Source organism: Homalodisca vitripennis, chromosome 2 (genome assembly GCF_021130785.1).
Source record: "Homalodisca vitripennis isolate AUS2020 chromosome 2, UT_GWSS_2.1, whole genome shotgun sequence".
Lineage (NCBI taxonomy): Eukaryota > Metazoa > Arthropoda > Insecta > Hemiptera > Cicadellidae > Homalodisca > Homalodisca vitripennis.
In genome coordinates, this window is record NC_060208.1 from 95149994 (window position 1) to 95726709 (window position 576716).

At 31.1% G+C, this 576716-nt stretch overlaps 2 protein-coding genes across 3 annotated transcripts; one reads left to right on the forward strand and one right to left on the reverse strand.

Moving 5' to 3' along the window:
• Positions 1–30919: 30919 nt before the first annotated feature.
• Positions 30920–306741, forward strand: LOC124354375 (neuroligin-4, Y-linked-like). Of its 2 annotated transcripts, none has more exons than XM_046804779.1 (12): positions 30920–31583; positions 288709–289805; positions 293442–293597; positions 295260–295457; positions 297889–298152; positions 299238–299469; positions 301013–301238; positions 301695–301846; positions 304049–304167; positions 304538–304680; positions 305423–305783; positions 305860–306741. In XM_046804779.1, the coding sequence occupies exons 2-12, from the start codon at positions 288815–288817 to the stop codon at positions 306159–306161; spliced, it is 3144 nt and encodes a 1047-aa protein (XP_046660735.1). In that variant the 5' UTR covers positions 30920–31583; positions 288709–288814; the 3' UTR covers positions 306162–306741. The 2 variants fall into 2 exon arrangements, with proteins under 2 accessions (XP_046660735.1, XP_046660736.1); XM_046804780.1 differs by lacking the exon at positions 30920–31583 and adding an exon at positions 237861–237973.
• A 132344-nt stretch (positions 306742–439085) lies between these two features.
• LOC124355728 lies at positions 439086–439736 on the reverse strand. The gene has a single exon (XM_046806887.1). It carries the CDS (start codon positions 439734–439736, stop codon positions 439086–439088), a length of 651 nt encoding a protein of 216 aa, XP_046662843.1.
• Between the last annotated feature and the right edge of the window lie 136980 nt (positions 439737–576716).

Consider the following 576716-nt stretch of genomic DNA (forward strand, 5'->3'; position numbering starts at 1 on the left):
TTTAGCTTAACTAGGTATATAAATATTTTATATTTTTTGTAAACAATTCAAAATGATGGCTAGCGGTTAAACAAGTCATTTCTCGATCTAAGTTTATGTGAAATTTCTTGTTTATAATTATGAATATAGCCACAGAAGTTTGTGACACCCTTTTATGGACAACTTGTATAAATATTATAAATTCTAGTAGAAAAAGCACACATTGTAAACAGCAACATAGTATAAACCTTCACAATTGTGTTGTTAACGATTCATGAATACAACTGATTGCTCCGAGTCTGGAGGGAATTAGTTATGACTAATTGCAGTAATTGCCTCGTTAGCCGAACCTGCTGTCAGACTTCATTCTGGGACTGATCCTCAAAGCCTAAGACACTCAATAAGTGGATTATTCGGTGTGGTGGCTACGGGACTTGTCCCTTCATTTGAACTGATACAGGCTTTAATAACATTTTGACTTTCCTACCTGCCACCACTACCTGCGCGAATAGAACAACTACTAAATTGAGGCATCTGAAATTTGAACAGCTTACATTTTAAAACCGTTTTAGGTATCTATATATGTATCCATTTAACTCTGAAATCTCTGAAATGCTAACGATATCAAAATAATATAACAAAGTATTGACAAGCGAAAAATTACGATTTCTGTAGGAAAGGCTCGTAAAATTAACGTTTTGAATTTATTTAAATTTATTTTACCTAATAATATTCTTTAAAAGTTTTTCCATGAGCAATATTACAAGTGAACTGGGATTTTAATACATGTACTATATAAAAATAATATTGTGTCAAGATAAAATTACTGGGATTTATAAATTTATTAATGGTGAAAACGCATAAAAATACGCTAAGCATATTTCTAAAATGTAAATAATGCTCAAAGAGTGTGAGAGAGGGAAAACAACTTTGAAAGTGTGTAACTATTTTTTTACTGTGTAAAAGATTGTGTTACTTGGATGTAATTAAAAAGGACATCAATTGAATATAAAATGGGGTTGCAGGAGAGTGACATAGCGTTTATATGGTATTATAATACAGTACATTTCTTTAAATTTGTCATCCAAAATAATCCACACTAATCAATATAAAATAAAGTTATTTTGGTCAAAGAAGGGAAATATTGTGTGAATTGAAATGAAACAACAAAGATGCAGATGAGATACAGCGGCGATACATAGTCACTTGCACATTGCAGAAGTAATAGCAGGATAATATAAAAAATAAATACTCATTTTATTACAAAAAGATTCTTTGGGGATAAAAGTACAATCAAGTTTAACATGGAGATCCTATAACCCTCTACTAATTTTGTTGTCTTCGCGGAAGCTTATTACACGCCTGGGACCTAATCTCCCATTATTGTCTTCCACCGGAGATTGGTCGCTCTTTGGATCCATTGGACTTATTGCAGCTTACTTTCTCGCAAAACCTAACATGCTTTTACACGTTTTCTGTTTTGTATCCTTAATTTGATTATTTGTTTTAATTTTTTTTAACTTCTCAATCCTAGAGCCCAATTAAACTTGATTTAGACATGATGTATAGACAATACTAACCTGACATATACCTAAACACATACACTTTTTAAACTGTCCCGATTTAATAATCGAGTAATTAGGACTATGTACACACCCACACACACCCACACACACCACACACACACACACACACACACACACACACACACACACACACACACACACACACACACACACACACACATATTTCTCTGGGTAAATCCTACATTCTATAAGTACTGTTTTAGCTGTTATAGTCATCAATCTTCGTCAAGCTTTCATTATAAAATTGGAATGGCTTGAAAATTGGTAAGCTTTTAATGCTTTTATTATGATTAGATATTTATAATTATTTATGTGACATACCTGTATTATTTTAAAGGGGTAAAATAAAGTACCCCTTCTGGTAGAGTTGGTAGAAAAGTGTGATCCATTTTTATTTCAATCGGATGTTATTAACGAAATTTTAATTTTAATGTTTTATTATCTGCATAATATACAGTGAGTTTGTCACATTGATGAGAGTAGAAACAGTCATTTTATAAATGGATACATGCTAAAAGTAAAGGAATAAATTAAATTGAACCCCAGAAGGCTTTAAAAACAGTTTAAATTATATTTCATTTTTGTTTCATTTCGGATTAATTCACAATCATACTGCACAAGCGTAAATGTGCACTAACTTTAAATCTTTCTTCAGTCTGTATAAATACGATCATCTTCAAGTATATGTAATAAACATAGTGATACGCCTTTTTAGATAAAAAAAATTACTGATATAACAGCTTATACTTTTAGTGTTTTTTACGAAGAACGTTCTTTTAATCAACGTATATTGCATTTTCGGAGTTATTTTTCCTATTCGTCGATTTATTTAGGCATTTATTTCTTAAACTTTTAGTTTTTTTTATTATTAGCCTATTTTACATTATTCTCTTCGGAACATAAAATTCTCTAAAAGTTTGCGAATTTATTTCATATTTAATGAAGTTAATGTAATTCAAATCTAAACAAAACGTGTTTTTCAAAAAAAACCTTTTGCATATTGTGTCTGATATCTCAGAAATATGTAGTCTTACAGGTCTGGGACGTATTTTATTTTACTTTTCAGTTCATTTTAAATACAGTTCAGTAAATTTAACTACAATATTTATGCTATCATACATTACTTTAGCTTTATTTCCTTTCTTTCCTAGAAAATCGGGCAAATTCTTTCGTAGCTCGCTAACAAAGCGTTTTTGGACGTATGTGCATTTAATTTTTTATTTTATTTTGATGAAAGCATACCTCCTGAGAAGTTTGTTAGGTTACTCGTGAGGCACAAAATATCCTATTATAAATTTAGTTTATTTGTGTATACAACAAAAAACATTTTAATAAAATTGATATTGTAGGAATTTAAATGCTAAAAAACACCAACATTTACAGATTTAAATGCAAAATAAAAATGGCTATACAATTGCTTACATTGATTCATAACATGTGTAATCCGAAAGTAGTTAGAAAATTGCCCATAATGAAGCATATGAATCTGAAGGCAATCTGTTGAAAATGAATCGTTCTAAGAATCTGCATTTGCGTTATACAAAAGAGGATGGCCAACTTAATGCTTATATTATTCAAGATTTTCCGCGGCATGCATCACAACTTTTATTGTTCGCTTAGGTTTTATGATCCGTTATGAGCAGTTTGTTTGTATAATTTTTGTTACAGATCACATTTAGCCTAAGATGTTTCGTTATTTATTTAATAGTTATTTATATTACTCTAATATTTGTCAATTTTTAATATTAGAGTACTATTCTTAGAAACCCATCTAATAGAGGTGTTATTGTAACAACACAACATTGCAAATAAATAATTTATATTGTTTTAATATTTAATTTACCATATAAAATATCAAATTGGGTATACAATACAGGTGAAAAATAATTCATCCGAAAATAAATGTATGAAAAGTTATACAAAAACGTTAGACATGAAAATAAGCATTAAAATATGTTTTTAAAGAATATCTAATTATTACGTACCTTATTTAATAAGAAAAACATAAAATATAAATCTAAAATTTTTCAGGAATCTAAGTACTTCCGACTTATACTGTATTACTCTTACATGTCTACTACTTACGAAGTGCCAAAGGACGCTCTCTAACTTCAATCATTTCTTAGTATTTTTGAAACAATTACAATTATTTCCAGAATACAATATCATTACAGTTTATTCCATCTCAATGTTCCATGCAAGATACTAAGTGCATTCAATTCAATTATTACCTATTAACAAGGTAACTTTTACTATTATTACCTATTAAAAATAATAGTAAAAGTTCCTTTTGATTGATATTTTACTTCTTTAAATCGTATCTTCAAAAGATTAAATCGCGCATTTGAAAAATATTATGTGATATAGCCATTCCATGCTTTATTGGAACTCTGAAATCAACAATAAATCTTGTACTTTAAAATTTAATTGGAACCGAAGGAAACATTTCAATAGTACAGCGACTGTAAAACATTACATTCGCCATGCAAATAAATACATATAAAGACTAAATATTCTAAATTTTCTGTATCACATTGCACAAGAACATTTATCACATGTTTAAAGTATTAAAAGGTTTAAAAAATCACTGTAGAAGTTGTTTGTTATTAAAAAATGTAAACTACTGTAGGTGTGAAATAACATTTTGTTCATCGTTTTATTCCTAGGATGAAAATTTGGAAATGAGATAGGAAAAAAATAAAATTCGTATTCATATTAGCTATATATTCGGTAATCATTCAAACGTTGTATCAAGATATGTATATGTATTTAGTTTTCCCAAATAGTTATGGTTACCGAGAGATATACAAAATTTGCCATTAACTCGTTATTCCTTACAAATACCTTTTCAAAACATGTGATGAAAATTCTGAAACGCATAAACTAATCTTAGGTGCGCACAAAGAACTCATTCTCCTCCTGACATGTTTTAACGAGAAGTGTATGAAAGGCTTAAGCTTGTCATTCCACGGATATGTGAGGATCAAGCCTTGACTACTTAAGCTTTAGCCTTTTGGTAACGTGGATTACAGCTCGCTTATTGCAAGCGACGGGTATTGAAATTCACGTATAAGGATATTTATCGCATTCCGGCCATGTTGATGACGTTCGAAAGAATTCCTGCTATTACGTTAACATATTGGCCGAAACTGAAATGAAGTATCTGGTCAGGACGAGATGTCTTATAGAGTAGGACTCTTCTGCCTTTAAACTTTACCAGGTAACGGAAGATAAGTATTAAATAACATTAACACTATATAGAAGATCCTTTTTCTAAAATAGACTGCTAATAATACTAAAAATAAATCAAGATTTTAAAAGGATTATGTTTAGGCTTAACTTAAAATCATTACAGTTTGAATATCACTATTTATTAGAATATTTTTTGGAATCATTAAATAATTATTACATCACTCAATGAGTCGTCGGTTTATTGAAAAACTTTACTATGACATTTTTTTACAATTCTCCTGTCTATATTTTTACTTAAGTGAGATTTCTTCTTATATTGATTCTGAAACAATATAAGCTATTGATATTAGCATAATATATTGTATATATGTTTCATTAACACATAAGGAGTAAAAATAACACAAAGAATACATTTTATTTCAACTATACTAAAGACTAAAGAAAAAAGCCACTATTGCTTTGACAGGACTACTTGGTATTTTGTTTGTGAAACTTTGCACAATATGTCGTTAAATCTTTCTACAAATTCCAACGTTAAGCAATATTTCGTTAAAATGTTATAGTAATAGTTATATAATTTTGTACTTACTTTTTTATGCATTAATGTTTTAGATCTGCTTGTACGTGTCTTATTTAAAAACAGAAAAACTGATGTAATCAAGTGTTAAAAAAAACAAAGATATAAAGATTCGGTTTTAATTTTAGTGTTTTTTCCCGCTACTTTACGTCATTATTAACATGGAAGATTAAATGATTTTTGTCAGATAACAAATATAGAAATTGTTTTACATAGAAGGAATATTTTACATAGTGTATAAGACCTCAGTGCATTGGCAAGTTATTTCCCGATACAAATGATGGCATGGACGTCAGTATAACAGTTATTCATATTGTATCAGACTGTATCCTGATGGACGCAGAACTCAGAGTTTTACGTTCTTTAAAAAATCCCATAGATGCGAGAAGGTGACATAATATGACTGTGAGAGACAACATGAGGTATGTAAAGGAGAGCTTGCCTAGCACGGTCGTGTTTTATTTATCAGAGTTACAAATAAAACACATGTCACATAATTTTTTTTATTCAGACAAGATGAGCTTATCCTACTTTGGGCCGATTATGTATAATGGTCTCTCGGGATGCCTCAAAATGTTGTCCCAAGAGTTGGTTAAGGGACCTTAGTAGATATTATAATATTTTGTTGAGTAGTAGTTAACTACAGTTTACTATTATACTTAAAAGTGACAAGATTTATTCAGCTAACAAGAAGTAACTGAGACACGCTCGCATATAAACGGCATTTTTTATTATTTATTTATAACCAAAGAGGCTAATATACATACTCGGCACGAAGTAGGGAATTTATTATTTCCAGTTTTAAGTGTTGAACGCGGAAAGTGCAACTGACAGTCATTGCAGGTGTAGAGGTTCTTATAACTCGTTCTGAAACATTAGCTTTTCACATAAGTACTGTGGTTCCTGGTAAATCAGAACTTGTGTAACTAGTCGGACTCTTGAAAGTGTTATCCATTTATAGACCTTATCGAAGAATCTCTGTAAGGAAGTACTTGATCTTATCTTCGCAATGAAAATAGCCGACGTCTGTGATCTTGACATTGAATTCTTCGAATGTCCTCCATAGATAATGAAACTTAACAAAAGAAGAGGTGTAAAGATTTTTAATCAATCGTATTTTATCGGTTATCTGTGACTGGTGTTTATAAATAGTGAAAATGCTAATAATCAAGGACCAGATGTTACCTTGAACATTGTCATCAGTAAGAACCAAATATCCCTTCCTCACTGAGTAGTTTGCCCCTTAAAACCATTTTAAACTAATTATATTTCATTCAAAGCATTCCAGTCTTTATTTTTGGAACCAGTTGCTGTCGCAATTATTGTAAACTTTTTTTTCATAGGTTTCTTAAACAATATAAATACCTAAAAATATTTAGTATTGATTGATTTAAATACTTTATTTTATAACATATTGAAACTGCATTTTACTACAATATTAGCTATAACTCATGACTTTGCACTAAATAGTACTACAGTAAAATCACATTGTCTATTCATGTTTTGGTTTCACACTGCAATATCACCTAACTTGAGCTCACATAATCTTGACTATGTTGGACTTAGACGGAGGTTTGGGAAACGGAACCCTGGTTTTAAATCATGCTAGTACATCTATACATAGACTAGTTATGGTTTGAATGAGACGAAGAGTTCCTAAAGGTCCTTAGAAAGCTACGATTCCAGAAATTTGTCTCTGAGTTTTAGGGAAAACAGTAAAATGAGGTAAATGAAATGCGACAGACTACTTAAAGTAATTAACCCAGTTCTTCAGTTCCTGTGCATTTCTATATTAGTAAACATTGCTCTGTCTGATTTTCTGCTCAGTACATCCTTATAAAAACATCAATAATATGAAAAAACGTATCATTAAATATGTGGTGATTGGCTGAAATAAACTCCGTAATAGCATACTCATGATGAAGTAGACATACATTTTAATAGTGTCGGAACACAGTATGTCGGTTAGCTTTTTTAGCAAACCTAAAGACACATTTATAACTGTAATTATAATCACGTATTTTCACGTTGTGGGGCTCAGATTACTTATTATAGCCATTTTTCCATGGAAAACATTAGTCACACTGTAGCCTTTTTAAAGCTACATTAGTTTTTTTTTATTAAAACTTAAATTAAATGAAAATGTTTGGAACGAAATATTGTTATTTAATTTTAAATTAGATTGTGAGACGTTAGGGTAAAAACGAATATGTAATCATTTGGCAAGTTACTACTGGTAGTTTTAAATTGTTTAGAAAGGCGGTTGACTGCCTTGAATTGATTAGAACTTGTCTTGTTGCGATTATTGTTCTCCTTGTTTGATACAGTTGGACCAATCAGAGAACACCGCGGATGTCCAGCAGTATTGGTTAGAGGGGGAGGGGAGTATATAAGCGCCAACTCATAGTTTTCGCCCTTCTTTTGGTAATTTTCGTGTATTAAGTTGATTACAGTGCGCCGTGTTTCTAATTTTTTTTCCGCGAGGGATTTTGAAGTAAGTGCCAAATTTATTGTACGTTTTATTGAAATAGTCTTCCTGATCTGATATTAAATTAATTTTGTTGTCTTTTTTATAGGAAAAATTAAATTCATAGAAACTTCAAAGCAATCTGCATAATTACTTCTCGATGAACAATGGAGCATAATAGAACCATACAAGTTACATTTGGTTAAAACTTGCAAGAAAAGTTAAGTAAAATTGAACTTTGTCAATAAATTTAATTGAAATTTGGAAATTTAGTAATGTATTAATATTTAATTGGAACTGTTTTATAGTGAATTGTTAATTGGTAATTTATTGAACTTTAATAATTGATATGAGAGAGTTGTAATCTGAATTGCTGAAAGACTTGAAAGTTAAGGTCTAACTAGTGGAAAGAGAGGTTTAAATTTAATTTTTTTTTGAATTTTTATTTTAGTTTTTTCCAAGTGGTAGTTGATTTTTATTTTAAAACTTTATTATTTTATTTTAGAAGAGAGCTCTGATTTTAGTTTGATATATTTGATTAATATTTTTATTTCTTGCCAAAGAAACTTTTAAATTTACTATACGGGTTGTCAATTTTTTGTGGAAAATAGAGTGATGAAAATTCTGAAACGTTAAACTTATTAATTAGCCAGTTTAAAATAAAACTATTATTTTTATTTAAAACTGTGATTTTTATTTTAGACAAACCAGATAATATTTAACAGTTAACAATTTAGTAATAGGTTGTACTGAATATTCACTCGGAGCTTACTAATCAAAAATATTGTATATCGTCTTGGATGTCTCATTGATAATTTAAATATTAATGCTCTGGAATATTAATATCCACAATCCAAGTCGTTATACACACTTAATTTCACATCCATTTAATTGAAATAATTTATTATACATATGATTGCCATAAGAATCTTAGTTAATTACCTACTCAAAGCTATAAATCTTACCTTCAATAATAGCTTAGGACTTTGATCCAAAATTCAAATTATTCATATAATTAAAAAAAACCGTAAATGAAAGTTTAACTGCTGGCTAGTTCATAATTGAAACTACAGTAGATACATAAAAAACCGATACGTCGCTTATAACTGGTAATCCTATTGCTGTTCAGGAGTAACAAATGAGTAAACCACAACTGTCATAATAATTTGCTGGAAGGGTGGATTGATATGTCTTGTATTCTGCTTAGGAAGTACAGTCAAAACAGTTAAATGAAATGCGAAAACCTACATGACGTAATTACTAATTTCTATAGTTCTGTTTTTTAGTATAACTTGTCTTACTGGATTTTTTGTTAAGTACATCCTTATAATTTAAATCAGTAATAGTATATAATTTAAAATTTACTTGAGTTTGCGACCTGAAAAACTGTAAAGATTGGACCAGACCCGCTATATATTTTCTTTTACAAAAACAAACCTTATCCATCCTAAATGTCCTGTCACTCCGTAAGCAAGCTTCAAGTATATTATAGGATTAAATTCATTAAAAGATTTATCAGCTACTTGTCCTAATCGAATCGACAAATAAAGTACATTAATTTATTAAAATCCTTAACAAAAATGCATGTCACTATTCCAGTTTATTGTCTTCATTCTAACAATAAAATTTAAATTATCTATATAAATTATCTACACCTGTTAAAATAAGATATAGTAGCAACTCACGTTTGGTTTAAGGTTTGAATGAATTTTCTTAAATTAACTTGCTGTGTAATAAATATTATTCCTCCATTCAAACAAGGGACTACAGGAGTTATGAGCCGCTCTTGACTATACCAGCGTATAGTCTTGAGTATACCATTAAATATGACTCACATATGGAAACAATCAACAGCAATCAATAGACCTTAGTAAAACATCCTATGCTCTTAGAAACAGAAGGAAAATCATCTGGCACATTTTATTTTAGTCACAAGGGCAGTTAATGGAGAACTGTGAGTAGGCAATTATTTTTACGCAAAATTGTATACCGATTAGTGACTTCACACCTGTTTTGCAGAAGGTTTGATAGACGAACTACAATACAACAAAAATTATGAAAAATATTTAAGTATTGATAAACTAGATATGGAAAATCACTACAATTCCCGAACATACATACAACACAAGTAAGAACAGTATATTTATAATTTCTCCTACTTATAAAAACTTAACAAAATACAATATATTGATTGTTAAAACGAAAGCCTTCAAACATACGAAATATGATAGTTAACTAACAAACTCTTGACACGGACGGTATAGCTAGTTTACGTTTTCCAATCAGACTCATGTTTGCTCCATTGTTTAGTTAGTTACAAATGTATTTGAGTTTGTAGTTTTTGCACTTGTAGACACAGACAATTTGGCCGTCAGATTCACTGGTAATATACGGTTGTACAATCAAATATACTTGTAATATATACGTTACATTTTTACTATAGACATTTCAATAATTATACTAATTGTTATAATATGGTGTATACGTCGGGATCTACTCCATCTTGAAAGTTCACTTAATTTCTTCATGTGCTCAAATATTTTATTTTTTTGTTGGAAGGATAAGGATGACAATACAGTATAAGGTGAGGTTTAAAGTGTAATAAAAATTACTTATTGAAAGACACTATTCGTACATAAATCAGAAATGCTTAAATGCTATTTTTTATATTTAATTTGATTAAAATTGGCAATAAACATAACTATACGTCATCTGTAGTGATCATGATTAAGTTCGGTAAAAAACAATTTTTGTTAACCATACAATTTTTCACAATCGAATGTTATAATAATAGCTTTAATTAGGCCCTAATGGATTTTTACTCTCAGTATGAGTTTATTTTCTTTTCTGTTCATATTTTTAGTTCAATCTAATTAATGTTTTATTAGAGAATATTAGTATTTCATTTATTACTTTTATTGTAAATCTATGATCACTTTAAACACGATGTGTCTGTTTCTGTTAATGGTTTCTTTTTGTTATGATTAAATATAAATTACGTAATACTTTTCAAGCAATTTCAAAATATTAAGATGCTCATAAGGACGGGCAGAACATGGCCATAATAGGATCATATTCTCCTCAAAAACGAGTTCCAAACAGTTCCGTGAAAATACCATAAATAGATCTTCATCTATTAGCTTTATGGCGAGTCTGTATTGATATCATCTAGTCTTAAATTAGAAGTCATACCTGTGTTGAGTAAAATTAAGGTGTTTATGTTTTCGTATTCTTCTACTCCTATATTCACGTCCTTATAACATACATAAAATTAACTTTTTTAAGTATGTAAGCCCATATTATCCTTAGGAAATCAATATTTCCTGCTATTATCAATAATGTCTTAATATTAGGGTTTCTACAAGAAATACAAAGTCCTATTTAAGAGGATTAGAAATACTGTAGCAATATTTTCCAATATTAATTATAGTATGACAAAGTTTTAATTTCTACCATAGAATCCAACAAGATAAAAATGCTGCATGGATTTCTTTAAAATAAAAGCATGGAATTAATTAGAAAGATTTCTGCCTGATTGTCAATTTATATCGAGCACGTGAGAATCATCTTTTTAGAATTGCACACTCCAAGTACTTTGACTTTCACAGACCTTATCAAGACTCAAGATGTTTGTTCCGTATCAAATCCAAGCACCTACTTCACTCTATGGAGCTTCTTTGAGGTCAGCTTTTCATTTGATTATGATTTCTGACTAACTAGAGGGAACTGTCAGAATAATTAAAAACAATTGTAAAGAGTTTTAAAAATAGTCTATGTCCTACAGGAACATTCTAAATTTAAAATATACGTGAGAAGTTGTATATTTTGTTAGAATCATATAGTGAACGAAAAAGGTTTTGAAGGGAGAGTTTTAAGTCACGTCCAGGCTGACACATGAGATAAGATATACAGCTCTCGTCTTTTAGGGGTGGGTTTAGTGTTTGATTTAATCAAAGTTTGCGAGGTCACGTGACCCCTTACCTTCATGTTCCATTTTCTCCCATATAAAAAATAGTAAATCAAATGGCTCTCCTACTGATTGATCTATATGGTGCAGAGTGTATTTATTTAAATTTGTAAAAGACAAGAAATGCATCTTGTTATAAACAAGTTATAAAACGGATGATTTTGACTTATCATATTTTTACTCACATATAGACACCATGTGCACCGGATTATCTCAAGTTAATGTCAGCATATTCGCTATTTATAGGCTGGGATTAACTTTCCTTTTTTCAATCCCTTTCCTAATCCTGATTTATAAATAAACGAATATACTGAGATTAACTTGAAATAATCACATACAGAACTTAACAATTTGGTTGTTCTGAGGGACTAAAGGGAAGTGATCTCTGAGATTGGAGTGTTAATAATATATTAACAATAAATACTATATAATTATATATAATATAAGTCTTGAATGAGTCTTTTTTATGCAAGTGCAAAGGTAAGTTGGTTCTTAGGGTACGGTCAGAAAAAAAGACTGGCAGAGCTGAATATCATTTTTCTTATCCGTTAAATCACTCATCAAAACGCGCAGCCAGTTACTGCACTGTAACAAAGGTTTTATTGTATTGTATTTACAGCATAAATAACAGTAACACAATATTTCAATATTTCATATTCAATATTTATTACGGTTGAGAAAACTTTAAATGTTGAATAAGGATACATTTTCAATCAGGCTTACAAAATAAGGGAATTGACAATAAATATATCAACATAATAATATATAGTTTACATAACATCCATGTAGAAACCATTATATAGTTTAACAAAACTAAAACAAATCTAAGGTTAAATCATATTTTGCTGGTTTACATTCCAGCCGATCTATCCATGACGTAATTTGGAAGTGAATGCGGTGTATTTTGTCTACACTTCTGTCAAGATAATTGCAAATGTCGTCAAAAGTAGAAAATAATAGTATTTTCTTAAATTCTGAGGTCGTAAATCTATAAGTAAATTTTATAGTCTTGTAGGTGCATAAATCTATACTTAAAATACCGGAAAATAAATAATCAGATAATGCGAGTGTGCCCTTTAGTGCAATATTCTTGAATACGTCACACGCTATAAAATTGTATCTATGACGAATATGTTAAAACGCATAACATTATGCTAATATAGTTAAACCCTTTTGTTTATATGTTGACAAAAAATTCGGAGATCCTATTCTAACCCAAGCTAACATACGGAACGATAACTTGAGACTTTCCGATACAGAACTTGTCCTAAGAGAGGAACTTGCCCCAATTAGCAGGTTTATGGGACAGGGAAGTTGTTGTGGGATTGGTAAATAGGAAGGGGTGCTGTGAACACTTACCACGCTTAATTAAATTAGCGCTAATCCAACTGTTTACCTGTGAAGTGCACAGGTACAATACAAATCGTGAAAATTAAGAATGTTTGAAAATACTACTTCTCCTATGTTTACGAAAAGCAATAAATGTTAGAAATAAGAAGAAAATAATCAAAAGGAATCTCGTTAGAAATAAATTAAAAATTATTTAATTAATTAAACTCAATCGCTAGAAGATTTACACCACATACATCTAATCCAGATGGCTTGTACGTTTTAATTCGATGTACTTTTTGAACATTTAACATTATATCTGCCATACTGAATTATATTAGGCCTAAGTTATCAGTGTGAGGTAAAAAAATCAATAGATTTACAAAAAAATATTTTTGTATGGGATCTCATGTATAAGCTTGCAAAACAAATTATTAACCATAAAGAAAACCTTTGTGAAGTTGCTGATGATGGAAACATTGATTTTGAAAGGCCTCGTAAGAATATAATTAATATTGGAAAATTTTTATTCATTTGCCAGTGATATTAAATAAAATGTTTTCGAATGCTCAAACATTCTTCATAAAGAAAATCATATATATCTGAACATGTGGTTGATTTATATTATAGGGATGGTACTCTGTAGTCTAATCCTGTCCTTACAGCTTGCTATAAAGCAAACTTAAATTATACATAGTGTTTCTTTATAGTGATGAGTGTTTTACGCATTACGCATTGTCTATAAACTTATTTTTGACTATGCATTGTAAATTTTTATTTCGATAACCTTATTCGGCAATAGGTTATCACTTCCAAAACTAGTCATCTAGTTATATAAAAAGAAATACATGTAACCTTTCTTGAAAATCATAGATACTATTTTACTTTGAAAGTATAAAATTACTGTAATACACATGTGGATCACATCAGTGTACAGAAAATGAAGAGAAATTGGATTTAAATTTCTGTTTCATTTTAACAATACCTTGCCCCACAGAGAATACACTAACTAGCTGATATTGGAAAAATTAATATTGGAAACTGAAACAGGGTTTTTTAGTCAGTTATTAATCATCACGCTGATTGTGAAAAGTTAACAAGCTGTACATATTACGTTAGAAGCTTGTTAGTTCAGTATTACGTGGAATATATTTGATGTTGTAAACGATGTGTGTCAGTAACTAATCATGAAACTATCATGAGGATGATTGGGATAAGTTCACAAGTTGTACACATCACGTTAGTTAATGTTAGTACGCTTGTTAGTTATGTATCATGAGCAACTCATTTGCTGGCATAAAAAAATGGTTGTACCAATAACTCTATTACAATTAGAAAAAGTATGAATAAAATTAAGAGTAATTTGCCATGGCTATCTTTTTTATTTGGATTTTAAATATTAAAGGTGTGTATACCACAATGAAATGTCAAAACTAGCAGCTTACCAAACGATGCGTGGAAAAATAATAAAAAATATGCTAAAGTATATACGAAGGAAAATGCTACCGCGGTTTACACCGAGTTTGAAATTCTACAAACAGTTTGAAACAGGAAGGACGTGTTGTAGGCATATGTTTTTTCTATAAAAGTCTTGACCAGTAAAGCTACTCTATCTATGAAGAAATATGTCTAGTAATATTTAAATTACAAAAAACAATGTTAGTTCAATATGGATAGTAAAAGTCCGCTGTTATCGAATAGTGAAGTCCACTTTATCAAATTTGACTGTGGATATTTTATATTTGTTTTCTGGGTTAAATTGATGGCAAAAGAAAATATATAAAACATGGATACCTATGAAAAAAGGATTACAACAATATGATATTTTAACATACCGCACGTAAAGTGTATTAAAATGAAATGAGGCGAAAATTTTATGGCTACCTCAGTAAAAACTTACGTGACATGTGGTCTAGCATACTTCAACCTTGTAATACACAAGATTGACCTCGAAAATGATTTATATTTAAAGAACCTGAGATTATTCTGAGCTTTAACAAAACTTATAAGTGTGTCCTACAGCCGAGAAAGAATCAAAATTAAATTATTCTGCCGCTAAGGCTTCTGACAAAGTTCATCTTCTGTCTTTCTGTCCATATGTTATGTTCTTTGGTTCTTTTGTACGCTGAATACCACGGAAAATTTAAACAGACTTAAGATTCTGAAAACAACTTTATTCTTACTGTGCCAACGTCGTATTTGATAATAGCCATAGCGCTGCATTTGATTTAGCTTAGAGTTTGAATTAATGTTTAACTATCCACTAAACATTTTGAGGGAGATTTTAATCTTAAATTTAACATTCAGCATGTAACTTTCTTTTTACATTGAAAACTTTGGGTTTGATGTTGAAAATGGCACCATATACAATTTATCTAAGATTTCGTTGTTGCAATTGTCGTCCAGAATTCTGTGTGGTACAGTTACGTCATTTATTGTTAAAATTAAGGTGGTAGATTTCTCATTTAAGGCAGTATACATCGGGGATTGGTGGTCTGCCACACTCATAACTATATTGGACCCATAAGTTTGTTCATCTTTACACAACTTTTTTTGTTTAATGATCACTATAGTACTGTTTAGGTGAACTTGTATAATGATATAGCTTGGCTTTCTAAACTGAAACACATCAGCCTATCAATGTCGTAAAACTGAGATGCAAATGTTCACCTATCTACCTTGAACTGCAAGTTTTACTTAAGTTCCATTACTTGTATTCATATTACTGAATGTTGTTTGGTTATAAAGAAATATTTATCAATAATAAGAATTATAAGGTCTTCTTTTCACTCAATATAAATTAAATTAAATCTTTTTCAACCATAAAACAAAACAAACTAAATGATATATTATTCAGCGACACAATATGAGAGCTGATATTTGATTTTACTCCATGCTTATGTACAATGTGATAATCAATAATTTGGGAAGCTTTTTTGTTTTACACATTGGTTGATAGTGATATACTTTAAAAAAGATAAATACTTACTAAAACTTGTTGTACCTCCAATAAGACAGAGAGTAGTTAGAAATTTTACCTATATGAATCATTTTAATATTAGGTTATTGCATGTCTCTTACAGTAAGGTATTATAAAAAATATAAAATATTTGCGACTATAGTGACACCTCATACAGACAAGCAGACAAAATTTATGCAAGTTAACTATACCGTCTGTGCAAATGGAAATACACGGATCATTCACATAACGTATCTCAAGTGAATATGAATATTAAGCTATTGACACACACGTTGTTTATGACATCAAGTATATAAAATGTAATACTGAAGTAACAAATTTGCAATGCAATGTTATCTTTTTCCCAATGTGTGTGTTGATACATTCAGTGTTTAGTTATCAACAAAACATTTGATGTTGAGTTGCCGATAATAACTCTTCTAATATCAGAAGTTTTGTTTATACTGTAGATCGGACACATACGGTAGATATAATTGTTATTGTAAGATAATTTATATCATGACATGAAGCAGGAGAGTTGTATATTAAAAATTCGCTTCCTTGCTTACTTTTCCTACCATATTTTCTACTTCACAATACTATGGTTTAAAAGATCTCTGGGTATGTCTAGAGGACAGTACTTCTTGAATCAATACGACCAAAAACACCCTCACTCACACATATACACCTATTTTAATGCTTTTTAATTAGCAGTAGACATATCAATGTTATGTGCAGTACCACTATTAACAAGTCATTTGGTTTATTTGCATCACATGCATAAATGGTACCTAAAAACAAAGAAACATATTTTTTAAATTGAACATGTTAATCACGTGTGACTTACAGTTATTGGATGTAGAGTGATTTAGCTATTGATAAAAATAACTTTATTACGATGCCAAATATGTGGACGTTTCCTACCAATTTCGGGAAGAACTCATTCCGCGTGGTGGAATTAATGAGGTTGAAGAATATGTATAAATATAGTGGATTAATTTATAAGCAAAGTTTATAATTTAAAAGTTAGTAAGTACAAATACAGTATTTAAGAAACTAGTTTAAGTTTATAAATAGTATTATTAAATGATTATAACACATGAATCAAATTTAAATATTTATTTTGTTTATAATTTTATAGTTTTTTTAAACACATAGGGGTACATGTTACATAAGTGGTAGAATTGTAAACAGTTTAGAGCAAGCTTCAAGTTTGTCCTGACCTGACTTGCAAGATACGATGTAATGTTCTTGTCTTGTAGATGTTGGTCTTTGATTTGATCAGAACTTTCCAGGTCACGTAGAGTTTCCCTCACACCGTCTTCTTTACGTTGAACTTCTCATAACTTGTTATTAACTTCTAGCACTATTTAAAGGCTTACAGAATTTTGAAAGGAATATTTATCGGGAACAAATAAAAATTTTATATTTTTACTTCTTTAAAATTCATTTTCATTAATAAAGGAACAACGAGATATATAAAGGAAGTTTGAACTAAGTAAATCTTAGTCATTGTGATTAGGGTAACTAGACGTAATCCGTACTAAACTTTATACACAATTGGCTAGTTACTAACGGTGAGGAAAGGTAAGATATTCTTTATAGGCAGTATAGTAAATAACAGTGTATTTGACGAGATTTTTTGGACGAACTACTAAAGGACGAAACACATGGGATTGCATACCTGCTCAGGTCGTAATAATGAATGCTCGATTTTCAAAGTTTATTTATATCTTTAACTGGGGCAAATAAACATTACAGCATCACTTCCAAATGTTAAAAGTAAAATAATGTATTGCCACGTTGCTGCCAAATAGAGCGATAATGAACTAAATGATATTACAGTGGCGTGCCTAATGATTCCAATGTTCTGTGGAAATTTTGCATACGAACTTAATAATTATAAAACTTTATAATTGACTTCCCTTCAAGTTGATGTCGAGTCACAAGCGCGGAAGTCAGCATCTTGATTCGATATTGCAGCTGTAGTCGGAAAAAAGAGACGTGCTGGAAGCACTCAAAGTTAAAATCAGAGACTGGAAGTTGAACTGACCTAAAACAAAATCACGACGCTATTAGCCATTTATCGAGACAACTTATTACCCATATTAATCTGACAAATAAAACGTCAACCAAGGTAAGATAATTTACTATTTACAACTGTACTTTATATTATATTCAAAATGAGATGTCTCGCATGAAAGGGCTAATGTACGTATAATACGAAAATATAAATATTACTTAAGGAAATGGCGCGCGAGATGTTACTCGGCAGCAGGAACGGCAGCTACAAAGTTCACGAGAGATTATTAATACGCATGCGAATTAATCCGCTACTAAATTAGTTCAAAGAACATTGAATGCAACTCATATTAACCAGTAATGAATAACAGGGTTAATATGATTATAATATGTATTATATAAAATACAACTAGGTGACGGTACTACGCAATCTGTTTGCATACCATAAATGACCAATAGTTTTTCTCAATTTCTCTTTTACCGTTACTATGCGCATGTCCTTTATTATTTATAACTTTATCTGAAAAAGCAATGATAATAAGACTTGTGAAATATTTGGTACTTCATAAACAAATAACATGTTACATTTTTATTGTCACCCTCATTTCATGCTTTTTGCATCAGCCCTATTTGATTGTATGTGTTTTATGAGATTTATTTTATGCCTTTAATTGTAAATAAGTGACGTATAGCTAGTTATTCCACTTGTCGTCATTTCATATAACTAGTAGTTACCCATGGCTTCACAAGCAATTTCCAGTCCGATAATAGGGATGCCATAGAAATATTACTTTCAAATAGCATTCAAAACAATCCAGAGATAAGTAATAGGCAAATGGAAAATATTCCAATACCCGAGCAGTGGTACTTTCAGTTGTGGGAGCAGTATTATTGGGGCGCTGATGTCAGAGAGTAAAACATCTTTAGAAAAAAATGTACATTAATTAGTTGTAATAATACAAATAACCAATAACCTACTACAGTCTAAAAGCATATACTTCGGCGCTTGTATTCTACTTTGGTTAGCGTAAATTGAAAATGTGGATTCCATCTGTGCCTTATTTATAAAATAGACATACATTAGTACTAAACGTCTTCATTGTACGTCAAACAGGTTTCGGATTAATTTTAGAACAACGCTACTTGGGCAAACACTCAAACATTTCAAACCACCCATGTATACACGTAAAGATACACCACAACAGATGCATAATCAACAAACACAACAACTATTCGTATTTAGCAACCTGCATCTTATGTAAATAAATGGATCCCCTAGGGCCACCAGTTGTGCACAAAATATTTTAAATATTACAAACGCAATGAAAATAACTGTAATAACCAATGAATTACATAACAGACAAAACGTAGACATAAAACACCTATTGGTTCTAAAGGTTATAACCTAAAGTTCTAGTATAACAAACCATTTCGAATTACAAATGAAAACTGATTACACAATGAAAATTATTTTATGAAATACTGAACAAAATTTAACCTGATAAATACAAGTATACAAATCATATAAATATATAATTTAACAGGTTAGAATTAATCTTTCGATTGGTATTTTTAGAAGCAACTTACACGTTTAATTAAACATTTATAGAAAATTATTTCCGATTAGTTTAATCACCTAAAAGTAAATGTATGTTAGCTGCTTTTGCTTAAAAACTCGGTATTCGTTTTTAGAGGGCATAGATTTTTGTAAATCTGAATTAGTATATTATATGCTCTTTCTTCTCAATCCTTGTTCTCTATGTCGCTCAGTATACTTGGTTCTGTCTAGGAATTATATCAGTATTTTTATAGCTAGATCAGTGAAAATTGGACGCGGTGTCCCATCAATAATAATCTTTAAGAAAAAGTGCACACAGAGTCTGGTGTATTGCTTCTTCCATTTGTTAGGTCACGAGCTGACAGTGCTCTCTTGCTTCCATATAATTATGTGGTAGTCAAGGAAAAAATGGTTCGTTATATTATCATGTTAGAGCGTAGACTACGATTTCATTCTTTCAGCTGTTACTGTGAATATAAACCCCATGGTGGCAAAGAATGCAAACTGCTTGTCATCAAATTTGTAGTGCAGCTCATAAAGTAAAACCAGAGTAAACTATTTGTTTTATAATCTTCACCGCCGCTATAAACAGTGCAAGGTTTATAAATACTAGGGCCTTTTTGTCTCTACTATCACACAACGATAGCTGATACTTATTCCTGCAAATGCAAAATACTGGAAAATGCCGTTGAAACCCTTTTTTGTGACTGTAACAGTCAATTCACATATACTGCCTAGTAAGTTAATTAAAACAATATACTGGCGTGAACCACAGACATTTCGAATTTAAAATTTTCTAATATTTCGTAGATTAGATGATAACGGTAAAATTAGAATACGCGTACAATATAAATTACGGTATTTAGAGAACAATTAAAATATACAATACGAAATACATGTATATATATATATATATATATATATATATATATATATATATATATATGCCACAAATGCTTGCTTACATGTGCAACGCCGAAAACATTCAGCCAAACGAATGAAACTATTCATAATTTTACTTAAAACCTAAATCTGTTTACCATGAACAATGAACACTTGAATAATATGTACCTACTTCCGACTCAATAAAATAATAAAAAAATCTCGTAATAAAAAACCTCATCATGTACCATAAGTCTTTAAACCGAAATGATTTGCATTTCGATTTTAGCCTTCCGCAAGGACCTAAGTTGCTAAATTTTATCTAAAGGAGTTAAAGATATATCAAATGTCACGAAATATTAAAGATCATTTCAAGTTTATTTATAGGTACTTATAAAATTTTTCATTTTTATATTGCAGGACCCCAAATCACTGCCCTTTAGTTGAAATCGGATATGGGACATGAGATTTAAGTATCTTTCAGTGAGAATCTCTTATCTAACGAGTGTTTAGAATGTTATTTAAAATTAATATGCCCATTGTATTTCTGTTGTTAAAAAGTAAATTGGAAACTAAGTCGCGGTTAACTGCTAGTAGTCAATATATGCACTTAATATGATATTGAAACCAATTATAAATAAAGATTGACATATTTTGCTGAAAAATATAAAGTAGTCTTTATTTAAAACGTGCAAGTATAAACGTAAAACAAAATCTTTTGTTAGTTTCTTTTATAAATCTCTACCTTGAATCGATACTGAACACATCACATAAAGCTGAAATGTTCTAACAATCATCGATTTTACAATTCAGACTATAATTAAACGTGTATTTCAATTAAATATAGCGTCTGAGCGTTAAAATGTTTGAATAACATATTCTACTTTTCTTAGATACTACTTTCAGGTTTAGTCAATCTAAAATGAGAAAGTGCTATACATGTCAACTGTGTAGTCTATTGAAAACAACCAATAACAAAAGTCAATAAACTACCGGGCTTCATCAGAATTCTGATTGTAAACTCTGATTACAGACGAAGGGTTGTGGAATGGAAATGGAATCATAAATTCAAACGAATTTCCTCTGTCTAGTAACAGGCTGTAGTCATGTAATAGTGTACTTATAGTGACATGTTAGATGGCTCACTATTATACAGCACAAATTTTACGTTCAACCCTATTGCTAAGACAAGTATTTTGTAGCATACGTGTAATTACAAGTAGTAATTTGTGCATACGTGAAATTTGTGATAACTATTAAAGCTGTAAACTGAAATATGGCTATTACTTTTAGTGAAGGAGAATTACATACCCAGTCCGGGACTCGAACCCAGTCACCACAAGTAATAACTGAGAAGATAACTATTGAGTTGCCAAGGCCAGCTGTAGGCCTAATCCATATTAGTCAGGTCATATTATTGGGATGTTTCCGAATTATTATAAACGTAAAGTTTGACAAATGGAACAGTTACGTAGACGGCATGAATTTATTTTCACCGTTTATTCCAGAATAATATTTCATACAGGTTTAATTCCAGATTAAAATCCTGTTTCGTGGCGAAATAACAAAATTTATTATGTCCAAAGATGAAAAATGTGTTTTTTTCACTCTATTTTCTGAATTTGACACTGTTTATCTCAGCAATTACTCAACTTACAGTTCCGCAACCTGTTTAATTCCATTTATTAGATAAAAAATCATAAAATACTATTGAATTTACCCCATAGTATATCTTACCGAATTTCAGGAAGACCTCGTTTTAAACGGTGGGCAGATATCCGGGAGAAATATTTTGCTAGCCGTAACTCGCGGACAAAGCATTTCCAGGACCAATTATTCTTTGATTTTTGTCACAATTTTTACATGTCGAATGAGTTCCCACAGTTTTTGAATACTTTCGTTAATCACCCTGTATAATGTGGTTTGACATTCTCAGATATAATCTAAGATACGAACATTAAATTACCTTGCCATTATTAGTTTACAGGATTTATCCGTACCATATTACTACTCCCGAGAAAATAGAATTTGAAGCATCATATTTATTATAAAAGTTAAAGCAATTACTGTTATACGGTACATTAAAATAAAATGGTTTCTATTAATAAAGTGTATTTTGTATAGAATATCATTCAAACAATACGTGCTTCTTAATGTATGAAACACATTAATAAGCTCAAACATACAAATTAACTGTGAATTAAACATTTTTCATTCTAAAAAAATTAGAATTTAACAATATGTTTATTTAATTCAGCATAGTAAAGTAAGCAAATGTGGTAACATATAGTATATTAATTTATCTACAACCGTGTTGTTAATTGTTTATGAATTCCGTTCTACAAATGATAGCACAAAGTCGGGAGGGAATTAGTGACGACTAATTGGAATAATTGCCTCGTTAACAGAGCCTGCTGTCAAACCACATTCTGTGAATAATCCTCAAAGCCGGAGGCACTCAGTAAGTGGATTATTTCGGTGCAGTAGCTACGGGACTTGGTATGTTAATTTTGACCAATATTTTTGTGTGAAATGATTGTGTGACCTTTGAATCAGACAACAATCTCTTACGTTATACTTCAGTTTTCCTTTTCCACTGATTAATTCTAATACTTTCTAAAACTAATATTTTTAAGTGTAGCCTCTGACATGAGAACTATTATCTATAAGATAAGTTAATGTGATCAAATGAAATTTAAGATAAATTTCAGTAGGGAGAACTGCTAATATAAAAACTGCAATGAAAATTTAAATAAGTAAGGTGTATTTTATCTTCTTGTCTGGATAAGGAAGAGCTCGTAAGTATATATATATATGTTATATATATATATATATATATATGTTTATATATATATATATATATATATATATATATATATAATTTTAATGACGTTGGAATTTTTTTCTAATGGTCTCTCAGTAAAAGTATATTAAAAATGCTGTTCAAATTAGTTATTGCGCGTATATTACTTTTTAACCAAAGCATCTTGCTTATATGCACAAAGCAAGTAAAAATATTTTTTTATTTACAATCAATGTTAGAGCAATCAGAAACATAGCATGGTCGATGTAAATACGTCCATACACTGGATTAGCTCTCAAACTTTTACGGAGACAAATCGTAGTGCTTTTATCCTCGACGTCAGGGGTTGATGTAGTTATTACGAGTAATTATACGTTTATGTCTCAATATACTTGTGTTTGTGCAAAATACAATGGAAGTTGGTTTAAATAATCTCAAAATAACAATATTTTTACAGTTATTCCATAGAAACAAAGATCTTCAACGTATATATGGCGTAGAACTTTTTGTTAATTGCGCAACTTAATTACCCTTATTTATATACCATTAGATTCTTAGTAATATTCTTAAATTATTAAGTAACGAGTAATCCTAAATATTTTTAAATCAATACTTTATTGTTTTCTACGCTGTTATTACGAAGTATAAAAATATAAATATAGTAAACATGTTTAAAAAAACTTTAAACCTCGTGGAAATACAGTTCACCCAATTCAAGTCTGGTTTGTAAATTGATTCTTTAGTCGAGGGCTCCAGATCTACTTCTGCTGTGATAAATTATTTAGGCCAAGGGCTTTGGGTTTCTTTAGGTATCACTGGACCTGGGACGTGTGTAGGATACATATGTAAGGTCAGAGTTGTGGTGTTGTTGGGGGACGACTTGAATACCAAAGGAACACTACCACTTACAGCTCTTTGTATTTCAAAAATGTAATTTTATTCTCGTAGTAATACACGTAGTAATCTATGGATTAATTAAATTAATTTTTCATAGCTTTAAAAATTAAATAAACGGGATGATTGAAAGCGAGTTATGTATTATGGGGACACGCACACGATTTCGTAAGTAGTAAAGTATTAAACAATTCAATCATATTTATTGTAAATTCTTACTACAAAAACCATTTGCTGAAATTAACTCATCACAGTGAGACCTAAATATCTCAATAAATCTTAGCATTAGTACAATTTTGAGGTGGAAATAAAGGAAAATAATTAAAAAACTATATAAATTTTGTAATTTAAATACATTTTCTATGTAATTAATTGTTTACTACAAAACTATGTTGTCACACCATTTGAAAATAGCCATCATATTTTTTTAGCTTTTCATAAAATGATTACTCAAAACTGAAAATGAAGTTTACGGTAGTGTGTTTTGTCTATTGAATAAAAGGAAGGAATTAAAATTCAAAACTCCATATTTTGGCTCGAAAATCTTTAAAGCCGATTTCCAGTTTTTTTATGTTTTAGTTTATAAACATATAAAATGCCATGGTAATAATGGAATTGATTAGAAATTATATTACATTTTTAAGAGCGTTTTTATGTAATAAAAGCAACGAAACTGTAAATATTGCCTATCGTGCCATGTTAAAACCCCATCCTAGGTATGGGGTGGCACATAAGCAAAAATTAATCTTGGAGGTGTTTTTTCTTTCTGAAAAAATTATGGCTCAGATAATAATTGAAACCACAGAACACCTGCAAAGATTTAAAGAATGCAAGATACTTACAATCATAAGCTGATATATTTAAGAAAGAATCCTAATAGAGTAGAATAACACTTACATCGTAATGGAGAATTTGCATTCCCACAACGCCAAGCATGTTAAGAGCTTCACACTAAGAAATCACTCCAGTACCTTTTATGAAAAGACACCTTCATACACGATTTCGAACTCCGTATATTTGAATACCGTAATCGTGGCAAATACTAATTCGTAATGCTAATGTTCACTGATATTTCAGTATTACTGGATCACTTCATGAGTAAAATCTGTGATAGTTTAAAACGCTGCAAGATTTGAAATGGAGCTAAAGTGAACGTTATATTTTGCTTAGAGTTATTTTTATGTTAACGAAAGAAAATACTTAAAAAAAGTTTGATTAAAACTTAATTCATTTCAACGGTAAAAATAATACCTGTAATTATTTCTGTTTAAAATTAATTTGAATAACTACTATATTATTAAGTGATTAATGATAACTGCTTATGACTAGAGGATTAATTACTTTAAGACTAAGAAAGGACAGCAAAACTTGCTTCTATTCAGTAAAGCATGTGACATTTCAGTATTAGTGCAAACTCAAATGTCAATAGACTCAGGAATGAAATAAAAATCAACAGCCTGTGGCGTTCAGTGGGTAATAAATATGAAACTCATTATATTTATGAAATGTGCATTAACATATAAATATGTGGTAATATTTAATATTACTACTACGCTAACATTGAACATGGTAAAACAGCACCGTGACATTGTATTATACGATAGTTTGGAAAGAAGTGTAGGAAATGGAATAAATTGGAGTGGTATGGAGTAGTAAGTAGTACTTTAGTGTTATGGTATTGTTAATTCTGTTTTCTCTCTCTCTATCTATCCATATGTATCTTTCTCTCCCCCTCCCTCTCTCCCTATCTCTATATGGTTTTTGTGATATAAAACACACACACACATTATTTTGTTATAAAATGTTTATATAAGGTACGTATCTATAAGTAATTTTAAACATTCAGCATTTTCTTTGCAAAATTTGTTTTAAAATGATATTTTGTATCTTAAATGGGATACTCTCGCAAACAATGTAAAGCTTTTCAGAAAAGGATAGTTTGTAATGGGTGTAATATAATCTGTTATGTTCTAAGTTGGCTGGTAGCGACAAACCACAGGAATCCACAAGAGGTTGAACAAAAATTAGTTCAGGACTGCCACAAGGATGTAAGACTTCATAGCAATCTCGACAGCAATGAACTACTTCAACTAAGCTCTTATCAGTGAGGAAGATAATAGCCTAAGAGCCATAATTATCACTGGATGTGAGTGAACATATATAAGAAAATCTTCAGTTAATAAACATTACTATACGTTTAGAAACAATGATTGAGGAACGACGGAAGATCATAATTGTAATTTGGCAAGATTTAGAAATGCAAATGGCGTGTTTTTATGAAACTTCAAGGACTTGGACAAAGAAACCATCTGTAATTCTCTTCCTGCTGTGAAAGAAGGGTTATAGAACCGAGAACTGAAAGAAATAGTAATAAAATTAAATGATTTTAAAGAATTTCATATCTAAAATTTTATGTGTGGTGATATGGCCGGTATATTGTTTACCGGACAGTAGAGGGATCTGAAATGTGGCTTAATTTCTGTCGAATAATCTCTCGGAAGGACTCTGGTGGTTCACACGAACGAACCTGACTATGATTCCGATAATTCTAGTATGCTTGCATCAAGAAAACTTTTAGTTTACAGGTTCCCTAATTAAGCTTCTGTAATCTTCTTCAGAAACCGTTTTTCGATTAAAACTGAAAATCTGCAGATCCACTACATAGTTAATATTATACCTGGAAGAAAATAATTAGTAACCAAAAAGTTATATATGTCTTAATAAAATCAATAAATAAACTGTGTTTTTTTCTATTTACGTGACCACAATATCTACTTGGAAATTGTAACTACTAGAACAATATCATAATCTAAGTTTGTAAATGATCCACAAGTTCCATGAACTTAAATTGGTTTATGTTGTCACAGTATTCATTGTGGATTTATTCATCTCTAAATTCATTATTGAGTAACTGTTTTCAAACTGTCCAAATCTGTGTTGATGTTTTTGTGTTATAACCACTCTGTACCTCAAAGGTAGTTTAGAAATTCCGACATGACATAGTATTTATTGTACTACTTAGTTTCAGAAATGAAGTTCATAACACCATTTGATATATGGTAACTACACATAACGCAGCTATTTCAAGTTTGCGAGAGCATCAGATTTCAGATGCTGTACGCAGCGGGAAGGTGAACTGAACTAAACTTAACACTTGCATATTGAACAACTTTGCAAACATAAAGCTTCGTCAGTATTGTTTTCAATTCTAAGTTGTTTGCCAAACCAATAAAGTCCCGCAGAATCAGATAACAGTAATAACTGATGTACGTTTACGTTTGTGGAATGTGATTTCTTTTTTATAACCTTAAATACAATAAATAATGTACTGTAATCTTGAAATAAAAACATCTTATTTAACTACATATTCTGCTATGATTTTAAATACTTCTTTTAAAGCTAATATTTCATTACGAAAGCAACAATGGAAATATATTTGTCCATTAGCTGTATCAAACGGGATATATCAGGTACTATATAATACAACATACATACAACCTTAGTGGTATTCTTTAATTATTTTTTATTTTCTTGTAGATAATAGTTTTATATCCATAACTTAAAACCATCTCTATTGCAGTATGTAACTGATCTTATTTACTCCAGAAGCTTTTGTAACTATTTCATGACACAAGTTTATATAAAATAGCGAAATATTAATAATATATTTAAAATATCTAAGAAAGTAAAAATATAGGTAAATAAAGATTGCATAATGTACGTTAATTCATACAGTAACTAAATAAAGCTTTAAACGTAGCAGCTTAACTTCCAATCCATGTGTTTTATAGCTTGCTACCTGTCAAGAAAAAACAGTGCCATTTATTGTTATTTAGCAATTTTTGGCACAATAAATTGATAAATCTTGATGTTTCATTACTTCAAAAAGTTTACGTAAACTATAACCATATGCATTTTTTTATAATATAAAAGTTTCTGAAGCTTGCTTGTGGATAAATCCATTTCAGATAATAATATTGTAGCCATATATTTATATAAAACCAAACTTATTATTTCTGAGTTTTAAAGTTCAATACCATTTGTATATAGTTGTTAAATCCATTTCGAAAATTGTGTAAAGGTTTAAAACCAAACTTATTATTTCTCAAATTCAATATATATTATATATATATATATGTGTGTGATGCAATACCTTATATATATAGCTGCAATTTTCATATATATATATATATGTGTGTGTGTGTATGTGTGTGTGTGTGTGTGTGTGTGTGTGTGTGTGTGTACAATTCGATAAAAATGCCTTACATTTTTTATATTTATTAGTGTGTAAAGTACTGTACTAGTTAAAGTAGAAAACGTATTACCTGAACATTTCTCGACGTGTATTACACACAAATGTTACGTAAATATGAAGCTTAAAATACTTAGGTCATTCATTTCAAAAGATATTGTGGGTCGTGCCTCATGGAGACAATCATATATATATATATATATATATATCTATATTTCAATAAACATTGTATCACAAAAAGTACTTGCTCCGCCGGGAGTCGAACCCGGATCTCTCACTTGCCACGTGAATGTGCTACCATTACACCACAGAGCGCTTACTTACTTTTTCCGATTCAATTATATTTGTATTTGTATATATATATATATATATATATATATATAAATATATATATATATATATAATTACCTAAATATTTAAAGTTTTTTTATGAAACGCTACGAATTTAAAACTTAAATGTCACCAAAATAATACAACATACACAAACATATCAGCCTGTTAGCGTGTGTGTCATGTTGTCATACAAATTGTTGTTATGTGTATTTATGTACATCTATATGTGATTTGTTTGTGTCATTTTACTACTTACCGATATTCTAAAAAGATAAAGCTAGACCAATTGGCCGTAGTTATTCAAATGTTATTGCAGCACTTCAAAATATTCTGTCTTTTTCTAATTTCCGATAAAGAATTCTTTACAAACATGTATCTTGTTTTTGAATAGGTAAATTAAAGGTTTACTTAGTTGTCGTTTACATTGGGCTGCAATTCATGTTTTTCCTAACTGCATATTTTCTAAATAGATGAGATTTGACGTACACATCCCTAACAACTTTATGGAAATACAAAATATTTTTATGATGATATCAAACCTTTTAGGTGTTGTAACCTTACAAGAAGTACATGTTTTGTTTAGTGTTTACCGGTACCTTACAACGATACAATTTAAAAAAAATAGCTTTTTATGCTCTCATCAGAAAAATTAAACATTTTCAAGAAAAAAACGAAGTGAAATAAGATTCAAACCCTATAGAAGAAATATTTGTTATATAATTCATCCTAATTTCATAGAAAGATAAAATTTTACAAACTCGTGCCTCAAATAGAAAAAAGAGAATTTACATGAAGATGGACCTCCCGCAGAGGTTGGATTAGGGTCTCAATCCCTAGTATACCATTAATTTGTTTTGGAACTCACAAGGTTCTATTAAGGTGAAGCTATACAAACGTGTGTATTATGACTTTTAATAGACTACCAGCACTCGAAATAAATTAAGACTGAAGGAATATTATAATAGCCGGAAAAAGACGCTGTTTTATTGAAGAAATTTTCAGATATTTATAAATTGTCTTGGTCGAGGCAACAAAAGCACACGATCGTACAACACCGGGAAAAAAAATTATACCCAAACTACATTACAACCGCTTAAATTAATCATTTTGATTGAAAAAGATATGTCAATACTATGTATGTGTATATTTTCTTGGTTGTATTTCGAACAGCAGTATAACTGTTTATAATATATAAAAAGTAATCTATTCTACAAGTAGGTTAAAATAGCCGGAGTAGAGGTTTTTCGTTTTTGACTAAAGCAGACTTTACACCAACGTATGCTTATATTTATTGTAGCGGCAACACTGCAAACGCTTCTAGGGCACTGTGAATAACTTGAACGGGAAGAAAATTACAAGAACCAAAATTAGAAATTTCTTACAAAGTATGCTTCTTAGATGAAGTATGTGGGTTTTTTTACAATCGTGAAAACAAATCAAATTCTACTAAAGGATGTAACTTACAGACTACTAATTCTGAAAAAGATTAGGAATAGGTAAATTCTTACACTGAACATCACTTAAAATTAGGATTTCTTATTATTTTATTAATAAATGGATATTCCTGTATATATTCGGTATATACTAGTATCAGTTACAATAATTCAAATACTTTATAATATTCAAATACGTTAGATGTGAATCCATTATATTATTTCAAAGAAGCCAACTCCTACATCATAATATTTTTCTAGTTTTGTTTAAGGTTTTCCATGTTGTTTTATAGTTTTCACATTCATCTTGTGCTTTCTCTGCTGATTTGCTTCTTCATGGCAAAATTCTTTGAGAGATATAAACAAAGAATTTTCCAGATTAATGCACTCATGCCCCCAAAATTTCGCACAAAATCACTGTAGATTTATTAAAATAAGATACTGCAAAAATACACACCCTCGGTTTTCAGTCTTGCAAAGGTTCATTTAGAATCAAAACTCCAAATCACATTATTGAACGACTCATTCCTACCTTGCGTTTTGCCACCATTTAGCAAAAATCCTGTACCACACAGTTGTCTAAAAGGTATTTTTACTAAAGCCATCATACATCGTGGCATGCGAGAAAGTCAGAGTGGTTGTGTATTTATTCTCCCAAGTCAACTCACAAAAGGGTTAGAAATTAATACATAATAAAACCTCAATACTTTATTCAATGAAATACAAAGTAAGTTGCGTTTGGGCAAACACAACTGTAACTGTTAAATAATTTTAAGAGTCTATTTCAGTCTTCAGTAGTAAAATAAATAAAAATAACAAATAAAAAACATTTTCTGTGCAGTTCTTCCCTAAGATAGAGCAAATAGCTAGTAAGTTTAATAATTTCAATTTTTCCCTGATACCACATACAGATAATAAGTAAAATACAGTCCAAAGACGAGTATTAAATGGATATAGCCCTATATTTACTAACACATAAATTTATTGGACGTCAGGAAATTTGGCAAGCTGACAGGAACTACATGTTTTGAGGGATGCAGACTGCTCATTTATTATGTGGCACCCCGGGAGCTCTGACAGCGCCCCAGTCTAGACTAGCGGCTGTAACCCCATGGTACCGGACATCACCAACCGAGTAACGGGGCGCAGTCGTGCCACCCCGCGCGATCCACCCCTACACTCAGTGTGCTCACAACTGCCGTGAGAGCCGTATAGACTGGACCGCCACAGTCTAACCGTGATCAGGCTCTTAAACTAGTATACGAGTGGGTGTGTGTATGTGTATAAGTGAGTGGTACTTGTGGCGTTTGGCTGTCCTTAACCGAATTATTATGGATTCCCAAATAAAAGGTTTGTACGTTATAATGATAGTTAATCATGATTGAATCTTATATTATTTATTGTGTCGTCCTCTTTGTTTAGATCACTTTGTATTGTTAGTCGAATTTCCTATAAAACCATTTAGTATTTGTTAAAACAATATATTTTACCTGATTAAGGTAAATGGTCCTGTAATGAAACCATCCCTTCACTTTCAGATGTTTGCAAATGTTTAATTCATAACGGCAATAATGCTAATGTTGGATAATGTAAATCACGATGCGTGTCTGATTTACATGCAAACCAGGACTTTACCATATATCGTCCTTTTTTCCACTCGGATGTACATAAAGTATTGTTCACGTTATTTGTATTTCATATCCACTCCGTGCGTCCTGTGTTGTCTGTAATAACTTGATTTCATAATTTCCAATTGAAATACTATATTCCATAAATCGTTGCATCTGATTTTTAAATAATCCATCTGATACAAATGTCATTAATTTTATTTAGTTTACATTCAAATATTTGAAATTATTTTTCAAAACTCGCGTAACAAAAATATAGAAATACTTAAATATATTACAATAATATATTACAACAATACAGATTTAGGTTAAATATCGGAATTCACTTAACTCATAAAAAGTAATAATTAAAAAAAAACATAAAAATAACCATAATATTTGTAGGTCGTGCAAAATAATTATATACTTTTCCAAACCCGTATTGAAATCATAAAATGTAATCTTTCTTTGGCGATGAGAAATGTTAAAACATTTTGAGGACACTTTGACAAAAAATTGTTACCGATCCATGAAAAACCAACGTACAACACATCTTAAATACATCAAGCGAATTAGAAATATGACCTAGAAAACCATTAACATCTTAAACTTGTGAATTAAAAAGCTGTAATTAAAACATCTATCAAAATAACAAATGTTGTATAGTAATGCTCGTAAAATGTATTGAGTTAGTAGCATGTATGAAAAATAAATTTTTATATGGCACATAATAATAATTTCTTTATATCTAATTATAAAGTAGGAAACTAACGTGATGTCCTTATTTAATTGGAATAAAATAAATTTTACATTTTGTCTAAAATTTGTATTGGGGTTTCTAAAATTAAAAAATTGTTTTTTATTAAATAAACAATGCACATTACCTGTGGCACTGACTGCTTTTGAAATAACATAATAAATATAATAATAAATAACATTTACAAAGTTTCGAGAGCTGATTAACATTAGCAAAATTAGTTACCTACAATCTATTATTTAATTTCAAAAGCAGTTGGAAATAACATAATAGATATAATAATAAATAACATTTACAAAGTTTCAAGAGTTGCTTTACATTAGGAAAATTTATTTCACTATATCCGGCACTCTCCACTTTTGAAAAGGTTTGTATGTTTACTTAAAATATAAGTTTATGGAAAAAGGTTGAAAAATCACGTGTTTTATATATAGATATGTATAATATATAGATATTCAAAGGAAAGCGAGTTAACTTAACCATGAAACACGTACACGTTCAGAGCTTAGCGGTAAGCCAGATTTGCTCTTTACGTACACAAGCGTATGGCTGTATATCTCTGTGAATGATTGACTTATCATCCAATCACAGCTAGGCTGATTTATACCCCTGCTATCTAGTCACGTCAATTGGATCATTGACTTAAAATATTTTATTTTTTTCTCCAGTGCTGGAAATAGTATGGTAGCAAACTATATCAAATTGTTCTTATGGTTTCAAAATTGAAATTACAAGGATACCACAATATTTCAATGAAATAAGAACATGACATGGGTTATACGCGAAACCTTTTTATCTAATACTATTTATTTATGTTGTACTATGATATTGAATGAGCTTTAAGATCAGCTTATCCTGTTATGTAGTTCATTTCTTATAATTGTATTGCCTTAGTCTGAAATATAACATAATTTTACGTATGTAAAACTCTGGTAAACCGTTATTGACGACTCTCAATAATGTTGCACTTTTCTTATTACCTGTGTTTTATAACAGCTAGATCTGTATTAACTTAAAAATTTTGCTACTCACAGCATGCTGAAGACATGCATTCTAGATTGAATACCATTCGTATAAGTGGCATGTTATGTTAACGTATATTTTACAGCCCATCGAGTGATAGAATGCCAAATAGCCTACTGTTAGAGTATTTTTCATTTGTATGATTAAGAATTAAGTATCGTTGTGTAGTACATGTAATAACGACAAAACGGCCCTATTATTTTTACTTAACTTGACAGCAGTCACGAATTCAAACCATTTATTTTACTCTGGTGCTTCTTAAAGAAAAGTAGGAATGTGTACATGTAAAATGTGAAAGAATTTGAATTTGGTTTCCGTTGCCATTGAGGAACAGCACAGTAATAGCTGAAAGAATAAAACGTAGTCCGCGCACTAACATGAGTCAACGAACCATTCGCTTCGTGACGAAAATTTTAGGAAACAAACGAGCACTGTGAGCTAGTGACTGTGGCAAATGGAATCAAAAACCAATACGTAAGACTCCTTGTTTGAAGTTTATATATGACGATATATATATATATATATATATATATATATATATATATATATATATATATATATATATATATATATGCAAAATCAATGTATACACACACACACACACATTTGCAGTAAGATGTTATCTGCGGCTTAAGATAATTTCAAAATCTAAGTACTTAATCTACATAGTAAAAGCACTTACTATGATGTAATATGAACTAGATGTAATATGATGATCATGGAATCCTATGAAACTTTTCAAACGCAACTAGGTATACACCAGGTACATAATATTTTATTCTTCATGGTAAACGACACGTGCATGATCATTTTTTTTAATTCATTATATTTTACTAGGCAGAATCTAAGTTTGCCTTTTTTCCCAATGAACACATATGCAATTCTTAGAAACCTACTTCAAGCAAACAGCGTTTTCTTCCACCTCTTGTCACGCATTTTTAGTCTAACATATAAAACCACACTCATTAAAGTGATCTATGTGTAACTTTTACTGAATTATGTGGCAGAAGCTACTAACATATTTCAAAAGTAAATACAAATCTAGTAATGATATATATAATAATAATAATAATAATTCGAAAACTAGTTTGTTCTGTTCATCGCAAATTGAGATAAATTAACATATAATATATATTTATATATTCATATCATATTGCAGTTGTTTCTATTCTAAGCGTAAACATTGCAGGAGTGTTAGGACTTACGTTTTTGTCTCGATTGAGTACAATTTGGTAAATAATGTGGGTTTGAAAATCTATTTCTCTAATTTGTAATATTTCTAGAGAAAATATAAGACATCCATGTTAAATAAATGTCACGTAAAATACATGTAAAATCATGCCATCTTGCCACAAAGCTACAATAGTAGGGAACATCGCCCTATAAATATTCATTGTACGGGATACCTCCTGATGAAAACATACTTTGTTTCTACTGCGAATATCTTCCAGTTTGTTCCCACCGATATTCTCAGAAAGACCACAACTTCTTTCAGTTCACAATAGTCGTTATATTGTCTTATTATTGATGTATGTAAACCAAACTCCAAGTCTTCAATATCACAACACACTGCCACGTTATAGCTTTGCAATGATTGTTTCGTTTTTGAGCGACTTTACAAAAGTAAAGTATATTTGGCCGATGGCTGATAATAGATGATCATAGAACAAAATATGTTGAGTTTTCCGATGATATAACTATGAAGTTATGTTTTTAAAATCATTTGTGCTTTGTTCTTAAAAATCCTTAAGCTAAAGCTTATTTTTTAGTGTTGGAGAACTATTTCAAGGCTTTTTGACATATGCAAGTTTTTTGAGCATTTAGTAATATAATTGTATTTTTGCTGATATTTATTTTAACGTACATATACAATCAGCTTAATTAACCTGCAATATGATAACTAACCTGTCATATAAAATTTGTTTTTTTTTTCTTTTACTTCAGTTAAATATCTGGGGAAAATCTGGCCAAATACCGTGTAATAAATAGTTTATTACCACAATTTTTACGAAATTTTAACGTATCAAACTAGGATTAGGCTGCACCAAGGGTTACAGGCTTAGTCGAGGTTGAATGTAAATATAGTTCATATTTATAGTCCACTTAATTCTAGGGATATAAATTTAGGCAAATAGACAGCCACACAATCATACAGAAAAAGCATTCACCCGGCAGACAAAAGAGAAATGTTGTATACAACCTAATATTGTATACGAAAAAATGCAATTTTATACAGATGTACAGATGTTTATTTTACATATATCATGCCACATATTGCACGCAATTTTTATTGAGTTACGTTTGTTGGAATTTAATTTAATTTATTACAGTTTTATGTGGTGGGGAGGCTCAACATAAACAAAATGTTCACCGACTTTTATCATTAGCGTTCAACTATATTATTTATTTTATTTTACTGTACGAATAAGCCACATTTGAATGATAAATGTTGAGACCTCACAGGATGGTTTCAGTTTTTAAATTTATTTATTCTGATATTTTCTCATCGTCTACATAGTTACCCATAAGAGCGATGTAACCTATTTAATAACGCTCAACCAAATCCCATGCAGTGTGACACACCGTTGAACTCAGCGTTGTATTTATATAAGTTCCACAAAACACACAACTTGTGTAATTTGATCCGGTTTCAGATTGGGCTTGTGTTAGGCTACTATCTGAGTTTCACATAACATAGAGTCTATAGGACAGTTAGTTTTCGAGATATCACAGGGACAGTAATTGACGTCCCTAATGCTCAGCCTATAATATTTCACAGATTATTGCAACTTATTTTGTGTTTTACAGTAAAATTTACATTACATCACTCACCTGGCAGTTAAAGGTAAAGGAAAACTGAGTTTCAATTTCCTAATCAGTTGAAACTTAACTCTCATTTATTTCGTACTTAAGTGAGATTTTGCGATGAAGTCAACAAAATGAGCAATTCAAATTCTACCTCAGTTCACACTGACAGGACTAACATGGAAGTGCGGTATTGGATTTACTTCGTATAAAACGTTCCGGTGGGGTGAAGTTCCTTTTATACAAGTGAATGTCACTCCATCTAATAAATGTGGTGTTGAGTTACTTCCTTATTAAATTTGTTATCAGACTCTTAGTTAGTTTGCATTCTTTGTTAGTTACGGAACTGTTTTTCTTGTTAAAGACATTATATATAAATATTTTAATAAAATAGATTCTAAAAGACCATAAGATCAAATCCTGTTATACCAAAATCTGTTCCCTTATAATATTTATCTTTTATGACGAAATTTACATGTTGTTCTATTATTAGAAAACGTGAGAATTTTCAACAAAATATTTGTGTAACGAAAGCTTAAAATCATCGTAATGTGCATTGAGGAAAATATTTAAGAGTTCACAAAGTGGAAAAAATTTACTAATATTTCTGATATGGACATATTTTACTTATTGAACATTTAAATGTTCAAATTACGACAGAACGCAAGTGTCTAAGACGTTAAAAGGGCATAGATGAGTATGTCTTGTAGTCCAGTTAAAGTAAATATACATACACGTAGGGCTGAAAACCTTACCTCGAGCTAAATGTTTATAATTCCTGCCACCTTAATTAATTTAAGTTTTTACGAATGGTTTTGTATAATTGCGTTGGTTACCACAATATACAGGGTGTAAATTAGGTATTGATAGGCTTGGAGATATTGATATACAATCTCGACCGAGCCCATTAAATATTGTAGTGAATAAAAATACTCCGCCCACTTATCAAAGGGGGTTAGAGGGGTATGACTTTAAATTTTGAAATTGAAACTCCTTAGAGCTAGTTACATTAGAGCTAGCTCGAATTTGATGAAAAATTCTCAGTCGGGAATGAACTGAACTACAAAAATTGTCCAATGACTGTTTGCTCTGCCTCCATCTGCTTGTCCGCAACACACGATTATGGGAAAATCTTTGAGCCGCAGTTAAAAACAGAATTTAACGTCCATTAGACAATGCCATGCCTACAAAAAGGTCCTGTCACTTTTTCCCAATATTATTATTGGTTTGGGCGCAAAACGGGATTAAATGCATAACTTTTTAAGTTTTACGTGATAATTTTTTTCAGGTCTCTATATCAGCTGAAAATTTTAATTCAAATAGAAAAAGTTTGATTTTAATACGAAATTATGGACCTAAAAAGCGTTTTAGTGAGTTTGTGCTCTACCCTGAGTGGTTTGACCAATAAAATCTATTTAAATGCAAATATTTTGTAGATTTCCTGAAAAGTTTATTGCTGGAGTCGATAACGGCCGAACTATTCATCGCAGCTTAAATCTTTAACTTTTTTAACTAGATAATTAAGAGATCTATAAAAAAGTAGCTTTTTGTCGTATATCCTTTCGTAATCCTAAAAAACGCTATCACTTGCAAAATCTTTGTTTTGAATTGAAAAGCGTAGGAGTTTTAAATGTATATGCGAGTAAAATATGTGTAATGTGATCCGGTTTAAGATTGAGCTGGCAATTCTAAGTAAACTAGTTACTTTTGTGCGTTTAGCTCTGTCGATATAATCTATCTGGTCGATAAATTTACCTTTAGAAAACAACCACGTAATTTTCAACCCCCGGTAACATATGCAGCTGCGTCAACCTGATTTTGTAACATTTGCTGGTACACTTAGGAATTAAGGTTTCCAAATAAATAAAGGCAAAATAAACTGATCCCTCAAAATTCCAAGCTAGAGGTTTAATTTTTTCCGAATCTTTGGTACGTTGCTCTCTCATCCAATGAGGATTAACATCAGCTTAAAAGTGAGTATAATGTCTGTCAACGTTACCGTTTAACATTAAAGTTGTTTCATCTGAGAAAGTAATGTTGTTTAAACTAATTTTATTATTATCTATGTTCCGCAACGTTATTAAATAAATTCTACTCGACGATCAAAATCGTCCTCACTTAGCTCATGAACTATACAAATTTTGTACGCTTTATAACCACTGTCATGTAAACTCTTCAAACTGATGTTTGGGATATATCTAATACTTGGCAAACATTTCTTGACGAGCCATGAGAAACTTCTACAACGGACTGAAAAACGTCAAGTAAAAATGTATCGTGTGTACCAGATTTTGGTTGTATAGGTTAGGGGCGGCCTCAACGGTTCCTGTTTCCTGGAAACATTGGATTGTTCTTGGATCACAAGGTTCTCTTGACACAGAAAATGTGTTGAAAAGACAATAAACTGGACGGCCATCGAATGTCCGACGAAGTCTTTAGTTACAAATTCCCCAAACCGACAGTTTCCATTATTATTCGTTAAAAATTGAGACTTCATGCGCAAAAAAATTTAGTTAAGACATCAGATTAAACTTACTGATTGTGCTCTAAGCACAGAGACTACTAGTTTTTTGATTAGTAAGATTGATGGCAATTCTAATCTTATAAAATAATGCTGTTCTAAGACGAAGCTAAATTTTAAACAATTAGCGTTGTTAATCGTCACAATTTTCGGATATGAGGTTTTCAACAGTCTAATAATGTGTGGGTACATACAAGAGATTACATAAAATGGAACGTGTGGTGTGGATTAATTTACTACCAAATGATAGGACTCTTATTTTTCGCTGAAAAAAGTTAGGACCTCATTTATCTAGATATGTTAGACAAATTTGTTTCCTTTCAATTTGAAGATATTGAAGAACAAGCTAGTGAACAAGACGGTGAGAGCAACAAATAAGGGTCTTATCGTAACATATTAAGGTATGAAAACAAAATGTTTTATATTCTATTAACAAAGTCGTTTAAATATTTAAAATAATCGTTTATAAGGATTAACGTTATAGAAGGTTGATTTTTTTTTACTGCAGCCTGCTAAAGAATAGCTGGTTGAGCCATCTCCTGTTCCTGAACCCTATGTAAAAATGCCACATCACAGTCACAGAAGTCTGAAGTACAAGTTATATATTTTATTTTTGTATTTGCACTGATCATACACTGTTATAAAAGTTACGTGTTAGAAAATAATATAGAGCTTTTTTACCGTACTTCATCTGAAAGTAGATGAAGTTCGGTGCCTTTATGAAATAAGACAAAATTCGCATTATGAAGTATAAATATAAACATTTTTGCACAATTTTATCATATTTCTGGTGAATTTGTAGATTTTTTATTTTACATAAACCTAACTCGGATTTCAATGACTATTTTACAAAAAGAATTAGCCATATAGGTCCAACCGATCTCAAGATCAGCGTTTAGCAACACATTTAGCGAGTCATTTGTTGTTAGAAGAAGGAATACAAGGACCGTTGGTAACATGAAGTTCATTAAAGCTGTTGGATTTTAAATCTGTGTGATGAAGTTAAATTGTGTTACAATTAAAAGGGTTTTATACTTATATTTACTAACTTGAACTCACCTTAGAAATTACAGCAATCACTTCTAAAAATGAGTAAGTTAACCTACTTTACTTTTGTAATGTGATTCTTATAATATACACGTAAATAAATCTTGTTCTTTATAAGAACGAAAGAACTATGGTTATATTCTGAAAATATAACAAGACCAGGGTGAAATAGAATAAATATAGCAAACGTGATAAATAATTTGTGATACAATTGTTTAACTCCGTTATGTTTGTGTTTGGTTGGTGTCTGGCACATCTGTTACGTGATATGAGTAAAAAAGTATCATACCTCAACATCACTTGTATTTAATTCGATTACAGTACAACAAAGACTCTTAAAGTGCGATATATTATTAAGCAATATAGAGATCAATAAACATGAACACACAACGGAACGTCCGTTCAGTAAACTTTCTTGGTTTGTTTGGATTAGCCTACCGCAATGTATACTTTTATTCCAACATAAATGTTGTCCATCTTTATTATATTTCAAATTACTTTTGATTTAAAATATTGTAATTATTTATATCCGCAAATCATTATATAAAGACATCCCTTATGTACAATAGAGATAGAATTGTTTCATATCACTAGTAAAACATATAGCTTTGTAAAAACTCTGATACAAGTGAAGTTAAATAAGTTTATTACTTTAGCGTATGTCATTAATAAACAAGCACCTTGGTTTAGAGGAAGAAATCAGTATTGATAAACCATGTAAATCTATGTATTTACAATTTTAACCCATTATCAAAACAGTTAACATCATTGTATAATTTATTGAGTTTTTTAAAAGCTATTCCGATTTAATACAGAAGTTCGTAATAACATAAATGTCCTAATATCGCAAAGTAAATGACTGACTATTAGTTGTGGGGTTAAATGCTTAAAAGACTATTAGAGTAAATTAATAATGCGGCCGACTCTCGTACATGGAATTAATGGATCTCGATCCTCTAATACCATCATAGCCCTAGTAATTTCCTAAACATCTCCTGTTCCTTTGGAAAATCCCAATATTTGTGTCTTAGGTGATCGTACTGTTGAACTAAAATAGGAAATGTAAAACTAACACTAACATAGCAATAATACAACTTGCTGTTTCACTGCGGTTCCATACGCATGACGTGTGTGGATCTTTTCGTATCTACTTCAAGGTATCGATCATTGTACAATATTACCATTGAAAATTTTAAAGATTATTAACCAAGGAATAAAACAGTTAATATTTTAGGATGAACATATTCAGGCTGTAATACGTTTCTGTCTAGTTGCGTGGGAGAATTAACCATTAAAACAAGTTAACAGGCAATACTACCTATAACTTAAAATCGAATGATTTATGTCAAATCACTATATTAGAGCTACTTTTGTTCCAATACTTTGTATATTTAAATTTCAAATATTTTATTATATTGAACATAAATTATTTATCTAAATGCACATAAATACAGAATACAAAGAAAAGATCTATAATGTTAGCTTTGACTCGTTATAAAAAGTCCTCCTGAAATGCGTTGAATATGATTGATGGAAGGACATTCTGGAGTGTGAATGCAAATAGGGAATTAGGATTGCCTGGTTCTGACGTATTTCATGATGGCTGCTCGCTTTATTAATGGTTCACTCATAGAACCATCTGTCACCCATACAAATCACAACGTCTACTTATTAAATCAGAAACTGCTGGATACTTTTTGTTTTTATGTGATCAGAAGGTTTTTTATATTTCATAAATATAGTTCATTTTTCTTGGTCTCCTGTGCTAAATAAAAGAAATACCACGGAAATATTATTGGTACATGAAATTATGGTATACGAATTCGTAAGAAAATAATTTCCTAACATTACTTTAAAAGTAGACGTATATTTTGGCTTTATGGCAAAACAAGCATAGTAATTGTTTTAAAGTGTCTGCAATTCCAATTATATTTTTATAACTTAAAGCATTCATTTACTGTGTTATGTGCTCCACAACAATGAATTGCGTTGCGATATTAAATTATTAACTAATTGGTGATACTTAGGTATTTAGACAAATATATTCTAGTTAAATAGGTATGAAGTTCAAGACGTTCAAGACTCAATGAATATTAGTTATTTACTAAGTAGTTTAACGTCCCCAGCTCAACAATCTAGTTTTGTTCTCTTAGTTTTACCCGTAATGTCTTATTTAAAAACTTAATTATTGGAGTATTCTTCTGAATGAGCAATCCTTATTTTCATTATAGTATAATTATATAAACCATACCAATATTCTGTTAGTAAATTAAGGTACTTCATAAATATAAGCTGAAATGTCTAGGGTTCTATAACTCATAATCTGGTATGAAATCAATACATTAGTATTTCAAACCACTTGTAGATCCAGTGATTTCATTACAATTAGAATGGAATCCTAACATTTCTCGATTATTATTGCAAACCCTCACACAAAAAATAAGATGTCCAAACATATATTTTCTTGCATCTGTTAATGGGGAAACTTTCTAAATAATATTCTATTCAATCCAGCTGAACTTAAATTACTAAAATTTTAAACAGAAATGTCACAGACAATCCCACTCGTAATCAAAAGGTTTTAATCCCTCGATATTTTATGAATAATTATTAATCACTTGGTTTTTTACATAAACTTTTTTAATTTACATCATCTAGCGAATATATAGCATAAAATTCCAAAATTGATATCCCATAAAAGGAATTAAAGTATCTGGTAAAACAACCAAATACTTAATAGATATGTAAATCACATGACGAGGTAGAAGCTTCTGTCATATTTAAAGAGTATCTAAAATTCATTATATGAGTAACATATATAAAATTCACTTTTTATAATGAAGTTAAGATAGGTTGGCAAAGAATAAACAAATTTTTCATATAAACAGTTTAAGGACTCTTTCCACGTTTATTTTGTTAAAGCCGCAGGCAGCTGTTCAACCACCAACAGTTCGAGACAATCCATCAGGCAACATAGCCATAAAAACGATGAAACATTGGATATTGTGAGGATGAATGAATGCATCCCTGATTAGTAAACATAGTACTATGAATTAATAAGGTATTGGCCTAAACCGATACTGAATGTTTGAAATGATGTGCTGAATTTGCTGACAATGACGTTGAAACTCAGTACAAACATGGACATACTGGCGTTACATGAGTTTCTCTTCAGCTAAATTGATTTAAATTGTAATATATAAATTTTGATTAAAATGTATTACATTTTTGTTCTATAATATATTAACAGTACATTTAACCCAAAAATTTTTTTTTCTGTCTTTGTAACCACATTTCTATACCAAGTTTTATATTTTTGTAAATTATGTATGTAAAAGAAATTGAATTTAAAATATAAATAATAATTTATTTAAAACATGACTTCCAATTAATTTAAAAATTATAATGTATATAATCACTAGGTCAACTCAAATGATAACGTGTTTTATGGCTTTTAGTTTTTTTTTTAAATATGTAAAGATTTTTGTCATATTTTTTAAAAGTTTCACTTTTTGGCTTACGCCCCTTTAGACGAAACTGCCTCAATTTTGACTTCAGAAATATAATTGTACTTGCTATAGACATATGTATTTTTGATTTAAATAATTTTCATGTAATAAGAAATTTATATTTCTTTCGTTTACTGAAGTAAATCTGGGGAAAGTGTGGGATTAACGGCTTGCGACAACTAAAAACATAATGTATAGATTTTATGAAATTGTAACTTAACAAGGAAGGAGTAAAGCACATTAAGAGTTCCGACAGTGACTTTTCATAGGTTGTATGTTTATTTTCAAGTATATAGACAACTTTATTCTCAAGGTTTCATATATACAGATATACAGGCAGAAAATCATGCAGGAAAGAATTTTTTAATCTGTTACAAAATATTTGCTAACACTCAGAATACAATCATGCAGTAACATAAGAAATTAAGGTTCATGAAAACATTTATGTAAGCACTTTATGTAAGCACATTTATAGGAGCACTGGTGTTTCAGATATTTTCGGGACAGGTTCAAAGATTGAAAGACAAACAGACAGTGATAGAAATAATCATTTTCAGCCCCACAATGATAGACTAAGCTAATACTCAGCAAATATAATTTTTTCCCTAAGTAAAAGTAACGTGGCTCTATCACTCACGTGGCAGATAAATATGAAGGAAAAGAGTAATTCAATTTCGTAATCAGTTAAAAAGTAACTGATATTTTTCATTATTTAATGAGGTATTGACAATAAATACACAAAAAGAGCAATTAAAATGCCACCTCAATTCACACTGACAGGACTAACATGGAAGTGCGGTAATGGATTTACTTCGTTCCGGTGAGGTGAAGTCCCTTTTATGCAAGTGAATGTCACTCCATTTACTAAAAGTGCCGTTGAGTTTCTTCCTTATTACATTTTTTATCCGACTCTTTGTTAGTATGCATTCAAAAGAGTAGGGTTGTGTAATTAAATGGTGTGTTTGTAAGGTTCTAAATGAGGGTTTGGAACTTTTATTTTTGTTATAAACGTTCAATGTGCTGTATAGTGTAATAACATAGATTATAAAATACTTCTAACCAGATCCCACTATACCACGTAAAATATTTTATTTTTCATTGGGAATGTTTGCTTGATATTCCATTTGTGGGGAACGTATATTTATTATTAGGTACACTTATCTCATAAATACGAATGAATCGTTCAAGGAATTTCCAAGTGATTAACTAACATAAGTAGTTGTTGCCACCTCCACTTGCAGGTCGCAAAAGAGGAAGAAGATTAATATGCATCTAAATGTTTGAAATAATACAGTAATAATTCAATTCAGTAATAAATATCTATCTATTGCATAAAAAACTACTAGCCTTTATAAACTTTGATACAGATTACACAAGTGACGAATTTAAACTATATAACGCGTTAGAAGTAGTATTTCAACTGTTTCATAACACCCTCCATAATAAACACAGATGTGAATGTAGAATCTTGGAGCATTGGAAAAACTAGTTATTGTAGTATCACTAGATAAAGAAATACGACGTTTTCCAATATATAATTTTTTTATTTTGTGCAAGGCCTTTCTGAATCAAAGATTCCATCATCAGGCACTTCACAAATTTTGTGAAGTGCCTGATGATGGAATCTTTGATTCAGAAAGGCCTTGCACAAAATAAAAAATTATATATTGGAAAACGTCGTATTTATTTATCTAGTGATACTACAATAACAGATGTGAATGTTGAGCGACAATATGGGAATAGACACAAATATCCCTCAACGAGCCATTCTTTTCCAGACTAAAAGAAGAGACTTCTATAAAGCAAAATGTTTTATAAACAATAATTTGGCTTGTGTAATGAAATTAGTTTAGAGGATATTTCATTGTTCCTTTTATACTGAAAGCAGAAGACAAGTGATGGAAAATTATGCTTCTCGAGAAAATTAATCCTTTTATGTTTACTTATGCATATATTTTCTTGATCCAGGTAAGCAATCCAAATCAGATATAGCATTTGAAAAATATTTTATACCTCAACTACAGACATTTAAATTTAAATTGTCTTCCGTAACTTACATATGTATATATTTTCTTTGACAGGGCAACAACGAAAACTCAGCTGTGGCAGAGCAAATATATTAAATATATTATTCATTCATTTTCTGAAGAAGGCAAACTCTGCTTGTGGCACTAGTGATATCTTAGACTTAGACTGTATGTAGATTAAAAGGACCAAAGATAGACGCGTTTTGACCATGTCCATTCGAGATTTTTACGTATAAATTTTTTCTTGGTCAAAGAATTGGGACTTGTAAACTCAACTGTTGCGTCAGACATTTTATTCTTGACAACCAGAAATGTATATTTCTACACTTGTAAAACAAATACCAGTCAGTTAAAATTGAGCTTTAACTTTGAGCATTATACCATGATCACGGACGTAAAGAGTCATATACAGTATATATATATATATATATATATATATATATATATATATATATATATATATATACAGTATACAGGGCTCCATCTTATTATACTATAAACGCTTTCAATAAGAAGGCTAATTAAATAGTTTTACTACTTCATTTGAAGCCGTGGGTAAATGTAGTTTAAGAATAAATTGTATTAATAGTGTTTTTAACCCATATAAAAAAAGTTAATAGCTAACATTATCCATTGTTATTATTATTTCATTAAGAGTGTCTGTTAACATATGCGTAATACACTTGTTTAATCAGTTACAAAGAATGACATATTATTCTAGTTAAAAAAAATACAAAGTACCACATTTCAACTCGTATTGTTTTTATGTCACCGTTATTGAAGGAAATTATCCAGCGTCCAATATTAGTTTTTACTTGTGTTTTTGTATATTATTACTGTATTTCAATGACAAAATTGGCAACCAATTTGGCAAAGTATCAACAAAAATATTCCTAAGAACATCGCTATCTATATCTGTTTAACGGCATTCGAACCATAATTATGATTGATTACCATTATTTATTTTTACTCCAGTACATTCAATTTATAAAGAAAAAAATAATTTCTTAGTACACATATGTAGTACCACCAGAATTCCTGAATACAAACAATAGAACAGTTTGTACGTTTCTGGGATATGATTTATCTATGTTTTATTCTTTTGAATATGCATAACAATATATTCAAAGAATATATAAGGTAATGAGCATTCTTTTTAGTAGATTTTAATTACTAAGAAATGAATAAGGGTTGTTTAAACTTGTTTTATAATTAGAATTCAATTATAAATAACCTTATTTAACTAGAATTTGAATTGTTAAATCTTTAAATTATCACAATATTTACATGAATTTAATAGGTTGAGATTATGCTCATAGGAATTTCGTTTCTTAAATCATAAGTTATTTTTTAGTTTATGGGAAGATATATATATATATATATATATATATATATTATATATATATATATATATATAATATATATATATATATTCACCAAGAAAATCCTAAATGTATGTATTAGTTATCGTACATAGATGTTATTAATTTCAATGTAATTTTCATTAGTCAAAATAAGTTAATCTTTACTAACTGCATTGAATTTTGGCATAATACTATACATTTCATAACAATTCCTCCTGTTTTCGCTTGAAGTACAAGTTTTATACATGAAGTTAGTAATGTTATAGTTCACAGGAAATACAAGACATTTCAATAATATTATTTGTTATTAAATCTGGCTTTAAGTCTGGTGTTAAATACATGAAAAGATAATTCATCTGTATTTCTAGAGACATATTAGTTACAGTGTGAAGTAATAAAGGTGATCGTTCAGTGTATTCGGTTACCGTGGACTATGAAAACTGTTTAAAGTTGCATTTGCAGGAACCGTAGTTGTGGCTGGTACACTTTGCATAGACTCCTATTCAAGAGCATTGTATAGCGAACTGGAGGTCGGAGTACAATAGCAGAGAATAATAAGGTTGTGATGTGATAAACGAAGAATGAAGCGAAGACAAACATTACATTTAAGGATAGTCAATCTCATCTCTGAGGCTATAGACATAGTGAAATGTAGGTAAAACGAACTATGGGTCTAAATATTAAATTGGATTAAATTCTTGTACTTAGCTTGAATTTATTCATTGCTTAAATTTAATAAAATATTCGTTGTTATTAATATGAAGAAAAGTCTTTTACTTCTTTTAGTTTTTTTTATAATTTTTTATGTTTTATAATTTACAGTTTGCTCACAAAAAAATGTTAATAATTTACATATTCTTAAAATATGAAAATTTTTAGAGGTACTGTCTTCAAATTATATAATTTCCTAAATTGCGGTGTTACAACAACCCGCAAACCATCCAAATACACATCAACAACAAAAAATAATGTTTGTGGGTGGTTGTGTGTTTTGTTGTTTTGTGTTAACAATGCGTTTTCAAATTTTTTATTAACCCTCTATACAGAAATTATGTTAAAACCATAACACTGTAAGTGTAGATTACGTATTTTCTAAGCCGTTTTTTTGCTGAATGGTAATGGTGTCCACTTGAATGCTGGTGCTCAGAACCAGGATTCGAATCCCTGATTGGGTAACATACTTTGTACCCCGACAAATATCAATCATTTCAGCTTACCTCGTGGTAATATGGTAAAATATAATAATTAGGTTGTTTCTTTATGGCGTGTTCTTTTTATTATGTTATTTTTTATTAGCAGTAAATTTTTTTCTAGTTTATTTTCACAATACCAAATTTTAAAGTTTGTATATATTCATATTTCTGTGAATTTGCTTTTATTCGATGAGTGCTTTATTTTAGGTGAATTTAATTTTTATCAGAATTTTCGGACAGTTTTTGGTATGACTAATATATGGTTATTGTCTTGTATGCACTATACGTTATTGGTTTTTCATAGTGTATACCTACTGAAAGTATTCTACCAGCCCAATTTACTTTATAGATTAACCAAATACTAAAATTTACTATCATAAACGTAGACACTAATAGATAAGACACCTCTACAATACCCCTTATAACTCTAACTTAGCTATGCAGGGAGATTGATCAAGCCGGGATGAAGCGGAGATTGAATATTGACGGCATGGTGAGATCAAATGACGTTTTGTGCTGAGTCAACCGTCAAATGACGCTTTATATCACATCACTACACAGAACACGTCAACTTCTCTCAATCACAGTTTTTACTGATCGTTTTGAGGTGGAATTTCGAGTTAATCTTTGTCACTATAGAATACTACAGTTTACAGAATATATACTGTATGCCAATTTAGTGTTTCTTCGTTCCTTTAAATACCACATCTTCAATTATTTAATTACTTTGGTAGTTCAGTAGAGTATTTAAGTAATAATATTAATGTTAAGTTGATGAAATATAAACATAGGTAAAGATTGAAGTCGAAAAAATTATTTGTCAAAACATAATTAATATTTCACCAAAGAATTTAAAGATGCCAAGTTTAAAGGGTGCCTATAATATTTATTCATAATGTATTTAGTGTATTCACATGATAGTGAGTTATTTAAATCTTAAAATTATATGAGCAACATAATTAAACATTATTAGTTACTCAAAAAATAGCGATATCAGTAGTAATACCATGTACATAGTTGTATGAAAACCAATCCGCTTAGTAGAACATTCATGTATGTAGGGTATATATTTACATTTTTTACATGTTTCATTACATGTTTTAAGTGTTTAATATATTTTCTCCTGTTTTACACTGTAGAGGCAAATTTTAGCACATGCACCTTGTGTTACTGAGGTGTAGATACGTTATGTTAAAAAATATATTTTATAATATTCAATTTACGTAATCTATTAGATCTATAGAAATATTAACCTACATATATCGGTAATTTTATTTTATTTCTTGATAAGCAATTTGGCTAAAATATATTGTTCAGTATTGTTCAACTGTGACATACAGTGAAAGAACTTCCCTACCATGTCTGAGGTGTTTTATTATCGTTTAGAGAATTTCAGTAATGTACTTTCCATTCCTGCTGTATGAATTATATTCCCAATAATAAATAAACCATCGAAATATTTTTAGTTAAACCGAAATCGACACACACACACACACACACACACACACACACACACACACACACACACACACACACACTTGTAATGGTGGTTTGAAGGAGGGGAAGCCGTCTTGAATAACTATGTCTCTGTTATTCATAATACTTTCACCAATTACATTTTTTTAATTCAAAAACATTTCAACAATGACTTAAATGCAACAAGAATTATACCCATTTACTCTAACTGGGTAATAACTCCAAAAAAATCGTTAGCGTCATTTTTTAACTCTTACTCCAAAAAAGATTTTACTCTTCAGCGTAATAATCTGTCTCGGCTCATTTTAGTATTAGCTATATAAGTCATATATGGAGAAGTGAGGTATTTCGATTGCAACGCAATCTTGCACAATAAATCCTAGAGATATTTATGTATTGGTTGTTGTGAAGTTTTAAAACATAATGGCCTAATTAAACGCCATCCTTCAGTTCTCTGCCGTTTTGTATTGTTATTAAAACATAATCGTTCTATTATATAAAAGCCTACATTTATTTATTTTTATCCAAATAAAATGTTAACGCAACGACAATTAATTAACGCGCTCTTATTGCTGGGTGACCTGTAAAAAAAGAAAAGTATCAACTGAGTTAAATATTTAGTTATAGATTAACTGTAAATAATCTCTTTTAAATTGGTTATATTTTATAAGTGGTTTATGGCACCTCATTCAGCTGGTAAAACATAAATTACTTGCATAAAATAATTCACTTACTATACACAAATGAGCATCATAATTTTATGTCATTAAATTGGGTAAACCACATTATGTTATGATGTATTTTTGCTGGTACGGTATGTAATTGCAAAAAAGTATTAAATTGTAAATCTTATTTTCTAGTTTTTAAATAACATATTGGATAAACCCTAGACTAAGGAGTAACAGGCATAATAGTTAAGAATGAATTTTGTAGATCGTTGGAAACATCATTCATTTTATGTATATAAGATATGACTTTACTTTCAAGTAACAAAAAGCACAATAAAGGTCTTGGTAAAGTTTATTAAATAATTTCAAATTTATGTTGTAATTCAAATAATAAAAACGCAATTCTAATCGAATATTGCTTTTATAATACAACTTATTCTTCCAAGTAATATTCTGAACCTAATTTCATTGTTTTCATAATAAATTTGGAAGCTAAGAAACTTTCCTATTTATATTAAAATCTTTTACAATGCTACAACACATTAGATGTGGCAAATAAGGTCCTACGCATGGGGAAGCTACGCAGTTTTGTATGGGAGGAGGGGGAACGGCGGAAATTGGAATTTGACGGCTTCGGGTTAAATAACTTATTTATGTGCCAATTGAACCTTAAAATGGTGTATTTCGTGCCAGATTGCACAATACATCAAATGAATTTAAAACATATTTTCACATATACGAGCAGATACTTTTACGTGTAATCTTTAGTAATATACTTATTTTTATTTCCTCTTTGGCATAAGTAAGAATCAATAAATATGTTTGCTTTCGTGCGAAAACAGATTAACAGAAAGCAGTGTGGATAACTCAAATCATTTCTTACAAAAACGAAAAGCTGACGTGGAGAACAATGTTGTTATGTATGTATTCAAGACAGAACTCAACGTCTCGTCCTAAGCCACGTGTGCAAGATGTATTACATTCGTGACAAACATGTAGGTTGATACTATGGTTGTTCTGGAAGATTTTTTTTACATATACATTTAATAATTATAACGTGTAATAAAAGTGAATTTGTTGAGTTAATTGTTAAAGATATTTATTTACTTTACAAACTTAGCTCCTTTTTTTATAAATGAGTTATTTTGTAGTAACCGCAATATTTCTTGCTGATAGGGCCATCAAATAATACTTCACTATACTCGCTTGAGGTAGTGTTAGATAAGTAATAATAATAAAAACTGAAATTTTCTCTCAGTCTTAAGGTAAATCGAGCCTGTTTGAAATGTTAAAATGTTTCATTATAAAACTAACAAAAGTCACTAAAATGCTTAATTCAGTTTAATGTTTCCAGTGTTTAAAATATATAAAATATTTAAATCATTCCACAGTCTTCCTAAACTCTGTATAGAATGACGACAACCAGTATTGAACATCTAGGATCTACATGGTTTTAAGAAAATTTATTTAGTTTACAATAACACTGTTTTGTAACTAACGTTCTTTTTCACCTAATAATCAAGCTAAAATACACATATTATAACTATAGTTTTAAACCACATTAAAAATATAATTATTTACCTCAAAGTTAGAAATACTTTTTTAGTTACTCTTTTTGTTATATGATATGATATTACACTAATCTTTGTACGGCGAAATTTTACTAAGTCTTTTTATATAAAAATGTGCAATGTTTTGCTATTATAAATTATTTCATCTGATAACTAAGTAATAAAACTTAAAACCCCACAGATGTACATAAAGTTGTTAAAGGCAGTAATTATACTGTTTGTGCCTCAAATGTTGTTCCGTTTATTGTAAATAGCCCATGCAAAACTTCGTAAACTCAAAGTAAAATAATGAATTAAAATATATAAATTGGAGAACTACTTATTGACTGAAAACTAAATTTGCTTAATTTCCCATGGGATGCTTGCTTGTTATCAATAGGGTTTAATCAATATCTTTCCCTGAAAATGTAAAAGTAAATTTATTTCTACTAATTTGTTCGGAAATAATCAATACTTTGATTATACCTTGCTTACATGCGTCAGAAGCAATCCCACAACCACAAATCTTGCTATCACCCGACACCCTTATCACGTATGTATTACATATTCTGTATGTGGCTTTGGCTGTGACGTTGTGTCACGGCATGAATATACAAGTAACTGCATTGTTCTCCGTGAAAGGTCTTGGATTCTCACCTATAACAGCTACATATTAGTTCAGATTTCATCAAGCATTACAAATTATTAACTACCTATTTCTGAATACTAGTAAATAAATTTCTATTATTTAAATGAGGAAAACTTTCCATCATTTAATTAAATATCGTTTATAGTAAAAACTAATCCTAAGGTTGTACATAAAATGTTGTCGAAAATACTCTGTGAATATTAGTTATCAAATAAAATTTGTTTAATTCATATGTGCCAGGATATAGATATTTGACATATCTTTGTAAAGCTCGTTTCAGTATATTACCACTAATAAATAAAAAGTTATAGTTTGTAAACCCCTTTCCAGATTTATATACACTAACATTTAATTTAGCCGGTATTATAAAAGGGATAAAACTACGAAAGAAATGTATAAAGTGTAAGTACTGCATTGCAAGTTAAAAAAAACAAAATATTTAGCTTGTATATATATATATATATAAATGTATATATATGTATATATATACATATATAAATTTATTACAAAATATACTAAGTTAAAAAAGGGGTTAAAAGGTATGTTAATGGATGTCTCCATTGAGCACACATCCATTGAGGTTAAACTGGAGTCTTAATCAATGGAAGAGCTTATTTTTTAGTTTTTAAATACCCAATGTCTTAAAAAGATGAAATGATACATACATACCCGTCATACTCTCAACAGAAAAAGAAAAGTTTTTTATGTAGATCATCCACCAATACGAATAGAAATAGAGTTGGAAACTGTAGAAAAATTATATATTTTTAAAATCACATAGTCCTAGAAAGATTAAAAACATGAATCATTACTTTATTACAAAATAATTATTTAATGATGATCCTCCAACGATATGTGTCAAACCTTTTTTTAAAAATATGCTTTTCTAAAAGAGTAATTTTTTTATTATAGGCATAAGCCAAAGGCAGCCTCTATTATAGTATGCGGGATAGAACTGATTTAATCAGGAGTGTTTATTTAAGCGCTAATCCTGAAATAATTTGTCTACATAAAATTAAAAACATAATTAGTAATCTAGCTATAACTTTCCAGCATATATGTTTATCTCGTATACTAAATCACAAATCCATGATCAAAGTTAGTACTCTGTGTATTACTTATGTATTTTCATAGCTAAATATAGTATCTATCATATTCTAACCTCGTACATTTATAAAGTTCAAAGATACTTTCCTTAGAGGAAAGGAAAAGGAAATAAGGAGAACGTTCCAAGTTGTTCGTAAACTTTGAATCAAAAACTTTTCTAACTTTGAGACTAGTCTTGGTGTATTTTCTCTGTATTTTATGACAGAAATCAGGAATATAAGGACCATGATTCATGGTTAAAATCTTTGTTCATTATAATTTTTTTCAATCAATTATTAAATTAATGGATTGCATTAAACTTTTTGAAGACTGACAAAGTTTGCTTATATAATGATATAGATATCCAAAAACATAATTACCAAGTGTGGAATGATATGGAATAAATCATGTATATTACAAAAGATAATCCTACTAATACTCTACTACAATTCAATAATACTATATATTTCTAGGTAACTAGGAGAGAGAGAGAGAGAGAGAGAGAGAGAGAGAGAGAGAGAGAGAGAGAGAGAGAGAGAGATAGAGAGAGAGAGAGAGAGAGCGCTAATTTCATGACAATTGTGAGTTTCATATTTATTACCCATTAAACAACACAGGCAGTTGATTTTTATTTAATTTCTCTGTCTCTTGACGTTTTTGTCGCCACTAATACTCAAATATCAAAGCAAGTAGTGCCGTCTTGCCTTAGTCCTCTTAATAATAGAACCTTTTGTCTTTTACATTATAATTTTATATTATAGTAGCCATTAAAATTAGTAGTAGACATAAATATTTATAGGTATTTTTTCCGTTTAAAAGAATTAGCTTTTGGTAAAACTTCATTAAGTATGTACTTTCGTTAACATAAAAATACTTCTAAGCAAAATATAATGTACATTACACCTCCATTTCATCTCCTGCTTAGTGCAGCTTTTCACAGATTTAACTCCTGAAGTGATCCAGTAAAAGACTCAAATAGTAGAGAACCGTGGCAAAATGAATTTGTATTTTCCACGATTACGGTATTCAAACCCTTCTCTTGGCAACTCGGTTGATTCTTAATTCTTTCGATGGGACCTGATACTGTCATTTTGAATCCTGAAATCTTGAGATAACGTCCTAATTATACAATGTGTGTTTCAGTGATTCAATAGGATAATTAATATTAATAAGTTAACTTACAGAAATATTAATTTCCATAATATATCTTGAGCAGCTGTTTATATCTGACTTTTAATACAAAACTAAAAACAGTTCAACAATAACATTGTTTCTTGGTTTCTGTGACTAGAAATATATCTGCGTATACAATTTAAATAATAAAATTGTGTTTAAAGTAATGGATTTGTAAACATTAAAGAACTGCTCATTGCTCAAATATACTTGGAACACACACATGGAACTGGAATGCACTAAGGTGTGTTACCTCTCGTTCAATCTATTATATTATACTCCAACCTCTATTTCTCAAAATACATTTTTTTATATATATTAAACTCCTTATCTCTCTTGAACTATACTAGATATGTTTTATTTTAATATAAAAGCATGTTTAATTTTGTTTCTCAATTACTCATAAAATTATCACTTGTAAATATCGTAAAGCGAACGATTCTGTATTTTTATTTATCACAAAATATAGCTTATAAAAGGAGAAATAATAATTTATTTTTGGACTTTTACCTGATACACATGCAAAACCTACATTAAAAAGCAATTCTATTAATTAAGGTAACAATATTATAGCTAAACGGAATTACTGAAAGTGGAGAAAATTGTAAAGAAAGAAAGCTAGCCCCTGAAGTGGAAGTTAAGGGGTTACTTGACCCACTCACCTTCTTCAACCTGTCAGTAGCAGAGTTTGAAAATAAATAAACCAACCGAGAGTTTAGTAGATCTTTTTACATCACTGAAGGTTTTATTGATAAACTTTAAGTGATTACTCTAATAAAACTTATAAACTTATATTCTATTTTTAAACATACCAAGCATAACAAAACATAAATTTTAAAACCGTAAATATATTATAGATTAAGTCAAAAGTAACATAATATAAAGTTTACTGATGTTTAAATATTCCCCGGAAATCTCACATGTTACAATTTACTTTACTGCCTCAAAGAATGAATCGGTAATGTTGGACATTAAGTTTACATTAATTTCTTTTTTACATTAAAATTGAATAAAATTTATGAAAATGTTACACAATAACAATGTTTTTTAAGATTAATATTCACATTTCTCAGATTAATAAATAATTATAATACTTTATTTATATTATAATCCTTGCGAAAAAGTGTATTGGGTATTTTCAAAATAGTTGTGAAGGTTTTCATGGGATCATCACGAGCAACAAACAAGTTTGGTTATTATTATATTCTACCAGCTTACCCCATCTAATAGTGATCTATGTGTAATGATGTTTGAGATTTAAAGTTTGGTCATTTGTCCTCATCTCGGGTATGCCGCTGAGCTTCATTCGAGTTGTGGATGACTTTGTTTACATGGTCGCCACTCACACACATGGTACCCTGTAGTTGTACTAGCCTACATAATTGATCTGTACGGAGCTTATGTGAGACTTTGTCGTAAAAATCGTGATCTTTGTTATTTGGAAACATTTAAATACTGCTTTTCTTGACAATTTAGAACCAACAAGACGGTTATTTCACATAGGGATAGGGTAGAGTGAAGATAATTCAAATAATAGGTGTTCTTGTTCAGTAATACATTGTATACAATTTACATACCATAATGGTTTTCTAAAGAAAGTTGTATGAAACTATGTTTAATAAGTTTATATATATATATATATATATATATATATATATATATATATATATAATTCTAACTTGCAAAGAATGAGATAACTATATACCTGTAAGTTAATAGTAACTAAAGATACAGCTATTAATTACGTCTCCATTAGGCACCTGAAAATCTTTATACTAAAAATAATATTTTTAAATATAAGTGTAACATTGATGTGTATTAAGTTATTCATGTTATAGCTAGATGTATGAAAACTGAAGCTACTAATCGTATTCATTCATGGTTTAAACATTAAATCAACCATGACATAACTACGTACAATTAAAAATTGCCTTATGAACTAAGCTAAAATATATATATTATATGCCAGTAAAAATAACACACCAAAATAAATAAAAAGCATTTTATTTCATTCTAGTGTTATGTATTTGAGAGCATAATACATAAGCATTACTAGTGCCGTATCTACTTACGGCACTAGTAATCACAAAGATTTTAACCTGAAGTTGATGCACATATGGTGTTCTCGCCTGAAAGACGCCAGCATCAGCAAATTTAGATACGGCCAGCTTAGCTTTTCGATCACCAATGCCAGTCCAATATACTGGATCAGTACATTTCAAAGGAATTATTTCTTTCTATCTTTCTCTACACTTTTAAACATGTTTCTAATAAAGACCTACATTTCTGGTTTATACTGAAGGACCCTGACTGTACCAGGTATCACATATTATCACGCCTGCCGCAGCCATCATGTCAAAGTTAATTAAATTTTTGTTTTATAACTGCATTTTCTGAGAATATGACTGTTTATATGAATTAAAAACAGATCCGATGGGTGTCAACGAAAGCATATATCAAAAGACTTCACTGGTACACTGTTTCTTAATTACACACGTACATTATTTCACTTGAAAATACTATATAACGCGTAGTTTCAAGTGCATAGGTATGTTTTATGCATTTCTTTTGTTGAAAACTTTTGTGTTTACAAAATTTCAAATAATAAATGTATTATGCAGAAATTCTTAAATGATTGAATTGAAAAGTTGACGACTGTTATACTTTTATAATATTGTAATATTGAAAAATGAGTTGTTAATTTTGTAGATTACTTTATACATGAAAAATAATCATTCTGATTAATTTAAGTGCATCACCTATACATGTTATCTACTTTTGGCAATAAAAGGAGATGGAAAAGAGAATTTAAAGCTCCTTTGTTGACCCCAATATAATTGTCCTACTCAGCTTTCTCTTCGGGGCCTAACTTATCTCTACTGAGACTTGCATTTACTATCTTGTTGCACAACTTATTGGTTGAAAATTTTTAACTATAAAGTTTTTAATTTATTCATATTTCTGTTAAATAATGTTCTGTTGTTTTGTGTCAGTCAATTAAAAGTAATATAATTATATTATTGAAATCAATTTATTTGATTTACTTTAGACATTATGAAATGGTTATACTACTTATTATTGCTATTTATTCCTTGCAATAGGAGATAAGAAATTTCGAAAACTGTCCCCGTAAAGTGGATTTTTAATGTCTGACACGTTTTGCTCTCTGAGCTTCAATGAAACCAATCATTCCTGGGGCTCGAAATATAAAAGTTTTAGTATGTATGTCTATTAGTCTATCTGTCCGCACGATACCAAAAGATGGAACTGACCTAAAGGCTTAATATTATGCGATAAGTTTCTAAATTGATGAAAGAGAACCACTGAGTTTGATAATGGTATATATCTCTTCATACATGATATTTCGCTGAGCGTTAGTGATAATTTTTACATAGTCCTTAATAGCAACGATAAATATCAGAGTAAATACATTTGTATACAAACGCAATGCACCCATAAGTAATTTACACAAGTAAAATTCTAATACCTGTAGCCTAAATATTCCAAAACATACAACATCGCTTTATAATGAGTTTTATGTAAACTTGTATTTTCAGCAATGAAAAATTTTAATATATTATGTGGCAAAATGTGGTAAAAGGGATTATAAATATAGAGTTAAAATTTTGGATGAAACATAATTTTTACAAGGATTAGCTGTATCATGCGCCATTGTTTGACAACACCTATTTTGTTTAATAGGATCTGCATACTGCGGATCTGTATGTCTATCTATCCGCAGAATATCTCTATAGTAAAATGACGTCTAGATTTGAAATGTTGCATGCAACATGTTACCAAAGCATATTGCGACACATGGTGTAGCATACTTCTACTTTAGTAGTTGTAAAAAGAAATGTATAAATACTACAATTCCTGGTGTTTTTTACACAGCATTTTTTCGAAAGAAATTATTATTAACTTAATTTTTCCGCGATAAGGGTAATAATTTCTTATATAATATAATACAAACAACATATTATTATTTGTTGATAGCTTCATTTGAAGAAACGCGGATAGTTAGCACTCTTAATCTTGGTGTAGGTTGCAGTCCAATTCTCAAAACGGGATTCCTGGATTATCTAGGTTGAGTTAATAGGTTATATCATTCTATGAACTGCTATTTCGGTAATTAGCATTACAGCTTTTTCCTGAAAATTATTGTTAGTTTATATCATTGTTATTTACGTAATAAAGAACGTTCTTATAGTTATTTGACATTCCATAGGCTTTTAGTTCCCGATAACGCTGTAATTCTTATTTAAATTACTCAAACGACTAACCTAAAGTGTGTTGACTCTAGAATTAATAATAGTTTTCAAAATATAAATAATTTTTAAAGTACTCGTAAACCTAAACAACCTTCAAAACATAACAAATATTTTGTTTTACTGTACTTAGAGTAAATCTAAATATTTCAATATACATTAAATGTTTAATTAAACAGTGTTACTTTATACAGTTATTAAAAAATAATCTTCTAAGCTTATACTTGAAAGTGTGATAAAAGTGTTATCAAACAATATTTTCTATCGCACTCTACTAAAAAAAGTAGTTTTTCTTTTGTAATCATTAGTACTAAAGTGACATTGTCTCGATCGAGATCAAAGAATGTACAGTAGTTGTAACATTACTTGTGTATTAGCCTGGATTTCTTGTATTAATAGTAGTATGGAATTTGAATTCAGCGAAATATTTGTCTTAATAATTTGTTTAGCAGTGCACACACATATTAAACAATCAAGGCTGTCATTGCCTTGTGACAAAAAATAAAATGCAATATCTATAAAATATTTGACAAGGATTTTTATGCATAATATTCCAATTATCACGCAGTTTTAAGTATATCTGCAAAATCTACAACATTTACACAATCATTTACATAAGGATTTTTTAATTATACGTCATATTAAAAGACTCAATATAGCTTTATTATATCTTCATAACTCATCTAAAGTGTCATGACATTCATTTAAAACATGAATGTGTTCTGAAAATGCGATGCTCCGTTTTATTTTAATAATAAACTATATTCATCCTTACAGGTGGCGTAAGCTAAGTTTATAAAACCACATTAAATTGAAATAGCATGTCGTATTACTTACGTATTAGATTTCCCGAGAAAATTAGTTTTTATTGTAACTTTATCAGCTTTCCTTCCTATACATTTCCGTCTTCCTAACTTTCTTTAGAGTTCCATATATCAAGTATTTAAATGCTAAATATGTTAAACTAAATGCTTTTTTAATGTTTAGTTTAAACTATTCCTATTCATAGGAACTCGCCAGAGTACCTTTTTTCGTCCTAGTTCGTAGTGTTTTAACACTCATTCGTGAATATTAATCAATTTTTTTTTTTAATTTGTGACATTTGAATTAAAGGGCAGGCTACAGCTAGTAATCTACACGGTAGAAAATTATCCTTCGACGTTACGGCCTAATATCCTTGAGATGATTTTTATACTGTAGTAGAAGTTGCTTACCGTTTTCACGAAATGCCCTATTGAGTGGGAAGTACATGATAGGCATATTCTTTTCGTATATTCTTTTAAGTCGCATAACAAATACTCCTGAAAACTCACTGAAAACACTTCTGAAAGGCACTGGCGATCGTATTTCAACCTTGTCCAATAACCTTGTCTTGTTTGTTGGAGCGAACTCCAAGATATATGTTAGATATATTTCAAAGTTTTTAGACTTTAAGTTTAAAATGCAATGGTTTTGAGGTTTAAGTCGAAGAGTGAAACGGTTTCCATGAGTACCAATGAACTACAAAATTTATTTTCCACATTCGATGGACATTATTCAAAAATATTTAGTTTAAATTCCAAAATAAAATTAATAAAAGTTATTTTACTAGGCGAACTTAGGGATAAGAAGCTTTCTTGAACAGTTATACTAGGGAGCGATGGATTAAATGTGACTTACAAATACATAGGTGATACACATGGAGGTTGCAACATAAGTTTACTTTGAATGTTGGGTTTTAGCTCCAGTTCACCATCCTCATTGTACAGCGTCTGAAATCTTACGCTGTGTCTGAGTTGACTCTGTACAATGAGGAAGCTGAACTGTAGCTAAACTCAACACTTACATTGATTGCACCCCTCCCGCCGTAGCGTTATAAGTTTCAGTATCTTACCTGCTGTAAAGCGTTTTAATTATATTAAAAATACCTTTAAAGCCCACTTAGAATAGAAATCGTGTGGATTTTCAGCTGAAGAAATTAAAGAAGCTGCTCTCAACTGGAAGAAACTAGGATCGACAAATTATGACACAGGCTGCTGAGCTTTTACATGACAAAGGGAGTAGCTGAATACCCTACACCGGATCAATACATCCCTATTGCATTATTTATCCTTTTCTCTTACTTGATAGTAAAAGAATTTTGTATACAATGTTGCATCTAAAAATTCTTTTGTAAATTCCTTTAGATCTATAATTTCTGGTTATAACTTGTTAATTCAGTTTAATATAAGATTTAATTGATGTAATAGGACAAATCACCCTCCAATTGACCCAAAAAAGTTTACTCTTGAATATTTTCAAGTACAATTGTGTAACAAGCGTAGAATATCATTTTAAAACTACGCCTGTTGGAAAATCTAAAAATACATTGAAAATCTTATCTAGTAGTATAAATTGAATCAACAAGCGAAAAAGAATTATTTTTATTGCTCAGTTCAATTTAAATAATTTTCATATATTTAAGAAACTTATGTTACATATTTAATGCACCGTGCTTTATATGTTTTCATCATACAGTGCAAACACTTTATAAATTCATTTTACTTATAAATTATCAAACTGTATTAAAAGTGTGGTATTAAAACCTATATATGGAATACAGGTCATACTTAGTGTTTTGTATAATTAACAAATTTAAAACTTTTATAATCGTACCTGACGATAGACCACAGAATCTGAAATACATATATATATATATATATATATATATATATATATATATATATATATACATGATATACAAAATTACTATCAAATATAAGTTTAAACTTATAATTGAGAGTAATAAGAACTATATAAATTTAACATATTTAGCTATTTCAAGTCGTATCTTGTCATTTACGCCTGTATATCAAAACATATATTCCCATATTCTTTCTTTTTAAATTGCTGTCCCCAAAAATTCTATAGGTCATATTACTCTAACAGAATTTATTGATACGCTTTGAAACAGTTTGAAACGTATATTTACGGATTATAAGATATAATAAAAATAATAATAATAATGAACTTTATTGTGAACAGACAATGCAAACATTGTATCACAATCGTCCTACCTAACCTAATCGTTCACACTGACAATACACTATTCAGACCATACATTGTGTCACTCACCGCCTCTTTCACACAACGATTTACAGGCCCGGCAAATTTATTTGTTTTTATGATCTTTGAGAATTTTAGGTTTTAATCATCCCAGCGACCCATCATAAACTCACCAACTGAGTAAAATGCCCTCGAAATTAAAAGAGTTTTCAACTGAGTTTTGAAATGTTTTCCATTTTGTTGTTTGATGTGTTCAGGGAGACTATTGATCAATCTGACACCAACCTGGGATGGTAAATTTCTGAACGCATTTGTCCTGTGCTGTTTGGACGCGCAAGTTGTCCCTGCCTCTCGTCCCGTGTTGGTGAATATCCCGTCCCCTAACCAAAGCACACCTTGACTGACAACGGAGTAGTGGATCACCTCGAGAATGTAGAGACAGGCAATGTCAGAAATCCCAGCTCCCTAAACGCGCTTCTACACGACTCTCTACTGTTTAAATTCAAAATTACTCTTACGGCATTTTTTTTGGAGCCTGAAGACTCGCTCCAGCTTGTGCTGTGCACAACTGCCCCAAAGTCTGATTCCATATCCCAAGTGGGGATAAATTAAACCATAATAGGCCGTTTTTAATACCGTAATAGGGCAGTTGCTTTGCCAAATTGCGAAGGGCAAAGATGCCCGATGCAACCTTGGCACAGACATGATCCACGTGAACGTCCCAGTTAGTCCTCGATCTAGGAACATTCCTAGGAATTTTGTGAATTTCCGTTTCATCGAACGGGAGATCATCCATCCACAAATATTGAAGGTCTTGTTTCAGATTCTCGTTTGCTTAACGAAAAATGACATAAAATTTGATTTTGATTTTTATTTGTTTTCATGTTTATTTCAGAAAAAAAATTGAATACAGGAATTCAACTCAGAAAAAGTAATTATTTCCAAGTTTTGAAGTGTTTTGGCTTTAACCCAGAGATTCGTGTCGTCAGCATACTGAACCACCTTTCCATTCTGGATCGATGGGTTCAGATCGTTTACGTAAAGCAGAAAAAGAACTGGCCCAAGGATAGATCCCTGCGGGACTCCATGGGTGATCTTTGCTTTTGAGGATAAGGCACCCGAGATCTGCACACACTGCTCTCGGTCACTAAGAATATGATCCAAGCAATTTTAGAGGAAGACCTCGTACACCACTCCTTTCCAACTTGTGCAAAAGTATTTCATGATGCACACAGTCAAATGCTTTGGAGAGGTCGAGAAACACGCTGAGCACGTGTTCACGCCTCTCCAGTCCATCGACAACATGTTATATGAGGTTAGTTACAGCGTCTACTGTACTCCTTTTTTCTCTGAATCCGAATTGGGTCGGGCTGAGAATATCAAAACTTTCGAGGAAACTTCTGAGCTGTTCCAGGAAAAGTTTCTCAAAAATTTTGCTCAGCAACCGGCAGAATAGAAATTGGACGGTAGTTGTTGGTTTGTAAGGGATCATCTTTTTTGAAAATCGGAATGACTTTTGCAGTTTTTAATTTTGATGGAAAGATTCCGGTTTGAAATGAACGGTTGATTAATTTTGTTAGTGGTGTTAGTAAATGCCTGAAGCATTGCTTTAACATCCACATTGAAACTCCGTTGATGTCGCAGGATCTTTGGAATTCAGTCTCTGAATGACACGAACCACTTCCACCTCCGTCACAGGGGTCAAAGCGAAGGGTGACATTGGTCCCTGCAGGTTGTGAGCACAAGGACGATGAACTGGTAAAACTGATCAACAACGGCCACGTTTGAGAAAAAAGTGTTAAATTTGTTTGGTATTTCGAAAGGATTTTTAAGAATTGTTTTGATCAATTTTTATTGAGATGTTATTAGAGCTATTTAGTTTATTAGATTTAAGAGTAACCATTTATGATTTCCCAAGCTGTTTTTGATATGTTATCAGAAGTTTTTGCAAACATTTATTAATTTCATAGGATTTGGCAGCTCGGATGACTCGTCTGTAAATTTTCTTGTAATTTTGATAAAAAGTTTTAAAATTCTCATTTTCAGATGTTATAAAAAATTGAGTGAAAAAATTTAAGTTTATCCCTTGAAACAATAATGCCTTTTGTGATCCAGGTTTTTTTTGTAATTTTTTCCCTATTGTTTTGATTTTTTTCAATGGACAAAACAGATCCAAATGAAAATTTAAACATTTATCGAATGCCGTAAACATTGCATCCGGACAGTCAAAATTATTTAAAAAATTCCAGGATTCTTTCTGGAGACTTTTATTTAAAAGTTTGACATTTTGGGGTCGGACGTCTCTCTTAATGCTGAAGGTGTTTTTTTTTTTCGTTTACGAGGGAACATCCAGAGACCACAATCTCCTGCGCGAAGTGATCAGAGATCGCAACGTTCAAGACAGAGACCGAGATGTTTGGGAGATTTGTGACCATGTTGTCGATGGCTGTGCTCGAGTGAGCAGTCACCCTCGTTGGCGAGTCTATGGACCAATTTAGATTGAATGAATTCAGAAAATCGCGTAATCGCTGGGTTTGGGGATTTGTGTTTATATATTACATTAATATTAAAATCACCGATCACAATGAATTTTTTTTGAGATTACGGAATATAGAAGAGAATCGAATTTTTCAAAAAAGTAGTTTATACAGCCTCTTGGTGATCTGTATAACCCTAATATTATGATTTCCCCTTCTGTTTTTGTATTAATTTTTAAACCTTCGGCTTCAAAGTCGAGGTCATTACTTTCAGGTGTTTTGAAACAACAGAATTTTATTGGGGATTTTACAAAAATAGCAACACCCTCCCCCATTTGAAACGTTTTCTTTGATAAGAACATGCCAATGTGAAATTTTCAAATTGTGAAGAACTGGATTGTATTCTCTGAGAACCCGTGTTCAGAGATGATAAGAATGTCCGGCTTCAACTCGTTACACATAAGTGTTAACTCGTCCCGTTTATTTGTGGCAGACTGAGTATTCAGATGAACAATTTTGAATTTTGATGAAAAAATTTTGAATTTGATCTTTTGGAAATTTTTTAGAATTTTGCAAGTAAAATGGTTTTTTGTTCAATGAAGCCAGCCTGATAAACCCTAATCTATTTTTGCATTGTTCAATTTACTAGGCAGTTTTCGGAAACAGTCTTCATCGAAGCGTTCAGGATGTCGGTAGTTAATGGCTGCGATGTCCCGATGACAGCCTCGGCATAGGTGCTGTAGGGCAAGGTGACGGGGTCACGGTGTTGGAGAGGGTGTGGAACGGATCGGCGCAGTTACTGCAGTGACGCGACGACGGGCCGAGGCAATCATACCGCGATCCTCTGAAGTATGAGGTCGGCCAGCAGTTGTTTGCCACTTGCTCGCAGATGGAGGCCGTGTGGGGTGAAGTGGCTTCGATCCATGTTGCTGATATCCATCATTTCCGCGCCCTCGTAACGGATACACAGCTCGGCAATATAAATTATTGACGAGAGCCGTGGTCTGGTGAACTGGGCTGTCAGAGTGCAGGTCGTGCCTCGTAGGTAGCGACAACACCAGGAGCGCGGAGGACGAACAACTGTCTTTCACAATTTTTCTCCAGTTTGCTGAAGATGATGTCCTGCTTCCCAGCAGCCACGTCATTTGTCCCGGCCAGCAGTACACAACAGTGGTCTGGAGGATGGACGAGGGCCGGGGTTACACTCAAGAGACCCGCGCCAGGCTTGCAGATCCCGCCGATGTTGGTTCCTCTTGAACTTTTGCACATTAGAGAGGCAAGATGGCGTGAATGACTGTCCCCTATCACAGTAACATTCTTAAATGCAATTTAACTATAGGTGTTGTTTCAGGATTACCGGTTTTTATTTGATTTCCTGTCCCGGTCTCAGGTTTTGCGGAATTGTAAGTTTTTTTACCGTGTTTTTTTTGGGCTTTCTTTTCTTTTTCTTACTTGTTTTCTTGGTAACTACTGTAAAGGAGACTCTCCTCTTCAGCCGGTGCAGCTGTGGACTCTCCGACTCCTTCTGCAGATAAATCTTATCGTTTGATATTTTAAAGTTTGAGGAGTTAATTTTTGCTTTCAGTTCTCTATTTTCTGCTTCAAACAGTCTTAATGTACTTATCATCTTCTTGGTCTCTTCTTCATATATTTTACATTTTCTACATGGCAACTCAACCCTTAATGATAAGATTTGTTTTCTCAATACTTCATTTTTATCCCTTTCCAGTTTTTAACAAATTTTCTAGGGATTGAGAGGATTGCTCAGCTGGAATGGTTTGATGCACAGCAGAGACTGCCGCCGTCTCTGTACCTGGTGAACCGGCAACGTGTGTCGACGACTCGTGGACGCGGCGCGGAGTCCTCGTCAGCTTCATTGTCCTCGACCCGTGTCCCAGCTGTTCATCCGACTACTTCTGTAGTTATAGAAGGACATATATTTCCAACAAAACCAATGTGGCAACTCAAATACTTCATTAGTGTACTGTAAAAGTCGTGTGTCTGAGGGCTATTTCGTGATCAGTTTACGTCTCGTAATTGTTTTTTATTTTTCAGGTCAGTGATTGTATTCTTAAGAGAAGAATTTTCTAACTCTAATTGGTCTATATTTATTGAGACATTATTTTTTAGTTGGTATATTTGGAGTAGAATGGGTCAAAATGTCAGGTGTTTCTATTATAAGTTTTGTGCGGTATCTTGAATGTCTGGTGGAGAGGTGCAGTTCGACTGGGAGGCGTGGTGGAAGTTGAGGTTCGTCTTGTCTCGACTACAGCAGCAGCAGATGGGTGTTGTGCAGCAGCCTTGGGCGAGGCAAGGCTCCGCATAGTGACCGGGTGATGGCCCGAGTGCTGAGTTTTACAGCTGATCACTGCAGTCATGTCAGGGGTTGGTTGTAACAGTGGCACCGCAGGTTTTTCCAAGGCATCTCCAGACCTTTTCTCCATTTTTTCTACAGTAACTTTCTCTAAATTTATGTCCATTAAAAACAATATGTGGTTTTGCCGTTCGTGTTGCCTGTATTTCAATTGTCATTTTCGAAAATAAAAATGATTGCACAAGTATTAATATAAAGTTACCAATATATAAATATAGTCCAGATAAATAAATAATTTCTTAGAGACACGACGAAAATGACAAATACAACAAGAATAAAAAATAAAAAATCTAAAAACAATTGATTTAAAAAACAACTACTTAAAAACAACTATTTAAAACAACAATCTAAAAACAACGATCTAAAAACAACGATTTAAAAACAACGATCTAAAAACAACGATTTAAAAACAAAGTCTAATTTGTGGTCAGGTACGTAAAAGTAAAATCAATAGCGCCTGCGAGTGACGGACGCAGTCAGTACAATCAGGGATGTTGCGGGTTGACGGACAGGTATCTGTGGCGCCAGCCAAGAACAATCAGTTGCCCGACCTGTGTTGCCCCTCTGTCGGTGACTGTGAAAACCAAGCGGGGACTCCTGGTAATTCTTTTGTTGCAGATAGTTTGGCAGCAATAGTTTCAAAGTGCGCATGCGCGAGAACGTTATAGATGCAATAACCGGCCAGGTAGCTTTGATAAAGATGGAAATTCTCAGAAGGTTAAATTGGTTATCAGTAAAGACAGTTCAGAGTTCACAGATTACATTCAAGCTTACCCGAGATTTTACATCAAATAGTAATAACTGGATATCGCGCACATATGCCACACTTAAAATAGAGTGAGAAACACTAGCATTTTAACTATTATAATTGATAACATATTGGAAAGATAACATTTATGTGTTTGCAATTAGACTCCAGGCTTACCAACCTCCAGTTTTTGTAATACTCAATGTTGACCTTCCTCGGCTTCCGTTTGAAGCTTTATGGGTGATCTCCATGTATCCGGTACCCATCTTTACGAATTTCACAATGCTATCTCAATATGATATCAGTGAAATCTTATATAGTTGTGAGTCACTGATCTATATAGTCACCAATCTTGTATAGTCATACATTTATGACTAAGGCTCTGTTACAGTATGCACATATTTTACTTAGTTTTAGGTTTTTTATAAACTGACTTTTAACTATATTAACTGACTTTTATTACTACATTAGTTTACCCATTTGTACCAGCTATAAAAAAACTTTAGATCATTAGATTAGATTTAGAAGCGAGGTTTTGAGTACTTTTACACTATCTGCGAGTCTGTATATACAATGTAGCCTACTACAACGTTTTCAAAATTTGGAGTGGATGAGATCACCTTGATCTATTCCCTTTACAACGTGTAATTCGTGGGAACCAGAACTAATTACTTGTAAGTGCAGATTGAACCGCTAATTATAATTATAATTAATAAATTATAATTATAATTAATAAATTATAATTATAATTAATAAATTTATAATTAATAAATTATAATTATAATTAATAAATTATAATTATAACAAATAACAGCGTATTTGTACATTTGCACATTGAACCTACCTACTAATCCTCATCAAGGTGTAGCTATCTGTTAGTTGGAAAGGCACCATGAGCATTATTGTTTTCTACTAGTAAGGTGACACTTTAAGCATAATCCCTAGAAAGTACATTACATCATCATACACAGTGTAATGTAGAATTGATACGCATTCATTTAGACCATGACATACTCGTATTTTAGATCCCTTTGCACTAAAAAATTGTTAAAGTCATTTGTTTTTATCGAAATAGTTAGTTTTCATGTAACAACTCTTGAGCCATTAGAGGGGTGTTTTACATTTAACATATTTGACCTTGATTTCACTGATTCAAAATAATATTTTTTTTATTAATTCCTATACTAAATATGGAGGTTGTAGTTTTCATACCATATTTTCAATATGGAGATTGTGTTGTGATGGTTAAAATAATTTTGAGTCAGTATTAAATGTGTGTGTGTATACATTATTTCAATTTTAGTTTATTCAAATACGTTTCTACACACATAAATGTAGTTTTTTACAAAAGATATTTTTAAATATTTACAAATGAAGTATAAGAACTTTCCAGAACGTTTTTAAAGATCTAGAGTTTTTATTATTTCAATAAACAATACATAATGAATTTAATATAGAGTGTGGCTACTACCTAATTAAAATATAGTTAATCACTTTATGCTAAATAATGCTAGTTATTCTAAGAAATGTATTTTTAATCGAACAAATCTAAACTAAGAATTACTAATGTTTATTAATTGAAACTACTTTTCGTGTAAGTATGATTATTATACTATTATTCTACTTCCTATTAAAGCTACAACATTTAAAAAACTAAATTATAAAATCTCACATACATATGTTTTACTAGGACGTAGCGATGCAAAATCTAAACCAAAGTTCATTTACGTCGCGTAAAAAGTTGGTATCACTGCTAAATCTTTCTGAAAGCACAGGCCAACATAAAGTGGCTGGTAAATACATAGAGGCTCTGTGTGTATTTTTACTTTCCCTCCACATTCATCTCGTTGTCGGAGACGTTTACTACAGTTTTATTGCGCGAAATGGTTATGTAGCTTTCCATGTCGGCTCAACAGTATACAAAACATAAATTATCACGTTGTAACACAAACAAGTTACAACGATTTAACTTATTCTGGTATGTTATAGTGGTTTACGCTTTCTTTGTTGGAATTATTAAAATAAGTACACTTATTATTGAAAATTATATTTTCATATATTTAATTCTGCAAATTAAATTCTTGCTAGATCCTAAAACTAAGAGTTATAAGACAAAGGGTTATTAGGGAAGAAGTTATTATTCATGAATGTATTAGCTGAAATATTTAAAAATATATAAATTACATATATAATGTCCGTATCTATCACAAGGATGATGGATATTGTCGACGTGTAAAATATAAATAAAATTATAAATTTGTTAGTACATTTAAGAATTTTATAATGTCGTAATTCTAAATATATTTTAAACACTTTTCCAACGAACTAACCATAAAGTTTTATATTCACGGAAATCTACATTACTCAGATTATTTTTAGTGACAATGTTCTGTTAAAAAAAAACTAAACAAAAAACAGAACAGGTTTTGTACCTTCTCCACCGTCAAAGGCGACAGAAATGTGTCCACCTGTGCAACGGACATAGAGATATCTGTAACTGCTCGGTCACTAACCAAAGCATCACATTTACTTTATAATGTTGAGGTAATTTTATAGTTACTTTCTTGAGGATTTGTAAAACACGACACTTTACAATGACAGAGTTTGTCAAAGCGTGGTGAATGATACAATCACGAAAACCTCTTACAGGTTAAAACCAGCCTATAGAAACACGAGTATAATGTTTTGTTTTATTTAAATATTAAAAATGCATCTGAAACTGTTAAATAAATATAATAAGTGTAGGTACAAAGTGTTATAAATTATTCTATTGATCGTTTTTCATTCGAAAGATTTTTGAAAATGCGTGACCATAAGTTAGATACTTTATGAGGTATATAATATATAACACGAGTAAAATTTCTATATATGAACACAAGGTTTCCATCTTGATTTTTAGTATCCATATCTAAGCTATATTTGCACTTTTCCCTATTACTTAAGAAGATCTTTTATTGGAAAATTATTTTGGATAACGACCTAGAGTAAATGTTATTTTATTATTATCGATAATGCTCCAGAAAATAATTTGGCTACTATTTTATGTTGAGTAGTAATAAAATTAAACAAAAGAAAAACTATATAAAACGTTGGTTGCGCACGGCACAGAAACCAAAACAAAAATACTTCACTATATATAATGAGTGCCATTTTATATCTTATTAAAATTATAAAATCAATCAAGGTGTTTGAAAAGTATAAAAATCATACTGTTCAAGACTTTCTTGTAAGCTGTAATATTATATACATAACAAATTTAATTGATTTGCTTTTTTATGCTTTATTCTTTAAACATTGTTGGGGTCCCATCGTGTGATTTAACGTTCATTTCAAATTATATCATAAAACAACAATTGTTATAATCTGTATTAAAACTGTAATTTTGTTTGTTTGAACTGTAACTTTTAACTACGTTAATTTATCCAATTTTTTAATACTTTAACCTACACTATATATATAAATCTTTTTAAATGTAAAAAATTATATTAATAATAGATGTTAAAGTTCTATGTAATTCGTTCGTAACATGAGATAAAATCTGTTCTGACATGCAAGTGACTATAACCTTAAAACGTCTCTTGCAATGAGTCAGGCTAATGACTTTCTCCCGGCTCTTTGCTAACGAAGACATGTGTCACTTACACCTCGTTACCTAGTTTTACCTAAATCAGTTAGAAATTGCCGCAGCTATCAATCCACAGCGCTACGCTTTATTAAATTACCGTAACCACATATACTAGTTGCTGTTTATAACTATGGTAAACTGTTAACGTTTACGCAATATTTTCAGTTCAACGAAAACCGTGTTATTAAGTCTACAATACATAGTTATTTATCAATTTAAATATTTCTCACTTCTGTAAGCATTTGACCATCATAAAGAACGCAAAATCGAAATTAAAACTTTCTAGTGATTTTACGTGTTTAGAGTTTGAAAGTTATAAAATCGTGTAACATAAACTGTAATTCCATAAAGTGTTTTGAAATCAAAGTTAAACGATACAATTGTAATGGACTATAGAACTTTTAATTTGAAAGAAACTGTAATTCTATGGAATTTGAAGTAAGGTTTTTTATCTAAGATAGACTATAGTACTTGTCAATAGTGAAATTAAGAATTATGTTCCATCGTACATAATAAATGTACAGGTATGCTATATGAATACACCCTAAACAAATTTTGTATGTACCGGGTATATTGATGGTATGGATGAATTGTAACGTGTAAGGCTTGATCTGGGAGTTGATTATGTGTGAAGGGTTTATAAATTTCATTCAGATAATATATATAGATGAGTATTGGAAGAATAAATATTACATTTCAATAATACGTGCTTCAGTTTACTGCTAAACTTTCTTTTATGATGAAACTATTATAAGACATCATGATTTTTTGGTAAATGGTCGTGCTAAAATACTCTTGTTCCAACAGAAATAGCGTGAGCGGCGTTTTTAATTTACATCAGAATAATATTAAAATCCTATTTCGTACTGACTTACCGAGGATATAAAAATAAAAGAATCGAAAATTGAAAGCATTATTGGACAATGGGATGATATTTAATATGAAATGGTTCAACAATATGTAAGCTAGTGTGGCTAGAAAGTTATTATATTATATTGAATAGTTTAAAATTTATTCTATTATTTATTCTAGTAATGGATTACAATAAAAAAATCTAGGAGCCAATTAAAATTAAAAATATATGCTTTAGCCGTTACGCAGGTGATATACGAGTAGAGTGCAGTAAAACTTTACACTTTGATGTCTTGTAATTTCCCTCTTTACTGCATCGTCCTACAATACACAATGTATAAATTATACACCAAGTCTGTTGTGTTTTAAAGCGTTCAGTTGCTTCAAGAACAATCTTGACTCTAAAACTTTGTTAGAGTTGAAAACTGGCAATCTGCTGCTTTCCATCCTGTGAAAATGCAATAGAGAAGCTATCTCTCAAAAGCACTGGTTAAGCAATATTATATGCTTCGTAATAAAAAAAACAATATTATTACTTGATAGCAGTTGATTTTAATGTTAAACCTTAGTTTATAAGGTTTCAAGTGACTTTAAACATTTGAGTACAAAAATAAATTCCTTATTTTTATACATATACATATATATGTATATACCGTATACATTTGTACAGCTTAGTATTATAGACAGAAAGTTAATATTGAGTATGCGGTTATCCATTTCAGCAACTATAAAATAGCAGAATGAATCAATTTGTAAAGACACCGAATACTCAAACACGCCATTTATACCTATAACATTTTTATTCATACGGTTAAAACAAATGTATAGATTGGAAATTCAAATATTTTATTGGATTTATTTGTTAACCGATGACTACATTGGATTTAAAACACACTTATGATGAGGGGCTACCCCTCTAAATCACCGGAACTTTTATTATTTGAACAATCCTATGAAATCAAACTTAAACAACTATATGAATATATCATTTTAAAATATATCCTGAGCAAAATTTCATGCATTCAACTGACATTTTTATGATGATAAATTTCTAGATGGACTCCAGTGTGTTTTGATTGTGTAAGTCCAACCGTGAAACTTAACTTGGCGTACTTTTTGTGTAAATTTCTTTTCTGTATAATTGTCTATCTCTTCGCATGAAATCTTGAGAATTAAAAAAGTTATAATTAAAAAATTGGCAAAAAGCCAAGTCTTATCCTGCTACTTGATGCGTGCTGTCTTATCATATTACCTTTTTCAAACATAAATTAATCAATTATGACGTAGACCATGAAATGATATTTATATAAATAAAACGTTAATAAAAATGTAGGTTTTAATAGAATTCTAATATGTTTCCAAAAAATAAATTTTTGAGAGTTTAAAAAAAGATTAACTATTTACATTCCAGGAATCTAAACAAAATCCATATTATGGCTTATGGCTAAAAGATGCAGGGAAATCTTAGTAGACGGACTGGATCAGCTTTAATTTCACATGTTACCTTCATCAGCTTCACGTCTGTACATTTCTAAGAAAGAGCATTTCCAGACAGTTTGATCAGTGCCTATAACCAGATAATGCAATCACTAGTTTAAGACCAAGGGACTTTTGTAAGGAACTATTTCTGTAAAATGAGATTCTTTTAGTTCCTTAAGTGAAAGATTGTTTTCTTGTGAAAAACAAAAGCAAATGTACAATTGCTTAGATTTTGAACACACAGCTGAAAACATGTTCATGCACTTAAGCAAAGTCTCGTTCACGGACACATGGTGTAACATACTCTTACCATTTTCTGAAATGTGTAAGTTTTTAATTTTGATGGTCTCTGACCTTGCGTAATATATAAGCATGTTTTATAGATTATATTATCTAAAAATGTTAAATTCTCCTTAAATATTATATTGCAAGCGTCAAGAAATTAGTGTAATGTGCATGTTATTATATCATTGGTAATGGTAAATAATGCATTGAATGAGGGTAGTTAAATCCATTCACAAATCATTGTGAAATAAATCTCATCTACTTCCAGAAACACGCAGAGTACAGTAATTATTTTTACTATATTTTTTTCGTTTTAATGTTTAAATAAATACTTCAGCGTTTAAACTACGTAAAATCTTTGAGATTCGTTAAAATCATTATTTTCTACGTATATAACAGTACATGTTAGTCATTTATTTACTTTTAGAAGGATGTGATAAAATTAACAGTAAATGGAAGCCTGTCACAAAAGTTGGTTAGTCTGAGATAATATCTATCTGAGTCAATACCAATGTTCTTATGGAAAAATAAGAGAATGAAAAAAGACAACAAATAAGACAGTTGAGCACCCTTAAGAAGGTTATATCCTCAGCTTTCTCGCCACTAGATGAGACTTGTCTTTGTAACTGTGACAGTGCTTTGCACCGGACAAGATAAAACAGGGCATTGTGTGGGATAATACGTTGCCATTTCCTTTGTGTACTTGCGTGGAATGAGGTCTTTCATTTATTTCAGTCTTTCTAATGTATAATGTTACCATCTGTTTAATTTAAGAAGGCTTTCGTAAGAGTCAACAATACGATTGCATAAGATTGTTCTTTTCTTTAGTCCTGTTGTTTAGCAGAGAATTATTTAGAATTGTGATTCCTTGTTTGGTGTTTGAGATAGACATTGGTAGATTGAAAAATAATAGCATTTTGGTCATTTTATATCTTTATATGATACGAAAATAGATCACTGCGTTTCGAGGATTAAAGTCTACTCTCTTCATAAAGAGTAAAACATTATGGTAAAAAAGTACAAAATACTTCAAAAATAAATTTTTATGTTACCACCAAAAATGAATAAAAGTTAATAAAACGTGACGCTATTTTCAATAAAATCGAAATTTGAAATTATGAACCTAGCCATTTCATCACGTGATAGTTTAGGTCTTGCGAAACTCTTCCTGAGGCACTCGAAATAACTTACACAGGAGATAAATTACTATTACTAAATGCTACGCCCCTCGATTTTGAAAATGGCCTGTGGACCCGAGGATAACTGCTAGTAAAATCATAAAACAGCTTGAAACTAAATGGATGTTCCAACACTTTTAAAATTTATTATTTCTTTACTTTATATTTTGCTTAAATATTTTTATACTGTAAAAGTTTCTATTGAATAAGGGCATATAATATATTACAGCATTTTTTCACATTTTCATATCCGTAAAATATAATTTTATTTCAAATATTGAAAAGTACTTATTCAATTTTAGTTCTAAACATTTTATCAATTGCGGATAAACCCTTACATGTTTGGTTACTGGTGGGAAAATATTTTAACTGATAATGGCACATTCAATAGTATTATGTGGTAAATATTGATTATGTTTCTATGTATTATAGTTTATGTATTTGTGGCATTGAAATATAAAGAGGTTTGTAGTTTAAATGACTGTGTTAATAGGAAAGTATGAAGGCTTTGATAGCAATTTATTTTATACGTTATTATATTAAATACTAAGTTCAAGAAACAAAAGACTTCCTCATCAGAAATTGTTAGCCTAAATCTCTATAGAACACAACAAAACTATCTATTCCGTGGCAATTACATGAGTGATTTGTAAGTAAAATTTATTTTGATATACGTTATTTCCAGTTTAGTCAGATTGATTATATGTTTGTGGGTGTTTTGATATGTAAAACATTTTCATAGAATCAGTCAAATTAAACTCAGTCCACCCGTTCAATTAAACGTGCAAACACTGCAGAATGAAGTGTCCATTTATGACAGAGGTAGGAAATAAACAAACACGTGAAAGTGGTGGAATCGCTCTCTATTCAGCTGTTAAATATTGCTGATGGTTTGAAACACATCGAGATAACGTCAGACGTGTCAAAGGGAGGCACTGGGGAGACGAGCCAATCCCGATAATTGAAATGTGATCCCATATATCCGGTGAAAATATCGACATAAATTCTCGTGGATTTTCCTTTTACAAAATATATCTCTTCTTACGTTAGAAAACTGGCCTATGTTTAATTTTTTTTTTCAAATATTTATTAATCTTGAAACAAAACACTATATTCATGGAGTATGATCTTATTCAACGTGCACGAAACACATACTTTCTACGAGAAATCTCACACTATTATTTTCACACATTATATTTTCACTGTCTTTGCATAAATTGAAATAACATAAATTTTAAAACAAAATTATTTTTCCTTTTATTTTTACTGTTGTTACTACAGAGTACAAAACACTATTTTATTAAAACTACATATAACATACTGCAGTTAACCCTTATATTTAATTCCATTTTACTAACCAATCAATTAGTTACAACTTTCAATAAATCTATACAATCTAATTTACAGGATTCAAATCAAATACCCCAGTATATGAAGAAATATGCATCACAGTGCTCTTAAAACAGTTAATGTAACAGATTTCATTGAGGTTGTATGAAACATTTCGTATATGGAGATTATTTAATTGGGGGCATGCTACTATGTAACATATTCAAATGCTAAATTACATATGGTTCTACTGAGTTTATTGAGCCATGCTTTACTAAGCGACTTTCTCGCTGCTTAATAAATATCTATTAGACCAATGTAATCATGTTCGTTAAATTTCAGCCATATTGCATGGAGTAATGTATACTGCTATCGAGTTTGACATTTCATATATATATATATATATATGTATATATATGTGTGTGTGTGTGTGTGTGTGTGTGTGTGTGTGTGTGTGTGTGTGTGTGTGTGTGTGTGTGTGTGTGTGTGTGTGTGTGTGTGTGTGTGTGTGTGTGTGTGTGTGTGTGTGTGTGTGTATATAAATTAATGTTTGTGCAACATTTATGATTTATAGGCCAATTTGTTCTCTTGATGTGGTGCGTACTGGTAAATATGTGTACAGAAATAAACATCTTTTAGTACCTGCCTTTTGCTTACGCTCATTTTTTATATGTAAGTTATATAATTTGTTGATATATAAATTCTATGTAATCTAAAATTGCACCAAATATATGGAAGTACAAGGTTTTAAATCGGAACTATAAGATCAATACTTCCCAGCACCATTTTTATATTTTTTCACGGATTATTTGAGCAATAAGAGAACGTGTGTTGTCTTGCCAGAGAATCGCACCTCTCCTCTGAGATCCGCGACGTTTCTCTCTCATGGCTGGCTTTACTTTGTAAATCCGAGTAGCACTGGTTTTTTATTGTACGCTCTTCATCAACATAATCACATACAAAGTTAAACTTCAGCGTCCCAAAATACCGTCAACATGACCTGGGATTTGAATTTTTTCGTTAAATATGAGTTGAGTATGAGTGTGCTTGCACTCCATAATTTGCTTTGATTGCGACTAATTAAAGTAAACTCAAGTATCATGACAAGTTAAAACTCTGTTGAGGAAATTCTCACTTTGTCTCCCATAACGTTTTATTAGCTGTGTGTCCACTCTCAACCTTGTTTCTTTGTGTGGCCAAGTCAACTCATTTGGGGCAATCCTTGCAAATGTTTTGCAGTAGTTCAGCCTGTTACATATGATATTATGAACTGCACCAGTACTTACTTGAAGCTTACTATCATTTTTTAATATCTCATGGCGGTCGATAGTAATAGTGTTATCAATTCAGCTTTCAAGTAAAGCAGTTAAACACCAACTGGTCAGTCAGAACAGTCTGCATTAGTCACAGAGGCCCGACAATAAAAAGACAATTGCTCTAACTACTTTGGATGATTCTAACAACATTCACTATAAATATCTACAGAAATTCTACATTATATATCCACTGGTTTCTATAATTCAGCTAGTGAACACGAATATCAGAACGTTATTAAATTAAAGTGGATTTTTCAAGCGGACTCGCCATCTTGAAATGTATTTTGACGTTATAAACAAAACGATGTTGATACATCAACTAATCAGAGCTTATCCCAGTGATGCCAATTAAAAACCAAAATATTACCAAGTTTAATTATTGAATGAACCTCGTGTTTATTTATACAGGGTCTAAAATGTATGGGAATAGCATTAAATTTTTACTTTTTACTAATGAAGGTAAGGGAACTAAACTTCACATATAAGTATTATCTAAAAATGTAATGTTTAAAGCAAATATAAGTTTTTAATGTAAAATTTACGACTGTCTACAGGTAATTAGAAGAGAATCTTAAAAGAGAGCATATGTTGATTTATATGAAACAGGATGCCTACATTAGAAGAACACAATGCCGCAAACCCTATCTCAAAAGGTCCATCCTAACCAAAATGGCGGAGGTTTAAAGTAACAAATATAAGTTTTTAATGTAAAATTTACGACTGTCTACAGGGAATTAGAAGAGAATCTTAAAAGAGAGCATATGTTGATTTATATGAAACAGGATGCCTATATTAGAAGAACACAATGCCGCAAACCCTATCTCAAAAGGTCCATCCTAACCAAAATGGCGGAGGTTTAAAGTAACAAATATAAGTTTTTAATGTAAAATTTACGACTGTCTACAGGGAATTAGAAGAGAATCTTAAAAGAGAGCATATGTTGATTTATATGAAACAGGATGCCTATATTAGAAGAACACAATGCCGCAAACCCTATCTCAAAAGGTCCATCCTAACTAAAATGGCGGAGGTTTAAAGTAACAAATATAAGTTTTTAATGTAAAATTTACGACTGTCTACAGGGAATTAGAAGAGAATCTTAAAAGAGAGCATATGTTGATTTATATGAAACAGGATGCCTATATTAGAAGAACACAATGCCGCAAACCCTATCTCAAAAGGTCCATCCTAACCAAAATGGCGGAGGTTTAAAGTAACAAACTTGAGTTTGTTAAATAAAGGTTATTCCTTGTGTTTGACAAATTAATGAGACCCCAACAATCTAATGAGACGTCAAAAAACAAATTTTTTCCTAATGAGTACACCACATTAAGAAACGGTCCAAATTCGCCAACCGGCACTCTCCAGGATCTTGGCTTTATGCTTTAAACTTGTTTCTTTTCTGAAAAATTAAAAGAATAACGATGAAGTTCAGTCGATTAATTAAAGTTTCACATCTCAAGGTGATTTGTATGGTATGTTTATTGGAGACTTATTAGTATTTCACTACATACTTACTTTGTAATTCGGCATTTAATTAAATAGTGTATTAAACTGACATAAGTAAAGCTCAGTGAGTTTGAACTTGTTATGAAACTATTTGGTTATAATAGAGCCGAAAACACGCAGCAGGAGCAGAACAGAGTGAAGGAATGAACTGCTTTGTGGTTGGAGGGGGAGGCTGTTAGGGCGAGCCGTCTGCGGTGGGGAAGAGCGAGTGTTCCGCTTCTCGTGCCTCTACGTTGTAAGGTGTCTTCTTAAACCCAACACAGAAATATGAGTAATTTTTAACTATTATATAACGCCATGTTTTATATATAATTCTTTTAGATATATTGGAATAAATATAAATCTGAATAATACCATTCATTAACATTTTATGTATTTTAGAAAAATCTACTCTAGAAAAGAAATACAGATATTTGAATATCTCCGGTTCCATTTAAAGACCTACTAGAAACAATTCAAGTCCTTTCTTAAGCAGTTTTTCATTGAGTCTAATTAAAAAATTACCCAAAATTACTACTTCAAATGTCTAAACTTTATCGATAAGTGACCAAAAACGTGTTTTGTTCTTTACTTGACTCCAGGAAGTGTATCTAAGGATTACGACTATAACAATATTAAAAATTTACTTAACCCAAAATCGGCTGCTCTACTGCAGTGACAAAATTATAATATGTACAAAAAGTACTAGAAATTGATTTCCTTCGACATTGTGAAACGGCTTATTTACAGTAGCTGAAGTAACGAAAACAAATTCATGGAGCACTATCAATATGATTCAAAGAACCACTCACCCCGTACACGTACATTTAAGGAAACAAGCAAGCACAGTGAGTCCGTAACCATCTATACCAATTGAAATCATAAACCAAGAAATAAATTATGCATACATAAATCATAAAGACGCACAAATAAATGTTTATGACAGAAAACCGTCAAGGGGATATCGCACCCGTCTTACGAATGAGACTTACGATACTGATCATTTATATAAATATTGATGTAATGCCTAAAGTAAACCAAGAGAACAGAATGATATAGCGAGCAGGTATTAGGTGTGAGATCTTACAAGTGACTGCATCACATTTACAGATATGTATACTTTCGATTACCGTGGGTACAAACAAAGGTAGCCAGCCGAGTATCCCTCAAAGTAAGCATGCATTTACTTTAACAGGTATAAACTTGTGTTGATATATAAGTAAATTGTAACAGTTTGAAGGGTCATCTCGTAAACTGTTTGGCGTGTAGAAAAGAGACTTAGCAATAATTTAGTTATGTGGAAGAGTAATACAACCGGGTTTTTATTCCACCTCTATACACTAAGTAAAAAACCAGCGTGGAAGTTCTTTATGATTGTAGTAGACGTCAATCACTTGTTTAAGAGCAAGTATAATTAATTACTTGTTTAAAGTTATTTACAAAAAATTTAAATTACATTTATGTATAAATCAGGTAACTTGTATATAGGCAACAACTAAATATAAGATCAATCTATATTCCTCATTTTCATATAATTCTTTGGTCAAATCTTACACTTACTTGGTAAATAACTTCACGATCAAATAAAAAATAAGCCTCTAGATAATGTTCAATCATGAAAATAAACAAACATTTCGTGTAGAAGGAAGTGGAAATTATATACAATGGCGCAAATTATGAAATATGAGCAACTTGGAATTTCACTTCACCATCGTATCTTTGAATATATACCAATATTTTTAACATAAAACTGAAGAATATGTATATCAGAAACTTACGCTTATTTTCCCGTTTTATGTTACATATTCTATATTTTGTTTTAGTACCAAATTAGAGCACACAATTTATTGGTTTTTAAATCAATGAATAGTTTGTTAAATCAATAAATCATTTAATATATTTTAATTAATTAATTCAACATATTTCATTTAATATAGTGATATAAAAGATTATCTCTTGTACTAATTGAATAGGTACTTCCATTATTTTAAAATTGCTCTATGATACATAAGCAACAAAAATGTATGTAAAAGACACCTATGTGTTTAAACTTAAACGTTAAAAATAATTAAAGTATTGAGACTATTCAGTTACCTACATGGAATGCAACTGGATTTAGAATTTGTTTGTTAGGCTATTTATTTTATTTATTTGATCTTATATTTAGGCTTCTCTCTCAATTTGGGGCGAAAAACTACTCTCCAAACTTTAGGTTAAAGTTACTTTAGAATATACTAATCTAGATATTTAAAAAGTATATGACTAAGGCGTTACAAGGAAATTGCATACAAAGCCACGGGTAAGTGCAGGATTACGAAAATTATTAGTACCTATAAACTAAATAGGATGGAAATTGGAAATTTGTTAATTGCTTGGAATACAATACTCGGGAGAGAATTAAGCATCAGCAAATATGTATTGAGATAGTAATATTACGTATTTGGCTATCCTTCTGTATAATAATTAATTAATTTCTATGTAATTAGACAAGATTAATGCTTTTATGTAAACTTACATGAATAAGTAAAATTTTATAGAACAAAAATAACAATTTAAATTATGAAACGAGTTTCGTTAAATAATGGAATGCAGTTAAGGCAGCCATAAAAGCTTTTTTTAATTTCTTATATAATTTCTTATATTTTTTAATTTTTTTACACAAAAGTTATAATGTTGATATTTTTCCCTATTTTATTGAGAGCTTTATTATTAAAACTCATAAACAAGAGTGATGAGAAAGACGGGATGTATAACAATCTGAGAGTGAGGAGGAAGCCATATTTCATGTCAATGTCGAGATTGTGACAAGTAGGATATGATAGAAACTTGTCAGTGTCAGAACTAAAATGACTAATGTACTACCATTACCACGGTCAATATTAGTACAAGGTAGGAGTACCAAAACATATGTCGCGAAACAGGTTTCGTTCAGGCTGAGTTAAAATTTCGAGTTTAATCATCTAGATTTTCTGCGGCAGATAGTAAAGCAATCACATAGCAAAGAATATCTTACATTCCCATGGCAGGCAAAATATAAATATTTTCACTTTACTGAGTGATACTGAGTGATTAAGACCAATTCCAATAAAATGAAGTTTAATACAAAAATTAAAGATATACATCTCAAGATATACATTATGCATTCACATATCATGATTTAGTTAGTTTCAGTATTTCTATAATAAAAGTCCCACAAATGTGTTTAGTGCAACGCAGGAATACGCTTAAATCAAATCTAAGCAAAAAACCTTCAGCAATAACTTTCCCCTAAATAATTTTTTCTGCATGAAAACATTTCACAACTTAAAATATCAAACTATATTTAGACGAGCTGTTTAAAAATGTGTTTAATTTATTGTATATTTGCTAACGTATTCACGCATAAAACCAGTATAAAAATGATAACTATACCTCAGCACAATCGCATAAAATGATATTAAATGTGGGAATGAAAATCATCTAACACAGTGTTTAGTATATTTAAATGAAGGTTCATGCAATATATGAAGTTTTAGGTCAACTCGTTTTTGACAAATCGTATGGATAGAGATAATAATAGACAGAAAAGTCAAACACAAAATTAAAACTTTTCCCCCGTTTAGCTATATGCTTCGTTGTGCTTAGAAAGTTATTATTGAATTTTGAACTTTAATTCATTGATAGTAAAACACTAAAAGTTTTAACACCATTATGTTTAAATTATGTGCGTGCATAATTCATTGTACAGTTATCAACCCATTCTTTTGTATTGTACAATATTGGATGATCTCTTATATCTAATACGATATTGATCTCAACTTTTTAAATACTCACGCACCAATAGTATCTATTGATTTGTACGAGTAAATACTTAGTGATCTTGAATTATTAACTTTAACTTTCTTTAACCTAAATTTTGATTTTAGTTTGCTGGACAAAACTATAATACAAATAATTATTTGAAAGCTTTATTTACAATACTTTGGTCTTATAACGTAACTTAAACAAGGTCATGAATAATATGTTAATCTATTTGAATACAGAAAATATATTAAAATAAAGCATCTAATAGTACGAGCAATACAATTATCAAATTCAGCATTGACCACAGTAGGAGATGATCTATACATTGCTGAGTTAATAAGGGTTATGCGGCTGTCAGAAACAGCACATATGCCTGTAATATAAATACGATCCCTTCTCAAGCATCCATTCTCATCAGTGTTGAATACAGCTTTAGGAAAGCAGTCATGAGGATAATAGTTTGAAAAATTATAATCCAACACACTTTTCATCATTAAAACTTTACATACCATGCCATGTAAGTATTGTTTAATAAATGTTTAAAAGGCTCTTTTTTACTAAAGCAAAGTTTTTGTTCTCAAAAAGGTAATACATATTAAATAGTAAACGATATATTTTGTATTTTAATTAATCCAAGGTGCTCTTGAAATGGACTCATCTCACCAATCATTAAATCTGTATGCTATCAAAATACAAACATATAATGATTCCAAAATCTTGAGGCTTTGAATTATATCACAAGCTCATTGTATACTTATTCTATTAGCTCCACCTGGCTTTTAACTACCACACCAACCAGGGATATTAAGCATTTTAAAATATTTCAGGAAAATTTTGAATTTATCATAGTAAATATTTTGTTGTAACTAACAAAAACCAAAACATAAGTAACTGAAAATACTAACATGCATTCTTAGCTCATTAAACAAGTCGATTGAGGCATAGAACATCAATATGAGGCATTTGGTTTTGATATTTCAAAATGTTGATCACTCATGATAAAATGTTATATTTTATAATATTTTAGTAAGTCTAATTAAATCAATAATTCCATCACGCTGGCTTAAAAAGAAAATAGGATGATTGTTGCAGCATAATACATATATATTTTCTTTAACTTAATTTATTAAGTGGAAATTAAAAGAAATTTTGCAGGTAGCCTACAATATAAAACTATTACTTATATAGCAACCTAATTCATAATTCACATGATTTTAAATGTAAATGGGGTTTGAATAAAAACATTATTCCTATAAATGTTTTAATTTACACGTCATATAAAGGGTAAAGTAAGATTAAAACATTTTTAAAAGATGTAATTACAATAAATACTAATATTTCTCAGATACCTGTTTAGGTCTCTACCGTGAATGCTGTTGGGTCATTTTATATATGTTAATTTTAACCACTAAAACAATTTTTTAAACATGTCTGTGATTACTAAATACAAGATTATAACTTTAATAACATTTTACTTACATGTATATAAATTTTGTCTTTTACACAATGCTTAAATAATGTGCAATAGGTTACTAATTACGCTATGTTAAAGTGGGATAATATGATCCGCATATGATTCAATACGTAATAATTTAAACAATAAAAAAGAAGAATGATGACTACGTAGAGGTAGGTGTATGACAAGCTGAGAGTGAGGAGGAAGTGATATTTCATGTCAGAGTTGAGATTGTGACAAGTGGGATGTGACAGATATTTGTCAGAGTCAGAGCTGACATGACAAACTGAACTGTCATTGCTGAGGCTTACTGTATGAAAATAGCACTGTCGTTACGTGTTAGTAATGATGTGACGCTGTAAGAATGACACTTTGGTATTTCTCCATCACAAATAATGGTATTTCATCAAACAAATAACGTGGGATATTTAAATTTTTATGACATGTGATCTTGATATTTTACATAACAAAACATGGAAATCTAGAAAATCAATGGGAGTTTCAATTAGGTGCAAGGATAAATCTTCGATCAAATTGTTTATTAACACACCCCTATTTGCAATTAAATGCAAATTATCGTTTGAATTGATGAGCATTGTATATGATTTTGGATAAGATATTTCATTATTAAGAAAAATTAAACTCGCTTTACAGTTATGTTTAGATTTCGAACTCAATTAAATTAAAACTATGAAACTGTAATTGCAATAATTAAACATTCAATATTTTCTACGCAAGATAAGAATACACTACACTATGTCTTACGCAAAAGACTTAGTTGAGTTTTAAGTAAACTTTTAAATGTATAGGGACAATGAGGTAATATTTCAAAAATGTAACACGCTTGCACTCAAGTTATTTACAAATATTACTCTACGATTTTATTTTCCTATCAAGATTACCTTTAAAACCAATGTAAAATTTTCACTCTCGCTCAACCAAATCACATGAAATGACTTGGATTATAATCTAACTCAAAATTACCAACATAGTAATTGAGGTTCATGTAAAATATCAAATATATAGGTCAGTTTGTTTATCGTGAGGACAATCAAACAAACTTACATAAATAAATTAGTTTTAACCCTTTCGCTGAAGCTTAGCAAAAAAAATTAAATTTAAAATCTGATATAGATTATAATTATGAATCACCATATTTGGTTTTTCACGTATTAATTTTCAACATTTACTCACAAATCACTAAGCTACATAATTCATATAAAGTGTAGTTACTTGTTAAAGAACGTGTTATGTGTTACATTGATGTCAATAAATAAACTAGTTTTGAGGTTGCTGAAAGTCACCGTAAACATGATTTTTGGTGGTAGCGAGTGTACAGGTCGTCAATCAACCAAAGTAACAATGGGAACAATGACGTCACGAACAGTAAATCTCGGATATAAACTCTCTTCTTTATCACTTCGCGTGGTTTCCTACGGCGGGATGTTGTAAAATTGTACAAATACAAAATAAACAGTTCATTATAAATTTGCTTTTAAAGTTTTATATGCATGAAACTGGTTTCAGTTGTTTAACAAAACAGTAGAATAAATTGTTGTATATTTACCTGTATTTCAATAACTATTACTAATACAGTGTCGAATTATTTTCAGATATAAGTAACCAAAGGCAAATGTATATTTATCATCACAATGCTTAGGGGAATATAAACCCGAAATTCAAAAAAAAACACGTCATACTACATACTAAAAAGTAGTATGGACAAAACCGTGGTATTATAAATAAATAAAACATAAATCATTTTGAAAAAAGATTTCCTTCCATGATACATTTAAATCTTTTAATATACAAACATTGTATAGAACAACAGTATATAAACATACACAAATTTATATTGACAAAAAAACAGGTCTTAGACTAATTAAGTACTGAATAATTATGTACCTTTCGCTTATACTTATAATGAAGTTAGAATTTAAAGTGCATAAGATAGATACACGGTGATTAATTTTCACAGAATAATTCTTAAAAATGTGATAATCAGCGTACCACATAAAACCATACATACGCAAACTACAATTGATAGTAACCTAATTATATCATAAATTATTTGCCGCCCATAAAAGTAAATTTACACCTTGGTAGTTTCTATAGGTACTATATATAAAACAATTTAACAAGTTTTTTTAAAGTTATTTACATGTATGTTTTACATATGTTTTTAGACGTATGTTGAGGTAAAACAATAAAAGGAGTCAGTTATTTAAGAACCTTAATTTATAAGGCTCTCCACAATATACAAAAAAAACCCTACAGGTTTTTTATATAATAATAATAAATATAAAAATCTACGCTATTGTATAGCGTAGTTGTTTTATATTTAGATTATTTTATGGATTCTAAACAAAGTATTACAGAATATACTTTCATATATATTTAAAATTTACAGCATGTATGAGATATTTTGACATTTTAAATGTGTTTTAAAATACTCATCTAAAGCAACAAGTGAAAGAAATCCGGTATTTAAAAGAATTGCTAACAAGCGATAAAAAGAAAACGACGTCACATTATATAACTTTTTGGAGAAAGCTAAAACCAATATTATCTATTTTATACAGTCACAAATATAGTGTTTCTTGCGTATTTATATAACATCCAATTCTGAAAACTAGACATTTAACACAAATATTATTTCTATATTTCAACCAATTAATGTATCTACACAAATTGTAAAATCAAATAAATGGGGTTTATGAAAGCAACTAGTACGTCACTATGATGTTGTTTTATTAATTATATAATTGTTGATTCAGAGTTAGTCGAGCTAGTAATTTATACCTTCAGGGGGTGATATAAATAGTGATATAATTTCCATACGTCTTATGACAAAAGGAAAATAAATGTTTCAACAAATTTAATTTTAAAAATGACATGTTTAAGATTTTATATTTTTTTTAATTCACATAACTTTATTCATAAACTATAAATGTACATACTGTAAAAAATTACATATTTTAACGTTTTTATTCAGTTCTGATTTTATTTCATAAACTTCTTACTTTTAATACCTGTAATTTCAGATGAAGTCATAAAACCATTGTATCATACTTGCTGAACTCATTGAAGTTAACTTAAATACCTAAGACCAAACCAAAATTAACTGCATCACCTTAATGATGGATATTCGCTCACATGCGAATATTATTGAATATTACTATATCTGTGGCTGCTGTTAAATACCAACGCATCTTACTCGAATTGTGAAATAAATAAACTATTTAATAATGAAAATTATAATCAGTGATGTCAGTAATAATTTACCCCTGAGGGTAAGACATTGTCTTAAAGTGTTTTTTGTAAATACTGGGATAAAATCTAAGCCACAGAAAATCGTAGTTGAAGATCAAGGCTATAACAAAAGGTCAAATTCAATAATATAGGAAATTTATTTTTGTAAATAAATGTATATCATAGTAGTGATAAGATCTCGTTTTATAAAATTATTTAAGTTTGAATAGAACCTAAAAAGCTAAATATATAAAGAGAAAGGAGTAAACAAAACGTTTAATCTGTAAAGTTAATTACTGAAACCCTTAAATACCATATTTTCTTATAAAATATTTCTTAAAATAATTTCAATTTAGAGATTTTTCTCTTTGATACTGATAGATTGATTGATAGTAAATATATTATTTTATATAACGCTTGTCTCACATATAATTGGTAAAAGTTAAAAATATGGTTTTTGACGATTGATATACAAAAACTAGAAATGTTTATTCATATCGGGGTTTTTATTTATTAAAAATATCCCTTTATTTACGGATAATGCCAAATGTCGAACTATATTTTTAAATGATGTGTCACATTGAAATGTCACCAATTAATTGCAATATTTTTGTTTATTAAAAATTATAGTATGAGAGCGAATAAAATAGCTTCTGAGAATTTTAATATTGTGGTTTGTATTAAATAGGAGAATAATGATTTCACATGGTTTAAATGGACTTACATTTGATATAATAAGTACAATTTTCAAACCCGTAATAAAGTTTAAAAGTATTATTGATGAGTACCTGCGGAGAGTGGATTGTGTTTGTAGGACAAATTGGATTGATTGGAGATACGGTTACTTCTGTATGTTGTCAATTAAATGTATATCCATTACATTTGTTCGGAGTGTTTTCATTAGCTCTTTTCGATTGAACGTTTAGTGTGTTGTAAGGATGGTAATAGCAACGCTCTTAGTACTTTTACCTTTTGGTAAACCGAGCACACACCATATGTGAAATCTTTAATCTGTTGAACATATTAAAATATAAATAGAAATTTTATCAGATTAGATCATAATTATAAAACCATTTTCATATACATTACTATCTAATCTGCAAAATAGTTTACATATCGTGTAAAAATATTATTCAAGATCTTTATTCGTAAATGCAAAATACATTTTTACATTACACGTCAAAATACTAAAACTATATCTAACTTAACAAATCTCTTACACAGTAAAAACATTTATCAAGAAAGTGTGTCTTTAGCTCTTTTTTTTAAATAAACGTAGATTTTGCTCATTTTTAATATTCAATGGCAATGCATTGAAAGCTTTTGCACCCAAGTGGTATGGACCCCTCTCAAATGCGCTAGTGCTATGTGCAGCCACAGATATCAGCCCTCTTGATCTGGTCGGATACTGATGGTAGTGTCCATTGCTTACATAAAAGCTTTGGATTGCCCTTAACAAAAGAGCATAGCATTATTAGTTTATTGTATCGAATAAAGTACTAGAAAGAGAAACTAGCTAAATAGTATGGAATATAAATATTATTCGTAAAATTTCCATTGTATGTTCAAATTTACAAGCTAAGAAACTCTAATTTGCAATATAAACTAAAAAAGTTAAGTCTCATTGGACATGGGGCAGGACTAAATGATACACATTCAGCCGATTTTTTGTTCTTATTCATACTGGATTGTAACTGGACAGTAAGGAAAACATAAATTTTATTAAAATATAAAAAATTATACATTTATAAAAAGACATATACCTTAACGGTTAATGTGAAATGGGGAAAAAGGGATTGGAGTTTAATTTATTTTTTCGTATAGGACTTAATGTAATTTCACTAAAGCTGGCTCTTAACACGATGAATCTGTTACTGTAATCTCGTGATCACTTCTATTGTGTATTAAATAGTAAGATAATTTAAGGATTTAGCTCAAAAATATATGTTTGTTAGAATGTTTTAAATTCAGTAGCCACAATAATTGTAATTTTTTTATATTTTATAATACCTTCTGTACTCACTAGACCCTCCAATTAAAATTGTTATCTAAATATCAAGTTCCTTACACTTTCTTCAATAATCAGAAACACTGTTAGTAGTTTGCATTCATAAAGCAACCATTAAACGTCCTCTATTGTTGTTATTGCAAGTAATCTATTATGTAAGAAAACATTTTCTCGCTAATACGAAAATAGGGAACTCACAGCAGGACCATTAGTTAGTGTCAGCTACAACATTTCATATCGTGGGCTTCTTTTACTGCAGTGGTCTGATGTACAGACCTTAGTTGTACAGCACTACAAAAGTACTGCAGTAACTGTCATTTACTACCTGGTTGGGTAGTCAATGATGGGTTTGGCCCTTGAGTCTTCACCTTTGTCTTGGAATGGCTGATAGTAGCATAAATTTGTTTTGTGCGTGCTAAATTGGTTGACCGTATTGTGATTACATTTACTATACTAATATGTATTATCTTAATTCGACCATGATAGTGGTGCGCTACACCACGTGTTGCGTAACAGGCTTCGCTAAAGTTAAGTACCAAATCGTGGCTATAACGAACTTCATCAGGCAACATATGTTATGTCAAATGTAAATATGTTCTATGGTTATAATGAGTTTACTGACAAATCTTATTTATTGTTTCATTTTCTCATTAGCTACTCTCTTTAGGACCTATGTAAAAATACTTGCCACAGTTATTCCAAAATCCAGGGAGAAAAATGCACGATAATTGAACTCCATGTTTCTTATACACAAGGAATTGAAGCTTCACGCACAATCTCAAGACATATTTTAGATATACAGACAGATATACAGATAAAAATGAAAATTTCCAGCATGCTTTTAAAACTAAATTGTTTATTACATTTTCATACCTTTTTGAGCCCAATGCCCACAGGTATTTGCGTACCTTTTTTGTATATACTTTCAGTTTTGAGAAATATTTCTATGAAAACTTTTAAAGATCTATCATAAAAATATACATTTCATGTTATTACTTTATTATAAATACAATTGGTTATTTAAGTATTTTGATGTTAATAATATTATAGCAAGCTTTAAGAGGATACAATTGAACATTGTTTTGGTCTTGGAAATTTAAAAAAAATCTACAGGTTTGAGAGTATCAGTCTTGAAACATAGCACCCACTTAATTTTACTTAAGGCAAGATTGGTTATAAATTTAAATTCAGCTCTCTATATCGATAACACCCTTACGTATATCCCTAGCGCTTCTAGTTTTGTAATACAATTGTCTTCTACTTATGTAATCTCACTAGAGTTAGCAGAAACTACTGCTATTGTGAACTAAATTACCAAATATTTGGCACATTCCCAATAATTTGCTAGTTTAATTTAATACATACCGCAGAATGAAGAGTGCAGTGACTACCTGGTTATTTCTTACAGATGAAAAAAGAAGAATTAAGAGATAAAGGTTCTCAGGTTCTCGGCTTTAGGCTTACAAAACTAAAACTGATAAAGGTTTTGTAATATTTGTTCGTCTATTTATGTAATTATCTCATGTACTCATGTAGTTTATGTAATGGCCATTGATTTTTCTTTATCGTGTTTAACATCTACTTACGGTTTCATATTTCTAATATCTTGTAAGTGCATGTTTTTCCCCTAAAATCAATAAGTTAATTATGTTTCTCTTTTATTTGGAAATAATATAACTTCATAAATTTCCCACTACATTGGATAGTGTAACATTAGAGACCTAAAATTTGCACCATTATTAAAATTTTAAGTAAATCAAAGTTAAGGGTACTCGATAGGGGTACATATTTTTTAAGCTTGGTTTACTTTTACATTACTTCATTTCGTAAAATTTTTTATAAATAAAATCATTATAGTGTGCCATATAAATAATCCCAAAAGAAAATTTCTTTACATGAATAAAGGGACTGAAAAACCGTGAGCATTTATATATTAACTATTAAATAGTGTAAAAAGTTGTTATTATTGTATGCTATGAATTTAATTACTAAACAAACACCTTACCATGTATTAATTTGTACTAATCCTAGGAGTATTTTTTGTTCACTTTGTAATTAAAAAGAGAACAAGTTGTTACAAACAACATTGCCTTTTAATAAAAAAATAATTAAATTATTCATCTGAATAATATTTTCTTAACTGCTTTGATGGTAAGTATATTATAAATTTATTTACTGTTATGGTATTAATTTGTGTATATAAGTGTATTTATACAAATTATACTATAAAAAAGTACAGACCGTAATGTTATTTCAATATTGAAATGCAAATATTAGATTAAAATGGTTTTCCTAACCAGTTAATATTAAGCTCATTTTTAAGTTAAACTTTTAATTTAATTTACGGTTAGTCTGTCCTAATTATAATGAACTAATACAAATATAATACATATAATTATCACAAATAAATTACATATATCTTTAAAGGTAACGTTTGGCTGTTTGCTCATCATCAAAGAGAGCCCTGAGTCATTAGTCTGTGTCAGCCGTACACTCAGACATCGTTGTGGGTTTCTCTTTCCGTGGTAGACTGTTACTTTATATACTGTAGCTTTACACTATAACTCCTATAACTGCAGTGGCTGTAACTTCCCTCCTGACTCTAATGATTTGTCTGTCCTTTAAGTGGATATATTACTGCGGTATTCAAGCTACTTTCATTTATGTTAGTCGTTTTAGAGATTTTAACATTTATTTCTCGTGGATATCATGCTTACCCTTAAGATCAATGTAAACGCAGAGCAAAATCCCACGAAGTGAAATGCACCACCATCAAATTTAATAGTTTATATTTGAATAAAGCTCCATGAAAAATGTCAAGTCCAACGTTCATTTCCAAAACAAACAGACTTAGTGATGGATTTTGCTTGGAGTATCTGCTACTTATTGCATTCGAGGATGATTGCATATGATGCGCTTTTGAAATTAACTTTGCTGACATTATTTTTATCACAGTTTTAATATATATATATATATATATATATATATATATATATATATATATATATATATATATATATATATATATATGCTTTTTACTTAATGTTAGGGGTTTCCGAATTTTTTTGTTTTTTTTTATAGAACGTAGCGAAATTTAAGAAATGTGTCAATGGAAATGGAATAGCACGGGAATACAGATGGTTTTGGCTGTTATATTCATAACTGTGTAATCACCTTTTGTGTTATTTAGGATTTTAGAATGTTGAGTTTAGTTCCATTTTTACCTTTTGCGTCTGAAATATGACTCTGTGACAAACTTGACTCTTGAAATCTGGTGACTAAGTAGAAAGGGAAATGGGCTAAACACAACACTCACCATAAAATATTTATGATATGTGTCACCTCATGATTGTACCATTATTTCACCGATATCTCAGATCTAATATATTTTGGGCCCGTATCTTATTTTATGTGTAAGCAATATCCGTAAAAAGAAAGCAATTTGAGTTACATTTCACACACAATAGCTCTTGTTCATAAACTTCGTCAAATAACTCGAGCCTAAAAACGTTTCAGTTAGTTTTAAAGAATAATTGCTATATTAATGAGTCTTCTGTTTAAGAGTCAGATGTTTTCAATGAAGCGTATTTCATACTAATATAGGTTTTTGTACAAGAAAATTAGTGTATATTTTGGGGAAAATACTTTGTTTTAATTAGGCTATGTATTTTGGAATATAGTGAAGCAGGTTATGTTACATCTCTAAGAAGTTTGAAATTATAGTCCCTTTTATGTAAATAGTTTGAACTTCGACTTACATTCCGGTGTAGAAGCTACGAATGAAATTAAGAACTGACATCCAGCGGCGATGAGTACTTCTGTTTGTTCGTGATATTTGATCGTTATGGCACTTAGATGCATAATTAAAAATTAGTAATATGACATTTTTAATACAAATTTAAACACACAAAATAAAAAATAGAAATGTATTTCAAACTCAATTCAATATTTTTTAAATTATTCTACCTCGTAGGATGTTGTCTTATGTGCTCATTTAAATTAAAAAAATAACATTATACAACCCAAATTTTCAAACCATTTAAAATGGTTTTGGAAAGTTTTTTAGCGTCGTTTCCATTTTATAATGTAAATAATGTTTTGTAATAAAGTGGGTGACCATACAACCATTAGAATGATTCTGGATTAAAGTGGAAGCAATTGGCGATGAATAATGATTGGAAATGAACAAAAACCATGGCTACCGGAGTGAATAGTAGTATGAAAGACTAATACTTTAATTTGTTGTATCATGGCGTATGATATACAGTTTCATTGTCGCTGTAAAAAGATATAGAACTATTTAACTGGATTTAAATATATTTAACTGCTTTTGTGAATTTGATATTTGATCATGTTTAAGATGCTACAAAAAAAATCATTTATGTGCATAGACAATCAAATCAAATTAAATTATGTCATAAAATTTGGACAACATTCTACAACTAAAATAATATTTATTGTTTGTTACAGGTTGGTTGAAGACGCGTCTATAAAGTGAGTCTGGTCATAAAACGTTTGTTTATTATTTCCACACAATAACAAATTTTTTAACAACCGCGACTTTACTTTTATTCATTAGAATGGCTGAGCCAAGTTTACGTAGTCTACATATAACGGTACATTTATACTTTAGTAACAAAGTTATTACAATTCAATATTTTCTTTACATTTATATATACATACGTACATATACATACATACAAAATTATAAATATGTTATAAATGGTAAAAGAATATTATATATATATATATATATAATATATATATATATCTTTATATATATTTCTTGTGTGCGTGTGTATGTTAATGAACTCCTCCTAAACGGGTGGACCGATTTTAATGAAACTTTTTGTGTGTCTTCAGTTGGATCCGAGAATGGTTTAGATTCATAATTCGGTCCAATTTTAAAAGTTTATTTAATTAATTTTTTAATAATAAATTGTCGTTGATGGTGGAGTGTTTTACATTGGATCCGCCAGACTGCGCCACGACACGTAATACAAAGTGAACTGTTAATTAACAACTGTGAATATTTTCAGCTGAAGTTCATCAAAGAGGCAGAAACATTTGTTCACATTTAAAATTTAGAAAGTTCATATTTTTAATTTGTAAAGTGCTTGATCAGTAGTGTAATGCAGATTGCAAAGATGAAGTTTCACCAATTGTTCTACGTAAACATTATAATATTACAACACAGCCATAATGTTTTTCTATTTTAATTCCAGCCGACAGTTTGTGCTGCTATCAAATTTGTGCGTTGTTTTGTAACATTCTGTAATTATTGTGTGAGTGCTAATTGTTATAATACATTAATAGAGATTGAAGATGTTTGAAGTGCATAACAAACTATAGTTATTTATTAAAGTTATTTAACTCATTTTGCAAATTTATTGAAGTGAGTATATTGGTCGCATAGGCCTCAAATAACCTAAGTAGCATACAAATCAAAAGGTTGTGTTTCTGTATGTGAATATTGTTAACAGTTTATATAATCAAGTTTTAAACTAATTGGATTTAAAATAATTTGTTGTAATTTACATTTTTTAATCTGCAGTCAGAATTGGTCACATAAGTTCAAATTAAGCAGCATACAAATCACGTGCGAATAACTACTTATTGTTAATAGTGTAGCAATTGGTTTTAAATTAAATTCTGTTGGCCAGTTCCGATATTATACTGTAATTTTAAATTACTATTTTTATATCAAGTATATTTTTTTAACTTACAACTTAATCTATCGTAATGCTATTGAATGTACAATAATTTTTGTTAATCCTTCAGGAATGTACATAAACAAATTAGATGGTTTTCCGATAGGGCTGAAGTATAATAAGTGGCCTCCATCACAATCGAATTATTGATATTTCTGAATAGCCTATCCAAACTACTATCCGAATTGGATTATAGTTATTTAAAGGCTGAAGTATAATAAGCAGCCACCATCACAATCGAATTATTGATATTTCTGAATAGCCTATCCAAACTACTGAATTTCATTATAGTTATTTATTCGGTAAAATATAATTAAATTTTTAATTATAAATTGTTGTTGATGTTGGAGTGTTTTATATTGGATACGACAGACTGCGCTACGACACGTAATACAAAGTGAACTGATACTTAACAGCTGTGAATATTTTCAGCTGAAGTTCACCAAAGAGGCAGAAACATTTGTTTACATTTAGATTACATTATTATAAAGTGCTTGATCAGTAGTCTAATGCAGATTGCAAAGTTAAATTTTCACCAATTGTTCTATGTAAACATTATAATATTACAACACAGTTTAATCAATAATAGTCTTGAAAGCATAGAGTAAGCATAAACATATAAAAATAACACCACTCCTTATTTCAATATATTCTGTACTCACTTTGGAGGATAGAGATTATCCAGATATAAAATTGGAAGTTTTAGCTTTTAACTGAAATTGACAGTTTGTGCTGCTATCAATGTGTGTGTGTTGTTTTGTAAGGTTCATGTTTCAAAAGTAAATACGGCAAATAACATTAAAATATAATAGAATGAAGTTATAAAAAGTGTACTACGTGGCCGCGTTATAAGTTTATAAAAGCCAACAGGCAAAAAGAAGAAAATAAAAAATAAAACATCGTGTAATTATTGTGTGAGTGCTAAAATTATAATAGTACATTAATAGAGATTATTGGTCGCATTACCTCAAATAACCTAAGTAGCATACAAATCAAAAGGTTGTGTTCTTATGTGTGAATAACTATTGTTAACATTTTAAATAATCAAGTTTTAAACTAATGGATTTAAAATAATTTGTTGTAATTTACATTTTTAATCTGCAGTCAAAGTTGGTCAGATAAGTTCAAATTAAGTAGCATACAAATCACATGTGTGAATAACTATTGTTAATAGTGTAGGAATTGGTTTTAAATTAAATTCTGTTGGCCAGTTCTGATACTATAGGGTACTGTAATTTTAAATAACTATAATGAAATTCGGTAGTTTAGATAGGCTAATCAGGAATATCAATAGAGGTTATCCAGATATAAAATTGGCAGTTTTAGTAAAATACACTTTTAACTGAAATTCGTAAATATTAAGTGTGCAGCGATTGATCAGTTAATTTTTTGTTTATAAATAAATTGTTTTTTATCTTGGTATGTTTTAAATTGGATCCAGCAGAATGTGCTACGATCGCAGTTTCAAATGTTTTTCTATTTTAATTCCAGGTTGTTCCGACAGTTTGTGCTGCTATCAAATTTGTGTGTTGTTCTGTAACATCGTATAATTATTGTGTGAGTGCTAATTGTAATATTAAATTAATAGAGAATCACATGTGTCAATAACTATTGTTAATAATGTAGGAAATTGGTTTTAAATTAAATTCTGTTGCCCAGTTCTGATACTATACTGTAATTTAAAGTAACTATAATGAAATTCAGTAGTTTGTACTTCAGAAATATAGGGAATACTTATTTAGTATATTAGATAAATTAAATTCTGTAGGATAGTTTCGATACTATACTGTAATTTTAAAAAACTATAGTGTAATTCAGTAGTTTAGATAGACTAATCAGAAATATCAATAAGTTGATTGTGATGGTGGCCGCTTATAATACTTCAGCCTTTAAATAACTATAATCTAATTCGGATCGTCATTTTAGTAGTTTAGATAGGCTATTCAGAAATATCAATAATTCGATTGAGATGGTGGCCACTTATTGTACTTCACACCTATAGGGAATACTTATTTAGTATTTTAGATACCGTAGTCTACGTTGTTATACATTTTATATCTAGAAGTTACTTAATTAAAATTACATATTCAATAAGTTACTCATATTCATTGTGTACTATTATACAGAATTTTATTTTTACAGAAAAATGCCACGTCTTCGTGGAAGAGGACGAATAGTTATTCAATCATGTGATTTTATATGCTGCTTAATTTGAACTTATGTGACCAAACTGTTAACAATAGTTTATTCACACATAGAAACACAACCTTTTGATTTGTATGCTACTTAGGTTATGCGACCAATATACTCACTTCGTTCAATAAATTTTCAAAATTAGTTCAATAACTTCAATTTATAACTATAGTTTTTTATATACTTTAAACATCTTCAATCTCTATCAATGTAATATTACAATTAGCACTCACACAATAATTACACGCTGTTACAAAACAACACACATATTTGATAGCAGCACAAACTGTCAGGAAAATCTGGAATTAAAATAGAAAACATTTTAAACTGTAATCGTAGCGCATTCTGCTGGATACAATGTAAAACATTCCAAGATGATCCACTCATTTAGGAGGAGTTCAGCTCCATACACACGCACACAAGGAATATAAATATAAAGATAATGAAATTCGGTAGTTTAGATAGGGTAATTAGAAAAATCAATAATTAGATTGCGATGTTGGCCGCTAATTATAATTCAGCCTTTAAATAACTATAATCTAATTCAGTTCGTCATTTTAGTAGTTTAGATAGGCTATTCAGAAATATCTATAATTTGATTGTGATGGTGGCCACTTATTATACTTCAGCCCTATACGGAATACTTATTTAGTATTTTAGATAAATTAAATTCTGTTGGCCAGTTCCGATACTATACTGTAATTTTAAATAACTATAATGAAATTCGGTAGTTTAGATAGGGTAATTAGAAAAATCAATAATTAGATTGCGATGTTGGCCACTAATTATAATTCAGCCTTTAAATAACTATAATCTAATTCAGTTCGTCATTTTAGTAGTTTAGATAGGCTATTCAGAAATATCTATAATTTGATTGTGATGGTGGCCACTTATTATACTTCAGCCCTATACGGAATTCTTATTTAGTATTTTAGATAAATTAAATTCTGTTGGCCAGTTCCGATACTATACTGTAATTTTAAATAACTATAATGAAATTCGGTAGTTTAGATAGACTATTCAGAAATACCAATAATTCGATTGTGATGGAGGTCACTTATTATACTTCAGCCCTATCGGAAAATCATCTAATTTGTTTGTGTATACTCCTGAAGGATTAACAAAAAATATTGTACATTCAATGGCATTACGATAAATTAAGTTGTAAATTGAAAAAATATACCTGTTATAAAATCGTTTGTTTCAACTTTTTTACCTTCAGATTAAGTAAATTTTCATTTAAAACATCCTCTACATTTCACATCACTCATGTTATACTCACACACTATCGGTTGGTCGAAGTGTGATTAAATGTACATGTGATGAAGTTAGATATTGGAATAACTTTTTAATAGACATTTTTATCAAAACAGCCCAGATTGTTACAGATTAATCAAAGTTTAAAATTTTCGCATTAAAGACGTGTGTACAGGACAACGTCTGTCGGGTCTGCTAGTGTATATATATATATATATATATATATATATATATATATATATATATATATATATATATATATTCCTTTACCATGTATAACATACATATAATTTTGTATGTATGTATATGTACGTATGTATATATAAATGTAAAGAAAATATTAAATTTTAATTACTTTGTTACTAAAGTATAAATGTAAGCCTATCGTTTTTTTAGACTAGGTATGGTATATATATATATATATATATATATATATATATATATATATATATATATATATATATCATATAATCTTAACTCTACCATTTTTCTACAAAATGATATAAATAATTTATTTATTTCAAGAGTACTCTTTACTAAATACAAACTATCATAATCTCAATAATAGTTTTATTTTACCCTGAACATTTATTTAAAATGGCATTTATAAAAATATATGTTATGTAGTTTCCACATCATAGTTTATGGTCTGCATTGTTATTTTAGTTTAAATAAATACAATAAAAAAGTCATATTTAGATTTTAACATTTTTAAGCGTAAATAAAAACATTCATATGTTTTATTGGTAATGAAAAACTTGCTTATAAACTAAGGATATAAAATAGTTTTTAATAGACATTTAAATTCTTTAGCTTATCATGTAGTTCAGCATTGGATGTTACAGCTAATTTAAGCATTTAGTGATTAGTACTTTAACCACTTTCTGCTGTTTTTCAGAACCTATAATTAGATGTGTGTATTACAATACACTGACACTGTATGCTTTTGGCAGCTAACGTTTAAATGAGATAACATATGTTTAATAAAAATGCATTCTTATTTAAAATAGTGTTTGGTTTTTTACATCTTAAGTTCTTTTAATTTTTACTAAATCGTTAAATACCTAGAGATTGTAATGTAATTATATGGACATCTACTTATTTATAGGACAGATGTGTCCGCTGAGTTTCTCTAACGAAAACCAAAACCAATGCATGATACATTTGACCATGCTTCTTTAGTCATGAAGTTGTTTAAATACATATTTGAGTTATGACAAATATGTGAAAATTTTTAATAACTTACAATTAAGATAATGTGTAAAAACCTTTACAGTATAGGTAGGAAAAACGTTTTCATGCAATAATCGATAACTGAAAACTGACAAGTGGCCAATAGAAAATGGTGATCGTCACCGCATGAAAAATTTGGTAGCAAACCAGTTAAAAAATCTGGTTTTTCTATTTATTTATTATAAATCGCATTTTTATATCTTCGTTGTAGTTTATCGTTACGGTAATGGCGATGAAACAAAACTAGTACGATTCTATTCCTCATGAATACATTTCTTATACATACCTACACACCTTTTATATAACATATTTAAATAAAACTTTAAGTTATTTGAAGAAATTGATATTAATACACAGCAATGGATCAAACCCGTCATTATTAAGAAAAAACAAGTTCATCTTAAGAAGATTAATAAATTGATTAACTCACAGGAAGAAAATTATTCAAACCACTATACATTGGATTATAATCAAAATTTCTGCCCAAGAAAAAGAAAACTGAACATCAATCCAATGTAATGATGATGAAATGGCCCTATTAGATAAATCCCTCAAATATAATATAAATCTGGATCATAAAACTCCAATAATCAAAGATGATCTAATCTATTTAGAAACAGCCATAAAGAAAACAAACACAGAACTCCAAGAACCTTTCCTATATAATCTTGTCCAATGAACTAAACAAAAGTAATTTAAAAGTAAAAAATAACAAATCAATTAAAACGTCAAACAATGACATGAAATTAGTATCGCCCATCTCAAGAGAACTAAAAGATAATAACTGTATTATATCAAAGGCTGACAAAGGAAATACAGTAGTAATTATCGAAACATATCAAGAAAAGGTTAAAACATTCATTGACAGCAACAATCTAACAAAATTAAAAAAGGATCCTATCTAAGCATACACGAATGTTAGGTTTTCATATTTAGTCATATCAATTAATCAAATTGTACGCATTAATATAGTTTTTACTAATAATTAGAATTGTATGTTATTTAGAACTGCTCTTTGCCCACCATTGTCCGATACCATTTTTATTATAAGCCATCTATTTCCACTTATCTTTGTACACACACACACACACACACACACACACACACACACACACACACACACACCCCACCTGCATTCCAAATCTATAGTGGTCCGATCGTCACGTGGTATGAGGTGACTTCTGCCGACCAATCAGGCGTCCAGGACGCGGACAAGAAAAGCTCCCCAAGGCATCTCTCCAGTTCTTCCAAAGACTCCGTTTCGCTAGGTTGTACGTCAACACCAGCTCTAACCAAGTTCGGGCCGTGTCCCTTTGTCTTGTCTCTTGTGAACCGCAAGCCGTTCTATGGCAGTTAACAGTCCCTTCGAGCCGGACATTATTTGGTTAACGAGCCAAAAGTAACTTTGTCGCAACGTTCGTGAGTGAACCGAAAACAGTGTCAAGTGAAGGTGGAATCTTCATGGTGGAATCTTCATCCCTCAGCAAGGACTCCACCAGCGCAACGTTCCTTGGAATCAACCCAGGTCGAACTACAATCAACCCCAACTTCAAGTGTGTCGAGGTATCAGACAATGGACGGTGCAAGGTAACAGTGTTTCATCATTCTTATTATGGTCCTTCGCAACTAAAGACAGTCTTCTTTTCAACCAAGATTTAAAATCCTCAACTAAATCGGACATTTTTGGACAATTTAACAGAAGAAGAAAATCATTTTAACACTTGTATTTTGCTCTAATTGTGTGCCCTTTTTCCTAATATTATGTTTTGTGATCTCATTCGTATTTTTATTTTTCCCAAACGACTAAGAGTTATTCCTTAGAAAATCAATGTATGGGCTCCACCTGCTCAGCTATCGAAGTATGAGTTTTTAAATATTAGACATTTTATTGGTCCTTCGAATAATTGCGGTCCGCCAAGCCGGATCTAACATAATTCTTTTTGGGTCTTTCTGACCGGATATCACACAACGAAACTTTTGAATGCCACAATAACTAAATGCAAAGGTTTAACACAAGCAGAGCAATACCAACTTAAAGTGAAAAATCCAAAAGCTCCCACACTAAAAGGTCAACCAAAGACTCATAAACAGGATATTCCAATTAGACCAGTAGTCAACTTTCGTAACGCTCCTACTTACAAGGTATGTAAATTTTAAAATAACAAAATAATAACCAACATTCAAGTAATCTGGCAAATAAAATTAAAGACATTCAAATTTCATTAAACTCTTTCTTCATTTCTTGTGATGTTAACAACATGTACTCAAACATTCCAAAAGCAAGAAACAATTCAAATTCTAAAAGATAATATAATAAAATACAGTCAACTTGAAATGAATGAAATTGAAGATATGTTGTCATTGACAAAATCTACAATTAACATTACAATAAACATTATTTTCAATACAATTAGGACTTTTACAAACAAGAGGATGGGTTGGCAATGGGATCTCCTCTTTCAGGCCTTCTTGCAAATATATATATATATATATATATATATATATTTATATATATATGCAACATTTAGAAAACAAACAAAATAATGAGTGATACTAATCCATTTAAAGATAAAATAATTTACTGGTTTAGATATGTTGATGATATCTTATGTCTTTTCAAGGGAGATGAGAACCACGCAGAACAACTTTTAACGTACCTCAACTCTGTATCCCCAACAATTAAGTTTTCAAAAGAAATCCAAATAGTCCAAATTAACTTTCTTGATTTAAGCATTTCTAATCTTAAGGGAAATCACTTATTTGAAATTTATATAAAAACAACCCAAACAGATCTTCTAATACCATCATCCTCTAACAATCCATGGAAACACAAATTAGCAGCATTTTACTCAATGATAAACAGAACGTTAAATACACCAATGAGTGATGAGAATAAAAAAAAATAAATGGGAATCATAAAATATCTAGCTGTCAAAAATGGATATCAACCCCATATTGTAGAGAAGATGATTCAGAAGAAAATAATAAAAATCAATAAAACCAACATAATATCACCTAATCCTAATAATAATAATGAAATTCAGAAATATGTATGTTACCTTTCAATACTAAAATAAACAAAGCTGTTCGAAAAACCTTTCATAATAAAAAAATTTCTATCAGTTACCAAGCAAGAAATAATACATTCAAACTTATTGAAAACTAATTAAACAAAAAAAGTGACAAACAAGAATTATAAAAATAATGTGGAGCATACTAAATTAACTGTAGTGACTGTGAAAGTTATTATATTGGACAAACTGGCCGAAATTTTAATACAAGGTTTAACGTCCAGGAAACTGGACATAGCTACAAAAATGTTGAAATGAACATGGAAATTTTGGATATCGAAAGGAAAGGAGAGAAGTTAAACACCAAAGAAGAATTACATATTTATCTAAATTATAACTAAGCTCCTCACAACATAATAAATATTAATCCAAAAATAAGACAAATCCTATCTTTGAGAAAATATTAAACACAAAATACTAATCAGAATTACAACTGTTTCATATAAATTTATTATCTGTTTCAATGGTCCACATGTGTGTATTTAGTTGTTTATTTATTTATTTTATAGTTAGAGGTTAATGTACACACTGAAGATGGTTTATACTGAAACACGTGTATGAAATAAACTTAAAATTAATTTTCAAAAAAGGGTTTTAGTTCACCATTCATTATTCTAACATAAAGATGACCCTATAATGTGGAGTAATAATAACATAATAAACACTCGTTGTATACATTTTCAAATGGTTTATGAGCTAAATAAATAAATACCGATATTAAGTGTAAATCACTATAAATATTTTTATACTTAGATTTATTATAGTCTGTTGCTGTACTACATATTTTTAATGAACGAAGTACTAGTTGTTTATTAGCAAAAATACAATAAGGGTAAATTTGAGCCACTGCTATATGACGATTATATGCTGTCAAACCAATAATGATCTCTGAATGAAGAAAAGTAGAGATAGGAGGAAACATTGGATGAGTGCGGGTAGTTTGGTGAAAGAGGTTGAGAGAGAGGGAGAGATATTGTCTTTGAGTAGGGAGAAGAGTAAACAAGCAAACAGTGACAGCGAGAGGGGTGAGGATGGAAAAACAGGAGAGTGAAAAGATGAAGAAAGTAAAAGATAATTGGCCTGATAAATTCTGGTGACGTGTATGGCACGTTATTATAGTTGTTGGCGTTGGTCAGCAGTGACGGTAGTATTATGATAAAGTAAAAAATATATCATCATGTTATTGTTTTTATTAAATCATTATCTTTGGTTCTCAATTTCATGCCAAAAAATCATCCTGTGTATTAAATATGGAATGTGTAAATCGTCACTGAAAAATTATGTACTGTGTAGTTGCGGTACAATTTTGTCATTTTTTACATTGAACTCTCAAACACTCTTTGTTGTTTATTTATTTGAGTGTTGACAACCTTGGTTTTGGTGGTGAAAATTTGAATGATAGAACTCAAAACTAAATCTAACAATATTTATACGGAGACTAAGTACTCGTACTTACAAAGGGTTGTAGTTGTCTATATAGACACCAGTTATGTGATTATTTGGAATATCCACAATCATGTTTGCCGGCTGTAACGAGTGCACAGGTCATTAATTGACCGGAGTAACAAGGGAACAGTGATATCACGAAGAATAAGCCCTATATAGTTTATATAGCTATAGCTATATAACTTCTTTATCACGAGTAGTTTCTATAATGAAATTGAGTGATATTTAACAACTGTACAGCGTAGCTACTGAAATTTGTTTTAAAATTTTATTTATTAGTAAAATGTTTTTTTTTCACTATAGCTCATTAGTTAACTAACTGTTCTCGAATCCACAGAATGTATATGGCATATAACAAACTATTTTTAATATTGGTTGAACACCCACAGATTTAAAATAAATGATTATAACTTAAAGAAAGAACATGTATTCTAGCATTATATTTTAAAATTAGATAATAGCTGTAAAAGCAAAATTTTTAGTTGCAGTTTAAATAGTTTTATTTTATACTAAAGTAATAGTGGTTATGAACTGCAGCTGAAGGGCGAGATATTTGCCTTGCACATACAAAACCCTACAATCACCAGTGTAGAGAGATGGGTTTAGCCAAGAACCTGCCATGTTCTGAGTTCTCATCGACATCTTAGACTCAAGACTGAGGATTAATATGTGACAAAGTCATTGTATTATAGGTATTATATCCACAAATCCCTTTAGGATAAAATTACAAGTTTAAACATCTCGATTTGATTGGAAAGGTACACTAGGTAAATGAGAAGACGGCTGGCCGTACCAATCCCCTTCATCGTTTTGTGTGTATTGCTGTAAAAATAACTGGGGCCCGCTGTCATGAATTTCTAATACCATAAGTTTTTAAATTAATAGTTTAAAAACACTATGGAATGGGAGGTAGGAGTAACTTTTTTGTAGCATAGTATCAAAATAAAGTATGTTTACAAAGTAAATATTATTTCCTTAGGATATATAATTTATTAAAATATATGTTATAAATATAAAATAACATGTATTAAATAGTTTTTTGATGACGAAGCACAAGAACCTGACAAACTTCTCAAGTCTTGAGACACAATTATACTTTCACTTTTTCCGGAATGTATATACAGGGAGGGTACAATTTGGGTAGGGCCGCATTCTGTAAAGAAGTAAATGGAGGGATAGGGGGCACTACATTTGTCATGTCAGCTATGAATGGGGCAGACTAGCTCTGTTCCACTCAAGGCTGGTACGCTACAGTGCTCCCTCGTGTTAATACTAGCAGTTGCTTACGCTGAGAGATCTGCACCGACTTCAACAGTCGCCCTACACAGTGAACTGTTTCAATGATCAACCTCGCACTTAAATACGGCGATATTTTTGGCTACCGATTTTGCATTGCTGGACATTCCAGATATTAGTTACACATCATTACTCGCTATACCCTCTGTGGGGTCAACTAAATTGTATAAACCAGTCTGAAGAGAACCATTCCTGGGGGGAAAAATTAGTTATATAATTTAAAAAACCAAACTAAAACATTGATAAAGTGAGCTCTACTACAGCTTAAACTAAGCAGCAAAAAGATCGACGTATTTAAAACTATGCAAATATTTTTAAACATTCAACCCTGAAAATTTTTAAAGGTCAGAACGTGCAAACTCTCATAGGTGGTACAGTGTTTAAAGCGAACTTTTTATTCCTATGCTATAGCCTTAACGCGTTGAACATAAAAGTCAAAAAGGGTATACTTCTGACGCTTACATTCCAATTCGACTATAAGGGGCAGACTGAACATTCCTAACCTATGCCTGTGCTCTTCAATAGACCTATATTGGTGCTAATCTCATCACTGTACGTCTTAAAGGTTTTCAAGATAATGCGTAGACAACTCTATGCAAGGATACGCCAAATCTTTAATCTGCCATAATTTACTAATAATACTTTAGATTATTGAGAAACGATGATTAGTTCTACTAGTGAGCCAAGTGGGCAAGCAAATTTTGTCTGTAACCTTGGTATTAGTTTCAAGAACAAATATCTGTGAACCTCATGCAGTGTTCCAGTTCGAATTGGCCGATGTTATTCATATTTAATTTGCATACAAAGATCTACTACAAGCGGAGTTTCATACTAACCCTTTAAAGTTCACGTTTTTAAAGTAATCGTACATATAGGTGAGTAATTTAAAAAAGAAGTCTGTCTTAACTATATCTAATTCTGGCTTTAACTAGAGTAAGATTCGTTCCAAAATATTCCACTACATAAAACTGACAGTATCTTATTTAATTTTTTGCTAAAAACGACTTTTTCTAATAAACAGCCTTTCATTTTAAAATAAATCAATGATATTACGTTTCCTTGTACATATCGCGCATGGATATAAACCTTACTCGCTTAAGCTCACTAATAAATGGAAAAATATATATTTAATTGCTTTTTTACATACATATGTGCTGAATATATTTACATATTGATAGTATTGTTAATTGTTATGCTACTGAGCTATATTGCAAATTTCAAGACTCTACTTCTATGATAAGTTGTTCTACAATTGATTTTATTTGTACTTATCATACAAGAACACATACAAGAAAGTGAGGTCATACAAATTTTCGAAGTAAAGTACATGATCTTAATTTCATCTCATTTTTGCATTGTTTAGTCATGTCCACTGGAAAGCAGTAAATTGTATCGCATTTTATCGCTAAGTTATTCTTCCTGAGCTACATCCTAACATGTTATCTCAATTACATTCAAGGTTAGACTAAAATTTTTAGACTTTGTATGAAACCAAATAATACAAAAAAGAAGCTTCACCACATGTGCTGATAAATTACAGGAGAATTTCATATGATTACACTTAAAATATATTCACCATGTAACAAGGGCCTTCCTTGACACAGGTACTCCCTATGAACCAATGGTTACCATTTTTAATACCAATGTAGATGTAGTAGAGACAGAAGTTCACACTAAACTTCAATTCTTTATTGACCTCGTTCGTTGTCAGTAGCTTGCTGGAGAGGGTTTAATAAACGCCTATAAAAAAATATATATAAATAAATTTCACATACTTCAATATTTTATAAGTATAAATATTGCTTGGATTGCATAAAATATGTACATATTTCAATATGAAATCTTAATTCAATTATAAAGATTATTCAAATAAAGAAAACGTCCAAAACAGATACTGAAGTCAACACTCACCATAACATCTGCAGAGGGAAGTACCAATTTAAAACTGATATTTATGTAAGTTTAAATTCTTTTTTATTGCAACCACATATTGTAAGCACAGATAACAACGTTTAGTCATTTTGTACTTTGTACAGGTACATAATATTATATCATTATATAGAACGTAATAAACCATCAAACAATGACACTTCTGATAAGTTCACTGTTTATAAACTACTCGTTGACTGCCCATCAGAAGAATTAACTTATTTATTGCCGTATTTTTATATAATACAAAACCAGATCTTATAACAATGGAATTCTTAAATAAATACCCTGATAGAAACACTATTTATAGATACTACGATAAAATAGAGTTGATTTAATTGACACCAGGTATAATTCCAATGTTAATGTAAAGAAAACCCTATTAAACAAATCTCCAATGTAGCTATATCTTTGGTGTTTAAAACATAATATTTATTTAAGTATGTTTCTGATTTCATTACAGACAAGACGCGACCCTTTATTTCAATCACTTAACCCTTCATGGTCGCTTAACCTTTATAAACTATTTAAACCAAACATATTCTAATTTGTGATTTTATTAAAATTTCAATCAATATTTGATAAATGTAACAGCCATAACAACCTAAATGAGATTTTTACTGACTTTGACCTGCAAAACTCTACGTATTTCTTCTTTTTCACTCAATTTAAATATTATATTTTGCCCTTTGAAATCCATCATTTAGATATTTTGCCACGTTGTCGAGATGTTGAACTGTATTTATAGAGCGTTATAATTAATATTATCATGAAAAATTCAATATACCATTGTTTATGAATAAGAGTATGTTATTTAAATAATTACATTTTAATATATAACAAAGAATATTTAAAATGCAAGTATGAAGCTTAATCAATTTTGTATCGGAATACATTAATACCCAAATAGACCATCAGATACTCCCTTAGGATTACTAATTCAATCAGCTTTGACTCTTGAATCGAGTGAAGTTGGTCACCCATTACAAAGCTAGTTCAGTAACTACGCACCATAGAGCTTTGATGCGTACAACAAGATTTGGCCAATAATGTTTAACTCTGCCAAGTAGTTTTAATAAGCACTAATTCGTGGTATATACGCTAATATAAAGCAATTTTCAACTCATACAAAATTAGTTACATAGTTGATAAAAAAATATTTAAAATTTACTGTATTTCTTACCTAATTTTTAGTGTATGTTATTTCTAATGTAAAGTTTTTGATGTAAGTCTGTAAAAAATGGAGTCTAAAGTATATTTAAATGAAATTATTTGGCTTGGGAAAAAATTTTCCTTCAAACAAGATGGGAAACTTGGATATACGTCCTCTATCGATTAATTTGACGATAGTTCAAAACTGTTATAATTTTATTTTACTTAGAGTAATCTTCAGAGCCTGGCCAGATTCTCATAACGCGCACAGATTCAATAGATTTTGGCTTGTTTCTTTATTGAATACTGTCACCATGTGTTGTTATTATTGATTGTGTATATTTTACAGCCAATATAATTAACATACATTATATACAATTTCAATATTCATTGAATCCCAAAAGGTACTTGCTCCGCCAGTACCCGAACCTGGATCTCTCACTTGCCGGGTGAATGTGCTACCATTACACCACAGAGCCTTTACGTTTTAAGAATCAATTATTTTGTATTTGGCCGTATCTGTCACATATGCGTTTAAATAACCAAACTAACATATGATCTGAACACCAAATACATGTCAAACGACTTTTATTCACATTAATGAAATTTGTATCAATGGCAATAGCCGAATGTAATTTCAATAAACACCGAATACCAAAAAGTACTTGCTCCGCTGGGACTCGAACCTGGAACTCTTACCTTCCGGGTGAATGGGGATCTTATCAAACAGAATAAGGGGGAGAGTCGATACAGTACAAGGTCGATGGTACTGATAAAAAGTGCAAGGGCCACAGAAAGGATTCGAATCTGCACTATCCCTTACTCTGAACCAAAGTCCAACGTCTTAGACCACTCGGCCATCGGCACTCCCATAAATTTACCGGCTTTATTTATAACTTTATCGGTACTTGTCAATTGTGATCATTTCTTTTTACTTATGTTTTTACTGGGTGTTTTTATTGATAGCCGGTATCGCTTGCTTGATCTGAGCTTGAACCCGAGGGATGTTAATTTATTTAATCGTCCAAATTCGGAGTGGATGGTAAACCTTGGTGCCCGTACGTCTGGCCAGGGTCATTTCTGATCGGTAATTTCCCGTGTTCAAATCGCGTTAGATGATTTAGTACAGAATTACAGATCATAAATGCCCTATACCAGAAGTGCGGCCTTCATTGACGCAAATGGTGCGGCCTCAGGCCTTTTACTTTTAAAGGAAAAAAATCCTTTGAGATAGTACAACACTATCTCTGATCACATAAGCATATTCTTGTCACGTAGTCTAGATAAAGTCCTTATTTTCAAACTATGATTACTTTACATAAATCACTTTAGGTACGCTGTATAATGCCTGGATAAAGTCATTACTGACTGGTGAGTTTGGTTATTATGCTTAGGCACAATAAATGTAACACACGTTTCCCCTAAATATCAATCTGTTATGGAATATGCTTCTGTGACTGTGACGATGAGAGTCTTACCTATGAGGTTCTGAGAGTGATATGTATAACTTTGATTTGTCTTCTTGTAAGACGCTACCCGACACTGAACTTACTGGTCATCCCAAGTTTTGTTTCTGTTGTGGTAAACTACTACTTAAATAAGTTAGCATTACGCCTTTAGATAGATATGTATTGATCTTGTATTTTCACCTATATCTGTTTCTGAAGTAATGCCAGATCAATACATTATTATTGATGATAATTGGCACGATCCACCCAGTCCATTTCCCTATGCCAAAGAAGTCCTATAAACACTTCTTATTAGTTATTAGTAGTTTCAAGATTTAAAAACTCTCTTTTTTTACGCACACTTCGTAGTATCCAAAGGTTTTCTATCCAATGCTTACTTTGATTATAATATAAAAATATATAACCAACCAGGTCAATCTTTACTGACTAAGTGTAAAAATATCTTTGATACTGGAAACTTCCTTTTATTTTTATATGTTACTGTCGACTAACGCTAAATATACAAAAGAACGTTCAATTGATTTATGTGGTGGCTATAATAAACGTATTATAATCACTATAACTTTACATATTCGCATTTTGTATCATAACTGTATGTGTTTGTTTAATCATGCAATTTATATGCTATAAAGAAGTATACAGATTTAGACGTAATTTTAGATTAGTGTACCCCATTAGCTTTTATATCATTCAATGTATTGACATCTGAGATCTAAATCATAGCTGCCATGAAAGAAATAACAATTTAATACTTTTAAAAAACATGCATAAGATAAGATTTAAAAGAATAAACAAAGAGGGGTGGTAACTCTAATATAACTCTAAGTAAAGCTTGTCTTAAGATCAATATTGATTTCCTCGTCTTTAAATAGTGCTCTGATAGTGACAAGTTAGGCCCCATCAATTTATTGAAACTCGCCAGTTATTGATAAAACCTCAGGTACTGACGGCTTTCTTGGCAGATTTGTTTTATGTCATTCTGAAATCATCAAATGTTTGGTATCCTGAAAAGGGCTGTTTGTAAATTTGTTTCTAATACTTGTACTTACTTTACTTGTACATAGAACACTAACGCATAGCATTGTTAACTATAAGACCGTATACTATATTATATAAGAACGTAGATCAAACATCATTTATCAAAATTTATCATTTGAGTACATATCCACAATTTATGGAAGTTAATAATTGATGTACCTATATACTATAGCTATAGTATATAGGTACCTATTTTGGTTGAGCGTTTTGAAGCCAATCACTCGAGTTGCTGAACAAATTTCATTGTTCCTTTATCTGTCTGTGCACCCTATACCTTAAAAACGAACATACCTAAATTCTTACTTTAATATTTATAAAAATACATTTTTAAAAATATTTATATATATTTAAGTACATAAAATTAGATAATGCACAACTCGCTCAATGGTATTTGGCTTTGTATTATTTTTTTGTATTATTGGTTATTTTTACATTGGTCCTATGCAAATGGTATCTATGACTGTATAAACAAATATCAAAATAAATACATTAGTGTACAAGAGTTTGAAACTTTAACATTTTACATAGTATCTCATTAAACCACCTTTATATTTCAGTAGTTACCACTCGTTGTCAAGATAATTATACAACACAAATCGGTGGTCAATATGTTGTGATTCTTTGATAGCCAACTCTGAATAACTATATCTCAGTGTTCTGGCCTTCACATGAAAGGTTGCTAAATGTAATCTGTTTTAGTGCATGAAATTAGTGTAGTTTTAATCGCAGAAGACCAGTTGTACTCTATATACTATAGTTGAGATGGGATGAGATATACTATAGTAAAATATAATATTACCATTAGCATGACAACTGAAATTATTTGTTGTAAAAGTCAACATCTCTGGTTGTTTGTCTATTTATCTGTTTAAGGAATGGCCAAATAGGGAATTTTTCAGACAATTTAAATCAAAACTTACATAAGGCTTATTCACCTACACTACCAAATAACCTGACAAATAAGTCGCTGAGCAGCCAATAAGGCGTAACTTCTCCGTTTGTCAAAGCAGTGTAAAAAGTAACAAGCAGCCTTGTAAAAAGGATAATAGGGTGAATTTCAATAACTGTGAATAGGTATGAACCTTCTTGCCGATACTTGATAAAGTCTTGTTTTCACCGGTGATTATGGAGGACTTCAATAATCTTTACGACTCCTCCAATACCTTTCATTCTAAATTTCTTATTGCCAAAAAATGTCATCCAACGTTTGATTAGACGAAAAATAATCATGTCATAACAATAATGTACCGGTGGTGAAGCCCATCAAAGGACCAATTAGCACAACGCTACAACCGATGTACCTTGGTATATCACTAACATTGGACAATTGACTTTCCAACATTGGTTTAGTAAAACCTCCCGTGTCATTGCTAGAACGACTTTGAAAAAAATGGCCATAAATGACCAATACTATTTTTTTCCTTTATTACGTAATAGCAAGACTAGTGTAGAATTACTGATTTCGTAAAAGAATATATATAACATAATTTATATCCATATAAAAAACTATATACAGTTGAATCGTGAAAAGTAAGGGCTCTGTGGTGTAGTGGTAGCACACTCACCCGGCAAGTGACAAATCCGGGTTCAAGTCCTGGCGGAGCAAGTACTTTATGTGATTCAATGTTTACACACACACACACACACACACACACACACATATAGTTTTTTTATATATTCACATACGTTTAGATAATTATTATTTAGTGATAACTGTTAAGCAAAACTTGTAGTCATTAGTATATAGAATGACTTTGTAGATGATTCTCATTTTGTGTGGACGAAGCTGTTCAGATATATAACTAATAATTAATACTTCTGATAAAACCATTAAGTAAACAGTAGATTGGTTTTAGTTCAATCGTTTAGTATGTATATATATACATATATATATATGTATATGTATATATATATACACCCAGAGGACGTACGTTTTTTATTTCGAGTTATTGAAAAGCAACCAGAAATTTGGATAATTGTTAATATTCTAAATATATGTAAAACTAAATATTACATGTAGTGATTATATTTCATTACCGTTATTAGAAATAATTCATTAAGTTGTAAAAATGTTCAGCCTAACCAGAAAGCAAGTAACTGCAGTACTATTAGTTATTGTCACCTGTTACATTTAATAGACTTTCTTCCTGAGTTGTATTTAAGTACATACCGTACTTGAAAACCACTACCACGGTAATGCAGTAGCTGTAATTTATCACCTGGCCCTAATGATAGGTCTGACCTTTGAGTGGCAACTTTACCTTAAACTGTTTATCAGCATCGTAGGTTTCATAGCTATTCCAGAATCGTTCTTAAATTGCTTAATTTTTTAAATTAGATTTAACATGGTGGCATATTTTTAGTTAAACCCATGGAATTATACAAAATCTTCATAGTTTTATTGCAATTCAGTGAAACAGAATGCTATCGGGATTTTCAACAGTACAACAGATTCAGTTTGTTTTGGATATAAATATATGCTATATAAATAAAAGTAAAAATACAAGCCCCTGAAAAATACCTCCCAGGGTATTGGCATCAATAACTTGAAACGTATACACCTTTATTTTACTATTTATGGTATTAATATGGGATCAACATCTTTACCTCCTTTATTTCTATGTGAAAATTTTCAAATGTTTTATATAGGAACTAACGTAAAGCTTTTTACTATGACGTTTTGAAACTCGAATTAATTATATGTTTGCTGATTGTTCTTTAATTTTTATTACTACTACTTATTTACTTTACTACTACTACAAAACTAACTATAAACTCATATATATATATATATATATATATATATATATATATATATATATAAATTTAAATAAAATCCAATCGCTTAATCAATTGAATAATATGTATCTAATGTAAGGGATGTATTAGGCCTGAAAATATATTAGGGTTCCATTTTATTACATCATAAGTGCTTTCACTAAGATATCTATAGATTCCGAATTTTTTCTTGTCCACGTTGGTCACAAATACTTTACGTTTTCTAAACTAGTAAGTGCTATTCAATTAAACACATGGAATTCAGAGGTAAATTTAATTTAGTTTTTTTATTGTATTCATGCATGTTTTAGTCTTTTATTTATCTTTGAAATTTACTGTCTGACTTCAGAGCCCTACACCACTGCTCTTTAAAGTAAAATTCATCTATTCTGGTGTGTATTTTAATGCAACTATTAGATGTTTTCAGCCACTTTTATTTATATCTATATTTTCTTAATTTGGTTTTGTATGATATTTAAGCAGGGTATATCTATAACGTCCCTATTATTCGGAAGAAAAGTGGAAGCAAAGACGTGGATAATCGCTAGTGATTATTTAAAGTTATGTATATTTTTGCAGTGACAAAAACGTGTTAGTATTGCATGTTTAATAATTATGTTGAGTTTTACACCTCATATAACTCTTAATTTAATAGTTATTTTCAAACTTGAACGCTAATAGATTGTTAAGTTAAAAGTATTTTAAGTTGGTTATATTTAATATTGTAGTCATTAATATAAGTATAATATATAAAAATACAAATTTTGACGAAAACAAATATTTTTAGAGATGATGAATGCTAACACTATCATAATGATAAGATAACGCCATCTGCTGTTTCCGTTGTCTATACTGTTATTGACCGTGTTTACAAAGGTTGATACATTGTGAAATGTATTTAAATATATTTATAATATGACTATAATAGCTCTATTAAGTGTATTTATATGACGAAATTTGCTTTAAAACTAACACACTAACTTTGGTTTTTAAATATAACAATAATTTATTTTGAATAAATAATACCTTGTAACCTTTTATAAAAAGTTATTTATTTGAAATGATATTAAACAAAGTACATAATTTATTTTGCTTGGTTTGTAAAACAAATTAGTATATAAAAGGTAGTATCTCAAGTTTAAATAACCTGGATATATAAGAGGCAGATTATCATTGAGACGTGTCACCACCCATTTAAAAATACTTACATACTAACTATGTCGTATCCAGGTGTAAATACAGAAGGGAATCGTTGGTAATAGATCATAGCACAAATCGCATCTAGCATGCAACTTAAAGATCTAAAATGTTACATCTAGGGCGCCAATTACAAATATTTGGTTGCTACATGTAGCCTAAACTACAATATTGCATTGTTATTTATGGCCTATCTGCGTATCTCCTGCTGCTTCCAGAAAGTCATACACCATTAATCATACCAAGATTATTCAAATCCTTATACCCCACGCAGTTTGTTTTCACCGAAGAATAAAATGTAAATTTTCCTTCAAAATATGTTATAACTAATTACTCTTACGTAATATTTTCCATTTAATTTACCATTACAGATTCAATTTTATTTGCTTATAATACGTAATTAATATTAAGTACATATGAAAGAAACAAACATGCGTATTTAAAGTGGTTTACATACAGCTTCAATAATTTGAAAACGTTTTTGTGATAGTCTAACTTCTCAATAAATGTAAGTTTAAACTGATATACATCCTGCCATTAGATGGTTGCTGCCATCTGAATTGTTACTCCAGATTAAAGAACAGAATTTTTTAATTTTATAACTAAAAATGAATAAACATAAAACGAATAAATGATTATAAGTTCCAAAATTTTACATGTCAAACAACAATTACAACGCACGACCATCAAAACCAAAATGGCGACCATATTACAGTCTTATACTTCTACTACATTCACAATAATTGTATTTGCTAGTGTAACATGAGAGAATCAGAGGTACTCATTGATTCATTATTTTATTCCTTGATTTCATTAGTGAGCTTGCCATTTGCCTTTTGCTTTATTTTATTGTATGGTATGAGGAAGTATTCGCTAGATATGCTCTCTATCTATGACAGGAAGAGTTTTCTGTTAATATTAAGCCACCGTTCTAATTACTTACCAAATTTCCAAAATGTATTCTCCAAGGCAGTCATTGAATAAAAACGACCATCAGTATAGAACAAATTCTATACGATACCAAAAATCGTAAGGGTATTTTAAAGTTTTTTATTTACTTCGATATTTCGGAGACAATTATAACTTGATGAGTTGTATGTTATTTATAAGCAAATATAACAGCACAATATGCACAAATCATACGAATAATTTACAGTGTGTATTTGGTTATTGGATGACAAGATTTTTTTAGTGCATCACCACCAGTTTTATTACTAACTATATTGTCATTAGGTTAATGAAATCTAAGATACTCGAAACATGGGGTACTCGTATATATACTAAATAAAGGTGAGAGTTAAGGCGAATTGGTATTTCATGTCAGTGTCGAGATTTTGACAAGTGGAATGTGACAGTAACTTGTCACTGTCAGAGTTTACATGACAATCTGTACTGTTATTACAGTAGCTTAGTTTAAGTTAGAATAACACTTTAATGTTACAGTTTTAATTGTTATGAATAGTGCTATGTTCTACGTTAAATATTGTTTTGAAATTTTTAGAGTATATGTTTTTGTATTTGTTTTATCTATTTTCCGGAGTTTATATTGCAATTCTTAGTAAAAAAATGTAGTGTAAAGAACTATTTTAAATTCGGCATGTATTTATTAGGATATCATAATAACATACACACATATTTGTATTTAAAAACTACTTAATATAAAATATGTGTATCGTTTTATGTCATGAAATAATTTGCAGTGTATGTGTTGTATTTTCATGTCGCAGTGTGCTGCAAGTGTTTATGACAGTAATGTTATTTAACTCTTTACTAAGATGGCAGTAGTGAATAATTGCAACTATTAGGTTTGTTTTAAATACTCGAAATTAGTTCTCTTTAACATTGTGAGACGGTATATTTAGGGTATTTGAAGGAACAGAAATTAGCAACTGTAACTAAAATGATTTAAGGAAACATTCACTCTGGCAACAATTCCAATTTTGATATCATGAATTTGAAATCAAAAAATAAATAGTACTTTAAGGTTATTTTATTTTTTACGGAATATATGCAGTAAAGAATTATTACGGGTTCTATATTTTTCACTAGTGAATAGTCGATTGGATTATGGAATAATTTGCTAAAGTACATGATTCAAAAACATTTTATACGAATAATAGAAAAAAAGCTTAAAACTGAAAAATCTTTCCCAATTTTTTGCAATTTGAAAATCTTACCCCTGCAATATATGTTCGTATATAAAGTTTTAAAAATATTTTTCATTCGTAGCAGATGCTGCATAACTGATAAGGCTTTTAAGTCTAAACTAAGAAATGCAGCTAGTTTTACTGTACCCAAACCTTCCAATACATACTTCACAAAAACATATTACTTTTTAGCACCAAGAATGTTTAATAAATTGCCAACTGAAATTCAAAATTTAAAAACAGCAACCTTTTTTGCTAATAAAGTTAGAATATGGTTGTTTACTGTTGAAAATATTGAAGATAAGATGTTTAATATAGTTCAATAGAACATTCCTTTCATAACTACTAGTGTACTATCCTATTATGATTGCATAGAAACGCTTGAAAACCTTTTGCCATACAATTCAATTTTAACAATATTTAAAAAATTTAAATAACGTCAAAAAATATAAATTAACTTTGAAAACAAAGACATTTCCTGGTATTGAAGGGCTTATACAAAATTGCACTTGAACGATAAATTTTCTTTTGAAATATCAGTATGTTAAAGTTTGGAAAATTATAATATATATATATATATATATATATATATATATATTATATATATATATATATATTTATACTCTGTTTTGCCATAATATTACAGGATTTCTAGTGGTGAAAGTACCTCCAAACAGGCACTGCCTTGGAGTACTCTAGTTCCAAATAAATAATAATGAATATCCAATATATTTTGTACAATACATGACCCAACATTCTGATTTAATTTTTTATATTTAAATGTGTCAATCCATGAATTTCACAGTAATATCGTACTTTATATTTGTTGTGCATGTATGAATGTGAAGAGTGTATGTACTTTTATTCATGTTGGAATGAATGCGTTAAGTTTTAAGGATGTAAAGTTAGGCTTGGCACTTAGTTTAAGATACTTTTAGATTTCAATTATTGTGGTAATGGCAAATGTATTTTGTTACCTAAGTATATTATTATGGTTTTTATTATCCTGTATTTGTGCAAAGAACTATGTAATGTATGTATTTATTTGGAAATAAATTATTATTATTATTATTATTATTAATTTGAGGAAACGAAGGTGCACAATGAGCATGTGTCTCTTTCAAACGGAATCACAAAGCAATGCATCGGACACAAAGTGCAATTGTGGGTATATTTTGTACTGAAGAGACAAACTATACTGATTAGACACATAATTATAATAGAAAAATATACACATAATTATTCTATGAAATTATAAAATACAATGATATAACGAACAGATATAGGTAGCAAGGGCGTATATTATACATTAGAACTAATGTTGGTCCATTAAAGACTATGGAAAATATGGAAGCTATAAGGGTTTTCTTTCTATCTTTTATTGCGAAGAAAATCGTATGAACTGGAAGTAACACTTTTATGTAGAAGTAGACTCTTTTCGCCTACGTATTAATTTTTTTCTTCATCAGACTGACAGTACGAATTGTGGAGAAAGAATATAATTCATTCGAACTATATATGCTCCGACTCAGATAAAACCTTAAATGTGAGCTAGTAAGAGTATTACGAAACCTCTGCTCCTCTTAATAACAATGACTGGAATAATATCTACTTGAATATGTCTATTACTCTTTTTTAATCATAAGGCTTCAGCATATTAAATAGTACGTGTTTTCAATATAATAAAACTCACTTCGACTTCAATATTTCTCTTCCATGGCCTTACATATTTCAAAAGTAACTGAAATAAATTGAGCAATGTTAACATAAAGGAATTTAAATATTAAGAAATGTATCAAAGCCAGTCATGTAAATATTGGGTACTTATAAGATCAATTTCAATATCCTTCTTAAAATATAAAAAGGACGGTTCTTTAATTTGAATGACAAATAACAAAAATGGATCTTGTGATTGGAAAATGTTCAAATTATGAACGCTTACTATAGTGTTTGATTTGTAAGGAATAAACAATGTCACCATGATGTCCTAGTTCATAAGAAAATTGCGTGCAAAGCTAAAGCTGAATGAAATAATGTAAAATAAATAAGAAATTTCAATAATAAATATAATGAGAAATCGATGAGTGTAAAAAATATGATTCTTGTATGTTTGTTATGAAAAAATACTCTCTCTCTCTCTCTCTCTCTCTCTCTCTCTCTCTCTCTCTCTCTCTCTCTCTCTCTCTCTCTCTCTCTCTCTCTCTCTCTCTCTCTTAATTTACAAATTTTTTGTATTTAATCATTAATATTGAATTTTTCATATATCTGGTCTTCCTTCAAAAGTGTCTTCTTTTTAGCTGCATCTGCATTTTCTTTTAAAAATTAGGGTAAAATGTTTGACTCTTGAGTAAATAACCACCTAAAGACAAATACTTTACTTTCTCTCATCCAGTAACCAACACAAATCTGCATGTTTGAATTCATCATAAGAGTATAACCGAAATTTGTCAATATATTCAAACATGTTTTATCCTTTAATAGAAAAAATTTTCTTTTAAATTAAAAAACACTTTAATTGAAATATTTGAATTTAAACCCTTGTGTATTGTTATCGTATACTGACTACTCTACCCATCAGACATTCCAGTAGAATCAGTAAATTAATCTGCTTTGGCTGTTGATTTAATTGAAGTTGATCGTATTATGTTACAAAGCTAGATTCGTAACTGCACACAAGAGCATTCTAATATCAGAGGGATCGACTTGACAATATATGACCAATGATTTTAACTGGGTCTAAAATCTTTAATAAGCATTATTTACAATATGCAAAACTCAGAGAGCAAAATAATTACAAATTTGATATTTGTAAACAATTATCAAATATGGAACCCGTATTAACGTCTATCCATCAGACTTAGTATTATCTTTCTCCGTCTTGAAATAATAAGATATCTTATCAGGAGCGTGTAAAATTATAAATTATATCTAAATCATTATTCACGTAAAAGAATATTCTCTATGCCCGTATTTAAAGTGGTTGTCATTGGCAGTCTTAAATATGTATGCTATTACTATTGGTGACATACCGGTATTCAGTGTGGTATAACATGCATTTTGTAAACTACGGGGAAAAAGTTACGTTAAAGTTTATTTTTGGAGTAAAGGAATTATTGAGTATAATTTTCAGAAGATGGCCCTTGAAAATACTGTTTCAGACACCACAATAGTGTGAGAACTAAATTAAAATGTAAATATTAATTTATATTTTTTAATTGAAATGTTTTACAGATTAATCCACAATTAGTCATATAATTTGGCACGGACATGTATTGTAAATAGAGTTAACCACTAATAAATGGGTATGGATTTGATTTTATTGTTCTGTCAAACTTTTCAGGTATATGAACTATAAATGCTTATTAGTGTAATAAATTTACTCACTGACACGACGTGTAACTGTTCAAAGTGTCATATTGCCGCACTTGCACTCTCTAAATAAGAGTTTTCCTACAGAAATGAAATTCTCAGGCTTACCACTTCAACAGATTCAAGTAGTTCATGAGTTTGAGATATATATAAAAATATTACTTATCTACTAATTATCCCATGAATACCTTGGATGCCAATTACAATGTACTTATATGCTAATACTGCTACTGTTGTGTTGGGGGAAATATACCAAGGCGGAATTTGTTTGAATAGTTACTCTTAGCCAATTTTTTGAGAATTCACCTCACTAATGTTGCGCTTCTGAGTGGGAGACGAATTATTTGTGAGCGAAAGGTAAATATACTGCAGCTGACAGCTTCACAATGGAATCTACCAAACCATTCAGAGTCCATTGATAACGTCTGTCACAAACAGGTTTCCAGTGAAAAGGTCATTTTATATCTGCAACTATTTTATAGCCTTTGATAGATGTCTACTTCAGTGTGACAAGTTAATTTACTTGTCCAACCATACATTTTACTACAACTTGGAGAGTTTATTTATAACGAAGTTTTAACAAAATTTTACAAAATAAAATTGAGTTTCTTAACAGTTCCAATTTAGACTTAATGAGAAGCTTTTCCAGAACCTGGATTTTCAAATAATAAATTAAACACATGCTTTAAAATCTTCATAACATTTTATACACTGTAGAGTAGTTCTGTATTTGTATTTATTTATTTATTACTATTAATATTAGACAATAAATAAACCAATTCTAGAGCAAATATTTTGATATTAAAAAACGATAGAAAATAAGATATTGAAAGTAACATGTTTTTTCTTGGATATTTGACATTAAGGAGTTTTAAAAAAATGCTTGTATCAGTAACACATCCATTCATATATTAGATGGGCAGACCAACCGATTAGTAAACCATCAGTCGAGACTAAGCCACTTTGGTTGTAAATTCCGTAAAAAGCAGAAACAATAAAACTTGTATCAAACAGTTTAAAAATATGTTATAAACAAATTTGGAATCGCAGAATAGTTTTAAGGAATTCCGTTATTTTGAAGTTAAGTTTGAATGGTTAGTTTTGCATTTTGTTTTTATTAAGTGCATGTTTTAGAGTTTGTGAGCATGGATCTGACACAAAACATGGATGTTGCGTTTACTGATTTTAGCTTGTCACAACGCTCTGGTATGATTGTATTTATTTTACCCTAGATTTTAGTTGTCATTTATTAACCCGAGAAAGAGAATTGTATATCTCGAAACGTATTATTACTGATTTTGTTATCACTAAATCAGATCAAACACAGAAAAAAGTCCAGATTCCGTTACATGATTTATATCGTCAAAACAATCTTTAAACAAAGGATATTGAAGTAATAGAAATATGTAACAACATACATTTATATGCTAAATAAAATTTAAAAGTTAAATTCCTGAAGCTTCAATAGGCACGATAAAATGTAGTTTTGTAAATTAATTTAATAAGTATAAATTACAACATTTAAATCAGGTATTAATTTAGTTATTATCATTTTATCATTGGTGTAACAATTAAAAACTACAACACCATTGAAAAACTGTACTATATTGTAGAACGAAACGTAAAATCACAAACTGATCATTCTGATCTTCTTAGTTACCAAAAAAGTCTCTTCAGACGAACACAGCTCTATCCAGATTTCAGGCGCTGCATTTACTAAATTGCATAAATTCTTACATTCAAATAAAATAATTGATGTAATGCTTCTTAATGTAGTTTTAAAATAATCCTTTTTTATTTATGTACAAAAATCTCGCTTATAAGCGATTGCAAAGTATAACTATATGAAAATGTATTTTTACTCCCTCAAATGAATAAAGTAAGGCAAGATAAGGTAGTAAGGCATTTTATTTCCTTTATGTTTATATGACAATATAGTCGATGTACGTTAATATAATCCGATACTAACGAAATATCATTTAAGCTTTAAAAGCTAATACGTATATTCGAGAATATTCCACTCAGGAGTGTACACAATTTTAAACCTGGATAATAAACAAGACCATCAAGTAATATTAGTTAAAAAGAAAGAAAAGATATCTTGTGTTGAACGTCCCAAGAAAGCAACCAAGCCACTAACAATATGAGACTCTTTGTTGTATAAATTTACACGCAGTAGAGTACACAGTGGTGGAAATGAGAGAGCAAGGTTTTGTTTGCGTTTCGCGAGTTAGCTTCACTTTGTAATGTTATTGTAGTGTCAGGTCGGTGGGAATTTGAACAGGCTGGTTATTTGATTTTGTGAGCACTTTGTATATATTTTCGTGTCTAATACAACATTTAGGGGATTCACCACTGAAAATAATGAAAAATTATGAAATTTTCAAAAAAAGTTTTTTTGTCATATTTTGTCATTTGGAACCTACTGAAACAAAAACATAGTATCCTAAGACCTATATTTTAACCATAAGTATGAAAAATATAACGTTTTTTGAAAGCGCGTCAATGTCCAAAATTTCACATTTTTACTAGATACCTTATTTTGTACTAAAAAAATCATAATTTCTTTTATATATTTCATTATAAATATGTAAACCAGATATTTAAATTTAGTTTAATACGCATATCAATCATTGTACTGTTTTATTTTCATTACTCTATGCTGAAGAAGAAGAAGAATTAGTAATAGAAATAGTAATAGGAAAAAACGCTGCCAAGATTGCCAAGCGCTTCGACAATAAAAGACTAGCACTGGCACAGAAACGCAAAAAGATGAAATTTACAGAGCACAGAAGGAAGTTGAGACATGCACAGCTTGAGGAAGAAACCAGGAAAATAGAAGCGGAGGGGAAAACATATGGTGCCGGTGACTTTTGAACGTCACCGACCGAACTCTGTTTTATTTTACAATGTATATATATATATGTATATTTTATTGAACACTGACATAATAATATGACCTAATATTGATGTATAATACAACCTTTTGACCTAATATATTGTGTAAATTTATTTCAGAACCATAAACTAAAAAAATATACGTGATATATTAGTGTTGAACCTACGTTTACTTTCTATCGCAGTTTTCCGAAAGTTTGAATTTCGATAAATTTTCAGACAAAAATCGATATATCTTGGGAACTAATTGAGATAGAAAGTTCATATTTTTACCACACATTAAGTAGTTTTTTTTTCTAAATATTTAGGTAGAATTTGATTTTTAGGTATATATGATGAATAGAAACATAATTTTTATATATATGCATGTTTTTTTTTTTTTTAAGTCTAAAGTTTAGTAAATTATTTTATCAAAACGACTAATGCTACCATGATAAATCTACCTAAATATTTAGATTAGATCCATATCTTCAAAAATAGCCCATGAGTAGTGCAATATGTTGGATAGTTTCTTAGATATATCAATTTGAAATATGGTCTGAAAAATGCGAAAAACCCCCGTTTTTATTCACTGTAGGCTGTATGTGACAACTATTTGGCCGTATTATATTTTTGTATTTTTTGTTAGCCTACTACACACTAGAAAAAAAAGTGGTTAAGCTATTTTTATTGTGTATTTAAAAAAAAGTATGTTTTCAGTGGTGAAATCCCCTTAAATTTGTATATTTTTATTAATTCATAGGGTTGGTTTCAGAATATGAAACATCACTTTCTATAATAATATTTATCCACCAAGTTAATAGCGTCCAAATAAATAATATCCATTATTGTACATTTGGTTTACATGTCATACAAAACTGTGTTTACTTCAATATAGGTATTCAATATAGGTTAGTAATATTTTGTACCAGTAGCCTATATGTAGTATATTCCACTACATGAATTAGTACCAGAAGCCTATATGTAGTATGTTACACTACATGAATTAGTACTAGAAGCCTATATGTAGTTTGTTACACTACATGAATTAGTACCAGAAGCCTATATGTAGTATGTTACACTACATGAATTAGTACCAGAAGCCTATATGTAGTATGTTACACTACATGAATATACTATACGAATGTATAGGGTTATTGCACTAGCTGGGATAGTAGAAAAAGGCATTGGACAACTTCTATTTTCCCACCAAATATGCTAGGAGTTCCAGGCCAGGACTGATCCAATGCAAAGTCGTTTATTTGCAGTATATTAACTTCGAATATAATTTCTGTATAGTATTCAATAAGCGGTGTTCAATATGTCTACCACTAATTTGATTGCACATTTTGAACCATGTCACAAAAGTTAGGTCATCTCAAAATTTTAGTTTATACTCTTTTTAAATGTTTAAAACAGATCGTTATAGTTAATTAGTATTGTTAGATTATTAATGTTTCTGAATAAAGTTCTATTACTATACAAAATAATTATATGTTGTTTTTGTTATTGCTTACTAAGAATTCTACGTAATTAAAGTAGTTATTTTTGTAGTTAACACAATATCTTTCCATTTACATATTTTTTATGAAAGGAAACATATGTCCTACTGCATTTGAGGATAGTTTAGTCACGATATAATAATGTAATGTTATAATCAGAGCAGCTATGATTTCTATAATGATGTCTAAAGATTTCCTTTAGTTCTTAAATAATTTCCATAAAAGTGGTATTGCTAGATTCTTAATGTTTCTGAATAAAGTTCTATTACTATACAAAATCATTATATGTTGTTTTTAAAATGTTATTGCTTTAAGAACGTTTTTAAGAACCCACCATCTCGAAAATGAGCATGAAATAAATTAAGTATTTTTTTTTATTTCTTTTGGTAAACCAAATTTAACTTAATGCAGCAAGCCATTCTCTATTAAAAGACAGTTAACTGAAACACACTAAATGATAAGTCTTCGGGTAGTTACTGATGAACTTGTACTGTACCGACTCTCCTCCTTATTTGAAAACAAAATCGCACAGGCAATTGGCTTCTGAGTACTGATATAATAAGAATAAAAAATAAGAGTAACTATAGGTATTGCTGAGGAAATTGAATTTTGAGAATCGTACTCCCATTGGCAAGTGAGACACAGTAATTTCAGTATCTGATCCATTATGATCAGTGAAATATATTTTTATGTTTTAATAACAGAAAACTGATTTTTATTCCCGGAAGAATTATTTGTTAAAAAAATGTTAGCTCTGATGCTGAATTTCAAAACGTTAACTCTAATATGCAGTAAATATAGTTATAAATATGATTCTGACCGTGTATAGTTCTATTCTTGGGAATATATTCGTATATTTATAGGTATGCATATACTTCTTTCATCGTTATTTTTCTTTGAATCTCATCAATGAAGCATAGAATTTTGAAAGTTATATGTAATCCTACAAACTATTATATACATTTCCCCGAATATTATCTGCATCCAATAAATATAAATATTATAGGTCTCTTAAAGAAGACAACAGATAGCAATATTTAGGATAGCATTAAAAGAAACGGTATATATGCGATAAGATATAATCGGAACGACACACAGGAAATCCAGCTCGAATGCAAGTAAAGCTTGCCTTGGGATCAAGTTGGATTGTCCCGTCCCACTTGAGCTCTGATAGTGACAAGTTAGGCCCCGTCAATTTATTGAAACTCACTAGTTGTTTGATAAAACACCCTAGGTACTAAAAAACATCCTTTGGGTTTAATATAAGATCGGACTCGTCAACTTTTACGTTTCCTCTAACCATAGGGTTAACTGATAGCGTGATAGAGATTGACATTTTGTGTCGTATATCGTTATAGTTATACTTTATATGGGAACATTTAAGCTTGCAATATTTGTAAGGTAAAAAAGAAATACCTGAGATTATATTGAAACCTTTTTTAAACTTTGTATTACAATGTTTTCAATAGAAGGAAACATAATTCTACATATAAGTAGGCAATGCAGTTACATGTATCCTTTTAAACTACGTTAAATCTTTCGTTTACACACCTTCTTAAGGCATAGCATTAATCTTTTGTTATATACGGAATAACCACATAAAAGTGTATTTTTCAATAAACTAAATCTTGTTTCACAAAGTAAGAAAAATATAAAAGGAAAATAACATTTATGAATATATTGCTCTTAATGTTTTGTATTTTTGTGATTTTAACATCTACGTAGAAAATGTACCTACTAATATGTATAATAAATCATACATGCAGTCAATGCGTTCAACTATATAAAATGTAATCAATTTTTATTTGATAATAGTCTTTCAGCTTTAGAACATAGCTCTCACTTTGTGGATTCTGCGAGTACTTTTGTCTGATGGTACGACAACGATCATATATGAAAAATAATTTCGCATAACTCGGCAACCTAGTGATGCTTTCATATACATTGATGATTATAGTTTAAATACTCGTTTAAAAGTTTCTTTTAAACCATCAATATTAAAGCACATGTACCACTATTCAATCAGTAAATTGTTTGAATTCATATGTGTATATAAACTTAAGTTAAAATAATATGTAAAGAATAATATGTATATGTAACATAATAATATGTATGTTTTTGGAAGTAGTTAACTAAAAAAAAATACACTTGGATTCTATTACGACAGTTTTGAATTTATATAGAAAACTACTGTTTATAAAAATAGTATGCATATCAGATACTATGAGTAAATCAAAAGTAAAATTAATATATTGTCCTCTACAATCTATATTGCTTGATGTGAAGAGAACATGATTCACTTTAACTTTTTATAACAGAATGGTTTTAGATTCTACACTGGTTAGTTCCAAGTAATGTATTTCATAATATTTGTGGGTTTTAAATGATTACGCTACAAATGCCGTAAACATAGAAGTATATAAGAGCCATTATATAAATAGTTTAATTTATGCCATTTCTTGAGTAATATTTTAACGCCTAGATATCAGGATACAACATTAATTCTATCATGAGTAGCGTCTCTATAACCACTATAACCACTAACAACGCACTGACAAGCTTGCTTTGTATGCTGAACAGTTGAGTGAACAATTATTGACAAAAGAAGCGGACGAACGCTAGTCTCCAGCTGAGGCAGAAAATATCCTGACTGGCAGGTGTTTGTGGCTTCACTGTGCCAACCTCCGCCTTCCTTCTTCCAGGGATAAATAATGAAGTGACTGGTACACTATAATATTTATCTGCGTATATGGATTAATACATTTATTAGTAAACTCACCTCCATCATAATAGTTTATTAACAGTTTATTAAATGGTGTTATCAAGGTATCGTTAAAATTTGTTTTAAAGTTTAAATTTTGAGATCATAAAGTATTTAACAAGACTTTTTTTCAAGTAACTTTGAGTAACTTGATCTATAAAATCATCATAAAATATTTTAACTACGAATAAAATAAGTTAAATTTCATAAAAAAATTCCCTAATATTTAAATTAACACCTCCAAAAATTTCAGTTACACTTCAACAAATATAGCCCGGTAGGCATACCGGGTGTTCTACAAAGAGGAACGTTTTATTTGACATTAATTGCCCATTTATGCACCGTACATTTTCAAACTATACACAATTTATTAAATATGTTTACAAAAATATTCTGTAAAAATATCACCTCTCTAGCAATCGTTGAAAGAATATGGTGGCATTTTGAAAAACTATACTTTAAAAACTTTAAAACAATAGAATTTGTTGTGTTATCAAATTATTTATTGTCATATTCTAGACAAATAAAGCATTTAAATCAGAAAATTAGAACACAGCCTATTAAGAAACATACAATTACAGACCACAATTATTCGAATTGTAATCCATCTACAGCGACACCCTGATAACAGCGCTTAACAAATAAATCGTAAGCTGTTACAAAGACATTCTACGGTACCCGGAGAAGTTCCTCTTCATGGAAGTATATGAAATAATTGTATACAGTTATATCATTGAATAGCCTGTTAATTTAATTATTCGTGCTACGAAATGTTTAAGGATGTAAATGTTATGTTTTAGATTACTTTTATAATAAAAGACAAAAAAAGTCTTATAATTAATTAATTCAGACTATCTTAATTTAAAAATTCTCCTTTTCATTTCGGTCCAAAATTATTTAATTTTCTTCCTTAGTATATCAGAAATCTAAGTAGTTCCACACCTGGTAATTTCATTTAAAGAACCCCTAGGCTGATAGAGCTATATATAATATACATATATCCCTCAGATGGATCCCAATGGGCAGCAGGGAATCCCTCAGATGCTGCAGGTCAAGTCAGTTTTTTATATATACTTGTTCTAAACCTTTTGTGTTACACAACATATAGTATATGATTATGTTATTTGGTGTTTTTGGTATTTTAAGTATAATAGTCTTAACATTGTTACTGTTAATTCTTAACTTATTATTCACTGGTATGTGTTAACTTCCACAAAAAATGAATGTTCGATGATGTTAGTGAATATTAAATTCAATAAAGAAATTCACCATTCACTATCACATTGAGCTGTTATTCCGCACGGTCTTCTTTGTTTTAAATTAGTTTTATTTTTTATGAAAGAGTAGCAAAGGAAACATGATTTTCTTTCACACAATGAAGAAAGAGTCTGTAAAACTACGTTTCGATGTATGCAATCTTATCGCCTCCTCAGGTGGATAGCTAACCTGATATAGGTACTTCCCCTACACTAACACAAAGAGAGATCTATGTGTGTTGTTACAAGTCGGTTCGTGTTAAACTTGCATTTACTTGCAGTTTCTTCCAATTATTTATTAATAAACTGGCAAGTTGTTAACAATTTTACAAATGGAAAGATGGAAACGACATCCATTAACCATATTCAAGTGCTGCTACTGGACGTTTTAAAATACAATGAGCTAGAACATATTCTCCCTAAAAAGAAAGCAAGTAACTTACAGCATCATTAGTTAGTGTCAGCTTTTACGTTGTATACTATTGCCTGTACATTCACTTGCTGCAGCGGACTAGTGCACAGACTGTAGTTGTACAACACTGCCGAAGTACTGCAGAATCGGTCATTTATCACCTGGTACTAATGATGGGTTTGACCTTTGAGTGGAAACATTGTCTTGCAGTATAAGTAGCAAATAACTCAAAACTATAAATAATATTGTATCTTAATGGTCTTCCTAATTTCATGATGATGAAATTTTACGAAGTAGTTATATAATACACGATACGATTACGCTGCACCAAACAATGAGTTACGGAATTAGTATGGTTAAATGCTAAATAATAGTTAATTTCATTAGGTTACACGTGCGACTATGTAGTGCTAAAATGTCATATTATCGTACTCGATTTGCTTAAACGTTTATATATTACTAGCAGTTACCCGTGACTTCTCACTTGGGTTTTAAAGTCAGAGTTGGTAGCCTACTTTTCCAAATCACTTAAGGTGATGTATCCAATTTTTTAACTTAAGTAGGCGTATTATCAGATTCATATTATTTCAGGATTAATGGTTAGACGATCAAAAGTCGAGGAATTAACGCTTACAGCAAGTTTTGGTGCGTGTACAGGAATTTATAGTTATTTAATTAAACTCCCAATCCAAAAACTGAATTTTCCTCATTGCCTTCATCAAAAACATACATTCATAGGTATCAATAAACTACTTTAGTTAAAAACTATTTCTAGCTGTTGTTATCTAACTCCGATTAATGTATTTCCAGCGCAATAGTTGCGTTCATCTCTTTGTCCCGATGAATCAAATAAATAGCAGTGATGTTTTAGATAATTTTTAAAATACAGGACAAAAGCTTGTAATTAATAAATTCAGACTATCTTTATTTTAAAATGTTCTTTTTTACTTTGGACCAAAACTTTTTAATTTTCTTCCTCAGTATATTAGAAATCAAAGTAATTAAAAATCTGTTAATGTTCATTTAAAGAGCCACTTAGTTGGTATAGCTTTCTATAATATACAGAGATTTCTCAGATGGATCCCGATGTAAGGCAGCAGATCCCAGTTGCTTCTTAGGTTACTTATTCTTATTGTTTTTAATGTATGTTCTAAACCTTTTGTGTTATTTTAGGTTTTAGGTATTTTAAATTTAATATTCTTAAGTTTGTTACTGTTAATTGTTTAAGTATTATGCACTTATTATGTAATTATTTATAAAAAAAAACTGAATGTTCCTTCACACAATGAAGAAAAAGTCTGTAAAGCTACCTTTCGATGTATGCAATCTTATTGCCTCCTCAGGTGGATAGCTAACCTAATATAGGTTCTACTTCCTCTACACTAACACAAAAAAGAGATCTATGTGTGTTGGTACGTGTCGGTTCATGTTTACCTTTTGTTTGTACACGTCCAAATACAGTTTCTTCCAATTATTTATTAATAAACTGGCAATTTGTTAAACATTTTTCAAATGTAAAGAGGGAAACGACACCTATTAACCGTACTCAAGTGCTGCTACTGGAAGTTTTAAAATATCGTGTGGTAGAAAATGTACTCCCTTTTTCAAGAAAGCAAGTAACTTACACCATTATTAGTTATTTCAGCTTCTACGTTCTATATTATTGCATATATGCCTTTTTGCTAAGAGGAAAATATATATATATCCTCTGCCTCTGAGAAGCTTCATTCAGCCAATGAACATTTAGTTCCGGCCATTGTTATCTGTTTCCGTTTTAGTAACATTTGACTTACTACCCTTACCAAAAAGTTATGTACACAGATAGGGAAAGTCTTCATTGGTAAAAAGTGTTATTTCTCACGACGTAGTACCGTTTAGTGTTTCCATAGTGTTTAAAGAAATGATAAAGAGATTGTATATGCTTGTTGGTCTGAAAAGGTTGCTTCAAAAAGGGATACTTCGAGCCAATTTATTCTATTCCGTTCTAAGATGTTCTATATGATCTCTTTAGGGCATGAAAAACAAGTGAAAAACTAGTTATAGTTTTATGAGTTATGTTAACAAATGTTATAGTTAACAAATGAGTTATGTTTCAATGTTCCAGAACATTAAAAAATTTGGAAAATAGAAGTAAATTTTATCCTGCAGTTTCAAACCTTTTGAATTCCCTTAAATGGCTTAAGTTAGTGAAAAATGAATACCTTGTCTTATCGGAGCATAAGGTACTTGCGTTTAAATTTGCATCGTTCTAGGCCATCAGCAAGATTAAAATAAAAATGACAATATAGCTCTTCAAGGTGTTATAACTTCCATTTCAACTCCTAAGGGTGGTTAATAATCGTACAGTTCTTATTATTGCCTATTGATAGGTTAAACACGTCTATGTAAAATTTTATCATTATTGTAAATCGGGGATTTCATAAATAAATATAGATCTTCTATAAGTTACAGCTCTATTTCAGCACCCATGGGTAGGTGGTCTTCATTAAAAAATTAGTTGTTCTATACAAGTCATGAAGCAAGTGTGTAAAATTTTAAGTTTCTAAGACCATTGGAAAGTTGGAAAAACAAAGGTATAGTAATTCTAGTGGTCACAACACTATGAAATGATCCTATGGAGGACCTTTATAAACTGTATGTTATTTGTGTTTTGAGATCATAATACACGTGTGTGTAAAATTTAATCTTTTTACAACATGCGGAAGTTGAAAGAATATAGTTCTTCTAGGCCTTTCAACACCAACCCCTATGAATGATTGATCTCAAGAAATGCTTTAGTTTTTAGAGACTTGGTGAGTTCTTTGCCTTTTATAGATAAATATACTACGTATAAAGCTTTTTTTATACAAATTGTATTTTTCAGGTATGTGTCGATAATAACATAATCTTAAGGTATTTTAAAAGTAAATTTTAATATATATTATATAATTATTTCCTAGTAGTAAAAGTAAACAGGGAATGTCATTATATTCTTTCTTCAACTAGACCTCATGACGCTCACTGTATATTAAACAAATCAGAACAAATAAAACATGCCCATCATTTCAAACGTAAAAGACAAATGTGTAACGAAACTGGAAGAACTGGGAGTATATGGCTCTAGATAAGCTATCTGAAGTGCTTTATTTAGATTTGTAAACTGGCAGCCTCGAGTGTAAGTTACAACTTAGAGTTTCCGTTTATCTTATTCTTTACAGTCTGTCTTCGATAAACTATTCCACTTAGTAGATTTATATTTTCTTAAATTATAATCACCATTAAAAAGTTAATTTATATATGACCGGGACCAGTATAAAAATGAATTATTAAAATAATTGATAGTTCTAATAAAATAGTAAAATAAGACTATAATAAACAGTTAAGTTTTAAAAGCATACTTAGATAATAAGGTAAATACATAAGATAATATAATTAGACGTAATACTCGGAATGATTGAAAAAAGTTATTTAATTGAAACAATTAATTGTGACATGTAGAAGTATAGAATGAATCATTTTAATAATCCATGTGACTTTATTCCCAAAAACATATAACCACAATCATGTACAATCACCATAACCGCCCATACTTACGTTTTCAAACTTGACCTGGATACAAGAATCCTTATTTTGTTTCATAAAATAACCAGTGTATAGAGGCAAACTAGCATCTCTGTGTACTGGAGGTAGAACTGTAGTGTATGGTTTTTATTTCGAATAGATTCAAGGACCCTCAGGATTAAAAGCATCACAATATTACATTTAGTACTTTTTGTGTATTATTAAACATATTGTATCAATATTAGTATATATTTAATATACAATTTTTGTTTTTATTTAAAAACAAAAATCTGTGTTGTCAGAGAGGATTGCGTATTCAAGGACACATATTTTCCGACATTCGTATGTTTTTTAACTCTTAGAAGATAAAAGGTTTTGTTCTGGCATTAATATATTACAAACTGGAAAATAAATGTAAATAGTTCGTAAAATATTGACTTGGGTAAACTGTTACTGTTTTATGTATTATTGCTTTTTTATAGCAGACAAATAATTATATTAATATAATGAAACTTTAACAGCTTATAATAATTATGGATTATGTATCATAAAAATGAAATAAACACGTGACCTGACAGATATAATAAATATGGACAGTTTATTGAACGAAACTATCAGCGTTACATTTGAGCTATTGTAGCTTTAAGTATACACGTTTAGCACTGCAATTGTATACATTTTAATAAAATAAAACTATGCTGTTCTACATAGTTGGATTTTATAAGGCTCAAATATTCACGAAATTACATTTATGTACATATCTCACAGATATTTCTAATAATATTAACGTTGAAAATATTATGTGGTGTTTTGTACCATTGGCATATGTAATTCACATAATTTCAGGTGTATTATTCTTTATAGATATCTTAACGTGAAGTAGCCTAACACTTTTCCTCAAGTTTTGTATAAAATATCTCCACAAGAATGAGAAGTTCATTATTACCAAAATAAAAAAGAAGCAGGTCTTTCATGATAAATTTTATTAGATCTTAGCTGCAAAATATATACATAAATGTCATTTAAATAAACCATAAATTTGTTTGCCTACTATGTAGCATACTATTACACATTCTGGAAATAGGAATGTATATATTACACACATATATATTTTTAAGAAAAGACAATTAATTGCATAAACCTTAAATATGTCTTATTTATTTGTTATTAATTTAAATTTAATTTATTAATAATAAATATAACAAGTATTTTTAATAATATTAAAAATGTCTTTATTTAATAAAGTAGACAATGCAATAAGTATTAGGTGATAAATACTGCATCCAGCGCAAAATTTAAGATTTATTTAAATGATTAATGTTATCTCTTTAATGTTTCGTGCCCCATGTTAAATTAATTATAAGCAATCCAACTAAATGTGCATTCCACTCGAAGTTAAATGTCCCCTTGATGCTTTCCAGGATATCGTAAGCAAATAGTCTATGGTTGTGCTTCCAACAGTTAATACAATATTGCCATAGTAACCGATCACAAGTCGTAGTGACGTAGCTTATGTGACTCAGTCACGGGACTGACTTACTGAGGACATGCAGCTCTTATTCTTCTTCTTGAATATAAAATACACGTCAAAACAGTTTTAATAAATCGTCGTTAATAAACAAAGTTTAAGGAGTATTGAAATTAATTAAATTAATGTTTATGTTAAGTTAGCCTTTTCTTTGCAATCACAGAGAATATTTAACAGAACAATGCACCTCAACTCCGACTCAATTCTGTCATGAAAGCTTGTTTCCTACTTATTAAATCTTTTGTTTTCCTTTGAAACAATATTTAATAACATTAATATATATTTTAACATGAATAAAATAGGAGGAGAGTAAAAGCTTTTTTTGAGAGCGGTTTTATAATCATAATCATATGAAAAAATAAAAAACATTTCACTTTATATTTATATATGTAAAACATTCTTTCTCATGAAGTGTCTTAAAAATGTAATTTGAGTAGACTATTACCAGGTTAAATTAAGTTTAACGGTAAATTAGGTAAGGATTGAACATTTTTTAAACTAAAGAGATCTACTATTCAACTATAAAATATTATTCTTACCTAATTAGAAAAATAATGATAATATATTCATTTGAAAACAAACGAAAACCTTTCATAACCATATGATCCCAAGACCTTACTTAGTTGACGTTCGGATACAGAAAAATCTAATTCTTAGATAAACATCTGCAATTGAGTTGTATTCTATAATGTTAACTATAATCCAGTAAATTAATAATGAATTCATAAATAATAGGTATCATATCATTGCTTATAGATTTATTCAAAACAATCTTTTGTGACTTTATACAAAATTTGGCGATGAGCAAATAAATGAAGACATCATATTCAAAGCCATATAAGTCGTACATACGCACATAATTATCGATATCTGAGACATTTTTGCGTTTCCTCTGAAACTTTACATTAAAACTGCAGTTTTGTTATATATACATATATATATATATATATATATATATAATATATATATATATATATATATATATAATATTTCAATAAACGTTGAATCGCAAAAAGTACTTGCTCCGCCGGGACTTAATTAAGTCCTTTAAAAAAAGGGGGGCATAATTTTCAACAACTTGAAAAATTAAAATAATATGTTATAATATGTAGGGTCAAGGTTTCACATAGATATCTCGGGACGTTTAAATTATATCCAGGTGTGCCAGGACATAAAACGTACTCTGTATATAGAATTCCACAGGTATATAAAGTAATATTTGCGGAATTTAGATTATCATAGAGTCTGTAGAGTCATTAGTCTGTGACAGTCATACAATCAGACATTGTTTTAGATTTTCAAGCTTGTTCCTGTTAAAACTGTAGCTTTAGGTTACAGCATCAATGATTCAGTAATAATTATTGTACATGAGTGTAAACGTAGCATTTGTCGGTTTTCACATCATTAAAGAGTCTCTAGAGTTATTAGTCTTTGTCAGTCATTCACTCGGACCACGTTGTGGGATTTTCTGACCATACACATTCCCACATAGTCGTGCAGTAGCTGTAATATATTTTCCGACTCTGCTGGTTTGTCTGATTAATGAGTAAAATGTTTTTACCGATCTCTTGCTTCTCCTCTAATGTTCCTCATTCTTCTATTGTTCACTTACAATATTTCTAGTTTTAATTGAATATGATTTCCCTTAAGTAATAGGTAATTTTTCTTGAACTACACAAAGAATAATTAAGTATGTGGGTCTTGCTAAAATGAAATGTATTATTTTGAAAGATTTTATGTTAAACTGCAATTCATTCTGCATTCTGCATAACTGCATTCTTGCAGTTAAACTGCAAAAGTCCCTTGAATTTATTTCTTCTTCAAAAAAATATTTACCACTGTCACTGGCCTCACAGTCCAAGGTTTTAGAATTTTATATATAGTTTCACACACACAAATAATACTGCATAGGTTTAATATTATTTTCTGATATATTTTTTCTATTTTTATTAAAAATTTGTTAGTAATAATCACTGTCTGGTGAGGCACTATTAACCAGAAAGTAAACAATAAACCAACTATCATCTGTTTCATCTGACATGATGCACTCATGGGTGGATTTACTTATATCCAATTGATAAAAGGTGGAGAAAAAAACCTTAAAAACTTCGCTAATGCTTAAAGATAAATCTCGTGGAGTGAAATGCACCTTAAACAATTTGATGTTACCAATATAAAAATGAAGTTTACTTCAAACTTTCAAGTCTATGTGTCTGTTTGTTTTCATGATTTTTGATTGGTATGAAATGGTTCAACCACACGAAATGAAAGTTTTTATAAAAAGGAAGTTCGATTAATTATTAATAAGGAAAGATGTTCGCGCCTAATATTGTAAATAAAATAATTACATGTTTTAGATTAAATCGGGTTTAACTAATTTAATCTAAAATTTTCAGTTTAACTGAAGATAAACAGTCAAACAAAATATATCCTAAAAGTTATAATACGGTGACTGGATTTATGAAACAACTGTGAGAGGTTTAGAATTACGGAGACTGCGGGCGTTGCTTTTTCATCTACAGTTTTATTAAACCTCAGGTTGCATTCCAGTGTACACAGTTACGGATAGAAATTGTCAATTGATATCCCGCGGCTTTCATTATTTCTGCTCTTTTGTGACTGTTGCTTACCCTTTAAAAATAATATAATTAGGTTTTTTAATTACCGGTACAATGATTAAAAACTATCCGCTAATGCAGTGGGGCAACCATTGAATAATATTTCTTGTATTGAACTTCTCTTGGTAGAGTAAATGGGATTATTCCATTTATATTCTTTCTTTTATTTTCCTATTCTATACGACTGAAGACTTATTTTTTGATTAATGATTCACAAATTGATTGCGTATGTATTTAAAAACTATTTATTAGTATATATTTCTACTAAATATGTATTAAATGATGCAGGTTGGTTGCAGAAATTTACAGAAACTTAAAGTAAGTTCTAAGTTATTACTTAACTTTAGTAAATAAAATTATTTTTAACTCATCCCCTTGCCCAAATACATTTTTTAATATACTATTAGCCAGGGGTTAAACGTTTTGGCTATAGTACTTAAATCTCATGAAGAATTATTTTTCAAGTCGAAATTAGTAAAAACTATATGTATTAAAAGTTTCATGTATTGAAATGAGTCAATATTAAAAACAGCATAATTTTTATAACGTTAAGGTGAGGGTGTAGTGGTGGCCTTCTTAAATTTGGCCTCATAAAAACAATGATAAATTTCAAATATTTTTACGACAATATTTTACTACTTTTATGACAATTTAATTTACGACTAAGATCTTCTGACTTCTAGCTGGTCCCTTCTCTTGGCAGCTTCCAGCCTTTGGGAGCTCCTAGACTCTTGCAAGGCCCCAGGCATTGGCAGCCGTAGGGTTTTAGCATATCCTGGCCCCTAGTATTTCCTCGCTTCTGAGAGGTGCCGGGTTCTAATACTTGTATGTGTCTGTGAACTCACAGCGTCTATCACCTTTCGGCCTATGGAAAGTCCAGACCCTCCGCCGTTCCCTGTCTGTTGCATATCCCTTCCGGCTCCGAATAGTATTGACGTCCAGCGTGTGCTGGCTTTTAAAAGTTCTTCGTTTACGGCTGGTTTCCGCTTCTCGCAACTCTTTCCCTCTTGAACCTCTGTCGTCTGTCAAGTTCCCGATTACGACAAGCCCATACCTTGGTCAGGTTCTGGACTCTGGTAGTTACCGACATCTGAGAGGTTCCCACATCTGGTAGTCCTTGCTTTTGGGATCACTCAGCTTTTAGGACTACTCGGTTTCGGATAACTTACTCAGATGTGACATGTATGGTACTATCGACTTGTGCAAGTATATCTTTAAAGTGGCCGTGCTAGCTCATGCGTTGACTGATTTAGTTCAAAACAGTACCGTTAGAAGTTGCAAATTTAAAAATAATGTGTATCTAATAAATATTGTATAACTGATGTACTACAGCTGACGCCTATGAAAAAAAGGGATTTGCTGTTCTCGAATTGGGCAAGGTTCCTTTAATGTAATAATTATGCTCACTAATACTTAGACGGATATTTCATTCAAACAATTACCGTTGGAATTGTACAGACATTGTCAAAATATCTGGTTTCTAGTAAGATTTATAACTGTATTTAAAATAAGTAAGTAACAAAACTTTTTTCTTATGTCTATTAAAACTTATGTGCAAAATTCAATTTTCTTAGCTTTCCTAATTCTGAAAATGACCATTTTTGTAAAACCTACAATATAGCTGCTAGCAGCTAAACTGACTTCTTTTAAATATATAGTTTCTTATAAGTTATTCATAAAAATTATATGCATACATAGTAGGGTCTACTCATAAATATGTAATTATATTTATGAGTACTATAATTACTTAGTTACTGTAATTAATGAGTCCCGGCGGAGCAAGTACTTTTTGTGATTCAATCTTTGTTGAAATTATATCTTTATATATATACTTCTTGTGTGCGTATGTATGGGGCTGAACTCCTCCTAAACGGGTGGACTGATTTTAATGAAACTTTATGTGTGTCTTCAGGTGGATCCGAGAATGGTTTAGATTCACAACTCGGTCCAATTTAAATAGTTTATTTAATTAATTTTTTAATAATAAATGTTGTTGATGTTGGAGTGTTTTACATTGGATCCGCCAGACTGCGCTACGACACGTAATACAAAGTGAACTGTTACTTAACAGCTGTTAATACTTTCAGCTGAAGTTCATCAAAGAGGCAGAAACATCAGTTTACATTTAAAATTTAGACAATTGTTATTGTTAAGTGCTTGATCAGTAGGTAGTGTAATGCATATTGCAAAGGTGAAGTTTCAGTAATTGTTCTATGTAAACCATATAATATTACAACACAGCCATAATGTTTTTCTATTTTAATTTCCAGGTTGTCCCGACAGTTTGTGCTGCTATCAAATTTGTGTGTGTTTTGTAACATCGTGTAATTATTGTGCTAAGTGCTAATTGTAATAATACATTAATAGAAATTGAAGATGTTTGAAGTGCATAAAAAACTATAGTTATTTATTGAAGTTATTGTACTCATGATGCAAATTTATTGAAGTGAGTATATTGGTCGCATATCCTCCAATAACCTAAGAAGCAAACAAATCGAAAGGTTGTTTTTCTATGTGTCTAGAGGTATATTGTTAACAGTTTAGATAATCAAGTTTTAAACTAATTGGATTTAAAAAAATTGTTGTAATTTACATTTTTAATCTGCATTCAAAATTGGTCACATAAGCTCAAATTAAGTAGCATACAAATCGCATGTGTGAATAACTATTGTTAATAGTATAGGAATTGGTTTTAAATTAAATTCTGTTGGCCAGTTCTGATACTATACTGTAATTTTAAATAACTATAATGAAATTCGGTAGTTTAGATAGGCTAATCAAAAATATCAATAATTCGATTGTGATGGTGGCCGCTTATTATACTTCAGCCCTATAGGGAATACTTATTTAGTAATTTAGATAAATTAAAATTAAATTCTGTTGGCCAGTTCCGATACTATAGGCTACTGTAATTTTAAATAACTATAATGTAATTTGTAGTTTAGATCGGCTAATCAGAAATATCAATAGAGGTTATACTCGGTACTTTAGATAGGCTAATCAGAAATTTATTAATAGAGGTTATCCAGATAGAAAATTAGAAGTTTTAGTGAAATATACTTTTAACTGAAATTCGTAGTAAATATTAAGTGTGCAGCGATTGATCAGTTAAGTTTTTATTTATAAATAAATTATTGTTGATTTTGGAATGTTTTACATTGGATGTAGCAGAATGCGCTACGATCGCAGTTTCAAATGTTTTTCTATTTTAATTATAGTTTTTCCCGACAGTTTGTGCTGCTATCAAATTTGCGTGTTGTTTTGTAACCGTGTAATTATTGTGTGAGTGCTAATTGTAATATTACATTAATAGATCCGAATTAAATTATAGTTATTTAAAGGCTGAAGTATAATAAGCGGCCACCATCACAATCGAATTATTGGTATTTTTGATTAGCCTATCTAAACTATAGAATTTCATTATAGTTATTTATAAATTAAATTATAGTATCGGAACTGGGCAACAGAATTTAATAATCTTAAATACTAAATAAGTATTCCCTATATGGCTGAAGTATAAGTGGCCACCATTACAATTCAATTATTGATATTTCTGAATAGCCTATCTAAACTACTAAAATTACGATCCGAATTAGATTATAGTTATTTAAAGGCTGAAGTATAATAAGCTGCCACCATCACAATCGAATTATTGATATTTCTCATTGGGCTATCTAAACTACAGAATTTCATTATAGTTATTTAAAATTACAGTATAGTTTCGGAATAGGCCAACAGAATTTAATTTAAAACCCATTCCTACACTATTAGCAATAGTTATTCACACATGTGATTTGTATGCTACTTAATTTGAACTTATGTGACCAATTTTGATTGCAGATTAAAAATGTAAATTACAACAAATTATTTTAAATCCAATTAGTTTAAAGCTTGATTTGTATGCTACTTAGGTTATTTGAGGTTATGCGACCAATATACTCACTTTAAAAAATTTGCAAAATGAGTTCAATAACTTCAATAAGTAACTATAGTTTTTTATGTACTTCAAACATCTTCAATCTCTATTAATGTAATATTACAATTAGCACTCACACAATAATTACACGATGTTACAAAACAACACACAAATTTGATAGCAGCACAAACTGTCGGGACAACCTGGAATTAAAATAGAAAAACATTTGAAACTGTGGTTGTAGCGCATTCTGCTGGATCCAATATAAAACATTCCAAGATGGTCCACCCGTTTAGGAGTTCAGCTCCATAAACACGCACACAAGAAATATAAATATAAAGATAATGAAATTCGGTAGTTTAAATAGGCTAATTAGAAATATCAATAATTCGATTGTGATGGTGGTCACTTATTATACTTCAGCCCTTTAGGGAATACTTATTTAGTATTTTAGTTAAATTAAATTCTGTTTGGCCAGTTCCGATACTATCCTGTAATTTTAAATAACTATAATGGAATTCGGTAGTTTAGATAGACTAATCATAAATATCAATAATTCAATTGTGATGGTGACCGTTTATTATACTTCAGCCTTTACATAACTATAATCTAATTCGGATAGTAGTTTAGATAGGCCATTCAAAAATATCAATAATTCGATTGTGATGGAGGCCACTTATTATACTTCAGCCCTATCGGAAAACCATCTAAGTTGTTTGTGTATACTCCTGAAGGATTAACAAAAAAAATTGTACATTCAATGGCATTACGATAAATTGTAAATTAAAAAAATATACCTGTTATAAATAGTTAGTTTCAACTTTTTTACCTTCAGATTAAGTAAGTTTAAGTGTCCATTTAAAACATCCTCTACATTTCACATCACTCATGTTATACTCACACACTATCGGTTGGTCGAAGTGAGATTAAATGTACATGTAATGAAGTTAGATATTGTAATAACTTTTTAATAGACATTTTTATCAAAACAGCCCAGGTTGTTACAGATTAATCAAAGTTTAAAATTTTCGAATTAAAGACGTGTGTACAGGACAACGTCTGTCGGTCTGCTAGTATATATATATATATATATATATATATATATATATATATATATATATATCTTCTTATAAATAAAAATGAATCGTTAAATGTGTTGGTAATCGATAAACTCAAGAACCGCTGGACCAATTCGGTTGATTATTTTTGTAAAATGTCCATTGAAATCCGAGGAAGGTTTTTATGAAGCATAATAAAAGAAAAGGTACCTGGAATATTTTGAAATTCAGAAAAATGTAGTTTTTACGATCCATAATCTAAATTAAACTAGCACTAAACAGCTGTTCACACCTTCAATTTTATGTCGACAAATTGGCTGAAACATCGGTTTACATTTAAATTTGATCAAATATTAAGTAAACAGTGCTTGATCAGTAGTGTAATGCAGATAGTAAATAAAAAGTTAACATCAAAATTCTACTCCTGATCGTGCCATTGATGAATTTAAATAATCTAATGCATTTTATATATGATTTAAACACTGTTACAAGATCAACCTTAATGAACAAAGTCATGAATGTTTTCGCATACGTTACTTAAACTGGTGGGCTTCCTTGACATTGTGATGTGGCATTTTAAAAGTACTTATGGGAAAACAGAGAAATTAATACTAACATGCCTCAACGTAACAAAAACTTTTAGTTTGGAATGTTGCGTAACCTTAATAAGGATTTCTCCCTTATACCGAAAGTACATAGGAAATGGGCAGGACTTCTCCCTAGGCCATAATAGGCTTCTCAGTCCTACTTATGTGTATATTTTCTTCATCAGGACAAAAAGGCAGACCCAACTATGTCCCTGAAAATATTTGAGACGGTAAGTATATTACAGAAGCCCATAGTAGATGGATTTTGACCAAAGTAGATTTCCAAGAACTGCATAATCGAACTATATAGTAGTTTGATCGAGGCAATACGGCAAGCTAAATTGTAACATTGTAAGTAAATTTAAACGGTCTGCAGTAGGCACTTTTTAATCGAAATAGGATTCTTGGCCCTATTTGTCAGTACACTTTTTTTCTTCGACAGGACAAGGCAAACTCTAATATGGTGGTACTGGAAGCATCTTAGTCCTGAAATATGTGATAAAAGCTAGAAATAGACGCTTCTTGACCGAAGTAAGTTTTCAAGACCTGTGTATTGTATTTTCTTGATCGGGGTAACAATGTGACATATTACGCATATACAGGTAGACTAATTAACCCAACAAACACACACAACAAAATCTTTTGGTGACTGAGGGTAGACTTTTTATTCATACTGTAAAAGGTAAATATAGTAGGATGGAAAGTCAAAGTTAAAAGTCGGAGATGAGATTTGACTTGTTAGTATATATATATTAAAGAGCAAAATTGAAAAATTACATTGCTATTAGAGAGCAAAATTCCACTTGGACACAACGTATTGTCTAAAAACTGCGTCAGTTTTAAAAGAATAACATCAGTAAGAAATATTGAGTTAGTATAATCTGTATTGACTGTTTCTAATATTGAAATATTAATTTTAATTAACATATGCACCTGAAGACACATTTTAGTGAAATATATATTAATACAGCAATGGAAAAATTTGTTATTGATAACGTATATATACATTGCTTTAATATATAGGTCAACAATCAAATATATATATATATATATATATATATATATATATATATATATATATATTTATTTTTGATTGTATATATGACACTGTTTCCTGAGGTGACGACTTATAGTATTTGTGCTTATACTCGTTTCTGTGAGCTTCCATTCTAGTTCTGAACGTATTTTCATTTAACCGACACCTATTTATTTGTATTTCATATGACGCGCGTGTGTGAAGACAATAACTGCTTTAAGTCATAATAGATCTAGATTAAACTTGTCACATAGCCTCTATTTGCAAGTAACATTTATTCGTATAAATAGTAAAATCAGTTTTCAATATGGTGGATGGAGGCCGTACACGATGTAAATTATCATAAGTAAATGTTTTAAATCAAATTTCCCATTGATTGTAACTAAATGGATTCCACATTTTACAAATATTTTTTTACAAGTATAAAGATATTTTCACGTAGCTTTCAAGAGGATAACATTTCTAAATATTGTAAATTGTTATGAATCGGAAAGGAATTTTAACCTGGAAAGTTATTGTCCCATCAGTGGTATTCAAATAAAATGTTTCTGGTTGATAATTTGAGATGAGAGCTACCTTTCATCCAACTAACCCATATGATATTTTTTTTATTTTAGGATATATAGTTGATTACACTATTAAAAAATGTTCTAATACTTCTTCAACTGTACATTCTACAAAGCTAGTAGCTCATTTACAAACGTTTATTGTCGTAGTATTTACGCACCAGATTCCCTTTGTTGCTTTAATGCATTGTTCCTCAATCGCAAACTACAGAGGTAAGTAAAAGCTGCAGAGAGGATATAATTTACAAGCGGACTAGTGAAGGTGTAAATCACAACTGCCGCATTCAACTGACCTGCTCTTATTGTTCAATAGCTGAACTTTCCTCAGAATCGTGTATAAATTACTGCGATAAGCACAACTTAAAGGCGTAAAGTCCATAAAGTCTAATCTTGTATATATTTTCCTTTTGGGAATTGAAAATTATTGTATTAATATGGCGTTGCCTTTTTGGGGTAAAAATAAAAATTTATAGTTTTTTAACATACTTAAGGCATTCTGTTAGGACAAATGAATAACAACCTTATATATTAGTCTATTGTTTTTGGATGTAAACTTTTGGATAGTATAAAAATAATAGACTGCCCAAAAACAATGATATATCGAATATTAAAATCTGCGCAACCGCAATATAATATAAATTTATTAAAATGTTGAACTGTATACTAAATTATTGATATAATTTATAAATTATATTAATTGAAATTCTATTTAAAGTGGATTCATTATTTACAAATCAAAGAAGGAAACATCGTATTTGTGGTCGGTTTTCGGAGAAAGATGCAAAAACTTTGGTAGATTGGAAAGATTATCAATTTGAATTATAATAAATTATTAATAAGCAGCTAAAAATTTACATTTATACAAATTGTGCTATATACTATCATTAATCAGGGGATTCTCTATAGTAAAACGGATTTACGTTACTAGAAGACATAAATTACCCTTAACTTTTACAATAATTTTATTCTTTTACTTTTTTTAGAACATGTACCACAATTTTAAACTATATGGGTCGTTTAGATTTTGTGGGAATGCTTTATTTACATGTTTAAGAGCATAAGATACGTGTTTTTTTACGTGTTATCTTTTAAGGCCATCGGGAAATTAAAAAATCCTAGGTAATCTAGGTGTTGGACTCGCCTGAATGTGGGTTATATTTAGATCCTTATGTCTGTATATCTGTATGTACATTCTAAGCCAAATAAATTATTTGAAATAATCATAATTATGTATGTATTTATAAATGCAAATGAACCTTTTTTTTATTTTGGTTCCACGTGTAAACTATTGAACCAATTTCACATTGATATATATAATTGATATATAATTTTTACATTGATATTATTAGGGTCCCAAGCTACGCCCCTCTGGTACCTGTTTGCATATTATATATTGAGAGAAAATTTCATCGTTGTTATATAGACTGCATGAGGAATAAGGATACATATGAATAATATACCCGTGAAAAATGTTTGGGGATTTCTGAGAGCAGCATAAAATTTGTAATCAAATATACGTATTCCATTGCAATATTGTAGTCGACATACACGCAGCACCTAAACACTTGTAAGTGCCATGTCAGATATAATTTTGTATTTAACTCACTTGCACGCAACTTGTGATTTATAGAATGTACAATTAACCCTGTCTGTAAATGAAAATGAGGATCATTGCATGCGTCATGTGTTATGTGTTACGGATAACATAAACCAATTGGTGTTTGCGTGCACGTTACAGTAAGTGTATGAGTTTATTTTACAGTTGCGGATAATTTTTTGCTCACTGAAATGTTTTTTGCGTATACTTGAAGCAAAATCGATATAAAAAAATAATGAAGATCAAGTACATTGGTACCAACTCTTTTTTAATTTAATATTTATTTTATATAGTCTTTTGTAGCTTCAATACGGAAGAATATGGAGGTAATGATGCAAATATTCATATCCAGTTGTATTAGCATTCAAAAATATTATTAAATGAGTCATAGTATATTATATGAAGTTGGCCTAAGGATCTTCCTACGGTCAGTTGTATACTAACATAAAATATTCTATAGGTATGGTTTTTACGCAATGAGACCTCCAATGTAATTTTCTATCCAAAGTGCAATATTATACAGTCTTTCAGTGCAGAGGCCAGTAAATGCTGCAGTGAGGAGCTAATTTACAATCGAACTTGTGAGGTTGTAAATCACAATTTCCGCATTCAAGTGACTAGCTCTTGCTGTCCTGCAGCTGATATTTCCTTACAATGGTGTATTTAAATACTTAAATTATTAATTATTTAAAATATTTGTTACAATAAGTCGAACAAAGGTTAATTTAGGTTTTATATTTTTTATGGGCCAATAACAAAAATAATACAAACTTCAATTTGAAAATAGAAACTAAATACCATGTTATGCCACAAATGACTATAAAATTAAAAGGTTAATTCCTCAAAGGAAATTGAGAAAAATCTAAATATAAGTATGCAATTTAGTTGGGTCTTCGTATATGTCGTTTAATATATGCGTATATTTACTATCCATATATAACTAAACAATTTAATTGGATAAATTCAGGAATTGAAGTCATTTCAAACTATTGATCATTGTTATTTTAACAAAAAATTAGACAAAAAGTTTAAATACTTTAAAATTATTAAAATGTTTTATTTATATCAGTAGATGGTATATACTTATATTCATACATAATTTGAGAAAGTAATAATCACTGTTAATATTACGTAGCGTACAACAGAAATGTCTCCAAAATAATAACTAATTTAGTGTTATCAGAAATTGAATAAGGTGAGGTTTGAAATAGATATGCGAGGAAATGCTGACCTTGAAATGCAGGTCTATCCTCATTTAAGCTCAGCTGTATCCAGGTACATCTTTCACGATCACCGTGAACATCTTCACACTTGGCACACTCTGCTGTTACTGTATTGTGTTGTGTTAAACAATCATTTCAAACGTTTTTTTTTTTCAACTTCCATTATTTTTTGTAATTAAAAACTAATGCTGAGGATTGTTGATGTCCTGAACTACTTCTCTTTCTGTTTCGTATAAAATGTACTTTTAGCTAATGCTACTCTGTACATGTGATTATATTAGGCTCAACAACGTTAAAATCCGACGTAAGATGTAATGCACTCTGTACTTGATTGAGTAAGTTTTGTTTCCTTCCGGTGGAGCTGTCTGTTGACTTTCCATCATGATAAGATATTTCGTCGAGATTGTTCAACAACCAAACTTACATCCCAATGTAACAACATTTCTATCAGTTGAAAATATTATAATTTTAATATTTTCTTAAATTTATTTTTCATTATTGTGAATTTAATGTCTTATTATTCTACTGTGGATAAGAAAGTGTGAAAAATATTAACTTCCTGTTATTTCAGTCTAAGGAATAAAATAGTCTAAAAATATACCTAATAGATACTCAGTTTAATTATACTGTAAATTAAAAATTTTTTTTGCAAACATTTTTAAATTTAACGTAATAAATATTAACTTAATGCAGTCCTATATCCTGCTTAGAACTTTTTTGTCACACCATGACATCAAACATAAAACATAACCTTAAATTTCTTCTTTTCAGATGCTAGATTCCTCTATAGCTATAGCAACATAGCATTTAAACTCTTTCATAAATTTATTTTTGACTTGATTGGTTCTTTTTCTTCGAATTCATCTCCAGTCGTCATTTCATAAACACATTTTGATCCCAGAAAAACCTTTCACAAACATTCGTAATTGCCTAAATAAATATATATATATATATATTATTTGAAGACAATACAATAAATAATTTAGTTAAATAGATTAAAACCAAAATTTGTATGACTATAATATTTTGAATTCATATTACATAACAGGTACAGTACGGTAACTTTATAAATAAAACTCCAATAATGATTTGTTTTATTAACGACGATTACTACGTGGTCAATTAGAAATCGTACTCGTAAATGAGACAATTCTTCAATTTTCTAATCTTAAAGTAAAAAAGTATCAGAAGTAACTGTTCAGATCAGGAACTTCATCTCAAAACACATGTGTTTTGTAATTATTATATCTAATTCAAATATGTGTGTGGATTGATTTAGCCACGTGTATCAATTACTTAGAATATATTAGCGCATATAAGAATAATAAACAAATTGTTCTGGTAGTTCAAATTATACTTAAAAATAATAAGTTATACGGCACTCATTACATGGTACGAGTATGCCAGAACTTATTTCTCATAACAATTTTCACTACGTTTTGGAGGATTGGCGTTTTCTGTCGGCATCAACAGTCGATATGATTTTCTGTCGGATATGATTTATACCACAGTCGAAAACATTGGTATGGAATAAAATGGGTTTCTACAAAACTTATTCTTGAAAACACGAAAATGAATATTTACGTAGAAAGTGTACCAAAATTCGTAGGCTTAGAAATTAATTCAGTTTTTTATATGTGAAGACTAGTAATGTTGTGGATAATTTCAAAAGACATGGAAGCCAAACACGTCGGTAAAAACAATTTTTATTAAAAGTTCAGTAAAAACTGTGGAATGAATGTATGTATCGAACTATAGTGTCTGCAGTTGTGAAGACCAACGTTTCTCTTCTTATATACGTGTTCAATGAACTCCAGTTTATATTGGTGTATATTATTACGATTTTCTGAACTAATCTTATTAAGCTCGAAGCACAAAGTTGAAAACTTAAATTTGCTATATAAACACTTAAAAGTAATCAAACAGTTAATTTAAATATTTTTGGGATAACCCATTAGGTCAAAGTATATTTAATCCATCTTATGTAAAACACTCTGTGTAATAATAATCACAAGATTACCAAAGAAGCCGAAGGTTGCACAGATTATCGTCCGATACTCAATATTTAGATTAACGATAAACATTACTGCATGCTGGTTTATATCTTCCATCTGAACCTACACTTCTAAAGCAAAATCCGATGTATCACTTAAATATGGCCAACCTTATGGATATCCATGAGCGGCACAACACTAGCCGCAAATGACGAGAATATGGGGTGCAAGGTCAGGTCAATCGTCTCCTCCGCAGGAGATGACTGCTGGGATTGGTGGGTTCCCTAAATGTCAAAGGTTCTTGATAGCTTACATATAAGGGCGTAGCCCCCTGGCTGCTTTGACTGGAGAGATGAGTTCAGAGCTTGCTGTCTTGCTTCCGAGGAGACGTGAACATGACATACCCTAAATTCTTTCACATGGATCGTGACAGGAGGCGGTTCCCTCCCCCAACATTATTCACAAAGAATATTCCGTTACTCCGGAAGCAGTGCAACATTCCTTTTAGGACTATGTGGAGATTCTAAGCTTCTTGTCCTAAAAGACAAAATCTATAATCCTATATGTTTCATAAAACGGAATTTAACCTGTTACTTATTTTATGTGAGGTAGTAAATATTATTCTTAAACTTACTGGATTTTACGACATAATTCGATAAAATATTGAGATATTAAAATTATTTGTTATAACATTTATAGGAAGTATAGACCAAAAACAATTTTAAAACTATGTTTTACTTAACTATGTAGTATATGTCCAATATTTAAATTTCAAAAAATAATCGTAGACATTTTTGAGACTACTTAACTTATTTGATTTTATTTGCTTGCCTCTAAAATGTATTTGTATGGTATTCTCTAACTTGTCGTAAAGTTTCACATAGTACAATAATATTAATAAACTTCATTTCAAGTTCGATTAATTAGTTAAATCGGCGCTAATATAGTTATGATACAGCCACATGAATTGCTCTATAAATATAATGAACATCGGGTCTGCGAGAGTTGTGTGAGGTCAATTAGTCTGTCAACCAGCTCCGTGTGTGGGAGTAAAGTGAATTAAAGGGATCAATATTGTGGCTACTAGCGCTCTATCCGTCAGTACTTCACAGTGCTATTCTTAAACTTTGCCCAAAAATTTCGAATATTACGCTACACGATATATTATTATTATAACACTTTCTGCTGTTCTTGATTAAGACTTCCGTGTAGTTGTAATAATGAAGATAACAGTGTATAATATTCCTGGGAAAATAACTTACTTCATCAGTCTTGACAATTACGCTTCCAGAGCGTTGCCTATATTATTTTGGTAAATATTTGAAAAACATTGTAAGTTCATTTCGTTGTAATTTAAAAGATACTTTGAAAATACTGGAGTTATTTATCATATACGAATAAATGGGTGTTATTAGAGAACGCAGGCTGATGTTATAGCCATGACTTTTGAAAGGCCTTTCAAAGCCTTTAAATTTTTCTCATAATAATAGCAGCTACACGTAAATTTACAAAATTTTACTTCTTGTTTCCAAATATGGAGTTATATAACAACTAAATATAAAAACAGAGTACTGAGATGTTAAAAATTTATATGAAGTTCCTAGACTATAAGTAATTAGATAGGTGAAACGTGAACGTTTAAAGGCTAGAATACTTAAAATTTGTGTTGAGAAAATTATTAGACTCAGTGAATTTAGACTGTACATTATATGTACTTTGGAATGATAAAGTAGGTAAGTACAGAGAGTGCCTTCTATTCATCTTCTCTCATTGTATCAGTGTCGTGCCGTATACATTAGTATGGATGTTAATAAATTTAATTAAAAGAAAAATAAGTTGTATCTAATAAAAGTGCATAATTTATTTTAGATAGTGGATTTTAGTCCAGCATCAGGCATTTTGACTGGCAGCAAGAAGTGATAAGTGACAATATGTATTAAAACTATTTCCTTAACTAAAATAAGTTCCTTAGTAATTTGCCTCCAACAAGAATGATACTGTAAATATATCGTGAATGTGTAAGAAAGTAGCGGTTACATTAGTGGTTTTTAATTTTCTAAAATATTTAGGTTGACTCCCAATTTTTTATTCTTTCGTTCTACTCTCATGGCTTTTTCAAACTTTTCCAAAATATAAGTTTTTATTTCCAACATAAAAGTTAACTAAATTTATGACAAAGGCTACTGTAAAATATCCTCATAACCGTATTCTACGACTTTGTACCAAATCAACGCAACAAAAACGGACATTAGAATATAAATCGGAATGACTAGTCTACTATCACAGTGAAGAGACCCCTAGCAAAACATGAAATAGCTATTTCAACTAATTACGTCTCCAAAATAGACTCTGAAATTATTAACCTCTAAAAGGAGTGTCATTAGATATCCGCATCTTTAGAGATCCTCAAGCAGTACTTAGTTTTTATAAAGGAATTTACCACTTCTGCTTTAACGTAATTTTTAAAACCAAAGCAATCAATTTGTAGACCCAGATTGTTTCTTGTTCACTATCACTTGTACTGTAATATGAATTGAAACTGTAACGTCCTTTTAAGTTGTATTGGATTCTTAGCTATATTACTATAGTATCACTCAAAGCACAGTAAAAGTTAGTAAGATACTTCTCATATAGAGCCGTATAAATTACGATATATAAATGAACACCAAGTAAGCGTGAACTATGTGAGGTCAATTAGTCTGTCCACCCACGCTGTATGCGGGAGTGAAGTGAATTAAAAGGGGTCAATATTGTGGCTACCGGTGCTCATTCCGTTACTCACTTCCTCTCGTGCCCTTCTATTATACAAACATGAAATGGAAGTTATTATAAGATTTGTAAAGTAAATTTTATGTTTTATATATTCTTATGATGGCAAACTAAAGCACATTTTAATTAATTTATAATGTTGTAATTTACATCTGAAATATTGGTGCCCACTTCAGTTTCTTTACCTGTTGACTTCAGTCTCGTCCAAATAATAAAATTATATCACAAAATTATGTAATAGTTTTAGACGAGTATATCTGTATGAAACGCATTTGCTGTTATTATTCACATGCAGTTTATTTTTTATTTTTGCAATTTATTCAGAACACAATTAACCATGAATATTTTACATTCACATTAAAAGTTTTAATTTTTTTGAAATACATAAAACCTATGAGCTCTATATTTTAGATCAAAGTTTACTTCTACATGGAACTAATTTAATTTAATGTTTATCAATGTAATTTTGCGCCAGCATAGCATGTTGCTTAGGAGATATGTTTAGAACCAGTTCAGGTATGGACTTGAAATTTGTAAAGAACTTGAATAGGTAAATTCGTTATATAGAAGTAAAATTTTGCATTTAAATTCATTTTTAATAAAAATATCAAGATGCACGATGGTGTTGTGTTTTCATGGTACATTTCTGATCGTGAGTAAGGCCAATTTCTCAGAAGGATATCCTAAGAATAATGTGTGCAATGACATTTTAAATATTTATCTATCATTTAGAGGTTGTCTACCATTCTCTTTCACTATCTGTTTGTCTTGTCCCACTTGATATATTGCCAACGGCGCTGTGTAGCGGGTACAACGGTTATCGCAAGATAACCGTATCAAGCAACGTCGAGCGTGGCTGCGGCTTGAATGGGTGACCGCAAGGAGCGATCCTGTTCTTGCAAGCAGCCCTCCTGCCCGGATATTGGTGGTGGTTCAGAAGTTACCTTTAAACTGTTGGTCCCCAGGTTATGTGTTAGACAGGGCTTCTCAGCCCTAACTTCACCTGGTAAAATATAACATCTTTACTTTTATATATTGCAGAATGTAATATTTCTGTATAGATATCATTGAGTTCGTTAATCGTATACGTCCATTAATGGGATGGGACTGAGTGTTATTGAAGCCTCAGTCAGATAAAATTGGTCTTCGTATGTCCGGGGGTGGAGTATTTTATTATTGTTTGCAGGATCAAATAATATGTAAAACTTCGTTAAACATAACGAAACCTGTTCAGCTAAAATGGTTTGGTGTACTCCTGTATTGTCTTATACAGACTTAGCTTAGTTTTAATGTTCACCATTCTAACTTGAGCGTAAGTAAAGCCTTAATTTCTGTAAGATATATTGTGAATGAATTAATAATTTACTTTTAATCATTTCTATATAAGCAAGATATAGTTTGATGATGGTAGACGTTTATCCATGGAATTTCTCTGATTCGATCCGTAGCCAAGTCTGTTACGCTACACGTGGTCTAGCGTACCCCTGATTTCTTTAAACGACCTATCTGTTATACTCGCTTTGTTTGGAACATGCAATATCTGGTGTCGGTTTAGTGGTGAATCTGACCATATAATTTCATGAAATCCAAAATGAAGTAAAACATATATTTTCAGAAATAAATAAATAAGAAATAAACTCTGTAATATTTTAATTATAATTTTATAATGCTTATTTAATCATATCATACAAAGCACAAAAACCGAGTTTGGAATTAATTTATGTGAAACAAAATAATACCGATAAATGATTATGTTATAAGTAAAGTAACTCAATACAGACTGTGGGAATGACAGTGACAAACGTTGTGGAGGAAGGTTTTGCCAACAAGATAACAAAGAGAGAGGGAGTGGAGTCTTACCAGGACCAGTTTGTAATACAACTTCCTTCTCTTCCTTTAAATATACTTACTTGCATTGTGTATATTTACTTGCAAGATATCTATGTCAACTTCCAGAATCAATATAGCTTATTTATTAGTTAAAATGACATAATTTTAGTTTGGTTTAGATTACTGGATTTAAAAGGATATCGAAAAAGAAATCCACTATTCATACATATATTTAGTAATTGTGTTTCTTTTAAATATTAAATTACCATATTCTAAACTGCAAAAATTGTATTGTATTATTTGACAGGATGTAAGCAAGATAAAAATAGATATTCCTAATTCTCATTTTACAATTAATAGATATAGCTTATATTTTTACTCGATTACTACAAGGTGATTATAAACAAACCCACCAACACTTTGAATGGGATAGACTATATTGCAATTGTATAGTGTCCAAAAAGTCACCACATACTTTGGTTCAGTTACTTTAGTATACTATGTAAAATTGAGAACATTAGGATTTTATTTTTCAATTGTTACGTTTTTGCAATGTTCACTGTAAATCTGTAAAATATTAGTATATATATTTAAAAGGGGAATATATACATATGAATCATGGTTGGTTTGCTTATTTCATTTTAATAGTATTATACATGATTCAGTTTATAGAACTGCTATAAACGGTAAAAATAACAAAATCTGTTGGCACTGTTCTTTCATTTCCAGCCATTATTAAAATTGCGACGTGAATGGCATTCCGGTGCACGACGTTATGAATAAAATTTGCATTTGATAACCAGCCAGCGTTCAGTGTTTTTACTGGTTCAGTTAACGATATTGAATTTTCCTTCAGTAAAATAGAATGGGGATCACGGATATAAAAAAAACTATTGAATTTCGCCGGAGATTCATTCACAAACACTATATTATATTATCTGAAAACAATTTATTACCATCTGCCAATTTTGTATTTGTGTATTATTCATAAATAATATGAACTACTTTGTGATAATGATACGATTTTGACAAAATTTAAACAATTGTTCCTTTACCCTATACATAGGAATTAAAGTTTCTAGATCGATTAACATTTTAATGTTAATTAATACACGACTCATATTAAAAATTACTAATTATGAGTGACAGAATTAATTGAAGTATGGTAATCAACATCAAGTTAAAATGAGTGTGAAATGTAAGTTGCCATTAGAGTACAACGTAATAAATAGTATCATAAAAAGTCAGTGATTGTTTTTCAGCATTGTTTGTCAAATAAAGTACAGTCAGTTTCAGTCATCAATCAGTATTTTAATGTGTACATTTATTCCTATAATTATTACAGAGATACTAATATTATTTTATAATCGAACTTTATTGAGTAGCTACTAAGTTATTTAAACTACGATTCGTGATTTTTTTTATATAATACGAGGTCATAACTTTTCTATTGAAATTGAATTCGTGGTTCCTCTTGTAAGTGAACTGAAGCCTGGGGCCATATTTATCAGTAAAAGGTCTCTCCTGGCTCTCCGTCCAACTGTACATTTTCATTTTGGTCAGAGGTTCGTTACCTGAAGTTAAATTAAGTATCGATAATGCTATTTGAATCATAAGTCCTCCATTTGTCTCTAGTTATAGTTTATAACTTTTAAGTTTTATATTTCCTGGTGTGTTCTAAATGTTACTTAATTGGCTGAGTTTTAATATATTTGTATAAACGTGACAGGTAAGTAAAAATATGTAGATGGACTACATGTTAGTTAGTAGTTTATTAATAGGCTGTAAAAAGAATATATGGCCAACCAATATACGATGAGCCACAAGCATACGCATAATATGTATTTGAAACTTATAAATACATATTTATAAAAATTCAAAGCTTATTTTTAAAAACTAATATAAAACCCAGGGAATAACCTAGCATTCATGATTTAAATCATATAAACTAGCATATTATTTGTATTACATATAATTATTCATTACGACAAAAAGTTTTGAAGAATTACGCTACAGATGCAACGCGTGTTATGTTTACGTTGCATGTAACCCAAAAAAGGTTTATGATATGTAATACAATTTAATATTATTTTTTATTCTTTTCAGATAATATGCTGTATTATAACATATTTAGGTCGTACCTATTATTTATAAATCTGTGACACGTTCTCAGAATTTGGTTGATACGTGTTTTATTATAAATGTTGACTGATAAGCGAAATAAATCTCCTTGCTATTAAATTAAGGTTTATGCATTAATATTTAGTACTAGAAGTTACTCGTGGCTTTGCTTGGGTTTCGTAGGATGTGAACGTGTACGAGCACTTCTGATTTATAAGATTTGTATTTCCAATACCAAAGTTGAGTTTGTAAATATGTCAAAAAGTGTAACTTTATCTCGATATTAGTATTTTTTGTGTCATCATTGATTTTGGCTTGTTTCTCCGATCAGGACAATATACATTATACACAGATCTGAGATGTCTTCTTCTGTAAAAAGACGAGTAATATGGGTTTTATAGCACTTTTTGAGTATGTAGAAGTTATTTAAATAAGTTATAAAAATTTTATAAGGTAGTAAATTTATCTTTGACATCTGCAATACAGTTTTGATCTAGTTGGATGTGTTTTTTCTAACATACTTAAAATTTACTAAAATGCACAGTTAAATAAGCCTTTTTACTAAACATTTATATTTTCTTATCTGGCTATTTCCTTTCTCTGCATTCAACAGCAGCTACAGAAATGGATGGAATAATAAATGTTGTTACGATCAATATTACTCAGTGCTTTGAAGACTATAAATGTAAACAAATTGAAAAATATGTTTAAAATACTTAAAAATATGGTGAAGAGTTAATTACTTGGTCTCTCAATGCATACTGATATATATATCAATATTAGACTTCTTGATATAAATTTCCTTTAATATTTCGGCTTTTACCGTTTTCAAAAAGATATAATAAAAAATAACAACACAGCAACAAAATTTACAAAAGTAAAAAAAACCTTTTTGAAAACGGTAAAAGCCGAAATATTAAAGGAACTTTATATCAAGAAGTCTAATATTGATATAATAGAGCAATTCTGCTTTTATACACCCGAAGTGAATATATATATATATATATATATATATATATATATATATGAATGTATATATGTATGTATGTATAAAACAGTCGTTTGACAGGTATTTGGTCATCGGATCATATGTTAGTTTGGTTATTTCAATGCATATGTGACAGATAAGGCCAAATACTAAATTATTGAATCGTAAAAAGTAAGGGCTCTGTGGTGTAATGGTATCATATTCTTTCGGCAAGTGAGAGATGCGGGTTCGAGTCCGGCGGACCTAAACACTAAATATTTATAAAATTACGATTGAAATTAAAACAATACATGTTTCAACGAAGGATAAGCAAGCACAATCACTTTCTAATATTTGCAATTTCAAAACAACCTTCATTTTCTGAACCTTACAGGATTAAAACTTTTTAAAGCAATGTATACGTATTATTAGGAGGATCAAAAATGTCCTTTGACTCCCACAGGACGTTCTCTAAAGGAGTTAAATAGACCAGCATAAAGTATGTTTCATATTGGTGGGCAAAGCTTGATTGTGTTAAGTACTTTTACTTCAAACCCTTCAACTGAAATTTTAAATATTACGTGATGTTATTTATTATTAATTGGATAACTAAATTGATAGTAAACAATTTTCTGAGAGAGAATTTTTGAATGTTATTTTATTTGTTTTAATACTATGAAATATTTAATACAGAAAATTATTAAAATAAAATAAATAATTGTATACATATTTACAAATATATTACATGTCTGTAATTCGTACTATTTTCCGTGGTTCTTGTAATTATACGCCTAGTAAACAACTAAAGGAGCAGCCTACGGTGACTCATTTGCACTAGAAACACTATTGTTTACATAAACAGTGCCAAACCGTCCCATTACTGAATTATAACCTGAGGCGATGTTTCAAACTTAGATAATTCATTGCTGTTTTTGCTGAAGCTGTGTACATAAGAACAGATGCATATTATTGTATGATTAGTAATGTAAACATAATAATTACTTTATGTTTTTTTATTGATTCTAATTTGACTAGTAACAAATCCAGCCTTAGCTAAGGTGGAGTTTAAGGTATATAAAAAATAACTGACAACAATTTGATGCGGCCTATATATCAAAATATCGGTCATCACCGTCCTCTTCTGAACCAAAACGGTATAGACCTGGGTGGCCGTAGCCATTAATACCTGTCTCCGGTACAGTACCACAAGTCACTGTGACATGAAGATAAATTATGTAGTGTACGTTTACATGACGCAGTCACGGCATTGTCTCTGTCAGGTATTGACTAACTCTGTGCAACTGTACATCAATGGCTGTTTATTTTGTCACAAAAATTACGATAAAAACATAGTTATAATTAGTATGAGACCAACCAGTATATAATATGATTTTATACAATATTGGATTTTATACAATGTATTCGATAATGATGGAGTAACATAAAATTATATACATTTTTCTAGCAATTTTCCAGTGATAAGTACAATCATGGCTGCATACGTAATATTAGACGTACATAAATAACGTCGTATCTACTAGTGCAGATCGTGTGGAGTGCTGTCTTGATTCTGGGATAGCAAGTAACGCTGTTTAAAACAAAGTCAGCTCGTATTCGGGTTAAATTTAATGAGTTGTTAAACTTTTGGTTAATAAGTTATAAAGATTATTCTTTAAGGGTTTGGTTTTATATTAGGATCTATACTTACTGAGGCATTGTATATATATTCATAATATTACATTATACAGTGAAAAGTCCCACAACGGCTTAACACTTTTTTACCCATTTCTCGTAAAGTAATAAGATTTGGTACATCAATATTAATCCAAAACATCTGTTTTAATGCAATTGTAAGGTTTTAATATCATTAGGGGGACCGCCCGCAAGGAGTCCAATAAGAGCATAGGATGTTATGTACATCAAATTTAAAATATTATTTACAATCTCCTATACATTTTGACGATTACCATATTTTAATATTTTCTTCTGACTCTTTGCGGGCCGTCCCTATGGCGAGATAAAAACCTAACAATCGCATAACAAATAAGTTTTTATGGCTATTACTGATGTTCCAAGTTTCTTTAAAAGAAATGTTTACAAACTATTAAACCTTTCCGGTACTTTTCAAGCACACTGTATTTAACAGATTTGTCAAGGAGACCACACTACACTCACCAGGTGGTCAGATTCATATAATGTTTCATTTATGTGTAGATACATTGTCTAGGGAGTAGAATAAAGCTTATAAATAATACGTATAATAGAGGGTACTCGTGTAATTAAGGACAATAAATTGACTTGGGGGTAACTTTTTGTCGCAAATAAATTTAGAACATTGTTTACTGATAAAATTTGTCTGTTAGAAATTTATGTAATTTTGTGGAAAGTTTGAGGATATTTTTTGTACATTACACAATCTTTGCCCTGAACAATTGTCTAGTAAAAACACATTTTACTTTAAAATCTGGAAACATTACAACTTTACAACTGAGGAAAATCCACTCTTAGTTCTCTGTAATAGTTCATCCGCTACTAAACCCAGTCAACTATTGAATACTCTCGTTACCGGCTGTGAGAGAAGTCTCGGGTAGTATAGAAGACTATTGAACAGACTGTAGAGAAAGAGAAGATCAGAAATTGCCTGTCGAAGATGTAGAGACTGTAGATACTTCTCCAGCTCCATAATGGGGAACACCGATAGGAGCAATCCAGGCTGATCCCAATGATGCTTAGTTGGGACTGATAATAAGAAAGATAATACAGATGTTTCCACAGTTTATAAGTAGCGAAAGGAAACCCATGTCTTTAATAAATTATATAATTTACTGAGCAGAGATTTATGATAATAATTTAGAGATATAATGTGTATACTTGAACGAGATACTTGACAAACGATGATTTACTTTTCGTCATTTTACTTCCACTTCCTTACAAATACATGTTAATTTCTGAAAAAAATTGTTGATCCTCTAAAGATGTGGATCATCTATTTGTGAGTCCTGATATACAGACAAAATAGTAGATTACACACCGTAATTTCCAGTTTCCATTTACTTGATATTGATTTAGAAATTTCTAACTTCTTGGCATAGTGGTTTTCAATATGCAGATTCAAAACTCGCTTATCAATAGTTAGGTTTTGGATAGATTTCATTATATGCTGTTATCAGTGAATATATGCTATTATCAGTAAATATATTTAACATCAATGTAGAAGAGCAGTGTAATTGACTTCTTGTTTGAGCAGGTTTTGTAATTTAAAAGGTCTTCTTTTTAATCGACTGTCTGGACAAACAAATTGCAAGTGTCATATTTTTGTAATTTATCCATCCCCCCATAAAAAATAAAATAAAAACAATATCGCCTATGCTGAAACTACTCGTATTTATGCACTTTTATATCTAAAGTTCATATTCAGCTTCATTGTTTAGAAAGTTATCAAAGTAGGGAGATATTTTAGCTTTATATGAAATATAAATAGAATAAACATATATTTGTATGATTAGCTTTCTACTATGAGTTGTTTGGGAATATGAAACAGTATAATATTCATATAGTAAATCCATATTCATTCATATAATTCATGTATATTCATATAATAAAAAGGTGTGATTAAATAAAGTGAATGCAAATCAATATATAGAACAGAGATTTTATCACCAAAGTTCGGTAGGTTGGTGGGAAGCTCCACTGTCGATATGAAGTACCTACCTACATTGTCCTGACTTATCATTTGCTTTCATACTGTAAGGATTATTAAATAGTACATTTCACAACTCAGAAATACTTTTGTAATTGAGGAAATTTATAGTAAACAAAATACTATAAAGAGTTTTATTTTTTAAAGTATAATTTATACAGGTTTGATCTTATATTGTCATGATTTCTACGACTGAATCAACTGTTTGAAATGTAATGGTGAAACTAGGAGCAGAGAGCATTAAAAGTTTTATAGCTTGAATTATTTATGTTGTTTTATTTCGCTTAATTTAAATTATAAAGAGCAGTAGTTTCAATAAGATACGATATGTGTTTTATAAATATAAACCTATTATTGTATAGTTGTCAATCAATATAGTATATGAGCATAACAGTAAAACAATTGCTGGAATCCCACAAGTGCTCATGTCGTAACCGTATTACCTCAGTAACTGAACATTTAAATGATTCTTTGTTATGAAGTTCAAGTGTGCGTCTTCTTTATGAAGAGAGCGGGTATGGTAGAAGGAAGGCTTAAAATCATAGAACTTATTTGTTATTACCCATGTTTTCGATGCATTTTTGTATCAGATCGGAAGTGCCCAATCAAACTCTATCCCAATCATTCTTGGTATAATTTTAGGCCTCCTCATCTCTAAGAGTAAAGAGTTTTATAAGCCCACATATTACTTAACTGGAAAGGATAGGAAGCATTATAAGACACTTGTAACATGTATTAGTTTCTAATACTTACGAGTTTCTTTTAATATATGACCTACTAGCGGGCCCGGCGCGCTTTGCTGCGCATTTCAATAATTTTTTGCAAAAGTTGCCCGCGGCTTCGCACGCAATTTCCCGTTGAAAACAGTACACTATATTCACTTATTCTTTTTCTATCACATTCTAAACATTGCTGAGATAATTGATAGTCGTTCCATCGTGAGCCTCTTGGGCGTATTATGAAGGTATGTACCATATTCCTGCCTCTATCTAGCTGTTACTCACGGCTTCGCACGCAAATCTTAAGAACCGAAGTCCTTATATTACTTAGTAAATTTTTTTTTACTATAATAAATTTTAGATTAAATTAGTTATATCTCCGATGCCACGATTGAGCTTGCTTTGTTGTCTCGATCGAGAGAATATGTACACACGGAGTTTTGAGAACCATACTTCTGTCAAAAAAAACAACTAAGGTTGATTTTATAACATTCTTTATATTTGTAGCCAACGTAAGATAGTAATTATGATATCTGCATTACTCTTCTGATCAAGCATGAGCATGGTTTATATTAAATAAATATTGCAGTTAAAGGTGAATTTTTACGTCAAATTTGAATTGTATTATCTGGATAGTAAAGTCTATGTTTAACAGTGATTGCAAAAACAGTTTAAACAAAATTTGTCGTTTCTCTTAAGCTTTAAAACTATAAGTGTAATATATGTTTACAAAGAACAGCTGATTAAAAATTTGAAAAGACGTTAACATATGTTTGCTGCAATGCATTTCTTATGGGTATTTCTGTAACCAGTGGGGCGGAATCCTGAATCGGGAAAGGGATGGGCATAGCTTATAAACCTTCTCCGTGGAAAAATACATATACGTACAAATTTTCATCATGATCGGTCCAATAGTTCACAATTCCATAAAGGACAAACATACAAACATTCATTTTTATATATATAGATTACACTCGATTTATTGAGCATTAGCAAAGCCTATCACTCGTGTGGGTATAAAAGGAATTTTCAATATGGTTGTCTGTATGTTTGTCAAGAATGAATTGAGCTATACAATTGACCCTTTGCTTACTACATGAGCAAAGCTCTAAAGCGACAAATGTATAGGAGCCACGTTTATTAAGGTTATCAAATCTGTTAAGTTATTGATTTCATGTTGGCAATAGTGGCATAATACAGAGTACGCATTAAAACTGTATACTGCCTTGTTAACTTACATTATTGTTGTTCTTTTTAACTGCTGCTCATTGTAAACAATCTTGGACATTGTCTGTTTATGAGGGAGCTCAGATTACTTCGCGTAATGAAGTGTGGAACTCGATTGTTTTAGTGCAAAGTCGGTGGCGTAGAGAACAGGGAGTAAATGCTTCAATACTTCCAAGTACAATTAAGAACTCTGATAAGCTGATGACCACGGGCTCTGTGAAAGACATGAGAAGAAGGCCACCCATGCACATAAAGATCAGAGGAAAATTTGGTAACAGTCCAGGAGTAATCTACACGTTAGGCTGCTCGTGTAATGGACTAACAAGCCATTCAACACGTATTGTGTGGCATAAGAGACTAAATATTCGCCCATGGAAATCTCATTATATACAATGTTTAAAAATGTATAACAGTTTTCAAGAACAGCTGTGAATAACCCTGACATTTTAACTAATTATAATTAAAGTTTTGAGCAGTATAATTATATCCTATAAATAAATTTATCCGTAATTAAATATCTAAGAAATTCATGTTCTTGTGTAATATACACGTTACACATAATTCGTACCGCTTTTAGTATAATGGGAAAAGTAAAATTATATAAATTTGTAAAATTTGTTTTACTGTTAAATACTGCGTATTTCTTATTTCAATGCTATTATTATAAATAGAACCTATGCAGTTGAATATCTTCGTACTGTAAACAAGATATTTAGAGAACAATTACTCAAAGGTAGCTTGCACATAGAGACTTCCCCGCAGCCATATTGTTCTCTTGAAATTTTGTCCAAACATAGTAAGTTTAGAAATACAATGCCAAAAGTCGTTTGTCTCGTAACTCCACTAGTTTTACCGAAGTACTTCATTAAACAATTTAGGAAATATTTAAGCACAGTTTGTTTTATTTCATGCAATAGTATAATATATATATATATATTTCTTTTCCTGATTCTCTTCATCTGAAACTGCTTACTTAAAGATTGTCCATTGGTTAGTGTACAAAATATTACCGTACTTATATAAAAACAATGCAAGTTATTTATTATAGTACATCCAATTAATACAAATTAGAGAACACCCAAGCCCCCTGCATAGACAAAAGTGGATGGATTGTTGCCTTATCATCAAAGCTTAGAAAATACTTCAATTGTAGACATTTAAAAATCTGCAATAAGCAGAAATAATTTTTATCGAGAATGTGGTTACTTAAATAGCCATTGGGTATTTCTTAAAAACCGACAACCTGATTTATTTTCATAAGTCTAAAAATAATTAGTACATTGTTTATAATTATCCTATAATCGTTTGAATAAAAATGCACCAGAACTGAGTACCCTTTATTGACATAATAAACAAGAAAACATAAATGTTAAGAGAACATAACTATGTTTGTGTTTTACAAATTAAAAGGCGTCTGTAGATTAAATATGGGGGATGTAAGTCACAATAATTTTACACGCTAGATAAAATTGTATTTACTTATCCCGGTTCATTGACATATGTTAATTCGATGCAGAGGCGTGTACAGGCAGCAGTGAGGATCTATATTAAAATCGAAATAATAAAATTGTAAATTACAAATGCCACCCATATTCAAGTCACTCGCTGTTATTGATTAACAGTAACACTTTCTTAACAATGGGATGTGATATACTAAAACACATTCTCTATTATTGAATACAAAGTAATACTACGTTAACACTCTATAAAGTTATTATCAACAAATTAAAATCGTGTGCTCTTGATCATCAACACATTAGATAGTTTGGGTTCTCAATGTTATCGTGACGGCTTGTATATTTGAGTTCATTGGTTAAAAAAATGATATCTTAACATTACAACAAGATTTAAAATTTTATTTTTATATCATACGCATTATTGTACTTCCACAGAAAAACAATCAAAATACATCCATCACTGTAAGTTTATTGTATTCCGGTGCATTTAATTTAAAAAGGTCTTGATGATACCTACATGTATAAATGTACAAATAAATTAAGATATTCTAGAAAAGCCTATAGGTTTTAATATTGGAAACCAAATAATATAAATATTATAAGCTAGAACGAAATAAGTTGTTTTGAAGTTCCACTTGATACTAGTTACAATAGTTTTTCATGTGTGGTAACAAAATGTGAAGAGTTTGGAGGTCTAATGAAAAATAATATTATTTTAATATCATGCTATTCCGGAACTTAATTGATACTCTGTGTATTGGTAGTCAACCTTAAATAAAATAAAATGTGTTATATTTAATAATACTTGTTAGATAAAATGTGCAGTATATATTATATTTACCTCGAAATAATACTCGTAATATATACAAGGTGTTTGAAAAGTATGGGTACGGCTTAATATTTTACAAACCATAGCAAATACATCTATAAACTTTGCACAGTGTCATATGGCTATGTAAACTATTTTTCCTTGCTCTTACCATGACATTCCAACCATGGGGGGACGGCCCACAGAGAAAAACATGGAAATCTTAAATAAAAGTATGGGTCGAGTGATACCTCATTTGAAAGAGCTCACTTAGTAGAGTTGAATGCCGCAAACCGCATCTCAAAAGGTTTATCCAATCAGAAATGGCGAGTTGTTTTAGTTACACATTGTAAAGTAGGGGAATGCGCTTAATTGCACCTGTTGCCTAAAATGCACCAACTGGATGATGTGGCAAAAAGAACAGACCTACAGCGCTCCACGGAGGGACCAAGGTGAAGCTGTTAACAAGTAAAACAGTCACCGCGCACTCACATGTTGGTTAATGAGGGAGTTGAATTGCCGTTCATATAAAAAACGTTTTGTTTTTTCCACAGTGCCGCTAGTTATATTTTTTGGTGATTTTATGACTTTAATGGTGGCCGACGATCGCTGTGAAGGGTGAAGTAAAATTCTTAATATATCACTATATATCGGCAATCTTAGCGTTTTAAAATGAACGTAGTTCGATGGTTAAAATATGCAACCTAACCACCAACACGAAGTAGTTAGTTTCAATATGGGGCGATTTGCTAAAATGCACTCGCAACCAGCGGTTTCCTAAATTGCAACCTTTTTTTTTTACTGGTCAATCTAGGCTAATATGATTTGTTCCATTTCAGATGGCGAATAAAGGCAGAAAATTATGGTTATATGGAAGAAGAGGATATAGGAAATGGCGAGTTGCGTCATTCAAGGAACGGGTGATATGGGCATAAAGCAGTTTGGTCGGTGTACGGGTTGCCGAAAAAAACATTAAAACGTCGCCTCGCCGGAACAAATACTTATGCAGACTGAGTTCTAAACCAGGTGTACGTCTTCCCCACGAACTTGCCAGCTGAGTTAGATAAATTGATTGGTTACAGCACGAATTAGATTTAGAGAAAATGTTTCTTGGAGTTACCCAGAAAAGATTTGAAGAATTGGCGTTTTCAACTAGCTGATGGCAATGTCTACTCCGCAATAGATCAATATGGAAAACAAAATGGCAGGGGATAATGTATTATTCTTTTATTTCAAGCATCCACAGTTTGTCTTTACGAAAACCGGAGGCAAACATCAATGGCGAGGGCCAGTGGGTTTATAAAGGAAGAAACGGATATTTTCTACGATAAAAAAAAAAAAAAGGAAAAAGTAATAAAAATAAAATCAAAAAAAGAAATAATAAGATAATAAAATAAAAAAAAAAAATAAAGAAGAAAAAAAAAATAAAAATAATAAAAAAAACAATAAGAACAAAAAAAAGATAAAATATAGATAAACAAAAAAAAAAAAAAAAATAAATAAATTATAAAAATAAAAAGAAAGAAAAAAATAAAAAAAATAAAAAAAAAAATAAAAAAAAATAAAAAAGAAAAAATAAAACATAAATAAAAGAAAAAAAAATATAAGATAAAAAAAAAGAAGGATAAAAAAATAAAAACATAAAAAAAAAAAATAAAGAAAAAAAGAAAAAAAAAAAAAAATAAAATAAAAAAAAAATAAAAGAAATAGAAAATAAATATAAAAAAAAAAGAAATAGAAAATAAAAAACAACAATAACAAAAAAAAAAAAAAAAAAAAAATACATAGATTAGACAGAAAAATAAAACATAAAAAATACAAATAAAATAATAAAAACAAAAATAAAAAAAAAAAAAAAAAAAAAGAAAAAAAATAAAATAATAAAAACTAAAAATAATAAAAAAATACTAAAAAAAAATAAATAAATAAAAAGAATAACAAAAAAATAAACAAAATATAAAAAAACAAAATAAACAAAAAAATAGAAAAAAAAAAAAAAAAATAAAAATAAAAAGAATATAAAAAAACATGAAAATTAAAATAAAAAAAAAAAAAAAAAAATAATAATAAAAAAAAATTAAAATAAATATATAATAAAAAAAATAAACAAGGAAAAAAATAAAAAACAATAATAAAATAAAAATCAAAAAATAAAAACAAAAAAAAAATAATAAAAAAATAAAGATAATAAAAATACAAAGAAAAAAATAAAAATAAAAATTAAAAAAAAAAACATAAAAATAATAATTAGAAAAAAAAAATAAACATAGTACAATAAATAAACAAAATAATAAAATAAAAAATAAAAATAAAAAGAATATAAATATAAAAATAAAGAAAAAAATAAATAAAAAATAAAAATATAAAAAAAAAAGTAAAGTAAAATAAAAAAAAAATATAATAAATAAAAAATAAAAAACAAACGTAAAAAAAAAAAATAAAAAAAAGAAAAAAAAAAAAAAAAATAAAAAAAAAAAAAATGAAAAAATAATAAAAAAAAAAAAAAAAAAAAAAAAAAAAAAATAATAAAATAATAAAAAAAAAAAAAAAACAAAAAAAATAACACAAGAAAAAAAGAAAAAAAAAAAGATAAAAATAAAAAAATAAAGAAAAGTATAAAAAAAAAAAAATAAAAACAAGACATAAACAAAAAAAAAAAAAAACCCGGACAAAAATAGTTGATGAAAACAAGCTGCAGGGCCTGTAGACATTTTCAATGTGCGACGAGACTGCCCTTGTCAACAAACAACCGTGCAGCAGGCCACGTAAGGTTTTGGCTCAAAAAGGCAAACATCAAGTAGGGTCCAATGACTAGTGCAGAAAGGGTACCCTGACAACTGGGATATTTGTAAATGAGTGGCAGCCTGGTGTTTTTTGTACCACCAATTCTTGTTTTCAAAGGATTGAGATTCAAACCGGAATGGAAAATAGGAGCTCCTCCTGGGACCACGTTTGACATGACTTGATAGTGGTTGGAGCAATGCTGAGGTATTTTTTGAACTGGTTAAAAACCTTTGTGTCCCTTTTATCAAACCTAGTAAAGATACAAAATGTCTCATTATACTATTATACTAATGGCCATACGTCACATACAAAATATCTGGAGGTTATAGAATATGCCAGAGATCATGGGGTCATCTTTTATCCCTACCATCATCACAACAAGGTCAGCAGGCTTACAGCCGCATCGATTTCCAGTTTCTTTGGACCCCCCCCCCTTGAAAACCAATTTCCACAAGGAAGTGAGTTTACTTTAGAACTCATTTGACAAAAATACTGTAAGCCATATAAGGCCATCTACCTGAAGGGGAAAGCTATCCAAAACTCAGGCCTCGTAGCTACGGCTATAATGGCTTTCAGAGCCACTGGGATTTGGCCTATAAACAGAGACCTTTTTGAAGATCCAGATTTTGCCGTTCCATACTAATATGCCCTGTTGTCCATAACGTGAAACGACGCTGTCCACAAGAGATCAGCCGATATGATGACGTCAGACCTTCAACCAGCCAAATTATAAGTCAATCGGCTTCTGACCGGCCTTTATGCCAGAAACCCCAGTTTCTCTGGCTTCCGTGGAACCTCTAAAGCTAAGAAACTACATCTATTAAAGACATATCCCCTTTACCAGATACTAGTGTTTTGCTAAAGAAAAAAAGAAAATCAACTTCAACGACACATTGGTTGAGTTCTTACAAGTTCACCCTATACAGCTGCGCTTTATTGAAATAAAAGAGAATATAGAAAAGAATATAAGAATGAGAGAAACTCTGAAGGGAAGGTCCTTAGCAAAGAATGAAGCTAAGGAAAAAGTGTTTCCAGCAAAAGAAAAATTAAATTTTGTACTCCGCAGAGGATCAATCTCGTTTGCACGAAATACGTGAAATTAAAATAATGCTGCGTGTCTAACTTTAATGAGGTCAGAATCGTGTTTTGCAATAATGTGCGAAGAGGAGAGAGAGGAAGAATATGATTCAATGTCTTAATTGTAGTTGAATTGGTTTCATGTCATTTGTGTGGGGGGTGAAACCATCCCAAAAGATGTTTAATTGCAATGTATAAAGATATGGGTAGACGTACTAAACGCAAAATGAAATCCAAGTTATTTGAGTTAAAACATTATGTTGTTTTCATTAGTATAACACAGTAAAAGTTTTCGTTTCATGTCTATGATCATAATAAATTGTTTTTTTTTATGATTTTTCGTGTTTTTTATTCTTCGCAAAACTTGATTTTAAACACGTGCAATTTAGGCATAATGGAGGTCATTAGGCACATAAGTTGCAATTTTAGGAAAACACTTTTTTTGTTTAATTTAGCTCGCAATTTTTTAAAATGGATACTTATTCTAAAATCCCATGCAATCTTCTTTGATATCCCTTAATGGATAACATTAGAAAAAAAACAAAATATAAAAAAAAAAAATTTTTCCTGAATATACATTAAAGTGCTTAAAAGGGGTGCGACATAGGCGCACTTACCCTACCTTATGCGCTGCCATTTCTGACTGGATCAACGTATTCTGATGCGGTAGGCGGCGTTTCACTCTACTAACCGATTTGTTTTCACTGACTTTTTTTAATTAGCAAATTATGTCATAAATTTATAACACAATAAACAAAACACAATAAATACCGATGTTTTTAGTTTGATTTATTATCACTCGACCCATGCTTTAATTTAAGATTTCCATGTTTTCCTCTGTGGGCCGTCCCCCAATGGTTGGCATGTCATGGTAATAGCAAGGGAAAATAGTTTACATAGCCATATGACACTGTGCAAAGTTTATAAATGTTATCTGCTATGGTTTGTAAAATATTAAGCCGTACCCATACTTTTCAAACACCTTGTATATATATAGTGGTATAATTTAAATATTTGTTTGTCAGAAACTTAGTGAACTATGTTATTACTACAACGAGAAAGTAAGGAATATATTTTATATTTTTGTTCTTGTTATACCTTAGTACTTTTTTATGGCTTGTATTTTCTATTTTATGAAGCTATATATAATGTGGAATGCAAAACCAATGCAATTAATTTTTTTTTTTTATCTTATAAAACTAAAATATCTTGTTTGGTTAAACATTTTTTACTGATTACAGTTTTTTTAATATCTTTGATTCTTATATACATGAATAAATAATTACTTTTCTTGAGTCATAGTAGACAAGTTACCCCGCCTTTAATTTCATTCGGATCATTGACGTCACACACCGAGACGAGACGTGATGCACTCCAGTGGTTGATTGAGTTAGTTCTGTTTCCTTCCAGCAGAGCTCTCTAGTAGCTTTCTTCGTGATGAGAAGTTTTGTGAGGCTTTGTTACAAAACACGCTGTTATAAACTGATAGAAATTTTAATTGGTCCTATCATTTCAATCTCTTAAAAATATAGCACAACTGTTATGAAGTTGTATAGTTTATTTACCGTTTGGCTTATAAGACACAATTACGCAACATGATTGTTTGTAAAAAATAATAATAAGTAAAAAAATAAATGTAGCAAATAATAGTATTCTTAAACTAAAGCTTGACCAATAAAATCACTGTACAATATGTGATTCCCACAGAGCTTTATTTTCTCAGATATCGAGTTTGTTATCGCTAACTCTTTGTTCAACCATCAAAGACTGGATTGCGTTAAGGTCCGATACATGAATACTCTTCCTACCCTCCCTAATTAATAAAATACCAGGCAGACTCTTTGAAAATACCCTTTTGTACAATTATTTCCATATAACTTGGAGTCTGAATCAGGGTTAACTAAGTATACGTATTACAGTGTAAACCACGGTTCTTTCCCTAAAATCGATATTCGTTTAATTATACCTGGTAGTCTTTTGGATTTATCTTGTAGAATAAATATAATTCCATAAGGTTTAATTGGCATATAACAAAAACAAATTATTACAACCAATATAACAAAAATATGTAAACAAACATTCAAACTTACACCGTTGTACAGTTTAAGTCAGTCATTTTCATTCGTAAAAAAACTCCATCAGTAGGTCATATAAACATCCCCCAAAGTAAATCACTCCATCTGTATTCATAAGAAAGTTAAAATAAGGAGGGGGTGGGACACAAGTTGGCTTCGCCTGCAGTTTCTATGTAAAACTCCTAATTCCTTGTATTTTAATTAGTAGTTACCTCGATTTCAGTAACACTTATTTATAGTCATATGTATAATTTCAAATAATTTTCTTTTATGAAATGAGATTAAAAATAGTACATCTTGTAAATTATATGGTTATTGATATTGTTATTTAAGATAAAAAAGTTAAAAGAACATCTATCATTAAAACATATCTTAATATTCACATGAATGGAGTCTCATAATATTTTTTAAGTATAATATTTCATTTATCTAGATTAAAACAAGTAACAATAATGATTACATACGAATGTATATCATATAAATTAAATTATTATCATTAGCAGTTGTGTCGAATATTTTTCTATGTTTTATTAAATATTTTTCTATTACATTAATAAAATGTATAAGCTAAGAGTATTCATATATTCTAATTAGAATATTTGGTTTCATAGATATAAAATTTGCTGATGTAACATTAAGTAAATTTATTAAATATAAATTATGTTTTAAGTTAAACAGGTAATTTCGAAATGATATTGGTTATGATCAACAGCATGTGCAAATAATGGTCTCCCAGAATTGTGGTTAACAATATGAAATCAATGATGGGGTTTTATTAATATTAAAAGCGTGATTGTTTTTTCAACACAAACTTTTTGGAAAACTGTTTAATTTATACATATTGTACATACTTTGGACTAAAAATCCAACTACAGTAAAAATGTTACAACAATTCACTTGCATTCTATTTTGGATAAAGGATTAGAGTGAAAAATCACAACTTTCCCCTGTACCTTAATCTTCAATACGCTTACGTTGGTGCTAAAACCTCTTCACTGCACGGCAAAAGGCTTTTGATAATGTATGGACTAGACTCCGTAGACACACGCCCATATATCTGGACTCTTGAAACTGGTCAAATTTAATAATAATATTTACGACTTGTTTAATTCATTAAGAGAAAATGTGAATGGCTTCGAGCCGATCCAACTTGCTGCCTTTAAAATTAGGCTATTAGTTTTGTTTATAATGAATATCTGTAATCCTGATACAGTGAAGTACACGTTGTTTCCCTATCTATGTGCATTGTATCATACAAGTTTCTTGGATCGGTCTATGAAATATTTATATACTTAATCAGTATCGTTGACCTCATGATTGAAAAATGAACTCGATGTCTCCTCTACTAGTTCCTGTCATAACAATTACGTTCAGAGTCTGATATATTGATTTGTGTTTCCACTTGCTATAATAATGGAGTTAGATAGTCAATATTAATGTTATATCTGTTTTATATTACTGAAAAAAAAACACTACACACCTAATATTCACTAAAATGTGCAGTTAAAATTATATTTTTAAATTAACACTCCTAATTTTCTTTTCTATATATTATCCTACTCGGTGCCCAACGTTGGTTGCAGAAAATTTTGAAATAAGAATTGTTGTTACTATCAATCTTACTCAATGCTTTCAAACTATAAACTTAAGCAAATTGAAAATGGTGGTTAATTTATTTTAACATACTGTTGTGCTGTCTACAATGTATACACAGAACAGTTGATTACATTTAACAGGCTCTTCAAATTAAGATTTTGAAACTTTAAGCGCAAATATGGGATTTTTTTACAGCTAAAGCAGTAAAGATGCTAGTGAGGCGTAGCCCCGGAGTGTTTTCAAAACGAAAATAGCCCCACATCGTCCCAGGGGGGATCCTAAGGATGCACATATTAAATTTGAGTATAAACGGTTGAATAGTTTACTATTCAATGCTACACAATTTTTCTAAATCTTTACAGTATATATAGTAGGGCTAATCATTTTTAAATTATATATATATATATATATATATATATATATATATATATATATATATATAGGCCTATATTACACATCAGAGATAATCCTAACGTCACCAACTTAACTGCATGAGTCTCATCAACTTTGACAGAAGTACTACGAGTGGACTATATTCAGTACATCGATAACGACTTTCAACAAGGACATAAAATACAAAATAAGTACATTTACAATAATACTGGGAAGTGTACAAGAATACTGCAGAATAGACGGTGGTTGCATCAAGACTTATGATGCTGCACGAGTTTGTTTATAACTGATGAGGGACAACAATTACGTGGTTTCGGTGGTTGGTTGGTCTGAAGAAGAATGAAAACTCTTTGAGTAATTTATTTTTAAGTATTGACTGGGATCCGGTCATGTTAGTTTTTTATTTTACGAAAGTGGCCTACTGATAAAATAATAATTTTTCATTCTTAATATTGAAAACGATTGAATTTTGCATAAATACTATTAGCAATAATTTAATTTTAGCATGCGATTCTACACAAGTTTTTATTTCTTTCAAATAGTTAAAAGAAATACCGAAACATTTCAGTAATGTACCCTTTAAGAAACGCCAAAGTATATAAACCAGTGTCATTAGATTTAAAGTCAAAACCTAAGGTGTTTTTGTATGAGTTTTTTTTTCACAATGATTATTTTAAAAGTTAAAGGATCGTATTTTAAAGTAAATAATATAATTAAACTAAGGAAAGATTTTTTTTGAACTTGCTTGATTTTTAAGTCAAACTTATATTAATTTTGAAACACATATAACACTTAGGTTAATTTGAATTAGAACTAAACTGGGAAAATATGTTGAAATATAATGTTAATAGGTAACTGAGACGGACACAGCACAGTGTATGTACATTCAAAGAGATATTACAAAATCTTCCTCAAAATCTATGTTATGACAATTATGTCACTCAATAGCACTTAATTAAATATATATATATATATATATATATATATATATATATATATATATAATTATTTATTTATTTATATTTGTATATAATATGTTGCAGTATAAAATAAAAGATTTATATTTATTCGTTTTTTCCGAAAAATAATAACAGTAGTGTTTGTGGTCCAAAAACATCCTGTTTTCTGTACTTATGATGATTGTGAACTGCTGTAGCCAATGAATCAAATAAAATTATGTATAAAACTTATTAAAAAGTATATTTATTGACATGTAAATTGTGAATCATCCGCAATTTTATCAGTGATTTATACTACCTACAAAGTCTGACAGAAACTGCGTGTTAAAGCTTATGTAAATTAATATTATTGAAGAGTGTAATGTCTAGTCCGTGTTAAAGTAAAAGCAACTCAATACACACTGTGTGAATGTGGGAATGACAGTGACAAACGATGTGGAGGAGGGTTTTGCCAACGTGATGGCAAAGCGAGAAGTGGAGGAGTCTTAACCAGGACCATTTTGTAATATCTCTTTGAATGTACACACACCGTGCTGTGACTGTCTCAGTTACCTATTAATATTACATTTCAACATATTTTCCTGTTTAATTCTAATTCAAAGTAACCTAATATTGTTTTATGTGTTTCAGAATTAATACAATTTTGACTTAGAAATGAAGGAAGCCCAGAATATTCTTTGCCTAGTTAAATTATATAATTTAATTTAAAATACGATCCTGTAACTTTTAAAATAATCATTGTGAAAAAAAAACACAAACCAAAACACCTTAGGTTTCGACTTTAAATCCAATGACACTAACCAGTGACGCCAATGACGCCAACCAATGAATAAGCATTTCATTAATGTATTCTTCAAGGAACGCCAAAGTATATAAACCTATATAATTTGGCGTCCTTAAAGAATACATTAATGAAATGCTTCGGTATTTTTTTAACTATTTGAAAGAAATAAAAACCTGTGTAGAATCGTATGCAAAATTAAATTATTTTAGTTTGTGTTATGCAAAAAGTCAATCGTTTTAGAATGATTTTTCAATATTAAGAATAAAAGATTTATAAATATAAATTTTGAGGTAGCAATGATTAAACTAAAAGTTAACATTGGATTTAAACATGGCCAATAACCATAAGTTTTTAATATGTTATTGTAAATGCAGAGGGTGAAAAACAGCGTTTGGTCTGCCATAAATAACGTCTTCTTATACTCTTATATTTTAATAGTGGATAATAAGGTTTGTAAAACCTGCTATGATCGTCAGTATTAGCAAAATCTGTTGGCGCTGTTCTTTCATTTCAGGCCTTTATTAAAATTGCGATATGGATGGCATTCCGGTGCATGACGTTATGAATAAAATTTGCATTTAATAACCAGCCAGCGTTCAGTGTTTTTACTTGTTAGTGTTAACGATATCGAATATTTATTCAGTGAAATACAATATGCATCAGGGTTACCAAATACGCTGTGGATTCATTCTCATACACTAGTTTAAATATATTTTCTAAAACCATATAGAACTATCTAAGATCTACGGTGCCAACTGCAGATGTATTATTCGCTAGATAAATGACTTTATATAACGTTATGATTTCTAGTTTTATGTACCGGTAAAAAAGTAAACAGGATAAGTACCAAAACTGATTTTTTTTATTAGCGTAATGGAAAATACATATTGCACTACTCGTATGTACTTTGTCGTTTGTAGCTTTTGTCATGTAGAAGGCCAATATATATATTTACATGTATGTATGATGTATGGCTATATTCACTAAATCTAATAATACCAGTTAACCTACCAGACTACATTTCACAGTGGGGTACGTATACTACGTTACTCATAAAACATTTCAATACCTTAGTCACGACACTACGCGTACATCAATTTTCTATTATGCAGGACGCTTTTCTTACATGTGTATACTGTATGGCTATATTCATTAGATATAATAATACCAGTTATTCAATCAGGCGGCATTTCACATTGGGCAGGTATACTATGTTAGTTTACAATACATTTAAATAATGTAAATACGACACTACGCGAGTCGGAATTATTTTTCATGTGGATTGTAAGGTTTTGAATAAATTTTAAATATTCCAAGATCAATGTACAAAATATTTGTTTCTAAATATCGTAGTGTGCATCTCTACAATAATGAGAGCTATTCATTATGTCTATAATTGTTAGGTATGTATATGTTACTAATCCGTCTTAACAAATAGTCTAGTTCTCCCCTGCGTTAAACTGTTTACATATGAATACTAGACATTAGTAAAATTTGATAACAGAAACTAAAATTTGTAAACCTCATCAGCAGATTAATGCCTTGGTTGTGAGAATTTAATTTAATATAAGTGATAAGTAATATATAAATTTTACTAATAAGTAAATATCTGGCGAATATATATTCTCTTAACAAAAATCAGTTCAACACATCAAAAGCATTTCTCATAGTTTTCAGTTTATCCCCAATACATTTATCCCCAATATTTATTTTTGAAATTTGTGGGACAATTTTCAAGTTATTACTTATACTTTTCTACTTGGCTGAAACAAAATAGTTTAGATTACCCAGTGTAATGTACTTCACGTACTAAATCTCACCTACAATTTAGTGTTCATCCAGCAAAGGGTTCTATTTTTAGAAATTGTTACCACATGTTTATTTTTAACTAATGTTAACAAAATTTTTGTATTAGATACTTGTTTATGGTTCTCAGATGCCACGTGTTGACTCTGAGACAATTATACTTAAGTTTACGTACTTGTTAAAACATGTTATTATTAACGGGTAATATTTATTATAGTTAGACTTTAAAGATATACTGATTTGGCATAAAATGTTTAGTAGAAAGGTGTTTTACCAATTACCTATAAACATACAATTTCTCACAAAACAGAATTATTGGTCCATAAAAGTGCTGAAACATTATATTAATTTTCGACAATATATTTGAATATTACCCAAAAAATATATGTACAGTTTCGAAATAAACTTTCACACAAGTTAAAATTATAGTACGTTCAAACACCTCCTTTCATGCATTTAAGACAGTTTTCTTTTATGATTTAATGGGAATTTCTGAGTTTTAAGAAATTGTATTTCGTAAACATTCACGTTGCTAACCAAATTCGACTTAATATATGGCTGTATTTGAGTTCTTTACTCCTAGTCCTCTAAAATTCACAAGTTTTACTTATTTAAATTTTGTTGTTGTTTAAAGTTTTGGTACTCCATTTTACTATTTATCACATGGCCTTCCGATTCAATGTTTATTGAAATTAAATAAGGCTATTGCCATTTATACAATTTAATGTAAATAAAAGTCGTTTGACAGGTATTTGGTCTTCCGATCATGTGTTAGTTTGCTTATTTAAACACATATGAGACAGATACGGCCAAATACAAAATAATTGAATCGGAAAAAGTAAGCGCTCTGTGGTGTAATGGTAGCACATTCACCCGGCAAGTGAGAGATCCGGGTTCGACTCCCGGCGGAGCAAGTACTTTTTGCGATTCAATGTTTATTGAAATTAAATAAGGCTATTGCCATTTATACAATTTAATGTGTATATATATATATATATTTATATTTGGTTACTTTGGCTACAAGTAGTACCATGTCACACGTTAAAATGTCTTATTAGTGTCTTGTCTTATTTGTCTTATTTGTTGGCTGTCGTCGTGGTTACATATAAGACTAATGTAAAGATATTCACTAAGCTCAACTAAAGTTCATGAAGTGACATGCAACATCAACGAGCTCGATGTTTTTAATATAGAAGTAAAACTTCTGTACTATTTCAAGTATATAGGCCACTTTGTTTTATAGATACCGTGTAGACAAGCAGACGGAGAAACATTAATATTCCAGACCCTTGAGAGACAGGTTTTGCTAACGCTCTCCTTTTATTATTATGTTCAATTACAGGTTTATGTACAAAATTCAATATCGATTACTTTGCTCTATCACACAATTACTTTAGTTTAATAACTTTTACAGATAACTTGATAGCTCTAACTCCGTCTCTTTAATAAAGGTATATTTCATTTCATTTTATCAAAAGGAATTATTGCATTTTTGTATGCTTTTTTCAATAACGGATTTAAGTATATTTTACTGCACTCGTGTAAAAATGATGACTTTTCATTTCAGGCCACAAATGAGTGAAACAACCAAAATTTCTGACTCATGTATTTACTCGTTTGTGTAACATGTGGACAGTGAAACATGTCCCTGCACAACACTCACACGATGTATTGTTATGTCTGTAACAAATGTCAGCGACGAAAAAATAGAGCTTATTGCCTCGTGAACAGTATCTGAGTCACGTGACTATATATCAACTGTGTCCGCAGCATTATATTACCTACATTACCTCAGCTCTGGGTTCCTCACACGAATCATCAGTCAAGCTGGTATCGGCCCATGTAGTTATTACGCTAGAATTGCATTAAACAAAGAACGTATTCAACATTTTTAGGATTTTACCCTCCTAAGTTTTCATTCCATATTATTACATATTAATGCATTTAAGAAATGTATTACTAAAGGGTTTTAGTAAATATTTAACATACGATTATTTTACTTTTAGACTTAAAATAACAGTTGGTAATGTTAAGTACCAACTATAATAAACTGTTGAAGTTAGTACCTAATACTCACACGTAAACTACTATGTATTAGTTACTACTAGAACTTTATACGTGAAGTTTATAAATAAAATAATGTTTAACAATGGTAAAGCATAATATATCAATTAAATAATAAACTATAATATGTTGGAGTATAATATAAAAAGAAATAAGAAATCAATATAGTTAAAAAAATGAAAAAGATTCATATTACTTATTCACTCAAATAATAAGAGTAGTATAATATATATATATATATATATATATATATATATATATATATATTGAGTCACTTAATTGTAACAGATTTTGAGAACTTAATTAATATTAAATGGGGCGAAATACTTGTAGTTTTATGATTTGCAATGGGACATTTTCATATTAACAATTAAATTATCCTTTTAGAGTATTCATATCTAGACCGAATAAATACTTAGTCCTTTCTCATGGCACTGAATCACTGAAATGTAAATTCTGGAAACCTGAAACAACAAAATAATTTTATTTAATTTAACTGGCAGAGACTTTGCGGTATATATGGATTTAGTGTTTTAATTTTTTTAATGATCATTATATTAAAAACATTACATTGCATAATGTTAAAATATGTTATACAATCGAGTTATTAAAGTTAGATAGTTAAATCAGAATAGATATACTACAGCACAAGATGTTTGGATTTAATTACTTCATATAAACTTAAATAAACACAACATGGAGTAGCAGGCGAGAATGTGTACAAAAGAAAGAGGTTAAACATTCACACATATAGTTGCCACCAAAGTCCCCAGGATTGTCTTCATCTACTCCACATCAGAGTACTGCAGTTTCCACCTCCCAACGAAAGGATTACTACGAGGTCTTCAAAATATCTGCGCACTTGAGACTAGAGGATACATGTTTACGACAACACAGTGTATGTTGGTATCATACTGGAAGGACAAAGTAGAGGTTTTGAGTATCCTCATGAATAAACAGTTACTATTTATTAAACACTCACTTACAAAATAAAAGAGGATGTTTTGGGATGAAAGCTGTAAGCATACTTGAAACGCGGCGTGGGAAGGGAGACAATAACCACACACCTCGAGAAGAGACCAGCCTCACCAACAGCTCCAGCAATAGTGAATAATGTACTCAGCCCAAGGGAAGCAACGCCATGCTACTCAATTTGGCGTATGGGGGTCCCGGCTAATGCGATCAAGACTGCGTAACTCCCGACCAATTAGAGACATTGAGTAACATCTGATTGAAAATATAAGCTGTGCACCTCCAGTTTGATACTAGCTCATTGATGATATTTATATAATACTTCATATGGAATACAGATTAATCTAAATGTTATTGTATTTCTGCAATAATGGTACCATCTAATAAAAGTTACGCAATATTTTTTGCATGGTTTTCTTCAAAATATCTCAAGAATATACAAAATTATTTCTCACGTGAGTATGTTAACTGAGTTGAAAAGTTTGGTTAATTAACGTTTGATTTTTTTATAATTTACAAAAACAACTATTTCTATATTAATCAGATACAGATAAACTATTCTATACTGTAATTACTTACTTACATTTTAACAGGTAAAAAAAGATAGTTTGCATGACCCAATAAAAAGTGTTTACTCAATTTTTTGTTTAGTTCACAGAATTTATCTCATTGGACAATTTTTTCCAAAATTTGCTTTTAATTAACATTTGTTTAGTCAAGATGGTCCCTTATCAATGCAAACATGGTTCAAATACGATGTTCAGGTCATGTACATATTTGAAGGTTTTGTTTAAAATCTTCTTAGACGCTGAGTAGACCAAGAAAGAAAAGTTATATAAGGGACATAATTAAGTTATCTCGTATATTTAATTTTATTAGGCTCAGCGACGTCACTATCTGATCTGGGACCTGTGGTTCTATGTGCTTGATTCAGTTAGTGGTGTGTTCTCCTTGCAGTGTGTTGTCGTGGCTTCTCTTTATAGTAAGAAAGTTAAGTAAGTCTGTCTTACAACAAAGAGCAAACACATTCATTTAACACACGTATACACACACACACACACACACACACACACACACACACACACACACACACACACACACACACACACACACACACACACACACACACACATATATATATATATATATATATATATTTATATACAGTTAACATTATTGTTATAATTATGTGTTTACTGAGATACTGTGAAAGTGATAGTTTCTCTTGCCTGACGAATTTGAGTATGACAACGCGCCCACACACACACACACACACACACACACACACACACACACACACACACACACACACACACACACACACAATTTCATGACGTTCTGATACTTAAATTCGTCCGGCAAGAGAACTATCACGGAATATATATTTGTGTGTGTATGTAAATTTTTTATTGACATTTTAATTGCTTTACTGTACTTTCTAAACAAGAAGTTAGGTCACATTTTAAATGTTTTTACTGTCGAATAGCAATAAATATTTATTTGGGAAGAAATTGTATATTTTTATAACATTTTTACATTTGATGAGTTTGTTAGCGATATCTATTTTATTTCATTATTTTAAAGAAGTACCAAGGAGAAAAGTCTGAAGATTGTTGTAAATTTACGTACGCTTTTATATCATAACATTGCAGTGTTCGCATCTTAAGATTACCACATTTTCATGTCAATTTTCTGTCAAATTGGTTTTTATCGTAGTAAATACCCATATAAAATAAATCAAATTATTGTATATACAATACCAGGAGTATTTCTTTGCCTTTCCTAACAGTTTAAGTAAGTCATATAAATAAGGTCAAACGTTAAAAACTATTTAAATTATATGAAGAACCATTTTATATTAAAAAACTTACAAACATGATTTTTATATTAAAAAAACTAAATAATATGATAATTCTTAATTTACCAAATTGATTGATACAAAAAATTTACAACAACTCAGCGTGAAACTAATTTTTTTGATTGTATTTATTAAGAAAAAATATTAACGGTTACATATTTTTCACCCATATCAAATAAGACTGTAAAAATAAAAGTTCACCAAAATATTCCTATCAAAACTTAACCAAAGATGAAACTAATTACACTTGTGAAGGCAGTTTTTGGTAACACAACATTCACCAGTTCACATCAATATAATTGCGATTATTATTATTTAAATAAAATTTTGTAACACATATTTTGTTCAAAAAAGAGAAAACCATTAAAAAGACAGTAACTGAGCGTGGAATTGGTAACCTCACCACAAAATATAAATGTAGTTATAATTACTATTTAGAAGTACGCCAGACCCACTGTCATGAAACAGTCTTGCTAAGACTAGAATGAATGACGTTCCTTGGAGACATCACCATCAAACTATATTTAATACACCACATGTTATGTTGCTTCCGGGCATATACATTTTACAGTTGAATACGTTCTTAAAATATAATGCGAATTGACAGGCAGATGCAGAAATAAAAAAGACTCACCGAAATGAAATAAACGTGGCCTAGAAGTTTTAACTAAATAAGGTAGCCGATCCTAAAAAACTAACAGGAAATCTAAAGGCTAAAGGCGGGAATAATGAACACAAATAAATCAATGCATTGTTACTGTAAGTAGGTCCACCTCATTCTCTGATTCCCCCCCCCCCCCCAGCTTGTCGTCGTCGCCATTTATTGTTTGGCTATTGGTCAGTTGCCATACGTTCTTTTGTATTAGTAGATGTATTTTGATTGTATTATTTGTTCAGTGTAATTAGTGTTAGTTTGACTAAGAGCACATTTTAGTTATAGTGAGAATAGGATTGACAAACGGTATATTTTTTTATTCTTATGTTACAACTTTCATTTTATGATTGGTTTATTTCAACCTAAAATGTTGCTTAGCAATATGCTAGTTATACACCTTAAGAAGAGATAAAAATGCAGATATCAAAAGGTAGAAGTACACATTTCTTTCATTTTGTCAGATCTCTAAACGATTGCGAATACTACCCTGATATACGATTATTTTCTATATTACGATTTCTGTCATTAAAATGACTATAACAAAGTGAAAACTATATCTATGAAACATATTGTTTTACATGTGACAATGTTGGTGGATTTGAAGACATACATTAATATAGTTCAAGAAACCTTTAGAGACCAAGATTGAAACATAACCTCTGAAGAATAAAAATGGATAAGGTGAATATTATAACTTTCCACTCAGTGTAAAGGAAAGGAAATTCAATAAATAATGTGTGAATGCGGGGATGACAGAGATGAATGATGCGGGAGAGAGAGGTTTCGCCAACGAGGTGATGAAGGGAGTGGCAATGCCTTGAGTGGGTTGCCTCACCCTGAACCAATTTGTAACACAAATAGTTTCTGTGGATTATGTATTTATATAGAAACTTTTTATATATTGTTGAGTGAGACTTTAAAGGTTTATTTATTGTAACGCAACTCTTTTAAAGGTGCTTTATTGATGACGGACCATAAAAAAATAACAAATTTGATGATAATAGAGAGGGTAGAGTGTATAACCTTAGAAGCGCATTTAAAACATAATTCACCTCTAAGCATAGTTTCGTAAGAACCAAACATTATTGAACTGCCTTGACAGTTCGATATGAATCGACATGGTTACAAAAATTGTTTGTGTCATATTATATACCGTATGAATAGGTTTTGTTCAAATGAATTAAAAACTAGTGTTACAAGTTAAAAGTACTCCTGACTTTTGTGAGGCTTGTCGTTCATCTCACACCGCATAACATCCAATAGTGATGTAGAAGTGTTAAAGATAGAGTCTAACGTAAAATTTCAACCGTCTAGATTAACTAGTTTTATGGTTACTATGTGAACGGACAGACATTCATAATGTATATATATATATATATATACATAACAAGTATAATAATTCATCTTATAATTCGCCCAAACTATTATTCATTATCAGTTCTACTGTGATAGTCTTGACTAACGTATACGTATTCCATTTCCAAATATTAATCATATATTTAAAATTATTTGTTTAAAGTTTAATAAAACATAATTAACATTTAGGATTCCTGTGGAATAAGCATAACGAAAGCAAAGTCACTTATTGCACATTAAGTAATTTTTACATTCTGTATGGTTTTAAAAAGTCAATAATGTACAAGTTACAAAAAATATGAAGCCTACTATGCCTATATTTTTTTCTTTATTTACCAACTTCAAAATATAGAAAAAACAATTAAGAGAAAACATTATCAGAATATAAAAATTATTGGTCAAATAAGATTTTCAGACATGATGGCTATAAGATCCAGAACAAGTTCAGAGTAATTTTGTCACCAGGTTACCTACGTGTCGTGACGTCACTTGATTAGTGAGGCCTGTTACTCGTTTGCCGTTCTGCCTTAATCATCTGTGTATCTGGTTTGTACAGGTATTAATTTAAAATACACACACCACACACAAACACACACATATATTTCAAATTATTACTTTATTATGCTATTAAATTATTATTAGTCCAAATTCTAATGAGTATTTTTGTTTTATTTCACATTCAATATTGTACTGTACGTATATGTTGTAAATCTATTAGTATACGTTTGTCTTCTTAATTAATTTTTAAAAATGTATGTAAAATGTTTTGCTAGTCACAGTTGAAGATAGAACAATACTTTCAATTGAATCATCATGTATAAGAGTTTTTATCATACAATCATCGCAGAGTTTCATAATCTAGGGTTTTTAACTTGAATTGAAAGTTTTATATAAAAATTTGTCAAGATAAGTATTAGCACAACAATAATGATAGTATGAATTATGTTTAATTGTTTATTTAAGAGACTGTGTATTCTTGAACAAGTAAATAGTAAAAATAGTGCAATTTTTATTATAACACTGCTGAAGAATAAAATAAAAAAGGAGTAAAAAAATTGTATGTACTATACGGTATACATGAATTTTCTGTTAGTCTTTTATTATACTGAATTGAACTACAGTGCTTCAATTTGTGAACAAGCCGTGAGGACTCCGGCAAAATCCAGTGGCGCTTCTCTTAATTTTCAGCTTATTAAAACTGCAAATTCCGGTGTACGCTGTTATGAATAAAATTTGCATTTGTTCACTGGAAAGCTTTCATTACTTTTGCAGACTCTGTTTCGAAACGTAAATTAAATAGTTTATATAAACAATAATCTATTGGGACAAAAACAGAAGAATATATCCGCTGAATTATTTTAAATTAAAACCTAACTTACGTAATGTACTTGCCCCTTCATTCTATAAAAATGTTAAAACTTTTACACTAATACTCAGCGTCAAGTATTCTATATAACAAAAGATTTTAGATTAAATAGATTTTTATGGACGGCATCTAAATTGTAATATAATATTTTCAGTTTCTGCTATTACTGTAATTAATAAATAAGAATTGCATGTAGACTAATATTATGTTTAAAATATAAGATGATTTAGACATTTAAGTGTTAAAGATTGAATTAATTACTCATTTAGTTCTCAATACAGGTAAGATCCATCACTTTCTTTTTAATTTCCATAACTAGTTATTGATATTTGTCTATTTCCTAGTGCAAGTTGTATGACACACTTCTTGTCGCATAACAAGCTTTGCTCAGGCGGAATGCGAAATTCATTACATTTGGCTGGATAAGTTCATATTTTAAAATCCGACTTTAATCCACTTGGTTCACTCACAGATATTTTAATCCACAAATTCTATAGTTCCCACCATATTTAACCGTAATAATAATGTAAAGATATATTATAACCCTCAGGTCAATACCATTGAGAGAAACGATCCATCACCAGATTTGGTATTGCTTATATAAAAATAAAGGGGACAAACTTCCAAGTCGTATTAGTTATCAAGATCTCGAAAATACCTGTTATATCTATTTATACCTTACGCTTACACAAATTATGTATAAAAATCAGCCCCCTGGGCTTGTTCCAGACTGTATATAACTACAAATAATCCTTCAACGACAGAGTATAATAGTATAATAATATTAACTAATGTGCACATAAACTGTCGAAATAAAATGCAAGCTTAAAAGGAATTAAGTTTTTTAATATATAAAGTTTATGTGCTGCTTAAATCCTGCACTGAGTTATGCGACTTTACATTTGACATTTCGATACCAATGTACACCGCCATTTAGTCGTTAGTCTCACGAATGTCGGATTGTAAAAAATGTGTTAAACTTACAATCACACATAAAAACACTAAATGGGCTTATTTTTTATTATAAAGGTGCCATATAAGTATATATATATATATATATATATATATATATAATTCTAAAAATATATCAGGCTCAATAACATGACAGATGACGGATTAATCTCAACTCTTCAGACACATCTGATATAATCTTATGTAGGTTTTTAAAAGTAATATTTTTACATGATATCATTTAATACATAATATGATTACGTACCTTTTAAACAAGGAATAAAATTGAATTTATATTCACAGAAATAGATAATGATATTGGCTACTAGCAAGGATATTTACAATAACCTAAACTAATGGCCTGTTGTATAAAATTCCACTTATTAATAAACTATACATTTCTTAACTCTTTTGTAGACCACGAAACATTAAAACTTTACCGATATTTATTCTATGTTACTGTAAAATTGTTACCATTTAATGTTTAATGTTTAAAGAAAACTATTCTAAATTCGCCGAATGAAGAGATTGAAATTATACTGAACTCATTAAAAGATACATTTCTCAGAAAATATTGTTTTAAAACTGCAAGAAATTTAATGCGATTAAGGGAAACATTACAAAGTTACGTTAAGCAATAATGCAAATATGCTACGAATAATTCGTGATTGATTGGGCTAATATTCCAGTTTACGATATTATGAGAATTTATTTAATATCATATATTACCGATATAATGATAAAACGTTTCTTTAATGCATACAAAATTTCTAGCTTTCTTGAAAATAATACAATAAGTTATGAAAAACTGGGAAATTTTACACACACACACACACACACACACACACACACACACACACACACACACACACACACACACACACACACACACACACACACACACACACACACACACACACACACACACACATATTATGCTATATATAACTTACTTAAGGAAATATATTTAAAAGTTGTATTGATAAGTTAACGCAACATTATCCCTTCTAAATAAGTTTTACGATATACAAATAGCTCGTGTATAGAATGAGATTTTATGTATGTAATTACTAAATATACGCTAGTGATTGGGGTTTAACGGCTACTGCTACTTTTTTTTTATTTAGTAATACTGTTTTGGAAAATTCAACTAAGGCTACAGCCCAAACTGATACTGGGTCACATTGAAAATATTAATATCTAAATTAAAACCCGGATCCGATTTTGGTCCGTGAATAATATTTACATCGCCTCTAACTTGTTTGTAGTTTCATATAATATAGATTAGGAATTGGATAATGGATAAACATACGAAAAAATACGAAACAAAAATGTTTTGGATTAAAACTTATGAAAAAGGGTGATTTTTTAAATAATATTTCTAACTACGCATTATATTTTCAATTAAATTTTTAAAATACTCGTACGTGTATTAGTATTGAAGATGTAATATTGTATCAATAGATATATGTATGTTGAATTTCGAAAACCTAAATATTAAAATTCATTGTTCAAATATAACCTTATTTATATTTCACATTTAAGTGTTCTAAAATACCTTTGAGTATTATATGGCTTACAAAATTAGTACACATAATGTTCGTGAAGTTGTCACGAAGTTCTATAACTTAAATAAGAATACACAACAAAATACACATTAACTTGATGCTATAATATAATTAGCAGTTTTTGTAATATAACAGCATATAAATATGCGAACATTACCTACCAAACATGTAGATTCCTATTTTAGATTATTATATTGTTTTAATTATAGGGGTATAAAATCCGTAAAAAATATTAAAACCCGTCAAAATATATCTTTTACAATATTATATTAAATGGATGGGCAGTAAATTAGTTTTCGCATGAACATTTTCTACATTCATTTTTGACAAGGCAACATGTCATAGGACACAGCCAGTGACATTTTGATATGGCATTTTAACACTTGTCTAAGGAAAAAACAAAAAAAGTAACAAATACATGCCTCTACGATCCACTCTTTTCCATACTACAGTCCGAAAAACAACATATTCTGAGGCCACCATTATTGAACGATTTTTTTCTCGTATGCAGGGACCTAACATACTACATTACTTAAAAAGCATACTTCATTTGACCTAATGTGAAAATTACATGTCATTATGACAAACGATTCTTGTTTTCTCCCACAGTGATGGCCGGGGACATTTCCGATCGGCACTTTCTCGACCTCAGATCACGTCCCAGACCGTGTACATTTTCTACTTTCAGATCTCGTTGGACAATAAGGAAAGTTATCTGAGGTCGGAGAAGTATCTATCAGAAATGCCCTTCCCATTAGTACGGGCTGACGTAGCGCGTTAGGACCTTGAACTTTTAGCGAAAAAAAAAAACATCCCACGAGATATTACGCAAACTCATGGTCCAATCACGTGAGTGCCAATTAAACTGTTATTTTTATTACATACTTATCTTTTTACTTAATTAAATAGACTAATAATAAGTATTATATAGGGACAGAGAGGCTTTATCTTGCCGACATTGCTTGATTTTGGAAGTCAGAGAACAAGAACCGATATAATGAAATATAATTTTTACAGTTGTCACATAAAGTATATTATTTCTAATAGTGTAGTTTTTATTTCCCGGCAAGAAAAAAACTCTTCCGACATTAGTTGCATCTGGATAATAACAAATTACAGGTTCACATTCAGACTTCAGACGTCCTTATACCGAAAATGATTGTGTTTTAACCTAGAGCGTAACAGGATTCTCTATCCTACGTATGAATGTACATTTTCTGCATCGAGACAAAAAAGCAAAAACAAATATGTCACTGTAATATCTGAAACTGAAAGTAAATTACAACAGCAAGTTTTATTCGCTATGTGGTTGAAGTAGATTTCAGATAGCAAAATACGTGAATAGATTTTTTATCAGGACAACAAGGTAAACCGAATGCCAACATTATAATTGAACGTCTGGTAGTAAACACCAATTGATCTAGATAGTCTTGTCAGTCTAACATATGTTTTAATGATGACAACAAGGAAAAATCTCAAGGCTATTTTACTGGAGATATCTTAAGCCAGAATTGGACGCCGTTATGTAAATAAATATATACACACATCCATATCATATATATACATATATATATATATTAAAAAATTAGTATAAATGGCAATTAGCCGAATTTAAGATCAATAAACATTGAATTACAAAAAGCACTTGCACCGTCGCGTCGTGGAAGAAATCGGGAAGAATTCGGATCTCTTTACTTGCCGGGTGCTACCACTACACCACAGAGCCTTTACTTTACTTATGTATGTATATATATATATATATATATATATATATATATATATATATATATATATATATATATATATATATACATATTCTATTTTGAACTCATTACCTCATTATTTATCTAGTTATAAATAGTTTATTTACATAGTTTAAAGTTATCTATGATAACGGGAAGAGTCTGATTTACTCTATAAGATGTAGCCTACATTAAGAAAATTAATTCTACACACTGAATTAGAAATTGAAATGTATAACACCGTAAATTAATGTTTAACTTTCGTGTAATTTTTTGAATTAAAGGCAGGAATACAAAACACAAAATGTACTAGTATGCTACCTAAAACACCATTACGTGGTCTGTCACTACAGTAACTAATGTTTGGGTGTGGCCCGCCAGCTCTGCCTACTTTAAGTCCAACTCCATTTATCAATTCAGAACTTTCCTGCGTTGTTGTACAATCCATGTATATCCTACTTTTGTTAACTACAAACTTATTTGTTGAAACTGGGATTTTCCTTCTTAAAATTCATTCCAAAATTATGTCATATAAGACTTTATGAATTTTCTTTGTCATTATAAGGTAATATTGTCCAAATCCGATTATTTCATACTCTTTATACACTGATGATACTTTTTTATATTTGTAAGAACAATTGTCATCGATACCTTGCAGTTCACTTTAGTCATCTGCAATACAAGAAAATATGAATAAGAACTGCATGTCGTGGGTCTCAAACGTTAATAATGCTCCAGCAGACGCGTATTACTTACCTCACCTCGGAGTACACAAATCTGAAAGTACTTCCATGCTTCTACGAATTGTTTACAACAGTAGTACTTCTACAAGAAACTCAATCACTATGAGTTCTAATCTACATGTCGGGCCTTAGCTCTACCACGAAATCTTTAACATCTTTTTAAGAGTCCGTCTCTTTGAATATGCTGTGTAAGAAAAATATGCCTTAAAATACAAGTCTTACCCGAGTACCGAACATACCAAAGGCCAATATGAATATTTTCTAGATGATGATCTTCAAATATATGAATTGGAAATAGTGGTTTTTGGTCTAACACGTTTACCTTTTAGCACTAAAAATGTGATTCGCATGCTTGCAGATTTCGAAATGAACTGACTGTAGTTAAAATCTACCACAAATATGCTAATTAATGAGGTACTCACATACTGCTAACATGTTACATTGTTGTAAAATTAAAATGGAATTGAATGAACTACAAGTCCTGTTTTAATACAAAAATATATATTTTTTGTAAACAGTTGACTTTACAGAAAACCTAATAATATCATGTTGAGAATAATTCAAGATATGGACAAAAGCAATAATTAAAATATTTTATGTTATGAGTCAAGACCAACTTAATTTGTGTCCTATTCATAGAAACAATATATTCAAAATTTATGCATGTATTTTAACTCAGCCCTAACTGGCCCAACAGCATCAATACCCGCATCACGATTCAGCTCCGTCGTGGTCATAATTGATCCCAGCATGCGGGACTAACAGGCTCATATTAAATAGAGTACATTTACATTATACACCCGATTATATTTTTTTAATGTTGGAGCATTAATATTATATTTTTTATACATATTGAACCCTACAAAATCAGTAAAAAATTACGTCCCATCTGTATAGAAAGTTAGTATTAAGAAAACTGCTACATCTAGGGATATATACTGAACCACATGTTTCTTAAATATATATTTTTCAAATGTCAAATTTTCTATTAGCTAAAAACTGCTACTCATAAAAAGATAGAAATATGTATTAGCAGGAATGAAATTATTATTGTTTATGTTAAAACAAGTGAAGATTATCTGCATTATATTATTAGAAGACTTGATATTTTTTATTATAAAAACAGATTTTATGATTTTCATTCTTGAAATTAAACACATGTAGAAACAAATAGCCTAATTAACACAATAATACTCTTTATGTATAATGCAGTAAAAAGGCAAATAGACCCCCGCATCCCAGATTGCGTAGTTGGACGAAAAATGATAAACGGGTACATATGTCAATGTAATAGCATACAATTTGTTGTAAGCTCAGACTCATGTGGCCTCTTCCTAAAATATTACACCTGTCATGCCAGGTGTGATTAAAACTACTATCCACGCTTAAATCCTACCCACGATTACACTCTTTATTAGTCATAATTTAAAACAAAATTATGTCCCGAAATTAGTTTTACCCATTTTAAACCTATCTTAAATATGTAATCCTTGTGTGGGGTGCCACATAAGAAAAAAACCTTGAACGTGTTTTATTTAAGCAGAAATGAGGTCTAAGGGACTGTATGAAACCATAGGACACCTGCAAAGGTTTTAGAATGAGGGAGACTGATATATTTAATACGTTGATAGTCATACGTTGATATATTTAAGAAAGAATCCTAAATATACTTAAAATGTTATAAATATTAAATTATTAGTTTATATTATAATTTGGTAAGTAATATTAATTAGGTGTAACAGATGCGGCATATGGCGATTTCTATATTTAGTGATATATTCATGTGTTAGGTTATAAAATGTAATTTTATCAGTGACTTTGTAATCTCGATTGAAAATAAATATAGGAAAAAATTCTAAAAATATCTAGACATTTTGTATTAAATGGTAACCTTTTATTATTTATTGTTCAATGATGATTTAATAGGATCAAATCCAAAACAATGTAAAAAGAATTCCACTCAATTAAGTAATTTGATTTAACATTTGCTAGTTTATAACTTGTAAATGGATCTGAATTACATACAATATTTGTAGGAAGCTGTAGATATCAATATCTAACTGTTTATAAACGTATCATGCGTTAAAATGAAGATTTACTTTCTTATTTCATACTCACAAACAATCTAGTTACATAACAATAATTCTATTTTTAAGTTGTTGTTTACAACGAATAATCGTAATTTTAATCTCATTATGTATTTTAAGTTTTAATTCAAATAAATATTACTAACTAGTAAAACATTCATTGTCATCAATATTATTCCAAAGGAATAACAAATGATTTAGATCTGATTTAAATTAAGAAGGAAAATCGATCAAGTTCTAGTAAAAATTTATATTGAACTAATGAAGTTTTTACAATGACTGGTACTTTCAAAGTAAAAAATACACAACAGAAATATATATATATAAAGAAACTGTTCCTATCCCTTAACATTCCAAGAAGCAAGAAGAATAAAACAGTAAATTTAATCACTGTTCCAGTGGTTTGTTTGTATGTTTTTTCAAACACTGGGATAAGAAAAACAACAAAGCAGAGATTTATCTTCTTGTACAGCAACAAGAAATGGTTGTTTCCTTTCTGTTGATTCTGTTGTGTAATTTTTACTTTTTAAGTACCAGTCATTATATAAACTATAATAAACATATTTATATATAAAATATATTATACATACATAACTTAACCATTAATACTGCAACTGTAATCAAGATAGTTTAGCCTATTACAAACCGACGTACAGTCTTTGTATTGTCTTTGACTAGTATGTTATAGCATTTGGGATAAAAATTTATTATTCTATATAATGTGTGAAATTTATACATCTTTAGATAATATATACTCTAAATAACCTTATCCACTAACAAAAAAAGTTAAAACATCAGTTTGTGTGTTTTTTATCGTGTAGAATTCGCCATCTATCATTTTATAACAGAATAACTCTCAAATTAGCACCTCGATTTATGTCGAAATCTGTATATAGATAGATCAAATAAATACATAGGACAATATTTTAGTCTAATCAATTCTTTTGTAAATACTATTCATTAAGGTCTTATTATGAAATAATAAAATTAATTTATTTTATATGTATCGCTTTCTAGTAAATACGAGTACGTAACGAGTTCAAAGTGAGAAGCCATGATTAACGAAACAAAGTTAAGAGCAACGGTTAGTGCTACAACACAGAGACTGAAAATGTAAAGGTCATTAAAGGTGGAAAGAAACTTACTTCTTATGGCTTTGTGCTGGAAGGTGTATAAAATCTGCATTAAAACAGGGAAGGATTTTAAAATACATTCCTTGAATAACGACTGAATAGCCATTGCTTTTTTTAACTAACATAAATAACTAACTAAAATAAAATTGCTGTTAACTGGAAAAGTTCTTAAAAGATATTTTGCTTCTCATACAAATTTGCAATAAATTTGGATCACATCTATAAAATATTTCAGCAATAAAATGAAAATTTTGGATCGGTTCTTCCAAAATGACAGAAGCAAATCAGTATTTGTTAATTTTGATATGCCAATTTTAATAAGTTGACAGATACTCCAACAAGGCAACATATCTGTAGATCATAGAGATAACCCAGTTAAAAGATCTACAGTAGATAACTGTAAATCATGAGTAAAAATACGTTTTATTTTATAACATTAATTTCTCCCAAGCATAGGGAAAAAATTAATTAGAGAAGATGCTACAATAGTTTAGATAATTAATTTTCTTTATCCTTTTGAATGAATTTTACATGTTCTTTGAATAAATACGTTAAGTATTCTACATAAATATTGGTTTAACATTTCAAATAAAGACTCAATAAAAAAACATAGCAATTATTGATAGATAATTAACATCCAACAATTGTCTTCTAATTCGATTTAAGTGAAATACCATAATCTCAGTTTGTTAGCTACCCACAACAATTCTCTAAACGGCTCTTTAACCCTAAACAATGATAATTAATACTGACAAAATTTTTACGGCATTATTACTAAAATTACTCGAGGCAAAGGTCATAAATATAAAGATAACGAATATGTTAGCCGGACCCACAACTGCAGAAGAAAACCTTTTTTACAGAAATAGATTTAAAAAGATTAAACAGCTTTTTTGTTATAATAGGTTTATATTACTTTATTAGATACTATAGTAGGTTCATAAATCTCTTCTTCATTTATGAACAGGCCGAGTAAAACGTTATTTTGTTGCGTGATAGGCATTGTACTGAGGGGGCTTTTCGTACGTCGTCAGAGGCATTAGTCTAGACTATAGAGCACTAACATATAATTCCTAATCTTGAGTATACATGCATAAATACAGTGTCATGGTTTCGCACTACTTTTAAAATTATCAAGATATAATAAAAAAGCTTCAATTTTAATGTTTGGATAGGGAATTAGATCAATTTTATTTATATAATGAATATCTAGTGCTTTGAACATACGTTGTATTTTCTGTATAAATCACCAGCAAATACATACCGTTTAATTATAACAATTAAAATGGTTCATCACCCTTAACACAAATATAAACAAAAAATGTAAAATGTAAATTTTTTAATCTACCGCGTTGTTGTTTTACTATTGTTATTAAGAAATACAATATGTCAAGTTATTTGCTCTAAAAGTGGCGCAAGTGCTGTTTTTCTTCAGGTTGTTTGGGGTTTACTTATTACATACTGTAAAAATGACTGCAAAACTCTGATCAGATAAAAAAAATTACTTGACTACTGGAGAATGAAATATGTTTTCGCTCTACCTTTATTTCATTTTATCTTTATCGAAAATTGTAGTCTATTTTTGTAAATATTTTAAGAAAATCAAGAAAATATTGTGATTCAGTATTTTGATGAATTTAAAGATAAATATGTAAAAAGTAACGATTTGAAATTCCAATTAAAATATAATACAACGAGTTAGGATATATAAATTTCAAATTTCAAGAACGATGAAAATGTAGACATTTTACTTTTGTTTCATTCTTTGACTGTATTGTAATAAACCTTAATGATAATACAAGATAAAGAAAGTTATTCAGCATGTGAATAATATTTATGAAAAACTGATTAATTCATCAAACTTTTCTGATAATAGCAAAATATATCGTTTATATATATATATATATATATATAAGAATTATTAAGTTTATTGTATCAATATTTGACGATTGTTTGTTAAATTGTAGATATTGTAAACTAGTAGTCTTTTTCGTGACTTTTTAGTAAAAAAGAAATATTTGTTATAAATCCTGAACATTACAAATACATTACAAAACACAAAATAAGAATAAAATCAACAATGGCTGGTCAGGACACCTCTGGGATACTGTAGAGGACAGTTCTGAATCTTTAATGTTCAATCCTGTTTCCTCAACCAATAAAATATTGATATTTCTTCGGGGTTCTATCCCAATATATTATGTAAACTTCTGATGTAGACATTTTGATAATCTTGTAGAAAACATCTTAAAATAGTTTGAGCTTAATTTTATGGATGGAAGAAAGTATTTTTAAACAAAAGAAATATATCTCAGATTAGAGAAGCCTACAAGATTAGATTTTGCCTCTTTCCTGAAAAAGAAAATATTTATGTGTCAAAAGACAAATAATTTAGATTTTGTAACAGTCTATTATTTGTAACGTACGAGTTACACTAAGTTGTCTCTTATATATGCACAGTTACCCACTCCTTTACACGCAATTTATTAGACATTACACGTGTATGACTCCTTCTTGTTCGAATGATTTATACTTCCGTCGCCAATATTGAGTTTGACTCGTAACTATAATCAGGAAAATACATGAAAAAAGTAAATTTATTGCAATTGTAGTTTATTTTGATCTTTAATTCCATACTTGAAATTACCGTGTTTGCCGATTAATATATACAGGGTGGCGCAGAGAAACGGGAAATTTTTAAATAATAATCATAATAAACCAATGAATTGTACAAATGGCTTTTTGGTGCTTAAAATGTGTTAGAAAAGAGTGAAAATTACATGAAAAATGTTGGAAATAACAATAAATCTAAAGTCACTTTTAAAAAATAACATCAGTTAAGTGCTGTCATTTGCGCCTAACTCATTCATTCAATTGATTTCGAAAACTTATCATTGTGCGACGCAATGTATTCTCTGGGATGTTGGCGACGTGTTCTTCAATATGAGTATTAAGCTCAAGAAGATTCCTTGGCCTAGTCTGGTACACAACGCTCTTTGAATGTCCCCATAGAAAGAAGTCGCATACTGAGAGGTCTGTAGACCGTAGAGGCTAAGTAACGTTAGCGTTCCTTGAAATTATGCGCTCCCCAAACAAACGCCTCAGTGCTGTCATTGACAGATGGGCAGTGTGTGAGGTGGCTCCATCTTGTTGAAACCAGGTTTGCTGAAATGTCAATATCTGAAAACCATGAAACCGTGGAGCAAAAAATGTCTCCAGCATATGAATGTAACGTTTAGATGTGTCAGTTACAGTGGAACGATTACCATCCTCAAAGAAGTAATTATCCCTCGAAAAGACACTGCACACCAACCATACAGTAACTTTAAGGCTGTGTAACGGACGTTGATGAAGTACACCGGGGTTTCTGTGAAACGCATGTTCTGCTTATTGACATGCCCATTTAAATGAAAGTGGGCCTCATCAGACATCCAAAGATTTTCAAGGAAATCTACGTTCTCATTAATTTTAGTCAGTAGCTGTTCACAAAATTGTAAGCGTAATTCACCGTCATTTGGTTTTAGAGCTTGAACAATCTGAAGCTTGTAAGGATGAAACTGCAGGCCGTGCAATATTTTTGCACACTCCGATGCTCAAGTCGCAATGATGAGGCGACTTTTCGTACAGAACGAAGCGGACTCCTTTTGACTGTAACTCGCACTGCATCAACATTTTCTGGGGTTCGAACAGTCACTATACGCCCAGGAGGTTTTTTCTTTAAGGCAGAACCAGTCTCTTCAAAATTCCGAACCCATGATATGGCATGTGAAGAAGGAACTCAACTGAGAGGAGGAATATCATAATGGCGTCGGAACACTCGTTGTGCAGCTGTTAAACTATCGCCATTTTTGTTATACGCTCTCACGGGAAAGGCACGCTCCGCACCACTCCACTGCTCCATCTCAACTAAATGACCGTTACTACTTGGCATCATGACTTCCGTCCCCCACTCTTACGAGACTTGCAGGTGTACCAACAACAACTTCAAAATTTCCCGTTTCTCTGCACCACCCTGTATATATATATATATATATATATATATATATATATATATATATATATATATATATATATATACAATAGTCTAAATTAATCTAGCAAATCTAAAACAATGTATTGTCTATATTTAAATTTATTAATTTTATTAATTTTTTATGAATGTACAACTACAAAACTACAAACTTGTTAATATTTAATTTAATTTTATGCTGTTAGAACGCCTTTTATGTTATTAATCTAAATTTTAATTTTAATATAAAGCCCTTTTTAGTATAATATACCAAGGAGTTTATAAATTACAGTATAAATCAGAATAGAATATTTCAGCTGATTATAAAAATTCATATGTTTACTTTTAATTCTTACATTATATACACTTTTTGTACCTATTTGAAAACGACATAAAAGTCGAAATATTAAAGGATTGATATGAAGTCTTTTTCTTCTATTGTTTATATATATATATATATATAATTTTTCATTAAACAATGAATCACAAAAAGTACTTGCTCCGCCGGGACTCGAACCCGGATCTTTCACTTGCCGGGTGAATGTGCTACCATTACACCACATAGCCCTTACTATTTATGATTCAATTATATTGTATTTGGCCGTATCTGTAACATATGCGTTTAAATAACTAAACTAACATATGATCGGAAGGTCCAATACCTGTCAGACGACTTTTGTTTATATGTATTATTCAAATTCGGATAAATGGCAATAGCCTTATTTAATTTTTCAATGCTACCAATACATCACAAACCCTTACTTTTTACTATTCAATTATTTTGTATCAGTCCGTATCTGTCACATATGCCTTTAAATAACCAAACTAACATATGATCGGAAGACCAAATACCTGTCAAAGGGCTTTATTTGTGTTAAATCAATTTTGTTTAAATGGTTATAGCTATATTTTTATTTCAATAAATATTGAATCACAAAAAGTACTTGCTACGCCGAGACTCGTGGCCGAATCCCTTACTTGCCGGGCATGTGCTACGAATAAATATATATTAATGTCATTCCATTTACTTATTCATTATTTTTATATTGATATAGCAATATTTATAATCAGATAATCATACATTTTTCATTCTGAATTTGTTTTTACAAATATTGGTATTATATATTAGGAGATTTGTATACTAAACAATTATAAGTTCGTGTTTTAAAGCTATATTAGTAATGAGAGAAATTCATTCACTGCTTTTTTATAAGTATTCAGCTATAGTTACCAATTGGTTATAATTTAATAAGATGTTGCTCACACGTCTAGAAATGTTGAATTTGAAACACAAAGAACAGATCATAGTTTTTCTTTCCCAGGAATGAAAAACTAAAGTACAATACAGCGTAATAACATTTTAAGGCTCTAGTGTCATACTTACGAAATCATAAATTAATGATTCATTACGTTTGTTGTTAAGACCCAACCAAGTACTCTTTAATAAATTTTTACACTATGCCTGGTATTACACGAAATCGAATGTAGTTTATTTTTAGCTACTAAATAAAGATTTGTTGAGACATATTTTACAATCAGCCATTATTACATAACTCTGGGTTTGAAGCTTTATTATCAGAATTCAAAGAACAAAAATAAAGACAGTCATAGCGACATACACATAGTGTTATTTTAATATGAAGTTTATCATTGACTTTGCATTTTTCTTTTTGTACACAATTGCTTTTATATTGTCTTCCTTGCTCTAACTTCATATTTAACTATTCATGTCGGTTGTGTATAATAATCATCACGTTTTTATTTATTAACATACTAGAATTTTGCATAACATAAGTATGGTAATAAATTGAAGACATTGTAATGGTTTTAGATTGTCTAAAGTTGATTTATATTTGGAATTGTTTTTTATCCAATGACATTTTAAATCAGAATGATCTGTTAAAGACCATTGAAGCAGAATTTTAGAGTAGTAAAATGTTTGTATTTTTTATATCTAATTTTTTATTAGTACGTTAATTTTGAGTGCTGGTGTTTAGCAACGTGTTTAAAACAAAAGTATCTACGTTACAGGTATGCTTTTGTCTGTTTCTAATCTAAAGTTTTAGTGATAAAAAACTAAATTTAAATCATTTGTACTTTTACCTAATTGATAAATTTATGAATTAGTACCGATATTCAAATTTATGAGATGTTATTTATAATATCTACATTTAACTAAATCGAAACGTTTTTTTATGCTTAAATTATAAAACACTTCCTTATAAATTGTTGATTATTTTTTAAACTTTTACAATTTTAACAACTCATTATTTATCTCTCTTCACAAAAACAAAAAATGTCATAGGGATTTAACTTGTATAATATAATAAAGTATTCATGCTTGTTGTTATTACCTTGGAAATATCGTTTGTTGATTAAGGCTATGTACCTCACTCAACAATAAACTATTGCTTATTTAAACAGAGCAGTACGTTTGTTTTGCTGAATACTAACCTAAAGTTATATGTCAAGCAAAGACTATTTATCGTTCTTTTCGGCTAAGCATTGGATATGCGAGAACATTGCATCGTTCATTTTTCAAAATTTATACTTATGGAGCAGAAACCGTTAGACAAGTAGTATGTAGAAATAAATGATACAAGTTTTAACTAATTTTAAAGTTTTTATTTTCTTTTAATTATTATCTGGAATACTTCCATCGCCAAAATAATTACGGTTATTATTTTTTATATGTCTTGTAACGTATTTGATTTACTTTAACATGGCACAATATTAATTTTGAGCACAACAATTTTTTTAATGTTTAGAACGCTGTTACTTTAAGACTTTTTCAATCATGACCTTTGCAACTGTGATTTTTTAAGGTTCAACCACCGTACCAAAGGGGCCACGTACTTTCTCAACGTGACCTGTATATAGCAACCTTCTTCTTATACGGTCAGCAGAAACAAATAGCAAACTGTCATGCATAGTTTAGTATAAAATAAGATAGAAATGTTATTGCAAAAATAACTGGAACAAGCTTAGAATGCTTATCAAAGAGGACACGAGAAATGCAATAGCATATATTAGAAAGCGTTTACTTTTACAAAACGTGCATGGGCAGAACATGTATAGCGTGATAATAAAATGTGTTATCCTTTACATAAAAACAACGTTAATGATAAGCTTTATACTTTACAGCTCCAGAGAAATTGTTATTGTACACTTTTTATTTATTATATATAGTGCTAAATTGTAAGTTTTACTTATATTATAAGCAAGCTCTTTAGTTTACCTCTAGTTTCAGAAAAAATGTACATACATGCAAAAAGGCAAGTATTCTATGAAAGACAAAATATAAACTACTTAATGATTCCCTTTTAAAAAGTGTTCTAATGGATTAATCAACATTAGAGTGGTTATCGTAGATAAATTGCGTGTATTTTGTTACTAATAAATAACTATTAATTGGTAAAAAAAATTATAGTACTTAGGATGGACTTAGAAACTTGAGACTAGAAAAATGTTATTTTAAATTATGTATTTATATTGATAAATTATATAAGTCATTTAAATTAAATTATCAACGTACACGTTGATTTGTACGTTAAGATAAGCAGTAAGTTTCAAATTTAACTGCGACGATAGCCGCAAGTTTTATTCCCGTCTAACCACTATGGCAAAACATTGTAGGTAAGGCTTGTAAGTAAGCAGCTTTACCGTACTTTACCTCCAAATGGGTTTTACAGTAGCTTCTAATGTCCTCTCCAAATACAGATTGAAACCCTGAGTAACTGTATATATACACATATTTTACTCTCACAATTGATTTATTAACTTAACAATGTATATTGATTACAAAATCATACGGAGATCAAACTGAAATATTATTAATTTAAGTTACTGGGACTTACATATATTTTAATTTTAAAATCCGATTGTGACACAACAAAAACAAACAACAGCAAAAAGTATAGAAAATGTTATAAACATTCCAGAACAGTCTTCAGTAATAACGGAGTTGTGATCTTTATGTTTCAATTTGAACATGCCTTATAAGGGAAAGAAATCGTGTACCAAGTAGCTCAATCAATGTTTTTTTAAAGATAAACTGTTGTAATAGGTTTGCACTTGCTCTAGTTTTATCTTCAATTCCTGGTAATATAAATTTCATATAGCATTAACATGTAATTAATTACTGTATATTTAATAAGCATTCAAAATAACAAAATAATTCTTTAAAGCAAAATCTCTTGTAAATTATATAAGCATTCAAGAACATTTATAAGGAACATCATCATTACAATAAGGAACAAGGTTAGGAAATTCATATTTTTGTTTTAGCTAATTTACGCCGGGTGGTTAATCTGAACGTTGTTAAATGTTTGTATTATGCTTATGTTCAATCGGTTTTACAGTTTGGAATAATCGCCTGGGGTGGAGCAAATAAAAATTTAATTAATCCATTAGAAATAGCACAAAAGGCTATTATTAAATCTATCTTACAGAAAGACAGAAGATACCCGAAAAACTTAATTTTCGATGAATTTAAAGTTTTCAATATAAATCAACTCTATGTAAGAACCCTTGTTTTATATACTTTTGACAACAAGTCTACCCATTTCACACCTATAGGCCACCACTACCTTACTCGTTCAGTGGAAAATATTGGAATTGTGATTCCTACATTATCGAAATCTATTAACAAAACCTGTTCGTTTTACATAATTAATATGTTGTATTCAAATTTACCAGCACACCTTAAATTTAACGATGTCCTAAGAATAAATAGTTACAAAAAATTAGTAAACAAATGGTTAGTTGAAGTGGGGAGAGAAGGTGTTGAACGGTTTATTGTTTCTATATATTCTTAACGAGTGGTGTGGTGTGTGGGGGTGTGTGTTTTGTGTGGTGTGTGTGTGTGTACGAGAGCGGCTGGGTGTGTGTGAGAGAGAATGAGTGAGAAATTGGGAGGAGAGTGTGAGTGAATGTAAAAGGGAGTGAGAGGGAGATTGACTGAAAGGAGTGAGAAAGATATAGAGAGAGACATTGCTGATTTGCTGTTTCATATGCAGGACGAAGGGATGCCGAAATTTTAGTGTTACATAATTTTACAAATTAGGTCATTGTAATTAGCTTATCAAATAAGTAGTCTCAAATTGTATTACCTTTCTTTTCTCATCTATCTCTAATTCGCTAATTTAAGTTATATTAAACCTATTCATAAATTGATTGCAAGAGTTATTTTTTTGTTTCTTAGAATTAATTCAGCTATCTTATATTTTTTATTTATACTTTATGTTTGCTATATTTGTTTAGTAGACTTTTAGAGCTCGTTTCCAGCACACAGGCATATGCCTTTGCTGGGAACATATTTCACTTACAAATATGTATGTATTTAATGATTTCTGTGTGAAATAAAGTTTCTCATTTCATTTTATAGTTTTTTTCTAGTTTCATAAATAACAGCGTTGTGAGTTTTCGAATGGCGTACCAATCTGGTCAGTACCCAAATGTGAACGATTTTCGCCATTCATATTCCCATTTATTGGTGATAGAAAAGTTTTACGGGTTTTACATGCAATCGATTTTTTTATAACCGTTCTAGTTAAATGATGGATACAAAGTATGGCAGGTTTTATAAGCTTTTCAGAACACTTTTATGTTTTTATTTTGTGTCATAAATAACCTACTTGTAAACTAGTTGAAATTATTGATACCAAGTTTGGCCAACGAAATTAGTCGAGTTATTTGGAAAATAAATTTGTTAATAACTTTATATCTTTATTTGTTCTTTCGAAATTTTAAAGTTAGACTTAACTGTAACTTATTCATCATAGCTTATTTTGTCTAAAAATTGGTTTATATTAAAAATAATATGTATTACGATATAAAAATACACAATATATACTTAAATATATAATTATACATAATACTGCAAGATAGTTTCTTGACTATAGTGGCAGGCTATGATAAAACTCTAAATTAGAGATATAGCCTCCAAAAGTGTTTGATGTATAATTTAATTAATGAATTGATTTGATGTTTATTGTGTACAATGTACATTTCGAATTCAATGAATTCATCTTTATGTAATTTTAGGTTAAGATAAATGAAGAAAAAAATTAAAAAAAAATTTTAACTACCTTGGTGAATAATTTTATATTATATCAATTTATATCGTTAAAAAAAGTCTATCGCATAATAAATGTTTTATTAGAAAGTGTTTTCTTATTTCATAATACATTAGGATAATCTTGGAACTTTTGTAAATGTTAACATCGAAAACAATCTTGAAATTTTACACACATGCAAAATAAATTCACCTATTGTCAACTTTAGAACATTTTGAAGTTTAGAAAAGTGTCAAAATTAACCCTAATGTATTAATAAATTACTAAGACGTTCTATAAAAAATTTATTATTTGATAGACTTTTAAACGATATAAATTGATTACTCATAAAATTAAATACAATATTTAGCCACGAAGGTGGTTAAAAACTTATAAAAATTTGGTTACAATTATTTATTTACTTCATTTACCTTAACCTATAAGTGCCTGATGGTGAATTCATTGAATTATAAATGTACATTGTACACAATAAAATCGATCAATAAGTATTAAGAAGTGTAGTATTGTATATTAAACCTCTAAACTTAAGTGATAACTTTATTGTTTATTTCGTAATAATTATTTATTGAAATATTTTAGTGAAAAAGTTCATTTTGTTCAAACTGAATACGTATTTAAAAGTTCCTGTAACAGTCCTATGAACAAATTCTCTAAATTCTTGATTTAAGTTTTTACTACAAAAATGGAAACATGAAATAGCCATGCAAAGAGCACTAATGGCCTTGAACCAATAATGTTACACTAATAGTAGACTAGGTATACAGTAACATTTATTTACAGACAGTATGACTTTTGAGTCCAGTAAGTTCATAATACAGTGACAAGTGGTAAGTTAACGGGTCTTTTAAATTACGTTTATTTAACTGTTAATATGAATTTGAATGTGGGTTTATTTTTATAGTGGATCAGGTGTAAGGAATATTCTACAATATACACTTTATAATTTTTTTCTAATTTAGTATGATATTCCTACTCTACAGACGGATAAAGCTGATAAGTAGAAACTTGAATATTTTGCAAAACAATAAATACTTATTTTAATTTCCCCCTTGTAATCAACAGTATTCAGTTGCTTAGATAACTCTATATTTCTTGTTAAATTGTGTGAATGATAGCTCAGCTGGTAGTCAAAGTTGAGTGAGAGAAGAGATAATTCACTCCTCCTATAAATATCTCAGTCTCTAGGCCACAGTTTGTCTTCGTCACTTGACATTTACTGCCAAACAAACTTTACGGTTCAACTTTTACCATGTAAGCGAGAGGTAAAATATACAAACCTTTCTGGTTTACTGACTCCAGCAAGAGCCTGCGGTCTGTTTGTGATTGGAGTCTGTTTTTCCTCTAGTCTATTGGGATGAAATGTTTTCCACATGTCTGTCTAAAGAAGATTGAGAATGTTTTGTTATTGGTTTGTGGCACACGAATTCTGATATATTAACATTGTTATGGTAAGTTGGATTTCATAACACAAGGGTACGCCCTAATGATTCTCAATGAGAGATTTGAATCTTAGTATATTCCCTTAGGTAACCAAATATTATATATATATATATATAATATATATATATATATATATATTCTGTAGTGCCAATCGGCTTCAATACTCTTCAAAGTACTTTAAAGTATACACAAAAACTGAAACAAAACTTCAGTGCTCATGTTTAATTTTCGATTTCACAGAACTCTTCATCAGAACCACACTGAATTAAAACATATAAACAAAACTCAAACCAAGAACAAAAGACATAACCAAAATAAAATGTTAACAAATAAATACCATAAACAACAAGATTTCAATCAGCTGTGTGTAGAATATTTGTAAATGTTTACATAGAACTAAAAGATTTTTTGTTATAAAAAGAAAAGAGAATCATCTTGGGTTCAACCCACCTGGTTGCCTTCATTTTAAAATTAATTGATGTGCGTTTTCAACATTTCTTAAATTTATCAGATTGGTATTTGATTGGGGTTTGGCTCTAAATAGTAAATTCTTTTTAGGCTGAAGCAATTTTTTAATTTATTTTGATTGTATTGAATCGCATGAGCAGATAATGGTCTCTCATAATTTTGATGAACAACATCAAATCGATGATTGGTTTTTCGCACTCTTAATGGAGTGATGGTTTTTCCAATATAGTCTTTGGGGCAGAATTTACAGGTTAGTTGATAAATTATGTTTTTTTTTAGTGCAATCAATGTTACCTTTAATAGGATATTCTTTTCAGTTGTGCTACTTTTAAACGATTTAGAATTTATTATCATCTTACAAATGCCGCATATTGGCTTGTTACAAGGATTGCATACGTTACATTTGATGTTATTACTTTTTTGGTTGCCCTCATACTTTAATTTCGGTCTAGAGAGAATGTTTTGTAAATTTTGGAGGTTTTTAAAAATTATTTTGGGGGGCTTAGAAAATAAATTTCTAGTTTCAGGGAAAGATTCCAAAATAGGAAAAGAAACTTTTAGAATTTTGTTGATTTTATGAAGGCCAGGAAAATATTGGGTGATAAATTTAGGATCATTAGGATTAACAGCACTGGAAATATTTTTAGGTGCTCTGATTTGTCTATCAACAAGATTTTTTGTATACCCCCTTTAAAAAAGTACATGGGACAGTCTGTTTATGTAGTTATGGAAGTCAGATTGATTGCTAAAAAGATTTTTTGCCCTTATTGTTTATCAACTTTTGGGGATATATTTTTTAATATGAACTGTATGGCAGCTGTTGAAATGCAAATATTGCATTTTGTTACTGTCTTTGACATGAATTTTTGTTTTCAAATTATAATTTTCAATAAATACATCAGTATCCAAAAATGTTACGGAATCTGGTGACATAGACCATGTAAATTTTAAAATGTAAAATTTATTGAGATTAAAAAGAAAGTAGTTAAGTTCTTTGATACCATGCTGCCATATTATAAAAATATCATCTATGTACCTGAACCAAATTAGAGGTTTATAATTTTGACTGGTTAAAAAGTTCTTTTCCAATAGTCCCATAAAAAGATTGGCATAAGAAGGAGCCATCCGTGTGCCCATAGCAGTTCCTTTAGTTTGAAAGTAATTTTGGTCTTGAAATTTAAAATTATTTAAGGTTAAAATCATAGTCATAAGTTTGAGAATGAAATTAGTACTAGGTTTGGAATCGTTTGTGCGTGAATCAAGGTAATTTTGGGCAGCGCTGAGACCATCATCTGTAGGAATATTTGTAGACAAAGATTCTACATCGACAGTACACAATAAGACGTCATCAGGCAAGGGTTGATTAATTTGAGCTAATTTATTTAAACAGTCATTAGTGTCCTTGATATAGGAAGGAAGTGTTTTTACAAACGGCTGCAAGATGTCAACATAAGCAGTTATCCTTTCCGTAGGGCATCCATAGCTGGAGATGATAGGCCTGCCAGTAGGTGGTCTGGTAGGCTTGTGTGTTTTCGGTAAAGTGTAAAACACCGGAGTTCTAGGATATCTAGGTATTAGTAGTTCAATGGCTTTCTGAGACAATCCCTCTTGAGGACTTGAGGTTGTCCATAAGGTAATTTTCGATTTGTTCATTATGTTGAGGAGAAGGATCTTCATCTAATTTCTCATATGTTGATGTGTCATTCAGTTGTCTTTGTGATATATATATATATATATATATATATATATATATATATATATATATATATATATATACATATATAACACAGTTTGAACTCATTGTCTCATTAATTATCTTGATATAAATAGTGTATCATGAAGTAAGAGATAGATTTTAAGTTTTTAGACACTATGACAAATAATTAATAAAAAGGTTTAAATATTTGATACAGTTATTTTGAATAAAGGTAATACGATTTTACACTGACCTAAAAACTACAAAGCGATACGTCAAGAAATTCATCAACTAATAAAGATTTTATTCTTGTTAAAACACAATACGTGGGATTTAATCCTCTTCCTTTCTATAGATATTTTTAAGTAATCATTAAGAAGGAACCAATTAATTAAAAATGCAGTAAAATTGTAATATATCATATTTAAAATTGATAATTTTACTAATAAAATTACATGATGAGGACAGCTAATTTATTTATGTCATTCTTCATATAAATACTTAAATATTAACCGTACATCTAAATTGAATGACACAGAATATTGGGAATGTAGAGTTTTATTCCTCTTTTCAATGCAGACACACGTCCGATTTGAGTTCTCCATGATATTCTTTGTTTTCACCCGCACTCTTGTTTATTTTACGATATACATACTTGTCTGTTACCAAAAATACAAAATGTATTCAGTATAATATTTGTAAAAATTACACAAGCTATAAGAGAATAGGTAATTCTTGTTTTATATTTTAAGCACAATTTGAGATAAAGTAATGAAACAATTCCATTGGAAATCAATACACCAACATTATTTCAGAGTATTTTATCCAATATATATTTTGTGCTGATAGTCAACTTCAATACTGCAGTCATAAAATATAAATCACTAGATCACTAAAAACTATTCATGCAAGTCAATTTATCTTTCAAAAAGAAGACAGCAGGTTGTAATTTTTTTAGTTTTAATCTAAGGTGTTGTAACAATTTACAGTGATGTCATGTCGTGTTTATAATACACGTATAAATGGTTCTAAACAGTTAGTCTAATTACATCGAATTCAAATCAAATGTATTGCCTAAGAGAATATCTAGCTCACTTTGATTGAGACAATCATTGCTGACATTATTTACCACTGTAACTAATAATCTTTCAATGGGAAAAGGAATCGATCTCAGTCCTCAACGCGGTCAAAATGAGACCTAGTACAGAAATAAAATTATGCTTCAATAAGCCGGAAGCAACAAACAGCTGACGCTTCTCACTGTGACATGTTTCTTGCTATTTTTAATATTAAAGTAGTAGTGTTCGCTTATGCGTTGACGGATTTCGTTGTGGAAGGTACGGTTGGAATAATAGTTCTATATAGATTATCTTTTTTCATAAAAATAAAAAAATAGTAGCTAGCGGGTATACGATACATTTTTCGACATATATTTATAGGAAATTTTTTTTTATTTTAAATTATGAATACTATATGCAACAAAAGTTTGTGACACCATATATACATAGTTTTATAGTAATAATATATTAAATATATATATATATATATATATAAATTTTAGTATTTATAGTTATTTATAAACTGTACATAATTTGCGCTGACAAACTCATTACAGTTGAAAATGTACTAATTTTGCTCTTCTATTCTACTTCGTGTAAATGGGTAGAGGTAAAATACAAATTACACGCTGTGCTTTACTATTGCACAGACATGTAATGGTGTTATATCTTTTCTGTGCAAGTCAAACGGTTATCGAGATAATCTACAGAAAAACGTACGTGGACATAAACACAAAGACATGAACTGTTAAAACTAGTCAGATTTACTAACACTATTAAAAGAAATAAAGATATTAATCAAATAACACATTTTGTTTACAACAGTAGGGTGCATATGGTTTTTATGAAAACAGCAGAGAATATACAAATTGAAAAAAGAGTTACAAAAGTAGCGGTAGTAGTAAGTGAGGCCATACGCATACACATTAGATACAGCAGTGATAGATCGCTTAATGTAATGTCAGGCAGTATGGAGTTAACATAACAGTAGCTGTAGTGAGAAAGGCCACACCCATTCATACACATTAGTTATAGCAGTGACAGATCGCTTAATGTAATGTCAGGCAGTATGGAGTTAACGTAACATTAGCTGTAGTGGGAGAGGCCACACCCATACACATTAGATGCAATAGTGACAGATCGCTTAATGTAATGTCAGGCAGTATGGAGTTAACGTAACATTAGCTGTAGTGGGAGAGGCCACACCCATACACATTAGATGCAATAGTGACAGATCGCTTAATGTAATGTCAGGCTGTATGGAGTTAACATAACAGTAGCTGTAGTGAGAAAGGCCACACCCATTCATACACATTAGTTATAGCAAGTGGCAGATTGCTTAATGTAGTGTCAGGCAGTATGGAGTGGGATTAGCTGTAGTGGGAGAGGTCACACCCATACACATTAGATACAGCAGTGACAGATCGCTTAAAATTATGTAAGGCTCTGGTATATATTGTACAGTGGTAGTGGCATTTGTTACCATTCATTAAGTAAATAGCATGTAATTATAACTATCACAAACTTATATGTGAGTACTTTTCGTTGTTATGGCTATTTTTAAAGCTCAATATTTTCTTATAACTATGCGTTAATTCTGTATTTAATGTTATCGAACGGATTATAGTTATAATTATATAAATGACAGTAAGTTATGCGCTATTTAAAGACATTATGACACACTATTATTTGATTACTCAGCCTTGCGTTTTATAAATGACCGCCAAAAGCTAAGCTCATTGTTTGTAATCATGCAGAAATGAATGTATATTAATCTTTTTATAACTAACAATTTGAGGCAAGCTTCACTAATTAAATATTTCATCATCTCAATATTTATAAATGAGAATTTCCAAAACCAAATTGTGTTTAATACGATTGTTTTAATTAATAACTATGTTATTCTATTATTACTAAAAGCCACCAGCACGTGGGGTTTAAGCTATTACGTCTCAGATGAGATAGCCAATACATAAGTCAACTAGAGTTCTCATACTTAATACGGAAAATGATCTATTGGTTGGGATCCTCCCAAATGCAACTGGCTTAAGAAAAGGATGCTGATTTTATTCTACAAATAAACACAAACTTCACTGTTTACCTAGCAATACTGAATGACATGTTCAGTACTTTCCTAATAGCTAATACTGACCAAAGATGTGCTTGTGTTTCCATGTAGAAAGGGAAGTAACACAACATTTATATTATGATATTATTTTTAATGCACCACATAACCTTTTAACTGTAAGTAATCTGTCATATGTTTTAAATAGTTATAAATCAGTTGTAAAATTTTCCTTCGTATGTATACATATACGACAAACAGAAAAAAATTATAATTAATTTATTTTAATGATGAGTATCGTAAGTAAATGCGAACAAACGTATATAAAATATTTCATGTAAGACTCATGTTCTAATAGGGAATGTATATTTACAACATGAAATAACGTTCGGTATACAAAAGTGTAGTATATTTACTTAAATATAAAACACTCTCTTTTCAATCAATTACTATGAAAACAAACTATTGTGTATATTTACATTTTTATGAAAATATTCTCTCTCTAGACAATATAATCTGAAACATTAATGCAATTGTATTACAGATGCAAATAATATTCATAGCTTCAACTGGATGCATTTTGCATTTGGAGTGGAAGTTCATAATAAAACTCTCTGAGTCTGGGCTGCTTCATCGTTTGGAACTATTACGATAATATCCTTTTAAAACTTTGGTAAAATAAGTATAATAACGATAGCAGAACCACGTCTGTAAATTATGTTTCTTTATAATATAACTACATTTTAACTTACTATTTAACCGTTTAACAAAAAATATCTCATATTGATTATTGTTAGGTATAAATCAGTTGTAAATGTGAGTTTCATCCATATTTCACTATAGCAGTTTCGATAAAACAGCTCCTGTATCCGAGTGTTTAAAATATGTGCAGGTTAGTCTCGTGATTGTGTGTGTTCTGTAGGTCTAACAAGGATGTGACGCGCTCAATAACTATTAGGATTATGCTTTTTATTGAATCTGTTTATTATTACGGTAAATTTTGTATTTTTCGTGTTATAAGTTTCCGTTGACCTTTGCCTTTTTACACCTAATAATGGGAACTTCGTCTAAAAGTTGGAAAAGACCCAACGTTTGGAAATGATTTACAATGTAAGGTGCCAAATATTTATCGTATTATTATTATTATTTTTTCGTAACTGTTACAAAGTTTGTAACATATTAAAGTGTATTCTAAACTGTCATTTGCAGAATATATATTACTTCCGTTGTAAAAGTAAGGATTTTAAGTCATGTAAAATTATAATATTTATGGCTCTTTATACACTCCCATATGAGAAAATTCGGATACGATTAACAGGGGAGTGAAAATTTATTTAAAAGTAGAGTACTAAATTAAAAATATAAAATTTATTAGGTTTGGATATAAAAGGGAATTACTTCCGCTGTTGTGCTAATGGAAGAAAGCTTGAAATAAACACAATTAATTTTGATACGTTTTTATCAAACTCAAATATATGGCTTATTATTTATGGTAATTTAAACTATAACATAAAACGTACTGTATATAGAACACCTATTTTAAAATAAAAACTTAACAATAAACTTTAAAGTCAACGGAAAAGACTGTACCAAGCCAATTTCAGGATTAATTCTGTATATACCTCCTGGGGTACTCGAAAACTGTTGTGTCCACATCGACAGAGAAGTTAAGTTATCATATAGTGGAATTAAGCGAAGAACAGTAACGACAGGAACATTATCAAAATAATACCTTATTTGTTAATAAGTCTTCCGTAGAAAATATTGGTTATAATACTGTCATATGCTTTTACCTACAACTACTCACTGCAGTATTTTAGTAAGGGTTAAGGTGATTTATAGCGTATGGCAATGTCTTGCCTGATATAAATATAGCATTCAAACTTAGGCACCAGATATGATAAATTGAAAAGCGAACAGGGAAGAACGTGCGATCACAGTTCTTCGGTAATAAGTCTTATTTACGATAATGCATACCCACAATTATGACCAAATACGTACATTATGGCCTATTTTTTAAAGCACTAAAAGAGGAAGCTGGTTTTAATGTAAAAATGCGTAAACATTGAATGTATTTTTTAATCAGGAATACTCCAGTAATATTTCTTCTTTTCTGAGTGATTTATACCTTCCGGTTTAACTTGCACTGTGTACAGCAAAACCCGATATGTCACGTAAATCTGGAAAATCTAATAAATATACAGGAGCGGAACTAACCACAAATGTTGATATTCTGGAGTACAAGGGTAGGTCGATTACTGCAGGAGGTGATTCTTGGAGTTGATATGGCTGTCTAAGTGTTAAGGGGATGTTGCTAGCCTAGACATGCCGCCCACTATGACTGGAGAAGCTGGTTCAAAGCTAGCTTCCTCTTCTTCCAAGGAGACATATACGGCTAAGATTAATTCCCAAAATCCTTTCTCATGCATTTTGGCAGGAGGCGGTCCCTATCCCCGACCATTAGCCATCCAGAAAATCCTGTCCTCCAGAAACAGCTCAACGGTTTTTAAGGACTAAGTGCAATATTGAAGCTTTTTGTATATATAGCTAAAAACAACTAGGATAAAAGTTTTCTCCACATGGTTTCATTTACAACTGGTTTATATCTGCCAGTAGAAAATATACTGGATATGGAAAAAATAAATGTGTCATTTACCTCTAAGAAACCCAATGGAGATTTAAGAACACTTACCAAAATGTTTTGATTATAACGTAAAACGGTCTGGTTGATAGCTCTTGTTCACGGAGAAGGATTACTGTTGGAGTTGGTGGGGGTGCCTTATATAAAAGGGTTTTAAACCCAAAACATAAGTTATCTTCGACAAAAAGTTTTCTGGAAAGATCTTCTATTTTAGTGAGGAGAGGATAGATCTTGCCCGAGTCCTCCTGAGATCTTAACAGGAGGAGATCCCTATCTGGAATCTTGGGCATCCTAAATGTCGAATCTCTTTGGAAGAAGCGCAATGTTCCTTTAGGACTAAGTGCAATGAGAGATTTTTCCATTTTCATGCCTTGCGTGGAAGTTCCATTTACATGCCTTTTTAGCTAACATTCAGACGCGTTTTAAACAAATAATAGTAAAATAAAAGTAAATTATTCAAAAATCACATAATATTAAAAGTTATTCTGGAATACTACGTAAAGTGTAACAGAATGTTAAAATGGAATCTATTTTTTGTATGTCAATAAGGTAAAATTGAAAATTTTAAAGCCTCTTTATATTATAAATGTGTAATTTCTTGTATGTGAATTTCAGTTTAGCTCCAGGACAACTTCCTATTATTCCAGCCTCTCATATCTCATACTTGCCTCCCGGAACCTGGAGTAATGTTCGTCGAAGAGATCAGAAGAAGTCGGCGACGAATAAGCTCAAAACGAACCTTTACATCGTTTCGACATCAGAGGCATATAAAAATAAGTGTAGATGCAATCTCGTAGTCTCATCAGGTGCACGGTTGAGTACACTTCGTTATTCCTAACACGATCTCTATGCACGGTGGGACAACCGAGTTTTCTACTTATAACATATCAATGGTAGAATAGGTTTATTCGTTTTCACAATATTAGAAATGATAAACTCAATATTAAAATTGTACAAATCTTCCTACGTTATAATAGCTACGTTATGCCTTTGTTTGTTTTGCGTTCAAATGTAAACTAATAATAAATTGATTGTACTGACATTTTACACGGACATTCATACGGTCCCTTTGATATATAGGCCTATTCTTATTTTGGAAATTTTCGAGATTGTGCCTCAGTGGTCTTTAAAGTAGCGTAAAAACTCATATTATTGTAAAAAGTTTAAATGTTAATAAAATGGGAATGCGTAACGTAATTATCTGTTCTGTGTAGACGTTGTTAACATTATTTTAGATTTGCTTACATCTATAGTGAATGCCAAATCCAAGGAATATGAAATATTTTAAATTCCGATTTGGTAAGTACTCACCTACCTTACAAAAGCCCCTAAACATAAGATGGTAAGAATTTTACACCGAAGACTCTCATTGAACCAGTCGGTAAGAAATATGCTAGTTGAAACATCGCTGGACTGTGCTTTTGAACTAACGTACCAATCTACTTTTAAACGTTCAAATATATTAATAATATTGTTTTTAGTTTATAAAGAAACATATAGCTAGTTTCCTTTTTCGGTACTTTTAACTGTTAATTTGTGTCAAATATTAAGAATAAAATCTAAACAAAGACATTAAATCTATATTTTACTATCTAACTTTTACCATAAATATAAAGAGATATATAAATCTAATCTTAGCTAACTACAGAAGCAGGTTTCTCTGTGAAATATATATAAAAATATATACACAAATCAAATTTGTATTAATGGAAATAGCCTTATTTAATTTTTTAATAAACATTGAATCAACCTGGATGTCTCACTTCCCGGGTGAATGTGCTACCACTACATCACAGAGCCCTTATATACATATACTCGCCTTCGGCTCGCTGGGGGCTACGCCCCCAGGCCCCCAAAGTAAACGCTTGCAAATTCGGGGATAAGCGGAATTCGGTGACTGGTTAAGTCCGGACATTAAGTAAATGACAAGGGATTTAAAAATTGACCTTTTTCATAGATTTTTTTTCCGGATTCGTAAAAACTTTTGACTTTGAGGGCATTTTGCGGTTAAACCGTTAGAGATACGACAAAAAGTGACTGGACCTTTCTTGTTGGAAATTTAATTTTGTCTTTCGATTGTGCCCTCAGATCTGATCTACGACCTATGGTTTAGCCAGAAATGAGCTCGGGAGAAAAGTCTGCACGGGTCAGCTATCTTGAATTGTTTAGTATAAACATAATAAAAACCGACCTCAAGGCAGTATTTTAAGTCGAACAGGGGGTTTAATATCACCAGGAGACTATCTAGTCAAGGCGAGAAATTCCCTGGGTGGGTGATTAATGTTAAGGAGGTTAAGACAAGAGGGGGTTTAATTTCGTCAGGATATTGTCTGGTCATATGAACAAATTCCCAGGGGGGGTTAACGTTACCGGGGGATAAGTCTCCAGGGGGTTATCTGGTCATACCAGGATCTTCCCAGGGGGGGGGGGTTAAGAGATTTGGTGACTGGTAAAATTCGGACATGAGGTCATGGCAGGAAATTCCCTGGGGGGGGTTTAATGTTACCAGGGGGGTTAACACATCAGGGGGTTGAATGTACAGGAGGTTATTCAGGTCATACCAGGAAATCCCCGGGGGGGGGGGTTAATATTACCGGGGGTTAATGACACACACTTGGGCCTTTTTTAGAGGGTATTGTGTCTGTGAACATAATAAATATTCCTCTGTCCCTATCTACTATTGACGCTTAGCTAACGCTCAGCCAACTCCCGAAGTCACTGAACCTTTTCTGTAGATCACGTGATTTCCTAAATCCCGTTTAAAATTTGTTTTGAGTTACGACCAACCGTTTAGCCGCTATCAAGCCCGGAATGTAAATTTTTAGGCGAAAATGTCCAATATTTTCACTTAATCGCGTTTTGCGGTCAAACTAAGGGAAATATAGTAAAAAGTCACTGGACCTTTTTTGTAGGTCATCTTATTTCCTAAATAAAAACGTTAGTCTTATTTTGACCTCCGACCAATGGTTTCGCCGCTATCGACCCCAAAAACAAAAGTTTCGCGTAAAAGTTACAACAAAATTGTACATAATCACGTTTTTTTTTTCGGCCAAACCAATCGAGATAGGGCAAAAGATTACTGGACCTTTTCTGTAGATCGCGCAATTTGCTAATTTGATGGGTCAATCAGATTTGAGCTACGACCAACGGTTCGGCCGCTATCGGGCTTGAAACATTATTTTTATCGAAAAAATCTCTGGAATTTCAAATGTTCGAGCGTTTTGTCGCTTAACCATGGAAGATAGAGCAAAAAGTCACTGGACCTTTTTTGTAGTTCACCTCATTCCTGATTATGAATTTTTCGTCAGATCCGAGCTAGCTCCAACGGTTCGCCCGCTATCGGGCTTACAAAAAATGCCTGCAGGGGTGAAGAATGCGCGATTTTTTTGGGAATTTTTTTGAGGGGTTGAAAATGAAAAATTCTCACTTTTCGGGATTTTCCTGGTGGTTACACGTGGAAAGCTATCTGTGTACCAAATTTCAAGTCTCTAACTCATCTGGAAGTAGGTTAGAATTAGTATACGTGAGTGAGTGAGTGAGTCAGTCAGTCAGTTACACATGCGGTTGTATATATATTAGATATATATATATATGTTGAGTTTTGTCTCGTAACTATAATCAGGAAAATACATAACAAAGTAAATGTATGGCAATTGTAGTTTACTTTGATCTTAGTATGTTTAATTCCATACTTGAATATACCGTGTTTGAATATATATATATATATATATATATATATATATATATATATATATATTCTTGATTGGCAAACACGGTAAATTCAAGTATGGAACATACTAAGATCAAAGTAAACTAAAATTGGCATACATTTACTTTCTTATGTATTTTCCTGCTTATAGTTACGAGACAAACTTAACATTGGCGTCGGAAGTATAACTTATTCGAACTAGAAGGAGTCATACACGTGTAATGACTAATACATTGCGTGTAAAGAGTGAGTAACTGCGAGAAGTGCATATACAGTCTAACTCGTACGTTACACATAATATACTGTTACGAAATCCAAATTATTTGTCTTTTGACAAAATTACGATTACAAGAGCTGCCTACACATATATATTTTCTTGATCAGGAAAGAGGCAAAATCTAATCTTGTAGGCTTCTCTAATCTGAGATATATTTCTTTTGTTTAAAAATACTTTCTTCCATCCATAAAATTAAGCTCAAACTATTTTACGATGTTTTCTACAAGATTATCAAAATGTCTACATCAGAAGTTTACATAATATATTGGGATAGAACCACGAAAAAATATCAATATTTTATTGGTTGAGGAAACAGGATTGAACATTAAAGATTCAGAACTGTCCTGTACAGTATCCCAGAGGTGTGCTGACCAGCCACTGTTGATTTTATTTTTATTTTGTGTTTTGTAATGTATTTTTAATGTTCAGAATTTATAAAAAATATTTCTTTTTTACTAAAAATTCACGAAAAAGACTACTAGTTTACAATATCTACAATTTAAGAAACAATCTTTAAATATTGATACAATAAACTTAATAATTCTTATATATCTAAACGATATATTTTGCTATTATCAGAAAAGTAATAAAAAATAATCTGTTTTTAATCTATATTATCACATGCTGAATAAGTTTGTATTCGTGTATTATCATTAAGGTGCATTACAATACAGTCAAATAATGAAACAAAAGTAAAATTTCTACAGTTTCATCGTTTTTGAAATTTGAAATTTAAATCATATTTTATTGTATCATATTTTAATTGGAATGTCAAATTGTTATTTTTTACATATTTATCTTTCAAATGATCAAAACACTGCATCATAATGATTTCATGATTTTATAATAATATATATAAAAATAGACTAAAACTTTCGCTAGAGCTAAATAAAATAAAGGTAGAGCTAAAACATATTTTCTTCTCCAGTAGTCAAATTTTTTTTAACTTGATAAGAGTTTTATACATATTTGTACTGTATTTAATGAGTAAACCTCAAACAACCCAAAGAAAACCAGCACTTGCGCCACCTTTAGAGTGAATAACTTGACAAATTTTATATTTCTTAATAACAATAATAAAACAGCAAAGCAGTGGAAGATTAAACGAACTTAAATTTCATCCTTTTGGTTTATTTTTGTGTTAAAAGGGCCGATGAAAATTTTACTTGTTATGATGAAGTGGTATGTATTTGTTGGTAATTTATACAGAAAATACAACGTATGTTCAAAGCACTAGATATTAATTATATAAATAAAGTTGATCTAATTTCCTATCCAGCCAATAAAATTAAAGCTTTTTTTACTATATCTTGATTATTTTAAAAGTAGTGCGAAACCATGACACCGTATTTATGCATGTATGCACGAGATTAGGAATTATATGTTGGTGCTGGATAGTCTAGACTAATGCCTCTGACAACGAACGAAAAGCCCCCTCAGTACAATGCCTATCACGCAACAAAATAACGTTTTACTCGGCCTGTTCATAAATGAAGAAGAGATTTATGAACCTACTATAGTATCTAATAAAGTAATATAAACCTATTATAACAAAAAAAATGTATTGTCTTTTTAAATTTATTTCTGTAAAAAAGGTTTTCTTCTGCAATTGCGGGTCCGGCTAACATATTCGTTATCTTTATATTTATGACCTTTGCCTCGAGTAATTTTAGTAATAACGCCATAAAAATTTTGTCTGTATTAATTATCATTGTAAGATTCTATTTATAAACCTTTTATGGTTATAGAGCCGTTTAGAGAATTGTTGTGGGTAGGTAACAAACTGAGATTATGGTATTTCACTTAAATCGAATTAGAAGACAATTGTTGGATGTTAATTATCTATCAATAATTGCTATGTTTTTTATTGAGTCTTTATTTGAAATGTTAAACCAATATTTATGTAGAATACTTAACGTATTTATTCAAAGAACATGTAAAATTCATTCAAAATGATAAAGAAAATTAATTATCTAAACTATTGTAGCATCTTCTCTAATTATTTTTTCCCTATAAACTTGGGAGAAATTAATGTTATAAAATAAAGCGCATTTTTACTCATGAAATACAGTTATCTACTGTAGATCTTTTATCTGGGTTATCTTTTATGATCTACAGATATGTTGCCTTGTTGGAGTATCTGTCAACTTATTAAAATTGGCATATCAAAATTAACAAATACTGATTTGCTTCTGTCATTTTGGAAGAACCGATCCAAAATTTTCATTTTATTAATGAAATACTTTATAGATCTAATCAAAATTAATTTCAAATTTGTATGAGAAGCAAAATATCTTTTAAGAACTTTTCCAGTTAACAGCAATTTTATTTTAGTTAGTTATTTATGTTAGTTAAAAAAAGTAATGGCTATTCAGTCGTTATTCAAGGAATGTGTTTTAAAATACTTCCCTGTTTTGAATGCAGATTTTATACACCTTCCAGCACAAAGCCATAAGAAGTAAGTTTCTTTCCACCTTTAATGACCTTTACATTTTCAGTCTCTGTGTTGTAACACTAACCGTTGCTCTTAACTCTGTTTCTTTAATCATGCTTTCTCACTTTTAACTCGTTACATACTAGTATTTACTAGAAAGCGGTACATATAAAATATATTAATTTAATTATTTCGTAATAAGACCTTAATGAGTAGTATTTACAAAATAATTGGTTAGACTAAAACATTATCCAATGTATTCATTTGGTCTTTCTGTTTACATATTTCGACCTAGATCGAGATGCTAATTTGAGAGTTATTCTGTTATAAAATGATAGATGGCGAATTCTTAACGATAAACAACACACAAACTGATGTTTTAACTTTTTTTGTTAGTGGTTGAGTTTATAGAGAGTATATATTATCTAAATATGTATAAATTTCAAACATTATATAGAATAATAAATTGTATCCCAAATGCTGTAACATACTAGTCAAAGACAATATAAAGTAGAGAGCTATCCTAAGTAAAAATAATTGATTCATACGAATGAGTTAATAGTGTCATGATTAGCTTAATAATGAGCAATTAATCGACATGTAAGAATAACTAACATTATTATAACCTCCTCACAGGCTGTGACCTGTTTAACAGTGTGGAATTGTAGTGGCATCTTTCTTGAAGTAACCATGTTCCGTGATTATTTAAAAAGATTTTTATATTGATTTCTTATTAGGAGATATTATTAATTTAAAGGTGCTATTTAATGTAAATCTAATTCATGCCTGTCTTTGCAACTGATAGTTTCTTGTGGATAATTATATATGACAAATATTTTTTAAATTTTCACTTTGTTGATGTTTATTTTTTATTTTAAGGTATAGATAATCCAGTTTTGCATAACCCCAATTGTGTAGTATTTAGAAGCTATTTTCAGATTTGACAATATGAACATAAAAAATACCACCAGACTCTTGAAACTGTGTATCAAGTGTTATATTTATACATTTGTTAATAATGGAATTCAAGCGCTACCTTGTGTCACAACTTGCATATAAAATAATTTCCTGTGTGTAATTTATGTGACTATGTAAACATACATGTATAATATGGAACACATTTATCTGAATATGAAGTGAAGATTGTTGAGTGGTAATCCATAATATTTACATGTGAAATATATTCATCAGTTTTTCCGCACTTATCTCTAAGTAAGGTGTAATAAATAATAGCAGGTTTTTATATTGTAAAACCATGCATATATACTCATGATACCTGACAAACATATAAAAAGCTTCTACATACTATTGTACATAAAGCAGTCAAATATATATTCTGCCATAACCTTTATGGTCACTATTATTAAATTAAAAAATGGAATGAGATTTAAGTGATAAGATACTTTAGTTTCATAAGTACACTATGGTTATTCTGTCGTGGTCTTATTCTCTAAAATTCAGTGATGCAAAACAAAACACCGGAATTAATTAATATCAATAATTAATTATATGTATCAAACAATAAATCAATTCACGTATATAAAATTTTCCGTAGTGAATTATTTTTTAACATAAGTTAAATATTTCTCAAAATCAGAAGGGTGTAAATCCTTGACATCTGCGGCTGATTTCTAGCGAGACATCGACATGTTGAGGTGTCTCAGCGATGTGTCAGCACAGCTTGTTACCGACCGCATGCTGAGCCAGCCAACTTGTCTTGGTCGCGGGTTTTCTTATAATCAATAACTATAAGTTTGTCTAATAAGTTTTAAGCTGTCTAGTATTTTCTATTTAAATATACATTTACGAATATAAATTGTAAATAGCAATGTAGACTATGTAAATTATCATTATCCAAAAAGCAAATAAACAAGAAGCATACGTTTTTCTTTACTTAACTTACTATTTATTACTTTCGCTTGTTCGCTGAGGGCTTTTTACCCTAAAATCTTTGTAAAATAGAATTAAAATACATTCAGACTTAGAAGATTCCGAATTAAGCCTTACTACAGAGTTAAGTTAGTTGCAAGTTTTAGATAGGCTACACATTTTGAGATTTTTTACAGATTTAAAAGGATAAAATTTTTAAAACATAAATCTTAGCACACTATTTTACCTAAAACATCATGTTTGCTGCAATTTAGTTTGACATGTGGCCTAATTTTAAAGATATGTCTTAAAACAATTTTTGATATTCTTACAATAAATGTCACCTCATAAAATAATTAAGTTTTTTTTTTAACCTACGTGTAATTTTTCGGAGCTGAGAGGCAATTAACATTGCATAAGCATTAAGTACCAATACATGTTACCTAAGAAAGTAAACGACAGTCAATAAAACTCGTTTTAAGTTCAAGAAGAGATGTTATCAAAAGGGTTAAAAATACGAAACTTTATAATTTATGTAATGTAACTTCGGCAGACAAGAAAATAGTAGTTGAAGCAAGGTACCTCATACTTAATACTTTATAAAACCTATTACGATATTTATTCTTACCTTAGCATGGATATATGGATCAATAAAAAAATATTTATTATATGACTATTACTTGAAATAACTAAAATGCTCCAAAATCCACATAATTGAAATTTTGATTAAACTTAACTGTAGTTTATACAGTTACAAATATTTAAAGTTTGGTTATAGTAGTAATTTTATTTTATTTATTTTAAACTGGCAAATTAATAAGTTCAACGTTTCAGAATTTTCATCACTCTATTTTCCACAAAGAATTGACAAAGCGTTTAGTAAACTTAAAAGTTCCTTTGGCAAGAAATAAAAAATATTAATCAAATATATGAAACTAAAAATCAGAGCTCTATTCTAAAATAAAATAATACAGTTTTAAAATAAAAACCTAATACCACTTGGAAATAACTAAAATAAAAATGTTCACTTCTAAGTACACTCACAATTCAAAAAATAAAAATTTAAACTTCTCTTTACACTAGTTGAACCTTAACTATTAAGTCTCCGCAATTCAGTTTACAGCTCTCTCAAAAAATTTGTAATGTTCAATTAATTTCCAATTAATAATTCACAATAAAACAGTTCCATTAAATATTAATAACTTACCACTTTTAAAAATCTTAATTAAAGTTATTAACAAAGTTCAATTTTAATTCACTTCACTTGCAAGTATGAACCAAATGTAACTTGTATGATTCTATTATGCTCTATTGTTCATCGAGAATTTGTTATTCAGATGTCTCTATTGTTTCTATGAATTTAATTTTTTCTTATAAAAAAGACAACAAAATTAATTTAATATCAGATCAGGAAGACTATTTCAATAAAAAGTACAATAAATGTGGTGTTTACCTCAAAATTCTTCACGGAAAAAATTAAGAATCACGGCGCACTGTAATCAACTTAACTCACGAAAAAGACCAAAGAAAGGGCGAAAATTATCAGCGGGCGCTTAAATACTTTCCTTTCCAATCAACCTTGCAGGACATCCGCGGTGTTCTCTCATTGGTCCAGCTGTATCAAACAAGGAGAACAATAGTCGCAACAAGACAAGTTCTAATCAATTCAAGGCAGTCAACCTGCCTTCCTAACAATTTAAAACTACCAGTACTAACTTGCCAAAGGATTACATGTTCGTTTTTAACCTGACTTTTCACACTCTAATCTAAAACTAAATCCCAATATTTAGATCCCAAAAATTTCATTTAATTTTAGTTTTAATGAAAAATATAAATCAATGTAGCTTTAAAAACGCTACAAAATCATACATTGCTTTATCATGATAGGAAAGAGAGTGGATTCAAATAGCTTAATATAAGGCAATATTTAAACTTTATTAAAGCGGATGTTTTTGAGAAATAAATAGATAAAATTATTGTTATAAAAACATTGGAAGAAGTTCTAATTTATGTAGAAAAAATCTATAATCAACCTATTATCCTGTAAAATGTATAATAACTGTAATGGAGTACATATTTTACAAGGTTTATACTATAAAAAACTAATATTAAAGTATAAAGTTATACTTATATTTTTCATCGGGAGGTTCAAAACATGGTTAATTCTTAATTGATGAAAATCTATTTTACATACACCTTATTTGCTCTAACAACTCTTGACACAAATCGTGCAAGCTGGGCTACTAAGTAAGCAGCTTTATCATCAGCTCCCGCCAAGTGTGGTTTACAACAATTTTTAATGTCCTACTCTCTAATTATTACTTCAAATACTAAGCACCTATCCAGCTATACAAGAAGTATTATTCTGATTTGCATTTTATTTCATCCAAACCATCTAAATTTTTATCATCATTCTTACCTGCTTTCAACTTGCGTAACATTCCTGTATATCAGACAGTGAAGAATTCCCCTCATGTTTTTTTAGAGTGGTGAACATGTGTTCTTATGTGCCTTGTGTTTAACATGTTCATTTGTACAAATATAACATTTGAATCAAATCCTACTAATAATATACTCGCCAAGCCCTAGATACCTAGTTGGATCACCGAACTTTTAGGTTTAAATCTTGCAACTGAAATGATTTAACTAAAATAAATATGTATAAAATTAAAGACGTATAGGTTTCCGCTGTATTGGTACTTAGACGTCTCACTTAAGTTTATTAATTTTCTCTTGAAATATGACCAGATTAGCAGGAATATTGTTTGCATATTTAGTTTTAAAGGTATTAACAGATGATATTTGTTTTTTCTTCGTAATAGTTGTGCATATTTGAATCTATTACGAAAATCGCAGTATACATTTAATTGACTCATATCCTGATTCAAAAAATAAAGATACCAGCGATTAAATGCTGCTTACCACTCAACCTACACAAACACAGAAAGATAACTATAAAACAAATAGATACATCGTAGCCATTCTTTTTTTTAAGACGTGCAAATGGATGTTGTAATTCTTGTAATGATTTTTAGAACATTTTCTTTGTTCTAAACTACTTTTGGATGATTTGATATTTAAAATTCAACTGGACAGGGAGGATTTTATAATAATGAATACCGTGAGCAAAACAATTCTATGAGCGCCAATGAAAGAGATGGAATTTATATTGCGAAATAACATTGTATTTAGTTGAATATCTTCCTAGATTACAATAGTTTCTATTGAATGACGGAGATTCATATAATAAATCAGGACAGAGACAATAGTCCTTTGTTAGTGGTTACCTTTTATGTAATTGAAGGGAGGTATAAATTAAGTTTAAGATCACAATTTTAATATTTAAAAAAGTTATTCTAAATCTTCAATAAAACATTTAAAACTGTGGAGAATACCACACATCTTTATGTTTGTAACATTTAACAAAAGGATCATTCTATAAATTAACACTACCATCCCCCTTTAAAACGCCGTCCCTGCATAATGTACATGTTTATACTTTATGTAGGAAATAATATATAATCACTCTGTAAACCTGATTATTATATCCTTGTTTATGTACCTTTATTTATAGTAGCCTTATGTTGTGTAGGACCTCTCCCTAGCAGTTTCATACCTTTTTCTTGAGCCTCATGCTGATATAAAAGTCTAAGTAGACCTGGCAATATCATTCGTATCAAAACACAACACGAATAGTATATGGATTCTCATGCCATAAATATATTTTCAGAATATTATTCATCGTTATTTAGTCACGTCTTGTAAGGTATAATATTTTATAAAATATATATATATATATATATATATATATATATATATATATATATAAAATTTATTTCCATTACCAAGTAAGTTGCCGTTGTCTAAACTTCGTCATGTGACATCTTAGGTCATATTAGGTATATCTGAAACTTTAAATGCTGTTTAGGGTAAAAAATAGTATTGATACAATCTTGTCAGTATATCAAGAAATCATTTTTCAGTGACTTACATTACATAATACTCTAAAAGATAGCAATTGAATACTCCTATGTAGAACAGGTATACAGTATTGGTACTTTATTGAACTTTAAATGTCTTATACGTTACCATTTATAATAACGACCTATTAAGAATGTATATTATTTATTGATTTTTTGTGTACAAATGCGTTTAAAGAGTTAAGAATTAAACAATAAAGTAACAAAATCGTGAAAATGCAGGTATTTTATTAACCAACAGTAAAATATACTAAGAAAAACTTTTATAGTAAGAGATACCATAGGTGTTGTAATACTTTTAGACCTTACATGATTTGTTTAATTCACTTTGAAAACTAGGAGACATTGGATTATTACTATTTCCATGTAATTCGGTAGCATTATAAACATTTCCTTTCTTTCTGGCCTTTTTAAGATAATGATTTGGTGTTTATTTCTGAATAATTGAAGACTACTTATAAATTACAGATAAGGGAAATCTAAACCATATAAATATAATAAACAATAATCCTAAAAATAAATTTCATTAATAATCCTATATTAGAATAAATATAATTTAATGTTATTTATATTATTAAACAATATACTAAAGTATCATCCAAAACCCATTCTATTTATGTTACAAATAAATGAAATTAAAATATTTTGAACGGCGATACACGTACATAAACAATATTTTTAATTTCATTAGACTCTAACGATCAAAAAACTGAAAAAAGAGATGAAATAAGCAAAATAAATATATCTATGTTTCTCACGTAAGCTTTAAACAAACGGAAGCACTTTGTTGTTGCTTGTGCTAAAAAATGAGCTCATTCATCAAGCTAAAGGAAGTAGACAAACCCACTAGCCGTGTAACTGCAACACGTGTGTCGAATTTTTCTACAAAAAGCACATTCGGCTAGAAATACTTTCCTTTCAATAATATAAGAATGCGTAGCTAAACTATTCCCTAAAATAGTACTACATTTTATAGATCGCATTAGGAACAGTTTTAATACAGCAATGTTATTGTAAAAGTATAGATCTATATCTCTGAAAAGTTATGTGGGGTCTTTTTTAAATTTCACCAAATATATACAGCATATTACTGACAAGGTACAATGCTTATTATCTAACTAGTGTTTATTATTCAGGAGGCCAAAGATAATAAAATTACAGTTCCATTCACTGTGTCTCCCGTATATTATGGTTGTTCCTGATCTCTATTTCATTCTCGTATTTCAATTGAGGTCTAAAAAAGACAATGTTCTTTAATGAGAGAAAGAATACACAATTTCAATATATTTATAATAACACAATAAAATGAACCGAGTGTTATTATAAGTAAAAGGCCTTGAGACCTGAGGCCAAGCACAATTGGTGCTCAATAAGGAGAGTGAATTTTTCTGATATGTAACAAAATGTTTTGAAAATAGAAAAAAATTCCATTTCTATGTATGCTATTAAAGGTATAGTAGTCAAAATTTAATAATCTAATATGTACATAATGTGTGTTAATTCACGTTGGTTTGTGAACTTCTGAACGGTAATGCTTAATTTTAATTTGGAAACATATTAAAGTTGCCTAACATGCTTAATGGTTACTTCCATTATATAAATATTTATTACAAAGTTTTTGGTTTGTCTATTTGTTAAAACATCACTAAATAATGCATCTTTACAACAAATTAGGTAGTAATCATATAACAAAATATAGCTTTTTATGTTTATTAGTGAAAATAACAAAAACATCAAAATCGCACGTGGTCTCAGTTCCCATAAGATATGGTTAGTATAGCCACCAGTGAAACCATCACTATAAAAATCCCTTGTTCAAAACAAAAACTACACATTTCTTAAGCTTGAGCTAATGTTTTTCTATCATTGTCCACTAAACAGAGTTGTACTGATGGTACGGTTTATATTCGGGTTTATTGAGATGTCTCGTATAGAGATGTATTCTTAGATAGGTTTAAAATTATCAGTCCTATCACTTACAACCCATAAGGTCCTTGCACCCTTAAAACTTTCATCTCTAACAGTTTATTTTATCCGAAAGAAGTATGATTATCCTAAACCTCCATACTCACGTGGGGCTGACAATGTTAAATAAAGATTAAAAATCAACCAAGTAGTCAATATCAAAATTTTACCTTGTTTACAAGTATACATTCTTTTATGCTGTATACAGCTGTTGAGGCGTAACTGTAATAAGTAATAACCTTACATAGGTAGAAGAAACAGAATTAAACATTAAAGATTCAAAGCTCTCTCCCTCAGTTCCCCTGAGTGTAGTGACCCGTTATTGTTGACATTAACCTTATGTTCAGTAACATTCTGTTTGCAGAGTTTCAGATTTCTTACAAACACGTATTTCCACTGATAGGTCAAACAATATTGTTATTCCTGTTTGCAAAGTAAATATATTTGAGTTCAAAGTTAGTTGAAACATACGTATATTTAATTATAATAAAACAATATTATATTGAAAACAATTTATTTGAAGCTAAAAAATATTTTTTATAATCGATAGTTGTACAAAATGTCCTGGATTGATTTTTAATACAATTTTAAATTGTTTGTCGCATTAGGTACAAAAACTAAGAGTATAAAACATAAACTCTCTAAGTTCAAAACTGGATGTGTGATATTGCAGAGAGATCAAAGTCATAAATATTCTTTTGAACTTCTTGAAATATTTTAATTAAATAAAAACTGTGTAGATTGCAATTAAATAACTGTATTTAATTACAGCTATTGAAAAAATATATTGAAAATGGTATGCTACTACGGGTTTTTTATTTTAGGAATATATATTAAGCCTATGCTATCCCATGTTAAGTTATATTGATAAAAGTCGAAGCTACTTTGGCAAATTAAAAGAAATTCTCATAAATTTCCATCACACAGAACTGTTTGGAAAGTCTCAATAGTACAATTCCATTTTAACATCTTAGCCAGCTTCTGTGTTAGTTATTCTTAATTAAAGTAACTTCTTTCTTTTGTTTTGAGAAATATCACATTTCTTTTAATAGTTTTTTATATTAATCTTGAAAGTTGTTTGGCATTTTTTATTTACTATATGCACTTGCATTTAACTACAGATATTACTTTAACAATCGTAAAAAAAATTTGCATGCATGTGTTAACCAATAAACAAACCGCTACTAACGTGAATCCACACATAATTAAGGGATAGTAACAATAAGCTCTGTTAGAATCATTAGACTTCTTGAACATTCACAAAGTGCATTTGTTTTAAGAGTCTAGAAACCAAAGATACTTATTGTGATAGTATCTTAGCCTGTCAGTTGGATATAGGATATTTAGCTGGCAAGAACTATAATTATAAAAATGCCACTTAGTCTTTACATGCCAGCTTTTTCAGTCTTTAAATATACAAAAAATTATTATCTTGTAGACACATTGAATAGATAATGCCCTAAGTTTACTACTGTCAGTATTGAAGAACGATTATAAATTTACATTCTTAGTTATTTAAGGGTGGATGTACTTTTAAAATAATTATATTTTAAGTTCTTTCTTTTATATAAAATGGAAATACCAGATCGTGAATAATTTTTAACAGTACTGAAATAAAAATATTTAGATCTCATCTAGGAGAGTAACATAAGAAGATGGGATATTTTACCATACAAAAAAACACGGTAAAATACATTCAGTTGAAATATCAATAATTTTATTTTACAAACAGTATCAGACTTATGTAATTACTTTTATTGTTACTTCAAACATACATATTCCAAGTGCTCCCACATTTTTAGAACAGAACATTTGTAGTTATAATACTTAAGTATATGCAGGAATTTTTAATTTTCTTCTAGTTCCAAAGTTCTTCGTAACATTTTATTGATTGAGGTTTTTTGGTTGATAAGATTCTTAAAATTGTAACGTTTTCTGTCGTTTCGTACAATCGTCCGTATAATAATTCTTCTAATTCCGTACAAAAGTGGCACCAATGTTTAAATTAAAGCCTAAAAACTAACATTAGATCTATAGTTGATTATTGGAGATACAGCGATGTGCTGTGATGCAACTCGCGATGTGTCAGCACTGCTTGTTACCGCTTATTTGCTGAACCAGCCACTTGTTATAGACGCCTTCATGAAATAATATATGATCTAACCCTCACCAATTCTTGTTCATATTGAATTAATAAATTTGTATACAAATTTATAGATGTAATAATAATAATATAGACATTCTGAGAATGTTGTATACAAGTATTATTATCAGACATACGCCGTAAAATAAACAAAGAAAATTTAAATTAACAGTAAAAGGCGCTCAGTAATAAAATAGTTCATACAATTTGACTTTATCTCTATACTGGATTAATAGTTCTTTATAGGTTATGAGTATAATTCAATATTTGAACTTAACTATATATATATATATATATAGTAATGTCATACATACATTAAATTTGTATGTATGACAATAGCCTGATGAAATTTCGATTAAAATTTTTCACCAGAGTACTTGATCCACCGTGGCTCGAGGGGAGTGCACCACCACTACACAACAGAGCCGTTACTTATTACGATAGATTTTTTGCCGTTTCTGTCTCATATGTGTTTTAATAAACAAACTAAATATAATCGGAAGACCTAATGTCTGTCAAACGACTTTAATTTGAAATAATTAAATTTGCATGAGTGGCAATAGCTTAATATTATTTCAATAAACATTTAATTACAAAAATTAATTCCTTCGCCGGGCTTCGAACCCACATTTCTCACTTGCCAAGTGAGTGTGCACCTACTATACTAGAGACCCCCACTATTTAAGATTCAATTATTTTGTATTTAGCCGGTACTTTTACATACGTGTATGAATAACTAAATTACAATATAATAGGAAGACCAAATAACTGTCAAGCGACTTTAATTACAAGTAATTAGATTTTATAAGTGACAATAGCCTAATTTTATTTCAATAAATATTGAATCAGGAATCAGACGGAGGAATTACTTTTTTGATTTAATGTTTAATTAAAATCTATGTAAGAACCACAGATTACCAATACTGAATAGTAAACCACTGCTGTTATAAAGAAAAATATTTTATAAATGTTTGTTCTCGGAAGAATTGCACAAAGGAAACCACATTGACGCTAATTTGTATAATTTGTGAAAAACTGAAAAACGACCCACCCTTCCAGGTAGACGTGGCAGACAAACCTAGTAGACTAACTGGTGTAGGATAAAATATTAGATACACGGTTTGAATACAAATATGTACTGTTTACTTTATGTTATTTACTAGCCACTTTTGATTACTTGCGTGATTTAATTGCTGCCATAAGATTACGATATATCGTAATCCCATCAATATGACAATAAATGTTTAATACATAGTAGTTAATGAAACTGTTGTTTATTAATTTATCGTCGGCCAATAATTTAGTGAATGATTCAGTTTGAGGGATATTAGTTCGTTTAAGAAAATGTTATATACTACAGTATTTTAATAAACATGTGTTCTCCTGTAAGCCATTTTTTTTAGAACTAAGATAAATATATTATTATATCCATGCCTAAATTACGACTTCATTAGATAGTTTATTTGCGAAACAAGAGATAATACTTCAATTATTAATATTTCAATGTTAAACATTTAACATTATTTCATAATTGAAGATAAATTATTATAAAATGCAGTTTATCAAGTTTTCTACTATTAAAACCAGTACATCAAGTTGTGATTAAAACATATTTACGTGTATAAAGTGCTCAAGCACTTCAAAGAAATAAAATTCTGTTTAAAGTGTAATAAATATACAATGTTTTGATATTCCGAAATTAATGAAACTTTGCTTCACGCTATAGTAAATTCAATATTAGCTTGAAAGGAATTCAATACGCGTGAAGCAAAGTTTCGTGTAATTTCATGTCTAACCACTCTACACAAAGTGTAGGCTAAGCTAGTAGGTAAGCCGCTTTACCGGACCAATACTCACCAAGTGAGGCTTACAATGGATCCTAATGTCCTCTCAATATACAGATTGTAGTACTGGAAAGCGACGTGGCTGTATACAGAATAAAGTTCTCCAGAATAAAATATTCCATTAGCGAATGTGTCGTTACGCTTTAAATCACGAAACACATGGTACAAGTATTTTTTTTCAATATATCAACTTTAACATGCAAATAAGACTATTTATAAAAACTAATCTAATTTTCCTTATATTTTTGCTTAATTATAATGACTATTGAACGGAGCAAAAATAAAGTTATATTATATATTTATATAATATATATTTATATTAAGTTAATTTATATAAAGTTATAAAATATTGAAACTATAAAGTTATTTTCTTATAGTTTCAAAGCTGGTGAAAGATAAATAATATTTTAAAAATCTAATTCATTGAAATTTACTTATGACAAAGTTTGACGAGCTACTCTGTAAATTATTTAGTAAAAATACGTGTTTTAGATGTTTTACCGAGAATAATTATTAAAATTTGTAGTTGTATAAAACATTTAAAAGCATTTAAGTGTAAATAATTAATATTTTCAACATCATCTAGTTCCCTAGTCCAACAGTTTTGGACACTAAGTAATGTTACAGCCTTAGTTGTCGGTTATTGCAAGTGGCAGAATCTATAAATGAACGTGAGCTCGAGTATAGAAATATCTTTGACAGCGTGGAAGTGTAGCAGGTAGACAAAGTTCAGCTATAAAGTAGAAGCGGTTGATTGGAGACGAACATTTTCTCTCCACCAATCGTATTTCAGTCCCTAGGCAACAGTTTGTCTTCGTCATTTGACATTTACCACCAGAAAAACATTCCGGCAACATCTACAATGTAAACGGAAGGTTGATACAAAAAAGTTTCTGATTTACTGACCAAAGGATTCCTGTGGTTTGTTTGTAATTATATTCTATTTTATCTTAGTTTGACATTTTCTAGTGATCCTTTTCATTTGAAAGAAATAGTTTTCCTTAAATACTTTTTTGTAACGTTTTACATATAACGTTTTATTAGATTTATTGAAAACATTTAGATAGACATTTTATTATACTCATTACGTAGCTATGGTAGGAAGAGTTGATTCGATGCGTACGTTGAAGAGTAACCTGTAGATTGCATTAGATTACTATAATGTAATCAAAAATATGTTTACAGAAAATATAACTATTTTAAAACACTTTTTTGTCTATTTTAAGACAACTAAAACGTCATTTATTTGTCTTCAAATTTCATCTGAATTCAAGTAGCTATATTATTTACTGATCTTAAATTAATATAAATATATTTATATTTTGCAGTATAAATTCTGGAATAAATATATAATAACTAACTTTGTCCACTTATTGATTTGTACAATTATTTTCCTTAAACTGTAATGTTTTAAATAACTTTGTTTTAACAAACACCCAAGAATATTATACTTTTACTAAACGTGGAAATTACAAACGAAATATATTCAAAATAATATTTTTATATATTATATGCGGTATAGGCTTAAGAGTTACATTGCCCGTAATTAGATATATGTCGCATTTATGAGGTAAGTAACATAGTAGGATCTAGGGTTTTTATGTAATAACAAAAAATATACATCTCTAATAAAACAAGAAATAAAAAATATATATACATATAATAAACCTGTTGTAATTTTAAAATAAGGATTTAAATAGATTACATATAAATAATAATAATAATTTTTTTAATAGAAACAATCTGTACCAATTTTCATTCTTAAGAATATACTAAATAATAAGACCATAACGTTTAAGAAGTTGAAACTGAAAGCTTTGCAAACACTTCTCTCTAGGTTGTTTTTCTAAAATCTGATCAAAACATGTTTGCAGCCTTCCAACACAATGTTTAGTTCAAAACCTTTCACCAAAATAAGGTAACATAATAAAGGTTTATTTAAACCCCAATTGACCTTATCATAAATGACATATTTGTAATTACAATTTGCGTTTTAACATCACTTAAAAAAGTATATATTTAAATCCTTGTAATAATGGCTCTATATTACCAACATAGAATATAGTTAATTAATAGGGGTATACTCTAGATGCGTAGTTTATCATTCAAACTTTATTGTAAATTAAATTGAATATACAATTTTGTACTAATTATGCTATAAAATATGATTTTATTACGTATTATCACTTGTTTCATGTATTTCCTTATTTAGTTAAGAAACTGCTTCAAATACCGAAGTAAAGACGTCATATTTTTTTAGTTCGCATTTTTAACGTAGCGTGTTGCGCTAATTTTAAATTTATAATAACATCTAATAAAAATTGAATACCTTTGTAAATTTTGAAATCAGGGAGTAAAAGTTTCTATAAGTTACCACTGTGTGGTAAAAATATATGTTTTTGGGTTTGTAGTCTAAGAAATGTCACTGACTAGAAGCTTTTGAATAATAAAAGAAGATATTTTGTTCCACTAAATTTTTACGGGATTCGTTGGTAACGTAAGTGTTCAGTATTTGATTTCCAATTAATTTCCCAACTATTATAACATAATTTAAAAACTTAATCAACTACTATTTGTGCGTAAACCTCATTATAATATTATGCTGAATGCATTAATCGAATTTGTGACTTTTGTTTTGGCTTTACTCTAAAGACCTAGGCTAAATCTACTCACCTACAGATTTACAGTATTTTTTTGAAATGTTTTCATATATGTTAATTGGAACTTCAACATGAAACTAAAATTCTATATTATTCCGGACTATTTTAAATTTTTATTGGAAGTGAAGGGTGGTACAATTTGACTATTTTAAAAATAAAAATGAAAATTCGAAGAGATATTGTAAAATGTTTAGAGAGATTTATCATTTCTTTCAATTGTAAACTGTCTAAAATATGTTATTTTTTTACAAACACCGTTACAGGTAAAAAAAAAACAAAATTACTGTTGTAATTTAGCAGTACTAAAAATTAACAAAAACTACCATTTGTAAGCAAGTAAAAAGTATTCATAACAAAAATATAAACTCAAAACAACATATAAATAGTATACATAAAAATTTATAACAAATCAACTAGCAATAAACAAGAATACAATCACTTATTTAATATAATGAAAAACTACGGTATATAAGTTATGCCAAACTATGGGTTATATAACTATGACGTTAAACATAACCTTCTGAAGTCACTTACACTATTATTATACATTTCTAAAGGTTCAGCCATTGAATTTTAAAGCCGCATCATTGAGACTGAGGAAAGGTTGCCGTCTTGAGGCAAAGTTAAAATAATACAAAGAGGAATAGCTAAAATATCACTACAGGCTTTAAGAATATTATGGAGAATAAGATCAGGACCAGATGATAACTTGGATTTAAGAATTATTAAAACTGGAAAAACATAGCTAACATCAAAGGTACATACATTGCAGCAAGGCAATTTAATGGGACTTCTTCTGAACACATGGCAGAAACAATTTCATCAATACTAGGAGGTGCCAAAAAGTTTTACTGAAAAGACTTTACAAAACACACTGCCACATCCTGGGAGTTAGTCAACTCTACGTTATTGTACTTCATACTGTCAGAGGAATGCACATGCTTTCTCACACGTTTGATGTAAGACCAAAAATTTGTTGGGTCCCTGCGCATCAATTTTCCTATGCTAAAAATGTACTTTTCATAAACAACTCTAATGTCTCTCTTGACTTTCGCCCTAAAATGACAAAATATAGCGTAAACTTCAGAATATCTCGGATCATTAACGTTTTTTTAATTTTAATTTTTTTTATATTTGTATTTATTTTTTAATATTTAAAATTATACTAGATGTATACCAGACTGGATATTAGGACTATGCACACTATCTCTTCTTTGGGTAAAAATGATCAAGGACACTATAAACAACAGCATACAAATATTGTAAGGCCTTACCAGGATCTTGAAACTGAGACAATTGTATCCAATCATACTTCCTTAAACTTGTGTATATTTCCAAGAAATTCGCTTTCCAGATTGCAATTGTAATCTGTGGAAAATTCTGTTTTGGAATGTGTCGATTCAAATTACAAACTTAATAAAAGAATAGGATGATGATATCCAAACCAACCAAACAATCACTACTTTTTATGACACTTAGGGCGGGAACGTTAGAAAACATGAGATTAAGAGTTTTATTATTACAGTTGAGAATATTATTGAAACTGACCAAATTGTAAAAACTTTTCTGCAATAATTATCACCAGCAGCCATATCATAATCCGATCCAGAAATTGTAAGACTAAAATAACCCACTACACACTTGTAATTATTCTACGGATGAAGCGTAAAACTTATTAATCAAAGTTTGATACTTTTTAATGCGAGCGTTAGGTCTGAAATAAACAGTAGAAATGTAAACAATGTTTTTGGAATGATTACGTAGCTTAATAAACAAATAATCACCACCCCAATCGATCAGGTGTGAAGAATGTGTGTAAGAACGGTCACGAGTACACGACCCCCCCACCCACGGTTGGTTGCGCATCACGGTCCCTGCGATACACAACATAGTTGTCACTGAACAACTCAGAAGAGTAAACACTCTCAATTAACCATGCTTCTGTTAGTAAAACTACGTCATAAATGTTACTGAGTACATTTGTTTAAAACTCTCTGACTTTTTACATAAGCCCTTGTACTTTCTGGTAATAAATAGATAAATTAACTACTTCAATATTAGCCTAAAAAGTATGAAATCCATAACAACCCTTAAAATACTAAAAACCAATCAAAAAGTTCAAAATAAAAGGCTAATGATTTAATTCTTAAATTACACGATTATATGGCTAAGGATAATAGGCCTAGTAGCAAAGCAAAAACTAAACAACAAATTTTCGTAAACAATTACAGCCTAGTTACAAACTTGCCATGTACGAATAGGAATTTATTACCCTCGCTTGGACCCCTTGTGACTGCCTGATCCATATCCTAGTGTTGGACGTCCAAACGTAGCTCTTGCCCTTCTCTTTGGCCTTGTCTCGTGTAGCCTTCAGAAGGTTGCGGTTCTCCGGAGTAAGGGATTCGTTGACATTGATGATATTGTCAGAGACGAAACCCAAGTCAGAATCCTTCAGAGTGCGCGTGTAATTCCTCTTGTTCAGAAAACGATCCTTATAGAGTTGCCTGACAAACTTAACAATAATATGCCGAGGCCTATTGGGTAACCGGTCTGAGGGTCGATTTCCTAGGCGATGAACAGCATCTATATATTAACAGGGTAAATAAATAAACATTTATAAACTTTACTGTTAATATGTTGCTGACTACAACACTTTATTCCTTTATACCTGTAACATTTACCCGTTGTATTGAAAGAAACGTGTGTAAAACAGTATCTCAGGTTTTAAGAAATTTAAATAAAAATATTGAAGTGTGAATAAACAAAAATGTATGCGTTGATTACGAAAAAGCATTTACGTGATTAAAATGCAACGATTAAAAATTTTCATGACGTAGGAAGAGTTTTTTATGAACAAAATCTGATAATATCGTTGTTTGTAAAACTTTAAAAAATAATGTTTTAAAAACTAATAAGACAGTAATACACACTGGTTGTACTCATTATCATTATACCGTGTATTAAATTAGAATTATTATTGTAGATACTACGAGGCACTACCCGTCTCTGACCATTAGGAGAATGCTAAAATGAATAAATGTATTGATCACTTTAGCAATAAATTACTAGGATCGAGGTAGTGCCTTCATCAAAATTCCACCCGCTGCAGCGGCAAGCTTAAGCCTAAAATCCCTGTAATACTTTGATCGTTAGTTATATTGCAGATTCATGTTGGCTTTAAAAACTGCATACCTATAACTATAATCTATATCGTCATATCGTAATCCTATAATTTTCGCAGTATTAGAGGATAATATAATGCGCATTTCATCATTATTTTGATATTTATTAGTTATAATCATAATTTAGTAATGATCTTAAAAAAAGTAAGTTGACGACTGAGTTTTATATATTTTACGTATCTCATTGATTAACCAAGATGTTAATCCAAATTATTATATCTTCAAACCGGTAATTTATCAGTTTTATGTGTTTTTAAATGCGTTCTTATGTACTCAGGGTTACGTTTTGAACGCCACCATATTTGACATAATATGTCCTAAGAAAAATAGTGTGTAAAACGATTTTTTTTAAATATTAAGACGATGTTTAAAATCCTAATCTAGAAAGAGAGAATGCGTCTATAAATCCTGAACTACATCATCTTGTACTAAAGATATGTACAGATTAAAAAAAAACCTTGATGTTTCTGTTTCCATTGTTTAGTATATGACTTATTTGATCATCTTACCAAAAATTTAGGCATTAATAGTAATACTATATTGTTTTATATCATTGGAATAGTATTGCATAAAATGAATAATTTATAATTTAATAAGAGCAACAAACATTTGTTGGAAAACGTAAGAACTTATTAAAAAATGATGTTAACTAAGTTTAATTTTGTGAATACTTTAGGAATTCAGTTAAACTCTCATGTAATCGTGGTATCACTGATGTGGATTATTGAATGCTGCAGACAAATTTGTGTATTTAATTGGTGCTCACAAAAACACGGGTTTACCCTCCGACTTCAGGATTCCGAAGCATTGAACTTTAAACTTAATTATTCTGAAGTGGATCACAAAACTAAAATATCGTTCAGTGACCATTACTTATTTTTAGGAGTTTTATTATGCCATTTGAAAAGACACGCATAAGATGTAACTGTTATTCAATAGAAACTTGAATTAAATTAAACTGGGTTGCTGATTGTTAATTATAGTATTATTTCACACCAAGTATATTTTAACAGTCGTAGCGTTAAAACATCTATATTACATAAAAATACATATATTATATTTATTTAGTAAGTGAGAACATTTATAGAACATATCTGTGGATCATTATTACCAATATTCAACAGAATTAACATTTATTAATTTTATAACTCTGAACAATGCTTTAAATTCAAAGTGCTTTATACAAGAACAATTACTAAAAATTTTATTGTTTACGAGTCAATAGTACTGTAGTATTTTCATTTTATGTATATACCATTCTTTTGCGTTCTTACAACTTTTAAATTATAGGATTATTTTAAATACGTTGCAATATAGTTTAGTCAACACTACATATTCCTCGACCTCCAACGAACCAGTTTAATGCACAATCAAAAATTAGTAAAAGCTTACTTATGTTATTTCATACATAATGTTCATATCAATAATATTTTAAAAATGTATTAACCTTTCCTTTTTTATGTTGTAGGTATGCTAGAGACTGCAGATTTATAAAACTGAAGGTTTGTGTTGAATCCATATATATTTCGTAACAAAACTAATGAGACATAAAGTACACAATTGTTATATTTTCTGTGTTGCATTTTTAATATAGAGCAATAATGTATTCTCCAATGAACTATATTTCCTGCATCGTTTTGTCTACAAGCAAATATAATTTTAAATAGCTGAACTTCAATAAATAACTTTTATAGAATTTCCGATAAAAGACATTGATAAGTTTTAGACATAATATTATTTCGTTTGTCATTAAATACAAACTGTAATATATATATATATATATATATATATATATATATATATATATATATATATTACAGCACAGCATATATTTTCTGTATCTGCGTTTTACACGCGTTTTACATGAGTTTTATTCGCAAGTCATAGAAACAACTTTTTGGTATCTAATATAGTTATTCTTGTATGTCGACAAGCATGACCTCTTACAATTTGTATAGTGCCTGTTATGTAATATAGCAGAATGAAATAAAAAATACATTTGGTATTCCAATGGCTGCTTTAAATGCTAGAATGCGGCAGAGCAGCATTATTGGGAGTCCGCAGACAGTTATGTATGGAGCAGTTCGGACCTCCCATCGACTCGGGAACCGAGAGATAAATTCTACATTTTATCTCAGTCAGTCACGGCATCGAATCCTGTATGAATGTTTTCGTTAGTTGAAGAGTCAATAATCAAAAACTTTAAAACAATCAATAGGTTATTTGTACTTTTAGATTTTAACTATAAAATCTATTTGTTGTAATTAAACTTTTAAATACACCATTAATTTCCATTCAAGTTTGCTAAAAGGACATGAAAATTTTCGATTACTAAGATAAAATACTTTGTGGAGAAATAAAATTATATTTAAAGCTATCCATGTTATTTTTAAAACCTTCAGTTATGAATGCACTGTTGTTATGAATGTGGATTATTTTACTCACAAAACAGTCACACTACGTTTTATTACATCAGATTATAACCAGATTCATATAACAAGTATAGAAGTAAGACATATGACGGATTTCAATTAATGCAGTTTAATTGTATTTCTATTCATGTAACTAATTCTTGCAACGATATTAATATTGCTACTGGCTATTTTCTGAATTTTAGTGAAGAATGAGGATAGCTAGAAGATTACTTAACGTCATTATAATATACGGAGTGATAAACACTTTGTATGCATTTTTTATAATTCTGGCATTTACAGGTTGACTGAATAAAATTAAAATCAGATACCCACAATCACAATCACATCGTAGGTCTTTTATATTAAAATACAATAAAAAGCAGCTCGATAAGCGACCATCTTGGCTTAGCCTATCAAGAAATACTTTTACGCATTTATTGTTGTACCTGTTAAAGATGTGTTACTATAAACATACACAACTAATATGCGTATAAACGCTTTTTAGTTTATGATATTTTATTCGCTTATTTCTGAAAAATGTTTACTCCTAATTTCACAGTTATAATTTCCTGACAGATATACTTTAATATATTTTGTATGCTTATTCATTGTACCTATAAAATTAGCTACCTCCTACTAATTCTATGATCAAAAATAGGACCAAGTGGTTGACGTTCTATATTTTTCTTCTGGCGTAAAATTCATCGTCTTTAACCAGCTACATGGGGACCAGGTCCTACACAGAATTTATACTTCGGTTTAAACATGTATTAATAATACGTGGAAACCATAAAATTACATCTTCCACTACGCTAAATTTAATTATATGTGAAAAGTTTATAATAAATTTTATTAGTGTATAACTTTTTTCATAGCTTATGTTTATTATTTCAGATTATGCACGTGGTAACCTTAAACATTTATATCTAAGTCGAATGCTTCAATATAACGTTGAAATCCTTACACATTACGTTTTTAATTTATAGCAATAACAAGGTTGTATAACAATAACTTTTCTATTATTAACGCGTGACATCTTATTGCCATAGGCTGCTTGCACAAACTATGTACTGGTAAAAATCTATAGATATATAATTATTGAGGTAAAAATTGTATATATGATAAGCGTTAAACGTGTGTTATTCAGCTCACAATACAGTATGCTTGTCAATAAACAAAATTGGGACAACGATTACAGTACTTGGATAAGATTTAATTCAAGCAATTGTATGATTATGTGTGTAAAAAAGGTCAGAGGCAAAAATAGAGAAATTTTATTCTTCAGATTGAAAATCATTCCATAAATTAATTGATTTATCCTCAATTCTCATTAGGTTGGACATATTCCTAAGTGAAACTAAAATTCACGCAACGTTTTCATATTTTAAAACCTAATTCTATATAATTATTATAGGAAATTAAACATTAATGTTATAAAAATATTCACAGAACATTAAGTAACATTTCGACGTACAAGGTAGAAGTTCGTATATCATATCACTCGTATCAAGCTTCATTAAAGTTTATAAAAATATCATATGCACAGTTAGACTTTGAAAATAATCAACTGGATTCCATGTTTCCTTTGGTCCTTGTGTGAGCCAATAACTAAAACATGTAACAGTGAAATTAGAATCGTGTAACACAATGTCAATTCTACATAAAATAATTAGCAAGGCTAGTGTGGTCGTCGTGGCTTGTATAGAAGTCTCATCGGTAACGACCTTTTCAAGCCTCTCTTTAACCTATAAACACTTCACTCTACCTAAAAGTTCATTCAGTTCGTTCTTGAGATATTGTGCGGACATTCAGAAAAGTTTCAGACAAAAATTACATTTATCCAGCTCCTCGAATGATATTTATGTGCGTGTTAATATAAAATGATAAGCAAATACATATAACACGAACATAAGGTAAAAGATAAAACTGTTAGCCACACTGTTTGAAATTGGTAAATACTTTTCTACTTCACAAACAAACAGATAAACTAGGTTTTCTCTTCTGAAGATATAAATCAGAGAAGTTTGCTCTAACTCTCAAGGGTGAAAGTTTCAGTCGGTCAGAATATATTTCTGTTACTCCATCAGTCGAAACGTCAGTCTACGACTAATTACTATATAAGAAGATTTAGTTTCTTTTGGAACTAAATACTTATTATATAACGTTGTCTATCAATTAAGGAGGCAATGTACATTAAGTAAAATCTAAATTAGCTAAAATTAATTAGCTAGATTTGGTAAAATCGCAAACTTAGTTTGGTAACTATAAAAAATATACTATCATGCAAATTAGCTAAATGCAGTTTGAACTAGTTTAATCAACTAACATATAAATAAAATTAATTTGTTTTAAAAATCAACACATGGTCCATATATATTTCGTAACTTACACCAAGGTATATTTAAAGTACAATTTGCCTCCCTAATAACAGTATTAAGGAAAAATTATAATTTTTTAAATAAAAAATGTCATTATTTAAAAAACTATAAAAATGTAGCGAAAACAGATGTTGCAAACAGCTAGACCGATTTGGTTAGTGAATTGTTTAATTAAGAGGAAATTAACTTTTTTTCTCTTTAAGTAACAGGAAATCTTATATAAAGAGGACGATCGAAAAAGTTTCCCGGAATAATTCAGAATTCATAAAACTAATAATATTATTTATGTTCTTTAATCAAAAACCTATCTAACACTAAACAGTTGTTGGCTCAGTCATCTGTTGTTCTTGAAAACTACTGTGTTTAAATTTTAACTTTAGAAATTATCTCTATGTAAAAGTTAACCCACACTCATTACTAATTGCCCAACTAATATGTGTTATATAGAGGGATTAAAATGGGCTTGAAACCTCTACAGTAGTTATACTTTGTTTTTCAACTCACTGATGTTATACGACGATGAAATTTGTTACACAAACTTATTATGCTGAGACTAGAAAAAAGAATTATTTATTGACCGACAATTATATGGTTTGCATACCTTATAAAAACTTTATTTTTTGCAACTTCCTAATTTCTTAAAAAAGATTAAATATTACACACAAGTTGCTCATCACCTAAGTAGATTTAGTAAATAAGTTTAAAGAAGATCAACCACACATCTGGGGTTAAATGGGGCCAAAACATCAAAATACACGATTTTACTGTGTATAAACATCCCGACGTCTTATAAAAGATGACAATTTACTCATTTATATTCCGCCCTCAACAGACTGCTAGATCCGAAATACATTTAACAGCCAACCTCTTAAGTAGTAAAATTTTGACCAAAGTAGACTTTTCAAACAATTTTTCTTGATCGAAAAACGCTACTTCCGGACTATCGCTAAAAATACCTGCACCGGAAGAAGATAATTCTAAATGTAAGTATAGGTTGTTTGACCTAAGAATAATTTAGACATATATATGCACAGTATATATTTTCTTTATCGGGATCAAATGCTAACGCTACTTCACCTTAAAAGTACCGTAGACAGCAAGTAAAATTCATTGACTGGAATTAATCACTTTTTACTGGAGTGGACCTTTCAGACAGACGTATTAATATTTTCTTGATCGGAGCAATAACCCAAACCCTATTGCGGCACCTGAATAAGATTTAAATAACAATTAGTAGCCTTTTTTTACCGAAGAATATATATTTTCACACTTATGTGGGTATGTATATTTTCTTGATCGGGAAAGCTATGTAAACAGTTTTATGGAACAAGAAATCACTAAACCATAAGTATATATATATATATATACACCTATATATATATATATATATATATATATATATAGGTGGGGTTTTTACGCCCACCTAAGGGCTACAAAAGCACTGTAAGTAGTATAGACAGGAAGTAAATTACAAGCGCCAGAATTATACGCATTTTTACTAAAGGTATCCAAGAACTACAAGTATTTATTTTCTTCATCAGGGCAATGAGTTCATCTCAAATGTGGGCATACCTTATACTTACATTGAAAGTAAATTATACGACCTGAAGTCATTAAATAAGTGTTCTCAATCGTACGAGTTCTATTGAATTGGATACATATTAAACCAGAAATTGATTACAACGATGTAAAGCAAATTCTTCTTATCAATATATGTTATTGTTCGGGGCTTAAAGACAAACTCATATGTAGCGTTGGAAGGATATTATTAATCATTCGAACCAGAAATGCCTCTACTCGCACAAAACAGATAACAGAGTCGGTCACAATTTCGTTCTAATTAACTTCTATTTCTCTTAACCATGAACACTGAGATAATATTTGCCTGTTGTATAACTACTTTCTTTTTGTAAATTATCGTAGATATCCATCCAATTTATCATAGCTGCTTTGCTCATATGTATGACATTGTGTTTGAAGCCGTGGTTAGTAGCTGGTAAAAATGTAAATTAGGACTTCAAAATAATGTAATTAGTGTGAACAATTCTACATGTAAGCGTATTATTTTTATGTTTTGAACAGACCAATTGCGTGAATCATTGCTTCATATACAAGTAGAACTCGGAAACAGAGTGGTATTTAAGTTCTGAAATATAAATGATCTATTCTCTAAAGTCAAATATTATAATCTACAAGCATACATTTTTAAGAAATTAGATTTATCTTAAACTGCCATTTTTTACATACCTGTAGTCTTTGTATAACTTTCTAATCAACTCTCCATCCTGCTATTTAGTGAATCTACTACTTGAAACGTTAGGTTCATTACTGAGAAGCGGCAATCTCCAATAAATTAAGAAACTTAAAATTCAATAATAAGTTCTACATCTTGTAGATTTTTAGGGAGCCTTAAATTCCATGGAACTTGACCACAAGACATATCATCTCTTACACACGTATCCACTACCATGGCACTGTGTCTTCTAAAATCAGTTCCTTTTCCGTCCGCGTGTTCACCAATAAGATAACTTTTGATAGAAGTATCCTAAATTTCGAGAAGTGGTAAATTGCTTTTTTCTGATGCAAGAGTTAACTTTATTCATGTTATGGTGAATGTATTAAAGCGCAACCCCTCTGTCTATATGTCTGTCCATCTGAAACTTTTTGTTATGACTTTAGATGTAAAGGTCCTTGTGAATTAAAACTGTATATATAATAGGTTTCTATTCTTGCAAGATAGAATTGATTTCTTTTTGAAAAAAAAAAATTAAGGGACTATCTACCTTCAATGAGATAACTCCTAATGGAAAGGTTTTAGCGATTAAAAACATAGTGTAAAAGTTTCCGTTGGTCCTAGAAAATACTATATTAATTTTGAAATCGAAAGAGTAATCCACCTGTACGTATATAGGTCTGTAAAATAATATTTTCTTTACGTTAAGTTGTGACCTTCGATTCTCGGTTAGATTGGTTTATCGTATTAAAACTTAATAATTACACAAACGAACCACACATTAATTAACTCTCTGAGGCTTCACCATTAGCCTTTGTGTGATGTCCTGGACACGTGTCAAGTTAGACCGGAGTAACCACCACAAAGCTTTCATTGTCTCACTGGAAAGGTGGTCACGATTCATGATAGAACAATCTCCGTCTTTGTAACGACGATAAATTTGCATGTCCGTACTTTGTGTTACAACCAGAATTACTTGACAATTCATGCTGTTATATATTTAATAAATATTAGCCTGCATCCCTTACTTTAGTAAGCCCATTTTACTTACTTTACTAACTTTTAACTTAGTTAGCCCATTACTACATAGCATATATAATATAGAAAAAAATAAAATATCTTAAAGACTTTTTATCCGTAAAGTGATATCTCAACGCATTGGATGGAATTATTACTCAGGTTATTATGCAAAGGGAAGATTAATAAAAATTCGTGAACATTAAAAGAACTGAAATGTTTAACGGTTAGTATTATGCTGAGTTTTAGTGTGCGTTTTCATTTGGTAAAAAATAATCAATGTAAAGTTTTATCTTATAATAACGTGACCTAGAAAATATTGTTGATTTCAATACGTAGAGGAAATTTTCGTAATAAAATACTAAGAATAACAAAATATTTTATTAAGTCTTAAATAATCATATTAAACGAATACATACGTATTCTCTAAATTAATTTGAAGATATGTGAAAATCTCATTGTTCATTGTGATTTATATAACGTGTTTGGTTAAAACATTATAAATTTCCAAGCCTGACTGTTGTCACGTGAAGCAGGTGTGTGAGTTGCCATTAGCCCATAAAATTCGCTATCAGGGCCATTTATCCCTCTCTAGAGGCCATACATACTTTATGTCTCGGAAACAGGCTCCTGCATGTTTCGCGAAGCTAATCTAATGTCAGAAGAGACCTAGTTCTTATTCGTTGTTAATTTTAATAGAAAATATAAATAAGTACATTTGATAAAATAAGTATAGTTACTTTTCAATAATTGTATATTATCCTTATTCATTGAAAGTTGAGTTGGAATATGTCCACATGGCCAATCACTTTAGAGATTACTTTTCCATGTTAAATAGATGAAATAAAGGTTATAGAAATTTCAGTTTTCTTTTATTTCAATTCTTAATGTGTTGACAAACCCAGTACATATGTAGTCGCATAGTGGGTTCTATTCCAATTATATCATTAATAACGTTGAGCCGTTAAAAATTAATATTAAAAATTAGATTTAGAGTGTTCCACCATAGTTAGATAAGAGGATAGTAGGGAATGAGACAGTAGACAGATTGGCTATTCATCGGTTCAAAATCCTTTTGTGGCCTGGCTAAGAGTATTAATTATAAATACAGGCACAAATTGGGTGAATGCAGGCGTGGAAAGCCTTCCAGGTCTGAAACAAGCGAAAGCTCTCATAGATGCTTTATCGAAAGTCAATAAAGCTATTCTAACATTTGAAATACCGTACATTGGATTATTCTCCAACATGTCCCACTTAACTACCAACTTTTAAACTTTTAAAGCTTTCAATCAAAAGATACCAAACGTTTGTAACTGAAATACCAATAAAGAAGTATCAACCGAAACGTCTATGAGTTGGGCACTCGTAGCTTTTATAAGAAGTCCAAGAAGACTGCTATACTAACTGCTTTATCTATGAATAGGAGGCATTAAACTTGCTGAGTTGGGAGGTTTAGGTGGTTGGGACGTCTCGAGGTTTATCTACATATTTCTCAGGTTAGTGCAGAAAGGGGCTTTTTCCTGTTCGATTAACCATATCGTGTGAATGAATTAATTAATGTTTTTTCCTCATAAAAACAAAGTTCACAACCTATATACAAAAATAGGAAACGATCTCCACATAGAACTTTAAGCCTGTGTGTAGAGATGGAGACGTGATCAGCAGCATGAATATATACTAAATTACAGAATAAGTATTTTAAAATCTTCGTATGGAAAACATGAAATTTCAAGTATGAATATGTATAAATAATATCATGTATATACTCGTAGTATAAGAAAAAATACATAAAACCTACAAAAAAGCAAGTGTGTACAATAAGATGAATTCTAAATAAAAACATTAGAAATGAAAATTTAATGAGGAACTATTAATAAATATTAACGAGAATATTAATTTAATTTATCAAAAAGAGAAAGATAATATCGATAACCATTTATTTGGAGGCTAAAAACGGTATTAAAGACGGTTAAAGCGCTAAAGTACATTTTTGGATCAGTAAACGGCACGATTCCACCATGTGCGCCAAAAGCATAAAAACGCCCATGTAATAATATTATGACTGCGTAATATACATGAAGTTTTGAGATATGTACTGAAAACACCTCGTAGCTTTATCTGATTAGTTAGTGCAATAGCTAAATCAAAAATATGTATTACCGTAAATAATATAACAAGGCTCAAGATAACTTTTTGTATATAGAAATATATGTGTTTTCCGACCATTAGTTGACAAATATTTCACTTTTTACAAATAATTATAACTTATATTATTACCTGAAACAAAAACAAAACACTTAAAACTTGGAAACATAAAAAAGTGTGTTAGCTGTGACCACAACATCAAAGGACTCCGTATTATTTCAAGTACCTAACCTTGAACACGTAATCGTAATATTCTACAAAAGAAACTTTATTATTGTTTAAATGCGTTATCTTACAAAATGAGAGTAGTTTATCATTTCAAAAGTGTTTGTATTAATTCTAGGTATGCAAGTAGAGTTAAAATACTTTACTGATGTAAATAATTATAAAAATGTTTTAAATATTTATTAGGATAGTCAATATTTGTACATAAAATACATAAAAAATATATTTAGTTGAAATCAGTTTTACAAGACTTTTTACCTCCTTATATCCACGAAACAAACAACGTGGATTGGGCTGGTATTTAAGCAGCTTTGCCAGTCCAGATTCTACCAAGTGGGCTTACAGTAGTAGCTTCTAATGTTTTCTCCAAATACATACTGCAACACGGAAAAACTGCCGGGTTGTTTACAGAAAACATTGATATCTTATACTTACTTTATTTTAACGTGACCTATAACTTTTACTCTAATTCAAGTTGACGAACTTTCAATAAATAAACTTGTCTATAATCCCTTTGAAACACAAACAACAATGTTATGCTATTTGAAATATATGGATAAACTCCACTTATAGTACCATTTTCATTGTCAAAAATAGTAGCTTTTTGGTGGAAATTTTATTTTTAGACTAAAGTATTCTATATTTTATTAGAGTAAGTAAAACGCTACTATAGTACCGAAATCAGATTAAAATGGGTAGATACAATTATTTTTGACCTTGGTAAACCTTTTAGAACAACTGTCTCAATCGGGACAGGAATGCAAGTGTTATTATGAATGTGGAATTGCCTAAGACTGAAAGTTAGTTATTTTAAATACAACTATAACAATAGAAAAAGACATTTTAGATTTTGGTCCTATGTATGTATATATTTACTTCATATGGGCAACAAGCTCAAAAGCTACCATGCCTGACATCATTAGACCAAAAGTATAGGCCCTTTTTTACGTAAGTACACTTTTGAGACCAATGTGTATTATATTTTAAAAATTGTAGAAAAATTGTGAACGGTATTAAAAATTAGATTCTAATGGCAAGAAGTAGCCACGTCTTTGACCAAAGCAGACATTTAAAACTAACTATTTTGATCGGGACAAAGCCAACGCTACTTTGGCACAGAGAATACCTGAGATTGATGGTATATTATGATGGCCGGATCTAGACGCTTTTTGACGGAAGTAGATGTGTATTTATTTTATTGATTGCGGTAAGAATGCTTTTTTCCTATGCTAAACGTAAAATAAAACCAGTGGCACTTTTGTTTAGCTTTTGAACTTCGTAACAATGAACACGTTAAGATTACTAAGATAAAGATGTTTACTTCATATTCAAAATCATTTTAGGAGTACACAACATCATATTATAAATGATTTCAATAAGAATACTATGGCAGAAAATATTCCACTACTCTGACCTAAGAAATTCAAAATTTCACTCAAATTTTTGGAGCTACTCACTGAAATATCATTGTATTTTGCAAAAAATTTGTATTTCATTCGTAGACTATTAATAAAAAATGTTTCACATTTCAATTTAAGAATTCGAAACCATTCCTACTTTTACGTAATATTCGATTATTCTGTACAGGAATGGACCAGGAGACATAAATAAATAATCCAGTTACCATTAGTTGTTTTAAGGAGTGTTTAATTAAAAAAGTTAAGCATTTTATTTACATGTTTTTAAATAAAAAACCAGGTGCAAACCAAGGGTAACTAGTTGTATTATATAAGACTTTTTTGAATAATAATACTTTAGCCCATAAAATTGTACAGGAATATTTTTATATGCCCTATATGCGTAATAAGAAAGGATAAAAAATACAGCTGGGAAGTATTGAAAATACTAATAACTATGTAGAAGTGCGTATTTTATAACCATTTTTACGAAGAAGCTGTCAAACCATTTCTTATTACATCTCATAGGCAATGCACTACCTATGTAGTTGAAAATATCCACAAATCATATTTATGTGTTATAGTTGCAAAATCAGTAGTTATTGAAAGTTGCCACTTTATATGTTGTAAAGAATTTAGGAATGCCAAAATAGTAGTAAGTTGTGTGAATGGAGTTAATGTGCCATGTTAAAACTTGTACTGTCTTCCTACACGTAGCCCAACATCATTGTCCTTTATCTATGCACCAGTTTAGCTTCTACCAAGGGGATTAACAGTAGTAGCTTCTAATATATTCTACAAATACAGATTGCAACACGGAACAGCTGCCGGGCTGTTTAAAAATTACATTTGTATCTGCTACTTATTTTGTTCTAACAAGAATTTTAACCTTTACTCTAATTCAAGTTGACGAATATTAAACAAATACATGTGCTCTTGCATCGTAAAATCTCGTTGAATCACAGGCGACTATGTTATGCCATTCGAAATAAATAGTTAAACTTCACTTATTTTACTACATTAATTGATTTAATACAGCACAAAATCTAACACATAATTGAAATACGGACAGGACTTGTGTTCTAAATAGTTTAAAGTATATTACAGTCGTTAACAAATTACATAGCAAATCAAACATAAGAAAGTATTTACGTCATAATTATATTTACTCTATCCATACTGACATATATAACCTAACTAGAAAATGTCCCTTCATAAAATTTAACGAAATATTTATTTTTTTATAACTTTGAGTATTAGTCTAACAAAATGTTATAGTTTTCAATAATATAAAAACAATATTTTACTTCCTACTGTCCTCATAATTCAGAAGTCGATAAACCTACAGCATAATAATATCTGTTATTGTGTCAATGAATAAAAAAGTTTATCGAACTTCAATGTCAAAAATATATTTAAACATATTTTTCCATTAAAGTACAGTAATGAACTACGGAGTTTACGGTATTCATGTGCGTTGTGACTTCTGTATGAATTTGTGTACTATTCACGTTTGTTTGTAATAAATTTTCTTGAACCCTAATTCTTTTCTACAAACTGTTTTAGACACTTCATTAATCGAGAGCTTTAGTGCCCTGTTGTTACTATTGTAATGCAAGTTAATTGTGAACCTCACTAAAATAATTGCTTTTCTAGTGTGTGGATCTTAAATCAGCAAGTAGTCAAAGTTGAGCGTTGAAGATTTTCACTCCACCAATAAAACTATCAGTCCCGAAAAACGAGTTTAAAAAAGGTAACGAGTTTTCTTCATCACTTGAAATTTATCACCAAAAAGTTTGATTCAACTTTAATCATGTAAGCAGGAGGTTAAAAACTTACGTTTTTAAATTTATCGAATCCAAATTGATTTTCCAGCTTTATTACAATTGAAGTCTGTTTTCATTTAGTATGGCACTTTATAATATCGTCTGAAGAAAGATTTGTAACACTTTTATTGATTTAAGATTATTGAGCGAGAGATAAAAAATGAATATGCTATCGAAGGTCTTTTTTTCGTACACTAAGTTATAATATATAAACATATGTATATATATATATATATATATATATATATATATATATATATATATATATATATATATATATATATACAAGTTTCTTTAAACACTTATATATACATTTTTGTTTTCTTTGAGTCCCACATAGTACCAAATAAAGTAATTAATTTGAATTTTTCATAGCAGTCTATAGTAATTCTTTGATAATACTCCTTGGAATCAAACGACGACAGACAATTTATATTAATGAAAAATTAAATACTGGAACTGTAAATGGTACGTTGCGTTTTAAGACTCGATAACCCGTAAAAAAATTTATCTACCCTAAGTGAAAATAAAAAATAATTAATATCAAGAATGTGAATTACGTATATTTTAGAATACAAAATGCCTGTTTTGTGTGTGTGTGTGTGTGTGTGTGTGTGTGTGTGTGTGTGTGTGTGTGTGTGTGTGTGTGTGTTAGTGATTTACATGCTATATTTATATAAATCTTGTATTCAGATGAATTCATACCAAACACCATTACAAACTTTCGCATTTATAATAGTAATACGCTAATTATGATACAATTAAAATTTATTTCCAACACATCAGTATATAACTACTTAAATCACCTTACGTAATTAAAATTTATGCATTGATAAAATGATTTCCCCAGTCCCTTGAGATTGAAGATTGATTGTTATAATATAGAACTATTTTAATGTTGTGTAAAGTATTATTTAGTAAGTTATAATTACAGGTAACAATTAATAATATGTTTTCCCGAACAAACAAGACAGACAATAATTGGAAAATAAAATCACTTTAGCAATAAATTATGAGGGGCTACTTCATAAAAAGTTAGGCCGCTAAAACCCTGTAATGCATTTGCGGTTAAATATATTGCATGAGATCTAAAAACTTTACCCCTGTATAAAAGAGAAAGTAATCCCTATTGTTCAATCACTACAAATAATATGCACAATCATGCATATGCATATATGTTGTATTTACGGCATTGCTTCGCTATTTAGTAAATATTATATTATATATAAAAGAACTACATAAGGTTGCAAACACACAAAATAGAATCATGTTGATTGTATTTATTACAATTTATATGCATTTAATTGACTAGCCTGATTAGTTGGTAATCATGTTGATTGCATAAATATTAAGTAATAACCAACAAACTTAACGTTATATAATTTGCGAGATACTTTATAAGTATTAAAAAAAGTAAGTATTAAAAGTTTTGTATTAAATATTATATGTGATTAATATTCCTCCCGTCATAAACTGCATCACAAAGTTGAGAACTGTATACTCTTCATTTCACATAAGATTTTATTTTAAAGTAATGTACAGGTATATTCAAGGAAAAATAAAAGCCTACTTCGAAAAAAACTTTTTAGCAATGTTTTCGATATTTAACATTGTCTTACGAAGTATGTATATGCTTTTCAATAAGCCGTAACTATTTTGACGTTTCCATTTCTTCTCTGCTATCTTCCTCCTGCAAGAAAACCTAGTATAATAAATTTAGAAATTTTTGTAACCAGATATCTACTAATTGTGTTATAAACAGGGTATTTACTTGTATTAACACATTCTCTAGAGAAATAAATAAACTGATGATATCGAGAAAATATAGTTAATATTCGTTGCTAAGGAATAATAATAATTACTGTAATTGTAACATAATGAAGAGCTAAACTACGACAGCGGTTTTAATCGATTAGAGGTAAATTTAAAAGTAATTTCCCTTGTTACATCATGTTGTGTCCACGTTATTTAGTTCGTGATCAGTGTTGCCTTTCATAAGTTGGTGTTTGAAATGAAAAATTTAATTGTAATCGATACCAAAAAGAATTCTGTAACAAATGTTTAAGTACCCATAATTTTTGATGAATAATAAACTTAAAAAAGTTGCTTAATTTATGAACAAACACTCCAATAATTAAGAGATTATATTTTTGTGAGGCCTTTCGTGTTAAATGAACTTATCATTATACCCACATAAAAGAAATACAAGTAAAGTCTAATAAGAATATTTACAACACTTATTTTAAAAAAAACATTTACAAATATTTATTAAATGCACACTAATCATAACAGCAGACCACAGGTAACGTCTAGTACCTATATAAAAGGCGAAAGCTCTCACTCACTCATAACTAAACTCTTAATAATAATAATAATAATAATAATAATAACGTCTTTATTTGCAGCGATTTTCAACATTACATTGTTGTTTTTCAAAAATAACTGAAGTCATACATTTTTAATAAAGGCACATACAAATCTATATCATCATCCGGGAAATATAAAATTAAACTAATCTAACCTAACTTAAACTAATCTAATACATTACACAGCTATTTAGAGGTGAAACACTCCTCCTCCAAAGCCAGTCTCAGATTGTCCTTAAACGAGGAATATCCACAAGCCTTTAGACTGTGAGGGACACTGTTGTATATCTGGGGGCCAAAGTATCGAAATCCATTCCTCCCCATCTCCAGCCTGACCCTGGGCACCTCCAGCATGGCGTCCTGCCAAGTGTGACAGTCCCTAATCTCAGCCCGGGTCTGTAGCATCCCCCTGAGGTAAGAGGGTTTTCCCCGTCAGCAACACCTTGTGAACAAGGCAAGCCACCTGGAGTTTTGAAAATATACTTTATCGGGAGGATTCTTGCTGTACGGCGATACTGGCTAACGTGATCAAAATTTTCTCAGGCCGTACACAAATCTTACAGCAGAGTTCTGTAACCTATCAATCAGGACCGCACCCTCAAGGGTCAATTCTTCCCCCAAATACAGGAAGAGCATAAACAATAACTGGGAAAACCACAGCTTTGACAATCTTCAGTTTTCACTTCCTCCTGGAGTAACCCCTTAAACCTAAACAACACTCTTAACCTATTCATTACACCACGATTGATATTTTGAACATGGTTCAAGAAGGTTAACTGCTTGTCAAAAAGTAACGCCAAGGATTTTTACTGTGTCTGAAACCTGCAAAGGAACACCTCCCAAGGAAACTCCCAAGGGTCCATTACCAAGAAAGACTGCATTTGAGGAAGGGTAAAAAATTAACAAGTGAACACTTTCTTGGATTCAACTGAAGCCCGTGATCGTCAGCCCAGAGCCTGACCCTCGACAAATCAGCATTAATCTACTGCATTGCCAAGGAAGACTGTAATGGAGGATATGACAACACAAGCTGAGTGTCATCAGCGTAGGAGTAAAGGGAACAGAATGATAACTCAAGATTAAGATCCGCAGTATACAATAGAAACATAATAGGACCTAAGCAGCTACCCTGAGGAACCCCTGACTCCTTGAGAGCAATCCCTGAGAGACGATCATTCACCCTGGTTACCTGGGTTCTGTCGATCAGATAAGAGCGAAAAACCACATTGTTGAAACCTGATCAAAACCGTAGTAATACAGCTTAGCCAAAAACATATCAAAATTCACTGAATCGAATGCATGTGAGAAATCAAGAGCAGCTAAACTACTACATAAATTCTTATCCCTGGCGGAAAACAGTTGGCTTGTCAAACTTAGTAGAGCAGATGTCGTACTGAAATCCGTCCTGAAACCAGACTGACTATCGGGCAAAACACCGCTGCACTCCAGGAAGGAAACCAACTGATTTGTTACAATTCTTTCCAATACCTTAGACAGAACTGGCAAAATGGAAATGGGCCTAAGCTCGGGACACACTAGTAGGATTACTATTTTTGGGAAGAGGGGGATGACCCAGGCTTTTTTCCATCCAGAGGGGAATCGGCCAGAGGAGAGAGAGAGATTAATGATATGGGTGATAGCCCCGATACAGAAAGGACTAACTGCTCTGACCATGATGATTGAAATTCCATCAATGCCAAAAGCCGCTGTGGAGATACTGTTGACAATGTTTTTTACCTCACTCTCACTCACCTGCCGAAAGTGAAATTTATCTTGCACCTTTTCGCAAGTAGCGTGCTTATAAAAACCGAGCCTTTCCGGGTTCACACTGTTATCGCCGCCCAAGCCAGCAAAGTAGCGGTTAATTTCATCCGGGGAAATATTAACCGATATAGAACCGCCAGCAGTGCCCACCTTTAGGTCTCCTGCGCGCAAGGTTGCCCAGAAAGATTTTGAGTCACTGCACTTTAACTTTGCCGCAAAATAATCTTTTTTCGCCTTTCTAACGGCGTAATTGAGTTTATTGCGTGCGCTACAGTATGCCGCTTTCGCACGTGCATCATTACGACAAAGTAAATCTTTTTTTCTTAAGCCTCAAAATATAAAAAATTTGAAATTTGGAACATCTCCGCCCCATCACTTAAAATAAAAATAAGAAATAAATAACAATCTAACTTTACTACTGGTTGAAATGAGGTCTCAGACCACTAGAAAAAAATTACTTTTTATTTCTCACTTAATTAAATTTTACACGCTCATTTTTATGCGCACTACAAATGGATTGTAACCCCTAAAAGATCTTTATATTTGTTCCCTACTTGTAGATGCCCTCGATTGATTAAATTTGACACACTCGAGCCTCATGACTTACATAAAAAACTAAAACATTTACATAATTATAAACACTTGAAGATTGCTACACTATAACAAATATATTTTTATTTTCTAACTTAAAAAAAGTATTCTGACAACGATGAGTTTTACACATAAATGTCGTGCACTTAACAGAAAAGAAAAGCTTTTCATGCAGATAGATCACACATAATGGCTTACATATTACAACCACAGAAGAACTAGATTTTTTTTAAACGATGTCTGGCAACGTTGAAATTTGACTTACACGTCTTCTCAGCTGAAAAGAAATAATTTTTCATTAAAATCTAACAAACATAAGGTCTGAAATACGTCTAAAACCCTTAGAAGGACTATATTGTATTTCCTCGCCGTCCTAGAAATATGAAGTCTTATACACAAGTCCTAAAAAACTTAAATAGAAACTTGAAAAACATTTACATGTAGATCAACGACACAAACATTTTTAAATCTTTAAAATCAATAGGAAAAATAATGCACTTTTTTCTTCAACTTCCCGCAATGTAAAGCAAGGAGACATTTGATTTGCAAGTGAACTATGTAAATTGCTATGACATAGTAAATATTTTACAAATTTGGACTCCCCACATCATCATAGTATATATTTTCTTACTCGAACCAATGTTTGATCGAAGTATACTTTTTGGGCCAATTCTCATGGTTAGAATAACAAGGCAAACGCTAATATTGCTCCGGTAATAAATTATACAGGAAGTAATGAAAATTAACCACAATAGTATCTTTTGTTGAAAATTTTCTTTTCAGATTTACCTATTATCTATTTTATGTAAAGTACTACTATGCCGGTTTGTGTGAGCATAACTTTGTGATCTTAGTAAACTTTTCAAGTCAACTGTTTTTATGACGATAGGTGTCCAATAATGCTATTATGGTAGCGGTGATACCAGACACAGAAAGTGGATTATTTAGCATATAAATATAATTTTCTTTATAGTAAAATACATTTTCAATTTTAGACCTATGTGTGCATACATTTACTTCACTAGGGGAAAAGCACAAATGGTTCAGACCCCCCCCCCTGAAATCTTAATTAAACCTACTACGCTTTTGAAAGTCGATTCTAACGGCAAGAAGTAGTTCCTTTTTGACAGAATTTTATGTTTTAGATCCTCTGATGTATATATTTTCTTGGTTGGGGCAATAATTCAAAAGTTTCTACATTACTGGTAATAAATTAGACTCGAAGAAAATTACAGAAACCGGCAGTAGACAAGTGCACTTCTCAGACCAAGTATGTACATCTTTTTTATCGTGCCAACAAAGACAACTCTGTTGTGGCGGGTAAAAGATAATGATACATTTATATTGTTTTGGACAAACAAACAGAAATGAAACTTTCTCAGGCCACGTGAGTGATAAGATTCTGCAATGCTTATTGATAAATAATATATGATTTTTTCATAATATAATTATTAAACCTTAAAAGATAATGTTGTTTATAAATTATTTAAAAGTTAAAACTACTAATATTATTTTTTTTTATTATTATTTTCAAGTTTCTAAGTTTATTAATTTAGGAGATAAGACCCATATTGTATTTTTTTCTGGATATACTCGAAGTTCTATTTTATGCTACCCCTCATTAGCGTGGATAATGTATGGAATAAGAAGTTTATACATTGAAAAATACAATAACAAACCAGAAAAAAACATTAAAGGTCATTCCAAATATATCATTGGAAATTTTTATAACTACTACATTAATTATACTCAAATTTATTAGGCAATGTAACAAATTTTCATAGACGCAAATCATCCATTATTATAAGGAAATAACCATGAGCTTTGTTGAACAATTTACAAATTAATCTTATGAGTGAAATACGAGTATTTCTATATTAATAATAAAATGGTATGTGTTATGTGGTGTTTATTATATAGATAACACATTCTTGTTCTTGATATACAGAAATAGAGGAATAATTATTTTGCCACAGGCTCGTATTACTTCTACTTTTTGCCAGTGCAACGACTAAACTAACGAAGTTATACGCCGTTGTTTTTGTTTCTACTGGTCATATTTTTAGTAATAAACCAGTAGAATTAAAGATTTACATAGCAAAACATTCAAAAACATTTATATTGGATAACTATTTAGTTTTGTAAAGTTTAACTTTACAGCCATTTCTTACTCTCCTAGAATTGGAAATTGTTATTATCCAGTAGCATTTCAGATATATTGCTAGAACCATCTTATATTTATATTCACCATTTTAATATTTAGAATTTATTTGTTCTCAGCAACGCAGTAATATAAAACTGCAACATATATTGCAATTAGTATTTCCCTATAAAAATATTTTAAGGCTGTTTAATTACAGTAAAATTTTACATTGCAAACCCGTCTGAAAACTAAATACATATAAAATATATGATTAGTGTATTTAAATATTAATCTTATATTAAAATAATTTCTAACTGAAAAGAATAAAATAAAAAATATGTTTTAATTTTATGTATTTTTTAATTACCTAATCCAGATGGATTGAATAAAATAATAAAATATAGTTAACTTACAAAATCTATTCATTAAGTACAATGCACTTAAATTTAAAATGTTTTTAAAAAATCGCACATTAAGAACCAAATATATTATAGTTATTGCATTTTAAATAGTTTTATAGTGTTATTCTACCAATATTCGAAAATGAAATAAAAGGTTTAAATATCAATTAACTAATCTAAACTCAACGTCCATTTTGACATTGTATAAAACGTTTTTGTAGCCTAATTATAACAGGAGCTGTGAGTATTAGATATCACTCTGTTTAGATTATAACAGTCTAAGAACACTAAGAGATAAAACTATTAAAATAAAACAACATTAGATGGATGTTTTAAATTTTAGTTTTAAACTCATATTTAAAAAAAATATATTTTTAATTTGAGTTAGCAATAACAAATTAAATTATACATTGCATTATATGGATTAATGTGGATTATATCTCAAATGCATTATCAAGATTAGCCTGTGGCATCTCTAGACAATTATGTTAACATTCATTAAGCGCAGCTGACCTGCTGTTCTGTGTGTGTATGGGAGAGTGGAGAAGACGTTATCTCTCACCGAGTAAATTGATCCAACATTGCGTATTTCCTCATTTAGTGCAGAGTTTTATTTCATAAATCCAAAAATTAACAGTTAAGATGTGCTATTTACAAATTAGTATTAGCTGAAATCTTTAAAGGCCTATTTTGCGAGGCACTAGAAATTATTTCCATCTTTCTGTTTATCTATCCCCATGATATGCCCAGAATGAACTGACTTTGAAACTTTGCATGAAGCTTATTTTCTATGTGGTAAACATTTAGTTTGATGAAGTGCAATCCATTGGAATTGGCTGAGTGTTAGTGGACATTTTTAAATACTGTGGGCAATGAGAAAATCTTCGAATAATACTTAAACTTGTAAAAATAGGGGACAATCTTGTCATTTTAAAAAAATGGTAGTGAGCTGGATACAGTTTGAGTACGATTTTGACATGGTTACTATATATCTTTTATAAATTTTAAATATTACGTAGTAAAAATATTATATTACGTATATATATATATATATATATATATATATATATATATATATATACGTAATTGAAAGATCTAAATATAACGATTAAAACATGCAGAGGAAATGCTTCCGATTAATGTAGTTTTTGATTCAAAGTAATGACAGTCATGTTCATTATTTATCAGGATTATTTTGTTTCCTATATATTGCAGACGTGTTGCTCTATTGACATATAATTTTATTGAAATTGAACTAAAAGTAAAGGTCACAACATATTTGTTAAGTCATCTGTAGGTGACGTGGAGTACACACACACAATGAGAAGCGACTGCAATGCAAGCCCACTCTGTCGAATTGGAAACATAAATGATTACATTGATTTACATTCTTAAACTTTCGGTATCAAAAAAAAAAAAATCAAAAATCGTTTATTCTCCAAAAAAAATTACAAATGATATAATTTTATTAATATATTCATTGTCTAAAAATATACAATTACCATAAATATTTGGGTTTTAACGTATATTGTGTAAAATAAATTTATATTTTTCTAATTTAATTATTTGAGAAATATTCTCGCATGGGCTACTAAAGCTTGTGCGTGAGAACGAGTCACCACAAAGTACTTGATTGGTATTTCAAACCTTAAAAATGTTGTTATATCTTATTAAGTAAAAAAAAATTAAATAAAATAAAGTAAAAATAATGTTTCATAGAATGAAAAATAAAACTAAAGTGAGAATGTATCTAGATGAAGTAAGTGAATAGAAATAATTATCGCAAGGTTCGATTTATTGAAAAAGCTAATCTGAGTAAATATGTGCTATTTATTTTATATTATGTAATAATGTGTTAATATAAATACTAGAGGTGTAGTTACGGAGTAGTTACGAGGTTATTCACTATAATTACCAAAGTCCGGAGTGATTTATCATTAAATCTCTGAATCGAGACCACCTTTCAGTGAGCCAAGTGAAAAGCTTTGTTGTGGTAACTCGGCTCTAACTTTGACACGTGTCCAATGCGTCACACAAAGGCTAATGGTTAAGCCCCAGGGAACTAGTTAATTTATGCGGTTCGTATGTATTTTGGTTAAATGACAAAAGGATAATCTGTATAGGATAGTGTTTATTTATTGTTTCTAATAGGTTTACTACGTTGGATGGCTAGAAGTTATTTGATTGTATACACAAAAAGTACGTCTGTAAGTAAAGTATTAAATGAGCAATAGCTAGCATAATACAGCTGTTTGTATTATTATATTATATTATACTTTTTAAAACAAACATAGGAGACAAAGGCGCGCTCCCTACACCGCGAGGTCAACAGTAAAATTCGTGTTAGTAGAAAATTAGAAAATTATTGAATATTGAATAAATTACTAACTGTAATTTTTTATTTATATTATCATTAAAACAGGATCTTTATGAACATATATTTAAGCCAGTAAGAAGGTTAGACTTTATAATTGCTTTGCACGTTTGAATATTAGACCAAATTAGGTGTTTCATACATGTCATAAATTTGTCAGTTATTATTTTATCTCAGGATTAATTTCAAATCATTTTTAACCATTTTACCAATTTTTATACGAGAATTATAAAAGTTTAATTATATTACTATAAAAACAATCTTAGACATTTAAAATAAGAAGCTTAACTGAAAATATATAGTCAGCTTTATCGCAGTTTTAAAAATGCTAACTAACATTCTTTTAATAAAAAGCCTTATTACAGTTTAAAACTTCATCTTGCTTTATAAGGGGTGATATACCTTTTAAGAGGCTCATATACACAGGGTGGCTCAGGTCCGAGAGTTAAGCTCCTTTATAAGCTTACGCAGGCAAGGATAGTTTATTTTGTCCTGGTGTCTTGTTGACGTGTTTTCGTACTGGTGCTTGTTCATGGCCTTTTTTAACTACCCAATATGACAGATTAAATACAGTTCGATTAATAAAAAGCACTTATTATTATTCTTAGTGACACATAAAATTTAAAAAATCCTTTAAAGGAAAAATGAGATTTCTTACTCACACAAATGTTTACACATTTTATATTAAATGGATTTTAATAAGTAAAGAAACCGTTTCTTCATATAGTTTTACATCTAAGGTGGATCAATGTATATCCGTCACGTATAAAGAGGTATAGTCCACTTACATTTAAAGTACGAAATGGGAGGATTAATCCTTTAGAAAGGGATTTAAAAGAGTGGTAATGGTACTGTAATTTTGGTTAATAAAAGGTTTAACATGAAATTTAAAATTTAAGGATAACTAACATGGAAAGGTAACAAAAATTAGCTAACATTTTATTTTTCTGTTATCCTTGCGTGTAGCGGTAAAGGGAGATAGGATTTAGGAAATGATAATAAATTACTGTAGTTAGTTCAAGACAGGACAAAATTAGCATTTATGAATCACGTTTCTTCTTTCTGGCTGGTCGCTTCACTGCAATATATTTGGTTATTAATTAAAAATAAATGTCATTAAAGAGTTATAAAATAATGAATTATTTGATATTTTACCTAATAATAGTCAATAAATAGTTCGCATAAAATTATTAAATTTTGTTGTTGACTATACTTGACCAAATATTAAACACGTATTAATATATATCAATTTGTAAATATTAACTTCTAAAAGGAAAAGTGGTTAATAATTAGATTAAAACATATTTATAAAGAATACGTAATACACATGTTAAAATTTTACTTTTAATTAATGAGACATTTCAATACATTAAGGAGAATATAAATGTGAAATGAAACAAATCACATTTCAGTGGACTTTGAGAATGACTAAGGTGGTTCTATAGGTAAATTAAATTACATTTGTGGGTAGAGTATTATGATATTGTTGGTGAAGATGAACATAACCAGACCCCCATTGACCACCCACTCCACCTTATTCAAACAACAGACCCTTGTCTGATGAGCAATCGACTGTGGAGTAATCACATCCAACTTGGTGAAACGGTTACATTTAACAGGTGGATGCCCCATATACAATAATACAATATGTACATTCAAAACTCGGATAGTACATAAATAACTTTAACTGTGTTATATTAACACATTAAGAATTTATATTTAAATAATATATATTGAACTCTCTTAGACCTTAGTTATCAATTAATTATGCTGTCATGTTTATTTGGCTGAGCGTTAGGGATGCCTATCTCTCGTGGGCTTGAAAAAATTTCTTTTTTATCCACCTGTATGTCCCTAGAATATTTAAAAAGGAATTAATCTATAGACTTGAAAGTTTGCATGGAACCAAACTTTATATGAGGAATACTGAGTTCGATGATGGTGCATGCCATCACATGGCATTTACGAGGGTAATTCGGAAAGTAAGGTCCGTTTTTTTTATTAAAAAAAAACCAAAACAGATTTTTTTAAAAAACTTGTTTTATTTGATTCCTGACATCAATCACTATTTTTCTACATAATTTCCACTTTTGTTTAAACACTTGTCAAAACGATATACAAGTTTTTGAATGCCGGTGTCATAGAAGTCGGCCGCCGTCGTCGAGTGACGACGCAAATGCCGGTGACGTCGAGTGACGCCAATCCATCGACTGGCGTTTCGTTTCTGGGGTTATGTGGGAAACCCATGTCTCGTCACCCGTCACAGCGTGATCTAAAAGGTTATCACCTTCCTGATTATATTGTATCAAAAATTCAAGAGCAATACCCATTCTTCTTTTTTTGTGGTCCTCAGTAAGCAGCCTGGGAACCCAACGTGAGCACAATTTGCGAAAATCCAAAATTTCAGAAACAATTTTAAACAATGTGGTTCTACTCATGTTTTGAAATTCTATTGCTAATGAAGAAACAGTGAATCTCCGATCTTCACGAATGTTTTCATCGACAGCTTTCACCAAATCTTCGGTGTTCACTGACGGCCGACCAGATCGTGGTTCGTCATGGACATTTTCCCGTCTATCTTTAAAAGCTCTCACCCACTTCCGCACTTTGCTGTCACTCATTGCATTTGGACCGTACACTTTATTTATCTGTCGACGAATATCCGCTGCTGAAACGTTCCTTGCTGTCAAAAACCGTATCACAGACCGTATTTTACAGTCGGCGGGACGTTCAATAGTTTTAAACATTTTAAAAAGGCACAGAAAACAGCAGACTAGAACAATTTCACTGCAAATGGCGTCGTTCTGCGCGCAATGCATGCCAGGAGTCAGGGCGCATGCGCATTTCGCTGCTCGCTTATTTTGGAGTAAGTGAATAAATTATTATATAGATTAGTGTCGAGAACGTTTAAACAGTTAAACAGAAAGCTTTCCAAATAAAGAAGAACAAATTTGAATTATTTTACGACACTTCCATTTTTATGGGACCTTAGTTTATGTAGTTCTGTTACAAACACGATATAATCTAATTAGGTATATAAATAAAACCCCTAATTTAAAAAAAAATAGACCAAAAAAGAATTATAATATTGAATGCGTTAAATTCCATTTACTCCGTACCAAATATTAGCTTCGTCATAAGTAAAGGATCCTGTGATGTTTACGAGGTATAAAATATATATGGCCTCTAGAGAGGGATAAACTGTCCTGATAGCAGACGTTATGGGCTAATAGTAACTCACACACCTGCTTCATGTGACATCAGTTAGTGTTGGTAAATTATGGAGGATAGGCCGTGACCAGTTCTTCCTAGATTTATATCAAGTTTCTGATATGGCTTTCCCTATAACATCCTACTAATTAAAATTTAGTATATACGAGTTTGCATTCACGAAATTTATTGAGTATGAGTAATAATTACCATTCCTACATCTCGTTGATACAAATATAATAATACACAAATATCAGTTATTTAAGTTAAAGTATGAGGCGATAATAAAAGATTGAGTTTGTTATTTTTAATATCTTTGAACAAATTTATTTGCTATGAAATGGTTACAAAAGTAATAATTTTTCACTTAGATGGTAAATCTCTCATTTTAGGCTTTACGTAGTAAGATCCAGTTATTTGGAACTTGTTTTTCTTTATTCATTATGAGATCATACTCAAGAGGAAATCAATGCCTTCTAAAGGGTGTTTTAAAATTGTATTAGAGTATTGTTTAAAAGTTGTAAGTTAAAATGGTAATGAATTTTGTAATAATTAATCTAATTAATTATCATAAGAACATGCTCTATGTTTTTAAATATCCTTTGTAAAACCAGGACTAATTTTAAATGAAAGAATAATACATTTATTTAAATCAAATATAAGAAACAATTTCTCATAACAGTTTCCTATTACCTAACATTTATATCATGTTTGAAATATGCTTGCCATTGAGTTGAGCTATTCACTAGGGAAATGATCTATCTGGATGCATTAAGGAATGTCAAGTTTTGGTTCATAATAATAATTAGAATTTATCCTTTTGGATGAATAATGCAAGAGGAACATGACTCTCCATGTACAAGCATTTACATTTTAATTTTATTTACATTTCTTATTTCAAGTAACATAACCATTTTCATATAAATTTATATGAGATTTTTTATTTTATTTTAAGACAATACTGTTAAAACGTAATGAATATACTCAACGCATTTTAAGCAACGTGAGCTTGAAAATATAATTGTATTTTGAACTAATCTGAATACTAATTTAGATATGGAAACGAATATGGTGGTTTTTAGGGTGGGATCTGTATAGGTCCAAAAGAGGCCTACCAAGGTCGTTATCAATCAAAGCACCACACACAAACCACAAATAGCATCTGGACATCTTAAACCTTCATTCATAATTGATATTGGAAACATAAAACTTATTTAAAATAGATGGAATCATTTTATATTAAAAGTAATAATAACATTTAACTGGTTATCAAACAAGCACAATATGCCAATATATGAAGTAAAATTATACTCTGTTAAATGATGATTGCTTCCCACCTGTTTCAAGACACTAATGTATCTAGATGTGGAACAATATATATATTTGATAGATATCCCGTTTTTATTATTTTTTATTTTACTTTATGTTTTTATTTATTTTCCACGATGAATAATTTTAGCTTGAACATTTTCAATACAATATAGCTACAACATATTTAAAAATTGATCAAATATATGTTTATGATGAAAGAAACTTTTTAGATACATCAGGAACAATTAAATATCATCAAAATACAACTCCGTAATTAACATATAACAAAAGTCTTCCCAGCAATAATCATTCGAAAGTTCACACAGACAATTCCAATTTAAAAAAGGTAAAACAGGTTATTGTTAGTCTAATGCTGCAAATACGCCAATTTTTACCAGTTGACAGTATAACATAGAAAAAGTACTGTATAACGTCCAGTTTTAGTTTACAATGCCCGACCGTCCAGTTAGCCCAATTATTTATACGATATATCCTACCACAAGACTGACCACGCCACTGAACTCGTCTTGTAGTTTAAAAAGAATTACTTAGTAAGAAAGCTTACTTGGGCCAGCCATTACTCGTTCATACGAACCAAAACTGTTGTTACCTTTTTAAAGAAGATACATGCATTAATAGCGACATCATTCTATTCTTTTCATTTATTTATTTATAACTTAATTTAGATTTATTTAGGAGTAAATTTATCTATTTCTACATAAAACGAAGAAATAACTAGTTTTGTTATGTTGTTTTGAATGAATGAAAATATTTCAGTGATTATTTCTTATGTAATCCCCTTTATTTTGCAGGAATATTTAAAATTGAAACAGAACGAAACAAGAGGTGTTGGTGACAGAATTATGTACGTGACTTGTATTTTGTTCGGGAATAAATTAAATATTTATTTAAGACAAATTGACATAAAAAATAATTAACCGTAAGAAAATAGATTAAAACGAAAAAATGTTATAACCACAAAATGATTTGATGAATTCGTTAAATACTTTCGTTCTTCACAAACAAACACATAATCTAGGTTTTGTCTTCTGAAGATATAAATCTGAGAAGTTTGTTTTAACTCTCCGGGGTACAATTCTTAGTCAGTCGGAATATATTTCTATCAGTCGAAACAAGGGTCTTCAACCAAGTTTCGGAAAAGACGATTACAGTTTCTTTTGGAACTGAATATTAGTTTTATGTTATGTCGTCAGACAATGGAGAATACGCATTGTGGCAATCTCAAATAAGTATTGGTTAACCAAATTATCACGTATACAGTGTTAAGGATAACTGAATGATAACCACTGAACGATAATCTAATTCATTCATGGAAATGTTTGATTCATTAGGTTAAATAAATGACGTACAATTACACATACTCTTAAATAAAAATCTAATGGCGGCTTCCTGTGTTCAGATGTGTGTTTGTATCTGAGTTACACAATTCTGATAAACTGATTATATCAAAATATTACACGTGCATTCTTACAATCCATAGTTAACGTATAGGCTTATTCATATTTCGTAGATCCCTCCGGGCTACGCCACACTGGTCTTGAATAATTTTTTGCACCTAATCATAAGATATTAAATGCTTGTTAGTAAGTAACTGCTCTTTGGAGACAATATAATGTGGCAAAAAAATCATGTTAATCAATTTAAGTGCCATTTTAAGTTTCTATATGTCTATTGCTATTAAAAGCGTAGAGAAATTTTTAAAGTTACAACACTTATTTTATAATTCACTCTAATCACTGGTGAGCACAGTGCTTTTGCAGATAATAAAATAGGAAGTTTTTTATTAAAAATAAAATTTAACTGTATATGTTACTAAATATTAAGAATGCAGTTTTATTATGAAGCTATTTTAGTGCATTCCAAATATTATAGACAAAGTTACCATCTATGTTTGCTGCATATTTAACGATTTTTACAAAACACATCTTAATTGTTTTTTGACTGAAGTAGGTCTTTTAGACAAACTCAAATATATGAAACTCTTTAAATCGGATATAGCTACAATGGTCACAGGTATAAATTTTCTTATCGAAATAGGCTTCTCAGACCCTGGATACGTGCATATATTCTTGATTGGGACAACAATGCAACATAAATTTCCTTTTTCAAAATGACAGAGCCCCATGTTATTTCACCCCCACAAGGGTGTTAAATGAAAAACTAAGAATTTTGACCGTAGGATTCCTGCCAGGTGTAATAAAATAGTTTTCTTTTAACTAATATCATTGATAATTATATATTCGAGAATATTTAATTAATATATATAATAAAAATATATATTTAAATATTTTATGACAGTAATAAAACTGTTACACTTTTCGAATAGAGGGCCAATAGTTCTGTTCTTTAAACTTAAATCTAAAATGGACTAAATTTGTCGAACATATCTATGGCGTGTTTAGAAATTAACAATTTGAATATTGTATGGTTATAATTGAACATTTTACATTCCATAAATTACTAAACTTTATGAGAAATTCAAATTGCCAAAATGTATTAAATGTACCGGCAGGGTGTCACACGTTCGATAGCAAAGGTCAACATAGCGTGACTCTGTAAGTTTAACCTCTGCTATCAATACCGAGTCTAAATTAGTCCTTAGTTGAGCTTATAGAGTATCAGTCACATATAGTAATTCATAGTTATTTTAAATGAGCAGTAAATATGGCTTTAGTAAATTGTATTGCTTATTCCAGGTTTACTACGTAAGCCTTAAAACATTAATACTCTGGTATTATAATTTAAAAAACTACTTTTTACATTTGTAACTATTACGTTACAGAAGCCATGATGATAAGTGCATTGTAAATATGTAGACAAAATAAGTAATTGTGGATTTTTATTGCGAACGCTTACCAATAATGACTGCCAAATAATTAATTAACGATTGAAATATCACTGTTATTATACTTATTTTTTATAAAACTTCCATTAGTCATGTAGTTTGATTTTTGTATCATACTACATCACTCTAACTTTTTTTCATTTTTAATTTCTAACTTAAAAAACTGTGTATTAAATGTATGATGAGTTTAATTTAGGTTTTAATTTATTGCTGACAGTTATAATATAGGCAGAGCAGTCCCACATCTCTCTAGTATACTTTTCCCAAAGCTGTCAAAATTTTCCTAGAATAACACCATCTTAAAAATGTAATAATAAGCAATAGAACAATATAATTGCGTACCTACATTTAAGATGATGACGGTTACGGAAGTGTGTATGGCAATGTTTTACTGAATATGCAAGTTATAATAATATATACATGGTTAGTTCAATACGAAGGAATAAACGTCATTTTTTCTTTTAATATTGAAATAAATAATTACAACTGGTATATCAATATATTAACAACTGAACCTCTTATAACTTATAAGAGATTTCGTTGTTGTGCATACATGTTGATTCCTTGGAATTTGTACCCAACATCAAGAAACGAGTAAATTCTTAATTTATTATTATCAGGTATATCAGGTAGGTTTTTTAATACGATGTGCTCTAATTTTCTGATTGAAATGCTGTATTTCTTAAGAATGTGACAGTAAATAATTTTACAAAACCAAAGACACGGATTTTACTGTTTTTAAATTATAAATTTTAAAAATGCCAACATTTTTTTATCAATTGCTAGAGAGCTGAAATTTCCACAGAATATTTTAAAACTCTATTTAATAGATTTTGTAGGGATTGAAAATGTTCCGTGAATAAATGGCAAGTAATACCAAATCAAACGTTTAAAGCTCTTCGTGGGACACCAGTTATATCCACTGAAGTCCGTGGAAGATTTTGATAAAGAGGAAAATTGGAAAAGTTTCCCGGAATATGTGATGGGAAAATAATTAGTTTGATTACTTTTGATTACTCATTTATGACGAGTAATCAAAAGTTAATTGATACTAAACAGTTGGTGACACATTCAGCTGAGTTTGCAGAAAAGCTTAAAAGTTTTTTTACATTTAAATTTTTTTTTAATAACAAACAATTATACAGTGCTTGATCAGTAGTGCGATTCAGATTTCAAAAAAGAAGTTAGTATTACTATTGACGAATGAAACAACAATATATTGAAAATACTATTTAAAGTCTTTTATAAAACACAGCTTAATGAACATAGCTATTAATTTTTGCACAAAACTTAATCGATATTAATTGGCCTCCTTAGCACTGTGTATGGAATATTTACTGTAGTTAAATGAAAAACAAAGAGATGGCACATTTTCCCTTTTATACCAGAAAAATAACACAATCGCCTGAAGTGAATGTCTTTTTAAGCTTACGCATGCACATTTTCTATCCGTGTAAAAAATCAAAAATACTTATAACACCAGAAACATCGTGGAACGGAATTAGATGTTTTTTTTATTATAAGTTAAAATCCAATACCCATATATACTTTTATTTTCTTGGTCAGGGCAACAATACAGTTTCAACTGTGGAACCGTAAATCAATTAGACTTGGAGTGAATTTAAACATTCGGGAGCGACTTTTTTTACTACCATAATTTCTTAATCGCGCGTAAGTTTATATTAAACTTTCTTTAACAGGAAAAATACAAAATTCTAACTATGGTGCTAGAAAGTTCTTACACCAGAAGTACATTACAAGGTCTTGAAAGCTAATGTACGTGTATATTTCCATCATTAGGTCAAATCAAGGCAAATTCAGGTATATAACAATAAATAAACTAGATGGGAAGTTAAATTAATCTACCTCAGCTAAATATTTCAGATCCCAGTATCTTTTAAGTCATTCTTAAGTTCTATGTTTCATTCATTGGGACAAAAAGGCAAACTAAAACTATAGCACTTGAAAATTTTTAGACAAAAAATTAAATTAAAAGAGCCGAAATCAGACACTTTTTGATCAAAGGTGGTTTGTGTTGGTATATATGTTCTTAAAAAGAGCACGAGGGTAACACGACCATGGCACTGGAAACATTTTTATCAGGTAAATTTAAACAAACTGAAGTTGATATGTTTGATCAAATTTGGTCCTAGAGATTTAGATGTATATATTTTTCTTATAACACAATATAACCAGTCGAAATTTAATCTCTCAAGAAAATATACTAAAATAATATGTACCATTATATTGCAGCATAAATGTTTTCACAAAGGTCGCGTTTCGATTTTGAAAATAGCGTTTGAAGCAGCGGGTAACTGTTAGCATGTAACGCGAAATGTGTTAGTAAGCGCTAATCTCGAGGAGGGCTTGGCCTAGTAAGAAGATAACTTGAGAAGGATTTCATCTGAATTTAAATTGTGGATGAAACTTAATTTGTATATAAAAAATGTGTTTTATGGTGGTACATATCCAATAAAGGGATTTGGCTGAGCTTGAAAATTATCACTCAATTAAATTAGCACAATTTTTACTATTGTCTGCCGGGAAGGATGTAAATATTTCTTTTCTGCCTAATTCTTAGATGTTCTTGGTGAGAGTTTTCTAAACATCAGTGAAGCGTAATTGTTTAGAGCATTTTTCTTATAATTTTGTATTTATCTTCATTTCTCTATAAGTAATATAGACTTCAAAATGTATACATGTTCCTCTATGTGGTTTACCCGAACTTTAACTAATCCTAACTGTCCTCAGGATATCTCGATTACAAATTAGGACAAAACTTAAAACTTTCCATAAATGGTTTAGCGAAGTCTGTTTAAGACATGTGGTTTGACTTTTGCTGCCTTAAATTACTTATATCTTATTTAGTTTTGCATTCCTGATTAATAAGCTATTATTTGACAACAACAATTGATATATATATATATGATAATAACCGCAACATGCAACGATCCTGCAATATTGTTTTAAAATTATTATATATTAAGATCAGTTTCCAATACATATATCATATATTTAGATATATCCATAATTACATATATATTTTTAATGAAAATTCTCAATACATAGTTAAATTTGGTTATGAATTGTGTAATTATTTGCGATACAGATTCCTTTTGAGACCGTGCTGTCTGATATTTTTGACAGGTATGCGTTATACAAGAGCTATCCATTATGTAATTGGAGAAAAAACATACACATATGTTAGTTAACCAGAAATGCTATGGACACTGAAAATGTTTTACTGTAAAAAAGATTTCAAATGTCACTGTGTTATAGCTTACTTAGTTGAAGATCGAGAACTTTACTCTATCATCTAGCCAATCTTAGCCAGTGTAAAGGACTAAACGCTATTACTAAAAAATTTCAGGCTAAGAATATCTGATAAACTACTACTTATCCATATACTCATGGATACTCCGTCCGTGATCTTGGAGGTCGTACTTCTTCGCGAGACTGATTAGAGACAGACATCTTGAAGTGAGTCGTGAATTCCTTGAGCTTACGTCCCACCGGTGATTTTCCTACCTTTCGACTGGAGGGAATAATAGCCGTACTAACAAATTTCAGACAATTATATTGCCGTTGGGGATTCCGTACATACCGAAAAATAGGATTTTGTATTCACACAAGTTTATCAGTATCTTACGTTTATTCAGTACATGCGGATGCAGCACAAAATGAAGTCATGCTACCACAGGAAGAAGGGAATCGAATGCCCTCGACTTCCTTGCCGGTCGTGCTCCAGCGGTAATTTTCTCACTGAGGATGGGTTTTGACCATAATCTAAGTTAAGATACATTTCTTAGAATTTAAACGGATTGTTCCAGACCTATAACTTTTGTGATGCGTCTGACGAAGATAGCCTTGCTATCGAAAGGCCTCACAAAAATAAAAGTATTAAATATTGGTTTTTTTTGTGTTTAAATCTAATAAGTTAACTGTAGTCAATATAAGCTCCGTCCCTCAACACTATAACGGTTTGTTTAAAACTTATGCCCAGATACTATTTAGGTGGCTGCTAAGTCATAATGGGTACCACCCATTTGCTATGGAAGTTCAATTCCTTTGGAAATTTCGTTTGAGTAAAGGAATAGATCTCCACCTACGGAGGTTATTAAATTATTACCAAACGTATTATCTCGATAAGAAAGTGTATAATTAATCACCTCGTTCAAAAACATATTTATTATTTTACATGATTTTGTACTTGACACTTATGTTTCAAAATGTTAACTAACACGTAAATCCCAAATACCGTGTAAGTACATTTTGTATTAATACACAAACTGATTTAAATGTCGCATATTTGCCAGTTAAGCATTTTATCTAATATCCCAAAAAATATTACAGAATATAATACCATCTTGTATTCCATAACGGTATAAAACCTTGTTGAGTAGCATAAGGAAGGTTATTGCGTTTCCCGCAAAATACCCATTCATCATTGATGGCAATTCTGAACCATTCATGTATGATACGTTAGCATAATATCTGCCTACGTCTGTAACGTTAGCATGACACGTCTGCCTATTGCATATGGCAGCTACTTCACCGAAGCAGAGAAGTTTAAAAGTCAATCACCGGTTTAGTTTCAAAAGCAATTTTACTAACGACACAAACAAAACCGTTTTGAAAAGTGTCTTTCAGTTTTAACGTTTACTCTTCGGATGTAAACGAGCAGTTAGAAGCGCAGACGATTAAAGCTGAACCCATTTCACTTTTGTTGTTGTCAGGAATGAAGAGCATCTCCAGATCGTTCCAGTATATTGTTGAAAAATAATGTTGGAGTCCGATTGAATTAACAGAATCTTTGAGTCAAAACATTTAATTGACAACATAATGTTAATATCATAAGTAAAAATCAGGGGGGGGGAGAATGTCTCAAATACGAAGATTTAAGGGACAAATGCATATGAAATATAAACATATTGTGTAAATACACTGCTTTTCTATGTGTTTACATTTACTTAAATTAGTACTGTCTCGAATCATATTATTTACCAAAACTGTTTACACATCTATTACTTGATTTAGTAATACTACATAGACATGTAATAGTTATAATCTATTGACTCGCACAGTAAATACATACTCTTGTACTTAGTTACACCAACTAGAGAGCTACGAATTTCCCATTCAATGATGTATAAGTACCACACTTAATTATTTATAACTTTTTTTCGTGAAGAAATGGATCTGTGTTCGAGTAGCATGTTATTGCTTTAATACGAATGATAATGAGTTTATTACAACAAAACTACTTAATTAAGGAAAAATAAGATGATACTGAAACAATGATTCCTCACAAGACATACGAGCATATAGTTATCACCATACACTGCTCTAACAAATATTAATAGGATTACACATTGCTTCTACCTCCGTAATAAGAAGTTTTCATATTACTTTCTAAAAAACAGCCATGGCATCCAGAAAGAAAAAAAAACACTCATTTAATCATTTATCAATAGGAATACTTTTTTTTTTAGCTCACACAGTATAATATTGTGTGAAACGTGTCCCAAGCTGCCGTAATTTCACAGGTACATTTTTACTTCATTTAAAAATGTATTAAATTACCTACAAGTTACCTAACTATTTGTCCTTTTATATATATATATATATATATATATATATATATATATATATATATATATATATATACCCTTTAGTGCTTGTATTTTCCAAACGGTTAGTAAGAATATTTAAGTAGCATTATTATTATGTATTCATATAAAATAACAAATAGGCATTCCATAATAATGAGTTGACTACTTATACATTTTCCAATGTACCGTTATTATAGTACATATTATTTATAAAGTCTGGAGCTAATTTTCTATAAATCAGAACAAATTTTCGGAAATACTTAATTTATTCCGAATTTTAAATTTCACTCAAAATTTAACAAAGTTTTACAAAATCTTGATTTGCTTTTCTTCAAAATTTCTCTCAACCGGTAAAATCTAATTTAGAGTCTGATTAAAATTAAAAATGAAACTAAAAAGGTATACTTCACCAAAAAGGTTTAAATTAACAAAATAAAATAAAACTTTCTCTTCTCAAAATATTCAAAATCAAAATTACACAATGCTTGATGTAAACTTTAGGATCAAAATCTAATTTACAATACTTCAAAAGTTGAATTAATTATCAGACTCTGTTATATGGCAAAATTTAGAAAATTTAACACAACAGTATAAAACAAAAGATGTTAAACTAAACGCTGGTACGGGACTTACTACTTTGAAGACTATGGAGGCTGAAAAACTATTACGCACTAAAGGAAAAAAAAATTTAAACTTGAATTTTAAAACACACCGGGTAAAAATTAACTATATATCCCAAATGTATAGGAATAGAGGAAGTACTAATGGCTTCTGAACTACACGTGTAGACGCTCTGCAATCGACTAGAAGACTACCCCTCTCTCTTCAAACCAACCGCGACCGGCTCGGGAACCTATCACCGTTGACATCTCTAACAGTTGAGAGGTCAAACCAACAAAATAATATCCACGTACCGCGTCTAGTTAACATAGAGCCTACTTCCTACCGCGATTCAGCAGAATGATTATAACTACGGTACACAAACATAAAGCTTTTTCTTCTAAAGATATTTAAATAAATGTTATTGAAAAAGTCATTATTTCCAGTGTTTATAAGCTAGAGAGTTTATTAAGCCGATGTCCCGAAGCAAATTGTGAAGCATGTCAGCGTGATGGTTGACTCACATTGCTATAAGAGCTTCTCTCTGTAGTGTTTTATTTTATCTTTTTACTTTTCGGTAGTATGGGCGTTAACTCTTTATAGACATCACATGTCACTGTTAATGATTGTATAAGTATGTAGTAAACAAATATTTTACTTATTCTATAATTTTGTTATAACATTTTTAATGTCATATATTCAATATCATTGTGTCACATAATTTTACGGAACATAGCTAAATAAGCGTGGATTGCATTATTTAAGAACAAAATGTTTAGTGTTTTGTTATTAGTCTGCGATATATTTCTTTTAAATTTTATTTAATTTTTAATTTTTTTAGTTTAATTTTTTAAGGGGCGCATATTCTGTAATTGTGTCATTATAAACAGGGGACGCTCACGTTTACTGAACGAAGCCCTCAAATCTCCACTCTTCTATCCACTTTTCAGAAATTTTAAAGCAATAGAAACCACTTTAACTTACCTGAAGTAATATATCGCTAATAGACGAGCACTTTGAAGCATCCTAAGACGGGTAAACAGGTTACCTCAGGAATAGTATGTTTGAAAGTACGCTAAAATTACTTATAAGGAAATCTTTCCTTGAAAACTATTTTATCTAACTTTACCACCTCTTACCATACGACATTCTAATTCTCTAGAACTGTAAAATTATGAACCCTCATTCGCATGGTCCAGTTGGACACATCAGGAGATATCAACAGGAGTTTTTAATATTTAAATCATCTACTAGTGCCCTAATTAGATTGGGAATCATTAAGCTCTTTAACGTTATAAAGCCATAATCATTAATCCCTTCAAGAGTAAGATCTTGATGTCTGAGTAATTCTTAAGAGAAAATAAGCCAAAGTCTGATATTAATATTTACCTGCACTTCATAAATTGCAAAATACAGTTCTAAAGAACAGGGCATAATATCAAAACACTAATTTAATCTAAACTTTCTTTTTTCATTTGTAACTTTATTTATATAGGAAATGTATTTAAACAAGAATAAAAATTTCAATTTTTATGAAGATACAATTAAAAAATTAAGGTAAAACCTTTCAATTTAAAGTAATACATACGTTATTAAACTAATAAACTTAATGCTTTTCTACAAAGAACTGTAATTATTTTTACGTCCATGGAAAAAGTTATAAGCTAGTAAGTAACAAGCTGTACTCAATGCGAATTATTTTTTTAAATCCCATATGTAATCAAAGAGAGCTATACTCCATTGTAAAACAGTGGCGAGCTTCGACACAAATAATTATTCCACGTATTGTAGTCACATGGGTAGAATGACGTCATTATCAAAGGTCAGAGGTGAACCTGTCGCTCTATACATCTGAGTGTAATCCACTGTTCGAAATTATTGACAGACAGACAACAGCACTGCTTCTATTTTATGGAATTGACTTTGCTGTTATGTAAAAAGAAAATTCTATTTATAAAGCAAATTATTATAATGTTATTGTTGCACTTTTCAAGTTTTATGGAGTAGAGATAGAAGGAATATACAAATTTTGCTCCTAACACAAATTTTAGTACTGTAAAACTGCATTTATTTTTAATTTAATTATATTTCTGTTTTAGTCAAATAAATATTATTTTAAATGGTGTAGGTGTATGCCACACCTCATGTTCAGAAACCGTCTTCTCTAAGATTGTATGGAAATTTTTGTCTACTCGTGTGGCTAAATGTGTTATCACACACATATTAAAATGGCATACGATTATACTAATTTTATTTACAAATTCATTTATTCTGCAAATTTATCGTTGCCCATAAGGTAATGTGAAAATGTTCTCTTACGTTCAGCCCATTGTCATGGAGTGACATGTACCTTTATCGAACTCAATGTGATCTACATGTAAACACTCACGTATATGGGCCAGTTCGCTCTCTAGATATCATGTAGACAGACTTACGATAGACAGATTCACAGTCAAAAGAAAATTAAACTTTCCCATCCTTTCCAGAAATTGACTTTCCTAACACTCAACGAATTATGAGTCTAAGGTGTGGTAAATTAAATAGTTCTAAGGCTCTAGATCTTCCCAAATGTAATTTAAAGCCGATAAAATATTTGTACTTAACAAAAGGACAAGAAAGTGAGTTAGCAGAATCTTTTTAACTATAGTACATGCTTTACGTGCTCAGTCCATTCCATTTTTCATCTGTAATAGCAGTAATAACCTGTAAATTATATAAAAACTATAAAATAAATTGTTGTTTAAGCGAGAAAATTCTAGTTAGTATGAAATAGACTTAATCTAAAAATGCTATTTCATTACATGTGTTAAAAAGTTAAAGGACAAATTCACATAATTAAACTGTACAGCAAGTAGCCAACTCTGTTTACAAATTGTTTATTCCTTTTTTATCTCATTGTCAACATGGTTACTCCTAAAATCAATGAAATCGGAGTCATTTCTTTAGAGGCATAAATCAAGACTCAAAATGGTCTGTAGTTGTTTGAGTTTTAATTACTTTCATTAAAATAATTATTATCTCATGTGAGTATAGCTCTGTTTCATTATCCATTTGCTTGTTATGTTCTTCATTAGGTAACTAAATGTATTGTTTATAAGTGGGTGTGTAATATCTGGATGTTGAGTTGAAGAAAGAGCTAAAACAGCCAAAACTCCGACTGAATAAAATTCATATTTCATTTAACTTTACATAATTTAATAAAGGTTTTCAGTAGCAATATAATAGAAGTAGCGTAGTACCCCAAATTCAAACTTTTTGGTGACGCCATTTCGTACATAACGGACAGAAATAGAATAGCATGCAAACAAAACTAGTTGGCAATAAAATAATTTTATAGTCCCTAAATAAAAGGAACTATACAATAAATACTTCCTCGGTTCCTTGGTACCGGACTAGTTTGGTTGGCTGGGACTAGTTTTCTACGTTTATTAAGAATTATCAAGTATCAATATATTTCAATTATTTAAAAAATCTTGATCTTTTTCTGAATAACTTTAAAGGATAAATAGTCAATTTCGTAAGATTCTGTGACACAAGTGATTATTATTAACAGTAATAGGAGACTGTACTTGTGGTATTAATTAATGACACAAAGGTTTTCAGATAAAATTGTTGGAGTGAATAAAAGCATGTGATAAACACAGAGATCGGTGACCAAGCTGTCATCTCCATACTGTGGTGAACCATCAAGTATATCTTCATTATCTCTCACAGATTATTCCATATTGCGGCCCGTGAGGTAATGAAATTTGCTCTTACAGCAGGACTTCATTTACGGAAATTATGATGACTTTTTCTAATAAAACGAAAACTTTGGCAATATAATTTAAAAGATTTTTTCTAATCCTTTTTGAGTATTGACTTCTTAGTTGCATACAGAATTGTAAAATGTTAAACATCGGTGAAGAAGCCAAGATGTTTCTTTAGTGGAAAGAACATGAAACCTCTCACGCCTACACGGCGTGCAACTATGATTATTAGTAATAGATTGTATAATACTTACTATTTTCCCTAACAATTAAAAGGATTTTTATTGAATTGCATTCTTATATTGCTTATTGATTTCAATCTTTGTAATATCATACCGTTACATCTGCATGTTAACTTTCAGATAGAGCCGTGTAGTTCTGATATTACCATGTTAATCTAGTGACTTTTCAACGTTAGTGTTGTAAAGCGTTCACGAACCCTGAAAATCCATAATTTACCTGGTGGCTGGATTAATGTAAGTAAACCGTCGTCAGCATCTCATTTTCTTTCTGCTATTATAGACCTGAGTTAGGAACGTTCTTAAACTATTGATATTATACAGTTTTACGTAAATATAATACACTCAAAATATGTATGAAGATATTTTTTTTAGTTATTCCTGTGTTTACTTCATATACGTATGACCTTGTTTTTATAATATTACCTTGATTTATGCCCATCATTGGCTTGATTATTATCGACTGATGAACCCATTGAACAAATAACGGTGTTCACATGAACAAATATAGAAATTTAAGAAAAGTTTATCATTAAAACGCAAGTTGTTGCAGAGATATCAAAATAAAGTTAAGTAAAAAGAAGTCTGTTTAATGTCAAGCGGTTACTGATCTGGTGAAAGTCATTTCCGCCTCTCTCTTGTTTTTACTCGCTTCCCAGTTGTTTTTACAGTAAACGTAAACTGCTACAGCAAATTCAGAGTTTGTCTTCTTACCTTCTAGGTGTTTGATGTGAAAGTTTATATCTGAAGCTTTACATGCCACTAAGTTGTTTTTCATACATTATTAAACTTTCATTATTTGGAAAACTATTATTCATTAACAGTTAGGTATCGCCAACAAAGGATTTACGTTTTTAAATGTATTTGTTTATTTCTATCGTAGAATAAGCCTTCATTTAATTGGAAGATAAAAATAATTTCGATTTATTTTTAATATTTATTAAATTTTAACACGATTGAACTAGAACCGATATTATAAGTAAACTAATAATGACAATTTAAGGAAACGTGAACACATCACAATCATAAAAATATATATATATATATACACGTACCAGCCAAAGCAACATGTTTAAAATTTTAATTATTTAATTTTTAAAATTAGAGAAATATATCATAAGCATTAAGATGTTTATAAATAGGATTATAACACCTTTTTTATAAAAAAACCTGAATATATTTATCAACCTTAACATATGTTTTAAATATGCAATTTATGCAGCAATAATTTCAAAAGTAGTTTGATCTAAATGCATAGGGAAATTTTACTTAAGACCTATTTTATTTTTAAATCATAGAAAAGAAAGTCGTGTGTATGAAAATGCCTGTTTATGTGCTCATTATGCATAAGTGGATTCCTCCACTTTCTCGAATAAAAACGGTGAATTGTAAATGTGTCCCCCCTATTTTTTTCATGTTGCGTCAGGCTCCATTATGTGCATACTTTGATTCTTACATTACTTTTTATGACATCTGTTGCATTTATTCTAATTATATATGAAATTAATATACAATACCAATAGTAAGTACTGTAAGTACCAATAGTAGTAGTATAGCAAGTTTTTTTCAATTTGGTAAATTACATTATTCTGCGTTCTTGAACAATTTAAATTAGGTCAAATCTTGATACAATGAATGTTATTGAAACAAATGTGTATGATTAACACTAGTCAACGTTTTACCACAATGTACAAAAGTTAACTACAGAGATTTTCAGAGTCTTAGTAACGGTGGGTCAAGGAGAGAAAGATGAGAGTATCCTACAATATCAAGGCTATCGAGAACTAGCCAGTCGGTGAAGTTTTTTTACTATAAAAGGGTACAAACTTGATATTTCCATATTTGTATGCATGAAAGTTTAGTTACCACCAATTAGTATATGCATTCATTGTTTATATTAAAATGTCTAAAATTTTCCCGAACACACAGATCACACATATCATTAGTTTACTAGTAGGCTCTACGAGAGCTTCAAGGTTATATAGGGTTGACAATGTGTTATCTTAGCTTTTCAACTATATGTTGTTAGTTTTATAGAATTTACGTGCCTTTGATACTATATTATTACTCCTTTAAAGTATTATTGGCCATCAAAACATACAAAACTCATTATGCTTTTTGGAGTTTATAGTTTAAATACCTATCAGTATATAATACTGATTGGAAGATTAAAAATGGACTTCTACAATCGTGTGTCATTTTTTATGTATTTCGTATTATTCAGTGAATTAATAAACACTCACCTTTATCCTTAGACTATTGGTCATTATTACACTTTCGTTAGTTTACACTTTTATTTATAAAAACTTGTGCAGGAATGATAACTTTTTATCGATATTCAGTTTTATTCTTGAAATTTACTTATTTTATATTTATAAATGAACTACACACGAATGATGTTGTTATTTTTAGAATGTCAGTATTCCTTATGACAATACATTTTATCTCAACAATCGCAGGATTCAGGTATGTTTAACTTGCTGTTTTACAAGACTGTTACATTGAAATCTACGAGCATTTTACCAAATTTTTCTTAAAAAACAAGATTGTAAGTTACGCTGACTATAAAACACCAGCCACCGGAAACATTCAACCCCTGAGATCTCCAGGCCAAAGGAATTCTTGTTCACTGGTACCTTTCGACTATTGACCACTCGCGGCCTCTGAAAGTTTCTAAACATTAGGAATTGTGGCTTTAAATTCTTTTTCCGCTGACCTCTACCAGCCTCAAGGAGCAAGCTCTTGTTACTTGTTAGATTCAAGTTTCTGAAATCTCCCAGTTTTTAATATTGGATTTTGTCTCAAACATCGCCGGAAAACCACCTTTAATGACAATCTTTTCAAATATAAATTTTTATCCCATTTAGTTTTAAACAAGTTCACTATACTATGGAAACTAAAATCTTGGAAAATGTATGCTAATTTAAATGTATGTATTTAAAGGTGTCTTTCTTTTGCAATATGTAAGTGGTTTCTCGTATCCAAATCCGGTAATGAGCTATTTTAGATAATTTGATAGATACTTTATTTATTGTTTACCATAAACAATTGAATAAATATTACGGTTTCGGATAATTTCAATCGTTATTATTATAAAAACAGAAAACGGCATTTCGAGGCTTGGAACCTATCTTCTTCATTAGGTGTAAAGACATTATGTCATGAGATTAAACATATACAAAATTTAAATACACAATCGATATATGGCGATAAAAACGGCCAAGTAATGGGTAGCAAACAGAAAAAAGTTGTACGTCAATACCTTAGCATATACTTGAGAGTGCAGAGTGACAACAGAACAAGAGCACTGAACAACAGGCGATTGTTCCGTGTAGTGACATGATGGATACTATTGTGCACCTACTTTTATTATTATATCATTTCATTTATCTTTGATATATATCAATACTTTATATTTCAATTGATCATATCATTTGCATATTTTAGTCATATCAGACACAGACAAAGTTTTAGTTGTTTGAAATCCTAAAACTGTGTTTTTCTATATAATAATGTAAACTTTTTAAAGCTTTTTTGTAAGTGGTCTACCATTATTTCAGTTTATGCTACTCTATATTTTAAATAAAATATTATAATTTTACTCAGTGCCTATAAATAGTAAAAGTCAAATCACAAAAGTTAAAAGACTATTTTGATTTTATTTGGATTTACAAATGGAATTAGGAATATAATTATTGTATTTATGTATGTTTTATTACACATTCAACGTATTTAAATTATTTATACTACTGCTAATGGACATACATAAATTATAATTACATGAGTTCATATTTGAAGTACAAAATTGAGAAAGTTTTGCACGTATATAAATGCAAATGTGATATTATTTCTCTCCTACAGATGTTAAGCAATGGCGCTAAAATTAGCTTTGTTTATTGTTAGGCTTATGGAAGGAGAGGAAATAAGTTTTTTGTAAACAAAGCAAATCAGAAAACTGTATGTCGGCAGAAGTTTGCTTTGAGTCTGTTTTGAATTATAAATGCAGTCGTGTTATGTATTTTACTCTCACATGTATTTTACTTCTGCTGTAACATCCGTTAAGATTATAACTACAATTATTGTGAAAGTCTCCCTCACTAGATCATCGTTTATTATACGACATACGTTTCTAGACGCATTAAATAACGTTCATTATACTACTTTATATTAATGTTTATAATATTTTGAAGCAAAATTATAGGACGTTCCATTGGATGGTTGGGTATTGGTAAAGCATTTAATAAAATGTAACGGTATGCAAATACTTATATTCTACTCTGATCTAAAATTTTTTTCTTTAGCAACAAAAATCTAGTACTTTAAACTAAAAATTTCTATAAATAATTTTTACTTTATTCAGTGATAGCAATTAACAATTGGCAGTATTGTTACACTTCGAAGACTAAGGCTAGGTAATAACGAGTGGTATTTAATTAATGTTTGATGGCACGTGCAAGGTGTAAGAATTGTTTATTTATGTTTAAATTACTGTGGCAAAATTTTAGTTATGACCAATACATGTTCTAACTCATCTCATTTGGAAATATACAAGTTTAGAGTTTAGCTTCGCATTTTAAGTTTAGCTTCACATTTTGAGTTTAGCTCCAGTTCACCTTCTTTCATTACAGCTTCTGGTATCTGACTTGACTCCTGGGATCTGGAGTTATGTTCGTCTGAAGAGAGCCAAAGAAATTCGACAACAAAAAAGCTTAAGATGAAACGTTTTCCTCGTTTCGACATCCACACAGCCATTTATCTGATGTATATATATATATATATATATATATATATATATATATATATATATATATATATATATATATAAGTGAAGTGGTATTCTCATTGCCTCATCAGGTACACAGCTGAGTGCACTCAGGTGTGATAGACATGATCTATATAACCACGATGGCCCAACAGGGTGTTTCTAAACGTACATTATCTATGGTTTGGCTCAATTGAATTTTGAGTTTATCTGCAGTTCACCTTCCTTTTATTGCATAAAAGGAGTCAGATGAACATGGCTCCAGATGCCAGGAGTCTGAGACAGCGTCAGATATCAGACGCTGAAATAAAAAGAAGTTGAACTTTTGCTAAATTTAAAATTCTATTGAATCTACCCTTCCTACCATAGCTACGTTATTAGTTCAAATAAGTTTGTTAACGTACACATTTATTTAAAGTCATATGCAACAATTTGACACAGTTTTCGTAGCCAATTTGTTCTTTATAATTATAATTATAAGAAACAAAGGCATTACGCAATAGAAGAAATGTTTCTGACATGTTCTATCCTAATTCTAACCCTGAACACTTCGTCAGTATTCCCATAATGTTCCTCATTAAATGTTTGTAAGTAATAACGCCAAATAATTGGATATTTCCATTCATTACTCAATATATTAGGCCTTAGTATACGATACTCTAACTTATACTAAATCTAAATAGCTCTAGCTGCTATTAATTTGAAGATAGAGGAAATGAAATGGTGACACTATTAAATAGAGATGACCATGAACGAGGACAGCCTAAACAATGAATGGCTGATTACCCGCGTAAAATAGACCCCAAATAAAGATTTGCGAGCACGAAGTATCAAATATAAATTGAATATATTGAAATGTATTAATTTTTTAATTAAAAATTATTTGGTTATAAAGTAGAGCAAACCACGAGGAAATATAAAGCGTTTAAATGGCTAAACCCTTTAAAATAATTAGTAAAATAATAACATAGTAGGAACAAATCCATTTTTTTATAATTTATATACAAAATAATTTATTTAAGATCATTAAAGCTTTTTGGTTGTTAAATTTAAATTAATAAATAATTGTACCCATTAATTTAATATTATTTACAACTTATAATAATGTACTATTTTAAATCATTTTCCGGTTTATTAACCATTTTTATGCTTACAGTACTTATTGAGAGAGCTCGTGGAATTTAGCTCTTGGCTCAGTTAGGCCAATTTGGTGTCTACCGCATGAGACTCACTCGAATTGGATGTAGTTGTTTACTTAACCATCGAATAATAGTGTTATTGGAAGCCTCCATAATGATTGTACCATCGTACTAAAACATAAAAGTTTATTATAGCATAGAGTGGACAAATTTAGATCTAAAGCTATACAAGTATAAACAAATGAAGCAATAAATGTCATTTTAAAAAAAGAACATTTATCTCAATAAACCATCAAGTCTTTGTTTCAACTGTTGGGAGAACAACTCAAGTAAACAAAAGAAGGAATAAAAACCTAATTTAAAAAGAAAGTTCTTTATACTACTCTACACTTTCCACATTATTTCCTGATTCAGGCTTTACAAAAATACAACAGCTGTTCGCTCACTGCTCTACAGTTTTGCGTTAAATTTTTTATGGCATTGTCTTTGTATTAAGTTCGTTTTGTTTACCTTTTTAATTTAAAGAAATTAAATTAAAGTTTATGTAGATTAGCAAAACAAATTAAACAGTAACACAACTGTATACTAACTTTTTGTGCATATATAGAATAATTTCATTTCTACAAGCCCACATATAAATTATGTTTTAAAATTATTAAAACAAGAGAATGCATTTATTAAATATAACACGTTTCTTAGGTAGAATGTTTATTTTAAATGATGTCAGTAGAATAAAAATAGAATTATTTAAGAAGTATTGGAAGGTTAGATTAAAATTTAGCTTGTTTTTTCGTTTCTATATATATTTTCCTTTCATTTTTATACTCGTGACAACGGGAAAAATACCGTGTTTTCAACAAAACTGCAACTATGAACATTTATGACTAGAGCAGTTGATATTTGATAATGATTAAATGTTTTTATGATATATATATATATATATATATATATATATATATATATATATATATATATATATATATATATATATATATATATGCAGGTGTAATGTAATTTTGTATATGCTTTTTAGAATCCTAGAATAGTATGGGAATAAACTGTAGGCCAAATTCCCATCTTAACTTAAAATACAATCTTAACTTTTATTATTGACTGGGTGATTCCCATTATTTGATATTGGCCACGTCTTGGAACGCTTAATCATTAAGCTTGTACTTTGTATACCACTATTAAGGGTGTTAACATTTTAAACTCAGGATTAATTGAGCACCTTTTGTTAATATACCGCAACCAGCGATTACTCGTTTTAACACGCAAATCGTCACACTGCCCAGGGCGGTTTGCCTCATGACAACAAACTAACACAGTTTAGAACTGCTCCGAGGTTGGTAACATACTCAATACTGTGACAACTGATAAAATCAGAATTATTCCAAAATATACTTCGTACTGCGTACTCTTCGTCCAATGAGCACTAGCCAACCTAAACCGAAAATACCTGGTACAGATCTCTTTTACTGTGTGTGTGTATATATATATGTATATATATATATATATATATATATATATATATATTGCATTATTAGTAACTGGAATATTTTAGAAGTACTGTACTCTGTAACGTATTATTTTAAATCTGTAAGAGTACTTTTTTGCATTTCGTTACTGAAAGTAACGAGTACAGAAAGAATCCACAAGAAATAGTAAGAACTAACCTCACTTTCGTAGCTGCTGCGTCACGGTGAAATATTTAGGGGTTTTGAACTACATTGGAATTATATGTGCGGTGTTGAGTATTTTGTAATTGGAAATAGTTATTTAGTTTGAAACTTTATATGAAGGAACAAGACAGAATGCGTTGCCGAGATGTAATTTTTTCCAATGACCGTACCTCACAAATGTTAGGAAACCTATCTTTGTTCAAAGGATAGGAATATATTTCTACTTGTATGAGGATTAATTTAAGAGGCATTCTAAACGTGACAAAGAGCTTCAAGATAGACAAAGAACCTTAGCAAAGACGGACTATGTTGTTTCGTAGCTATTACAACCATTTATCTTATAAATACCAATAAATATTTCTGTATAACAATACGCAGTATTTTAAGGTCCTTAGACTTGAATAAATAAATTCTCCACTAAGCATAGGATCATTTTCCTCCATAATAACTAAGAAATAGATTTACCAAATATTACGTTGTATTCCATGAAAATCTTTATCTGCATTCCTAGTTACAGGGAAATGTACGCAACAATAACCAACAATAAGTGAAAAAATAATAATATTATTCGAATAAAAATTAACTGACACCAATACTTAGTAGTTTAAGTAGTTTAGTTTGATATATTTACTCAATAGAAATACCACACCACTTTGAAAGGTGGTGGTAAATTTAAATATCCTAAATAGTACATTTCATTTCTAGTCTTGAAAGTGACTTATTGCGGGGCAAGATTGTATTCCTGCACAAGGCGAAGCCACGCGAATTACTGAGTTACCTAATTTACAAGGAAGATTTAATACCTGTACTTTCGTTTCACACTTACATAGAGGGTACAATTTCTTATATTCAAAAACATATAATATAATGATATGTATTGTACATATATGTATTAACGTAACAGTCAATGTAGCGTACTTATGAAGTTTAGTTCAAAATGTGGAAAATACATTTCGTTGCTTATTAAACATTACACATTACATTCAGAAGAACTTTGATAAGAAATAAATGTTTATCATGTGTAACTATAAAACTCATTGTCTAACAAATGTATTCCTGACAATTTGGTGCTACTTTCGAAATAAGAATGATACGGGCTTTGAGTAACTTTGTTTAGTCAAACTGTGTGTTTTTACTTTTTTATTTTCTTTACTTTAGTACAAGTGTTGAAGTCAGTTTTATGTCTTATTCTAAAAACTGCTATACTTATGCTTATCATACAGCCATTTCTGTACAAACTTACATACTTATATATTTTCCTTGTACTTATGTATACTTTCCTTGTAGCTCTGAAGAGTCCCTATATTGAACAATAGGTGTTTAACTGATATAAATATAACGTCTCCATTATATATTTATTCAATAATGGTTATTTTCATGTTTATCTAAATAATAAATCATATTCTAATGTAGAACTAGTAGTGTAGGATTACGCCAATAAATAATAAAGAATATCCCATAGTGGAATGTGTTACTGTTATTAAATCGTAATTGGCATATTTTAAGATTACATTTCATACAGAATCATAAATTTAAGTCGACTGTACAATATTCGTTGGGATGTCAATCAGATAGACAAAGACATAAGACATTTAGCAATTCTCCGGTGTGATAGAATTCACTAACGCTCAGTCAGCAAATTTCTCTTCCTCGACCAGATACTATAAGCTTTGTAATAATATATTATAATCGCTTTAAAAAGTTTAACTAATCAACGATGTTATAGTTCTGAGTTGTAATTAATCAATAAAAACCTATATTAGTATATCAAAATTTTGGTTAAATAACATGAAACGATGACTGGTGTTTCCTAAATTGTTGTTAATTGTTGATTATGTATAAGAATTTGTTTTTAAATGTTTTAAAATTAAGTATAGATATCTTTCTGTGAACGGTTACTTTTTAAAACTATTAATCATAACAATACTTTTCCATAGCGAATTATCTGGAATTATAGTATAAAAACCGCAGTTCATGTAGGCCTTTTACATTTCAACAACAATCTCAGTGATCTCAATGTCCACTCATGTAGCCTGTTTATAGGTATTCTTCAGTTTTCTAAATATAAAATAGTCAACTAGAGAGCTATACATTTATTTTCATCTTAAAATTATATGAATTTCACTTGTATTTATATCACAATACAGGAGAAATGTATGGTTTCCGACATAATAATTGTCAGTTATATTTGTACAGTTATATTGTATATAAAATACAAAGACATGATATGCGTATAAAATGTGAAAGAAACTGTTGATGGTGGTGCGTTTTGTTATATGTTGTTTTAATCTTATTTATAAATAAAATTTAAAACGTATCAAATCTTAATATTTACTAGTAATGTTTATAACACTTTATTCCAATATTATATTATTATTATTATTACGGAGTCTACATGTGTACATGTAAGATTTTAATTTTCCACTATATATTACTCTTTGGCTTATAAACAGTATAAAATAATTTAAAACCCCTTTTTGAAACTTAATCAACGATCTTTACAGTTAAGGGATGTATGATTTATTAACAATTTATAAATTATCTACTGTTTTTATTCGTAATGAGAAAAAAACATTAGTTGCAATATTTAAACTAGGCTAATGATTATTTTCTAAATATATGTGATAAAATTATAACAAATGATCTATAGAAATATTACAACTCTGACTACGTTGCTCAAAGCTGTAAGGTTTATGAAACTATGACAATTAATATTAAAGCTCTTAAGCTTTAACTTTCCAAATTGCTTTGGAACTTGAAATTACTTTAGGATCTCTGCTTCCACTTTGTTCTAAAGAGAGTTCAAAAGATGCAACGAATGGTACAGATATGTCAATAACTTTAATAATGTATCTACAAAATATAAATGGTGATGTCGATTCCCGACTCTTCGAGGACTTTCTCCAACATTGATCTGACAATCTTCCTGTCTCGACCATCGTAGCTATAAGGTCTTGTCTGAACTTCAGCAAAGTTGGGACCAGCATATACACTTCTTTCTGATGGTGCACTACATCTATATCAGCGAAACTAAGAAATAAACACCGGCATGCATTGTGATTGGTCGAGAACTGCAATTACTGATTACCGTATCTTGGGTACAACGCAAGAGAATCAAGCTGGGAAGTTCTAGCTTTCCAGTCAATCGGCACTGATTTTGATAAATTTATTGCCAAACTAAAAACGCAATATTCTTTCATATTTATTAGAAGTACAGCGATCCCTTTTACAATCAGGAACATTCTAGCTACCAGGACCCTATTACCAAGCTTTCCTCTGATTCAGCCTTTTTCACCGTTTAGGTTTATGCTTGTATTATAACATCGGAAACTAATCAAAGCTGACCTGTACGTTTCTTCCCAGAACATTACTTTTTTACCTGGAACATTATTCTACATTCTTGTAACAAAAAATTTTATCACTATTAACCATGATACAACTTAATTATTTACAGTAAAATTTTTTTATTGTGGTACGAGTACACAAAAATAACTAAATTTGTTTTGACCATTCTTGACGGTTTAGACATAAGTTATTACCATAAGTTATTAAATTTCAACCGGCACAAACTTGTGCAATGTGGTCACAAAGATGGATAGGGGATGGGATTAAAATTATATTTGATCGGATATAAAATTCTAATCTCTATTTCAAGCTATGAAGTGCAGTATTCTACTTTGTTACTGTCTCATTAATTTATATTTAAATAGTTGATCCTGTAGTACATAAGCATTATTATTAGTGAAGATTTGTCCCTTTACCATCACGTCCTAATTATAAATGTTTGTTTCAGGGGAGGAATCCCAACTTTAGCCAAGATCTCCTCGTACAAGCCAGATGTCTGAAGGATGAGGAAGAATCGGTGGGACAGATGACAGATCCCGGAGTCCTCTAAGTATATGGCCGTGAGCTGTCCTGGAAGTAGAGTCTTACAGCTGACTGAACGTCGGGAGATATCAGGAAGGTATGGAGTCACCGGTGACTGGAAACTTGAGAAAGCCAGTGTTGTTATTAGCAATAAAGAAACTAAGGACTCAAGATTCATTAATGGACTCAACCAGTTTGAACAAAATGGAGTCATTAAAGGCCAGGAGAATTCAAATATTAAAGAAAATGTTTGTCAAAGAACATCCAAGAAGTGTGTTAAGTATGAGAAAGTTCGAAAAACTTTGCTCGATACAAGAAGAAAGAAAGAAAAAACTGAAGATAGGGCTACTAAACGAAATTATAAGAACGTTTCCAGAGAAGACCAAAGAAGATCCAGAACCCCTGGAAACTCAAAAGAAAAGAAGAGTTCAAGAAGGTACAGATTTCTCCCAAGTACGGATACTGAGGTTAGAAACAGAGAATGTCACAAAGGACTCAATAAATCCAGCATTGGAGAAGAGAAGAAGAGAAGTTCCCAGAAAAGCCTTAGGACTCACATTTTCCTCAGGGACGTCCATTTATCAACCACAAAGAACTATTACCAGAGACTCGGGTATTTCTGGGTCGGGATGCTGTGGGCGGTGACGTTCAGTGAGTTTTGCGTGGCTCTTACCTCAAGTCGGACTGTAAGGACGAAATATGGCGACTTGTCCGGTGTCATAGTTACGCCTGATAACCGTTATTTGGACGCTGTGGAGGTGTTCAAAGGTGTGCCATATGCCTCTCCGCCGGTCGGTAGTCTGAGGTTTATGCCACCGGTGACTGGTGCAATGTGGACAGGCGTGAGAATGGCAAACCGGTTTAGTCCTGTGTGCCCTCAAAGGTTGCCGGATCTGAAGAATGAGACTGCCGCTCTTAAGAGGATGCCCAGAGGTCGCCTCGAACACCTCAAGCGGATCTTACCCTACCTCAATAACCAGAGTGAGGACTGCCTCTACCTCAACATATACGTGCCTGCTCATGGTAAGTAACACCAATGTTTATTACGTATAAGTACTAAATGTTGTGCTGTGATTAGTTATAATAACTCTTACGATAAAAGTCTTTTAAAATATTTACACGGTTACTTCCAACTTTTATAGATAACTTGTTAACTACTTCAATTCCACCCATGTTTTCATTATTCTATATTATCATATATGTAAAATGTTTAATTACAGATCCTTTTTAAGTTGAATTTAGGCATTCTGAACTATAGTACCGCACTAAAACCCACGTTCAAATAATTTTGAGTTTGACTATGCAAATATTTTCATAACATGTCAGGCTTTGAAAAATCATGAAATGTTGGCTTTAGGCCTATAATATCATATACAGCTTGATCTAGTAACATTTTATTTATTACTGACTTCTCCTCCTTTTGCGAATGGTTTGTACTTAAACCACTATAGGCTATATGGCATAGCTTGTGTTTAGATTTGTCAAATGTCGACATTTTGTGATTCAATGTCGCCCATACTGCTAGATTTGTTTTCTAAATCACCAGTATGGCATGACCGTAATATTATTGCACTATCAGTCAGCATCTCTGTGTTCCCACTAAGTTTGAATCCTATACTCAATTTCCCTTTCATGCCCTCGCCGTAACCTCGAGGACTCCACGAAATGCGTTATTAAACATGTACGATACAATCCAACCTTTCTATATGGAAATCTTTTAAAATGGTTGAGCTACCATCAATGAATGAAACCCCCTCATCTCCAAGGTAATTTTTTTTCCGTACATTTCTAGTAGACTCATACCGGGAAAATACTAATTTTGCACCCTCCATCTCCATCAATTGCCTCACTAGATATCCCTCATGGTTTAGTTTACCAAAATGGGACTTGGTCTTACCTTTATTTGAACTTCACATGTCACAGTGTATACTTAGATTGTTACCACGGAAAACTCTCTTTTTACGTAATTTAGTGGACCTAGACATCATAAAATGATTCAATCATTACAAGCAACAATTACAACTGATATGAACAAAACATAAACAAACAAAAAACATGATAACATTGCAGAACATATTACGCAGCTGAAATATATGCATTCAAACAAAGCAGGTTAGCCAACATTAAAAGTCAAATTAAAACTTGTTAAATGTAGTAAACTTAAAAATTGCATACATATTGTGTATAAAGCATCAACAGGTCTAGACTTTATAAACAGTAAAGTGCGTTTAAGTAAGCTTGATTTAATGTCGGTAAAACGCGAAATCATCACTTTGAATTGTTTTATATTCGGGAATAATCTTCAAATACCCAAGTGTTATATATAAATTTAATCAACACATTTAATGATTCAGAAGAAATAAAAACCTTAAAAAAATACTTTTTTTTATTGGCGTACATATCTCCTTGCGATGTAATGGTCCTACAGGGACTTTAATTAAGGGACAAACGACATGCAAGAGTAAAAAATAAATTTTCAATTCCTTCCTTACATATTTTAAAATAAAAATACCTGTCAATTTATTTTAACTATTTGATTATTGACAAGTCTAACACAATACGATTTACAATATTCGAAATTTTAAGTAGGTCGGAAAAGTGAAGAATTAGTTGACATAATACGAAATATATGTATATATATATATATATATATATATATATATATATATATATATATATATACAGGGTTAATATATACCCTGTATATATAATTACATGTTTTGATATAAAACGTTTTACGAAAAAATGTATTGATTATGAATCAATTACAGCTATAAATGTTTGGTTCTATTCGTAGGCCTATGTTTGAAATAAAATAAAGTGAAAAGCGTCTTCTTTCCAGAGGTGGATTTATTAGGGCTATGAATCCCTCCCGACTACTCAACATAATATTCTGGTCGTTGTCTGTGTAAGAGGTCCGTGACATTGTAACAAGCAAATACACGAAACAACAACGTAAATTATATGGCGCTTGCATGACAAAGAGTAATATAAATGTTACATTATCTAATTACTAAGAATTGTTTGATTGTCTCACTTTATTTTGAAATATTCTTTTAGGCGCTTCTATTATTCATAGTGGTCCTTTATATTTTAAATAAAAAAGGAGATACATTTATTTGGAAACAAGTTGGTAATAATAATGGACAGCATTTGAGAATATGCTTTATGTAAAATATAGTTTTATGTATGGAACAGGATGGTGTCAGATTTCGTAAATATATGGAAAAGCTGAATGTACTATATACAATGTTTAGATAGAAATATATAAAATATCACTGTGTAAGTAAGAATAATTTCATTATTTTGAAGTGATTTACATTTACTAGTAAATATATATATATAATTAGCAATAAAATATCGTGTTATTAACAAATTATTTCCTTTAAAACTAACGTTTTGAAATGTTATAGTGCTAACTAGTAAATGTAAATCACTTCAAAATAATGAAATTATTATATATTATATATATATATATAATTATATATATATATATTATATATATATATATATATATATATATAGAAATTAAATAAGGCTATTGCCATTTATACAACTTAATGTACACAGGTATATATAGAAATTTATCCTCAGAACACAACATATTTAGAAGTAACTGAGCTGAGCTGGCTTTTATAAATTGCCATTCTGGTTTCAGACAATAGATTGTGTTCTCTTGCTTGGAAATAATCGTTGCTATTTGGTTGTATAATCAAGGAATCATAGTTTTTCGTAAGGTAAAGTAATGGGAATGTTACTAAGTAATCGCTAAAGAGATGTGATCATATAGCAAAACACATAAATAATTAGTTTTATGATAATATCAGGTAATAACTCCTCCAAAATACTAGATGTATACTATCTTTATACTTGGACATGCTATCATTTTTATCCTGCCGAAAACCTGGGCGCGTATATTTAGCGCTATTGAATCACTTTTTTGGATCAATTTTATTGTAATAAAAATTAGAAAGAATTAGCTATAGAGCTCAGTTTAATTTCGGAATGGGGTTATAATATCTTATAAATATTTTCTTATTTAAGCAAAATCTAATGAGCCCTAGTGAAAATCAGTAGGTGTCTACTTAAATAAACTTGAAGAACTTCAAAACTTTATCATTTATAGCTATAAGTTAGTAGCAGTATAGTATAAATTACAACGTGATAAAACTCTTAAATATGGCCATATACAATTCATAAGCAATAAAGGACTAATCCAATCTTTAGGTCACTTCTCTTTGACACGTTCTCTTTCAAGAAACATATTTTAACAGTATTTCCTACTGATTTTACTTTGTGTTTCTTTATGCTCCCCTGGTGGTTTCCCTGGTAGTTTTAACACTATACCTTTGATATGTCTTTCCCACCTCATTTGTACTACATTATTTATGACATGTTGATGACCTGTAGTTTTAAACTCGATTTAAAGAATTGAAGAACAAGTTCTATTACCTATCTCAAAATGTTCAGTGGTGTTTTAATAAAATTATCCTGATCAACATTTAGGTTGACTTTTCAGTGTTGAAGCCAATTATGACCATTGTTAAGTAATATATCTATAGGTGCGTTGCAGAAGTCAATGTAGAACACCTATTTTACCTTGCTTATAAATGATTAAAATAAGTTGCACAAAAATCTGTCACTGTTCTATATCTACAGCTGATCTGCGAGATAACCCTACAATGTTCCCGGTCTTGGTCTACATTCACGGCGAGTCGTATATGTGGGGTGCCGGCAGCCTTTACGACGGCACGGTGCTTTCCAGTTACGGCGGACTTGTCGTTGTCACCGTTAACTACAGACTGGGCGTTTTAGGTGAGTCCGTGAGCGTTACTTGTTTTTTTTTTTAACTGAAGTGTGGAAGTTTTTTTTGAAACACTGATATATGGCGTTCAAATTCTGACCTAGTACATTTGACAGTAAATAATATGTTTAAAAATATATTTACTATGCAATATAATTTTTTATTGGATAATACATTTAGACCAATATTATTTATGCACTGTCACTATAACTAGGAGGTTGGTGTTCGTGTAGGCTACTTGTGTTCGCAATTAAATGTTATGTTAATTTAAAAATTGTTTAAAAATTTAAACATTTACAGTTTCTTTTAATATCTGCAACTATTTCTTAAACATTTTAAATAATTAGTATTATAAATGTTAACCATATTTAAGTGAACAATAATGATATATAATGTCAGTAAAATTATTTACAATCAATAATTAATTAAGATCGTTTAAATGTATCTTACTGCAAAAGTCAATATTAAAGCAGTAACATTTCTTTCCGGTGAAATTGTAAAGAAATCGTACGTACGATGCTACAAGTTACTTAAACTACTGTTTCATACCACAGTCATCCGTAAATTTGTATTCACTTATTTCCCACTTTCTACAGAGCTGGTGACTCGTAATTTATTGGTCTACACGGATATCCTTGAACTCTTCAAGGGAATAACTGTTGTTTGAATTAAAAGTGTTTGATTAAAGATTTGCAATTATTTTCATTTTTTAGTTTCTTGATGCCCTGAGATAGCCAGTTAATTAGCCGTACACTAACCTGCGAAGGGAGTTTCTCAAAGATAGTTGTTATATGTTATTAAACCCCCGTTAAACCCCAAATTTGTATTTGTCCCTAGATGTAAACCTCTAGATCATTGCTGCAAAGATTCATGTAACAATAAATAATTGAATGATAATAATTTTGCAGAAAATTATGAGTTTTATCATCAAAAACCTACATTAGCGTTATTAATCTACATTTCCTTCGTTTGTACGATGTCCGGATTCATTAAACTACACCAGTTTTGAATACACAAAGAAATTAGAGGCCAAAGGCTATCCTATCAAATACATGTGTATCTGAGCTTATTTAATTGTATAGAAAATAATGTTTAAACTAACATTATTATACAATCCAACCAGAAGGATAAATTCCTCCTATTATCGAAGGGTATTAAATCTGTTATTGAATAAAATCCGATTAGTTATCCGATTTTTCGATTCATTAACGTTCTCTGGTGTCAGACTCTGAGTTAATATCCTGTTTTAGAAAAGATTATTGTAAATCTCAGATCTCTTAGAGGGACCTCAGGTAGTAAAGGTAGTAAAAACCTTAGCATGTTTAAACCTTCGTAACGTATAAACATATATAACGTAGAAATATTTTAGTATTGCACGGAGTATTTTTGTAAGATACTTTATGATTTTAGTACTATCAGACTCAATTATAAAGATAAAAATATATTCAGTATATAGACAAAACGTACAGATTTTAGAACACTATTTACAGTTTGATACACAAATATTTTTGTTTATTATTTACAACTAACCATATTTTAATTAAATAGAATCTGTGTCCATATGGTATAATTATTTACTATTGTTTATATCAATTGGAAAAAATTAAACTCAAAATTTAAAACAGAAATAGTTCTTAGTTCCAATTCCCTAATTGTACCACGTACTTGTTGAGGTTTTCTAAACGCAAACGCTGACCCGCACCAGCACTCGCCTTCCAACTTCGGCCTGATGGACCAGATAGCCGCTCTACACTGGATACAAGAGAACATTGCACAGTTTGGGGGAGATCCCAGGAACGTAACCTTGATGGGGCATGGCACTGGGGCTGCTTGCGTCCACTTTTTGATGACTTCAACTGCTGTGCCTGACGGTGAGGAAAATACAGTGATAATGTTATTACAGGGGTGGTGGTGACGTGTTATTATAATAATGTACTAATAATCGACCTTAGTAATAGGTGACCTTAAATCGTGGGTGGCTGGTCGGCGAGTGCAGGCCAAATTGACCTGTATTATGCAGTTTCGTTTTATAATTAGTATTGTGTTTTAACATGGTGATTTTTAATTCCTGAATTTTGCGTGGCACAACGTTCTGGTATGATTAGTTTATTTTAACCTAGATTATAATTATATATTAGGTTTGTTATTCACCTGAACAGATCACATTGCAGATCTCGTACTGTAGTATTCCTGCTGTTTGTATCACTTAACAATAGGAAATGTTACGAAGAATCCTGTTTTCTTTTAAAACTCTAGATGTTAACATGTAAAACGTACAGTGTATGCCTAACAACAAAATATGGCTTCCAATTACGTACCTTAGCAATATTTTTACATCGCTTTCAGTATAGAAATATAATAATTTGTAACCATCGTAAGGAAAAGACACAAGTGTTTAACAAAAGTGTAGGCCTATTATTCCGTATAATACTATAAACATTTGAATGATGGAATTTTAAAATTTTATTATTATTAGAAATAGTTTACAGTTACATAAGATAGATAAAAAAAAATTTAAACACAGTACACAAATATTTTATTATTCAAGTATAAACAATAGTATAAGTCATATGTCTGATCTTATTATAAAATAAAGACGATCTGAAAATAGAAAAATGTTTTTCTAAAATGAGAAATCAAGATTATTCACTTTATTAAAGCGCCTTATAAATTTAATGTAGCATTAAACCCAACGAGAACACGTTGACGTTGGGATACTGTCCTGAAATTGTGTCATATTATGTTATGCAGATAATATCATAAACATCGCTGCATATAACAATTAGATTCTGTAAGACCGTATTTACCAGTATTTACTGCAACATACTGAACTATTCATTACACACATTGAAAGTGAAAAATACACTACTTATAGAGTATAATGTGACGAAATCAAAGTTTTTGCCCAATTTCCATATTAAAGAAAGTAAAATAGTTTTTTCACATTGTGGTTTAGCACCATATATAGTAAGTTAGGGTTTCCCAATTTTTTCCTTAGACTAAATATATAGTATGTGTGAATGGATTTGCTCGCACAAAAAACACATAGCATCAGTTATTTGTGAAAAACCCATTTCAAGTAGTACCATACTCCATGCAGGAACCAATTCTGATACTTATTTATTTACTTTAATAAACTATGTAAAAGCGGCTTTCGTGAATAATAATTTCATTTTTTTATGACTTGGCGTAGTTTTGCATTTTTTTATCAGAGGAGTTCAAGATTTTTGAGGAGAGCTGAAGAGATTTATTTTAAAATTGAGCGTTTATTCCTTTGACTTGGTAGTAGTAATGAACCAATGATAAAATATATTGCTCATAAAATCAATAATACTCGTATAAAGCTTCTTGGAGTTTAGGAATTATAATCAACGGAATATTTCTAATTTCAAGTATTATACAGTTAAATATTATTTGTAACAGATTTTTGTAATTGGATTATCTGAAAAATTTGTTATTTATTCAATATAAAATTTCAGTACAATACGTTAACAGTTTGTATTTTAAACAAACAAAGTCACTTTTACATTTACAATATTGTCATAGTTATTCCTAATAATATTGTACATTTAAAACTGACTTTGTTTACAAAACAAACTGATGACCTATTGCACTGAAATTTTATATTGATACTCGGAAGGTGTATAGAATGAATATAGGCTTATTCTTCTTTCGAAAATCCCTCCAGACTACGAACCACTAGTTTCTAAACCAGCAACAGTTCCCATCTTGGTCTCTAAGGTTGTAAAATATTATTTTAAACAGGCTGTTTAATGTAACAAACTGTTACTTGTCAACATTAACTTGTGACAGCACAGCCATATGTTTAAACAATCTAACTACGATTTTCAATTTGTTAACATTTACAGAGTGAAAGCACAATAAAAGTAACTACTTTTCTTAAATGGCATGTTGGTAATAAAGCAAACCAATGAATATATTCTGGAGTTTACTTTATATTGTTTCCCGGGACAAAATAGCAACCTCCAATTCTGCTATTAAGACAGTACCTTTTTAGAGAGTTATGGTCTTGCAAATCGTATCTACAATTAAGAATAGAGATACGTGTTTAAGAATTTTTACGTTGAAATTCAAAATAAAAGTTACACACGCATTTATTAACGTTCCCCATTTATAGGATGTGACTCTGTGGCTGTTGTTACATAAACATTTTTGTTTGCATAACTATTTTGAAATAATTTATCTTGGGTAGTTATAATTATACATTTTAAAAAGTTATTAATTAGTTTTTATTGACATGTATAACCAGTAAGAAATATTGTAAATGTATTTCTGTCCCAGGGATGCTGTTCCAGCGCGCCATCCTCATGTCAGGTTCCGCGCTCTGCCCCTGGGCCCTAGTCAGGGAGCCTGCACGCTACACCAGACAAGTGGCTCGCCATGTTGGATGTCCCGCAGACATTCAGTTGCTGCAGTGTTTGCGGGAGAGGCCGCTAGAGCTGATCCTGTCGGCGCCTGTAGAGTCCCCGGAGTTTCTCACCGCCTTTGGACCCTCTGTGGACGGTGTAGTTATTGGAGGGCGCAGCCTGAGTGACGACATTGACGGTGTGTATTTTTTTATCAAGATATTTTTTAAAAATAACAATTTAAATTCTTTTAGTACTAGATATAATACAGTTTCAGTACTACCCTATGTATACAAAATTGAAATATATGTACTCCAGTATTTATTACTACATAAAGTAACAAAACATTAATATAAATATATTGTTGTTGTTTATTTGAGTTTAAAAAGTAATAATGGGAATATAAATATATTAGATTATTTGGTGAGTGTGTTTTTAAATATAAAATAAGATAGATACTCACAATATTATTTGTTAAAAATCGACATCGACATTCTTTAGACGAAATAATTTGTTAGCCGATTAAGCTAGCGGGGCGCAGTTTAAGTGGTAAAAATTTTACCGCAAAGCTGTTTTATGAATTAATAAATTATTCTTGTAGATATAAAACGCTCTCTTATCGCAGACGGTATTCCACACCTTTTATTTCAAATAATTGGAGCTCCAGGTTCTATCTGAGCTTCATTAATCAAAGATTAAAGATTCAAAATGCAATCTAATTATCTCAATCTGATTGACGCAATATGTCAAACCGACACTATTATTACAATGCTGTAAACGCGTAAAGAATAACGCGTAGGAAGGACGCCTTTCAGATATAATTTGTTCTAGATTAAGGAGACCGCAGATTTCTCGAACTTTCTGTGTGCGATCTTTTAGAAACAGCGATATCCAAAATCAAGAACACTGAAAATGTGAGATTTTTCAGTGGCTGGTAAATCTGTGTAACAAAGATCACCCACAAGCGTAATATGTAAAACGTAACGATAAAAATAAATCTTTTAAAAGGGTAACTTCTAGTGCCCAAAAAGTCTCAGTGGGTTATCCATTTTAAAATTCATAGTTCCATAAGCCACCACTGTAATCATTAAAAATTATCGTAAATGCAAAGGGCGTTTTCAGGTTTTTAACCATCTGTCGACACACATGGAAAGTGCTTCTTTAGAGCCCTATGAGAGATTGCTTGTCTCTTTACTAAATGTTTGCATTAATAGTTTTTCGTCTATCTTTTTGATAGTTAAAATTGAAAAGGAATATACTATATATCAAAATACTTGGTTTCAGATCTCCACGTGATGCCTCCAGGCTCCGGACCTATCCATTTTCACAACTTCTTGAATCTCAACAACCCCACGTTCAGGAAGTCAATGGTCGCCAAGATGTCTCGGTATGACCTCCTCATTGGCATGGTCAGACTTGAAGCCTACTTTTCCTTTACAGCAGAGGACGTGCAATATGGTATTGAATCTGACCGAAAGGCCCGCATCATGAGAACTTTTGTGAAGAACACCTATAGGTACATTTATGATATATTTTAGGATCTTAACACGAGGGTTATAAATATTGATATCTTATATAAATAAATTAGTTAAACCTGTTTTATTACAAAAGTTTATAAATAAATATAATTTCAGGAATGCATATCTGTGAATTAATTTCTTTAGGATTAAAATCTGGATAAAAATATTCTTGAAATAAAAGAAATATTATTTTAAATTTACTCTTAAAGCAACTAAATTTATTATATTGCTATATTATTTAGAACATTACACAGTACAAAAAATTTAAAACATTTTGGCAGCAATTTATTCCTACTCGATCAACTTTTTGAAGTCTCGGGTTTGCGTCATTGTTATTAGTTTAATATACATTTGATGTGATCTACAAGTTAAAATACGCTAATTAAGGTTTATTTATCCTCCAACGGGCCTTTTCCCAAAGGTGACATCATTTAATTAAAAGAATTAAATCTTTAAACATATTAAAAAAAACCCTAAAAATCTGGCTTTTGCTGGATGAGGAAATTATGCACTTGGCAAAAGTATTAAGTTAGAACTCTTTTTTATTTTGGTTTCTTTTCTTTAAACTCTTAAAAAAAGTAAAAAAATTGATAACTGGTTAAAGATTTGTTATATATTTTGTTAAGTTTTGTTATTGTTATTTAGATTTGTTGATATTTATATATGTGTTGTTAACTATATTTAATTAATATATTTATTTATTATACAACATTTATTTACATTATTTATTATAGAGAGATACAGTTTACATTATTTATTATAAAAAAATTGTTAACTGGTTAAAGTTTTGTTATATAATTTGTTAAGTTTTGTTATTGTTTATTTACATTATTTATTATAGAACATTTATTTACATTATTTATTATAGAACATTTATTTACATTATTTATTATACAACGTTTATTTACATTATTTATTATATTTATCTATGTGCACAAGCCCGAAGATATTATGTGTCAATTGAGGTAGACTGAATAATTAGTTTTTAATTTTTGTTGCCTAACCATCGATACTGGATAATGATGGTTAGTGGAATTCTGAGACGAAAATGTATTTCTAATTTGTATGTACTTACGGAATAAATATCATTATTTCATCATCATGTACACAGAAAAGTAGCTTAATATTACCAGTAGCTGTATGTCTAATTTGGTTGTGCTATCTCTTGTCGTAAAGGTATAAAGTCGTCCTAAGACTTAAAAGTCAATCTGTACTATGCGTATTGATGATAGTTAATTAAATAAATATTTTTTTAGTGAAACATATATTAATGCTTACTGAACAATTACTGTATACTGAACTGTATGGTTATTTTAATAAACATTATGATGAATATATTCAAGATAAGTGTATTTAACTTTTGGGAATTTGAGAATTTTGTTGTTAGTCTTACACAGTCATAAAAGAATTTTGAATTAACTATGCTGAGTGAAAAAAAAAAAACTTGAGAAGAAAAGTCAGATTACAGTTTTATTGAATAGCTTGGCGAAATGTGTGACCGTTTTCCTTTGAGTATAGTACTCTTGAAACCTGCTGTAGGTACCATTTGTCTGAGATACTTGCGACTGTGGTGAACGAGTACACGGACTGGGAAAGGCCGGTGCAACATCCTAGTAACATTCGAGATGAGACTATGGATGCCCTGAGTGACGCCTTGGTAGTGGCACCTCTGGTACACACGGCCGACCTCCACTCCCCTACTCGCAACGCTGGTAGCTACATGTATGTCTTCGACTACCAGACTCGACTTGGCGACTATCCGCAGGTACTACGTGGCCATAACTTATACAATATTAGTAAAATGAATAATAATAGTGTTTGACTAATACCTGAACAAACGCTAACTTGTACATGAATTGAAAATCTTTTTTAACGAATTTAAATTTATTTGGGTTGAGGTTATAATATCTCAAAATATTTATGAATTTTATGTCTTAGTACACTACTTTAAATAAATATAAATTGTATACATATGTACGACAAAATGAGAGAGAAATTATGAATCAAACAAGAAAAGCAATTCCTTACTTCATTTGAGTTACGATACATGAAAATTCATTAATTTTTTGAACCATTTGGTTTATTGGACCGTGGTTTATTTGCTGAAGAGAATAACCTGTTTCTCTGAATGTATATATATACATATATATAAGAATACAATCTATATAAGATATATAAATTCTAAACACACAAGCGACAGTAAATTATTGAAATATTTCAGAAACAAGGTTGTATTCATGGAGAAGAGCTGCCCTACGTGTTTGGAGCTCCCCTCGTCTCTAGCATGATGCATTTTCCCAGGAATTTTACTAAAACTGAGATACAGCTGTCTGAGGCTACTTTGGACTACTGGACAAACTTCGTCAAAACAGGGTAAGCAATTTTCGATATTTTACTATAGGCCAGACTATTGTGTATTCGCAACAACTTATAGTAAAATTATCAAAATAGCCTTACTGTAGTAACGTGAAGAATATAATATTATACTTTAATCAAACATCTGAAGTTCTCCCGTCAGACTTATGTTGAAAATATTCATGCTAATGTTTTAACTTAATATTAACCAATCAATAAAAATCTGTATATAATATTTATTCTATTAGTGAGAGTATATTTTTAATTACTTTGAATCAAACGTATATAGTTTTCATATAAACAATGTGATATTTAGATCATAATATTTAAAAGATATTTAATAACTTCTAAGCAGTATTCAAGATCTGATGATTAAATACATTACTAATTAGAATTAATACGACAAAGAAATGTAATTTTAATAATGATAGCCACTACTGATGAAATAATCTCATTAGCCTAAGTAAAATGCATTAGGAAACTGTCAGTTATGTACGGTTAATATAGTACGTTATAGAAACAGTTAATGGAATAAAAAAGTAATAATACATATAAACATGTACCTTGGTGTATTAAACAAGGTATTGAATAAAAAAATGTATTTAACTGGATAATGTGAAAATCTAATCTGGGATTTCGCAGCTCAGAGAAGTGCTCACAAAGTAGAGACGAGCCGTAAAAATCTCACACTCTAGAGTTGTTTTCCAGCAAAGTGGGATTTATTGACCAGTTTTTAAAGCTACCTCTGCCTTATAATTAGTACAAAGGATAAACTCTCCGCAGGGATATACTCGTACATTACCTGTGCCTTTTTAGAGTAAATTTACATAACATATATACTCAATTATATTATAGTATTGATGAATATTTTTGTACATATTAAAGTCTACAGTGCGCTATAAATTACGTCCCATCTGCATAACAAGTTAGTATAATAATTATAACAAGTGTCGTAAGATAATGTTTGCCAATTACATGATATATAAATTGAATCATATTTAAAAAATTATATATTTTCAATCGCAAAATGCTCTATTAACTCTTCAAAAATACTCTACATTAAAAAATATAAATGTGGATTAGCATCATTTAAATTTGTAATACTTATGCAAACATAGTCAAGTTTATCTAAGAGATAATGCATTAACCTTTTTAAATCTATAACTATACATTTTTATTGCTAGATTAGGAAGAAACTATTATTAAAGAAATATCTAATTTCCTGTAGGACATTAAATAAATGTGGAAACAAATTATGAACTCAAGAATATTGTTTATAACTCTGTAAAAAGACAAGTAAACTCTCGCATTGCAGACTGCGTTGCTGGACGAAAAGTTATAAACGGAGATATAAGTCAATGTAATAGCATACAATTTGTTGTAAGCTCAGACTCATGTGGCCTCTTGCTAAAATATTGCACCTGTAATGACAGATCGTGCCAAAATTACGAACCTGGCTTGAAGTCCTTCCAAAAATTTCATTTTAGATTTTTCATTACCATTTGAAATGTGTTTTACGTTTGTAGAATAATAACTAGTTCTTTAGTATTAATAGTGACATTGTGGTAAATGTACATATTATCTGGGATGATACGTGAATGTAAAATTTTATATAGGAATAAATGAAGTCTCTCTCTCTCCCTCTCTCTCTCTCTCTCTCTCTCTCTCTCTCTCTCTCTCTCTCTCTCTCTCTCTCTCTCTCTCTCTCTCTCTCTCTCTCTCTCTCTCTCTCTCTCTCTCTCTCTCTCTCTCTCTCTCTCTCTCTCTTTCAGAGATTTATGTGGAAATAAATAATGAACTCAAGAATATTGTTTATAACTCAGTAAAAATACAAGTAAACCCTCGCATTGCAGACTGCGTTGCTGGACGAAAAGTTATAAACAGAGATATAGGTCAATGTAATGTAATGTCAACGCCCCAACTTCCTGAATCAATCTGGTTATCTTGGAAGTATGGTTTATCCATATACAAGTTCATTCCAATAGGTTTTTATTGTACCCTGAGAATTATAAGCCCAAAATAAATTTAAGTTTCTTTTTCTGAGTAAATATTTTTTACATATGTTAATAGTTCAATTTAATTGTTTGGATATTTTAATTCTATCTAAAGTTAAGACACTATTTACACGCAGTAAACTATAGCACACATACTTTATTCATCTAAACATAATGCTAACGCTAAACGCCTTTATTTCATGAAATTATTGTACTTTATTTTCAGAAATCCAAACCAAGGCACGGATATTGATTTGCCATTGGGAATCCGTTTGGAACGTCAAAAAATAAAAAATATAGACTGGGTTACTTATGACAGAATACACAAGAGATATCTCCTTCTTGGTAAATTCAAGCATATTATTTTTAGTTAGTAAGATAATATTTTTCAATATTTTTAAGGTGATTTTTTTCAATAGTTTCTTAGTATAGGTACAACGTTAACGTAGACTTCTTATAGTACGTAGTAGGTGATTATATGTAATGGCTCGGTAAATGATTTATACAATACGATTTCAAGGGAAACTTCGAAGTAACAAGAAAGTTGTTTTGCATAAAATATTTTTATTAGTTTCACATGACAGTGTTAATATTTTGTGAGATTTAAAATATTAATAGCGATATTTCTAAATGAGCCATAACACGATAGACTAATGTGCATTATTGTCAGAATGCTAATATAAATTAAAACGCAATCTTTTAATTATTTTGACAGACATGAAGCCTAAGATGAAAAGCCACTACAGAGCACACCGCCTTTCATTTTGGCTCCATCTTGTACCGGATCTGCACCACCCGGGCGGGGAGGATGTGCCACGCTCCCACCATCAATTGGACAACGACGATTCTCCTCATCAGGTAGTGATCGTAGTAATAATGGATCCATGAATAATGTGTATGGCGAAGGCAATTTACTTCGCCAAACAATATGAAATATAAATGTTTCGGGATCATACAATTCTGATCGTAGGCTCTTTTGATCAAATGAAAGGTCCTTCTATTCGACAAGTGTTTATGAATATGTCAAAAGATACCCTGATATATGATAGGTGTTACTATAGAAGATACCAAAAAATGTTTAGCGCAAAGGTCCTCATAGAACTAGGTGTAATTTCCTAAGCTTCTTGCCCTAAGAGAACAAAATAAATATATGTTGTTTTTATGGTGTGTGTGTGTGTGTGTGTATTTTTTTTAAAATTATTTGTATAATAATTTGTTTTGTAATTTAATAAATCAGGATGATAATATTACATCTGAAGAAATTCTTATTAAAACCTTAAAGGTATTTAATATTGCGTTGTATTCTTGTCTGTGTAATGTTTGCTGCAAATAAGGGATACACGTGATTATGGCTTATAACTCATAGTTTGTAAACTAGGTCTTAGAAGTTGAATCCAGAATATCGCATTAGTTGGTTATTTGATGGGAATGAATGATAAAACTTGGACAGACAATCGTAAGTTGGTAATTTCTTTTTAAGAAAAAAGTGTAAAATACGTATGTTATTAGAGAAATAAATTGCATATTTTGTTATAAATGTATTCCATTGCATTCTGGAATAAATAAATAATAAAATATTTTTGTTTTTTTTTGTTTAAAGGAATCAGAAGTTAAACCACAGAAGAAGGCCTACAGTCCACCACCAAAGCAGCTTCAAGAGATTAAGCCCTTGAAGAACTCCAGTCACGACAATCCACCCATGGTGATCGTGGCGTCTTCCAAGGGTTCACCCAGACGCCAAAGAGAAGATGGTTTTGCTGCGTACTCTACTACACTCACCATTACACTGACCGTCGGTTGCTCCTTACTCTTCCTCAACATCGTAGCGTTCTTAATGGTGTTTTACAGACAAAACCGGGACCGAAGGAAGACTCCTCGCCATTCCAGCAGAGTCACTTCTGAGAACGTGGAAAAGAAACTAGAGAATGGAGGACCAATGGCTACAATTTGTGTTACTTCAGGTGGGAAAAGAAACGTTTTTAAACCATCTAGCTGTAAGTCACTTGATTTGTTGTCTTATGCTTTTTTTCATTAAAGGTGCAACTGAATGCAGTCTGTCGACTGTTGAGACAATTCTGACTCCAACACCAACCCCTATTCTGAGGGGTTCCGGTAGAGATTTGAGACTTCTCGTCCTGCAAGCTCCCCAAGATATTTCACCCCCATGTGAACTTCAAGAACCACTGGATGTACGACCTCCACTTCCACCAAAGACCTCCAAATTAACGCAGCAAGTGCCGACTGAGACACAACCTCTGTTATTAGCCAGCACGCACCTTATCAGCGGCTCTCATGGGACCCTTACTAGGATAAAGGAAGAGGACGTTCTCCGCGTGTGACTAAATCGTAATTTTAGGATCATTTGAGAGTTTTAAATCTTGGAATTGTTTATGCTGATAAGTGGTATACGTCCTTGTGAACTTACATGGAATAGGGAAACCATTAAGTGATATTATATCATATGTAAATAACTTTAGTAATAAACTCCAAAATATAATTTGTTGTACTAAAGAATAATAGAGTACAAATATACCTAATATTTAAATAAAATGCTAAAATGCAAACAAACATTTTTTTTTAGTCTATGTACTTTTTGAAATTGTTTATGTTTTGAGAATAAATTAAATGTATATTAAGTTTTTAATACCTGTAACAACATTAAAAGTATACAAGTGCTAAACATGGTAAATCTTCATCATTGCATAATTGAAACTCCAAAGTCTTCATCTCGATTACGTTCCGGAAAGATGAATATTATTTAATGTAAATGTAAAGTTATATTGTTTTTACAATGTAATACAAAAGATCGTATTCGGTATAAAATATTTTAATTTTGCACATAATTTGCAATAAAGGATTTGATAAGTAGATGTACTGTGTATAGATAAAGGTTTATAATAAACACGAAGATTGTTTTTACACTGCGTTTTTAATGTCTAACCTGTGTATTAAATATATTTAAGTTTATACCTTATACTGACTATCTTAACTAAATTACACAAATATCTAAAACAGTTTAAGTTGGAACAATGTTTTTTAAATTATAATGTTATTTTAAATATATAGTTTCTTACATATATTTTTCTTAATTAACGAAAAGCCAAAATTGTTTTGCAAAACATATTTTTTCTCTTATATTTCAAAATTTCAACATAGTTGTCTCATTCTCTCATCAGGTGAATAATTGAGTGTACTACTATGTTTTTGTCAAAAATCCTAAGCACAGAAGACTACTTTTTCTACACATAACGTAACTATAGTAGGGAGGGTTTATTCAATTTGAATGTTGACTTCATCTCTATTTTTATTTAAATTATTATTTATGATTAAAATTTTGTGTAATTAATTAGGTATAAACCGTACCTGTCTCTGTTGCTAATTTGAAAGCTACACCTCTAATAGTTATTGAGCTACGAGTCTAGTGTTTGAAAACCATGGATTTCAGAAAAACAAAGTGAATCCATGGAAACGAAATAGATTTTATTACTTTTAAAAAACAATGTGCTCCTTCACAGTAAGATTCTCAGGGCCTCTGCTTCAAAAAAGCTTTCCGGTTTTTTTTTTTTTTTTTTTATTTATTCACTGCCTGATCTTCTGGAGCTTTCTTCCAGGTACAAACCCTTTTCTTCTTAACTTTTAACTCGGAAATGTATCCTTTATTTTAGGAAAAAACAGCTTCTTATACTCCAAACTTAAGGAAAGAAAGCGTCACAAAAGTTCGTTTTGATGTACTAGCCCAATTCACATTGTTCCATGACTCGTCAGGATTTTGGTTCTTTCCTATCAAGAAGTTATCTAAACTTAGAAGGTCAGCTAATGATTTAAAACATAGGCTTGAATGGGAACGTAATAACCTTAAGTGAGTTTTGTAGTCGTATTCAGAGATTTCAATTTCATCTTTATAGAATTCAAACAAGGTATTCGCATCTTTGGGCAAAGTTAATGCGTTGGTGTTTATTTTATTCCTGTATACGGAAATATGTAGCACATATTGCTTGCTGCATGCTTTTGACGCTCTTGGTATTTCTCCGACAATAAACCGTAAAAGATCTGGATTTGTTATCCTTTTACCAATTAAACGTCTTTTACCTTTGAAGTAGTTTAAATCGCTCAACATCTAATATTTTAATTTGCAGATGACCCAATATGAAGGTTGTGAATTCTATGATTTGTATTCAGAATAGCCACCCAACCAGAAAAAAAAACAAATCTAAACTTACCATAAAATGCTGCAGCTCGAAAGATCTTAGATCTGTAAAATTCAGGTAGGAATAGTTTGTAATTCTTTTTTAATATAAGAATAATATTTAACAAAATTAAAATTAAAATAAATCCCGATCTAGGTTCCATCAATAATATTAACTGATTTAATAATAACTATTTCATCTTCTCTATATTTTCCCGAATACCACATTTCAATTTTGAAACTATATTTATTATATTTTAAATATCTGTGTACTTACTATTCTTCTCATAGAATTTGAACACTTTAACCAAAACCTTGTGCGAGACGGCAGTGGCTACCTGAACTCACTTCAGCTCCCTTTAATACAGTTTCATAACGTCGAAACATTTACATCTGACGACTGTTTCGCTAAGTTGTCCTTCATTCGCATCCATGAAGGTGGATGTAAAATTTCTTTATAATGAAATTATTGCATGAGCTAGTGGTAAAATCTAATATTTAAAAGCGCTTTAATTTCTAGAGTACATTCTACTCTTACCATAGCTTTCTGGAGTTATGTTCGCCTGAACTGATCAAAATAAAGTTTTGACGAAGAAGTTCAAAACTAACCTGCACATTTATTCGACGTCACAGAGACCTAAACTAAAAAATACAGTAATATTGTAATCTAGGTGAAGTGGCAGTCTCAATGTCTCGTTAAGTGCACAATTGAATGCACTACGATGTTTATGACTCGATCCGTAAGTACGGCGGAACCACCGAGTGGTCTACATATAACGTAACTATGGTTGGAAGGGTTGATTCAAATTGAATGTTGACTTCAGCTGTAGTTCTCTTTCCTTGTTGTGCATGCGTCTGCTATCTGACGTTTTCTTGTACTTGACTCCTGCAATGTGGAAAAGCCGGCAACGAAGAAGTTTCAAACGTTTATTTCGTTTCATTTTCATAGAGACCGAGATAATCTCAACATTTATACAGAACATTAACATCAATATTCTAGAAAATACGAATAATTGAGACTAAACTTTTTATCTGTATAGTGATGGATTATATCAGTACACAATTCCACTTAAAAATACTAGTTTGAATTATTTAACTGTAGGTATATATTTCACTTACGTTACATTATAATACATGAAATATTTATCATTAATAGTTATTTGCTTTGTTTCAAGTAAATGATTTTAAACTAAGATGTATATATTATTATTTAAACTAAAGAATTAAGGTTTTTAATTTTAGTAATTGGTCATTATTTCTCAATAATACATTAAATCAATAATTTAATTGGGCACTTTCTTCCTCATGCCTCATTCGTAATAATATTACCATTTTAACTCACATCTTTTAATTATTGTCTTATGCAATAGGTTTATGGAATGTTAAAAAAGCCACTACAAAAGTCTATGAACCTGTTGTTGAAATGAATACACTTAACGCTACTTAGTATATTTTAACACATGTTCATTTTAAACCAAGTGTAACATAATTTTTTAACGTTATGATTTAAACAAGTATTCTCTAAATAATATGTAACCAACAACCACTATATGAAAGAAATGAAGATGTTTTATAAACTAATATATATCTCGTGAGTTTAGAGATATGTATAAACTCTTTTGTATTTAATTTATTTATTACTAGTACGAGATGTATGTAAATGGATTATTTGGTTAATTATATATTATATATAATTAAATTTATATATACCTAAAAGTCATTAATTATATATCATGCAACAAAGGTATAAAAAATTACTATTCACACGTATAATAAAAATAAATCATTTTCGTAAAATATAAAAATTATATACAGGCAAATATCATACGTTATGTAAATAAACCACAAAATATTTATTACGGTCGCTTTTTATGGAAAGTAGCCAAATGACCAAGAGCCCAAAGGGTCAGTGTTACGTTATTACAAATTCTAGAGGTGGAAACGTCAAGCATCCCTTCTTTGTCTTGCAGAATTTAATTATTCTTTTTAACAAAATTTACTTGAGACTGTTTTAATTAAGGAATTCAGTCTATGGAATATTCTCCTTTCTTATCCACAGATTTTATGAAATAAAATTTAAAATTTATATCCTTCATGGTTTATGAATTATAACTATTATTAAATATTTGTTATGTATTTATCACGTAAGATAAATAGATATACGATATATTTAGAATCAAACGTGAATACCACTCCTAGCTTACGCGGCTAATGTCAAAACCAACGAATTATACTACCGAAACGTGCGCTTCCTCATAAGTGGTGTGCCTTGTTTTCCGTTTAAATACACTGGAAATAATTAGTCTGGGCTCGCGGCTCTGGCACTACTAGCCGTTCAACTAAGGTTCGGCTCGGTCGAGGTTCTATTTCGCTGTCACGCGCAACGTTTCACAAAACTCATTCCATTTAATACATGAAATGAGCATTTTGCCATTACTTTATCGTAATAAAATTTATATCAAATTAAAGAACACATTCTTGTCTTTCCAACCAATACGTATAAAAAATGTCAATTCTAAAATAATAATGTCTAAATTAGTAAAAACCAAGTACAGTTTTTAGTTTGGTTAATTTTATGACATGAAATTTTCGCTCTGCGAGGAAGTTTTTTATTATTCTGTCAGTATCAAACTTCCCGTGGAAAAGTTTTAGAAAATCGATTAAACTGCATTTTTTGTCTAAAAAACTTTTTTCTACGACCCCTCATTCCGGGGGAAATTAAGCGTTATCTTAATATTTATAAACACTCGGCGCGCGAGCTTCTCCCAGTCTCAGTACGGTCTTCAGTTCTTTTAGCGTGAAAGCAATGACATTTTGGCTTACATATAAACCTCACCTAATATATTTTCTAGGATAAAATAAGGATAAAAGTTTAGTTTTAAACATTTTAAATCTTAAACTGTCTTTAAATGGCTTAAATATAAAGCTAGATCCTTACATAATAGAATAGAACAGAACAGTGTTGTATTCAACATTCTCCACAGTTTTGTAATGACAGAAGTAATTTAAAACATGTTAATAAATAATAATAAAATATGTACAAAGTTAATACATACGCTTCAATCCAAATCTTCAATGCCGCTCAAATCACCCAAGTCTTCAATGCCGCTCAAGTCATCTGGCGCGTTTTCACTGCTTTCACTGTCACTGCTGCTTGTACAGCTGCGGTGTGCGAGTATCCACAGCCTCGCTGGTGCTCTAAGTGGGCAAAACTCACCGCGCTGTGTAATGATCAACGGGACGATACGACATCCATAGCCTTTTCTTCTCAAAGCACGAGTTATCGTTTAACATTAAGATTAAAGCAGCAAAAGCTTTAGTTTTCACTAGGAGGCTATTTTAAATGTGTTATAAAATACTTTTTTCTAAATAAAACTTCATAAATTTTACTGTTGGACCTGACTACAACAGGCTATACTACAACTGAGTAAAGTGGAAGAGAATGTTTGAAGTGTAATATTTTACAGAACAAGCACAAACCTCAGTGCGTTAAAAATATAGGTTGTAAACGCCGTAAAACACCTGTTATCTTGATACCATATTTATGATATTTGTGCTATTTTAAAACATATTAAGATAAAACACTTAGATTACCTAATGCTGCGATCTTATATAAGTACAACATTTCTTAACTAACATATTTTCACTTTACACTGACACAAGGAAAAAAACGCCTAAGGTATTTTTCCGCACACGAACACATTCACGCGCATACCCAATTTTTCGTTATCGTCTTTGCTGAGGGCTGTCGCGATCTCTTTGCAGCCCATCTTCTCCCGCCATGTTCAAGGATTACACCTATTTGCGAATATATACTGGTGATTAGTAAGTACCAACATTGTTTGGTATCAGCATGTTTGGTGTTAAAGTTTTAAAAACGATGTCCTACTATTTCTAGTTGTTTAGCAGCGGTATTTGAGTGGACGTGGTTAACCAGTAACACACGGCGGATGTTTGATTCGCTTTTTCTTCCTATACTTCTTTCGTACGGCGGTCCTTTCTTTAGTCATGAATTTGGTTGGCTAATAACTGAAGATCCCTTATACTACATATACTAGAACAAACATTTGCAGATTTGAATAAGCCTACACAAATTTGAATTCATTATTAAAAATTGCAACACATCTAGTTAAACCTAGGCACCACTGTAACATAGTGATCTTTATATAAATAGTTATTTTACCCATTGTAATAATGTCCGTCATTATCAACGGGTAGACGTAAACCTGTCGCTACTTACCTAGAGTGTAAATTTTCGCGAAAAATTACCGACAGACTGGCAATATCACTTTTCCTCTTTTATGAACTGACAGGGGAATTATGTAAAACCCGAAATGTGTAAGTCAAAACGTTACTGAAACAGCATGCAGATGATATAAATATTTGGGAGTGTATAAATTACAACCATTTTAGTATAACCTAAATGACAGAAAACTTTTCTAAAAAGTAATACATAGTTTTGGTAAGTAAATTAACGTTCTAATATTAAGCACAACTACATTTCAGGTAAGATAGCTTTCAAAAATAGCATTTTTACACTTATAAAACCTACTATATCAAGTGTATACATACTGTAGGTCCTTGGGTTAGGTGTTATAGAAAACTTCTTAGTCCTAACTCCGCATTGTAAAATAAGACATCTTTACTTTTTTTACTTTACTTTTACTATAATGTTATTACAAATGAGACATCAAATCTTGTCCTAGGCCGCAGACACTGTGTCAAACTCTAGAGTCGCTTGCATCTGTTTAAAATATGTCGTTTACTGGAACGCTCTTTCAACTTTCATATTTTTGTTTCTTACAAACAGAGAACCCATCATAAAATTATAAAGTGCTCAAAAGAAAAATTTAGTACAAGAATTTAAAAACTGGAAATAAAGTTTGTTTAAACTGTTTTATATTGTCCTACCCACAATTAATGCAATGTAATGGTAGTGCAGATTTGGTATGAGATAAAACGAAAACCGTTTATAACAGCTTATAATTACTTTTTGCCCAGCGTAATAAGAAACCATCATAATCGAAAAGCTTTATCTGTTAATAATGTTTGTCATCTAAAGTGAACGCCTATACCTCATCAACAAACTGGGCGAGGCAACTCACCGATTTGATTTTGTAGTCGCATGTCCTGTTTGTTTTGTCAATGACTTTCTTTTCGTTGACAAACTATGATAGGAAGGGTTGAATCAGTTTAAATGTTGAATTTAGGTCCAGTTCACCTTCCCTATATTCAGAAGTATTACAGTTCCTTATAGTTTTCTTATAGTTCACCTGGTATCTGACGATCTCTCAGACTAACTAATGAAATCTGGAGTCATGTTCTTCTGACGAGATCTAAAGAATATCGGCTACGAAGAAGCTCAAAACGAAAGTTTACATCGTTATAACATCAATGACACCTTCATATACAGTATGTAATTTAGCATTCTAATTGTTTTATCAGGTACTCGGTTGTATTATTATATGTCAACTTACTGTTTCATTTTAATTCAATTTAACTTAATTGCTAACTGAAGTTCAGAATGATTATCATTGTGAATAAAAAAGGATGCAAGCCCAGCATTCTTACCCTAATTTGTTATTATTAAATTTAAATTACGATAACTTACTATTAAATATTTTTTAAAGAAGCTCTAAAAAAAACTCCTTAGCTTTTGTGTTTACAATATCATTGACTTTTTTTTAAATGTTTGTGGATTCTTAACGGGCAGATTTTAGAACATGTTAATGCAATTATTGAAAATAAATAAAAACGCGTGTAGATTGCTAGGAACATTCACTTTATTGTAATGTTTGCAACGTAAATAATCAATCATACCAGTATATTTTTGTTCAATATCAAGAATACATCAGTTAGATTTTGAAGTAGCAGGGATTAAACTCAAATAATATTATATAATATCGTTTAGTATTTGACTGTTAATATTGAATTTCAGCATGCCCAATATTAGTTTTTCTTACATATTATTGTAAGTGTAAAGTGTGAGAAAGCAGCGGTTGGTCTTGGATAAAGAATTTCTGCTTCAACTCGTGTATTTTCATAGTGAGTTAAAGGCCTTATGAAACTGCTATGACCGTCAGAATTATAAAAAAATCTGTTAGGGACGTTCTTTCAATTACGGCCTTTATTATAATTGCGCCGTGGATGGTATTCCGATGCTTGACGTTATGAATAAAATTTGCATTTGATAAAAAGCCAGCGTTCAGAGGTTTCACTTTCTAGACAATATCGAATATTTATTCAGCAAAATACAATATGGATCTAGGTTAACCACTGTATAACAAACGCTCTCCATCAGATATTCATTCTCAAACAATCGCTTTAATATAGTTTCTAAAGCAATATAGTGCTATCTAAGAAATACGATAGAAACTGCAAACTATTTAGCTACGGATAAATTACTTTATATAACATTACCATTCAGGTACGTTCATTACGGGTATTATTTTTTTATCTTTTACTCTAACAACATTAAAATTGCGATTTACCCTTATGGAAATACATATTGGATTACTCGTCTATAAAGCTTATATTATGCATGACGCTATTGACATATACATATATACCTATATATTGAATGAATCTAATAATACCAGTTAGCCTACCAGGTCGCATTTCACAGTGGTGTAGGTACTATACTATGTTATTCATAAAAAATATTAATAGCTTGGTCACAACATGACGTGTGTATCAAGATTCTCTTATGTAAGACGTCATTGTCTTTTATATATATATATATATATATATATATATATATATACTATATATTTACTGCACCTAATAATACCAGTTAGCCTACCAGGCCGCACTTAACAGTGGTGTAGGTACTATACTATGTTACTCATAAAAAATATAAATAGCTTGGTCACAACATGACGTGTGTATCAAGATTCTCTTATGTAAGACGTCATTGTCTTATATATATATATATATATATATATATATATATATATATATATATATATATATACTATATATTTACTGCATCTAATAATACCAGTTAGCCTACCAGGCCGCACTTAACAGTGGTGTAGGTACTATGCTATGTTACTCATAAAAAATATAAATAGCTTGGTCACAACATGACGTGTGTATCAAGATTCTCTTATGTAAGACGTCATTGTCTTTTATATATATATATATATATATATATATATATATATATATATATACTATATATTTACTGCATCTAATAATACCAGTTAGCCTACCAGGCCGCACTTAACAGTGGTGTAGGTACTATACTATGTTACTAATAAAAAATATTAATAGCTTGGTCACAACATGACGTGTGTATCAAGATTTCCTTATCTAAGACGTCATTGTCTTATATATATATATATATATATATATATATATATATATATATATATATATATATATATATATATATATTATATATTTACTGCATCTAATAATACCAGTTAGCCTACCAGGCCGCACTTAACAGTGGTGTAGGTACTATACTATGTTACTCATAAAAAATATAAATAGCTTGGTCACAACATGACGTGTGTATCAAGATTTCCTTATGTAAGACGTCATTGTCTTTTATATATATATACTATATATTTACTGCATCTAATAATACCAGTTAGCCTACCAGGCCGCACTTAACAGTGGTGTAGGTACTATACTATGTTACTAATAAAAAATATTAATAGCTTGGTCACAACATGACGTGTGTATCAAGATTCTCTTATGTAAGACGTCATTGTCTTTTATATATATATATATATATATATATATATTTACTGCATATAATAATACCAGTTAGCCTACCAGGCCGCACTTAACAGTGGTGCAGGTATACTTATTTCAGGAATTATTCCCATATAAATTTACAAAATAATATTGTTTTTCAAAATTGTGGTGCCCATTTCTACAATAATGGGGCAGGTGAGAGCCAATAGTAAAGTCCGTAATTACGTATACAGACTTAACTACACCGTCTTCCAAAATATGCTTGTACGCTATCGGCTTAGACCTGTTTACACTTGAAACCAAATTTTTAAACCTCATAAACAGACAAATAAATTGATCGCAATATTTGTATTTCGTGACTAGATAACAAATAAATAAAACATGCAAGAGGTAAATGTAAAGCATATCCTAACCCATGTACCAGTTTTAATATGTTCAGTGAAACATTAAAAAGCGTTTCACATAGGTTTTAGTTTATGTCTAGTAAAATATACATTTGTGAATCTTGTAGGACCATGTTTAAGTTATTACTTACATGGTTCTACTTGGTTGAAACGAAATATTAACTTATTTTAATTCAAGTATTTAATCTCGCCCACAGTAAAATTATTATCGAGTGTCATACAGTATGGATTCGTTTTTTTAAATATGTTTACCACATGAGTATTGCTAATCGTCGTTAATATAGTGTTTAATAATAGATACTTTGTTATGGTCCTCAGATACCTCGTGTCTGACTGTGAGACAACTATACTCATAATTTGTATAATCATTGAAAAAGTTTTATTGTTAAAGGAAAATATTTATTATGGTTTGAAAATAACGTAATCCTGATTAGGGGTACAATGTATGGTAGTTTGGCTTCCAGTGACCTATCTGTTTCAAAACTAATGTTCGGAAATATTATTCTATAAAGGTCCTCAAGGAATGTACAATATACGAGGATTAACGCAAAATGAATTACATGTCATTTTAAAATTATCCGTATCACTTGTATATAAGTATAAATCGTTTCAACCCTTCGTTTCATACATTTTTTATAGTTCTCCTCAATGAATTATTTTAAATTACTCAATATACTACTTGCAAATTAGAGTATATTTATTGAAATAATATGAAATTATACATAACAAGGAATAAGCACATATACCAATATTACAATTACATAATTTTTCCAGTATAATACCATTCCAAACTAACAACACTAAATCTCTACTACAACAGCATATGTGTATGGATGTGGTTTTTATTTATTTTCTATTTATTTTTTTAATAAGTGCCTTCTAAATGTTATTGAATAAAATTATGTTTTCCCTTTTAGTGTATCTTTCATAAGAGGACTGTTATGACTTTGTATATTGTTTTGGTTTCATTAATATTGAAATACATTTTATACACTGCATTATTCACCCTTATATGTCAGAACTTTTATTTACTTATATACATTTACAACGCATAGATTCATACATACATACATACAATTAGAGTAGATCCCACTAAGTAAATAATTTATGTGTTCATTAAATTGGTTGTGTTCTTATCAGCGTTGAAAATGGTCACTATAAACAGACTTAAGTATTGGGATATTTAGGATACGAGTGGTACTAAGTCAAAAATAAGAATGTCTTATGAGCGCACTAACTTTCTTAGCAAATGTATTTTTTTCTCTTATGTTATGAACTCCAGATTTCAGGGTTACCTTTATAATACATTTTGTTACCAAACAAGAAAAGAAACAAAATTATTACAAACAAAAACTATAAAAACAATATATAGTACAAAAAATAACTATAGCGACTCTGAGAGCTATTATATTGGACAAAATGACTGACAGTTTAATAAAAGATTTGAAAAATACATGCAAGCTTTGAAAACAAATAAAACATCTACAATAATATCAAATTTTGCTAAGCATTTTGTACAAATTGATCATAACTACGAGTAAATGAGAAACACAAAAAAACTTACATACTTGTTTAAACTATAATAAATATCTTCATGATAAACTAAATAGGAATATTGAAAACCTAATTAAAATTAATTTTATTGTATTTAATATACAATATTAATAAAAATTACCACTGTATCATTATAAATTTCACTATGATTCATATGTGTATATTAACGTATTTATTACTTGCTTTAGAGGTTCATGCGCACTGAAGATGGCTTAATGCCGAAACACTTGTTTAACAAATACATTTTTAACAAAGGGGCTTAGCTGCATTTTTTATACCAATATTTATTCTCATTTTTTCTGGCTGTCATCATGGTTATCCATAAAAGTAATGTAAATATATTTAGCAATGCTCATGTAAATTCCAGCAACAAATTCAATTTTCTTAATCAAAAATATGACTTTAAGAACGATTTTAATGTTATATTCAGTTCATTTTTAGACACCGGCAGGAAAGACAAACAGACAAAAATGTCGTTTTTTCCAGATTCTTCAGTGATAAGCTTCACTAACGATTGGATTATAATAAAAATTTTCAAGTATGGATATATTTAGAAAATTTAATAACAATTAATTACTTACTTGATTTAGATTAACGTATGTTACCTGTATTTAGTGTACTAAACAATATGAAACATTATATTAGTTACAGGCTTCTTTGTAATAATGAGTTTTACTTATTCTTTTAATAAATTCTTGCAGTAATCTTCATTTTTCATTTCAAGACAAAAATGAGTGATAAAAGCACATTTTGTGACGTTTGATTTACTCTTTCGTGGACAGTAAAACATGTTCCTGCACAACACTCACACGGTGAAACGCTATGTCTGCTACAAATGTTAACGACGAAAAAGTAGGGCTTATTGCTACGTGAATAGTGTCTGAGTTACGTGACTATATATCAACTGTGTCCGCAGCAATATATTACCTCCATTACCTCAGCTACGGGGTTTCTCACACGAGTCATCAGTCAAGCTGGTATCGGCCCGTGCAGGTATTACGGCAGAGATACATTAAGAGAAGAATGTATTCAACACGTTGTGCATTTTTCTCCGCGAATCGTAGGACAAATAATGCATTAAAGAAATCCAAAGTAAGGATTTTTGTAAAGTTTTAGGATACAAATAATTTACGTTAAGGCTTCTAAAATCAGTAGGAAATATGTAAGTACCAAGTATTCTTGTTAATATTTAAACTGTTGAAAGTAGTACCTTAAACTCACGTTAAACTCACGCATAAACTACTATGTATTGGTAAAAACTATAAAATGTAATGGCAACCTTATGAAGAAACTTACTTATAAGAATTATAATTCATAATATAAGAAATAAAGGAAATTATAGTAATGAAATGCAGTTTTTAATAAAAATAAACAATATATTCATATACAATATACAAAACATTTTAAAGATTTATGTTACATATTTATTTATTGTTTGAAAATAAGAATCCTGTTTTTACTTTTTACATATTATTGAGTCTGTTTTATGTTATTATATATTTTTTTATAATTACAATGAATGGTGTGAAATAGTTTTAGTAATATTGTATGCAATGTAAAATTTTCAGAACGGAAATTAAACTGACCTGTCTGGGTATTAATAACTTGACATAATAAACAATTCCTTCTTCCTACGGTACTGATGCATTGGAAAGAAAATTACTTAATCTCATGTAACTGGGAGAAATTTAGCAGTATAATGCCCTTACAAGCTTCATGCGTTGTACTTATTTTAAAGATAATTTTATTCATAACATAAAATTGCATGATGTTAAATACGTTACATAATTGAATTAACAAGGTCTGAGAGTTAAGTCAGACAAGTTAGACTAGACTACAAGATTTCATGGACAGAATTGCAATACGAAAGGAAGAGGTTAAAATTCAAACTATTATTATACCAACGCCAAAGCAACAGGAATTGTCTTCTCTACTCCACATTACACTACTACAGGTTCCACCTTCCATCAAAGGGTTATCACAAGGTATTCAAAATATCTGGGCACTTGAGATTGGATAAAGTATGCTTATGACAACATAGAGTTTGGTGGAATCATAAAAGAAGGATAAAGTGGATGTTATGTGTATCCTTATAAATAAACAGTTACAGTTTACTAAACACATATCGAAAATAAGATGTTTTTCTGGGATGAAAGTTGTAAGCATACGTGAAGCGCGGCGTGGGATGGGAGACAATAACCACACACCTCTAGAAGAGACCAGCTTAACCAAAAGCTCCAGCAACAGTGAATAATGTACTCACCCCAAGGGAAGCAACGCCATGCCACTCTATTTGGCGTATAGGAGTCCCGGCAAATGCGATCCAGCTAGTATTTTCAATTAACTGTTTGTGTACCTCCCAACCAATCGAGCTCATTGGTGATGTGTGCATTTGTAGCACAAATTAATTTAAGTGTAATTGTATTTTTTTAAAATAAATAATCATGTAATAAATGTTATAGAATATTTTGTATGCGGTTTTCTTCTGAACATCGGAAGTATATTCAAAATCATTTCCCACATGAACCATACGGCTTATGTTTATAAATTTGGTGAATAAATGTATTGCTGTATAATTAAAAAAATAACAGTTTGTATAATAAACTGCTAAACATAAATAAAATCTTTCTAACTGTAATCCCCCACATTGTATCATGTAAAAACCCAATAGTTTTCTGAACCTAATAAAAACATAGTTTTATTAATTTTGTTTTTAGTTCACAGTAATTATTTCATTGTAATTATTTTACCAAAACTTTTCTTAATTAAGTCCTTTATTGGATTGTCATTTAAGTCCTTGCATTTAAGTTCATATATTTTAAGATGTTGAGTTAAATAATCTTAGGGAAAGTTAAGTTATATAAAGGGTCCCGTATTTTAAATTGTATTAGCCTCAGTGACATCACTATCCGATCTGGGACCTGAGGTTCTATGTACTTGATTGAGTTAGTCGTGTGTTCTCTTTGCAGTACGCTGTCGTGTTTTCTCTTCATAGTAACACGGATAAGTAAGTTTTACTTACCACAAAGAGCAAACACCCTATATATGTATGTATATATATATATATATATATATATATATATGTGTGTGTGTGTGTGTGTGTGTGTGTGTGTGTGTGTGTGTGTGTGTGTGTGTGTGTGTGTGTGTGTGTGTGTATACTTCCAATAATATATATATCTTAATTTAAACATAAATTATACATTTTTTAAAATAAATTATGTGTTTTATTATATAGCGTGATAGTTCTTTCTGTGGATGAAGTTGTGTGTGAGGACATTATGCAAATATGTAGATTTCCTAACTAAAAAATTGTACAATCCTATACTCTCAAAATTTATAATATTAAGTTTTTTATTAGGTCAAATTTAAAATGTGTTCTTATTAAATTATTATTATAAATTTGTTTATTTTTCTTATATATATGTAATATATATATAATTATATATAATATATATATATATATATATATATATATATATATATATATATAATATATATATATATAATTATATTATTATATATATAATATATATAATTATATATATATAATTGTATATATATAATATGTATATATTATTATATTAAAAGAGCACAAATTGATCTTAAGTTGGATTTTACCATGATAAATACCTGAACTAATAAACAAAATGATTACAGGTATAATACCAGGAGTATACTGTATGTTTATTAATAGTTTGTAACAATTGAATTTAATGCATAATATTTATAATGCATTTTGATCTACAGTATAAATCATGTTAAGAACCCTTTTTTAATTGTTATAAAAACAAATACTTTATAAAATTAAACTATATATGACCATTCTTATCATAAAAAGTAGTGCATTAGCTGGTTACTCAGAAATTACAAGTTCTTAGTTTTTGCAGTTTGAATACTCTTATTTTCTTCAAATCAATTATCTTAGAGCAACTTCTACTCCTGTATCATTTCCTTCATATGACGTACCTCAAAATTCCTAGTATATTTCCTGGCGCATTTAAATAGGATTAAGAAGACTACCCCCCAATACCTTATCGTAAACAATGTTATTTAAAAATACGAATAGTGTAATTGGTCAATTTCATATGGAATGCAAATTAATTTATATGTAGAGATATTAATTCTTGAAAAATCCCGTTACTGCAAATATCCAGTTAACTAGCCATTGTTTTTGCTAATTTTACAGAAGGAATTGCAATTTCAGCAACAAACAACTTAAGGACAACTGGACGAGCTCGGGATATAAACACTAGAGAATGTTTATCTGCTGAATTCATAAACATTTTTTTTTTAAGAGTATTGAATTAAGCATACTTTTCAGTCATTCTTATATTTTTCTCTTGTATGTTATATAGGATTTTAGTATTTAAATTTATATCTATGTCAACATCATTGATATACATTCTAGCGTATTAGGTTATTTCAATATTATATAAGAAATTTACAAAACAATTCAATAAGATTTTTCATAATTTAAAATAATCTTCAACAAACACTAGAAAATTTCAATGTTATATTCAATATTTTCAACGCCTCAGCTTGTAACTAATTTATAATATTACATTCATTATTATGTTTAAAAAATGCATATAAGTTTAATTATGTTTCCCTATAACATATTATACGGTTTAAAGTAAAATAGAACAATACATTACATTTATCTTTATAACCAAAGATGAAGCTAATTCCAAAAATTAAGTTATTTTTGGTTTATATTCAATTTAAAAGTTTACATAAAATAAATTGGAGGGATTACTTAAATAAAATTATGTAATGCTAATAAGGAGAAAACAACCTACAAAATATGAATGTGCAGCCTCAACACAGAATATATGTCCAATTATAATTAGTATGCAAAAGTACACCAGAACAATTTTGTCACGAAACAATCTTGCTAAGTATAGAATGAAGGACATTACTTGGATACATGACCATAGATTTATATCAATGCACTACATTTATGTTGCGTGTGGGCATATATGTTTTATAGATCAACGTGTTCCTGAAATGTAATTTGAAGAGACAGACAAATAGACAAATAGGAGGGACGTTATACCCGGCTCTTGCAAAATAAGAGTTCAGTAACGCTCAGCAAAACTACACAAAGAGATATACCTGTACACTATTAGTGAATGACTGCTTTTACGTAAAAATTGAAGTTTCGTGAAACTTTTCAAGACTCAATTCGTTCTTGAGACATGCTGGGAAAAATTATTATTCATAAAGCTCAGTGAAATTAAGTAAACGAGGCCTAACTTTAACTGAATAATGCAGCCGATACTAGAAGAAGAAACTAAAAATAAATATAAATACTTAAGGGAGTAATGGGTACAATTAAATCAAAGCATATTTACAGTAAATAGGTCACTCTGTACTCTGATTTTACTCCATCTTGTATTGTTGTTTAAAACGCCATTTAGTATCGGGTAATATTCATTTGCCAGAGGTTATTTTTTATTAGTGGGCGTATTTTGATTTGTATTATTTAGTTCAGTATAATAAATTAATGTTACTTTACTAAACGTTTATTTTAGTAGTGTGCATTGGGATGACAAAATGAATATTGGTTTTAATTCCTATGCTAAAACTCTCACTGTGCGAATCGTGTATTTCATCCTAGAACATATTTTAGTATTATGTTAGTTATTCACCTTAGGAAGAGATCAGAATGCTGATTTCAAAGAGTAGTGTTACCGATTGCTTCAGATTACTAAACGCTTCTAAATACCCAGATATAAGATTATTTTCTATATTCTTTTTTTTATATCAAAAAACCTACAAAAAAATTGTAAATAATGTTAACAAAACATATTGCTATTTATGTGAGAACGATGGTGGATTTTAAGACAAACATTAATATGATTCAATAATACTTATGAAACCCAGATATTAACAGAACTTTTGAAGCATAAAAATGGATAAGGTGAGTATTATAACTTACCATTCAGTATAAAGGAAAGGAAATTCAATAAGTAATGTGTGAATGCGGGGATGACAGAGATGAACGATGTGGGAGAAAGAGTTTCCGCCAACGAGGTGATGAAGGGAGTGGCAATGCCTGGAGTGGGTTGCAACACCCTGGACAAGTTTTTAACACAAATAGATTCTGTGTAATATTTATTTATATCAAATCTTTTACAGTTCTTGTTGAATATACATAGTGAATTACTTGTCGCAACGAAACTCTTTTAAATGTCAGTATTTAATACAAATGATTAAAAAGTAACAAAATCGATGACAATTTTCATCGTTGTGTCTTACATAAGGAAACTCATAATACAATGAAAACAAAGTACTGGTCAACATGGTTTTATGTAAAAGACGAAAATGTTTTACAAAATAGTTAAACACCCCCTAAAGTCAATCCTGGCTTTATTATATGGCAGGAATGCCGTCGATATTACTCGTATTATATTTAAAATATATCGACAAGAACAATTAACAAGAAAATACAAGACTTAAAAAATTGAGACAGAATTGTCTATGCATTAGCAAATTAATTTTGTTTTTAAATCTCTGAGATAATCAGAAGAGTATGTAGAATGTCTAAATTTAGAAGCGCATGAAGCGTGTTCGAAACGCAAGTCCTCCTCTAAGTATAGTTTCTTAACAACCAAACAATAACATTATTAGACTGGCATGTCAGTTTATACTGAATGATCATGACTTAACCAGAGAGAGGTCTCGTCCTATGCATATACGTAACAGGTCCCCTGTATAGCTGCTAATATTTGGTTTTTGTTTGTTACCTTTGTTTTATGCTTCTAAATGATATTTTACGCTTTTCACGTGTATTTTTTTAGCTTAAGTTAAAACTTTTTTTATAAAAAGAAATTATAAAATGCTGCTATATTTTTGTGAATAGTTTTTTTTATTTATAAATATATTTGTCATGTGAATTACATATTATAGTGTATTAAAGTAAAATAGGCAATAAATAAAGCTAATGTCTTTATAAGAAAACATTGTTTATTAAAGATTATAAATTATATATCAAATAATTCAAAATACGTAACAAATTCAAAAATAACTACACCGATTATTGTTACTCTTACAAGAATTTAATATACTAATTTAAAAGCTTAAAACACTACTCCAGATTATAGAATCACTCAACTGAGCCTTTGGGAAAACTGTTAGGGTTTGAATTGAACGTGTAAAGCTAAAACGTGGAATTTACTTTTAATAGTTGATGAACTTACCTAATAATTTTGTTTAATGTATTTGTTTTGAAAACCAATTACGCTAACTATGTTGACAACATTTCTAAGAGGAAGAGGTAAAATTATAAATAGTATATATGTTGAGAATTAATGACCACAACATGCACTGTTATAACTGCAATGTTTTAAATCGAACAAAAATATAAATTCTTTTATAGTAAATGTAGAGTATTAAATTATATAAAAATAGATACAAGTCGCTATAAAATACAAACCATGAATTTGACATTATAATTTTGTAAAAAGATCGTTTATAGTCTAATTTACTGTGTCACAAGTTTTCATGTTAGTATGATACAATAGTTTCACGTTTCTTCTTAATGTATCAATGTTTACTTGTAATAAAAACAGTCAAAGTAAATTAATTAACTCAAGCTAGTTGATAATTAGTCTTTGATAATCACATTGAATTTATAACGTACAAATTTTGTTCTGTAATTACTGCCTAATCTGTTTTAATTCATACTGTGTACAAGTAGGGTACTTTAACTATTTGATTTATTTTTATTTTTTTTTCGACAGTGGTTTAGTGCCTTTGATATAAACAGTCAAGCTTACAACTTCTCATGATTTTTATTTTCATAAATTGCATAAATAATAACAGGGTAGATTCTTGATCAATTATTACCTAGAGGAGTTATTGTTGCTTAATCAGCTGAATTTATAAATGTTGGCATACTAAAATTTTTCGTTGTTTTTTCAAAGACTAACGAAAACTGGGCACGTATGTGTTATTTTAAATGTTACATTGTTGGTTTTTAATTTGTATTTAAATGTCCTATTTCCATTGCTTACTGAGAATAGAAATCGTTGCTTACATAAAATTGCTAGTAATATTTGATGACAGAAATATAATTATTACTAATTAAATATAATCGCTCTAATAAGTTGTATAAATTGATATGATCTCACTATTCATATAACAAAGGAAACTGTAAATTTATTTTCTGAGATAACTGTTGTTATCTGTATGTTCTCTGGTTGGTTGAAAATATTAATCAGGTAATTTAAGTAAGTTCATGGTTTATATTTAAACTAATCCAACAATAAGGAAAAAATGAACCGATTTTAATTGTGTTGGATGATACTACACTTGTCAACATTGGATCATTTCCTCTGATTTAAAGAGTTATAAGTTCATAATAAAGTTTAACCCGAATTTATGTGATATATTACCTATCGATAAGAAGCTTTGCTGGGCCCATAAACTATTTTGGACGTGAGTGAAGGGTGTTTGGAAGGGCTTTTGTGGATTTAAGTTTTTGGTCCACCATCTGGACTGCCCCCCGGAAGGCCTTGTGGCCGTAATTGCCGAGCCGCTAGTGGGTAGTCCAGCCTGCACTACCCCGGCACTGTGATCTGCTCCTGAACCTCCTAGCCTTACCCCTTAACCACGTACCGCACCGCGGATCACGCTCGGCGTCGCACCGCGCCGCGCTCCTTCTGCGCCACGGATCATGGACCGGGACGTAGTAGGCCGTTTTGTGTTGTGGACTCCCAGTTGGTGAGTACACCAGACTTAGATTATATCACAGCAAGTGCCTCTTATGGATTAGTTGGAATCGGACGCGGACTGATGTCCTAATTATGGCCCAGCTGAGCCTTTGAGTATTGTGGAAGGATCCCTTTAAAACTTGATTCAAGGCTACCCTCCAGACGTTTTAACTAAACACTCCTGTAGTGCGTATCAGTGTATCTTTAGTGTTTCCTATGTATTTACTTGTGTGTCGTTATCACGCATGTCTAGGCCATTTATTGTATATTGGCATGTTGTTTTGAAAGAAGTGGAGCGCTCCCTACCAAAAATAGAGTTAATTTAGCCCATAATTTGTAATTTCTCTCTAATGTGGTAAAACATTGTTATCTTTTCTGCGCCATATTGTCGTTAAAAATTTTCTGTCTAAAAGGATTTACTTACTGTAAGGGCTGGGATACTCGTGATAATGTCCATAACAAATTTTCTGAACATTAAAGAAATAAGTTGGAATTGCAAAAAGTTTTTGTTGTCATTGTTCAAGTCCTAGTAACTGGTTTGAGATTAATATCGGCATAACTAATTAGGGGTCTATCTGAAACATTATATTCAGAATATTTCAATACCACGATCTGTGTAGTCCAAAGGCCTGGGGTTGACAAAAAAAATAGCTTTTGCTGTATGGTAGTAGGGGTAGCCCTAGATTGTTACTTCCCCTTGGAGCAGGAGTACTGTTCCTTGTTTGGGAGCCCTGCCTGTCACCTGTCTACAACATAGGGTGGCGCCCTTGTCACCCTCACCCGAGCAACCTTAAAGAAGAAGAAGTACTAATCGTTAGGTAACCTAAACCCTTACGGCGCGAAGTCAAGGATTACCTCCTCTCTCCCACTGAAGTGGATACCGGTACATTTGCATAATTTCCCCGTAGGGGAGAACTTGCAAAATGGCGCCCAACGTGGGGCCTGGATTAATTTGGAGTAATCTGAATAATATTGTTATAACTGTTCACTTTTTGTATTTGTCCTTCATCACATGTGTATTTTTTTAATATTAAACTAATTTCTATGAACTTCGAAACTGTAGCAGGCTTATATGATCGGATTGCATTAGTGTTGCTTGGGAAAAAAAGTAGTTATTCACATTTCCCCCCTTAACAAAACAAAGTAACAATAAACCTAAATATTCTAACAAACTTACTACTCCTTGTCAGTTATGGAATAAGTCCAGACATTTGCTTTGGAATTCTATTCTGTTTTTTTGTCATTGTCTGTAGTTTTGCTTGGACGATCATATCTCTATTTATTGTTGTTGTTTACACTTATTGAGCGTATCACTTTCGGAATTTTATATTTTATACGCTCATGTTGGTTTTGTGACCTGTTTAAAAGATGTTTTATATTTTTTTGAGTTAAGAAATCTTATGAGTATTTCTGTTCCACCTTTTGAATTTTGGTATCTTATCTAAAATTATGAGTTGCCAATGCACCTGCGTAAAAACAGAAGTTAAATATAAGCGGAAGTTTCAGGAATCTTTTCCCTCTGAGAGTACAGCCGGAGAATTTGATGGAAAACGATCTTTCTCAGAGGTTTAGCGTCCGGAATACCGCTCAATCGAGGAGTCTGTAGTTAATGCTTTGGCTACAGATACAGGAAACTAGAGGAGTGGTGAGGCAAAGGACCAGGATTTATCAGCACTATGTTGAGGGACATGAATACTAATAAACAATAATAAAATAAACACAATTAGGTTTTCGTTAGTTTGAAACCAACGAAAATATTATGCCAACATTTATATTCAGCTGATTAAGCAACAATACTCCTCTAGGTAAATTGCTCAAGATATCCTACTGTATTATTATTCAATTTATGAAAATAAAAAAATTCAACGAGAATTGTAAGCTTGACTGTTTTATATCCAAAGGCTCTAAACAGACTGTCGGAAAAAATAAACATAAATAAATAGTTAAAAGTACCACTACTTGTACACAGTATGATTTAACAGATTAGGCAGTATAAGAACAAAATTGCATTTATAAATTCAATGTGATATCAAAGACTAATTATCAATAGCTTGAGGTAATAATTTACTTTGACTGTTATTACAAGTAAACATTGATACATTAAGAAGAAACGTGAAACTATTGTATCATACTAACATGAAACTGTGACACAGTAAATTAGGACTATAAACGGTCTTTTACAAAAAGAAAATTTGGCTTGACGTGAATAAATTTTCATGAAATGAAGTAACAGACTATTTTGCAAAGTTTGACAAAGGCTACTTTGCCGATGGGTTCAAAAAATTTGAAACTCGATAGACCGTGTATAGGCTTCCCAATAATAATTATTGTCGTGCATAAAATTTTAAGAGCTCATGAAATTTTATGGGTAGAAAATAATGAGACCATTGCCACTAATACATATTAACAATATAATTAGGCTTAATCTGCTATTTTTAATCAAGCAAACTACATAGAATTACTAATACTATCAACTAAATATATGGATTCACATTGCAGCGTAATTTATTGTTTAAATCCGATCATTCATAAATTGGTAGTTAATTAGATTTCGTGTCAAAAGTTTTTTTTTTCAAAGGAAGAAAATATTAGTTTAAATAAGTCTGTTTATGATGAGGCAAATTTATTTCCTATCATTGTTTTAAAATCTCATTCTAAAATATTGACGTCAACATAAACGTCAGACATATTACTTAAATTATAATAAAATTTCTAGATACATTTTGTAAATTAAATATCAACGGCTTGAAAAGGCATATTATTATATGTGCTATAAGCAAACTTTGTATAACACATCCACAAATTTTATAATCTATTAAATAAACACTAATCGCTTCGTAGGTAATCTCGAGAACGGCTGCACCTAATTCTTTCTCTGAAATATTTCTTAAAATCTGAGAAACATTTAATGAAGATTAATATCTGAAAAATAATATGGAATATGTTAGAATTCAGAACAGTGAAAATATGTATATGTCACAAACCAAATTTTAATAAACTTTGAACAATCGCTGACACTTTCTATTTACTCATTCTTAGACTACAGTAACAAAAACCAAATACAATAACGCATACGCTTATAATCAATTATTTAGAAAATTTGCGTTAACTTGATTGGGATTTTCGGTACTTTCGTACAATCAGGAGGCAATTATGATTGGAGTAGTTTTTCTTAAAAAATAATGAAAAAAACGATAATATTAGAAACATATTGACTTCTTTTTATTTACTGTGAAAATTACATGTTACTATAACGAACAGACTTTTTATGTCAAACATATGGCAAAACTCACCAATTAAAACATTTAGCGGAAAAAAGTTATAGCCTACCTTTGAAACGTAAGTGTTGGAAACTGGTAGGTAAAAAAACATTTATAACACAAGGATAAAAATATTAAAGAGTTGCATTTTATATCATAGTTTAAAATACATTCAATTTCGCGTAATAATACATCGAGAAAAGTGTATATTACAGGTATTATAACATAACTTGATGAGAGAGAGAAAGAGAGAGGGGGGCGGGCACGAGTATACCTCTGCGGAGAGTTCATCCTTTGCACTAATTATAAGGCAGAGGTACTTTTACAACTGGCCAATAAATTCCACTTTGCTGGAAAACAACTCTAGAGTGTGAGATTTTACGGTTCGCCTGTGATTTGTGCTCCTCTGCGCCGAAATATCCCAGATTAGGTTTCTCTTATTAGCCAGTTATATACATTTTTAAATTCAATATGTTGTTTACATACACGTAAGTACATGTTTATACGTATTTTTTAGGTTTTTTTCTTGATTCATGGTTTCTATAACCTAATATATTAACCGTACATAACTGACAATTTTCTTATATGTTTTATGCGAAATCTAATGAGATTATTTCATCAGAAGTGGTTATGAATACTAATATTACGTTTCTTTGTCATATTAATATTAAATATGTATGTTTTTCTACATCAGATCTTGAATACTGCTTGGAAGTTATTACAAATCTTTTAAATATATTTATCTAAATATCACATTGTTCTTATGAAACCTAAACATGCTTTATTCAAAGCAATCAACAATACACTCTCTATATTAAATAGAGAATTTTATTTATTGGTTTATATTACGTTAAAACATCAACATGAGTATTTGCAAATAAAGTCAGACCTGAGAAAGTTGAATGTTTGTTTAAAGTATTATATATACCGCACATAACTATAGTAGGACTATTTTTATAATTGAAAATTTGCTTACCCTTTTTTGACGAAGTTTGTCCAGTAGTACAAAGTAGCCTCAGGCAGCTGTATCTCAGTTTTGGTAAAGTCCCTGTGAGAATGCATAATGCTAGAGACGAGGGGAGCTCCAAACACGTAGGGTAGCTCTTCTCCATGAATACAACCTTGTTTCTGAACCTTGTGTGTGTGTGTGTGTGTGTGTTTATATGAGAGAGAGAGAGAGTGGTTTTTATAATATATAAAAATATATATATAATATATATATATCTAAAAATTATATGTATATATTTTTATATATATATATATAAATTTATATATATATGTATATATATAAATGTTTATTTATATATATAAATAAAAATTTATATTTTTGTTAAATCAAATAAAGTAACGGTGAATTTTGAAAAAGTCCAGGTTCATTGTTTACCAGATTATATTGGTTCTTTTTTATAAAAATTGTTTCATATGCATCAAGGAATTTTTTATTTTGTACTTCTTTTAATAATTTTGCATTTGAAAAAGAGTGTCCAGTTTGAAGTGCACGTTTTGCCATGGCTGATCTTTCTTCCTGTTGGTATTTTAAACATGCCCTATTTTCCTTAGCTCTCTGTTTTAACTTTCTTTTTGTTTGGCCAATGTATTTTAAATCGCAATTGTCACAATTAATTTGATAAATTCCAGATTTTTCTTCTTCATTAATTTTATTCTTGGGATTTCCTAATATATTCTTTAATTTAATTTTGGAATTTGTAGATACATTAATATTGGCATGTTTCTTAAAACGTTTAGTAATATCTGTAGATAGATTGTTGTAGGACACAGATATCCATTTTTCAGGTTCTTTACTTTTGATTTGATATAAGGTTGTTCTAGAATTTCTTTCAATAATTTTCTTTTTCTTTTTTATCATATTGTCAATCATGTTAGTTTTGTAGCCATTAAATAAAGAAAATTATAAAAAAATAAGTTAAGAAAATAAAGGAAACTGCTTTATTTTCCGAGTCCAAAGATGTACTCATTGAGTACGAAAGGCCTCACAAAAATAAAAAACTGTATGTTATTGGAGAGTTTGTTTGAAATTATATTTTGATTGTAGTTAATTTTTTTTATTTTCGTCTTTCAATCAATTGCTATAGATACACAAAAATGAATTTTATCACTTAGGTCCGGAAGGAATGCTAAAATAGATTTATATTATTCAAATCAGAGTTCAAAGGGAGGCATTAAACTGCTTTTTAAGTGGGACGGGTGATATCCTAAGTTTAATTTGGTCACCGTGTAGAGTACCGTACAAATTTGTCAAGGTGATCCATTATAGATTAAATTTTGCGTTCTCTTTCTTTTGCTTGTTTATTTATTTCTGTTAGTCAAATGACATAAGTGTTTTGAGAATAATAACTAGCGGCTTAATGCTTCGTCAACGAATTGCAGAACGAGAGGTCTAAAAGAAAAGTCAATAAATAAAAAATAAATGATTGGAAGTTGTTTGGTTTATCTGGTGATAGAACATACTAAAATTCCTCGACATTATTGGTGGTCTAAATCTTTTAAGTGTACAGGAATAATTAATATTTTACTGTCTTTCATAATGTATAAATCTCTCTAACTTTTAATTAAACTCTTAGATAAGGATGAAACAGAAAGTCGTGTTAAAGTGAATTTAATTATACATAACTTTGTTTGATAAATGTTATGTACAACGAAGACAAAACACTGAAGATAGAAGTTTGGCAAAACATGTACTGCCATGAGGGGTTTTACGAAAATTACTAACTCGCTAGAGCTTACATGTCTTTCATAGTATTATTTATAAAATAAATGTAAGCACCAAAAATAACTTCTATAATTTTGTATACATGCAAATGTTTGTAGAGCTAATGTTTAATGAGATAAACGTATAAACCAAATAAGGGATTTTTACCACCTTCTTCCCCCTTTCAAACCCTTAATGTTGAGGACTATTTATACTACCAGATATCTCGAACAACGTCCAATTCTTGGTTTTTATACTTCTTGAATTTTCCCTCTATCCTATGGTAGTCTGTGTTCGTCATATCAACTATACATTCACAATTAATCCGTGTATTTAAATCAGACCAAACTTGCCCGGCAACATTATTACCCGTATGACGACAGCTCCGTGATCAAATTGATCCTAGCATTTGGGACTAACAGACCCAATTTTTAGAGCACATTTACATAACAGAATGTACTCAATTATATTTTATACATATTATAGTATTGATGAATATTTTTGTACATATTAGACTCTACAGGGCGCTAAGAAATTACGTCCCATCTGTATAACAAGTTAGTATAATAATCTATATAACAAGTGTCGTAAGATAATGTTTTCCTATTACAAGATATATACATTGAATCATATTAAAAAAATATATATTTTCAAATGCAACATGCTCTATCAACTCTTCCTTCATAAAAAAAATAAATATGGATTGGCACCACTTAAATTTGTAATATTTATGCAAACATAGTCAAGTTTATCTAAGAGATAATGCATTAACCTTTTTAAATGTATAACTATGCATTTTTTACTGCTAGGTTAGGAGGAAATTAATATTAAAGAAATATTTAATTTCGTGTAGGACATTAAATACATTAGGAAACAAATAATGAACTCAAGAATATTGTTTATAACTCACTAAAAAGACAAGTAAACCCTCGCATTGCAGACTGCGTTGCTGGAAGAAAAGTTATAAACGGAGATATAAGTCAATGTAATAGCATACAATTTGTTGTAAGCTCAGACTCATGTGGCCTCTTCCTAAAATATTGCACCAGTAATGACAGATCGTGTCAAAATTACTAACCTGGATTGAAATCCTTCCAAAAATTCCATTTTTGATTTTTCATTACCATTTGAAATGTTTTTTACATTTGTAGAATAATAACTAGTTTTTTAGTATTCATAGTGGCATTGTGGGAAATGTACATATTATGATAGGTGATTCGTGAATGTAAAATTTTATATCGGAATAAATGAAGTCTTTCTCTCTCAGGGTAAAGTACGAACATGTAAACTGAACAAATGTCCGGAGCCACGGACAACAGGTAAATAAAAACTTGCGAAAATTAAAGGCACTTTCTTAATTATTTATCAAGTAGTAAAATGTATTTAGTCACATTTTAAAAACATACACATCTTTAGTGTCTCATAGTTACGAAGTAAAAGGGCGCCGAATCGCGTTTCGCTTTGAATAATTTAATAATAATACAGAAAAGTTTGCAAGAATACATCTCTTTTCTTTCTTTAGACGTCCTGCAGATAGATGTTCGTACAAAAAAGAAGAGGTTATATCCATTTGTGTTAGGAAAGAAAACGTTTACAAATATGGTTAGACATGCAACTTGTTCTTGTATTTGTAAAAATAAAATGGATTTTTATGCAAGTTTAAAGTCTAGTTATGAAATGTATGTCAAGATACTTACCACACGATACACTCACATTTTGATCCTTAATTTATGTATCAAAGGACTGCTAAAAAAATAAAAGTTCCGGTGAACTTAGGGAGGTACTACAACGCAGGAGTGTTCTGAAATCAAATGGTATTACAGAATATTATCATAATTTCCACAAAATCTTTTTATTTTAATCAAAGACTACACATATATTTGTACGTTTTAATATGTCACAAGTTAAAATTGTCACCTAATTCTATTTTACTTTGTTTACAAATTTATTTAGTCAGGTTCTAGTTGCCTTCATGTACTATAGATTAAGGAAAAACCAAGAATATTTCAAGTTTAAGCCAAAACTAACTTACTCTGTAGTCTAGTCATAGCAACTACATATTTATAAATTTCAGGTGTTTTTGGTATATACTAAGTATTAGATTTATCAAAATTGGGTTTCATGCACATCTTCAAGTCTATATATTACTTCGATTATTTCGATTCAACATGTCGTGAGAATAAAAAGACAAAAAGAAAAACTTATAAATATATGAAATAATTTATATGCTTTCCCAGTTCCTTCTTCTCTAATGCCTAGCTAACAAAAAAACTGAGGTTATTAAAATACGAAAACCATAATATTAACTGATGTACGGAGTTAAAAACAGTATATTATTACGAATCAATAATATACATCCACTGAGACATAATACAGGCAATTCCCTACTGCCTGGAAGGTATCGAAGACCGTCACTATACATAAAGTCCTATACATTATTAATTGGCCTGTCGATGATACCAACAACTTGAGACCAACTGCCCTCTTGTGGCAGCACCGTGCTCTGCGGGGCTTACTGCCGACCAAATGTAGCTTAATTAGGCCTTTTATGAGGAAGACTTCCATCCGGCAAAGTAGTTGATCGACTCCAAACATCGATATCGTGCGGGGTCCAGAAGGTTTATCCCATGTCTTCGCGATGTTCAACCTGATAATGTTGTCACTCATCAGGCCGCTAGTGGCGCTGAAAGAATTGCACCAGTCCGACTATAGCGCACGTATTCCGCCTGTTGACATCACTGGATCCTAATGCACGCCTGTCGATGGTAGGACTCGTTGTCTTCGCTGGTCAGCGGATTGCGGCCAGATGCGATAAGGCGTTGCTCGTGTTTTACTTTAACTAGGAATTTGGCGGTGACATCTTCGAGGGATTGAGATGTGCCGGAATCAGCGTCCTCACTTCGACCGTCTGTTAGTCAGCGGAGAGGTCTCACACGACTTAGTTCGCCTCCATCCGGATGTGGTGTTCAACGACTAAAAGACGAAAAACCATCCCGCGAGGGAAAACAAGCCAGTTAATTCCCTGTTTGTCCAGTTCGTTGCGCTGGTGTCTTCACAGTAGAACTGTTGATGCCTTAGTCAACGGAACGCTGGGTTCGTGGGAAAGAGTTAGCTGGGATACCCAGGCTTGCTTGGGTGTATCATGGCATTAAGGCGTTTCAATATCCCGCTGTTAAGTCTCTATGACGATTAAATGGAGCTGGGACATTAACGTACAGCATGTGACAGGTGTGATCCAGTACCGTCTGTCCTTTATACAGGATCCCCAGTTGTAGTCTTGTTTAGGCTCAATTGTTGACATATTCTGTTAGAGAAGCGATAGTTGAATTTAATTGTTTTATTTTATTATATCTAAATGTTATACAGCTTATTAATTGTTATTACTATTATGTATTAAAATATTGTTACTTTTTATATTATTGGTTTATAAATTAATTTATAACAGCCTGTTTATTAGTTGTAAGATATTCGGATTGTGACAGAATTTTAATATTCACTGTTACACTGCATATTTTTTATTTGAAAATGTTTATTTGCCCCCCTTTACCCCCCCTTTTACTCAATTGTAAATTTGTCATAAAATCTGTTAAAATAAACGTAGAGACCTCTAGTTTGCATTATTTGATTTCTTTTTTTATTCCCTTTAAAATGAGGGGTCACATGATTTACAAAAGGGGGGCAAAATTTTCAACAACTTGAAAAATTAAAAAAATATTTTATAATAGGTAGGGTCAAGGTTTCACATAGATATCTCGGGCCGTTTAAATTATATCCAGGTGTGCCAGGACATAAAACTCACTCTGTATATATATACTTTTATATTTGATATAAAATGGTAGCCTTTGTTTAGTACTTACTAAATATTTGCGTTACAGTGGCTTATTAAGAACAAATCCAAAACGATCTCAAAGGCATTCAACACAGCTAAAACATTTATATATTTAAATTTATTTTAGATTAAAACTTGTACACATAACAGAGTTACATACAAGAATTGTGGGAAGAAAATACAAATACGAAAGACTGTTTATAATCTCAACACATCCTTCAGAACCATTATTTAAAGTAGGTCTTGGTTAAAATATCAATATACCTTAAATATACAAATCCATTGCACAGAATCGTAAATAAATATTACCACATTGTCGGTTAAGAATACAACATTTTTCGTTAAAGATTCAGAGCTACCCCCTACTATAGTCTCACCCCCTTGGAATCGTGATCGGTTACTGTTGACATAGTTCTAGTTCAACATATTGTTTTAAAAATCGGAAAAAATATTTAAATAACATCCATTTTACGTTCATTATTTTACTCAAATTAATAGATAACATGTTAATTTAATTAATTTTTAGACAATATAATTTACGGATCCTATTGAATAGTTTCCAACTTTATATGAATGAGTTTTGTCCCTAGTACAAAAAATACATTCTTAACTGTTTATTAACTTATGCTTAGCTCGTGTTAAAACAATGATTTATCTTTATATTCCACACTCAGCAATAACCTAGTTACAGATCATTTAATCTTTCAAGTTGCTCTTTACAGCGGTATTTTAAATATCATTATGTATTCTCAGTAAGTTTTTGTTCAGATTAGTATTAGTATCGAGTAAAACATTCCTTGTTATGAAATATTATTTTTAAGGAATAACAAAGTATTTAAATCTGATTTGAAATAACAATGAAAATCATCCCCCTCTTCCAGTAATAAATAATGTAATTTAATGAAGTTGTGAGGTTAATGTGTAATAACTTGTAGTTACAAAATAAAAACTGCATGACAGAAACAACAGAAAGGATACAACCATTTCTCGTTGCTGTACAGACGATAAACCTCTGCTTTATTGTTTTTCTTATCCCAGTGTTTGAAAAAACATACAAACAAACCACTGGAACAGTGAACAAATGTACTGTTTTCCTTTTCTTGCTTCTTGGGTCGTTAAGGGTCAGGAACAATTGATTTTTCTTCATTTATTTATTTTCGTACTTCACTCCTTTTATTTATAGATCTTAGTTACTGTAGCATTTGCTACATAGGCAATCTAAATTTGATTTAATAAATAGTTATAATAGAAAATATATGCAAAAATGTTAGAATTTAATTAGTGATGTAAAGATATTGGTAAAATGAATAATACATTTCTCTCGAAATGGTCTATGGATGTAGGAATGGTACAGTAAGACAGCAGGTTGTTTTGGCAGTCACATTTAATAAAAATATTACAATTGGGGTTGCTAATGGTCTCTCCAGGCTTATGATTGGATAGTCGGAGGCCAATCAAAGGCGTCAGTTACGGTTAGCTGGTTAGGGGAAGAAGTGGGTAGAAAAACAGGCTAACAAGCGTTTCTTGGCTTCTTTTTGAGTATTGCTTTGTGGTTAAATTGTTGGTGGTTTTCGATTTGCTTATTACTCTACAATTCTGCGCAGGATTTTGGTAAGTAGCTCTTTCACAGTCTAATTAAAATGTTCAAATAAGAAATTTGTTGTAAACTACTGTTAACTTTATTTTACAGAGATTATTGTGTTATTTTATTACAATCGGGAAATACAAAAATTTGAATCCAATTAATAATCCACGCCAATTTTTAAGAGATTATATTTCGTTAAAAGTCTTGTTCAAAATAAAATAATTTTAATAATAATCTTTAATTTTGATATTATTTGGAATTTACTTGTAATAATCATTAAGTATACGACAATTAAAATAATTTTTAGAGATCAAAATATAAATTTTATGGTAAAAATATAATTAGATGAAATATAATGTAATTACAGTTTCAACTTTCAACCTGTACCTACATTAACATGGTGGTTGGCAAACGTGGTACGAAGAATTTTTCAATAAGTTTTTAGTTCAGTTTTATCTAGCTTTGTTTAGAATACAGAAATTAACAATTATTTGGAATTAAATTACAAATTTTATTTAGTTTAAGATTTATAAGAAAATTATATTTATAATTCTATTTTCTTTGAAAAAAAAACAGTTCATTTAATTAGTTACTTTAATTATTATATTTTAAAGCAGAACTTTCTAAAGAAAACTTTTATAACAAGAGTGGGTGTGTAAACTTTTTGGAGTTAAATCTAAATATCTAAGAAGTAGGTACAAGGATTGTTCTTTTATGTCCAATTAAATTTGAAATTACCGATCTGCAAATTACTAAAAAGCGTTAAAGTGATTTGAAGCAGTATTCTTCTGTATATCTACCATAAAATATTAATTATTTTTTTAAGTGAATGAGTAAATAAAGTAGAATTTGTTAAACTTGAGAATGTCTCTATAGTTATACGACTTAAAGTATTGAAACAGCAATATTAATAAATCAAATATATACATATATATACATACGTGTATATGTGTGTGTGTGTGTGTGTGTGTGTGTGTGTGTGTGTGTGTGTGTGTGTGTGTTTGTGACTTTTTCATTTTCGTTACATTGTTGATACCTGTCAATTTGTTTGTGTTTAAAATTGCTTTTGTATTGTCTTGGTGGCACTAGTGTCAGATGTAAGGAGTTAATTTCGGTAGAGTATTACACTCGCCATGTTTTGCTGTAATAATATATTAGCATTGTTTAAACAATATTAATATGATAATAAATAATAATAATGACTGATTCATATTATTTAAAAGTAAAAAAAATAATTTTTATCAAACTTTACATTACAGTTAAATTACCGAACAGTTAATAGAATTGATTTAGAGTTATAATCAAACGAAATTATCAATCAGGTTATATACGTTTATGGTCTACAAAATAGATTTAGTCTGTTAGTATTTCTATATAGATATTTTGATTAATACTTTAAATTTTCTTATTTTTGTTTACAATGTGTCCAAAACAAAATGTGTGTGTGTGTGTATGTGTGTGTGTGTGTGTGTGTGTGTGTGTGTGTGTGTGTGTGTGTGTGTGTGTGTGTGTGTGTGTGTGTGTGTGTGTGTGTGTGTGTGTGTGTGTGTAATGTGTATGTGTATGTGTGTGTGTGTGTGTGTGTGTGTGTTTTTGTGTAATGTGTGTTGTTAAAAATGTCCGCGTTTTACTGGTATACATCAAGTCAGTTTCAAATCGAGTGCTTTAGTGGTAAAAAACTTAATGTAAAATAAAATTGTATTTCTTACCAATTGGGGGGGGGGGGTTATAATAGGATATGAATATTCAAATTGAAGAAATTTTACTTATAATATCTACATTTAACTGATATAAAAATATTTGTTTTTTTAACTATGAAACTTTAAAATAATGTTTTCTAAATTTTTAATTTTATAGTTTTAACAGGATTATTAAATATTATTTAAGGAATAATCATAAACATTTAAGTATATGATGTAACAATCTTATTATTATGTAATTCCCTTCACAAAAACTACAGGATATAACCTATTTATAATAAAGTAATTGTACTTGGTATTTGAAGTTATTAGTATGGTTATACTGTTTTATTTTATTAAGACTATGTATCTTACTGAACAATAAACTATTGTTGATCTAAACAGAGCCATCTATTTGTTTCACGGAAACGTAACCTGAACTGATGTGTCAAACAAAGGCTATTTATTCTTGTTTTTGGGTAAGCCTTGAATATGCGAAAACATTGCCTCGTTTCTTGTTCAAAACCAACACTATTCAGGGAGCCCAAACTGTTAGAGAAAGGTAGTAGAGGTAGAAATGAAGAATACAAACTGTTATTGAATTGAACTGTTTAGTAACAATCTTATTCCATTAGGACTTTATTGATTCATCCATTTGTATAATGTTATAAATGAGTTAAATTAATATTTGTTGATACACAACATAGTATGTTATTAGAGTAAATTCATATACTGGTATATATTTTACAAATTCATAAAAACCTTATTTAATTTGATAGAAACTTAATAATGTATAATTGAATTTCATTTAGTTGACTAATTAAGTAAATACAAACATCTCATTAGAATTTCAAAGGATGTTGATGGGAAACCTGGAATGAGACATTCAACACGTTTGTATCGAGCTTATTTAACATAACACGAATATCTGTAATAAGGCATAGTCATCAGTTTATTATTTTTTGAAATTTGTTGCTAAGTAAATGATTCAAGTAATTAATTCGTGGTTATGTGAATGGTTTTAGATAAGCAATAATAAAATCCTGAGGAGAACCATTACCCGGCTCCTTAGTTAATTTAACTTTGAAAAAGGGAATCTAAAAAAAAAACTTTACTTAAACACAGCCAGTAGCCATATACGATTACCTTCATATACAATTACGGCTTATACATAATTATTCTTTTTACTAAAAAATTTAGTAATGTAATAAGTAAGTATGAATTATAAAAATATAAAACCCTAAAGGCTTAAGTTTATTGTGATTCTCTGAAACAAACAGTTCTTCACGATTATCTTAGTAGCTTCATTTAAAATAGAATAATTGAAGCTTCCACACAAAAATATTCATGGAAAGTTGGCAGTGAAAACACAGGAAAATATACATTCTGGAATACTACCATCGCTATAATTATTACGACAATTATTGGTGATATTTATTTAGCCTTCTTCATATGTATAGCACATGGCATAGTTGTTATTTTGAGCACAACAATTGTTAAAACATTTAAAACTATATTACTTCTTATTAGATCATTTTAATCTTGTCCTTCTAAACAATGAAATTAAAATCTCCATGATTAACTGGCATACTAAAGAGGTTTCACACTATCCCAACGTGACCTGAAGATGGGTAACTTGTTCCTATGCAACCAGTAGAAACAAACAACAATCTGTAATGCATAGCTGGAGAAAATAAAATAAAATTTATATTACTGGAAAGTTATTGCAACAAGCTGTAACCTACTTATCAAAGAGGATAAGATAGAAAGCGTTTAAGATTACAAATCGTGAATGGACAGAACATTTATAGTGTGAAAATAAAAAGAACTAATCTTTTACTAAATGAAACCTAATTTTTAACTTTATAGTTTAGAACTCCAAACAATTTGTTATAGTACACATTTTTATCTCATGATAAAATTAAATTTATTTCCTCTTTTAAAGTGCTCTGTTGCAATAAAGAAAACAATTGTAGTAAAACGTAGAATAAAACACGTATATTTGTTACTAACAAATAATAATTAGTTAAAAAAAAAATAGCAGTCGTGGGACTGCCGATAGAAGTGAAAACGGAACTATTAAGTTGAGAGTAATTAAAACTATATGCAAAAATTATATGAAATTTTTTGTTTTATTTATTAGTTACATATGATGGGTTAAACAAATCATGAACAAAATATAAATACAAAGTGGTTGAAAAAAAATTATATGAAATTTTTTATGTTTTATTTATTAGTTACATATGATGGGTTAAACAAATCATGAACAAAATATAAATACAAAGTGGTTGAAAAAATAATTTATATACAATTATCTTAATTATACATAGTATTTATATTTACACGAATTTCAATGAATTCAAGTTTGAACATTATTTTCATTATTTACATCATTGTCATCATTAATTTCGACAATACTTAGATTATCTGTTCGTTCAATCATTTCATTGTATTCTAAAAAAGATACAATAGGTTTATGGTAACTGAAATAAGAAATAAAAATGTTTGATTGAAATTTATCTAAATATCGTATAAAAACAGCATCGATAGTCGTTTTATACTTTGTTGTACTGACTTTTCGATCATTAGACATAGTCAAACCTAATGTTTCATTCAAAAATTTAATTAATGATAAATTTTTGTCATCTGCGAAGTTAATATTAAAGTCTCCGCTTAATATCAATGTTTAAAAATATATTCGTTGTTTTCATTATTCATTTATCTGTATAAAAATATTAATATGTTTCATACTCACTTTTATACTGAAGTCAATGAATTTAAATTCAATAAATAAACAGTAATCCTTCAATTAAATAATTACAATAATAGTCAAATTAAAAATTCACTTAAATAAACAAAATCCAGTACACACAAGTTGAACTTCCCACGTGGTCAATTTAACTTTACTTCTGTATTCTACACTCTAATACTTAATGTACAACGCGTCACATTTACAATTACAGATGTACTGCTACTATAACGTATTGTTGACGTGACTCACAAAATTATACTTATCCAAAAAGCGTCCAACGCGCACATAATACAGTCAGAAATAGTCGATGTATTAGTGTATACGTGTACACAGGCTACTGCGCGTGCGCTAGTCTGGCTCTCCATAGCTATAGATATACTATTATCATTAGCATATTACATTGCGTAGATTTAGTATTAGGCGTTTAATATATCATAAATAGCACAAAGTGACTAAAATAGAATAAACAAATTTTCCAAAGATTATTAACGTTTCCATGGAAACCACTTTAGCATGTCGGTGACGCGAACCGAGGATTTTACCCTCTACCAAAACGCTCAACGCGCCTAAAGAAGTTTTCACTTCAATAATAATAATAAACTAGCCCAAGTTTATATTGTTTTGGAGTGGTTATTTATATTGATAAAACTATGTAATTCAATGACATCGCATTATCAACATACACATATGTAGCACGTAAGTGAGGTAAGTAGTAAGCATGTGGGGAATAAAATTTGTTGTATTAACAGTGTGAATTTATTGAAAATTATTGTATCTTTATACTTGATTTCCTAGATGAAGTTCAACATTACATTTAATATAAATGACACCATCATAACAATGTATTCATTAAATGTATGCATGAATATAGGAGTCGTTTTCGTACCATTACCTAAACAATACAAAAACGATTCAATAAGAACAATTAACATTCACTTAGACATAACACTGAAATAAGAAATAATGCTTTCAGTGTCAAAGGAATAGTTCTGTCGAAAGAATTTCGTAGATGTTATGGCAACCAAAATAATATTAATTTATTCTCTTGGGGTTTACATTTAGTCGTTATTTTAAAACCGATCGAGATAAAACAAAAATATTATCAACAAGTTTTTAAAACATTATAAGCATTCCAGAACATTTTCAGTCTTTTCTATCATAACGGAGTTGCGAATGCTTGTTTCTATTTAAACGCCCGCTATAGTGGAAATAAAAGAGCGTATTAAATAGCCACCGAAGTCAGTTGAGTTTTCAAAAGATAAACTGTTGCACCAAGTTTAAACTTGCTTCAGTTTTCTTATCACCAGTTCTTGATTATTGAAATTTCATATATAATTTAATAACAATGTACATCCTAAAAGTTTCCATTCCAAAAATGTGACATTTAAACCAGCATTACAAAATGTGAAGGTTGGATGTTTAACTATTAACCACACCCACACTTAATATTATACTCGATAGTGTAAATATTTTGCGAAAGCTTTTGAACTAATAATAAAATATAAATTACATAAGTATATATTTTTAAAATTCAAAATTTCTTTATCACGTTAAATATAGGCTTCAGTTACATATTAAAGTTTAAAGGGTAATAGATAAAAATACATTGTTCTACTTGCAATGAACTGGTTAATAACAGTTACAGAAATATTGTGAATAACTAATACATTGCATAGATAAACAGTATTTATGTTTCCTTGACCGTTTATACTAGGCATAACCGTATAACCGTAAGTATTAGGCATTTGAATTCAAGAAGTTTACTATTAATGGATAGTGGATGGGAAGTGAGGAATATCCACCAATGGTCACCTCAGGACTGTTCGCCATTAAAATATATGATTCTTACACTACAAGCGGCAAGAACTGATAAGTTGGATATGTAATATTTGCTATGCAATAAATACATATTGAAACTCCCCCTTTGTAATCAACAGTTTCGCTTGTTTGGATGACTCAATATTTCCTGCTAAATTGTGTGAATGATAGCTCAGCTGGTAGTCAAAGTTGAGTGAGAGAATAGATAATTCACTCCTTCAATAAATATCTCAGTCTCTAGGCCACAGTTTGTCTTCGTCACTTGACATTTACTGCCAAACAAACTTTACGGTTCAACTTTTACCATGTAAGCGAGAGGTAAAATATACAAACCTTTCTGATTTACCGACTTCAGCAAGAGCCTGCGGTCTGTTTGTGATTGGAGTCTGTTTTTCCTCTAGTCTATTGGGATGAGATGTTTTCTACATGTCTATTCAAGTTAAGTTTAGGAAGTTTTTGTAGTACTTTATTTGCGGCTTTTAAAGTTTTGATATATTAACAGTTTATTGTAAATTGGGCTTTACAATTCAAGGGTGCACTCTAGTGGATCTCAATGAGTTATTTCACTTTTGATAGATCATTAAGTTTTATGTTAGACCATTAAATTCATTAAGATTAACTACGCAGTAAGAGGGAGAACTGAGACTTTTAGACCCGATAACACAATTTAATAATGACATTTTGACATTTAATAAATGTATGTACAAGAGTTAAAAACTCCATGTACACTTTCCATGCTTTGTTGTATCATGTATTTTGAAATCCAACTAAAACTGCATAATGGTAAATAAAGAAAGCAATAAGTTAGTCGTAAATATAGAGTATTACTTTACACTAGTTTACATAGTGTATAACTTATAGTCGTAAGTGATAGTCACGTAAGTAAACGTGACAATATGAATCACATGAAAGCTTGAATTAGTCATATATTTTATGTAATAATGAGTAAAACTTTAACATAGTAAGTTAAATTTAAAATTATTGGTGAATATGAGGCTGTAAAAATGAAAACTAACAAGTGGTGTTGAACAACGAACGAAATACTGAGGTAGGTGTGATTAGCTTACATTTGTTTTATTCCCTTACAAAAGGTTGTGAATTAAATTACTGTCAAGTTGAGATTTGGCTCTCCAATAAATTGATGTTACTCACTTATTATATGTTTATTTTTGTCAAAGAGCCTTATAATAATCGAATTTGAACTGTTAATCTTTTCTGATATCTTGATCGAATAGAAAATGAGAAACGGTTCTACTGTTACTGTAACCTTTATGTTAAAGGACACTACCATTCTGAAAATATGGTTTATATATAACTAGCTTGATTAAATTATGAAAGGATTTCTATAAACCCTTCAACGGAAGTTACTCTCATACTAAACTTAAAATATATTTTACATACAATTTTTCGTTTCCTTTAGCAAATTAAATCGTTTATAGTTTTTCGTTTAATAATTAGGTTTTTTTGTATCTAATTTTTTTCTTTTTAATATACCATTGAAATAATTTTTATCGAACCTATATAACTCTGTAAGTAATTTTAAAATTTTCTCATAAATAATTGTTTACATAGAAAATATATAGCTGTGATGATTTTTACAATATATATTATTAATCGTAGTTAAATTTAAATATTTTAACAGTGTTAATACACTCTATTAAAGTTGCTGTAAAATTGTTACCACTGTATGAAACGGTAAGAAAGATTAAAGAGTTTGTTTAAATCAAAAGTTACAGAGAATGTGAGAGAAATGGTGTTTTAAGTTTACGCTAGTTGTAAGAGATTTCGTAGAAGAGAATAACTTACGCAAGCATTTACGGTCAGTTGACGTTTTACTTTTATATTACAGACATATATAATTATAGTAATCAATAGACCTAAGACAAAATACACTCTTTAATAATAGAATTCATTACACTCTTTAAGAATGCACACTTACATAGTTTATATTGAAAAATATTGCTAAGCGTTATGACTTAAAATAATTTTTTCACTTCAACACATAAATGATTCTTATATAATTCATATTTTTGTTCTTCATATCGTGTACTGTTTAATACTCGTGTAAAATAAAATATATAATATAAAATCCTTTCCGTTACCATATATATTCTTAAGTGAATCATAAGCAAGTAACTAATTAATAAAAAATGCAGTAACTCCTTTTTTGTGTGTGAAAAGAATACACACAGAAGTTAAAAAAATCATATTAAAAATTGTTGGTTACTAACAAAGTGATATATTAAAGATAGTTAATCTAGTATTTATATTATTTCTCACATAAATGACGAACAGAATTGCAAAGAGATCTAAGTGCCAAAAACCAAACTTTTCAGGAAATGAAAAAAAACTTTGCATTTTCAAAAGAAATTTGTATTTTTATTTTATAATTATTGAGATACATTGTTTACATTATTTTTAAAATTATTACCAAGCTTTATACAGCTATTTACTTGAATAAAAAGTTTATGAATTCCTTTCGGCAGAAGGTCCTAAGTCCAAAACTAACTAACAGTGCAAAAGGATTGTAAGTGCCTTAAAAAGAGTTCATTTTACTAACACAGCTCCCGATAGAAGTTTCTGTTGTTTTCATCCAAGTATGGAATCATTGTGCGAAGGTCCTTTTTCTTGTTTTCTGGCAATTGAACATTTGCTGGAAGTTTTTCCAATTCTACATTTTCAATATCTGTTATTGTCTTGCCTTTCTTTACCACATACAACTTTTCCCATGGACATAGATCGTTAAAATTTTTTTGTATGATACAAAACCAGGTTCAATTTGATCCACTTTGATCACGGAAATCTGACTGATGCCTAGTTTTTTTGTATCAATGCAACTAGAAGCTGCTTTGTCAAAGTCAAAAAAGTGGTCAGCCATTTTCAAAACTTTGAAAGGCTTTGAGGGTCTAGCTTCCTCGATAACTTTCTGTAGATCTTCCATCACTTGCATTCTAGCTGACCGACACTTTTTTTCGATAATAGCGAAATCTCTATCGGCAACAGAAAAAACTGTGGCCGGAGAGCAGAAATTTGTGTTGAACAGACTCAAAAATACCCTTAACTACCATGTATAGGTATAGAAAAATAAGCATTCGATTTTTTAGTTGGCCGGCACAGTTGTCGCTCCAAACAACCAAATGTTTCTTGTGATTTTGGGAGTAAACCAGAGTTTATAGCCTCAATAATGCAAGACGCTACCTGATTCCCTCCTCTACCTGACTGCCCCCTCGTGCCACATAAACATTATAGCATCATTAGTGTTGGTGCTATGGATATTGAAAATTGTAGCAGGAGAGTTGGCGTAAATAATACATATTGGAATGTGTCAATTTAGGCAAAGGGAATACTTTTTCTAAGTCCATTACGACCGTACAGTTTTGGCTGCCAGGTAGAGTACTGGAGATTGAGTCATTTTTTCAGATCTGTTAATGCACTTTCTGCTTTTCTGTGATGTAACTCGAGCTGCTGTTTGGCTTTGTTAGATTCCACAGCGTCATGGGTCTTAGATTGTATGTTTAAAAAATCACACCTCTTGCATGTATCGCTTCTAGGTTTCTTAAACGATAACTTTGGAAAGTCTTTTAAAATACTTTACGATAAAAATTGTACTTTACTTGACTGTCAGGGTATTTTTCCTTAAAAGCAGAAAACATACGGTTCATGTTCAAGTCTTGACTGAGATACTCCCTTTCAGATTTGTTACGAGTGTAATGTGAAACATCTCTGGGAAATGAGTTAAATGTGGTTTTTAACATTCATTCTATCACGTTCAGTGTACTTGAATGTTCTAGGACCACCACGTTTTTCTTTAAACACTGTGGAGCCTGATAGTTTTAGTTTTACCAAAAGTTGAACTTTTTTTGGAGAAATTGCAAAAGTACTCAAAAATGTAGCTTTGCATACCCTTTTGAATTCCCCGGTGCCATCAGGAAGTGTGTAGCAAACTGTTGTCTGCCGCCTACGCTCTGCCGCTTCATTGTAGGTCCCATGACGCCTTCGTTGAACATCGAGAACTTCCAGAAGCCCCATGAGGTACGTAGCTTGTTCAATATGATCCAGTGTATGGTAGTCTTCAAACAACTTCGTTTTCATGTTAACAATCTCTCCGCAGCTGTACCTGCACTTGCAGGAAACCTGAAAACAAAATGAAAATAATTAATATTTTATAAAGAATACTTTAAGCTTTGCTATATTTTTTTATATTAGTTAGATTATGGTAGGCTAGGATTGGTTAGGTTAGACGTAACCACTAACAAAACTAGGCTAGGATTGGTTTGGTTAGAAGTACCACTAACAAACTAGGCTAGGATTGGTTAGATTAGAAGTACCACTAACAAACTACAGTATGCAGCAGCAGCAGCTAAATTAATATCAAAGAGCTATTAGAGACCGTTTGGATGCTACTACACACACAGTGAAGTCAGCTGTTGTCTAGTGGTGGCGCAGTGTCACGGCGGCAGTCCGGAAAATGAGAAAATGCGTGTCTCTAATCACTCACTTCAACTTGCGTGGCTAAAAAATACTGCGCTATAGGTTAAGTTAGGTTAGGTTTTAGAACATCGGTAAACTAAAAACGAGAGCCACATATACGCCTCGTGTAAGGGAAACAAGACAATATGGATTAATAAGCTAATATTAATAAACTATCACACTTACCTCTACAGCAGGCAATGGGTTTTCGCTGCTATCTCCTTCCTTGTGTGTTTGTTTAGTGTCATATAAGACTTTCCACTTAGTCTTGCTTTCTTCTGTTTTTCTCTAAACACCAGCTTCTTTTCACTGACATCTATACCAAAAGCACTGTTATTCAAATTGTTGATGTCGTCAGCCATGATTGTAAGAAAACTTTATAACTTAAAATAAGCAATATGAAAACACAGGCAAAGGCAATGACGGGTAGAGCACGCCTGTATCAACAGGAGTGGCAGGAATAATGGTGGGGACGGACGACCGCGACGGCACTTAGATCCCTATGCATTGCAAGCCCGCCCCGACATACTACCAGCGCATTCTGTTGCATCCTATATAAAAACTACTAGGAATTTTGTAGGAACATAGATCACATTTGCAGGGCATTGGCATGTGGACATAGATCGGTTTGCAGTGAAAAACCCATAAAGCTAAAAGATGGCACTTAGATCCCTTTGCAATTCTGGTCGTCAAATACCTAAATATTAAACATACAACTGCCTGACTCATATATTGGGCATAATGAGTTATATTCCAATTGGGAATAGACACATACGTCCGAGATTCACATACATATTTGAGAAAAAAACGAGAAAAAAATTTATTTATGATAATAGTTGTAAATATTACACAAGCTATAAGATATAGGCAATCTTTTCTTATTTTAAGTATAATTTGAGATAAAATAATGTACATGTTTAATTAAAAATGAATTTACCAACACTAATGCAGTTCAATTCTTCCCATGAATTTTGCATTATTACTCTACTTTAATAACACAAGTCATAAAATAGATATAATAGTTCTTGATAGTTTAATAAACTTTTAAATATGAAGCTGTAGGCACTTACTTTGGTAGTTTTAGTCTAAAGGAGTGTAACAATTCAACGTGCTAACAGATTCTGTTTATACCACACGTATAAATTATTTTATCAGTCAAATTAATACATGGAGTTCAAACTACAAAATGTATTACCTAACATAAAATCTCACTCACTTTGGTTCAGCCCTAAACATATATAACATGGCTCACAGTGTTAGTAATTAATAATCCGTGAATGGGAATAAAAATCAATCTCAGTCTTTAAACCGGTCAATATGAGACCTAATATAGGAATCAAATTAGGCATTACCCTAATGCTCTAACATTTCTTAAATGTAAGTCCTGATTATTTGAGCATAGTCGTAATAGAAATAACAATGATTGATTGATTGCCCTTGTAATCTAAGTTTTATTCAGCGGAAGATATCGTTTTATTTTAAATGTTATGATAGATAGTGGCTACTGGAATATTAGGAATGGTATCAAAAATATAGGAAAGGACTCTCACCACTGCCCTTTCGTGTAACTGTCTCTCAGTCGTCGCACATAATGTACATGTAATCTCCTCAAATGTAGCTTACGGAATGTTCCATGTTCAAGAACCCTCGCTCTGGAATCCTGAATGTGCAATCATTACTAAACGAAATTCGTTATTGTTATTTCGATCTTTCGGTGGATGATTCATATATATGTCTGTAAACTATTCAGAGAATTTTCGAATAATTTAGTTGGAGAGGGAATGTCACACTACGTTGGTGAGTTTTTCGTAACGAGAAGATGGTGCCCTAATTGGCTACTGATTATCAACACAATTACTTTATAATAGCATTTTAAAGTACACCATTTTGTAATCACTAACTAATACCTTGCAGTTCCTGAAAGAAGAGGCTAATTAAAGAAATAAGTGATTATATTTACTACGGAAACTGTAGAGAATTTACAGATTGATAAATGGTTTTAACAACACAGTAGCTGTAGTGGGAGAGGCCACGCACAAACACTTTAGTTACAAGAGTTACAAATGCCTTAATGTTATGTAAGGCATATTAAAGTTAACCACACAGTAGCTGTAGCTGTAGTAGGAGAGATAACGCCCAAACACATTAGTTACAGCAGTGACAGATCGCGTAATGTAATGTAAGGCAGTATGGAGTTAACATAACAGTAGGTGTAGCGGCAGAGACCACACCCAAACACGTTAGTTAAAGCAGTGACAGACCGGTTAATGTTACGTAAGTCAGTATGGAGTTAACATAACAGTAGGTGTAGCGGCAGAGACCACACCCTGACACGTTAGTTACAGCAGTGACAGCCGCTTAATGTTACGTAAGACAGTATGGAGTTAACATAACAGTACCTGTAGCGGCAGAGACCACACCCAGACACACTAGTTACATCAGTGACAAATCGCTCAATGTAATGTAAAGCATTTTGGAGTTAACCACACCGTAGCTTTAGTGTAAGAGGTCACTCCCAAACACATTAGTTACAGCAGTGACTGATCGCCTAATGTAATATAAGGCAGTATGGAGTTAACTTAACAGTAGTTGTAGTGTGAGAGGTCACTCCCAAACACATTAGTTACATCAGTGACTGATCGCTTAATGTAATGTAAGCCAGTATGGAGTTAACCACACCGTATCTGTAGTGTGAGAGGTCACTCCCAATCACATTAGTTACATCAGTGACTGATCGCCTAATGTAATGTCAGGCAGTATAGAGTTAACATAACAGTAGCTGTAGCGGGAGAGGCCACACCCAAACACATTAGTTACAGCAGCGACAATTGCTTAATGTAATGTTAGGTAGTATGGATTCACCAACACAGTATCTGTAGTGGGAGAGGTCACGCCCAAACACATTAGTTACAGCAGTGACAGATCATTTACTGAAATGTAAGGCAGTATTGAGTTAACAACACAGTAGCTGTAGTGGGAGAAGAAACACCCAAACACTACGAAAGATACTAATAATATTTTACGAAGTGGGTTTTTGACGATTTAAAACATATTTATTATTATTAAAACATTTCTGGATATTCTAAAGCTATGTAGAAAAAATGAATGAACCAAAATAATAAAATTTCTAATTAATGTTAACTAGTACATGTTTGACATATTATCAGGAGATATAAAACATGTAATTAATGTTTTTTTAATATAAAAATCTATTTAACCTGCTTTTGTCAAACATACACCTTATTTAGGTCTAACCGCTCTGGACGCAAACAGTGCAAGCTGGGCTACTAAGTAAGCAGCTTTAACATCCGCTCCCGCCAAGTGAGATTTGCAATACCTCTTAATGTATCCCTCTAAGTATAGCTTCATACATCGAGCACCTATATAGCTATACGAGTAGTATATTTATTGTTTTCTCCTTGTGTCATGCAAACCAGCATTACTTTTTACTTATTCTCAATGTCACTTACATATATAACCACACGAACTGCATTATTGTGTATCAGGTTGGGAGTGACGTGACTTTATTTACATTTATTGCGAAAAGAGTGAACACGTACACGTTATAAAAATATACCTTGAAAGATTTTCATACATTCAAATACAAATTTTTGAAGCCAATCGTATTAATATTGCACAAGTCAAGTTTTAGATGGATAACTAAATAAAACGACATACAGATGTATGCCTTCAAATCATGGACAAGTTTTAAAACGATAAAATAAATGTATATTAAATCACCAAATGGTCGTAACTACATGTGCACAACAGATACGTCATAGTAATTTTCTTTTCAAAAATATGAACAAAGTGTATTCTTTTATACTCATAATGTTTGTTGGAACATTTTTTCATCTTCGGATTCCCTTTTGAATGCTTTGATATTTAAAACTCAACATGTGACGGAGAGTTTTCTAGCAACGATCCTGAAAAAAAAACAACTCTGAGCACTGATGAAAGAGATGGAATCCTTATTGTAGAATTATTTTGTATTTACTTTAATAATTTCCAAGATTATAAAATAGTTTTTACTGAATTACTGAGATCAATATATTAAATCAGGGCAAAGACCATTGTCTTTTGTTGATGATATCCTCTCACTTAATTTTAGGGGCTATCAAATAAGTTTATAAGAATATATTAGTATCTAATGAGTTGATTTAAGGCTTTAATAAAACATACATAACAGTTAGAACGTGAATCAAACCTCGTATCACCAATATGTATAACATTTAATATAAGGATAACTTTTTAAATTAAACCTCATATATGTTTTAAGCATCGCACCTGCTCAATGTGCTCGTTCGTACTCAATGTAGTAAAGTATCCATAAGCACTCTTAAAACCTAATTATTATATCTTTGTTTACGTGCTAGATAGTAGTCTTATTTCATGTAGATCCTCTACTTATAGCAGTTACATAAATTTTTATAGAGAATTGTGGTAATTAAGAAAACTAAATATACCTGGCAATATGACCCTTTTCAAAATACAACATGAATCCTATATGGTTTGCAATTTTATAAATATACAATCACAATGTATTCGTCGTTATATTTTCGTGTCTTGCATGGTAAAGCATATTATAACATTTACTTAAAAACATATTTTAATTTTCAAAATACTCATTGGAATATTAAGTGAATTGCTTTTGTTAACTGGGTCAATTAACAGGTTTTATTTATGTATATGTGAAATTTTACATACTTGGATAAACAGTAGCATTGATAAAATTTTGTAAGTATATTACCCAATTATTCTCCAGTATATAATATCCTTCTACGTAGAAAAGGTTGATATTCTGTTACTTCGATGGGTTTTAAATGACAAACATTGATCATTGACAATATTGACTAATTAAGAATGTATATTATTTATTGTTTTGTCTCATACATATATATGCCTTTAAAAGGTAAGAATTAAAAAATAAATGAACGAAACCGCAAAGGCAGGCATTTTATTGATCAACTACAAAAAAGTACATAAAAAATTTGTTATAGTAAGATGTACCAAATATCTTATAATAAGTTTACACTTGATATGCCTTGCTTATCTTACTTTAAATAGAATTTTATTTATAAAAAATACTTGCCATGACACATTTTTAACACACATTTGGCATTCTTTTGGCCTTTTTAAGCTAATGATGTGTTTTTATTTCGACATAGTTAAAGGCCACTCTAAATATAAATTACAGACAAAGAAAATATAAACCATACAAATATATAAAACTCTTTCTTAACTAAGTCTTCAATTAGAATAAATATTTATAAATGTTATTTATATGAACTGACGTAAAATTATCCATATCCTTAATCCAAATCCTGCTCAACTAATTTTACAATTGAAGCAAATTAATAGGTTTCAAACGACTATAAATGAACATTTCAAATCCTTTTTAATAAATCAGATTCATGCAAAAAATCTAATTAAAAAACTAAATGATGTACTAGGCAAAAGAAATGTATCGATGTTAGCTCAGGTAGGATTTATCAAAAGAAAGCATTTTGTAGTCGTCTGTGCTGAAAAACGACCGCATTCTTCAAGCAAAAGGTAGTGGACAAACCTACAAGACGTGTAACTATATCACACTGGTCGAGGTTTTCTGCAAAGAAAAGCACATTCGGTTCGAAATATTTTCCTTTCAATATTATGAGGATGCTTACTTTTCCCAAACATAAACAGCATCTCGTAGATCCCATTAGGAACGATTATAATACAGCAATATAATTGTAAAAGTATAAGTCTATATCCCAGGGAAATTATGTAGGATCGTTCTTAAATGTCGATATATGTATACAACATATCGTCAGTGACAACGTCAAATTATTATTATCTAACCAGTGTTTATTGTTGGGGAGGCTGGAGATACTATAATTACAGTCCCATTCACTGTGTCACGAATATCATTGTTCTTACTATTCTCTTTTAAAAAACACGTATACCAACACATAAATTGAACTGAATGTTATATAATTCGAAGGAGCTTAAAACGTGCTCAATATAGAGCGTGACTTGCTTTGTATTTTTAATAAAATTTATTGTAAAAATTTAAAAAGTTCAAGATGTGGTAATTATAATATAAAACTCCAGTATCTACTTAAGGTGTGTGAATCCACATCGGTTGGCGCACTGCTCAAGAGTAATGCTTAATTTTCGTTTAGAATCATATTAAAGTTGATTAAAATGCTAATAATTGCTTCTGTAAATAAATATTTATTAGTAAATTTTTGGTTTTTATGTTTGTTAAAACATCACTAAACCACTCGTTTGGGCCATATTTAGGTTACAACAATATGAAAAATGATTTTTTCTAATGTTTTTGAATTGATTTAAACTTTTACAAATTCAAATCCGCATGTGGTCTCATTATAACCAGTACACAAAATGTGCCCAGTAGCGCTACCAGTGACAACTATCACTGTATAATACCCCTGTTAAAAACCAAAACTAAAAGCCTCTTGACCATGAGCTAATTTTTCATCTATCAATTTCCATTAACCAGGGGTCGTGCTGATGCCACGGGTTGTATTTGGGTTTGGTAACATCCTTTGTATACGGATTTGTCCTGGTGTAGTATTAAACGTACATGAGAATGTCTTTTTCTTTCTTTAATATAGACCAAAATATAGGTTGTAAAATGTAAAACCTAATTTAAATGGTAGCATAGTAACATTTTAAACTATTAGCTGACCAATATAAGTCACGTTTTAATAAGGATAAGGGGAGATCAAAATGTACAATATGTTAAATTAAGACAAAGAGTTCTTCCCGACCATGGGTTACATACGATAGTAGTAATAATTATATTATTAATAATATAGGCCTAATTTGAATTTTTCATTGAAATTATGTTTTTGCAACGGTCATGCAACAGGAATAGTTATAATTAGTTATAGCTATAATAGAATTCCGTTAGTGGAAATAATATTTCAAACTTTATTTAAACTTCACTTTGCCCTTTGCAGATATATTTATCTTCATTCAAAGAAGACCATTAAATAATTTAGCAAATAAAACGTTGAAATTAATGATGAAGTAATTAAATTGAATCATTTCATACTAATATTATTTGTATATTTGATGTGTACGAAAATATCACAGGGTAAAAATATTAGTGATTACATATTAAGTAAAGTAAGTAAAGTGAGCACATCATATGGTTTATTGTATTACAATTATATATACGATGAATCTGCTTTGTTGGATTGGTTAGTAAAACCTTTGATTATTTCTTAATGTTTTAATGTTATCAAAATCGTTTATTTCTTAGTTCCTCGTTTAAAAACTGTTTTGGATACTGTTTTGAGAGCTCTAATGGTTAGTTATTACTTACAAATGGCAGAACAGATGAATGAATGTCAGCTGAAATATAAAAATATCTTTGACAGTATGGATGTGTAGCAGGTGACAAAGTTGAGCTATAAAGTAGAGGCGGTTGATTGGAGACTGGGACACTTTCCCTCCAACAATCGTATTTCAGTCCATAGGCAACATTTTGTCTTCGTCATTTGACATTTACCACCACACAAACTTTCCGGCAAACTTTTAATATGTAAACGGAAGGATGAATACAAAAAGGTTTGTGATTTACTGACCAATGTAATCCCGTGGTTTATTTGTAATCGTACTCTGTTTTATATATAGTCTGTCAATGTGTACTGCTCTTTCGTAGTTGAAAGAAGATATTTTCTTTACATACTAGTACTATATGTTTATGATACTTACTAGACATTCTAGTCTATGTATAACGTAGCTATAGTGGGAAGGGTTGATTCAATGCGAATGTTGAAGAGTACCGTTTAGATAGTATTAGATTACTATAGTGTAGACTAAAAATCTGTTTAAAGCAAATACAACTATAATATTTTTAAGTGGTCAGTTGTATGTCTTAAGGTTTTATCAGAATTTGTGTGGCTATATTATTGAGAGTAAATGCATTTCTATTTTGCAGTAAACATTCTGGGATTAATATTTCATAACTAAGTTTTCCAACTCATTGAATTATATATGTATTGTTCCTTGCCAAATATAATGCTTTAACTTACTTTGTTTTAACAATGGCAATAGAATGTTATACTTTTACCACACTTTCAATTTCCCAACAAAATATTTTATGATAGTATTTTTAAGTATTATATGTGGTCTTTGACTAAAGAATTACATTAAATTGTTTTGGGATTCACTAATTAGATAAATGTTGCCTATTGGCTAAATAACACATTAGTGACTTTATCTAGTTTTTATGCTGTAAAACAATATATGCATATTTATAGAAACTACGAAATTAAAATGCATAGACAGTTAATAAACCTATCGTAATTTTAACCAAGGATTTAAATAGATTTAATTTAATAGCCAGGTAATAAATTTGTAATATTTTGTTTGTATTTTAATATGTAATTGTTTATAATAATATGTTAAGTAGAAGTATTTATTTACAACTGCTATTCATAGGAAGACCATAAATAAGAACATAACGTTTAGGAACCTGAAATGAAAAGCTTTACAAGAATTTCCCTCTAGGTTGTTTTTGTAAAATCATATCCAAAACATGTTGCAGACTTCCAACTTGCTGTTAAGTTCAAACCTTTCACTAAATAAGGCTAACGTAATAAAGTCGGTCTTATAAAACCATTGAACTTATCTGATTTGACTTATATTTTTAATTGCCATTTGCCTTTTTGAATGCTTGCATTCTTAAACAAGTATATATTTACTTACTTTTAGTTACGGCACTATCTTACGTATATAATATTATACAGGGTGTTTGAAAAGTATGGGTACGGCTTAATATTTTCAAAACCATAGGAGATAACATCTATAAACTTTGCACAGTGTCATATGACTATTTAAATAATTTTTTCTTGCTATTACCATGACATGCCAAGCATGGGGGGACGGCCCACAGAGGGAAACATGGAAATCTTAAATTAAAGCATGGGTCGAGTGATACCTCATTTGAAAGAGCTCACTTATTAGAGTTAAATGCTGCAAACCGCATCTCAAAAGGTTTATCCAATCAGAAATGGCGGGTTGTTTTAGGTACACATTGTGAAGTACATTATGTGCTGCCATTTCTGACTGGATCCTCGTATTCTGATGCGGTAGGCGGCGTTTCCCTCTACTAACCAATGTGTTTTCACTAACTATTTTGTAATTAGCAAATTATGTCATAAATTTATAACACAATAAATACCGATGTTTTTTTAGTTTTATTTATTGTGTTATAAATTTATGACATAATTTGCTAATTAATAAAATTCAGTGAAAACACATTGGGTAGTAGAGTGAAACGCCGCCTACCGCATCAGAATACGATGATCCAGTCAGAAATGGCAGCGCATAATGTACTTCACAATGTGTACCTAAAACAACCCGCCATTTCTGATTGGATAAACCTTTTGAGATGCGGTTTGCAGCATTTAACTCTAATAAGTGAGCTCTTTCAAATGAGGTATCACTCGACCCATGCTTTAATTTAAGATTTCCATGTTTTCCTCTGTGGGCCGTCCCCCCATGCTTGGCATGTCATGGTAATAGCAAGAAAAAATTATTTAAATAGTCATATGACACTGTGCAAAGTTTATAGATGTTATCTCCTATGGTTTTGAAAATATTAAGCCGTACCCGTACTTTTCAAACACCCTGTATAGTTAAGTATTAAGTGTATACTCCACATGTGTAGTTAATATTAAAACATCCTTTGTTTGAAGTATATATTTGACAACTGTAATATGTAATGTTTGTTTGTGTTTATTTTATTTTACATGTATGCTTAAATAAGTTAGATTGGTACACAAAGTGTCACGTTTGTAATCATCTTCGCAGAGATTGCATGCAAAGATAAAAGCTTTTAACTTATTTCATTTCCAACAACGTCCTACAGAAACTTTCACAGACATACATCATACTAAAACGAAATTTAGTTCCCTAAGTCAGATCCCTACATTCCTTTAGATTACCTGGTTAGTTAATCTTTAAGAATTGGTAATCAAAGCCGCACAATTTCGACTGATGTTGGACTAATAAGTTGGTATGCTGATTTAATGTATGTAGCCTTAATAAATTTTCTTACACAAAAGTTTCCCGATGTATTATGTCGATTTTGTATTATGCTTGCTTCATCCCAGTATACGGGATGGTCTTTGGAACAACAATGATGTCCAAATAACTTTATTAATCAAAACATCACAAATCTGTTAAAGAAGAAGTTGGAAACTCATAATGAATAGAGCAGAGTTGGTCAGATAAAAATGGATTTAAATATGAATTTAAAAATGTTAAATCGTATTATAGGCGCAATGGATACTCTCAATCAATAATAAACAAGTTCACATAAGCTGCAGAATCGTTCTTGAGTCAGTAAATCATAATAGAAGAAAACATGTGTCTTTTTGTTCCCTAAGTGGCGGGATTATACTAATGAGGAAAAATTCGGTAGATTGGGTAGAAAGTACAACATGCGAACTACATATACCACACACAACGCTCTAACAAAACCAATGATCACACACAAGATTCGATACAATAATTAAAATATAATTTTTATTTTAATATGGATACGGAGGCAAGAAACAAAAAATAAAATTAAACTTTACGATAAAAGATTACTACGAAAACACAATAAATTGTCTAACAGAAAAGTGTAAAACCGTACATCATTGTTGGTTGAAGACAGTCGTATGAATATGGATGGAGTTTTTCTCTGTTTCCTTTACGTTCCTTTCATCATTAAAAACAAGTTTTAAATATAGAAGCGTCAGGTCAGTTCATTTTCCAGATATCATGCGGATAGACAGATACACAGGCAGAAGTGCAATTTTAGCTCCTCGAGTAAGAAGCTTCGAACATTCTAACCATTTCACGATATCATAAGCATAAAGGGAATATACTTATATTTATATACATGAAGTAAGGATTACAGATTATTCCACGATAAAAAACTCAAATATAAATTTATCAGTTTGTTTCCGATTCCAGTTGAAATAAAATATCAATAACACATATAAGGTAAGTTGAAGATCTACTTATGTACTCGTACCGTGTATTTTTACCCTTAAGAAGGTAAAAATGATATCTTTAAAGGTAGGAAGTAGCTTTTATATGACAAACAGATCCTAAATATGAGCAACAAAACATTTCTTGGAAAACTTTTCCTTTTATTTAAACCTTTTTTAAACACTTACATTGGTGGTACCAATTAAACTCTCATGGAACCGTAGTTTCACGCATGTATATTATGGAATACTGCAGAGAAATCTGTTTATTTACTGATAGGACAAAATACATTTTTCACTCTCAGACTTCGTGATTCCGAATCATTTTCCTTTAAAGTTAAACTATTCAGAAGTATATTAGAAGACTGGAATATCTTCCAGTGACTATTACTTACGTATTTTAACAAGTTTTCATTATTCTATTTTAAAAAGACATAAAACCTACGGTGTAGCTGTTTTTCAATGGAAAATTGTCAAGGGTTACTGCTACACTGCAATTAAAATTATATTACATCAAAGTATAGAGTTTTAAAATTCTAAAATATAACATATTGTAAGAATAAGTAATTTTAATCTGTAAAAAAATTTCCTCGTATCGTGTACTCGTGTTTAGACTATTAAATTTCATGAAGTTTAGTGGGTGGAAAAATTTATAAAAGTTAGCTAGAATTATCTTTAACTATAGTTATAAGAGTTAATACTATTTAAATTGATGTAACGCTGATACAAAGATGTATATGTTTAAATACAAAGTGATAATATATGAACAATTATTTTTAAATTATGCTTTTTATTATTTGATTAATTTCTTTTAGAATTTAATAATACTGTTGTATTTTTTATTAATGCACTATTCTTTTTGTTGTACCCTCACTTTTATATTATACGTTTCCAATATAGTTTAGTCTTAAACTACATATTCGCATGACCTTCAACCACCTAGTATAACACGTATCAGATCCTGTTCAATTGGGGTACTGCAATAAAACATAAAAAAATTGCTCAAAGCGTTGCTCTTTTCAGTAAGTAATATATTTTAAATGTAATAACATTTTATTTTTATTGATGTTTGTGTTGGGAATATGTATATTACGTAACAAAGCAATGAGACATAAAGTGCAATTTTGTTATAACTAGGTTCTTAGAGTTATAGAAGAAAGCAATAATTTGTTCTTCTATTAATTAATAAATTTACCTGCATCGTTTTGTCTAAAAGCAATTATAATTTGACATAGCTGAACCTCAACTAATAATAGCTTTTTTGCGAACATTGAAATAATTAATTGGTTCGTTCGTTATTAATTACATGGTTTATTTCAATATTTTCAATCAATGATTTGCTCTACAATGTATTAACATTATAATAATAACATAAGTGTATCATATATTTTGTACCTGTTTGTTACATACATTTTATTCATAAATCATCGCAGCACATTTACAACAAGTATTTTCGCGGATGAGATGATACGCCTCTGTACGAGAAAAACATATAAACATTTTTTTTTCTTTGGTGAAAATGATAAAACTTATATAATTGATTATGGAATGATTTATTTTTAATAACTCAGAAAATAAACAGAAACCAGACATTAAAAAAAAATATTAAAGTGTATTTTTTTTATTTAAGTATCGGTCACAGATATTTAAAGTACAATAAACATATGTAGAAATGTTGTTTAATCAATTAGTAATCTAGCCCAAATAAATATCATTCCACTTAAATAATGATGTCGTATTTGTCATAGTAATAAGATAAGAAGTCCCACTAATAATATATAAAAAATTATATACTACTAATACATTTTTTCTAATTTTGTTTCTACCTTAAATGTTGCACCGTACATTGTACTTGACTCATGTAGTAACTGGGAGTACACAAGACACTTTATCCAGTCCACATGTTCTATGGTACAGTAATAATTTTCATCATGTACAAGCAATTGTCATTCTTCTGTTATTTTTCGTTTTCTGTTTATCCATATTAGTTTATTTGCAATCTTTTTAGTTTTTTTATTTAAATATTAACTTTTTTCTTCGATGTGTTTCACAGATGTGGGGACTTACACTTTTAACTGGTCGACTACTTTTCCTTCTCCTTCATCTCTCTTTGAGTCTAGGAATAGGATTAATCTGGTCCAGTATATATTTTGGAGCTTCTTTAAAGTATCTGGTGTTAGATCATAATCACAAACGATAAAACTAAAAACAGCTTGGTGTCTGTGCATTTGGCTGCTTTTCTCGATCACTTATGGTGAAGAAGTGATCAGCAATCCCTTCTTTGTTAAGAAGGAATATTCCAATGTCTTTTATCCCACTAACAACAGTTTTAATGGAACCAGCCTTGTTTCCAGCCTTACCAATCAGGTCTGATGCTTTTATTTTACTAATGGTTCCTCCTGGATGATAATAAATCTATTGCTTTGCTTTTCCTTAAAATACTGTTAAAGTGGTTTGAAGAAAGAACGGCCTAGAGATTGATGAGTTTGTGTTCTATGGATTTGTAACCATAAAATTATGATTTCATTTTCCTCAGCGTATTCTAGTAAATCAAAGTACTTTAAATAAGATGCATGATCATCGAGGATAGTAGGTCTTTCCTGGGGGTTTTCTGGGTAAGATATGTTTATTTTAGCCACCTATAGCTTATTTCAATACTTATATAGGATGTGTTTAATTCATAAACACCAGAAAACCAGCAGTTAGACCATAAGAAAACTGCCTCTTCTTTCGAACCCTCCTCAAAATCACTGAGGGAAGTAAATATTGTTCTTCTATGTTGCAACATACAATCACAGAGATATGTTCTTCTTTCTCTATAGATGTCAATACATCAAAATCTGTGGCACATCTGTTGCTACAACTGTTCTGTAGCGTTATTTAGATGACAGCTGATCTAATCTACATTAAAGATGTTACCTGGTCTAAAAAATAAATATTTTTTTCATAATATTCAGATAAAATGTAAAAGAAAGTACCAATGCTTTCTCTGTAGATCCCGTTACGTCACAGATAGTCCTTGGGTTTGTATTAAACTTAGCTCTGAACTTTTCCTGAAAAATAATTAACCCAATAGTATCAAACTATATAAAATTTAAACTATACTTAAGGCCAAGATTGCTGGCATATTTAAAACCTACGTGTCCTATTGTCTCTTGACAATACACAGCCGGACTTTTCCAAACGCTGAATGTGTTTATTAAGACGCTTCTCATTTTCAACACATAACACACCTTGGGGCCCTAATGAAATTGTCTGTGTGTTACTTGTCTGCTTTCGACGACAAAGCGTTCGAGAGAGAATACCGTAGTGCCTGGCGACCTCATTAACACCAATGTCCCCTGCTTGCAGTCTTGTGAAAGTCTCTCTTAACTGTTTTTCTGTTCATTCACCACAGGTAGCTTCAGTACTCTTTCGCTTGTGTACTGTAAGCATCTTTCTTGAAACGACAATAAAATTATTCTAATAATAGCATTATCACCTACATTTAAAAATACAGTTAATATAACATAAATAATATAGTTTTTGTATTAAAAACTTAACTTTAAATGTGGGACTATCAAATCAATATTACGTTTTGAAGTTATAAATAGTTCATATAGTGTAAAAATTCTTCCTGAGTTTCTCAATTCAAGCTTTTGTTGTAAAAACACTTATGAGTGTTTGAAACAAATATATTTGTGTAAAATGTATTAATATAAGTCATTGAAAATTTTTTTTATATAGAGTTTACAATCTTAGGATAAAAAACCCTTGACAGTTCTGTAAGGCTATCTTTGTACGGCTTTCAAATCAACTCCCTACTCATACTACTTAGTGCAACCTACTAATTACAATTTTAGGGGCATTTCCGTGCAGTTTTCTAAAAAATTATTCCTAAATAATAGTAATTAATACTAGACCCTCTGAATTATAAAGGAGCCTTATATTACATTGCGCTTGACCACAAAACACATCCAAGACCACAGCACTGTGTCTTCCAAAATCGGTTTCTTTTCCGTCCGTCTGTCCGCCTACTAGATAACTCTTTTTAGAAATATCCTAAAGATTTCAAACATGGTATATTGGTTCCTATTGGTGCAAATAAGAACCTTATTAATGTCGTGGTGAAGATATCAAAGCGCAATACGTTTGCTTCTATGTCTGTCCATATTCCAGTTTTTGAGAATGCTCTTGATATAAAGTTTCGAGTTGGAACTTTGTACATAATAGGTTTCTCTCGGTACAAAAAAGATCCGTTTTGATTTAGTTTTTATAAATCAAGGGACTGTCTATCCTTCAATTAGATAGTTATTAATCGAAAAGTCTTTGAAAACATAGTGTAAAAGTGTCCGTTGATCCTAGAAAATACTGTATTAATTTTGAAATCAAACAATCAATCCTCCCGTGTATCTTTACGTCTATGTAATAACTCTTTCTTTACGTTAATTCGCATCCTTCGAAACTCCGTTACATTGGTTTATCGTATTAAAACTTAATACTTACACAAACGAACCACACAATAATTAACTCCCTGAGGCTTCACCATTAGCCTTTGTGTGACGTCCAGGACACGTGTTAGAGTTAGACCCGAGTAACCGCAACAAAGCTTTCATTGTCTCACTGGAAAGGTGGTCACGAGTCATGATAGAACAATCTCCGTCTTTGTAACGACGGTAAATGTACATTTCATTACTCTGTGTTATAATCAGATTATCATAACAATTTACGATGTTATTTAAAATTATATATTTACCTCCATCGTTTTGGTTTGATAATAAATAATTTATTTAAAATTTATCGTATAGTATCTTTTCATAAGTAATATTTTCAATTTCAAGTTATGTTTTCTATGTATAGAAAAATTTCGTAATATAATACTGTAAATAACAATTGTTTATTATGTAATCTTGAAACAATGAAATTAAATGAATGCACCTGTTTCCTAAAATGTAATGTAAACTAATAATTACATTTTTCGTTATGAATTTATGATGTGTTTGGTTAAAACATATAATCTTTCAAACCTGACTGTTGTCACGTGAAGCAGGTGTGTGAGTTGCCATTAGCCCATAACATTCGCTATCAGGGCCATTTATCCCTCTCTAGAGGCCATACATACTTTATGCCTCGGCAACATCGCAGGCTCCAGCATATTTCGCGAAGCGAGTCTAATATCAGAACCGACCTAGTTCTTATTAGGGTTTTTCAGTTATTACATATGATAAAAAAGAAAAATATTTACATTTTACATATTTAATGATAATACCTAGCTTTTCGATAAATTTTTGTTCCACCCAATTCTTGAAAACTGAGTCTGGATATGTTTACATGCCAAATCCCTCAATTTATTGGTTTTGCATGTTAAATACTTATCCAAAAGGTAAAAAATAATTTGGATTTTCTTTTATTACAATTCTTAATATTATTTCAAAATTGTTTGTAAAACCGGTACATATCTAGCTACACAAATAATGGATACTATACAAATAATATATTAATAACGTTAAGCCGTTAGAAACGAATTGTCAAATTAACATTAGACTGTTCCACTATATTTAGAAGAGGGGATTGCACGGAATGAAAAAATGCACTCATAGGTCCAAAAAACCGTCTGCGGCCTAGCTAAAAGTCGAGTCATAAATACAGTGGTATAGTGGGTGATGAAAGTATGAAAAGCCTTCTAGTAAATGACACAATTCCAGCAGGCACGCCTAGAGTTAAACATATTTCAAGTAATATTATGATTATAATATAATAATGATGTACTCAGATATATACTCAATACGTCTCGTATTTTAAATCTGATTCATAATTCGGAAAATCATATAAATTTTAAATTTGATTTTTCTAAATGAATTGAAAACTACTCACTGTTGATTCTTGTGGAATAATCAAACTCTTTGAATAAAAATACTAGTTTTTAAGTATGTGTATTTTACAATTCTCTTGATTCTAATTTTTTACGAACAAACTATTAGCTATAATACATTTGTCCATTAGTTAGTTATTTTTAAGTACTAAGAACTAAACTTTATAATTATATATGATGATTATTGTTGCTTAGTTTTATTAGTTTTATCACTCTTATCCAACATCTAGGTAAAGAGTCATACTGAAAGATATGTTTTTTCTGACTATTATTTGACATATATTTCACTTTATACACAATCAATTATAACTTATTTTGTTACTATCTCAAAGCGGAAACAATTACTTCAAACATACATCGCATTATTTCAAGAACCTGACATAATCGTAATATTCCAGCAAAAAACCTTAATATTTATCAAAACCATTATGTTGCTCCAGAAGAGTTAAAGTTCATTGCAAAATGTGTTTGCATTAATTCCCGATGTGCAAATTGAGTTACTATTGTAAATTATATCTAAAATCTTTAATTAATTATTAAGTATAATCGATATGTGAAATTACAATACGTAAAACAATACTTGTTTGAATTTTTTTTTTTCAAGATTTCCTACCCTTTTCTACCCATGACACAAACAATGTAGATTGGGCTGGTAGGTAAGCAGCTTTGCCAGTCCAGTTTCTACCAAGTGGGCTTACAGTGTAGCTTCTAATGTCTTCTCCAAATACAGATTGCAACACGGAACAGCAGCCGGGGCTGTTTACAGATTACTTTTATATCTGCTACGTATTTTATTTTAACGTGTGTTTTAAATTTTACTCCATTTTAAGTTGAGGAGATTTTAATAAATAAACTTTGTGTTGCATCGTAAAATCACCTTGAAACACAGTCAACTATGGCTATAGATGTATATTTTGCAATCGGAAAAATATTTAGTTTCTCGTCTCGCATGTTTATATTTTCTACATTCTTTCAAAGTGGAATGACAGCTTTATTGAAATGTAAACAAACCGCTATATAAGCATCTGGTCTGTTTTCATACTATTTGATCACGTTACTTCTATTATTATTGACGTAAATGTGCGAAACGTAGCATCGTCTAGATCTATCCCTGCTTCCTCGGTTCCAATTCCTTGCTTACAGAATTTTACTGGTTAGGTTACTTAAGCCCCAATTTAAAAGCCGTACCTTACATTAACTTAAAAATAAATTACGTAAAGACTGAATTTAATAAAAAAGTTTCTGACTGAACGTCAAAACCATTAATTGACTTATGAAAAGATAAACTAACTTTTACAGTTACATACAATAGAAACAGAGGTACATCAGGATATGGAACAATAATAGATACTGCGTTTATTAGATTATTAAATTCTAATGACTGTTTAATAAACAACCATGTGTATAACCTCTTTAGTGTCGCTCTAACACTAACAAATAGTCGAAATAATATGAGCAAATGGCGAAGTAGGTATTTATTTATTCCTCCATATGTATGAAAAACCATACATAAAACAAACATTATTACTTTTTATATCTGGCTGTGAATATATATCTTGGAAATTTTTTATAATTGAGAAACTCAATGCTTTACAATATTTTTGAAGTGAAAACTTCTTTAGGCGCGTTGAGCGTTTTGGTAGAGGGTAAAATACTCGGTTCGCGTCACCGACATGCTAAAGTGGTTTCCATGGAAACGTTAATAATCTTTGGAAAATTTGTTTATTCTATTTTAGTCACTTTGTGCTATTTATGATATATTAAACGCCTAATACTAAATCTACGCAATGTAATATGCTAATGATATTAGTATATCTATAGCTATGGAGAGCCAGACTAGCGCACGCGCAGTAGCCTGTGTACACGTATACACTAATACATCGACTATTTCTGACTGTATTATGTGCGCGTTGGACGCTTTTTGGATAAGTATAATTTTGTGAGTCACGTCAACAATACGTTATAGTTGCAGTACATCTGTAATTGTAAATGTGACGCGTTGTACATTAAGTATTAGAGTGTAGAATACATAAGTAAAGTTAAATTGACCACGTGGGAAGTTCAACTTGTGTGTACTGGATTTTGTTTATTTAAGTGAATTTTTAATTTGACTATTATTGTAATTATTTAATTGAAGGATTACTGTTTATTTATTGAATTTAAATTCATTGACTTCAGTATAAAAGTGAGTATGAAACATATTAATATTTTTATACAGATAAATGAATAATGAAAACAACGAATATATTTTTAAACATTGATATTAAGCGTAGACTTTAATATTAACTTCGCAGATGACAAAAATTTATCATTAATTAAATTTTTGAATGAAACATTAGGTTTGACTATGTCTAATGATCGAAAAGTCAGTACAACAAAGTATAAAACGACTATCGATGCTGTTTTTATACGATATTTAGATAAATTTCAATCAAACATTTTTATTTCTTATTTCAGTTACCATAAACCTATTGTATCCTTTTTTAGAATACAGTGAAATGATTGAACGAACAGATAATCTAAGTATTGTCGAAATTAATGATGACAATGATGTAAATAATGAAAATAATGTTCAAACTTTAATTCATTGAAATTCGTGTAAATATAAATACTATGTATAATTAAGATAATTGTATATTAATTATTTTTTCAACCACTTTGTATTAATATTTTGTTCATGATTTGTTTAACCCATCATATGTAACTAATAAATAAAACATAAAAAATTTCATATAATTTTTTTTCAACCATATTTATATTTTGTTCATGATTTGTTTAACCCATCATATGTAACACAAAATTTCATATAATTTTTGCATATAGTTTTAATTACTCTCAACTTAATAGTTCCGTTTTCACTTCTATCGGCAGTCCCACGACTGCTATTTTTTTTTAATATTTACTATTATTTTATACATATCTTTGTAATATTGTTTTAATTTTATATATTATAATGACCACTGACCTCTAAATATTAAGTAAAAAATATTTAACATTTCATTATTATCGTTTACGTTAGTTTTTACTATTAAGTCAGTATCATTTACTGAAATTCTAAATTAACATTTTGAAATAAAATCCTGTTAAATATCTCATAAACACAGCATCTATTATTGTTCCATATCCTAATGTACCTCTGTTTCTAATGTATGTATCTATAAAGTTATTTTATCTTTTCAAAAGTCTATTAATGGTTTTGACGTTCAGTCTTTTATTAACGTCAGTCTTTACGTCATTTATTTTTAAGTGAATGTAAGGTAAGGTTTTTAAATTGGGGCTTAAGTAACGTAACCTGTAAAATTACGATTAGTATACCCATATTTCAGGAAACATGATAATTTTGTCAACATTTTAACATAGTACAATTTTACATTTAGGAGCTACCTGAAAACGAAATACACATGTAATGGATAAAGATTGTATTTAAGTGTTATTCTTGTATTTAATGTATTCTTACTGAATAGTTGTTTAAATATAATAACATTTTGCATTCATAGATTGTCTAATCTAGACAGAATGAATGAAATGGTAATCTAGATAACTTAAAAAATCTATTCCTTAACGACAATGCAAATTAATTTTTAAAATAAATTAAAATGGCTAAATAAGAAGTGAATGTTTTATAGTGTTTGCATTTAAATATATGGTTACTTATATAAAGTTACTCAGCCAATAGCAGGTAGCATAATTATATTTTTATTAGCGCTTTTGTTACTTTAATTTCAATATGCACATACTCAATGTATAATAAGATATTTGTACTCATACCAGAAGCTTGAAATATGTAATATCTCTCTATTTAAATTATTACGATGCAATAACAATAGGAAATTATTAAAAATAAATAAAATTAGATGGAATTTTTGGTTTATTTTGTTTAAAGTCATATGGTTTGTATTTTAAATATTTTTGCACTGTATTCGCAATATTGAATAAAAAGATTCATTCCATTATTTGGATTAGTGTGTACCGAACTCTTAATTTATTATTACAATTAGTCTTTACCATTTTTAACCAATTACGTTTACTTTCGTTAATCACAGCAGGCTAGGCATTTTACGTGTATATGAAAGTGGAGTTGTTTCCTATCACTGAATAATTAATGGAATAATATTAATTTCCTAATTTATTAGACATTATAGTTTCATACGTTCAACAGCATAAGATATGCTATATCCAAAGTAGTGTTATTGGCAGAATGTTGCAAAGCATGTTATTCCACGGACTGGAAAAAATGTAATTCTCTCTCTTTGTCTTTTCCCATAATGCTCAATAAGGAACTGATCTACATACTTGAAATTTTGAACGAAGCATATCTAGCTAAAAGTCATAGTACGTAGCGGATATTTTTATACATAGTAGGTAATAATAAAATTGCAAAGTAAGTAGAGTTATAGAATACAAGGTAATAAGGTGCATACAGTTTGGGTACGATCTAACGGTTTGACGGGTTTACCTGATAACTATTATACACTTTGAATATTTTATTCTTGTATAGATATTTTACCTTACAAACAATTATTAATAATACTTTACTTTCTTTTTATATAAAAGTTTTATTTTGAATATTATTGAAGTTTTAAATATAAAGATTGCAACATAGTAGAGGAAAAGCTTCCGGCTAATGTAATTTCTGATTAAAAGCACTGACAGTCAGGTTAGTACAAAGTTAAAACTTTATCGAAATATTAAAGAAGTGATTTTCTATTGCCATATAATTTTATTGAAATTAAATAAAAAGTAAAGTTGACAGCATATTTGGAATGAAAATTGTGGGTGGCATGGAGACACACATGCGATGAGAAGCAACTGCAAGGTAAGTTCACTCTTATGAATAGGAAACGTAACATAATTAAATTGATTTATAGTACAACAGTCGTTTCAGTACATGGTAGTCTCAATTTGTTGACAAAGCTAATCTGGGAAAAAAATTCTATGTATTCAGTATTACGTAGTACTGTGTTTAATGTGAGGAGTTACTTAAGTGGTTTTGATTATAATACGGAGTAGTTACGAGCTTATTTACTATCATTTTCAAGACCAGACTGTTTCATCATGAAATCCTTGAATGGAGACTACCTTTCAGGGACCCAGTTTCAAAACTTTGTTGTGGTTACTTGGGTCTAACTTTGACACGTGTCCAATGCGTCACACAAAGGCTAATGGTTAAGCCCCAGGGAACTAGTTAATGTACGTGGTTCGTATGTACTTTGGTTAAATGGCAAAGGAATAATCTGTGTGGAATAGCGTTCATCATTTGTTCCAAAGTCAAACAGCAAAAGGCATGTCTTGAAGATGCTCTCCGTATAATGATTATCCTTACTTTAAACAAGGTTTACTACGTTAGATGTCTAGGAGTTATTTGAATATATATAAATATATATATATATATATATATATATATATATATATATACATATATCATTTAGATCTGTAATTAAAGTATTAAATCGGCATTATTTTATATAGTACAAATATATTATTTTTATCATTTTATTAAGAAAAACTAGGAGGCCAAGCTCCGAGCCCTACACCGTGATGCCAGCATTAAAGTTTATTAGAGAAGAAACATTAGAATGTTATTCGATACAGAATAAATTACTACAGTATTTGTATACTTTCATATGTATAATTCTTTAAACAGGTTGTTTACAAACATTTGCTCAAACTAGCAAGGAGTATAGGCTATAAAAGTTCTGTGGACGTTTAAGTATTAACCCAAAAATAGGTGTTTAATACGATGTTTGATCGATTTTGCAGTTATTATTTTATCTCACTTGTCATTTTAAATTGGTTTAAGAGTATTTCCAATTATTATACGAGCATTTTCATCAATTATTTAGATTGCTATGAAAACAATCTTTGCCATTAATTTAAAATTTTAAGCTTAATTAAAATAGACAGCGAGCTTCATCGCAGTTTGAATAATGTTGCCTAATGTAATAGTCTTTAAATAAAAATCTTTATTTCAGTTTAAACATTTATCTTGATTTTTAAGTTATGAGATACATTTTAACAGGCTTATAAACACAGGATTGCTCTGGTCTGAGAGGTAAGCTCCTTTATAAACTTGCGCAGGCAAGGATGGTTTATTTTGGTCCGCTGTCTTGTGCACGTATTTTGAACTGGTGCGTATTATTCATGACATTTTATAGCTGCATTGGTTCTATTACTAAAGAGCACTTATTACTATTCTCAGTGACACCTAAAATGTATAAACACTCTGTAAATGTAAATTGACATTTGTTTCTCACACAAATGTTTAAATATTTTTAATAAACTTGTTTACAGTTTCCATTCATATGGTATGAAAATAAAAAAGTTGACAATATGCATTACATATTCATTCATTCATATATATATATATATATATATATATATATATATACATTATTATTCATTTTATAAACACAACTGTCGGTAGTATATATGTTACTGAAAATTTCAATATATTGTTTTCCTTACACGGAGTTCTAATTGAAAATTATATGCTTTTATTAAATATACTTTTAAAAATCTCTTAAAACACAATTAAAAATGTTTTTACAAACTTCTTCAAAGTGAGTACTAAACTTGCAAATAAAAATTCATGATAATTAATCTCGGAAACTTGAAACTTCTTAGTTTCAATTTTAAAAAGATGGATTTAGAAGTTCTATATTCGGTGAAGCAAAACTCAATAGCAGTGTCTTCTCAATTGAGAAGTAGGCAGTAATCTTGAGACCACTGAAGAAAGGAAATCGTTTCTTCATAGTTTTACTTGTAAGGCAGCTCAGATCTTTAATGACACATACAAAAATTTATAATCCGCATAAAATCAGACCCTCGCAATTGTGATTCTTTTAGGCAAGTCAGTGATGAATGGCAGACTGAGGAACTTAGACTCCGAAGAACTCGCTAATCTCAGACAACCTACAGTGTCATAAAAGGGAACTTCGATACATTAGGATTCTGAGATAAGAAGAAATCTATAAATAGATATCACTGCTCAAACTATACTATACAAAATAACTATACAAAATTACTAAATATTGATAAAGAATCAAAGTTTATCCCAAAGGGATTGTAAGAAACTACTGTGGTACTGCAGTTCAAAGTGAGAAAAGTTTAAATAAAATTTAAGGATTAAAGAATACTTTAATGAGAATGGTAACCAAAATGAGCTATTGCTGTGTTCTTCTACAGTTCTTGGTGTGGTACCTATAATTAAAAATCATAACTGAGGACCAAAATTGGTACTTGTGAATCCCATTTCTTATTTCTTGCTGGTAACTTCACTGCAATATAAATAGTTTATAACGTTTATGATACAAAGCTTGTTAAAGAGTTATTGCATAAGAAACTAATTTAAAATTGAGTTCAAAATATACCATAAATAATTAGAGACCATGATGTAACTAAGCGTAATTATTGACAATACTTCAGTAAATATTACACATGCAATAGGTTTATACTATTTTGGAAGCTATAATATCTAATTAAGAACAGGAGAAGATTATTAGGTAAAAACATGTATAAAGAACATTAGAGAAGATAATTTAAGAAATTAAAATGTCTTACATTCAAATTAATGAGACATTTAAAAAGATTTATGAGAATAAGAATGTGAAATGTAATACTAAATGTTATTCTAAAGGTAAATTAAATTACATTCGTGGGTAGAGTATTATGAGATTGTATGTCAAAATGAACATAACTAGACCATCATTGACCATTCAACCCATCCTATTCCATCAACAGACCCTTGTCTGATAAGCAATCGACCGTGGGTAATCACATCCAACTTGATGAAAAGGTTACATTTAACATGTAGATTGCCCTGTAGTATGACGGTGTTCCAAATTAACATTTAAAAAAAGATAGAACCAAAATTGACTATAACTATGTTATAATTACTCATTTAATATTTAAATTTAAATAAGAATATCACTCTTTAGGTTTTAATAATCAAACAGATAAGCCATCTCTCATGGCACTATAAACGTTTAATTTATGTTTTTCTATCTACCAGTCCCTACAACATCTGGAAAACTAACTTATCTATAGACTTGAAAGTTTGCATAAAGATTTATTTTATTTGAGATATACTGCGTTGAGCGATGGTGCATGTAATCCTATAGCATTTTGCTGAGCGTTAGCTAATATTGTTACTCTGGTATTATGGATAACAATGATGATAACGAGAAAAATTTAGAATAAATATATTTGTATACAAAATAAATACTTATATTTTATACAATAAAATATATTGACATATATTTTATTCATAAAATTAAAACAAAAATAATATTATGGAATTCATATTTTCATTGTTTTCTTATTAAACTACAACTTTTCTATTGTAAAATAGCAACTTGTTGTAATTAGACTGTAATTGTTTAAATTGTATAATAGCGTCTATTTCCACCATCCAGCTAAGAGACAGTACGTTTGGTGGTTTTTGCTGTTAATTGAAAAATAAGATTGAAAATGTTGGTTTATGAATAACCAAATACCTTTAACATTACTTAATTCACTTTCTACTATGTTACTAATCACAAAATATATAAATTAAACATTCTAAATAGGTTTAAATTCACATATACACATTTTACATGTTGGCTGTTTGAAAATAAGAGTAGATTATTCCAAACATTTTTTTAATACTTACAAAATAAAACATATGAGCATGATATAAAGTGGCAGAAAGAATAAATTATATAATATAAACTATGCCACTCAATAAAATATCGTTCTCATTTTACTTTATTTATTAAATTCCTAATTATTTTACAGCTAGTGATTCTTTTTATAAACAAATATGTATAAGAAAAGTTATAAAAATTATAATTTGATAACCACATTTAACATGCACTAATGAAAATTCTGTATATAAAAGTTAGCTTTTAGACAACACTAACTGAAGTGATGAACAAAAACTCGTACCTTATGACAGAATAAATCATGAAAGGAGAACAATGAAAAACGTTACACCACATTTTCCGTGGAAGAAACGACGTTTGTGTTTGTTTTGTGGACCAACGTTTGTAAGCGCATTTTGAATATTAGCCTACTTATTACTTTACTCGTTATTTTTCACTTTATAATTTATTTGGGTTTATTATCCATAGGAAAATTGAGTAAAATATAGGTTTATTAATGTAAACATTTATAAATCTCTTAAAGGAGAGTTGTTTGTATTATAATTACTCGTATATTGAGAATCTTTGTCCGTATAGTTGAAGTATTTAGTAATAGTAGTTTGGGGCTTTCAATGGAGTAACTAGACGATGAGTGTGTGGTGTTCGTTTGAAGCTCAAAAGAAATACCAGTTTTGAACGTTCAGTAATTAATTTCCACAATGAGAAAGACGAACAATGAATGAATTATGTTTATCTGTGCTTCTCTTGTAATTGGAATGTATGGTAAGATATTTTTCGACCTGCTTTAATTATATACTTATATAATAGCAGTAACTTACGTAATATTGCTTTGGTCATCGGCACTATTGGTGCTAAAATTTGCTTATTTTATATATTATGTAATTAGCATAAAGTCTTTCTTAAACATACAAATAAAATTTAAAACATTGTTTCCCTAACACGTGACTTGGTTAACACAGATTAGATTCCCCAGAGGATTAAACGTAGTTCAGTTGTGTAAGAAGATGTGCAAATTAAGTTTCTTTTTTCTGTTCATGCAGCTATTAATACGGTAAGGAATTTTTAAATATTATTCTAAATATATGATAAACAATTATTGTATTTTTATATAATCGCGTAGAAAACTATCAAACTTTTTAGAACCTTCTAAAAAAAAACAAAAATTCTATACTTTTACAACACTACCCATTTTTAGGGAAGCTTATTTTACTAATTTTCGTGTATTGCTGACTAAACAACACTAAATAAGCTAATTGTGTATATAGATACATTTTAACTCAAATTTCTGAAATATTGGTTAGCAAGAATTAAATTATTAAACTATTGGTTGGCAAGCAATCGTTGAATTCAATTTCTGCCTACTAAACGTAAGGGAACCCAAGTCATGTTAAGTTAAAACTGTTATTAGCTTTGCCATAAGATCCTGTGATGTTTACGATATATAAAATATTTATAGCCTCTAGAGAGGGATAAACTGTCCTGATAGCAGTCGTTATGGGCTAATAGTAACTCACACACCTGCTTCGCGTGACATCAGTCACAGTTCGTAAATATGAGGCCGAGTTATCTCTATGATTACATCCAATTACCAATATGTTTTTCAGTTGATTTAAAATTATACTAAATCAACTTTCGTCAATGCTAGTTTTCAATGACGAAATATAATCAGTACGGGTAATAATTATCGTTGCTATATATAATTTTTTCATACATAATAATAGAACAATATCAGTAATTAAAGTAAAATTACTAGCCGATGATAAAAGAGAAAGGTTATTTTAATAACATTGTTTAACAGATTTTTTTGCTATTAAATTGTTGCAAAGGTATTATTGTTTCATTAAATTGTAAAACTTAGATAATTTAGGGTCCATGTTTTATGATCCAGGTATTTGTAATTTTTTTACCCATCATTAGATGAGACTCAAGACGAAATCAATTTATTATAACGGAGATATTTGTAATAGATTGTTATTGAAAATTTTTGAATTAAAACTGGAACAAACTTTTTGATAGCTAATATATACAATTACTACACATTAAATATTCAATTCAATTATTATATTCAAAAAATGCTTCATAATTTTAAGTTCTTTTGAGAAATTGGGAATAATATTAACTGGAAGAATCATACTTTTTTATGCTAGTGATATTTAAAAAAATCAATGGAACAATGTTGTCTAAGAAATTCCTTTTACTACCAAACATCTTACATTTAGATAATGTTTGAAATATCCATGCCATTTATTTTCCGCTAACCATAAGGGGAATAATTTATTTCAATGTATCAGGAAACTGTCAGATGTTCGTTGAGAAACACTATTTATCAATTATCATTTTGGGGAATAATGGACGAGAAACATGTATTGATGTAGCAAAATTTTAATTTTAATTTATTACTTTTAATAACATGATTATTTTAACGATATGAATAGATTTAATATTGTTTTAAAATCGTACGTGAATACTTCTAATAAGAAACTAAATTACTTAACGCATTTAAGAAACATGAGCTAGTAGATTATTAGGAACTATTATAAATACTAATTTAAGTAATGCAATGTATGTAGTTTTGGAAAGGGATATGGTTGTTTGTAGGGTGGAGTCTGTATGGATTGAAGGGAGGTCTGTCAAGGTCATTATCGATCAAAGCAACACACACGAACCGCAAATAGCATCTGGGACGTCCTAAGCCTTTATGCAAAATTGACATTGAGAACATAAGGTATGTTTAAATTAGATAAAATAATATTATTTCAAAAGTAAGTATAATCTTTTACTGGTTAACGAAGAAACCACTATACTCCAATATTTTAAGTGAAATTTCTACTCAATAAATAAATTATGACAGCTTCCACCTGGTTCAACAAGCTAATATATCCAGAAGTGGATAAATATATACGTGAGAGTTCTTCAGTTTTGGATTTTTACCTTATTTTTATATTTATTTTTAAAAGTGACTCAATTTTTCTTGAAGGGTATTAATACAATATAGATTTAACACATTTTTAAATTGATAAAATGTATGCATATGATGAAAAATTCATTTTAGACACATCAGGGACAATTAAATATAATCAAAATACAACTCCGAAAAGCTTTCCTAACAGTAATTAGTCGAAGGTTCACACAGACAATTCTAAATAAAAAGGTAAAAGAGATTATTGTTACTTAAATCCTGCAAACACGCCATTTTTTACCAGTTGATAGCGTAACATACGAAAATTATAACATCCAATTTTAACTTTACAATGCCTGACAGTCTATTAACCAAATAATTAAAATCTCTTAAATGAAAATACTATAACATTAAGATACATTAACTGGCATTAAAAGACCAGCAGAGCGTCACACGTTCGATAACAAAGGTCAACATAGCGTGACTCTGTAAGTTTAGCCTCTGCTGTCAATACTGAGTCTATATTTGTCCTCTATTGAGCCTACATAGTATGAGTTGTACATAATATTTAACCGTTTTTTAACATTAACATAAACTATTGCTTCGGTAAATGAACTTTTCATTTTAGGTTTATCAGATAAGATATAACACGTTAATTTTCAGATTATTCAAACTTTTTTTCAATCTTGCTTAGTAACAGCACTTTAAAAAACCATAGTAAGTACCTTATACTTATGTAATTGATATAAATAATGATGTAAATATATTACGAACGCTTGCTAAAAGTAACAACAAAATTAACAAATATATATTTACATGTAATTATTATTATATTTATTAAACTTTCATTAACTTTTTTTGTACGTATGATCTGTTTAATTTAGGTGATTTTTACTGACATTTATAATGTAGCCAACAGAGTGCCAACATCCACTTTGTTTACTTTTCTAATATTTATCAATGTTTTCATATCTTAATACCATCTTGAAAATACAAATCCTGCTAAAAAGAAAAATATAATCTTTTTCCTTCGTGTAATACTATCTGATGAATGAGGTATCCTAAGTATTTTACTGGATATTTATGTTAAAATATAATTGAAATACATTTTAATTTAATACGAATAATACCGTAATTTGTTTTACATACTTCATAAATAGTGACTTAATGGAATAATTTTGTATAGATTCTGCTGCTAATGCATACACTGTTTCTTACATGATTTGTACCAGTAAAGAACTTACGAATACATATCAGATTATCTAGTTAGCAGCTGCAATTACAATACTAATTCGTCGGAATATTTGAGTTTTGCAAATTATAATGATTCAATTAATTTGATCTGAAGTTACATATTTTTAAGACCAGCTTTTGGAAGCAAACTTGGGAAAAATATGCTGGGCTGTTATAGCAAGCTGACTGATTGATGAATATGTTATATATATAATATAATATATAATTATATATATATATATATATATATAATATAATATATATATATATAATATAATATATATATAATATAATATATATATATAATATAATATATATATATATATATATATAATATATATATATATATATATATATATATATGATGAATATATTCCAGATCTGATTGCGACCGTAGCACGGGTTGCACAGTTTCTATTCCGATTTCGTCTTATAAATTGTTTGAGTTTTTACTATTTACTATGAATTTGTATTACTAAAAGAACGAGAATAATAAAAGGAACCATAAAAATATTCTTTCATTCAAGATTATTACCACATATGATTCTAACGATGATTACAACTGTAGCACAAAGACGATTCGAGTGGCAATACAACAGTATTTAAATTTAAATTGTCATTTCGACAATGATTACATTTTTTCATTATTCTTAGGTTCGTGGTGGGGTTGCATCTTAAATTTCGGATTCAGAAGTGAAATTAGAGCAATTTGTGAAGAAGTGGAGTTGCATTAAATATACAAAAATAAATCATATTTGTACACTATTTAAAGCGCAGAATTGGATTCAAAAGGGTTGTTATTGTTTAATTTCTCTTAATAATATTAATGATAGCTTTTCAAGTTAAAAGTGACAGAAAAATAAGATTTATATATTTTTTATAGTTTTTATTAAATTGCTCAATGTTTAGAAGTTCACGTCGTATAATGAAAAATGTATCGCTAAATGTGTTTAGAACTGCCTCAGCAACTTGGATAATTATTTTTTTAAATATCCTTTAAAATTCTGAAGAATGTTTAGATGAAGAGAAAACAGGAAAATATTCTGGGAATATTTAATAGTTTAGAATAATATTTATAATAATTAAGACATGTAATCCCACGCTAGCTGACATTCAGCAGCGATTGACACTTTCAGCTGAAGCAGCATGGTATAAATCATTTGTTTATGATGAAAGTTTAGAAAATATGAAATAACTTCACAGTATTTAATCATTACAACTGTACTACAGATTTCAGACGAAGTTATTATTTCATTTTTACTTTAGATTGCAGCAGCGACAAGAGGACTAACTAAGACATTTAAGTTATTATTTAAACGATTTAAATCATGTTATAAAAGCCATTTAATAAATAAAGTAGTTATTTTTTATTCCTTAATTGTTTGGTTTAATTGATATTGGTTGGCTCCCTTCACATTGCGTATTGCAATTTTACTGTAGTTACAGGAATAGCAAGGGATGGCACACTTCCCCTTACACCAGAAGCCGAACATTAGCGACGGAATTGGATGTCAATCTACTGTTACTTAGCACATAATTTCGTGATTGGGGTAAAAACTCACATATAACCAGAAACATTAGACCTTTCGTTGCATGATAATCGAATTTGGCTTCCAAAACCTACATATTGTTATTTTATTTTCTTGGTCAGTGCAACAACATAAACTCAACTATGATCCGTAAATATTACACAGGCAGTAACTGTTTTAGACCCAAGTAGATTAGGAAAACTACTATAGTTATATATTTTTTCCATCACTGCAACAAAGAATATTTAAGTTTAGAACCTTAAATAAATTACATCTGAAGTGAATTTAATCTGCGGGAACTGATATTTTCTGACCGTAAGAAATTTTAAGTTAGTTGCATAATTTAAATTAATTAAAAAAACTTTATATTTGTCGTAAGAAAATTAAATAGTTTTCAATTTTTTATTTTTTTTCCTCGATGAAAGATACTAATAAAATATTTCTAATTGTATTTAAAAGATATCATAGTAAACAATTATGTTACATCACAAATTTACTTGGAGTATATTGTAATCTGGATAAAACGGTAATTTTTAAGATTCCTGATGTAAATGTAACTAACTCTAAACAGCTGTTGGCACTTTTAACGGAAGTTTGATAAAATGGCTGAAACGTCTGCTTGCACTTAAATGTTATGATATGTGAAGTGTAACGTGCTTGATTAGTAGTATAAAGCAGATAGCAAGTACAACGCTTATAAATAACTATTAATCTAGACTGCGCCATTGACGAATTAAAAACATCTTATAAATAGAACGTATTAAAACCAATATTAATGAATAAACTAGGCATTTATTGCATTTAAAATTCAAAAATGATGGGCTTCCATGGCATTGAGATATGCTTTTTGACAATGGCTTAGGGTAAAACAGTGAAACATACCCCAACGATTCATTCTTCCCAGACTACAATCAGAAAACAAGCTGTCTTTAACACAACATTTTATAGGGTATTATTGTGTAAATATTTTATGGACTTATTAATGATTTTCCGCTTATAGCAAAAATTCATATGTACGTATGTATATTTTCTTCATCGCGATAACAAGACAAACTCAACTAAGGCACTGGAAACATATTTGACCTAAAGTAGATTACAACAGCGGGAACTTTACGAGTGTTTCCGAAGTATATTTCCGATAGCTTTACACGTATATTAAATTTTGATCGTGGCAATAATCCATCGATCAATCAACTGTGGCACCGTAAATAATTTCTGTGCCGGAAGTGGACACATTTCAACAAAAGTAGCCTTCTCAGTCCTATGTATGTTTATATTTTATATTCATCGAGACAACACTGAAAGTTCTACTATAGCACGTGAAATATCTTAGAGGAAGTATATGACAATGGCTAGATGTAAAGGTTTTTGGTCGTAATTAATTTTCCGATATCTATGTATATGTATTTTCTTGATCGGGAAAAAAGGCAGTCTTAGCAATGGCGAACATATCTAATTATTTCGAACCAGAATCCAACACGTGCAAACATGCTATAAGAGTCAGGTTAAACTCGGTTCCACTTACCTATGATTACTGAAATAATATTTACGTGATATATGGTTAATTATGTTCTAAAAATGTCGTACGGCTGCATTATATTTCATCATAATAGCTTTTAATAAGTATTGAAACTTTTAAAATGGCAGGAGAAGAATTTTATATTTATTTGATTAATTTACACCATAATTGAAAGTTTGAGATTAGTGTATTAATAAAAATTCTTGTCTTTACGTACAATCTCATAGGAGTAGAAAAGTTAAAACCATTGTGGATTTTGCAGGAGAATCCCTTAGATCATTGATAACCTTTTTTCTAAGAGGAAACCTACTAAACAAAACACACTTAGATTAAAAACCTAATTTAAATTAATTAGCTGAGCATGAGTAGTCTTAACTATTGACCTAGAATAGGAAAATTCATGTTTTGTTTTTCTGTCTGCAATAACACATAAATTTAACTGTAACTTAAACTTTTAAGTTAGATGGTTAAGCTATTTTCCAGTCATAAAATACTTTATAAGATTAATGTATTATTTATATCTTCCTTAATAGGTGCAAATAGGCTACTACATTTTTCCCAGACTTATCCCTTTGATGAGAATGTCTTGGATTTCTAAATAGCATAAGAGTATTTCTATTGTGCTCTTAGATGTGCTTAGTTTTTTAAAACATTTGATTAAAATTAACTTATTATGCTTGAAAATTTTATCAAAAAATTTCATATGTTTTGAGGGAAATCCATAACGCTATTTACATGCAGTAGCTACAAACGTTAAATATGATGAGCAATTCAACTTCGGTCAAAGGTCAACCCAGATTAAAATTTGAAACCTGGTTTGATTGTATGACTCTGTTCAATTATATTTATACTTTAACAAATTGCCTACATTTTAAACAATATTTACATTTTTAAGTTTATAGCGTATTATAATTTGTGAAAAATACAAATAGACGAGAAATATTGAAACGTTGTCATTATATTATGTCGAACCTCGATTCCTCACTTCCTTTTAAGCACGCTATTTAGTATAATGTATAATTATGATTGGTTGCATGGCACTTATGACCTACTTTGTTACCTAACACTTAATTCGGAAATACTGAGTGATTACATTTTTTATTATAAAAAAATCCTCTATAAGTAGTCTATTTGCTAATGAAGCAGGCTAACTATTATCCTAAAATAGTTAATATAACAAAATATTACAGAATATGGTGGAAGATTAATTAGTTACTCCTAAAATAACTATTGTTAATTGAATGAATTTATGTACTGTTCATGTATAACATATTACCGTAATTGGTACCTTTGATGTTACCTGTTGTAGATAACAGCTACTTTACTTAAACTGAGAAGATTCAGACTCAGTCACAGTTTGAGTTCTAAAATGAATTTTAGCACAAGCAAAACCATTTAAAATATTTTCTTTCAGTTTTAACGTTTACTATTCGGATATAAAGGAGTATTTTGAAGCGCAGACAATTAAGTCTGAAGCCATTACGCTGTTGTTCTCAAGAATGAGTAGCTCTTCCAGATCGTTCCAGAATATTGTCGAAAACAACGCCCTAGTGAATGATCAAAATCGCTATGTGAAGCTACAAAATTGAAAAAAAAATTAAATCATTATTATAATGCATATGGAAGATATTCTAAAATGACTTTTAGCACAAGCAAAACCATTTAAAATATTTTCTTTCAGTTTTAACGTTTACTATTCGGATATAAAGGAGTATTTTGAAGCGCAGACAATTAAGTCTGAAGCCATTACGCTGTTGTTGTCAAGAATGAGTAGCTCTTCCAGATCGTTCCAGAATATTGTCGAAAACAACGCCCTAGTGAATGATCAAAATCGCTATGTGAAGCTACCAAATTGAAAAAAAAATTAAATCATTATTATAATGCATATGGAAGATATTCAGTTCCTGTTCATTAGTTTTGAGGGGAAATTAATAAAATAGATGATGGTCAATAAACTTTACTGTTTTTTTCATGTGTTTATATTTACTTAAATTAGTATCGTTAACAAAAACTTATTAAACACCCGTTATTAAGTATAGTAATATTACAGAGAGTTGTACGAGTTATAATCGGTTTCTTTGCACAATAAATACAACTCTTATACTTAGTTACATCAACTAAAGTGTCAACAGTTTCACATTGAGTGCTTACTGTAGATGAATACTTGAGTAGTTTAAGCCGTCATTTTCATGTAAGTAAGACAATGAATGTGTTGCTTAAGTTCATAGCACCACACTGAATTTAGTTACACGGTGAGAAATGTATCCGGGTTTGAGTAGCATGGGTTTTGTTTTATTAAGGATAGTAGTGATTTTATTACAATAAAATTACTAATTTAAGAAAAAGTTAGGCAACCGTGATTTCTCACATTACAGACGAGCACAAGTAATATATTCTACATTTCTCCTAAGAGCTCACGCTTCGTCTTTAGCTTCCGGAAGTATTTTGAAATACGAAAAATATACTTCTGGAGTGCAAGATATCTCAGATGATTACAAATACGTATTTAAAATAATAATTGTATCCACTTAAAATTGCTCTTCAAAAGAAATTCTTACAAAAATATAGATAATAATTGTGTACGTATGGACTATACTAAACGAAATTGCTTATCATTTATTGTAACGCTATAAACTTGAGATATTAAACAAAATACAGTGGTATTTCGAAACTCTCGTTGTGATAATTCAGCAAAAATTCGTAGGTTTATAAGTAAACATTCAGAAACTATGCTTAGTTATATACGCAGAAATTCGGCAATAATGCTTATGATTCAGCAAACGTAATAAGTCTACAAAGAGTTTTTAATAGTTGTGAGGCGGTTTATTTATTTTAAATATGTAACAGACTTTAAACTGTTTCCCGAATTTCAAGGAACATAGTCATTTAGACATCCTGACTATTATTGTCAAGGAACCAGCTACCCTGTATTTTCTCCTCTTACTGTTGGAACATTTGGATTAAACATACCTATACAACACCAACACAACCCCTACAACATAGCAGAGAGCTGCCTACCGTAGTTTGATCTTTTATGAATACAGGATCATCCTTTCAGGTCTAACAACATTTTTATGCAAACGCGAAGCTAATCATTTAGATGTTAAAAAAAATACTTACACTTAAAAAATTTTGACCACTTAAAAATAGTTATAGACTAAACAGTGGTAATTTTTGACAAACCTTAGGCTTTATAATATTATTGATTAAACCAATAAATAGGACCGAATAAATAAGCCTTGCCTATATTTATAGACCATAGTAGGTTTTTAAGCTTCTTGATAATATTTCTATATCTTTAACTACACCATTTGTTTTCTGGACTAATAGGAATACACATATATTATTTGTAAATTAAATATGCAATAGTAGTATAATAGGTTATACATGTCGTGCCTTAAATGGTTTTTGTCAAAGTAGCCCTCTCAAGCTTACGTAATATTGTTTTCATTAGGACAGTATAGAAATATAAAATTTTGTATTAGAATATCTTAGACTGGGACTACGTAACAAAGGCCTGATACTTTTTAATCGAAGTACTTTTTCTAACGTCACGTATGTACGCGTACACATTTTATCGATCGAGACAAGACAAAATTAGTTATGGTATTGTGATTATATCATACAAGAAATAAATTCGAATGACCTGATTTTAACTCTTTTTGATTGTGGTAGTTTTCTGAGACTTACAATTATAGTTTAAAGATTTCGAATAAAATTAATACACAACTATTCGTCGGAACAATCATGTATTCTTACAATAAACGGTCCAGTACGCGTAAAACATAATATAAAAATCACGTTAAACTCTGACCTTTTCACCACCAAACCAACATGTGTATCATATGTAGCTGATTTCGATTAGGACTCTATCATATTACATGGTGATTCCTATCACTAATAAAGCTAAGGAATTCGTTTTGCACAGTGCAGACTGTGGGTAACTTCAAGTAAGATAATTGTCAATCAACTTCCTGCTACCTATCAAACTTCTTTTTTCTCTTAACAATTTCAAATTCAAGATCGATTAATTTAGTTTAATTTTTGGCTTTCCTAATGTTAAGTAATAAAATATAATTAAGTTATTTATTCTGTATTTTTATGAAATATTATATAGACATTCAATAATAATGAGTTGAGTACTTATACAATTACAAATTAATTTCTATCTCCTGGAAATATGAAACAAATATTTTAAAGTTTTTATTTGCAGTGTTTATAAACTAGAGAGAGTTTAGTCAGCCGATGTCCCGAAGCAAACTGTGAAACATGTCAGTGTGATGGTTGACTGACACTGCAATAACAGCTTCTCTCTGTAGTGTTTTGTTTTACATTTTTACTGTTCGGTAGTATGGGCGTTAACTCTTTACAAACATCTCAAGTCACTTTCAATACTTGTATAACTATACACATATTATTTTAGTAAATCAAAAAGCTGTATTATAATTATTACGAAAGTCATTATTGAATATCAACGTGTCATATGATTTTACAAACATAGCTATATAAAATTGAGGTGAATTATGTAAGAAAAATGGTGACGTGTGTTGTCATTAATCTGCAAATATTTTGCTTTTAAACTTTGTGTACTTAGGTTGTTGTGGAACGTATGTACACTGATTCTTTCTTTGAAGGTTATTTTTGACGATGGAAGGATTATGAAGGAAACAGGATTTTTCCGGACATTTGCCATCGTTCAGTGAAACAAGAAATCAGTAACACTACGTTTCGAGATCTGCAATCTGATCTCTTCTTCAGGTAAAGAACTAACCTAATACATAATTACAGACTATGTTAAAATAAACAAATCTTACAAAAGCGTTGTGGCACGCCTAAGTCAGGAATCACAACCACCATGTTGTTTGTCAACTTCACTAACTCTATAAACATGCACTTAATAAGAAACTATACACAACAATAATCATTAAAACTGAACTACGGAATACAGGTCACAAAACTTCTCCTTTCGTCAGGTCAGTAGACGAGGTCAGTCGTAGGTGGTTAGTAGACGAATGAAGACGTTTTGTCAGTTCAGATTCCGTATTTCAGTGACGTTTACTGAACGAAGCCCTCAAATCGTCACTCTTCTCTTCTCTAAATTCTACTGCTTTATCATTTCCTAAGATTTGTATCAGTAATATACGTGTCCTTACAGTCATCGTTGAGACGTGTAAACAAAGTTTTAGGGCAAGGCAAGAATATAATTTTTGCAAGTACAAACCAAACTACTTATAAGGAAACCCTGTCCTCGTGAACACTATCTACTCCAACACGACAGTTTTCAGGAAATTTACTTCATAATGTAACTTTGAGCTTATTGAAGATAATAAGAATGAACTACACTGTTAAAAGTAATCATCTCTTCCTATATGGCATCCAAAATCTCTAGAATTCCAAAATTGTGAATATTCAAATGTATCATTTCTCCAAACAGACTTCAGAGGACATCAACAGGAGTTACTATTTGGAAAATAATATACCAGTGCCCTAATTAGGTTGGCAATATTTCAGCTCTTTGACCTTATAAATCCATCATCATGAACTCCTTCTACAAGAAGATCTTGATGTCAAAGTAATTTAAAAAAAACATGAGCCAAAGTCCAGTTTTCATATTTATCTACACTTCTTTAATTGCATGATATTTTTCATATAGAATTCATTACATAATTGACAATAATTATACCTTTTTTTAAACATCCTTAATATGTAAATTATTATGAAGAAAATTAGATTTGGGCAGGAAAAAGAGCTTACATTTAAATCTATAATGTCAGTATATTAATAAACTTAATGCTTTCTGAAAAGTAAGTAAAAAAACATATTTGATTATTGACCATATTGTGCATAATTTATCCGGATAACAAGTCCTTATTTGGTCATCGTAAAATACCAAATCAAGTTCCTTTATTGTAATTATTGATATATCTACCATAAGAAAAATTAGAGCTATTAGGAAGAAGCTGTACTCAAACGAATTTATGCCCATACATTGAAGCACTATTATGGTCCAATTTTAAACAGTTTTGAGCTTCCACATAAATAAGTATTCCACGTATTGTAGTCACATGGGTAGTATGACGTCATTATCAAAGGTCAGAGGTGAACCTGTCGCTCTATACATCTGACATCTGAGTGTAATCCACTGTTCGAAATTATTGACTGTTAGAAAACAGCACTGCTTCTATTTTATAACATTAACTTTGCTCCTATTAACAAGGGAAGTTCTATTCGTAAAGCTATGTATATTAACGTAACTGATGCACTATTTATATGATATGCACACGAGATAAAATTATAGGTCAAAATTTAGTACCTATTAATTAAAAGTTGGGTTGTAGATAAAGCTAATGTCTAACTTCCTCCGGCAACACCAAATCGCCAAACCGATGTCTGGCGTCTGGGTGATGTAGTGTGATGGGGAAAGCTAGATGTTAGTTACCACAGACTTGTTGATATTTGAATTGAATGAAAACTATAGTTTCATGTTGTGAGCACAATATTAACCTGAGTTGTGAGTGGAATGAAGATGCATAACTTTTATGATAGTAATATTATTAGTCCACGTTTTTTGTTCAATCTTTAGTTCCTAAAGTGGTAATTTATCATATTTATTCTAATGAATGGAAGGAAAGGCAGCAATTCCTATTTTGTATTTTGTATTGTTTTGATAAAAGTTGCGATAACGATAAAATTGCCAAGGGCGATTAATGCGTGTGTTTGACATATCATACTGGTTGTACAATTTTAAACTTAACAGGTCACATTTTGAAAAAAAAAAGAAAAACATCTCATAATTGGTTTAAATTAAATTTACAACAAAACAGTGGTACCAAAAAGTCTGTCTATTCAGTCTGCAGATATTGGGAAACATAATGTTGATTGTGGTGATGCTTTGCAGTCTATAACTTAATGTTTACCTGGTGTTAATAATACCAGTAAATATGGCTTAATTGACTTTCAGCCTAAAACTTAATCAAATCATTAGTACAATAACGAGGAGTATGTTTCAAAAGAAACACATTGATTATAATTTATTAGAGCTATTTACTCAACATTTTCAACCTTTTTAACTATTGATGATGTTAGCTTAAATATTATTTATAACTTTTAACTAAGTTGTAAGGTTAACAATAATGAAGTGATGAACTAATGAAACGAAGATATTGATTTGTACTATTACGCATTAATCTAAGGTGTGCTGTATGGTATAGCTTTTTAAACCCTCATTAAACGCTTTATTAATGTATCAATTAGGTTATTACACGACATTAGTTGGAAGTAACAAACAGTTCTCATACTTACATTGCTCCCATGCGCTGTTGTATGTCAGACCAAAACCTAATGCGCCGCATCTGATTAATTCAGCTGATGGGCGGGAGCAACTAATGCGGCAGCATCAGATGGAGTCAAACATCAGCTTGGGCCAACACTACTCTGCAAAAGTGTCTACTCGTATAGCTAAAATTGTATAAATTCATATTAAAATGTCTTATGATTATATTCAGTTCGTTTAAAGTTAAATTCTCCTGGGAATTTCTTATTGCTTATAAGAGTAATGTGAAAATGTTCACTAACATTAAGCCAAATCTCATTGAGTTATACCATCGAACTCGATGTTTCCTACATAGAAATGAAGCGTCATTGAAAATTTCAGGTCTATGTGTCAGTTCGTTCTCGAGATATTATGTGGACGATTTATAGTTACGATGGTTTACGATAGACATATGAAAATAAATTTTATCAGCCTTTCTAGAGATAGACTTAGCTAAGGCTCAGTGAATGATGAGTCAAAATGTCGGCAAAATACATATTCTCAAGACTCTATATCTTCTCAAAGGTAATTTAAGGCAGAGACAAATATTTTTACTAAGCAGAGGGACAAAAATCGAGTTATTAAAAACACTTTAATTATGATATACATGCGTGCCGTGCTCCTTGCATTTCCTTTATCATCTGTAAAAGGAAAAGGAAATTTGTCTAGTTTGTTTGAAATCGACCTGTACAGTAAAAACATTCATCACACGCGTGGGAAAAATAATAGAAAAGGGCATTAGATTAATTGCATAACAATTATTGCAAATTTGTTCATTCTGCTTTTTCTCGTTGTCAACATTAACAGTATTACTCACAAAATCAGTGTAACCGTAGTCACATCTTAAGAGGCATATATCAAGACTCACAATGGACTGTATTTGCTTCAAAATTAAATAAATACAAGTTAAATTTTATTCCTAATTTCATTACAATTTTTCACAGAGACATATTAGTGATAGAGATGTTCTATAATTTATTGGTGACCTCTTTTCGTGCTTGAAGACGTAAATCTGATATCGCGCATAAGACATAGGATAGAGACAAGATATAATTGTATATTTACTAAATAAAAAAGAGACAGTTATTAAATATTTATTCAAAATCCATTTTAATATAAATCTCTTGTTAGTTTTGAAACTCTAATGAGCATTATCAATATTTAGCTTTATTTAAAACCATTTACGTAAAAAACTTAAAAGAAATAATAATATAATTGAACACACTTACACCTACGATAAGCACAACAAGTAAAATGAGACTGGATTGGTGGTATTAATTAATGATACATAGGTTTGCAGATAAAATTATTGGAGTAAATAAAAACAATGTGATAAACGCAGAGATCGGTGACCAAGCTGTCATCTCCATACTGTGGTGAACCATCAATTATATCTTCATTTTCTCTCACAGATTATTCCACATGGTATTCGGTGCGGTCCAGTAATTATCTTTGCTCTTACAGCAGGACTTTAGTTACGGAAATGATAATATATTATAAAAATAAATATTTTTAACAACATAGTTTCAAAGTTTTTCTTTAATCCTTGTTTAGTAATGACTTTTCAGTTATTCTAAAATTTACTTAATGTGCTAACTACAAAAATTTAAATCTTAAAAGATTTGTTATTAACTGTATTTACATAACTTTTAACCGATTATATTATAGTTCTATAATTAAAAAAGTTCTCATATTTAATTTCACATTGACGGACTCAGCTTAGGTTTCTGTCCTTACAGAAATAATGATGTTATCCATATATGTAATGTAAAGTTCTTAAGTGATTAGTGATATAAGAGTAGTATTCTAGTAGGTTACATTTTATCCAAAAGAATACAAACATGGATAACTATTAACATGGAAACACACACGCAGATAGTATTTGTAAAACATTAGCAATTAAATAGTTTGTAACTTTTTAATTACATATGAAAATATAAACCATAGATAATACAAATTAAAATAATGAATAAATGCAAATTTTAAATGTTTATAAACAAATAAATTAGTGTGTAGTTAAAGTTTAATTTCTTAGAATATGATTATAAACTAAAGGAGTCTGTAGTAATTGTATTTATTTAATTCGTAATTCACAATGTATAATAATAGCCTAAAATTATTTTCAGGTTTACTATATTTATTTATACTTTAGAATTAATTTTAGTATATCAGCGATACATTTAATAACACCCAGCCTCTCCCGCTTATCACTAATTATCCCAATGCTGATTCTTTTAGTCTGTATACAAGATATCTGTCGAAAATAATACACTTACAGAAGTTAAATGTGTGCTGAAACTCTAAATATACTTACTGTATATACTTATTGAAAATGAACCCAACGGTGGTGCATTGGAAGTCTTAATGTATACTATTTAAAATTAGTTTAGCAAACACTTAGTATCTTAAAATTTGAAATAAACACTAGATATAGCAGTTTACATTTATCGTAAAAACGATGGGTAAACGAAGAAAAACAAAATAGAGGTGGAAATGAGTTTTACCAGATCAGTAACCGTTCATATACACGCATACGAAAGTTAAAATATGACTGAGGATAGTTAAAATAAAATAAAGGGAACACCTTCTTTCGTTTGAATATCAACAGATGTTGTACACTGGATTATGCATTTTTTGTTTGCATGTTTTCCAAAATGGAAACAAACTTAATTAACGTATAATGGTATACAAAACAAGTAAAAGACTATGTTAAAATCAATGTATTTGTTATAAGACATTACGAAGCGTTTAGCAGAGTCAATCTAACTACAAAATATGTCGAAAGCAATGTTCTGTTTTTGTGTCTGTGTGTGTGTACGTGTGTTTATGTATGCACGATCACATTGAAATGGATTAGCTTTGAGGTTTGAGTTTTCTGTTGAATAAATCTGTATCGAAATGGAAAATGATAAACATCGGTCCAGTGAAAGATACTTTTCAGGCCTGGTTGATGCCCATAAAGGAGCGTACGCGAAGGCTCTCACGCTAAGGTGCCGTGCGTGCACCTAAAGTCATTGTATAAAGTTTACTATTTCCTTGAAAATTTGAAGTACATATATATTTAACTCTGCATTTTATGGCTAAATTCCTGATTTATACAAATTTTATCTTTCCGTTTATCATTTTCATACTATTACTTCTGCAGCTTCATTGTAAGAAAGATCCATGTAGCTCCGGTGTAACTTTTGTAAATTGGTAACTCTTCAACATCGGATATCATAAAACTCACGAACCTTGAAATGCCACATTTTTATGTAAAATATGCATACCTTAGGGTTTAAATTAAAGTACTGCCTATGGAATTTACATAAAAATCAAAACAAAATTAAAACAGCTGCAATAATCCACAACGAGTTCTATTTGAATTAAACAATAATCACGTTCTTTTTCAAAGTTTTTGAATCGCTGATTGTTAAAAGGGACCTAAGTCACTTTTTAGTCAGTTTTGAGTTAAGTGAGGTTTTCATATGTTTGGAGGTCTATCTACATTTGAGTGTAAAAAGGGACCCTGAACAAGCTTTCTAAATACTCTTTCTGGTTTGATAAATTTCTGTTAGAGTGTAAAAAGTACCTGAGTCATTGACTGAAGTACCTTTTAACACTCAGCACTTGGCACCACTGCCATCAGCTGTTTGACAACCACCTGATAAACAACTGATTCCCTCCATTAGTATTATTGAGGTTATGTCTTAATTGATATAATTGGTAATGTAATGCTGTGTTGCCTTGTAAAGCATACTTTTAACTTTTAAAATGAGTGAATCTGATGTACATCAAACACCAGAAAAAACAAGAAAAATAAAAAGTCAACCAGAAACCTACAAGAGGAATGTTATTAAAAGATTGAAGCTGAAGGGAAAGAATATAAAGGTCATGGTGGTAAACTGCATCGACATAGATAATCTCGATCACCATGCAGGTTAGTAATATTCTTAAATACACTAACATGTAAATAAATTACAGCCTCTTGTATTTATAAAATGTTACATTACCATGTTTTTACTATGACATTTAAAGTAAATTTTATCTGAACAGCTCGCTCATAGTTTTACTAAAGCTAGGCTAATTTACTTGAGTTAAGCTAAATTGTTGTAGAATCCTTTTCAATTTTCAGGCAATTTTACATTTTATAATACAAAAATTGCTAGAACTTTTTATTGATTACAGATGTCAGAATAAACGCTTCAACAAATTTGACGATGTAGACAGAGCTGTCATACATGATTCTCTGTACTCAAACCTACACTCAAAAGATGAACAGGACCTCCACTTGCAGAGAATGATAGATGTGATTGATGTCAAACAACACCGACCCAGAAAAAAATTATGGTACTGCTGTTTTGAAGGTAAAAGGTTTTAAGTGCCATGTCCTTCTAAGAGATTTGAAAGTAGAGGTCTGCCGTGAAGCCTTCTTCAGATTGTATGACGTGACTGATAAAAGAATAAAGCGGTTACGAAAATTGCTTCTTATCGGAGAGTCACCTCGTGACAAACGTGGAAAACACCCATGTGTAAACAAAGTGGGTCCAGATGAACTTCTAAACATACACACGCATATAAGCTCTTTCCCTGTAAAAACTTCCCACTATGGCACTAGAGTGTTTAAGTATATTTCACCTCAATTGTCTGTGAGAAAAAAAGCATGACCTGTATAAGATAAAGTATCCAGGAACGTGTACCAAGTACGAGTTTTATCTAAATTATTTCAATTATAATTTTAACCTGAAGTTTGGAAGGCCGCAAATTGATACCTGTTGTTTTTGTGAAGAATAAAAGTTACGGATAAAAAGTCCTCACTTAAATGATTCTACAAAAAAGGTAGCTGCTGCTGAATTAATGGTGCATTTTAGGCGAGCGAAAAAGTTCACATCAGCTCTTCATGAAACAACAAAATTATCGAAGGACAATGAAAACACTATAGGGCTAGTTTTTGATTATATGCAAAATATACCAGCCTGCCGAAAATTCCTGTACAGAAAATGTTTTACCTAAGACAACTAACAGTGAATGTATTTTGCGTTTTTAACACAAAAACCGACTCGGCTCACTACTATGTCTACCATGAAGGCCAAGCTCACAAAGGCCCTGATGAGGTAACATCATTCTTGATGCACTACATTGCTAATTTTTTACTAGAGTCAGGGACTGAACTTCATCTATTTTCAGATAATTGCCCAGGACAAAAAAAGAATCACACTTTGTCAAAAGTCTGCCTTGCCCTAACTGATACTGGTAGGTTCCAAACTATTAAACAATTCTTCCCGTTGCGAGGACACTCTTACAATCCTTGTGACAGAAAGTTCAGCATTATTAAAAGGCCTATAAGAAAATGTGACAGGATTTACACACCAAGGGAGGTATGTGAACTAATAGCTAATGCTGAAAAAAAAACATCCAGAAACTATTACTCCTGTAGATACAAACATGATTGTTGGTTATTCATCTTGGTGGCCAACTACTTATAAGAAAACATCTGTTTCCTTTGAAACACGACATTTTCCAAAAAATCAAAAATCCCATTTTAGCATCTCTAAGTACCACTATTTTGAATATTCTGCCTTAAGAAAGGGAGTTGTGAAAACAAGTGAGTTTATAAGGTCGGGGGGTTTTATAACCTTGGAGACATTTTTGCTTCAAAAAGTGAACCATGTTAAGTTGCCAGAAGAGGAAGCTTATCCTGAAGGGAAAATCTCAGACAAGAAACCAAAAATAGAAGATATCATAAAAGCTATGCCATTCATTCCAGATGATCACAAGGACTTTTACAGAGAAATTATTCAGTGGCCTAGCACCGATACAGAGTAAACTTTAAGTTTTAACAAAAAAAGTGTTTTAATCCACAAGTGTTTCCTTCCAATGTAGTTCTAATATTTAAAATATAATAAATAAATAATTTTACATTAGAAATGTATTTATTATTGACTAATTCACAAACCCTAAAAATAAAAATATACTGCGTAAATCTTATTGAGTGTTAAAAGGGACCTGAGTCAACGTTTTTATTAATTTTTTTATTAACACTAATTTGATTTATTTAAATATTCTTCTTCAAAAACATAGCTTAATATGTAGAGGATACTACAAAAAATTTGTGTTACTTTTACTATAAAATTGAACGGATTGTTCAATTTTTATTCTTTTTCTCAAATTGACACAAAAGTGACTCGGGTCCCTTTTAACAATCAGCGATTCGTTTATAGGGCTGATTCTAGAAACGTTTTAAAACTAGAGATTTTAGACACATTTACATAAACATAATACATTTATTAATATATTATGGTATTGTTTTTATTGTTTGTCCTGTGATCAATCATCATGTTATAGGAAGAATAAACCAACTTCAAGTTTAAATGTGACAATTGTAATATTAACCTGTTTTATGTCTCTATGTGAGGTTTGCCTTATTATCGATTATTGAACCCTTTGAAAAAACAATAGTGTTTACAATAAAATATAAGCATTTAATAACACATTTTCCATAAACGTACAGTGTTTAAGAGATATCAAAACTAAGTTAAATGAAAAGGAGTTTGTTTAATGCCAAGCGGTTACTGATCTAGCGAAACCCATCACCACCTCTGTCTTGTTTTTTCTCGCTTAATAGGTAGCCGTTTTTACAATAAATGTAAACTGCTATAGCAAATTTAGATTTTGCTTTCCTACATACGGAACTGCTTGATATGAAATTTTGTATCAGAACCTTCAAATTCCGATAGCTTGTTATTTTATACATTATTTCACTTTAACTGTTTTGAAGATTTGTATACATTACAATTTTTACATCGCTAACAGAAAAAGGTTTTTGAATATCACGGAGGGCCAATAAAAATAGGAAGACACATAATTGTAAATCTGTGTATTCTGTACTATTTTTATTAAGTGGTTTTCAGCTACTAAGTTTGCACAGTAGTGATTTGCCTTATTTGTAATAAAAGTTTCTTCGTGTAAACTTTCACGATGAAAGTGCTTGCTCTCGTGGAACACAAACCAGCCTCTCTCACTCAACCTGACAGGTTGTTACTTGTATTCCAAACAGCTCAAATTTAATTTAATTATGTTATGTAATAGTTAATTTATTAGTTTTTTTATCGAGGTTTATTGCTAAGCTTCGTTTCATTAGAGTATAAAATAGTTTTAATGAATGTTAAATATTTATTAAATTTGAACACATTTGATCTAGTATGTAAATTATGTTTCAACTGAAAACGACGCACTAAGGAAACTCGAACATATAATAATAATAAAATATAACTACAGATAACAGTGAATGCAAAATTTTCAATGAAAAAATTAAGTAGAAAAGAATTTTACAAGCATTAAGATCTTAACCAAAAGGTTACCTTTTATAATATAAAAAAACAAAATATATATTTATTGAATCTTAAAGATATGTTCCTAATTTAATTACCTATAGTTAACAATCTGTTTTATCAATATAGATAATGACATTTCACACAAACTAAAGTCTGAGAAAAGAAAGCCATGTGTATGAAAAAAGTCTTTTTTGTGCTCTTTATGCACAAGTGGATTCCATCCTTTTTCACGAATAAACGCATTAGTTGTCAATGTGCCTCCTCTAATTTTCTCAAGTGTTATCTGGAAGTTTGTATGCGCAAAGGTAATTCACCGATGATTGGTATACATTAAGTGTAAAAGTTTTACCGAACATATATATTACACATATACGTTTCCAAGTAGGCTATAAGAAACTTAAAAGGTTATATAGCATCGAAACGCTGGTGTATTATATTATAACTATAGCTTGTTAACTATATGCAACGGAAATCCGTCTGGGACCAAATCCTTTTTTTTCATAAATCAGTATGTACGATTTAAACATACAAAATACATTATTTTAGTTTCATATCTCTTGATAACTTACCAATAAATAATCCTGTTTTGGGTATTTAAAGTGAAACTCCAAACGCGTTTGTAATTTCGTAATGTATTTGTTATCACTCAGTGAATTAGTAAACACTCATACTGATCACGAGACTGCTCTTTATTAATAGGCCACACATTTATTATGAACCATGTGTATAACAATGATAACTTTTTATCGGTATTAATTTTGTTTCTTGAAATTAACTCTCATTTATTTATAAATTAACTACACTCGTGAAAGGTTTTCATTTTCAGAATTATTTTAGTATTCATAATGACAAGATATTTTCCTCAAAGGTTACAAGATAAGATAAGTTTGACTTGCTGGTTCTTAAGATTCGTACATTAAAATCCTACGGAAACTAAATCACATTTCCCTTAAAGGAACAAGGCAGCTACCGGCCTACGGAACCTTTCAACCTCTGGGATTTCAAACCCCAAGGAATTTTCGTTCTCTGGTAACTTCCGAGTATTGGTCACTCCCGGCCTCTGAGAGTTTCTGAACACTAGGAGTTGTGGCTTTAAACTCATTGGCCTCTGACATCTATCAGCCTCAAGGAACGAGCTCGTGGTACATGGCGGCTTCCAGGTTCTGAAATCTCTTCGTATTAAATATAAACTTTTGTCTAAAATAGTGCCGGAAAACTAACCCTGATTAAATTTTTTCACATAGAACCGTTTGGGCAATTTTAATCAAATACATTCTATCGCAAAGCGTATATAGTACGTGCGTAGAAAACCTAATTTTCCACTGGAAATGTATATCCCGATAAGTCCGATTTACATCAACAAATATTGGATCATGTTATATAAACTTAACTTACCCAACTTTTTATGCCAACTTTATTTAAAATCCATCCACCTACAAGGAGTGTATGTCTTTTCAGTATTTCAAATATTTAAGTATTTCAGTGCTTTCTTTGCTCCAAACTGATAAGGAGCTATCTTAGACACATTGCTAGATACGTTGCTCATGGGTTTTTTATTAAAAATAGTAGTTTTGAATAAGGAACGGATTTTTCAAATTTTTTCCTTTTTATTATTACAAGAATATAACACTAGATTTCGAGAGTTTAGAATATATCAACTGCATTAGGTGGAAAACATTATGTCACGAGGTTAAACAAATAAAAAATGAAATACATAATCAATATGTGCGATCTACTCGCCTAAGAAGTAGTTAGCAACAAAACAAATTGTATGTCAATACCAGGGATATAGCTGAAGGACCGGAGTGATTAGGACAACTTCACAGGAAGACCACGGAACATCAACATTGATCCGTGCAGTAACACAGTGGGAACTGTTCACTGAGAGACACTATAGTTTAGTCCCATTACTATTTAATTTAATATGTTTATAAAATATAACGATAATTTAAAATACAAAATATTAATTATTGTTCATTATATTTATAAAAATATCATAACTTGTAAATTTCATTCATTTAATGTACATAATATACTTATAACATAAAATAAATTATAGTTATATGAAATCCTAATACTGCGTTCTCCCTTATTGCAATATTTAACAGCTCTTTTTGTAAGTGATATTATATTATTACGGTTTCCTGTAATATTCTAAAGAAAATGTTATCATTTCAATTAGTGCCCATACAGATTTAAAATCAGTTCATAATAGGCAGAAAATTAATGTAATTCTATTTTCATTTACAAAGGGAAATCAATCCATATATATTTGTTTAATGTATTTTTATAATACTACTTTTTTCAATTAATAATACCACTGCCAATGAGTTCAATATTCCATTATAAGAAGCGATACGGCAGAATTATATGATAGTAGTTGATTGTATTGTTAGTTGACAGCAACACATTATAATTTCAAAAATTTACAGTGTAATTACAAAATTAAGAATTTTAATAGTGTACGTATAAGAATACTAATGTGATATTATTTCTCCTCTATATATGTTGAACAATAATATTGAAAATATCTTTGTTTACTACTGGGCTTAGAGAAAAGGAGAGGAAATTAGATTTTTGTAAAGAAAGCAAAACGGAGAACTGTCTGTCAACGGAAGTTTGCTTTGAGTCTGTTTTGATTTATGAAATCCAGTCCTGGTACACTCCCTCTCACATGTATTTTACTTCTGCTGTAATTTCCGTTGGGATTACGAATATCATTATAGATTCAGGAAGTTTCCTTCATTTACTTGTCATATTATACGACAAAAGTTTCTAAACGCATTAAAAAGAGTTCATTATTATACATTTTGTTATTGTTTATACTGTTTTTAAGCAAAATTTGGAGAAGTTCTAGTGGTCTGTTAGGTATTGGTAAGGCTTTTAATAAATGTAACGCTATGCACATATTTAATATTATACTCTAATATGAATGGTTTTTCTTTCAAAGTAAAATTGAGGAAACAATTAAAACTATATAATTAGGTTTTACTTTATTTAATGATAGTAGTTAAAAACTATCGTTACACTTGAAATATTAAGGCTACAATAGTTATAGGTTATATCGCGTGGTATTTAGGCGATTCATGGCACGTATAATGCGTTAGATTTCAACTCTGTCAGTCTTCATTCTTTCAAACAGGTTGGATTAGGTCGAGTGAGTGGTAACAAGTGCAATTTGAACAGTCTTTTGATTCTTAAATAAAATTACAACCAGAAACTTGTTTACATTGTACTACTCTTAACCCACTTTCTACCACTATCATATTTATAGGACAATATTTGTATATTATTATATAACATTGTCCTTATTACTTTCTTAATATTTTAATTTTTTCCCACAAAGTATTAGGGTCATCCAACTAATTAAAAATAATTTTGAACTCATTACAGTATTTTTTTATATTTGAATAATTGTTCAGATAACCATAAAAATTTAACATTTGACAATGATTTCAAAAAAATTTCCTACAAATATATATATATATATATATATATATATATATGTATATATATTTGTTAAAACTGACTTATTCCCGTGGTTAGTTCTTATAAAAGATATTCTTAGTTATTTTCAGAATTTTTTTACCTAAAAATTTTAATATATACCAACTTATTAGTCGTTTATATTTCAGTGTAATATAAATAGGACAGTGGTAGATAGTAGTGTCGGTGGCTGGCGTGAGTCATCACTAAGTGTGGTTCAGGCAGCTACTTGTTCGTGGATGCTGTTCTGCAGTCTGCTTCTCAGTGCAAGTTTGGCTGTCATTCTGTCGTGATTAACTGTACAAGTAGTGGGTTTTCATTGATCGGTAATAGAATGTCAGTTACGCCATATTTGACTTTAGATGAAACATTTAGTGTACTACAAGAGTTACATGATAATGATGAAGGTCTGCAGTCTGCTAATGTTGTAGTTCTGCCACCAAGCAACATTGATTACGTGACTGACGAGGAAAATATAAATGATGACAACACCGAAGAAGCCCAAGTAGTTGAAGTTGCAGGTAATTTAGAGTTAAAGGTAGTTTATGATGATGTTGAGGCTGACAGTAACAACAAGGGAATAGAAAAGGATGAATGTTTGAACGTCAGTAATAACCAAAACAGAACACCTGCGAATACTTCCACAGTACAATCTTCCACGTCAAAGTCCAAATGCAGAAAAAAATCAGTGCCATGTAAAGGCAATAAACTTGTTAAAAGGAAATGGGATAAAACTGTACCTAATTATGACTTTCCTGAAAAAAGAAACCATGCAGAGAAATGTAAAACTGAATTGCAAGCTAGTTTTGAAGGAAAAACTCCTGCTGAAATATTTGAAAGCTTTTTTACTCCTGAAATAGCAAATAACATTTTAACTCAAACTTTACATTATGCGTCAACATCCAAAAACGACCAAACCTTCACATTAACCCTAGAGGAACTAAAGGTCTTTTTTGGCATTCTTCTTTTTTCTGGTTACCACGTATTACCTCAAGTGTCACATTACTGGAGTACAATGGAAGATTTGGGGGTTTCTCTAGTTGCTAATTACATATCTAGGAATAAATGTACACAGCTCTAATCTTTTATCCATTTCAATGACCATACAAAACTTGATGAAACCAGTTATGAAAAGGCATTCAAGATCAGGCCCTTGTTGGAATCAGTAAACCAATCATTCTTGAAGGACGGTTTAATCGATGACAAGTTAGCTGTTGATGAAATGATTGTGAAGCATTTTGGGCGACACAACATGAAACAATTTATTAAAGCTAAACCGATAAGATTTGGTTATAAATTTTTGGGCTCTATGTGGAGTAAGCAGCTTTTGTTACAAGTTTGTCTTGTATTGTGGTAAAGAAGTGGTTTCAGGCGATGAACCTCTTCCATTGGGTACAAGAGTAGTTGAAAATCTATTGACTGTAGTAGAAGACCCAATAGGCTATGAAATATATTTTGACAACTTTTTTACCAACTTTGACCTACTACATGAGTTACATCTACTCGGATTTCGTGCTTCTGGCACAATTAGAGCGAACCGCTTATAAAAGTGTCCACTTGTTTCAAAAGATATGGAAAAAAGAGGAATGAGTGATTTTATCTCGGATGTAGAAATAAACATTCTTCTTTCACGTTGGCATGATAACAGTGTTGTAACAGTAGCCACAAACTTTGATCATATCGACCCTATGTCCTCAGTACTACGATACAATAAAGACCAAAAGAAAAAATGTTCTGTGCCCATCCCAAAGGTCCTAAAAAACTACAGTAACTCAATGGGTGGTGTGTATCTCCATGATTTGTTAGTGTTTAAGTACAATGTAAAGATTAAAGGTAAAAAGTGGTACTGGCCGATTTTCACACGGGTTCTTGACATGTGCCTTGTAAATGCCTGGATCGTACACAAGATTGTGCACGAAAAACCATTGACTCTTCTAGATTTTCGAAGGGATATTACTGTTTGCTACATCAAAACAATCATGGTGAGACAATCCTTGGGTCGTCCTGTTTCTAAAAGACAAGTAGCTGCACCTTTTGATCATGTCAGGTATGATAAGAAGGACCATTTTTGTTTACCAGGAAGCAACAGAGGATATGTCAAGGAAAAAACTGTTCAGCAAAACCACTAACCTATTGCAACAAATGCAAGATTACTCTGTGTAAAAAGTGTTTTGGACCATATCATTACAAATAACATTTGCAAGTGAAACATCAACTGTGTTGGAGATATGTTATTTAACAATGTCATATTTGTAGGACAGTTTGACTTTTAGTAAAAGACACCACTAATTACCACTGTTATATTTGTAGAACAGGTTGACTCTTAGTAAAATACACAATTATTTACCACTTTCCTATTTATAGGACAGTATTTTTTTCATATCTAAATGTAAATTATTTTAATAAATCTGTAATATCTGTACTTTTTAATATTCTATTAACCTAAAAACCAAATTTTAGTTAGCTTTAGTGATTTTATTATAAATTGGTAAACAATGGGTAAAAAATGGACATGAACAGACTGCAGATGATTTAGTCGCCACTAAAAAATTCTAAAATAACTGCCAAACTACAATATAAACAATTCTTTAACTGATTTCTGCGTTACACGAATCAGTGTTAACAACATTATTGATGGTCGATACAGTAAATACATGAAAAGTAAGCTTAAGTTTTTAAAAATTAACCTTTGTTTCGTTTTCCCACAATCGTACAGGATTATTTATTTAGATCCCAATTCTATGTGGCACACACTACACAGTTACAACCAAAAAGTGAGTTACAAGCCGGTTTAAATACATATTTTACCTCATCTTATTTGAGAACATCCTACTTAGCTTCGTACAACTTCTTTGTCAGGATTAAATGATGCAATATGTGATAAAACTTATGAACTATTAGTTAAACTTCGGTAAGATTCACGCATACATTTATTCACACTTACCTGCATCACTTTCAAAAATGTTTTGTATCAAAATTTGTCTTCATAATAACAATTTCGGTGGTATTGACCAATTTTTTAGTTCCCTAAAACAATTTATTCTAAACTCTTAATTTATTTGATAAAAAGTGTGCACGACGAACAATGACATTACGCCCTAGAAGAATACTTTTGACTTCTAGCTCAACAATATTCCTAAAATATTCTTCATAAAGTTTTCCAAACCAATACATGCATTAATATGATATTTTTACTCCTTACTGGAGGTACTAGTCTGTAGTATAAGATACTCTTAATCATACTCAAACACAATAACTTCAACTGCGAATAACCCACCTAGAATAGACCACATATAATTTATTTTAAGCCCGAGATATGAAATATGAATTAAACATATATTAACTTTAAATTTAAAAAAAATTGCTTATACAGAAGAGTTAAACAGGTGTAAACATAACACCTCACAATAATTAGTAAACAAATATAGTAAGAAAATGAATTATATTTTAATTTGCCAACAATTTAAAATTACTTACAAAAAAGCTTAAATTGGAGTGTTAAATTTAAATGAATGAATAACTGTATTCAATGAGTAATGATTATCTACAAACTGTAAAAATTTTGGATTTCAAATAATTTTACAGTTTAGTAAACCAATTGAGTGCCTTAAACTCATTATTTGAGACAGCTGGTGGGGAGACTAATTTACTATTTCCCGGGCGAGACTCACTTGTACAGGAAGTGGTTGTTTACTTAACCATGTAAAAATAGTGTTATAGGAAGCGGTCGCAATGATTGTATTACCGTACTGAAACATCATTACATATCATAGCGTGGAAATAATTTAATTCTCAAGTTCCATAAGTTGGAACAAAAGAAGCAAGAGATGTCATTCTAAAAATAAAGATTGATCTCATTAAATACAATTGTTTATGTCAGCTATCGGAGAGTAACTTTAGGAAAGAAAAGAAGGAATTAAAAGAAAATTTAAAAAGAAACTTCCTGATACGAGTCTACACTTTCCACATTGTGTCCTGATTAAGATTTTAGGTCAATAATGCTGTCCCACTTACTGATCTCCAATTATGTGCATTACATTTTTCCGGTAATATCTTTGTATTAAATTTGTTTTACCTTTTCAATCTAATGAAATTAACTCAAATTTTACTTTAGATAAACTTAAAAAATTAATTAAAAAGTGATGCTTCAGTTAAAAGTATCACTCATTAGGCTTACTAAATGATACTAAATTTATATTTTCTCGGCCTTTGGATGTAAATATCACTTTACAGGATGACATAAGTCTTTCTTTCTTTCCGTAAGAAATTTTGAGGGTGAAATGAGCTAACTCATAGTAGTGTTAAAATAGTAAAAGTTCCAGTGAGCTGGGGAGGGTACTAAATACAAGTCAAATCTTGTCATTGAGTTTTAACCTTGGCTTCCCAAAATGTTATTTATTTCTTTACTTTAAGAATGAAATTTCACATATAAAATATTTTACGATTTTAATTACTGCGTTTACAAATATGTTTATTCTAAACTTATCTCGTTTACATCATTGTAGTCCATAAGACCAATGTAATAATATTAGCTGATGCTCAGCCAAATAAGCACGGCAGCATACCTACAAAATAACTTTGACTTCAACAGTTATATTATTATTTAAATTTTAATAAGTTATAACATATTCTAGTTAATTGTGTATCCGCTTTTAAATGTAGAGGTTATATTTGGTTACTGTCATGGTCTAGGAGCATCTATCTTATTAATGTATCCTTTTCATTAAGCTTGATGTAATTACTCCAAGGTCAGTTGCTCGTCAGACAATGCTCTGTTGTTTGAATAAGGTGGAGTTGGTGGCCAGTGGCGGTCTGGTTATTTTTATCTACACCAACAATGTCATAATACTCTACCAAAGAATGTAATTTAATTTATCTTTACAACCACTGTTATTAATTTAGAAAGTCCACTGAAATGAGATTCGTTTAATTTTACATTAATAGTCTCGTTAATATTTTGAAATGTCTCATCAAATTGAATGTAAATCAGTTGATCTTCTCTTATGTTCTTTACAAAATTTATTTTAATTTATTTATTACCTTCTGTTTTTATTTTACATATTATTGATTCCAAATTAGTATAAATTTAATACATGTGTAATATTCAGTCAAGTATGATCAACAACCACGTTTCATTTTATCGTGTTCTGGAACCTACTAAGGGTCTTTTATTATTAAAATGTAAATTTGTTTATTATTTCATAACTCTTTATTAAAGTTTTTTTTTCCTGTTTAAACCTTTTATATCGCGGTGAAGTGACCAGCTAGAATGAAGATGTGTGATTCACAAGTGCCAATTTTGATCTTCAGTCTTGAACTAATGGATAATGTTACCGTTTCATAAATACCCTCTCCCTCTCCAGCTACCAGCAAGGACGGTAGAAAAACATAGTGTTATTTAATTTTTGCTACCATTCCCAGTAAATAATCCTTGAAGTTGTACATTTTTATTAAACTTTTTCTCAATCTGACCGACAGTACCACAAAATTATCTTGTAATCCGTTTGTACAGGATCAAGTCTTCCCTATGGACACTAAACGTAGGCAGCGAGGCAGAATTTGTATTTGAGAACATCTTTCAGTTGGAATATTAAATAAAGAAGAGAACTTTCAAATTTTTATTTATTTCTCCCACAATAATTTTTCCTTGCCTAATATTTCTAATATTATAATACTTTAATACATATAAAACATTGCAAAAATTTAGATTGTAATTTATTTGACTATCTATAATATTTTAAGTAAAGGCCTTGTCCATTATTTTCTTTAATTGTAAACTAAACACTCTTTTATATGTCTATATTTTTTGTGTATTAATAAATCTGCTCTCTTGTTTGTTAACAGTTGTTGCATAAATTATTTATCAACTAACCAAATTCTTTAGTTGTAAGTAAAAATCTGATTAACAAAACTATATAAATCACCTTTATAATCCTATCTAATTAACTATATATTCAAAAACAAAATTTCACTTATTTCTAATTTGCTACTAGTCCTTATTTGCATAAATTACTTGAGAAAGTAAGTATTAGAATTCATTAAAAGCAAAGTGTTTAGAAAAATATACTATCGAATATACATAAAATATTGGAGAAATAACAACCTAGAGCACAACAAGGAAGAAAGTATGAGATACATACATTTTGCATCCAAACTCCACACAATAGACATCGCATTTAGCTCATTGTGCACTAAATAATGCAGGATCAAGTATGACGTAATGGACTCCATGATGAGTTACATGCACTTCCTTCATTATCTGCCACATGCATCGTAATAAGGGAAGAAAATCGCTTCACCAAAACCTCCCGTTTCGGAATAAATGTCTCCAAATTTTTATTGATATAAAGTAAAGTAATTATTTTTTTATGTTCATATGTTACGATATAAAATTTATTTAATATATTTAATTTAATATAAAATAATTATTTTACTGACGAAAATTATTGTATTTCTCTGACTTATCTGATTAAAATTTTCTTTCATTCTTTATCTATACACTTTTTTTTAAAGCATTTAATCGTACACCCATTACTTAAAAGAGGAAGCAAGGTAAGCTGAGGGACCTTCAGACATATTTCGTTAATATCAACCTTATCAAAGTGTACCGATTGTATTAAATAATAATTCTGGAGTAACTGGATTACCGGTGGAAGGAGTAGGCCCAGATGAATGATAAGGACTGGACTGTACAAAAGAGGCTGCTATCGGCGAGGCGCGCATCGCAGATGGCAGTGTTTGATAACGAAATTGAGAGGTGGGGTGAGGTAGACGTGCCGTACCTCCGTCTTAGTTAATCGGAAGTGATTGTAACGAGTAGAGTTGTAAGTGCTTAGAGTAAATATTTTTGCTAATCGTCATCGAACCTGCGGATGCTTTCAGCAATATTTTTTTATTTTTAAATCTCTAACACTGAAGAATTTTTGATTTATTAAATCTCTAACACTGAAGAATTTTTAAGTGTCTAACGCTGAATAATAATTTGATAAAGTAAAGTAGAGAAAATTAGTAACAAAAATTGAATTTTGAAGATAAATTAAAGTGAAGAATTAAAGCCAGATCAAATTAGAGTGTGAATGTTTGAATTTTGAAAATTGAATAAAATACAAGCTGTAAGAACTTTGTACATTTTTGGGAGTGAAGAATATATTACAAGTTTGAATTTAAAAGTCATCAAGAAGTTTTTATTTTAATTTTAATTTCAGTTATTATTTTTAACAAGAAGTTTTATTTTAGTTTGAACTTTATTTATTTCAGAAGATTTACTATGTTTAAACCTTCACAAAAGTTTATTTTAAATTTCAAAGCTAACCCCTCATGTGCCAGTAAAACTATACAAAAGCTTACTTTCCAACCTACAAAAGAACCAAACACGCTTACTCTTAGTTTATTTTATCAAGAGGAAGTCGTCAGAGGCAATCATTTAGTTTGTGTCATCCATTGGCTTTTCTCTTATTCTCGTCAGTGTTCCCTACGTTTCTTTTTATTTTAAGGAAGGCATTTGATATGTTCAAACACAGTCTTCTGCGAAACAAACTAATTCATATCGCTTCGAGAACTGTTATATATTTGTAGAATCCATCTCTTTTAGAGTCCCAAGTTGTTCAACTTCCATTTCATGACACTGTAAATTTCCTTAGACTAGCGAGTTCTTCGGAGTCGAAAGTTTTGAAGGAAATTGCTCAGCCTGCTATTTATCACCGACTTGACTAAAATTATCACAAATGTTGTGGTCTGAATTTTTGCAGCCGATATATCTTTATACGTTTTGGCTGAAACTGAGCTGCCTAAGAAGTAAAACTATACAAAGAAACGGACCGGCCCCCCTCACCAAGATAATTTTATTTCAAAATAATCAATAGCCTAATAGTATTTTTTCGGATAAAAAGAGCAATGATCTCGGAACTTTGAAATCTTTCATAATAAAATATATAATTATATAACCTTTATATTAGATTAATTTGATTAGATTAGATATTAACCTTGTTTTTAGTTTAGATATTAAGTAATGGTAAACTAAAACTCTTTTTTTGAAAATTAATTTTATTTCATACACGTGTTTCGGTATAAACCATGTTCAGTGTGTTATTTATACAGAAACACGTGTATGAAATAAAAACAAATGTTCAAAAAAAGGGTTTTAGTTTACCTTTAATTATTCTAACACAAAGATAAGTCTATAATGTGGAGTAATAACATAATATCCTTGATATGTATTTTAATTTTCGAAGTCACTAAAATATAATATTTTTTTTAAGCGCTAAATATTAGAATTTTACCGTCATGCAACAACTACGAAAGTTAGGTTAGCTCTTACTTTTTCTTGTGGTTTTACTGTACCTTTGCATGCTACTTTTAGTAGTAAACGAGCGCAAAGTGTACTAGTACTGATTTAGAATCATACGTAACAGAGTACTCCTACAAGAATGCACGTTCCAGTTCTGTTACTACTAAACCCAAGAACGACGATAACGGTTCAATCTACTCGTACTCGTTTAGAATAATACGTTACAGAGTTCTTCTAAAAAGGTAATTTATAACCAATTTTATTTTTATATTATTTTACATTCTAAAATAACACATGTAATTACAGTACACTTGTATCGATCCTCTATAAGCGTTCGGTCTTTATCAGACTACGGTTTATTATGTAGAAACGGAGAGAATTTTAACATTGCTCCCGTTATTGTAGCTCTATTATTTAATTTATGGTAAATTTACAAAATCGGATAGCTATAATTTTTCATCTGAGAATAGACATCAAGATTTAGCTTTCGTCTTGATTTGAGATTTAAACTAGTTTGTAAATGTTATAATTTAATTTAATTTCTGTTAAATATACTTCATTTAAATTGTATTTTTTTCAGAATATTTTTACTATTCCTATTTAAACTTGCTAGTGACTGGTGATAGAGTGATTTTAATTTCAATTATATACTCTGACCTGATCTTTATCCTCCTTTTACAAGTTCAGAAATACTATAACGTAACGATTCTAGAAACTAACATTCCAAAATTTCCTCGGGGTAGGCCGACCTCCCTATTGATCAGCAATTTCCATGCTTTCGACTCCAAGATGGTCCAGACACCCCCTCCCCCGATCTTTCACGAGAAGATTTCTGGGAGCGCCACTGATTTCTTCAGTGGTCTCATGAAATCCACTTGCTTCCAAATCGAGAAGAGACTACTATTGAGTTTTGCTTCACCAAATCAAGGACTCGTAAATTAATCAGTTACGGTGTTATAGATCAATAATTCGTGCCTGTTGACCAGATTAATATTCTCGGGTGTTATTTTATAGTCATCTTAAGTTTGGCGCTTACTTAGAAAAACATTTGTTAGAAAGTTAACTTTCAAATAAAAAACAGAAACTTTTTGTTACATTGAAATGTATATCTTCTCTGATTAACAAAAAGGGATAAAGAAAGCTTTTGACAAAGAACTTTAGCATGAAGGTGTAAAAAAATAATTCATATTATTTTAAAATTTACTAGTAAAATAGAAATTTTTGCATGGATCATGGACGCTATTGTCCATTGTATGCTGTTGAAAATAAAAATAATTTGAATTTGAGATTTGCATGTATAGAGAAAATATTTATAATAATACATGGTATAAAAGTAAAAGGTTAAATTTGTTTGGCTAATAATAAATTATTCCAAAACCTAGCAGTGAAAATTCTATAATATTAAGAGAGTTAAGATCAGTAAAAAATAGTACTATTACTTTAACTAGCTATAATGGTAATTTTACGATCACGTAATTATATTATTAGTTATTTTATATAAAATGTATAAAACTATGAATTTGTTAACATTTTTATCTCCTCATGTGCACTGTTTACAATTTAAAGTCAATCTTCTGGACAAGATATAGCAGTGATGTTCTTTCGACGTATTACAAAGAGGACAACAGGACAAAATGTCTATCCTTGTCTCCATAAGCTTATAAAGGAGCCTACCTGTCAGACCTGGGCTATATCTTGTGAATATGAGCCCGTTAAAATATATCTCACCAAGATGAATTTTTAATATAAAGCAAATATAAAGCAATATACATGTTTAAGTGTAATAAAGATGTGCATTAAATTGCTATTACATTAGGTAGCTTAATTTAAATTGCTATAAAACTTGCTATATGTTTTCTATTAACTTATAAATCTAAAGTTGTTTCCATAATTATGTAAATGAACGATTTTATACTCAAATAAGTGTTGGGAATAGCTTTTAAATTATTTGAAATGACTGCGGATATAAAATAATAACTCAAAAATTATGAAACATCGTATGAAACCTCTATTTTAGGGAAATATCCAAACGTGCAAAACAATTATATAGTCCACTATACTTGCTGGCTTAAACAGATGTTTAAACGCATATTCTCTTAAATCTATCAATAAAAAAAATATAAGTTTAGCCATTTAGCTAATATTAAATAGCTTTCTAGTGTTTCCTCTTTAAGGAATTTTATTGCTGGCCTCTCAATGTAATGTGTCGGACCTTGGCCTCGTACGTTTTTTTTATAAATAAAATTAATACAAACAGTTATGTTGTACTAAATATTGATTGTGTAATACTTTAACTACATAAATAGTTTGGTTTGTTTTATACATCAAATAAATCGTAGCATTCCAACGTAGTGAACTTTAATGAAGTAAAATATAGTTACTATACATAGAGCTCATACAAGATACACTTGCTGTTGTTTGACGTTGCGAAAAAATTGATGAACTCTTATGCTACCTAGATTTGTCCTTTGTCATTTAACCAAAATACATACAAACCGCACACATTAACTAGTTCCTCGAGGCTCAAATATTAGTATTTGTGTGACACACTGGACATGTAACAAAGTTAGATCCGATTAACCACAAAGAAGCCTTGAAGTTGTCTCACTGAAATGTGATCTCGATTCAGAGATTTCATGATAGAGCAGTCTTGTCTTGGTAATGATAGTAAATAAGCTCGTAACTACTCCGTATTGTAATTAAAACCACATAATTAAGTAACACCTCCAACATCTAAATTAACACAGTACCACATAATACCGATTGGAAAGCATATTTTTTATCAGACTCGTTTTGTCAAAAAATTGAGCCTTCTATCTATTGAATAGACCGCCAGATAGTAAATCAATTCAATTATAGTCTATCTCCCATTCATAAGAGTGAACCTGCCTTGTAGTTGCTTCTCATCGTGTGTGTACTCCACGTCACCCGCAGTTCACTTTCCAAATATGTTATCACATTTACTTTTAATTATACTTCAATAGAATTAGATGGCAATAGAGCAGTACGTATGCATAATGTGGGAAACCAAATAAGTTACTATAGTTTATTCTACATGTACTTTAATGTTTCAACAAGGTTTTAACTTTGTACTAACCTGACTTAGTGCTTTGAATCAGAAATTACAGTAGCAGCAAGCTTCCCCTCTAAAATGGTGCAATCGTTATATTTAAAACTTCAATAATATTCTAAGTTAAGGTATTCAATGATAAGGCATTGTAATATTATTGCTAATTTCGTGTCAGGTAAAATATTTATGTAAGGATAAAATATTGTAAATGTATAAAACTACTTTTTAACAGTGCTAAACCTTTACATTATACTCAAACTGTCTCCAGCTCATTAGAGATATATTTAAAATATCAAGATCGTAGCTACTGTTAACTCTAATATTATGAGATTCTCTCATTACATACCATATATAAAAATATCCTCTAACGCTGAGACAAATTACATGGATTGAACTTAACCGAACTCGATTTTTTCTATATGAAAATTATGTCTCATGAATAATTTCAAGTAAGTTCGTTCTCGAAATATCATGGGGATAAACAAACAGAGAGAGGTAAATTATGTCCAGTGCTTACAATAATACACTTTACCAACTTTTATACAATAATACTACTATCATTAAACGTGACTCATTGAATGTATGAAAACTCTCTACGACATAAGGAAATAAGTAATATTTAATACGTTATTCAGGGAGAGGTAAAGTCTACATTCTCCCATACACGCAGAATGCCTGGTCAGCAGTGCTTAAAAAAATTTAACGTAAATTGGCTAGGCATACTAAATCTGATTTTAACAGTCTATCTGAACATAAGTCTATAATGCAATGAATTGTTTGATTCAATATTGCTAATTCAATTTAATATGAGTTTAGAACTTAACATAAATAAAAATCCAACTAATCTTTTTTAATGTTAACAAGAACAAGATGGATATTTAGTTTTAGGTAGCAAAATTGATATTTAAAAATATAGATATTTTATAAATAATTAGATGAATAGCTATATATATTAATGTAATGAAAAGTAAGTAAAACAATTTTAAAAATCTTTTTATTGACTTACACGTGTTTCGGTTTTTAAGCATCATGAGTGTACATTAACCTCTAAATAAATAAATAAATAATAAATAATTACATATACAAATGTGGACCTTTTAAACATATGTTAAATTTAATTGACACAGTTGTAATTTGATTATTAGTAATCTGTATTTAATATTTTTATATATATACATAAAAACCCTATAAGTGGAGTTAATAACATAGCTATATATATGTTTAGATATATTTAAATGTAATAACTAAAAAACATCTAGTTTCTATTTCGAATGTTTTCAAATCAATTTTAATACACGTGCATCGTACATGAATAATATAAATTTTAAAATATGTAGATAATGATTTTATTACATCTTTCTTATTTGAGCAACCTAAAACCCAACAATATTATTATATTTCAGTTTTTTTTTTCGCCAAAAATAAATTGAATATATCAATAAAATTTCAATACAATCTGTACCAGAATTGTTGCAGTTTGAAATTTTTGTTGTGCTAACATTACTCAGGATAAGACGAGAGTTTATAAATATGAAAAGGGTAATAGAAATTTAACTGTTAATACCAAGGTATTTTAAAATCTAATGGATATTAACATTTATAATCCTAACACAATAATAAAACATTTGTTAACGTGCAACTAAATAAAGTAGAGTTTACAACAAATATCTTGACAATGGTACTCTAAAATCTTTAATTCTATCTTAATCGGCCTATTTCAATTATTTTTCTTGTGAAAAAAGCTGTATTTCCAGAATTATGCGTGTCACAACACTCTTGTTTCATTTGTTTATTTTACTGCAGACTGTTGTAATGTTTTAGTTTAACCTGAGAAAGAAACAAGACTAATTATTTAATACCTAATTATTCTGGTACATTCCTGTGCAGAATAATTAGACATTAAGTTAAAGGGGCAATGCATATCTGTATCAGAATTGCTGCAGTTTTATATTTTTGCTGTAGTAATATTACTCAGTATAAAACTAGAGTTTATAAATATTAAAAGGTTAATATAAATGTAACTGTTAATACCAATGTATTTAAAAATCTACTGGATATAAACATTAAATAATCCTAACACAAAAATACAACGTTTGTTAGCGTTTAACTAAATAAAATAGAGTTTACTACAAATATATTGTTTACAATGGTACTCCTAAATCTTCAATTTAATCTTAATCGTCCTATTTTGATTATTGATTTATAGTATATTAATTAAATAAATAATATTATGTGGTGTAACAAGACAGTTGGTACCCTGTATGTCAGTACAATAATTTAGTTTTATGTGGTTTCACGTGTGGCAATATGTTTTGCAAGTTGTATGACGTAGAGGGTGAGCTGATTCTAATAAATGGCTCTGGTTGGTCGGCTGGCATCATACCACCTCACCTGATGCTCGTGTCCAATCCCACGCCTCAGCCCCTGCTACCTTTGTATTGCCCAGTCCTCCCCAGACCATGAAAAGATGCGGTCGGTTCGGCCAGTGCGTTAACTTTCAAACATGTGTTTAATTTACCAGCCCGGTTACCTCTAGGCTATGATCCGACCACCACCGTAATGTCGAATCACGACATTACAAACTGGCGACGAGGCAGTTTAAAGAAACGCGCATCAAGAAGACATTGATCATTCGGGAGTGCGAAGATGTCGGTGTAGACAGGTGCACGGACGCTTCAGTGTAGTAAGGTACACAAGTGCGGTGTAGGAAGGTACACACAACAATTGATTCGCATCAATTTCAGTGCAAACATTAATGTCGGATTGTGTTAGTGAAATCGCGCCTCTTTTCATAGACAGTTTATTTAACGAAGATCCTGAGTTCAACATGGCGACCGGAATAATAGGCTCGTTGGGACCCTATGACAGTGCGGAGGAATCTTGGTCATCTTATGTCGAAAGGTTCGAACTTTTCATAGATTGCAATGACATTAAAGCTGAAAAGAAAGTGAGTACTTTGTTAACAGTCATAGGTGTTAAAACGTATAATTTGTTAAAGGATTTGTGTACGCCGAACAAGCCTAGTTCTAAGACATTCAAGGACATTGTGCAAATTCTACAAGATCATGTCAGTCCTAAACCGTCGTTCATTGCGGAACGGTACAAATTTAGTTTACGCAACCAACATGAACATGAAACAGTTGGTGAATACGTTGTGCAACTAAAAAAACTATCAACATACTGTGAATTTCAAGACAAGTTGCCGGACTATTTGCGAGATCGCCTGGTAAGCGGTCTGCGGAGTGATACTATCAAGAAACGCCTGATTGGAGAAGTAGACTTAACCTTCGACAAAGCGATGCAACTGGCCCTGTCCCTGGAGGCGGCGGAGCGGCAGAAGACGTCCATGGCTTATACCAGCAACATGGCGGCAGGGATGAAGATGCAGCAGTTCAGACCATCTCCACATCAACATCAACATCAGAGGAAACGTTTCCAGCCTAGGAGGGAGGAGAATGTGTCAAGTGATAAAATGTGTTGGTGTTGTGGCAAAGGTGGCCACGTCACAAATGTGTGCAGGTATAGAAATTACAAATGTAATTTTTGTAGTAAGATGGGTCATCTGGAGAAAGTGTTTAAATCAAAATTAGGCCTAAATTCAGGTAAATCAACCACTCCAAATTTTAATAGTAATAAGAAGTTTCCCCAGCACAAAGGCAAAGGCAAAAAGCAGAATTTTCAATATAAGCAACATTATGTATCAGAAGGTACACCTAACCCTAGTCAAATTACTGCAAATGTAAACTATGCACAATGTAGGCCTAATGTAAATGATTTTATGATTTAAGTAACTTGTTTTCTATACAAGATAGGCCTAACGAGTTTGTAAGCCTAGGAAGATTAAATCATGTGAGAGTTGATCCGATCAAGGTTAACCTCAAATTGGAACATAGTTTAGTAGTTTTCGAGGTTGATAGCGGAGCTTGTGTCAGTGTTGTCTCTGAGAATTTTTATAAGGCTAATCTTAATCACATTCCGCTAAAGAGTACCAGTCTAATTTTAAGTTCCTACACGAGTGAGCAAATTCAACCCTTGAGTAAGTTATTAGTAAATGTTGAGTACAACAATGTTAATAAAGCTCTAAAACTCTATGTAATTGCAAAAGGTGCAAACCCGCTTATGGGGAGAGATTGGATCAGGGATTTACAAGTATCAGTAACCATACCTCTTAATGTAAACAGTCTAGTAGGACAGTATAAGGAAAACAATGTACATGTAAACAAACCACCTATCGACCACCAGGCCCAGTTCCGACAATGATATTGTCATGAGTTTGTACCAAGAATTTCCAAATGTGTTTACTGAAAGCTTAGGTTGTTATACAGGAGACCCAGTTAAGCTTAATCTTAAACCAGAGGTAAAACCAAAGTATTTTAAACCAAGACCAATGCCGTTTTCACTAAAATGTAAAGTGGACAAGGAACTAGATAGGCTAGTTGAGAATGAAATTTTGACACCTGTAGACAGTAGTGAATGGGGTACACCTATTGTCCCTATCTTAAAGAAAAATGGACAGATACGCATATGTGGTGATTTTAAGGTATCTCTTAACCAATACTTGGAAATAGACAGATATCCAGTACCTAGAATAGAAGAGTTGTTCACCTCTTTACAGAAAGGAGTAACCTTTTCTAAATTAGATTTATCTAATGCTTATCAACAAGTCAGACTGGATGACAGTTCTAAGAGGTTATGTACCATCAGTACACACCGAGGTTTGTTTGTTTACAATCGTATTCCGTACGGAATATCTTCTGCACCTGGTATTTTTCAACGTATCATGGAACAGCTATTGGCAGGTATTGAAGGAATATCATGTTTTTTGGATGACATTCTGATAACTGGTAAAAATCAAGCTGAACACTTAGCCAGGTTAAAAGCTGTTTGTCAAAGGTTAAGTGAAAATGGTTTGACAGTGAGCAAAGATAAATGTCAATTTTTTTGTCCATCCATTGAATATCTTGGTCATGTGTTGAGCAAGGAAGGTCTTAGCACCTCTCCAGCTAAAGTTGAAGCAGTCTCAAAGGCACCTGTGCCTACTAATGTCACTCAGCTCAAGGGATTTTTAGGATTAGTTAGCTATTACTCCAAGTTTGTGCCTAACCTGGCAACCCTGGCAACTCCAATGTATCAGTTACTAAGGAAAGACACACCCTTTGCATGGAACGCAGCCTGTAAAAAATCTTTTGATGTAATTAAGCAAAAATTAATTTCAGCTCCTATATTAGCTCATTACAATCCTGATTTACCTTTAAAGTTGTACACAGACAGTAGTTCATATGGGTTGGGCTGTGTCCTAACTCAAATCCAAAGTGATAACAGTGAAAAACCTATTTGTTTTGCATCAAAGTCGTTAAACTCAGCAGAGCTCAAGTATTCTGTCATTGATAAGGAAGCACTCGCAATAGTGTTTGGAATTAAGAAGTTCAACCAATACTTGTTTTGCAGAAGGTTTACTCTCGTCACAGATCATAAGCCTTTGATATCAGTGTTTGGTCCCAAGAAAGGATTACCAGCGTATGCAGCTAGTAGGCTACAACGCTATGCCTTGTTTTTATCTGCTTATGACTTTGATATTGAATACATCCGTTCCAAAGCTAACGGACATGCGGACGGTTTGTCAAGGTTACCTTTAAATGTAAATGACTTAAGACAAAACCTAGAGGAACCAGATCAAGTAAGCTACATAGGTACTTATTTACAATATATTGAGGAAAGTGAAATACCCCTTAACTTTAAAGATGTTAAGCGAGAAACCCGTTTAGATCCTGAATTAAGTAAGGTTTTAAATTATGTTTGTCATGGTTGGCCAAAGAAGGTAATTAGTGAACTTAGTGCTTATGCGCAAAGACAAAATGAGTTAACTATAGAACAAGAAATATTGATGTATGGTCATAGAGTTGTAGTACCGAAAGTGTTAAGAAAACAAATGTTGAATGAATTGCAAACAGGTCATCTTGGTATTGTAAAGATGAAGTCCATAGCTCGTGGTTATATGTATTGGCCAGGAATAGATAAGGATATTTAGTGTCTAGCAAGCAGTTGTAAACCATGTCAAAGTGAAAGGCAAAATACATCAAAAAGTGTATTGCATGTGTGGGAGTATCCCGAACATCCATGGCAACGGATCCATTTGGATTTTCTTGGTCCATTCAATTCTAAATTATATTTAGTAATAATTGATGCACACAGTAAATGGCTCGAAGTCGAGGAAGTTACTTCTACTTCCGCTAAACAAACAATAAACAAGTTGAGACCTATGTTTGCGAGGTACGGTTTACCTCAACATATTGTATCAGATAATGGCCCACCTTTCATTTCATTTGAATTTAGCCAATTTCTGAAGTCAAATGGAATTCGGCATACTTTCACACCACCTTACCACCCAGCCAGTAATGGTAAAGCGGAAAATTCAGTTAAGACAGTAAAGAAAAGATTGAAATGTGCTTTACTTAGCAATGACAATTCTGAATTAGCTTTATGTAAATTTTTACTAGCTTACAGAAATTGTGTACATAGTACAACCAATGAGTCACCAGCAAAACTTATGTTTAATCGTAATTTACGAACAAGACTAGATTTAATCAAACCTAATTTACTTGAAATTGTACACCGTAACCAAGAAAAACAAATTGTAAATTTTGGTGGAAGCAAAACTCGTGAATTATTGGTAGGACAGCCAGTACTAATCAGAGATTTTAGAAGTAAGGGTAAATGGACGGAAGGTAGAATTCATAAAAAACTAAGTCCTGTATCTTATTTAGTCATACTAGATAATGGTATTATCTGGAAACGTCATATCAATCAATTGCTAGGAATGCAGACACAGTTAGATTTAAATGACAATGAATTAAATCCTAGAGATATATATTTGCCAAGTACAGTGACTAGTAAGAATCATCTTGAAGCCGGTAGTCGACAGTCTATGTCACCCCCTGCGTTATTTTCGCCTAGACCAGGTAGTAGTTCCGAAATAGCTGGCACCCCTCCATCGAGTCGGAGTGTGACCTTGTCACCCCCGCACCGCCTGACCTTGTCTCCAGCTGAGGTACTACCAGCTGATCGGTCACAACAAACCACACCTGTCATACGCCGCTATCCGGCTAGGCAGAGAAAACCCGTAAGCAAACTAAACTTATAATTATTCAAAAATGATTTTTATGATATTTATGTGAGTGTATATCTATTCTGATTTCTATGTATTCTTATCTTGATTAATTGATTGAAATGGGGTTTATTGAGGATACAATAATTATCCATGTTTTGATATTTTATTAGGTGTGCTATTATTACGTTATGTACTTGATTTCATTATCCGTATTCATTTCTACTTGTGTGTAAATTGTGTTTCATGACTTATCATATTTCTTTTATTACTTGTATTCATGTTGTATTATCATTCAACTTTTAGGGGGGAAGAGTTATAGTATATTAATTAAATAAATAATATTATGTGGTGTAACAAGACAGTTGGTACCCTGTATGTCAGTACAATAATTTAGTTTTATGTGGTTTCACGTGTGGCAATATGTTTTGCAAGTTGTATGACGTAGAGGGTGAGCTGATTCTAATAAATGGCTCTGGTTGGTCGGCTGGCATCATACCACCTCACCTGATGCTCGTGTCCAATCCCACGCCTCAGCCCCTGCTACCTTTGTATTGCCCAGTCCTCCCCAGACCATGAAAAGATGCGGTCGGTTCGGCCAGTGCGTTAACTTTCAAACATGTGTTTAATTTACCAGCCCGGTTACCTCTAGGCTATGATCCGACCACCACCGTAATGTCGAATCACGACATTACACGATTATTGTAAAAAAGGCTGTATTTCCAGAATTATGCGTGTTACAACACTCTTGTTTTATTTGATTTTTTACTGTAGACTGTAGTAATGTTTTAGTTTAGTTATGAACCTGAGAAAGAAAGAAGACTAATTACTTATTACCTAATCATTCTGATACATTCCTGAGCAGAATAATAATTAGACATTAAGTTGAAGGGACAATGCTTTCAGGTCCGTTACGTAAGTTTCATATAATGTTTTTAAATATGTCTTTTAACTCACTATATTCTCTATAACCTGATGCCCAAAAAGCAATCCACGATATTGTGTCTCCAGCCACAAAAATTGTTTCTGAAGTTGATTTGGAAGTTCATTAAAATTGCATTGTGGTTGTAACAGATGAAATTCATATATCTGCGCATCTGTAGAAATTAAAGCAATTTCCTTTACAATAAAGTCGTTTGAAACATTTTTAAATCCTTGAAACCCAATTATAAACTCCATTTTAATGCGTTCACACATTAAGTGAGTGTAAAACATTTTTAATAAAAGTCTACCAACGAAATACAACTTTTTTACAAAATTCTAAAATATTTCAGCGAATAACTGCACAAAATGTAGTAAAATTTGTAATATTTAAGGTCATAATGGAGGAATACTAATTCTAGTATTCCTAGTATTCTTATTGAAAGCACTTATAATGTGATATATAGACTCGCAAAATGGTTTTGAATATGAAATAAACTTTGTTATAGTATTAAACTATCAGTGTTCTTCATTTTTAAGAAGTTTAAAAGCTAAACAAACGTGCCACTAATTTTATTTATGTTTAGCACGTAAAAAGTAATTTCTGGTTCGAATCATAATAGTTTACATGCGATAACAGAGTTTTTCTTGTTCCCACGATCAATAAGATATTTTATGTATACTCTTTCTGGTAGGACAAATTAAGTCAAAAAGTGTTTACTGCTGATTCCTGTAACATTCTTCCGGTCTAAGTTATTCATGATACGGTAACCTAGAAGATGTTGTAGATTTCCCGCAAACAATAAAATACATACTAATCTTAATCGTCTGAAATAGCGTCTATTTTAGGTAATTATAATCCACTACCAATCTAAGGTATTTTCTGCGCCAAAGTAGCGTAGGACGCGTCCTGAACAAAAAGTTGGTTATTCAAGTTTACTTTGGTCAATAAGTGACTACTTCTGGCCATTATAATCTACTTTTAATGCAGTCGTAGCGTTTGCAATTGCATAGATTTAGATAATATATAATACATTGGTCTTAAAAGTGTACCAATTTACACGAAAAAATAGTAGCTTTTGATTTTGTTACCCTTATCAAGTAAATATATGCATACATAGAACCAAAATCTAAAATGTCTTTTTCGGTCAAAAACGTGATACATTCAAAATAACCAAATTTCAGGCATTTCCGCCGCCATAATAGCACTTGCCTTCCTTTCCAGATCAAGACAGGTGACGTGAAAAGTTTACTAAAATCAAAATTGATTGTATCTGCCCCCTTGAATCTGCTTTCGATGCTGTAGTAGCGTTTGAATTGTAACTCCAATTAAAATATACAGTATGTCTCGTAGCTCTCTGGACAAAAGTATACTACGTTATTGCTCAGGTCAATACAAACATATTTCATCATATGAACATGGGTCTCTCTGTATGTTTTTTTTTATTATTAAAAACCTATATTCCAAAAATTCATAAATTAAATTGCACCAAACTGGGCTCAAATGAATATAGTAACCAGGCCAGTTGCTGAAAAATATCTTGGAATTTGCCATACTGTTTGATAAATGGCGGCCATTAAAACTATTACACTATGAATGTCTTAAAAACCAGCAGTTTTTCTCAAGAAGTACAAGAATAATACTATTTGGATAATATCGTCACAAATTTAATAAATCTAAAATTATTTAAATCGCATAGTAAATAATTGATTTAGAGCAGATTTACGGCGATAAGACGTGGCCCACACTGAGAGCTGCCGTTTATACAGTTTTTATATTGTTGGCTATTTGTTAATAACCTTACAGAGAAAACTGCTGGTTTTTAAGATATTTAAACTGTTTATAGTTGACATTTTAAAAGTAATAAAGATAATTTTTCTATATTTGTCCTTATTATGATAAACAGGGGAGCCAAATTTAGTGTAATTGACCTTATTCGTTTTTAAGATATCAATTTTTTTATAAAATCAAAAACACTCAGACGAGAAACTAAGAATCATGACCCATGCTCATATGGTGAAATATATTTGACTTGGCCTGAGCAAAAAACGTGTTATACCTTTGTTCAGAGAGTTACGGGACACGCTAATACGTTTTTCTGATAATACTAATTCCGTCAAAAAGCGACTATTTTAGATAATGAAAATAGTACAATAAGTGAAGTTTATCCATTTCTATCAAATGACACAAAATTATTGTTTGTGTTTCCAAGGAATTATACGATACAACAGCTTGTTTATTTATAGAAGATTCCTCAACTTCAATTATAGTAAAAGTTATAGGTCAAGTTGAAATAAAATAAGTAGAAAATATAAATGTATTCTGTAAGCAACCCGACAGTGCTGTTCCGTGTTGCACATCTGTATTTGGAGAAGACATTAGAAGCGACTACTGTAAGCCCACTTGGTGGAAGCTGGACTGGCAAAGCTGCTTACCTACCAGCCCAATTCACAATGTTTGTATAGTGGGTAGAAGACGATACAAAATCATGTAATATGAATTTCAACCAAATATTTGATTATACATTAAAACATCACACCTTGATTATACTTAATAAATGCTTAACAAATTTGTTAAAATAATATAAATTAGTAAAATATTTTAACTTATCTTTTATACTTGGAATTAATGCATTCACTTTATGCGATGGTTATTAAATCTCCTTTAGTTACATAAACTACTAAAATATACTAAGGGTCTTTGTTTTTGCTGGAATATTACGAATTCATGTTAAGGGTTAGGTGTAATAAATAATACAGTATCTGTTTCAAGTAATTTTTATCGCAGTTCCCACACGGCTTTATTGGCGCGAAAAAAGTGTTTGAGGTAATAGCATTATAAGTTTCAATTTATTGTGTATAAGGCAAAATATTAACGGTAGGAAGAAACTAAAAGTGTTATTGAATTTGTTATGTTATTTACAGTATATTTTTAAAATTTACTATTACTCAGAATTAGATTATAAATACGAGACATATTCAATATATATCTGAATATGCCGTGAATATAATACAGTCATAATATTATATGATTTATTTTATCTAGGCATACATGGTGGAATCACGTCGTTTAATAATCCTAAAAAGTACTTTGTTGTTTAAAACGTCTGCAATACAGTTTTAATATTAAGGGTTTTTTTACTCTTTCTATATATCCAGCTATTCCGGGATATAAGGATATGTGCCGATTAAGACGTGCTTGACATGATTTATGTCTAACTGTGGCACACTTTAAGGTACGACGATAAGAGACAATAGGCTTGAACAAAAAACTTACCTCTTTCAGCGTTAACTCGAGGACTCTTAATAAACCTCTAGACGTTCCTAGCACCTAACTGTCCCATTCCCACAGGTTATAGGCTTCGCAGTCATAGACGATGTGTATAGCAGTCTTCTTGGACTCCTTATTTGGACTACGCGTGCCCAAATCTGAGAAATTTAGGTTGATACTTCGTTATTTGCACTTCGTCTGAGATCTTTAAAATTTGATAGTTAAGTTGGACATGTTGGAGAATAATCTGATGTCCGGTATTTCAATTCCAAGAATAGCTTCGCTAACTATCGATTAATGATCTATGACACCTTCCGCTTGTTTCAGACCTGGGAGGCCTTTCAAGCCTGTATTGTGACTGTATTTATTACTACTCTTAGCCAGGTCACAAAAAGACTTTTAACCTACGAATCGCCAATCTGTCTACTGCCTCAATCCCTATGATCCCCTCACCCAATTATGATAGAACTTTCTAAATCTGAATTTCATAATTCGGTGTTAATGTCTTAAGGCTATTGACATAATTTGTATGGTACCCATACTATTTTTGGCCAAATATGCACCAATTTTGCAAACACTTGAATTTAAATAAAAGAAAATCTAAAGTATCTTATACCCTTTATTCCACCTATTGAACACATAAAATTAATTACTTAAGGGGTTAGACATGTGGAAATATTTAGTCTGGGGATATGGAAGAGAATATACAATTATTAACACTAATTATATAAAATGTATTTATTTATCTTATCGTCAAATGTAACGGTGAAATAAACCTAATCAGAACTAGTTCTGTTCTGATATTTTATATGCTTCCAGAGAAATACAGGAGCCTGCGATGTTTCCGAGGCATAAAGTATGTATGGCCTCTAGAGAGGGATAAATGGCCCTGATAGCAAATGTTAAGGGCTAATGGCAACTCACACACCTGCTTCAAGTGACAACAGTCAGGCTTGGAAATTTATGATGTTTCAACCATACAAATTATAAAAATCCCAATGAACAGTGAGTTTACATTCACAATACTTTTTAGGAAAAATGTGCACGTGTTACAACGTTTAATTAAAGCATACGTAATAAACAGTTTTTATTCTGAGTATCTTATTCCGAAATTTGTTTGTACCTATTGAAATATAACCATGTTTGCCGTATATTATAAAATTATTTAGGAAAATGTGCAACGCAATAGATTGAGGTAAGTTAGGCTCTTTGTGAAAAGATTTAGATTCTTTTTATGAACTTACACAAACGGAAGTTTTAACAAATTTACGAGAACATCAAAATAACCGTATTGCCTAACGGTAATTTATATACTATTTTTACTGTTTATTTTCAAGTACTAAGAAACAATCCATTGGAGAGTCAAGAGAAACTAAAATTCGCGCAAAAGTGTTCTGAGTTTCATTCTAACTCCATATAGTTATTTTAGAAAGTTAAATGAAGATATTTTATAAAAAATACTCATACAGCATTCAGTAACATATAGATAAGACTAGTAACAGGAATACAAACTCATATACTATATCAAAGCAGGTGTTGGCAGAAATCTTTAAACTAAGAAGTACCAGACCAGTTAATTATGTTCGTATATCATATCACGCGTAACTAGCTTAACCGAAGTTTCTTGAAAATGTTACAACGTAAAATAAATTCTTTTCGAAATATCCTGTCCAGTTAGACGTTGATAGCGCTCAGCCACATTCCATGTAACTGTTGGCCTAAGTATGAATCACTAACTACTCATAAAACACGCAACAATGAAATCAAAATTGTGTAGTACGATAACATTTTACATGACGAATCTGGTAGGTGCCGTGTGGCCGTCGTGATCTGTGTAGCAGCTTGGATCGATAACGACCTTGTCAAGCCTCCCTTCAGCCTCTAAGCTTCACTCTACCCAAGATCATTCAGTACGTACATACGAAAAAGTCAGACAAAAATTAGATTTATCCAACCACTCGAGTGATATTTATTAGCACACACATTTATTTAAACGAACATGCAAATAGTTAGAAAACGAACAAAGGGTATAACATAAAATGATTAGCTACACTCAAGCTTGAATTATGTAAATTCAAGTTTTCTACTACACAAAAAAAGATAAATTTTGTTTCTCATGTAAAGATTTAAATCATAGAAGTTCGCTATAACTCTCGGGGGTGAAAGTTTGAGTCAATCTGAGTATATTTTATTTACCCCTTCAATCAAAATATGAGACTACAACCAAATACTACATAATACGATTTATTTTCTTTTGTAATTAAAGGTTTGTTGTATTAGGGTGTATATTATTGGAGGAGATGCATTAAGTGAAATATAAATTAACTTCAGTTGCCTTAGGATTAGTTAGGTACATTTTACTAAACACAAGCTTAGTTTGATAACTGTAGAAAATATATTGTTGTGCACATCGGCTAAATACAATATTAATTAGCTAGAACAATTGTACTCGTCTAACATATAAATTAATCTGTTTTCAAGAGCAACACACGGTACTTATATTTTCCATACCTTACACCAAGATATATTTTAAAGTACTAAGACAGTTGCTCTTCAACTTAAATTTAAGTTAATATGAATAAAAACGCTTAGGATAGCCGATGGGCAAGCGACTTTGTACTCTCTGCTTGATAAGATCCTCACATAGGCCAATTGTCCACGAGGACGGGTAAAATGAGCTTTTAAAGGCAATCAGCCTACATATATATATATATATATATATATATATATATATATATATATATATATATATATATATATATATATATATAGGATGGGAAACTTACCTAAATTTTCCGTTGGTTCAAGAAAATACTCCTTTAATTTTGGAATCAAAAGATCAATCCTCCCGTGTATCTTTACGTCTATATAATAACTCTTTCTTTACGTTAATTCGCGTCCTTCGAAACTCTATTACATTGGTTTATCGTATTAAAACTGTATAATTACACAAACAAACCACACAATAATTAAGCCTCTCTGAGGCTTCACCATTAGCCTTTGTGTGACGTCCTAGACACGTGTCAAAGTTAGACCCGAGTAACCGCAACAAAGCTTCCATTGTCTCACTGGAAAGGTGGTCACGATTCATGATAGAACAATCTCCGTCTTTGTAACGACTATAAATGTGCATGTCAGTACCTTGTGTTATTATCAGATTAACAATTTACGCTGTTATTTGTTAATTGAATAATCAACTCCACTTGTTTAACTTACTCAATTAATTTTACTCAATCCATAAATAATTCTCTCAATGCATTGGAAAGGTTAACTAGTCAGGCTGTTGTATAAAAGTTAATTTATTTAATGCTTTCCCCTGTATGTTTTACTCTCACCTTTTCTACAAACATAATTAGACATTTACTCAAATAAAATGTTTTTTTATGTTAAGTAAATACTAAGCATAGTACTTGTGTCTTCGTTTCTTACTCTTGTTTATTGACAAGTATATTGTATTGTTAAGGAAATAACACTTATAACGCTTGTCTTATATAATTATTTCATTAATAATTATATATCTAAATAATTATATATTCTACCAGGACAGTGTTTGTGTAAGCAGCTTAATATAAAGGGACAGTGTATTGTACTAACTTGGAAATGGTATAAATATGAAACTTAATATGTAAGTCATGAAACTTTATATTGAAGTATTTGATTTAGATATAACAAATTAATGTTACTACTTACATAACCTTAAGTAAAAGAAAAACACGCAATACATTGATACAGTAACTTATTACCTACTTTTCAAATACACTTACATTTTGCTTGTGTGAAGCGATGATTTTATGGTTTTCGTGGTTTATTGGCACTTGCTTTAACCAGAAAATCTCTAGGTAATGTTCCCCAAGTGGCCTTTTAAAAGACGTGTCGGAATAAGAATATCAAAATTACAATAAGTTTTAAACTTATTTTTGGCTAGAGAACTAATAGGAGATTTCATTTTAGGTACAACAACTGAAGTGTACTCACGTAAACATAAAAACTGTGAAATTAGGAGTTACAGTTTTCACAAATAAAAGCTACAAAAATACCAGAAAATGTACAGCATTAAACGCATATTAGCCGAGTATCATTATAATAAGACATCTCAAACAAGTGTACAGTTAATGCGTAAAATGTTTCAAGATCAATAGTTTTCTAATAAGGCTAAGGCTAGATGGCCGCCAATCGAGCCGGCTTGTACAAGCCGACTCCTTTCTATTGTTTTCGAATGAAAAGATTTCCACGATGTGATTGTGAACAAAGTCTTACTAGAAATTTGCATTCATCTGATTATAATTCGTCTCAGTCAACCTGTAACTACGAAATTCTCCACGTACTATAAAGTGCACTCTATGCATATAAAGTGTTTTTCGCCCCGCACATTATCGTGACCTTATGCAATCTTTTAGCCATCCTCATTCTTCAATAAAATATAGAAAACAGCTGTAGTAATATTAATATTTTTGGGAGAGTTAGTTATACGTATAAAAATATAATTTTATTCAATCAACTAACATCCGTCCTATTTTTTATCTCTAATTTTGTATACTCTTACTATACTGTTATACTATATTATTGTACTTTATACATTATCAGGTTATAATCTTGTATAACATAACACAAATGCGATTGTTTTATGAATTGTTTTACGGAAGCTACGATAACTTTATCGTTAGCTTTAAATATAAATAAATTTTCCCACAGCAATTAATGAATTGGTTATTTCCCTTCAGCAAAAGTAGACTAACCTGGAGGATAGCCGAAACATGGGCTCTTATGGGGTTATTCTGATTGGTCGAGAGCAGGTCACGTGATCCAAGATGGCGGCGCCCATGTCGCGGTTTGGCGGGGGAAATCCCTTAAATGCGGGGGAAATCCCTCAAATGTGGGGAAAATCCCCCAAATGCTGGGAACATTCCCTAGCCTGAAAAAAAATTGGCGGGAACCAAAAAAATTGGCGGGAACAAAAAAACTGGCGGGAACAAAAAAAAAGTAAAGGGGACTTTGAAAAACCAACTACTTACATAGCAAAAAAAACTTGTTTATTTAAAAATTTTAAGATAAAAATAATGGCATTCTCCCGTGGATGATCACCGATTGGACAACGTAAGAGCCTATGGGGACATTGTGGGCACAGAGTGTGTCCACAAGGCCTCAACCCTACCGTCGGCAATCTGTCCATACAGACACAGCAGCGAACGTGCCTAGCCGGGGGCGACGGTTCCGGTTCCTCAGGGTCGATGTCGTAGGGATCCCTCGGGGCCGCCGACTCCATGCTCTCGCCGATGCCGATGAGCAGACCCTCCAACGACGAGCGCACTTCCCTCCAAAGCGCGTACGCTATCACGAGGCTCTAGTCACGGGGCGTCTCGTCGAGAAGATGGTCGACGAGCCAGAGTATATTCCTGAGCTCAGGGTGGACATCGCAACCAACGCCCCCACGGTGCACTCCACGGGAGCGTGCGTCTGCGAAACAAAACAAAAAAGGTGTAGTAGCCCGCCTCAATACGATGAGTGCATTACCCTTTCTCGCAAAAAACGAAAATAAAATACCTGAAGGAAATGGTCCAGCACCAGTTCCCGTATCTTGTGCCGTGCCACATCCACTCCTGATGCAGCTGTAGGAGGCTGAAAAGCAAGTAAGGTATCACTACTACTAGTACTACTACTACTACTACTACTACTACTACTACTTACTACTATCGGTGGACACTTACCCTTCTACAACCTCCGGTTCGACCCGTTGAGATAGAGGGTTGGGTCGAGTCAACATTGGACCCACCAGAGGACCGGGACGTCGAGGGGGCCTGGGCCGGGGCGAACGTCGCTACATTGGACCCATCAGAGGACCGGGACGTCGAGGGGGCCTGGGCCGGGGCGATAATTATCCTCGGAAGTCGCCGCGGCTGAGGGAGCGGCATCAACCGGAGAGGGATCCTGCGAGCTGCGGCCCGGGGCGGTGACGGAGACGGTGGTAGAGGTATACCCGTGAGGGCAGCCTCCAACACTTCCCAGGGTCCCAACAGAAGGTCCTCAACCGCGGTGTCATTAAGAGGCCTCAGCCTCGGCCTCGGCCCAAAAGCCCACGGGTCAGGAGACTGCAAAAAAAAACAAACCGTAGCAAAATAGCAAAAAAACACGAGAAGGACAAAACAAGGAATCCAATTGTACTTACACCGGGTATCAGGTTCTCCACGGTGGCATCCAAGTCATACACCTGGTAAAGAAAAAACAATTCAACCCGTAGCGCAAACAAACACTCATACAAACACAAAACCAACACAAGCGCACACGTACCTCATCACTATCATTAGGGTCAGGCGACAACGGGGAGTTTTGGACATCGGGTTGGGGATCCGGCTGAGAGTCATCGTCGTTGCCCTTCAAAGAAAACAAATTGTTCCCAATCGGAAAAACGGAATCTAATTATTAATTCTATAATAATAATAATAAAATTACCACCAATCGAGGGACTTTCCGTTGAGGCGGCTCATCGTCGTCACCAGCAACGAGGGGTGCAGCGACGACAAGGATACCCACCAGTAGCAGCACCAAGGGAGTATCGACGACTTGGGGAGGCCGTCGTGTGCGGCAGAGAATCGTTACCAAGGCCGCAGACACAGCCATGACTCCTACGGATAACGCCAATACAAGGTGCTTGCAACTGTACATGATTGCGCAATGCTGGATGCACTTGCAGCAGTCGCTTATATGCAAGCGCGGCGTACCCCCCACCACACGTGCGGTTGTCCTTGTTGCAACGTGACCTACGTTCCACCCCACCCATGAGGTCAGGTCTTAGGCGCATTAGGAGAGTTTTTTTACGTGGCTCCTTCCCCAGTAGGCCTATCCACGTGTGTGTAAAGAGCCCCAACCATCGCCCTTTACGGTGGTAGCCACTCCATACAAATTTGCTACCTCCCACATATTCTTTATTGTTTTTATTTTACAACTTTTGTTTTTTTCGTAATCCTTGCTAGTGTAACAAGCCGCTTTACTCGGAGAAGCCTTTCAATGCAACCCGTAAAACACTCGCAAAGAAATATTTTGTTTTTTAGTATATATTTTTTTACATCTTTTTCTTTAGCAACTAGAGCGAGGCTCGTACCCCTGGACTTACGGAGGTTAGGCCTGCCATAGAGGTAACCAAACACACACACACAAACGCCCCCGGACTTACGGAGTTTAGGCCTGCCGTAAGAGCAGTTGAAAACCCCAGGACTTACAGGTTTTACGCCAGCCTTAGGAGCTTACCACTCACTCACCCCGCCCTAGAGCTTTTTTTAAAGCACAAGCATAAGTGATGTCACTATTATGTTGAGACAAAATACAGTGAGTATTGGAAACAATAGCCTCCTTACTATCTACAACATTCCTATCAAGTACGTTATCATGAAAACGAGACAAAAATCGAACTTTTTCTAACCCCGTAGTATATACAGTAGCGAAGGGTTTACAGAGAGCGCGGACGATATCATCGTCAAAAGGGATCCCTCCGTCATTCCAATTAATATGATGAAAGTAACGCTCCAACCAACGGGCGGTTCTAGCTTTTTTGAATTTAATTCCATTACGCTGTAAGGGGGTTTGAACACTATGTGTGAGCGAAACAGATGACTGACTACAACAAACTCCTTTACGATAAACCGGTTCTCATTATCCTTAAACGCATGAAACTCCACTATCGCCTCCATTTGGCCACCGTTTAAAAAGTTCAACTTCCCGGACCAGTCTGCAAACTACGGGACTAGGGAGGTCGTTATACTCCACCTCCTCCTCCTCCTTCTCCCCAGCCAGCAGACACCGAACAACGGTCTTAGCTGACAGATCAATCAAATCAAATCAAATCAAATTCTTTATTGTTCATTGACATGAGACATGCATGGAACATGGTCAGAGATTATAAAACCGATTAATACTAAACAGAAGAATACAACATCACATATTTACATAACAGTTAAAAACAGTTTAAAACATAAAATATTACAACTTAAACTACAAACTATCTTATCTATATCGTCCACTAGGCTGGAGCACCGCTCACCAGTTCGTTAATGGAGTAGAATGCTTGTCTTATTAGGTATTTTTTACGTTGTTTTTAAAAGACGTCTCAGTCTCGCACGCTGTGATACTAGAAGGCAAAGCATTAAAGATTTTAGGGCCCATATATGACATTGATTTTTTAAATGTGTTATTATGGTGTTGCGGAATGATTAGAGCATCTCTGTTTCTTGTAGAATACACGTGGTTAAATGATGGGAAGGATTGAAGGTTCTTAAATGTAAATGTGGCAACCGAATATATATAAAGTGATGGCAATGTCATTATGCTTTCCCTAGGGAAAACCTCCCGACAGCTCTCACGATGACCCAGACCACACATCAGTCGAACAGCCCTCTTCTGCAGTTTAAAAACCCTACCGATCAACCCACCTGAAGCCGTCCCCCAGAAAATCAATCCATATGTTAAAATGGGCACAAAGTAACCAAAGTACACTAGCCTAACGGTATCTCTAGACAGAAAACTTGTTAGGTACCTTAAGGGGAGTTGAACGGTCTATAAGGCCCAATGTTAAAATAAGGTAACTTTATGTACCTTTTTCTCAGAACTCATAACAGTTAGGAAGTTGAAATTTTTACACAAGGTGTACGATATAATATTGTATTTATACCTCTAAAATATTTGAAAAATAATTGATACAACTAAATAAAAAAAATTTTATATTTGTATTATTTTTTATTTTTATATTTTAAGATAAAATATTTTTCTAAATATTTATTTATTTATGAAATTTGATAAAACTAGAGCTACATACTTCTAAAAGGCTACTTTATAACCAGTAAAGATTTCATGTGTGTAGCATTTATAGTTTCTGAGAAAAAGGTACATATATATTAAAAACCGGTAATTTTCAAAAACAGCGGAAAACAAAAAAATCACAATAATTAGAAGTTTATATTACCTTTAGAAGCCTCGAGGACAGTAGCTACCATCCATTTCCTCTTCCTCACCTAATAACTGTCTCCTTTTCTTTATTCTTGCTTCCTTAGTCATTGACTCTGCTTTCAGATCTGCCTTCCTCATCCTGACTTCATCGAGGCTCTTCAATGTGCTTACGGTGTATTTGCCACAGTCTTTTATTCCTAACTCCTTTAAAACCTTGATCCTTCCAATTTCACCTTCATTGAATGTTAGAACAGCATCATGAACACCTAATACAAGAGTCTCTCTTCCAACAAACACATTTTTTGGAATTCAGTTCCACACTACATTGTTGAAAGATTCGTTCACGTTCTGGGTTTTACCGTGAAGACATTTTTTTTAGTAGATCTAATCTTGACAAATCTCTGTATGTAGGTTTTATTGCTGTCAATACAGCTTGAGGTAGGGAATGTTTGTGATTGTAGGTCATTTCTTCTTCATTTACTTCTGCTAACCTGTATATGCACCAGGTGTTAGGAGGCGGAGGGCAAAGTTGATGCGAAATTTGTTATGTAGTCTTATATTTGAAAAATTATAGAAGCTCAACGGAAAGCCATTTTTATGTAGGGATTGCAGTAAATTGTTCAGAAAGAATCAAATAATAAAATAAAAAATAAAAGCGAAAAAACATTTTTTTTCCGATTTTTGCGTTCAACTCCCCTTAAAGAGTAAATGCTGGCACCAAGTCTTTGACAGACATGACTGATGTGATTTGACCAATCAAATCTGGAATCAATGTGGAGTCCCAGGAAGCAGACCGTTGAAGAATGCTCGATAGGTATATTGTCAAGGAGAGTAACTAACGCACTCTCATTCTTGTGGGGTCTAAAGTGAACTATTGAGGTTTTTTCAGGATTGAGAAATAAATAGTTAGCAGAAAACCAAGAACTAAGACTCTTGAGTGAAAAAGCCAGCTCGGTGGAAAGAGATTGAGCTGTGTCAGCTTGAATAAGTACACTGGTGTCGTCCGCATATTGCACCAAGTGGCCCCTCACAGATGAGTTAAGGTCATTCACGTATATATTAAATAAAATAGGGCCAAGAATTGAGCCTTGCGGCACCCCAACCTTGACCGGTAAGAGAGCAGACCTACCCCTACCCCCTTTGTTGGTGATCTCAACAAACTGAGAGCGACCAGAAAGATAGGAACGAAACCACTCTAGAGGGATGCCTCTGACACCGTACCTTTCCATCTTGTCCAGGAGACGTTGATGGTTGACGGTGTCAAAGGCACGGGAAAGATCACAAAAAATGCCCGCAGTATCACTGCCAGAGTCAACAGAAGAGAAGGCGGTATTAAGGAAATCATTTATCGCGTGAGTGGTTGATTTATCTTTAAGAAACCCGAATTGTGAAGGAGATAGTAAGGAATTTTCGTTAAGAAAATTAATCAGTCTATTGTGAATTAATCGTTCAAATATTTTGTTCAACGTGGGAAGTATTGAGATGGGGCGATATTGGTTAACTGAGGTTCTATCTCCCTTCTTAAAGACAGGAATGACCTTGGCGGATTTTAACGCAGAAGGAAAGAGTCCCTGGTCAATAGAATTATTAAACAGGACAGTTAAGGGATACGAGAGTGAATCTGCAACCCTCCTGACAATGGATGGAGACATATCAAATACATCAGAAGAGGAGCTGGCCTTGAGACCCTTAGTCACACTCAACACTTCACTGTACGAGGCAGGAGCAAAAAAAATGCTCGATGAATTTGGAGAGCTGGGCAACCCCGAATCAGTTGATGTTATTTTGCTCTGAAGGTCCAACTGATTACAAGCGTTAACGAAATAAGAATTAAACCTTGCAGCTATCAAATTAGGTTCTGAGACCAACAAGCCATTATCAATCAAACCATTTATGCGTTTGTTACTTTTGCACTTCCCTGAATATTCAGCCACAATCTGCCAAACCGCTTTTCCTGTATTGTCACTATTCTCAATATGAGACCTAGCCACAAAGCTCTTCTCTGATTGGATAAGCTTTCGATACTCTGATTTTCTTTCATTATACAACTTGCGATGGAAAGCCGATGGAAAATCGCGCTGGAGCAAATATAGATCCTTCAACGCCTCCCTCGCCCTGACGACCCCAACAGTGAGCCATTTAGGACGTACTCTACGTTCGGCCTTGCGAGTGACAAGAGGAAATGCTAAATTAAAGATATGTACAAGAACATCCATAAAAGAAGAAAATTGGACCTCAATATCCTCCCCATCATCAGGGAAGACATGTTTGTTCCAGTTAACCTGTTGCAAAAGACTAGAAAATCTATCAACGTTTATTGAGGAGAACTTTCTCGCTTTTACCATCTTCGGACTGCTACCAGTCGAACTAGAGGTGTCTGAGACGGAGAACAACTGGGCTTCGTGGTCTGATAAGGCTGTAGGAAGTATTTCGGCTGAAACCTGATCGACCTCAATGTTAGTCAAGACGTTATCAATGCACGAGCCACCAGAAGAGCAAGGTCGTGTCACTCCTCGAATAAGAATTTTCAGTGAAAAACTATTGAGAACATCTAATAGTTGAACAAATCTCCTATCAGCTTCTTCCCAAAAATGAATATTAAAATCTCCGCATATGATAATATTCCTGTTGCTTCTCATAAGTATTCCGAGAGCCTCCTCCAGTCTCTCAATGAAAACGTCACAGTCGCCATCTGGAGATCTGTAAAGTGACAGTAATGTCAAGTTCAGAACATGGACAACAACAACAGAGGACTCAAAGTGCTTCTCGTAGTTGAGGTGAGAGATAACCTGGCGGTCTGAGACGAGATGAGGGAATCTGTTACTGACAAGTGTACACACACCACCTCTAGCTAGGTTAGGTCTACAGTAAATATCAGCAACCCAGTACCCCTGTATATTCAAACTACTCCGCTTGTCGGGGGTTAGCCAATGCTCTGTTAAACAAGCTATATCTACATCTTTACTGTGGAGAATGGCTTCAATGGGCCCAATTTTTGAGGCAACAGATTGTACATTTTGATGCAACAAGGTTATAGACTTCTTACTACAATTATTAGAAAAGGTGTCTGATTCTATAAAAAAGAGGCTGGTGAGTGATGCTCGTCAGTTCGAGAGAACTTTGTATAATGAGACAACAGAGCATACAAATGCGTACACAACAATCTCTTACCAGATAAATTCAGGTGCTGACCGCTCCTTACGTAATGATTTTTCTCTAGAAGATGGTTGAAAATCAAAAACGGTACTCTGGATTGAGTTGCAAGAGAAAAAATCGTGCCATTACAAGCTTTGATTTGACTTAACTTAGTTTTAGTGGCACCAAACAGCAACGGTATCTCAGTCAAAACAATTTTACACTTGAAGTTGTTAATTATATAAACTAGTTTTTCATTTACACGTGAGCAGTGGTCAGAGCTAGTGTTATTGGTTCCACCCATTACAATCACAGTGTCCTGCGCTCCCAACTCCTCACGCATCAAGACAAGAGACTCCAAAACATACACCAATGGAGCTCCAGGGTGACATTGAACCATGACATTATACTGAGGTAACAATGGTTGTAACAACCAAGCCAGGTCTCTTACATGGCTGTCGCCAACTACCACTACTTTGCGTCTTGAATTTTTACTTTTAGGAGTATTTGTACAATTACTATAAGACATTTTGGTCAAGTTGTGAGTTTGCTGTGTTGGTACTTTGGTTTCGACCTTTTGATTTTTGACATAATTTCTTTTCTTGCTTCGTGTTTTAGTATGCAAATTAAGTGATGTGTTTCTGTTGAAAATGTGTGAATTAGTGGCAACCTTACTTTTATAACAATAATATTGTGCCTGAGACCTGGCATTTTTAACAACTTCGTATCCACAGCTGAAATCATCCAACTGTTTCTTACATTTACGGTTTTTGAACACAAACCTAGGAAACATCAAAACACTATTTACTTTCTTACAGAACTCAAGTGCAAGCTCATGATTAAGACCTGGCAGGGAATCCATATGTTGGAACTCCTGCCTGACAACATCAATAATTACCAGGCTCCAATGGGTACCTTCAGAGTTAAAATTAGCATTTAAAGCACAATTGCTAATTGGAGCAAGTACCACCTTCGTATTATGCAGGTCCCCAAGTGCCTCAACAATGGGGTTGGTGCTACCTGCAAATCTAATCGTAAGACATACTGAAGGTATTAAAACAAGCACTCCCTCATTGTCAATTACCCTAAGTCCCTCCCATACCTCATCGTCAGTTAGCTTACGTTTATTACGCCTCATTTCCAATAAATTACTACTTAAGCTAGGAGTGTCCACAAAGCGGTCACTAGACGTCTCAGCCACAACTTCAACCGCGGGAGTGTCATCTCGAGGTAATGGAGCTGAAGGGCATGCTTCGATGGATGTATCCGAGTCACCAAGTTCCTGTTGACTAATAACAAGAGGAAAACCTTCATCAGTTTGACATGCAACCATTACAGTCTCCACCCCCGCTAAGTTCTCACTTGGGGTTAATGGCACGTGAAGTGTGATGGACTCCTCCGTTTGACAGGAAACCGATGACACGTCAGCTGCAGACAGAGATGTCACGCCACTGGACGCCCCATCAGCCAAATGACCCAGGGCTTCTGTAAGTTGTTGCCTGGTCGACTCAAGCTCAAGTGTCAACGATTGGATCTTGTCGACCAATGATGACTGCACTCCAGTCAACTTCTGAACCTTACTCACAAGTTCGTCCTTGGTGTTAAGGAACAATGCGTCAGTTTCCGTAGAAGCATTACGCGTATCTTTCCTGGACATTAGTTGCGAAACCAGTGGGGACAGTGGAAGGTCTCCAGACGCCGTTGGCGAAGCAGATGGCGAGGAGATGCGAGGTGGCGTTGAAGAAAGCGAGACAGTTCGCATCGTGGCGGGATGGCTGCCAGTGTGGACGTCGTCAAGGCCGATGACTCGAGTCCTATCACCATTGGTTTTAGCTGATGCACCACACTGTTTAGCAAGGCACCGCCAAGTGACATCACCATTCTTTGCAACATAAGCCTCTCTGTACTTAAACTTTCCAATCAATAAGCAGGGTTTGCCTTTGTTTGTTTGCTCAATTGATAGCGTCATGATAATAAATAACTGGCCTCATAAAATGATTTAATAAATAACATTAAACCTTACTTTGTAAGAGTTCCTTCAATTCTTCCCGCCGCTACAAACGCAATACACGCAGTAGCGTTAATTGCATAAGCAGAACGGAAGGCGCCACAAATAATTCCTTGCAGCAATCAGCCGTGCAGCGGCGCGGCGCGGCGGCAGCGGGGAGCGGGGAGATGCGGGACACTCCTGTCCCTGCCGGTGGCACACCTGTATGGCTAGTGCGCATGCGCCAACTTCAACCACGGCGAACAGGATTCCTCAGGCAGCGTTATCAATGTCTATTTATAGAAACTTGACTGACTAAGAGTTATTTAGGCGGAAAACTCACTTGAGTGTAGCACTGAGGATGCTTTCCCGGAAATGATGAACACTGATATTATTGTACCGCGAACTTTAAATTGGTGTTCACGTATTATAACTGTCACAAAATGATATATTTTTACGGAACAAATTATTGTACAGTTGACCGTTTATTATCAGTACTACCAATCCAGAGATTACAGAGATCGAAAAGAGATCCCGTAGTGCGATGTAGACCGACGGAAGGTTGTTAACGAACTGAACCCACTCGGTCTTCTTAAGCGTTAAAGAATGTTCCCCGTCATAGAGATGCACATGCATTTTACCAAAGACGTTCGAAACCCGGACATCCTCCCCACTGTATACATTGATATACAACCTCTGCGAGGTCTCCAAAGCTTGAGTGATACAGTTGAAATTTGGATCAAACTGATTAAACACATCGTGCGACCAGTAAACGTACCCCTTCTTACCATGGAAAAGCACCCCGAGAGAATTGCCTCTGTCTTTAAACAACCCCACAATTACACACTGACAGATCGCGACCTAAAAAGTAAACCGACTTTAGGAAAATACCCGTTAACGAATTTATGCGTTCCTTACGCCTGGGAACCTTCGCAGGTTCCACGTCCATCACTGAAGCCTGCATGGTCCCGTCTGACCGTAGCCCTTCACACTACCCCCTTATATACCACCGAATTTAGACCAATCAGCGACGTGCTCCCTAATTTGGTCGTAGTCCTTCACATCATATATACCGGCATTAGAAGAAAACTTGTAGCAATCAATGTGGTCTTTAGTTAATAATTCCCCGATTTTGTAAAAGTAAACAGTTACATATGCTTCGATGCCCATTTTGAATGTTCTACTTCGCCGAGTGGATGAGAGCCAATGAATTCCAGCACCCAATGAAGTCCAGGTCCCGTCTGACCGTAGCCCTTCACACTACCCCCTTATATACCACCGAATTTAGACCAATCAGCGACGTGCTCCCTAATTTGGTCGTAGTCCTTCACATCATATATACCGGCATTAGAAGAAAACTTGTAGCAATCAATGTGGTCTTTAGTTAATAATTCCCCGTTTTTGTAAAAGTAAACAGTTACATATGCTTCGATGCCCATTTTGAATGTTCTACTTCGCCGAGTGGATGAGAGCCAATGAATTCCAGCACCCAATGAAGTCCAGGTCCCGTCTGACCGTAGCCCTTCACACTACCCCCTTATATACCACCCAATTTAGACCAATCAGCGACGGGCTTATTTTGACCAATAAAAAGGGCTAGGAAATACGGTTAGATTTAAATTTTCTAATTGTAAAGGATCTCGTATGTGTAACCGCTACAATACATGCAATACTCTAAATCAGTATCATTAGTGTGTTGTAGATACGCCAACAAGAAACCGTCAAAGGCTGCAAAATCCTTGACGTAAAATACTTTAGAGTGGAACAGATTATACTCTTTCACATTAATGCTTAGTTGGCCAACAGAGCGACCCTCTTTCTCGAACATTACATTAGCAAAATCTTCAGTCTCTTTGTATTCTTCACTAACAGGTTCATATCTCTCAAATAAGATCCTAAAAGCATCAAACTCTGGGAGTTTGCTTACATGGTAATCACTTCCGTACTCAGACTCACCCTCATCTACATCTAACTTATTAGTGCTAACAGTTACGTTATCTTTAAGCAGTCGAATAGTTACAGTACACTGTTTAGGCCACTCCCGATCAGCCATGATTGAGCTAATGAAGTCTAGCATCAGGAACCCTCAATTTATACAATTACCCCCACCTTAACAATACAGCCCCTGTGTTGCGGTATCACGGAAGGGTTCAAGTAGAGCCTGTAATCTCGAAAGAAACGGGTCGTCCATTTCAGCTAACTGATCCAAAATCGTAATCGAACCCCTAATGTATGAATCCATATAGTGGCACTGACAAGTTTCAGGACCTGACGTAGCTTCGGGTCGTGCCCACGCGCATTCCTTGAAATGGCCGTATCTATAAGAGTCACTGGGTACTCTAACTGTAGGTCTAAAGCGAGCAAAGAGTCTTCGCATACCCTCGACCTTGTAGAGTATTTCGGTCTTTAATGTTAGGTACCGAGTCGCCTCGACCGAGTCAGGCTCGTTTAGAAAACTGTTTAGCTTCTCCATGACACAGAATGAAACACACGTACAAAATGTAGCTATTTATAAGAGTTCACCCCACCACCACCGCTCCTACATTATACGTTGTACCAAACCAGTGAGCACTGTGTACGCATGTGGGAGTCATGCAGTAGGAGACAGTATGCAGCTGTGTTTGCCGTAAAATTCTCCTTAGCTTCAAATTCCCATCTAACATCTACAGGTCCCGACTTGATCGAATCGTTTTGCTTGGAACAATCAATCACGTACAGAGGCACATGAGACATGAATGTTTTAAACTCAACCAGCGGAGACCCTGGTTTTTGATAGTACGAACTTTGGAATCGTGTGTACATGTCGTAAAATATACAGAGATCGCCGTGGACATTGTCGTAAGGGTAGTACTGTGAATTCAGATAAAGTTTAACATTCGTCAGGGCACAACGGTCAAAAGTAGAGGCGTCCTTTCTTAGGTCGTTCTTTCTACCGGTCTGAAAGGCCAGCACCACGTACCGAGGTTTTTCAATTTGCGAACTTGTTTTTATTGTCCCGCTCTGTCGAGTTGTTTGCGGTAGTGAAGGATATTCGTGAAGTTCCCAGGACCGAAACAGTAGGTGAATCAAAGTAACTTTCTCAATCACGCGCAATAATTTTAATCTGACACTGTAACATGTGGTACACGCCACTCGAGCGATGTAATCTGAAAGTCGAGGTTTGACGCGTCCGGTGAGATAACTGCGTTAATATCCATAGCCGACCGCAAGAGAACTAGCTCTTGCTTAACATTCGCAACAATTCTCTTGTAATCCTCGGCAAAACCTATCAAAAGTTTCAGAGGCACTGAATATGTAAAATCACCGGCCTCACTGGTCTTATTGGGACCGAGCCAGCACGCGTTTACGAGACACTTTTGTTCTTTATCCCTAATGGAGAGTAGTCCTTTTATAGTACTCGTTATACCTACATTTTTCGTCCTGTCAACCTCTATTCCGCCTATCTCGTACCTTACATCGTCGAATAAAAATGCGATGGCATTGTTTATTAGTGAGATACTGGCCTCACTCCCGTCAGCTTTCTTGGCACTCACTTTACTAGTGATGTGTATACTGCTTTCGAACGGCGCCGTAATTATATCCTGTTGACTTATCGGAATTCTGATTTCGTCGTTGTTTTTCAGAGTTGTTGCGCCATATTTGAACCCCAGTGACGCTAGAAACCGAATGTTTCGCGATGTTAACACTACCGTCTTCCGGTGTTTACTGGCCAATGCCTGAGCAGACACTTCTCTAATTACTAGACCCATTGCCGCTTCCTAATGTGCAAGCGTAACGAGACGGGTTCGTTTCTAAAGTTGATTAAATCGCCGTTTTGGTCTCTGAGAGAGACCTCTATATTGTTCACCCTGCGGACGTACACCGGTAAATAGATGACAGTGCTCGGTTTCTCAACTATTTTATACCCGGAAGCCACTTCGGTGCAACACGTGTCCTTCCATACCGTTTTGAAAGGAACCGCGTGCAATGTTGCACTCGACACGTATCGTGTTTACCACCATAGTACTGACGGGGAGGTCGGACATGTGGGTCTTATGAGGCTCCAGTTCCTTAGCGGTGAAACCCAGTACGAAGGCTACCGAATTCGGCTTTTCAAAATGTATCGCTTCACTGCACGATACTTCGGACCTTAGCGTGCTATTGTTTGCCTTAAGACTGAACGTCAGACTTCCGTCAATGTGCGACTTGATATATTCTTCTATGTTTTTAATTTCATACGACCCCTCGTCTATCACTATTTCTTTGTCGACTCCGTAGTGGAACATGTCATTCACACCTCTCTCAATGTTTGGTATCGTTTAGTACGTCGAGAGATCAATTAGACCAATCTCGTACTCTCCATCGCTCAAATCCATTGGTGGAAAGACCTCACAAGATACGTGCGGAGCAGCTCCGTTAATTGAAAACATTACGCGCGAGAAACTTTAAACACAAGTGACCGCAGACTACTGAGTCCTCAGACTGATTACGCTCATAGTTATACTGTACGCTCACCCCTGATCCAAAGTAGGATACGAGTTCTACCGGCGGTCTCAGATTTCCAAAGCTGTCAAAGTAGTACACTCTGTTTCCGAGTTTCATATAACAGACCCAGTGCGTACCTTCACCGTGGGAACTGTCCAGGTTAACTATGGCCGACTCGAACTGCCGCGGGGTCTTGGGCAGTGTGTCCCTCATGTAGACACCTCGAAAGTTTGGAATATTGAGTAACCTCTCATAACGGATCAATTCGTGGTTTTTAGAGGTTTTATCGGTATCGAGATTGTTGTTGTTTTTTTTACAACACCTCTTCTTCTTCCTCTCCCCACCACCTCCCCTCTTTGGATACGGTTTCAGGTAGAGCCCTCTGCCCTTAGGTTTACCCCTCCCTCGCTTTGTCTTTGGTTTTTTTTCTTTCTCCCACCCCCAAACGCTGTTTTAGCTTTCATTGCTGCCGTCACTGCTAAGGCCGCGGCCCTTTCTCCTACACTAGCGTCTCCCGATTTCACCCTTTGCTAAGCTCTTTCGGCCAATTCCTAGTCGGCCTCTCGCCGGTGTTCTAAATCCGTGTATTTCGAGTACGATATATCGTGGAGCTTGCAGGCAGAATCGAGTCTGTTAATACCCCTATCACCCCTTGCCAATCTCACCCCTAATCTCGTACCTGGCCACAGTACTGATAGCCGCCGGGAAGGTGTAATTCAACAGGTAACGCGTCAACAGCACGGTTTATTATGGTGCCTACTGCGGGCAATGCGTTTTCAGTACGCTGGTCACTATACCTCTACCCCGCTTGACAGCTCGTTTCACTCTATTTGAATTACGCTTGTGATTCGCCATTTATATACCGTATCACTTTATACAACTGTTTGAGTAGCGATTCACGCACACAAGTAATCTGCAGTACGTCGAAGATGTCCGCCTCGGCTTTTGTGACAGTACCGGTAAACTCGTCAAACTCCAATACGTAACTGTCTGTTATAAAATAAATACGACCGTTTTTATATCTGAAACCTCCCTTTATGGATCCCGGAACACCGGGGAGTACGCTTGAGGTCATCCCCAACATGGTGCCTGTGAGGGTGTATTCGTTCAACTCTACAACAAACTTGTCATCGACGAAGACGTAGGTTTTACCCATATTACTGTTTAACGCTGCATTGACTTTCTTAACTCTGGTATGTACGATTCTGCTAATGGGTCTTTGATTGGACAGTCTAAGTGACGGGTAATCTATAACGTATAAAGTTCTGTCTACGATCATGACTACATCTCCGTTCGGTCTCTGGTACACGGCGGAAACGTTAGTAAAGTCTGACGATAAAAATGTCAGCAACTCACATATAAATAAAACCATCACGGTCTCGATCTCACCCTGCTCACTGGGTCTCTAAAGTATGGGTTGACAATGTTGAACCTGATCCACTCGTCTTTATCGGTTACGTGTATAGCGTCTAGCGTCGGAGCCAGTAGTTTGTACATACCGTACACAACATCACTCAGTACTCTCACTAGGTAATTCACGGTCACCGCGTCACTCATTTCGGTAGGATCTCCCAGATCAGTGACTTTAAGGGCACTCGCGTTCCAGCTTTGCCCATCTCTGTTCATGGCGTGTTCTTGAAAGTATTTGAGATTAACAGCTTCACCCTCGTATAGAGGCTCTTCAATCTCGCTCAGACGCATATGTCCAAAACTCCAGTAGCCGTCTTTCATCTGAGGTAGAAGTGACAGTGCCCTATCTACATATCGTTTAGTCGTAGCGTCTGTAGGCTCGTCTGGCCATCCAACCATGCAGAGTCTGAAATAATCGAATGTAACGGTAGAATCTGTAATACTCTTGATAGGTGTAAGGGTACGTAGTTGTGACAGAGTCACAGCGTCACCCAGTCCCTCACCATCGCTCAGGTTGATTATTCTTCTCTTTTTAGCGCCTATTATCTCAGTATCGAACTTTAGTGTTCTTTTATTTAGCGTTCGCAAGTTGAAGGCATCCGCTTCGTTCGTAGGGTCAGCTACGTTAGGTATTCTATTATTTCTGGCATCGAGTTTATTCGCATTTAGTGTCTTGAGCATAGACCGGGTCATATCTGTTTTGGTGCCTTTTAATTTCTTGTCCAAGGTCTGCAGGTTTACTCCGTCGCCAGCGAGAAGAGGATCAGCCATCTGTCCGAGTCTTTTGTTATCACATTCCCAGACATTACCATCACTACTTCTTTTTAGAGTGTTCGTTTTAAGATATTTTAGCGTCACTGCATCTGTATGCCCCGCGGGATCGCCTATCATGCGCAATCTGTAGTTTTCAAACCTGTAATATTTGCGGTCCGTGTCCTTATAGGGTACCTCACTAGCAAGACGGCGAAGAGTCAGAGCATCGGTCCAGAGTATAGCATCACCTTTGTTGCTAATTCTGTTACCTTTAGCGTCCATCACATTTTTCTTGGATACAAGCGAAACGTCAGACACAGTCTTGAGGACTGCGCTATCCACATTATTTTTCAAGGTCTGCACTCTTAGCCTCTCACACAATTCATTCGGGTCGCCATAGTACACAGGTTCAGGACGTGACAGGTCCTTGAATCCCTTACCAGTGTGTGTTTTAGGGAATAACTTTGAAATTACGAGGTCATACTTTGTGGAGTTGTTACGGTTTATGTGGCTTTTATAGTTGTAACTTCTTTTGTGTGCCTGTGTCCGCTTCATTATATCTCTGTAAGCGTTCAAATCGTTTTTGTCGTACTCTTCCTTCAGTGGTGCACGTTTGAAGAGCAATTCATAAAGACCCTTTGTAGGCGTGTAGTGTACGTCATCTATGACTATACTGCCGTCATTATCGAAAGTTAACGGTTTGTTCCCGACCATTAGTGTACTGTTTTCGTAGCGTGGACCGTATATGGAATCAATCTTTCTATTGCTAGGAATGTCTTTCATTAGTGCCTGCATGTACTTGACAGTCAACGCGTTCTGGAATGAATCTTTGACCCACTGTGAGGCCTCCAGCTGACCTTCGGCCGTGGAGAGGGCTGTGCTTACATCGGGTACCGTGGTTTCCAGCACTGTATTGTGTACAGCTGGTACTGTCGGAGAAGACGTTACGGACGGAGAAAACTTGGTTGGTTCGTCTTTTATTCCGTCCTCGTCAAGCTCCACTTTTGGTTCCCCTTTAATATCGGGGTCCTTGGTTTTCTTTCGCAGTTCCGAGAGGAGGGGTTTGTACTGTTTTTCCAGACGGACTTCGGAGGTTAGGTTTCCTTGTTTGAACTCCTTGTACTTTCGTTTAATAGCCGTTCTCAACTTTGATATCTCAGCTGTAAGCTGTTTCTCGTCTCGCTCCATTATTAATAATGATGACACCATCTGTTCGTTGAACACTTACATACACTCAATTTTCAAGGTAGTTCGACTTGTCTGAAGAACACTGCTCGTTTTTTGTTTTTACGAAGGAAGTGAATGATTTCACAAAGTGACGCTTTCGTACCCAGCTTCTTGAAGTATACCGATCTCGGTATCTGTACTCGTGCCCGTGATCTGAACACAAAGGTTCTCTTCCAGCCGTCCCTCCACTGGGGGATCTCGGCCACTGTATACTTGTCGTTCTCCACAGTCTTATCCATAAACTTTTTTAACTGTGCGATGGGGTTTCTCACTCTACCGTGTATGTGAATTAGGTAAGAGTTGAGTAGCCAGAACTCACTCGGATTGACTCTTGTGAACCGCCTCCACGCCTCAAACTGCTTACGGTCTGTAATGATATACACCCCATCCCGCAGACTTATTCCGAATCTGTCGCAATACATGGGCACCGTTGGTAAAGCCGCCTTGAGAAATTCGGATGTAAAGAGGCTCTGACACAGATTGTTTACGCCTGCAAACACTTTGTTCCTCTCGCCTTTTGGCAGTCCGTCAGGAACCGGGCCGTACGCTACGTTGTAGCTGATGTCACTGTAACACTTTGATGCCAGTACGTGTCTGTAGATTGTAACAGGTTTCCTAATAGGTATAGTTCGCTCCATGAGAATGATGCAACGTTAGGTGTGTGAGATTTTACAACCGTACTCTAACATTTTTATACAGACTTGGGCAAAGTATATACCACCGTGCGCGTTTCTCAGCGGTACAAGCTTTCCGAATTGGTCTGGAAATGGTCTGAATCTGGACAAGAGGTTCTGTGATTCCCGCACAGTACACTTTAACATGTCTTCGTGATACACAACGAGTTCAAATGGTACACCTTTCTCTTGGCTCTTTTTCAAAAATTCTATCCAGATATCGCGGTTATAAAAGCGTTCGCTGGAGGAAATCATTAACAGAATTACAGGAGGAATGGTTGCACTGTACTGTCCTTGGCGTTTGTGTCTCCAACACCTTCTATTGAAAAGGAAACCGTGTGGTGGTCGTCTGCTACAGTAATTACCGCCAAATTTTTTCTTGTCTGGATAGTACCATGTACACAGATTTGAATTGACTTTGTAGAGTCTCTGGTTCGAGAACCCTCTAATGTCGTTATAAGTGTAGATCCTCACCATTATAGATCTTGAACAAAACTGTCGAGACCTACGCGGTACGTTCCATTATCAATGTCATCGTCCTTGCTGATGACTATAAACCCGTGTCTGTTCTTCCAAGCCATACTGCACAACTGCTTGGATTTTTCCAGGTCCATGTCGGTATTTACGTGATCGCTATAGGCGTAACGCAGGTTTATGTCGTCTTGTTTGAACAGTATTATAAAGTTGGCATTGTCCCTGATAAGCTGTTTAGGTATGTGAGTGTACGTTTGCCCGAGATAAAATGTGTCTATGTTCTTGTGTCTGCCCATAGTGAAGTAGTTACGGATGTTATCGTGTTTTGCGCAAGCTATATCGTAAAAAACCATAACAGAGTTCTCTTTGGCCTCGTCCGTCGTAATGACCTGCGAGTTATCATCAAAGGCGAAATATCCGACTTCTTTCGGTATTACCTTTGACAGTAGTTGGTACTTTGGCTGATACAGAGATTTTGAAAATACGTACACATTCTCGAACCGTAATCCGTTCGGATCTACAAGTAGATTGAATAGTACGTTTGTTTTGCCAGAGTTCGAGGGGCCTACAATCAGGCTCCTTATAGTGTCGGGTAGAAGCGGACCGTTTTTGTTTTTGCGGCCTAATCCACTACCTATAAACTCGTCCATATTGCAGACTTTAAACATTATACCTTGCTTTACGACCTTCATTTTGGTAATGGAGTTTCCAAGGCATTGCGTCACCTTTTATATTTTAATGTGTTTGGGCGAATAATGTCTTTGGAGTTTACCCAGCTGTCGTGGGTATGGTCAAAGCCACGCCACCGCACCAAGGCCTTGGGGCCTTTCCGCCTAAGATCTTTATCGATGAGATAGACGTTTCCTGTTGCGGTTCTTATCAGTTCCTGCTCATAGAAACCGCCTTGCAAAATGTTGCCTTGTATATCTTGTAAAATATATGTTACAGGTTTTGTAGGTTTTATTGCAAAGATTGTAAACGTCTCGTTTGACCAATTGGGTAAATAACCCTTTTTGAAACCTTCTTTGTGTCTGCTTATCCTAACCCGGTCGTTTACATTGTATTTAGGTTTTGTCGGTTTGATGGGTCTACTTTTGTTTATTCGGTCGAGAATCTGTTTTACATGTTTCCGTCTAACGTCTTTTGGTTTCATACCGGTCGTCCTGTGTACGGTACTGTTGTACTCAATAACTATAATAGGTAGGATACTTAACCATTCGTAGCTGCCGCGTGCCGAAAACATTTTATACATTTTTTCTTTAAGAGTTCTGTTTAGTCGTTCTACAATGGAACTTTTCAAATGTGATTGGGTGGAGTACAGGTTAATGTTGTGTTTCCTTATGAGTTTGTTAACGTCGATGTTGTACCACTCTTTACCTTGGTCCGTTTGTAAGTTTTTCATCTTATGTTTAGCTAGTATGGGCCCTAGTGCGGCTGCGACCTCTGCACCGGTTTTGTTTTTTATGGGGATGGCGAATGCGAATTTTGTGAAACAATTGAGCATCGTTAATATATACTTGTACCCTTTGTTCACTCTTGCATGCGGAATCATCTCTACAAGGTCGGCCTGATAGAGATCGTTAAGTCCTTTCAGCGTGACCTTGCTTCTAGGATAATTTCTTCTAGCCGGTTTGTGCAGTTCTCTCGCTATAGCGTCCATGTTGGGAAGTGATCCTTAGGTGGTAATACAAGTGTATTTATAAATGTCTAAGTGGTGTGGTTTTGCAAACATCCACGTCAGGCACGCGAGTGTCTGACGCCCAGGTTAAACATTATTGGGTTTGGAAGTCCGTCCAGAAGTGACTGGTTGACACTCCGTGACCCAATAATGCCCCATCCCTTATTCTTAGACATTACACACACATTCACGGTCTCAGGGACTTATGGGGTCTAGCCCACTCGAAAGACCACATTCGTACCGAACCGTTCGAGGGCCTAGTTTTGTTCATCTCCATGTCCAAGTCCAAACCCCTTACTGAGCTCCCACATTCATACATACCCATTTGCACAGGGACGGTTGGAAAGAAGGGTGATGAAGACGACTGGAAGTGTGCAGGACGAGGATTGGAAGGATGGATGTTTACAATTTGGCGGTTTTTGGTTGTTCGGACGCCGAGCAGGGTCCTTTTCGTTTGAGGTGCTTTTTGAATTCTACCTCCCAGGCTAGGAGATAGTCTACCTCGTTCACCACACCTTCCCAGTATTCTCTTTCTATAGCATCGTGTAGAAGAGCCTCTTCCAATTGTTCATAGTGCAGTTCCCATTCTTCTTCGTCACGCGGTTGAGCCTGCCAAAACTTGAAAAACCTTGACATGCTATGCACAATGTCCCCGCGATCACTGGCAAGAGTTTTAGGGATTTCGCGCATAGGGTCCACGCTGTAAGCGGAATACTCCAGAGAGTTTCTGATACATCCCATCGCCCTATAACAGCGCTCACAGTCGTTACACCCGTATTTTGGCGTGATGTGCTATTACGTGAATCCGTCGTCACAACGGATTTGCCAGATCCCGCATTCGTCCGGTGATCGGGTAGAAGCCATCTCTGCAGGTGGATCCCGTAACCGCACTGAGAGCGAGAGTGGACTGGATGTAGGAATGGTTGGAGCTATACTGAATACCTCCCAGGATGTAGGCTTGTGAGGTCTCATGACCGGTCATGTGATCTCCCCTCCACTTGGACGCTGAGCTCCTGTGCTCTGAAACACAATTAGTTACAATGTTGACCTCATTTCTAACGATTCTGCAAGTGATTGTAAAATTGTCTACGTTCCTGACATGGGCAGACCCGCCGCCACAGCCGTCTCTACCGCCATCGCCGCCATCCATCTCTGCCAGGAAATGGCGTCGGGCTCGTCGTCAACTGGAACGGGATGAACGGCGCGTGCGGCGACTTTATTATGGGATGTCACGTCGACATAACCGCTCGTGCAGCCGCCAGGTAGTGGAGTACGACTTCGCCGTTTCGGAGTTGTGGAAGCCCCTACATGACCCCTGTCGTGGGACGAGGTCCCTACTCTCCAAGCCATGGCCGCCCTTCAGCTATGCAGAAGATTCGAGAGTAGAGAGGTGCTGCTTCGTCATTTTGAAGAGTCGGGACCTTGCGGCTTGCTACCGGTCCTCAAGGGTGTGTGGGACGAGTCAGGTAAGTCTTGCCGTATGTCCCTAGAATGTGTTAATTTTTATGTTTTTTTAAAGCCAAAAGGTAAAGTGTCATAGGGTCCTTCGAGCCTTCTTTTGGGTCCTGTAATTTTGAATAATTTGTGCTCCTCCACTGTAACAATGTTCTTTTCTTTAGTACGTCTTATTCTGTTTTCAACTATCTCCAAGCTTGCATTGGTCTCACTCAGCACCATTTTTTTAATTTGGAAAAGTTTAATGTTTGGCTAGTTTTTAAATTTAGAGTAAGGCCTTTATTTTGCAGACCTCGATTAGTGCGTTTTTACTGGTGGACCATAGGAGATAGGCGTAAGTCTTGGGGCCGCCTGAAACAAATTCTACAATGTGAGAGCCGGGGCCGTAGTCAACCAGTTCATCGGTCATCTCGCCCAAGTAATCCCCTGTGGGGACCTTGTACATACCTTCCCTTTGTACGTAGAGGACACTGTCTGTGTCGTAATAGAGGACCTGGTTCTCCAGAGCTTCCAGATGTTCGTACAGCTTGAGTCTTGCCTGGGAGGTGGTGTAGGCGGCTAGTACGGCGTTAACTGTTCTCAGGGATTCCCCGACTTCATCAATATGTTGCCAATTAACAAGGAGTACATTTTCATTTATTTCTTGTAACGTATTTTCTTGGACCCCCGGACTTGTAAGTAATTTGTACAGATCGCCTGGTTCTCTAACAATTGATGTCTTTGTTTGTTTCTCTCTTTGGCCGAATTTACCCCAGAAAGAATGTAACATCAATTTAGCAAGGAAGTGAAGACCCCCGTTCTTCTCAATTTTGGTCGGGTCCAGGTGAATACCTTCGTGTTCGTGGTAACTATGAATGTACTTGGCCTTGTCTTCTTCAGTGAGGCACCAGGAGGGGTAACCTGATGCCTCCTGTTTGATTTAAAAATATTTGTTTATGAAGTCGGTGAATAGGCCCCCTGTCTCGTATCTTGCCACTTCGTACTCCCAGAGCTCGTACATTTCTAAAATTTTGTATCCCTTTTCCACGGCCTTGCGTATTTCCTGCATTGTCAATGTCCCTGTCAATGCTCTTTCCTCGATGTTATGGTTACAGTCTGTGTTGGACATTTCTTGACCACATGTGCGGCAAAGGAGAAACATTAATTTGTTGTTCATACGTGCTGGAAGGACGGGATGATACAAATTTAGATTGGATATTGGAGACCTTCGGCCTTCAAGCCTCTTTCTCTACATTCCTTGTCCCCTACATAGATTTTAGGTGTCCCCGAGGATACATTCCACGTTTACAGACGTACGGGTAGAGTGAGCAGACGTCCACGTATTGGATAGTATCCCCGTCCTCACACTTGTAATAGGATTTTGCATTTCCTGTCCTTCCCCCGAAGAAGGCATCTGTGGGATTGAGTGGGAGTGTGTTTAGAATAGGGAGTGAATTTAGATGGTCCAAATTTTGTTCTTTCTTTAGTTTTAGAAACTGACACTCCCACATTTCAAATACCCCGTAGCCGGCATTCTCAAGTCGAGAAATTTTGTATTTGGTTTTCTCGAACCTTAAATGCAGAGTATCGGAAGGGTCATCCGTAAGGGGCTCTTCCCTTTTAAAAGGAAAACATTTGGGACACCCGTGGAAGTAGCAACCCTGAAACTCATAAACCCGCTCTCCGTCAAACCCATCAGCTTTTATCCCCTCAATTTCGATTTCTCTCCCCCGCCCCGCGTGCTGAATTTGAACACCGCGCTTTTCTTCCTCCCAAGACAGCCACTGCAAAGCGATAGCCGATTGGTAGTCGACCATGCGGTATCCGTTCTTAGGGATCAGACCGATGGTGTTTGGTTTCAAAAAGTTGCGTCTGAAAGCCAGGTTGCATGCGCTTGCAATGGTAACGGCTTCCATGAAGGGGTCAACATTGCACTCTTTCAAGAAAATGTCTCTGAATTTAAGGCACGCCTGCGCCAGTATGTCTACATCTGAAATACAGTACTCGACCAACTCTTTTTGAAAATGAAAATCTACATTGTTAGTGACTTGTTCATTGTACCAATTTTCAAAGTATCTGTGGGTTTTCTCGAACATGGTTTCAGGGCTGTAGTACTCCTTGGATGGTATGGGGCCTACATAATTTTGGTTTGCCAATGTGTTGAAGAGGTGAGGGAAGCAACCCTTCTTCTTCTCCGGGGTAAGGTCGAAAGCTTTAGGAAGTGCAGAGAGGGCCATGGGGAAATAGTTTAGTGAGTCAATAAATCGCACATTGTCTAACTCCATAAGTATGACTTTAGAGCCTCGCATGATCAGTTCCGGGGTGAATTTGGTTTGTTCGACAACGTACTTTAGCAAAAACTGGAAATCAAAACCTTGGCCATTATGGGCCATTACACATACGTTTTTGAATTATTTCTCTCCTCCATTACATAATTCATAAAATGATTGATCGGGTCTTGTCTAAAGACCCTGGTGCGGTTGTTGCAATTTTCACATGTTTCACTACCACTAAGGCATTGCCAACAGAACTGTTGCGAAACACAAAGGTTGACTCTGTGAACTTTAGAATTTTCGGTTAAAATTTCATCTTAGCGGGTCTCAATATCGAAGAAAATGAACAAAAAATCTTTGGTTTTAGGTTTATTTGTGTCAACCCGCATGTAACATTGATGGTTTGGTGGCATATAATCGTTACAAGTTTTGCAAAACACTTCACCGTACACGTGTTTTGACTTACGATTTTTGAAAAACACAAGTCTTTGACATTGTACGCATTTTTTAACTGACTTGCAACGCTCACTCTTGTGGGCTGCGAAGCAAATTTGATTTTTAAACTTGATGTTACCATTTGGACAAACTATTCCTCCATGCTCCTCTTTACATGGCGGAGATACAGTCTGACACGCGGGGCAGATATTGGAACACCTGTGTTCACCTTTATGGTCATAAGGGGTATGGCAAGGCTCGCAGAAGTAGGTGCATACAAAAGCCGCAATGAGAGATGTTATCACGTTGTAGTGTCCATCGTGATACAGCAGGTTGATTTTGTACTGAGCATCAGTGTTGTTACCATTAAAGTACACAACCCGGCCTTTGTTTCCATAACTGTAGACTGTAATGTTGTTATTTTTCAGGTGGTCTTGGAATTTTGAAAGTTCGGGGATCCCCGCTCCCTGTTCTGAAATTTGGACACCGGCTTTGGCCATCAGTTTTTGGGCTCTAAAAGTTTGTCTCTTACCCATATCCTGCCTTATTGCTTTGAACTGAGGATCCTTTTTGGCCTTTGCCTTACCCACAACGAGAGCACGCGGTAAACACAGGTTGTCGCTATTATTAATGACTACTATACCCTTACGGGACTTACACTCTTCGTAAAAAGTATTGTACAAGCCAGGTCTCACTCTACCCGTTCCTACTGGAATGTTTACTCTAGTGCATTCTACTTGGAATGTATCGCTGGAGGTGAGGGCTTCGGCATTGCTCTGGACGATCCCGCCGAATATGGTCCACAACACCTCACCGTCCAGCTCACTGACGGGTCGGAATGCTACATACCCCGGCTCTTTAAATTTTTAATTTAGGGACTTTAGAGTGAAACCGAGTTGGTCTGTGCCTTCAGCATCGGCCTTCATTAGGTCCACGATTTCGTCGAACCCCCGTCTTACCCAGTCGAGTTCCGTAACCCCTTCAGGGACAGAATTAAATTTAAAGGTCACTTTAGTACCACGGACTCGAAACCTTGTAACGTAGGTCTCGTCGGTACACACTACATGTATGGGCTCCATCTCTGTATATAACTGTATAAGTATAGTAACCGTATAACTGTAGTAACTGTATAAGTATAGTATAGTATTAGGATTGCTTAGTACTACCTAATTAGTGGGTTAGTGGGTTAGATTTCGAGACTATCGAAATACGCTAGTTTACTTGGATGTGTTGCTGTGGTGTGCTGAAATCCTCTGCCACAACTGACTGGAAGAGAATAATTTCGGTCTCTTATAAAGCCCCAGTCACAAGGATCCAGGATATGGCAATGGCCGCAGTGACCCTGGGCGGACGGGGTAATTTTGCCAAGCGGAACCGGAGTACGATGCGGCGTTGCTTACGGCTTTGATTAAAGACTGTGTTTCTCGGACGCGGTGACCCTGGGCGGGCGGCATTCCCAGACAGGCGGCATTCCCAGACGGGAGTGCGGTTGACCTTCGCGGATGTGGTGCGCTCGAGCCGGACGCGGCTGCCTTACTGATTAATGTGTTTTGTTTCAGGTGGCGGCGGGTACGGCTGACGGCGGACTCTTGTAGTGCAGTTTACAGTATACTCTTATAGTTTAGTTTTATTTAAAATAAACAAGTTTTTTACTATGTAAGTAGTTGGTTTTTCAAAGTTCCCGCCACTTTTTTTGGTTCCCACCAATTTTTTTGAGGTTAGGGAATTTTTGTCGCATTTGAGGGATTTTTCCCGCCTTTTTTCCGCCCTCGAGGGATTTTTCCCGCTCGTTCCCGCCAAACCGCGAAATGGGCGCCGCCATCTTGGATCACGTGACCTGCTCTCGACCAATCAGAATAACCCCATAAGAGCCCATGTTACGGCTATCCTCCAGGTTAGTCTACTAGCAAACTTTAATGGAATTTATTGGTGTAATTTTAAGTGTCATGTACTACACATTACAATTGTATAGTAAAAAAACAAAAAAGCACCAATATTCTATTGATTGTTTTAATTGTTATTTTTCCTGAAGCATTAATTATCGAATACATACAAAAGTGGATTCGGTGCCGTGACTGACTGAGATAAAATGTAGAATAATTTATCTCTCGGTTCCTGAGTCGATGGGAGGTCCGAACTGCTCCATACATAACTGTCTGCGGAGTCTCAATAATGCTGCTCTGCCGCATTCTAGCATTTAAAGCAGCCATTGGAATACTAAATGTATTTTTCCAATTTCATTGTGTTATATTACATAACAAGCACTATGAAATTATAAGAGGTCATGTTTTTCATCATACTAGAGGAAATTTGTCATTCTACATACAATGCATGTTTGTGTACCAATTCTCGAAAGATTTTAAAGTATTAGTTGAAATTTAGCTACTTCAAAGTATATAGCTTGTATAAAAAAATATATATTATAATTATGGAGAACAAATCATTAATCTATACTACAAATTTTTAAATCGAGGAACAAAGATTTTGTAATTCTTATACAAATATTTTACGTTATATGTATGTAAATCTAAAATAATATTTTTATTTAAAAATAACTTTTATCGTACTATCACTGTGTATTTTAATCATGGATATTTTTTTCATTGAAATATACAGGCCTGAGGTTAATAAAATATAGAATATATATAATACACAATCGTGAACTTTCATTTGCTTGGACATTAATTAGACTACAATATAAATAATAAATATTAAAATAATGCTGTGAATACTATCTCTTAATACTGAGTAAATTCTAGGCTTACGATAATACGATATACATTACTTTCTCTATAGATATGCAGTTTTTAAAGCCAACACGAATCTGCAATACAACTAACGATGAATGTATTACAAGGATTTCAGGCTTAAGGTTGCCGCTGCAGCGGATGTAATTTTGATAAAGGCACTACCTCAATCCTAGTAATTTATTTCTAAAGTGATTCATATTCAATTTTTATTCAGGCATTCCCTTCAGTGAAAAATAGTGCTCATTAATTATTAGTATAAACAATTATAATTATAATTTATTAAATGATATGATTATGACAAATAAAACCAGAGCGTTATTAGTTTTTAAAATCATATATTTGTTGTTTATTATTTTAACAAGATTTTATAAATAAATATCTCATTCAAATTTGTTCTTATACAGCAACGAACTTTGTGTTACCTTACTTAGTTACTAGCAAATAAAATATTTTTGTCAATTAAAAGTTTCTCAGTAATCAACGCATGTGTCATTAATAGTTTCACACTTAAATATTGGAATATAAATGTCTTAAAACCTAGAGAGAACGTTTTAAACACATTACTTTCACTACAACGAATCAATATTACAAGTTTAAGGGGAAAAAACTTTTGTAGTAAAAAATGTAATAACAGTTAAGCTTATAAATTTGGTTCTCATCGTAATTAATTTTATATTTACACAGTTCACTATTAAATAACTCTCTTAAAATATAAAATTATATTTGTTTTATTGTATTGTATTGTGTCAGTCAAATTTTCACTCATAATACTTATACTCCATAATTTAAAATTGTAATTTTATGCTGAAATTTCAATAAAACACGAAAAGAAATTACCAAAGTTCCAAAATTTACTGCAATTCTTTTCAAGATTGACATCTTTTAGGCTAAAGCGCAAACACTTTTCCCATTTGCAAATAAAATAATTAAATTTAGCATGATTATGACGAGGTTTACGCACAAACAATGTAAGTTGATGCAGTTTTAAAATGTATATTTTAATATTTGTTAAATTAATTTAAAATCACTTACTGAACACTTAAGTTACATAACTATCTTATTTCATAGTTTGTAAAGGTAGTAAAGTTTTATAAAATGTTTCTATAATTTAAAATTTACTACAATGTCCTACCAATAAATGTGCACTAAGAAAAATGATGTTGCCTTCACTTCAGGACATCAACTTACATATCAAAGATGTATAGTATAAAATTTTCGTATCAAATGGGAAGCACTTAAAACAAATCATAATAAATTGATAAAAACATATTTTATACTATAAATCTAGTTGATAACTTATTTATTTCACTCTCTTACTTTACGACCTCGTACCTTTAATCCGTTATCTAATTTATATTTTATCTCTAAATAACGTTAAAATCTGCGTAGTATAGCTTATGTATCAGCAAAGTTCATATTTTATATGCATTTAAAATATGTTATTTCTAATTAACAAAATGTTGTGTTATTAATTTAATAACAACATATAATTGGTACAAAACCGTATGATACATATAATTTTTAGCAATATTTTAGTTTTACAGTAGACTTCTAGAGTGTTACTATTACTGACCATGTAATATTCTATATGTAAGAGTGACATTACTAGAAGGAAATAAATATACACTTTTGAGTTATGGGTGAAAATGCAAATAGCTACTAAAATATGTCATTTTTGATAAGGTAAACGGAGGTGTATATCCGATTTTATTATGTTATCTTATTTTGACATAAAGTTCAAACTTAACATTGTGTTGGGATCCTGCAAACATGATTTGACCAGATTTTACAAAAAAACAACCCAGAGAGAAGTGTTTTCAGTTTCTGCGGTGTTTATCGCAGTGTCTGTGGTGAATACAGCTATATAGGACCGCTACGGCTTAGAAGCCATCATTAGTGGGTATACAACTTAATAGGGAGCCAAAAATTAAACAAACAGTAAGAGATATGAGGCCATAGAACGTCGCTTACTTCAACACTTCCCGCTCTGAAGAAATATGGAATTTTATAAATTCGTCTCAACCAGTAAAGCAGCAATTTAAATTGTTTGCCGACACTCTAAATTTCCACGTTAACATCTGCTCCGCTCCAAAAACAATCAGTGCCTGCGAAAAAAAACAATTCCATCAAACTGGTAATTATGATAGTTTCTAGAGACAAACTGAAATATCTCACCGAAATTTTATAAAAACACTTTAAATGAACAGTTACATTTTTTCGGGAATTATATGAAAATATGTAAAAAAAATTGAACCAAGCTGCAAAAGTACACGATGTCTTCAAATGAATTCCCTCTTCCAAACACGTATCGGAAAAACTTGGAGTATCATAAACAATAAAACAAAACCACACAAACAACTAAAAATTAAAAGTCGGTTTAAGGGGTTTTTCGCATCTTTTGCTGATGGGAAAGGTCCTCGGCAATCTGACCCTAAAGTACGCCTCTCGCGCAGGCAGACCCCAACAGCCTGGTGTTTGTGCTTTTTGTTGAGAATGAGCCAGACATATTATTCAACAACTCTCAGCCAAAAAATTAAACAACTTCGATCTGTTTTCCTGTGGCTCATGAAACAATGCTCCAAGCATTTAGTGGGACCCATAACTCTATTAGTAAATTATTCGTTCCAAATAGGAGTGTTCCATTTTCTCCTTAAAATTGCAAAAGTTTCCCCAATTACAAAGGAAGACGACCTGTAAGAATGCTTCACTTTTGGGAGAAATAAAATCTGTTTTCAAATGAAAGGTTTGGTTTTGTAAAGGGTAAATCGCCAACCGACGCAGTTGCTAGTCATGTTGATGTGGTTGTAGAGGGGATTGAATGTTGGAACCACACAATGAGTGTGTTTCTGGACCTGTCTAAAGCATTCGAATGCATTGACAACAATATGGTGCACTACAAACTTGAGTTTCACAGCACTGGATGCGTTCCTTTTAAAGGGCTTAGTTGATTAATAAGCCACAGATCCCAGTTTCTCCAGATATGAAATAAATCATCTAAGTGAGTAGAACTTAGCTATAGAGTTCTCAGTCATAAGCTTTTCCTGCTTTATGCCAACGAATCATCGCTTCTATATGGAGGAACAATGCAATTTGCAGATTATACGAATCTCTGTTTCAAAGTAAGATCAAGCAACATTTTTCAACAGGTTTTTGTTGATATAAAAAACTGCGTCCAAAACTTCAACGGACTCAACCTCACAATAACCTCTTCAAAAACCAACGCAACCTTGAAATATTTGTGCGCAATAACAATACTAACCTGGGTAGTATATTAAACATTAACGTGGCAAAGGGGATTTTCCTTTACTTTTTCACAAGCTGCGCTCAAAAGACTGTATCTGGTAAAAGTATTACAACCTATAACAAAACGGTGTTTGCATGAAATATAAATGAAATTTCTTCTAATTTTCGAATATTATAACTAAAACTTTTTAAGGCCAGGAAGCAGAAATTAGTAGAAAGTGTAATAAAAAAGTGGATTTTTTATTGTTTTGATAAACACAATGTATTTTCTTAAATCAGTAAAAATAAATTCCACATTTTTTTGAAAATCACTTTCCGCGTGATTTTCATTAATTACACTTGGTTTTTATATGATTGTGACAAGGGAATATTTATTTTCCTATACGGATAATAAACTTACTATGCAGGTAAACTTGACTGATACTTCACTGCATCCATTGTTTATTTAACATAGAAATTGTCAGCGAGGCCAGTCTAAAAATACTAGACTTTTATTTTTTTAATTGATTAGAAAAATAGCTCGTTAATTTCAAAATGTATTATAAAATCTCATTTTATAAAAATATAATCACTATGTAAAAATAAACTGAATGAAAATATTACGCAAATAATATCATTGTCAAAAATAATATAAAAATAAGTCAATTGTTTTATGTAAGAAGTATATAAACGTAGACTCGATTTTTAAGTAACTTTTTACAAAATGTATTATATAATGCATTTTAATCGGTGTGTGCGTTTTAACCTGGGTGTGTAACTAATTCCCTACATACAAGCCAGCTTATATTCTAAAATGAGAGTAAAATAAGCTGTTTCAATTAGATTCAATTCAATTAGATCGTTTCAATATTTTTATATGATGTTTTTTTTATTTACAATTATAAATATAAATTTACAAGTATAAATTATGTTACAATTTTAAAGTGTGTTCAATAATAAGTACTGTGAAATATTAGGCAGGTTTACCATCTATCCGAATAATATAATAATTATTCCCTTTACACAAACATAAAAAACTGTTTTTATGCAACTATTTGATGAAACCACGAGGAAAGTGTAATATACATGGTATTTTGAAATCAGGTAAAATGTACTTCATTTGAGTCAGTCAAAATGCTTCGTTACTAGAAAAAGTACTTGAATCTTAAGCTTCCTGCATGCTGGTTGTGCCAATTTTTAAATTATAATATTTAAAAACTATAAGGATTTCATGTGAAAAAAATTTCAATAGAAATACTAACAAAATAACTGTTAAAATTATTAGCAAAAACATTTTTGAGCGCATCGGGTGAATGACTCAACTAATAATCAACTTGACCACATTAAATTGTTGGTCGTTGCTCTTGTTATTATACACAACTTTGTTAATTTAACCATATAGTTTATAGCGTTTGGTTGCATATAGATGAACATTTTTTGATACACATAACAAAACCTATAATTAGTCACATAATGTGTTATTTAGCTCATAAAGTCGACGATATCTAATTAGTGCATCGCAAAACATTTAATATAACCCTTAAGTTTAAGGCAACATATAGTGTTTAAAATTATTAAATTGAATTTTTTTATAATTTCAAGTGTGGTAAATGTAGGATATTCTAATATTATTTTCATAATAAAGTAAGTTAAAAATTAAAATTTGAGTAATGGCACAAAGAATAATACCTATACAAGGCAATGACTTAACCATAACTAATTATTCGAGAACGTTTTTTAAAACATATAAATACATTTATATTAATGTAGGCTCGGTTAATAATATAGCCTCATACTGGCCTTCATTATTCGTATTCTATCATTCATCCCACCATATCTACGTTATGTGTAGATGAGAATATCTATAAACATCATAAAAATGTGAGAAAAGTATGTAATGACCCACTTTTCATCCAAGAAAGAGCAGCATAAGACCACAAAATAGAGGTAAAACGCACTGACTACAAATAAACCATAGGGTTACTTTGGTCAGTATAACTGAAGCTTTCGTCCATTAAATCTTGCATTTACATAGTAGAAGTTGCCGGAAGTTTGCCTACTGTGGAAAATGTCAAATGAAGACTAACTGTTGACTAGGGACTGAAATACGGTTGGTGGAGGATAAATGTGCCAGTCTCCATCAACTGTTTCTACTTTATAGCTCAACTTTTTCTACCTGCTAGTATTCCACAATGCAAAAGATAATTTTATAGTTAAGCTTACGTTCATTCAATGATTCGGCCACTCATAATAACTGGCGATTATGAATCTCAAAATACTGAGTGTCCGAAACAGTTTTTAAATAAGAAATAAATTACAGGAAAAATATTAAGATATTAATTATTTAAAATTTTACGTTGAAATAAGTAAATAATGGTTTTTAATGTATAAGGTTTTCTCAAAAATAATTTATGGAGAGGCTTGTGAAACATCTATTACATGTAAATTTCCGTAGAGTAGATTACAAAAATATTACTTGTCTTTCACTAGCTAGAGATCTATTTACAAATAAAATTGCTTAGTACAATAATTAGTCTAATTAGCATCTTGAAATTAATTATCTAAGTAAAATGTCTAAGATATCCTTATGGTTTCCGCGGTTTTATAATTGTTGCGTGGTTCAAAGCGCAACAGCTAATTTTTTTATGGAATATTTCAAAACTTTTATATAAACAAACTAATAATGAGTAGTTTAAATGAAATGAAAATAAGGAAAAAAATTGACCTGGTTAAGCTGCTTCCCTAATAGCTTAGTCACTACACTAGTACACTAGTTACACTAGTAAGAAAGAAAACTGTATTTTGTATAAGTCCACATCACTGTCCAGTACTACAACCTGTATATTGAGAAACATTAGGAGCCATTGTAAGATTAACTTGGTGAGTATTGGCCGGTAAAGCTACTTAATTACTAGCTCAGCCTCTACTTTTTGGTCTACGCTTTAGTGAATTCTTTTACAGCTAATATTCAATGATTTATTTCGAGAATATCCAAACAGGGTACATTTATTACACTTAACACTGAATTTTTATTCTTTGCAATACTTCAGTACTTAAAAATCGTGAAACATTTAAAATCAATACTTTGATTAACTGGGTTTTAATAGGGGAAAAACTTTAGGGAAAACATTTTTAATACATTTTTTGTCGTTATGTATATTTGTGTTGGAATTGAACTATTATTTCTGGTTGGGAACGCAAATCATGATTGTAATAGTTATCGACCCAAAGTAAAGTCGTTTAAGGTTTGGATATACAAAAATGTTTTTCTTAGTTCTGACTAAATGGCTCACAAGAGAATAAAATAAAGTTATAAAAATCCTGTACAATAAAATATTTTTGTAACCGAAATTTAAATCACTCAACTGAACTATCAACTAAAATGTACGCATATTCTATAAAATAATTAGTACTTTCATACAAATTAAGTATTAATTTCATATTAATTTTCATATTGGTACCTACGAACTATTTACAACATTTATTAAGACACAATCAAGTAAACTGTGCATTATATCTCTTGCCATTCTCCTCTCTCTCACACACACACACACACACACACACACACACACATACACACACATATATATATATATATATATATATATATATATTTTTAACTGCTAGTTCTTACATAATTTTTATATGTACGATAGGAAGGTTTGAACTATATTTCTAAATTATTCTAATCTTACAGCTGGTATAAAGTAGTCAGTAAAATGCAGAACGTAAACAGTCACCTTGTAAAATCTATTTTTTCATTCAAAATATAAAATTAATGTTATATCTGCATTTGAGGGTTTACTAGATTAGTTTACCGCGTTGTGTTGGATGATTTGTGTCGTTTCTCAGTACAAATGATTCAAATGACTACAAAATGTTTTTATTATAACGTTTACGTGATAAAACAATTATATATTACATTTATTAATAATTACAGGAGTTTACAATTCAGTACAGGTCATTCACGGATCTATATTTGGTAAACAATACTAATGCATCTAATGACTAAAAAGATACATATTATTTTATTTTTGAATGAGAAGGACAGAAATCTGATGCTATTAATACATATATAAATTATGGACATTTATATGATACAGCACATCTCAGAAATATCATTAATACGGCTAAAATATAATTCGTAATGTTAAAAACAAGTTTTTTCATTGTTGTTAGTCATATAAACTTTTAATTGGAGGGTTTGAGGTTTAGATTATAGATCATTACGTAAAGGCGCTATAACAAGTGGCTGGTTCAGCAAATAAGCGGTAACAAGCAGTGCTGACACATCGCGAGTCGCATCAGAGAACATCGCTTTCTCGCCAGTAATCAATTATAGATCTAATGTTAGATCCTTAGGCTTTTATAAAAACATTGGTATGGAAACCCTTGAGATGTTTTATGGATACAACATCGACAAAATAAATGTATCTATAAGATTTAAAGCGTATGAAATCTATTAATGAAACGTTATTGTACGTACTATCATGCGGAATAACATACAAGGAGAAAATTTTAAGAACAATCAAAGAAACGTCAGTAACAATGTAACGAAGAATTTAGCAACTAGAAGAAAATGTAATAGTTAATACCTGTACCGTTGTGTGTGTACCTGTATGTTATTAATTTTTTACATACAACTGTTCTGTTCCTTAAATGTGGGATGTCCGTGCGAATGATGATGATTTGTCATAGTGCTGTATTGTATGGCGTAGCCTTATATTTCAAATTTTCTTCTGTAACACAAACAATTATGATTTTCAACAACATTACTGTTACTTCGGTTTAGTTTTATGTTTATAAGGCAATGTTGTGCCTTTCTAAGTATGATTTACAAATTTGTTTTTGCATAAGAACTGTTTATAAATGCTTAGTAATTTTTAAAAAGAGGAAAGGCTTTTTGGAAATATCGGTAAAAGATTAATAAAATTGATTGTTAAATATATTCTAATATCTTGATCTAAATAATTGTTATAAATAAATTACTGAACTATATATTTTTAAATAATTTGAGAATTGTTTTTATATAACATAACACCTTGTTTTGAGCTGAAGAAATTACATTTGTAGAACCTAAAATGTTCGCAAAGTTACACATGAACATGTTAATGTTCATGTTTGCATGTTATGTTATACTCACATGAAGGCTGTTTTCCGTACTTAGACTACTTGTAAAGCGATTAATTTACGTTCTTCATATCTTAAACTGTACGATGTTTTCTTGCAATTAAATAAAGCCTTAATTCATAATGAATGCTTTAATCATACAGATATTTAAACACTTACCTAGATAGATTTTCGCCCTATGACTTTAAATTGTGGAGTATACCAAATTAATGCCCTATATAATATGGTGGTACAGACAAAGACGACGTAACACTACCGGAAAAAATTGATATTCACATTTTTCAGCTTTCATAAAATGTTTTGTGTTGATTTTGCAGGTCTTATAAAATAGATTCCTTTTAGACAATCAAAGACCCCTATTGAATTTGGGATAGAAAGTTCAAATGACAGTCTAGCTGTCCGTCCTTCTACCCTTAAGTGTGATAGATCTAAATATAAAAGTTGCAGAGATTTAAAAGTAGGTAAGCTCATTTCAACCCAGAAATACTTACTGGTTTTGGCGTCAAAAAGCCAAAGGGTAATAATCATTTTTTTCAGATCGAACACTGATAGGCACATTATATTAAGATATACTTGTAAGATATCTAAATCTGAGTAATACGAGCGTTAAGTTTTCCATTTAAATTACTCTGCGTTTGTGAATTACATATGAAACGACTGAAAGCTTTAATTTAAAGTGATAATGGGTGTTATTGAATATTATGAATGCTCTTAACTCTTTAGTTACTACGAACAAATGACTAAATTTTTATATTTTGCCTTGTTGGCTGAGCGTCTGCCAAGTATATCATTCGTTGGCTGGAAAATTTCATTTTAATATCTTATCACGGTAATGTTACGTCGTCCCTCCGCAAGATATCTTAGAAATGAACTAGTTCAAAGACTTGAAATAATGCATATAACTTCCTTTCTGTATGATTAACTTGAGTTAGATTATGGTGCTTGTCACTCAATGGAATTTGGCTTAGCGCCTGCGAAAATTTTTTTACGTTTGTCTTATGGGTAACAATAAAGAAAATGAGATAATAACAGACGAAGAATTTTTTTTCTTCATTTAATGTATAAACAAATAGCGTATAACCATATGTGATTTTAAATTGTGCATATTTATTCATATAGTTAAACGAAAGAAATATTTTGTTACAATTCCTTGAAAAGACTTGATTTTAACGCACTCTTGTGTTGTACCATCCCTAGCAAACGAGATATAATAATATTTGTAAATGTATACGAAATCTAAAAAAAGTTGGATTTATTACGTGTCAACTTTAAATGAGTACATAAACTTAAATTTTACATTGAAACATGTGTTGCGTGATCGATGTCAAACCATGGAATTTCGTTTAGTATAGTTTTAACGTAAATGTCTACTGGATGATTGTCTGTCTATCTTTGCGCGGAACATATCAAGAGTCAACTCAGTCTTAGATTAGAAATTTTGCATGAAATCTCAGCGAAACATATGATGACTATTTGAACCGGAAATGTTTCTTCAAAACTAAAATAAGAGCCATTGGCAATTGTCATACAGATTTTACTGTCTTGAATGAATATATGAAACTTAAACATGTCTGAATCAAATTAAAGATTATATCACATTGTATGTTAATACTCAAATTTCATAAAAATCTCTACGAACTTTATATTTTTACTATTGTGTTTTAGAGAAATCTTTCGAGCCATTCATTGAAATATTATGGAATTTTTTAGGGAAATTTAATTATTTCATTCTTACTTATTAAAACTGTTTAACTCTTTAACGTCAAAGCTTCAAAACATTACTCTTAAAAAAAGTAAATATAACCTATTTATAAGTAATTTATGTTATAAAACAGTAAATAACACATTCATAAAATAAATTATTTGGTTATTTATATGTTATATATAATTGTTGGTTGGAACAAAAAGAACTCTGGAATATTAATTGTACATTACACACACAGTGGCATATTATTTATTTTTCAGTCTGTATTAGTTTTGAAAGGACATGACATACTACGTAATAATTTTAAAATTAATAAAATATTGCATAATAACATAAATTAATGCTTTGATGAAATTTTTCTAGTGAGTTAAACCGGTACAAAAACATTATGGAAGGTTATGCCAACCCATCCAAGAAAGTCGGAAGATAATCTAACTTCATTTCATATGATGTTAGATGTCAAATGCCATATGATTGTAATGACCTTGCTTAAAAGTATGCTTATTCTATTATTTTGTTTTTAACATCAAGGTCATCCATAACATTGGTATAAAATTATATAGTTTTATTACTTTTGTCACTAATTTAAACATTTTCCTTACTATAATTTATAATTGTCTTCTTCGGACCAAGAAAAAATATTTACAAAGTTTATAGTGTGTTTTATAGTTTATAGTTTATAGAACGTCTCTTTAGAGGTGGTTTTCATATATGGACAGCAAACGGATAGATTGAAAGGCTCAATTGTAGAAAACCGGTTGAGTTCACAAAAATGTATATCTTTCAATTTTTTTTCCACTAACTAATTTAACGAAATAAATTTAAAGCACTATTCCTTTTGCGTGCTTATTGCAAGACATAATTGCAAATAAAAAATCTACTTATAATTTTAGTTATTATTATTATCAATATTGATATGTATCCCATCGTCAAGGAAAACTCCTTGTTCTGACAATATAATTTACATTTAAAAGTACCCATATCTGGATTGAAACATAGCGTAGCCTATATTTCGATAGTTTTACTCATTTAATACCATACTTTAAAATATATTGATGAAATAAAAACCAAGACACTCATGAGAGTGTCATTATTAACCCACATGAGTGGGTTAATAATTTTAAATTTATACAAGGTAAAATCTGTATACAAGGTATCTCACCAAACCTGAATATAACCCGTTGCATCAGCACGACCCCTGTGTAGTGGACAGTGATAGATGAACAATTTGTTCATTTTCACGAGATTCGTTTAGTTGTGGTTTGGAACAGGGGTAGTTTATAGTGTTATTTTTCCCTGGTGGCAATACTGAGTATATATTATGAGTACTGATTTCCATGTAAACACATGCAGATTTCAGTTACTTTCACGATATTTTGAAACACTGGAAGTAAGGTATTTTGTTTTATCATTGTAACCCACATTGTTGAAAAGATGCGTGGTGTAGTGATGCTTCAACAAATAGACAAATAAAACTTTGAGTGCGTACTATATAAGTAAAACATGTATACATGATGGTGATGATTATAATTATATATGATAATACAATATACAATGACAACTTTAATACTATTTCAAATCAAAATTAAGGATTACTGTTGAGCAGTGCTTAAACAGACGTGGATTGACTCACATTATGTACATATTACATTATAAAATGTTCATTACCGTACCTTTAGTAATATATAAAAATTGATGTTTTAAATATTTAAAAAAAGTTTATTAATAATACAAAAAAATTATATGTCTATTGACCACTATATATGCTCGGTCTTAGGTTGTTTTAATTAAATAACACTCAGTTCAATTTAATGTGGTGGTATAAACAACTTCGAGTTAAATAAACCGAAATATATCCGGTATTAAGGATCTTTGTCTTTTTTTAACATTACAATTGTAATACGAGAGTAAAATAGAGATCAGCAACAACAATGGTATACGTGACACAGTGAATGGAACTGTAATTATTTTATCTCCGGCCTCCCAACAATAAACACTGGTTAGATAATAATTGTATGCTGTTACTGATGATATGTCGCATATATTTACGTACGTTTGAAATCGATTCTATAACATTTTCCAGAGATATAGATTTGACTTTTACAATTACATTGCCCTATTACAATCGTTTATAATACTATCTACAAAGTTTAGTATTACTTTCGAAAAAAGTGTAGTTATACTTCTTCATAATAATAAAATAAAACTATTCTGTTGCAGTTACGAGTCTAAGCAGGTTTCTTTAATTCCTTTAGCTTTTTGAATGAGCTCGGTGGTTAGCGACAAAAAGTGCTTTGTTTAAAGTTTGTTTAAAGCAAACATAGATATATGTATTTTGCTTAGTAAATCACTTTAGTTTTTTTTATTTTCGATTGTTTACTTAGATCTGATTTAATGAAAACGACATTGAATATGTATGTTTATCGTCGTTCAAACAATTTGAATTATATACCCGTCTAAAACTAACAGAAGAAGATTTGGATAATACTTTCGTTTAAGGTTAGAGGTTATAAATGAAATGTATATATATTTTTCCCAATTGAGGACTTGGTAAAGATAGTTTTAATATACTTATATAGTATATATTTCTCTTGTCTGTAATTTATAGTTTAAGGTGGTCTTCTATTATGCAGGTATAAATAACACATCACTAACTTAAAAAGCCAGAAGTATTAATAGTGTGTTAAAATACTATCGAATGTTAAGTAAAATTTATTTTTTCTAAATAATTTTTTTTAGAATGAAATGAAATGAAAAATACCTTTATTAAAGTGGTGGAGTTACGGCTATCAAGCCCTCTGTACCACTCCCCCTCATATCTTACACAGTAAATTTGCAATAATATGATAAAACGTTGATAAATTATTAACTTATACTTTACTAAGTATAACATAGAAACTTTGTTTAACCATTACAGAATTCAATGAAATTAAAGTGTAAACATATTTATTGAATTGAATTCAAAACTTAAAATAAAAAAGAAAAAGAAACAACTAGAATAAAATGTAAAAGTTAAAAATTGATGTATGTTATCAGGTTTTTTGACATACAACTGTTTGGATTATACAGGGCCGATACTGTTTGTAAATTTTGAAAGTTTGAAGATCGTTGCATACTTAAAAACCAGTTAAGATATATATACATAGCAAAAGAAGACAAATTTAACCACTCTTAACACACCAACTAACCACATGACCGCAAGAAGCAGCACCACCTGTCACTCCCACAGTAGCAAGTCCTTGACCCTCGCCCCAAAGTATGCACGGTTCTCAATATAGGTAACGACAAGCACGTCAGCCCAGCCTCACTCACAGGTGTAAACGAGAGCCAACATCTGGCCGCATCCCGCGGAGCGGAGATTCTTCTATAGGTAAATTTATTAAAGTCATTTATTATATTGAGATCAAAGAAATCAGAGGTATATACATTTGATTTTCAAATACCTATGCTCCTAACCTTGTTCCATAGTGACCTTGAGGACTGCGCTGAGACAGAGTATTTATGGCAAAACCTAACTTTAGCATTTATGATTTGCTGCTGCTTACGATTCCTAAGGCCTTTTTACATAGCCCAATCTTGCGTAGACTTTGATCTCTTGGCCTTGAGGAAAGCAGAGTCTCTATATCTTTGTAAATCTCTTTAGAGATTATTTTCTTTTCAATGGGTACATGTTAATCGAAGAGCTCATAAGAAAAGGGTTAATATTAATAACCATGCCATTAATGCCATTCACGTTATTAGCGGCAATTGCCTCATACCAGAGAAGCAGCGAAGCAGCAGTACCAGTGAGAAGAGCTGCATGACTACGTCCCTGTATTTTCGGCACTTAATGATTTTTTTGCAAAAATTGTGGAGTTTGGAGTTCATAGGCGGAAAAATTAGATAATGCATTGAAAATCCGGGTACAAAAAGTTGACCAGGTCGGAGACAGGCATGCCATCAGCCAAGTATCGGTAGTGGCAATATGGTGAGTAGCGTGAAATGGAAGTAAAGTCAGATTACAAGATTGCAACATTATAGTCAAGTACGTTTGGTCGTAAATAGCAGGTCCAGCTAAGCTACAGTTCAGGGTATCCGTGATAAAGACATGAACGCACCACAATATTGAAAAGTGTACTCGTATGCTCAAATTCTGCAAGGTACCTGTACCCTCGTATTTGGGAGTTTAAAACAAACAACCACAAGAATATGACTTCCGTTTACACTAACATCCTGAAACGTATACTCTGCACGTAACTTATTTAAAAGGTAGACATTCGTGTTTCCATCAGATTTGGATAATACTTTAGTTTAAAGTTAGAGCATACAAATAAAATGTATAAATGTTATTTCCAACGGAGGACTTAGTAAAGTAACTAATATAACATAAACATTTGTAATATATTTATATAGCATACATTTCTCTTGTCTATAATTTATCGTTTAAGGTGGTCTTCAATTACGCATAAATAAATAAGACATACACTATCACTATTTTTACCTCCCTAGTAGTGTCGGATAAGAATATGATAAAGTGAGATAAGCAAAGCATATCTGGTCTAAACCTATTACAAGAGCTATGGTATATCTTACTATAAAATATTTCCTTAGTTTATTTAATTGTTGATCAATAAAATTCCTGCCTGTTTGCGGTTTCATTAGTTTGATCTTTATATCTTAACTTTTTAAAGTGAGGATTTAATGTAACAATTTAATAAATAATATCCATTCCAAATAAGTCATTATTAGTAATGGTCATTTCTTGACATTCAATGCTCATCGAAATACCAATACTGTAGACTATTTTACATAGGAGAAATGAACTGACTTAATTAAGAGAAATATGTAAAAGTCACTAGAGAATGATTTGGTAATATATTTCAAAAATTGCATAAGTACCATTTCTTACCAAAATAGCTTGCAAGGTTTTACATATATCTAATTGAAGCCGATGTCAAAGACGCAGTTTATACAAGAGTAATTTACTTAATATTATTATTTAAAATTAAAAAAATAGTTTATAAGTATTTTTAATATGATGCTTTATTACGTAAAACAGGAATACTTAACGATGAATAAAATCGAAAGTATATTTATGATATAAAAATCCATATACAATTTTTTTGTGTTTTGAAATGTTTGATGTTGCCAGGCCTGTTTAGTTTTCTTAATAGGTTAGGGATTCTATAAAAATGTATGGAACTTTAGGGAGAGAATCTATGCAACATAAGACCACTGTAAACAGAAGTACATAAACAGGGATACAATAATCAGGTTTACAGAGAGCTTATACCATTATATACTTTTCAAGATCAAGTATATACGAGCACATTGACCGTTTTATTTTAGAGAAATATCCTAATATTGAAGTTTTAAATATGGTGATTTTCTTCAAGTACTAACTATTGTGTATATTGTATTGAATCAGTAAATTAAACATTTTTGAATATTAAAATACTGGTATCAAACTTAGTTTATAGCTTTCTAAAATTCCACAGAATGTTTAAAGACAATGATTTCTGTTCTGATTTAATATATTGATCTCAATAATTTAAGAGAAACTATTGTAATGTAGGAAGATAAGCAAATTAATACAGTGAAAATTCGCAATATAAATTTCATTTCCACCATCAGCGCTCATGGAATTATTTTGCTCTCAGGATTTAATATTACAAAACCCTCTCTAACCCTTTGATTTGTAAATATTAAATCATTCTACAACGGTTTCGAACATGGACAAAAATTATCACAAGTATAAAACTATTAATATTGCACTTCTTTTTAAAAACGAATTGATTACGATGTATATGTTTATATCATATTTAAATGTTTTGTTTGTTTTTGTTAATTGCTAAGCAGCACGTAAAGACTACTACCTAACATTATTTAAAACCAGGATGCAAGTATTTCAAATGTACGCGGAGATTTTCCCGTCAGTTCAAAATCGATGCACAGCTATAATGAAGTAATGATAAATATGATCTGTTATTACTTTCCAAATCATATGTGTAAAAAAATATTTCTGTTCATTTTGCTATATGCAAGAAGAACATTAAAAAACTTAAATGATACGTCTAAGCGCCAAGACAGTGGAATTCAACAGTACTTTTCATGAGTACAGGCTTGTAGCAAACGTTTGCTAAGTTTATACATAGGCTATTTATTTTAGTTCAATGATTTCAGTAAGTGTAATTTAAGTCTGTTCAAATAATTTCACTATTTAAACGCAAAAATCGTATATCCATCCATTTACTTAGTGCTTGACAAACATACTATTAGTAGGATTTGCTTAAAATTTGAGATTTGTGTAAATGTGAATCTCAAACACAAAGTAAATAGCGTGCGCAATGTACACCACTCTCAAAATGTACGAGGTAAATAATGCGGGAGCTCATGTTCAAGCTGCTTACTTAGTAGCCCAGTCTTCACTGTTTGTGTCCAAAAGGGTTAGAGAAAAAGGTGTAAGTTGTAGAAAACAATGTAAAGCTAATTTTTATACATTAACAAATTTCACTTTAATTAAATAATTTCAATATCCATATTAAAAATATAAATATTGATTATAATTTAGTAATAATATTGCATAGTAAAATCTTTGTAAAATATTTACTCCTTAACAATTATTGGACACTTTACATTAAAGTAGATTTGTGAATAAATTTTTTCCACTTATATTATAATTTATTTCAATGTTTTAATAATAATAATACTATCTATTTAATGAGCAAATACACCCGCTTTAGTAAAGATGTAATAGTACCTTTAACAATGTTTTTTTAATTCCCTTAATTTTGATCACTATACAGCAATGTATGGATTTGTAATTACTACTATATCCATAAACTTATACTTTCTTAATCGAACAAACTTTCTATTATATTACTTTAAACGTTCAGTCTGTCAGTTGTTTAAAATATTATTTCTATTCTAAACGCTATTCAACTTAACAAAGTTTATGTGTAAAGCTCATCAGTAATTTGTAATTGTACATAAGCCTGTAAGTTATTATTTTTAAATAAGTTCAATATAATTTCAACTGATTGGTTTCAGTACCATTAAGATGTATCTTAAAATATTTATCGAATAAGTATTTCTATTGATTTATATATTCTTGCTAAGTTTAAATAAATAGTCTTATTGAAAATCTATATTACGTTTATCTAGGGTCGAAGGCCGAAAAAACTATAGTAATAAATAGAAAGTTAAATAAATAAAATTATTTCCTTCTTGTTTAATACATTTTTGGATACTGATTATTCACATCGTTTAAATTGGTATTTACAATTTATACCCATCAACGTATTTATTCTTATAGAAAAATTACTAGAAAATTTAAGATTTTGTGTATAAACTTATTATAAAACTCGCGACCAAGGCAAGTTGGCTAGCTCAGCATGCGGTCGGTAACAAGCTGCGCTGACACATCGCTGAGACAACTCAGCATGTTGCTGTCTCGCCAGAAATCAGCCGCAGATCTCCCGGATCCCTACCTCCTGCTTTTTAACAATAATTGTCTTATTTCAATGAGAACAATTAAGTAAGGGAAATTTTATATACCTGACGTGAATTGATGTCAGATGCTTGTATTTAATTGATACACATTAATTCGGGTGTTATGTTCGTTTACTGAATTTTAAAGAATTACACCGCTACACGGTAATCATATCGTAATTTATAAACTGACATTTATGATCACTTGACCTCGTTCAATTTAATAATTTTAAAATAGTTGTCATAACGATTATGGCAGATTGAAGAATTGACGAAATGGTCTATATACAATATTCTATGGAGCATGTTTTATATGGTTATTACGTATTATGGATACCAATTGAATACTTTTAAAATATGGAAACCGGATATAATTATTTCCATCACTCTTATAGGCAAATGTGGGAGAGAACAGATGAGTTTGTTATGTATTAAGGGAGAGAACGTACATGTTATGTATTAAAACCAAACATTATTCACTTAATTTTAAGATTGAAATGAAATGGAAATACAAACAGCTTACATAGAAAGCTTACCACTTATTTTGTATGAATATATATATATATCTTCAATAAGAATAGAAAAGAATAGAAGAAAAGAACATAAAAATTCTCTATATTTTGTCTTAAGACATTTTCAAGAGATATACAGTAGGTAAATAAATATATATATATATATATATATATATATATATATATATATATATATATATATAATTCAATACCATTCATATTTCTAGATCTTGTATATTATAACTGTAAAAAAATCCTATAAGTATAGAATTATAATATATAAGACAAGGATGGAAGACGTCTGCTACCTCGTCAAATCTAAAACCAAACAAAATGTATACAAGTTCTGACAAAATTGGAAATAACATTCTAGAATTCAAATAACATAAGTAACAAATGTATTACATGGTATGCGGTTTTAAAGATCTAATACATACACACTCTTTTGGTATATTTTCTTTCAATATTTTTAATTTTGAAAACAGTGGCAAAACATCAAAATATTAAGGTTATGAGAAACTAAGAATTATCTACCCCTTAAAATAAAATAAAAAAAAGGAAACAACAAAGTCAAGTTACGGAAAAAATTTGACCATAGTAGAACGCAACTGCAAAACATACATGAAATATATTTACCAATATAAAGTAACCCCTTCTTTAATAAGATATCGTAAGAAAACCATAATAAATATTCAAGAAGGATAGTTGCTTTACGATGAAGATTTATTGTAACACTATCAAACAGTTAAAAGCCTGTAATAAGAATTTGATAGTATCACATTATCTTACAGGTAGTTTGGTTTTTAAACATTTACCTTATCATAATACTATCAACTCACACGTAATATCAAATTATACTATTGGCATTAACGGTTTTACATGTATTTACTAAAGTTGTCGCTTGAGGACGAGGCTATTGAATTAAAATGAGTGTTCAATACTTTAAGTGAACCAGAAAACTTTAATATTAACCTATAATATTTATAATGTAGTCATGAAAGTTAAGTCTATTCCAAACCGACGTCGTTACTTAGACAAGTATGTTTCAGCATTTGGGATACATTTTTAAATTCATATATATTGTGTAAAATTTAAACGTTCTTGGATAATCTTCACTCCATATAACCTCAACAACCAACAAAACATCTTTATAATATAAGATTGTGTGGTTTTGCTCTTAAGGAGTTCGCTTTCATTATTTTGTAACATAATAACTCTCAAATTAGGAGGAGCTCAATTTAGGTAGAACTCTGGACATACATAACCCTAATAAATACATTGGACAATATTTTACTCTATAATGGTACTTATTAAAATCTTATCTAAATAATAAAATTAAATGTTTATTTAAATATCGCTTTCTAGTAAATACTAGTATGTAACGGGTTCTAAGCGAGAAAGCATGATTAAAGAAACGAGTTAAGAGCGCCGGTTATTGTTACAACTCAGTGACTGTAAAGGTAAAGAGCATTAGAAATGGAAATGAACCTACTTCTTATGGCATTGTGCTGTAAATTGTATAAAATGTGCATTTCATACATTGACAGATTCTTAAATTCTTGATTTAAATATCGACTGAAAAGCTAGTGCTGTGTTTAGCTGTTTTTAATAAAATTGCTGTCAACAATTCATAAACTATTTCAAACATTACTTTGCTACAACTTTTGCAATCAATGCTAATATTCAACCATAGAATATTTCTTTAATCAAGGGAGAATTTTGTAACGGTTCTTTGAGAGTGACAAAAGCGAATACAGTACTTATTAATTTTGACATGCAAACTTCTACAATATACGTTACATCTAAGACTATAGATTGGCTTGCTTAAAAAAATTAATTTTTGCCAAATATACGCAAATGCATAAACTAGAGAGTTTAAATGATAAATTTTCCTGATCCATTTGAATATACTTAACCTGTTCTTTAGTATATTTTTGATTATTATAAATAAATATTGCTATAACATTACGAATAAAGATACAATAAGCAACACATGGGAAATATTAATTGATAAATAAGAACCATAAATTTTAGTTATATTTCGAGTCAAGTCACATACCATAATCACAATTTTCTAGCTACCTACAAAACTTTAAATGTTCTAGTCAGCTGTGTAACCCTGAAACAATTTTATAGATATAATTTTACATTGATAACGAATACTAATAATAGATTTATGGTCGGATTACTGAAAATACTCCAGACGAACGACATTGAAATAAGAATAACGAATAGGTCAGTCGGACCTGCAACTTGTATATTAGTTTATTATTTTTATTATTGTATTATTTATTATGTAACGACGAAGTAAGAACTTTATTTTGTTACGTGAAAGGTATGATACTGAGGGAGCATCCTAATGTAATGCATTAGTCTCAGACCATCGAGAACCAACATATATGTACTAATATTGTGCAAACATACATAAATACGGTGCTATGTAAAATTTATCAGTCACTGATGTAAATAATGTGTTTGGGTGTGGCCTCTCCCAATGCAGCTACTTTCATGTTAACTCCATACTGCCTTACATTACATTAGGCGATCTGTCACTGCTGTAAATAATGTGTTTGGGTGTGGACTCTCCCAATGCAGCTACTTTCATGTTAACTCCATACTGCCTTACATTACATTAGGCGATCAGTCACTGATGTAAATAATGTGTTTGGGTGTGGCCTCTCCCAATGCAGCTACTTTCATGTTAACTCCATACTGCCTTACATTACATTAGGCGATCTGTCACTGCTGTAAATAATGTGTTTGGGTGTGGCCTCTCCCAATGCAGCTACTTTCATGTTAACTCCATACTGCCTTACATTACATTAGGCGATCTGTCACTGCTGTAAATAATGTGTTTGGGTGTGGACTCTCCCAATGCAGCTACTTTCATGTTAACTCCATACTGCCTTACATTACATTAGGCGATCTGTCACTGCTGTAAATAATGTGTTTGGGTGTGGACTCTCCCAATGCAGCTACTTTCATGTTAACTCCATACTGCCTTACATTGCATTAGGCGATCTGTCACTGCTGTAAATAATGTGTTTGGGTGTGGCCTCTCCCAATGCAGCTACTTTCATGTTAACTCCATACTGCCTTACATTGCATTAGGCGATCTGTCACTGCTGTAAATAATGTGTTTGGGTGTGGCCTCTCCCAATGCAGCTACTTTCATGTTAACTACATACTGCCTTACATTGCATTAGGCGATCTGTCACTGCTGTAAATAATGTGTTTGGGTGTGGACTCTCCCAATGCAGCTACTTTCATGTTAACTCCATACTGCCTTACATTGCATTAGGCGATCTGTCACTGCTGTAAATAATGTGTTTGGGTGTGGCCTCTCCCAATGCAGCTACTTTCATGTTAACTCCATACTGCCTTACATTGCATTAAGCGGTCTGTCACTGCTGTAAACTGATGTGTTTGTATGTTGCCTCTCCCAAAACAGCTACTTCATGTTAACTCCAGACAGCATTACATTGCATTAAGCGGTCTGTCACTGCTGTAACTGATGTGTTTGTATGTTGCCTCTCCCAAAACAGCTACTTTCATGTTAACTCCAGACAGCATTACATTATATTAAGCGATTTGTCACGGCTATTATTAGAGAACAAACTGAAACTGCTCTTGAAGGCTTGACATTTTCAAAACTCTCTGATACAGTTTTTTGTTGTATAACAGTCGGTTTATGAAATGATGACTGAATGTAAATAGTAAGAGAATAAATTAGTAAAATTATAGTTACCGCAAAAGCAGTCGCGGGATAGACCAAAAAACTGACTGTTTCTTAAAACGTAGAGATAGACTGAAATATTTACTTCATTATCATTGTTATTATATTCTAAAAATTACATTATGGGTTTGTAGTAACTGAAATAATGCATGAAAACTCTGGAATAAATCTTGCTAAATATCTTGTAATCACAGCATCAATTTAATTTCCATACCTCGTTGTACTTATGTTTTTATAGTTGGCATTGTAAAATCTAGTTTATCTTTTAAAAGTCATTACAAGGGTTTTGAAGTTTATTCAGCAAAAGTTATATTAAAATCGAATTTTATGTAATTTATTTTTTAAGTAAACGTAAGGTAAGGTCCAACGTAATTGAGTAAACGGTATACATATAATCAACAGAAATAATATGGTTTTGTAATCTAAAACAAGTGAATTTATTTACCTTACCCCTATATTAACTTTTCTCCTTTTAAATTACGTTAAGTCGAAAACCGTGCTTAAATTCAGTTTTTAATTCAATGAGCTTTAAATACTGCTATTAAATGATGCTGTGAGTTAATCAAGTTTACGTTGGATTCGTTAATAAATAAAATAGTAGTTTGTAGAAAAATTCAAACCAGTGTTTTGCCATAAAGTTTTGAAACTATTCTTTTTGGGGCTAGAAGTTTTTTAGTATGTTACCGTCAACATACCTAATAATAGCAGAGTATGAATACATTTTGTACATTTAACAAGCTTTTAAATTGGAAGTTAGGTAACCTAACCTGAAAAATTCCATAATCAGGAAAAGTTTGCAGAAGCAAGAATTGATCCAAACGATGCGATATTTCGGAAAAAGTTACCTCTCACTAGCACGCCTGGATAACCATTGCACTGATATCCTGCCACTAGCGGCTACAGAGTGAACATGGGTAACATTCCGTGACGTGAAATGGAATAGTTTTTATGCATGGAAAACATACATTCATAGCCCAACAAATTAAGCAATAAAAAAAAAATAGCAATCTCCAGATGCTACCTTTACAAACGACATAACAACGTGAAGTTTAATGGAATATTCTCAAATCATTATGAAACCTGATATATATTATTACGTGTAATAAAACAAAAATGATAAGAAAATATGTTGTGTTTACAGTTACTCAGTGTTTCAATCTGTATTTGGAGAGGACATTAGGAGCTACTGTAAACCCCATTTTGCGGGAACTTGCACGGTAAAGCTCCTTACTTACAAGCCTAGCTTACACTGTTTGGGTAGAGTGGTTAGGCGAGAATACAATTTTTCGATGTCACTACAGTAAAATTTATAAATTACTACTCATCTTAACGTATTGCATAAGTGTATGTTGATACTTTATTGTCAAAAATTACATAATTTTATCCATATAAATAAATACCCTAAAACTACAACTTATTCTTGAGTTTATTTATCCTATGTACAAATATTTTTATAAATTATTATATAACAAAATTTACGCTTTCGAATCCAAGTCGAACTACTATGGTTTTGTTTCCTGCAATTTCACACTTTCAAAAAGGAAATCTTCAAGTATTATTTGTTTCATTTTTAGTCAAATACTTGCTTTTTTACATGTATATAAGATATTCTCCAAAATTATAGTTAACGTACAAAGTATGTATGTAATATAAATAAAGTACTGAGTTACTCACAATTTTTTAAACAAAATAAATTTTAACAGTACTGAAGCTTAAAAGTTTCATTTAATTATATTATTAGATCAATAATAAAAAGTACACAATACCACATTATGTGGAGTTTTAAAGATTAAAGTTTAAAATTTAAATTTTTTACAAAAGGTTTAGGATTTTTATCTTCACAATATATATATAACCTGTTATGTATAAGCGTTTCTGTTTAAGAATCGTGCGTGTTTCCTGCGGCTTCGCACGCTTTTCGTAAGTTTTGCCCGCGTATGAGCATTTCTGGTTGAAGTAAATTATATTTCCAACCCCGATGTAGATTTTACCTTGATGTCACGATCAAGAAAATATGTCAAAAATGTATTGTACATGCATAATGTATTTTATTACAAAGTGGTCTACCACTCAACCTTTAAGTTCAACCAAAAATTTAGTTTAGACAATTATACATCATAACTTAGCGCCTTTAAATAGTGTTTCACTGTTTAATATACGTATCTATCTCGTAATTGCAGGTTATAATGTGCAGGCGCTTTGAAAACTTTTCTTCATTTTATTCGTTTATATTCACGACATAAGCGAATAATTCAGATAATAACTATCCTATCTTCTAAGTTAGACTAAATTACGGATACATGTGAAATTTGATTGAAATTGGTTCAGTCGTTTTGGAGTTTATTGGCAACATACATCGTGACTCAAGATTTTTATATATATAAGATATATATATATATATATATATATATATAATCTATGCCCTCGCATTTCTGTTGCCCTCTTTGATAAGTAGGTTACAGCTTTTTTAAATGACTTTGAGTAATACAGTTTCTGTTTTTATTCTATTAAGCTATGCATTACAGGTTGTTATTTGTTTCTACTATCTGCATACAAGGTGGATATCTACAGGTCATGTTGGGAAAGTGCTGGACCTCTTCGGTATGGCAGTTAATCTTGAACATATTAATGTCATAGTTGAAAAGGGCAAGATTGTAAAGGTCTTAAACTAATAGCGTTTTTGACATTTTAACAAGTGTTGTGCTCCACAGGACTACTACGATATGTGTAAAGTGAATTAAGTAGGTTAAAGAAATATCACCAATAATTTTAATAATTTATGCGATGGTTTTATTTCAGAATGTACAGTTTCTGTAGTTTTTTTTGTCACTACCAACATTTCATTAATATTTTTGTGTGATAAGCTTTAACAATTCCATTTTAAAATACACTACTAAGCTAACCATGAAGACATTTTTATTTTTTAGGAAACCACAATAAACTTAGTCTGTTAGTGTTTTTTACTCAGTTTTAATGTAAAAAGAATAGTTAGATGTAAGCAGTTATTGTATATGAATGTATTTATATAGGCTATTGGCTGAGTTTGGATACAATATTTTTTATTTCTTCAGTACTTTATCAGTGCGTATGTAAAACCATTCTCATAGCCACAAATGTAGGTATCCCAATCATTCACTGACTAACGAAGATATGAAACTGATGACCGTGAACTTCTTACTCACATTAATTTAAATAAGCTCAGTAAAAATTAATTTCTGATCCGTCTTCAGGATTCCTATCACAACCCTTTAAATTCTAAGAAGAAGTTTTTGTATACATATATTTAATTAATCAACTAAATGAAAGTCAATACTACATTAACAAGTATCTAACAGTTAAAATTAGGTTTTACAAATTGTAAAATATCTCTAGAATACCTGTATAGGAATTTTCTCAAACTACATTATGGTGTATATAAAAAATATTACTTTTACTGTTTTATAACATTATAAAAATTTATCTCTCAATAAAGTATTATTGAAATTATATTGTTACTATACAGTTCTAACAAGCTGGACAAATCTATTTTAATGAAATGTACTAATTAATACATGTGTACATGTGTATTTATGTAAATAGTTAGCTATTTAATAAAAATAAAAACATTTATATAAATATACCTTATCTGAGAAATGCTAATAACATTTTTATCCTTCATTTATAAATCCAATACCTTTCTCTATCAGTTTGGCTTGTTGCTTTTGAACAAGAAATGATGCAATGTTCTCGCTAGCTAATCCACGGCTTACACGAAAACAATAATAAAGAGCCTTTGTTTGACACATCAGTTCAGGTTAGAATTTAGTAAAACAAAGGGATAGTTCTTTTTTTAATAAATAATACTCATTGTTGAGCAAGGATAATCAACAAACGATATCTTCATACTGATAACATTAAACGTTAATTATGAATATTATACATAACTAACCCTGTGGTTTTTCATAACGTTGTGCTGAATAATCAGATGGTTTTTTACATAGTAGAAAAATTGCTTGAATATCATTTAATAATAGAGTTAAAAGTATAAAATTATAAACCAATTTTAAAACGTTATTACAAAACGTTTCATAGGTTTACTTCACAAAAGATTTCGAATGATCAAATGTTAATGTTACAAATAACATCTCGTTTTAAAATTTAATATTGCTTTCATATCATAAGTTTATGCCTCCTAATTAGTTTGAGCTACAACTTCATGATAAATCAAGTTTTTTCATCACTCGATTTGAAACTGTCTCGATGATTACCTGTAACGTATATACAGGGTGTCAATTAAGTCTGGAACCTCTTTTTTAATTTTTGAACCACAATAGAAAGAAATACCAAAGTTCACACGTGCTTACTGGTGATAGTAACGCACACATCTGGCCAATTACCGACCGGATAATCCCTTTGGGGGACGGTCCGCAAGGAGTCAGACAAAATACTTAAATAGCAGCATAGGTCAAGTTTGGTATCAAATTAAAGGTCTTACTTAGCAGAGTACAATGCCGCAAACCGGACTTCAAAAGGTGGATTCATTCAGTAGTTATAGCTATTTGAATTTTAAAACAATTGAACAATGTAAAGTACTAAGTATTACAAGTAAACAGCAATTTTTAAGTACCTGTGATCAAAGTAAGTGTTCAAAATGTTCCCCTCCCATCGTCTGGCAATGTCCTAGGCGGTTGTAAAAGCCATCCACTGCATTTTGAAGGTAGTCACGAGGAATATCTTGAGCTTCTTGGAATATGAGATTTCTTAGGTGCGCCAAATCTCGAGGCTTAGTACGCTAAACTTTATCTTTGAGGTATCCCCAAAGAAAAAAATCCAGCGGAGATAAATCAGGGGAACGAGCAGGCCAGTCTACTGCACCATGTCTTCCAATCCATCTGTGAAGGAATATTGTATCCAAGTATTCTCTAACAAGGAGAGCAAAGTGTGGTGGCGCGCCATCTTGTTGGAAATAAATTCTTTGAAATTGTCGACCAAGAGCAGCTTGTAGTGCAGGAATTATCTCATTTAGGAGCATTGCTAGATACGAGTCACCATTTAAATTACCATTGATAAATAATGGGCCCATAATTTGATTTCCTGTAATACCTGCCCAAACGTTAAGTTTCTGTGGATGCTGTGTATGACTCTATCTGCCACTTTCACATTCTAACAGTCGTTGTGTTATTAGTAATAATTATTGATTCCTGGCTTCGATTACTTCATTGTCAGATGATGGGAGCGGAACATTTTGAACACTTACTTTGATCACAGGTACTTAAAAATTGGACTTTACTTGTAATACTTAATAACTTACATTGTTCAATTGTTTAAAAATTCAAATAGCTCTAACTACTGAATTAATCCACCTTTTGAAGTCCGGTTTGCGGCATTGTAACAAGACCTTTAATTTGATACAAAACTTGACCTATGCTGCTATTTAAGTATTTTGTCTGACTCCTTGCGGACCGTCCCCCAAAGGGATTATCCGGTCGGTAATTGGCCAGATGTGTGCGTTACTATCACCAGTAAGCACGTGTGAACTTTGGTATTTCTTTCTATTGAGGTTCAAAAATTAAAAAAGAGGTTCCAGACTTAATTGACACCCTGTATTTAAAAACGTTGTTAAACACCAATACGCAAATAAGAATTATTGATACAACTATTAGATATAGAAATTCTAAAAGACAGAATATCTTAATAGACGCAAATACTATGTATTATACACAATCGAAATTATAATTTATGATCATATAAATACCATATATACCATATATCAAATAATATATATATAGGAAAGATGAAAATAGATAAATGAAGAAAAAAGTTAGAAATAGTTTCTCTCCTTTTACATTCAAAAGAGCAAGAAAAAGAAAACAGGAAATTTGATCTATGTTCCAGTGGTTTGTTTGTATGCTTTTTCAAACACAGGGATAAGAAAAGCAACAAAGCAGAGATTTATTTTCTTGTAGAGCAACAAGAAATGGTTGTTTCCTTTCTGTTATTTCTGTTGTATAGTTTTTACTTTGTAACCACAACTCATTATACAACTTTTATTAGCTTCACAGTTTCATTAGATTCGATTAATAATTACTAGAGCAGGGCAGAATTTCCTTCTTCTTTTAAATCAGATTATAATCTTTCTTATGCCTTTATAATAATATTTAGTTACAAGGAATGTGTTTTACAAGATCCTAACATAACATACATAATGGGAACTTAAATATAACTATTTCTTGTAAAGAACAACTTGAAAGTTAAGTCGTTCTGTGACTAGGTCATTCGTACTTTATGCATATAAATGTAAATTATAATTTTTAAACATGCCAGGCATAAGTTATACGCAGTTAAAGAAAATTTAATTTACTTATATATATATATATATATATATATATATATATATATAAAGACGATTGAGTCCTAATTATACATTGTATTTTTGATCAATACATACAGTTTTAGTATGGTTTTTCTAACTTTATAATATAAATTTTCTTTGTTGGCTAAGTATTAGTGAAATATTTGGCTGGAAATTCATTATTTCTTGTTTGTCTATTTTTCTGTTTATTCGCAGGATACATTGAACGCGAAGTTATATACAGACTTTAAATCGTGTATGAAACTTAGGTACTTCTTATAGATAAACTGAGTTTAATGATAGTTCATATCACTCTTAATAACTTGGCTGAGCGTTAGTGAGTAATTTTACATTAGCCTCCTGGGTAACCTCGATGGCAACGAGAAGCAGAGTAAATAAATTTGTAAATAATGTGAGCTTAATTATATGACATATTAAGTTTGACGCACAAAAAGACAAAAATATTCTTTTATTCATGGAATAAGATAAAAAAAGTTGTGGAAAGTCTATTGTAGAATTCGGTAACAATAATTGCTATCAGCATGCTCTTGCATTGTAGTTGTTCTCCCTAAATCCACCGGGACTATTTAAACAGTGCTTTAAAATTAAAATTAAGGATAATAAATATTAATGTGTCATGCAACAAAATATCTCAATATGGATATCACCACTTTGTCATCCTTACAAGACCGCTACGCGAAACTCGAATTTTAGCCCTTCTATCTTAATATTAACAGACACCAAGATAGCAGGTATCAAGATCTTTGTGTTATGATAGGAAGCTAAATTGGACTACCATATTGACCAATAGGACCAACAGTATATGAAATCTAACTTTAAAAAGTTGGAGAGAGAGAGAGAGAGAGAGAGAGAGAGAGAGAGAGAGAGAGAGAGAGAGAGAGAGAGAGAGAGAGAGAGAGAGAGAGAGAGAGAGAGAGAGAGAGAGAGAGAGAGAGAGAGAGAGAGAGAGATAGTGAGAGAGAGAGAGATCTTAATTATATGTAAATAGCGTTTTACGTTATACTATTACGTACTCAGAATTCTTTGCGAAATATTTGTCTTATATTATTACTCACTTTTGTGACCACAATGATGCTTTTGTTAGAGGTCAACAGTTACGAGACGTGGAAGGGCAAGATAGAATAATATACATAGATGATACCACACTAATGTTTCATTTTATTTTGCTACTAATTTATTATCACTACATACATATTACATATTATTGGGGACACTCAACCACAAACATTTTTCTTATAAATATAATAAATAAGTACAATCAATAGTTTCATCAAGTGTTTGAAAAAATAAGCTTTAGACAAAATTATTTTCTAATTACAACGAAAATTTTAAAAGTATTATATTACAAATCGGTTAGGAATGAATTTTAAGAGGAAATATATCCAGTTTTTATAAATGAGTTTGTAGATTTTAAAAGTAGGATATACATGGATTGTATGGCAACGGTAGGAAAGTTACGAGTTGATAAATGGAGATGGACTTAAAGTAGTCGGAGTTGGCGGGCCACACCCAAACATTAGTTACTGTAGTGACAGACCGCGTAATGGTGTGTTAGGTAGCATACTAGTACATTTTGTGTTTTGTATTCCTGCCCAATCATATCACCAAATCAACGTATTAACTTAGTGTGTTAAACATTTAACTTTATTACTGGTAAATTAGATAAAACTATTTGTGGAATTAATTTTCTAAATGTACTGCTTATATATAACATCCAATTTTTTCCGTTATCATAAATGACTTCTAACTGTGAAACAAGCATATTTCTATAAGGAAAATTAATTATATATTGAGTTCAAACTGTGTTTTTGTGAGGATAAAAATCCTGAAATATATGTAATAACTTCAAGGTGTAAGTAGCTGGTACACGCGGCTTTACACTTTATTTTCAAAATCGAAGTTCTTATACAATTAATAAAAACCTCTTATATTGTAATATGATTATTTCATGTGAACATTTTCTAAATTTATATATATACGTTATGTATACATTTTGAGTTTTCCGCCAATTAAGAAAAACGCAACAAATTAAAAGACCACCAAATTGTTTGTTATAAAATAGCCCGGGAAATGTATATTTAACTTTTATAATATGTGTTTTAGTTTTCAAGTACAACTACTGGCACACTTATATCAATTATCATGTATTCATATGTATATATGTGTGCGCGCGCACACACACACACACACACACACACACAAACACACAATTAAAGTATATTTCTTAAATTATATATATATATATATATATATATATATATATATATATATATATATATATATATACTCTATGAAACCTATCCGGGTAAAAATGCGTCCAATTTTATCTAAGATGTGTCCAGTACCATAGTAAGGTTTGCGTTCTTGGCGTTTATATTCACTTACAGTGTCACAGTCAGGTACCTTATTGCAACGATAAAAAAATAAAATTTGTTTAGCTCTCTAAATCTAATTTGGTCAAAAAGCGAATACCTCCTGCTCTTGTAATATACTTTTGGTTTTAGATATTTCAAGTGCCATATCTGATTTGCTGTTTCAATGCACAAAACACATACATACGGATGACTGATTATCTTTTTACGGTCTATTATCCTGATGAGCTTTATAACCAGGGACATAAATAACTAAATTAATTGAAATAAACTCATTCTGTGACTTATTTAAATAAAAATTGTCATTATGACGATCAGGTCTTGTTCTCTGCCTCCCAAAAGGAAGTGGTATCGGCGGAAAAAAACGACTTTGTTCCTATATACAAGTTCCTATATATAGGCTTTGTGAATAGGTAAATACATTAGTACCTTTTTAATTACATTAAGTTAACGGGAACTTACGTGATATGACCATGAATTGCGTACTATCTCAAGGAATTCTTTTCCTTTTTTGGCCAGAGTGCTTGGTGGTGCCTAACACTGATAGCGATGATACTTCCCTGACCTCAAATGGCTTGCCGGATTGGCCAACATAATCTGACGTTGGAAAATTTGGACGATATGGGACGTAATCTGAGAAATTGCCGATCGGAAATACCCCTGGCCATCAATGCAGGCGTGCGTAGTACCTTCCTGCCTTCCCACGCTTCTTGCGAATAGAATAATATTCCTCGAGATACTAGCATAATTAAACCCAGATATTGTGAGCCCTTGTAAAGGTTATCTTTTAATTTCATACATCGAGTAACATATTTATAATAGTCTAATCAAATCCTACTTATATCGCATAGTAACAAATACTAGATGAAGAAAGTATCCCTTGAGACAGTACTCAATGCATGTTCAGATTACATAAGTGCCCGTTAACTTATTATCTTTATAATGGGTACTTCTGTATTTACCTAATGTTATAGCTTAATTACAATCAGTAGATAGGACAGAGTAGTCTTTTTTTCGCCGACATTCCTTCGTTTCGGTTGGCAGAAAAAAGGAACTGTTCGTCTTAATGGCATGGTAATTTATACAGTAAGTCAAATAAGGTCTTTTTGTCGAATAATTTAGTTTTTAGGTCCTCTGTAAGAAAATATCCTTCAATAATGGTGGCTTCAAGATAATATCAAAGGATCGAAAATCCTTGCTAAGTTCTTACAACATTTCAAAGTACTCGTTTATACAGTTACTTTGTTATAGGGTGCCCTTGTACAAGTTTGTTGTTTTTCGGAATGTGGTCTGGTAAAGAGTGGATCGTAAAGGCATGAATCTGTTACTCTCTATGTTTTCCCTTAAGCCACTGTTAAAACTCCATACCAAAATATCAAGGAACCCCATCAGTTTTGAGTACTTTACGTAAAATTTCACAGCTTTAATCATTAAGGCTGGGTTTATAATGGTGTTAAAACATTATGTTCAATCAGTTAAATGGTTTAAATTCTTCACTCTGGATTAAAAGTTAGATATTATCATTGTTTTAGATATGTGCATCGCTACTGATCATGCACTTTTCAACATTTCAATTGTAAACAAATGTTACTGCCTCTTTGACAAAATTCAAATGAAAGAGTTACAGTGGTTTAGTGTTTAGTTAAATATGGATTATGAGTTATAAAACTACCATTTTTTCCGAACTCTAAACCTTCTACGTAAATGTTCTAATCTTTCTCTTCATATACACGTTACTCGGATTTCATTGCATGTTTTTGGAGAGGGAAGTTAAGTAGGTCCCGCAGTTTTTGAGATTAGTACTTAGCAACGCACTTATTAATAAGATTTATTAATAAGATTATAAAATTGGTAGATGCGTTATAGGGCATGTGCTTATAATACGTATAGATAAATCCTTTTAAAGCCATTAGTATTTCATTCACAAAATAATCTAGATGTTCATATACGTATTACGTTTATTTACACTTTTTAACATTTTACTATAAGAATTAACATTTAATTGTACATAAATCTCTCTTATGGTCAACAAACCTATTTAGAATAATATTTCTTGCTTTGCTAAAAACGGATATAGAAAATTTTGAGGCTAAATTTAATTTATTACCGATCTATTAAATATCAAATTAGAACAAATATGTCTTAGCGGTTTTTATAATTTTTATTGATGTTATATTACTAAAATTAAAAAAATAAATAACTCTGCAATAGAAATATATATATAATTGGTTTATACTTTTTGTATATGTAGTTTCTTTCATTGCATATAGCAGAAAACAGTTTCACTATACTATGGCATTACATAATGAGTAGCATTACAGTTCATTCTTATTTAACTTATAAAGTTTTATGAGCGTTTTACGCTTATTTTGTGCACTCATTTTTTAAACCAGATAATACTTAAACCCATCATAGAACACTTAAGTATAAAAATTATTTTAAAAAATATTTGAGGTATGACCTGAAATGCTTTTAATTGGCACAGTTTTAACATATTTAAGTCCTTTGATATGATACATATTTTAGTACTAATACCTGTACAATTATTTTAATCTTAATTTTAATTATAATATATATTTTTTTATTCTAAACAAGCATTCTTTTCAATAAGCTTTAATAAAACTAATATTTTGTGAGTTTTTTATATTCATCCAATCTCTGTACTAATTAAATGAAACCAGAAACAAGTGAGATGGCGATGAAAATATTATTCACAGACCAACACTGGATCCAGTTTTCAATTTGAATATTAATATTTTAAATGTAAACCACTCTCAGCCTGGGCTGTAGCATTAATTGAATGAATTTCATATCACAATATTACTTAACAATTTAAATCTAATAGTAGCAGTTAAACCCTAATCACTAACATGTATTCAATAATTACATAAGTAGAAACTAATCTAATTCTATACTGGAGCTATTTTCATATCATAAAATAACTGATGTGGGATAATATTGTGTTAAGTTATGAAATAGTATTTTGAAATGTCTTTCTTTAAGTAAGCGACTATGAATATTAAATATATTTGTATAAACTTTTCTAGTTCTTCATGTAATCAATTCAAATTCGAAACTTTTCATTAATTTGAATAATTTCAATAAAGCAACATTTTTTTAATATTTATCTATCAAATATGACTTAGTGAAGTAATAATGTCAATATAGTATGATTTAGAATAGAACTAGAAAGATATAATTGGATTTTTTTATAAAAATAAAAGTATGCAAATGCCCTACGATGAAAAAATAAATTCTAAGGGATCGAGATAGCTCCCGATTAAAAAAACAGACAGACATGATGTGATTCATGTATCTAGATATATAGCATAATCCATTCTTCCTATTTGTGTTCAAACGCAATACACAATCTGCTGGTATTCTGTTATGTTTGTGTTTTCTTCCTTACATAATTATCACGGGATGAAAATTTCTTAGAGTTATGGTATTCTGTAAACTAACATGATGTTGTCTATATATTGGAAAATGGTGGACATTAAAAATATTCCAATATGTATTTTACCCCCTTTAAAGTTTGCTATTAAATTTATAGTTTACAAGATCCACAAATGTAACACCCCGTATGTTTTTGCATCCAAATAACCACATAGTAAGCTGCTAATCTTACCCGTCTCGTCGGGTCTTTTTTAATTTAAATTCAAATATTTTCTACCATGATATTATATCAATCATAGAACTGAATAGTAAAACTTTGTAATTGGCAACAAATTATTGGTAGCTTACTGCCATAGTTGTTTTATGTAACTTTTAATGGTCCCCTTAAAAATGTTCCAGTTTAAAGCAATGTTGCATGAGAAACGTGTCTTGAAATAAGTTTAGTATAATTCAAACAAGCTTAGATTATAGATAAAACACATATCGGTATTTAGCTTTAATTGTAAAATGTAAATTCTCGTCATTCTCAAAGCTTAAATTAGTTCTATACAATCAATAAATGAAGGTCTCCCCGGAAAAACGATCCAAGCACCGTTTTATAAACTGTACAAAAACTTACAAAAAACGTTTAATTGACTAAATTTTTGAGATTATTTTCCTTTTTTTAGGATGTACTCTTTGGGTCTAGTAAAAACTATATGTTTATGATTTTGTTCAAATAAAAGTCAAAAATATTAAGTTTTTGACATTTTAAGCGCAAATGTAGTGGAAAAACGTTGCTTGGGCATAGTTGATATGCACAAGCAACGTTTTTCCACTGAAACATCACACTCGGGAATACTGGCGTTTGGAACGTTTTGTGAAGAATTAAGTTGTAATAGCTGCAAGAAGTCTTTACTTTTGACTACTGAGGTACCAAAAATCTCAAACTGAAAGTAATAGACTTTTAGAATTAATTATCACATTTTTTACAACTTGAACACTCACAGTATCTTGTAAACAAATCGTTCAAGATATACAGTTTTTGTCTTAACTAATATTGTTTATTCACTTGGGATTTCTTGGTAGAACTGTCTGTGTTCTTCAGGTAGCAATTCTAACATAGCCACCAAATCATCTTTTTTTTCTTTAGATATTGGCAAAGGACCCCCATACATTTTTGGGAACTCAAGGAGGTCAGTCACTTTATACAAAGTTTAAAGTTGAGGTGGACGTCGACCTCGGGGTGTTTTTAGGATGACATCTGTTGTCCATGTCTCTAGAAGATTGTGGGTTTTTCTCAAACGAATTTGGCTTGGGTCATCCAATCGGATCTGAATCCATCTTCCTTTGCTAACTTTGATAAGTTTTGAGTTTTTATTCAACTGTTGTTCAGCTGGAGACAAATCAATAAAATCATCCTGTTCCATGACAACATGAAACGGTTTTGAAGGACGAGCGTTTTCAATCATTGTCCACACGTGTTGAGGTACTTGAAGGGTTGCCGTTTTTTTACATCTTTCAATGAGGGCGAAATCCCTGTCACAGGGAAGAAAGCTGTGCCCGGTCATTAAAAACTTTTGATTGACCTCAGTAAAATACTTGGCGCAAACAAGGTAATGATATAATGCTATCATTTTCCAGTTGTTGTTCTGTTCAGTTTATCTATCTGACCATACAATAAGACTGCGCTGTTGGTGAGGTTCAAGTTTGTTGAAGGCTTTCAAAATGTATCTTAGAATACAGGAACTTATTTCAGCAGAGCCGCGTTTAGCGATAGTTTCGTGCTAAACGTTCATTGTTACCTCGTTATTGCCCATATTGTGAATAGCAAAATTATAATTTGAATATTGCCTTTGATAATAAAAATTCAGAGTGCGTGAGGTTAGGCGTAAACAACACCTGTTCAAGATCAACGCATAAAACAATAATGTTGTCATTAATTTTTACATTGTCTACATCTTCATTCAGAGTTTTGTATGCTTTTTCTGCTTTTAAATGGTGCAGCTGTGTTTCCCTCATAATGCAATTTCTGGTTTGTTCGTCATCAGCTGCAGATAACTGGACAAAACGTTTGTCCCATACGGTACATGTGTCTGATCTTGGGACACCAAATCTAAGATTAAAATCCTCATTAAAAATCATTCTGTATCTGTGAAGATTTACTTTAGACTCAGGGTACTTTTGTAAGAACAGCTTGTGCATTTTAGATAGGTTAAGATCTGAGTTTAGGCAACATTTTTTGCTAGAATTTCCCCAATAATGGCTTTCTTGGGATGGAAAGCTAGCAATGTGTTGTTTTGCCAAAGTGATATCATCGTCCTTTATTTTGTGAGGGCTGTGTCTACCACGCAAGCCGTTCAAGTTTTTTCCTGACTTAAGCTTTTCAACAATCATTTGAATTCTACGCTTTGTCACATTAAATATGGATAAAATATGTTTTTGACATACCTGAATGCTCTTTTGGTCAATGTTCAATCGGTACTTAACACTACAGTGACGCTGATAAATTGCCTCTTCAACTCTACGCCGAGCAGGCTCAGAAATTTCCATCAGTGATGCCAAGTAGCAGGTCTGCTCCGAGTATGTCTTTTCGTAAAATGAATTGAAGAGCTCCAGCTTTGCCGCAAACAGTATGGTTTTGCAGCCCTCATGTGAGCAGGAACATGTGAAATACTGAAATCAAACAGCCCATACAGTAAACAGTAATAACATTTAAGTCTGGTTTAATTTATTCTTTAAATGCCAGGTCTAGTATGTTAGTTCAGGATGGTTATATATAATTTTTGATTACTATCAAGTAGCAAAATTATTTGGAATAGGAATTTTCAAATTTCAAATACGAACAAGCTCGTGTGCATCACAATATTTCTGAGAAAGACTTGTAAATAGCAAACATGAAAGTATCAATAAAAATAATTGAGAACAGGTAGACCATAATTTACAAGTAAAAAGAATTACAAATGAAAATTAAATATCTACGTTTTGGTAAATCAGTCTGGATTACAAAGGTTATAATAGTGTTCAACTATAGGCCTAGCACAAGTAACGTTTTTCCACTTACCTCAGTAATAGGTACCTTTTCAGGTACTACTTCATTCTTGTAGTTTAAATACTCCTTCCCACTATTCCTGCGACTCTTCTTAACTTCTTTCTTCCACGAATCTACTTTTAACTTTCGCTTTTTGCCTCTATTTAAGTGTTTAACAAGACCTGACACCTGTGAAGACATGATCTCGTTCGCCCACGCGCTGCATATGAAACGTTCTTCCAGGGAGCACGAACTTCCCCTACCCATAATTCCCTGTTGTAGTTACAAAACCAGCCAGTAGATGTCACCACATGACAGATAGAAGCACAAGGAACGTTTTTCCATCAAAAAACAACATACTCTAATTTTGGCGCTTGTAACGTTTTTCCGGGGAGCCATTCAAATGACAACGAACTCATAAAGAATTTGAATAGATATCAGGTAAATATTATTGTTTCGGGTTCTTAAGAATATTAAACAATGTTATATTTTATGAATAACATGAAAGGATACAACTGGCCTCTATTTATATATAATGAGGCAAAAATATATATAATGATTTTACTTATATATAAGCACTTTTTTTAATAAAATAGTTCCGTTTAATGTTTTTTATGAGTTACGGAACCTATAACAGATGTTTTAAATTATCTGACATTCGTGAGACTAACGACTAAAGGAGGAAACCCTCTAGGCGATATGGTGATTGTAATACATTGCTGTGTAAATGTCAAATGTAAAGTCGCGTAACTCAATGTGGGATTTAAGCAGCATGCATATAAACCTTATTTATTGAAGAACTTGATTCTTTGCTAAGCTCGCATTTCATTTCGATAGTTTATGTGACTCTACAGTATATTATTTTGTCTCGAAAGCACCGTTTGTAGTTCTATACGTTATGAATCAAGCCCAATGGACTGATTTGTATACATAACTGGAGTAATCGTAAGATGTATATATATCTTGAATTGAATTGGTTTATTTCCAAAATATTATATTTCAATGGCCCCGCTAAGTACAGCACTTGTCAGCGGGGTCCGAATTAAACTATCATAACTAAACCATACAATGTATTTCTTAAACTACGTACCAAAATTTGCACTTATTATTTTATCAAAGTTTACAAGCAAAAATAACAGCATACATGTTTGGTTTCTTTAGATTTCGAATTATAAACACTGATAAAACCTGTCTCTTAACTCTTAAAATTAAGTTCATGTTCCTAACTAACAAATTTGCACTGGTCATATAGTGTGATTGGAATGTATGATGAATCCATGAAGCAGTCGATGTCCTACCCAATTCCAATCGGTATGAGACAACAATAAATACCCCCTCCCATCAGGCGTTCCTTGTTCCTTGTTCCGCCACTACAAGTGTTTATTTCTGCAATTGAAATGCACGTGCAAATCTAGCATGAGTTTTGCTCTAATTAATGAAGTTCATTTTAGTAGATTATCAATAAATAAATAAATGTGTTAAATTATTTCACCCATGGGTAACATTTACAGCATTCAAAATATATTTCAACGTATCTGTTTGCCTATTTAGTCTGTGATATGTGTTTGTGTTATCCATGTGCTAACCTAAATTGTGTTTTGGTACTGTGTTGTTGTGTATGTGCTATAGTACATGTGTATTATATGTATTCATATGTCGATAATAATTCATTTTCCTACTCCTTCAAAAATCTAAGTTATATCATATTGCTCATTATCTAGTCATATGTAACGAATTTTCTTTCCCTAACCTCTCTTACTGGAGTATAGTACGCGGCCACCACCACAAACTGCAGCCCCTCCCCTCTTTAGTCTAGGTTATCACACCAATAGCAGACCCTAGCAAACAGTTTATTGTTAGAATAATTGATACAATTCATGTGTTATACTTGATATGTGTTTACATTAAAAAGTATGATAATTAAACTAACAAACTTTGACAAGTACAAGTTATATATATTATTAACAACAACAAAACTATAGGCTATGTTTTATAAATATATCTATAACAATTTCTTAACAACAATCCCATCATCACACCAAGTATTTCAAACAAAAATAACTTACAATATTATGTTAGAAGTTCCAGCAAAAATATTTCATTTACTCTGTATCTGGTTTTATTTATAATAGGGCAACCAGATCCACCATAGATGCATGAATTAAAAACTATTAAGCTAGGCTATAACACAATAAATAAAATATTATAATAACTATATATACTAGGCCTATATGTTTATCTCATATATAACAATCTAATAATATTTATTCATAATATTAAAATGCACAGCAAAACTATAAAAAAAGGACCACAATAACAGATATACCAGATATACATTTAACAGACCCCAACAATAACATAACTGAACTAAAAAAATAACAATATGGTATAAGTCTACAACAAGTTAATATAGACTATATATTTATCACAGCAACAATCATTATACAACAATAAATGTCCACAATAACATCATAATAATAACATACAATCACAAATTCTCCTTTATTAATGAACATAATAAGTTAATAATGTCTAGAAATTGTTATAGGGATCTATATTCAAAATTTATCACTCTTCCATTAACCACCTTTAAACCAGTTTTTTTAACTTTCCAATAATTATGTTCATTAAAAACATATTTTGGTAGCATGTTAAAGAGGCAAGGAACAATATATTTGGGCAATCTTTTACCAAAAGTATTTGTTATTCTATAAACTTAGAATTTTTCAATATTTCTTAGAGCTATAGAAGTTTTCTGACTGAAATTTTATATTTATCATCTGCAGAATAATACACAAGGATGATATACTTGTAGTAACCTTTTGGTGTCAAGCTATTGGCTTGTATATACAACTGCTCTCTGTCATATCATTAGCTCTCTGCCATTCAACATCATATCCAGACATTTCTTTTGAAGGTTTTGTATCTTATTCAGATGGTTATCTGCAGCTATTCCATATGCAATTATTACGTAACTAACAATTGACTCCACTAACGCCTTATATACTGAAATCTTGCTCTCAATACTCATTATATTTTTTAATCTATAAAATACAGCAAACACACGAGCAAATATATATATATATATATATATATATATATATATATATAAAGTACTTGCTCCGCCGGGATCTCTCACTTGCTGGGTGAATGTGCTACCATTACACCACAGAGCCCTCACTTTTTACGTTTCAATTATTTTGTATTTGGCCATATCTGTCACATATGCGTTTAAATAACCAAACTAACATATGATCGGAAGACCTAATACCACTCTGAAGTTACTGCCTTCATTTCTATTTAAGCAACACTAAGTTTGGACCATTTCCCTTGGAGGGTTACAGAATATTTTTAGATTTCTCTTATGCGAAACTATGATGGCAGCAATAGAATTGCGGGATAAACAATTTTTTCATTAAGCTGAGTACAAACAAGGAAGATTTGAAACACATTAATTAGTGCATCCATGTAGCCTAATGAAATGACCAATTTTGCCTTCCACTTCAGCAAAGCCTGTCACATGACACGTGATGTGTCGTTCTCCTTGTATTAGGAAATAGACAAGTATCAATGTATATTACATTGAAACCGATAGTCGTTATCTGTATTGAGAATAAAATAAGAAACTAATTTAATAGTTAATATGAGAGAGAGAGAGAGTGTGTGTGGGGGGGAGAGGGGAGGGAGAGAGACTCTTTTATAATTATCAAAATTGAAAATGGTGTCACAATACAAATTTGGTACTTTTATTGTGTAGGTGTAAAAGACCACGTATTATACATCACTTGTACATCACTGCTCCCACGCTGACTGGAAGGCAGGAGTACTTTAGACTCTTAATCTTAGGTTTTAACTGATTTGAACAAAACACATTCATACAGTATTTATTTAGATAATATTACAAGCCATATTGTACTCAGAACGACTTGGCAGGGCAGTCTATTAATATTATTATTTTTTTTTCACGAAACTATTATAGACGTGACTTGTGTTTTGAATGCGCTTCTAATGTTATATATTCTACCCACCCTTTTAATAGTTAAACAATTTTTTACTACAAATAATTTGCAATGCGTAAACTACTTCAGTACGTAGTTTTCTTATACCACTGGTGAGTATTTTTATTTGTATGATGCAATCCTTGATTGTGAAAGGCATCACAAAATTAAATAAATTATTGTAATATGTGTTTTAATTCACTAATGTTATTAAATTAAAATATTTCAAATGCTCCAAGAATCTTAATATTATGTTTAAATTTTCTGTCTCGTATTTTCTTGTTATTTATAATATTCTGAGGGCATTCTATCCGTAAAACTCCAAGATTGGCTTAAGGGAGTTTGCTACTATTTTATCAAACTTATTGAACATAACACTATGTTGACTGATATTTTGTTTTTATTGTACATGAGTTAGTTTTTGAAAGACATAACCATTGAATGTTATTTTTTAATCGTTCGTCATCAATAATGAACCTTTAAAAGAGTTGCGTTACGATGGGTAATTAACCAAGTGTCACTCAACAAAAACTGTACAAGATTTAATACAAATAAATTATCAAAAGTTGTTGTTAAAAATTGATCCAGGGTGTTGCAGCCTACTCCAGGCTTTGCCACACCCTTCATCACCTAGTTGATGGAACCTTTTTCTCCAACATCATTCATCTCTGTCATCCCTGCATTCACACATTACTTATTGAATTCCCTTTCCTTTACACTGAGTGGAAAGTTATAATATTCACTTTATCCATTTTTATGCTTCTAAAGCTGTTCTCACCTGGGTGTCATTCGTATTCATGATTCATATTAATATTTCCCTAACACCCGTTCTCATATACATATCAATATGTTTCGTTGACATTATTTAAAAACTTTCTAGGCTTTTTAATAAAAAAATAGAATATGGAAAATAGTCTATAATCCATACATAATATATCTGGGTATTTAGAAGCGCTTAGTAATCTGAAGCAGCCGTTAATACTACCTTTTGAAATCAGCATTCTAATCTCTTATTAAGGTGTATAACTAACATATTGCTAAACAACATTCTAGGTAGAAATACACGATTCACACAATGGGAGTTGTAACATAGGAATTACAAAAATTTATTTTGTGTTAACCCTATGCATACTACTAAAATATACGTTTAGTAATAAAGTAGCACTTATTATACTGAACTTCATAATAAAGATCAAAATACGTGTACTAATACGTCTACAAAGCAATCTCTAACACATGAGTAGTACCTTATAATAAAAGGAATTTTAAACAGCAACACAAGTTTAAGGGAAATAAGACTACAAGGTGGACATATTTAATGTAAATATGCTTTCATTTAATTTAATTCATTACTCTCTTTAATGCTTAGTTTATGTTTTAGTATCTTCTTTTAATATCGTCTGCCTTAACGAGTTAAAACTTGGCCACGTTTATTTGATTTCGGTGGGCATTATGAATACTAACTTTTTCCAGCATATATCTAGAACGGATTGAGTCTCGAAATTTTTGACGAAACTCCAAATTAACGTATCTATTCATTCAATAATAGTTCAGATTGGCTGAGCGTTACTGAATCCTTATTATGCAAGAGCATGGTAAAACCTCTATTCTTTCTGTCTATCTGTCTGACTCTTCGCATCATATTTCAAGAACATATTGATATATGAAATGTATATGCCCGCAGGCCATATAAATGTAGTACATTGACATAATTCGATGGTGATGCCTTCGAGGAATGTCTTTAAATCCATACTTAAAAAATCATTGTACTTCTGCATGGTAATTATAATTAGACTTGTATTTTGAGGTGAGGCTACCAACTCAATGCTCAGTTATCGGTTATTTTATGGGTTTCCCTTCTTTATACAAAGGTTTTACATAATTTCTACATAATTTTATTCAAATAAGTATTCAAATGTATTTACTGTGAACTGGTAAAATTGATATAAACCAAAATATGCCTTAATTGTTGTAATGAATTTCATCTTTGGGTGTAATTTGAGATTTATGTTTCAACTTTGCTTTCAACAGTTTAATTTGATATGGGTTTAAATATTTTACCTTTTATCTTGTTTCTTTAACAATAAACCCAATATTATAATATTAAAATATTAAAAATTAGTTACAAGCTGAGGTGTTGAAAATAGTTTATTATTATATGAAAACTAATCTACTAGTGTGAGTGAAGTTATTTAAAAATTTGAACTATCGTATTTTATTGTTTTGTAACTTTTTATATAATATTGAAATAACTTGGTAAGCGAGAGTTTATTTCCGTGATTTTAACATCTTTACATTCAATTACTAACAATCTATATAAAATACAAGGGAAAATACAGGATTTACTTAAAATTATACTTTACATTTTCTTAAGAGTCTTGTTAAAAAATTTCAACGAAGTCAGCAGACAAACATCCTCAAGTGTTCAACAATCTTCCGAGCTCGTCCAGTTATTCTTAAATTGTTTGTTGCTGAAATGCAATTCCTTCTTAGCAAAAAAAATGGCAAGTTAACTGGAAATTTTAGTAATTAATAATAGAACGTTATTGAATAATTAACAAGAAGAAGAATAATTAATTCTTCGCAATTCTTCTTAATGTTATTGAAATAAGTCAGAAAATATCCTAGGTGTTTTGGGTAATGTCATATGAAGGAAATAAAATTTAGCATTAGAACTTGCACTATGATATATCACTTTGAAGAAAATACAGTATATAAACTTAGAAACCAAATACTAATAATTTTTTTAACTGGCTAATGTATACACTACTTATTATGATAAGAATGATCATATCTAGTTTTAGGTCTATTGAATAGTTTGAGATGTCTGTACAATGTATACTGTAATCGTTTTTATGAATATTATAAAATAGTTATTTATATAATTTCAATAGTTTTAAATGATTTATCATTATTTGCAAGCATTTACTTAAACTGTTACATAATAAAAAATAAATACTTCTGCTATTGTGGATATAATTATTTTGTTTATTTGTTTTGATCTTCATCATGAGATAAAACAGCTAATTGAGTCTGAACATTGTATAAACTTAAGAAACGAACACTGCAATTTTATTACATAAAGGCATACGTAAATTTGCTATAAACTTAGGGCTTTTTTCCTTGACATATCAATATATTAATAAAATGTAAATGGGGATAAAAAAGCCAATACAAACTTTTCTTATATTAAACGTGCATAAATTAAAAGTAAAGTTTCTTCCCTCGTACATATTTATTATTATTGGAACCTTAAACCATTTAAAATTTGACATAACGTAAAAAAAATCCTAAATTGTTTGAGTATATAATGGCAAAGAACAAAATTTATTTTTATTAGGAAAGCTATATATTTGTTTGATGACCTCAAACTCGTTTTCGTCCGGCAAGAAATATTTGAGTATATATAGATATTTGATTATATATATACAGGGTGTCAATTAAGTCTGGAACCTCTTTTTTACCACAATATAAAAAAATACCAAATTACCATTGATAAATAATGGGCCCATAATTTGATTTCCTATAATACCTGCCCAAACGTTAAGTTTCTGTGGATGCTGTGTATGACTCAATCTGCCACTTTCACATTCTAACAGTAGTTTTGTTATTGGTAATAATTATTGATTCCTGGCTTCGATTACTACATTGTCAGATGATGGGAGGGGAACATTTTGAACACTTACTTTGATCACAGGTACTTAAAAATTGGTGTTTACTTGTAATACTTAGTACTTTACATAGTTCAATTGTTTTAAAATTCAAATAGCTATAACTACTGAATGAATCCACCTTTTGAAGTCCGGTTTGCGGCATTGTCTCTGCTAAGTAAGACCTTTAATTTGATACCAAACTTGACCTATGCTGCTATTTAAGAATTTTGTCTGACTCCTTGTGGACCGTCCCCCAAAGGGATTATCCGGTCGGTAATTGGGCAGACGTGTGCGTTACTATCACCAGTAAGCACGTGTGAACTTTGGTATTTCTTTCTATTATGGTTCAAAAATTAAAAAGGAGGTTCCAGACTTAATTGACACCCTGTATATATATATATATATATATATATATATATATATATATATATATATATATACTGTATATATATTGTGTATCTGCACTTTGCAAAGATAACCTTAGGTCCCAGTTTTTTTAGAGACATCGCTGAGTTCAATAAAATTATATATAAGGTATAACATAATAATTTCCCCTGTACCACTTAACTTTTACAGCCTACTCAGCGTCTAAGAATATTTAACTCAACATCTTAAAATATTTAAACTTAAATGAGCCTATCTTGACTAAACACATTTGAATTAAAAACAGTTTAAGATAAACAATTAAAATTATATAATTGCTAGGAACTAAAAACCTTATTAAGAAAACTAATTTTTATCAGGTTATGCTAATAATTAATTTTTATGATAAAATATAGGGATTTACAGTTTTAAATATTTCCTTTATGAGTTCCAGATTAATATAGAAAGTGTTCCTTTTGAAAATTGTATAGTAATAAATCAATTCACCATATTTATAAACATATTAAACATCGTTTCAAATGAGAAATATTTTTTATTTACCTAGATAATTGAAGAAAAGTCTGCATACAAATTATTTTATAACATTTAGTTGAACATTTTTGGTTCCATTATAGTTGACAATTACACTTAGATTACGTTGTGTTGCACACGCAGTTTTATATACATATCACCAATGAGCTAGATTAATAATTAGAGGTACGCAGGCAGCTGATTTAAAATATCACCTGTCACTCAATGTCTCTGATTGGTCAGGAGTCACGCAGTCTTGATCGCATTAGCCGGGACCCCTATACGCCAAATTGAGTAGCATAGCGTTGCTTCCCTTGGGCTGAGTACATTATTTACTTTCTCTGGAGCTGTTGGTGAGGCTGGTCTCTTCCCGAGGTGTGTGGATTTGTTTCTCTCGCCACGCCGTAGTTTACGTATGCTTACAACTTCTACCCCAGAACATCCTCTTTTATTTTCCAGTTGAGTCTTTAATAAACTGTAACTGTTTATTTTATAAAGATACCCAAAACCTCCACTTTATCTTTCTTCCACGATTCAAATAGAATCTGTGTAGTCATAACAATATGTTTTCCTTAATCTAAAGTGCCCAGATATTGCAAAGGCCCTGTCGTAGGTATGTGGAAACTGCAATACTGTGATGTGGAGTAGATCAAGATAATTCCTGACGTTTGCGGTAATATAATATGTGAATTTTAACCTCTTTCTTTGGTATAAGCTCTCCTCTCGTACACCAACGTTGTCTTTAATTTAGTCTTGTTTATGTAATTGTGTCCAGGGCATCTCATAATCTACTCTACCTTGTGTGACTTAACTCTGGAACCTTAAGCTTCTGTTGGCTGGGATGATTGTGAGGGCCCTTGCTTCTTCTGTACCAGAGTCATCACCGTCGTCTCTCAGGGGTGCTCCCGTAGCCATCGCGCCTTCTTCGGTTCCTCTGTCTGCTGAAGTTCTCGGAGAGCGGGCTTGTACCCTTCAGTCGTCACCAAATTTGCAGCGCCTATGATGCGCGGATACCGTGAGAGGGTCTCCGGGTGAAAGTGAAGAAGGACGCTTTCCTGTATTAAAAATATTTGGTGGTACGGACCCATGTGGCACCAACCTAGGGATGACTTCGGATCCAGCCTCAAAAAATGTTAAAAATTCAAATGAAATTATTAAAACAAGTCACAAAATTCAAAAGCCCAAGATAATTCACCAGAACGCACAGGTCGCGACCAACAAGGTTGATGAGTTGTGGCGCTCCTGTGTGAGGAGCTTAAACTTGATGTGTTGGTTGTCTCGGAGCATGGATTAAAACCCGAAGCAAATCAATATCTTCAAAATTCAAAATTTGCTAATTATTTTTAATCGAAACGATTTTAAAGGGGGTGGTATGGGAATTTTTGTAAAAATATCATTAACGACCGAATCATTTAAAATTGGCAACAGTTTGGACTTGGATTGTGAGGACGTAGGTATCAAAGTCATGTCATATTCTTTGGGGAGAATAATTGTCATTGGACTGTATAGATCCCCAAATGGCTATCAAAAAAACTTTTTGTAAACTTTGAACACCTTTTAAATGGTCTTTCTTCAAATTCAATGAAGTTTATAATAATCGGAGACTTGAATATCAATGTAATGGACCACGCCGACCCTCTAACCCAGCGGCTTCACGATCTCTTTTGATTTAAATTGGTCCGTGAAGTCACTGACACGAGTGACCGCGACGTCGAGTACTGCCATCGACAACGTAATCACCAACATAACTGACACAACAGTCTTTGTATTGAATAGAGCAATCTCTAATCACTTTGCACAGGAAGTCGTGGTTCATGAGTGTAATATAGAATCTCAAAATTCAAAATGTCACAGGTCTTTAATTTTAAAAACATTTGCCAACTAAATACATTTCTGAAAAATGAGACTTGGAACTTTTTAAATAACTTTGACAATGTCAATGATATGTATCGGGCGTTTATTGATTGCTTTAATTACTATTTATATGTTACATGTCCATTCAAAAAAATCAAAAACAGTAACAAAATTCAAAAGTTATCAGGGGTTACAAAAGGAATTCCGATTTCTCAAGAGAAACTGAAATTCTTTCACAGGATTTTCATTCAAACTGAAAATGAAGACGGTAAAATATTTTTTAGAACGTACCGGAGGATCTATAAGAAGGTTATACGTGCAGCTAAAGCCTTATAATAGAGCCTTGGGTGAGTGTGAAAATTTTTCAAAGACAGCCTGGAAAACCATTAATAGTCCTTCTCGAGATATAAGTAAAGACAAAAACAAAGGATCCAAGGTAATTGCAATCAAAGTTGAAGGCAAAATTATTGAAGATCAATTACAAGTGGCAAATTAATTCAATAAGTACTTTACTTCTGTGGCTTCAATGAACTCGTCATTTGCCGGAACACAATCTTGTGAAGGGCATGTTCTGGAGCCGGTTACATCCATGGCTCTGGCTCCTGTGTGTAAGAGGGAGATATCACTCGTCATACAGGAATTGAATGCTAAAAAAACATGTGACAGAAACGGGATGTCAGTGTGGTTACTTAAACGCTGCTTCAGGCACATATTGGAACCACTAACAACATTTATACATTTTTCATTTGAATCTAGAACTTTTCCAACGCTTCTGAAGACAGCCAAAGTCATTCAAATTTTCAAAAAGGACGAACCTCGTATTTCAAGCAACTATCGTCCTATTTCAATTCTGTCCGTGTTTAGCAAAATTTTTGAAAAGATTTTCTCTGAAAAACTTGAAAGCTTTCTGGAAAACAAGCTAGTTCTGAATCAAGAGCAATTTGGATTCAGAAAAAATAGATCCACAATCGACGCAATGAATAAGCTTTTGGACAATGTTGTCGATGGATTGGATTGTGTTTAGCATATTTCTGGACCTATCCAAAACATTTGACTGAGTGCATCATGAGACACTGTTGCACCAGTTAGAGAGATGTGGCGTTCGGGGGCTTCCACGGTTATGGCTTGCCTCCTACCTAAAGAAGCGATATCAGACAGTGGAAATTTCGAAGGTCGTATCAAACCAAATTAAAGTGCCTCATGGTGTCCCTCTGGGATATATTCTCGGGCCTTTTTTATTCCTGATTTTATGTCAGTATATTGAATTCTGTGATCCAGCATGGAACACTTGTTCAATATGCTAACGACACGGCTCTCTGTTTTAAAAGTAAAACATTGCAAGAACTGGAAGTCACGACGTTCATAGAAATCAATTTCTGCATTCAATACTTTGCTGAAATGAACTTGGAAATAAACCAATCCAAATCGAATACTGTACATTTCTGCCTTAGACATATTAAGCTTTCAGAATGGCCAGCTGTTTGTGGATGATTTCCTTTTAGAGTGAACATACTTTACAAAGTTTCTAGGATTGTTCCTTGACAGAGGATTGACCTGGGATGACCACGTCGACAATATATGTGCTAGAATTCTCAGCAGGCATATACGCCTTGCGCCACCTAGCAAAGCTATGTTCCCCTAAAGTTCTAAAAATGGCTTACTATGGCCTAGGTCACCCACACTTTGCGTATGGAGTGAGACTTTGGAGAGGCTGTGCTAAAAACAAATTTGAGCGAGTCTTTAGATTCCAAAAGAAGGCTGTCAGAATAATTGGAAAGTTAAATTACAGAGATTCATGCAGGGAATCTTTTACGCATCTCGAATTTCTGACATTGCCCTGCCTCTACATATACGACGTGATAATGTATTGCAAATCAAAATGCACTATGGTCCGCGGTGAGGACATTTACTGATATGAGACAAGAGGCAGGGACAACTATCGAGCCCAACATCACAGGCTGACGCTTACGCAGCATCTGCCATAAGAATTTGGTGTCATATTGATCAATAAGCTCCCGGAAAGTATAAAGAACTCCAACAATATAAACCAATTCAAAACTCGTATAAAACGCCTATTGGTGTATAGAGCGTTCTACTATGTCGATGAGTTCATGATGAGCCGCTGGTATTTACGAGAGGCATAGGATCTGGGGTCAGTGAGAGTTTGCTTGAGTGAATGTGTGGAAATGTAGGTTTTGGTGCATGTGTGAATGCTTTAACGTTGGCCTGTGTGAAAACTATTTACAAAATGACTTACTGACATTTGCAATGCGATGTAAAATTGTAAAAATGCAGTAAAATATGATTTGATTTGATTTGACCTTATTAATTCAATTGTGTAACCTATTTACACTCTATGCAATTTTATGTTGTAAAGAAAATGGTCTTTAAAAGAAGTACCAGGCTAGCAGTATTTAAGAGAATTATACTGCTATATTTATTGGAATAAATTAGAGTATATTAGCTAGGTATTTTCGATTTCTATATCTTTCCATCCAATGCGTCAATACCGTAGAAATGACTATTGTAATATGTCTAATTATTATTACTCAGACAGGCTACTTCATTTTTTTTACTTTGAAAATGTGCCATTAAATTGCATGGTACAATACCTATTTCACTCCATTTAATATAAATTGAATCCTCAAATATAATATAACATGAAAGTAACTCATTATTGTGTAAAAAAATAAAAACAGGGCTGTTGCTATTTTCAGAAAAACCCTAGTATGTACTATAAATCTTTAAAAGTTTTCATTTGTCTACGGATAAGTTATTTATTTATAATTAATGATGCAAGTAATTCTAATTTTTCATTAATTGATATATTAAAATTTTTAATATAATATATAATAAGTAAGTTTTAGGTACTACATTCAACAGTTTAGGAAGTAACAAGTATACTTGTCATTAGCATTATTATTAACATTTATAAGTCATTAACTTTTTAAAATCTAAGTATAAAATATTTGTATTATCTTCGTATGTACGATTTGGAATAAAAACTTAGCGGAGTAAAATACACAAAATGTTGAATAAGTTCTTTTAATTTATCTCTGCCATAATACCTGCACAGGCCAATACCAGATTGACTGATGACTCAGTCAATATTTGTGGTAATATATCGCTGCGCACACAGCTGATATATGGTCACGTGACTCGCTGTTCACGAGGCAATAAGCCCTACTTTTTCGTCGCTGACAGTTGTTGCAGAGATAGTATTTCATCATGGGAGTGTTGTACGGGAACATGTTTCACTGCCCACATGTTACACATACGAGTAAATAAATATCACAACTGATTTCACTCATTTCTATCCTGAAATGAAAAGTGATCGGTACTACACGAGTTTAGTAATAAATACTTGAAATTTACTATTACAATGAAACCTGAATGAATGCAATATTTAATATTGACGACTACATTGCAACTGAATACAGGTCAAACACATTAATTTTAAACAAGAAAGTGATTGATATTTAATTTTCTAAAATTACCTATACATGAACATTTTAATTACAGTACAGCTGGTCGTTAGTGAATCCTGTCATTCAAGCGCATGGAAATAATAAATATTTTTCTGTCTGCTATTCCGTACGGTATCTACAAACTAATTGACTATAGAATGGAAATTGTAATTAATTAAAGCTTGTTTTATTTGAGACACAATGAGTTCGTTGATGTTACATGTCACTTCATGGGATGTACATGAGCATTAGTACATATAATTAGATTAGTCTTATGGATAACCATGATAACAGCGAGAAAATATGAGAATAAATATTAGTATAAAAATTTCAACTATAATAATGTTTTAAAAACATTTATTAGTCATACAAGTGTTTTGTCATTAAGATATATTCAACGAACATTAATCTTGAAAGCCAATAATAATAAACAATTAAATATGTAATATTGAAACAGTTGTACAATTTATAATGGCACAGTTGTAATTTAGATTTTATATTTAATACAAACATATTTTTTAATTAAAAGTATTATAAACAATGTGGAGTTCATAACATTAGAGAACAAATATATTTGCAAACTCAATGCACTCATATGACATATTTATTTGTGATTTAGTCCCACTCGTAGCCTAAATATCCAAACACTTACACCTTTTTATACTGACCAATTTCAACACTAATATAACACACCCAATTTTAATGAACAAAGACATGATCTACTTAGTGTGACCTGCTCTAAATAAGTGCATTTTATTTACACATAATTGAGTTAAAGTTGTGACATATATGAGTCAATAGTGTACAAAAGTTATTTTTATAGATAAAAGACTGGTACTTTATGTTATAAAAGACCTCATATCATGGCTTACTAGAAGGGAAAAAATAATGTCTTTGATAAAGAAAAGTCCATCTTCTTTATTAAAAACTAGCTGTTACCCACGGCTTCGCACGCAAATCTTAAGAACCGAAGTCCTTATATTACTTAGTAACAGCAATTATGCGCGATTGGCTGCGGGTAACAGCTAGTTCGTCAATAAATTCGTAGTATTTTATAACGAAAACTCATGATTTTCAATAAAATACCAATTACAACCAAATACCAAGATACCCACGGCTTCGCACACGATTTCCTACAGAAAAATTGGGACATATGAGGCATATTTCTTTTGAACGTCATTATTACCCTTCTGAGATAAATGATAGTCACTGAAAGATACTCCAAGCTCATGATCTATTTAAGATTTAAATGCTAAAACAGTCTCAATATGTACCTGTGAAATAACTGGAATTTTTCTCCAATATTCTATGATTTTTGTATACAATTGAACTATATTAGACCATTGTGGACAGGAGTCAAAAACTTGCAATTTATTAGCGCACATACAATGTAATAAATGATGGCGCTCAATGTAATTTTGAAACGAAAATAGGCATATTTTAGGTACATATTATTACAGTCTGATTATGAGCTTCAGATGTTAAGCGAAATTGCGTATAGTTTTTATTTTAGGATTTGCGCGTTTATCACTTCTGGATCAAAGTAGTTATATCTCCGATGCCATGATTGAGCTTGCTTTGTTGTCTCGATCGAGAGAATATGTACACACGGAGTTTCGAGAACTGTACTTCTGTCAAAAAAAAAAACAAAAAAACTAAGGTTGGTTTTATAACATTCTTTATATTTGTAGCCAACGTAAGATAGTAATTTTGATATCTGCATTGCTCTTCTGATCAAGCATGAGCATGGTTTATATTAGATAAATATTGCAGTTAAAGGTGAATTTTTACGTCAAATTTGAATTGTATTATCTGGATAGTAAAGTCTATGTTTAACAGTGATTGCAGAAACAGTCGAAACAAAATTTGCTGTTTCTTTTAAGCTTACTCTATACTTTCAAACTATAAGTGTAAAGAAATTTAAAATAATAATTAAATTATAAAAACATATATTATTCTTTTGTCGCATTATATATGTTTACAAAGAACAGCTGATTAAATTTGAAAAGGCTCTTTCACTTAATAACATATGTTTGCTGCAATGCATTTCTTACGGGTATTTCTGTAACTTTTAGAGACCAGTGGGGCAGAATCCTGAATCGGGAACGGGATAAAAAGTATCCTATGTCCTTCTCCCCGTTCCTAGCTACCTCCGTACCAATTTTCAGCCAAATCGGTTCAGCCGTTCTTGAGTTATAAATAGTGTAACTAACACGACTTTCTTTTATATATATAGACAAAAATTAGAAACAACTTCTATGAAAATATTCAGTTCTAGTGGAATTTTAGTGTCTTTAGTTTGTTATTATATTATATTGCAAAAATGTGCTTATTCCTTGTGATACATGATTTTATATCATGCAATAAATATATTATTACGTTAAGCAGCGATATTGATTTATTTCTGCTTCACGTTTAATGAATCTCACTAAACGTCAAGATATTAATATGTCGTAAACGTATGAGCATAATTTCGTAAACAATTATAAAACGTGGCTAAGCACATACGCAGAATCAAATATAGTAATGTTTAGCTGTAATTGTGTACGTAGAATATGTATACCCATTTTTAAACGGGTAAATCAGGCATTGTAGTAAATAATGAAATAGTATATAAGTTTTTTTTTTTTTTTTTTTTACTGGAAGTAACGTAAAAGACTTAAATACAGCCACAAATTCAAGTCGCGTTATATCATCAAAACCATTTATGAGATAAAATGTCTCAAAGCTCATGAATGCCAATTAAATAATTCAGAAAAACTTTCAGAAATGTATAAAACAAAGAATATGAACGTACTATACTTATATATAGTTGCACAGTCAAGTTTACAATTGCACAAGTAGTTATTTATGCATTAATCCTAATATAACAACATTATCGTAATATGTGAACAATAATAACGTAATATTGTCTTAATAGAACAATAGTTCGAAATTTTGAGACAATAGATGTTTATGACACAATCCTATAAAGTTTACCCCTAATCAGGATAATGATATAGTCTAACTTTAATATATATATATATTCCGATTATTATACAAATTTTGTATGAAATAAGAGTATAATTTTTTTCTCAGTCATACACAAGACATTTGAGGACCATAAACAATGATCAGAAATTACAAATTGTATTAACGACGATTAGCAATACTCATGAGGCAAACATATACAAAACATTGTTCATACTGTATGAACACCAATAACTGTGTTAGAGATTAAGTACTTGGAGTGCAATAGGTGTAGTAATCTAGACGATTTTGTTTCAGCTAAGTAGAGCGTGAAAGTAATAACTAATCAAAAAAAATCCACCATTACATGTTTTAATAAGCATAAAATAAAAACTATGAGGAACGCTATTTCAGTATGTTGAACTGATCATTAGTAAGTGAAAAACTATAGGCCAAACTTGACTTATCAGAAAAATGCAAGAAGGCCAAGGTACAAATTAAGATTAAATTCAAGGAAGTTATCATTCTCAGATCCTCTGTGTTTACTATTTCGATTTTCATTGCTTCCACCCCCCCTACTTCGAACACAGCATGAAAATAATTCTTATGTAACGAAATGTAACAAAAACTTGACTAAACTCATAGCCTAAGAAATAGTTAAATTCAACTAAAACTAATAATCCGTCTGTTAAAATACAAATACTCTTGATACATACCTAGGAACCCTAGAGAAAACGTTTCCCTTTCATAGTCTAAAACGGATTGTTCTCCTATTTTAAGTTTGGATAAATAGTTTTCTGTTTCATTTCCCATAAAATTATATTTTCCCTTTTTTAATTTTAAAGGGCCCTTACAGCCTCTTCCGCAAAGATCCCTACTGTTAAAATAATTGAAAAGGCGAATTTAACTGTTCGGAAAAATTGTATACCAGCTGTATGCGACCGGAAAACATAGAATACGGATTATGAGCGGCGCACGTTCCGGTATTATAATTCTTTGGTCCACGTTTTATACTAAATATATAGCATATCTTGTCTTTACGTGATGGATACATCGAAAACAGTTAAACAATAGTTTCAATTCACAAACTATAAAGGGTATCAATCTTAAACTTAATTTAAGAAAACCTGTGGATATAAAAGTAGAATATTTGATGGAATGAATTATTTAAATTAAAGCAGTCTCAAATAAACTTTGCGAAAAAGAATAATTAAATTTTGAGAGACAAAGGAAGGGATGGTTGACATTTCCACCTCCAGCATTGTAATAATGTAACACTGACCCTTTGGGCCCTCGGTGATTTGGCTACTTTCCATAAAAAGCAACCGTACTACATTTTTTTCTACTTTATTTCTGTAATATAAGAAATTTGACTATGTAATATTCATAGTTTTTAACAATCATGCAATTTTTATTATACCAAGAGTATAGTAAACTTACGTGTACCTTCCTGGTATGATATATAATTAATGAATTTTAGTAGAACGAATAGTAAATTTTAAGATACATACATCTTGTACTAGGGATAAATAAATAAAATACTATAGATGTTTTAAAAATTTAATACGTAGTGAAAATACATTTTTTAGTTAAAATAAAGCAACGTTTCACAAATCGGTAATCAATTTGTGTAAAATGAGATGTATAAAAGGCGTAAATTACTGTGGGTATAAAGAGGTTCTGAATTCACCAGATAAGTATTGGTTTATAAAACACCTTTATTTCTTTCATAGAGTAGTTGTTAGTTACGTATTATTTGGAGAAGATTTGTTTAAAACTGTAATGTAAAATAGTTATTACACTTGGTTTAGAATGAACATGGTTCTTAAACAATATCTCATTACATTTAGTTTCAATATATAAATTATTCTTACTTTGTAGTACGGTTTAAAAGATAATAACACTCTAAACACTGGCATTAAATCTGTAAAAAATTTAAAAAGTAAAAATTGAATTTACTCTCATCTAGGTTAATTTAAACAGAAAAGAAATTCTGTATGATATTACACTAGTACATACTCACGGCTTCCCTCGAAATTGCCATGTAACATTCCGTGTATTTAATAGAATAGATCCTACGATGTCAGAAACATTCGAAGTACTTAAGACGTAATAATCTTGAGGAACTCCAAATTCGTATTTCTTAGTGAAATACCCCCAAACGTAATACGATGTGATGTACACGATAAGGCTCTATGATTTGTGAAAAATGGAATTCATGCTAGTGATATAGCAACAGTAATAATAATTCAGCAATAGTCAAGAGCAACAGAGGTGAAGCAAAATTGCCAGTAACTCTAGTTTTAGATTTTTAAGATCTAGTTTTAGTTTTAGATATTTTCAGAAGCAGTAAATATATAAGAAATTGAAAAAAAATCTGTTGTGTGCTGAATCAAATTTAATTAGAAAATCATGTGAAGATATATATGCTTTATGTTATGTTATGTATACCTTTAAATAATTTTATTATTAAGTTGGATTCAACACAGTAATTTGTTTTCAATAGTTTGTATACATTTATTGCTTTTGAAAACAATAATTAACACCAATAATACTGCAAAGGATTTATTTCAATACTTACATTACGTTACGTTATCATATATGTGTAAATAAGGCACATGATGCATTAAATTGTTTGTTATTGTTTCTCATTTTTCGCAATATAATACTATTTCCTCGGTACAATAGGAATTATTATCATTATGTCTATAACTAATCAGTATCATATACCTCATCAGTGAGAAAAGAGTTCAATGTTCCCTTAATGAGTTTCTGTAATAAACACTGCATTTAGTGTACTGCTTTGTGATTCCAGTTGGTATGATGGACGGAATGTGCTCCCTTGTTTCATCAAATGTTGGTCACGGAGCGGAAGGGCTTGTTGAATCAAGCTAATGAACAGTCCCTCTAGATTTTGTTCCATCAGCTACTGTAAGTATTCTGTCGCACAATGTCTAAGGAAACTAGAGTTAATACCATGCATAGACAGATTCGTAATGTAGTTCCTTAGGTTAAATGCAGAATATATTGATTTCTTTGATTTATTTACACAATGTTGAATTAAGAAAAGTTGCTTTTTTTCTATGCTTTGCAAGTATAAATAAATGTAAACAAATTTAAAACAATGGTTAAATTAACTAAACATATGGTTTTTCTCTTCAAGATACAATGTTTACACTATGCATTTCATTACATTTTACAGTCTCTTCAATTTATGTTTTAAAACTTTCAAAACTAAGGTGGGAACTTTTCCTACTTTAGAGTGTGGCAACGCCCAGGAATTTTATAAATAAAAATAAGTCTATGCTCATTCCAAAGACCCTAAGCACATTTTGGGGTTTTAGAACAATCTCAGCAAGATATTGTATTAATTCGCGAAATCTGGATTTATATATTTCTGGTTCTAAGATAATAACGAATATTAAAGTAAGAGAAATAAATTTTGTTTTCATGCACAAACAAAGTATTCTTCTTTAGTCTTAATAAGTAAAATTGAAATTAATTTGCAGTATGTCTTAGTAAAATTTCATGTGGAACATGAAATAAAATACATGAACTGTTTTATATGTTGTGATATTGAACGTATTTAAAAAACTATTTTTAATTGTAGCAATAATTTTCGTTAGCTGTATTAATATAATGTAACTATTCTTTTAATTTAATATTATGATTCATGTTTACTACATTTCAGGAACACCAATACTATAACTATAAATAATAACTATTGTATAATATCCAACTACAAACATATTTTACAAACAAATGTAACTGTATTAACCTCAAATTAAGAAATATACGTTCGGGTTAAGTTCCTCCGGTTCAAGAACCCTTATATTATTCATTGTGTGTGAAATATACTTTGTTAATATTACATTGCTAATGCAAATCCAATGGAATAAACGCACAGTTTTAAATTAAATTTCCTCTGCTCCCCTGTAAAATCTTATTTACCTCTCATTACAACATTTGAAACAAAGCTGGGTTATCATAAAATGAGATTATTTTTCATTGCAGCCGCTTTTAAATAGTTTATAAAAATAAATTAAGATCAGAATTGCCTCCAGCATGGATGATAGTACTGCTTGTTATGGTTCATTTGACAAAATTACTAATACAATGTTGTGTTCTTACATAGCATATTATAAAATTTACACTATACCTATCTTAATCACCATCTTTGATACAATCCTTGTACATTTTGGACCAAGGAATATTATTCGATCTGCAGTTCCGAAAAGCTTCCCGAATGCGCCACAATAAATTACACATATATTTAACGATAAGTAGATCAAGTCATTTACAAATATAAAGACATAATTAAATAAACAAAAACATTTAATGCTCTAAGTATATTTAAAACTTCTTACCATTTATGTATGGTAATGCCTAGTAACAATGATTTTTTCTTATATTTATTACTAACTTATGTCTTCATTTCACAGGTTATCCATATTGTAATATGTCTTGAACTGATTCAGTGTTCTTTAGCCTTATGATGATATTTTTATCAATGGATAATTTAATTTTTATATATCCTGTAAATGTAAATGTGTTGTTAGGTGATGTACGTAATATTAACACGTAATAGCTATTTGTTACTATTTAAAATTTTGTATACGCTAATATAGGCATTGGTAAAATGTTTATAAAATGGAACAAAAATGAGATTCTTAAAAATATACCGTAATCATTCAGAAAATGTTATACTTTATGGTCACATACAGATTATAATCTCTTTACCTTAAACTTAACAAATTCTATTGCACTTACTATTAGTGTAATAAACGTACTTTGGTGTTATATTTATCCAAAAACCCGTCTTTCAGTTATCGTTATAATGTGGGAACAAATTCATTTGGACATACCACATCTTTGGTCTAAGAAAAAGATTTTAAAAACCTAACTCACATCTATGGTACTCTGAGGTGTATATAGAACTCCTCTCGAGACGATGTGAGGAAACGTTTACTCGGACGCACACTCATAAACACACTAAGATATGTCGTTTTTGGCCCTGTTCTATTTGTCAAGGCCTAGCCAATAAATTAGCTATATGTTGAACGTTCAGTCTTCAAGAATATTCCTTCCTATAATTATTTGAATGAATAATAAAAACTTAAATTGGAAGATTATATTTTCAGATAAGACCGGGAGACCTTACATCTCTCCATCACTGTCAATCTCTTTCTAAATTATACGGTTGTGTGATATGTACAGCAGTGTGAGTTTCGTGTTGACAGTACTTTCTTACTTTGTTATTACTTCTTAAATAGTTCTTAAATATTTAAGAACTTGGTAAATAATAGAAAACTTACTAATTAGTACATGGATTTAAACGATATAGTGAGAAAATATCTTAACAAAATATGATTTGCGTAACATAAGTTTTAGTCTTCGTTATTTTATTGACGTGTAAAGAAATTTTATACTCTTTTTCGGTATGTAAATTGGGAAAAAACCGTACGATATTTGATTTTAAGTCACATTATATTATAATTGTATTTAGCTTTATCCGAAACACATTTTTTAACTTACTAAATTTAAATTTGCCTATTTATACAAATTGACAATAAAATATGCTACAAGATATTTTAAAAGACATATTTCCAGTGAAAATCTGTAAAAAAGAAGTAAAAGCTTAGACTGAAAAAACTCTGCCTATATTTTACTTTCAATGTGTGTAATATATAGCCCAGAATGCTGTAGTAAATACTGGTAAAGACTGTCTTACAGAACCTGGTTTTTACGTAGAGCGGTGTAAGCTTTATACGGCAATATCTGCATAATACGACACAATATCAGGGCAATATCTCAACGTTAAAGTCTGCTTGTCGGGTTTAATGCTATAGTAAATTTATGAGATGCTAGCATAACTTGCATACTTGTAGTTTTAAACATATTTAAGAAAAATATCTTTCTATTTTAAAGTTCCCGTTTATTTTATTATAAAACAGGACATACGCCTCAAAATAATATTTGTACAAGAATAATACAATTTTGTCTATTATGTTCTACAGATTTTATTAAATATAACTAATATAGTTGTAAAATTGTTTTCATAGATTGTATAAAATATAAAATCATTTCTACAGTAATGTTAAACTATATTTAATACTAATAACATTTAAAGAACTTTTTATATAAATATGTTTAGTGAATTTTATACATATAATAGTCTAATGTTGTTGTCTGAAACACTTGTGTCTTTTCTTTCTGACGTTTAAAAATAATTATGTTTCTAAAATTTAAAAGGAATAATAGAAGTAAATTATTGGCAAGTTATATAAATGCAAGCTATCTTATTTTTAGCCATACATAGTAGGTTTTACATATTAACATCTAGATTTTCAGCTTCAAACCATACTGAAACTTTGCTCACACGATAGAATTCTTGAGTAAACAATAATAAACCTTTTAACACTTTTATAGATTTTATCAATACAATATACATTTCGAATTCAAGGAATCCATCGTAAGGTACTTGTAGGTTAAGGTAAATAAATTTAAAAAAATAATTGATACTAAATTATCATGTGTTTTTAACTACCTTAGTGGATCAATTTTGTATTTCATTTTATATGTGATCAATTTATATCGTTTATAATTCTATCAAATAATTTTTGGTTAGAAATTCTTTGCCATTTATTAACACATTATAATTAATTTTGGTAATTCCGTAAATTTCAAAATGTTCTAAAGTTGACAATAGGTGAAGTATTAGCATATGTATACAATTTCAACAATCTTTTCCGATGTTTTGTGTATGTGTGGCCCGTGTTATATAATAATTTGTCTTCAATAATTCATTTACTTATTTTACCCCTACAAGTACCTGATGATAGATTCCTTGAATGCGAAATATACGTTGTACATATAAATTGTACAAAAATGTTAAAAGGTTAGCATATCATTGAACATTTATTTAAACGAACAATGTTTAAAACATCATCTTGTTCCAGAATTAGTACGTGTTAATTAAATTGTAAATCATTAGCAGATACCAAAGCCAAAATTTATGCTGGAAATCATTGCTAAATATAGAAATAGATAAACTTTACAAGAAAAAAAACACATTAAATAAGCTGTTATATGAACCCTGCAAGGATCACTTCTAGCTGGTTTATACCTTCCAGTTGAACCCACCACTGGGCACAGCAAAACCTGATGTGTCACTTAAATCTGGGCAACCTTATGGATGTCCAGGAGCTGTACATCACTAACCGCAAATGTCGAGATTCTGGGGTTCATGAGCAATTCGACAGGTCTAGTCTACTGTGGGAGATGACTGTTGGAATTGGTGGGGTTTGTTCTCTATCCTCAGAGTTTCTTGCTAGCCCCAACAAGGGTGTGCCACCCCCTACCTACTTTGACTGGAGAGGTTGGTTCAGAGCTGGCCTCGACTTCTTCCGGGGAGACATGACTTTGATATGTAGTGCCCTAATTCTTCTTCATGGATCTCGGTAGGAGGCGGCCCCTTACTCCTTACCCTCACCAATCCTGAATATCCTGTCACTCCGGAAGCAGCGCAAAGATTATTATAGAACTAAGTGCAATTTATAAGCTTCTTGCCCTAAGAGACCAAAGTAGCTCTTATTTGAGACACACCTCAATCTTTCTATTCTTTCCTAAATCATCAACAACTTTTTGAATTATTTGAGAAAACTTATGAAGAATATAAAATAAAAAATAAATAAAGAAAAGAAACGACTGAGAAGAAAATAAATAAACTTAAATCTACTCTTAAGTCCCAAAGAACCATTAATTGATTTACTACCTGATAAAATATTCCACCCACGTAATATTAATAAGTCAAATCCTCTATTTTCATAAAATGAAACAGAGCTTCTTTCCAAGGGACTAAAATATAATATTTACACAAAAGAAATCGAAAATATTATATAAGAAAACTTATAATGAATAGTGAAACAGTAAATAAACGCTTGCCTTCACACAAACAAAATCAATCAAGAGTGTTAGTTTATCAAACAAAAGAAAATATTCAGAAAAGTCATAAACTTAACATAGAGAAGAAAATACAAAACAAACATAATTACCAAAGCGTGAAGTCAATAAACAACAAAATTTAATATGTTAGTTTGGTTTATATTAAATGCTGACAAAGGTGACTCAATTGTAATTGAAACAAAACTGATTATACAGATAATAGAGATAATAACAATGTTGAAAAACTAAATCATGATCCTACAGAATCTTTTCAAAAAGATATCAAGCAATGTATAAAGAAAATAAACCACGTTTTCCCAAATAACAAAAAACGGTATTTAAAACTAATGAAGCTTTTTGCAGTAAACCTCAAAAATTGCCAAACATTCACAAAGAAAACTGCCCAAAGAGAGCACTAGTAAATTTTCAAAAAGCTCCTTCTTATAATATATCAAAATATTTGGACAGCAAAATTAAAGAACATTACAAATTAAAACTGACGGCATTTCAATTCTAAGCAAAATTAATGGTATGGATATAACCAAGAACTTTAAGTTTGTATCTTTTGTTGTAAGCACATTTCTATGTACATGTTCCAATCCAAGACATAATACTTATAATTAAAACTAGTTTAACAGCACAGAACATTGTAAATATACATTAAATTGGAAAAATAGTGGAACTCAAAAAAATTACTCTAAAACACTTTACTTTACGTTTTACAAACAATTACTATACCAACACTACGAATAGCCCATGGGATCACCACTATCAGGATTATTGGTTGACATATTCCTCGACAACATAGTATACAAATTCATATTGAGTGATAAAAAAAACATCTAAAACAAATGATTTATTATCACAGATATGTCGATGACATAATTTGTCTACTCAAAGGAAATGAAACGACAAATAAACGTGTTAAAATAATACTAAAAGTAGGTATATCTTAATCTAAATTTTACTAATGAAATTAAAGCAAATAATGTCATAAACTAACTTAATTTGACTATAACCTACATAAATAAATAAAAAAAGCTAAATTTTTACATTTGCAGAAAACCAACATACACAGATTTTGCTATATCTTCCTCATCAAATCAACCCCGTCACGAAAAATTTCTGCATTTAAATCGTAATCGATAGAAAAAAAAGTCCAGTGAGAACTGAAGATTTTCTTAAAGAATTGAATATTATGAAATACATCGCCCATAATAATGGATACAAGACGACATGATTGATGTAGTATCAAAGAATGACACAAAGAAAGAATATAAGAAGAAAGAGATATCAAATAGATTCAATAAGATTAACTTGGCAAACACTGCCAAAACATTAACAAATAATTGTATAAACAAGGATATCAATTAGCTTTTGAAACTTCTAAAAACCTCTGTCTTATAATCAAATTCAAAAGTAATTCAACAAACCAAAATGAAAATTTAACATTTAATTATTGTGGAGTACACGAATTAAATTGCAATGATTGTCCAAACAACTATATTGTAAAAACCGGCCTATCACTCAAAATTAGATTTAAGAAACATATAAAAGCATTGAAGACATCATCAAGTTCAAAATTCCAAATATGCTGATCATGTAAAGACACACACATACAAAAATCAACAACAATCTAGAATTTTTTTGTAATTTGAAAAGTGCCAAAATAATCCTATTGTATTATTACAAAGACAAAGAATTTCTAACAGAAAATGTATTATTTATTAGGCTTTTAAACTATCTTAAATGATCACATATACAATTTTTAAAAAAAAACTAGCCACCAAGGTAGCTAAAGACATATTAAAATTCAGTTTCAATTATTTATTTACTTGATTTACATTTATTTTAACCTACAAGTATGATGGATTCCTTTAATTCGCACGAAATATACATTGCACGAATAAAACCTAAAAATTGTTAAAATTCCTATCATTGTTTATTTATATTAAACACTTGATTTAATTCTTGAGGTATTTTTGCCGTACTATGGGGAAAATATTCAGTCGGAAAATTTAAGTTTGGGTACTAATCAAACTGAGTTTTTTTTACCTGAACTGGTTTTGAAATCTTTTACCTAAATATTTGCAGTATATTTAAAATAGATTTAAATAAATCATAAATTTAAGTTACAGAAAACAGAAAGGAGTATAGTGTTAAAACTACCGTGGAAAGAGTTTATAGAATGTAAACACATACAGAGAAGAATGTGTAGTCAAATACGGTTAAAATCTGTTTTAAGAATGCGGGCATGTCAAAGACAAATGGCCTGTACGTCGGTTTTGGACCAGTATTTTTATTGTTTAAGAATTGCATAATGCTATATCTAAGAATTTTGCTACGTTGGAATTTATGCCAAATATACTATGCTGCCACTAACTTACAGCTTCTAAGATGGCGTCAGTTTAAAATGTTTTGAATATTCTACAAATCAATCTATGTCACGTATAAAGTACTGTGTTATTTACTGACTAGTTTATGAAATGAAGGTTCGAAATTTTCTCCATTGGCGGTCTGAGAGTGTGCCAATTGGTTCTCACAGCAGAATACAGCGTGCTATATTTATTGAAGAGGAATACATGAATGAGCTTCATGTTTTATATAAAACCTAAGTTGCGCCAAATGTGCAGGTTTAGTTTTCATAGAGTTTAAACCAGGCAACATAATGAAGTAAATAAAAGTTAAAAGAATTAGTAGATTAATCTATTGCTCCATGTTTATGTGCATAGGACAAAACGTCACACACAGTTTTCATCTCTTCCCACTTTGTTAAAATACAGTTAAAATGTTTTTTAATATATTTTTCAAAGAATATGGTCTTGGACACCTGTCTTATATTTTTATGGCATTGCTTCCCTTTTTCCTGCATCTGGTTTTCACGTCATAACTTATTATTCAATCTAAAATATAAATAAAAAGAGAACTTTTCTAGTTTTAAAGAGTTGATTTATGCAGTTTTGCTAGTTTGGTGCTATATTATTATAATGTTATGAATACTAAAACAAAAGATGTTCGACATATTTAACACAGTTAGATGTCATATCATACTTTCAATGTAGTAACTTGACAATGAGTTTGTGATGTTCATTTATATCTAAAATATTCCAATTGCGACTATTCAGTAATGTAATGTATTTCCCTTGTAAATAGCTTATTTATTAGCAGTAACTTATTTAATTTTGAATGGTCATTGACACTATTGATAATGCAATTTGCTTACAGTTACGTTTTATATACAATATAATTGGGGAAAGATATTTCTTAAAAATACAAATTAAATGTAACACATTTTTCCCTAACATACAAGGGGTTTACACACATGGGTCTGCAGAAGATTAAAAATAGTTCATAGGTATCTGAAGGTGTGTAAAATAAGTTTCATCTTTCTGTTTTTCAGCCCTCAACACAGTAGTACATTGTGTAATATAATTCTGAATACAGATTAAATGTTATTGAATTAACTGTTGTGGGACACAATGTTTGAGTCATTTTGTTGTTTACACACACACACACATACACACAAACACGCGCGCGCGCGCGCGCGTGTAAATTCGTTGTGTGTGAATTTATTTTATACTAGTGTGTGAAACACTAAAAAAATTGAGAGCTTTAAAAATAAAAAAATATTTATTGTAAATACATTTACGAAATTTTCCTTTTTTATAGAAGCCTAATTTTACTGTACGATGTCTAATTGTCATCCACAATATAAGCTAATTAGCATATAGATAATTCTTAACTTAAATTTAGCAAATATAGGCTAAACAAGAATTGTATTAATACAAGCGTTGAACTCCATTATCTTTGTAGCATAAGATAACTAAGCCATTTAAGTTAAATCTATTATTAGGTTTGTCATAAATAAAAGAGCCTATGACGTTTACGATGAGTAAAATATTTATGGTCTCTAGAGAGAGATAAACTGTCCTGATAGCAGACGTTATGGGCTAATAGTAACTCACACACCTGCTTCACGTGACATCAGTCAGAGTTGGTAAATTATGGAGGATAGGCTGAAAGACCAGTTCTCTCCATTTAGAGATATACATGTTTTATATCCAGACTCTTACATGGCATTCCCTTTATTTGAAATGGTACTAATTAAACTTTAATTAATACTATTTTGCGTTCAAGGAAGTCATTGAGTACGGGTAATAATTGTCATTCCTATATCTCGTGGTTACAGTTTTTGTAATATAAAACTGTAAATAATTTAAGTAAGACTATGAGGTGATAATAAAAGTAAAACATTATTTCATCAAAATATTGTTGAACAAATTGTTTATCGATTTTGTTTTTCAATTGTCTTTGTTAAATTATGAATGTTATTAACTAAAAGTATATGATTTTCTTAGGCGAGAAGTAGTAACATTTAAATAAAATGTACACAACAATGACTTCAACGACTTCAAAATTCCATTTACCACCAAACATCTAACAGCTAGGTAATGTTTGAAATATCCTAGTCATTGATGTTCAGCTAATAACCAGGAGAATAATTTATATTAATGTATTAAGGAAGTATCAGATATTAGGTGAAAATTCCTAGTTATAAATTTATTATCCTTTTGTGTAAATCATAGAAGAGGAACAGGAGTATCAATTCAGGAACATTTACATCTTTATTTTATTATCATTTTATATTTTAAGTAACATAACCACTGTAATAAAATAAATTCATTGTAATACTGTTTAACATTTTATAAGATTACTATTGCTAATAAATTACGTATTTATTAAACGAAGTTTGGAAACGTTAACACTAGTAGATATAATTGTATATTATAAACTAAACTGAACACTTCTTTAGATAATGCAACGTACTGTATTGGTTGAACCTAATTTTTCTGAAGGCCTGCTTTGACAAAGTCATACGAAGCCTTGATGTACACTGATTTTATGTTAATTTAGATTGCCGGGTATCAGTTAGAACAAAAGTCGCTCGGTCCTTGTGGTTACCTGTAAAACAGTTATTATATATTAATGTGGTTTAATGCATGTATACATAGTGTGACTCAAGGTTTATCTAATCCAAGCGTTAGCTGAGTTCTGCAATATTTGTAATCTATTCCATATATGTTTTGCTGATATGCTTTGTAGTCCTCGGTTGGGGCTGGTAAATGTGTAAAATTTTCATTAAATGAGACTTTTTTGGCTAGCCTGTCTACAGTCTCATTATATTTTATTCCTACATGTTCGGGAATACATTGGAAAATTATGTTTATACAAAATGTTGATAAACCATCAAGACAATGTCATTTTCATTAAATCATTTGCTGTAGTTTTCTAAGGCTTTAATGGCTACCTGAGAATCAGAGCATATCAGAAGTTTGATGATGTTTAATGTAAGTAAATACTCAATCGCAAAGTAAATTGCATATACTTCTTCCGATTATTTTGTCATTTTTTTTATTTTCTTGTGATTTTATTTAGTGATGGAATATAGAAGGCTGCTCCATTAATTTGTTCATATTTTGAATCATCAGTGTATAACATCAGATAGTATTTGTAGTTTGTTTCCAAGTACCTATTTTTGAGTGGTTAAATTACAATATTATTACGATATTTTTATTTATATTCTCTTTATTGATTGCACATTCAAAAGCTCTATTAGTTTATTTGTTTTCGCTATCAGGAGGATTGAACAATACAACTTCAGCATATGTTCTTTTCTTAAGTGAGAAGTGTTTCTTGTTAGTGGAAACTAATTGCTAGCCTTATGATAGTCTTATTTGCATAATCTCATTCTCTCTTTAATATTTTTCTGCCTTATATATTCGGAGCATTGTTTGGTATTGTTACAGTGCAGCCCGTCACAGAGACTACACCTCTTGGAGAGTTGGCAATTACCTAAATAGAAGACTTCACTGCAACCTCTACAGATTAGAACCTTTGTTGCATGGAGAATTGGCATCGTGCTCATAAGAAAAATACCGAAAGCATTGCTTTACCGGTATCATATATGGGTCAACCCTCAAGTAAACATTGTGCCTGTTTGTTCAAGTGTGTATTCGTGTGTGTGTGTGTATGTGTCTGCGTTTACACAAAACTAATGAAATTGTATCGAAAGTTTACAAGGGCATTCTTAGAGCCCATGGTAAACATATGGACATATAGGCACCCGACTGGGCTTGTCTTGTTTTATGGCTGTCCGTGAGCTTTAACTTATTAGCTCACTTATATTACCGATTTATGAACCCTTTGAATAAATAACAGTGTTCACGATAGATAATAAAAACACGTATTAAAAGTGTTTAAGTTAAAGAGGGGGTTTTAAGAGATATCACAATATCACAATGAAGTTAAAAGGATTTTGTTTAGTGCCAAACGGTTACTGATTTGGTGAATTTCATTTCCACCTCTGTTTTGTTTTTACTAGCTTACCAGTTGTTTTACAGTAAACGTAAAATGCTACAGCAAATTTAGAGTTGTTTTCTTATATCCTAGTTGTTTCATGTTAAAGATTATATCATAAGCTTCATATGCCATTATCCTGTTCTTTTATACGGAGTTGGGCAAAAGTGTGGAAACGGCTGTATATCCCTGGAATGGCATTCTCTACAAATACCTATTTCAGCACACTTTAACAACTAAAAAATATGCTTTTTAATGACCTTTGGGAATTTTTCCATTTTTACCAAAATCGGGGATATCGGGGGTAAACCCCTAAATTTCATTTGGCAAACCCCATCACGCGATACCTCATTAGAAAGGTCTTGTTAAAAGATTTTCCCCCATATCCCCAATTTTCTAAAAAAGGGACATAGTTCCAACGGTCATTAAAAAGCACATTTTTTTGTTGTTACAGTGTGCTAAATTAGGTATTTGTAGAGAATGCCGTTCCAGGGATATACATCCGTTTCCACACGTTTGCCCAACCCTGTGTATTAATTAACTTTAATTATATTGAAGACTTTTTATTCATTATAAATTGTGCATCGCTAGCAGGAAAACTAACTTTTTTAATTCCTCAGTGGACCAACAAAACATAAAGAACAAAACTGTAAATCTGGGTATTCTGAACAGTTTCCAGTAAGTGATTTACGGCTGATTTGATTAATATTGCTTATAATGATTTGCTTTATTTATAAAAAAAGCTTGTTCTTTGGTGTACACTTGCACAATTCTCGTGGAACACAAACCTAGATCTCTCATTTATCGATTAATGTTGTTAGTGCTATTCCACAGAGCTCCTATATATTGTAGTTTTATTGCTATTTCAGTTATTATTTCTATCGAGTACTATAAGAGGCTAAGACCTTATGTAATTAAGATGTAGTAATATTTTTAAAAACTAAATATATTTATCTAATTTTAAATATACCTTTTAAACATACAATTGATATACCGATTGTAAAAAGTCGTTTTATCAATAGGAATAGGGAAATTTTACCTAAGAAAAACTTTATTCTTAAGTCAGAGAAAAGAAAGCCATGTGAATGAAAGAAGTCTGTTCTTGTGCTTTTTGTGCATAAGTGGATTCCTTCCTTTTTCCCGAATAAACACGGTGTAAAGAGAGACACTTGATTTTTCAAGTTTCCTCAGTCTCCGTTCTCTGCATATGTATTATCTTATATCACTCTTTATGCCATTTGTTTTACGCATTCATTTACTTATTTCTTATGATTACATCAAAAGAAAGTTAGTATCTTCATGAAATCAATATACAGGGTGTTTGAAAAGTATGGGTACGGCTTAATATTTTAAAAACCATAGGTGATAACATCTATAAACTTTGCACAGTGTCATATGGCTATGTAAACAATTTTTCCTTGCTATTACCATGACATGCCAACCATGGGGGGACGGCCCACAGAGGAAAACATGGAAATCTTAAATTGAAGCATGGGTCGAGTGATACCTCATTTGAAAGAGCTCACTTAGTAGAGTTGAATTCCGCAAACCGCATCTCAAAAGGTTTATCCAATCAGAAATGGCGGCTTGTTTTAGGTACACATTGTGAAGTACATTATGCGCTGCCATTTCTGACTGGATCGTCGTATTCTGATGCGGTAGGCGGCGTTTCACTCTACTAACCAATGTGTTTTCACTGACTTTTTTAATTAGCAAATTATTTCATAAATTTATAACACAATACATAAAACACAATAAATACCACTGTTTTAAATAGTTATAAATAAAACTAAAAAACAGCTCTTTCAAATGAGGTATCACTCGACCCATGCTTCAATTTAAGATTTCCATGTTTTCCTCTGTGGGCTGTCCCCCCATGGTTGGCATGTCATGGTAATAGCAAGGAAAAATTGTTTACATAGCCATATGGCACTGTGCAAAGTGTATAGATGTTATCACCTATGGTTTTTAAAGTATTAAGCCGTACCCATACTTTTCAAACACCCTGTATGTAGGTGAACATAACTGTGGTGTGCTAACGATTTTGAAAGTCTAAGTAACGGTCGATTAAGGATTGAATATGAGAGTATCCTACATTAAGGCCATTGAGTACTAGCAAGTCGGCGGAGTTATAGCCTACATGTTTAACTCAATACAACTCAATATCTTAAAAAGATAAAAACGTGATATATGGATATTTTGATGTACGAAAGGTTAGTCTCTGCTGAATGGTATACGTTTCGTATAAAGACTTCACCGGAACTATATATCACACGTACTATACGTTTCTCAATAGGCTATAGGAGACTTAAAAGGTTATACATGATCAGAAAGTACCTTGGAGGTCTAGGCCGTAGTATAAGGTACTCTTACTTATACTAAAACGAATTATTTCCAGTTTTAAATAATTATGAGCTAGAAGAAAGGGAATAGTGACACCATTCAAAATATATGATCATGATCGATAACACCTTAAATCATGAAAGGTTGATTACACCCCTCAAATATACCCCAAATCATTAACTTTAAGCCCTAGATTTGAAATATAAATTGAATATATTAAATATTTTAGTAAGTAGTAGTTTATATAAAAAGAATTTTATTTATTTTATGCAGAGGAGTTAAGCACGTCAAATATAACACTTCATAATAATTAGTAAACAAATATACTAAGAAGAAATCAACTTTATACGAATTAAGGTTTTATTACAAAAAAAGATGTTATTGGATAGTTTAATTTAAATTATTGAATAGATGTTTCCAACAAGTAAGGATTATTTAGAAATTGGGATAAGTATTTGTATTTGAAATATGTTTCCAGCTTAGTGGACAATTGGATGCTTAAAATTCAATACTTATGTGAGAGAGCGTTAGACATACTAATTTAGTGTCTACTGGATGAGACTCTTTTTTTTCTCTAAGGACAATAAGCTTATAACTTACACTTAGAGCTCTGTAATAACCTTTGCGCTGCTTCCGGAGTGACAGGATATTCAGGATGGGTAAGGTTAGGGAGTAGGAGCCGCCTCCTATCGAGATCCATGAAGAAGAATTAGGGCACTACATCTCAAAGTCATGTCCCTCAGGAAGAAGGGGAGACAGACCAGCCTCTCCAGTCAAAGTTGGCAGGGGGCATACCTTGTTGAGGCTAGTAAAAACCTCCGAGGTGGAACAAGTAAAAAAGTAGTAAAAAAGTTGGTGGAACAAACACAACCAACTCCAACAGTCATCTCCCACAGTAGACTAGACCTATCGAATTGCCCATGAACCCCAGAATCTCGATATTTGCGGTTAGTGATGTGCCGCTGCTGGACATTCATAAGGTTGCCCAGATTGAAGTGACATCGGTTTTTGCTGTGCCCAGTGGTGGGTTCAACTGGAAGGTATTAACGAGACAGATGTGATTCCTGCTAGGTCGCATGAGACTTACTTGCACCGGAAGTGGGTGTTAACTTAACCATGTCATAAGTGTTATTGGAAGCATTCGTAATTATCGTGTTATCGTACTATACCATTATTGCATGGCATAGCGTGGACATAATTTTAATCTCAAGTTACGCAATTGTAAAAACTTAAGCAACAGTTGTCATTACAAAATAAAGATTTATCTTATTAAAGCTACTGTTCTCTGTGTAAATTTTCTGTAGAATAACTAAAGTAGTAATTTAAAAAGAAACTTCATGATACAACTCTACACTTTCCACATTATGTCCTGATTCAGGCTTTAGAACAATACAGCTGCAGTTCGCTTAATGCTCAACAATTCTCTGCATTAAATTCTTCTAGGTTTATCTTTGTGTTAAATTTGTTTTAACTTTTAAATATAATGAAATTAACTCAAAGTTTACTGTTGACTGAAGTAGCAAAGAAATTAAATGTAACAAATTTGCTATATATATATCTATATGTAACTAATTTTCGTGTGTCATTAGAATGTATAGTTTCTGTTCTGCATCCCACAATCGTTATGTTTTTCAATTTATAAAAACAATAAAAATGCATTTATAAAAGACCAAACTGTTTTTGAACAGAGTGTTTATGTTTTATGTTATGTGTGAACTAATTATCAGTCCGAAAATTTGTCATTTATTAAAAAGAGGAAATATTGTAAAATATTCCTACCTGAACTGATGGAATTAATTATTTTTTAATTGATTTATAGATAATTTCATAAAATGATTGGATATTATTTAAAATTAATAAAATATAAAATTAAAAATATTTAAAATGCTTTTATAAGCAAATGTTTTTTTAAAAAAAAGAAAAGAATGTTATTCCTTTACCACAAAACATAAAGGATAAAGAAAAATGATAACAGTAGAATGAATTACTGATAAACTTTGTGCCCACCAAAATCTAACACATTAAAAATAACGCAATGAGGGATCTATAATTACTTAAATGTTTTCATTAAACCTAACTTAGGCTATTTAAACTTGCACAATGAAGGCTCTATAAATACTTAAGTGCTTTCGTTAATCAAGTCAAAAAACAAATTGATGTAGTAGATGGATCTGGTATAAAAGCGTACGTTACTAATATAACAATGATTCCACTTATAAAGTGCCCTAAACTATTACGATTTACGGGAGGGAGGTTCCTATAAATGCGTATTGCAAACCTATAAATGTTGTTCAAAATGGCCATTCTTAAGGACACCTTGTGTAACATCTGCACTTTAAAATCATATGAGAGTTTTAGGTGTCAGGCGGCATTATGTAAAAATATTATAACATCATTGGTTTTGTATATGAATGAGAACAAGAACACAATATTTAGACGAACTAATCATAGGCCTGGCATTCGGGGTCCGGTTTCTGAAAATATCCTAAACAGATAAGTTAAAAGGTTCACATGAACTAATTCTCATTATGTGATGGACATTTGGATTTGAAAATGGTAAGACAATTTAATGATTTTTGTAACAAAAAATAGAATTTATAAAAAGCTACTGGTGTAGCTGGCTTACGGATTTGGAAGGGGAGTCAACAAAGAACGTTATGGCGTCTAGTTAGAGATAGGAGGTTTCATCTAAGGCTATTATGTTGTACCAACCTAGGCCCTTTACATTATTAAACAAAAATCCAAGTTTATTTATACGTATGTATATTTATATAATATTTTTGCATGAATGTGTGTATGCATTTATGTGCGTTTGGGTGAGTTTTTATACTGTTTATATCTTAAATAATATAAAAAGTGATTTTAATTGGTAGCCTAAATACACGAAAACAACTTTTACTGATATAGGAAAGAACTATATTCAGTTTTTATTCATTAATATAAAATCTCAAAACTTCTGTTTAATGTTATATGCCACTGTACACGAATGGTAACCTTCTACATAAATAATTATTCTATCAATTCTAACCATGAGGGTCAGAATGACGTCATTATCAAAGGGGGGTGAACTTGTCGCTCCATACATCTGAGTGTAAATTTATTACCGTTCTAACTTATCGACATACAGGCAATATCACTTATTCTCTGTTATTAATTGACGTTAGGACTATGTAAACACCAATGTAATAGAGTCAAACATCTATGTATGTCATGACACCTAAGTAACCTTTATGTATTCGTCAAAACATTACTGAAATAGAATGAATCTCTTTTATATGTATAATATAATATTTATATGTTTTTCGAAGGAAATAAATTACAACACTTTCGGTAAAGATTTTAATAATAACTATTAAAAGTTATAAAATAATTCATAAATTGTGTTAAATTAGATAGATACTCTTTCTAATACTAGCATAACAGCATATTAGAAAATAAAACGTTGAAAAATACCTTTTTTACTAAGAAGTATAACATAATATACTCTTATTATACATAACACAACACACCATGCCCTAAGACTCAGACAGCTGCGTAAAAGTGCAGTATCCCTAACATCCGTTTCAAATGCGTTCTTTTATGGAATGCCATTTTAATTTTTGTATGATTGTTTCTTAAAACCAGCAAATCCTTTATGGAAAATATTAATATCTGAAAGGAATCCTATAGTATAAGTTTTTAATTCAAATAAAGTATATTTAAATTTTCTTGGAAACTGTATTCTATCTAATGAAGTTACACGAAAAACGTAGTTTAGCCAATTTACAAAAAACCCTCGTGATCGAAAAGCTGCATTATTTTAATATTTATCGTTGAAAAAGAAACACCTATACCTCCACAACATATTGGGTGAGGCAATCCATCGATTTGGTTTTTTAGTTGCATGCCCTGTTTGTTTTGTAGTGGCATGCCCTGTTTGTTTTGTCAATGAGTTTTGTCTGTCACGCACCACAAAAATTTGGTACTTTTCACCAAGAGAAGTTTCCTGATCTCGTTGATTACTAACGGACGTGACTTTTTAGGTATAACGTTCTTATAGGTGTAAACACCTATTTATTTGTAGTGGCAGGAAGTTGTGCAATTTATCATTTACTTTTAATAATCCTACTTCACTTACAAGTATAAAATAATCTTATAATTAGTAGGTAAATGGTATCCTTCTTTTATAGTTGCAAATCTTGATTAACTTCCCTAGATACATTTAGAAACATTACTAAGAATAAATTTTTACTGTAATTTTACTGTAAAACTTTTGACTGGCTCAAGTTGAAACGTACACAGAAGAATGCAGTTATGTTTCGTCATTCGAATTCTTAAACATCACCGTTATTAGAAAGTTTATTTGGTTTTAATCAATGATGATTTACAGATAAATTCGTTGGTGTAAATAAAAACAAGTAATAAACACAGAGATTGGTGAACAGCCTGTCATCCCTATACTCTGGAGAACCATAAATTATAACCTAATGCTATCTCGCCGGCAATTCCAGTTCCACATGGTGCACCGTATAAATACCAATATTAATTCATTCAAATTTGATTGTTACGTTTTTATAAAAAAATCAACGTTTTTATAATGTAACTATCTTTGCTATCACGTAATTGTTCAACAAGATAGTCTTGTTAGATTGGTACATGCTTAAAGTAACCTACAGCATAAAGTAGAGTGAGCCAAAGTGGGTTTTATAATGCGGATAGCCTTCAGGAATTCATTCTGTTAACTCAAAGACTAATAAAACTTTATCCATCGGTAAGTAATGGATATAAGGGTAATTTCACAGTTAATATTTATACATTCCTAAGCAGGTTAATTGAATATTACAATGTCAACTCGCATTGTGATTTTTAATATTTTAAACATATGCCTGTTTTTAAAAGCTTTAGCTCACACCTAAAGTGATTGATCATTTATATTTTGCCTTTATACTTTGCCTTTATACTCTCCCACGCACCTGTAAGTAAGTTGAAAGGCATCCGTCATTTTTTATCATCACTAAACCATACATTTAAAGTAATTAAACAATACAGTCCAGACGCTGATAGACGGATTTTAATTTAAAAATTTTAAACTCATAGTTTTATAAGCACTGCACATATAAGCACTGTAGGTAAGATTGCATTTTTATTCTAGTACTTCTAGCATAATTATCATTTGCTACATTTTATAAATTTTTAAAACTAATGTTTTACATGTAGTTGAAACTATCAAAAAACAACTATAGCATATTTTAAGGAAGGGGAAGAGTGATAAACATATAAAAAAACCAGAAATGTTCTTTGTTTTTTACTTGGGTTGGTTTTTTTGACTGATGTAAAATAATAATAGTTACAAATTAACACAATATTTTTTTATTATTTAATATGTTGCCAAACAGACTCAGTATCAAGTAAGGATGTTAAACGATCAAACACAAAATGTAATATTTTATGACTTGGCTCATAAGTTAAAATTAACCACCAACGTACCAAATTATTGTTACTAAATTATGTATTTAAATCAAGAAAAAAAAATAATACTTATTTTCGATTTTAAAATGGCCATCCAAAATGTGTGTGTTACATTTTGTAATGCATTTTATATTACTCACTTAAAGGACTAGTAAACAGTCTTACTGAAGATAGAGCAGCATATCTTTCAAATTCTTACAAATTCGTACAGTACAGCTAATATACGAGCGGATTTTTATTAGTAGCCTACTTACTTACTACTTTTTTAAAAACACATTAATAATTTTTTTAATCATTAGCTGCCAATTTGATTTTTCCGTTTCCTCTTATTAAAAATAATTATGTTATATCTTATATAAAAACAGACGATTATATAAGACAAAACATATCTAACAACTGGTAATTTTTAGTAATTCTGAAGTAACTTGTAAGGTACTTATAGCCACGTTTAGGAAATGGCTACAGACTTAGAATTTTGAATTCTACCCTGCAACCATTGGAAAACCAAGCTATGCAACACGTGGTGTCGCGTACACCTTACATTGTTATAATTTTAATTCAAAATTAAATCAATAAAATACATTTACTAGAGTAACTAAATATTTTTTGGAAATGTTCCAGACATTTAGAACAATAGATACATAATGTAGAAACAATCACCTATCAAATTGGTAAATGTTGGTGAACTAGGGACTTGTAGATGTAAATTAAAAGCAGGTGTGAACGCAATCCACAGCTGTTCAATGTAGACAAGATTTCTGATGACTTTTTTATTGTTTCAACATTGGATAGTGACTTTTAGAAATGAATGATAATGAAGATTTGAAATTAAATTCAAGGACAAAAAAGTAGAGTTTTTCTGAGTAGTCCTTTTTCAATTTAAGTAACTAATTGACACTTCCTCACTGTTTATAACATTAAAATCTACACTAAGAAGAAGTAAACATAAAATATAACTGTTAATTTTAATTACCGTACTTCGTTCAATACAGTAAAATAATTTATTTTCAGTATTACAAATAATTGATTACGTTTAGTGATTCTTACCAAGAGTGTTCGTTTAAAACAATTCATCTTTTAACTCCTATCAGAAGTTAGGATGAAGCAAATTAAGTATTGTATAAGTTTTCTTAGCACACTTCCAACTATTTCTTACATCATTATTGAGGTGAATTCATTTATCTCTATTAATGTGTTAATACAACTATTGATTTAAAATGTTTAACTTTGAATATTAATATATATGTCATATTCTCTTGGAACATACGAAAGATTGCTCGTGTTGCAATCATACTAAGTTGCGTTTTCATTACTTACTAAGCAAAAGTAATTGCAAAAATTGTATAGGTCCAATTAAATTACTGATTTTTTATTTATTCAAAGTACTTCTTGTTTTTTTAACGAAACTATATAGTACCAAATATCTTCACATGTAGACGTGAAATTAAATCCATAATTGGTTGTAGAATTAATAACATTTTCATTGTTTGTACCTTCAATCGTAATAACACAACAATTATTATGTATTTAAGTTGACAATTCCATAGTTACTATTCTTCTAATAAACAAAACAGTCACACCATGAATTTGATACGATTCAAATTTCGTGTAATTTCATGGTAGATTATGTCCATATCTTAACTCTAAATACCTTTACATCTTAATTTAAAAGTTAATAAGTTTAAAATTTTGGGTTTCGCTATAGAATCACATCCCAGATTCAGGTATTAAACTTCAGCTTTGAAAGTATATGTATTTAATACTACGCAGATGAAATAGAGAGAAATTTGTATTTTTGTAAAGAAAACATAGCAGAGAACTGTCTATCAAAGGAAGTTTGTTTTAAGTCTGTTTTGATTTATTAAATCCAGTCCTGGTATACTTCTCTCTCATATATATATATATATATATATATATATATATATATATATATATATATATATATAACGAATCTAACCTGTTCTAATTTCTCATGTTCAGTTTAATGTTTCCAGGTACAATCTAACATCTTTTGATTATATTTGAAATTTAAACATAGCATTTCCTTACATGTATAACAACCGATTAACTATAGACTGACTCTTATTACAACGTTTATACTAGTGCTATATTAGAAAATCCAAGGTTAACACAATACTAATACATTGAAATATGTTTAACAGGCTTCATTATATTTAACGCCCTATTGTATAAATGTATAAAATTTATGACATTTTTTTGTCCGTAAAAGCTTTATTAAAATTTATTGTAAAGATATTTTAATAAAATTACCTCTATTTATTCCCAATAAAATGTTACTTTTTTAACTATACGGTTTGCGTTTAACTGCTTTCAGACAATATTAATTCTCTTGCTGTGGTTAACCGAGAAAACTTTGTGGTTGCTCTTTAGCTGTATATTTAGGCAGTGACAACTTTGCTACGGTCACTGGATTCGTATTAAATAATTAATTATGAGTTATAAACAAAGATCAAAAGTCTGTTAAATGGGATCTACAATATTATAATAGGGAAATTTGTTTAAACTTATTTGTAGATTTGTCCTTAGCCTCAGACGACAAGTTACTTTTATACTGGTGCGCTCTTGAATAGTCTCAATTTCTTACGTGGACTTGGTAAGACACATTACATTTTTATTTAAAACTATTGCAAAAAATCCAAAATCCTTCCTTTGCCAAAAGTTAGTATGAATCTCAGCGTACTTCTGGAGGCCACAACACTATATCAGTTGTTTTTCCAAGTGAAGCTGGAGCTGGTAGTCATCCAAAACAATTGGTCTTCAATCATGATATAGTTTAAAATTTTCCAAATTGTAATGAACTTACAGTACACTTAGAGTTCATGTGTATAATAAAATACTCCAGTTTAGAATTTAAATAAAATGAAAACGATAAACATTTTCGGATGACTTAAATATTTCATCATTTTGTAATATAAACTTGAAATACTTCACACTATTAAAACACTATTAACACTATTATTAATAATATTCAACAACACACTATTCCATAAACAAGAAAAACTTGACGTTTATTAAATATTATACATAAACAATAATAAAGATAAAATATTAATCAATGATTTTGAACCGATTTAAAATTCACCCTTCCTTTAAAATATAACTAAATTCTTTTTTACCCTAACTTTTATACACATATTAATATTTATTTAATTTACTTTTAACCAATCAAATCTGGTATTGACCTTTATTCATCAGATAATAGTTTTAATATATACATGTATATTTTTATTTAAATTGTTAATTCACACCTGACAATGGCATCTTTGATATCGAAAGGCTTCGTGTGAAAAAATAAAATTATTAAATAATAGTGAGTTTTCTTTTATCAAATAATAGATAATAATATTAAATTGTCTGGCGTTCTTAAACAAAGTAATTCACTATGCAAAATAATATGAAAACACTTAATTTTCGATTTATATAACTATAATTATCTATAAATATTAAAACTTCAAAAAAAACGTATTCATTAAACAACTTATTATAAAAGGGTTCAGTAAATGGTACATCAAAATAAAATATCATACGTCATATTTGAACGTTAAATATATTACTGAATATAAAAATTAACTACAAAACTTAGTAAGATTCAAATGCCTCATCAAATAAGTTAAAAAAGTACAAAGTTTGGACAAAATAGATACTTGTCAAAAACGGGATATTTTGAGCATGTTAATATTTGAACACTCTGTAAATTTACCTTAGGTACAAAATGTGACAAGCACACTTTGACGTTGAAATATTGCCCTTACATTGTGTCATATTATGCAGATATTGCTTTATAACGCAAACATCGCAGCATGTAACAAACAGGTCCTGTAAGACCATCTTTGCCAGTATTTACTGTAACCCATGCCACAAATTGTAGTTAATAAAGAAAATAAATATCATAACGGTTACCGGAGGTCGCTATATATCACTGTTCCATAATGCAGGCCGCTAAATATTGAAAGATGGTGGTTTCAGCTATTTAAAGATGTACGAAACTTGGAACTTTGGGATTGAAAAACGAGTACCTGATATTAGATTCATAAATTAAACACTCATTTCCAAAATTATGGCATCAAAATATTAGAACAAGGGGTTTTCTATTTGCTTTTAGAGAGCAAAGTAGTATACGCCTATTTCCAATCATACCACAGTATAGGGGGTGATCACCAATACATAATATTGACCTTCAGGGCTCAGAAAAATATCATCTATTATAACGCACTGGATTATGGTATTAATATTGAGCCTGGGACAAATCACTCAATTACATGTTTAAAAACATAGTTTTAACGTTTAAACCCTGAATTCCTGCATCTGACATTCTACACTTCACCAATAACTTTCCACATAAAGTACTCGCCTTTAACTGGACAGCCACAGATCTTCAATGCATGAAGTAAAGATGATTGCCACAATATGTTGCTGCAACAAAACTTGGTCACCTAAAAACATTAATCACTCTAGACAAGCTTTAATCTGAGACCTCAAGAATTAATAATAAAATCACTGCTTCGCGAGACGGGTTAAGAGTGTGGAACTCCAATAGTATTATTCCTCGTATTTTGTTTTTGTCTTTTGTAATACGCAAAATACTTATTAACAAATTTTGCGAAGTTATATATATTTGTGGCTGGAACAGCCCAATATTTCAAATGGAAATAACTATACTTTTACCAGAATTACGTGTTTAGTTATGATTGTACTATATATTATTTACTATATAACTATTTTTTTAATATGTATTTTATAAAGTATAGCCAACGTTTTTAGGTATTTCAATATTATTTAAACGCTGCTTTGGAGCATAGTACATGAAATACAATACTGTAAATAATGTAACACAAAGGTATATTTACATCAAAGAAGTGTATTTTGTTTCATGGAATTACTCTTATATGGAATTTTTTCATAAATTGCGAAAGATATTGATCAAAAAATAGAGCTTGATGACAATTGTTGAGTTATATCACCCAAAAATGCGAAATTATTTTTGTATACAGTGTGTTGTCTAACTTTAACGAAACATCAATCCCTTCGTAATCAGTCTCTTTAATACCACACTCAATAATAGGGCCTATATTCCGTACAAAAATTATTTCCTATTGTTCTAACATTACCCTAGTGATTGCTATTTGTTACGATTTAATGTAGAACTGAGTTAAAAAAACTATTCTTTTTATTGCTCTAATCTAGTAATAATCCCAAAAATTTACAATCATGAACTCTGGTTCAGGATAAACTAGAATCAGAGACATATTTCATAGCACCATTGTTTCTGAAAATTTATAACAATCCTGTCTGTTAGTTCTTACACTCACCTTAAGAGACCGTGTCTTTATTCCTAATATATAACCTTCTTGTATATCCTTCGTGACATCTGGATGTTTCCACACTATAAATAGTGAAGGTGGATCCCTCTCTCTGAATTTCATTATACATTTTCGGTCCTTTGAATGGGGCAAAATGTATGTATGTTTTTTATGACTTTATTCTCACTCATTAAAACATTTAACCTCTCTAAGCCTGCTTATAAGCAACTACCTATGGATTAAAATTCACTTAGGTCGCAATAAAATAATGAGGTATCTGAAATGAGTGTGAATTCCAGAGCACTTACTGTTTTACACATGGTTTCGCACTTAAGAAGAGTAGGAATTTTAATGTCTTAAGTTACTGATTTCAATATTCTTTGCTACCGTAGGATTAAAGGTTTGGAATTTTTGCTATTAAATCACATTTGAGGAGGGAGTCTCCATAAACCAATATGCGCGACAAGAAGAGGAGGTTCTGTTCTATAATAAGTATGTTGTTTTTATTAAGGGAACGTTTTAGGGAACGTTGCATGGAGTTGACATACAACTTACTTCCATTTACTGACATATGCGTATCACAACATAAGGTATGGCTTTGGTATGATTTGTTTATTTTAACCTGGAATCTTTTTAGCCTTACGAGGAAGATATTAGATTACAGATCATGAAATGTAGATTTACTGATATTTTTTATGTTAATGAACAATGGAAAATCTCAAAAAAGTCCTAGTCCTTCACATGTTAGGCTAAACAAACAAGGGTACATATAAAAATACACGTTTAAGTATACAATTTATGAAAGTAATTTGCTGCATAATCCTAAAGAAACTAATCTACCGCTGCCCAGCTCAGAAGGCTGCTCGCAAATCAGAGGGTTGCCGTTAAAATTTCACACTCACGAGTTATTTTCAGCAAAGTAGGATTTATACGGTAGTTTTACCTGCTACCTCTGCCTTATAATTAGGGAAAGGGATAAACTTTCTGTAGAGGGATAAATTTACTTGGCTTCTTTCTCACTGCTGTTGCTTACATGCATTAATACAATTTAGCGTCTTATTATAATAAAATGTAATAACACTTGTGAGCTTTAAAGTAGTTAATTTATTTTCTGAATCAATTTTATTAGGTTTTAAATACTTGGAAGTTAGCTATTAGTAACCATAAAGTACCTATTTGTTAATCAAACTTTTTAAAATTGTAATTTTGAATAAAAGTAATTTCTTATCTATTAAATTTTGAAGCGTTGTTTACCTGTTTTGTAGGACAAGTGTAGTAAGAATTCTTGAACTAAATATGATGACGTCTTTAAATATATTTGAAACTGGAGCCCATTAAATAAAAGAATGTTGTAGCACTTTTTTCATTATACTTTTCACATTAGATGCTTAAGACATAAGTGAATATGAACTGAATTATGTAAAATAGAGTTAGTTTCACTTGTAAAGTCTTGTTACTATGTGATGTATATCGATTAATAATATAGGGTCTCTTGGATAGTTCGGTTAATAATACATAACTAATCTTACGATGGCCGGGCTTAGATAGACTCAACTTGGACATCCCAGATTAATAGAAGTGATAATGTTAGCTGGGTGATACTTTATATAAATGATTTTCACTTTATATTAGTAAATACGTAGAGTAAGAATTATATATTCAGCATAAGTTCTTAAAAACTATGCTTTGTGTTTTACTTCGTATTTCCAACATATACGCATGATAAAATTTATGTGTCTCGTTAAAATTGTGCTATAGTTTTATATTAAACTTTTTGTACAAATTAATACATAGTTAAAGGATGATTTTTTAAATATACGAATTCAATTACAGTCATTTTTATGAACAAATCTGTACAGTACATGTACGTTCCTTGCAAGGAAAAAGTAAAAGGATGAAACATGTAAGCAAATGATTTCAATATGTAACCAACATGTAATAACCTGTAAGTGTTTATAATATCTTTAAAGTGAATCATGACAGACAAAATGTTTACCTGCAATACAACTCCTCCTTTGGTGTACATTGGTGGTAAAACCACTTAGAAATAAGGAAAACAACCAACTTGCTTTCTCCACGTTTGAAAATAGTTACAGTACAATATACTGTACTGGGATATAGTTTGATATACAAAGATATAAAATTTGAAACAGAATCATTTTAGAAAGTGATTTAAATTTTGTACCCGAAATATAGGCAATACCGAGTGACATAAAATATTTTGAGACGAGTACATTAACACTTACAATGGAAACCAAGGAACTAACTAGTTGGGATGGTAAAATAGTAATATAAATTTTGACATTTTCAAGTAGCAATTTTATAAAATAATTGTAACTTTATAGTTCTTACCACAAAAATCTTGCCAACTTCGGTACAATAAGTAATAAAATACAGGATTTCACTGTAGGAAATATAAAAATTTCACAACATTGGTTTCAGTCATAGACTTGTGGAAGATATCTCATTTTAAAGCTGTTGTTAACATCTTTTAAAACTGACTGTAAAATATAAAATTGGCTATCAAAATGAATTTTGTTAAATTAATTACCGATCCGTTAAAATTCGAATCGTATTATGAAAGGGATATATTAGATTTGTGTGTGTACAAATAAAGGATTTAACAAAAAATAAACAAAGTTTTACTAAAATGTATAAACTACAAAATACTTCGTGCGGAAAGTGAACATCGCGTACCTCATCGACATCGGCATCGTGCCAGCAGGACCATTTTTTTACACAGAATCGGCTTTGACCAGTGTTACTAAAACAAATAGTTAATAATTATACATTAGAACATAGTGTAGCGGATGTTGTGAGTAACTGTAAGGAGCATATAAAAGCGTCGCATACCACAATAATAGAGGTCGGGCGTATAATATGATTTTCACATACATTTTCCGCCTAACTGTTTTACTCACTTTGTAATGTATATTCTTCAGATAGATTATTTTAAATAATGATTTCATACTCTTATTTCATAGAAAAAATAAGATCTTAATACTTTTGGCTTTGTTAGAGGTGTCTTTCCACTTTGCTCGGTTATTCCTGTAATGAAAATAATAAGGAGAAGGTTTATCCTAGAATAAAATGAAGATGATATTCATGTATTTAAACTTTCAGTGGAACTGAAGAATATTTGTAATGTGAGAACTTTCTAGATTCATAACTCTTTATTTTGTACAGTTGGCTTTTGATTGCAAGTTTGATCTTAAGGGCTAATTTTTTATGTTATGACTGACAAGGTTTTTTTCTTAAATCAACTGTATAATTATCTCAACATTACTCTGATATACTCCTGGGATAAACTTTTCATTTTCATTTGACAGTGAAACTAGGATATGATTCTCTGGTTGTGTTTGGCAAGGTCCCACAATTGTCTATAAGTACTTTGAGTGCCCCAGTGAAAATGTATTTTTTTACTTATCAACAGGTAATTTATTACGAGCTTCATTTTCACATGAAATATTTACTAGTTATTTAACTTTAAATTTCCTTGTAACTTAACTTTAACTGTGTATTCTATTGTTTTGAGCTTGAACTAAAGTCACCGAAGGGGGTTTACAATGTCTCAATAAGCAAAAATGTAAATGTTGTTTACGATAATAGCTAAATCTAATGACAGCGTGGCATATATATTATATATATATATATATATATATATATATATATATCAAATGAAATATTATATATATATATATAATGATATTTTATATCTATATCTATATATATATATATATATATATATAATGATATAATGGTATGTATAAATGTAGAACTACGCTTTTGAACGTCTTACCACATGATACGACTAATGTCCCTTTTTAAAGCATTATACATCCAAACGAGTGCAGTATAATCCTGTAATCTTATAAATATCAGTAAAAATAAATATTATTTCACTTTATTCATATCTGACACACCACAGCAGTTATATTCCTTTAACATAATATATTCCAAGATAATAAGTATTTAAAGTTGATGTTCACAGAGCGTTCATTTTGAAATTTGTAATATTAAATCGCAAGCACGAAGTTATGAAGAAACTCTGTCCTCTTCAGAGAAAATTCAATGTTGGACTTTAATTAATCCCAAGAAAACTTTTAATGGTGGGGCAAACTTTTAGTGGCCTACTGTATAATTTCTACTGCTGTCTTGAATTTTATACAAAAAGCAAATTTTTAGCTACTTTACTTTTCGCCAATAGATATAATTGATAACTCTTTCACTGAATAGCAGTTTATCACTATTACACTTATTTAACGTACAATAAGTTTTGATTTAGGAACCCAATGTTGTTAAACTCCCTTTGTATAGTCTGTTTATTGCTTACATAATATTCCATTGCTAGTTTAAAAATTGTTAAGATTATGTATTTAACAGTACGGTATTTAATTTTTCCTTCATATTGGTTGTTAGTGTGCGCAATTTATGTATGATCTGAAACATTTAAAACTGTTCTTTGCATTTATAATTGTATCATTTAGTACATACATTAAGTGGTTGTTTCAAAGTTTTTTGAACGTAACAAATACATGTATATATGATCTTAAAAATGTAATGCCATGAGTTAGTTTTAACTTAATTCATTAAGTTATTAAAATATTAATATTGTTAATTTTGGTAAAGGTTGGAATAGTAAAAAATCTATTTAAAAACATTTCTTCAGATCGCAGCTTTCAGCATGATGCAATTAAAGCCAACAACAGATTCAATAATATTATGAGTGCGGCTACTAAACAAGTAGTCTAAAAGTTACGACACCCAGTCAAAAGTTTGACTTTATATGGTTGACCGAATCCTAAAAAGGTTTTGTATACGACTATTAATATAAATAGTCCAAATAAATAGTTTTTTAACGCAGTAACTAATATCTGTAACATTTTAAATTTTCTTCAAAGGTTAAACATTGCGAGAGAGGCTTTACCAATCACTTAGCAAATATATTTTACGTTATAAATACTTTAAATTATTATCCTGTGAACTTTTTTTATGAATTTATTTTATAAGTTTTATATTATGAAATTATTTAATCGTATAAATTATTTTTGACAAGTTAAAATAATTGGACTTTTCTGAAGCTTGTACAGTTTTGTTACTGGTCCTCAACAGAGAGAAATAACGTGTGTGATGGCTTCAACTTTTTTTCCGAATATGACACGTATAACCTTGTAACATATAATCTGTTAATAATCCTCAACCTTGACAATGTTTCATAAAACTCTAAAGTTTGTCAAACTCCGAGACTTGCAAAGCCCTTAAAACTCCCAACTTCTTAATTGCTTTGCAACTTGAAATCACTTAAGTGCTCTTCTACATGGAAGTCAAAACATGCAGTATAACACCTCATTTGCAATGTTTATTTCATTTAGATTAGATGATTAATTTTCACTCCTGAATGAACTGTCCAGAAAACTAGACCCAATTGGCATTGTTTAATCAGGCAACTTAAATTTTCTTGAAACCGTTTAAGAAATTTTCCCTAACTTTTATCAAATCTATATTTCGTAATGATTTTAGTAGGACCGTATAATAAGGCGTATATGTGAAATGATAATTGTTTCTTATACGAATATTTATTTAGGTTTAAATAGTTAAAACGAACTTTCAGATGCTTAATAAAGCTTTCGCTAATCATTTACCGACCCTTAAAGTTTAAGTCTTTCTGCCTAGTAGTCTGATTGGGGTTATATATCTATTAATAATGTATGTGATGATGCAATACGATACAATATACTTATGTATTGCCAGAAACAATTTATAACATTCGTGTCATAATAAGTTTATATTCATTAGTAGTAAAATGTCCCAATGCTAACTATGAAATTGTTAGATGTTTTTGTTAGTTAGCATTTAGGATTATAGAAAATGTTCCTATAGGAGTTTTTTAAAACATCGCATAGAGCAACGGGACGCTGTAAGGTGCCGAGATTTAGTTTTTTACCTCACGTAAAACATGCCACGCAACATACCATTGTCCATAGTAATGGTCCGAGTAACGTCCTTGTTTGAGGCAATGTGGAATTTCTGTTGGAGTAATGAGGCAGGATTGAGTGCGGAAATTACGATTTTCCAAATTATTATAAATGATCACAAGATTGCTCTGGGAAATGTCCTAGTATACATCAGAATCAAAAACCCCTGTAGGAGTTCTATAAATCACGATTTGATCAACGATGGAGAATGAGATGCCGAGATGGAGATCTCTTTTACTGATCAATCTCACCCCACAGATGATGGATCGTATAAGTTTTCATACTAATAGGTTCGAGTGACGCCAATATTACGGGTAGTATAATACGTCCATCCTGTAATAATGGAATGGGATACTTTAGAGTGTGTTATGTCGTTTATTGAGTAATTAACTGCTCTCTTGTTTTTATTTTATTACTTGCAGTTAAATAATGGTTACTTCCAAAGACATATATTTGTAATTGAATTTCAGGAGATTTTGATACACCACGACGAGATTAAGAAAACTCTTCAGGCAAATGATAGTAATAAACATCAAACTGGATGGTTATGAGTCCAATATTAGCTTAGGAGCAGCTCACAAAGACGTGCTCTATTGTAGATTCTCACAATATGCGACATGCCTGGAGACTTGAATGTTGCTACATTGTGCCAGTTATGGCGAAGAGTGGTTGGGAAATGTTAATAATTTCTTTTCAACAATCATCTTTGTTTCTGTGATGATTAATCCATGTCTTGACTTTATGTGTAAGGTTTTTTCATCAAATCACTTACATTGAAAGATAAAATAACATTTATGTATTATAAGATCCATTACAAATACTAAATTACGAAAGTGCCTATAATGTGGGCTTTTTAAAGTTGTATTTGGAGATATATATTGAATTATAAATTACTAACAGTTACCAGCGGATTTGCACGCAACTTCATAGTAAAAACATACAGAGACATTGTGGCTATATCCTATTAAATGACATTGTAAACACTCCTGAATTAGAAATAACCACAAAAAATTCCAATCTTCTTGTCCATTTTAAGTTGAAAAGTAGTGTGTTTGTACCCTACAAGTAGGAGAGTGAAAAAAGTTTTTATAAGTATAGAAAAATAATTCAAAATTCTCTCTGATATTTTGTGGTAAACGACATAAGTAATAATTAAAATATATTAGATCAGCGTGGGGAAATCCTAAAATGGAAGTTCTAAATTTTTCTGCTGCTTCAGTTATTACATCAAAGTCAAAGTCAAGTCTTTTATTGCCGTTGATAATAATACAATTATGTGGCAAAGGTCATACCGAATAAATCTAAAATTTTTACATTCGTTCACAATACCACATTCAGACATACAATCGTTACATTCATCCATACCACTTACTCGCCAATTCTCTCCACCGCCAACGCCAGTGTCAGTCTTCTAAATTGGAGGTCTCCCAACTATAATTCAAAAACTCGTCGACGTTATAGAATGCTTTAGATGCTAAAAAGCGCTTCAGACGAGTTTTTAACGCCTTGGGCGTTTGTACGTTTTTCATGGAATCAGGCAAACTGTTGATGAAACGGACACCTGCCTGCGAGGGCAGGTGTTCATAAACCACCGTTCTGTGTCGCCCAGAACGGTAGTTGTCTCTGCCTCTCGTTTCATATTCATGCACGTCACGGCCCCTAGTCAGGGCACAATAAAATATAATAATATAATAAATAATGTGTTTAAAAATGTTTAAACGGAAGTGCGTTGATGACTCGATCAACAATATATATACAAGGCGAGGCAAACATATGGTGAAATATTTTAAGACGTGATTTTAGAGCTAAAAATTTAAAAAAATTATATAAAGGTAGGTCTGGAAACGCAATATTGTAAGTTTGCTGTGTAGTGTAATACGTGAGGAGTCAATTTCATAACTTTTTACATATGTAGTTAACTTTCCTTATTACGGTTGTTTTCAGAATTAAATTCTCTACAATCTGTATTAGGGAAAACAATTTGTTTATTGGTCATTTAACAATGTTATTCGACATCAAACATTTAAGACGGTATTTTTCTTATTAGATTTTTGGCAAATTTCATACTTTTTCTCAAAAACAGTTCACACTAAAACCTCTAGTTTATTTGGATTTTGAAGGTGATTTTCCTCATAAATCCAACTTATTTGAGTTAATAAGTAAGAACAAAACACTTCAGAATCGCCAGGTGAACTGAAAACAAAGCAGAATCTTTCGCCAGCGATTAATCACTAATAGAACGTTTCCGGACCTACCTTGATATAAAATTTCTTCCTTATTTTTACCTCTACAATCACGTCTTAAAATATTTTACCATATTTCTGACTCACCATATATATATATATATATATATATATATATATATATATATATATATATTATATATATATATATATATATAGTGTCATCGAAAAATAATGCCTAGATTTAATAAAATTATAACACCAAAACCTTTCATGTTAAATGAGTAATTCCTTCACTGGACGATAACTGGTGAACGCAAGTTTTGTTTTTAGTTCGTCTGATTGTGTTTCCCTGTCTTTGTGATGCGCAGACAAGCTGCACAATCGTCAAGGTCAGCCGGCCACAGACGCGCCGCCGCTCAGTACGATGTTGACCGTGCAACAAAAAGCACAGTGCGTGATTTGGTACGCGGAGTCAAAGTCAATTGTCAGTGTACAGCGGCTCTTTCGGAGAACATATCCGGGTCAAACAGCACCTGATAACAAAGCTATCGTTCGATGGTTTAACCAGTTTAGGGAAACAGTGACCGTAGAAAAAATCTAGACCAGGCCGACCAAGAACATCAGAAGAGAATGTTGAGCGTATCCGGCAATCTTGTGTTAGGAGCCCAAAAAAATCCATTGCTCGACGAAGTCTTCAACTAAACAATCCAAAAACAACAATACAAAATGTACTGCACAAACGGCTAAGACTTCATGCGTATAAAATTCAGATAAAACAGCAAATAAAACCTACCGACCGCCCTAAACGAACTGAATTTGCAAGTTTTATGTTAAATGAAATTGATGATAATCCAAATTTTCTACAGAGAGTGTTGTTTAGTGATGAAGCTACATTTCACATAAATGGATGTGTAAATCGTCACAATTGCCGTGTATGGGGATCGCAACAGCCAAACGAAATCCACGAGTATGTGCGTGATTCTCCCAAACTCAATGTGTGGTGCACGTTATTTCATGACAAAGTTATTGGACCTTTCTTTTTTGTAGAAAAAACCATTACAGGCCTAGTTTACCTGGACATGCTTGAACTGTTTGTGTTCCGCCAATTAGACGATATCGAACAACAGACTGGACAGCGAATCATTTTTATGCAAGAGGGGGCTCCACCTCACTACCATCGCGAGGTACGCGCTGCACTAAACGCACGCTTCCCAAACGGTTGGATTGGTAGAGCAGCCCCCATTTTATGGCCTCCTAGAAGTCCTGATCTTACCCCTTTGGATGTCTTTTTCTGAGGGTACATAAAACATATAGTTTACGCAGAAAAGATTCTGGATTTGGACCATCTTCGGGAGCGAATTTCTTCCGCAATCTTAACTGTTACGCCAGATATGATTGGACGCACGTGGCAGGAAGTTGACTACAGACTTGATATCTGCAGGACAACGAACGGTGCTCACATTGAAACATACTAAGGTATGAAAAAAAATGTATTTCTTTCCGCACATTTTAAGACTACAACCTTTAAATTACCTTTAATAGTTTTTTTATGACAGTTATTTAAAATCTAGGCATTATTTTTCGATGACCCTGTATATGGGGGTTAAAGGGGTTAACGGGGTTAAAGGGTAAACCCGAGCCCTTAAATCACCACGGCAGTTTTGGTTTGGCGTAAAACCACCGGAAGAGAATCAAAAGCTGAGCGTGAAAGAATTACACTTTTAATGATACGCGACTGGGGTTATAATGTAAGACCGTTTGCAGAAGTAACACATGTATTCAATGCTACTTTTCCTGATAGAGCTCCTATTTCTAAATCCACACCACAGTACACAGTTCCTCGCTTTGTAGACACTGGTAGTGTTAAGGATCGAGCCAGATTTGGACGACCAAGTAATGTGACAGACGAAGACAATCTTTCATTGAAAATCTAACTAAGCGAAGATGTTTTTGATCGCCAGATGGAATTCAGTGAAATTATGATGAATAAAATTGACCAAAACCCAATACTTTTAGACGGTATTATATTGAGTCGACTTTTATGTTGCATGGCCATGTTAACAGGCATAACTGCTGGTATTGGGGTAATGTTAACCCACACTGGATGAGTTAGTGTCACACAGAAAATCCCCAAAAATTAAACGTATGGGCAGGTATCGTACGTAATTCAATTATAGGACCATTTTTCATCGATGGAAATTTAAATGCCAACAAGTATCATGATACGCTCCAAAATGAGATAGTTCCTGCTTTACAAGCTACTCTGGGCGCTTACTTCCAAACATGATTTTTCCATCAAGACGGAGCACCGCCACACTATGGTGTTCAGGTAAGGCAATAATTAGATTCCCACACACCGGTGGATTGGAAGACGTGGTGCGACTGAGTGGCCGGCTCGTTCCCCTGACCTAACTCCGCTTGACTACTTCCTATTGGGCTACATCAAGGACAAAGTGTATCGAACTCAGCCTACAGATCAGAACGAACTCAGACATAGGATATCACATGAAGCTCAACATATTCTACGAGAATACTTACAAAATGCAGTAGCCGGCATTTATAACCGGTGAGCACATTGTCAGACGGCCGAAAGGAAACATTTTGAACATCTACTTTTAAATGAGTTCACTAAGTATTCCCCTTAACTTCTAACAGCTACAGTATTAGTTATTTCTTATGTAATAATGGTATTAAACATTTTTTAAACTTTGAACAGCGATTTCTTCAGACTAGATCAACCTTTTGAAGTCCGGTTTGCGGCATTGTTTTCAGTTCAACTAGACCTCTAAAATGATGATAACTCAACATAGGTTGTCATTAAAGATTTTCTTATAACCCCCGACGGGCCGTCCCCCAAAGGTGAAATACGACCACCATGTACACAGAAAAGTAGCTTACAATTTCCAGTAACGGTATACAAAATTTGGTTATGATATCTCTTGTCGTTTAAAAGTTATAAGGTCGTCCTAAGACTTAATGGTCACCCTGTATATGTATATATACAAAAATATTAGTTTGAAGTATATTTCTATTAAAACTTTCTATTTTATTACCTAAATAGCCTCTGTACTATAATAATATATATATATATATATATATATATATATATATATATATATATATATATATATATATATATATAACTGGCTGTTGGTTTAACTAAATATTTGAAGCGTTACTATTTCTACACAGTAAGGGTTTTGAATTACATGGCAACAACATTGCGAAAGTGGCGTCAGCCATTTCTCACGTGAGCTTTTGATTCTCTTCCGGTGGTTTTACGCCAAACCAAAACTGCCGTGGTGATTTAAGGGCTCGGGTTTACCCTTTAACCACTTGGGTTTTAGTAGAGTGCAGTAACAACCAAACAAATGTGTACCTTTTATTCTATTCATATACCCTCTATCTATTTACTAAATTATGTTTTTGCATTTAACATTAGCTTGGCAGTGATCGAAATAATGCTAAATCATGCTTATCTTTAAGTTATACATATTTATATCTTCTGTAATATCTATATATATCAACTATACACAGCTAGGTTTCTATATAAATACTATTTATCACGGCAAAGGACGGTTTTACTCTTTGAATACTTTGATGTATAAATACTAAATATTATCCTAGAAGATTTGTTTCACTGAACGATGGCAAATGTCCAGAAAACCCCTGTTTCCTTTACTATTCTTTTAATACGATTATTTACAGGGCGATTGAATTAAAAATTTAATTTATCTAAAAAAGCTTTCTATAGTTTTCATGAGTCTTTCTAGGAGATCCCTGTGTGATTTGGCTGGTTTTAAGATCGTTCAGTTTGTTATAGTAATAATGAATGGTTAAATGTTTTCAAAATTCTTTTTAATTTTTATTTTGTGTTCTTTTTGGTATTGTTAGCTCCTGTAATTCAAAACTTAATGCTGAACTTTTTAAACTAGTATTTAATACATTTAAAGGTTGGATTCTGAAGGAGATCTGTAAATATTTTTCAAATGTATTAGAACAGTTTTTCTTACCAATATTTAGTGTTATAAATTAAAAGCCAGTACCGTAGAAAGAACTCTCATAAAACCAAACGTCCCATTTCTTATAGGAATATCTACTTCTTTGTGGTTCTTTCAGACAGTAATATGAGTCCGGAAAACTGTTGGGGTCAGGTATTTTCACTGCTCTCTAGTATGAGAAAAGGTTAAATATGAGCAGTGTTTGCGTGAGACTATAGGCACTGATCATATTTTAAATTTGTATATTGATTCGTTTCTGTAAACTTCCAGAATGAATATAAAATTGAATAAAACATATATAAAATTTTCATTATAATGAAAATAAATAACATAATTTTTTCTGAAATTGATATAAAATGCTCTTAAGATGCTGTGTTAAAGATATATATCAATTCAATATATCAACATATCAATATATATATTCTATCAGTTGTAATAGATAATAGGCAATCAACATTCAATTTCAACATACGTTACTAAAAACAAGGTGTACTCCATACCACAAGCATGAATAATAGGCTTCACAGTTATTTAATGTAACACTCCAAGTTTATATCTCATTACATTATTCGCAGATAGAACGACAGATAATCATACGACGAAGAAACTTTTACATACTCCAGATAGCAAAAGATATATATATATATATATATATATATATATATATCTTTATAAATAAAAATGAATTTCCGTTCGTTAGTCTCGCTAAAACTCGAGAACGGCTGAACCGATTTGGCTAATTTTGGTCTTGAAATGTTCATGGAAGTCCAGGGAAGGTTTAAAAGATGAGAAAATATAACAGAATTCCAAGGAAAATACTAAAAACGACAATTAGATTTTCCCATACAAAGTGTTCTTACCTGTCAAACGTTTGATTAATGTTCATGTATCCATAATTAGTCTGTGTTGGGTGAGTTCTGAAATTTGCAGACCCGGTGTTGCCAAATTAACTACTTTATAGCTAGATCATCTATAAAATATTCCTTTTGATCATTAAAGTAAAAAATAAATAATTTAAATAATACGAGTTTAACTTAATTTAATTTAACAGCTGTAACAAATACAAATGACGAAGTATTTATATGTTTATCAGTATCATATGTTTACTTACTACTGCATGCAATTTTGGGTAAAAAAGCTGTCGCCATTATAGGTTAACATTTATTAGTGCAAGAAAACATTAATATCAGATACTGCTTACAATGCCGAGAAGAAAACGACTAACATAGGTCTAGATGGAAGTAGATGGAATGTGCGGCGAGCTACCTCACGCGCTAATCGCACTGATGACCAGCAAGAGACTGATAATGATAACAGCCGTATTGGTATGGCACATTTGCGTTCTACAGTAAATCAGAATGAAGTGGATAAACAAAGAACGCAACGAGTTCGGGGACATGGATCACAACAGCAGCAAGCCCGGGAAAAGGAAATTGACCGATTCCGCAAACGCAATGCTCCTGTGAACCTGGAACGAGCAGCATTCTCCTACGATCCAGAAATCGATTATAGTGCCGACAAATCTGTAACAATTGGGGAAATGTCAATTATTTGTCAACATTGTAAAGCATTAAAAAAACAGCGGTAAATCTACAGGTTTATGTTGTGCTGGCGGTAAAGTAAAATTGCCACAATTGGTCCCACCACCTGATCCGTTAATACTCATTAATTTATGGGATGGAAAAAGACTCTAAACACTTCTTGGCCAACAAACAAAAATATAACAATTCCCCCAACTGCAATGTTTTTTTATTACTATTAATTATTGTGGCATTGTTCAACAGCTGCGTTGTAGAAGGCGCTGTATTCATTGAATTTTGAACAGTTCTAAGATGCCATAGCATGGCCTATACTATGATGATGATGTCTTTATAAAGTTACCGGTTCTGCAATACATAATTAGGGTTTAAATTAATATGGTTAAAAGGTAAGTGAAACGAAGTTCACCGGGTCAGCTAGTCTTTATATATATTTCTTGTGTGCGCGTGTATGAGGCTGAACTCCTCCTAAACGGGTGGACCGATTTTAATGAAACGTTTTGTGTGTCTTCAGGTGGATCCGAGAATGGTTTAGATTCACAATTCGATCCAATTTAAATAGTTTATTTATATAATTTTTTAATAATAAATTGTTGTTGATATTGGAGTGTTTTACATTGGATCCGCCAGACTGCGCTACGAACGACACATAATACAAAGTGAACTAATACTTAACAGCTGTGAATATTTTCAGCTGAAGTTCATCAAAGAGGCAGAAACATTTGTTCACATTTAAAATTTAGAAAGTTCATATTTTAAATTTGTAAAGTGCTTGATCAGTAGTGTATTGCAGATTGCAAAGATGAAGGTTCACCAATTTATTGTTCTACGTAAACATTATAATATTACAACACAGCCATAATGTTTTTCTATTTTAATTCCAGGTTTTCCCGACAGTTTGTGCTGCTATCAAATTTGTGTGTTGTTTTGTAACATTCTGTAATTATTGTGTGAGTGCTAATTGTTATAATACATTAATAGAGATTGAAGATGTTTGAAGTGCATAAAAAACTATAGTTATTTATTAAAGTTATTGAACTCATTTTGCACATTTATTGAAGTGAGTATATTGGTCGCATACCTCAAATAACCTAAGTAGCATACAAATCAAAAGGTTGTGTTTCTATGTATGAATATTGTTAACAGTTTAGATAATCAAGTTTTAAACTAATTGGATTTAAAATAATTTGTTGTAATTTACATTTTTTTAATCTGCAGTCAGAATTGGTCACATAAGTTCAAATTAAGTAGCATACAAATCACATGTGTGAATAGCTACTTATTGTTAATAGTGTAGGAATTAGTTTTAAATTAAATTCTGTCGGACAGTTCCGATATTATACTGTAATTTTAAATTACTAATTTTATAACAAGTATATTTTTTAATTTACAACTTAATTTATCGTAATGCTATTGAATGTACAATATTTTTTGTTAATCCTTCAGGAGTGTACTTAACCAAATTAGATGGTTTTCCGATATGGCTGAAGTATAATAAGTGGCCTCCATCACAATCGAGTTATTGATATTTCTGAATAGCCTATCCAAACTACTATCCGAATTGGATTATAGTTATTTAAAGGCTGAAGTATAATAAGCAGCCACCATCACAATCGAATTATTGATATTTCTGAATAGCCTATCCAAACTACTGAATTTCATTATTCAAATATCAATAAATTGATTGTGATGGTGGCCGCTTATTATACTTCAGCCTTTAAATAACTATAATCCAATTCGGATAGTAGTTTGAATAGGCTATTCAGAAATATCAATAATTCGATTGTGATGGAGGCCACTTATTATACTTTAGACCTATAGGGAATACTTATTTAGTATATTAGATAAATTAAATTCTGTCGGCCAGTTCCGATACTATACTGTAATTTTAAATAATTATAATGTAATTCGGTAGTTTAGATAGATTAATCAGAAATATCAATAATTCGATTGTGATGGTGGCCACTTATTGTACTTCAGACCTATAGGGAATACTTATTTAGTATTTTAGATACCGTAGTCTACGTTATTATACATTTTTATCTAGAAGTTACTTAATTAAAATTGCATATTCAATAAGTTACTCATATTCATTGTGTACTATTATACAGAATTTTATTTTTACAGAAAAATGCCACGTCTTCGTGGAAGAGGACGAATAGTTATTCAATCATGTGATTTATATGCTACTTAATTTGAACTTATGTGACCAAACTGTTAACAATAGTTATTCACACATAGAAACACAACCTTTTGATTTGTATGCTACTTAGGTTATGCGACCAATATACTCACTTCGTTTAATAAATGTTCAAAATTAGTTCAATAACTTCAATAAATACCTATAGTTTTTATGTACTTCAAACATCTTCAATCTCTATTAATGTAATATTACAATTAGCACTCACACAATAATTACACGATGTTACAAAACAACACACATTTTTGATAGCAGCACAAACTGTCAGGAAAACCTGGAATTAAAATAAAAAACATTTGAAACTGTGATCGTAGCGCATTCTGCTGGATACAATGTAAAACATTCCAAGATGGTCCACCCATTTAGGAGGAGTTCAGCTCCATACACACGCACACAAGAAATATAAATATAAAGATAATGAAATTCGGTAGTTTAGATAGGCTAATTAGAAATATCAATAATTTGATTGCGATGTTGGCCGCTTATTATAATTCAGCTTTTAAATAACTATAATCTAATTCAGTTCGTCATTTTAGTAGTTTAGATAGGCTATTCAGAAATGTCTATAATTCGATTGTGATTGTGGCCACTTATTATACTTCAGCCCTATACGGAATACTTATTCAGTATTTTAGATAAATTAAATTCTGTTGGCCAGTTCCGATACTATATTGTAATTTTAAATAACTAATGAAATTCGGTAGTTTAGATAGACTATTCAGAAATATCAATAATTCGATTGTGATGGTGGCCGCTTATTATACTTCAGCCTTTACATAACTATAATCTAATTCGGATAGTAGTTATATAGGCTATTCAGAGATATCAATAATTCGATTGTGATGGAGGTCACTTATTATACTTCAGCCCTATCGGAAAATCATCTAATTTGTTTGTGTATACTCCTGAAGGATTAAAAAAAGATATTGTACATTCAATGGCATTACGATAAATTAAGTTGTAAATTGAAAAAATATACCTGTTATAAAATAGTTTATTTCAACTTTTTTACCTTCAGATTAAGTAAGTTTTCATTTAAAACATCCTCTACATTTCACATCACTCATGTTATACTCACACACTATCCGTTGGTCGAAGTGTGATTAAATGTACATGTGATGAAGTTAAATATTGTAATAACTTTTTAATGGACATTTTTATCAAAACAGCCCAGATTGTTACAGATTAATCAAAGTTTAAAATTTTCGAATTAAAGACGTGTGTACAGGACAACGTCTGTCGGGTCTGCTAGTATATATATATATATATATATATATATATATATATATATATATATATATATAAAACTTTGTGACTAATTTTTCTCTATTAATATAAGTCTACTAATGACAGGGATTGTGAGTTTCTGTAATTTTGAAAATCCTCAACACTGGAAGGAAATTGCTGGCAAAACTGGCCAACAATGTACACGAGTAGGCCTATTGATGAAATTAGTGTTTGCACAAAGTTTGAACTTGTTGGGCTTTTTGTAGAACAATTACTTTCTAATATATCTAAGAAAACTTAATCAGTAAGATTACAAAAAATGTTATTTAGGTTAAACTAATTAAGAAGAATATGTAATAAACATTAATTTCGGTTATCGATAGTGAACTATATAATAGCATGCTACGTTGGACTAAGTTGCTAGCTATAATGGACTTAATAGCTAATAATTCATCTAGTTAAGATAATTAATAGATAATAGATCAAATTCTATCACTCCTTGTAACAGTTTCCGTCTGTGTAAGGAAATGGAGCATAGTAATCACTAATAAGGAAATCATTTATCAAATCTTCCTAGAGACAGATAACACATCGCATGCTTGCTTTTCTCTTATTTAAATTATATTGGGTAACCGGATTTAAAAGTTACAACATAGTTAATTTGGAAGTAATAATAGCTTGATAGATAGCTCCAAGTAAAGTAAAGTTATAAGAGAAAAACTAGTATGTACTAGTATGAAGTTTAAATTTTTATTCTTTTGAAAATGTGTGCCCTTTAAAAGTCAAATCGCATATCCGTTATAATCTATACCTTAACAGTGTTTAAATTAATAACATTATTTGTTATTTGGGCTATAATAATCGTAATATTTATAAAATACTTTGATTATGATTCCAATTTTTTTCAGAGTTAACTGAGTCAATCAGTACCCTTCTATTGGATTTACAATATAGGTAACAAATTGTTGATGTATAAAATTCGCTAATCTTATTCGCTATTTTTCAAATCTATTTTTATTCTCCTGTCTCCTAAGCCACTGATTAGTATGAGGATCCTATCAAACAGAATAAGAAGAAGAATCGGTCCAGTAAAAAGTTGACTGCATTACTGATAAAAATTGCAACGTTCGCAGTGAGGAAAGGAAACTTATCTATGTCTAACTCAGATCTGAAATCCGACGTCTCTATTGATCGTTTTGTCATTGATTATCATAGTTGTTATAGCAGTTATATTATGATTTATTTCTTTAATTTTTTTTGTTTTCATTGTAATATCAAGTCAGTTTGTAACAGTTTTTTCCGAATAGTTGTAACTTGTTACCCTAAAGAATTCTTACGATGTTTGTTTGTTCGAGATAGAATTAGATTGTGCTTCAACAGGTAAGCTCAGTATGCTCATATACGTCCTGCTTGTATACTGTCTATAGTCTGTTTTTTGCAAAGCTCCATACAGTAGGAACTTTATTAAAATTTTCGATATATCAAATGGTCAATTGATAGTGTTATTTAATTTTGGAGAAAAGAATAAATTATCTTGATTGAAAACAAAGAGCCAATTTCTTACCTTAGTATTTGATGTAATACAGCCCTGACGTAACCAAACATTTGACTCTGGATTTGCCTTGCGTGTAGTAACTCGCAAATTTATATTTTAATTTTTCCATCTAAACAACACGATATATCATTTTACTAAAATAATCCTTAAGGAATTAGGCTATCATGTATATGCCTTTTTTAAGCCATATTTTCAAAGCAAATAAACAACTAACGTCGTTTATATAATACGCTATTAAGATATCTTGGAAATCTCTATTTTAAATAAAAAAAATATTAAATAAATGTCAACTGTTTATTACTTTTAACCAATTCTCCTAAGCTGCTTAGCCTTATGGTACGCGATATCCACACTATAGTTGTGAGTTATGTCGAGTTCAGATAAGCCTTAACAAAATGAATGCAAGTGTACGTAAAGAGATAAATGTCCTAGACTGTGTGTGCGCGCGCGCGTGTGTGTGTGTAATACCACGTCACTAAAAAACGTATACACGGTTCTATATTACACACAAACTGCAAGCTGTAAAATGTATCGCCAAGAGTAATAAACATAATTTTTTTTAATCTGTACATATAATCTTGATAAACTTTATGAGATGTTTAGATTATTTTGTTAAATAGAGCAAAAAGAACGTATTTCCTGAAACACATTTGGCGTTCAGGCCTTGTGTTATAAATTGAAATTAAACAAGTGAGATCAATCCTGATAATGTCAACAAAAATTGTGTATTGGTTTAAATGTTATACTTATATAACGTGTGAATTAAAATGATTTCAAGCTTAAACATGATATTATTTTTATATGAAATACGGTTCAATATATGTTTACAGGGGCGGTCTTACTTTCAAGGCCGTACGGGTAGTGGCGACCCCGAGGTACCCTAGCTAATGCTCCAGATCCCTTCTCTTCTTGTTCTGGAGGCCTATGGCTGGCACACTTCTCTATGTGTCAGCCTATCTCTCTTCTTCACTCTCTTCTATCTGAGGTAAAGTTCCTCAACTCTTCGATCTAGTTTCCCTTTCATTTCTCCCACTAGGGGCCAAGCCACGGTGGAACAGCGTAGGCCAGGGCTGAATGGCTGGTGGCAAACCAGTCTATACTATGCGGACTCTGGACACCGGCGACCCTCCAGTTTAAAAGCAGCTTACCCAGGCATGCGGGGCTCTGTCTGGGCGGACCTTCCATTCCCTAGCTTCTCGTGGGAACAACATGGAAAGAAACAAAAACAAAAAACAAAACAAACCAACCCTTGAAACAGTTCCTGAAGCTGTTTCTAACCTACCTCTTCCTGCTGAGGTAGCTCCTGAAGCTACCTCGCACATACCACCACCTGGCAACACAACTCAAGAGGTTGTTATGCCAACATCCCTACCTTCTCCTCAACAAAGTGCCTTAGGAACACAGGAGGTTCCATTGCACACTGAAGCTCCCATACATGGCAAGGCTTTATCTGAGGAAGGCAGTACAAGCGCTGAGGAAGCAAAATCCCTTCAAGATATAGAAGATCAGCTCCTCAACAGCCCAAGCACTCCCATGTCTACAGGTACGCTGGATGATGCCACAGAGCAACTCGGCAACCTCAGAATGAAGAGGCCCAATCTCACCACTGCTCAAAGAAGAGAAGCACTAAAGGCTAAACTTCTTGAAAAGGGTGAAGCTTTTGACCCTTCCAAGTGGAGGAGGGGGAAAAAGAAGAAGAAAAAGAATCCAGAACGGCAGGAGGCCTCAACTCCGGGCCCAACTGCGGGTACCAAGGCGGGGGTGGGGTCGGCCAAACGCCCCAGAGGCACCTTGGTCACCCCGCCCTCCGCTGAGGGACCCGCAAAGAAGGCTAGGAGGGAAACCCAAAAGCCCGAAGCCCACGATCCCGAGGCCTCTGGTAGCACACCCAAGGCTACCTACAGAGAGGTCGCAGCGATTAAAATGGCCATAGCCCTCGAAGGCTACCCGGAAGCGAAGCTTAGTGCAGAGCAAGGAGAAGCCATCGAGGACGCAATTATGGAAGAAATCCAACCCCTGGAGGATGGTTCCGTTCCATCGTTTGCGGGCACCTACCTAGAGAAAGGTGTTTTAATTGCTTCCTGCATCAACGAGCACACCAAACATTGGCTGGAAGAAGTTATCCAAAGAATAAAACCTCTGGGAGATGATATCTCTCTGAGAGTGGGTCTGCGTAAGGACATCTTGAGGTCCACTAGGGTGTTTTTCAGAGCTCACCCGAAGCTTCTGAAGAAGACACCTGAAAAGGTACTTGAGATGTTCAATAAGCAGAACCCCAACCTGAATGTAAACGAGTGGAAAATCCTTCCATCCAAGCCAGACCCGAAAGGTTACGGATTCGTCTGCTTCCTGGACGAGGTCTGCTACAAGGCTGTGAAGGCTTCCAACTGTAGAGCCAACTTAGGACTCTGGCAGGTCTCAATTGTCTCCTCGACAGTCAAGGACAATGCCACGAGTTCTACAAATCAACCTCCAGCACAGTAGGGCTGCCTCGGCAGCCTTCTGCCAGTTCTTCCTCCAGGAGGGATTTGATCTGGCACTGATTCAAGAACCATGGCTTCACCAAGGGAGAGTGGCGGGCCTAAATGAAACCAAAGGTAAGTTAATTTACTGTACCTCTCTAAGGAATGTCAGAACCTGCATCCTGTTGAGGAGAGGCTTGGATTTTCTAACCCTCAACGAATTCTGCTCCAGAGATCTCACTGTGGGCACACTGACCTGGAAGAATGGAGGTATAGTGCAGAGCACAATTGTAGGCTCCGTATACTTGCCATATGATGCCAGGGAACTCCCTCCATCAAGAGACCTAGAGCTCCTGGTGGAAGAAGCACAAGCCAGACGTCAACAACTTCTTCTAGGTTGTGACGCCAACGCCCATCACTCTGCTGGATGGGGCAGCACCAACACTAACCCTAGAGGTGAGGCACTTTTACAATTTCTTCTAAGTAGGGACCTATTTATATGTAATAAAGGTAACCGCCCTACGTTCGCAACACGAATTAGACAAGAAGTTATTGACATAACAATCTGCACACAAGGAATACTTGGAATGGTTGATAAGTGGCACGTAAGCGAAGAGGCCTCATTATCGGATCACAGGTATATCCTCTTTAACTTGCAAGATGAGGCTGCAGCCCTCTATCGTAATCCCAGGAGGACTGACTGGTTGGGATATAAGTCTGACCTTCAGTCACAGTTGGGATCGGTAGGCGGAAGGGTGCGATGCTTCATAGACATAGATCAGATAGCTTCTGACCTGCAGAATGCTATAATCAATAGCTTCCATGACAATTGCCCATTGCGACGGGGGAAGAGTCGAACCAATAGTAAGTGGTGGACTGCAGACCTCGCTCGCAAAAGGGCTAATGTCAGGAAGCTGTACAATCAATGCAAAAGGAGCCGTATCTGGGAGTCCTATCATAGAGCTCTAACAGAATACAGCCTAGCAATTAAAAAAGCAAAACAAAGTTCCTGGAGGCAGTTTACACAGAAGGTAAATGAGTTAAGCGCGGCAGCTAGACTGCAACGCTTGCTAGCCTCAAGTCCAACCGGTCACTTGGGATCTTTAAGGTCCCAGGGAGGTCAACACACTTCCGGGTCTAGTGATAGCCTCAAACTTCTCCTTGAGACTCACTTCCCTGATTGTATCTTTGAGAATGACGACACTGGAACGTCTGGTAATCACGAGGCAGGCTCACGGCCAAGAGCTTGTCGTGGTAGCTGGGCCATTGCCAGAAGGATTGTCACTCTCTCTAAAGCCAAATGGGCAATTTCTAAATTTGCCCCTTTCAAATCTGCAGGAGGGGATGGAATCTTTCCGGCCCTGCTTAAACAAGGGCCGGAGAATCTCCTTACCCTTCTATGTGAACTATTCAGGGCGAGCCTAGCCTATGGGTACATACCACAAGTCTGGCGTCTCAACAGGGTGGTCTTCATCCCTAAAAAAGGGAGAGCGGACTACTCTGTCCCTAAATCTTTTCGTCCCATCAGTTTATCTTCGTTTCTACTGAAAACATTAGAAAGACTGGTGGAGAGGCACCTGAGAAAGGGAGTTCTCTCAGACACTCCCCTTCATCGCAACCAACATGCATACCAGCAAGGCAAATCCTGTGAATCAGCACTGCACCAATTAGTCAGTAGGATTGAGGATAGCCTGTCCGCCAAGGAATTGGCATTGTGCACCTTCATAGACATTGAAGGAGCTTTCGACAATGCCAAATTCACTGCAATGGTAAGTGGAGCACAGCGACGTGGCCTCGAGCCAGCTCTGTGCCGGTGGCTTAGGGCCATGCTGTGCTCCAGACGGATCAGGGCCGATCTCAATGAAGTATCGCTTGTGATCGCACCCACAAGGGGATGTCCTCAAGGAGGCATCCTGTCACCTCTACTGTGGAATCTAGTAGTAGATGGTCTACTTGAGGACCTTACTAACAACGGAATCTATGTCCAAGGATATGCAGACGACATAGTCCTTATGGTACAGGGAAAATACACAAATGTTGTTGTTGATATCATGAATACCAACCTTCAACATGTACACAACTAGTGTCAGGGAGAGGGACTGAAAGTAAATCCCTCTAAGACAGTAGTTGTACCATTCACTAGAAAAAAGAACCTAGAGTCTCTTTATAGGCTGAAACTCGCATCCACTCAGCTGGAGTGGTCAAAGACAGTCAAATATTTAGGACTGACTCTAGACCATAAGCTTACGTGGAATGATCATCTTAATAATATCCTGCACAAAGCAAAGTGGGCGCTCATGACGTCCAGGAGACTTGCAGGAATCTCATGGGGCGTAAAACCCCATATAGCACTATGGCTTTACAAAGCAGTTGTAAGGCCTCAAATCACTTATGGTTCATTAGTCTGGTGGACAAAGGTGAATCAGGTAACTGCCAAAGCCAAGCTTGAAAGCTTACAAAGGCTTGGCACAATCTTTGTAACCGGAGCATTCAGGAGCAGTCCCTCAGCGACCCTCGAGGTGGCTTTAGGACTTCTACCTCGTGATGTTCATATAAAAGCTGAAGCGCGTAAGTCAGCTTATCGGCTGATGGTTGCTGGCTTGTGGAGGAATGGCGCGTCTAACGCGAGCCATGGCGCCATCACTGAAGCTGTAAACCCAAGCGCTATTCTCGAAATGGTCTCCGACACAATGAGAACGGAGTTCGTATTCAATAAGCCATTCTCTGTTGACTTCTACTCCAGAGATGAGTGGAAATCGCAAGATAACATAAACAACAATAAGAAAGAGCTTTGTCTGGTACACGGATGGCTCGCTTATTAAGGGTAGAACTGGATATGGAGTGTTTAGTCAATCCCCTAGAACTGCCCTTAGCGGCAGTTTGGGTCGGAACTGCTCCATATTTCAAGCCGAAATCTATGGTATCCTAGCCTGTGCCAACCTAGGCCTCACCAGAAGGTACCAGGAAATGAACATCTGTATAATGTCAGACAGTCAGGCAGCTCTTAAAGCTCTTGACTCCAACAGCATTTCATCCAAGCTTGTGTGGGAGTGCTTTAACACTCTCTGCAAGCTTGGATCACGCAACTGTGTGCGTCTTGGTTGGGTACCGGGCCACACAGGCATAGGTGGCAACGAATGCGCCGACAGGCTTGCCAAAAGCGGAGCAAGCATGCCATACACCGGTCCAGAACCGAGTTGTGGTATAAGCAAGTCAGCCGCTTATCAAAGTATAAACAAATGGTCCAGGAAGACACACCGCTTGCGGTGGCAGAGTCACCAAGGACAAGCACTCGGCAAAAGACTGCTTGCCGATTCTAGCTCCGGATTCACAAGATGGCTGATGGGGCTGGGGAGGGATCGGGTTAAGCAAGTGATTGCCTTGATCACTGGACACGGCCACTTCAGGAAACACCTAAACACTCTAGGTTTACGAAATGAGGACTCGGAGTGTAGACTCTGCAATAAGTCTGAAGAGACTGCAAAACACATAATACTGGACTGTGAGAGACTGGGAGCAAGGAGAAGGGCTCTTTTCGGTGATAAACAACCAGGCGACGAACCAGATGCTAGTATCGGGGAAAAGCTTCTTAGCCTAATTAAGGGCACGAAGATAGGCTTACCCCTCTAACATCAAAGGGGCACACAATAAGCTCAGGTTGACGTGTGAGGATCTAGGAATCCACCCCAATATCCCAAAGGAAAAAAAAAAAAAAAAAAAAAAAAAATATATATATGTTTGGTTTAACTTTCGCCATTGTGGTGTGTTCTGAGGTCCTTAAGTTTCGTTTATGGATGATACAATTCTTGTGTTAATTATAAACTGTAGATTATTATAAAATGTTATGCTTTTATAAAAACATGTAGTCTGGGTTTACTTAAAAACTGGACAGTATATTAAATAATTTAAGTTAAGTTACTTTAAATTTTTTTATTATCTTATAATTTATTACCTACACGGGATTTTGTTTCGCAGAAAAAATTTTTTATGTACCAAATGTATTAATAACAACATTAATTTACCTATCTATAACCTAAGGAAAACATCAGCATGATGGAAGGTAGCAAGCCAACGGACGTGTTGTCGTGGCAGTTGGGTTGACTGTAAAAATAAACCGGGAACGAGGAAAAACAAGACAGAGGCGGAAATGGCTTGCCCCACATCAGTAACCACTTGGTGTAAAACTACCTCCAGTTTACATTACTACATTAGTGTGGTATTAAACTCTCTTACTTCAACTTTTAAGATATATCATCAAACTCTTATAAATATGTTTATGAGTGTTTTACTATGTTAATGTTAATAGTTAAAGAATCTAGTTTTTTAATTGCAGTTTTTATGTGCATATTACAAACTGTTTATGTGCAAAAGTTGATATTACGAAAACATTCATTGTTTCTTCCGCTAATTATGAAGGCTAATTCGATGTTTAGCCTTTTTTGCTTCCAACCCATTACCAACCGCAACCATACTGTATACCCTCAATCAGAATGTTCTTGTTTTAAATTTGAAAATCAAGACTTCTAATATTCATGAGCATTAATATTGATTAAAAGCTTTCTTATTACTCCTCAATAATTATTTAAAGTTCAACAGCAGGATCTATAGTTTTAAAATAATAACTAAGTTTAATATACTACTCTATATATGCCTATATATACTCTATGTTATATATAGGCTAGTTAGAATTTACGACACAAAGATCTAATTTAAAATGTCAATGCTGGTCTGATGTAGCTTACATGTACCAAACAATCAATGTTGCTAATTAAAACACCTTTCAGTGCAACATGTGTTATTGCCACATAAGTTAAAGAACATTACGATAGTTTTATCGGTTCGCCAGGGTACAGAAATGAAAGTTTTCTCTCCGAAACCTCAGTCTATCGATTTTTTGTATCACCTCTGATAATCGTAAAACATTGCTTGCTAAGTAATTTAACTTACATGTAATAAAAAAACAATGATGTTAATTAAAACGCCATGAAGGGCAACGTTGTGGTGTTGTAATATTGGCGTGAGACAATTGCGATCATAAATGTAGCTTACATGTAACAAACTAACAATTATGCTAATTGTTCATAACGTGACGCCATGCAGGGGAACATGTGGTATTGGCACACCGATGAGAGAACACTGTGATAATGGGTTCACCAGATGACACAGATGACTGCTCACCTCAGACTATCACTGTTTTGTATCAGTTCTGGTAATCATACAACATTGCTTACTGATACTATGATTTTGAAATTAAGCAATACAATTAGAAATAAATACTATAGGTATATCTTAGCAAAATTTGATTCCTCTTATACTAAACATAGGCCTAGTATGTTTTTACTATTCTTTTAGGTGTTTGTCCCTACACAGTAATATATTTTATATTTGAAATATTATTAAAAAGGATTAAAAACTTTGTTAAAATATTTTTTTACAATATTTACAACATATATTAAACCATAACCAAATCTTTTACAATGCTAAGTATATTTAAAAAAAACATTAATATTAAGGTGATAAAATTGGTTCCCTGTGCTTTACAATTATATTTCAATCACAATTTTTTTCCATCTTGGTAATTCTGTTAAAAATTAATTTAGTTGTGTATGAAGTACAATAAAATGTGTACATTTTTAACCTTAAAATAGTAAAGTTTGCTTTTAATTCGTTTTTAATCCTCTTAACAGTTTTATTTTTCAAGAACATTTATTACATTTATCACATGATTTCTTCTTTTGATGTCGTTGAAGATAACCAGAGGCACATCGACCACCAACCATACATGACCCACATCAAGTCTCTGACCATTGCCCCGAAACGGATACTGATTATGACTCATCATTTTTGATTGGATCAGAGAGCGAATTCCTAAGACGACATGCTTGAATATTGTACGACGTATTAAAAACTAACGAACGATGGACAGGAATATCATGTAGGGAATCGGGAAAGGAGAAGATCCAACCCCTACTTCAAGCATCCCTGTTTCACCTCGTTGCCCTAAGATATTTATAAGGGCTAAACGTGGTAAACACCCATTAAATTCTTTGAACTACATGACCAATTAAACTCCATTGTGAGTGACTGAAACTCCTAGGACGCCTCTTTCCATAGCTATAAATTACCCTATCCCATAAATAATTTTGTCCGAAAAGCGTGTTCCCATCATAATTTTAAGGACTCCCTCAAGTTGAGTTATACATCAACCTCGAACGTCCTTCAGACCGCCAAGTCGTAGGATGGAGATTTTGCTAATAGCTTTTGAAGCCTTACGAATCGATGTGAGTACAGAGTTTTTTCCAGTTTCGTCTCTTGGTACAAGAACCTTATAGTTGCTCTCTAAATTATCTAAAGTTTTTGCTCTCCTGAATAAAGCATTGAATCTCTTACTCAATAATAATCAAGTCTGACCTGCAGTAGGCTATTTTGGATCTCCTCCTGTTAATAACAGCAACTAAGATCAAATGAACCCATACTCGCTGAAGTCAGATTGTCGGCAGATTTTTCCAGGTAGACTTTTATATAAATCCGTTTCCGTATCCTTATACGACATCTGTATTTTACCCTTTAAATTACATTTAAACGTTTTAGAATTTTGATTTCAAGCAAATGATAGAGGAATAGCTTGTTATACACACGCCAGACGTGTATCCGATTAACCCTCCATCATCATCGTTACGTCCATCACATTCTGTTTCTTCGCGTGTATAATTTAGGAGCATTACCCACATTTGTAATCATTAAAATTCGAGATATTATATACTGAAGAATCGACTTAACCCAGCTATTTGTGTTGGCACTTCACCATGCCTCACCTGTGCAACTTAGCATTGCATCGAATCACCAATTCCACACCACTATTCCCCGCACTACCAACCAAAAGAGCCGTTTCTCTGGAGGTTGTAGAATTTACTTCATCATATGGCTGATATATTCCCGGTGCTGACTCCCTCAGTTGCTTTAATCGTTTTCTTCGTTAGGATATTTATTGCCTTTCATACCTTCCATTCGTTTTTCGGAAGCTGGGTGCCATCGACGATCTTTTACTTCTTCACCATTTACTTACTCAATTTGAAAGAGTACTTGGGGTTAATCTACAAGGTTCATTTTCATATAATCTATATTCTGTATCTATGGACTCATCTTATACATTAGCACCACCAACTGCTTAATCTTCGTCGGTGGTGAATGAATATGATGAGCAGTCAGAGACATCGTGACATAACCAAATTTCCTGATGCCACTGCCTAGTGTAATCGTTAGACTCAATAACAGTCCCACTAGAATCTTGGAATTAACCCCGTATGCTAGGTTATTTTCGCTTGGGAGATTTCCAACTCCCAAATACTCAGTTTTTAACGCACTGCCATACTAACCAAAACCATGGCACGCCCGAACTGGCACTCCAGGTGTGGTGCAGAGTACACTTCGGAGCACTAGCCTAGATTCAAGGTGTTTGGTAATGCAGGGCCACCTCATGCAGAACACTTGACAAGCGTGTATCCAACCGGTTGGACTTGGATGCCCAATTAGTCTTGATTGACACTAGAAGCCGTGGCACCTGTGAAGAGGTACTTTAACAGTCTAATGGTATCACCTGAACTGAGTCAGCCCATCGCACAGACCCCGTCGTGTAATAACAGCGTCTCAAGGTTAGCTGCCCGGTAAGTCTTATATTTGGCTGTATGCGGGCGTGGGCCTCTCGCCACCTCTCTGCCGTTTATATAGATTGTAAAATTATATTGTCTATAATTATTATCAGGTCTGTACAAGTAATCTCAATAAATCTACAGTTTTTATCAATTATGAACATCTTAATCACATTGCACATATTTTTCAGTCAACAATTATTATACATTAACTTACAACAAACATTAACGTTTACATAAGTTACATTAACTTTTACAATTTCACAAGGTAGTAATAGTATAAATTACAGAAACTAACGTTTTTGAGTACAAACAGAACTAGGTATTTGAACCTCACACTGCACAAAACATGACTAAACCTACGTGACCAAGGTGTGTTAGGTGCCATTAACTCATCACGTCTGCCATTAGTACAGTTTATTTCTCTCTCGTGGCCGTAAATATTTTGCTACTGAAATAATTCCACTGTTCTCTCCGTTGTTTTATATAATCCATCTTTATTATACATTGAAGTTTATCAGCTTGAAACACATCTACAGGTTTTTAGAAAAATGTTATGATATATCATTAACTTACCATAAACTATATCTGAATTGTTTATGACTTTACGGGTAAGAGTAAGTATATGTTTAAAAATCAAAGGTATTAATATTATATCGTTAAAGTGTTTATGTTAAAGGCTTTCAATTAACTATTTTTCAAACATGTTTGCATCGTATGTTGATCACTATAGTCATTCTTAATTAGGTGGAATCTTTCAAAATACTTACAACACTATACGTCCGTGGGTACATTATTGCACAATCAAACAATTGTAATCTAACAAATTTCGTGCATCAGTCTGTAGAATGATTGAAATTTATATTAAAGATTTGATTACTCATTATGCAGCATGTACTAATCTTCCTAATTAAAATATCATGTTATATATGTTGAAAGACATTGTTAAATATATAATTGAATTTTTAATTGTAAGTTATACGATTTAAATAATCTTAATGAACATGAACTTTTTGCAAATATGTTATTTCATTATTATGCAATTTCCAAATACCCATTATCTATTATGTACAATAGTAAATTTAATTGTTTCTTGAAATTTTTTACGACAATGATATAATTACCTGAATTAAAAAAATATAAGCGGAAATATTTTCTACCTTTAGGTGGTATATCTTGTCTATCACTTGCACTAAAATTTCTAATAACTTTTTTGTATTTATTATTTTAATTTCCTAGATTTATTATTCATACGTTTAATAATTTTATTTATTTTGCATATTATTTAAGGTTTTAAATGTTTTTTTTATAAAATTCACCAACGTCATTTTATTTATTTTCCATATTATTTAAGGTTTTAAATGTTTCTATAAAATTCACCAACGTGTTGTACTCTTGTATTGGATGGCTTTCAAGGCAAGATTGGTGTACTGATAATATGTGATGAATATCACACTGTAAGTGACACACTTGTGTGCAAGTCCTTGCGATGAATGCATGTTTATACTTGTATTTATTACCACAATATTTAAATGATAAATGACAATATTGTACCACTTTAGCTTTTTAAAAAATTATATAGCATGAGAAAATTCAAATATCTTTACAGTTACTCGTTCCAAAGCAGATTTAATATTACTTAGCATAACTCATATACATATACTTGGAATTCTTGTATACTACGTAATTCTGCCACTACGTAATGCAGTAAAAAGCCTGCACATTAAAGCACATAAGCTCCGATAAATCAATTCACAGCTCATTGCTTATCGGACAGAGGTCTATTGTTATCGTAAGGATGGTGGGAGGTAGCTGCCAGTTTGGTTATGCTCACGTTAACTACAACTAACTACTAATATACCTCTTACTTACTAACTATGCGTAATAACACTAAAGACAGCTTATTATTACGCCACACCACGTGTCGATTAACAACCTTCGCTATCGTTGTGTGTAAAGTTTCAGGTTTAATTTCATTGGGTTAAATGTATTACTGCCTCACATGATAAAATGCCATATGATTATTTTAAGTTGTTCTACGAAATTATCCAATCTGAAGTTTTCTCATTGCCTAATGGTTACCCACTAAATTAATTTATTTCATATACATTTTATTTTAGGTTATAAAAATATATCTCCAAATAAAAGAATATGGTCTAGTAATAATGATAATTTTCTTCACAGAAATTTCAGTTAACAGTTACCATTAATAATCTGCCCCTCTCATACGCGTTGCCCTTCGCTTCGCTTATCTGTGGGCAGTTCTAATCAGAATATTGTCCAAATATATATATTTAAATTGTATGTGTGTCTACAAGCATCGTAAAATTTGTAAATGACCCAACTCTTGCTAACAAAGATGCAATTTTTCATTCTATTCCTAGATGAAATAATTTAGGTTGTATCTTAGATTATGTTATAATGTTTAATTTAATAGCTTTAATTTTTAGTATTAAACTATATCTTTTTATATAAAATTTATTTTTGACCCAATATCTTATTATGTTGTTTTCTGCCGAGAACAAAATATTTTTCCAAGTTATTCTTGCATATACAACGGGTTTCTATATTTTTATATTTGAATTTATTTACAAGTTTACAAGTATTGGAGAATATCTATGTTAAGAAACCAATGATCACTTTGAATATGTAACATTTTTGACGATTTATAATATACCGATTAACTTATAATACAATTTTTTTTTTTTTTTTTTTCATTTATGAATAACGATTTAATTTGTTTATATGTATTATGTGCAGTATATTTTGATAATACTGTCTTTATTGGAGATGAAGTATAATCGTCAAACAATCAATTGATTTGTAACATACCATGTTTCTAATTTCAACATTATTCTATCGGATGATTTTTATATAGATCCATTTTAATAGTACTTAGTAAATATAAATAAATTTCTGCAACTGCAGCAATAATAGATACACATTATTTTGTATTAAAATTAAACAGACAGAAACATTTGTAAATAAATAATAGCTAGGCTATTGGAAAAAATACATTTTCTAACGTTAATCTATAAAACTAGTTTAGTTTAGATCTGTCTCCAAACCTTCGGATGGTTTTTTAATTTCTCAAGAATTTAAATGCCTAAACAATGTGTCCAAACTTGCTGTTGAAAAATTTAGATCCTAAGTTCGTTGCTATAAATTTGCCTACTTTATGTCCTAACTGCTTTGCAGCTTATTTCTACTTTCTATTTTCATAAAAAATCTGAGTAAGTTATCTTTATCATTGTAAACTATAAAATATTGCACTAGTAAAGAGAACCATAAATTCTACTTTTTAATGCAATACTTAACATATGATTTGTATGTATTACAACTTGCACATGAAAAAAATAATAATTATTATTTTTAATAAACTAAAACCCTGAAGAAACAAATCTACTGTACATCCTAATTATTGAATAATTGACCTAAGTTTCCTTGAAAAGTCATGTGGTTTACCGGATCACCGTTCTCTCTCCATAGGAAGCGTTTTCAATTTGCAATTGTGCATCCATAAAAATTTAAAGTTTTTTATTTTAGTCACTTCCCTGGCCACCACAAACAGTCTTCTCCTATTAGTTTACATACTCGTTTATATAATTAAACGGAAGTAGAAGGTTTTGCATTCTTAGGTCTTAAATTTCAAAATATACAAAATTTCTTGTTCCATCTTCATGAGTAATATTGGTGTACAACGATTCCACGTCAACTGTCACCAAAAGTAATTAGCCTTTTAAGGGCAGGGGTACTTTACACGGTTTTTCAATTAATTGGTTTATCTTTTATTTGTGTATATATGTATACACAATATATATATATAATTTTACATACAGTATTCTCCGAAGAAATTCGTCTTTATCGAGAAGCCTCAGAATTTTTACAACTATTGCTGATGACTGGATGTTGACTCCTTTTTTTTGTAACCATTCTGTGGCAAGCATCAATTATTTGGCAGTAATCGACATATCAAGAGCCCTGCACTCCTTCTACACCATGTATACAGTGTGTTCACCATTTTCCTATATATCTAAATAACTTACAGTTAAACTTAAAAGTACTTACCAATCAATATTTTGCTCAACTTTTATAAAGCGAAAAGTGCTCAAAATGTATGAAATGTTTCTAAACTGTACATTAAATTCTTAATCAATGCAACATAACATGAACGAAAAAGTTAGCGAAATCATGCTGTTTTAAAAAACATAAAAATCATACATTAGTAGGACATATGGTTAATAATAACAACAACTTCATGACTCATATATGTATTAAACAAATAACATGTTATTGGCAGTTGATCAATGACGTTGATAAATTGTACTGGCAAATTACTAGATTATTATAACATAAAACCAGCATTGTACATATTTGAAATACCTGCTGATATTGTGTAATAACGATGTGGAATGTGTCTTCTTTTGGTGATATTAGGACTAACATAATAGTCTACTATGCCATTATGTGCCTAACACGTTACCAAGTACTGCCGCTCTTATGACTTCATTAAACAGTAATAACAGTTAAAACACAAACATGACCGTACAACATGACTTTGATATCACATCCGTAATAATAATTATAATATTTACGACATTAACGTTTTGTATTAACAATAAATATAAGAAATGTGCAGCAGCTATAAAGATCAGGTTAGCAAAGTTATTTTTGCTTATTAATAAAATTAAATATTTTTAACTAAAAATTTATGTAATATACAGTAATATTAGTAGGAACTAAACACCTTTATACTATGAATGTATAAATAAGAGCACAGCTTAGGTAACGTTGTAATAGAAATAGTTGTACAAATTATAATATTTCATTCTACGAATTACTATTGTTTCATGTTATATTCATTGCATCACCACAATACTCATACTCATACTTACAATCACAATTTACAATCTAAGTAAGCTCTAACTGATAAGTCCTATAAATTATAAATAATACACTTTTTAATATAAATGAAATTTTTTGTATGAAAACACATTCATATATTTACCGTGTACGATGCTGCTGAACTATTATGTGAACTGGGTTCTGTTTTGATCAGATGTATGTGGGAGTGACTTTATTGGACGATTTTATTAAAAATATGAAAATCTTTTTACTACTTTATCAAATGAATTATAAGATATTGTGAATAGTTTAGCTAAAAATGGAGGTTCGAAGAGAAATTTAGTACCACCACCACCGTTTTGGAGGTAGTTCACTGAGTGTTGTAGACGGTTGGATAGTACTATGGTGTATCGAAGACGGATTGGCTCATTCTCGGAAGACAATCCATCAGATACATTTCGTTGGACACTATTGGTTTTAAAAAATAATTAAATTAATCTTTTTTCCCCCTCGCCTATAAGCAGACTCTTCTATGTGTTTACTACCTCTGGCTCTTAGGCTCTTAGGACGTTCCATTTTGACATTGACAGAAGAATCGCATCTAATATAATATTTCTAATTATTGCTAATTACTAAGTTACTTATGCAGTACAAGAAACCTATGAAGTTTTGAATATGATGTTTCAAATCTTTACACATTTTTATGTGCTTTGTGCCTGACAGGATACGTTCCCTTGCTTAAAATATTAATGTTTTGTTGAGAACAGTGACGATGTTCATAGTTCGCTTGTCCCAAAATCGATAAAGAGGAAACAACTCTATGAAACCTTAAATGTTTTACATTTTTGCGATGATGAGACATAATTTTAGCACATGACTAAAATATGAGCCATTCTCGATAAACTCAACTTGCTCTTCCTTCATTTTGCACCTGCAGAACAAATAATATCCGTCGATGAGTCAATTATTCCACATGTTTGCAGACATTTCTGCAAATAGTTTATCCCGTGCAAACCAATCAGATTTGGGTATGAATCCTGGGTTTAGGCTGCTTTAAATGGTTACTGTTTCAAACAGATATTTATTGAGTCAGAAAAGCAACGGGGTTGCAGAACAGAATTTTGGGTTAGGGAAAGAGATTGAAAATAACATATGAAACTATAGAATAGGAGTTTGTGGTAAAATTGTGTAAATGTTATTGTTATTTAACTCTTTAATGTTGTGATGAGCAACACACGGTTCTTGACTTTTTCTCAAGGAGTAATCTTAGACAGTCTTGGTTTTAGAATAAGTGTGGTTCAAGCGTTATTTTACTCATATGGACGGTTTCCAAAGGGCACAAAACAAACTAAACATTTTAAGAGATCTTCAAATCCACCTTGAATCAACCATGGAGGTCATCTAATCATGACAGGCCAAAACGTTAAAGGTATGTAATAGCAAGACGGTGAAGGTATGCAAACGATGTGACGTAACACTTCATGGTAACCTTCAAACAAAGGACTTCATGGTACTTGTTTTTCCGAGTTTCACAAGAACTAACTTAATGAGAAGTAATCTTAAGTTAAATGTTTATATCAATAAAGAGTTTAAAAATTATTTTATATATCTATTTATAAGGATCAAGTCCTAACGGGTCGTTAAAGACTTAGGCATAAGATATATCAAAATGGGAAGGAATGTTTGTTATAGTAGTAATAAAATAGATGCCTAGTAATTAGTTTTTTGAAACAATCTTTGAAAGAATAAAGTTTTGGGTTTTACTGAGTTAATAGTCAGTAGTATAATACCCACAGATCAAAGTGTATTTGTATCTTTCTCATACGATATGACTGGAAGTAACAGTAGTAAGATCATTTTTTTCAGTTCTCTTCCTCATTTATTCTTAACCCTGATACCCTTTCATAACAAGATTTTCACAAGAATGTATACATTTGTCTCATTTTTAATAAATCATAGTTTAGGTGCTCATAATAGTTAGGACCTAATTGATATTATTGAAATGTTTCATCTTTGAATAAATTCTAATCATCGTTTATTATCAATTGTTTTATCTCAACTAACCATATTATGATTATGTAATTGAGAAAATTTAAGTTTGAAACGTATAAAAACTTGTAATTGTAATTATTAAAGACATATTTATTCAAAATAAATTACGCAAAGCTTCATTGTACATAAAAAATTACTTATTGTCCTGCTGTGGTAAGGTCACAATCAAACACTTCATTTTTGCGTTTCTTACCAATTATTGTCTCGGTTATTAAAGAAAAGTTCAAAGTTAGCTAGACAAATTAAGAAAACTTTAAGTACTCGTATCTACAAATGCGCCCCTATATAAAGGAGAATTCCTTTGAACTTTTTAATAATGGAGACACTTCTTCACGAAACCACGAAGTTGTTCATCATCCCTTTTATCATCCAGATCCTCTAAGACTTTACATATTTCACATCGCCGAGAGGGCAATGTATGCAATGTTCTCTTTACTTGCAGCTTATTCTGATAAAACATTGAAGAAAATGTTTTAGTTGTATGTCATCCTTTTAGTGCAGATGTATGGACATTATATTTTTACACACAAATTTAAAATTAATGTGTATTTTAAAATTTCCATAGTATTGTCAATTACTTATTATTAGGAATACATCGAAAACTTACTGTTTTTTATGAGTAATACAAGCAGCTGAGAATTGGCAGTGTAGGTTGGCAGTTCTGGCGATTGCAATCTTTAGTAATGTTGTGTTGTGTTTTTATGTTGTATTAAATAAATGTCGTTACCAATTGAAGTCTTTGGTTAAGGACGTTAAAATTTTGTTATTTTACAAATGAAATCTACTGTACATAAATTTACAGCACTAATCTTGTAACTAATGTTTTCAAAGAGGCAAATGCTGCATTTAACATATTTAAACTCATTTAGCAATATTTTCAAAACTATTAGGCACTTCAAACGTGTAGGCACTTGTTAAATCTAAGGTATTATTACGAAGGTATAATTAAATATGAAGTTGTTTTAATAATATTTTTATTTTATTTTATTTCATAATTTATAGTGACTATGACACATTAGTCCTGGTACTTTATCCCATAAAGGGATTAGAATTACTGACATTGTACATAGCAATAACTGATTATTGAGGTATAGTAAACGGTTCCGCCATTACACTGGTTTGAATATCGATAAAATCATGTTAGTTTTGTAATAATTGATATTTCAAAATATCCTAAATAGAAATTCAGAAAAACCCGTTATTATAAAATATTTGAGACGTGTGCACATCTGGATTTTTAACTTGTGATTTGTTTTGGAATAAAAAATAATTAGACACATATGGCGAAAGCATTTATATTTAATATCAATGTCATTTTAGTAGATGGATGTGCGTGTTTCCTATAATTGAATACACTTTGCGTCATATAATGAAGGAGATTTTTCCCCTTTCGCCATCTATTTTCGGTTTAAGTATAAAGATGCCAGTCTGTTGTATAATTTCTTTTTTCAAATATTATACATTTAATTTAAAATGACGGATGACATGCCTCAATATTCTTGTAAATAATGGATATTTATTGTAATTACTTCTTCATTGTATTCAATTAAAACTTTCCTATTGACATAAACTAACATGTGGCAAAAAACCTCTGGTGAGTATAAAAATATAAGTTCATGTAAACTATGTAAATATAACATATATAATATGTATAATATAAGCTCTTTTATACGTTTCATGAAAATAATAAAAAAAACGCTGTCAGGCTGAGGACAAATACTACATTTTTATGTGGTTCCGGGGCTTCCCACAACATTGAATAAGGAATAAGGGAGAACGTAGTATTACTTTGAAGTTTGTGAAGCGTTGAAGCAACACTGCAGTCTATTTATTATAGATCGAATAAACGTAAAATATGTACTTAGAATTACAGTTTGGATAAAAAATAGATGAGGTTTAATACGAGTGTGATTTAACGGTCCTGATATTATTTACAAATCAACTGATACACAATTTCACTAAAAACAACACTTTGGAAGATATTCAACAGATAATCCTGACCTGTAAATAAACAAAGCGATGCCATTAAAGCGACATTAACGGTCGCCTCAAATGGGGTTTCAACAATGTATTACGCAATCACCCGATAACGTGGCAACTATAATTGCTGTGGACCAATACCTGAGTGGGAATTGTTCTCCAAAAGCAATGCCACCTGTCACTTGCAAGAGAAAACTTGTGAATACTGAATAATCATTAATGGCTACAATTCCATCACAGGCCTTTGTCTAACATGGTCTACAATTCTTTGGGATTACCACATATAATATTAAGTTTTATATAGATGATATCACCTACCTTTGGAATTTGATAAGAATGTATTTTACACACTGTCATAGAAGTATTAGAATAATTGATTTTAAACAGCATTGAAAGGTCATCATGGACTGATTACTCACTGTCAGTAAATGTGATGATATATTATTTTCTGTAATGCACCCATTTTAAAACATATTACCACAAAGATTATTCATTTCAATTTTCAAATTCTTGACTGTCATTTACTAGTATTATCTTTTTATATTAATGATTTTGATTAGAAATTATGTCTACATAGTATAAACAATTATCTAATAATAATAGTATATACACACTCATAATCTCTAATGAGTTTGAATAGTAATTATTCAAGTACTATAAATTCTTACAAGTAGGAAGACATCTTTGGCGTAACAAAAGAGGCCAAACTCTATATATCGACTCATGCCGGTTTTATTTAATCATATTTTACAATATCTTAAAATAATATATTTATACTAATAAAATAAAGTAAATTAACTTTACATAGTATAAGAAAACTTATATCAGATTTGGATTTTAAAAACAGTTAAGTTGTTATTGGTAGTAGTGAACTCACCGTTTCCTTTCAGTTTATATTTTATAGTTTTCAGAACTTTAACGAAAGACGTAAAACTTTAAGAATATGATGAATATATATAGTAGCAGGGAGAAGACAATTGGCAACTTGCTCGGTTCTAGGGTAGACACTGAACAGCCTTTCCCCTGAAGCAGAAGTGGCGTTACTTCACTATTTATAGAGTTGAGAGAGTTTTCATTGACACAAAATACTTTGTATTTACAGTTCATTATGAGCAGAATATGAACTATGACAGGGTCCCACGTCATGTTGTTGCACTGAGGTAACTATAACCGTTAACACTTTGACTGCAACAGACACCTTACGATACAGAATAGTAAGGAGAGTAGTCGGTGTCACTCAGTATAGAACAGCGGTAAAGGTGGTAACTTGGAGTGACATTAAAAAATAATTTTTAATAGTCACCATAGCAAATAAATAAATGGGATGACAACAGTTCACATATAATCAAGACTCACGATAGTTGTCTGCTGCGAGTCGGGATACAAGTAAAGTACGATCTGTTTAGTATGATTCCTTAGGGTGTTCTTTTGTCATTAACGACAAATTATAAAACCTTTGCCCTAAACTCTGCATACTAATCGACTAAATAACGCCATTAGTATTAATTCACTCTGGCTTTATTTTGTTTAAATAAAACGAATCTTTTAATTGGAGGGTAAAAAAGTCAACAATGCATTAATAAAGAATATAGTCCATATTGTTAAAAGTTAAAAAAATATAATTATATAGCTCCATACGTCTGTTACAAACTGTTGTTACATTATTATTAGTTCATGACGTTATATTAATTCCATTACTAAAACTGTTGAATTTCAAACAAAAGCTTCTATATGGCAATTTCAACAGGCTGCATGCATAATTCTTAAATAGTTATCAATTTATTTTATTCATATAATCCCTAATGTAATTTAAATTGTAAAATAATTTATATGTCATTAGATATTTCTCTAAATCTTGCAAAATAAAAATTGAAATGATCTTATCAGAGTATTCGTAATTAAGCACTCTTGAAGCTAAAGACTACATTATAAAGCTTTTATTTCATGGCTCTTTACCTTTTTAAGATATGCAAACTATAAAGAATACTTAAGTGGAAATATATCTCTCCCCCTCATGCTCTCAAAAGGAAGCACTAATATTTTTTTCGTAATTAATGAAAATAATATTTTTACACTGTGAATGTGAATGTTATAAAAGAGGCTTAAGTGAAGTCAAACCATCAACCATAACCATTTAAAACCATTATTATTGATGTTAAATTTCAAAATGAATTATATTTATGTTTTATTTATAAACTATTATTTAACCGTAAAGCTTATTTCAGGCTACGGGCCAAATTCGTGAATTATTTTTCGTGTGTTTTTAACCTCTTTGAAATAAAATTGATTTTCCTCTTAAAATAATCAACAATTTTAGAAATAGGAACGTTACTTTAAATATAAATACACATACTCACTTGATCCCTAACTATTCTAGAAAAGTCAGTACTTTTTCTTCTCTCTATGAAAAGTGGTTGAATGGTAACTTTACTGAGCTTCAGAGTTCTTACCACTTGCTCTAACTTGACTCTACTTGGTCTCAATAACAGTCTATTACTGTTTAAGTAGACTGTTTGTCCAAGTAAAGTGGATATCGTTTGTTGTTTACTGGCCAACTTTACCTGCTTTTATCAACGAATTTACGTATTGAAATTAAACTATGGGGGAAACAAAATACTTCATGGTACTATACAATACATTCACAACTTAAATATAAATAAAATGTATTACAAATCACTCAATATTAAAATCAATGCAATAATATTCAACAAAATCTAAATTAGTGCAAATACGTATAATTTACATTTATGTAATAGTCTGAAACAGTAAAAATTAATATTTCTGTTCCATAATACAAAGACCATACAATGATAAAGAAAACCATAGCCTCTCAGGAGTTATACAGTATTAATAATTTAGTACATTACACTGATTACAAAGAAGCAGGTACTTTGGAAAAGGCAAATAGCTCATTGACTTCTGCTTTATAAAAATTATAACTTAAGTTTTCTGAACACAATAGTACCTCTAGTGATATTCCTAAAAACAAACACTTTCTCTATATTGCTAATAAGAGTTAACTAATAATTTCAAAATAAAAACACTTTAAATAATTACAGTTATAGTTCTTAGACATTGTTCTCGTGGCTATGACAGGCCAATTAGACAATAACAGAATTTATTACACTTATACCAGTAGGCCAACACATTTAAAATATAAATCGCTCTCTATGATTGTATTATAATAGGATTACATATTGTAATATGTTATAACATTTGAAACTGCAAACATTTGAAAGTAAAGTTTAACTTGATAAATATATTTTTTTTAATCACCAATTATACTATGATATACCAAACACAACAGCAATAGACAAAATGTGTAAAGACACTTTCTAAGGTTACATATTATAACTGGTGTTTATTGAGACAATAACAAACAGAAAAGTCACCATAAGATCACGTCTCAATCTATGTAGGCACTTTCATATGACATGAGACGTCTCATATCTCATACATAAATATGGCATTCCTCTTAAATGTGAGCAAATACTCATATGGAATAATAAATCACTATTGAATATTAAAGCAAATATATACATTTAATCCACATGCACATTTGCTTTAACATAACTTAATAATAACGAGAGAAGAATGTCACTTCAAAGAAACAAAGCTAAGATATACAAGTGTTTTCAGTCAAGTGAAATGTCTTATACATATTTTATACTGAACCTGTCAGACGAGAAAACAACATCTCAATTGTATCACGCGCTTCTATCAGATAGTTTTATAAGTGTAGCTTGTCACATGCCATTACACAAATATTTGTGATGCTTACAGCAAATGTTTCTATCTTAAGTCTGGAAACCAAATTTTTGGTTTAGCGAGGTAGAACAAATGTAACTAAATATGATTTTTTAACAATAATATTAATATTTTTATATTGAATATTAGAATTGAAAAAAATTATCAACGTATTTCTACTTTTAAAATTAAGATATGAAATGTAATATAACTAGCAGGTTTTATTTCTTATATATTGTTAATGGGGTTTCACTAATGAAGTTATGCCTATGTTTCGCCGAATATATAATTTAAATATTAAATTGATGTATCAATGTAAGTTATCAGGACAAAAATGTTTATACAATAAACCAATACAACGGAGTATGAAGGACTCAACAGAATGTAGCGAAAGTGGGAGCTCACGTACAGAAAGACAGGCAGAGAGATGGACGGATTCACTGCCCTTTTACTTTTTAACCCTTATTATAAACAGAAATTGTCCATGTATCCTATATACCATGTTTCAACTCTCTAGGAAACTTATATCATAAATTACTGCACAGATGGCCAGACAGACGGACAGTTCCTTTTTGCGTACCGCCCTTTGATCGTTTGAAGTTAAAAC

Excerpts from the sequence above, each read along its gene's own strand:
- LOC124355728 (XM_046806887.1), bottom strand. The coding sequence starts at position 439,736 with ATGGGTCTAGTAATTAGAGAAGTGTCTGCTCAGGCATTGGCCAGTAAA.
- LOC124354375 (XM_046804779.1), top strand. The coding sequence starts at position 288,815 with ATGGCCGTGAGCTGTCCTGGAAGTAGAGTCTTACAGCTGACTGAACGT. Across the intron at positions 298,153-299,237 it reads CCTGAGTGACGACATTGACG|ATCTCCACGTGATGCCTCCA; the intron begins GTGTGTATTTTT and ends ACTTGGTTTCAG. Across the intron at positions 299,470-301,012 it reads TTTGTGAAGAACACCTATAG|GTACCATTTGTCTGAGATAC; the intron begins GTACATTTATGA and ends AACCTGCTGTAG.